The 576,716-nt window shown below is 40.7% G+C and overlaps 3 protein-coding genes and 1 long non-coding RNA gene across 24 annotated transcripts; 1 reads left to right on the forward strand and 3 right to left on the reverse strand.

Moving 5' to 3' along the window:
• Positions 1 to 8,414: 8,414 nt before the first annotated feature.
• On the reverse strand, positions 8,415 to 121,457 carry C17H4orf45 (chromosome 17 C4orf45 homolog). The gene is made up of 5 exons (XM_044930382.2): positions 121,098 to 121,457; positions 69,325 to 69,557; positions 52,331 to 52,389; positions 8,538 to 8,794; positions 8,415 to 8,443 (listed from the first exon to the last, which is right to left on the reverse strand). The coding sequence occupies exons 1-5, from the start codon at positions 121,159 to 121,161 to the stop codon at positions 8,415 to 8,417; spliced, it is 642 nt and encodes a 213-aa protein (XP_044786317.2). The 5' UTR covers positions 121,162 to 121,457.
• Positions 121,458 to 153,203: 31,746 nt separating this feature from the next.
• Positions 153,204 to 158,016, reverse strand: LOC123330060. The gene is made up of 2 exons (XR_006545767.2): positions 157,838 to 158,016; positions 153,204 to 153,393 (listed from the first exon to the last, which is right to left on the reverse strand). It is a non-coding gene; the product is annotated as an uncharacterized LOC123330060 (long non-coding RNA).
• Positions 158,017 to 163,914: 5,898 nt separating this feature from the next.
• On the reverse strand, positions 163,915 to 164,236 carry LOC112579853 (40S ribosomal protein S27-like). The gene has a single exon (XM_045163179.1). The coding sequence runs from the start codon at positions 164,221 to 164,223 to the stop codon at positions 163,969 to 163,971; it is 255 nt and encodes an 84-aa protein (XP_045019114.1). The 5' UTR covers positions 164,224 to 164,236; the 3' UTR covers positions 163,915 to 163,968.
• Positions 164,237 to 201,669: 37,433 nt separating this feature from the next.
• On the forward strand, positions 201,670 to 474,749 carry RAPGEF2 (Rap guanine nucleotide exchange factor 2). Of its 21 annotated transcripts, none has more exons than XM_045163133.1 (31): positions 201,670 to 201,885; positions 285,617 to 285,687; positions 292,988 to 293,044; positions 311,520 to 311,603; positions 348,141 to 348,216; positions 350,057 to 350,224; positions 352,586 to 352,603; positions 418,197 to 418,328; positions 427,917 to 428,094; positions 434,068 to 434,204; positions 434,821 to 434,979; positions 442,438 to 442,590; positions 442,857 to 443,021; positions 445,157 to 445,264; positions 445,354 to 445,557; positions 445,658 to 445,766; positions 446,249 to 446,495; positions 452,049 to 452,206; positions 452,826 to 453,066; positions 454,994 to 455,377; positions 457,308 to 457,519; positions 457,612 to 457,735; positions 458,350 to 458,373; positions 459,463 to 459,686; positions 461,293 to 461,493; positions 465,308 to 465,460; positions 466,358 to 466,480; positions 467,635 to 467,860; positions 468,387 to 468,946; positions 471,124 to 471,402; positions 472,715 to 474,749. In XM_045163133.1, exons 1-31 carry the CDS (start codon positions 201,817 to 201,819, stop codon positions 472,741 to 472,743), a joined length of 5,073 nt encoding a protein of 1,690 aa, XP_045019068.1. In that variant the 5' UTR covers positions 201,670 to 201,816; the 3' UTR covers positions 472,744 to 474,749. The 21 variants fall into 21 exon arrangements, with proteins under 21 accessions (XP_045019068.1, XP_045019069.1, XP_045019070.1 ...); XM_045163134.1 differs by having other exon boundaries at positions 472,718 to 474,749; XM_045163135.1 differs by having other exon boundaries at positions 471,127 to 471,402.
• The last annotated feature ends 101,967 nt before the right edge of the window (positions 474,750 to 576,716 follow it).

Here is a 576,716-nt window from a genome sequence, read left to right on the forward strand (position 1 = left end):
GTATTGGAGCTTCAGCTTCAGCATCAGTCTTTCCAGTGAATATTCAGGACTGATTTCCTTTAGGATTAACTGGTTTGATCTTGCAGTCCAAGGGACTCTCAAGAGTCTTCTCCAACACCATAGTTCAAAAGCATCAATTCTTTGGTGCTCAGCTTTTAATATCATGGCTGCAGTCACCATCTGCAGTGATTTTGGAGCCCAAAAACAATAAGTCTGTCACAGTTTCCATTGCTTCCCTATCTATTTGCCATGAAGTGATGGGACCAGATGTCACAATCTTATTTTTTTGAATGTTGAGTTTTAATCCAACTTTTTTAAGACTACAGAAAGGAGGTAATGTTCGGTACTGCTAACTCCTTTTTGGATTAAATGAAAATGTTAAGTGTTTTTCTTGTTGCCTTTAAAATCATGCCATTGATGAAGCACTTACACACACATACACAACACACTGCTTCTTGGTTCTATTGGATACGTGATATATATCACCTCGTTGAATCCTCACACCTGGATGAGGTGGGTACTGTGATTGTTAATCTTGTATGTCTCCTTGATTAGGTCACAGTACCCACATATCTGAGTTTTGCATGCGTTATGTCATCAATCTGGAAGGCCCAGGAGTGGCCACTGAAAAAGGTCAGTCCTCATCCCAATTCCCAAGAAGGGTAGTACTAAAGAATGTCCTCACCATCAGACAATTGCACTCATCTGCCGTGCTACTAAGGTCATGCTTAAAATCTTGCCTACTAGGCTTATCAGTTAAGTCACTCAGTCATGTCCAACTCTGTGACCCCATGGACTGCAGCACACCAGGCTTCCCTGTCCATGACCAACTCCTGGAGCCTACTCAAACTCATGTCCATCGCATTGGTGATGCCATCCAACCATCTCACCCTCTGTTGTCCCCTTCTCCTCCCACTTTCAATCTTTCCCAGCATCAGGGTTTTTTCAAATGAGTCAGTTCTTTGCATCAGGTGGCCAAAGGATTGGAGTTTCAGCTTCAGCATCAGTCCTTCCAATGAATATTCAAGGACTGATCTCATTTAGGATGGACTGGTTGGATCTCCTTGCAGTCCAAGGGTCTCTCAAGAGTCTTCTCCAACACCACAGTTTAAAAGCATTGATTCTTTGGTGCTCAGCTTTCCCTTTAGTCCAACTCTCACATCCATACATAACTACTGGAAAAACCATAGCTTGACTAGATGGACCTTTGTTGGCCAAGTAATGTCTCTGCTTTTTAATATGCTGTCTAGGTTGGTCATAACTTTTCTTCCAAGGAGCAAGCGTCTTTTAATTTCATGGCTGCAGTCACCATCTGCAGTGATTTTGAAACCCCCCAAAATAAAGTCTCTCTGTTTCTATTGTTTCCCCATCTATTTGCCATGAAGTGATGGGACTGGAATGCCATGATCTTCATTTTCTGAATGTTGAGTTTTAAGCTTCAGCTTTATGCAAACCGAAAATTTCCAGATGCACAAGCTGGGTTTAGAAAAGGGGAAGGAACTAGAGATCAAATTGCCAACATTCACTGGATTATAGAGAAAGCAAGGGAATTTCAGAAAAAGCATCTGTTTCATCGACTAAAGCCTTTGACTGTATGGATCATGACAAACTGCAAAAAGCTCTTAGAGTGTTGGGAATTGCCAGACCATCTTACCTATCTCCTGAGAAACCTATATGCGGGTCAAGAAGCAACAGTTAAGAACCCTGTAGGGAACAAATGATTGGCTCAAGATCGAGAAAGGAGTATGACAGGGCTGTCTGCTATCACCCTGCTTGTTTAACCTGTATGCTGAGCACACCATGAGAAATGCCGGGCTCGGTGAGTTACAAGCCACAATCAAGATAGGCGGGAGAAACATCAACAACCTCAGATACACAGATGATACCACTTTAATGGCAGAAAGCGAAGAGGAACTAAAGAGCCTCTTGATGAAGGTGAAGGAGAGTGAAAGAGCCAGCTTAAGACTAAATATTAAAAAAGACGAAGATCATGGCATCTGGCTCCATTACTTCATGGCAAATAGAAGGGGAAAAGGTGGAAGTAGTGATAGATTTCTTTTGGGGGGCTCTAAAATCACTGTGGATGGTGACTGCAGCCATGAAATCAGAAAATGATTGCTTCTTGACAGGAAAGCGATGACAAATCTAGACAGTGTGTTGAAAAGCAGAGATATTAATCTGCCAACAAAGGTCCATATAGTCAGGGCTATGGTCTTCCCAGTGGTCATATAAGGTTGTGAGAGTTGGAACATAAAGAAGGCCGAGTGCCTAAGAACTGATGCCTTCGAAGTGTGGTGCTGGAGAAGACTCCTGAAAGTCCCTTGGACAACAAGGAGATCACACCAGTCAATCTTAAGGGAGATCAACCCTGAATATTCACTAAAAGGACTGATGCTGAAATTGAAGCTCCAGTATTTTGGTCATCTGATGTGAACAGACGACTCATTAGAAAAGTCCCTGATTCTGGGAAAAATTGAGGGCCAGAGGAGAGGAAGGCGTCAGAGGATGAAATGGCTGGACAGCATCACTGATCCAATGAACATGAACTTCGGTAAACTCTGGGAGACGCTGAGGGACAGGGAGGCCTGGTGTGCTGCAGTCCATGGGGTAGCAAAGAGTTGGACACGACTGGACAACTCAACAACAACAACCCAGATATCTGGTGTCACACCAGTGTGATGTTACTGTGAAGGCATTTCATGAGAGCAACACTGAGATGAATCGGCTTTGAGTAAAGCAGGTAATCCTCCATAACGTGAGGGGAGGCTCATCCGGTCAGTGGGAGGACTTGAGAGAAAACAGACCGAGATCCCCTGAGGAAGAGGGAATTCTGCCTTCCAGCAACCTTCACACAATCGCCTGGGTCTCCTGCCTCCTGGATTACATGTAGATGTGGGATTTGCCAACCTTCACAACCATGTGAGCCAATTCAAGAAAGCTATCTGTCTCTCTCTCTTTTTATCCATCCATCCATTTGTCCCTTTATCCATCCATCCTATTGGTTCTTTTTCTCTGGAGAACCCCTGAGTAATACAGCTACTTAAGATATTGGCCCAGTGACATACATGAGGACCCAAAAATGCAGCTGGGAGTCAGAATATCCTCACACCGGTTATAGGATGGATACTTTGAAGCAAAGATCTTTAACATAGTGAACAGTACAGACTTCACAGTTTCCCCTGGAGGGTTGAGAGGCAATTCACATAGACTCAATATGTGCTGCAAAGTGGGTGCTGGAGAACAGGCAGAGCCCAAGTTAGGACAGCCTCTGAGATGGCAGGGGAGGAGGTATCACCCCATTTGTGGTGTGAGAGTGGAGATTAATCCTCACACTGAGCCTTCCCCACTGTGTTCTTGCAACCTCTAGCCATCAGTCATCAGCCCAATCCTGACCCACAAGTTCTCAGTCTACTGAGCCTTCTCCTAGGCCCCCTGTCCCCCTTCTTCATCCTCAATTTATCCTTCCTTGACAACTGAGCATTTTCTAGAGAGGATTCCTTGGCATTCACGTCTCTGCTTCCTACTCTCTCCTTACTGCCCCCTGCCACCACCCTTCATCTCACAAGGTCTGGGTTCGGTTGGCCTCCACTGCCTTCTCCCATAGTCACTGAGATCTTTCCCCATGTCCAGTCGGTAACCAGAGCTGCTGAAGTTATTTTCTTTGGTTCCCAATGCATCGCCTTTTCTCCTTCCCCTTTGCCTTCTTTTAATCCCTCCTGATTTCTCAACTGGGTTACCAAAATGCCCTCCAAATGCACCTCCCTCTCAGCAGACCTCTTCCAGGCTGACATCTAAATAACCACCCCAAAATGAAAGCGTAACCCTGTCCCTTCTGTTTTTAGAGAAATGCAAATCAAAACTACAAGGAGGTGTCACCTCACACTGATCAGAATGACCATCATCAAAAAAATTCTACAAACAATAAATGCTGGAGGGCATGTGGAGAAAAGGGAACCCTCCTAAACTGTTGGTGGGAATTTAAATCAGTGCAACCACTATGGAGAATAGAATGGAGGCACCTTAAAATACAAAAAATAGAATTACTGTATGATCCAGCAATCCTGCTCCTGGGCATATATCCAGAAAAAAAACACAATTTAAAAAGGTACATGCACCCCAATGTTTATAGCAGCACTATTTACAATAGCCAGGGTATGAGAGCAACCTAAATGTCCCTCAATAGAGGAATGGATAAAGAAGACGTGGTACATATATAAAATGGAATTTTACTCAGCCATAAAAATGAATGAAACAGTGCCATTTGCAGAGATGTGGGTGGACCTAGAGATTGTCATACAAAGTAGATACTTCAGGAAGAGAAAAACAAATATCATGTAATATTGCTTATATGTGGAATCTAGGAAAATGGCACAGATGAACTTATTTGCAAAGCAGAAATAGAGACACAGACGTAGAGAACAAACTTACAGATACCCAGAGGGAAAGAGGGAGTAGAATAAATCAGGTGATTGGGATTGACTTATTGATACTATGTATAAAATAGATAACTAAAGAGAACCTACTGTATAGCTCAGGGAACTCTACTCAGTACTCTGTGGTGACCTAAATGGGAAGGAAATCCAAAAAAGAGGGGATATATGTATACCTATGACCGATTCACTTTGTTGTACAGCAGAAACTAACAACATTGTAAAGCAACTATACTCCAATAAAAATTAATTTAAAAAAGAAAGTTGGTCCAGGAAAATCCAAGCTCCTCAGCACCTGGTCCCCCTCCTCTGGCCTCACCACTGAGCACCGACTCCCACCCCCAACTTTGCAGGCAGCTGAATAAGCAGCTGCCTGCAAAGTTGGACTACATGCCCTTCCGAAAGGCACTAGCTAATCACTGCATGCACCCTGTTAATCCTTCATCCTGGTCTCCCACTTCCCTTTGCTCCACCAAGTCCCTCCTGTTGTGACTCAAAATGCACCTTGGGGTGGTGAATCCTCCAGGACCTCAGGGTCCCTGGATGTGAAGAATCTCAAGCCCCATCCCAGACAGACTGAATCAGAATCCACACCTTACTGTGACCTCCAGATGAGATCACACGCGTGTGTTTTTGTGCTTAGTCCTCAGTTGTGTCCAACTCTTTGCAACTCCATGGACTGTAGCCCTCCAGGCTCCTCTGTCCATGGGATTCTCCAGGCAAGAATACTGAAGTGGGTTGCCATGCCCTCCTCCAGGGGATCTTTCCAACCCAAGGGTCAAACCCAGATCTCCTGCATTGCAGGTGGATTCTTTACCATCTGAACCACCTGGGAAGACCCCAGATGATGCATATGCATATTAAAATTTGAAAAATCACTACTCCCACATCCAATGTGAGTGAGTGGCAAGGGAAAGAACATACCAATCCCTGAGATTATGTCCATGTTTTGGAGGGAAGGGGAGCAATGAAGATATTTGCAAAGAAATGACATAGAAATGGATGACAATGTTGAAAGTGTCTGTCATATACACAGAAGTTTCACAACACTTAAGTAGCTATTACTTATGTGAAGAAAATAATGTCAACCAAAAAGCAAAAAGGGAAAACAATGAATGTAATAGATGGTAAGACTTGAGAGATATTTTGTGATTTAAAAGAAGAAATTTGGGGAAGTGTAGGTGGTGTTAGTGGTAAAGAACCCACCTGCAAAGCAGGAGACATAAGAGAGGATAGTTTGATCCTTCAGTTGAGAAGATCCCCTGGAGAAGGAAATGGCAGCCCACTCCAGTATTCTTGCCTGGAGAATTCCATGGACAGAGGAGCCTGGCAGGCTACTGTCCATGGGTTGCAACTTGACTGAAGTTTCTCCAGTAACTGAAGCAACTTAGCACAGCATAGCATGGAAGAGATAGTTCAGAAATTTGTGGAACTGATTTCCAAAAATATTTGTACAAGCATTTTGGGTATTATATACAAGAATGGTACATACTGTTAAATATCATAAATTGCACTTTTAGAAACATTTAGAAATTAATCTCTGTACTTGCATTTATAGGTATAAATCCAAACTTTAGAACATGAATATAAAATGTCCCCATTTTCAGCTATCTATCTTGATAAGAAAGCATTGTGATATTGTGTATAGGTCTTTGTGTTTAAAATGTCCTCTGAGTCTCCCGGTACTATTGACAAAGTTTTGTTTTTCCAAGGCTGCTCCCAGTGCATAGTCCTGGTTCTCACAACATATGGAAGGCAAGTGGGCTGCATCTCAGGTGAGTATGGCAATAGGAGCCACGCACAGGTGGCTGGTGGGAGGCTTACTTTGGAAGCTTGAATTTATAATTTGCTCCAACTTATTTTCCCTGAAAAGAATTTATGTCAAGTGGGGAGAGGGCTTGAGTACTTACCGAAGTATCACCCTCAAGAACCCTGGGGGATCATCCAAAGAAAGGCCTTGGGGGAAAAGTTTCTAAGGTTATCTCTGGAATTTACAAAAAAGCATGGCTGATAAAAAAGATTATTTTGAATGACATAATATTTTGTTTATCTCTGGAAGGGAAGAGGTTTAACCGAGTGATCAGTTTCCATCACCAAGGATGAGTCAAGTACTCTGTGATGTGATACCCTGCAGATGACATGAACGCTCACCTCGGGATTCCTGCCTGAAACATATCACCCAAGAAAATACCAGGTATACCTGAATTAAGAGGAATTCCACAGAACTGGTCTGAATCCTTCAAGAACATCAATGTCATGAAAGATCAAGGCTGAGGAGCTGTGCCTAACTTAAGGAGACTATGAGGCTTGAGAACTGAACATAGAGCTAATCCTGAATCAAACATTGTGTCAGGGAACATGACAAAGAGCAGCGTTGGGTCAACTAATAAAATTTGCTTATGAACTGCAGATTAGGTCACACTGTATCAGTGCTAAATTTGCTATACCTTATCGTTGTACCATGGTTACGTGTGAGAACCCCCTCATTCTTAGGAAACGCACCCTGAAATCTTCAGAGGTAAAGCAAAACCATGTCTACAACTTACCTTCAAATGGTTCAGTGAAAACAAAAGTATGTGTGTGTAGAAAGAAAGCATTGGAACAAATAAAATTACCAACCAATGATTCTGGGCGAGGAGTGTATCAGTTCACTTTGTACTGTTCTTGCACCTCTTCTGTAAGTCTGAAATCATTCCAAAGTCAGTCTTTCAACAGATTTTTTTTTAATGCATAAAAGCATCTCAGTGGGATTTAGTAGGATGCATTTGGGATCATTCCATGATCACGCTAGTTCTACACAAAATTAATTCACTGGTAGAAAATAACGAATTAAAGCCTTCTTCACACACACTGCAATAAATCTCACTTGGACCCAGCTCAAAATTCAGACCACATAGGAATTCAGCAGCCAAATGCTCCCTTCTTCAACTCAGGGCATTCCTGGGTCAGGACCTACTGAGGACTTCCTCGGTTCCTCACAGAGCGTTTCAGATGGATATATAATTAATTGTCACACAGACAACTACTGATGAACTGATCTCTGGCGCCAGAGGGAAAGCAATATTCTAGGGCAGTGGCAAGGAGCCTCTCTCCTAGTAGAGAACAGGAGTCGCAGTGTATCTGAGCTAGTGTGGTCGTTTTATACCAGGGAAGCTTCTTGTCACACTCAATATTGAAATGCTGGAGGACTACAGAGAAGATTTGCTGTGGGATTATGCAGAAGGACCTCAGGAAACAGTTGTTCATTTGAATATATGCTTACACACTCTCCACTTGACTCTCATGGTAACTCTACAAAATATTCAGGACAGATAAAAACATCCCCATTTTAGGAATGAAAAAACCCGCTTTGGGAAATCATGCAACTTGTTCAACATTCAGACAGTAATGGGGAGAAAACCCTGAATTTGAACTGGGATATCCTTACTCTGTTGATCAGTCTGTGGGGTTTTAAGGATTGGTTATAGATTTACCCCATTTCACAAACTGAGAGCTTTCTCAGGTTTTGGAAACCAAGCATGTGGCTATGCTCTCTAGGTTAAACTATACAATATATAAATGGTTCTAAGGACTAAGTCACACACCTCCTGTGTAAAATTGGAATAATACTCACCTATATAGACATCACTGTGGAAATCCAATATGAATTACAAAACATTTTGATAGGTTGAAAAGAGTGATAAAATTGATTATCTGTAATATTACTATTAAATGAAAAATAAAAAAGAAAGTGAAAGTGTTAGTCACTCAGTCCTGTCTGACTCTTTGCAACCCCATGGACTGTAGCCAGCCAGGCTCCTCTGTCCATGGGATTCTCCAGGGAAGAATACTGGAGTGAGAGGCCATTCCCTTCTCCAGAGGATCTTCTCAAGCCAGAAATTGAACCCAGGTCTCCTGCACTGGCAGGCGGATTCTTTACCATTTGAACCACCAAGGAAGCCCATTACTATAAACAGCACTCTCTAAGTCATATGTTAAAACAGCTCAGGCTTTTCCAGGATGACTCAGAAAAGCTAATGATCCGTGAAAGTGAAAAGTGAAAGTTAGTCTCACAGTTGTGTCCAACTCTTTGCGATCCTGTGGACTACAGCCCACCAGGCTCCTCTATCCATGGAATTCTCCAGGCAAGAGTAGCGGAGTGGGTTGCCATTTCCCTCTCCATAATGATCCGTACCTCCTCCTTTTTCGGTAGTTTTGGCAGCTTCGGTGGTCTGGACCCTATCGGCAGGGCTGCCTTGCTCTGTTGGAGGAGGACGGCCGGTTTGGAGTTTCTTTGGCTGGTGTCTTCATAATCCCCCATGTGCCAGGCAATAAAACCACGACTGGAGCTTCCTTCCGCATCCATAATAGAAGGATTGGGTTGCCTGAAACAGGAACAGATTGGTTGGTCCTCACACTGGAAGGATGTTAGAAATAACGCTATCAGTTTTCAGATGCTTGAGACTCATCTGCTTCTGTTGTGATGGTGGTGATTTCTAGCCACAGAGCTTGAAAAGCTAAGGCCCCCAAACCCTGAGATGGCATCCTGAGAAGTTTCAAGACTCTGCCCCTCCACTCCCCCAGGGAACTACCTTCCCAGGTGGACACTTATCTAGGAAGGTTGTTGATCACTTTGCCTGGGTATCATGACTGCTCCTGGCATCCTCCCAAGCCGAACAGGCCAGATGCTGGGAAGCTGGGGGTGAGCCAAGCCTTGAGTTCTCCTGCTGGACATGCCAGCCGGGTCTGAGACCTTGGGAACTCAGGGAAATGCCAGCTTGGTGATGGCAGACTCTGGCTTTGGACAATGTGCCACAATAAAGATCCTGGCTTCATTCTCCTTTCCTGATCCAACGCCCCTAAACTAGAATATTATCTGAGGACTACTTTCCGGTAAAGGGTCAGGTCTAGGGGCAAAGACAAGAGGATCATAGGATAAGGACCCTATCATCAGGGCTGCCTTGCTCTGTCGGAGGAGGACAGCCCGTTTGCAGTTTCTTTGGCTGGTGTCTTCGTAATCCCCCATGTGCCAGGCAATAAAACCACGACTGGAGCTCAAATGGTAAAGGACCAGGCTGCCAATGCAGGAGACCTAGGTTCAATCCCTCATTGGGAAGATGCCCTGGAGAAGGAAATGGCAACCCACTCCAATGCTCTTGCCTGGAGAATTCCATGGATAGAGGACCCTGGAGGGCTAAAGTCTATGGGGTCGCAAAGAGCCCAACATGACTGAGCAACTAACACTCTCATTTGGAAGAAAGTTGGGACTTCTTACCCCCAAACCCCTCCCACCAGGCGCCCAAGGCCTCTTGGCCACTACAAATCTCCTTTCCTAGACCCTGAGTCTTCCAGCTTCCTCAGTTCCTTGGGTCAAGTGTCGGGGCAGATCAGTGCGACCCTTACTCCTTGCAAGTCCAACACTGGGGAAGTAACTTGAAGACAACTAAAGACATGTGGGTTCTAGAATTTGTGGGAGTTGGGGACAGGAGGAGAGGCAGCACTGAGCGGAGCTGAGTGAAGGGGGAGTGGGCAGTTCGGGCCCACCAGACCCCTCTTTCCTCTCCACAACCATAGAGACCCTGTCACCCTCTTGCAAGCCTGCCCCCAGACACCCCATTGCTAGTAGGACGGAGGTCCACTCTCTGAGTCCAGCACACAAAGGGAAGCGGTCAGGGTTTGTTTCTTCTTTTAATGCTCTGCCCTCGGGGCCCCCAGGCCCCTCCCATTGGCCGTTTTCTCCGCTCTGAGACCCGTGTGCTCCCAGCCGCCCCCACCTTCACCAGCCCAGGAGAGGACTCACCTCCAGACCTCTGGCCTTGTCCCCCACTTTTCCTTCTCCCTGTGACCACCCTCTCCTTCAGAGACAAATGGCAGCTACTCCTTGACAACACCTTTTCTCTGAAGACTTCCTTCACCCCTTGTTGTCGTTCAGTCACTAAGTTATGTTGGACAGTTTGTGACCCCATGGACTGTAGCATGCCAGGCCTCCCTGTCCATCACCAACTCCCAGAGCTTGTTCAAACTAAACTCATGTTCATTGAGTCAATGATGCCATTCAACCATCTCGTCCTCTGTCATCCCCTTCTCCTCACGCCTTCAATATTTCCCAGGATCAGGGTCTTTTCTAATGAGTCAGCTCCTTGCATCAGGTGGCCAAAGTGTTGGAGCTTCAGCTTCAACATCAGTCCTTCCAATAAATATTCAGGGTGAATTTCCTTTAGGATTGACTGGTTTGATCTTCTTGCTGACCAAGTGACTCTCAGGAGTCTTCTCCAGCACCACACTTCAAAAGCATCAGTTCTTTGGCCCTCAGCCTTCTTTATGGTCCAACTCTCACATCTATACATGACTGCTGGAAAAACTTTGACAGAACTTTGTTGGCAAAGTAATGTCTCTGATTTTTAATATGCTGTCTACGTTTGTCATAGCTTTTCTTTCAAGGAGCAAGTGTCTTTTAATTTTGCGGCTTCAGTCACCATCTGCAGTGATTTTGTAGCCCAAAAAAATAAAATCTGTCACTGTTTCCACTTTTGCCCCATCTATTTGCTGTGAAGCACTGGGACCGGATGCCATGATCTTAGTTTGTTTTTTTTTTTTAACTGTTTCCCTCCTTTGGTAGCACATTGTATTCGACTTATCTGATGGAAGCTGGTAGAATATACTTATTAATAAATTGCTAGGGCAGCAGGTTCTCCTCCTTCCATTTCGGGGCTCCTTAAAGAACCCAGAAGTGCCTCCTTCATCACTGCCTCCCAGGCCCATTACCCTCCTGAAGTATGGCTGGCTCAGGGGATGTGTGACGGATGAGCAGGGAGGGGATCAGAGCTGAGTTACTTTAAGGCCTGACCCTTCTGTAGCTGCTTCCCTCCCACCAGGGCAGGTGTGCAGGCATGGATCCTGCGCCCTCCTGTGTCTGAGTTTTCTTATTCACAACTACAAAGTAATTGCCAGGGACAATTTCAGGAAAGCGTAAAGGGAAAGAGAGCTGCTGGTTAGAATGTATGGAACAAGCTCTGTTTACTGTTTCCACTAGCTTGATTCATGATTCCTAGGAAAACCATTTCATGCAAATGTGCCACATTTCCCTAAAAATAATATGTTACAGAAGGAATGACACAGAAGAGCTTAGAAAAGAAAAATCCTTGCATATCCTTAGTCTTCATTCAAGTGCTAAAATATTTTATAATCTGTTTTAAATTCACACCGTCCTATGGCCCTGAATCTCACATTACCAGGAACAATAGAAAATTAAAAATTAATTGTAAGTCAAAGACTTTAGAGATCTTATACATACCATTGCCACATCAACTATGAAAATTTACACACACTATAATGGAACTTACAAATGAGCCACGAAAGTCAAGAGCTGAGAAAGAGCAGAAGTTTTGGCTCCAGAAAGGTTTGAAGTATGAATGTCAGGCCATCAGTAATGATTTGGTGTTAGTTACAAATGCACAATGGCAGCAAACACTCACACACACACACAGACACACACACAGACACACACATGCGCACACAACTATCCCCAAATAATACAAATATTCTTAGTGTAACATTCTATTAATTATGTTAAGTAGATCCCTAAGGCTCAGGTCTTTTTCTTTTTAAATAAATTCAAGCTTATAGAAGGATGGAGGCACACTATAAAGGCTTCCTTTCCTAAATAATTTGAAAGTACATTATTGACATAATACCCATTATTCCCAACTATTGGTTGGCCAAAAAGTTCCTTCAGTTTATGGTCATGAGATGTTATGAAAAATTGCGAAAAAGCTTTTTGGCCAACTCAATACTTACATGTGTAATTTCTGCAAACAAAGACATTCTATATAACTTCAATATAATCATTGAAATTAGAGGAAATTAGCATAAGCAACAAAATAAAAAATAAACAAGTAGGACTACATCAAATTAAGATCTTTTGTACTGCAAAAGAAACCATCAATGAAGTGAAAACACAACTTATGTAATGGGGAAAAATATTTGCAAACCAGATAGCTGATAAAGGGCTAATATCCAAAATACATAAAAAACTCAATAGCAAAATAAAAAAATACACCAATTTTTAAATGGGCGAAGGATCTGAATAGACATTTTCCCATTTTCTCCTTTAGAGATACCATGAGTGGTCAACACATACTTGAGAAGATGTTCAACATCACTAGTCATTAGGGAAATGCAAATTAAAGCTACAGTAAGATATCACCTCACACCTGTCAAAATGGTGATCATCAAAAAGACAAGAAATAATGAATGCTGGTGAGGATGCAGAGCAAAGGGAACTCTTGAACAGTGTTGGCAGGAAAGTGAATTGGTGTAGCCACTATGGAAACAAGTATAGAGGATCCTCAAAATAATTAAAAACAGAACTGCCATAAGCTCTGGCAACTCCACTGCTGGGAGTATATCTAAAGGGAACAAAAACACTAAATTGAAAAGATGCTTGCACCCCAGTGTTTACAGCAGCATTATTTATAATAGCCAAGGAAACAACCCAAGTGTCTGTCAACGGATAAATGGATAAAGACGTTGTTGTATACACATATATTATGCATATTCAGTTCAGTTCAGTCACTCAGTCGCGTACAACTCTTTGCAATCCCATGGACTGCAGCACACCAGGCCTCCCTGTCCATCACCAACTCCTGGAGACTACTCAAACTCATGTCCATTGAGTCGGTGATGCCATCCAACCATCTCATCCTCTGTCATCCCCTTCTCCTCACGCCTTCAGTCTTTCCCAGCATCAGGATCTTTTCCAACGAGTCAGTTCTTCACATCAGGTGGCCAAAGTATTGGAGTTTCAGCTTCAGCATCAGTCCTTCCAATGAATATTCATAATAATGCATATTACTCAGTCATTTAAAAGAAAAAAACAAGGAAATCCTACCACTTGTGACAAGATGGATGAAGCTTAAGGGCAGTATACTAAGTGATATAAGTCAGACAGAGACAAATACTGTATGATCTCACTTGTTTGTGGAATCTCAAAAAAGTAAAAAACAAAACTCACCAAATTCAAAGGTAAAAAGAGTTCGGATTTATGGTTACCAGATTCAGGGCACAGGGGAAAGAGAAACTGGATGAAGGCAGTCAAAATGTGTAAACTTCTAGTTGTAAGATAAGTGCATACTTCCAATATTAAAATAATAAATAAATGTCTGTTGCACCCCCCCAAAAAATAAAATAAAAGTAAATATAATTGAAAGAAAAATAAAAAATAAAATAACTGTAAAAAAAATTATTCCTAAGTATTTTATTATTTTGATGCTATTGTGAATGCAATTGTTCTTAATTTCATTTTAGATTATTCATTGCTAGTATATAAAAATACAATTGATTTTTGTATATTGACATTTTATCCTGTAATCTTACTGAACTCATTTTTTAGTTCTAACAGATTTTAGGGCTTCCCTGGAGGCTCAGACAGTAAATAATCTGCCTGCAATGCAGGAAACCTGGGTTTGATCCCTGTGACAGGAAGATCCCCTGGAGAAGGAAATGGCAACCCACTCCAGGATTCTTACCGGGGAAATTCCATGGACAGGGAACCTAGTGGGCTACAGTCCACGTGGTCACAAAAAGTTGGACACAACTGAATGACTAACACTGAATAGATTTTATGCAGATTCCTTAGAATTGTCCGTATATGATATTATGTAATCTACATAATCACTTCTAATCTAGATGTTTTTAATTCCTTTTCCTTACCTAAGTGCCCTGGCTAGAGTCTCTCCTATAATGTTGAATAGACACAATGTGAGCAGATATCTTAGTCTTCTTCCTCATCATAAAGAAAAAACATCTAGCCTTTCACTATTAAAAATGTTAGTGGTGGGGTTTTTGTAGATGACCTTTGTCAAATTAAGACTATTTACTTCTGTTCTTAATTTGTTGAGTGTTTTCATCATGAAATAGTGTTGGCTTTTTAGTCAAATGCCTTTCTGCTTCTATTGAGATGATCATATAGTTTTTACCCCTTGTTCTATAGATATAGTGTATTACACTGATTTTCATATGTTGAGCCAATCTTGCATTCCTGGGACAAATGCCAGTTAGTCATAATGTATAAACCTTTTTATATGTTGCTGGATATAATTTTTGTTTGCTGGTATTCTGTTAAGGATTTTTGCATCTATATTCATAACAGAGTCTGGTCTCTAGTTTGCCTCATTTACTGTCAGGGTAATGAATAAATAAGGAAACATTCCTCCTCTTCTATTTGGAAGAATTTTTGAAAGATTGATATTAATTCTTCTATAAATGTTTTCTAGAATTCACCAGTGTAGCTATGTAGACTAGTCTCTTTCTTGCAGAAAAGTTTTTTTATTATAATTCAATCTCTTTACTTGTTATATAATTATTCAGATTTTCTATTTGCTCTTCAGTTTTAGTAATTTGTGTGTTTCTAGGATTTGTCCATTTTATCTCACTTACCTAATTTGTTAGCTTACCATTATTTATAGTAATCCTTTTTATTTCTGTAAGATCAGCAGTAATGACTCTGATTTTGGCAATTTGAATCTTGTATTTCCTTTTTTAAAATTTAACTATGGTTGGTTTACAATATTGTGTTAGCTTTGGTTGTACAGATTCTTTCTCATTATAGTTATTACAAGATATTGGACACAGTGCCCTGTGCTACACAGTAAATCCTTGTTGCTTATCTATTTTATATGTGGTGATGTGTATCTGTTAATACATACTTCTAATTTACCCTTCCTCCTCCCCTTTCTCTTTTGGTATCCATAAGTTTACTTTCTATATCTGTGAGTCTGTTTCTATTCATATAGTACTTGTCCTTCTCTGTCTGATTTACTTCATTTGTAGTATGAATCTTGTATTTTTAGTCTCACTAAATATTTGCCAACTATGTTATATGTTCAGAGAACCAATTTTTGTTTTATTGATTTTTATCTATTATTTTTCTATTTTCAATTTCATTTATTTCTGCCCTGTATATTATTATTTTTTCCTTCTACTTGCTTTAAGTTTAGTTTACATTTCATTTTCTAGAGTTTTGAAATTAAAATTTTGATTCTTTAGATTTTTCTTCTTTAAATATGGTTATTTACAACTGTAAGTTTCCCCCTGAGCACTGCTCTATCTGTATCCCATAAGTTTTCAAATATTGTGCATTTGTTTTCATTCATCTCAAAGCATTTTCAAACTCCTTTGTGATTTTTTTCTGACTTGCAGGTTAAGTTGTGTTTAATGTCTACATACAACTGAATTTCTTAAATTTCCCTTGTTATTGATTTAAAATTTAGTTCCATTATTGTCAAAAGGCATATTTTGTATGATTTCACTCCTCTTGAATTACTGAGGCTCATTTTATGGTGCAGCATGTTATATCTTAGAGAAAATTTATGTGCTCTTGAAAACAATGTGTTTTCTGTTGTCATGAGATGGCGTATTCTATAGATTTCTGTTAAGTCTAGTGTTTTTCAAATCTTCTAATTCCTTGTTGATCTTTTGTCTAGTGTTCTATTCATTATAGATAATGATATACTGAATTCTCCAGCTATTATTGTTGAATTACCTACTTTTCCCTTTATTTCTGTCAATTTTTCCTCTTTTTGGCTCTCTTGTAGATGCATATTTGTTTATAGTTTTTATGTCATGGAAGACATTAAGACCCTTTCATCATTATAAAATGTCCTTCTTTGTCTCTTGTAACAATTTTTGTCTTAAAGTCTACTTTGTCTAATATTAGAATAGCAATTCCAACTCTCTTTGTTTACTATTTGCATAATGCACCTTTTTTCCATTTTTTTAACTTTTGATTTAGATGCATTTTTGCATCTAAAGTGCTTCTTTTTATACTTGGATATATAGTATATGTTTGGATCATTTGTTTGCCAATCTCTACCTTTTGACTGGAGTAGTTAGCCCATTTACACTCACTGTAATTACTGATAAAGTAGGATTTCTATGTTATTTTGTTATTTGTTTTCTATATGCCTAATGTTTTCATTTCTCTATTTCTCCATTACTGCCTTCTTTTGAGGTTTATGCGTATTTTCTAGAATGCTATTTTAATTCCCTTGTTATGCCTTTATTGTATGTTTCTGAGGTGTTATTTTTAGTGGTTGGCATGGGGATTTAATTAATATCTTAACTTAAAATAAGTTTCAATTAATTCCAACCTAATTTCAGTCATATACAAGAACTTTGTTTCAACATAGCTCCGTGCTCTTCCTCCTTGTTTGTACTATTATCATAAAATTTGCATCTTTCTAAATTATAAGCCCATCAACAAAATTGTATAATTATTGTTCTATGCAGTTGTCTTTGAAATCATATAGAAAAAAGTTAAAAGGCAAAATGCACTAATGCTGACTTTTAAACTTACCTATGTAGCTAATCTTTACCATTGCTTGTTAATTCTTTTATGGATTTCAGGTGCTGTTTATTGTCCTTTCATTTCAACCTGAAGGACTCTCTAGCATTTGGTGTAGGACAGATCTGTTAGTGACAAAAATCTCTCAGTTTTTGTTTGTCAGGAGTGCCTTAATTTCTCCATGTTTGAAGGATAGTTTTTCTGAGTATAGAATTTTTGGCAAAGTTTTTTTTTCCTTCAGCACATTGAATATGTTATCCCACTGCCTTCTGGCTCCATTATTTATGCTGAGAATTTAACTGTTAATCTCGAAGATCAGTGTATACAATGGCTCATTTTTCTCCTGCTACTTTCAGGATTCTCTCTTTGTCTTTGCCTGGTCTCTGTGTTTATATTACTTGAAGTTTGTTGAGCTTCTTAAATATGTTAATTATTGTTTTTTATCAAATCTGGGAAGCATCTGGCCATGAATTTCTTCAAATACTCTTTCTGCCCCTTCCTTTCTTTCTCCTATCCTTCTGGGATTCTCATTATGCTATGTTGATACAGTCTCAGAACTCTCTTCCTTGTTCATTTGTTTAAATTCTTTTTTTCTTTATTTCTCTCAGATCATAGAAACCCAGATGACCTATATTCAAGCTTATCAATTCTTTTCTGACAGCTCAGATCTGCTATTAAGCTCCCATAAGGAATTTTCAAATTTTAGTTATTGTACTTTTTCAATTCCAGAATTTCTATTTTTTTTTAATCTATTTTTTATGTGTACAGTTTCTATCTCTTTATTGATATTCTCTCATTGGCAAGACCTAGTTCTCATGATTTCCTTTACATTTTTGAACATGGTTTCTGTGAGGGTAGGGTCCAAGTTCAGTCCAACACTTCCTTTGCATTCCCAACAAATTCCTTGTGCTCAGTACAGAACATGCTGGCAAGCTCACAAGTCATACTGGATGCAAAGAGTTCAGAGCACAGTCAGTACTACCTGTTCCCTTAATCATGAGCATGTGAAACTTTCTCAGAACTGCTTGGCTATGCGTGTGTCAGGTATATCCCCAACTTTGTGTATTTCAAACTCTAGGGAGTAAGAGTTGGTGTCCTTCTTCTATAGCACAAAGTGAGGTAAATGCAGCACACTGGCCATGGCAGCTGCTGAGTGGACCCACTAGCTATAGAGGGCTGTTAGAATGCAAGGAGATGAATATTTGTGTACTGTCTCCTCTTGAGGTAAGCAAGGTACCATTTGAGCCTGGATGCTGTGGTCTGCTCTTGTGAGCTGTGCTAAGTCACTTCAGTCTTGTCTGACTCTTTGGGAAACTATGGACCATAGCCTGCCAGACTCCTCCGTCCGTGGGATTCTCTAGGCAAGAATACTAGAGTAGGTTGCCATTTCCTCCTCCAGGGGATCCTCCCAAATCTTCCCAACCCAGGAATCGAACCTGCATCTCTATGTCTCCTGCATTGACAAGCAAGTTCTTTACCACTAGCACCAGCTGGGAAGCCCTGTCTGTTCTTAGTAACCTGAGTCATGCACTGGTCTCTTCCCTGGTTAGCATTCACCTGCATGTTAACCTCAGTCACACTCACGTTCTATTCTATCCTCTGCCACACCTAACCCACCTACTGAAACACTTTCCCTGAGTATTTTGAACATATTTGTAATAGTTGACTTAATTACACTTATATCTGTGCTTCCTTGAACACAGTTTCTACTGACTGCTTCCCTCCCTGAGTTTTAGCCATAGTTTCCTGTTCCTTGTTTGTCTCATTATTTTCTGTTGAAATTTGTCGTTTGAAATAGTACAGTGTGCTAATTCTGGAGATGGGATTTCCTCCCTTTCTCCAGGGCTTGCTGTTGCTGCTGGGTTTTGGTTTGTTGTGTTTGTTTTTGGTGGTAGTGCTGGTGCCATTGCTGCTGTTTAGTGGCTTTCCTAGACTACTGTTTAGGGCTGTCATGTGCGCCTCCTGAATTTTCTGCTTGGTTAGCTTAGTGGTCAGCGAAAGATTAGAAAGAAATTTCCTTCAGTGCCTCAAATCAGTGTGTTTTCTGGCGTTTATATGTGTGTGGGCATATCTTCACTGCCCTAGTAGGCAGTTTACAACTCTGCCCTAGTCTTCATTTCCTGCCTCATGGAGCTCCAAAGTCAGCCAAAGGTGAGCGATTAGGACATACTGGTGTCTTTCCTGGGCGTGTGCATTGCCCTCTAGATTTCTAGGAATATGTCACAGATTTTTGAAATCCCCTAGCGACATCTCATTTCCCAGTTTTTCCCTTAAAGATTTTTGATCAGCTTCTTGTTTGCCCCAGTTGGTGTTGCCCTCCTCCCGCCTCAGGCAGCTGCGACATTAAATGATTATTGCCTTGGATGAGAGCCTGTGAGTGCCTGTGAGATAGAGCTGTTCACACAGAGTCAGGCCAAATAATGACAAGTCCTGAGAATGGAGTATTTCCAGGGAATTTCAAGACAGATCATAAAACAAAACAAAAAGACAATCTGCTGAATGGGAGAAAATATTTGCAAGTGATATGACCAATAAGAGATTAATAGCCAACATATATAAATAGCTCATAGAACTCAGCACTGTCAAAAAACCAAAGAACCAGATTTAAAAGTGGGCAGAAGACCTGAATAGGCATTTTTTTCTAAAGAAGAAATACTGGTGGCCAAAAGGCACATGAAAAGATGCTCAGTGGTGCTAATCCTCAGGAATATGCAAATCAAAACCACAATGAGATATCACCTCATATCTGTCAGAATGGCCATCATTAAAATGAACAGAAATAACAAATACTGGAGAGGACATGGAGAAAAGGGAAGCTGGTACACTGTTGGTAGGAATTTAAACTAGTGAAGCTACTGTGGAAAACAGTATGGCGATTTCTCAAAAAACTAAAAATAAAACTATCATATGACCCAGAAATTCCATTTCTGGGTATATATCTGAAAAAAAAAATACCAATTAAAAAACATACACACACCTCAATGATCATTGCAGTATTGTTTACAACTGCCAAGGTACAGAAGCAACCTAAGTGTCCACTGACAGATGATTGGATAAAGAAGTGGTGTATATGTATATATGTACATATATAAACAATGAAATATTACTCATCTATTAAAAAAGAACAAAGTTTTGCCATTTGCACCAACATGGATGGCCTTGGAGGGCCTTATATTAAATGAAATAAGTCAGACAGAAAGACAGATACTGTCTGATATCATGTATATGTGGAATCTAAAAAATATGACAAATGTGAGTATCACAGAAGAAGCAGATTTACAGATATGTAGAACAAATGAGTGGTTACCAGTGGTGGGGGGCAATATAGAGGCAAGGGAGTGGGATGTAAGATAGGCTCAAGGATACATTGTACAATATAAGGAATACAGCCAATATTTTGTAATAACTGTAAGTGGAAAGCAACCTTTAAAAATTGTATAAAAATTTAAAAATTAAAAAAATAAAGAGCTGGAGTTGGGATTTGAACCAGCCAGTTTCAAAAAAAAAAAAAAAAAGATTTTATATAACATTTCTCTGAGTAGGAAACTTTTCAAGGAGCTCCAAACTTTTGTTTCCCCTCCAATGACTGGTTGTCTGATAGTTTTCACAGGGTTGTGAGGCTACTGGTTTTTTCAAGGATACCTTGAAGCTGGAAAGAGAGAATGGTAATAGAGTAATCAATTAAAATTTAAAATGCCACAACAATCATGTTTCTTTCTAAGATTTAACCATTTTTCTTAAATATATGTTCCATGAGCTATTCCTTTATTCATTTCCAAAGTTTTTAAAAAGGCAATTTTGATGATTTTTTGCCACCACTTTTCTTTCATGGAGGAAATATATTTTTGGAGGTCCTTACTGCACCATTCCTGAAGTGCTTTCCAAACTGAATTATTTTAAAATGAAATGGAGGCTCACTATTTCAGGAGAAATTGTCTGTGCCTTCTGTTTCCACTTCTTCATTTGCCCCCGCTCCAAACACTGCAGTCTGTTTTGTGTTTCTGCTATTTCTTCATGATGGTTCTGACCCCAGTTGACAGCAGCCTCCTGTGTATCTGCTATCTTCCCAGAAGCATTTGTGACACTGTCCTCCTGACTTCCTACTGGGCTTTCAATGCTCTTCTCTTTATGCCTCTCCTCTTACTTCTCATATTACTTCATCTCCCTTTCTTCTGGAAAAATCTTTCATTCTTTTTGCTCCTTTATCACTGGTATTCACGAGGATTCCATTCTGGTTCTCATCTTCCCAGTACATGACCACCAAGCTCCAAACTAGGAAATAGCCTTTATATCGGATGAGCCAACCAACATCAGAGAAGGCAAAGGTACCCCACTCCAGTACTCTTGCCTGGAAAATCCCATGGATAGAGGAGCCTGGTAGGCTGCAGAGTCGGACACGACTGAGCGACTTCACTTTTCACTTTCACTTTCATGCATTGGAGAAGGAAATGGCAACCCACTCCAGTATTCTTGCCTGGAGAATCCCAGGGACAGAGGAGCCTGTTGGGCTGCCGTCTATGGGGTCGCACAGAGTCGGACACGACTGACGCGACTTAGCAGCAGCAGCAGCAGCAGCAGCAGCCAACCAACATCAATATACTGATGTGTACATTATTTACCTTCAGCTCTAAAAATCTAAGTACAAATTCCCAACTTCTCACTGAATATGGTACCAGGAATCTCATTATAAAAATGATAATTTATCCATGTATTGAGACATATGAGGTTCCAGGTACTTTGCTAGTTGTTTGATATGTATTACCTCTCTCTCATCTTTGTTATACTCCAGTGATAAATATCATTTCTTGCCTTTTACATCTGAGGTTAGACTAAGTATTTATTCAAGATCAAACAGTTAAAAAACAGTAGAGCTGGGATTTGAGCTCAGAGTTTTCTGATTCTAAACTTAGAGAATTACTTCATCTGTAAAATGGGTATAACATTATAATATCTACTCTTTACAAGGATGAAGTGAGTTAATACTTACAAAGAATCAATAGTAAATTCAATAAAATGTTGGCCTTTTATATTATTATTATAGGATGCTGCCTCTCATCTTCGCATCTTTCTGTTGTCTCTCTTCCCCCAAATACCCTCTCCTTCCTGCATTCCCTTTTTCAGTCAGTGACATAATCATACCCACAGCCACCCAAATAAGGTGCATCAGAATTGCCTAGGACTTTCACATCACCCCCATCCACCCACATTTACTTGGTTGCCAAGCCTCACAGAGTCTTTCTCTAAACTGTCTCACCATCCTCATATCTCACTCAGGCTCCCATCATTGTGATTATTCCAAGTTTACTTAACCTGTCTTCCTTCCTTTGGGCTCTCTCCTCTGCTCCACCCACTCAGCAAACAGTTTTCTACAGCTATTACATATTTGTATTCTTTCTAACACAGAGGCCTAATTATATCACTTCCTTACTTAAACATTTAAAACAACACATTGTCATCTACAGAATTAAGCACAAAATCTTTCATCTGGAATTCAAAATACTGCACCAATGGCCCCTGTACTGCAACCCCAGTCTCACCTCTCACCTCACCCCAAACCAAAGCCCCGTGCTCTAGCCACATGAGACAAGCTCTCATCCCTGGGCACACCAGGAAGATTCGCCCCTCCCAGCCTTTGTTTATGTAATTCCTTCTGGCTGGAATTCCTTCCCTGGCTCCACCTCCATGCTCTCCTGTTGATTACCCATGTGTGTATGCTAGGTCGTTTCAGTTATGTTCGACTCTTTGAGGCCCCGTGGACTGTAGCGCCAAACTTCTAAATCCATGGGCTTACCACAGCAAGATTCCATTCCCTCCTCCAGGGGATCGTCCAACCCAGGGACTGAATCTGCATCTCCTGGGACTCCTCCATTGCAATCAGATTCTTGATTGCTGAGTCATCAGGGAAGCCCGTTGATTCCCCACCCAGCCTTAAAAAAAATGCAGCTGTGCTACCTCTCCTATGGAGCATTCCTGATTGGCTATCTGACCTTCAACACTGTTCATGCCTATTTGACTTCCTGAAGGGAAGGAACCCTGTCCCACTTTTTGTGTCTTCAGCATCTAGCAAAGTTTCTGGTATAGAATACGTTTCCAGTCCAGTTTGCATGCTGCTATCAAGGTAAAAAGGCCAAATGGTTGTCTGAGGAGGCCTTCCAAATAGATGACAAAAGAAGAGAAGCGAAAGGCAAAGGAGAAAAGGAAAGATAGATCCATTGGAATTCAGAATTCCAAAGAATAGCAAGGAGAGATTAAAACAAACAAACAAACAAATCTTCTTAAGTGATCAGTGCAAAGAAATAGAGGAAAACAATAAAATGGGAAAGACTAGGGCTTTCCTGGTGTTTCAGAAGTTAAAGCATCTGCCTGCAATGCGGGAAACATGGGTTCGATCCCTGGGTTGGGGAGATCCTCTGGAGAAGGAAATGGCAATCCACCCCAGTACTCTGGCCTGAAGAATTCCATGGAGGGAGGAGCCTGGCAGGCTACAGTCCGTGGGGTCACAAAGAGTCAGACATGACTGAGCTACTTCACTTTCAGAGATCTCTTCAAGAAAATTAGAGACACCAAGGGAACATTTCATGCAAAGATGGGCACAATAAAGGACAGAAATGGTATGGATCTAACAGAAGCAGAAGATATTAAGAAGAGGTGGCAAGAATACACAGAAGAACTGTACAAAAAAGATCTTCATGACCCAGATAATCACGATGGTGTGATCACTCACCTAGAGCCAAACATCCTGGAATGTGAAGTCAAGTGGGCCTTAGGAAGTATCACTACGAACAAAGCTAATGGAGGTGATGGAATTCCAGTTGAACTATTTCAAATCCTAAAAGATGATGCTGTGAAAGTGCTGCACTCAATATGCCAGCAAATTTGGAAAACTCAGCAGTGGCCACAGGACTGGAAAAGGTCAGTTTTCATTCCAATCCCAAAGAAAGGCAATGCCAAAGAATGCTCAAACTACCGCACAATTGTACTCACCTCACACGCTAGTAAAATAATACTCAAAACTCTCCAAGTGAGGCTTCAATAGTACATGAGCTGTGAACTTCCAGATGTTCAAGGTGGATTTAAAAAAGGCAGAGGAACCAGAGATCAAATAGCAAACATCCATTGGATCATCGAAAAAGCAAGAGAGTTCCAGAAAAACATCTATTTCTGCTTTATTGACTATGCCAAAGCCTGTTTAACTGTGTGGATCACCACAAGCTGTGGAAAATTCTGAAAGAGATGGGAATACCAGACCACCTGACCTGCCTCTTGAGAAACCCTTATGCAGGTCAGGAAGCAACAGTTAGAACTGGACATGGAACAACAGACTGGTTCCAAATAGGAAAAGGAGAACGTCAAGGCTGTATACCGTCACCCTGCTTATTTAACTTCTATGCAGAGTACATCATGAGAAAAGCTGGGCTGGAAGAAGCACAAGCTGGAATCAAGATTGCTGGGAGAAATATCAATAACCTCAGATATGCAGATGACACCACCCTTATGGCAGAAAGTGAAGAAGACAGAAAGAGCCTCTTGGTAAAAGTGAAAGAGGAGAGTGAAAAAGTTGGCTTAAAGCTCAACATTCAGAAAACTAAGATGATGGCACCCAGTCCCATCACTTCATGGCAAATAGATGGGGAAACAGCGGAAACAGTGACAGACTATTTTGGGGGGCTCCAAAATCACTGCAGATGATGATTGCAGCCATGAAATTAAAAGACGCTTACTCCTTGGAAGGAAAGTTATGACCAACCTAGACAGCATATTAAAAAGCAGAGACATTACTTTGTCAACAAAAGTCCGTCTAGTCAAGGCTATGGTTTTTCCAGTAGTCATGTATGGATATGAGAGTTGGACTATAAAGAAAGCTGAGCAACGAAGAATTGATGCTTTTGAACTGTGGTGTTGGAGAAGACTCTTGAGAGTCCCTTGGACTGCAAGGAGATCCAACCAGCCCATTCTAAAGGAGATCAGTCCTGGGTGTTCATTGGAAGGACTGATGTTGAAGCTGAAACTCCAATACTTTGGGCACCTGATGCGAAGAGCTGACTCATTTGAAAAGACCTAGATGCTGGGAAATATTTGTATGAGGAGAAGGGGACGACAGAGGATGAGATGGTTGGATGGCATCACTGACTCGATGGACATGGGTTTGGGTGAACTCTGGGAGTTTGTGATGGACAAGGAGGCCTGGCGTGCTGCGATTCATGGGGTCACAAAGAGTCGAACATGATTGAGCAACTGAACTGAACTGAAAGCCTTTGAGTGTGTGTACCACCACAAACTGTGGAAAATTATCAAAGAGATGGAAATACCAGACCACCTGACCTGCCTCTTGAGAAATCTGTATGCAGGTCAAGAAGCAACAGTTAGAACCAGACATGGAACAACGGACTGGTTCCAAATTGGGAAAGGAGTTCGTCAAGGCTGTATACTGTCACCTTGCTTATTTAACTTCTATGCAGAGTACATAATGCAAAATTCTGGACTGGATGAAGCACAAGCTGGAATCCAGATTGCTGGGAGAAATATCAGTAACCTCAGATATGCAGATGACACCACTCTTAAGACAGAAAGTGAAGAAGACCTAAAGAGCCTCTTGATGAAAGTGTAAGAGGGGAGTGAAAAACCTGGCTTTAAACTCAACATTCAAAGTACGAAGATCATGGCCTCTGGTCCCATCACTTCATGACAGTTAGATGAGGAAACAATGGAATCTGTGGCAGACTTATTTTCTTGGGCTCCAAAATCGCTGTAGATGGTGACTGCAGCCATGAAATTAAAAGACAATTGCTCTTTGGAAGAAAAGCTATGACCCACCTAGACAGCATATTAAAAAGCAGACACATTACTTTGCCAACAAAGGTATTTCTAATCAAAGTTATGGTTTTTCCAGTAGTCATGTATGAATGTGAGAGTTGGACCATAAAGAAAGCTGAGCGTCGAAGAATTGATGCTTTTAAACTGTGGTGTTGGAGAAGACTCTTAAGAGTTCCTTGGACTGTGAGGAAATCCAACCAGTCCATCCTAAAGGAAATCAGTCCTGGGTTTTCATTGGAAGGACTGATGTTGAAGCTGAAGCTCCAATACTTTGGGCACCTGATGCGAAGAGCTGACTCATTTGAAAAGACCCTGATGATGGGAAAGATTGAGGGCAGGAGAGAAGGGGATGACAGAGGATGAGATGGTTGGATGGCATCACCGACTCAATGGACATAAGTTTGAGCAAGCTCTGGCAGTTGGTGAGGGGCAGGGAAGCCTGGCATGTTGCAGTCCATGGGGGTTGCAGAGAGTCAGACATGACTGAGCGACTGAACTGAACTGAGCTGATCAAGGTACCAAAAGATGTTCTATCACCACCTCCAGCCAGGAAGCCTGTGACTGCATGGGATGGAGGGTGGGATTCAAGTTCACACGCTCTTGTGTTATTATGACTTTTAAAAAACTGTGAGTATGTAAGTTTTTTAATAATAAAATATGTCTACATTCTCCTTAAAAACTGTTGGCTATATGAGGAATGATCAAAATTTTCCTAGTGGGCTGTAAAGCAGAGAAATGGGTCAAGAAGATAAAACAGATTCCAGCACTGGGTTAAAAAATGACTGCCTAGGACTTGCTTATATAACTGTCTAGAACCAATGGGACAAACTGAACTTTCATGTTGACACTTGTGCCAGAATAAACACTCTGGGTGGCTGAAGAGGGGCCCTGTGAGGGCGGTGCTCTGCTTAGGCTCCTGGGTTCCCGCCCTTTTGTCTGAGCTGAGCCCACAGGAGACTCCCAGGCAGTCACTTTGATTCATGATCCAACAATTCAATGAACTCTCAGTCTGTTCGCCAAATAACCGGCTTGAATTAATATGTTGACTTAAATTGATCAAAGCAGCTGGTTCTTCTGGAGACTGACCACTGGGCATCAGTCTTGTCCAGGAGCACAGCTTTTTCTACTGTTTGGACATCTTCTGTGTTCCCTCTGGTTGAATAAAAATAGTTCTAATAAGTGGTAAAATGATGGTCTTTTCCATTCCAAAGTTAAGGAAATAAATGGCTGTTTAAGTCCTGGTGAGTCAGTCTGGTTGCCTCATATATACCCGGGAGACAGTTATTCACTTGAATTTTAATAGAGAAAGATGTGGAAACTTCCCTGTTGGGCTTAGCATTTTCCTTGTAGCATCGTAAAGTGATGTAGCTCTGTGCATTTCTAGCCCATGTAGAGGCCTGGACTGTATATGTACAGTGGCTTAAAAGCATGGCTACCTGTTTTCCCAGCAAGCTAGTTTGCTTAATTGTGTGCTTTCTTGCAGGGTCATTGATTTCTGCACCTTTCCATTTCTGGAAGTACCCAAAAGCCATTGGTGGCACATGGAAATTTTTGAGAAACATTTTGAAAGCATTCAGCAGGATCTCTTCTTTCTTGGAGAACAGCCCTTCTATAGGACATTTGCAGGAAAACAAGACCCCAGTGTTTTAAAGATCTCAAATGGCCCTGGTGGCTCAGATGGTAAAGAATCTGCCTGCAATGTGGAAGATCCAGGTTTGGTCCCTGGGTGGGGAAGATCCCCTGGAGAAGCGAATGGCAACTCACTCCAGTATCCTTGCCTGGAGAATCCCATGGACAGAGGAGTCTGGTGGGCTACAGTCCATGGGGTCGCAATGAGTCAGACACGACTGAGCAACTAAGCATAGCACAGCACAAAGTCAGAATCTGCCAAGGAATTACAATTAAGGCTTTAAAGATGTTTAAAATTGTGATTTTCTCTTCTAAACTGGCCTTCTGCATTGATGGAGAGAGTGTTGCTCCCAACCAAGGGGGCCACATATATCGTATGACTTTGGAGACAGACAACAACGTCTTGCAGAGCCTACAGTTGGGAGAGGTCATATAGAGCAGAAATCCCCTGAATCTTGCCAAGAGAACTTATCTTGAAGGGGTGATACCATGGAGGCAGACCTTGGGAGATCGGGGGCTGCAGCTCAGTGTTAGCTGTGTTGTCAGTTAACTGTCAGAACTTATTTTTTACCCGCTGACCTTCCTTGTCTCTCTGCCCTATGGAATCATACATGAAGTCCAATAGGATCACACATGAAGTCCTAGAGAATCGTATGTGAGGCCCTAGAGAATCATACATGAAGATGCTGTGGCTTGCTTTCAGAAAAAGCTGTCTTAATCCTCTAGGGTAACACTTACTTGAACTGGATCAACAGCTGTCATGGAGATGATTTAAAAACATGAAATTATCTTGATGTTTCATATTTGGACAAACAAAGAGAGTGCATGCCTATACTTAGCAATTCTTAATAGAGAAAATTTTTAATGCAAATGGAATTTATCCTAGGTTGGTTGTTGCCCAGGAGATTCTTGTGGAGTGGAAAGAGAGACTTATTTAAAAAGCAAATTCTTAGTAATTCATACCCAGAGCTGTTTAAAAAGACTTGTCTAGAAGACATGTGCCAAGTTTACTCATTTAATGTTCTGCCTTCAAGATGCTGGGAAAATCAAGCTTCTACCGCTGAGTAGCAATTTAATCAGTTTACATTAAAGGTCCAAGGTTAAATGTAACTGAGTGATCAGGACGATGTGAGGGGACAGACAGCCTTCCAGATGCAAATGCCACCTGTACGATTGGTCCTGTCTTCAGACAAGAGTCTGAGCCCAAGCTTTTTGAACAGACACTAGTATATGTACAGCAATGTCCCACTCAGAGGCTAGCAGTCTATGCAAGGTGGATACCCATCACAGGGCCAAAACATCAGTGCAGGAATACACGGCTGCTTATTCACCACTGTACCTGTCAATGGCTACTAAGAGGTTATTTGATTACAATAAACTTCTAGTGTTAATATTCATGCATGATGAAATGCAGAAGACATATTTTTAGCCTGTTTGAATCTTTTATTCTTTTTTTGATTATTATGTTTTAATTGGAGGATAATTGCTTTACAGTATCATCTTGGCCTCTGCCATACATCAACATGAATAAGCCACAGGTATACACATGTCCCCTCCCTCCCAACCCCCCCTCTTCCCATCTCTCACCCCATCCCACCCCACCCCACCCCTTTAGGTTGTCACAGAGCACACAGGGTTGAGTGCCCTGTGTCACACAGAAGATTCCCACTTGCTACCTATTTTATATGTAGTAGTGTACATGTTTCCATGCTATTCTTTCAATTTGTCCCACCCTCTTCTTCCCCCACTGCCTCCACAAGTCTGTTCTCTTACATCTGGATCTCCATTGCTGCCCTGCAAATAGGTTCATCAGTACCATCTTTCCACATTCCATACACATGCATTAATATGCAATATTTGTCTTTCTCTTTCTGACTTAACTTGAGTTTGTGTAATAGGCTCTAGGTTCATCCACTTCATTAGAACTCACACGAATCAGTTTTTTTTTAATAGCTCAGTAATATTCCACTGTATATGTGTACCACAATTTCTGTATCCATCCATCTGTCGATGGACATCTAGGTTGCTTCCATGTACAAACTATTGTAAAAAGTGCTGAATAAAGCATTGGTTTTATTGTTTAGTAGTTCTCTCCTTAGCAAAATAGCAAAAATGACTACAATCAATTTTACATCATTAATAATCCACCTACTGTATAGCACAGGGAATGCTGTTTGATATTATGTAACAACCTAAATGGGAAAAGAATTTTAAAAAGAACAGATGTGTGTATATGCATAACTGAGGCCTTCCAAGGTGGTGTTGGTGGTAAAGAAACTGCTTGCCAATGCAGGAGACATAAGAAATGTGGGTTTGATCCCTGGGTTGAGAAGATCCCCTGGAGGAGGGCATGGCAACCTACTTCAGTATTCTTCCCTGGAGAATTTCATGCACAGAGGAGGGTTGAGGGGCTACAGTCCACAGGGTCTCCAAGAGTCCGACATGAGTGAAGTGACTCAGCGTGCATGCATTCATAACTGAATCACTTTGGCATACACCCGAAACTAGCACAACATCATTAATCAATTATATTCCAAAGTAAAAGAAAAAGGTAAAAAAGAAACAAGTCGAAACCAAATTTATTGAAAGGAGATCTGTATATCTACGGGCACAAATTATTTTGCAAAGTAGCTAGGATTACTTTGGAGAAGGAAATGGCAACCCACTCCAGTGTTCTTGCCTGGAGAATCCCAGGGACGGGGGAGCCAGGTGGGCTGCTGTCTATGGGGTCGCACAGAGTCGGACACGACTGAAGTGACTTAGCAGCAGCAGCAGATAGGATTACTTACATTTATAAACAAGACTGTGAGATTCACATTATCATGAAACATACTGTCTCAAGGATGAAAATGAAATTTCTTCCCAAAGAAATGTTGGGAAGAACACAAGAGGCGTGTCCCCAGATCGCCAGTGTAACCATTTCAGACATAGGAACAGTGCTTGAATGCTATTTTTAAAAGACAGAATGAGATAACTAAATATAATAATATTTGTTTTCTTTTAGGTAGGGAAAAAAAAAAATCCACTCTTTTGGGCCCTCTTCAGGAAACAAAGCATGTAAGGCTTATGCAGTTCTGTAAAATTATATACCACCATATGCTTCCAACCTCAAATTCTGGTTATTTTGGTTTGACTTACTGCTTTTATTCCATAGGAAACACAAGTACTTTACCCCAAAGGCTTATTAAATATTCTACCACTTGGCTGGAGTAAAGAACTAATTGGAACAAGAGAGGTCTCTCATGACCCTAAGTGGACCAACGCTTTTTCATTGTTTTGCCAGATTGTCTTCTCCAAGCTCCAGAATGTGAAAAATACTGTCTTTGCCACAGTGATGTCACCAGCACGTGGCTGGCTGCCCTTATGGGTGCCAGCTGGGTTTCCAGGAACACGGGCCACGCAATAAAAATCAAGCGTGTTGTCTTCCTGTGCCGAACAACACACTCCACGAGGCTCCTGTTGCCAAGAGTTTGTCCATGACAGGGACTACACAGAGGTGTTTATTCATTTTCGTTCAGTATTTTAAATAATTTATATAAAGTGACTATCACTCGTGCCCACAGCCTCAGAGGCAGCTGTCCAAAACCTTTCAGCAAAGCAGCGTATTAGACCGTTCTAGGGTCACCTGTGAGGAATGCTGGATGGAATCCCTGATGTTGCTGCAGGTATGGGCGATTTTCTGTAGGACACCCAGGAAGTCCTGCCTGTTTCAGCAGCGCAAGGCATCTCTCCAAGCTGGTACTTCCTGGGTGATGCTTGTTTGTGTCAGGATCAGAAAACCACAAGGGGAAGAAAAGGCAGCAACATGTACTTCGGCTGCTTGGCAGCCTTCCTGGGGAAGGCTGGTTGGGAGGCTATAACAGTATTGATTCAATTTAGTTTTGGACAAGTTTATACATCCAGATGGTGAAGCCTGACCTTCATTAACTAAGGATAAATTTGATACAATTTCACTTTAGTTACTTTGGAACTTAAGGATACACACAATTAGACAAAATAGTTCAAAGATTTCCAAGTACCCATCACCACCTTCAAACACTCATCAATTTATAGCTAATTTTATTAAACCTCAATTCTTCCTATTACTTCTTCACCCTGCCACCAAGACAGCAACTCTGAAAGATGTAAAAACTTTTTCTTAACATAATCACAATGCCATTATTTCTCCTAAGGTCTTAGTAATTTCACCAAATGTTCAGCACTGAAAATTCTGGTTGTCTCCTCAATGTTATAATTTTTTAACAGCCCGTTTGTTATAGAAACAGAATCCAAATAAGTTTCACACCTGCAGTTGCTGAAGTCCTGTATATTTTCTTTAATTCATAGGTTCTCTTTCATCTCTTTTCTCCTCCACCTCCTCCTCATTGTCCTTCTCCTCACTATTGGTTGAAGAAACACATTTTGTTTCTATAAAAATGTTTCCATTTGTCCTATGAAATTTCCTATACTTGACATCTTCATGTGGTCATTTAACATTTTCTGCTGTTATCTTATTTCCCATCCATTGTTGGTTGGATTTAGAGGCTCGATCTAAGGCTGGGTTTGGGGGCAAGACCAATGCATTGATTTGTTAGAGCAGCCATCACCCCATGCTGCAGATGGGTGGCTGAACAGCAGAAATATGCTGTTCACCATCGTAAGGCTGGATGTCCAAGATCTGGGGGTCAGCAGGGCTGGTTTCTCCCAAGATTGCCCTTCTTGGTATGTAGATGACCATCTTCTCCCTGTATCTTCCCATAATCTTTCCTCTGCGTGTGTCTGTGTTCAAATCTCCTTGTTATAGAGACACCAGTCAGACTGGATCAGGGGCTAACCTAATGACTTCATTTTAATTTAATTACCTCTTTGACATCTCTCTCTTCAAATACAGTCACATTCTGAGGTACTAGGGGTTAGGACTCCAACATGGGAATTTTAGGGGTGAGCAATTCAACCCATAACAACTTTCCATGTGATACCCTTCCTTCAAGAGGTACATAAAATCAGATCGTTTATCTTTTTGTGGCTTTGGCAGCCACTGATGATCAATGCCTAGATTCATTAATTTGAGTTTGCAAAGTGGTGATATATCCTAATTCTGGTGTTCCTTCTTTATGTATTCACTAGATTCCTTTGTGTTTTTTTAAAGTTGCTTCATCTTCTCTTTGGTTTGCAATTTTATTGTAAAGGCAGAATTAATATTTGATTCTTTCTATTTACTCATTTTCAAAATAATAGGTTGCTTCACTGAAATCCTCCAGTGTGATCAGTTTGTTGTGGTTTTCTCAGTGACACGCTGAACTCATGGATGTTCACATCTGTGTGTATGATAGTGTAATGGATAGTAATCCACTGTGGTTATTACCTTTCCCTCAAACTGTCGTATTTTCGGCCAAGGGAGGCTCTTCAAGCTAATACAGACCAGGGATCTTGGCCTTCCCCAATCAATAGAAATTGATTAGAGACCAGACAAGAAATTCAGGCAAGGCTTTATTGAGGCTTTTAGTGCAGCAGCAGGGAGCGAGAACAAGTAACAGGTTCCCTTGCTGGCTCACAGTGGGTGGGTGGGGGGTGGGGTATCAAGCTCTTTCCTTATGTGGCGTGAGAGTAGGGGTCTGTCCAGGGGATGAGGTGGAGGGGTGGCTTAGGTGGTTTACCCACCCCTTAAGTGGCATTATGTGCAAGGGGCATGCACAGTGCCCTGATTTTGCTCCCGAAACCCAGTTTTTGCTCCTGGCTCCTCAGAAATGGCAGTTGGGTCCCTTTGTCTTCGTATCTTTGGGTCCAGAATTTGCCACAAATGCACATGCACACTGTTATTTTAGTCCCATACAGTTCCTCTGTATATTGTACCTTGAGGAGAGGTGCGTCCAGGTGCCAGCCCTGCAGCACAGGGTCCCAGGTCCCAGCCTGGCTCAGCGCTTGGCCCTAAGTTCATAGACAGGACAGCACTTCCTTGTCTGGTGCAGCATGAGGTACCAGGCTCATGTTTTCCATTTCCTTCTCCAGATCCAAGAAGTTCCCGTTTCTTTTGGTGGTTTCCACCATTTAGGGTTTGAATAGTAGAAACTGAGCACCAGGGGAGCTCACTACTACCTGCTGGTTCCCACGTTCAGGCCTTCAGAGTGAGTGCAATTATGAAAATATACATGTGCAAACACACACAATCATACATACGTGTACAAATACACCTTCCAGTCAAATTCAGGGTTTGTTTTATCTTAATATCCGCATTTCCTTTTTCCCACTCCATGAATCCTGGTCTCAACCATACCAGGAACAACTGACTAAGAACCCCGCATTATTGCCCACTCACTTTTACCCACGACACATCTACAACAAAGTCAGGGTCACACAGCTAACACTCCTGCCAAGCTTTTTGTAGTTCATTTTGTTCTTAGATTTCTACTCAAATAACCATGTTTTAAAATCCCTGGGAAGGACTTCCTTGGTGGTCCAGTGATTAAGAATCTGCCTGCCAACGTGGACAGGGTTCAATCCCTGGTCTGGGAAGATTCCACATGCAGTGGAACAGCTAAGGCCATGCATCCCAGCTACTGAGCCCACGTGCTGCAACTGCTGAAGCCTGTGCACCTAGAGCCCTTGCTCTGAGACAGGAGAATTCACGTCAGTGAGAAGCCCTTGCACGGAAACTAGAGAGCAGCCCCTCCTTGCCACAACTAGAGAAAGCCCACGTGCAGTGAAAGATCCAGTACAGCCAAAAATAAATAAAGTAAAATTAAAAATTAAAATAAAAGAACCCCTGGGAGTATTTCTTCTTTATGGGTTAAACTATCAACTGGTTACATATTTCGGTTTTTTTTCCATTTTATATATATATTAATTGAGCATATTAAAAAACAGAGACATTACTTTGCCAACAAAGGTCCGTTTAGTCAAGGCTATGGTTTTTCCTGTGGTCATATATGGATGTGAGAGTTGGACTGTGAAGAAAGCTGAGAGCCCAAGAATTGATGCTTTTGAACTGTGGTGTTGGAGAAGACTCTTGAGAGTCTCTTGGACTGCACGGAGATCCAACCAGTCCATTCTGAAGGAGATCAGCCCTGGGATTTCTTTGGAGGGAATGATGCTAAAGCTGAAACTCCAGTACTTTGGCCACCTCATGAGAAGAGTGGACTCATTGGAAAAGACTCTGATGCTGGGAGGGATTGGGGGCAGGAGGAGAAGGGGACGACAGAGGATGAGATAGCTGGATGGCATAACTGACTCGATGGACGTGAGTCTGAGTGAACTCCGGGAGTTAGTGATGGACAGGGAGGCCTGGCGTGCTGCAACTCATGGGGTCGCAAAGAGTCGGACACGACTGAGCGACTGAACTGAACTGAAGATAATAAGGTATATACCTTGTAGACAGGGGATTTCCAGGTGGCGCCAGTGGTAAAGGACCCACCTGCCAATGCAAGAGAGCCAAGAGACGTGGGTTCGATCCCTGGGTCATGAAGTAGGAAATGGCAATCCACCCCAGTTCTCTTGCCTGGAGAATCCCATGGACAGAAGAGTCTGGCGGGCTACAGTCCATAGGGTCAGAAAGTGACACGACTAAAGTGACTGAAGTACTTAGCACGCATGCACGCACCTTGAAGGTAAGAGATGCGCGTGTTTTCAAAGTCAAGCCAAGTGTGACACCAGCACTGCTTTCCTGTTTTTCTTGTCACCATATGTGTCTAAGCCAGAGAAAGGGCTGGTTTATGTCGTGGCGGGTTTCGAGGAGGAGGTGACGCCTGAATCATGTCTTACCGAACAGCTGCAAAGAGCGACTTAGATTCTCAGAGAAACTGTCCCTTAGTTCTGCTCAGGGAAGAAAACATTTGTTCCGCCGCCCACCATGTAATTCTTCTTTGAATTTTAATGAGTTAGCCTTTAGGCTGCTAGACAGAAAACAACGGCTCTATTCTGTTTAAACTCTGCCATCTTTCTATTTTGCTGCAGAGGCTAGAAAAGAACGGGTGTTTGCCAAATGTGTGGTTGTATGCTCCAAGGTAGTTCATCTGGACGTGTGAAGTTCCATCTCATGATAGCATTTTGGAAGCTAAATATAGCAGTGGCCTCAGTAAGTCCACTATCCATCCAATTAGTCACACAAACGGGAAATTGAAAACTGCCACTGCTTCCATCATTATCTTCATCCCCCACATCCGATACCTAAGTCCTGCCAAATCTACACTCTGTGATAATCCTGGAACCTGTTTCCCTTGTCCGTCTTGCCCTCTTGTTCCCCTAGATCACCATCCTTCTCTCATAGATGCCTGGCTGTCCCCCTGTCTCCGCTGATTCCCCCTATGCCCACCCTCTACTCGAAACGTAAACCTTACTTAGTCACTCTGGGTATTGTGTAAAAGGATGGATGGGTAAAATGTAAATCCCTTTTTGGGGATGCTCTAAAGGTCAGATGCAAGAGTGAACTGGTCCTGGTCTGACTCCTAACTCCTCTGGTCTCACCTGTCCCTGGATGTTGAGATCTGGCAGCTCTGCAACACTCACTGCACCAGCTGAAGCCAGGCTTTCGTACTGATGCCTGCTCTTCTTGATGAAACACTGCTTCCTTGCATCCCTGCTCATCCTTTATTATCTAATCTCACCTTTTCAGACTCCTCTGCAGAACATTTCCCCCTGCCCCATCCACCTCGTCTCCTCACCCCTGTTAAATGCATAATACCCAGCGTGGCTGTATCATGTATCTGGCTGTGTGTTAAAATTAGTGATGTGTCTATTTTCCCCTCTACACTAGAAGCTGCTTGATATAAAGGACAGTGCTCCAAAATGATTTATTGATTTACTGATTCAGTAAACATGTAGTCCAATTAAAGGCTATCAACCAAAGTGGTCAGAAAATGGTATTTCTTCTTCTTCAAATATCAATGGGACCATTTAATTTGGGATAAAGTGAATTTCAAGAAAAATGCAAATAGAATGCTGAACGAAACCTTTCCTTCTGACTACTAACTTCAAAACATCCTAGCTACAGGGACCCTTGGATTTTTATTTCATAGCCTTCAAATATCCCATCTGAGCAGTACACCTTTCTGCCCTATCACTGAATGTTTGGGGAAACACTTCAATCATGGAACTTGATAACACTGATGAGAAATGATGCAGCAGATAATAAATTCAAAACCACCAAAAGCTGATGTTTTTCCAAACTCATATTGTTTAAAGTGGTTTGACTACTATCGGGAAGATAGAAGGCAAAAAAATGTTTTAAAGGAAAAACTTTTAGTAGGTTTGTGTTTTTTAAAGCAGAAAGCAAATAATGTATCACCAAAGAGTTCAGTGCCCTTAGACAAAATTTTATGGAAAAGAGTAACATTGTAACTAATCTATTTTGATGTGATAGTGGTAAAAATGAATAGAAATATTTAAGAAAGTGCCTCACCCTACGGTTATCTTGATACTTTCACAAAACGGGGAAGGAAGCCATTCTCCTGTGTATCAGATCCATGCTGGTTCCTTATACACTCACACACCATCCTCAAGACAACCCTATGAGTTCAGTTGTTACCATTTCCCCTTTTGCCCTTGAAACTGAGGTCTGAGAGCATCTATGTTCACAAGATGGAGGAATTTTGCCCAACTCTGTAAGCATCAGAAAACCTGAAAATTATGAGCAGGTTTCAAAGAACAAGTGAAAGATAGTGAAAAGCACAGAGGATGGTAAATGGTGCATGTAAAATGGACTGGGTGTTTATTCATCTGGTCATGTAGACAGAAATGATATTAATGACATGTTTTAAATTAACTTATTTATTTGGCTGCACTGGATCTTAGTTGAAACATGCAGGATCTTGCTGCATGATGGATTTTTAGTTGCAGCATGCAAACTCTTTAGTTGTGGCATGTGGAATCTAGATCCCTGACCAGGGATCGAACCTGGGGCCCTGCATTGGGAGCATGGAGTCTTAGCCACTGGACCACCAGGGAAGTCCCCTAAGTGATAGTACCGGTCTTTTGTAAATCACTTCTAGGGCTTCCCAAGTGGCACTAGTGGTAAAGAATCTGACTGTCAATGCAGGAGACAAAAGAGACTCGGGTTCCATCCGTGGGTCGGGAAGATCCCCTGAAGGAGGGCATGGCAACACAGTCCAGTATTCTCTTTTGGAGAATCCCATGGACAGAGAAGCCTGGTGGGTTACAGTCAATAGGGTCACAAAGAGTAGGACACGACTGAGATAACTCGGCAGTCACAAATCACTTCTACAGATACTGCTGATGAAGTAAGAGGTAGAGGGGCCTCCGGTTTACCCGCAGGTTTCATTCTGATTCTTTGAGATAAACTAACAATGGGAATGACACCTCCTGATTGGATGAAAGACAAAGCTGCCTACCACAGCCCCCTCATTTTTGGAATGAGGGGATGGAAAGGATTTCCCAGCCCAACGGAGGCCTCAAGTTGTCCTCTAGTAACCATATCATTAGCATTGTGAGTTTTTTTGGGAGTGGGGAATCAAACCATTTTATTGGGGGGCTTTGGGGGAAGGTGGAAAAGCTGGTAGAACAATGAGATCTGAAGTCTTTCTGTGAGCCATCTACCCAACTTCTCAGCTGCTAAACGAGCATTGTGGTTTTGACCCCTGTGGGTTTCACTTGGATACTGCAGGAAAAGATTCAAAATGGCGACTGGCAGAAGCCCAGATAAGGAATTACAGGCGACACGATTGTAGGGGAGGAAACCCCAGAAGACTAACCCCATAATTACACATTATTTACCTGAGATGTATCAATACATTTTTTAGATAGTGATACAGTTAACAGCACCATGTGAAATCATTAGGGTTTAAAACTGATCAAAGTTTCATTATACAACCTATATACATGTATATATGGTGTTTCATTATACAACCACCAGTTAAGAATTCATCTGCCAAAGCAGGAGACACAAGAGACATGGGTTCAATTCCTGGATCAGGAAGATTCCCTGGAGGAGGAAATGGCAACCCACTGCAGTATTCTTGCCTGAAAACTCCCATGGACAGAGGAGCCTGGCGGTCTACAGTCCATGGGGTCTCAAAGAGTTGGACATGACTGAACACACATGCATGCACGTGATTGTTGTTATCATCCACATTTTGCAGATAGGTTTTTGTTCCAGCTTTGTGTATATTATAAATGTCAAGTTTTTAAAAATAATGCATGGTGAAATTTTGAGTGAAGAATTTTTTCAGTGAATTTTATGCAGGTACTTTCTCTGATTGTCCGAGCAACACAATGTCTCAGAAGTGATAGTTCTTCAGAATATAGTTCTGATTCATACTATGTGAATATTAGGCAAACAAAAAGACAAAAGACTTTGGTGATTGATTCTGATACTGAAAGTGAACATTAAACACACGCTGCTAGAGGAGGCAGCTTTGCTTCTACACAGCGTGGGTTGAAGGCAACATTTCATGAAAGTTAGAAGACTTTAGAGGTGTGTCAGGTGTAACTATTGAATGTAGTAACCCATAAAGTGTTAGTGAAAAGGAAAAATCGCCAGCCACAGGCATTAGTTTCTGCAAAAACCCCCTGGTTGTTAACAATGAGTTAACAACTTAAGCTACCCCTATATGGTGCACCTCACTCTGAGAATTCACCCCTGTGCTCTCCCACACGTACTGTACTTCTAATAAATGCTGGACCTACTTTGCAGTGTTGGTCTCTTTGTCAAATTCTTTCTTCAAAGAGGACAAGGACTGAAGTTCCTTTCTCTCAATGAACACAGTAATAACAGAATGTTTGAAATGACCACAGTTGGGGCATATTTGCCAGGGGGAGGGATGAGGGAAGGGATAGTTAGGGAGTTCGAGATGGACATATACACTCTGCTATATTTTAAATGGATAACCAACAAGGACCTACTATATAGCATGTGGAACTCTGCTCAATGTTATGTGGCAGCCATGAAAGGAGAGGAATCGGGGGGGAGAATGGATACATGTATATGTATGACTGAGTGCCTTTGTTGTTCACCTAAAATGTCACAACACTGTTAATTGGCTATATCCCCATATAGAATAAAAAGTTAAAAAAATCTTGAATTGATCATAGAAAAATGAAACAATTAAAACACTAACACACCTTGCCCCTTTTTTTTCTGTATTCTTTTCAGCACATCAACTGTCTTTGTCTTTGCCTAACATCTGTATTGGATTGCAGGCCATGCTTGGATTTCAACACCATAAGCTATTGCTTTAGGATCAGCAGCTGCTCTTTCAGTGACACTGGTCTCCTGAAAAAAGCCCTAAGAGCCACTGTTCTGATGTATGGAATGCTCAGAAAGGGAAGAAAACAGGCCAGCAACTCAGAAGTGCCTCTTTTGCACACACTTTGGACTTCAGTGTCTTTCAGAAGTTCCACAGAGAGTAATTTGCAGTGAAGGGTCCTCTTCTGACACGAACTGAATTTTCTCCACCTGGACATAGTGATTGCCCAGTAAGTTTTCTTCTTAAGAATAACAGCACTGTCTCTTCTTCCAACACAGCTGTATCATATTCTTCTGCTCTAAGTGCTCCATCCTGGGATGAATAATAACCTCTCATCCAACAAGAAACATTTATATGCAGCCTGTTCTCCCTTACAGCAGGTCCTACAATGAAATGATTGGCCTTACATTAGGCTGTGTCTGTCCTGTCTTTGCTGATAGAATATAAGAAAGGCAGGAATGATGTCTATCTTGTTCACTCCTGAACCTCCAGTGCCTGGCATGAGGTCAGCAGCTGGATATTTACTGAATGAATAAATGGGCCTCAACTATCTGTGTGGCCCCACAATGGTGACCAGCATGGGAGCTCTGAGCTGTTTCTACTGCACTGGAGCTTCCTGAGAGGCCTCCCCCTGCACCAACCTGCTAGAGAGAAATCTCAGGGGAGGAGTCTGGAGGTGGGCGGGTCCAGAGGAAGAAGTACAGAGGCATTTTTTAGGTGACAAAAATAAGAATGAGTGCAGGTAATCTCAAAAGAATACAATGAAATATTACTTAGCTATTAAAAAGAATGAAATAATGCCACCTGCGGCAACATAGATAAACCTAGAGATGATCATACTAAGTGAAGTAAGCCAGATAGAGAATGACAAATACCATATGATATTATTTATATGTAGAATTGAATATATGATACAGATGAACGTACTTACAAAACAGAAACAGACTCACAGACATATAGAACAGACTTGTGGGAAAACGGGTGGGGAAGGGTTAGATTTGGATTAGCAGATACAAACTATTATATAAGGAATGGATAGGGGACTTCTCTGGTGGTCCAGGGGCTAAGACTCCAGCTTCCAGTGCAGAGGGCCTGGGTTTGACCCCTGGTCAGGGTACTAGGGGAGAAGGCAATGGCAACCCACTCCAGTACTCTTGCCTGGAAAATCCCATGGATGGAGGAGCTTGGTAGGCTGCAGTCCATGGGGTCGCTAAGAGTCAGACATGACTGAGCAACTTCACTTTCACTTTTCATTTTCATGCATTGGAGAAGGAAATGGCAACCCACTCTAGTATTCTTGCTTGGAGAATCCCAGAGACAGAGGAGCCTGGTGGGCTGCCCTCTATGGGGTCGCACAGAGTCGGACACAACTGAAGTGACTTAGCAGCAGCAGCAGCAGCAGCAAGGTACTAGGTCCCACAAGCCACAACTCAGAGTTTGCATGCTGCAACTGAATATCCCACATGCTGCAATCAAGATCAAGGATCCTGGGTGCTGGAACTAAGACCTGGCAGGGCCAAATAAATGTAATTTTTAAAAGGATAGATAAACAACAAGGCCTATTGTATAGCACAGGGAGCAATATTCAATATTTTGTGATAAACCAGAATGGAAAAGAATATATAAATATTATATATATTTGTATATAACTGAATCACTTTGCTGTACAGTAGAAATTAACACAACATTGTAAGTTAATTATACTTCAATAAAACAAAAAATTTTTAAATTACAGCACTTTGCTCCTTAATGCTCACAGGAATCCCTCCAAAGTGCCAGTCACCAACAGCCTTAAAAATGGAAAGTTGTCAAGATTTACGGATGTTTTGAGGAAAACAACTCCAAGAGAAAAGCAAGTATTTATGTACCAATATATTTTTAAATAGTGGCTGTCATTAAGTCTGTGCTAGTTTAACAAACTGGCTTTGGCAGTATTTCATTATGAAAGAAAACAGGCAATTTTCTACACACCCCTTAATTCATGCCAAATACAGGCACACCTTCTACCTTTCTGAATAAACAGAAAGCCCTGTTTATTCAGGTCAGTGCATATTTCTTTAGTACTGAAAGTCTTACTTTTAGAAATTTTTTCAACTTAGGAACCCTAGCTACTAAAACTCAACTGAGTTTCTATTTCTCTCACTTTATAATTCATTTTCATTTTTATCAAATAATATGCTTGTACATTGCACATAATGTGAACCTAATTTTTTTCCATTTGATCATTTAGGTACATATACATAATACAGATAAATTGTACTAAAGTGAATCACAATATTGTGGGACTTCCCTGGTTGTCCACTGGTTAAGAATCTACCTTTCAATTCAGCAGATGCAGGTTTGATCCCTGGTTGGGGAACTAAGATCCCACATGCTGCAGGGCAACTAAGACCCCCTGTCACAACTACTGAACCTGCATGCCCCAGAGCCTGCAAGTTACAATTAGAAAAGTCTCTGAGCTGCAATGAAAGATCCTGCATACTACAACTAAGAATGAACACAGCCTAATTAATTATTTTTAAAAATCACTACATTGTACACCTTCAACTTACATAATATTGTAAATCAGTTATTCAGTTCAGTTCAGTCACTCAGTCATGTCCGACTCTTTGCGACCCCATGAATCACAGCATGCCAGGCCTCCCTGTCCATCACCAACTCCTGGAGTTCACTCAGACTCACGTCCATCAAGTCAATGATGCCATCCAGCCATCTCATCCTCTGTCGTCCCCTTCTCCTCCTGCCCCCAATCCCTCCCAGCATCAGAGTCTTGTCCAATAAGTCAACTCTTCTCATGAGGTGGCCAAAGTACTGGAGTTTCAGCCTTAGCATCATTCCTTCCAAAGAAATCCCAGGGCTGATCTCCTTCAGAATGGACTGGTTGGATCTCCTTGCAGTCCAAGGGACTCTCAAGAGTCTTCTCCAACACCACAGTTCAAAAGCATGAATTCTTCGGTGCTCAGCCTTCTTCACAGTCCAACTCTTACATCCATACATGACCACAGGAAAAACCATTAATAAATAAGTAGTACTAAAATGTTTATAATTAACAATACTCCCATCTCTCTCTGCTCCCTGTCCCAGCATTGTCTTCTCCAAAATCACCCACTTTCAGCTCATTTGCTTCTTCAGGACTTCACTCAATATTTGTATCAAGTAAGTGCCCCCTGGGGGACCCCCACTTGCCCTGCTCCTCCTCTGGGCTCCTGCATGTCCACTTTCCTGGTCTTCTCTTTTACCATTTTGAGAATCCTCTTTGCCTGTCACCTTTGTTGGGTCTCTTGTTTCTTTGATCATATTCCTTACTTTTTCCTGGACTTTCCCTTATTATCTTGCTAAATGATATTCTCCAGTTGCTTCTTGGGAAACAATGCATTTGGGGAATACATACATGCATAAAAATGTCTCTTTTCTACCTCCCCACTTGATAGTCGAGCAGGGTATAGAATTCCAGGTTGACAGTCACTTTCTAGTAGACAAGCAGTCATTGACCAGTGTCTTCCAGAGCCTAGGATCCCTGGCAAGAAGTGTGATGCCTTATTGATTCTGGATCCTTTGTACATGTCCCAGTCTCCCCCTGGAAGGCTTGGCAATTGTCTTCATCCCAGAAGTGAAGTTTCACAGTGACATGTCTTAATATAGTTGTTGTCATTTTTCTTTGATAGAGCCTTTCAATCTGGAAATTCATGTTATTCCCTTCTGAGAAATTTTCTAACATTATTGATTTTCTTTCTTCTGTTATCTCTGATCCCTTCTGAGGTCTATTAAACACTAGACTAATTTATTTTTAATTTCTTTCTTTCTTTCTTATTTTTTCTTTTCTTCTTTTCTGTCTCTTTGAATTTCTGTTCCACTTTTGTAAGATTAACTCTACAGTGTGAAATTTATCTCCCATGCTGAATCTCTATACTGATTGTTTTTCCTAACAGGGTAATAAGAATTTTAACAGATTTATTTAAATTTATTTATTTCAATGCATTTCATTTAATTTATTTAACTAATTTGGGAATGTTTGTTAACAGAGTGGCCTGATTTGCTCAGGATACCTACAGGTTAGTCTGTTGTCCAGGTGACCTAATTCCATTAGCTTCCTGTTTTACTTTCCAAAGTGTCCTATTTTAGGTAATAAAACATATGGTCACACTGTTTACTGAGCATTTACTATATATACCAAGTGCTGTTCAAAGTGCTGTATGTGTAACAACACATCTGTATAAAATATCTACTCCAGAAGAGTAGACTCTGTTATAATCATTTTACAGATTGGAAATCTGAGGGATAAAGAGTTTAAATAACGTGTCACGGAGTCACAGCTTCCAGATGTTAAAATGGGGACTTGAATGTGGGAAGTGTCTTCAGAATCTCCCCTTTCCTCTCTATGAACAATATTTATTTGTTTTTAAAAATATTTTATTTATTTATTATTGAGGTGTAGTTGATTTACAGTATCATGTTAGTTTCAGCAGTACAGCACAGTTTTATATATATATATATATATATATATATATATACTGCTGCTACTGCTAAGTCGCTTCAGTCATGTCCGACTCTGTGCGACCCCAGAGATGGCAGCCTACCAGGCTTTTCTGTCCCTGGGATTCTCCAGGCAAGAACACTGGAGTGGGTTGCCATTTCCTTCTCTAAAGCATGAGAGTGAAAAGTGAAAGTGAAGTTGCTCAGTCGTGTCCAACTCTTAGCGACCGGATGGACTGCAGCCCACCAGGCTCCTCCGTCCATGGGATTTTCCAAGCAAGAGTACTGGAGTGGGGTGCCATTGCCTTCTCCAATATATATATATATATATAAAAACACATGTGTGTGTATATATATTCTTCTTATATTAATTTCCCTTATAAGTTGCTACAAAATGTTCAGTGAAATTCCCTATGCTATAGAGAAGGTTCTTGTTGTTTATCCATTTTATATATAGTAGCATGTGTGCATTAATCCCAAACTCCTAATTTATTCCCCTTACCCACTTTGGTAATCATAAGTTTATTTTCTATGTCTGTGAGTCTATTTCTGCCTTGTTTATGAGTTCATTTGTATCATTTTTCTATATTCCACATATAAGTGGTGTCATATGCTATTTGTCTTTCTATGGCTTATTTCACTCAGTATGACACTCTCTAGGTCCATCCATGTTGCTGCAAATGGGATTGTTTCATTTTTTTATGGCTGAGTAATATTCCATTGTATATATATACTACATCTCTTAATCACTATAGATTCCACTTCACAACTTCTCACAATCCCTTATTTGGGGAATATTAGGCTATTTCTCAGAGAAGGCAATGGCACCCCACTCCAGTACTCTTGCCTGGAAAATCCCATGGACGGAGGAGCCTGGTGCGCTGCAGTCCATGGGGTCACTAGGAGTCGGACACGACTGAGTGACTTCACTTTCACTTTTCACTTTCATGCATTGGAGAAGGAAATGGCAACCCACTCCAGTGTTCTTGCCTGGAGAACCCCAGGGACGGGGGAGCCTGGTGGGCTGCCGTCTAAGGGGTCGCACAGAGTCGGACACGACTGAAGGGACTTAGCAGGCTATTTCTGACTTTGCATCATTGCAAACACTTTTGTACTCCTTTATAGCTAAACCTCCTTCATTTTTTTCCTGGAGAAGGATAAATTCCTTCACCAGGAAAAAGCCTGGTAAAACCAGCCTTTCTTGATTTTCACTTCAGCACTCTTTCCACTTGCCATGCTGTGCACCTCCTGAGAATGGGAGCTGACAAACAAATCCTTTGATTATAGGAAGGAGACACAGGAGAGCCAACACACTGAAAAGAGCTGTGACCCTCAAATAAATGAAGTTAGGGGACATTGTAGTTAATTTTGACTTTTTAAAAGTCATGTTGCTCCTCTCTTCTTGACTGACAACTAGTCTGGTCACCCTCACTTTAGAATCTGCAGCATCCTTGACACCCACACCCGCAACCCCACCATCTACTGACAGTGGCTGTCCACAGGACTGTGAACCAGTCCTTAAGACATTAGTCCTAAGACAAATGATACATTGGCAAATAAGTGGCAAAGAGGCAACTTCATAGTGACATTAGGGCATAGTCATGTTGGCAGTGCCTTTCTGGAAGGAACTTCGCCTGTGAACGAGTCTGTTGATTTCATAATCTCAGCAAGCCTTTCATGTGCATGGATAACAAGTTTACCCAGGGAGGCAACCAGAGATTTTCCTAATGTTCTCCTTCTAAACCCAGCTTAAATTTCATCTCATTCAGGAAGTCCTCATGACCAAAGTCCTCCAGTTTCTCTGGCTTGAGCTGTACCAATCTGTGCCATTCTGAGTACACTAAGAACAGGGATTTTGTCTTTTATATCTGATTCACCAAGTATTGAGTACCCCTATATGTCAAACTCTTATATATGAAGACTCTTGAGAGTCCCTTGGACTGCAAGGAGATCCAACCAGTCCATTCTGAAGGAGATCAGCCCTGGGATTTCTTTGGAAGGAATGATGCTAAAGCTGAAACTCCAGTACTTTGGCCACCTTATGTGAAGAGTTGACTCATTGGAAAAGACTCTGATGCTGGGAGGGATTGGAGGCAGGAGGAGAAGGGGACGACAGAGGATGAGATGGCTGGATAGCATCACTGACTCGATGGATGTGAGTCTGAGTGAACTCCAGGAGTTGATGATGGACAGGGAGGCCTGGCGTGCTGCGATTCATGGGGTCGCAAAGAGTCAGACACGACTGAGCGACTGAAATGAACTGAACTGATATGTCAAACTCTATGTTAAAGGTAAGGGAAAGAAAGCGGGATGCTGCTATGCTCTACAATTTTCAGTAACGTGTAACTTTAACAGATTTCACTTCTCAAAACAAAAAGTCCCACTGATTCACTATTCGCAGTATATTCTCTTGTAAACTGACTCTTAATTTGACTGTAAACTGTTCTCCCACTTCCTATCTGTGCTTTTTATTCTTCTTATTGAAATTAGACATACTGTTTTTATATATTGGAAAACACCCAGCTGTGAGAAGAGACCACATAAAAATGAGTTAATCATCAGACCTCATGTCTAGAGAAACTTATGTATTTAAAACAAAAGAATGTTTCCTTTAATTCAGAAGGGAAAAGAATAAAGTCAACCCACACCCCGCTATTGTGGTCATTCTCCATCAGTGGATGTTGTATTGAAATCTTTTTACATCTATCTGTCCTGAAAGTCTGTGAGTGACTTGAGCACAAGGACCCTGCTTATTACTTTATAAATTTTGAGGACTTGTCACATAGCAGGCCTTCATCTCAAGTTTGCTGAAGTGTTTTTACCTGTCTTTAGTAGTAGTAGTGAAAGTCACTCAGTAGTGTCCAACTCTTTGCGACCCCATGGACTATACAGTCCTTGGACTTCTCCAGGTCAGAATACTGGAGTGGGTAGCTTTTCCCTTCTCCAGGGGATCTTCCCAACTAAGGGATCGAACCCAGGTCTCTCGTATTTACACTTGCAAATGAGGCTCAAAATCTTGGATCTCCCTCACCTACCCTCAAGGTCAGGACTACTAGGGGAGCTTTATTCAAATAACAAGGACAATTTTAGATGCAATAAATTGGATAGCACACCATTGATTCAATAACAGATTAACCTGGGGGCAGAGAGTCACTACATCTATAAACAACTACCATAAAACACATCCTGATTTCAAGGAGTTAAATTATCAAAGTATACCCCAGAATGGAGGAAATCCTGTCATTGTCCTTGACTGGACTTCTGGTCTGAAAATCAGAGCAGTCTCTTGGCTCTATTACATCAGCTGACAAAAATTCTTCAATGCTGCTTATATGCCCTCAACTCATTCTTCTCTTCCTCCAGTGTTTTTTCTGAGACCATTGATAACTTCCAAATATTTGTCTGTTATTGTTTTCTTGGATTTCCATTTCCTTGTATAAACCTTCCTCCTTGAGTTCTTCCCTGCCTTTTACAGCTTCCCATTGTCCTCAGGTCCCTGCCTCTGAGGCTCTTTCCTTCTTGCATGATGCTCACTCACCTTTTCCTAGGTGTGGGTGCCCCCAGGCTCATCCCTTTCTTCTTTCAGTCCTCACAAGTCATTCTCAGCCCTGAATGATCATTAGAATCACTTGAAGAGCCTTCTGAAAAGATTCAAACCCAGATCCCAACCCAGATCTGTGGAATCAGTCAACTTGGACCGAAATATTAGCTCTGTAACCCATGTTTGTGTACCTTACTTAGCATCTGAAGTTCAATTTCTTCTCCTGTAAAATTAAGATAATGCTAAAATCTCTTTCGTCCGATCTCTGAATACATTCTTACTCCCGGTTGTCACAACAAACATCATCTCTTCTTCTCCTCATTTATTTAAAGCCTGCGTTCCTTTGAAAGCTGAGCTCAAATCCTTTCCTACTCACAACTCTCATCATCACAACTGATTTTGGATTGTTTACAGAGCACACTGAAAACTCAAGAGCGACTTGTTGAAATGAAATTGTTTCCTGGCTGAGCTTCCTACAACTATCTTGTCACTTTTCAATTTTTTTCTCCACGCAGCACTTCAATATTCCAGGGTGATCTTTTTAAAAAAATTGGATCACATTGTTCCCTATTTTAAATCTTTCAATGAATTCTCTTTCTTAAAATGTATTTATTCATTTATTTTTATTTTTTTGGTTGAGCTAGGTCTATGTTGCTGCACACAGGCTTTCCCTAGTTGAGGTGAGCGGGGGCTACTCTCTAGTTGCCAATGCATGGGCTTCTCACTGTGGCGCCTTCGCTTATTCAGAGCATAGGCTCGAGGGACATGGGCTTCAGTAATTGCTGCACAAGGCCTCAGTAGGTTCATGTGCTTAGTTGCTCACAGCATGTGGAATCTTCCCAGACTGGGGATTGAACCTGTGTCCCCTGCATTGGCAGGTGGATTCCTATCCACTGTATCACCAGGGAAGTCCCCAGTGACTTCTCTTAGTTCTTAGGCTTGTTCAGCACCATGGCTGCAGAGTCTAGCAGTGCTTTGAATACAGGAGATGCTGGATTTATTGAGTGAATGCAGTTGACTGACGACAGAACATGCAAACAGCTGGGGAGGCTAAACACAAACCTTGCCCAGGAAGGAGATGGCTCTTGGCACAGCTGAGAGAATGCAATCAGGTGGGCACACCTGGACCTTGTAGAGTCATCCTCTTTCAGAGCCTCTGCCAAGCCTGAGAGTGAGGCCAGAAGGTTTTTAAGCAGAGGTTGTGCTTAGTGTCCCCAAAGTACAGAAACCCTGACCTCCAAAAATCTAAGGAAAACAAAGACATTATTGAATCTGTACTCCTGTAAGAGCAATGCTGATTGATCTCTTTTCCCTTAGAAATCTGAATTATATTTTCCAATAGATGACAAGCCTAGGTTTTGCTCTTTTCCTGTAACTGAACATACAGGTTTCATTTTGGTTACCAGCTGCCTTAAAGTGAAAGTGAAAGTGAAGTCACTCAAGAGTGTTAATTCAAGCCATTGTGTGATTTTAATAGGATTACATTGAGTAACTAACATGATGCATTATGATGGTTTCTAGGCCAACAGCATGAAATGAGGGGCTTTTAACCAAAAAAGTTATATTTTTGTTCTTTCATTGAAAACAACCATTTATATAGTTAAAGGCCCCACCCTCCAACATCCAGCTGCTGTTCTTAACAGGCTGGTTCCCTTTTCCTGCACTGTGCTCTCATCTCACTTGCCCTGCCCCATCCCTCCCCTTAATGAAATCCCTTACTATTAACAGTGGAAGTGAGAAATAGATTCAAGGGATTAGATCCGATAGACAGAGTGCCTGAAGAAGTATGGATGGAGGTTTGTGACTGTACAGGAGACAAGGATCATGATCATCCACAAGAAGAAGAAATGCAAAAAGGCAAAATGGTTGTCTGAGGAGGCCTTACAAATAGCTGTGAAAAGAAAGTGAAAGGAAAAGGAAAAAGGGAAAGATACACCCATTTGAATGCAGAGTTTCAAAGAATAGCAAGGAGAGATAAGAAAGCCTTCCTCAGTGATCAGAGCAAAGAAATAGAGGAAAACAAAAGAATGGAAAAGACTAGAGATGTCTTCAAGAAAATTGGAGCTACAAAGGGAAAATTGCATGCAAAGATGGGTTCAATAAAGGACAGAAATGGTACGGACCTAACAGAAGCAGAAAATTTTAAGAAGAGGTGGCAAGAATACACAGAAGAACTATACAAAAAAGATCTTCACAACCCAGATAATCACAATGGTGTGATCATTCACCTAGAGCCAGACATCCTGGAATGTGAAGTCAAGTGGGCTTAGGAAGCATCACTATGAACAAAGCTATTGGAGGTGATGGAATTCCAGTTGAGCTATTTCAAATCCTAAAAGATGATGCTGTGAAAGTGCTGCACTCAATATGCCAGCAAATTTGGAAAATTCAGCAGTGGCCACAGGACTAGAAAAAGTCAGTTTTCATTCCAATCCCAAAAAAAAGGCAATGCCAAAGAATGTTCAAACTACCGCACAATTGCACTCATCTAACATGCTAGCAAAGTAATGCTCAAAATTCTCTGAGTGAGGCTTCAACAGTACATGAACTGTGAACTTTCAGATGTTCAAGCTGGATTTAAAAAAGGCAGAGGAACCAGAGATCAAATTGCCAACACCCACTGGATCATCGAAAAAGCAAGAGAATTTCAGAAAAACATCTATTTCTGCTTTATTGACTACGCCAAAGCCTTTGACTGTGTGGATCACAACAAACTGGAAAATTCTTAAAGAGATGGGAGTACCAGACTACCTCACCTGCCTCTTGAGAAACCTATATGCAGGTCAGGAAGCAACAGAACTGGACATGGAACAACAAACTGGTTCCATATTGGGAAAGGAGTACGTTAAGGCTGTATATTGTCACCCTGCTTATTTAACTTATATGCAGAGTACATCATGTGAAAAGCTGGGCTGGGGGAAGCACAAGCTGGAATCAAGATTGCTGGGAGAAATATCAATAACCTCAGATATGCAGATGACAACACCATTATGGCAGAAAGCGAAGAGGAACTCAAAAGCCTCTTGATGAAAGTGAAAGAGGAGAGTGGAAAAGTTGGCTTAAAACTCAATATTCAGAAAGCTAAGATCATGGTAGCTGGCAAATAGATGGGGAAACAGTGGAAACAGTGTCAGACTATATTTTGGGGGGCTCCAAAATCACTGCAAATGGTGACTGCAGCCATGAAATTAAAAGACACTTGCTCCTTGGAAGAAAAGCTGTGACCAACCCAGAGAGCATATTAAAAAGCAGAGACATTACTTTGTCAACAAAAGTCCATCTAGTCAAAGCTATGTTTTTTCCAGTAGTCATGTGTGGATGTGAGAGTTGGACTATAAAGAAAGCTGAGCGCTGAAGAATTGATGTTTTTGAACTGTGGTGTTGGAGAAGACTCTTGAGAGTCCCTTGGACTGCAATGAGATCCAACCAATCAATCCTAAAGGAAATCAGTCCTGAATATCCATTGGAAGGACTGATCTTGAAGCTGAAGTTCCAAATACTTTGGCCACCTGATGCGAAGAGCTGACTCATTTGAAAAGACCCTGATGCTGGGAAAAAGTGAAGGCAGGAGGAGAAGGGGATGACAGAGGATGAGATGGTTGGATGGCATCACCAACTCAGTGGACATGAGTTTGAGTAATCTCCGGGAATTGGTGATGGACAGGGAGGCCTGGCATGCTGCAGTCCACGGGGTCACAAAGAGTCGAACACGACTAAGCAACTGAACTGACCGAGTAGATAGTGAAGATTTTCTGTGCTTATTAGAAGTAAAAATTCACAAATGTACAAATAAACCTATAGGATATAAAAAAATTAAGAAAAATTAACTGTTATTGAGTGAAGTAAGTCAGAAAGAGAAAAGCAAATATCATATATTAATGCATATATGTGGAATCTAGAAAAGGAGTATAGATTATCTTATTTGCAAAGCAGAAATAGAGGCACAGACTTAAAGATTAAACATATGAACATCAAAGGGGGAAGGGGTGAATGGAAAGAATTTGGAGATTGGAGCTGACATATATACACCACTGTGCTGAAGTGACTTAGCACACATACATGTAGGTACAAAGGAAATCAATCCTGAATATTCATTGGAAGGACAGATGCTGAAGCTCAAGCTTCAATACTTGGCCACCTGATGTGCAGAGTTGACTCATTAGAAAAGACCCTGATGCTGGGAAAGATTGAAGGCAGGAGAAGAAGGGGATGACAGAGGATGAGATGGTTGGATTGCATTACCGATTCAATGGACATTAGTTTGAGCAAGCTCCAGGAGATGGTGAAGGACAGGGAAGCCTGGTGTGCTGAAGTCCATGGGGTTGCAAAGAGTCGGACATGACTGAGTAATTGAAGAACAATGCAGGTATAAAATAAAAAATGAGATATAATAAGATAATGAGTCCCTATTACATTGCACAGAGACCTCTACTCAATTCTCTGTAGTGACCTAAATGGGAAGGAAATCCAAAAAAGAGGGGATATAGGTAAACATGTAGCTGAGTAATTGAAGAACAATGCAGGTATAAAATAGATAATGAGGTATATAATAAGATAATGGGTCCCTATTGTATTGCACAGGGACCTCTAACTCAATTCTCTGTAGTGACCTAAATGGGAAAGAGATCCAAAAAAGAGGGGATATAGGTAAACATGTAGCTGAGTAATTGAAGAACAATGCAGGTATAAAATAGATAATGAGGTATATAATAAGATAATGGGTCCCTATTGTATTGCACAGGGACCTCTAACTCAATTCTCTGTAGTGACCTAAATGGGAAAGAGATCCAAAAAAGAGGGGATATAGGTAAACATATAGCTGATTCACTTTGCTGTACAGCAGAAACTAACACAACATTGTAAAGCAAATTACTCCAATAAAAAGAAATTAACTCTGTTACTAATTTAGGAGGAAAGATTAATTAATTGATGTAAATATACTTACCATGGGCTCTGGTATCTGTGGCTTAGTTTGTCAATAGCCGCTTGACTGAACTCTTCATACTGTAAAAAAGAAGAAAATCAATGTCCCCTGATTCCAAGGTCACTCTGCATGAACATGTCTGAGAGTCTGGGTTCCTAGTCAAAGAGGAGGTCAGGTGGAGCAATTAAACAAGAAACGTTAAATTCAGTTGAGGAAACATGGTCTTTTGATTCTTGAACTGAGAAGAAAAGATACAAGAAGTAAAATAAATCTGACCCTCTGTGCTTTCCCTGCCCTCTCTATAAAAGGACAGGTGTTGGGTCTGCAGAAGAGTGTCATCTGCAATCTCTAAACATCTCATGATTCTATATCTACATGAGCAGGCACTCAAAACCAGGACTTACCATTTATTTTTTGTTTTTCATAGTGGGTCCTTGTTGGTTACCAGTCTTAAATATTGCACTGTGTACATAGCCATCCCAATTCCCTAACAATCCCTTCCCCCCAGCAACTATAACATGACATCATTTTGTCTCAGCTTAGCTTTTTTCACATCACCTTACCCTCATGTGAAAAGATGCTCAACAGCACTAATTATTAGAGAAATGCAAATCCAAACTACAATGAGGTATCACCTCACACTGGTCAGAATTGTCATCATCAAAAAGTCTACAAATAGTAAATGCTGGAGAAGTAGAAAAAAGGTATCTTCCTACACTGTTGTTTGGAATGTGAAGTGGTGCAGCTGCTATGGATAACAGTACGGAGGTTCCTTAAAAACCTAAAAATACAACTACCATATGATTCAGCAATCTGACTCCTGGGCAGATATCTGAAGAAAATTATAATTTGAAAAGATATGTGCACGCCGATGTTCATTACAGCATAATTTACAATAGACAAGTTATGGAGCATCTTAAAAGTTCATCAACAGATGAATGGTTAAAGATGTGGGACATATGTACAACGAGCTATTACTCAGCCATAAAAAGAATGAAATACTGCCATTTGTAGCAACATAAATGGACTTAGAGATTATCACATTGAGTGTAATAAATCAAAGACAAATATCATTTGATATCACATGTGCAATCCAAAAAAATTATACAAATGAACTTATTTACAAAACAGGAACAGACTCACAGACATAGAAAAAAACTCATGGTTACCAAAGGAAATGGAAGAGTGGAGGAAAAAATTAGGAGCTTGGGATTAACAGATATAAACTACTTTATATAAATAGATAACTGACAAGGACCTCCTGTATAGCACAGGGACCTATACTCAATACCTATAACCTATAATGGAAGATAATCTGAAAGAGAATCTATCATCTATCTATCTGTCTGTCTGAACCACTTTGCTGCACATCAGAAACTAACACAACACTGTAAATCAACCTCAAATACATCAATAAAAAAGAAAAAAGGGGAAAATGTAGCAAAATCATATCATAATGTTAACCTTAGATAAATCACCTGGTACCCTTTTCTATCTCCCCTGTTTTCTTCCCTTTTCCTCAAGCTTTGGTTTATAATGCCTTTCCTGAGCAAGGGTTGTGTTGGGAAAGCAGATCTATTTAAGTCATTTCTCAGTGATGAAGATCTGAAAACTTGATCGCTTCTAGATCTTTAATGTCCATGTGTAAAATATAAACAAAGGAAGGGATAAAATAAACAAGATTTAAATGAAAGGCTAAGCCACTATTCCAAAAGTTTGAAAAGTGATAATCTGTGTTTAGGACTTCGTTGGTGGCTCAGTGATAAAGAATCCTCTTGTCAATGCAGGGGACGTGGGTTTGATACCAGGTTGGAAAGATGCCCTGGAGAAGGAAATGGCAATCCACCCCAGTATTGTTGTCTGGAAAATCCCATGGACAGAGGGGCCTGGCAGGCTACCGTCCATGAGGTTACAGAGTCAGACATGACTACTTAGCGACTAAATAACAACAATCTGTCTGTAAGAGTAAAATCTTTTTCAACTGATTTTTTTAAACTTTTTATTTTATATTGAGGTACAGCCAATTAATAATGTTGTGATAGTTACAGGTGGATAGCAAAGGGACTCAGCCATAAATACACATGTATCCATTCTCCCCCAAACTTCTGAGTCTCAACTGATTCCTGACACCTATTCCCTGAATATCAATCTTATCAACTGACTTACAAATAATTTTATCATCAGTTTATGGGCAAATTTCCCAGGACTGGGATAATCTTTGATCTTTGTTCTCATTTTTAATAACCCAAAGTTTCACTGGTTTAATCTGGAAAGATTTTCCTTAGGAACACACAATGCATTCATTAGCCTCTAACCCTACCCCATTTCTCCTATAGTTATCAGCACATAATGTCATAGAAATTTACCTAAAATAAGCTGACCTTTTTCTGTCTTAATTAATGAGATTCATCATGATTTATTTGGACAGTTGTGCTCACTTTGTTATTAAATCTAATGAAATTCAGAATCAAAAAAAATTTTTTTTTACTGGTCAGTTATTCATAAAAGTGAAGCAAAGACTGATTCAAAAACAAATTCAGCACCTTCATAGAAACAGGTAACAACCGAGTAGTACATGTTCTACGCTAAGGAGATCAGTAAGAATCTTTGCAGTTATTTTGCATGCTTTCAACTAGCAAAAATAATTATAACTTGAAATTGGATATTCCCAATTAAGCAATCTTTAAATAAGTCTAGGTATTAAGGAAAAAGAAATATCTGCTAATTACATTTAGATACTGTGAATTAGGCACAATTTCTCAAATGAGCTATTAAATTTAAGTGAAATTAATTACAGACATTGGGGTCCATTCTAGTTAATAATGAAAATCATTGCTTAATATTTTTACTTTTAATCACAAACCACCTCTCCTCTAGAAGCGACATTACTGAGGAATCCTCTTACTTTCTTGCCAGGCTTAACTCAGGATGTTTTTCCTAATACAGCCAATGAGTACAATGGCTATGCATTTCAAGAACAGCATAAACATTAGGGTTTCTCTTGCCATCCTCCCCCTTGGTAACATGGAGCTCTTATACCAAACAGTCGAGTGGAAAATCCCCTAAGCCTACCTTTTCTTATGCTAATTTAATTTTTTCTTCACTTGCCTCCATTTGCAAAATATTACTGTTAACCCCTTAGCTGCTTTTCTTCCCACAGCCAGGGAGAAGCATTCTCATTGTTGGTGCCTGGTCACCAAATTGCATAATGCTGCCTATTCTCAACTGGAACTATTGAAGGGAGAAAGGGGGCATCAAGCCTTTGTGTGGATAGAGCATTTGAAGCATTCATTTTACATTCAGAGGAGGAGTAGAAACAAAACAGATCTCCCTGAAAAATGTCAGTGTTTAAGGCATGGATTCTGTGATGCATTTTTTTTTTTACTAAAAAGCAAGAAGTGAACAACAATGCAGACGCCCATACTTCATTTTATGCCAAAGGATATGGAGGCTTGAGCTGAGTACCAATATGAATTATATCCCTATCTCCCCTTTTTTTATTGCAGTTTTTAAATAATTTGAATTAGTTTATCAAATTTTAACAAACAGACTAAACATAAAGTTTCCTGTGTTCCTTGACTCTGACCATAGGACGTGTTTTCTGTAGAGTATCCAACTAATGAGAAACATATTCCATTACGTTTCTAAAGTGTTTATCATAATAGAATTTTAAAATTATTGTAGTTATAAAAACATAGTATAGTGAGGCATTAATAATACTAGATCCCACTTCTTTAGACTTATTGTACTAGATACTATGCTAAGTGCTTTACACATTTATCTCACTAATCCATTTGACAATATTCTAAGATTATAATAATATTATATAACATTATTTTCCCCGTAGAAGACAAAACTCTAAAGACCTCCAAGATGCTCATTCCCTTACATATACACCTTCTTCCAGATATTCAGCCAAATACTAACCTAGGTACTGCTGTGAAGGGATTTTTAAGGTGTAGTTAGGATTCCAAATCAACTGACTTTAAGAAAGGAAGTTTCTCCTCGGTGGCCCTAGCTTCATCACTCAAGCTCTTTAAAGGACCTGGGCTCCTCTGGGTAAAAGGGATTTGAAATGTGACATGAGGGAGGGTGTCTGTTGCTGGCTTTAAAGATAGAGGGGACCATCGACAAAGGGATGTGGGCAGCTTCTTGATGTTGAGACTGTTCCTGCCTGACAGCTGCAGAGAAATAGGACCTCAGTCCTATAGCCACAAGGAACTGAGATCTGCCACAAAGACATGCACTTGGAAGAGACCCCAGACCTCAGATGTGATCTTTGTCACAACTGATACTTTGAAATTCAGCCTAGTGAGTTCTGAGAAGAGAATCAAGCCTAGACTTCCCTGGACTTCTAATCTACTTCTAATCTATGATTTGCTTCTGTGAGCAAATAAATGGTGTTGCTTTAAGATGTTCTTGTTTACTGCAGCATGCCAGGCTTCCCTGTCCTTCATTATCTCCTGGATTTTGCTCAAATTCATGTCCACTGAGTCAGTGATGCCATCCAACCATATCATCCTCTACTATCCTCTTCTCCCAGTGCCCTCAGTCTTTCCCAGCATGAGTCAGCTCTTCACATCAGGTGGCCAAAGTACCAGAGCTTCAGTTTCTAATTTAGTGGCAATAGATTACGCTCAACAGAAAACTAATGTAATGCTCATTTTATCAATGGGAAAACTGAAACATTATAAAGAATAGAGGGCAGATTAGCATGTAAATAGGGGAAAAATAAAAAATTCTTCAACTAGCTCTTTTTCCATATTCAGTTTTTCATTAAGACCACACAGGTAGATTTGTCATGAAAAGCATTATAAATGCTGCCTTATTTATCCTTAGAGAGAAGGCACATTTCTATTGTTTTTTTCCTGTACTTCTCCAGGGAGATTAATGTTTTCCTTATCCAGGTGATAATTCAAGATACATGAGGACTTCTAGCAACACTAGAACTTATTCTGTTGGGAATAGTTAGGATTTGTGATGAGTAACCAATCATTCTGCAACCAGTCTTTTACCCATAGTTGGCAGATGGTCCCTATGAGGGTCTGAAATATGAGTGGACTCAAATATTCAAGCTACAGGAAAGCTACACAGGAGGTTCCCAAGTCTCACTTGTGCCCAGGCCACAGTTCCTGAAATATAATTAAGTGCCTGGTTGGCGACTGCTCTCACCCTCGGAGTTTTCTAATGTGTTGGCACTGTTGTTAATTCAAAGGTTAGGAAGTGTGTTCCTCCCAAGTTAATTGTCCAATTAGCTTTACAGTACAGAATTGCATGAGGGGTGGTAGCACAGGCATTGTGAACATAAGAGTATAACCAAGTTTCAGCAAAAGAAAAAAAAAAATAAAAGCTAAGTAGTCCTTGAATACTACTGAATAACCTAGGAGGAGTATAATTCTCAAGTTCACGCACACTTAAAAGCTCATTCCACAACCCCCGTCCCCCACCTCCTTCTGCAACTTGGTTTGTTATCAAAGACTCTGCATGAAAAAAGAACGAGATTTCAGTCTCCGTTTCCTATCATTTTTTCATGATCTTCTAGGCTGTGCTAAGTACTAGGAAGAAGGCTGTGGATGCTGTCAATAGAAAGTCAAGTAAGACAGATCTCACCCCTCAAGTGACTCACAGCCATTTGAGATGTGGCTGGCACCATGCAGACCAATAGTCACATTAAAAACTTCAACAATGATGACAACACAGAGAAATTCCTACAAATTCCTCCCCAACTGCAAGAGCCCATGTGGGCCCCAAGCGCTTATTTTCAGTGCCATTTTCTTTGGGTCCAGAGCAGTGGGACCACATACCAGGGGCCTCTCTATTGAATGCATTGTTTTCAATTTGCTCAATTAAGATTTCCTGAGTCCTGGGAAGAGAATAGCTAGATCCAGATTGCTATGCATTCTAGGCACTTTCGTCAACACAGCTGACATACTTCAGAAGTGTTATATATGAATAATAGGGAAAACTATAGTCCTAAATTTATAATGATATTAGAATTTCTTCCAAACATCTCAAAAAGCCAGGATAAATGCCAGATTCAGAAAACATATGTCCTGGTATTTTAGCCACCTGTGCCTGGGATATTAGATCAAGCCCAAGTTTCTGAATTCTTGACAGTATATTTAAAGAAGCCTGATTGTGGAGTTAAATGTCAAGTTTACTAGAACTCATTCTAATTTATACATTTTTCTTAGCTTCGTATCTTGTTAGCATCATCAAATAATATTTGTTGAAAACCTATGGAGGATGCTTAATACTAATTTTAAGAAGTGCAACATTTTTTTTAAAAAGGTTGTATTTTCATTGAAAAGCATTCTCAACGTGTATGTTAAGTCCTACAGAAGTTGGTAACCACCATGGCGCATTTTTAGTCTTCCTTAATTAGAAATAAAATCACTCACTAGGCTCTAAATTGCTTTGAGTTTATTTCCTTCCTTCCCCCCTCCTTCTCTTTCTTTCCATCCTTTCTTTTGTTTTCACATTTCCACATCCTAACAAAAGATGTGAGGATCAGGATGTCTGTTTTTTTCCAATTCACCAAAAATCATCCATAAAGTCACAGCCAGAAGGAGGAAGCCCACACTGACTGGGAAGCCAGTTACCTGGGGCTGGGGAGCCTGGTGACACGTGGAAAGGCAGTGCCCCAGGTACCAACCTCTTGTCCACAGAACCGCTTTGGACGCAGCACAGAGAGTGCACGTCAGTGATACCTATCTCGCTTTTTGTTTTCATGGTCTATTCCAGAAAGAAAGCACTGAACTTAAAATTTATTTTCTGGGAGTTCAGATATAAGTAATTCCTTCAATCTATTTGAGGAATAATATAGAAAGCCATGACTTCCCTGGTAGCTCAGTGGCAAAGAATCTGCCTGCAATGCAGGAGACACAGGTTCGATTCCTGGGTCAGGAGGATCCCCGGGAGGAGGACATGGCAACCCAATCCAGTATTCTTGCTGAGAAATCCCATGGACAGGGGAGCCTAGTGGGCTACAATCCATGGGGTTGCAAAGAGTCAGACACAACTTAGCGACTGAACAATAGCAACAATAGAAAGCCAAGTTTTATGAAATAGGGAAATATTAACACCTGTGTATTAGGAAGTTAATGTTAATATGGAGCTAACCAAAAAGTTAGTTTAGATTTTTCCATAATATCATGTGGAAAACCCAAGCGAACTTTCTGGCCAATCCAATATACTATTTCCCAAAAATGGAGGGCTATTTGGGCTTTGTAGCCAAGGTTTCTCCTTGCTCACAGATGGTCACTATGTGGCCTTCCCAAAGTAGCGGCTTCCTGTGGTATCAAGAAAGCCACTACTTTATACAGCACTTAAGGATGAAAGGTGCTAATGTAATTATTTTTATGTTAAACAACAAACTGTTAGGACTCAAATAACTCGTGAGAACTACACACACACACCCATCTGGGAAAGAAACAGCAGCCATTCCACCGCACACCTAATTTTAGAAAAGCTATTTTCTATTTAGCTTTTATAACTTGGTTGAAAAAGGAAGCTTTGTTATCTTTTAAAAGTCTTCTGTGTTGCTAACAACATGAGTGTGAGATCTTAGGAATTTGAATGAGACTGTGATTCACCTAAATGAACCCAAACATAAATGAGAAACTTGTGGTGAAAAACACCCTGGAATTCTGAAATGTGTGTGTCTGTGTGAGTCCACATACTGATCAACTCCATACCAACAATACTTCTCTATTTTTGGTTAATTTGAACAATTTCCAGGACACTGTTGTGTAGAGGTGGGATTTGGAAGAATGCACAGGGTGTGGCTGGAGGGAAGTTTGGGAGGAATCTCACTTTTATTTTTTTCCAAATTTCCAAAGATAATATTTAATGATATGTTTTGAAACACTGTAAAGAACTTATTACATAAAAACTTGAAGATAATAAAATTAAAAATAGAGTTACCATTTTATCCTGCAGTCCCACTTCTGGGCTTATAACTGGAGAGCACCACAATTTGAAAAGATGTAGGGACTCCAGTGTTCATTGCAGCACTATTTGCAATAGTCAAGACATGGAAGCAACCTAAACGTCCATCAACCGAGGAATGGATAAAGAAGTTGTGGTACATATATATGTGATGGAATGTTACTCATCCATTCAAAAGGATCAAATAATACCATTTACAGCAACATGGATGGACCTAGAGATTATCGTACTGAGTGAAGTCAGACATAGAAAGACAAATATCATTTTATATCAATTATACAACAAGGAATTACTGTACAGCACAGGGACCTATACTCAATATTTTGTATTAACATACAATGAAAAAGAATTTGGGAAAATAGATATATGTACATCTGTATGTATAACTGAATCACTGCTGTACACCTCAAACTAACACACTATTGTAAATCTACTATACTCCAATAAAAAGTTTTTCAAGATTTAATAAAGAACCAAACACTACAGAAAATAACTATTACTGAGCTCTTTCTTATTATATCAAATAGGTGGGTTATATCTACTACTGACGACTCATTTCGGTGTTATGAATGAAGCATCTTGTGTGCAAATGATGCAGAATGGGGTGCCAGTAGACACTTGAGGCCCTGGGAAGAAAGGGCAGGTGCTTATGAGACAAAACAGCTGGGACTGACCTGGCCAGACCCTGCCTCGTGGAAAAGTGCTCACCCAGCTAGGTGCCTCCCACTGCGGCTCCAGCCCTGCTCTGACTCCATCTCCCCTCTCACATGTTGGGCTCCCACTACGTCCCTGAACCCACAGCCTAGGCTGGGATGCTGGTTCCATCATTGACCCCCTGTGCAGCTTCAGCAAGGGGCCTCAGCTGCCAATACCTCCATTCCCTCCTCTGTAAGGGAAAAGAATCATAGTATCTTCCTCAAACAGTAAATAGTCAAGAGGAGTTTGTTTTTTTTTAATCTACTTTACTGGAGTACAGCTTATTTACAATGTTGTGTTAGTTTCTGCTACAAAGCAAAGTGATTCAATTATATATATGTTCATATTATTTTGGTTTTATTCTTATGGCTTATGATAGAATATTGAATATAGTTTCCTGTGCTATACAGTAAGTTGTTGTTGATCATCTATTTTATATGTAGTTCAGTTCAGTTCAGTTCAGTCACTCAGTCGTGTCTGACTCTTTGCGACCCCATGAATCGCAGCATGCCAGGCCTCCCTGTCCATCACCAACTCCCGGAGTTCACTCAAACTCATGTCCATCGAGTCAGTGATGCCATCCAGCCATCTCATCCTCTGTCGTCCCCTTCCCCTCCTGCCCCCAATCCTTCCCAGCATCAGAGTCGTTTCTAACGAGTCAACTCTTCATATCAGGTGGCCAAAGTATTGGAGTTTCAGCTTTAGCATCAGTCCTTCCAAAGAACACCCAGGACTGATCTCCTTTAGGATGGACTGGTTGGATCTCCTTGCAGTCCAAGGGACTCTCAAGAGTCTTCTCCAACACCACAGTTCAAAAGCATCAATTCTTCGGCGCTCAGCTTTCTTCACAGTCCAACTCTCACATCCATACATGACCACTGGAAAAACCATAGCCTTGACTAGACGGACCTTTGTTGGCAAAGTAATGTCTCTGCTTCTGAATATGCTATCTAGGTTGGTCATAACTTTCCTTCCAAGGAGTAAGCGTCTTTTAATTTCATGGCTGCAGTCACCATCTGCAGTGATTTTGGAGCCCCAAAAATAAAGTCTGACAGTTTCCACTGTTTCCCCATCTATTTCCCACGAAGTGATGGGACCAGATGCCATGATCTTAGTTTTCTGAATGTTGAGCTTTAAGCCAACTTTTTCACTCTCCACTTTCACTTTCATCAAGAGGCTTTTGAGTTCCTCTTCACTTTCTGCCATAAGGGTGATGTCATCTGCATATCTGAGGTTATTGATAGTTCTCCCGGCAATCTTGATTCCAGCTTGTGCTTCTTCCAGTCCAGGATTTCTCGTGATGTACTCTGCATAGAAGTTCAATAAGCAGGGTGACAATATACAGCTTTAACATACTCCTTTTTCTATTTGGAACAAGTCTGTTGTTCCATGTCCAGTTCTAACTGTTGCTTCCTGTCCTGCATATAGGTTTCTCAGAGGCAGGTCAGGTGGTCTGGTACTCCCATCTCTTTCAGAATTTTCCACAGTTTGTTGTGATCCACACAGTCAAAGGCTTTGGCATAGTCAATAAAGCAGAAATAGATGTTTTTCTGGAACTCTCTTGCTTTTTCCATGATCCAGCGGATGTTGGCAATTTGATCTCTGGTTCCTCTGCCTTTTCTAAAACCAGCTTGAACATCTGGACGTTCACGGTTCACATATTGCTGAAGCCTGGCTTGGAGAATTTTGAGGATTACTTTACTAGCGTTGTGAGATGAGTGCAATTGTGCAGTAGTTTGAACATTCTTGTGTCTCTATTAATCCCAAACTCCTAATTTATCCCTCCCTCCATCCCCTCTCCCTTTAGTGACCATAAATTTGCTTTCTATGTCTATGAGTCTGTTTCTGTTTCATAAATAAGTCAATTCCTGTCATACTTTAGATTCCACTGTTTGTTTTTTTTTTTTTTTAATGGATCTGGTCAGCCAAATTATATGTGCTTGTTTATACAAGAATATGGAGACCAGGACTTCTCTGGTAGTCCAGTGGTTAAGAATCCACCTTCCAATTGCAGGTTCAGTTCCTTGTTGGGGAACTAAGATCCCACATGCCTCAGTGCAACTAAACCCATGCAGTACAACTAGAGAATCAATATCATATGATAAGTTTCTTTCTCCATCTGACTTACTTCACTTAGTCTGACAATCTCTAGGTCCTTCCATGTTATTGTAAGTGGCACTACTTCGTTCCTTCTTATGGCTGAGTAATAATCTGTTGTATGTATGTACCACATCTTCTTTATCCATCCATCTGTTGAACATTTCCATTGTTTTCATATCTTGGCTATTGTAAGCAGTCCCACAATGAACACTGGGGTGCATGGATCTGTTTGAATTATGTTTTTGTCTGGATGTATGAACAGGAGTGGGATTGCTGAGTCTGTTTTCAGTTTTTTGAGGAAACTCCATACTGTTCTCCACAGTGGGTACAACAACTTCAGTTCAGTTCAGTTGATCAGTCGTGTCCGACTCTTTGCAACCCCATGAATTGCAGCACGCCAGGCCTTCCTGTCCATCACCAACTCCCGGAGTTCACTGAGACTCAAGTCCATCGAGTCAGTGATGCCATCCAGCCATCTCATCCTCTGTCGTCCCCTTCTCCTCCTGCCCCCAATCCCTCCCAGCATCAGAGTCTTTTCCAATGAGTCAACTCTTCACATGAGGTGGCCAAAGTACTGGAGTTTCTGCTTTAGCATCAATCCTTCCAAAGAACACCCAGGGCTGATCTCCTTTAGAATAGAATCTCTAAATAAATTCATGGTGAGAAAAATGTTTCATAAAGAAACCAACCTTGGATCAATTTATTGAACAGCTATCAAGAAGTCTGTTCCCATGTCCATCAAACTCAGAGAAGCCCTCTGAGTTCAATCAGGAACTTGGGTCAAACAGGAGGCAGAAGTTTCAAAGCCTCAAAAAAATTGTCTTTATTATATCACACTGTATCCCATATACATATATTACTGATGCATCCCCATGGTTCTGTTTATTACCTTCTACACATCATTCAAGGTGTGATACTGTATGATATATTGGCTGTAATACCTGTTATGACTAATTGATTTAGTATGGTCATTGGGATTATATCTAAGAAGAGTGAGTCCTCAAGTCCAGTATCACATTGTTTCTGTGGGAAAGCCAAGTGTCTTAAATTATCTAGCCATGAGGTCAGATGCAGGAGCAGAAAACGGACATGACAAGACCTGGATTAATGATGTGCCCACCTATGAACCACTTAGAGAAGCTCCTCAGTTTGAAACCAAAGATTTCCATAGTCTCCATATATTTTTTAAAATATTTATGTATGTACTTGTGTATTTATTTATTTTTGGCTGCTCTGGGTCTTTGTTGTGGTGCATAGGCTTCTCTCTAGTTGTGCTGCAAGTGTTCAGTTGCACCAAGGCAGGTGAAATCTTAGTTCCCCAACCAGGGATTGAACCTGCATCTCCTGGAATTGGAACGCAGATTCTTAACCACTGGACTACCAGGGAAGTCCTGGCCTCCATATATTGTTGTATAAACAACACATATAGTTTGGCAGAGACCAGATCCATTAAAAAAACAAAAATGTAGTGCTCTTAAATCTATGAAAATAACAAAAGCAGTGATCTTCACTGGTTTATTACACATGTATCATCATTGCATTTTGGCCCCCCACCAGAGTAGGAAATAGCTAAACACATGAAGACCCAGAAGAGAGACCTGATGTGATTTTTACTGACCTCTGAAAATGTGGGGAAATATTTCAGGTGTCACTCAACCTGGAAGTTATCTTTCTATCCAAATCCAGATGACCTACAACCCCTTTCCAGTGCCTCCAAAGAGGAAAGACCATGACCGGGCAGGAAGCAGCTGCCCCAGGCATGTCACCAAGTCTACTGCGGGTGCCCAAGCTTTCTTAGCAGCCGGTCTTACAGGAACCTGGAGCAGTGAATTAGGAAGAGCAGCTGTTCAGGCTATAAAAACCCACTAGATGAAAATTTGTGATTAAAATCCAGGTTCTGAGCTACTGCAGTGGGAGCCACTGAAGAGTCTCTGCAATCAGAAACAAAGTGCCACCTTAGTGGGACTCTTACAGATGCAGAGGGTGGGGGATGGGATCGAAGACCACCAAGGACAGGCAGCCAGAGAGGGAACAGGGCATGGATGGAGACGCTGCCCTGTGTTACATCGCGTGAAGGAATGGTCCAGCTCCTAGGCGAGGAGACTTGAATTCACGGCACAGGCACTCACATTTTACTTGTGATTAGGGACTCGTTTCTAGGTGTAGAGGATGAGTGTGTGTGTATCAGCTCAAATGTCACTTTCTTCTCATTGATTGGAAGAGGCTGCCTGGAGACTTACGAGGATAAGGAGTCCGAATCGGGGGCTGTCCTGATGTAGGGAAAGTGGGGAATGGAGCCAGGCCCTGGGTGTGGGGTTGGGCAGGGGGTTGAGGGGGAATGAACAAACTTGGTGACAAATCCTAGGCCTTAACTGGTAGGTAAATCATATGTGGTTCTTGACCTGTGCTGCTACTGCTGTGAAGTCACTTCAGTCGTGTCCAACTCTGTGACACCCCATAGACGGCAGCCCACCAGGCTCCCCCATCCCTAGGATTCTCCAGGCAAGAACACTGGAGTGGGTTGCCATTTCCTTCTCCAATGCATGAAAGTGAAGTCGCTCAGTCATGTCCGACTCTTCACGACCCCATGGACTGCAGCCTACCAGGCTCCTTCATCCATGGGATTCTCCAGGCAAGAGTACAGTATATACAGTCATTCTCAGTGCATCCTTTTGTTCTTATGATAAAGATTTAAGTCCAAGGACTCCTTTAACCCTGGTTGTCCAGTGGTTAAGACTCCATGCTTCCAATGCAGGGGTTATGGGTTCGATCCCTTATCAGGGAAATAGATCCCACATGTCACAGAGTACAGCCACCCCCCCCCCCCAAAATAAATCAAACTTAAGACAGATACATCTTTGAAAACATTTACTGTCAAATGCTGGGGCACAGGACAAGCCATCACAGCCTGTGCCAAACAAGGCCAGCTTTCACATGAGCCCTGGGTGGGGAGAGCTCTGTCTGGTTCACACACAGTCCCACCAGGTTATGAGAACCACACAACCATGCAGGGCTGAGAATTAGAACTGTCTGTGACAGTCCATCCAAAGAAACAGAATAAATCCCTCCCTGGAAGGCTAAGTCGAGCCTGATGTGGGTCTTGGATTCACAGCCCCACGCATTCAAGACAGAGACAACTCGAGGGCTGTGCACAAAAGCTGGGCATCACCTGAGAAAAGCCACAAGGCCACCCAAGTTCTGGACTCTTCAAATCAGCTGCCTTGCTCTTGGTGCATTCTCTTCTCACTCTTCTCACTTTAGATATTGAACCAAGCTTCTGATCTTCGTCTTCATTGCCTGAGTGGAACAGGGTGCAATTTAGGAACCTGAGCCCTCTTTCTGTGTCACTGGCACTGCTGCTGCTGCTGCTAAGTCGCTTCAGTCCTGTCCAACTCTGTGTGACCCCAGAGACGGCAACCCACAAAGCTCTTCTGTCCCTGGGGTTCTCCAGGCAAGAACACTGGAGTGGGTCGCCATTTCCTTCTCCAATGCATGAAAGTGAAAAGTGAAAGTGAAGTCACTCAGTCGTGCCCGACTCTTAGCGACCCCATGGACTGCAGCCCACCAGGCTCCTCTATCCATGGGATTTTCCAGGCAAGAGGACTGGCACTGGGTGACATTAAATACAAAACCACAGTCCTGACTACTGACATCGGGTGTTAGCCTCTTGCCGGGCACTGCGCTGAGTGTGGTCCTCGTGTCCTTTATAACTTACAACAGAACAAGAATGATACCTAGAGAGTCTTTTTTTTTTTTCCAGAAAAAAAGTTGAGATTTTTATTGTAATTACATGGAAATTATTTATCTGATAAATTTATGATATAGAATTTTTATGATTCAGTCCTTATGATATTGAATCTTTCAATTCACAAACACAATATATCTCTCCACTTATTTACATCTTGTTTCAATAGTTTTATCATTTTTCTCCATGTGTAGAACACCTTTCTTTTTATTGACATATAGTTGATTTACAAGGTTGTACCAGAACATCTTTTTTTAAGATCTATTCCTACATACTTTATATTTGCTGATGATATTGTAAGTAGTATCCTGTTTTGCTGCATTTTCTGTTTGTTTCTGGTATATAAAAATAAAATTGATTTTTACGCCTGGATTTTGTGTCCTGTTGACTACCAAATTCACTTATACTTTGAGGTATTCTAGGTAGACAAACATATTAGCAAATAATGATAGTTTTACTTCTTCTATTTCAATCTTTACACATTTTATACTTTTTTTTCCTTACTGCCATGGTTAAGACCTCCAGGACAAAGCTAAATGAAAAAAAAATCAGGATTTGGGTCATCCATGTCTTGTTCCTGGTCTTAAAGAGAAATGCTTTCACTGTTTTATCAAGTATCACTATTGTAATCACCTTTTTTGTAGATAATCTATATCAGATTAGGAAATTCCCTTTTATTCCTAACTTAAGCTAAAGTGTTTTCATTTTTGGGGTTTAGTATATAAGTAGGAAAACATTATGTTGGGAAGTTAAGAAGCATACCAGACCTAGAGCCTTGCTGTGTGGCAGACACTGTGCCCAGCAGTTGGCAGATATTTCTTCATGACAGCCCAGTAAGGCAAATGCTCAGGTTCATGATGAAGAGACACAGCGCTCTTGAGGAACTCGCCCAAGATCTCTCACAGCTAGGAGGTGGCAGGGTGGGGTAGGAATTCAAGTGGTCTCAGGAAGTGGACACCTAAACACCACCATGGAGCAGAGGAGGCTCGGAGACCCAGGGAGGTGAACTCAGAGCCCAGGATCACAGAGCTGAACCTGACCTCAGGCAGGAGTGGAACCCACGCTGTCTGATCCCAAAGCCTGAGCTCCCAGCTGCTCTCAGGTACTGAGGAAGGTTGGTCCAGAAAAAGGCTTTAACTTTGTTAACCATTCTGTATAACACTATGGGCTTCCCAGGTGGCTCAGTGGTGAAGAATCTGCCTGCTAAAGCAGGAGATGCAGGTTTGATCCCTGGGTTGGGAAGATGCCCTGGAAGAGGAAATGGCAACCCAATCCAGTATTCTTGCCTGGATAATTCTATGCACAGAGAAGCCTGGAGGGCCACAGTTCATGGGGTCGTAGGGTCAGCCACGACTGAGCACGCATGCACATAAGATTGTACTAACTGCCTCAGGAATTAAGGCAATTGAGACATATTCAATTTGTTGCTGCGTCATTGATACATATTCAATTTCCAGGCAAAGGCCTGCCTGGGAAAAAGTCTGAATCCTCAGATTTTGCTTCTAAAATAACCTGTGCTCTCTGTTTCAGAGGAGACTGGCTGTGCTCATGCCTGCATCCACATCACCGAAGGGAGGTAAGGCAGGCTTTTTCAGAGCCCTCCTGCTACCTGCCCTGGATGGCCTGACTTAGAGGCACGATCCGGGTTTTGAATCTCTGGGGCTGGTTTCTAGGTTTGTGGATGACGTCCAGCACAGACTGCTGCTTCACCACCACCCACTCACCGAGCCGCTCAAGAGCGGGGGAATGTGTGTGAATGTCACCGAATAGATGGGAATCTGGATGCATGCCAAAGCCAAGTGCAAATGCTTTTGGATTCCCTCCGGCTTCCTTCTCTTCACACCCCTCCTCTCATGTATTCAAGGGACTTAAAGAGGGTGATGGCAGCCAAGTACTTTTATCCACACAGTCATTTTTCTGCACAAACTCCCAATCCCATTGCTTCTCAAGGACAAGTCCAGGACACAAGGTTTCTTATGGAAGCAAACTCAGAAAGCATTTAAATCAGAAAACGGTAGGGAGGGCAAGTGAAGGCTGTTATCATTTACTGTACTGATGGTGAAACAGAAGCCCTACAAATATAATGATTTTTTTCCGATTCCTAGATCAATACATTTGATGTGAAAAAGTTTAATGTGAAGAAGTCTTGGAGACATATTTAATATTATGGATACCAAAGAGCTGTCACTTAGAGGTTTTTTTGCTCTTGTTTTTTGATGGTTCCTGGTGTTTATTTGAAAGCAAGTCTTTTTTTGAAAATCTGACATACAGATTTTTCAATACATGATGGAGCATTTTACTAGTAACAGTCCTTATGACATTATACCCAAGGCTAGAAATCACAGTGAGAGACTTAAAACTTTTTCGGCTTACTTGATTTTGACTGTATTGTTATCTGCTTCAATTAATTTTAATAATCAATTAGTTGTAAAATTAGTCTGGAAAAAATAAACTGACTATTCATTGGGAGAAAAAAAAAAAAGCAAACAATGTTTGAGGAGGAGCATAAATTTAAAAGCAATACCTTGATGTGAAAGCCAGTCTGAAGCCTTGTTTTGTTGATAAAATCATACTCTGGTATTCCCCAGCCAATTTCACCAACATACTCAGGTTTATATTTAGCTGGCAAGCTTCTGTTCGAGGCAGGCCTCCATAAATATCTGAGATCTCCAGTTTTCTCTAATGCAGGATGCTTTTCTCCTATGTAGGCAGTGTGCTGAGCAACTTGAGGGAGGTGATCCTTTACATAAGCTGGGCCTTAAAACAGAAAGAAAAAAAAAAAACCTAAAAACCTCTGCACTTTATTCTGAGATGCTTTGGTTATTCTAAAAGGTGGAGATAATTCTAGCTAATGATTTTGTGCATTCACGAATGATTGCCTGCACTCACTATGTTCTAGGTGCTGCCATAAGCGTTTTAGATATGTTAATTCAGTTGCTCCTTATAATAACCAAATGAAGTATGGGGTATTATTTTCCCCAGTTTATAATTGGAGAAAACGAGGCCCAGAAAGTTTAGTTACTTGTCCAGAGTCATAGCTAACAAGCCCTTCACTCCTTGACAGGCTGTCTCACAGACTGGGCTCTTAATCACCCCACTACACGGCTTTCTTTATAAACAATTTAATACAAACATGTTTTATTTTATTTTATTTTATTGAAATAGTTGATTCACAGTATTGTGTTATTTTTTTCTACACAGCATGACCTTGGTGTTTATCTATCCTCTACATAAAATAGTTTGTCTGCTAATCCCAAACCCCCAGTCCATCCTTCCCTGCTTTGCCAAGTCCAGCCTGGCAACAATAGATCTGTTCTCTAGTCTGTGAGTTTGTTTCTATCTCATAGATGATGTCATTTGTATCATTTTTTATTCCATATATAAGCCATTATATATAATATTTGTCATTCTCTGACTTACTTCACTTAGTATGATAATCTCTAGGTCCACCCATATTGCAAATGGAATAATTTCATTTTTTGTGGCTGAGTAATATTCCACTGTCTGTTTCCATGTCTTGGCTGTTGTGAATAGCTGACACATTCTATACACTAAAACTTCTCACTTATACCACATTTTAAGGATGTAGGTCTTTAGACATTAGAATGTTTTATCTAGAGAGATAAAATCCTGAAATGAAGATTAGAAAATTCCCCAAATGTATTAGAAGCCATGGGAAGATGGAGAAAATTGTCAGATTAAGAGGCCCAAAGGCAGGGGCATTAAATAAATATTGGTATTTTAAATGAAAGACAATGAACAAAAAGGAATCAATGAATTATGGAAGTGGGCAAAACAAACAAACATAAGAGGAGATCTGGAAAAAGATCACTTACATACAACTGGTGTTGAAAGTTGATGATATAAATGTGTAAAGTGAAGCCAGAAAGGGTCTGATTAGGACAGACAATGAACTGTGGCCCAGGAAGGATCTCAGAAGACCCAGAAGCAAAGTGGCTGAAGCACTGTCTGGGCAGATTGGAGACACAAAAAGGAGCATCACTCCTCTTACTCAAGGGAAGCCCAGACTTTGGAGACAGAGGTTTTGCTATGGTCATGGTGTCACTTGGTGCCTTCTGGCCCCAGGGCCCCTCTGGTTTTGTCTTAGGTCATTGAGCTGAGGTTTTCAGAGAGTACAAGTAGTCGGGAGTTTGACTAAGTGCTCTGATGGAGAGGTCAGTATGGTAACAAATCTGTGCCTAGAAAAATCCTCCAAGCTTTCCAAGGAAACTGAAAATGAGAGAAGTGGGACTTCCCTAGGGGCACATAAGAATCTGCCTGCCGTTGCAGGGGACATGGGTTTGATCCCTGGTCCAGGAAGATCACACATAACATTGAACAACTAAGCCAGTGCATCACAACAACTGAGCCCGTAAACCGCAGCAAGAGAAACCACTGCAATGAGCATCCCCACTCACCGCAACTAGAGAAAGCCCATGCTCAGCAATGAAGACCCAGTGCAGTCAAAAATAAATACATCAAAATAAATACCTGGATGCTGGGAAAGATTGAAGGTGGGAGGAGAAGGGGATGATAGAAGATGAGATGGGTGGATGGCATCACTGACTCAATGGACATGAGTTTGAGTAGGCTCTGGGAGTTGGTGATGGACAGGGAAGCCTGGCCTGCTGCAGTCCATGGGGTCGCAAAGAGTCGGACACGACTGAGCGACTGAACTGAACTGAACTGAATTAATTTAAAAAATTAAAAAAAAGAAAACATGAGAAATGGCTCTCCAGACACAAGACCCAGGCAGATGATTCCCCAGCTTCCTAATCACTGTGCCCCCTGGGATGCCTGCGTGTTGACTGGCTCGTTTCCTGTGATGAATCCATTATGACTGCAGGTTCTCACTCAGGCAAAAGGACTCTGTATAGGGTGACTGAGCATTAAAAACTGTTTTCTCTCCCAAGTTAACCAGTGCTGAGGGCTTGCTTACAAAGCTCCTGCCATAAACACAAATTTACAATCTCCTCCAAACAGGATGAAATTGTGACTGTTTTAGTCTTGCTGAAATTTCAGGGTATGCTTAGACTGGTGTTTTCCCAAGTGTGAAGGTGAAAGTGTTAGTTACTCAGTAGTTTTGAACTGTGGTGTTGGAGAAGACTCTTGAGAGTCCCTTGGACTGCAAGGAGATCCAGTCAATCCATTCTAAAGGAGATCAGTCCTGGGTGTTCTTTGGAAGGAATGATGCTAAAGCTGAAACTCCAGTATTTTGGCCACCTCATGCGAAGAGTTGACTCATTGGAAAAGACTCTGATGCTGGGAGGGATTGGGGGCAGGAGGAAAAGCGGACGACAGAGGATGAGATGGCTGGATGGCATCACTGACTCAATGGATGTGAGTTTGCGTGAACTTCGGGAGTTGGTGATGGACAGGGAGGCCTGGCGTGCTGCACTTCATGGGGTCTCAAAGAGTTGGACACGACTGAGCGACTGAACTATACTGAATTGAACTGAGTGTGTGACCACTTGCAAGCTCATGGACTGTAGCCTACCAGGCTCCTTTGCCCCTGGGATTTCCCGGGCAAGAACACTGGATTGGTTTGCATTTCCTTCTCCAGGGGATCTTCTGGACCCAGAGATCAAACCCGGGTCCCCTGCATTGTAGGCGGATTCTTTATCATGTGAGCCACTAGGGTAGACCGGTGTTTTCCCAAATGTTCCCCTAATGCTGCTCCCATGAGTGATATGACAATGCCTGGGTGGGGGCGGGGGTGCTCCACCATCAGGTACATTTGGGACAATGTCCATTTGCCTTTGAGAAATTCCCAGCCTCCAAAAAGCATTTTAAAAGTTCTGAGAAATCCTGCACTAAATGAACCTGTTTGCAATTACATAACCCAGCTTTTACCAAACCGATTTAAACGTGTATCTTATTTTCCACTGGGTCACCTGTACACGTCCTGCAGGTACCAGCAGTGTTGGGGAAATAATGATCCTCTTTGTAATGTTTCAGTTGCTGTTGAAATTTTGTCGTCCCCTCATGCCACTGCCAATGTGAGAGCAGATGTCTATCTGTAGTTACTCCTCCTCACTCAGTGGACCGCAATACATTTTTTAAAAGAACACTTTCTTGACAACTGAGTCTAAACACTTCATTTTAGACAGAATCGTGGAAAGTGCATGTGCTTTGCAAGTCAAGCGTGGGGAGAGGGGCTCCCCAGAGAATCAAGCTTCTCTTTGGCTTTTCAATCGAGCCATTGGACTTTCCTGACCCCCGCCCCCAACCCACCCCCACCCATCTCCTGTGTGCTTTGGAAATAGCGTGATACAGTGTGCGTGGTACAGGAACTTCTGGGACAATTCTCCCAGGCTGTGGAGCTGACACAGGCAGCCACCTTCACAGCAGAGCCAGCTGGTACCACCATCCTCCATGGGCCAGATTCACAGCCATCCCCTGGAGCCAGCCCAGTGCTCACATAATCAAAAGATCCACCGTCACTGCCCAGCCAGCAATGCAGACATGGGGTTACCCTGATGGGCAGCTCCATAGGTGTCTGGCTTTGTGTGACTCATTATTCTGACCCTCATCCTCCAGATCCAAGTCTCTCTGCTGGATCCAATTCCCTGCCTAAAAGCCAAACCCCCAATTCCTGTCCAATCCACAGTCTCTTTATTTTTCTTTTAACAACTAAGATGTCTGTTCTACCACTGTTGCTATACCCCTTAGGGAGTTCCTATTTGTTTATCATCCTATGGGAAGTTTTTTTGGATCGTTCATTCTCTCCCCAAAACTCCACCCCTCGTTTGCCAATCATGAAGTTGTCAGCTCCTGGGTTAATAAAATCGTCATGTGCCCATCTGTTTTGGAGGTCTCGTTCACACCTGAAGACCAGCTCCAGTGGATGACCTGCAGCTGTAATGTTTGAACAGAGCTGCCCAGCATTGATCCTCTGCCCAGAGGCTCACATCATGATGTGGGAAGGAGATGTACTTCCTTTCACACCTGGGCCAACTTCATGGGTTCTTATTTCTTCATCTTCCTGCCCTGGAGAAACTGATCTCAAGGGCAGAGGGTAGATCCTTTCTCCCCTGTACATGCCCAACATGACCTGCTCGTTAGTGTCTGAAATTCTAAAGTTACAGTTGAGGATGTAGTTTACAAGCTAAACTACTGTAGGGTCAAATCCTGACTTTGTCTTATGCTGGCTTTGTGACTCAGAGAATGTTATTCAGCCTCTGAATTTAGACTCATCTATAAAATGAGAAAAAATACACACACTCCAGTGTTTACAATAGCCAGGATAAGGAAAACTAGATGTCCATTGACAGATGAATGGAAAAAAAAGATGTGGTACAAATATACAATGGAATACTACTTAGCCATTAAACGGAATGAAACTGCCATTTGCAACAACGTGAATAAACCAAGAGATTATCATACTAACTGGAGAAAGTAGAAAAAGACAAATATCATATGATATTACTTATAGTTGTCATCCAATTTAAAAATGATACAAATGAATTTATTTACAAAACAGAAATAGACTCACAGACACAGAAGAAAAAAAAAAACATGGTTACCAAAGGAAAAAAGGGGGAGGAGGGATAAATTGAGTTTGGGATTGACATATACACACCACTATATATAAAATAGATAATCAATAGAGACCTAATGTATAGCACAGGGAACTATGTTCAATATCTTTCAATAACCTATAATGGAAAAGAACCTGAAAATAATATATATATATATATATATATATGAATCATTATCTTGTACACATGAAGTAACAGCATTAAAAATTAATTTTAATTTTTAAAAATGATTAAAAAAAAGAATAGTGATGCCTGTGTGATGGCCTTGTTGGAGGGAGAGGAGATAATTTTATTGAAAGAAGTGCTTATCTGATGATCTGACACATAATATACATCAACATGACTATTTATGTCTCTTCCTCTTTCTTGTTTGTTCGTTTCTCATTTTAATTTGATGCTTTGTCTTACCTGTTATATTTTTTAAAGTATATTTTAGGAACTTTCACTAATAATTTATTTCTTATTGTGAATAAACTTCAAAGCCTTTCCTGAGAGCTCTTCTAGTTCAGGGGTTGACAAACTTTTCCCACAAAGGGCCAGAGAGGAAATATTTTTCACTTTGTGTTTGGGGCATACAGCCTCTGTCTCAACTCCATGGACACCATATAAACAAACGGGCATGGCTGGGTTCCAATAAAATTTTATTTATAGACATTGCAATTTTAATTTCATGTAATTTTCACATCTTACAAGCTGTTATTCTTCTTTTGCTTCCCCACTGCCCACCCCCCCCCCCAACCATTTGAAAAAAATAAAGAACATTCTTTGCTCGCAGGTGGCAGGAAAAATTTGACCCAGACGCCATAGTCTATCAATCTCTGAAGATGAGGGACAGGAAGGAAGCAGATGCCATGGAGGATGGAAAGAGCCCAGATCAGAAAATCTGATGGCTTTCCACCAAGTGTCACCTGCTGCCAACCTGAAAAGGCCCTGGCTGTGGCATGTGTCAGCAGAGAAAGAAAGTTCCATCCTGAGGCAGGTGTTTCTTTCTGATTTCTCTCCTGCATTTGCAGTGTTTCCGTTAATTAATGAAGTAACTCCTTTATTCACTTGTTCTCTCAGTGACTTATACATTCATTCATTCAACAAGTAATTATTGAACTATATATACCAGGCACTGTTCCCAGTGTTATGCAAAGAGCAGCAAACAAAGCCAAGACCTGCCTTCAAGGAGCTTCTATTCTCACTGAGAGGCAGGAGATATTAACCATCCTTCAGCATCTCTCATCTGGCTTATATCCTTCTAACTAGTCTCAGCTCTCATGTCTCCTAACAAACATGAAATGGTTTTTCTCCGGGGCCTATATCTTTTTTCATCCAGATTTCTTAGGATGGCTGACTAGTGTCTTCGTAAACTGGAGTCTTACTGTCCTTCACCTATTCTCATGATCAGAACTCATCTTTTAAGGCTTACTGTGAGTGCTACCTTTTCTGGAAAACATCTCTAATCCTGCCAAGTCCAAATTAGACACTCAGCATGCTGCCTTCACAGTAGTTTCTTTTGATTTCATCTTTTAAAATACTGTATTAATTGGATGTGCTCTATTTGGAAGCTCCTAGAGGGTAAAGGTTTTTATTTATCTTTGTAAATACTTAAAAACTTTTTAATTGAAATAGATTTGACATAAATCCTGTATACATTTAAGGTGTACAACATGTTGAGTTGATACATTTATATATTCTAATATGATCACCACTGTAGTGATAATCAGCACATCTATCATTTCCTTTTAGTGGCTGGACTAAACTAATTAAAACTAGTCTGTTAGCAATTTTGATAATACCATATTGTTGTCCATATTCACTATGCTGTACATTAGATCTCTAGGGTTATTTGCTATTCTTTGAGTTTGTACCTCTTTTTTTAGAGTTTGTCTCTTTAAACAATATCTGTTTTATTGCACCAATTCCCAGCCCCTGGTAACCACAATTTTACTCTTCAAGTGTGTGACTTTTTTAGATTCTACATATTAGTGATATTATATAGCATTTTTCGTTCTCTACTTATTTCACTAAGTATAATACCCACCAGGTGGCAAATGGCAAATGTCCTCTTTCTCATGCATATAATATTTATTTATTATTTATTTTATTTTTATATGCATATATTTATTTATTTATTAAATGCATGTAATCTCTATAAAAGTCTTAATGACCAACACAGTTCTTGGAACATGTAGGTCTTCAAGAAACATGTGTTGGATGCTGAAGAGAATTGTTTATTGAATAAAGGAATTAAAGAATTCCATCAAAGGGCTTCCCTGGTGGCTCAATGGTAAAGAATCTGCCTGCCAATCCAAGAAACACAGGTTTGATCCCTGGTCCAGGAAGATCCCACATGCCGCAGAGAAACTAAGCCCAACTTCTGAGCCTGTGCCCTCAAGCCCGGGAACTGTAACTACTGAGCTCACCCAGCACAAGTACTGAAGCTCACACAACCCAGAGCTTGTGCTCCACAAGAGAAGCCAGCACAGTGAGAAACCCGTGCACTGCAACTAAAGAGTAGCCCCCACTCTCCGAAACAAGAGAAAGCCCACGCAAAGCAATGACGACCCAGAATCAAAAATAAATAAATTATATTAAAAAAAAAGAATTCCAGCATAAGATGGCCAGTATATAAAGTCATACTGAGGGAAAAGCAAGCGATTCTCTAATTTTCAGAACTCCCTTAGACCCTGGACTTCATGATACAACAGTTTAGGGTGAGGTCAGAGAAAGAATTGCTTTTCACAACACTTATTCTGAATAGCTGGAGGCATAGAGAAGGGTGGATGCTCACAGGAATATCACTTTATCCCATAATATGGCCTCAAGAGGCTAATTCTCCACCTCAGTGACCAAAACGAAACACACCAAGGAAATAAGTCAAAAGGTACTGAGTGGAACATGGAACTGTTTTAATACATGTATTTGAAAATATGTTGACAATATGGGCATAAACAGGCCATTGCAAATGCACCATGAAGAACAGCAGGACTTGGGGGAATCACACCAAGACAGAGGTCAGAGGGCAAGATGCGAAATACTAAACTCTAAGGGACACCTGTCACACACAGGCACATGGGGAAAGGAGAAGAGGCAATAATAGAGATTAATTGTTGTAACTGCTAACGTACACAGGATTCTCCATTTCCAACTATTAGCACAGGATGGACTCATGGACTAGAACATTTTAAAACCATATTTCAATCAAATTCATGCAATTATTCGATAGATCTAAACAGAGTGAACTGAAAGACTCAATTTGTCAATATATATTTGGAAGATGGGAGAAGGCAATGGCACCCCACTCCAGTACTCTTGCCTGGAAAATCCCATGGATGGAGGAGCCTGGTGGGCTGCAGTCCATGGGGTCGCTAAGAGTCGGACACGACTGAGCGACTTCACTTTTACTTTTCACTTTCATGCACTGGAGAAGGAAATGGCAACCCACTCCAGTGTCCTTGCCTGGAGAATCCCAGGGACGGGGGAGCCTAGTGGGGAAGACTCCGAGCTTACCTCCTTCCATGGGCACACCAAAATTACAACTATTTAAACACCAACTGTTGATGCAAAAATCCAGAAGACAAGCAGAAAAGATCATCTACAACTAGATATATAAAGAAGGAATCATAATCAGATGTACACAAGGGAAGGAGACCCAGTATCCCCAGGGGCGTGATCAATAGATAGGAGAATAGTGCTGAACGGACTGGGATAGCATACAGTCTAAAGAGACCACGTTCTCCTTCAGAAAGCATTGCCTGCTCTCAGGACAGATTTTATTATTCCCTGAAACTGTAAAGTACAGCTTGATCCATGTTTCATGTGTGAGCTCAGGCTTCTCAGCTGTTTTAGGAACTTCCTATCTCTCTGCTCATCAAGTGGCCCCAAGTTAGTTCCCTTAGAGACTCCATCTGTCTTCTATTTGCTTTGAAACTTCCACAGCATTCTAGGCAGTGCGGTGCACTAAGCGAAAGTTTGGTAATGTTTGTTAAAGAATAGCTACTTTATCATGAACTTGCTGATGTAATCTAAAAGTATATAATTCCGTGTTTTTCCCGGTGAGCACAGAAAGAAGGTAAGAGCAAAACTTCTGTAAACATCTCGGGGCTTTCACTTAGAAAATAAAACAGACACACTCATCTTGACAAAACTGCAACCAGATGATTCTCCACATTTATCTCGTGTGAAGAGAAAATCTAAGTAGACAATAAATAGGTTTTATTTTGTTTGGTTTTGACTTGGAATTTTCTCATATAAATGTGCACAAAATGGTCGATTTATGATAAGGAACTCTTTGCCATTCATGAAGACAACCTCAAGATGTTCCCATGAGAAAAGATATTAACAAGACATACGTATTTAGAACTAATTTTAAAGACCCACCGGAAAACTGCACTGCAAGTAATAGGAAATTCATTGCAAATGAATTAAACAATAAGGGAAATTATTGTGTCATATACTAAGATCTTCTGAGGTTTAAAGAATCCAGACTTGCTTAACGCTGTAGCCCAGGATTGTTTTCAGAAGAACAGGCTTTACCTAGATCTGTGCTCTGCAATCCCCAGGGGACCAGGCTGCCTTCGGGCAAGCTCCCCTTGAGGCTCCAGGGAAGCTGTCACCGCTGCAGGTATCACATGCAGGTAGCGTAATACCCAAGGCAGTGGAGAAGCCCTTCCTCGAAAACCCAGCTGAATTATTCTCTCATTTTATTGATGGGAATTGAGTCATTTATCTCTTCCTAAAACCAAGCCCTGGCAAGAGGACTGGATTTCAGTGACTGGCATGGATGAATCAGGGTTTTACTCCAAGTCATATGAGGCCAAAGTATGCGACTAAACAAAACGGCGGCTCCCTGGAAAGGAGGAGCGTGTGAGCCCTCTGACTTATCTGCTACGGAGCTTTGGGAAACTCGTCCCAGGAAAAAAAGGAAAACACACACCCAATGCAAATTTTTTTTTACTGCTTTGCAATCCACTTTTTACAATTTTATTTGCTGCAAGTGGGCTTTCTCTAGTTGCTGCAAGTAGGGGCTACTCTCCAGGTGCGGTGAGCAGGCTTCTCACTGTGGTGGCTTCTCCAGCTGTGGTTCTCAGACTCTACAGCACAGGTCCAGCAGTTCGGATGTATGAGCTTAGCTGCCCCTAGGCATGTGGCAACTTCCCAGGCCAGAGACAGAACCCGTGTCCCCTGCATTGGCAGGGGGACTCAACCACTGGACCATGAGGGAAGTCCTAAAATCTACTTTTATAACACATAGCATTATTTGAAGTGGCTACTTTACTGTCTGGTTCTTGATCACATGGAATATAATTCGTTTAGTGTTTATGCTCTCATGCTTGAAGAGATGACTTTACACTGAAACAGAAAAGTAGAGGCAAGCCAGGGGCCCCAGATGAACTCATCTTCACACAGTGCAAGGGAGAGAGGGCGGTGTTCCTCTCAGACCTTCCAGGCTAGAGCAGAGGTGGGCAAACTGTCCTAGGAGAGGCTGGAAAGGAAACGGTTCAGGCTCTGGGGCCTTGCCATGTCTGTCACAGCATCTCAGCCCTGACTTTCAGCACAAACCATAGACAGTATGTAGACGAAACTGTGTCTGTATTCCAATGAAACTTGACTTAGGAACACTAAAATTGGAATTTTACATAATTTCACATGTTACAAAGTATTCTGCTTTGAATTTTTTCAACCACTTAAGAAGTCAAACCATTTTCAACTGTAGTTAAACCAGGGGTTGAACCAGATTTGGTCCACAGGGCACAGTTGAAGACCCCTGATCTGGAGGGGTCTTTATGTGTCTTTTATCTGACACTTTTATCATATGTGTCTTTTATCTGACACTTTCTCCAGGCATGGTAAACCAGAAAGCTTCTCTATTTGCTAGAATCAAATAGTTGGTTACATTGCTGCAAAAATAAACATTTTATTGAAATGACTATTTTACATCAAAAAGGTTACTTTTCAAAAAAATAAAATGCTTATTTATTTGGCTGAGTTGGGTCTTAGTTGCAGCATGCGGGATCTTCAATCTTCCTTGCAGCATTCTGGATCTTTAATTGCAGCATGTAGGATCTAGTTCCCTGACCAGGGATTGAACCCGGGCTGCCCCCTTCATTGGGAGCTCAGAGTCTTAGCCACTGAATCACCAGGAAAGCCCAAAAGAGGTTACTTTTTATTTGTACAAAAGGTCCCAAAAGAGAGCATTGCTTTATTCTACTTTCCTGGTGTTAATTTGGTCCCATCTCATTTCTGACTCTGTGATTGTTGATATTATTAAGAATTGCATAAGTGACCAGACAGGAGATGTAAATATAGTTAACCTGCCAGTGCAGATAAAAACACAGAAAAGTAGGTGGGATGATAAATGATATATATAGACTGGAAATAATAACATGAGTAAGAATGGCACTGGTTTTACCCACCCCTGGATGAGCTGAGCAGATACACACTGCTCTCTGTTCATGCTCTGAGTAATGATGGTAATTACTGCCTAATCCAGAGAGAAGAGCTTAACTAACACAGGGCTGGGTAGAAACAGCTGCTATGGGTTGTAAAACATACCATTGACTTAATACCAGGTTTGCTTCCAAAAGAGAAAAGAAAAGAAACTTACCACTTTAAATGTAGACATTGATAGCAAAGTACTTCAAAATTACAGAGGAATTAGAATGCAATTTATGAAATTAACACTTTTTAGCCTCAATGAAATATGGCCATTCCTTCTCTATCCCCCAGATAAACAGGACACCAGGAAAGGGTTGTTTATTTCTAGATGGCCATAAGTGACTCCAGTTTAGACCAGGGCAATTTAGACTAGAAAGTGGTATTTCTCCACCTTGTGAATTATATAATAAATGCGTAAAGATAACTTTAAGGGGACTGGCCTGGCAATCCAGTGATTAAAACTCAGTACTTCCAATGCCTCCACTTCAGGGAGCATGGGTTCGATCCCTTGTTGGGAAACTAAGATCCCACATGGCACATATTGCATGGCCAAATAAATAAATAAGAATGGCTTTAAAATGACCAAAAATAGGTTGCAAGAAAAACTTGTGAGCCCCCTATTGGGATTATTGAGAAATGTTTGATTATAAAAAGCAGGTAAGCAGTAATCAACAGATTGGTACTCTCTACATTTTTGTATCTTTTTAAATTCATTTTTTATCAGAGTTGATTTACAATGTGTTGATTTCTGCTGTACAGCAGAGTGACTCATTTATATATATGTACATTCTTTTTCATATTCTTTTCCATTTTCTTTTATCCCAGGATATTGAATACAGTTCCCTGTGCTATATACAGCAGGAACTTGTTGTTTATCCATTTGATACGTTTTTTTAAAAATCTTTTTTTTGGCCCCGCCCAACCAGGGATCAAACCCATCCCCCCTGCAATGCTAGCATGGAGTCCTAACCACTGGACTATCAGGCTCCCTGTATCCTTTTATTACACCTTTACACTTCTCTCCTCAGCCAGCCAGGGGACTGCTTGTGTTCCCAGGTACTAGTCAAGGGGATTGAAATGAAACAAGTCCTTGTTTATTTCAAGAACAAATTCACAATACTGAGGCATTTTGCTTTTAAAATGAGTTTGTAGCATATGGCAAAAGTGACCCTGCTCTCATCTCTGGGTCCAGCCCTTAGAACTGGCATCTAGCACTTCTTGCCTCTTGAGACACTCACCTCTGGAGTCCTGGTCCCCATTTAAGAAGTTCAAGGCTGCCATGTTGAGATGAAGTCCAGGCCACACAGGGAGACCAGGGGCAGCCTCGGTCTGACGGCCCCAGAAGGGGTCTAAGTAGACAATGAACGTCAACCGTTGACGTTCAGTGAATGATGATGCCTCAAGATGATTCTTGCCCATAGACTGAATCCTCCTAGGTGAGACCCTAGATATCACGCAAACAGAGACCAGCCACCCTGCTGTGCCCTTTACCAATTTCTGACCCAAAGAAGCTGTAATCTGTGAACGTGATAAAACGATTGTTTTAAGTAAAAATAAATAAATGGGTTGGCGAACAGGTGAAATATTAGACTTCACACGTGAGAGCAGAGATTATACATTATAAACTAATTTAAAGTTTCTGGTCAGTCCATTTCTGAATGTCCATACTTTGGGGGTCTATTTTTCCCTCCTTATGAGCAAACATTTCTTCTTGAATCAGCTTCGAAGAGCAAGAGGAACCTTTGAACTAGGGAAAATGGCATTAGGACTTTGGTCCTCATGTGGCTGCCGATGCTGGGGGGACCTGGGAAAGTCATCACGTCCTCCTTGGTTAATCCGGTTTCTTGTTTTTAGCAACTTTATTGAAGTGTAAACTGACGTACAATAAACTGCATCCTAAGGTTTTTAAATTTATTTTTTAATTGGAGGATGATTGCTTTACGATGTTGTGTTAGCTTCTGCTGTACAACAAAGTGATTCAGCTATATGTATACATAGATCCCTTCCCTCCCTCCCTTCCCTCTCCTCCCTCCATTCCACCCCTCCACAAATGTGTACATACATGAACCGGGGGTCAGATAAATACAGAACATCCAGTTAAAGTTGAATTTCAGATAAACAATAAGCAATTTTTTGTACAACTATATTCCAAACATTGTATGGTACATAATTATACTAAAAAATAGTCTTTATCTGAAATTCAAATTTAGTTGGGTGCCTTGTATTTTCACTTGATAAATCTGGCAACCCTACCCATGAACCATCACCACGATAAAAATAAAAATTGTATCCCATCACCTCCAAATTTCCTCACGCCACTTTATAAATCCTCTCTTTTTCTCACTCCCTACCCTTTCCCATACCAAGGCAACCACATATCTGCATTCAGTTACTATAAATTAATTGCATTTTCTACAAGTTTACCTAAATGGCATCATATAGCGGCACTCTCTTTTGTCTGGCTACTGACACTAAGCATAATTATTTTGAGATCACTCATATACCAATAGGTTATCCCTTTTTATCAATAAATAGTATCTTGTATGAATATGCAACACTTAGTGTATTCATTTTCCTGGTGATGGACTGTGGGGTTGTTTTCGGTTTGCGGCTGTTATAAATAAAGCTGCTGTGAGCATCTGTGTACAGACCGTTGTGTGGACATAGGCTTTCATTTCTCTTCGGTAAAACCTGGGAGTGGAATGGTTGGGTCATATGGTAGGTGTATTAACCTAAAACACTGTTAAATTGATCCCCAAAGTGGTCATCTGTTTTATCGTCTCACCAGCAGTTTTCTACGGAACACTGCAGTGTTCTCGGCATCCACACCAAAACACAGTGGAGTCTGTCCTAATTTTTTGCCCTTGTAATAAGTGGGTGATGCTATCTCATTGCAATTTTGGTCTGGCTTCTGTAACAACTAATAATATTGAGCATTTTGTGCTGATTTGCCATCTGTATGTCTTCTCTGATAAAGGGTCCTAGCCTTTTGCCCTTGTGTGTGTGTGTGTGTGTGTTGTTTCCTTATGGAGAGTTTTGAGAGTTATTTCTGGATACAAGTCCTTTATTAATATGTATTTTGTAAATATTTTCTTCTAGTCTGTCATTCTATTTTTATCCTCCTAACAGTGTCTTATGGAAAATAGAAGTTATAACTTTGATAAAGACCAATTTATAAATTAACTCTTATGGATCATCTTTAAGATGTTGAGTCTAAAAAGTTATTTACCTAACCCAAGGTCACAAAGGTTTTCTTTTATGTTTTCTTTAGAGGTTTTATAGTTTGGGGCTTTTCATGTAGGTTTATGATCCATTTCAAGTCATTTTTTTTTATATGTCAGGAATTCTTTGTCAGTCCAGCAATTAGAACTCCGCACTTCCACTGAAGTGGGGCCCAGCTTTGATCCCTGGTCAGGCAACTAGGATCCCACAAGTTGCATGGTCAAAAAAAAAATGTATATGATGAGAAACATGCATTGAAGTTCAACTTTTGTGTGTGTGGCTATTCAATTGTTGTAGCAACACTTGTTTAAAAGATTGTCCCTTCTCAAGTCAGACAAAGACAAATATCATATGATATCACTTAGATGCAGAATCTAAAAAATGATATAAATGAAGTTATTTATAAAACAGAAATAGACTCCCAGACATAAAAAACAAATTCATGACTACCAAAGGGAAAAGAGAGGGGAGGGATAAATTGGGAGTTTGAGATTTACGTGCACATACTACTATATATAAAACACATAGCCAACAAGGACCTACTGTATAGCACAGGGAACTATACTCAATACTTTGTAATAACTTAAATGGGGAAAGAATTTGAAATAGGATAGATACATGTATATATGTATAACTGAATCACTTTGTTGTACACTTGAAGCTAACACATTGTAAATCAACTATTATTCAATATAAGATAAAAATTTTAAAAACATATTTGAAATAAAAAAAATAAAGAAGACTATCCTTTGTCCAGTGAACTCCCTTTGCACCTGTATACACACACACACACACACACACACACACAGCATTAGTTACTGGGTCCCTGTGTAAAATATATTTTTTACTCCGGGCTGTAGTCAGGAAAGTTTGAAAGCCACTGATATAATGGTCACCTGAATTACTTTTTTCCCTCTGCTTTGGTCTCTTAATCATACCTATCACCTACACATTCAGTCCTTCCTATTCTTCAGTTTTCCGTTTCTCTGGAATTTCATTTTCTGTGGAACGTATTTATGATTGTCTCGGGACACCATTGCTATCACTGCCCCTTCAACTGTTCCCTCTTCTTTAATGTACAGGGAAGTGATGAAATGCTTTATTTCTCCCCACCAAGTTTATATCATATAATTTACACTCTGTCCTTTCATTCAATATGTCTTGAGGCTTGCAATTGGTTTACAGCAAGCCATTTACTTTTTCATTTATTTTGTTTTATTGGGTGGTTTCTGGTGTGCAGCAGAGAAAACGGACCATACTTTATCTGAATTCTATTGCAGACTAAGTTTGTAACCTTCTCAAAGACTGCTTCTCAGGTTGTTTCTTATCTGAAAAATGAAACCACATCTGACAACCTCATGCAGCTGTAGTAAGAACTGGGAGCTATGGTGTGTGGGTAAGCTGTGTCTATACATGGACCTGGCACATAGCACATGCCTGGCGGCAGCTATTACCATATTATCTTCATTCTAACTATTTCTGCTATTTCCATCACGTTTTGCCATCCCTGTATCTTCTCTATCAATGCTAATAAACAAGATTAGGCCTGAGATAACTGAATGCAATGCCCTGAACTGTTATAGTGAGAAGTGTTTAATGATATTACACAGGAAGCATCATGGTGCCAAACAGATGAACATCAGATTTAACCTTGCTCTAAAAAGATATACTCTTCTTCCACAAAGAAGACCTTAAAATCTTCCTCCCACTGTCAAGGTGAACAGAAAAATATTCCTCTCTAAAGGGAAATGAGATTCAAATTGGACCCTGTTTAAAAGCTATCATCTTGCTCCAAAATCACTGCAGATGGTGACTGTAGCCATGAAATTAAAAGATGCTTACTCCTTGGAAAGAAAGTTATGACCAATCTAGACAGCATATTAAAAAGCAGAGACATTACTTTGTCAACAAAGGTCTGTCTAGTCAAAGCTATGGTTTTTCCAGTAATCATACATGGATGCAAGAGTTGGACTGTAAAGAAAGCTGAGCGCTGAAGAATTGATGCTTTTGAACTGTGGTGTTGGAGAAGACTCTTGAGAGTCCCTTGGACTGCAAGCACATCCAACCAGTCCATCCTAAAGGAGATCAGTCCTAGGTGTTCATTGGAAGGACTGATGTTGAAGCTGAAACTCTAATACTTTGGCCACCTCATGTGAAGACCTGACTTATTTGAAAAGACCCTGATGCTGGGGGGGATTGAGGGCAGGAGGAAAAGGGGACGACAGAGGATGAGATGGCTGGATGGCATCACCAACTCAATGGACATGAGTTTGAGTAAACTCCGGGAGTTGGTGATGGACAGGGAGGCCTGGTGTGCTGCCGTCCGTGGGGTTGCAAAGAGTCAGACACGACTGAGCGACTGAACTGAACTGAAGTGAATCTTTCAGTCCTTTGTGAAGAAGGACAGGGAACTATGAGCCTACTCTATATGTGTTATGTTTTCTTCACTAAACATTAAAAATAATATAGGAGCCACACTATGAATTCCTAGATTCCTAGTCTAGGTAGACCCTAGCTGATCATAGTTGAAATTCTGGTAGCCTGTACAGTTGTTCTTTTTTTGTAGTATATCACCACAGTAATAAGTTTAATCACTTTTATTTATACACAGCAAGTGTCTAGATGTTCTTCACCATAATTAATTATTTTTCATCCTAATTATAAAAGTTGACCTCACAGAGAAGTCACAGGCCAAAAGTGTTTTGATACTTTTTTGCAGAAACTTAGTTTAAAACACATCAACTGAATGCTTGTATCTTTGGATGTTCTAAGAAAATATTCATCTGAACTTTAACAAGTTTGACTCTGCACTTTCCAAAATGGTAACCACGCTTGTGGTTTTGGGAACTTGTTAAGGGTCCAGTCCAAACTGAGACATGCTGTGAGTTAAATTCGCATCCCAGATTTCAAAGACTTAGTACAAAAGAAAGAATGTAAAATTTTCTATTTGTAACTTTTGATACTGATTTCATATTAAAATGATAACCATATGGATATATTGGATTAATAAAATACATTATTAAAGTGATTTCACCTGAGTTAACTTTTAGAATGTGGCTTCGAGGGGAAACTATAAGTATCTTGTAATAACCTATAAGGGAAAAGAATCTGAGAAAGAATATATAACTGTGTGTGTATAACTGAGTCACTTTGCTGAACACCCGAAACTAGCATAACATCGTAAATCAATTACTACACTCCAGTAAAAAAAAAAAGCGTGGTTCCTAAGACATTTTGAATTATATATGTGGGCTGCATATGATTCCTATTGAACGGTGTTGGTGTGGAATTTGGAAACCTGTGAAATTCTATGGTACTTAAGCTGGTGGGTCATTATAAACGTGGCTCATGATGAGTGGGAAATTGTTGCAACTTTTGTTTATTAGAGAGGGCGAGGTCTTCAGGGCACATAACTGTCTGAAGAGTCAGACAGAAGTGGTCTGGAAGGGTCTATTCAGGTGACCAAAACGAAACTGCAGTGAGCAACCGTGTTTATGCAGGGGAAGAGCTGGTGGCTTGGCTATGTGACCACACCCTGTCCCTGCAAATACTGTGTGACTTGTTAGTCATCCCTGAAACCTGCGCCCCAGGTTTCTGTAGCTAATTGCTCACAGTCAGATCCCTTTTAAAATGAGATCACACTCCAGACAGGATGTGTTATACATGCTGACAGCTCGAGAGCATCTACGCTTTCACTCCACATAATACTCATGTTAGGTCACATGATGGCTTCAAATGAAGCAGCGAGCAGGACAGCCGATCTAGGTGGTGACAAGCAGAAATCCTCGGGATCTGTAGTCATTGGGATCACACAGACACAAAAGAACCTTAAAGACAGAAGGTTTTGAAGTTAGAGCCATTATGTGTGTATGCTGTCGCTTCAGTCGTGTCTGAGACCCTATGGACTGTAGCCAACAGGTCTGCCCTATCCATGGGATTTCCCAGGCAAGAATACTGGAATGGGTTGCCATGCCCTCCTCTAGGGGATCTTCCTGACCCAGGGATCAAACCCGTGTCTCTTATGTCTCTCTCTTGCATTGGCAGGGTCATGCTTTACCAGTATTGCCACCTGGGAAGACCTGGTTAAAGAATGCCTGAAATGCAGGAGACCTGGGTTCAATGCCTGGGTCGGGAAGATCCCCTGAAGAATGAAATAGCTACTCTGGTGGCTCAGACAGTAAAGAATCTGCCTGCAACGCAGGAGAATCCACATTTCAGCTGCTGTTCAGAGCCTCTGAGAACGGGTCATGAAGAGTTACCGGTTGTGGCTTCTGCTTCGGAGACCAGGGCAACATTCCCATGTAAAATAAACAGACGCCCTGCTGCATTAGTGATATATTAATCCACTTGGGTTGCCAGTAGGTTTTGGCCATCACATTAATACAGTCCCAAGGCCAGTTATTGCACCCACAGTACTGGCAGAGACATACACACTTCCAGTGTTTGGGGTCTGGGATTGGTCAGCAGGTTTAACCTCATACCCTTAGTCTAGTGCTCCCCCCAAGGCTGGTGTCCATCCAACTGCCAAAATATTCCCAGCACAGAAGCACATTCCATTTTTGGACAGGTCAAATTATTCTTTCTTACGTTGAACTGAAATATGCCTTCCTGTAACATGGTCTGAATTCTGAATCTTAGTTACTAATCCCTCTCTTGGGGAACCACCTGTCAGACAAGGAGAAAGGCTCAGACTAAGTTATTTTGCAAGTTGGGCTCCCCAGTTCCTTACAGTTTTCTTTGTGTGATGTGTCCTGGTGCCTCACCATCCTATCATCAACATCTGCCTTAAAACATGCTGCTCATAGGAACTTCCCTGTAGCTCATACAGTAAAGAATCTGTTTGCAATGTGGGAGACCTGGGTTTGATCCCTGGGTCAGAAAGATCCTCTGGAGAGGGAATGACAACCCACTCCAGTATTCTTGCCTGGAGAATCTCCATGGACAGAGGAGCCTGGCTACAGTCCATGGGGTCGCAAAGAGTCGGACATGACTGAGACACTAAGCAAAAACACACGACTTTGTTTACAATAGTCAAGACATGGAAGCAATCTAAATGTTCATCAACAGAGGAATGGATAAATAAGATGTGATTCATATACACAATGGGATATTACTCAGTAATAAAAAGAATGAAATAGTGCCATTTGCAGCAACATGTGTGGACCCAGAGATTGTCATACTGAGTCAAGTAAGTCAGACAGAGAAGGAGAAATATCATATGACATCCCTCATATGTGGAATCTAAAAAGAAATGATACAGATGAGCTTACAGAACAGAAACAGATTCACAGGCTTAGAGCAAACTTATGGTTGCTGGGGGGGATGGGGGAAGGCATAGAGAGTTTGGGATGGTCGTGTGCACAGAGCTATATTTAAATGGATAACCAACAAGGAGCTACTGTATAGCACATGGAACTCTGCTTGGTGTTATGTGGCAGCCTGGATGGGAGGGGAGAATGGATACATGGATGTGTACGGCTGAGTCCCTTTGCTGTCCACATGCAAGTATCACAGCATTGTTAATTGGGGATACCCAATATAAAATATTAGAGAAACATGGTGTTCCTCACAACTGCTGCTACCATGTGGCCCCCTTGACTGTTGAACAGAGACCCTGGATTAACCAGCTTTGTCAGCAAGGAGGCTCACCTCTGGGCTCAGCCTGAGTTGACAGCCAGCTACAAACTCTGCACCAGCCAACCACATCATGATATACCACACCACGATACATCTTTTCTTACGTTACTAAATTTTTAGCCATAAGTACAAGGTTCATATGTCTTTCTGTTAAATTATAATCTTGTTGGTTTCAGTTCTAATCTGAAAATATTATCATTTACAACCTAAATTATCATCTAATTTTCACTCTTTCTCCTAGGTTGATTGCTTCTGCAGACTAAACAGTGTGCTTTCCCTCTGTTCAAATCACTCAGAAAACCATTGAGTAGAACGAGCTAACCTCTGCCCCCTCCCTCAATCAATTATTAAACATCAAAGCTTGAAACTAGAATAAAATGTCCAAGTGAAGTGCCAGTTAAATATTGACGCTCACTCGCCATTTTTACTCCAGTGTGTTTCAGCTGAAGTAGCCTGAGAAACAAAAATGCTGCAGTCACAGTAAATAATTCCTAGGGAATATTTAGAATCTAGCAGAGCTATTTGAAATATATATCCCCATTCTTTGATATGTGCAGAAGGAGACAGTCTAGAAACAGTAGAGAAGAATTAAAAGCTTTAAACATGACCCCAGATTCATTGAGGTATTTAGTGAGTAATACTACACTGGGAAACCATGATAAAAAAATGTTGCTTTTTAGCAATTTTTTGAGGTAATTATTTTTATGTTTGTGAAAATTATTCCTCCAGTGGCTCCTTAAATCTATGAGAAGTGAAAATAATTATAAAGACAGATTTCATAAAGCAATACATGAATTTGGGGGGGAATAGTTCAGAGGATGATGACCCCACACAATAGATTATTATTCGGCCTTTCTAAAGGGGGGGAATTCTGAGAGAAGCTGCTGCGTGGATGAACCTTGAGGACAATATGCTTAATGGGATAAACCAGTTACAAAAAGACAGGTATGTTTCCACTTCTATGCAATAACTAAAGATAGAACTAAAGTTCTATCTCTTTCGGAGATAGAAAGCAGAGGGACTTCCATGGTGGTCCAGTGGTGAAGAATCTGCCTTCCGATGCAGGCGGTGTGAGTTCCATCAGGTCAGGGAACTAAAATACCCCATGCCTCGGAAAAACTAAGCCTGTGCTCCAAACCACTGAGCCTGCGAGCCTCAATTAGAGAAGCCCGCACGCTACAATTAAGATCTGTTCTAGACATATGAGTAAATAAATATTTTTTAAAAGCAGAATGGTGGTTCAGAGACTGAAGGAGGGGGAAATGGAGTGAGTGATTTGTGGGTACATTTTGCAAGATGAATATGTCCTGAAGATGGATGATGGTGATGATTGTTTAGTTCAGTCACTCCATCGTGTCCGACTCTTTGGGACCCCATGGACTGCAGCATGCCAGGCTTTCCTGTCCATCACCAACTCCCGAAGCTTACTCAAACTCATGTCTATTGAGTCAGTGATGCCATCCAACCATCTTGTCCTCTGTTGTCCCCTTCTCCTCCTGCCTTCTATCTTTCCCAGCATCAGGGTCTTTTCCAAGGAGTCAATTCTTCACATCAGGTGGCCAAAGTATTGGAGTTTCAGATTTAGCATCAGTACTTCCAATGAACTTTCAGGACTGATTCCTTTAGGATGGACTGGTTGGATCTCCTTGCAGTCCAAGGGACTCTCAAGAGTCTTCTCCAACACCACAGTTCAAAAGCATCAATTCTTCATTGCTCAGCTTTCTTTATAGTACAACTCTCACAACCATACATGACTACTGGAAAAACCATAACTTTGACTACCTGGACCTTTTTCAGCAAAGTTATGTCTCTGCTTTTCAATATGCTATCTAGATTTGTCATAGCTTTTCTTCCAAGGAGCAAGTGTCTTAATTTCATGGCTGCAGTCACCATCAGGAATGATTTTGGAGGCCAAGAAAATAAAGTCTGTCACAGTTTCCACTATTTCCCCTTCTATTTGCCATGAAGTGATGGGACCAGCTTCCATGATCTTCATTTTTTGAATGTTTAATTTTAAGCCAGCTTTTTCACTCTCTTCTTTCACTTTCATCAAAAGGCTCTTTATTTCCTCTTCGCTTCTACCATAAGGGTGGTGTCATCTGCGTTTCTGAGTTTATTGATATTGATATTTCTCCCAGCAATCTTGATTCCAAATTGTGCTTCATCCAGCCCAGCATTTTGCATGATGTACTCTGCATAGAAGTTAAGTAAGAAGGGTGATAATATATGATTTTTCCAGTAGTCATGTATGGTTGTGAGAGTTGTACTATAAAGAGAGCTGAGCACTGAAGAATTGATACTTTTGAACTGTGGTGTTGGAGAAGACTCTTGAGAGTCCTTTGGACCGCAAGGAGATCCAACCAGTCTATCCTAAAGGAGATGAGTCCTGGGTGTTCATCGGAGGGACTGATGTTGAAGCTGAAACTCCAATACTTTGGCCACCTGATGCAGAGAGCTGACACATTTGAAAAGACCCTGATGCTGGGAGGGATTGAGGGCAGGAGGAGAAGAGGATGACAGAGGATGAGATGGTTGGATGGCATCACCAACTCAATGGACATGAGTTTGAGTAAACTCTGGGAGTTGGTGATGGACAGGGAGGCCTGGCATGCTGCAGTTCATGGGGTCACAAAGAGTCGGACATGACTGAGCAACTGAACTGAACTGAATATACAGCTTTGATGTACTCTTTTCCCAATTTGGAACCAGTCCATCCTCCCATGTCCAGTTCTAACTGTTGCTTCTTGACCTGCATATAGATTTCTCAGGAGGCAGATAAGGTAGTCAGTATTCCCATCTCTTTAAGAATTCTCCACAGTTTCTTGTGATCTACACAGTCAAAGGCTTTGGCATAGTCAATAAAGCAGAAATAGATTTTTTTCTGGAACTCTCTTGCTTTTTTGATGATCCAAAGGATGTTGGCAATTTTATCTCTGGTTCCTGAGCCTTTTCTAAATCCAGCTTGAACATCTGGAAGTTCACGGTTCATGTACTGTTGAAACCTCGCTTGGAGAATTTTGAGCATTACTTTGCTAGCATGTGAGATGTGCAATTGTGTGGTAGTTCGAACTTTCTTTGGCATTGCCTTTCTTTGGGATTGGAATGAAAACTGACCTTTTCCAGTCCTGTGGCCACTGCTGAGTTTTCCAAATTTGCTGGCATATTGAGTGCAGCACTTTTACAGCATCATCTTTCAGGATTTGAAATAGCTCAACTGAAATCCATCACCTCCACTAGCTTTGTTCATGGTGATGCTTCCTAAGGCCCACTTGACTTCGAATTCCAGAATGTCTGGCTCTAGATGAGTGATTACACCATCATGGTTTTCTGGGTCATGAAGATCTTTTTTGTACAGTTTTTCTGTGTATTCTTGCCACCTCTTCTTAATATCTTCTACTTCTGTTAGGTCCATACCATTTCTGTCCTTTACTGTGCCCTTCTTTGCATGAAATGTTCCCTTGGTATTTCTAATTTTCTTGAAGAGATCTCTAGTCTTTCCCATTCTATTGTTTTCCTCTATTTCTTTGCAGTGATCACTGAGGAAGGCTTTCTTCTCTCTCCTTCCTATTTTTGGAACTCTGCATTCAGATGGGTATCTTTTCTTTTCTCCTATGCCTTTAGCTTCTCTTCTTTTCTCAGCTTTTTGTAAGGCTTCCTCAGACAACCATTTTGCTTTTTTGCATTTCTTTTTCTTGGGGATGGTCTTGATCCCTGCTCTCCTATACAATGTCACAAATCTCCATCCATAGTTCATCAGGCACTCTGTCTATCAGATCTAATCCCTTGATTCTGTTTCTCACTTCCACTGTATAATCGTAAGAGATTTGATTTAAGTCATACCTGAATGGTCTAGTGGTTTTCCCACTTTCTTCAATTTAAGTCTGAATTTGGCAATAAGGAGTTCATGATCAGAGCCACAGTCAGCTCCTGGTCTTGTTTTTGTTGACTGTATAGAGCTTCTCCATCTTTAGCTGCAAAGAATATAATCAGTCTGATTTTGATATCAACCATTTGGTGATGTCCATGTGTAGAGACTTCTCTTGTGTTGTTGGTGAAGAAGGTGTTACTATGACCAGTACATTCTCTTGGAAAAACTCTGTTAGCCTTTGCCCTACTTCATTTTGTACTGCAATGCCAAATTTGTGTGTTACGCCAGGTATCTCTTGACTTCCTACTTTTGCATTCCAGTCCCCTATGATGAAAAGGATATCTTTTTTGGGTGTTAGTTCTAGAAGGTTTTGTAGGTCTTTATAGAACCATTCAATTTCAGCTTCTTCAGCATTTACTGGTTGGGGCATAGACTTGGATTACTGTGATATTGAATGGTTTGCCTTGGAAACAAACAGAGATCATTCTGTCATTTTTGAGATTGCACCCAAGTACTGCATTTTGGACTCTTTTGTTGATTATAATGGCTACTCCATTTCTTCTAAGGGATTCTTGCCCACAGTAGTAGATATAATGGTCATCTGAGTTAAATTCGCCCATTTCAGTCCATTTTAGTTCGCTGATTCCTAAAATGTTGATGTTTGCTCTTGCCATCTCCTGTTTGACCACTTCTAATTTACCTTGATTCGTGGACCTAACATTCCAGGTTCCTATGCAATATTGCTCTTTACAGCATCAAACCTTGCTTCCATCACCAGTCACATCCACAACCGGGAATTGTTTTCCCTTTGGCTCCATCTCTTCATTCTTTCTGGAGTTATTTCTCCACTCTTCTCCAATAGCATATTGGGCACCTACTGACCTGGGGAGTTCATCTTTCAGTGTCCTATCTTATTGCCTTTTCATACTGTCCATGGGCTTCTCAAAGGCAAGAATACTGAAATGGTTTGCACTCCCTTCTCCAGTGGACCACATTTTGTCAGAATTCTCCATCATGACCCGGCTGTCTTGGGTGGCCCTATATGGCTCATAGTTTCTTCGAGTTAGACAAGGCTGTGATCCATGTGATTAGACTGGTTAGTTTTCTATGATTGTCATTTTCATTCTGTCTGCCCTTTGATGGATAAGGATAAGAGGCTTATGGAAGCTTCCTGATGAGAGAGACTGACTGTGGGGGAAACTGGGTGATGATTGTACAACCATGTAAATGTACTTAATGCTGCAGAACTGTACATTTTTAGGTATTTACCATTTCATGTTTTTAAATATTTTTAAGTGTACCATTTTACGTTTGTTCATTTTACCACCATTTTTTAAATAAAAAATGAGAAGAGTACTCTTAAACATTCATGCTTTAGTGTGTGACACTAAATGGCACTTACTCGTGGTGAGTCTTTGTCCTGAAACACACTGAAACAAGTACACTTCCTATGTTGCCATGATGCGCCTTCAGTCCAACAACCAATGATCTAATTATTTATTTACACTGGTTTCTACATTGTCCTTTCAAATGTAGAGGATGGCTATGTCAACCTCGCTGCAGAACCTCCTAAATTTTTAGTATGAATTGCGACTTAATTTTTCTTATGTGTCTGCATCACAGGGACAGTAATAAAATTATCTATTTACTGAATTATGGGAAAATCATTTTGGGGACTTCCAAAGCTCTACAAGAATGTAAATAATTTAGCAATATTTTTTTATGTGAGCTGACTCTAGCAAAATTGGAAAGTCCCAGCCTTGTTTTGCCCTTGGTCGCTTTCCCTTCCTCAACCAATATACAAATGCAGAGAATGTCTGTTTTCTGACATACAGTAGATATTTGTGAACAGAATGAATAAATGTGTGAAATGCAGGTTACAGGAAGAATTCCCTTACTGAAGGAAGGGAGAAATCCAATGTCTCATGCAAACCAGCTCAAGTATGGACTCCAGATCAGCACATCTTGAAATAGTATCATATTCTTATTGGAATAGTGCAGTTTTTAAAATACAGCTGAAAATTTTCCATTTAGAAAGAATCTTTCAAGCATAGCAAGGCATTTAGAAATGAGTTGATATATGGCAGAAACCAACAAATAATGTAAAGCAATTATCATCCAATTAAAAATAAATTAAAATAAAAAACAAACAACAACAACAAAGAAATGAGATTTCAGTACTACTTAGTCCCTTTAATAAAGTCAAAGCCAGGAATACTGGTATGGCTTCTGGGTATCTGTCTTAAAGTCTTTGCAGATACTGTAGTACAAAATTTCCAAGTTTTGCTAGATCGAGGGAAGAAAAATAATCTATTAGAAAGAAAAGAGTTGGAACAAAGAAATTCAGCTTTTTGTGATGTTTTGCATTGTAATTTATATATAAATGTGAATAATATATATTATGATGTTGACAAAAGATTAAAACCTAGCACTTTATGTGATTAGACTGATGAATGTTTAAAAATTATAGTGACTACTTACTACATGTGCAGTCCAATGTTGTCCAATGAGGCTAAGGAAAAGGTTAAGATTTGGTCTAGCCCTCAGAGAGCTGATAATCTAAGCAAGGAGTGGTAGCCACTGAAGAAAGCGTGAAGCTGGGTGACGCTGCCCTGCAGTGAGGGGAAAATTCAGAGGTGGGCAGGAGCAGTGAGAAGTAGTCAAGACAGGGAGAGAGCAGGATAATTAGTGTAGAAATTACACTAGGAGATTAAAGACAGAAAGGGAATTTTAAGGGAATTTAGGAGACTGTTAAGCTGATGACCACTCAAGGAAAGAACCCAGTAACCTAGCAACAATCTACTCTACCCTGAAGGAAGGTGCATCCAAGCACCAGGAACAATCAGGCCACAAAGCCTGATAGTTAAAACACAAGACAATAGATTCGGGTTCTGAATCTTGTTACATGAAGTCAGAGAGTTAATAGTCCTTGAAGAGTAGCATTTCTGCATATAGCCAAGATAGGAATACAGGTCAAAGGGGAAAGAAACTAAGTGAAAGGGGACATTATACTGAAACTTAAGATGAATTATCATATTTTATTATACAGTACCACTCTTTTGCTAATATATATATGATTTAAATAGTGCCATGAAGATCTGATAAAGGACAGAAATGGTATGGATTTAACAGAAACAGAAGATATTAAAAAGAGGTGGCAAGAATACACAGAAGAACTATACAAAAAAATCTTCACAACCAAGATAATCACGATGGTGTGATCACTCACCTAGTGCCAGACATCCTGGAATGTGAAGTCAAGTGGGCCTTAGAAAGCATCACTAGGAACAAAGCTAGCATAGGTGATGGAATTCCAGTTGAACTATTTCAAATCCTGAAAGATGATGCTATGAAAGTGCTGCACTCAATATGCCAGCAAATTTGGAAAACTCAGCAGTGGCCACAGGAATGGAAAAGGTCAGTTTTCATTCCAATCCCAAAGAAAGGCAATGCCAAAGAATGCTCAAACTACCACACAATTGCACTCATCTCACACGCTAGTAAAGTAATCCTCAAAATTCTCCAAGCCAGGCTTCAGCAATACTTGAACCGTGAACTGCCAGATGTTCAAGCTGGTTTTAGAAAAGGCAGAGGAACCAGAGATCAAATTGCCAACATCCGCTGGATCATGGAAAAAGCAAGAGAGTTCCAGAAAAACATCTATTTCTGCTATATTGACTATGCCAAAGCCTTTGTGTGGATCACAATAAACTGTGGAAAATTCTGAAAGAGATGGGAATACTATCTTGGTGGTCACCTGACCTGCCTCTTGAGAAACCTGTATGCAGGTCAGGAAGCAACAGTTAGAGCTGGACATGGAACAACAGACTGGTTCCAAATAGGAAAAGGAGTACGTCAAGGCTGTATATGGTCACCCTGCTTCTTTAACTTATATGTAGAGTACATCATGAGAAACACTGGGCTGGAAGAAACACAAGCTGGAATCAAGATTGCTGGGAGAAATATCAATAACCTCAGATATGCAATGACCCCATCCTTATGGCAGAAAATGAAGAACAACTAAAAAGCCTCTTGATGAAAGTGAAAGTGGAGAGTGAAAAAGTTGGCTTAAAGCTCAACATTCAGAAAACGAAGATCATGGCATCTGGTCCCATCACTTCATGGGAAATAGATGGGGAAACAGTGGAAACAGTGTCAGACTTTATTTGGGGGGGGCTCCAAAATCACTGCAGATGGTGATTGTAGCCATGAAATTAAAAGGCGCTTACTCCTTGGAAGGAAACTTATGATCAACCTGGATAGCATATTCAAAAGCAGAGACATTACTTTGCCAACAAAGGTCCATCTAGTCAAGGCTATGGTTTTTCCATTGGTCATGTATGGATGTGAGAGTTGGACTGTGAAGAAGGCTGAGCGCAGAAGAATTGATGCTTTTGAACTGTGGAGTTGGAGAAGACTCTTGAGAGTCCCTTGGACTGCAAGGAGATCCAACCAGTCCATTCTGAAGGAGATCAGCCCTGGGTGTTCTTTGGAAGGAATGAAGCTAAAGCTGAAACTCCAGTACTTTGGCCACCTGATGCGAAGAGTTGACTCATTGGAAAAGACTCTGATGCTGGGAGGGATTGTCGGCAGGAGAAGGGGACGACAGGATGGCATCACTGACTCGATGGACATGAGTCTGAGTGAACTCCGGGAGTTGGTAATGGACAGGGAGCCCTGTCGTGCTGCGACTCATGGGGTCGCAAAGAGTCGGACATGACTGAGTGACTGAACTGAACTGATGAAGATCCCCATTGGACAGTATAGGGTCAAAGGAGAAACTAATGATGTAAGCCTTGACATTTACCCAAAAATGAGGAAAGAAAGTGGTCCTCTCAACGTCCACTTTTTCCTTGATTATAAAAGTGTAGCCCTCTGTGTTCTCGAGGCTGCGCTCCTTTGCCTGCCTGCTTGAATCTCTCATAAGCATCCTGTACTAATAAACTCGCTCTTTGCCTATTGCTTTGCCTCAAGATGAATTATTTGTGCATCAAGGCCAAAGAAACTGAGCTTTCGTCAGGACAAAAGTCCTGACACTAGGCAAGTGGTTTCAATCAAAACAAAGTGGATTCAAATCCCCTCCTAAATCAGGGATTGTGGGTTTAAATCCCAATCTGAGATGCGGCTGCATTTGAGTCCCACCTGAAAAGGAATGCAGCTTCTGTCAGGGGAAATGTGGGTCTTGAGCAGAATTTGGACAGGTTGATGAAGTCAACACACAAGTCTGAAAAATTAGAATTTGTAACTTTAAAATATAAGTATGGGACTTCCTCAGTGGCCCAGTGATTAAGACTCCACGCTTACAATGCAGGGGGCACAGGATCAATCCGTGGTCGGGGAATTAAGATCCTACATGCTATGCTGCATAGCCAAAATATTAAAAAATTAATATACAATCAAATACATGATGAAATGTGGGGATGGGAATCCATTCAATGTTCCTGTGACCTGTGTAGGAGAAATGGAATGTAAAACAGATTCCCAGCATCACTGCCAACTATCTCCATTAACCAGACCACTACGACATGAATAGGTTCATAGAGAGCCACCTTGGAATTTTCCACCCTCTGCCAATGCTGGCTAGGCCTTACAGCAGATGAAGAAATCAAATCAATAACCAGGGACCAGTTCAGTTCAGTTCAGAGTAGTCGCTCAGTCATCTCCGACTCTTTGCAACCCCATGAATTGCAGCACGCCAGGCCTCCCTGTCCATCACCAACTCCCGGAGTTCACTCAAACTCACGTCCATTGAGTCAGTGATGCCATCCAGCCATCTCATCCTCTGTCGTCCCCTTCTCCTCCTGCCCCCAATCCCTCCCAGCCTCAGAGTCTTTTTCAATGAGTCAACTCTTTGCATGAGGTGGACCAGTTAGCTGCCCTTTATTTAAACCGCTTACTACTGCTATGGTTTTTCCTGTGGTCATGCATGGATGTGAGAGTTGGACTGTGAAGAAAGCTGAGCCCCAAAGAATTGATGCTTTTGAACTGTGGTGTTGGAGAAGACTCTTGAGAGTCCCTTGGACTGCACAGAGATCCAACCAGTCCATTCTGAAGGAGATCAGCCCTGGGATTTCTTTGGAAGGAATGATGCTAAAGCTGAAACTCCAGTACTTTGGCCACCTCATGAGAAGAGTTGACTCATTGGAAAAGACTCTGATGCTGGGAGGGATTGGGGGCAGGAGGAGAAGGGGACGACAGAGGATGAGATGGCTGGATGGCATCACCGACTTGATGGACGTGAGTTTGAGTGAACTCTGGGAGATGGTGATGGACAGGGAGGCCTGGCGTGCTGTGATTCTTGGGGTCGCAAAGAGTCGGACACGACTGATCGACTGAACTGAACTGAACTGAACTACTGCAGCATTGAAATTACAAAATAACAGTGCCTTTGCACCATAGGGTGTTACTTTTTCATATTAATTACTATTGGGGAAAATGCAATAATTTAAAAATGACAGGTCTTTTTCTAGTTTCCAATTTTCTAGTTAACAGGAGAAGGAAGAAGATTCATTCTGCTATTGCTTCTTTTTTCCTTTTCCTTTTTTGTTAGGGAGACTTTCTAGATTGTCATCTTTTCTGTCTCATTTTCCCACCATTTCTCTGGTAACCCCTTGTAATTGCAACCTAGTTACTTCATGCTTGCTTGTCAGTTAAAAATGCTAGAGTGGGGAATCCTGCTGGGGTCTCAATTTCTCATTTTTACAAGAGAAATTACCCCCCACCCCCACAAGGAGATGCTGGGTGAGCAGCAGCTGGGCGACTGGTAAAAAGAGAAGGACAAATGCATTGCCTTTGAACTTGTATGATTCCCTCCTGTGGCTGCCCGCAATGCATATGCAGTACCTTAATTTTCCATTTCCACTAAAAAGCAAATCTCTCCCCTCCAAAGGAGCATGAACAGACATAACCACCTCCCTGGAAAGGTTTGAGGTTCTGGGTGAGCAGAATGTAGACTGAAGGGAGCAGGTGGAAACTCTTTGTCTGAAATCTATTTCTGATGCTGGTCTCGGCAATGTTCAATTAGTGACCACAGAAACCATAGAGAAAGGAGAGGTAGAGAAATTTTGGATAAGAAAGACATAGGCGACACCTCAGAGGACTTCTATGCTTTCCACAAACATACATCTACTCCCGGCAAAGCAAGCACAGACAGGATTTCCCTGGTGGTCCAGTGGTTAAGAATCTGCCTTGTAATACAGGGGACATGGGTTCAACCCCTGGTCAGGAAACTCAGGTTCCATATGCTCTGGGGTCCCCACGCCACAGCTAGAGAGTCTGTGTGCCACAACGAAGATCCTGCATGCTGCAACTAAGACCAATGCAGTCAAATAAGTACTTTTTAAAAAAAATCGAGCACAAAGAAGTAACTGATGTGTTCCCTCTGCCTTGTCCTTTTATACTGAGATAATTATTGACCCCAGTTAGGGATTTCAAAGGCATGCAGAATGACTCTCTAGATAGTAGAACAATTGGTCCAACGTGTAAGTTAGTGTCAGAATAATGTAATAAAGGAAAATGCCAGACTGTATACTTCTCAAGGACTTGTCAGTTCATCAGTACCTTCTCGCCTTCCTTTCAGAAATGTTTTTGAAACCGTGCTCTACATTAGGCTGCCCTTGGTGCTAAGGCCATGTCCTGTCTCCTTATCCTCTGAAGCCGGAACCATAAAGAAGGTGAGTCCCAGGAGTCCTGGTCCCCCAGCTCCACAGGAAAGACTCTGCCTGTAATACAGACACCATGCATGGTCAGGAAAGTGACTCAGATGCTGGAAGACAAGCAGTAGATCAGAGGAAGTGGTCAAGTCAATGTGGGTTTGAAAATGGTGAACATAGAGTCTTGAGGCAGTAAGACACAGGGAGGCAAGATGGAACGAGCATGGGGTGAGCACAGGAGTTAGTTGTGAAAATCCAGGATGCTGGCTACTGCATCCAGGTGCACTTTAGGGATGCACCTCTCCACTTAAAGTGGGCTCTCATGTTGCAGGATAAACTGGAACCCACAAAGATCAGCTGAACCCCAGATTGGAGGCTAAACACCACCTGGCCCAGGAGTCAGTGAGAATGAAGGAGGCATGGAAGGTGAGCCAAGGTCAGTGGCCACAGCTGCACCTGGTGGCCCAGACATATTGTTGACGGCTTTTCTTCCAGCTTCTGATCTCACACTAAACAGCTTCCTGATTAAAACTGTGGAGAAGGAGGTTCTGGGAAATGTAGTTCCAGTTTCCCTAAATTACAAGGCACAAACCCAGATTGTTTAGGTTGTGGCAAGTTCAGAATAGCTAATGGATTATGCTGTCCTTGTTTGCACTTTACAACTTGAAAGTGTGAAAGTGTTAGCCCCTCAGTCGTGTGTGACTGTTTGTGACCCCGTGGACTGTAGGCCCCCAGGCTCCTCTGTCCATGGAATTCTCCAAGCCAGAATACTGGAGTGGGTTGTCATTTCCTTCTCCAGGGGATCTTCCCAACCCAGTGATTGAACCCAGGTCTCCTGTACTGCAGGCAGATTCTTTACCATCTGAGCCACTAAGGAAGACCTTACTTACCCAAACCTAATGTTAGGTAGGACATTCCTATTGCTGATAGAGACTGGTCAAATACATGGACAACTGATCACTGAGAGCAAGGGGAAAAAAAGATCTTATTATTACTTTTTGCCTCTAAGCAAGTGTCTCTGGTTCTTCTAGTAGATATGTATGGATGTGAGAGTTGGACCATAAGCTGAGCACCAAAGAATTGATGCTTTTGAACTGTAGTGCTGGGGAAGACTCTTGAGAGTCCCTTGGACAGCAAGGAGATCAAACCAGTCAATCCTAAAGGCAATCAATCTTGAATATTCATTGGAAGGACTGATGCTGAAGCTGAAGCTCCAATACTTTGGCCACCTGATGCAAAGAGCCAACTCATTGGAAAAGACTGATGCTGGGAAAGATTGAAGGCAGGAGGAGAAGGGGATGACAGAGGACGAGATGGTTGGATGGCATCACCAACTCAATGAGTTTGAGCATGCTCTGGGAGATGGTGAAGGACAGGGAAGCCTGGTGTGCTGCAGTCCATTGGGTTGCAAAGTGTTGGACACAAATGAGTGACTGAACAACTAGCAAGTGTGATAGCCCAGAATGTTCTTGCCCCTTTTGTAACATTTGAGGCCACCTTGGGTTACTGGAAACAATTTAGGATAGACTCAGGATCTTCTGCTTGTGTTTATGATGAACTAATTAGATGATCTGGTACAAGTGGTCTATTTTATTTTATGTTTTTCTCTCAACGGTATCTTTGCAGTGCAAAAGTTTTTAAATTTCCAAAGTCCAACACAGTAGTGTTTTCTCTCATGGGTTGTGCTTTTGGTGTCATGTCTAACAATCCTCTTTTCCTATATTTTCATAAATAACTTTAAAAAAAATTATTACCTTTTTATTGAAGTACAGTTGATTTACAGTATCATGTTAATTTCAATTGTACAACATAGTGATTCAGATACATACATACATTCTTTTACAGGTTATTTTCCCTAATAGATTATTATAAAATATTGAGTATAGGGCCCTGCGCTAAATAGTAGGTCCTTCTTGGTTATCCAGTTTATATATAGTCATGTGTACATGTTAATCCCAACCTCCTAATTTATCCCTCTCCCCATGTTCCCTATAAAGAAAATGTGGTATACATATATATGAAGTGAAATTTGCTCAGTCATGTCCCACTCTTTTTGACCCCATGGACTATATAGTCCATGAAATTTTCCAGACCAGAATACTGGAGTGGGTAGCCTTTCCCTTCTCCAGTGGATCTTCCTGACCCAGGAATCGAACCGAGGTCTCAGGCAGATTCTTTACCAATTGAGCTATCATGGAAGCCTATATGTACATATATATATAATGGAATATTAGTCATAAGGAATGAAATATCATTTGCATGGACCTGAGATTTTCATACTAAATGAAGTCAGACAGAGACAAATCTTATGATACCACTTATATGTGGGATCTGAAAAAAAAAGATTCAGCTGAACTTGTTAACAAAACAGAAATAGGACCACAGACATAGAAAACACGTGGTCTCTAGTTAAGAGAAACAGCAGCCCCAGATGAGACAGAGGCAGAGGCCGGTGAACACACACGTCTGGAACTGAGCGAGATGTCCTCAGAGCAGAGGTGTGCATCTACCCAGTGAACTCTGTGGCAGAGCCTGGTCCTGTTCATCTTCCTGAGTGCCAGGGAGGAAGGCAGTAATGGCCTACACAGGAAGGAACTCTTGCTTGGTGCCCTGACAGCACCAGCAATTCACCACCCTGCTTTGTGCAAAATTCGGATAATGAATTCTATCCACATCTACAAGTAAATGTGTTGGAGTTGAGGAGGCTGGCCAGGGTGCGGCAGCAGCTCAGGACCAGAGGTTTGTGATGATCTCTGTGCAGCTTTTGTTTTGTTCTTCATTCTTCCTCTATCTCTTCGTAACTACAGAAGAGAGGAAGATGAGGGAGATGGGGCGGGTACGATAGAGCAGTCATTGGATGAAGGTGGGAGTTGATAGAAGGCCCCACTGTTTGTGATGCCTTAGGATGAGCAGACAGCAAGAAGAACCATCATGGCAGAAGTTTGGAGCCGCCTTATATTCAAATCACTTTTATCTTCTCAATTGCCTCTGGTCAAGATGTGAGAAAATAGGTATTCTCTAGCTTAGACCCTCTGCCTTTGTGCCAGGTGGGGTGGGGGTCTTTTCCTTTCCATTTGTCTTTCACCTACTCTATCCCACTTTCTGCAAACTCTGAACTGTCTACTTAAACACATGGTCCTAATTTTTTGTACAATCTCAGCCTTTGGGCACAATCTCAGCCTCAAATGTCTGTTTCAATTCCCAAACATTTTAGCTAAGACACCCTGCTTTTTTTCTTTCTTTAGGTGATTCCCAGTGATGAAGTGAGTGTTTATAGCTATAGTTTTTGCCTGTTATATCATCAGACAAAAATGACTAGACAAATTCTCACCTAAATCTGGAGATCATGTTTGAGAGATAGTCCAGCTTAAAATCATGGCTAAATCTTCTAAAGCCATCCTCCAAGGCCGTGTGACTTAAGTTGAAGAAAGCCAAATAGAGGTGCTCAAACCCCAAATCACAGAGGCAGAGGATTTCAATCTCCTGCATTGATTGTGGACAAGCTGCTTCCTCCAAGCCCTCTAGTTGGGGAGCAGTGGGAACTGTTCATTTAACAATGATTGATGGGATTCTTGACCAATATATAGCATAGTGTAAATAACTTTCTATATTATAGTCCTCATGTCAGAAATCCATACCATCAGATGGTCTTTCCACAATACTTCCCCTATGACAGGGTTGGGGATTTACTGCAAGTTCTCATTCAGTCTTTTCTGAGTAAGTATATTCCAAGGTCAATGATAAGCTATAACTTGGGTGGGGGTAGGGGGGTCATTTCAAGGAAGTCTGTGCATGCGTGCTAAGTCACTTCAGTCACGTCCGACTCTGTGACTAAGGAGGTAGCCTACTAGGCTTCTCTGTCAATGGGATTCTACAGACAAGAATACTGGAATGGGTGGCCAGGTCCTCCTTCAGGGGATCTTCCAGACTCAGGGATCAAGCCTGCATCTCTTAGATCTCCTGCACTGGCATGATTCTTTACCATTGGCACCATCTGGGAAGCCCCTCAAGGAAGTCTAAGACATTGGAATTGGAGAAAAAAAAAATTCCTGTGACCTGGAACTGAAAACCTTATTTTTTGATCCCTGCAAACAAGAGGATCTGACAGTCCTCGGGTCATTTCCACTGTGAAAGCATGTGTGTGAGCCATGTGCATCCAGGCACCCACTCGCCCTCTAGGAGGTCCCCTGAGGGAGTGTGGTCCGGTGGTGCGACCCGTGTCCTAAGTGGCTGCACAATCCCAGGAAAGGAAATGAATGAGATCTACCCTGTCAGTTTAGAGGATTGTCAAATCAAAGGCGTGTGCTTTTTAAACATCTTTACTTAGCCCACATGACTAGCATGTCTACTTTGTTCTGCTTCCACATTGTGAAAAGAAGGTGGCTACTTAGCTTGTGAATTGAAGTTTGAGAGTCTGGAAATCTGTAAAAGAAAGAGATGTGGGTCGTATTGTTTCCTTGCTATAAACAAAGAATTTATCTGACCTGATTGCCATTAGCATTTATTCACTAATCTTAACATCAGATAGCTTTGTTTGCATGTTTTGACTACTTAGATTCCTAATTATCCTGTTATCATGGCCAGAATCCATTGGGCTGAAAGATATATTTCATTCTATATCATCATTTACAGAATGAAATAACACACACTAATTTGAACTATATAAATGTTCCCATCTTTAAAAAAAATTGAGCCTTTAAATTACACTTAGAAATCTTTACATTTAAAAAACATGCATGTGAGAATAAATACATAGATACATATAACTGGAGCTTCCCAAGAGACTTAGTGGTAAAGAATCCTCCTGCCAGTGCAAGAGACTCAGATTCGATCCTGGGATGGGAAGATCCTCTGGAGGAGGACATGACAATCCACTCTGGTATTCTTGCCTGGAGAATCTCATGGACAGAGGAGTCTGGTGGGCTACAGTCCATGCGGTCTCAAAGAGTTGGACAAAACTGAAGCAACTTAGCATGCATGCATATGTATAACTGATTCACTTTACCATACACCTGAAACTAACACAACATTGCAAATCAACTATAATTTTTTAAATTCACAATTAGAGGATAATTGTCTTACACTGTTCTGGTGATTTCTGCTGCACAGCAACATGAATCAGCTCTATGTATACATATATCCCCTCCCTCTTGACTATTGCTCCCACTCCCCTCAGTCCCACCCTTCTAGGTCATCACAGAGCACCGAACTGAGCTCGCTGTGCTATACAGTGGCTTCCCACTAGCTAGCTATTTTACACATGACAGCGTATATATGTCAATGCTACTGTCTCAATTCACCCCACCGTTTCTTTCCCCCTGTGTTCACATGTCTGCATCTTTATTCCTGCCCTACAAATAGGTTCATCAGTACTATTTTTCTAGATTCCATATATACGTGCGTTAATATACGATATTTGTTTTTCTCTTTCTGACCTATTTCACTCTGTATAACAGGTTTTAGTTTCATCTACCTCACTACCACTGACTCAAATTCATTCTTTTTTATGACTAATATTCCACTGTATATATGTACCACAACTTTTTTATTCATTCCTCTATTGATGGACACGGAACATCTAGGTTGCTTCCGTAGTGCTGCAGTGAACATTGCTGTTTTTAGTTGATAAGTCATGTCTGACTCTTTCATGACCTCATGGCCTGTAGCCCACCAGGCTCCCCTGTTTATGGCATTTCTTCAGGCAAGCATACTGGAGTGGGTTGCCTTATCCTTCTCCAAGGGATCTTCCCCACCCAGAGATGGAAACCATATCTCCTGCATTGCAGGCATTCTTTACCTTTGAGTCACTGCAACAAACATTGGGGTAAAACAAATTTTTTCATTTAAAAAAGTCAAAAACCAGTGGTTGTGAGCTGAGACTTCTGTTCTGACTAGAGGCCAGTTAGACCTCCAGCCTTGGAGGAACTGTGACCTTCCAGGGGCAGAGGAGCAGTAGTTCCTGCTGCCTGAGGGGCGATGTGTGTCCCACAGAGTGCCACGTGACCCCCTGTGTCACAGTCTCTCCATGTGCTTGTTTGAGTGCAGGTTCCAACCCCCAAAAAAACTAACCCGGAATTTGGGGCTTTCTACATTCGCAAATTCTTCTGCACATTACATTACAAGAATAAGTGCCCTAACTCTGGAACTGGTTAGTTTAGAGTCTCCTGAAGGGAGGTCTTAGTATTGCTCATGGAAAGTGGATGTGGCTCCCATTTCCAGGGTCACCAAGTCTCCCTGTTCCTCAGTGGCCCCCACCCTCCCCCAGTTGTGTGCCGGTGAGTGTTCATCGTTGTCTAGTAAACCTAGGAGGTGCTGCACTCATCTGACCCACTTGGGGTTCCTGGCTCTGCCTCTGGTCCCCCCACCTCCATTCCCAGGCAGGTCCCTTGAACAATAAGAATGAGGCTTGGAAATAAACCCGAGCTCGCCTTTCCTCCTCCAGAAGCTTTCCTCAGGCTCCTAAGTCCTCATCAGGGAAAGTCAGTCCTGCTCAGCCCCGGCTTGGAAATGGGGTGCTGGAGCTCCTTGCTAGCTCTGTGCAGTTCAACCCCGGATACAGAACTTCCTCCTCTCAAATGACTGCCTCGCCTGCAATTCTGTAGCTTCCAGAAATTATTTCCTTATTTTAGAAAGTGCTGCCTCAGAATAATGATTTGACCACTGTAAGTGTTTCGAGGTCACTTTCAGACCGCTGCTATTCTTAAAGTGAAAGTGAAGTCGCTCAGTCGTGTCCGACTCTTGGCCAGCCAGGTTCTGCTCTCTGTGGGGATTCTCCAGGCAAGAATACTGGAGTGGTTTGCCATTTCCTTCTCCAGAAGCACCATTATTCTTAAAGGAGTGGGTAATCTTCTACTTGTCTGAGACTCTTCCCTGGGGTGTAATTTTGTTAAAGTGACACCTGGGGCTGAGGCGTCTTATCCTGGAGGCACAGTGGATAAGAATCCGCCTGCCAATGGAAGGGATATGGGTTTGATCCCTGGTCCGGGAAGATTCCACATGCCCTGGAGCAACTAAGCCCGTGCACCTACAGCCTGTACTCCACAACAAGAGGGGCCACTGCAATGAGAAGCCCGAGCACCGCCAACAAGACTAGCCCTGGCTCGCCGCACATGGAGAAAGCCTGAGCAAATCAATGGAGACCCAGTGCAACCAAATATAAATAAGTTAGATAAATGAGTGACTAAAAAAACATGATGCCTGTAGTCAAAAGAGCCTTTTAGTAGGAGCTGTGAAAGGTTCCACCTTTTCTGAGATAACTGCTAGCAACTGGGGCTAGTGACGTAGCAGGCACTTCACCCCTTATCACCTGCTGAGAAGCACAATTCCCTAGCATCTGCCACAGCAGGCTTCCTCCTGCAGGAGAGGGGATAAAGAGGAGGGAAGCACGACTCAAGGGAGACAGACAAAGAGAAAGACTTTACACCCAGAGCCCCCAGGGCGACCTTTCCATCCTTCCTGACCACAAAATGACGGGTCGTTTTCCTAATCAAGATCACGGGAATTCATGCGGCTTAAGGAAGAATTCCAAAATCTGCTATTCTATATTATGCAACATTGTAAATCAATAATGCTTCAGTAAAATTAATTAACTAATTTTTTTAAAAACCTGCCATTGTCCCACAACATTGTTGTAATGCAACTTGCTTTCCTTGGTATTATTTAGATCAGGTTTATAGGAAGATACAAAAGGCCAATAGTTAGCAGCTTAAAAATGCATATGTGTGTGAGCTCTAAGTATTAGCATCACAAATAACTTCCTGTTTTGGGCCTTTAGCCAGCAGTTGACTAGTTTATCTCACTAGTAATCTGTGATAATAGATTATACGGACAATGGTCTAAGTACTCTGTGTGCATGGACTCCTGTGCATTGACTCCTGTGTGCATTAAAACTCCTAGCAGCCCTATGAAGTAGATACTAATATTGCTGTTTTACAGATGATATAAATGAGACACAGAGAGATAAATACCTAGTCCAAGGTCACAACAGTGACTAGAGGGGCCAGAAGAGTTCAGGTCCTTGCTGCTCAAGGTGTGGTCTCTTGACCAGCAGCTTGGGTGTCTCCTGAGAGCTTAGTAGAAATGCAGGCTCTCAAGCCTGGAATTGGAATCTGCATTTTAACAAGGCTTCCCAGGTGATTCACATGCACACTGAAATTTAAAAACCATGGGCTTAGATAGTCTTAGATTTTTTTCTCTCTGTGCTCATTAAAAATTCAATTATAGCTTAAGACTTCAGGAAATAATGTGTACTTGGCTGATTTAGTATAAAAAATAGGATTGTAAGATGATTTTTGAGTCCTCTCCAAGATCTTCTGAAGAAGATAAATAACATACAATATTTTTAAATCCAAAAAGTTATTGAATTCTTATTATATCAGGCATTCTCATTTCATTAAGTCATCATAGAATATGTCATGAAATAGATACTGTGCTGTGTTTAGTCGCTCAGTCATGTCGGACTCTGTGCGACCCCATGGACTGTAGCCCACCAGGCTCCTCTGTCCATGAGAATTCTCTAGGCAAGAACAGTGGAGTGGGTTGCCATGCCCTCCTCCAGGGGATCTTCCCAACCCAGGGATAGAACTCAGGTTTCCCGCATTGTGGGCAGATTCTTTACTGTATGAGCCACCAGAGAAGCCCAAGAAGACTGGAGTGGGTAGCCTATCCCTTCTCCAGGGGACTTCCTGACCTGAAATACTTACTACTAGCCTCAAATTACAGATGAGAAGACCGTGAGCAGAAGGGTTAAGAAGAAAAGACAATTAAGGATGGTGAGAGAGAATTTGCAAATGATACAACCAACAGTATACAAACTGTTCACACAGTTCCACATCAAAAAATAAAATAAGAACCCAATCAAAGGATGGACAGAAAACCTAAAAAGACATTTCTCTAAAGAAGATACACAGACGGCCAACAAGCATATGAATAGATGCTCAACATCACTAATTATTAGAGAAATACAAATCAAATCTAAGGCCATCAGCAAAATATCTACAAACAATAAAAGCTGACGAGCGTGTGGAGAGAAGGGCACCCTCCTATACTGTTGGAGGGAATGTAAATCGGTAAAGCCACTGTGGAGAACAGGGTGGAGTTTCCTTAAAAACCTAAAAATAGAGCTACCACATGATCCAGCAATACCACTCCTGGGAATATGTCTGGAAAAGATGGAACCTCTAATTCAAAAAGTACTTACACCCCAGTGCTCATTGCAGCACTATTGACAATAGCCAAGACACGGAAACATCCTAAATGTTCATCAATAGAGGAATAGACAAAGAAGACATGGTACATATTTACAATGAAATACTACTCTGCCACCGGAGAAGACAATGGCACCCCACTCCAGTACTCTTGCCTGGAAAATCCCATGGATGGAGGAGCCTGGTAGGCTGTAGTCCATGGGGTAGTGAAGAGTCGGACACGACTAAGCGACTTCACTTTCACTTTTTCACTTTCATGCATTGGAGAAGGAAATGGCAATCCACTCCAGTGTTCTTGCCTGGAGAATCCCAGGGGCAGGAGAGCCTGGTGGGCTGATGTCTATGGGATCATGCAGAGTTGGACACGACTGAAGCGACTTAGCAGCAGCAGCAACTACTCTGCCATAAGAAGAATGAAGTAATGCCATTTGCAGCAACATGGATGAATCTAGAGATTACTGTACTAAGTGAAGCAAGTCAAAGGCAAATTATATGATATCACTTATATGTGAAATCTAAAAATAATTATACAAATGACGTTATTTACAAAACAGACTCACTGATGTGGAAAGCAAACATGGTTACCAAAGGTGAGAGGAGCAGGGGAAGGGATAAATTAGGAGCTTAGGATTAACATATATACATGCCTATATACAAAATAGGCTTCCCTGGTGGCTCAGTGGTAAAGAATCCACCTGCCAATGCAGGAGACATGGGTTTGATCCCTGGGTTGAGAAGATACCCAGGAGAAGGAAATGGGAACCTATTCCAGTATTCTTTCCTGGGGAATCCCATGGACAGAGGAGCCTGGCAGGCTACAGTCCATGGGGCTGTAAAAGAGTCAGACACAGCTTAATGACTAAACAGCAACATATGTAAAATAGATAACCAATAATGACCTACTGTATGGCTCAGGGAACTATACTCAATTTTCTGTAATAACCTATATGAGAAAAGAATCTGAAAAGGAATGTATATGTATGAGTAACTCAATCACTTTGCTGTACAACTGAAACTAACACACCATTGTAAATCAATTGTACTCCAATAAAAAGAACGAAAGAAAAAAGATTAGAAGGAGCTAGGACATGGCAGCTCCATTGATAGCTCTGCTTCTTGAATCGAGCTCCTCACATTGATTTCCTAGCAGGTGGCACAGTGAACCATCCGCTAACCTTTGACAAAATGGTTACTTTTTTCAAACCCTGTCTCCAAAATACAAGACATTTTTTACTTAATCCTGAGCACATTTCTCCATCATTTAAGGTAGTGATATTAATGTAACCTAAGAGAGTATCGAAGAATTGATGCTTTTGAACTGTGGTGTTGGAGAAGACTCTTGAGAGTCCCTTGGACTGCAAGGAGATTCAACCAGTCCATTCTGAAGGAGATCAGCCCTGGGATTTCTTTGGAGGGAATGATGCTAAAGCTGAAACTCCAGTACTTTGGCCACCTCATGCAAAGAGTTGACTCATTGGAAAAGACTCTGATGCTGGGGGGGATTGGGGGCAGGAGGAAAAGGGGACGACAGAAGATGAGATGGCTGGATGGCATCACGGACTCGATGGACGTGGGTCTGAGTGAACTCCGGGAGTTAGTGATGGACAGGGAGGCCTGGCGTGCTGCGATTCATGGGGTTGCAAAGAGTCGGACACAACTGAGCAACTGAACTGACTGAAGAGAGTATCAACCTTGGAAAATTAAGTCAAAGCCCAGAAAAGCAAATCAGCTCTTCTCCTTTAGTTGATACCATAAAGTTGTATATTGTCTAAAAAACAAAACAGAAAACTAGAGTATGAGACAAAGTTTGTCCTTTGGAGTCTTCTTCTAAGGGCTTGGTTTAGATGCTTTTCAGAGTGATGCCAGCAACTGATTTTTTTTTCTGGAAGTCACATTGGTGATGATTCACCCGGCCAATTATTTAAGGTAGGATTTATTTGAAACTGCCGTCACTTGTAGATAAATTTTGATTCAGGCAAATCACATGCTACAATTACAGAATAAAATGCAGATTAGCCAACAAAATGTGTCAGGCCCATTAAAATGTGTAAGCTTTATCATGAATTAGTTTTTTACAAGGTGACATATTTGCTTCCTGAATTACAATGATGAGACTTCAGTTGAATTTCCAGGAGGACTGTTTGGTTCTTTCTTCTAATAGGAAACCACTGGCAGTTTTGTATGAAGTCATTTTCTATTTTTAAAACAACTGCATTTGAGACATAACTATGAGTGTGACAGTTTCACAGGGCAAAAAGCGAGATGAATAAATGGGTCTGAAACCCAGGCTAATGGAGCGAGCTTTTCAAAATCACATACACAGTTATGTACTTCTTTCACCACTTATAGCTTCATTCATCATAATGTTTTTTGGCCATTTCCTAGAGAGTATTTCCAATTCTAATATATTTCTAACAAAAGTCCCATGGTGGAATTCTGCAATATTCCTGGTTTACATGTACAGATTTTCTAGTAGATCTCTGATGGCTGAATAAATACATTAATATATTTACTTAGTAATCTGGATATAACTTGGGCTTACCGTGTGGCTCAGTGGTAAAGAATCCACCTGCCAGTATAGGAGATGCAAGAGACATGGGTTGGACCCCTGGGTCAGGAAAATCCCTTGGAGAAGGGAATGGCAACCCAAGCCAGTATTCTTGCCTGGGAAATTCCAGGAATGGAGGAGCCTGGTGGGCTACAGTCCATGGGATCACAAAGAATCAGACACAACTGAGAATGCACACACCTGCCTGGGTATAACGTACATCATTCATCATACAAACAAGAAGCAGGCCTAGGCTGTCATCCTTCTGATCCAGACTATGTGACCTTGAGCTGGTCACTCAGCTCTCTGAACCTCAGTGTTCTCATCTGAAAAATGATAGGTTAAATTAGATTCTCTTTTATCAGATCAGTTCAGTCGCTCAGTCGTGTCCGACTCTTTGGGACCCCATGAATCGCAGCACGCCAGGCCTCCCTGTCCATCACCAACTCCCAGAGTTCACTCAGACTCATGTCCATCGAGTCAGTGATGCCATCCAGCCATCTCATCCTCTGTCGTCCCCTTCTCCTCCTGCCCCCAATCCCTCCCAGCATTAGAGTCTTTTCCAATGAGTCAACTCTTTGCATGAGGTGGCCAAAGTACTGGAGTTTCAGCTTTAGCATCATTCCTTCCAAAGAAATCCCAGGGCTGATCTCCTTCAGAATGGACTGGCTGGATCTCCTTGCAGGGCCTTTTAAATTTAATATTCCATAGGAATTATACCATCAGTCTCTCAATTTGAACCAAATAGAAATTTATTGTAAAAATCTTATTTAAAAATGTACCTTTTAAAATGTAATTTTATAACTTCAAAGCAGCATGGGACCTAGAACTGAGTAAACAAATAGTATCATTTGCAAACAGATGTGAAAATACATAACCATGCTCTAAGATACTTTAAAATCACTTCAGAATTTTGTTTATGATATTAGTTTTCATAGTAAGGCCATTTTAATGCCAAAATAACACTATTTATAAAATCTCTTCACTGTGTAATAAAACTTAGCAAATTGATAATAAAACTTACATGAAAGAATAAGCCGGCAAATAAAATGTTTCAAATACACAGACAAGAAAAGTACCCCACATCAAATTAAACTCACATTTATCAAAAACATATGGATTCTAAACATAAAAACGATGTTGGACTTTGAGGGAATTGGTTGGGAAATGCTATAAAGGAACATTTTAGAATGGCAAAACTATTCATGTTTTTAATCTGAAAAGTAAGTGCATCGGTGTGTTCACTTTGTAAAATGTTATCTAGCTGAACACTAGGTGAATATATTTACTCAAGTATATGTTAATGGCAACCCACTCCAGTATTCTTGCCTGGAGAATCCCATGGAGGGAGGAGCCTGGTGCAGTCCATGGGGTCGCAAAGAGTCGGACATGACTGAGCGTCTTCACTTTCACTTTCACCTTTTTAAAAAAGTTTTAAAAGTTGGACCTACTGACACTTTTTTCCACAAGAATCTTTATCCCTTTATTAGTTGTGGAATAAATAAAATCTAAGATCCATCCATCATATAGGAGACAATTTATTCTCTAATATGCCAGTCAAAAGAAAGGAGTAGGAAACAAAACTTAAAAAAGCACAGGGAGTAGTTTGTGAAGCATCCCATGAGGTAATGGTCCTCCATCCCCACCTCTTCTACTTGATTCCTCAAGGCCTTTGGAATTGGGTTTCTGTCTCCTTTTTATGTCACACTACAATCCCAGGACATCTGTGGTGAATATTTATATTAAATAGGAGAATGGGACAACCCATGATGTTCTAACAAGAACAACAGATTATACGTATCTAGAAGACCAAAAAAATATCTTATTCATGTTCATTTTTGTATCCTCTGAAGCTCATGACCAACTTTTCAGTATTCAGTAAGGATTCAATTTCTATTTGTTACATTCAATTTCAAATATATATGATAAAAATTTAGAATCAAAAATATTTTTTAAAGGGAAAAACATTAAAATTGGGCAGAAAAATAAAATGTAATCAATCAGCAAATTAGTTCGTTAGTGGCAGTACACTAAGTAAATACACATGAATCATCTTGCAGAATAATGGAGTCTCACTAGAGATGAGATTGAAATTAAAACAATTATAGCTATTAATAAGTATGAAGAGTGTTATACTTACAGCAAAAAGGGAAAATTTGATTTTAAAATTAAATTGAAAGTGAAAGTGTTAGTCATGCAGTTGTGTCTGACTCTTTGCCACCCCCATGGACTGTAGCCCGCAGTGCTCCTCTGTTCAGGGAATTCACTCCCTTCTTCATGTGATCTTTGCGACCCAGGGATCAAACCTGGGTCACTTGCATTGCAGGCAGATTCTTTACCATCTGAGCCACTAGGGAAGCCCCAAAATTAAATTTTCATGTGGTCAGGTATGGATGTGGGAGTTGGACTGTGAAGAAGGCTGAGTGCCGAAGAATTGATGCTTTTGAACTGTGGTGTTGGAGAAGACTCTTGAGAGTCCCTTGGACTGCAAGGAGATCCAACCAGTCCATTCTGAAGGAGATCAGCCCTGGGATTTCTTTGGAAGGAATGATGCTAAAGCTGAAACTCCAGTCCTTTGGCCACCTCATGCGAAGAGTTGACTCATTGGAAAAGACTCTGATGCTTGGAGGGATTGGGGGCAGGAGGAGAAGGGGATGACAGAGGATGAGATGGTTGGATGGCATTACCGACTCAATGGACCTGAGTTTGAGCAAGCTCTGGGAGTTGGTGATGGACAGAGACGCCTGGCGTGCTGTGATTCATGGGGTCCCAAAGAGTCGGACACGACTGAGCAGCTGATCTGATCTGATCTTAGTAAAAACTCTATAAAACTCTTAAAAGTGCTCTGAAATCATCCTCAAAATTTCTGCAAAACTTCTCAGCTAGTTTCTCATCCTCTGATAATCCACTTAGTTTTTCCTCACATATTAGCATTCAGCATAAATTTTTTAATGATTTCTCATGATATTTGATTGCTTTTTCATTAATTATTAATAGTGACAAAATATTTTCCATGTTTTTATTGCAATTATACAATATTTGATGTAAAGTATGCAGCACATCAACTTTTTATTTGCCTAACCAGAGTTCATACCCACTTACACCAATATCTTTACAAGAACATGAGCTTCTCATTGAGATCAGTTCCAAATTCAGAAAGAAGAGAACTAAGTCCCAACAACTTAGGTCCTAAGTGATGGGTCTAGGAGAAATTGAAATTGTAACATCTGATCTGCATACGATATGTTGACCACAGCAGTATTCAAGCAACAATCTTGCCCAAAGGGTTGGACCTCAAGAGCCAGATTCCAATTTTGGAAAACACAAGAGGACAGAGGAACACATTAAATGACATGACACCAGGCAAATTCAGAATGTTGGGTATTTCTGCTGGATGACCAACCCAGTCTCTGCAACAAGAAAACAAAGAAGACTGTACCAGCTTATTGTCACTGTTGTTCAGTTGCCAAGTCGTGTCTGACTCTGTGACCCCATGAATTGCAGCACACCCAGGCCTCTCTGTCCTTCACCTTCTCCCAGAGTTCACCCAAGTTCATGACCATTGAATCGGTGATGCCATCAAACCATCTCATCCTTGGCTGCCCTCTCCTCCTTTTGCCTTCAATCTTTCCCAGCATCAGGGTCTTTTCCAATGAATGGGCTCTTCAAATTAGGTGGCCAAAGTACCGGAGCTTCAGCTTCAGCATCAGTCCTTCCAATGAGTGAGTATTCAGGGTTGATTTCCCTTAGGATTGACTGGTTTGATCTGCTTGCTATCCAAGGGACTCTCAAGACTCTTATCCAGCATCACAGTTTGAAAACATCAGTTCTTCAGCATTCAGCCTTCTTTATGGTCCAACTCTCACATCCATACAAGACTACTGGACCTGTCTTTGCTTTTCAATATGCTATCTAGGTTTGTCATAGCCTTTCTTCCAAAAAGCAACCATCTTCTAATTTCATGGCTGCAGTCACCATCCACAGTGATTTTGGAGCCCAAGAAGAGAAAGTCTGTCACTGCTTCCACCTGCACCAGCTTGCACTACTGCTACTGCTGCTAAGTTGCTTCAGTCGTGTCCAACTCTGTGCGACCCCAGAGATGGCAGCCCACCAGGCTCTCACGTCCCTGGGACTCTCCAGGCAAGAACACTGGAGTGGGTTGCCATTTCCTTCTCCAATGCATGAAAGTGAAAAGTGAAAGAGAAGTCGCTCAATCATGTCCAACTCTGAGTGACCCCATAGACCGCAGCCTACCAGGCTCCTCCATCCATGGGATTTTCCAGGCAAGAGTACTGGAGTGGGGTGCCATTGCCTTCTCCTGTACCAGCTTACAGGACATCAAAGGAGAGAACACAACCAAACACAATGTGTGGACCTAAATCGGATCCATATTTTTGCAATCAACTGTAAAAATGCACTTTAGAGGCAACGAGGGAAATATTACCATGGACTAGTTATTACCTTTTGTCAGAGGATAGTTTTATAGTTTGCTAGATGTGATAAAGATAATGTGGCTATGTAAGAATATGTTCATTTGGTGGGGGTGGAGGGAGGTGATGCACAGTGAAACACATGGGGCTTCCCACGTGGCTTAGTGGTAAAGAATCCCCCTGCCAATGCAGGAGAGATAGGAGACTCAGGTTCTATCCTTGGGTCTGGAAGATCCCCTGGAGAAGGAAATGGCCACTCACTCCAGTGTTCTTGCCTGGAAAATCCCATAGACAGAGAAGCCTGTCCATGGGGTCTCAAAGAATCAGACACGACTGAGCAACTTAGAATGCATGCTTGTGAAATATGTAGGATATAATAGAATATCTTAAATTCACTTTAACATATTTTAGCAAATGAAAAAGAAAAAAACTATGTGATCAAATGTGGAAAGTTTTTGATAAATTGTTGAATATGAGTGACAGGTAAGTGGGATATATTCTAAAATATTCATAACAAAAATTTTTTAATGTTATAGTCAAAAAGATTGATATATAACTCCCCATTATCAAAAATAAATAACAGTGATTTTTAAAACTATTTGCAGACTTTAAATACAAATATATTGTTCATAGTCTTTTAGACAATCCTCTTAAGTCTCTGGTCTCAATAAGTTTGTATCTTTTACCACCTAATTCCACTCCCTGTAAATATATCATGAGAATATGACAGAGAAGGAAAAACACCCAAAAGTATTCACACAGCTTTAACTGTAACAGAGGAAATTTGGAATTTAAATATAAAATATAGGAGAACATGAAGTGAATTACTATGCATCAACATAATGTAAAACCTGAAGCCTATCAAAAGTGATAAGAATTTGAGCTATGTAAACACACGAAACCAAGTAGACACTGACACAGATTATAAGAAATTTTAAGGATCATTAAAACTCTTTCATGGTTGCAAGTGACAGAAAAGCCAACCCAGGCTGGCTTAAGGAGAAAAGGAAATCAATTGGCTGATGGAAATGAAAAGTTTAAAAGACACGAAAATCACTGTGAAATGAATGATAGACAAATGAAAACACAAAATAGGAAAAAATTTTAGAAGAAAACAAGGGCAAAAATCTAGGAGACTCCAGATTTGGTGATGGATTTTTAGATACAATATCAAAAGCATAATGAAAGAAAAATTGATTATTAAAACTAAATTAATAAATGTTAAATATTAAAGTGGCTTATTAAACTAAATATTAAAGTTGTTTATTAAAACTAAAACTTGTGCTCTGCTCTATCAAAGACTATGTTAAGAAAATGAGGGGAACACATGTATACCTGTGGCAGATTCATTTTGATATTTGGCAAAACTAATACAATTATGTAAAATTTAAAAATAAAATAAAATTAAAAAAAAAAAGAAAATGAAAAGACAAGCCACAAACCAGGAGGAAATATTTGCAGAACATTTATCTGATAAAAGACTTGTCTCTAAAATACATGAGGAACTGTTAAAACTCAACAATAAGAAAATAAACAATTATTTTATAATAGGCAAACATTATGAACAGACATCACATCAAAGAAAATATTCAGATGGCAAATAAGTATATGATCATTGGCCATTACGGAATTATGAATTAAAACAGCAATGAGACATAACTACATCTGGTAATAATGGCTAAAGGTGAGAACAGAAAGACCATCAAATGCTGACATGGGTGCAAAGTAACAAGGACTCTCACTGAACTGCAAGCAAGATGGCAAAACGGTATAGCTTTGGCAGTTTCCTTTCTGATCTTTTGTTGTTGTTGTTGGAGTATAGTTGCTTTACGATGTTGTGTTGGTTTCTGCTGTACCACCAAGTGACTCAGCTATATGTATACATATATCCCCTCCCTCTTAACCCTCCCTCCCACTCACACCCACCCCACCCATCTAGGTCATCGCAGAGCACAGAGCTGAGCTCCCTGTGCTATACGGCAGCTTCCCACTAGTTATTTTCTTTACACATGGTAGTGTATATATGTCAACCCTTCTCTCCCAGTTTGTCTCACTCCCCACTTCCTGCCCTGTGTCTACACATCTGTCCTCTATGTGTGCATCTCTATTCCTTCCCTGCAAACAGCTCATCTGTACCATCTTTCTAGATTCCACTCATATGCATTAAGATACAATATTTGTTTTTCTCTTTCTGACTTATTTCAACTTGGCAGTTTCTTACAAAGCTAAACAGAGTCTTACCATATGATCCAGCAATCACATTGCTGAGTATGTACCAAATTGATCTGAAAACATATCCATGCAAAAGTCTCATAGAAGTTTTTTTTTTTTTTTCTCAGAATTGCCAAGATGATTAGGTAAACAAATTGTAATACAACCCTACAATGGAAGGCTATTCAGCGATAAAAATAAGTGAACATTCCAGCCATGAAAAGACATGGAGGAAATTTCAATGCACATTGACAAGTGAATGAAGCCAATCTGAAAAGGCTACCCACTGTATGATTCCAGCTCTATGATATCCAGGAAAAGGCAAAACTTTAGCGAGAGAAAAAGGATCAGTGGTTGCCAGGAACTCAGTGAGGGAAGAGGGGGGATGTGTAGGTGAAGCACAGGGACATTTAAAGGGTTGAAAAGTACTGTCACGGTGGGTATGTGACCTTATGAAGTGGTCAAAACCTGAAGACTTAGAGCACAGAGAGCAAACCTTGGTGTACACAAGTTTTAAAAATCACTTAAGAGTCTGGAGGATTTTAGAATAGAATTCAGACAGTGACAGGAGAATAACTGTGTTACAAATATATAAACCAGTCTCACTGGAGGCAGTGGGTGAAAGGAGCTGACTTTTGGTAACTTTGATCTTAAGCAACTTTGGAAATGAGCAGAGCCCTAAGCCCAAAGGCAAAAGGAAGGTAAGGAAGCATTGTGCTCTAGCTGACAAAGTTTCTTCTCCTGAAGTACTGGTTAGCTTTTCTGATACTTGTATACTCATATATAGGGCTTCCCTGGTGGCTTAGATGGTAAAGAATCTGCCTGCAATGCGGGAGACCTGGTGGGAATTAAACAGTTAAATAAATGGGTGGCAAAGAGTGGGAGCCAAGCTTCTCATGATTGCAGTGAGAATTTACAGATAAGCAAGGGATATGCTTAAAAATAGGCTTGTGATTTTAAAACATAAAGGAAATACGATAAAATGTGACATTTCTTGCAGAAATCACAATTAGTCATATTCTATTTAACTACCTTTAAAAACCTGAAGTATAGTTTATTTATAATGTTTCATTAGTTTGAGGTACACAGCAAAGTGATTCCATTATACATATACATAATTCCACACAGACATACCATCCAAATCATTTAAAGCAAGTTGAAGGAACAAAATGCCAGCCAACATTTTACTAAGCTTACATCTTGCTCAAATTTTTATCAATCAAATATGTCAAGTTTCTAAAAATACAAGAAACTTAAATCAGTAATAATGAAAATATGATCACTACTATAATTTGTATTAACATCAAAGCAGCCCCAGTTACACAAAACATTAACTGTATGATATGAAAAAATTCCTAAATTAGTGAGAACAGGACATCACAAATCTTCTCAAGGCAACTCAGCCTAGGCCAAGTGCATAATAAGAGCAGCAGAATCGTGTAGAATAAGTGTGCGTGGTTCTTTCATTCTCAAGTCCATTGTCATTTGAGTATCATATAGGTGAGCAATTAAGGAAGCTTCAGTCTCCTTGTGAAAGATACAGAAAAGCCCTTTACCTGTGAACACCATCCGCTTTCCCACTGTGGCTGATACTGGTTCTCGAAATGTTACACACGCCATGGCCAAGGTTGTAGCTGTGCTACTGAATTTCCTTTCCCAACTTCCTCAGACCAATGTATCTGTACCAGAAAGAGCCAAAGACTCTGCTGTCTCTGCTTTCCCTGTCTGTGACCTAAACTAGGTGGTTGCTAAGGACTCATTATGACAGGAAGGCAGAGTGTTCCTTCTAACACTGTTCAGTATTCCAGCCTCCAGGAACAGACAGACACAGCTGCAGCATCCCCAGGAATGGTGCCCAATCATCTCTTTCCCTTATTTGTCAACATCAAGTCAAGAACAGACCTGTTAGGGTACTAGAAATAGAGCAGCCTTACAGCACCCATGACCTGGCAGGCTCAGTCATCACCATCTTTCAACATAGCCCCAAAAAATGTTGTGCAGAAGGGTGTTATCTATCACAAAACCAAACAAAAGAATCACAAACTCGTGGTTAAAAGCTTTTGAGGAAACCTGGCTAGATAAAATACAAATAAAAATTGTATTAATAAATGAATAAGATAATTGTTTATGTATTTACCCCCCATTTCAGTACTTCCTTAAACATAATCTGAATGAATAAGATAATTGCTTATGTATTTCCCCCACATTTCAGTACTTCCTTAAACATAATCTGTGCCTCAGTCACATAGTCTATTTGTGGTTCCCATCATGTGAGATGCTCTTTTGTTCTTCTGAGCCTTTACCCATTCATTTGTATTTCCTGTAACATTCCTCTGGGAAATTTTTTGTCCTCTGAGAGGTGGAGCCCACGTCTCCTCTCCCAGGAGGAGGTCTGCAGACACAGCTGACCACTGGCTCTTTCATGCCCCTTTAACTTCTATGGCATCTTTTTTTATACCTTTCCTGTTAAATTCCTTCCACTTGGTTTCATTTGTCTATTTTCTCTGCTTCCTACTAGAATCCAACTCCCAGTTCAGGGGAAAAGTATCTTTATTCATATTTCAATTTTCAGAGACTACTATACAATAGATACTTAAGAAATGTTTGTGGGATGAATAAATCAACAGCTAATTCCAACCTTCCTGGAAATATAATATTGGCCATTTGATAATCCATGGAATATAAACTCTAATGGCAATTTTGAATTCAATCTTAAATATACAGCATGTATTCTTTACTGAAAATGTAATGCCTTTTGTTTGTTGAGAGAAATTACACTAAGAACACTCTATGTTAACTATAGAGGGTTGCTATCCGGCTAGCAAAGGGATGTGCCCCCAGGTCTCCCTTCAAGTGTATGCTTTAGGGCTTCCCTGGTGGCTCAGTGGTAAAGAATCTGCCTGCCAATGTAGGAGACACAGGTTCGATCCCTAATTGAGGAAGATCCCACATGCTGCACAGCGGTTAAGCTCATGTGCCACAACTGTTGAGCCAGTGGTCTATAGCCCAGGAGCTGCTGAAACTACTGAGCCCATGTGCTACAACTATTGAAGTCAGTGTAATGAGAAGCCCACACACCACAACTAGAGAAAAGCCTGCAGAGCAGTGAAGACCCAGCACAGCCGAAAACAAAAAATAAATAAATGTTTTAAAGGGGCTGCTCTAGTTGCGGGGAGCTGGTCTCTATCAGAGGTCAAGCCCTCCCTGGGCAGCATGGTCAGAAGACTCAGTGAGGTGAGGGGATAAAGTCATATGTTTCCACCTGTCATGGGACCATTTTTCACCTGGTGAGCCAAGGCTTTGTTGAGCCCTTACCACAGTTCAGCTTCTTCCTCTGCCCAATCCTGCTTCAGCTTCTTTCTGTCCACAGGTATAGATCTCAAATAACCATCTTGCCCACCACCAGCTTCCAAAGAGCATGACCAGAGCATGACCAGACCACACAGATGTGTAACAGAAAAGAACAGACCTGACTCCATATTGGATTTGTTCCTTTAGCTCTAACCCTTGTGCTCTGTTGCCTGTACTGTCTTGCTGGCTCTGACCTTTGTGAAAGAATGTTGCCTCTTGCCTAAAATATAGCCCATCCTCAAGGTTCTGATCTTTAAAGGTATAACATTCTTCCATTTATATAGATTAAAAGTTGCAGGACAGAGAATAACATTTGTCTTGTTGGAGGTTTATAGGAACACTGTGGCCTGACCTACCTGGACAATTGCAAGAACAGAGGATTCTAGCACCAACAAGTTTGCAACAACCAGTCACAACCTCTCTCCTTTAGTATAAAAGTAGCTGAATTCTAGCTCAGCTAAGATGGTTCTTTGGGACATGAGTCCACCATCTTCTCCATCTACTGGCTTCCTGAATAAAATCACTATTCCCTGCTCCAGCACCTTGACTCTAGATTCACTGGCCTATTGTGCAGTGGGCAGGAACATCTTGGTCTCAGTAGCAGATGCACATGCACAAGTGTGTTATACAGAGGGCTTCTCATTTTAACCACTCAACGCTTTAACCAGAAGCTATTCTTTTTCCCCAGCACAGGCAAGTCACGTCACTCTTTTTTGCTGCTAGTCTGATCTGTTCAGCATGGCACTCTTAATCGCTGCAGTCACAGAGGCTTTTCGACTCTTCTTGAGGTTAGCCAGTTCTTGTTACTATAATCGAGGGCTCTCTAACACCAGCTGAATGCTTTTCTCTGAAAATTCCCTATTTGTGTCCTTGGAACTACCACTTTCTGAGACAGTTAAGTTTGAAACCTCCTAGGAGAAGGTGATGGCACCCCACTCCAGTACTCTTGCCTGGAAAATCCCCTGGGCGGAGGAGCCTGGTAGGCTGCAGTCCATGGGGTCACAAAGAGTCAGACACGACTGAGCGACTTCACTTTCACTTTTCACTTCCATGCATTGGAGAAGGAAATGGCAACCCACTCCAGTGTTCTTGCCTGGAGAATCCTAGGGACGGGGGAGCCTGATGGGCTGCCGTCTATGGGGTCTCACAGAGTCGAACATGACTGAAGTGACTTAGCAGCAGCAGCAGGGGAAGACAGGAGCCCACCCATTAAGGTTTCTCACCATGGTTTTGGGTTTTTGTGATGGTGAGAGAGAAGGGAAGGAGGAACCTGAATGAGGAAAAGTAATTCTTTAGTAAAATACACTTTTGTCCAATGACCTCCAGTTAACCTACCCTGGAAATTCAGGCTTCCACTTTGCCTTAGAGACTGTTACAAACTTTACAGTCTGTTGTGGGCTTAAGGTCAGCAATGCTGATGGCAAAAAGCTGGAGGGAAAGAAAAATAGAGGAGAGAATTAGTTTTTCTCTGGGAGACTATTTCACCAACTCGATACTTATTTTGGTTCATTTGTTGTATTTTGTTAGTGACTGAGTCCCTTTGCTGTACATCAGAAACTAACACAATATTGTAAATCTGCTTTACTTCGGTTTAAAAACAAAGAAAACAATTAGTAAAAAATTTAATAATTAAATGAAATATTTACATGGTTCCAAGACAAAATACCTAAAATAAAGGATATTTAGAGAAGTAAAGCTAGAGAAGTCTAGCTTGCCATCTACATCTTGTTACCTTTTTTTCCTTAAAGGAAAACTTATAAAAACTAAAAGAAAAAACAGATTTATAACCATATCCTCCCTTTTCTTAGAAAAAGAGTAGCAAACCAAACGCATGTTTTTCCACCTTCCCTTTATTCAACTAGACCTCTATTAATGGTTATCTGGGGTGTTTCCAATCTCTTGCTCTTATAAAATGTGCTATAAAGTATGTGCTCAGTTGCTCAGTCGTGTCTGATTCTTTGCAACCCCATTAACCGTAGCCCACCAGGCTCCTCTGTCCATGGGATTTACCAGACAAGAATACTGGAGTGGGTTGCCATTTCCTTCTCCATCATAAAGTATGAGTTTGTGCAAACATTTTGTTACATATTTAGCAGTACACCTTTGGGGTAGATTCCTGGAAGTGTGACTCCCAGACCAGAGGGTAAAAGCATATATAAGTTAGCTTGGCATTGCAAAATTTCTCCCCACATAAGGGCTGAAACATTTTGTTTTCCAACCAGCAATGTTCAAGAATTCCTATTTCCACACACTACCCACAGGGTGTTTTATCAAACTTCTGGATTTATGACGGATAAAAAATGGTCACATAGTAATTGACATTCCTATTTTATCAGCAAGTCCAAACATCTTTTCCTATGTTTAGGAGCTATTTGCATGGTTTTCTAAAACCCTTCTGGTCATAGCTCTTGTGTAATTTTTACTATCAGGCATTGGGCTTTTTCTACTTGTATAAGAATGAGCTAACATTCCAAAGAAGGACAGTAGACATGCCGACAGATACTCACAGAATCACAGGGAGGAAGAACACTGGTCACAGGAATACACTGAATCCCTAGTTTGTTCCCAGAGACAGAGGGATAAAGGGGAGCGTCACCTGCCGTTCCTGGGGCAGAGGGTGAGGCTCACATCTGAACTATCTCAAACAAAGATGAGGATCCAAGCAAGGAAAGGAGGCTTGGGGATGGGGGTGGGCAGAGAGGGAGTTCTGGACAAATAAGACAGTTTGAGCAAATGGCCCAGAGAGGAGACACAGCCCACAGAACTGTGCAGGGCACAGAGGGTAACAGGTAAGGAGGCCGCAGGGGCTCTGGCAGGCCCGCCCAGAGGGGAGACTCGACTCTGTACGCAGCAGGGCTCCCCGAAGGTTCAAATGGACAGAGACTGCTCAGTCTTGGGTTTAAACAGAAGATGCTAGCCTGGGTGGAGACTGAGCTTTTGGGAGCAGGAGGCAGGGCTGGAAGTGGTCCAGGCAAGTGCAGGTGAGGCTTAGGCAGAAGTGATAGAGCGGGCAGAGAAGGGATGCATTCGAGAAATGTGCTGAGTCAAGGTTGTAAGGAGTCAGGAGGACTCGGGTTCTCCAGCCTCAGTGATGGTGAGTAGTAGGACCACAAAATAAAATAGAGAAAACAAGAGACAGAGAGAAAACCAAGGCCAATAAGTAGACCAATGGTGTTAACTCAGTGTGGACACGACAGGCTAACTGAGCAGCTAAAATGAAGCCCACATTGTCATCAAATGTTCTGACAGACTCTAAACTCATTACAGGGGATTAAAGACGGTTTCCCACAGCTACCAGATGCACTTCTATTAGAGAAAATCCCTATTGTTTATTAATCAGCAGCAGCCTCCCCTGATGACGCTCAGGGTTTACTGCTCGGCACAAATGAAATGTTGGCTATTGTCTTACTTTGCTAATATAACAGCTACTTGAGAGTTGAAAACTGTTTCATGGTACAGCTGTGAACGCCAGTGCTGAGCCCTGCAAAAACGCCTGGTCCAGCATTTGGAAAGGCATCAGGCTATACATTTAATGACAGAAAGTGACACAAACTAGAAATTCGCATAATACAGCAATGGAACTTCCCTCCAGGTGAATATAGGTCAGACCTTGCTAAAATTACATAGTAATGTCGAAATACCCTATTACTAAGTGCACTTTGCAAACTGGGGAGCTTTGCCACTCCTGCACCAGTGAATCTTTCTTTATACCATTAAGTGCCAAATATTTTAGGTCCTTTCCTTATATTCCCGTTTTTAGGCAACAATCTGGGAAACTCACACAAAGGAGTCACACACCTGGCCTCAAATGCCAGCAATCTTCCATGTGTCATTGGCAAGCTGATTTTCTGTAAAATGAGAATAATTGTGCCCGCTATAGGGCAAAGGGTGTAATGTACATAAAATGCTTGTTCTGGTACCGAACGCCTAGTATATGTGCAGTAAATATTCACTGCAATATTAGTCTCATCACCTCCCCCTTACATTGGCCTCTCCCCAGTCTTCCTTTAGAAATACACATGATGAGTATACATTTAAAGTGTGACCATCATGGACACTGAGATTATCAAAAGAGGTGAAATAAATCAGTCAGAAAAAGACAAATATTATATGATATCACTTATATGTGGAATCTTAAAACATGATACAAATGAACTTATTTACAAAGCAGAAACAGAATTATAGACAAAGAAAACAAACCAAAGGGGATAGCAAGGGTTGCAGGGGGAGATAAATGAGGAGTTTTGTTGTTGTTGTTCAGCCACTATGTTGTATCTGACTCTTTTGTGACCCCATGGACTGTAGCTCATCAGGCTCCTCTGTCCATGGGATTTCCCAGGCAGGAAATACTGGAGTGGGTCTATAGCCATACCACGCTGAACGCACCCAATCTCATTTGATCTTGAAAGCTAAGCAGGGTCGGGCCTGGTTAGTACTTAGAAGGGAGAAATACTGGGGTTGCCATTTCCTTCTCCAGGGGATCTTCCCAGTCCAGAGATCCAACCCGTGTCTCCTGTTTTAGCTGTCAGATTCTTTACCACTAAGCCACCAGGGAAGCCCAAAATTCAGAGTTTAGGATTAACATATACACAGTATTATATATAAAATAGGTAAGCAGAAAGGACCTACTATATAGCACAGGGAACTCTACTTAGTATCATGGAATAACCTATAATGGAAGAAATTCTGAAATATAATATATATATATGCATAACTGAATCACTTTGCTATTTACTTGAAACTAACACAACATTGTAAATTAACTATACTTCAATAAAATAAATAAATAAGGAAAATAAGTAAACAGAACAATAAAGTGTGACCACTATAACCTTTCTTTTGATATTTGGGTTTTCTAGGCCAGTTCATGAAAGGGTCTGTATTCTTCCTCCTTTTCTTGCAGTTAGAATTTGGGTAAGTTGGCACCTGCAATTCTATTTCCTGCCCCTCCAATCAACCCAACTTCCCATGGTTGTGGTTAATATAATTAGGGATTCTAGCACACATGTTTTTTCTATAAAAACATTGTTTAACAAAATTAAAACCACAAAACATTAGAATTGCTATCACCTAACTGTTATAGTCTACATTAAGAAACAATAAATAATTAAACCAGTGCTTTAGCAGCCATATGGTGATGTCTGACAAATGTGAGAATTGTTATTGTGAAACAGGGCCTTGGTTACTCCTGAGACAGAGCCCCTTGGCTTCCACTGGAGCGATCTGATCATGGGAGGGGTCAGCTGAGGCGCCAACCCAAGGCTCAGGGGAGCTGGAAGCAGAACTAGGACAAACTCACCCTCCTGGCCCCCCGTGCAGGGTTCCCTTCTCCCTGCTTGGTCTTGTACAAGAATCTGTCATCTCGTTTTCTCACGCGTGGTGCAGTGGACATCAAAAGCCCTTGGAGTTCTGCTCTAATGTTCATGTGGTCTTCCTTCTGCCACTAGTTGAATTTTCTGATGAAGGCTTTTTAGTGAGCAATAAACAAACATCACTAGACACTCCTAAATGTGCCAGATACTATTGGCTTCACAACAATTCTATGACACAAAATGTTTACCCCTGATTTATTAGTGAGGTTGGCGAATTCCAGAAAGTTTGCTATCAAAGTCTGGTCTCACTGTACCTAACAGAGAATGTGGAGTCCCAAACCTGGTTAATTACTTCTGAGTCAAATAAATGAAATCTAATTTTGATCTTCAATAAACATATTTGTCTCCTGTGATAGAAACCATACTGGAAAAGAATAAGGAAAAGAATGTATATATAGGTATCACTGAATCACTCTGCTGTACAGCAGAAATTAACATAGCATTGTAAATCAACTATACTTTAATAAAATAATTTTTAAAGAGCACAATATAAGAATTTCTAATAAAAAAACACAAACATTTCTCAAAACTATGAATATGGTAACTTTGAATACAAGTGAAAATCTCCCATAAGTAGACACAATTCTCTCTATGTGTAATTACAACTTCTCAACCTGTGAAGTAACATTCCATCCTAAATGATCCTGGCTAATACTCTTCCACTTTTGCCTTTAAAATAAGAAAGAAAGAAAAAAAAAAAAAAATATATATATATATATATATATTTGGCTGCATTGGGTCTTAGTTGCAGCATGTGAATTCTTTTAGTTGTAGCATATGGGATCTAGTTTCCCCATCAGGGATCAAACCCAGGCCCCATGCAATGGGAGCCTGAAGTCTTAGCCATTGGATCACCTGGGAACTCCCCCCACCTTTGTCTTTGAGAAAATCAATCCCCTTCCAAATGTCTCCTCTTCCCCTTCCACCAGCACAAATCTCCTGAGATCCTCAAATGCCCATACTTCCTCCTCTGTGTTCCTAGAGGCTTTAAGTTTTACTGTGGCTATTGCGCAGACTCATCTTTGTGTAGGTAAGTATGCCTCTCCACAATGGTCTCCCCCAAAGTGAAGTTCTGCTCATCTCTGCTCCCCAGCAACCTTAGCCTCCTGAGGCACTTGCTGTACCACCACTCAGACGCAGGTTCTGACGCAGCAGGAAGGAGAAAATTCCTTCCTCTACAAGATGCTCCCTTGGAAGGCTGCCAACAGACATTCTTGGACCCCAATCGGCAACACAATCTGGGATGAAAGCTCTTCTGATTTTTTTTGTCATGCTGGTAGAATCCTAGTCCCTTGACCAGGGATTGAACCCAGGCCCTCAGCAGTGAAAGCACTGAGTCCTAACCGCTGGACGGTCAGGGAATTCCTCTTCTGATTATTCAAAGAGCACACTACGGACTGGGTAGATCAGGGGAGGCACTGGTGATCTGGAAATACCCCGGGCTTTCATTGAATCCAGTGCATCGCACCACACTTCATCTCTGGTCTAGATGAAGTCTTCCTCCTGCCTGGATACATCTACCTGTGGGAAATTCTCCCATCAGCACTTCCCTCCACCCAGCAACTTTTTTCCTACCCCGCATCCAGTCAGTCAGACACACTTCAAGCTATTTTCCTGAGACTCTCCCAGCTTCCTTTGGAAACATTGAATAATGACAGAGGAATAGCAGAGAGTGAAGTTTTCCCCAGAGAACAGCCAGGAACCAACCCGTCTTACCTTTCTGAGCAAATGTATTTTCGCCATGGAGTATAAATATTTATAGTTAAGGGGGAGAAAAGCAATTAAATGTCATTTAGAATGATATGTGTGCCTTCTATGAGTTCTTCTTAAATTCCTCCTTAGGATAAATGTCTGAAGTGCAGGGTCTCATTTTCATCTAGTTTCCTGAGACTAAGCACTACAGCCCAGGATTGAGTTCAGTGTCTGACCTTTGATACTGGAAGAGAAGATGTAGCTCTTCGCCATTTGCCAGTCATTTGGCAAATCATGACATAGAGCCTTCAAATATATGGATCTGCAAAAAGGGTCTTATAATTACAAAAAAAATCTAAAAACAGCATATCACTCAGTCATTGAAAAGAATGAAATAATGCAGCAACACGGATCAACCTCGAGATTTTCACACTAAGTGAAGTAACTCAGGGAAAGACAAATATCATATGATATTACCTATATGTGGAATCTAAAAAATTGATAAAAGGGAACTTATTTACACAGCAAAAACAGACCCACAGACATAGAAAACAAACTTACATTTACCAAAGGGGAAAGCAGTGAGGAGGAATACTTTAGGAATTTGGGGTTAACAAATACACATGACTATATATAAAACAGATAAACAAAAAGGACCTACTGTATAGCACAGACAATGATATTTAATATCCTGTAATAATCCACAATGAAAAAGAATATTTATTATATATTTATAAATGAATTACTTTGCAATATTAAACTTGAAACACTGTATAAATCAACTACAGTTCAATAAAAGTTTTTTTAAATAATAAAATAGCTATTATCTTTCTTTTGAAATGGATTATACACTGGTTTATAGTAAAAATATTCAGTCTAGTCTTAAGAAAAAACTACACTGCTTTGAAAATTTTCATTTTTTTAGCAAACCCCATTTAGGTTTAAATGGGAAAATAACTTTTCTGCTTATATATTTTCTTAGAATCTTTCACTTAATCTTTTTATTAAACTGAAAGGAGTACACTGAGGCTGTATATTGTCACCCTGCTTATTTAACTTATATGCAGAGTACATCATGTGAAATGCCAGGCTGGATGAAGCACAAGCTGTAATCAAGATTGCCAGGAGAAATATCAATAATGTCAGATATTCAGATGACACCAGCCTAATAGCAGAAAGCAAAGAGGAACTAAAGAGCCTCTTGATGAAGAGGAAAGAAGAGAGTGAAAAACCTGGCTTAAAACTCAACATTCAAAAAACAAAGGTCATGACATCCAGTTCCATCGCTTCATGGCAAATAGATGGGGAAACAATGGAAACAGTAACAGGCTTTATTTTCTTGGGCTCCAAAATCACTGAGGGTGGGGACTGCAACCAAAAATTAAAAGATGCTTGCTCCTTGGAAGAAAAGCCATAACAAACCTAGACAGTGTATTAAAAAGCAGAGACATCACTTTGCCAACAAAAGTCCATATAGTCAAAGCTATGGTTTTTTCATAGCACATGGAGCTTCCCAGATGGCGCTACTGGTAAAGAACCTGCCTGCCAATGCAGAACTAAGAGTTGCCAGTTCAATCCCTGGGTTGGGAAGATCCCCTGGAGGAGGAAAAAGGTAACTCACTCCAGTATTCTTGCCTGGTAAATCCCAGGGACAGAGAAGCCTGGCGGACTAGAGTCCATGGGGTCGCAAAGAGTCTGTCACGACTAAAGTGACACACACACGATTCTTCCAGTAGTCATGTACAGATGTGAGAATTGGACTGTAAAGAAGGCTGAGGACTGAAGAACTGATATTTTTGAACTGTGATGCTGGAGAAGACTCTTGAAAGTCCCTTGGACTGCAAGGAGACGAAAGCAGTCAATCTAAAAGGAAATTAGCCCTGAATATTTATTGGAAGGACTGATGCTGAAGCTGAAACTCCAATACTTTGGCCACCTGATGCAAGAGCTGACTTGTTGGAAAAGATCCTGATGCTGGGAAAGACAGGGCAAGAGGAGAAGAGGGTGACCGAGGACAAGTCAGTTGAATGGCATCACTGACTCAGTAGACATGAGTTTAAGCAAACTCTGGGAGAGGTGAAGGACAAGGAAGCCTGCAGCCTGCTGCTAAGTCACTTTAGTCGTGTCCGACTCTGTGCGACCCCATAGACGGCAGCCCACCAGGCTGCCCCGTCCCTGGGATTCTCCAGGCAAGAACACTGGAGTGGGTTGCCATTTCCTTCTCCAATGAATGAAAGTGAAAAGTGAAAGTGAAGTCGCTCAGTCATGTCTGACTCTTAGCGACCCCATGGACTGCAGCCTACTAGGCTCCTCCATCCATGGGATTTTCCAGGCAAGAGTACTGGAGTGGGGTGCCATTGCCTTCTCCAAGCCTGCAGCCTATGGGGTGGCAAAGAGCCAGAGGGTAGCAACTCAGCCACTGAACAGCAATGTAACATTTTAAATCATTCTTTCAAACCTCTAGGGAAAATATGTCTAGGAATAGTTTGGGGGAGTGGGGTGGGATGATAACATCTAGGAAAGGACACATGAATGGGTCCTCCTTAATGAAGAAGTTGAATCCACCCCTACACCTATTCCCACACCATCTGTTAATAGATGGGAGAAGTTAATGCAAAACCAAGGTAAAATGTTTTGTACTGAGGAAAGTTAAAGGTGTGGTGGGGAATGCATCTGGGGCTCGTGGACTAAAATGAAGGGTTTGGTAGCCTGGGGATGGTTAGTTGAGGGCAAGGTGCACGGGGGCTGGGCTTGGTTATCCAAGAAACCAGCGAAGTCTAATTTCAGCAAGTGACCCCTTTTAATTTCAAGTTGTTTGTTATCTCGGACTTTGCTACATGTAATTCCATTTGGCAGCGTGTGTTGGTGGCCTTGTCGGGACGTTGAAGAATGCAGGACAGGGCCCTTTGTAGAGCAAAACTCAGCAGGAAATGTACCTCAGCCTGCAGGGGCCCAAGGATGGGGGAGAGGTAATTCCAGAGAGAGGAGACACATGGGAAAGCGAACCTTCAGGGTATCCTCTGAAATCTCAGAATAGAGAGACAGCAATTTCCACAACCTGCAGGAAAGGGGTTTTATTGGGGCATTTTATTTTATTTAAATAAATACATTTTATTTTATTTAAATGTTACTTATTTACTGTATTAATTTATAATTTAAAATTAATGTTATTTTAATACAAATTCATATTTATAATAAGTAGTTTAATTTAGTTTATTTAAAGGCTTATTTATTCATATTTTTACTTACTGTATTTTATAATTTTTTTGTATTTTATAATTTTAATAAATTAATTATAATACAAATTTATCATTTATAATAAATAAAATAACTAATTTAATTTGGCTAAATAAAAGCATTTACTTTATTTACTTAAAGGTATTTTATTGGGAGTTCTGAAGTAACTGCTGAGCCCAAATTCTGACAACCTAAGGATTTTGGGTGCAGACACCCCAAAGTAATGGGTAGCAATAATCCAAATCAAACAGCAAGCCAAAAATAACTAAAATATTTGAGAATAATTAGTTTTATTATTATAAACATTTTAAGTGATCAGGGAATTGATTATTTAATCATCAGGTGTTTTATTCTCAACTTTATAAAGTGTACCAAAGCAAGAGTATTTTTAAGTTAATGAAATCATATACACATTATTTAGTTTGCATGATTCCATTTCTTAATATAAGCTGAAATCAATTATACTTCAATAAAAAATTAATTTAATTTAAAAAATATATAAGCTGGGGACTTCCTTGGTGGTCCAGTGGTTAATTCTCTGAGCTTCCACTGAAGGGGACATGGGTTTGATCCCTGGTCAGGGAACTAAGATCCCACATGCCATGTATGGAGGTCAAAATAATAAATTAAATAAAAATTTAAAAGTTAAAAAATACATAAGCTGAAAACTATGCTTACAGCAGCCTGTACTAGAGTTTCTTATCCTTCATAATTTTGGGGTCATTTCAGGTGGGAAAGGGGAAACTCTGAGGGTGACGCCTGAAGGGGCCTGTGAAGCAGAAATGGTTTAAGACTGTCCGAAGAAAAAGGAAAGGAATGAGGTGGAGGATGGCCTTGAGAGGAACAGGGTAGAAGGTGGGGAGTGGCTAGAAGGGGACAAGCAGGCTATTAGCCCTGGTGCTGCATAGCAAATGACTCCAAAATATAACGGCTTAAAACAACTACCATTTATTATGTCCATGTTTCTGTGGTCAGGAACCAGGGAGCTGCCTGGCTGGGTGCCTCAGGCTTAAAGTCTCCTGGGAGGTCACCACCGAGCTGTTGCTGGGGCTGAGGTCTCAAGTGAAGATTTGGTGTTAAGAGCATGTTTCCAGGTAGAATTTGGCTCCTTGAGGGTTCCTGGGCTATGTTTGTGCCTCTCCATGTGGCAGTTAGAGCCAGACATCCTGGAGTGCAAAGTAAAATGGGCCTTAGGAAGCATCACTATGAACAAAGCTAGCGGAGGTGATGGAATTCCAGCTGAGCTATTTCAAATCCTGAAAGATGATGCTGTTAAAGTGCTGGACTCAATATGCCAGCAAATTTGGAAAATTCAACATTGACCACAGAACTGGAAAAGGTCAGTTTTCATTCCAATCCCAAAGAAGGGCAATGCCAAAGAATGTTCAAACACAAGCACAATTGCACTCATTTCACACAGCTAGTAAAGTATTGCTCCAAATTCTCCAAGCTAGGCTTCAACAGTACATGAATGGAGAACTTCCAGATGTTCAAGCTGGATTTAGAAAAGGCAGAGGAACCAGAGATCAAATTGCCAACATCTGTTGGATCATAGAAAAAGCAAGAGAATTCCAGAAACACATCTTCTGCTTCATTGATTACTCTAAAGCCTTTGACTTTCTGAGCGAAAGTTGCTCAGTCATGTTACATTTTTGCAATCCCATGGACCCGTGATCCCCTGCCAGGCTCCTCTGTCCATGGAATTCTCTAGGCAAGAGTACTGGAGTGGGTTTCCATTTCACAACAAACTGTGGAAAATTCTTAAAGAGATGGGAATACCAGACCACCTTACCTGCCTCCTGAGAAATCTGTATGCAGGTCAAGAAGCAGCAGTTAGAACTGGACATGGAACAACAGACTGGTTCAAAATTGGGAAAGGAGTGCATCAAGGCTGTATATGGTCACCTTGCTTATTTAACTTATATACAGAGTACATCACGTGAAATGCCAGGCTGTATGAAGCACAAGCTAGAATGAAGATTGCCAGGAGAAATATCATTAATCTCAGATATGCAGATGACACCACCTTTATGGCAGAGAGCAAAGAGGAACTAAAGAGCCTCTGGATGAAAGTGAAAGAAGAGAATGAAAAAGCTGGCTTAAAATACAAGATTCAAAAAACTAAGATCATGGCATCCGGTCCCATCACTTCATAGCAAATAGATGGGGAAACAATGGACAGTGACAGACTTTATTTTCTTGGTCTCCAAAATCACTGCAGATGGTGACTGCAGCCATAAAATTAAAAGATGTTTGATCCTTGGAAGAAAGACTGTGACTAACCTAGATAGCATATGAAAAAGCAGAGACATTACTTTGCCAACAAAGGTCCATATAGTCAAAACTATGGTTTTCCCAGTAGTCATATATGGATGTGAGAGTTGGAACATAAAGAAAGTTGAGTGCTGAAGGACTGGTGTTTTTTGAACTGTGATGTTGGAGAAGATTCTTGAGTCCCTTAGACTGCAAGGAGATCCAATCAGTCAGTCCTAAAGAAAAATCAGTCCTGAATATTCATTAGAAGGACTGATACTGAAGCTAAAGTTCCAATACTTTGGCCACCTGATGCAAAGAACTGATTCTTTGGAAAAGACCCTGATGCTGGGAAAGATCGAAGGCAGGAGGAGAAGGGGACGACAGAGGATGAGATGGTTGGATGGCATCACCAACTCAATGGACATGAGTTTGAGCAATCTCCGGGAGTTGGTGATGGACAAGGAAGCCTGGCATGCTGCAGTCCATGGGGTCGCAAAGAGTAGGACATGACTGAGCGACTGGACTGAACTGTACTGAACTGAACTGACATGGCGGCTGGCTCTCTTCAGATGGAGCAAGAGACAGGGAGCCACAGCCATTGTGCAATCTCCTCTTAGAGGTGACATCTCATCTCCTCTGCCACATTCTGTCTGCTAGATGCAAGTCAGTAACTTAGTCATGCTGAAGAGTAGGGCATTCTACAGCAGCACAAATACCAGGCAACGGGGATCACTGGAGCCCTGAGAAGCTGTCTGTGGACCTGTAGCCAGTGAGAACCCCACAGTGGTGGTGTGGCTTGGGGTATTTCAAGAGTAAAGGTGTTCACTACAAGCTTTCAGTTGCTTATAGAGCTGCTTCAGCCTCTTAAACATCAAAACCAGTTCCTGCACCATCCATCAAGGGCTGGGAGATCGACCCACCACTGAAGAGGTGGGGTCATTGGGTGGTGTGGGTGTGGAAGGAATGGCGCCGGTGGGTAGAGAGCTGGAAGTTACCCAGACTTGGATTTGCATGTCTCAGTCTTTCATTCTTGTGTTTTCTCAGGCCTTTTGGAGTATTCCACTTTTAGTGATCAGGATCTCATCAGCCCTGTTAGATCATTAGTATTCTGGAAACTTCCACTGAGAAAGGTTAAAAACATTCTTCATGTTTTTCTAAAGCAAGCATCAATTCTTGTACATTTGAAAGTAATTTTTAAGAGCTGTAAAAAGCAGGCTGTTATTGTTGACTAAATAATCAACTCCTAAATAACTCTAAATGTACTCTAAAAGTTAATTAATCCTAACAGGAAAGGAAAAAACTCCCAAATACATAGATACATATGTACCTTTATTTATGTTGACAACCATTTATTCATCTATTTAAACAGAACTTTTCTTCCTTATTTGTATATTTTAAAAATTCCTCCTGATTGTCTCTGATTTTGTTAAAAACAAAATTTACACTAGACTTTAAAATTGAAAAACATTCTTCTCATTCCTGCCTTGTTCCGTGACTTGATTGATTGCATTTTTATCTGCCAATGCTTATCATCCATTCCTAGAAAACGGCAGCCTCCGTCAACATCTATCTCGGTCTCTTTATCTGTCATGTCACAGAGTCACATTACAACAGACTCTTGGTAATCTGAAAAATACCAAGATGCTCCTAGATAACTAGAAATCCCACTGGGTAAAAGTCCCTGCACCCACCAGACAAGCCCTGCAGGAAAAAGCAGTCTGGAGCCCACAGGACAAGAAGGATGTTTAAAGCATAGGATGCCCACCCTGCTACGGGATGTTCCATGATTTTTGTCCTTTTTTGCGATTCTGTATGATGTGAAATAAGTTAAAACGTGCAAGAAGAGAGGGTTTCACACATGAGAACCATGATAAGACAGCATGTCATAGAGAACCGGACAAAGAGGAAAAGTATTTAAAAGGGCTCCAACTTCCAACACGTGGGAAAGATGCCGCTTACCTGGTGGGCGCTTACCTTCTCGCAGAGATGCTGGTTCTTCTCAATGTGATGTTTGTGGTCCAGAGCGTAATCTCTTTGGCTTCGCTATAACCCCCTGAAAAACTGGCTCAGGTAGCCCTCTGACATCCTCCTCCAACTTCCAGAGCGTGGTGCTGGAGGTCAGACCCGGCCTCGGTCTCAAAAAGGAGAAATGCTCATCTCGAATTAACTCCTAACTGGGAAGGGGCAGGAAGGAAGCTCCCCTTGAGCGCGGGGTCGGGGGCGCCGGCAGGTGCGCGCAAGCGCAAGGTCAGGTCTGTGCTTGGCCGTGGGGGTCCCCCCAACGCCGGCTTCCCTAGCAGGGCATCCAAAACCCCAGGTTTCCTGGAGATAGTCCTAAAGGAGTTCCATCCACAATGGTGACCTTTTGTCTTTTCGTCTTTGACCAATCTCAGAACTAGTTTTCTTTCCGCTGGCGTTTGTAAACGACGAGTACTAGGGAGGGGGTGCCCCCAGGCTCCCTGCACGGTCAACCTGCGGAAGGACCCTCCCTGAAAATGCCTACAGTTTACTTATGAGGATACCGTTAAAGAAGTTTGTTTACAATGATAACTAACAATTTTAAGAACCAAGATAATTTACCAGATGATGAAGAGTTCAAACATCAGAATATAAAAGGTAAGCTTTTAGGTTGAAATAGGAGATTCGAATTACTTGAAATATAGATGTCAACTGTTCACTGAATACACTGGTTATACTTATAAAAAATTACCCATCACTGATTTTCACAGAAAGAAAATATGAGTTCTCTACTGTAATTTTTTTCAAATGATAGAGATTTCTGAAAAATTACTGTCAAGAAAGATAAAGTAACATCAGTTTGTCACATTTCAATGGGGTCTACATCCAACACAGATTAGTTTTATTATTATTATTATTTAATAACAAGAAGGTGGAATTCCTTGGTTGCTCGGTGGTTAGCCCTCTGCGCTTCTGTTGCAGGGGGCACAGGTTTGATTATTGGTGCAGGGACTAAGATCTTGCAAGTCTGGCAGGGTGGACAAAAAAAAAATCAATTAAATTCAAAAACAAGCAAACAGAAACAAGAAAGCACAGCTGGACCTGTTAAGCTGTTTTTGTGTTTTCTTTCACTACACAGAAAAGTCTTGGACGGTTTTGATTTCCTGAAAGCATGACAATAAATAGCTTTAAAAGCTGTTGAGACAAAGTAAGAAAGGCGCTTGAAAATGTGTAAATAATATTGAGATTCGGAGAGACTGATTAAAGAATGGAATGCGGACCAAGTGATTTTAAACAGTCACCAAGTTTGATCCCAACTTAGGATTTTCAGTCAACGTTTCTTGAAGGTATTTATTCTTCAGAATGTTCTGAATTTTTATGATTCTTTGGGAATATTGGTCACCTGTTCTCAATTTTTTATATTAGGTCAGGATCTACTTAAAAATGAGTTAAAAGCCACATGAATTTTGTGTCTGTCTGGAAAATAGGGTTTGACTTCCCCAGATGCCTTGGAGATCCCAAATATATACCATGTTACAGCCCTGTTATTTTAGCTGTCACAGAAGAGACAAAAGTAAATTTAATATTGCAGAAAACTTGGTAGGGAGTGGGCACTGGAGTATGGGCTACTTCTGATTCCTAGAATTAAAGCTTCTAGGTGAAAAAAGATAGTATTTTGGTAACACATTAAGTAACATAGATACTATTTTTAAAACTGTGTCTTGCTGAAAGATACCCCTCCATGTTAGCGCATTCAATTTTTTTTTTTTTTTACCCAGCTGGGAAGGCAGTGAAAATAAAGTTAACAGTGGCATTAATCAAATCTTTCTTATTTTTTTTAAACCTCTCAATTTTGACAGCATCTGGATTTCATTCTTCTTGCTGGGTGGTGCTACCACCATTCTGCTCTAGTTTTCAACCATTTGTGCTTACTGATAAGCCCGCCAGGCTTGAGAAGTGGCAGACAGGTATGACTACCTAAGTTGGCATGCCAAGCCAGAGAGGGAAGTGATAGCATTTTTAATAGACAAAATATGTATGAAATTCATGATAGCCTGACTACAATAATCGGAACAAAGAAAGGTGATGAAAAAAGGTATATGGATTAGGAAAAAGGGTCACTGTGTATAATAGTTGAAACCTTCAGCCTAGACTCAGCCTTAAAATTAGATAAATATAAATCTGTGGCTTAAAATCTTTAAAAATAAATAAATAAATAAAATCTTAAAGATGCTTCTAAGAAAATGCTCTTCTTTGCATTTCTTGCAGAAACATAAAAACCAACTGGCTATATAACAGGGTAACAGAGTTTTAGTAAATGTGCTTTGAATTATGATCAGATGAATGAAGAGTGCTATGTTTTCTGGGAGAGATGTGTAGTACATAAATTTTTTTTATTGTGTGAAACTGTTTAAGGTTTGAGATGAGCTTGGGTGGGGAGCTTTGTCCTTCTTTAAAAACTAACACCACTCGACTATAAGCTGCTCAAAAGAAAAGATTACATCTACCAATTCCCTGTGTCCCACCACAGCATACACAATAGGAGCTAAGAAATACTGTTGCCCGAATTACTAAAGCATCACATTCAGAAGCACTTTCATTATCAAATGCAGAGCAGAAGCCATTTACACCATGGCTATTTCCAAAATCTCTCGCTGCTAATTAATGAAATCTTATCCGCCATGAAATGTAACATCTATTTAGAATGATGGAAAGAGAGTATCTTTGTTTTATTGTCATTTTTATTCCATTATTTATTTGTTTCCGTAATAGCAAGAACATTGGCCTTGAATTCATTGCTCAAGTTTCTCTCCCAGCCAAGTAAAACCGTCAGCAGTGCTGGAGGAGATGTGTTAAGCCCTGGTCCCCAGCTGTGTGCCAGAAGACAGCAAACCAGCACATGCTTATCGCCGCAGCTCTGTGGCCCATTTCTCTCTGTTTCATTGCTGTTTAATATTTACTGAGCGTGTCAGCTCCATCCTTTCATTTCCTGTCTCCAGAGCAGCGCCTTGCCTGGCGCTCCCTCACCCTTCCTGCTCTTTCTTCCCCACTCCCACCCTTTCAGCTACCTGCCCCCCAGCCCACTGCCTCCCCCCACTTAGGATGCTAGATCAAACAAAACAGTCCTCCCTGGCCACCACCTGATTTCCTAGGGTCCTCCTCAAAGACTCAGGTGGAGGGAAAGAGGTGAAAGAGAGGAGGAATTCTGGGCAGACAGTCAACCAGGTGAGCCCACTGGAGAGAAAGGTGAGGGGTGAGGGAGCAGACTCCAGACATCACCTTTACTCTGGCAGGGGTGGGGGGCGGGGCGTAACTCTGGGAGGGCCAGGGACACAGACTGAAGGCAGAAGCCTCCCAGTATTTACATCTCTTTTCCTTTTCAACGTGTGTATGTTAAAATAGCAGACTTTGTGGACAAATATAAATGTCCAGCTTCTCTTGAAAAATTGGAAGATCCAGGCCCACATTCCTGCAGGGTAATAGTCACCCGGTGCTAAGCAGAGCTTCCCACATCCCATGGCTTAGGAAGACCCTGGACACACAAGTGCATACACACACACAAATACATACCCACATACACAGACGTGTACACATGTACATACACACCATACACATATGCACACACATATTAAATATCCACATGCACACACACAAATACATACCCGCAAACACAGGCATACACACACGTACATATACACATACACACATGCACACACATAAAATACATACCCACATACACAGGAATACACATATACATATATACACACATATACATATGCACGTACACAGACACAGACATAAAAATCCACATGCACACACATAAATACATACCCACAAACAGATATACACACATGTACATATACACACACACAAATATATGCCCACAAACTCGTATGCACTCACATACATACACATATGCATGCATCCACACACAAATGCATATGTACATACATGCACACATGTCCACACACATGCACGCACATATACATATACACACATCTCTTGCACATAATAAAAGATTTATGTACCCAATGCCACAGACTGAAACTATCCAATTGTGTGGATAAAGCAGACTGAATGGTGAAAAGCCTGGGGCTTAGAACTGGGCTCCTCCACTTTCTAAACATGTAACCTGGTAGACTTTGCTTTCTGTAGGGGGCTGCCATCTGTGCTTGCATGAATCAGTCATTTGTTACTTAACGATTGGAGTGAATGTACTGAGTACACACTGAACTGTGAGGCTGCCTGTTTTTCTTGGTCATTCTTTTGGGTTGTTAGCTACTCTCTTAAGGTACAAACAGACACGAATGAGGAATATGTTGATTTGCAAGTTTGTAGTAACGCCTAGGAGAACACAAACTTGGCGGGGACCCAGTACTCAGCACCTCACGTCCTTGGGTTCCCTTGGCCCACACCCCCTCCTTCAGGTCCCCTCCAGGGATGTAGTAGCATGGGTCCCCCAAGCTCCAAGTGTGTTTTGTTTCCAAGTTCCTCTCCACCCCACATCACTCAGAGCCATTCCTGGGAGACGCGGACACGCTATTGCTGCCCGGGGCTCACTGTCCGCAGACAGAAGCCCTGCATGGCACAGGGACAGGCCGGCAGAGACGCTTCCTCCCATCCCTCTTTCTTTCCCTTTTTTTTTATTTTATGCAATTAGAAACAGATTAGTACTGTAGTCATTCTTATTCCAGTTTATCACCATGTCAGCTCAACTCTTCCTCTAAAATCCACATAGTAACAGTCGTCCTCTCATTCCCATGTCTCCCCCACTTTACATGGATGCGATCATGCTGCCCTAACACCGTCAGTTCCAAGAAGCCAGGGATCCTGTGTCCGTGCTCCACAAGCCCATCTGGCTGCCACTGTCCCCTCACCCCAAACCGCACCCTGCCTCTTCCTCTTCTGCCGAGACCCCTCCCTCTCCAATCCTCCAATCCCCACCCTTCCTCAGTGCACTGAGAACAGAAAGCAGCTCTGTTTGACATTCTCTACCGAAAGGTAGGCAGTTAGCAGAGGGACATCACACACATCATGGGAAACAACTCGAGACTTGGGTTTCAAAAACCTTGTCTGTGAAGCATAGTGGCCACCCTCTTCTCAGCGCCCCATCTGCCCACCCCTGTCCTTCCCCAGCTGAGCGGCTAAAACCCCGAGACCCTCCTGCCTCCTCCCCTTGTACCTGACATCTCTCAGAGTCTTGTTCCCTGGCCCCTCCCACCCTGCCCGCCTCACTCATCCAGAAAACACTTCAAACCATAATAATCTCTACAGCACGTGCTCCGTTCCTACTGGAGTCAGTGTTTTTAATCATTCAAGACAATATTGAACACCCCAGGCTGAGGCAGCTCAATTTAACCGATTCCCCCAACCCAACACTTCCACAAGAGAATCTGCACAACTGAAAAGGCTTATCAAAGCCTCCCCCATCTCATAAAGTCTGATTTTGCCTGAAGATCACATTTAAAGCCATCAGAAATGTGGAAGTCTGGGATCAAAGCATCTGAATGGTTTTCTATTTCAGGAGCAACCTTCCTTCAACCTCCTTAATGAAGGGCACATTAGCAGGAGCTCCATGAAGGATTTGCTTGGAAGAAAAGCATGTATTGAGCCCTGATGCACGCATATCTCTGGCATCACCTACGGAAGGACTGACAGGACATGGGGTGTTCCATGGTGCTTTGGTGGCACCACTCCACTCTTTCATTTTCTTCCTCTTTTGAGAACTTACAAATGTCACGGGAAACTGAACCATCTGAAGAAAACTCCGCAACCAGAAGGTTTAGCTCTCATAGTCTCTATTGCCACAAGGAGTAAGGAGGGAAAAAAAAATTCATGAAACATGAGGCTTATATGGTGAGCATCAGTGTCAATTACATTCTGATCAGATTCTGAATTTCAGGTGGATTCCAGGGAAGAGGTGTCCCTCCCAGTCCCGGGTACTGTGTGTTTTTCAAGCCAAGGATAAAGAAAGCTTTCTCTGCAGAGACTGGCATCCAGCTCCCAGTATAAATTTATGCCACTGACGGTGGTCAATATGCTGCTCACACCTGTGTCAGACAGGGAGGGGCTGTGTGTGTCAGCTTAGATGTCCCCAGCTCACAAGCATAACCCGTGCTCCAGCACACCCCTTCCCCCTTCCTCATTTCCTTTTCCTTCCAAGAGGTATGTTTTATTTCACTGTAAAATGCTTGGAGACTGTGCACCAAATAAATAATAAATGGAATGTGAGGATGGAACAGAGTTGGTCCTCCTGACTTTGGCTCCCATCCCAAAGCAGGCAGGTTTAGGCGTGCAAAAGCTGCTTCTTTGATAGGCTAGTCCACCCTCCTCTTTCTTAGAACCATCATTTCATTTGCTTATTGGGATTTTTGTGTGCCTATCTAGAGGTGAGGAGAAGTTCACAGCCTTCCATCTCTATGGTTCTTGGTGAACATGTTCAATGTAGAGGGTCCATGAGTGTGAAATATAAGGAATAAAGGCAGAGATGGGAGAACAGTAGAAAAAGGCATGGAGTATAATGGGATAGAATTAAATAAAGTCAACAGTAAGCAGGTACCTATTTTGTGCCAGGCATTGCACAAAGGGATATGGGAATGCATGAGTATTGAGGACTGAGACACCGGCTCCATTGCCAAGGGTGTGTGAAGCCTCGTACACCACCATCAACATAGCAAGTTGATAAATGCTGGGAGGGAGATGTTGGTACAGAGAGAAATCTTAAAAGGGATGAGTCTGAAAAGACTTCCTGGGACTTCCCTGGTGGTCCAGTGGTTAAGACTCTGCTTTCCAATGCAGAACTCATGGGTTCAATCCCTGGTGGGGGAACTAAGATCCCACGTGCCGCGGGACAATGAAGCCCGAGCACCACAGCTCGAGAGCCCGTGTGCTGCAACTGTTGAGTGCATACGAGTTCCAGAGCCCACAAACCACAACTAGAGAGAAACCCGCATGCTGCAGCAAAGACCCAGCACAGCCAAAAGAAAAAAAGAAAGAAGGGCTCCCTACCTGGGCCTTAAGAAGGATTGTAAAGATTCGAAGAACAAGCATTGGATTGAGAAAGTAGAAAAAGCAGAGGTATAGACACAGAGAAGCAACACGTGGACTTGGGGATCTGCGGTGGATGGAGCAAGGTTGAACCTAGATTGGAAAGGAAAGAAAACAAGGAATTCACACCCAGGAGGCCCTTCGTTCTGGGCCCTTTCAAATAAAGTCCCATCTAATCTTCTACAGAGACTTGTGAAATAAATATGATTGTTTTCACTGTTCGGATAAGGAAATTGTAAGCTTAAGTAAAAGCACAGGGATGGGGCTTGGATCCAGGTCCTCTGAGTCTGTGGCCAGAGCCAGGTCTCAGAATTTGAAATTTATCTGTGAAGATTTGGAGCCATTGAAAATTTTTCCAAAAAGGGAGAGATACAGTCAGATCAGAAAAGGGAGAATGATCCTTAGGATGTTCAATTCTTGCATTTATAAAAGAGCCACCGGGACTTCCTTGGTGGTGTGGTGGATAGGAGTCTGTCTGCCAGTGCTGGGGATAGGGGTTCGATCCCTAGTCCAGGGAGAAACCACATGCCACGGAGCAACTAAGCCCCTGCACCACAGCTATTGATCCTGTGCTCCAGGGCTTGTGAGCCGCAATAACTGAGCCCCGTGCTACAACTACTAAAACCCATGTGCCTAGAGCCAGTGTTCTGCATCAACTGAAGCCGCTGCAATGAGAAATCTGCTCACGGCAATGAAGAGTGGACCCTGCTCACAACAACTAGAGAAAGCCTGCCCAAAGCAATGAAGACCCAGCATAGCCAAAAAAAAAAAAAAGGGTCTCCAGAGCAAGGGGTCCAGGTGGGGCAGCTAGCATGAAAGGAACAGTGTTCTCACTTCCTACCTGCCCTTTGCTGTCATCTGAAGTTAATCTGAATTTTTAAAGAATCTGCTGTGTACAGCAGCTCCCTTTAATTCCCAAATGATTAATTCCATCAGAGACACTGAGTGCATCCATCCCACACTTAGTGCAAATAAAACCACTGAAACATTCAGTGTGGAGCCCCCATGCTTGGATGAGGGTTAGAGAAACCAGAAGAATCATTTAGAAAAGCAATTTGGAATTATAGTCCTAGCCTTAAAAGCATAAATTTTTGGAAATTTAGATTAAAATACTACTTCACTTGAAGCAAACTATGTAACCAAACAAATTTATTGTCTCATTAGGTAACCATAGAAAACAGTCATAGTACATTCAGTTAATGAGCCATAATGAAGCTATTAAAATGAAAGATACCAGGAGTTCCCTGGTGGTCCAGTGTTAGGACTTTGTTCTCTCACTGCTGAGGTCCAGGTTCCATCCCTGTTCAGGTGATTAAAATATCACAAGCCACATGGCATGGCAAAATAAAACCAAAATAAAATAAAATAAACCAGCACCATGTCAGAATACAGAAATAATAATATATATGATGTAATGTTACATAAAAGGCTGAATATATCATAATTTTTAAAATATCAGTTTATGAGTTAGTAACTACAGGAGAATAATATGGAAAGGGTCATTGTATTGATTTGCCCAAGTCAATACAAAGAATTTTCTTTATAATTCTTTTTTTATTAATTTATTTTAATTGGAGGCTAATTACTTTACAATATAGTAGTGGTTTTTGCTACACGTTCATATAAATCAGTCATGGGAGTACATGTGTCCCCCATCCTGAAACCCCCTCCCACCGCCCTCCCCATACCATCCCTCAGGGTCATCGCAGTGCACCAGCCCTGAACACCCTGTCTCAGGCATCTAACCTGGACTGGCGATTTATTTCACATATGGTATTATACATGTTTCAATGCTATTCTCTTAAATCATACCACCCTCACCCTCTCCCACAGAATCCAAAAGTCTGTTCTTTACATCTGTGTCTCTTTTGCTGTCTCGCATAGAGGGTCCTCGTTACCATCTTCCTAAATTCCATATATTTGCGTTATTATACTGTATTGGTGTTTTTCTTTCTGACTTACTTCACTATGTATAATAGGCTCCAATTTCATCCACCTCATTAGAACTGATTCAAATGTATTCTTTTGTATAGCTGAGTAATATTCCATTGTGTATATGCACCACAGCTTTCTTATCCATTCATCTGCCAATGGACATCTAGGTTGCTTCCATGTCCTGGCTATTATAAACAGTGCTGTGATGAATATTGGGGTACACATGTCTCTTTCAATTCTGGTTTCCTCAGTGTGTTTGCCCAGCAGTGGGACTGCTGGGTCGTATGGCAGTTCCAGTTCCAGTTTTTTAAGGAATCTCCACACTGTTCTCCATATTGGCTGTACTAGTTTGCATTCCCACCAACAGTGTAAGAAGGTTCCTTCTCCATATAATTCTTGTTTTGAACATCTTCTCATGGTATTATTTTCTAAATGTCATGGTTGACAGCAGAAGTAGCTAGGGTGAAAGGGGGCAGAAAACCAAACCTATCCTAAGAACAGTAATATCAGATCGTGATTAGTGCTTCTTATGCCAAGTACTAGCAAAAGAAATACAAATTTCAGTTTGTTATGCTTTGCATTTGATCATTATTTATATTGTTAAACCAGAATGAGGGCAAGAGGAGAGGCAGGCAACAGAGGGTGAGATGATTGGATGGCATCTTTGATTCAATGGGCATGAGTTTGAGCAACCTCTAAGAGATGGACAGGGAAGCCTGGCGTGCAGCAGTCCATGGGGTTGCAAAGAGACAGACAGGACTGAGTGACCAAACAACAACAATAACAACAGCAATAAAAGAAATATACTGAATGAAGGGAAGATTTAGAACTTCTTTTTAGAAATGTATACCTTGCATTTATAAGCAGAAAAACATTTACTTGATTTTTTTTCCAACTCTGTATGTCTTCATCTTCCTGAATGGATTTAAGGGCAGCTATGCCTAAAGCCAGGGAAATGAATAAGAGCTTTAGAGTCTCTTTAGGTGTGTGATTATATGACTTCATTCCAGAACCACAGCTATTATAGGATAAAGGAAACAAATAACTATAGAGAAAATAATGAAAACATGGCTAACAGTGGCTTCTTTCCAGTTAAAAACATGATTAGAATACAGAGGGCAATACACTTCTTCATTTTAACTGGCACATTTCTGAAAAATAATAATATAGGAACAACTGAAATAATAACTTGAACAGTATTTTGCAAAGCACGGTCCTACTCATTATGTTTAGTTTTACAGGAAGTAAAATACTGATCCACCTATAGCTAATCAGACCTTTAATTTGCCTTGACAATTTGATTTTAGGATAGTGATTGCAATGAAAATACAGTAGTGCAAATGTCCTTGTGATAGGTACTCTATAGCCTAATACATCTTTTTGAAAATTTTATTTTATTGAATTATAGTTGATTTACAATGTTATTCGAGTTTCTGCTGTATAGCAAAGTGAGTCGGCTATACGTATGTTGTTGTTGTTCAGTCAATAAGTCACGTCCAATTCTTTGTGACCCCATGGACTGCAGCACACCAGTCTTCCCTGTCCTTAACTATCTCCTGGAGGTTGCTCAAAGTCATGTCCATTGTGTCAGTGATGCCATCCAACAGTCTCATCTTCTGTCTCCTCCTCCTCCTCCGGCACTCAATCTTTCCCAGCATCAGGGTCTTTTCCAATGAGTCACTTCTTTACATCAGGTGGCCAAGGTATTAGAGCTTCAGCTTTAGCATCAGTCCTTCTAATGAATACTTAGAGTGGATTTCCTTTAGGATGGCCTGGTTTGATTTCTTTGCAGTCCAGGGGACTCTAAAAGAGTCTTCTCTAGCACCACAATTCGAAAGCATCAGTTTTTCCATCAGCCTTCTTCATGGTCCAGTTCTCACATCTGTACATGACTACTGGAAAAACCAGAGCTTTGGCTATATGGACTTTTGTTGGCAAAGTGATGTCTCTGCTTTTTAATATGCTATCTAGTTTTGTCATGGCTTTCCTTCCAAGGAGCAAGTGTCTTTTAATTTCATGGCTGCAATCATGGTCCATACTGATTTTGGAGCCCAAGAAAATAAACTCTGTCACTGTTTCTACTGTGTACATTCTTTCTCAGATTCTTTCCCATTATGGTTTATCACAAGATATTGAATAAAGCTCCCTGTGCTATACAGCAAGATCTTGTTTACCCATTCTATTAGTAAATTTAATAGTTTGATCTGCTAACCCCAAACTCCCAATCCATCCCCCTCTCACTTCCCCTCCCCCTTGGCAACCACAAATCTGTCTCTATGTCTATAAGTCTATTCCTGTTTCATAGATAAGCTCATTTGTGTCATAGTTTAGATTCCACATACAAGTGATGTCATGTGGTATTTGTCTTTCTCTGACTTACATTACTTACTTAGTATGATCATGTCTAGGTCCACCCATGTTGCTGCAAACATATAGCCTAGGGACTTCCCTGGTGATTCAGTGGTTAAGACTCTGCGCTTCCAATGCAGGGAGCCTGGGTTCAATCCTTGGTCAGGGAACTAGATCCCAAGTGCCGTAACTAAGTTCACATGCCACAACTAAGACCCAGCACAGCCAAATAAATATTCTTTAAAATGTATAGCCTAATACATCTTGAACATCAATGTAATCTGTGAGAGTTTATGTTCTAAAAGGAGTTCAGTTCAGATCAGTCGCTCAGTCGCGTCCGACTCTTTGCGACCCCATGAATCGCAGCATGCCAGTCCTCCCTGTCCATCCCAACTCCCAGAGTTCACTCAAACTCACGTCCATTAAGTCGGTGATGCCATCCAGCCATCTCATCCTCTGTCGTCCCCTTCTCCTTCTGCCCCCAATCCCTCCCAGCATCAGAGTCTTTTCCAGTGAGTCAACTCTTTGCATGAGGTGGCCAAAGTACTGGAGTAGGAGTAATGTGAATGTAAACATAGCCCCTGGGACAGCTCAGCAAGGAGAACAAAGGGGAAAAAACCAACAGCAGTGGTGAGAGAGCTGCCAGTAGACACACAGATGAGTCTATACAAAACACAATACATAAGACACTTCCCTGAGCCCGGGACTCCTGTAGGAGGCTGGGTGAGTGCTCAGTCGTGTCTGAGTCTCTGTGACCCCATGGACTGTAGCCCTCCAATGTTCATGGGATTTCCCAGGCAAGAATACTGGAGTGGATTGCCAGTTCTTCGGAGGCTGGGAGCCAGGTCTATTCTTTGCCACAGACGCCAGACAGCAAGCTTTCCTGAGACTTTATATCCTCAAGAATGACTGTGAATCTAGGCATGATAAAATATGGAGTCAAATATCTTTAACACACTGTGGCCCCTGGTTAAGAGTTGATTTTAAAACGCAGATGAGTTTTGTGAAAACCTCCATGGGACACTTTGGGGAGATAAAGCCAGTGCTGGGAGGGGCGGCCACGTCAGGTTTCATTGAGGAGATGTAGCTGATGGCCTCCCGAAGATGAGGCAGAGACTAGAGGGGCACCATCCCCCCACCACGAGGGGTGTACAGACACTTGGCTGCAGGGGCCAACCTCAGAGAGTCTTTGGGGTGAGAGAGAGGAGCCAAGCACGATTCTCCCCTTCAGTCATTTCCAGGCCCATGCAGGCCTAAGGTGGAGTGCAGGGCCCCCTAGGTGTGCAGAGCTTGGCACAGTGTATCCTGCCTGGCCCAACTGTTGCCAAGGGCATCAGGTACTAGGTGGACCATGTTAATTTCCAGAAGGAATTGAGTATGTTCTGAAGTTGCCATTAACAGTGATTACAACGGATTTCTGACTTTCCCAGCCAGGCCAGATAAGGAAACAGACTTGGGTTGGAGCTTTAGGGAGGAGTCCAGTGTCAGGGTCGGAGAAGGAAATGGCACCCCACTCTAGTACTCTTGCATGGAAAATCCCATGGACGGAGGAGCCTGGTAGGCTGCAGTCCATGGGGTCGCTAGGAGTCGGACACGACTGAGCGACTTCACTTCCACTTTTCACATTCATGCATTGGAGAAGGAAATGGCAACCCACTCCAGTGTTCTTGCCTGGAGAATCCCAGGGACAGGGGAGCCTGGTGGGCTGCTGTCGATGGGGTCGCACAGAGTCGGACACGACTGAAGTGACTTAGCAGCAGCAGCAGCCAGTGTCAGGGTGGGGCAAAGAGGGATGGAGCCACAACCAGAAGCCCAGTGTTTAGAGCCGGGAACCAAACAGGAAAGAGATTATCCTCCAGACATTGGAAGAGACTGAGTAACAAGGGCCGTGTAGACCCGGAAGATAAGCATCTTCTGAACAGTTGTTTGGATGGGGCTGTGAACAGTTACAAACCTGGGGGACTTAGGGGCATCCAGAGAGGTTCAGGTCATCCTGGGTTTAATTCCTTGCAAAGCAAACTAGCTAATATATGTTTTATCTGTGAAATGCCTTGGCAGGAAGCGGATGTAAATCCTAGCCCCAAATCGCCTCAGTGGAGTAGTATTTAGTACATGGATGTATCTGTGTATGCTGACTGCACAGGACAAGTTGGGAAAAGGCACACAGCCAGAAAGCCACAGCCTGAGGGCAGGCCTGGGAGTTTGGCCTCTGCTGGGAGGATCTGGCCACTGCACAAGGCCCCTCCTCTGTCCCCTCCGAACCCTCAGGCCTGCAGCCAGACATCTGAGCCCTCCCTCCCCAAACCAGACGCTTGCTCACCCTGACACCAGGACACAGCTAGCCCTTGGTTGGATCCTGAGACACTTGCTCATGGTGGGTGGGAGAGCTGTAGGTCCTCCATGAATCCTTTGAACCAAATGACAGGTTTGTAAAAGAGCTGAACCCTTAACACAGCAAAAACACCAGGAGAGCCATGGAAATGGAGGTCTTCCCTCCAAGAGATGGTGAAAACCTTATTACTGATGGGGGGATCGGGGGGCACAAGGTTAGCAGAAATGTGGTGTCCCAGAGGCTGACAGAAACCAGAGAGTGACAGTGGGCAAGCACAGCCCACATCTGCAGGGGCACCGGGATGGCACACACACAGGTGTATGTGCAGAGAGCCAGACCTCACCTGCCTCCTAAGGGTAGACCCGGCTACCCAGGGAACCTGTGAGCAGAGAAACAGTTGAGGTGATTCCGATGTGAGCAACTGCAAGCTAGTTTATTTCTCTTTGAGGTACTTTATCCCTCAATTGTTCCTGCCAGGCTGCTCTGGCCTAGGAAATACGGATTACATGGTTTTGAAACAAAGATAACTGGCTTTAGTTGCAAAAGTGAAAGTGGAAATTAAGTGGCTTAGTCATGTCCGACTCTTTGCAACCCCGTGGACTGTAGCCTACTAGGCTCTTCCGCCCATGGGATTCTAAAGGCAAGAATACTGGAGTGGGTTGCCATTTCCTTCTCCATTAGTTGCAAAAGCAGTTTAAATTATTATATTTTTCCTCATTAATATGTCACTGATTTTTTAAAAATTGAAGTATAATTGATTTATAATATTGTGCTAGTATTGAGTGTACAGCAAAATGATTCAGTTATACATATATTATATACATATATACACACATTTCTAATTCTTTTCCCTTATAGGTTATTACAAAGTACTGTGTATAGTTCCCTGTGCTATACAGTAGGTCCTTGTTGGTTATGTATGTTATATAGTTATATAGTGTGTATCTGTTAATCCCAAACTCCTAATTTATCCCTCTCCCCACCCTTTCCCCTTTGGTAACCATAACTTTGTTTTCTATGTCTGTGAGTCTGTTTCTGTTTTGCAAATAAGCTCATTTGTATACTTTTTTTAGATTCCACAAATCAGTAATATAATATGATAGTTGTCTTTCTCTGTCTGACTTATTTAGTATGATAATCTCTAGGTCCATCCATGTTGCTGCTAATGACATTATTTGATTCTTTTTTATGGTTGAGTAATAACTCCACTGCATATATGTACCACAGCTTCTTTATCCATTCATCTGTTGATGGGCATTTAGGTTGCTTCCATGTTTTGGCTGTTATAAATTGTGCTACAAAGAACATAGGGGTGCATGTATCTTTTTTAGAGTTTTTGTACTTTCTGCATATATGTCCAGGAGTGGGATTGCTGGATCACGTGGTAGCTCTACTTTAAGTTTTTAAAGGGAACACCATACTATTTTCCATAGTGCATCATGCACTATTTTAAAACACCTCTTCCGTGCTAGTTTTTATGATAGATAGTGTATTTATACACAAATAGTAGACTTAGCTATCCCCCCTTTTCAGGCAAGGAAATTGACACGCAGATGAACTGAGACTCAAACTCAGGTCTGCTGGTGCCTTGTTCCTGAACTTGCCTTCCCAGTGTTTCCCCACCCTCTCCTTAAACTTCTCCCAGGGAAACTCTGGTGCCTCATCTCACTGTCTTGACTAGTCTTGAAAACTGATTCACTGTCTATGATGTTGTTCCACTTATGTTCAGTTCATTCCTACTGATTGCATTTTACTTTATCTATACCCAATAAGTTGATAAAAATGCATGAAAGGATTACCATTTGGGCTAAGTTTATCTATTTATGACTCAATCCCACAAAGATAGTCACAGAATAAGATGTGAGAGTGGCTTTGCAAGCCAAGTTTCAATGCTTCTGTTTTAAAGATCAACAAAAGGGAAGGTACTGAGAAAAAATAAGAGGTTTACAGCCTGGAAGCTGGGCTGACTCAGTCGTTATTCAGTTTCATTGTACTCTAAAAATAAATTAACTTGTCTTTAGGAGCTTGGCATTTTCCTTGCCTTTTTTCACTGAAGCTTATTCCTTAAGCTTTAGCTTATGTGTTTATTTAGGTGGTTGCAGGGATAATGTCAAAAGACAGCCTTAAGAGTGTTAACCTGGATATTTGTCATTTATTACTATGTATTATTAACAGGAGTTGGTGAATAAATAATGCATAGCAAGATGAACAATGAATATATTCAAATCAACAAAACTGGTTTGAGAAATGGTTGGAAGAGAGTGACTGATGCTTCGGGTGTCAGCGGTTTGCATCCTTCAATTTTATCAAGGCAAAAAGATCCTGTGGAAACAGAAACATGTATTAGAACATCTTAAAACATTTCAAGTAAGTTGCCTCTAAAATCTTTCAAAACAGAAACTCACATGGAAACAAAAGTGATCTATAAGTTGCTTCGCTGCTATTCTGTCTCAATTGCTTATTTATTTATTCACTGCTTATCTAATTTAGTTTGAAAGAAATTCTTCCATCTTGTCTTCTATTTTAATTTGAAAGATGACAAGTCAAGTAAGCTAAAAAAATAATTATTGAGGAAAATTATATTTCTGGTGTCAGTGATCTTTTTGAAATTCTTCATTGTTTCTTGTTTGAAAGAAACACAAATGAATGGTTTCCCTCTATTTTACCCAAAAATGATTACTGTCAGGATTGTTCTAAACAGCATTTTTGGCTTTTTATATTAACTTTTCCTCTAACATTTATAATGTTTAGGGATGCTCCCCCAAAATTCTGTTATTTTAATCATATTGATAAAATTACATTACCCCCAAATTTATGAAAACTATGTTAAATATTAATAAAAAAAATGATCTCTGTTCATTTCCAAGGCAAACCATTCAATATCATTATGCCCCAACCAGTAACACTGAAGAAGCTGAAGTTGAACGGTTCTATGAAGACCTACAAGACCTTTTAGAACTAACACCCAAAAAAGATGTCCTTTTCATTATAGGGGACTGGAATGCAAAAGTAGGAAGTCAAGAAACACCTGGAGTAACAGGCAAATTTGGCCTTGGAATACAGAATGAAGCAGGGCAAAGACTAATAGAGTTTTGCCAAGAAAATGCACTGGTCATAACAAACACCCTCTTCCAACAACACAAGAGAAGACTCTATACATGGACATCACCAGATGGTCAACACCTAAATCAGATTGATCATATTCTTTGCAGCCAAAGATGGAGAAGCTCTATATAGTCAGCGAAAACAAGACCAGGAGCTGACTGTGGCTCAGACCATGAACTCCTTATTGCCAAATTCAGACTTAAATTGAAGAAAGTAGGGAAAACCACTAGACCATTCAGGTATGACCTAAATCAAACCCCTTATGATTATACAGTGGAAGTGAGAAATAGATTTAAGGGCCTAGATCTGATAGATAGAGTGCCTGATGAGCTATGGAATGAGGTTCACGACATTGTACAGGAGACAGGGATCAAGACCATCCCCATGGAAAAGAAATGCAAAACAGCAAAATGGCTGTCTGGGGAGGCCTTACAAATAGCTGTGAAAAGAAGAGAAGCGAAAAGCAAAGGAGAAAAGGAAAGATATAAACATCTGAATGCAGAGTTCCAAAGAATAGCAAGAAGAGATAAGAAAGCCTTCTTCAGCGATCAATGCAAAGAAATAGAGGAAAACAACAGAATGGGAAAGACTAGGGATCTCTTCAAGAAAATCAGAGATACCAAAGGAACATTTCATGCAAAAATGGGCTCAATAAAGGACAGAAATGGTATGGACCTAATAGAAGCAGAAGATATTAAGAAGAGATGGCAAGAATACACAGAAGAACTGTACAAAAAAGATCTTCATGACCCAGATAATCACGATGGTGTGATCACTCACCTAGAGCCAGCCATCCTGGAATGTGAAGTCAAGTGGGCCTTAGAAAGCATCACTACGAACAAAGCTAGTGGAGGTGATAGAATTCCAGTTGAGCTATTCCAAATCCTGAAAGATGATGCTGTGAAAGTGCTGCTCTCAATATGCCAGCAAATTTGGAAAACTCAGCAGTGGCCACAGGACTGGAAAAGGTCAGTTTTCATTCCAATCCCAAAGAAAGGCAATGCCAAAGAATGTTCAAACTACCACACAATTGCACTCATCTCACACGCTAGTAAAGTAATGCTCAAAATTCTCCAAGCCAGGCTTCAGCAATATGTGAACCGTGAACTTCCTGATGTTCAAGCTGGTTTTAGAAAAGGCAGAGGAACCAGAGATCAAATTGCCAACATTCTCTGGATCATAGAAAAAGCAAGAGAGTTCCAGAAAAACATCTATTTCTGCTTTATTGACTATGCCAAAGCCTTTGACTGTGTGGATCACAAGAAACTGTGGAAAATTCTGACAGAGATGGGAATACCAGACCACCTGATCTGCCTCTTGAGAAATTTGTATGCAGGTCAGGAAGCAACAGTTAGAACTGGACATGGAACAACAGACTGGTTCCAAATAGGAAAAGGAGTACGTCAAGGCTGTATATAGTCACCCTGTTTAATTAACTTATATGCAGAGTACATCATGAGAAATGCTGGGCTGGAAGAAACACAAGCTGGAATCAAGATTGCCGGGAGAAATATCAATAACCTCAGATATGCAGATGACACCACCCTTATGGAAGAAAGTGAAGAGGAACTCAAAAGCCTCTTGATGAAAGTGAAAGTGGAGAGTGAAAAAGTTGGCTTCAAGCTCAACATTCAGAAAACTAAGATCATGGCATCCGGTCCCATCACTTCATGGGAAATAGATGGGGAAACAGTGGAATCAGTGTCAGACTTTATTTTTCTGGGCTCCAAAATCACTGCAGATGGTGACTGCAGCCATGAAATTAAAAGACGCTTACTCCTTGGAAGGAAAGTTATGACCAACCTAGATAGCATATTCAGAAGCAGAGACATTACTTTGCCAACAAAGGTCCGTCTAGTCAAGGCTATGGTTTTTCCTGTGGTCATGTATGGATGTGAGAGTTGGACTGTGAAGAAGGCTGAGCGCCGAAGAATTGATGCTTTTGAACTGTGGTGTTGGAGAAGACTCTTGAGAGTCCCTTGGACAGCAAGGAGATTCAACCAGTCCATTCTGAAGGGGATCAGCCCTGGGATTTCTTTGGAAGGAATGATGCTAAAGCTGAAACTCCAGTACTTTGGCCACCTCATGAGAAGAGGTGACTCATTGGAAAAGACTCTGATGCTGGGAGGGATTGGGGGCAGTAGGAGAAGGGGACAACAGAGGATGAGATGGCTGGATGGCATCACTGACTCGATGACTTGATGGACATGAGTCTGAGTGAACTCTGGGAGTTGGTGATGGACAGGGAGGCCTGGCGTGCTGCGGTTCATGCGGTCGCAAAGAGTTGGACACGACTGAGCGACTGATCTGATCTGATGTATATATTCAGGACTTTTAGACATGTATATTGATTTTTAAAGCTTTTTTCATGAAAATGTCTTAGTTTAATTCCAATGAGATAACTCTCTTTTACCTGTGAAGTTGCATAGATTTTTCAAATCTAGTTCTAAACATGGAAAGGATATAGATCTGTACCAAAGGTATAAAAAGAAGCATTGCTTAGTTCTCAAGTTACATTAATGTAACACAACATTGTGTTTTCTGTTTGGTCCTATTGTATATATTGTATATATTTGCATTAATAATGCATGCAGTTATTTGCAAAAAGAATTTTATCTTCTTGGAAAGATATATTTGGTCAGGGACTTTTTTAGGGTGTTTCAGTTGGTACCTGCTCAGGTAAACCGAAGCCACCCCTGCACTTGCATTCTTGCCACTACAGAGTACTAAGCAACTTGACAAAAGTGTCTTGCTGGTTCCTCATAAGCAGATATACTTTTAGAACTCTATCTTAATCCTTTTGATTTTGAAGAGAGAGCAGTGAGTAGTCTTGAAGTTCATTGCCCAGGAATTAAACCTGAGTAACCTGCATGAAAACCAAGGGTCCTAGCCATCAAACCACCAGGAGCTAGAGGCTAGAAGCAAAGCGGCCCGGGCTCTTGCCCCTATTTGAGAACAAGAAAGTTTCAAGGAGGCAACAACAGTAAAAACAGGTACAAAGTTTATTATGAAGCATGATGCATGGGAGAGCACACAGGAAAACAGCTTATCCAACTCAGAAGCAAGGCAGAGATACAAACCCAGAGAGAAAAGGTATAGACACCTTCTCTAATGAGGAGGAGCACAGTAAGTCAGACACTGGCTGGGATACTCACTTGGAGAGGAGTGCAGGTGTCCTGAATGAGAAGAAGCACCATAAAGAGGTGACATAAATCCCTTATATAGGACAGTTATTCTGGGTCTTTGTTTACCTTTGGCCAATCTTGTTTCTTTCTTCGTATCTGACTAATCCATGGATCCTCCCCAAGATGCATGTACAACATTTTGCTAAGATGGATCCCCCTGCAGAGGCCTGTGGGTGCATGTCCACACTTTTTATGGGGTGAGGATCCCTCCCTTTTCAACACCCAAGAAGCTTTCCTGTGTAAGTATAGACAGGAAAGTCTTCCTTGACCTCAGAAGTGGGCAGCTTATCTTTTTTTTAGCAGAACTAAGCTTTTTACCACTAGCTTAGTCCTTGGAGAGTCTGGGTGAGAACAAAGCTTGAAAAATACCAGGTGTCCTGGCCCTGAAGCCCACTGTGTCCTATCTCAGTTTGAGTTCCTTATAACAAAACACCATAGACTGCATGGCTTATTAACAATAGACACGTATCACTCACAATTCTCGAGGCAGGGAAGTCCAAGATCAAGGCATCAGCAGAGTGGGTTTCTGAGGAAAGCCTGCTTCCTGTTTCATAGGTGGCTGTCTTCTCTTATAAGGGTGCTAATCCCATTCTTGAGGGCTCCACAGTCCAGATCTAATCACCTCCCCAAGGCACAACCTTCTAATACCCCCACATTGAAGATTGGATTTCAACATATGAATTGGGGTGGGGGATGCATAGACATTCAGTCTATAGCAAACTGAGGTGGTTTTGACTTTTTGACACACCTATTCTAAAGAGAGGGGTGGGGTGGATGGAATTTACTCTACCTTCTGAGTTGATGTCTTGGATATTTCTAGCTAAGTTCATCCTAACCTACATTTCCTACCAAAAGGAATAATATCTTTTCATAGTAAATAAAAATTGATTCTTAATGAATTTATTCATGCAGTCAATTTTTGAAAGGCATTTTTCTCTAGGGAACACACATTTTACAATGATTGAGGAGATTTGTATTTTAGAGACAGAGTATTCAAGCACTTTATTGCTTTCTTTTTTTTCTTCATGTGGTTGGAAATGAAATCACACCATGTTAATTATGTGTTTAGAAATCATTAAAAATATATAAGCCAAGGGAACTTGTATCCCTATATTCATTATGATCAAATATGTTATAGTTGAAAACAAGTCTAAGATTTAAAAAATAAAGCTACTGGTTAAATTACTGTAAGGTAGAGAAAACTCATTTGGGAAAATGATTTGTATTCTGTGAATTGTGTCAGACCATGAAAAATTCTACCAGAAAAGACGGCTTGAGAAATAGATGTAGATGTAGAGAACAAACATATGGACACCAAGGGGGAAAGGGAGACAGTGGGGTGAATTAGGAGACTGGAATTGACATATATCCACTATAGATATATGTATAAAATAGATAATTAATGAGAGTGTCCTGTATAGAACAGGGAACTCTACTCAGTGCTCTGTGCTCTTTCCTGAATGGGAAGGGAACAAACAAACAAAAAAGAAGGTATTTAGTTACATGCTTGGCTGCTTCACTTTGTGTACAGCAGAAACGGACACAACATGGTAAAGCAGCTGTGCTGCTGCTGCTGCTGCCGCTGCTAAGTCGCTTCAGTCGTGTCCAACTCTGTGCAACCCCATAGATGGCAGCCCACCAGGCTGCCCCGTCCCTGGGATTCTCCAGGCAAGAACACTGGAGTGGGTTGCCATTTCCTTCTCCAATGCAGGAAAGTGAAAAGTGAAAGCGAAGTCGCTCAGTCGTATCCGACTCCTAGCGACCCCATGGACTGCAGCCTACCAGGCTCCTCCGTCCACAGGATTTTCCAGGCAAAAGTATTGGAGTGGGGTGCCATTGCCTTCTCCAAAGCAGCTATACTCCAGTGAAAAAATTTTTTGAAAGAAAAGACTGCTTGAAAATATTGAATTTGAAAACAAAGCTGATCTAAAGAATTTATTGGAGAAATGAGCCATTGCTTTCTTTAGTGGAAAAAAAATGCTGTGTCTGAATAAATAAGATGCCAACAAAGCGTGCCTACTGGCTGTACACCCCTTGTATGATCAGCACAGTACTGAGCTGCTTTGTGCACAAATGGTCTCCTGCCACCCAGGGAGTTATGTTGCTCCTTCTAGGCTGGACCATACCTCCCAAACCCCACAACCTGAGCCAACACCCTGCCTTTCTTTCCCAAACCCAAACATCTCCTTTGCCCTCATCTAGTATTTTCTGGATAATTTTCCCTTCTCATCCTACCTAATGAGTAGACTCAGACAGATAACTTACATCAGTCTGAGACTCTCCTAAGATGGTTGTGTAGGCATGATTACAAATGAGGACAGATTGCTAAATGACTGGAAATCACCAAATAATTTTCCAAGGAAAAGAATTGACGAGTACTTCAAGTTTTTATTACCTCATCTTTGGGATAACTCCTTCCCTCATAGCCCTGAAAGAGTTATGAAGATCATCCTAAATAAGTGACTATAAATCTCTGATAGCATCTTTATGTGTTTTGCCCATCCTCTCAGAGTAAGGTAGTTGCCATGGAAATGATGACAATGGCTAAATTCAGCCAGAAATATTTGCTGTATTATGTGCCACATGGTTCTTTCCTTCCTTCAAAGCAGGAGAGGAGTATTCAGAAGAGTGAATAACATTCTCAAGATGTGTAATGCCCTCCAGTTAATTGCAAGGGTCATAGATTGAAATTTTTGCTGTATGTTAGACTGTGTTGTTGTTATTGTTTAGTAGTTAAGTCATGTCTGACTCTTTGGTGACCCACCAGGTTTCTCTGTCCATGGAATTTCCCAGGTAAGAATGCTGGAGTGGGTTGCCATTCCCTTCTCCAGGGCATCTCTCCAACCTAGGGATCAAATCCACACCTCCTGCATTTCAGGTGGATTCTTTACTGTCTGAGCCACCAGATGATCCTCTAGTAGCAGCATGTAGGCTTGGTTGCTCTGCAGCATTGGGATCATCCTGGACCAGGGATCAAATCCATGTCCCGGACACTGGCAGGCAGATTTTCAACTGCCAGGGAAGCCCCTATCCTGATATTACAGATAAAGAAAGTGAGGCTATGAGAAGTTAAATACCATTTCTAAGGGTTACTTAGATAGGAAATTCAAACAGAAACAAGTCCAAAATCAGGGTCCCATCTGCTACATAGCCTCCAGTCATCATGGTAAAATATATATCTTTACTTTCCTCATTGTTCACTTCTCTCTCAATTTTCCTAGATGGCTTTCACCATTATGGTTCCATATGAATACTCTTATCCAAAATCCTACATTTTTTAGTAAAGTTTAAAAGTTTTTAGTTCTCCAAGATTCCAGTTACATTTTACACAACTTTTATTTCCCAGAAATATGACCATTTAAGAGCTTCCCTGGTGGCTCAGTGGTAAAGAATCTGCCTGCCATGCAAGAGACCCAGGTTCAATCCCTGGGTCAGGAAGATCCCCTGGAGAAGGGAATGGCTACCCACTCCAGTATTTTTGCCTGGAGAATCCCACAGACAGAGGAGCCTGGGGTCGCAAAGAGTCAGACAAGACTGAGCTACGAACATTTTCACTTTTTCATGACCAGTTATGTAACTTGAGAAATATTTTTCTATAAAACACCTATAATTGGTGAAAAAATCTAATATAGGGACTTCCCTGATTGTCCAGCGATTAAGAATCCACCTTCCAGTGCAGGTGATACAGGTGTGATCCCCGGCTGGGGAACTAAAACCCTACATGCTACAGGCAACTAAGCCTGTGCGCCACGACTACTGAGCCCACGAGCTCTGGAGCCCATGTTCCACCACTAGAGAGAAGACTGCATGCTGCAGCGAAGGGCCTGCATGCCACAACTAAGATCTGATGCAGCTGAATAAAAAACAATGAATATTAAAAAAAAAAAAACACAAAAAAACCCTAGTACAGAGTTGATCTATAAATGATATCTGCAAGACTCAAAACTAAGCAGTTAGGATAGGAGTTGTGGGTGAAGCAGTGCTGTGGAGGGGGTGTTGGTATGGCAGAAAAATGTGCTTTCCTAGATTTTAGGAATGTGGATTTAAACGTCCGTAGGATATGAGGACTCTGGACTCACGCAAGAAAGAGTTCGAATCAATAAATCTGCATGAGTTCAGGACCATCAAAAAATTATCTTCTTAGTGAAAGTATGAAGTGTAAGAATAAAAGCAAAAATAAACTCCATCTAGCACATAGAGTTAGCAAAGAAACTCGTCAGCTTGGACTCTGAGCAGAGGAAACTAGTGTCTCCTGAGAGTCTGTAAGCTTCTACCAGCTCTGCTCTGGTTTAGGGTTTGAATTTATACCAGGGGTTCACAGACATTGTCTGTAAAGGCACACAAAGTGAATTAGCAGCTCTGTTGGCCATGTAGTCTTTGCTGCAGCTCTTCAACTCTGTCCTTGGAGATGGATAGTTGTTGTTGACAATATGTCAACAAATGGGTATGTATGTGTTTCAATAAAACTTTATTTACAAAAGCAGATTTTTGTTGAATGTTGATATACTATCTGCCTGGGCCAAGTATCTGTAAGTTGAAAAATTGATATAAATTTGGTCCTGTCTGATGATAGGCTCTACTGGATAGATACACCTAAGGCTCCTGGAAGAAGCAAACATAAAGCTGTCCTGAAGGGACAGCTTGTTTGCTCAGGCTGTGAGTGCTTCCCCTGAGGAAGGTGAACACAGATTCCTGAATACAATGCACACAAGGAAACAGCTCACCATGACTGAGAGTCAGCATGTGCAATGCCTACAAGGATTCAGTTTCCTAAGACCACAAGCTAACACAGAACTATGATTAAATAGAGACTATGTGACTCAGACAGTAAAGAATCGGCCTGCAATGCAGGAGACCCAGGTTCTATCCCTGGATGGGGAAGATACCCTAGAGAAGGGAATGGCAACCAACCCACTCCAGTATTCTTGCTTGGAGAATTCCAAGACAGAGGAGCCTGGCACCACATTCCATGGGGGGTGCAAAGAGTCGGACACAACAGAGCAACCAGCACTTGCACTTTTTCGTGCAATAGATACAATGTGATTAAGGGCATAAAAGAAAGACTCTAAAATATGAAAAAAATAGGGACTTTCCTGGAAGTCCAGTGCTTCCAGTGCAGGGGTTGTGGGTTCAATCTCTAGTCGGGGAATGAAGATCCTACATTTGTGGCCAAAATGAGTAAATAAATAAAATGAAATGTGAGAAAATATTGAGTCTATGAAAAAGAAACATATAGATTTGAAAGAAATAATCAAATAGAGCCTCTATAAACATAAAAAGCAGAAGTAATTAAATTGAAATACCAATAAAAAAGTTAAAGAGCAGAAGTAAAACTAGGTGAACTGTACATTACATTTAAAGAAATTATTTGCACTCCAATGTGGAGAGATGAAGAGACATAGATTGGAGTAGAGAGAAAAATAATAAGGCCTAACTCACTACCACCCTTATGAAATGTTCGTATCTCTTACAAGAGAGAATCAAGAGAATGGGATGCATGGAATATTTAAAGAGATAACATCTGAAAAACTTTTAGAATTGCTAAAGACATAATCCTCAGATTCATGATTCACAGTGAGTCCTAAGCACTATAAGTAAACATATATTTTAGTGAAGTTTCAGAATAAAAACAAAGAAAAGAGTTTAATTATTTTTATTGAAGTATAGTTGATTTGCAATGTTGTACCAGTCTCTGCCATACAGCAAAGTGATTCAATTAAACATGTATATAATTTCTTTAAAAAATTATTTTCCATTATGGTTTATCATAGGATATTGAATATAGTTCTCTGTGCTATACAGTAGGACCTTGTTTATTCATTCTAAATGTAACAGTTTGCATTTACCAAACTTAATCTCTCATTCCATCCGTCTCTCTCCCCACTGCCCCTTGGCAACCACATATCTGTTCTCTGTATCTGTGAGTCTGTTTCTGTTTCAGAGATAGGTTCATTTTTGCCATATTTTAGATTCCACACGTAAGTAATATCATATGATTTTGCCTTTCTCTGACTGACTTACTCACTTTGTATGATAATCTCTAGTTGTATCCTGACTTACTTCAGTTTGTATGATAATCTCTAGTTGTATCCATGCTGCTGCAAATGGCATTATTTCATTCTTTTTTATGGCTGAATAATATTCCATTGTATATATGCACCACATTTTCTTTAGCAACTCATCCAAGGGACTCTCAAGAGTCTTCTCCAACACCACACTTCAAAAGCATCAATTCTTTGGCACTCAGCTTTCTTTATAGTCCAACTCTCACATCCATACATGACTACTGGAAAAACCATAGATTTAACTGGATGGACCTTTGTCAGCAAAGTAATGTCTCTGCATTTTAATATGCTGTCTAGATTTGTCACAGCTTTTCTTCCAAGAAGCAACTGTCTTTTAATTTCATGACTGCAGTCACCATCTGCAGTGATTTTGGAGCCCCCCAAAATTAAGTCTGCCACTGTTTCCATTGTTTCTTCATCTATTTGCCATTAAGTGATGGGACTGGATGCCATGACCTTCATTTTTTGAATGTTGTATTTTTTTTTTAATCCAAAACATGTTTATTGGGATGGTTTCCCTTTCATCTTGATACAGGGTACTTTTAGTGCTGCTTCCGTCTGAACGAACATCCTTCTGTAAGCCTTGCTTTTCCTCCTGTAGGCTGGCAGAGGACAGTAGAGCAGCCAACACACAAAACTACTGTCTGTGCATGGCTAAAGACGGTGGTGATTTTAGAGCATCCTGGGCATTTTACATCCATGAAATAGGAATTGGGGCTCTGCACCACGTGCTTCTTCTTGTGTTTCCTCTTCTCCTCTTCTGGAGAGAGATGAAGAAGATCCTTTGCAAGAGGCATGTTCTTGTGAGGAGGTCGGCACTGCCGGAAAGGGGTGAATGTTGTGTTTTAAGCCAGCTTTTTCACTCTCCTCTTGCACTTTCATCAAGAGGCTCTTTAGTTCCTCTTTGCTTTCTGCCATAAGAGTGGTGTCATCTGCATATCTGAGGTTATTGATATTTCTCCCAGCAATCTTGATTCAAGCTTTTGCTTCATCCAGCCTAGGATTTTGCATGATGTATTCTGCATATAAATTAAATAAGCAGGGTGACAATATACAGCCTTGATGTACTCCTTTCCCAATTTGGAACCAGTCTGTTGTTCCATGTCTGGTTCTAACTGTTGCTTCTTGAACTGCATACAGATTTTTCAGAAGGCAGGTAAGAGAGTCTGGTATTCCCATCTCTTTAAGAATTTTCCACAGTTTGCTGTGACTAACACAGTCAAAGGTTTTAGCGTAGTCAATGAAATAGAAGTAGATATTTTTCTGAAACTCACTTGCTTTTTCTATGATCCAACAGATATTGGCAATTTGATCTCTGATTCCTCTGCCTTTTCTACATCCAGCTTGAACATCTGGAAGTTCTTGGTTCATGTACTATTAAAGCCTAGCTTGGAGGATTTGGAGCAATACTTTCTAGCATGCAAAATGAGTGCAATTGTGCAGTAGTTTGAACATTCTTTGGCATTGCCTTTCTTTGGGATTGTAATGAAAACTGTCCTGTGGCCACTGCTGAGTTTTCCAAATTTGCTGGCATATTGAGTGCAGCACTTTCACAGCATCGTCTTTTAGGATTTGAAATAGCTCAGCTGGAATTCCATTACTTCCACTATCTTTGTTCACAGTGATGCTTCCTAAGGCTCACTTGACTTCACACCTCAGGATGTCTGGCTCTGGGTGAGTGATCACACCATCATGGTTATCTGGTTCGTTAAGATCTTTTTTATATAGTTCTGTGTATTCTCACCACCTCTTCTTAGTATCGTCTGCTTCTGTTAGGTCCATACCATTTCTGTCCTTTATTGTGCCCATCTTTGCATAAAATGTTCCCTTGGTATCTCTAAATTTCTTGAAGAGATCTCTTGTCTTTCCTGTTCTATTGTTTTCTTCTATTTCTTTGCATTGATCACCTAGGAAGGCTTTCTTATCTCTCCTTACTATTTGGAACTCTGCATTCAGATAGATAGATTTTTCCTTTTCTCTTTTGCTTCTCAGTTATTTGTAGGCCTCCTTAGACAACCATGTTGCCTTTTTACATTTCTTCCTCTTGGGGATGGTTTTGATCACTGCCTCTTGTATAATGTTGCAAACCTCCATCCATAGTTCTTCAATAGCATCACTGGTTTACAGATACCTAAGATCATGGTCCCATTACTTTATGGGAAATAGATGGGGAAACAGTGGAAACAGTGTCAGACTTTATTTTTCTGGGCTCCAAAATCACTGCAGATGGTGATTGCAGCCATGAAATTAAAAGACGCTTACTCCTTGAAAGGAAAGTTATGACCAACTTAGATAGCATATTCAAAAGCAGAGACATTACTTTGCCAACAAAGGTCCATCTAGTCAAGGCTATGGTTTTTCCAGTGGTCATTTATGGATGTGAGAGATGGACTGTGAAGAAAGCTGAGTGCCGAAGAATTGATGCTTTTGAACTGTGGTGTTGGAGAAGACTCTTGAGAGTCCCTTGGACAGCACGGAGATCCACCCAGTCCATTCTAAAGGAGATCAGTCCTGGGTGTTCGTTGGAAGGACTGATGCTGAAGCTGAAACTCCAGTTCTTTGGCCACCTCATGCGAAGAGTTGACTCATTGGAAAAGACTCTGATGCTGGGAGGGATTGGGGGCAGGAGGGGAAGGGGATGACAGAGGATGAGATGGCTGGATGGCATCACCAACTCGATGGACATGAGTTTGGGTGAACTCTGGGAGTTGGTGATGGACAGGGAGGCCTGGCGTGCTGTGATTCATGGGGTCGCAAAGAGTCGGACATGACTGAGTGACTGAACTGAACTGAACATTAAAACTTGGAAGTCATTGCCCAAGGGAAACCTCAATTCTCATATTCAATCTGTCACTTCAGATTATTACATTTATTCAAAATATTAAATTATTCTTATGAGTTAACTTAATTCAGATATTCTTTCTCTCTGTTCCTGAAAAAGTCAACAGCCTCCTCATTGACCTCCCTGATCCCAGTCTCCATCTCTTCTGTTCCAGTCTGAAGACAATCGCCAGGTTATTAACACTTTCTTCTTGGTAGTCACCTTCCTTGCCTTTTCACTCTTCATAAGTAAAAGTCCAGCTTTATCACATTGGCACAGGAGGTCCCCATATACCAGACCTGTAGTTTGAACTCATTTTATCAATCTCATAACAACTGCACCTAGTTACTTCTCACATCTTATTCTAGGCCATTCTGGTTTGCCTTCCTTACCTATATTTTTGTTTCATGTCTTGTGTCTCATTTCCTGAGAACCTTGTTTGGTTCTTACCAAGACTAAGGTGTTGTTAACTGTATGAGCCCTTGTAAGTAACATATTTAATATTGTAAGAAGGGCTTTTAGGGATTCAGTGAGTGTGTGTGTGTTCTTCATATCTTTACCTAAATAGAAAGCCTGAACAGGAGGGATGGCTCTAACACAGAGGACTTCAGAAAAATGGTCAGACTCAAGGTGTCCTGGGAAAAAGGGAGACTTGTGGTCCCTCAGATTGCATCATTAGAGGCTGAGATGGTTGTCCTGGGTTTCATGTCTCAGTTTCCCAACTAGACTAAAGTTCCTTGATGATTAAACACAAAATCAATAACATCCTCCATCAGGTTTGCATCTTCTTTCCCTTTCTCTATATCCAGTCCTGGATTCATAGAAGGTGCTTAATAAATACTGGCTGGGTTAGGAAACAGGTAGCGTTTTTGAGTATTTGTTCCACAACTCAGTGACTCTTCCTCTTGAACTGTAGAGCATCCTTTGGGATCCACCTCTTCACAGGCAATGATGCAAGACCTCTGAGCAGACTTGCTCGTCCTTCATTCTCTCCCATGCTGGTCCTTCCTAGAACATACTACAAGCGCTCAGTTGTGTCTGACTGTTTGCAAGGCTGTAGATGGACTGTAGCCTGCCAGGCTCCTCTGTCCATGGGATTTTCCCAGCAAGAACCCTGGAGTGGGTTGCCATTTCCTCCTCCAGGGGATCTTCCCACTCAAAGGACCAAACCCGCATCTCCTACATTACAGAAGGATTCTTTAATGCTGAGTCACCTGGAAAGTCCCTCCTAGAACATGTTTCCTTCTAATTAAAATTAAATCCTAGCTCTGGCCCCTTCCTCTTTCCCTTGAGATGCTTTTGAAATTAAGCAATGGCAGAGGTCTTTAGGAAATGTGGATTTATGTTTTTAATTTAATTTCTGCCAAACCTGGATATACGGTTTTGCAATATCAACATTTTCTCACCCCCTGTAGGAGCTCATTTATTTCAATGTGTACATGATACGTATGCTAGTTTCTTCAGTTGTATTTACTCCCTACCAAGCGAACACCTGAAATGCTCAATACAAAGTAGAATATTCTTGACTAACATCTTCACTAACGATTTCAGTTTTGTCTCCATCTTGCTATTTTCTGACATTACCAAGGATAGTTTCCACCTGTCTCTCACAATCTACTGAAAGGCTTGGGAACCACGATAGCAGAAACTGTATGTTTAAGGCCACAGGTAATAAAGCATGTCATATTTTAAGCTCTAATACTCTAAAGGGAGGACATGGCTACTGCCTCTTGCAAAACTCCAGCAAAGAGGTGGTATTTTTTTTTTTTTTTGGTAACAGCAATAAATCATGACAGAAGGACTCAGATAGGGGGAGAGGGCAGATGGTTCTTGTTACAACCTGCCTCTAACCTGCATTACCATGCCGGCCATAAATAGAATGTTTGTACCAAAACCATGAGAGGAAAAGAATCATCAGAGATAAAAATCTCCAATATGTTGTGCTATCAAGTGATTTAAAGCCATGATATAATGATGAGTACATGTATAATACAGTGAATACAGCAGAGTCAGGAAAACTTTGGGCATAACAAACATCAATTTTCATCAAATATTTAATCGATTAAAAAGTAATATAGAGGACTTCCCTAGTGACTCAGTGGTTAAGAATCCACCTACCAAAGCAGGGGACTCAGGTTCGATCCTGGTTGGGGAAGATACCATATGCCACGGGGCAACTAAGCCTGTGTTTGGCAAATACTGAAGCTCGCCCACGCTAGAGCCCATGCTCCACCACAAGAGAAGACACTGCAATGAGAAGCACCGCACCACAGCTGGAGAGTAACCTCTGCTCATTTTCTTAACTAGAGAAAACCTGGGTGCAGCCACAAAGACCCAGCACAACCAAAAATAAATTCGTAATATAGACACTGACAAGTGATAAGATGTAAATATGTTTTAAGTTGTTTTTTAAGATTTACCTAATAGTCCTATCATATTGTCTGGAGAATCTTGACAATTCCACCCTAAACTTAAGTTTAAAAAAGTTTTAATAGTTCACTAAGCTTTGAGCTCCATGGAGTAAATTTTTCTGAATGGGGATTAAGTTTTAATGCCTTACTGTCGTTGGTTAGTCATTAAGTCCTGTCCGACCTTGGTGACCCCCTGGACTGTAGCCTGCAGGCTGCTCTGTCCATGGGATTTCACAGGCAAGAATACTGAAGTGGATTGCCATTTACTTCTCCAGGGGATCTTCCCTACTGGAATATGGAACCCATGTCACCTGCATTGGCAGGCAGATTCTTTACCACTGAGCCACCTGGGAAGTCCAAGTTTTAATGCCTGGATGCTTTCAAATGTAAAGTTACACATATACTTTGGAAGAACCATAAATTATTAATATCAACCACGTGATAGATGCGTGAACATTTTGCTGACTTTGTAAACATTTCTCAGCTTCTTCATATATAAATCAGGTGAAATTGTCCTCAGTATGGCTGTATGTAATGTAATACAGTGTATAGGGAAGGATGCTCTAAAATGGAGATGGGCTTTATATCATTTAAACATGTCCATCCCCATGTCATCAGGGTTTCCAGTGTCCTGAAAGATAGGAGTGATTGGTCTGTGTTAGAGCTCACGTGTATGTGGCAGTTACTCATCTCTATGAACGTTTCAGAGAAGAGAGGGCTGCCAATGGAAGATTCACTTCCTAAGAACTCTGGATGACAAGCTGGAACCACTCACTGAGGACCGAGGCCAGGCCTCCATGGTCAGCACTGATCCTGAGCACGGCTGGCAAGAAAGAACCACCAAAACAGACTTCATCTGTTGCCCTGTGGATCGGTTCCAAGGAACACTTTTGTCTCTGGATGATCCAAGCATGGCCTGATAGGCTGAGAATGCAATAATTGGTATAATTAGCCAATAATTTTGCAGGGAAAAAAGTTATTAGTGACTACTAGTTAACTACTTTGCATGCTAATGTTTTGAGGGAAAAAAAAAAGAAAATCTTTTGAGGTTTATTTTTTTTAATGTATGAGTTATTTCTGGCTTTGGTTGTTGCCAGAATACTGTAAAGGGGGTTGTGTTACGTTGTGTCAACAGGGAATCTCGTGAGGAGGCTGGTAGGACATTTCTACGGTTTCCGGCGCCTCAGTTCAGGTCGCCCAGGGTGGCCTTCCCCTTGAGGTTCCGTGGAGGACAAAGGACCAGGGGAGTAGAGTAGCCTGGGATGTCTAGATGCTATTTTGTGCCCACAATGAAGGAGATATCAAACACTTGCCACTTCCCATGATTGACAAGCAACACAGCTATTTCTGTAAACTCAACCAAACACAATGCATCAATGATACACTTATTGTGAATGAAATTGAAGGAAGGCCCTGGCGTCAGCCCTTCGCAGGCCCTGAAAACAAACCGTGAACATCCCCAAATGTCAGTCAGTGCCCTTCCTGTTAACACTGGCTACCTGAGATTGCTTTCTTCTTTTGTCATCACGAGGGAAAAAACTCACCTTCTCCTACTTCTTCTTAAATTTGGCCGCACCGAGAGGTATGCCGGACCTTAGTACCCTAACTCAGGATGGAACACATGCCCTTGCATTGAAGGTGCCATGTCCCAACCACCGGACCTCCAGGGAAGTCCCAGGAATTCTTCTTCTTTGGTGGCCCAGAAGGAGAAGAAACTGCTTGCCAAACTGTGAGATCGTGATGGAGGCAGTTTGGGAAATGGAGATATTCCAGCACCTGGTGGCTGGTTGGAATGTCTCTACTTAACCCCCAGGAACCAGTAGGGGAGTAGAGTTCTTTAGTGTAGCTCCATGGGGGCTAGCAGTTCTGCAAGGTCTGCTGGAGATCTAAACAGCATATTCAACATTAACATGTTCTTCTAAGCTCTAAGTGAATTCACAAATATCTCCCTCAAGAGTAAAACCAGCAGTTGGTGGATTGAGAACATCAGGATTTGGACGTTTCCCTAGCCCATCCTCTCCTTGGGGAATATTTTTCCAATGTTCCCCCACCCCTTCTTTGTAGTTATTTCTTCTTCTTTTTTTATTTTAATGTGGGCCATTTTTAAAGTCTTTATTGAATTTGTTACAATATTGCTGCTGCTTTATGTCTCAGATTGTTCGGCATGAGGCATGTGGGGTCATAGCTTCCCAACCCGGGATGGAACCCACATCCCCTGCCCTGGAAGGTGAAGTTGTAGCCACTGGACCACCCAGGGAAGTCCCTGTATTTATTTCTTGATCTTGTCTTTCCTGTTATGGTGTTTTAATGATGCTCATTATTAATATTATGAACTCAGAGTCCTAACTTCTCCAGAGAATAGCTTTATCAGTAATGGTCCAAAAGTACACTTAGAATTTTAGTGAAAAGATGTGCTTTGATAGTGACAACAACAAAAATAGCGAGTCGTGTTGGCTTACTACTTCTAAATGTAGGAAGATAAACTATTATTAATAGCTGCACACCATTTCCTATCTTTTCAAGGCCTTTGTCAGCCTCACAATGGTGCTGCCAGGGAAATACTATTAATACAGAGCAAAAGGAGAGAGGGTGGGGGACGCTTTTATAATGGAGCACACGCCCCATTTGCCTTCTGTGCTGCCTTTGTAGTTTTCCTGAAGCCATACAATGTAATACCTACAGAGGGAAGCAACTGTATTTAGGAAAAATAAATTTTCGTCTATTATTCAATTTAACAATCATTCAGGCTCTCTCAACCAAAAACCAAATAAGGAAAATTCCACAATGAGCATTAAAACCAAAACATCATTGTTAGTCATTGATACCCAACCAGACTTGCTAGTTTAAAAATGAGTGAAGAAAGGGGCTTTCCTTGTGGCTCAGTGGTAAAGAATCCACCTGCCAATGTAGGAGACATGGGTTCGATCCCTGATCCGGGAAGATCCCACATGCCTCGGAGCAACTAAGCTCATTCGCCACAGGTATTAAGCCTTTGCTCTAGAGCCCGGGAGCTGTAACTTCTGAGCCCACATGCCCTACAGCCAGTGCTCTGCAACAAGAGAAGCCACTGCGATGAGAAACCCACGCACCACAATGAGGAGTGGCCCCCTCTTGCCGCAACTAGAGAAAAGCCCGCACAGCAGCTAAGACCCAGCACAGCCAAAAACAAATAAATAAATAAAATTATTTTTTAAAAAATCTAGAAGAAAGAAAAGCTCTCCTCTCTTTGCACACCATATTGACATACCCTGCCTCCCAACCTAATCACTTTCCTCTCTGGGAAGCAATCTGGACTAGGAACCTGTCCAAAATATGCCCTAGAGTGTATTGAATTTCAGGAGAGGCTCTCTGAAGGCTCTCGGTAATAAAAAGTTCCACGGATTCTGACACATATATGGATGGATCAGAACTTTTCTAGTGCATTCCTTGCCAGCATCACTGAATTCTTCAAAACAACTGGATTCAAATATTAGAAACATATCGGGTCGCCAAGTTCTGCCATTGTTTTAATAAGTACCTTGATAAAAAATTGCATGTAACAGGAACTCCAACTAGTTCAAGCAAAATGAGAATACAATATGTTAGTTCACAGAAAAGGTGAAGGCAATTGTAAGAGAGGGTTGGAGGGACCAGGGGCTCAGGGTTTGGAACTGGACACACTGACCCCAGGAGCCATCTGTCTCATCCTGAGTTGTCTCTGCTGCACCCTGGTCTACATAGGCTCAACCTGAGATGAGGGAAGATGGTCAGAGAGCCCTGGGATTACAGTCATCAGTTCTGGGTCTGAGAAGAGGGAAACCTTGACCCCTAATGTGGGAAGATCTGGTTGAAGAATCCCTATGGTCTGGCTTAGGGGCAAGGTATTCATACAGCTGGCCCTTCATGGCCCTGGGGTGGTGGTTGCAGTATTTTAGGACGTCCACAGAAGAAGAAAACTAACCAGAAGAACGAGGATATTCAAGCTGGGAGGCAGGTGACAATATTACCTACACAGTCCATTCTATCATTTCTATCAAGGATTTATATCAATAAAGGATAAGCACAAGAAACAAGAAATGCTCTTGTTGGGTAATGTGAAGAGACCTTAATAAAGAGACTATTTACAAAAGTGTGGAGAGGATGCAGGAGGACATAGCAATGCACCTCCCTGGGATGGTAAGAGCAAAGGTCTTGCCAGTCTTCAGTCAGGACAAGGCATGTGGTCCAATGCTCCGTGCAGTGACCACATTGGGGTGTGTTCCCAGGAATAGATACTCCACACCCTTGCTTTCCCCTGCCTCCCATCTCCTGCCAATACACCCTACTGGCTGAACCTATCGAGAGGCCAATGACTAAGGGAGTCTGCAGATGTCATCCTGACAGGTCAGCCTGCCGCGCAGAGACCAGAGTCAAAAGGAGTGACGATATAGACCAACAGAACAGATGTTCAGCACAGCCTTACATATATACATAGACAGACAGGCACACATACACACACATTTAAATTTTTTAAATTTTATATTGGGGCTTCCCAGGTGGCACTAGTGGTAAAGAGATGCTGCTACTGCTAAGTCGCTTCAGTTGTGTCAGACTCTGTGCGACCCCATAAATGGCAGCCCACTGGGTTCCCCTGTCCCTGGGATTCTCCAGGCAAGAACACTGGAGTGGGTTGCCATTTCCTTCTCCAATGCATGAAAGTAAAAAGTGAGAGTGGAACTGTGGGTGAATAAAACAGACTTGGCTGTAAATAAATTTAAAAAAAAAGTGAGAGTGAAGTCGTTCAGCCGTGTCCGACCCTCAGTGACCCCATGGACTGCAGCCTTCCAGGCTCCTCTGTCCATGGGACTCTAGGCAAGAGTACTGGAGTGGGGTGCCATTGCCTTCTCCGAAAGAGATGCTAGTCTGCAGGAAATGTAAGAGGTTCTAGTTCAATCCCTGGGTCGGGAAGATCCTCTGGAAAAGAGAAAGGCAACTGACTCCAGTATTCTTGCCTGGAGAATTCCACGGACAGAGAAACCTGGTGGCCTACAGTTCATGGGGTCGCAAAGAGTCGGACACGACTAAGGGACTAACGCACACACACATTAGTTTCAGATGTACATCAGAGTGATTTACCTATATATTTACTGAATCATTTTCAGATTCTTTTTCCTTACAGGTCATTACAGAATATTGAGTAGAATTCTCTGTGCTCTACAGCAGGTCCTTGTTGATTACATATAAACACATTTAGTATAAAAGTAACAACAATGCAATTGAATATTCAATAAATATTATTCTACACTGTGTGTGTGCATAAATCGCTTCAGTCATGTCTGACTCTTTGATATCCCATGGACTGTAGCCCACCAGGCTTCTCTGTCCAAGGGATTCTCCAGGCAAGAATACTGGAGTGGGTTGCCATTGGCTCCTCCAGGGGATCTTCCCAACCCGGGGATCGAACCTGAGTCTCTTATGTCTCCTGCATTGGCAGGCAGGTTCTTTACCACTAGCACCACCTGGGAAGCCCTTATTCTACATCACATATTATGTATTGGGCTAGCCAGAAAGTTCATTCGGTTTCTTTCTGTAAGGTGGTTTGGGAAAACCTGAATGAATATAATTCCTAGAAGAAATTCAAAGGAATGGTGTGTCATAATGAAAGCTTTTGGAGGCAGCCTAACTCGGATTTGAATCCCATGCTCTAATCTCAGTCACCTCACCTTGGTACACACCTCCCATGAGTAGACCAAAGAACTTATATTTGCATAAGCGGGGAAAGGAGGGGTCAGATGAATTGGGAGATTGGAATTGACATATATACACTACTGATACTGTGTATAAAATAGACAACTAATGAGAATCTACTGTATTGCACAGAGAACTCTACTCAGTGCTCTGTGGTGACCTAAATGGTAAGGAAACCCAAAACAGAGGGAGTATATGTGTACATATAGCTGAATCACTGCTGCACAGCAGGAACTAACACAACACTGTAAAGCTACTATACTCCAATACAGTTTTTAAAAAGCAATTATATCTCCAGACAAGATGAATCACAGACCAGTGTTCTGTAACTTCTACTATATATAAAACACCAACATTTGAATGATTAGCTCCAATTAAAATAGTGATGCCATGACTATCAAGCAGAGTATAATTTGACTCATGTTTTTGAAAGTTCATTAGCATTTTGTAGTGAGTGTTTTGGGCTTTTGATTATGTTCATTAACAGACATTATAAAGCTAAAAATTTTGTTTAACTCTTGGTAGCAGGATAAAAGAACTCTGGTGAGTGGGATTAATTTTTTTTTTCTGTAGTCTACCAGTTTTTGTCACTAACTAGGCCTTTAGATGGGCTCAATAAAGGACAGAAATGGTATGGACCTAACAGAAGCCGAAGATATTAAGAAGAGGTGGCAAGAATACACAGAAGAACTATACAAAAAAAGAGCTTCACGACCAAGATAATCACGATGGTGTGATCACTCACCTAGAGCCAGCCATCCTGGAATGTGAAGTCAAGTGGGCCTTAGAAAGCATCACTACGAACAAAGCTAGTGGAGGTGATGGAATTCCCGTTGAGCTCTTTCAAATCCTGAAAGATGATGCTATGAAAGTGCTGCACTCAATATGCCAGCAAATTTGGAAAACTCAGCAGTGGCCACAGGACTGGAAAAGGTCAGTTTTCATTCCGATCCCAAAGAAAGGCAATGCCAAAGAATGCTTAAACTACTGCACAATTGCACTCATCTCACACGCTAGTAAAGTAATGCTCAAAATTCTCCAAGCCGGGCTTCAGCAACACGTGATCCGTGAAATTCCAGATGTTCAAGCCAGTTTTAGAAAAGTCAGAGGAACCAGAGATCAAATTGCCAACATCCGCTGGATCATGGAAAAAGCAAGAGAGTTCCAGAAAAACATCTATTTCTGCTTTATTGACTATGACAAAGCCTTTGACTGTGTGGATCACCACAAACTGTGGAAAATTCTGACAGAGATGGGAATACCAGACCACCTGACCTGCCTCTTGAGAAATTTGTATGCAGATCAGGAAGCAACAGTTAGAACTGGACATGGAACAACAGACTGGTTCCAAATAGGAAAAGGAGTACGTCAAGGCTGTATATTGTCACCCTGCTTATTGAACTTCTGTGCAGAGTACATCATGAGAAACGCTGGGCTGGAAGAAGCACAAGCTGGAATCAAGATTGCCAGGAGAAATATCAATAACTTCAGATATGCAGATGACACCATCCTTATGGCAGAAAGTGAAGAGGAACTAAAATGCCTCTTGATGAAAGTGAAAGAGGAGAGTGAAAAAGTTGGCTTAAAGCTCAACATTCAGAAAACTAAGATCATGGCATCTGGTCCCATCACTTCATGGGAAATAGATGGGGAAACAGTGTAAACAGTGTCAGACTTTATTTTGGGGGGCTCCAAAATCACTACAGATGGTGATTGCAGCCATGAAATTAAAAGATGCTTACTCCTTGGAAGGAAAGTTATGACCAACCTAGATAGCATATTCAGAAGCCGAGATATTACTTTGCCAACAAAGGTCCATCTAGTCAAGGCTTTGGTTTTTCCAGTGGTCATGTATGGATGTGAGAGTTGGACTGTGAAGAAAGCTGAGTGCTGAAGAATTGATGCTTTTGAACTGTGGTGTTGGAGAAGACTCTTGAGAGTCCCTTGGACTGCAAGGAGATCCAGCCAGTCCATCCTAAAGGAGATCAGTCCTGGGTGTTCATTGGAAGGACTGATGCTGAAGATGAAACTCCAGTACTTTGGCCACCTCATGCGAAGAGTTGACTCATTGGAAAAGACCCTGATGCTGGGAGAGATTGGGGGCAGGAGGAGAAGGGGACAACAGAGGATAAGATGGCTGGACAGCATCACCAACTCGATGGACATGAGTTTGGGTGAACTCTGGGAGTTGGTGATGGACAGGGAGGCCTGGCGTGCTGTGATTCATGGGGTCGCAAAGAGTTGGACAGGACTGAGCGATTGAACTGAACTGAACTGAGGCCTTAAAGCCAATAGTTGGCTTCTAGTTTCTTTGATGGTAACATAGGAAGATGATAGTGATGTTAACATCTGTGAGTACTATGTACTGTATGCTTCACACACGGTAATTAAGACTAAAACTATGACTTAGGTACTGTTATACCCATTTTACAGGTGAATAACCTGTAGCTCAGAGAGGGTGATTAAAACAAAGTCACATTTACAGCCACTATGGAGAACAGTATGGAGGTTCTTCAAAAAAACTAAAAATAGAGTTGTTGTATAATCATGCAATCCCATTCCTGGGAATATATCCAGAAAAAAACTCTAATTCCAAAAGATATATGCACATGTATGTATATATAAGAGAACACTACTCAACCATAATAAAAGAATGAAATAATGCCATTTGCCGCAACATGGATGTAACTAAAGATTATCATAATAAGTGAAGTAAGTCAGAAAGAGAAAGACAAATATCATATGATACCACTTATATGTGGAACCTAAAATATGAAAAAATGAATGTCTCTATGAAACAGAAACAGACTCACAGACATAGAGAACAAACTTGTAGCTGCCAAGGGGGAGGGGGTAAGGGAGGGATGGAGTGGCAGTTTGGGATTAGCAGATGCAAACTACTACATACAGGATGGATAAATGGCAAGGTCCTACTGTGTAGCACAGGGAATTATATTCTATGTCCTGTGATAAACCACAATGGAAAAACTATGAAAAAGAATATATATATCTAAGTGTGACTGAATCACTTTGCTGTACAGCAGAAATTAACAAAATATTGTAAATCAACTATATGTCAATTAAAAAAAAAAAGTAAAAACAAGATTCAGTTCAGTTCAGTTCAGTTGCTCAGTCGTGTCCGACTCTTTGCGACCCCATGAACCGCAGCACACCAGGCCTCCCTGTCCATTACCAACTCCTGGAGTTTACCCAAACTCATGTCCATTGAGTCGGTGATGCCATCCAGCCATCTCATCCTCTGTCATCCCCCTCTCCTCCCACCCTCAATTTTTCCCAGCATCAGGGTCTTTTCAGATAAATCAGCTTTTCGCATCAGGTGGCCAAAGTATTGGAGTTTCAGCCTCAGCATCAGTCCTTCCAATGAACACCCAGGGCTGATCTCATTTAGAATGGACTGGTCGGATCTCCTTGCAGTCCAAGGGACTCTCAAGAGTCTTCTCCAACACCACAGTTCAAAAGCATCAATTCTTCGGTGCTCAACTTTCTTCACAGTCCAACTCTCACGTCCATACATGACTACTGGAAAAACCATAGCCTTGACTAGACGAACCTTTGTTGGCAAAGTAATGTCTCTGCTTTTTAATATGCTGTCTAAGTTGGTTATAACTTTCCTCTCAAGGAGTAAGCGCCTTTTAATTTCATGGCTGCAATCATCATCTGCAGTGATTTTGGAGTCCCAAAATATTAAGTCTGACATCCACTGTTTCTCCATCTATTTGCCATGAAGTGATGGGACTGGATGCCATAATCTTAGTTTTCTGAATGTTGAAAACTTTTTTCACTCTCCTCTCTCACTTTCATCAAGAGGCTCTTTAGTTCCTTTTCACTTTCTGCCATAAGGATGGTGTCATCTGCATATCTGAAGTTATTGATATTTCTCCTGGCAATCTTGATTCCAGCTTGTGCTTCTTCCAGCCCAGCGTTTCTCATGATGTACTCTGCATAGAAGTTAAATAAGCAGGGTGACAATATACAGCTTTGACTTCTTTTCCTTTTTGGAACCAGTCTGTTTTTCCATGTCCACTTCTAACTGTTGCTTCCTGACCTGCATACAGGTTTCTCAAAATTATACTTCTAATAAGTGTAAAATCCACTTTCAGATTCTGGTTCCTATTCTTGCCCTGATGGCTGTAGAATACTGACTTCCAGTTGATTGTTCTTCTGACCTATTACTTTAATTCTGAGTGAATATGCTTGTGTTATTAGTATATAACATACAGCAACCTATAGTTGATTTCACAGTTATTTCAGATTATTTTTGTAATTGTTCTTATGTCTATTAGTTGACATACACATACAAAGCCAGTAGAATATTAACAGAATAATTATTATATTAAGAAAGAAAGTTCTGTATTAAAAAAACAATTTTTTTAATCCACAAATTGAATATACCTCATTATTTAAAACAAAAAAGTGGGGTTAAATCCAGATGTTCATTTTTTAAAAGATAACATATATATAAATGATAATAATAAACAGTTTTTCTTTTCATGAGTTTTTCTCTTAGGATCGAGTTTTGGTGGGGGAGGTTTCCTCTCTGTTTTTTAACCTGAGGTTTGAGGTTCATAATAGTTTTTATAAATTAGTCACATTATTTAATAAGCTTAAATGCTACTTTAACCCAGCTGTATTAGGAATGTATACACGAAGTTTTCTTTTACAGTTTTAAAATTTGTCAAAAAATAATTTCCTTTATTAAAACAGACTTCATCATGCTCAGAGGACCCAAGTTCTCTGCATGAGTCACTTAGACTTTATATTCAAGCAAGATGTGATGAGATCTTTAATTACCTAGACAAAGCCTCTTAAGTAACAGAACAGTGGTTATTAACATCTGGGAGAAAAAAATAAAAGCAGAAAAAAAAAACAAAACAAAAAACAAACCCCAGAGGCTCCAGTTTAATGGAACAGAGCATCATCCTCTCAAATGCACTCTTGAAACTGAGATGTGCAAACTTCTATGTGGTAGCAAGCAAGTGGTACTTTCATTTCTTGTTCATTTTGTCAGAGGGGATGTGATCAGGAATCTCAAGTCCATAGGTAAATGACAAAGCAAGAAATTCAAGGTATCTCAAAATATTTTCTTAAATATGAACTAAAGCAGAGACCTGGTGAGACAGATCTTTCCAAGTTAAATCTAACCTTTGATTTTAAATTTTGCTTCAAAAACTAAACAGAGAAAAAGAAGAAAAAAAAAAAAGAATGAAGAGCATATTAAACATTTCTGTGAAATGAAGTTTTCAATGTCTTATATGTTTTATTCCATGATTCCTGTGCAGGAATTGGGAGGACCAGAGGATGCTCTGAAATCCAAGAACAGTGTCTGCCCTGGAATGGATCCCCAGTACATATTCTTTAGACAAATGAAGTCCTTAGCAATCAGTAGTGTCCAGAATAGAACACAACGATCTTGGACCTACAAGAACTTTGTGATTTTCAGGGTGATGGGTGTGGGGAATTCTCCTGACCCTCAAATTGCCCTGCCCCAAATGCAAATAGTGTCCCAGAGGAGAAACTTGGGGGGTTCAGGGCTCTTTTCTTGCTAAATGCAAATACCTGAGGTCATGAGTCATGTTTAGTTGCTCAGTTGTGTCTGACTCTTTGCAACCCCATGGACTGTAGTCCACCAGGCTCCTTTGTCTGTGGAATTTTCCAGGCAAGAATACTGGAGTGGGTTGTCATTTCCTGCTCCAAGGGATCTTCTTGACCCAGGGATTGAACCCAGGTCTCCTACATCTCCTGCACTGGCAGGTGGATTCTTTACCACTGAGCCACCTTGGAAACCCATTGCTAAATGCAAATACCTGTAGTGAAGGTACTTATTTAAGCATTTCAGCGCTTCCCTGGTGGTCCAGTGGCTAAGACTCCATGTTCCCAGTGCAAGCGTTTCCGTCTCTCATCAGGGAACTAGTTGCCACATGCTGCAACTAAAGATGGAGTACCCTGAGTGCTGCAACTAAGAACCTACACAGCTAAATGAACAAATATGCTGATCATCACTTCATCTTAAGCTGAGTGAATTTTTGAGAACGCTTCCTAAGCCTGGCAATTTTTAGCTGAGAATGGATGGGAGCAAAGAGGTGAAGGAAGCTTGAGGAATGCATGGGTAGGACGGTAAAGAGACAAACTTCTCACTTCCCCAGCAGAGAGAGAGACAGTCATAACACAACTCAAACAAGACCTGGTCACTAGATCAATATCTCAAATTGATAAACCAATTTTTCATCTAAAAACCAACTGAATGCATTGAAACATGCTGATTTTTGTTGTTGCTGTTTGGTTGGTATACTGGTTGATTTTACCAGCAAGGGCTCTACCCTGCCTTTAAAGCACAATTTTTGGAATGCTAAATTTCATTTTCATCTTTGCTTTAAATTGATGTTCTGTATAAGTAAGCATGGGCTTCCCAGGTGGCACTAGTGGTAAAGACCCTGCCTGTCAATGCAGGAGACATAAGAGATGTGTGTTTGATTCCTGGGTTGGAAGGATCCCCTGGAAGAGGACGTGGCAACCCACTCCAGTATTCTTGCCTGGAGAATTCCATGGACAGAGGAGCCTGGCAGGCTACAGTCCATAGGGTGGCACAGATTTGGACACGACTGAAATGACTCAGCACACACGTATGCATAAGTAAGCACATGAAAATTGCCCCTACTTCTGTTTCTTTGTCTCTATTTATCCCTTTAAAATTTTTGCAGTTCATTGTAAATTTAGGTTTGGAGCCTACTTTTTGATTCTTACCAAATAAAATGTAAGCATATACTCATGTTAGGAAATAATATTGAAGACATGATTTTAATAGCTGCTTTTGTGTGCATTTGTCCAACTCAGTCCTGTCCAACTCTTTGCAGCCTCATGGACTGTAACCCGCCAGGCTCCTCTGTCCATGGGATTCTCCAGGCAAGAACACTGGAGTGGGTTGCCATGCCCTCCTCCAGGGGGCTCTTCCGGACCCAGAGATCAAACCTGTGTCTCTTATGTGTCCTACACTGGCAGGTGGGTTCTTTACCACTAGCGCTACCTCGGAAGTGCTAATAGTTACGTAGTATTCTATTACAGTGCTTTGGGATAATTTGTTTAATAAACCCTTTATTACTGAATACTTAGATTGCTATCACTTTTTTTTTTTCCCCCAACACTGTGCAGCTTGTGGAATCTTAGTTCCCAGATGAGGGATTGAACCTGGTCCCCTCCTCCTGCACCCCCACCCCACACCCCACACTGAGGGCCTGAGTCCTAACCACTGAACTGCCAGAGAATTCCTTGTTATCCCCTTTTTATTATTATTGTAAACAGCACGGCAAATAACTCGATTATTTTCTTGTAATCAATTTCTGGAAATGAAATGATGAGACAAGAGGAGCCTAGGATTCTAAATGTATAAAGTGTTATAATCTTGGGACTTCCCCGGTGGTCCACTGAGTAAGACTCCATGCTTCCAACTCAGGGGACCCAGGTTTGACCCTAGGTCGGGGAACTAGATCCTGATGCTACAACTAAGACCCTGTGTAGCCAAATAAATAAATGAATATTTTTAAAAAAATGTTAGAATCTTGCTTTTCCCATCTCCTCCCATTCCTCCTTGTTGAGACACAACACAGGCATGTCGTGCAGCTGGCTTACGTGAGCATGCTTTAAAAATCGTGCTTCTGCTCTGATCAAGGAGAAAATAATCCTAAAGGAAAAAAATCAAGGAGAATGTAAATCTCACCATTCACCTTTCCTCTGTGTGTGTGTTCTGCTTCGTTTTGTATTTGGACCTGACCGTGTGGGTGAGGGGCGGTGGACCAAAAATGAGCCTGGAAAATATAAAGGGTCTCAAGACTAGCAGTGAGAAGTTAAGAATGGTATTTGAAAAAAAAAAAAAATAGTGTCAGGGAGGATGTGGATCGGTTATATGAAAATATACCATTTTGCATGAGGAACTTGAGCATGCTCAGATTCTAGTATCTGCAGTGAGGCAGGGAAAATTTGAAGGGGCAAATTATATATGCTTTAGATGAAAAATTTTACAATTATTTTTAAACTGTATGTGTTTTCTACTCTTTGGATGATCTGTTCAATTACTTTTCAATTTATTTTATTTAATGATACATTAATATAATCAATGTATATTAATAAATAAAACAATTAACAGAATAGTATTTTGAAGTGCTGAAGTATTACCTTCAATTATGTCACATACAATTTAAGTAAAAAAAAATTATCAACTACATTTTCATAATGAAATGAATCTGTTCATAATCAGAAAACTAGGCTTCAGGACCCATTGTGGCTCTGAATTGGCAGGTAAATAGTTAATTCATCTTCATAGTTTAAGCACTTACTAGGTATGACGTGAAACTTTCAAATCTCCCTAACCCCATCCTCTTCTGTTTGTTTAGTACCTGACAGCAAAATCTGAGATGAAATTCTTGGTTCCTGGTACTTTAAGTTATATTCATATTTCTATTTCAATGTAGTTTTTGATGGCTTTTAATCATCTGGGAGATAGATTCGAAACAGTACAATTTTCTCCTTTAAATCGCGTGCTTAACTCTTGTCAATGTTAATACATATTATCTGTGCACATCAAAGTAAAGCTATGAATAGGGCATGCCTTGGGAGATAAAATGTTACAGATTTCACAGAGACTGTCAGAAACTGCTGTCTGTCTTTCATATTTCGTTAATTCAGCAGAGTTCTCATGTATCCTAAGCATAAATGATGGTGTAATTTTTTGAGGTAAAAATGCTGTTCTCCAAGAAATCATCTTTTTTCTGAAGATTCATTAGACTTTGTTTAAAACCATAGCTTTGAGGAGCAGTCATATTTTGAAAACATGTCAGTTTGCCATAGTTATCATCCTTTTCAATTCTGGAAAAATGATGAAAGCTAGGACAAGTTGACTTTAATTAACATTCTCATCAATCTCTCCAGAGTGCATTGTAATTTCCATTACTTTTAAAGTGCTTCTGGAACCACAGGGGATGACATTCCCTAGTCTAACTGCATAGTTACATACAAGTAAGTGCAGTAAATGTTATTATGGTATTTTGACTTAAAAATTTTTTTTTTTGGTCACACCACCCGACATGCAGGATCTTAGTTCCCTGACCAGGGATTGAACCCATGAGCCCTGCTCAAACTCTTAAGCACTAGATCACTAGGGAAGTCTGGTGTTTGGATTTAAGAAACTCATTGAAGCGACTCAAAGCTGCTTGGTCAGAAAACTAAGGATTAGGTCCTGTCTATATGTTATGTTTTATGAACAAGTTAGCTATCTACACATTTAAGAGTACAAATGAAGATAGATTATCTTTTGTGTGAAATAAAGAGGTATGCTTAAAGGAGAGGTTCAATTACAAAAGTTCATGCACTATTTCTATAGAGCATGGAGCGATCATATAGTTTGGATATGTGTGGGGCAAAGACATCAAATGGTTTTTGTGGTACAAAGCCTCCTCAAAGAAACCAGAACAATGCTTGACACCTGAGGGTAAACAGGGCTGAAATCTCTCTGTATCTACCTGGAAACAATCTACCACTCATCCTGTTATATAAGAAATTATTACTTTTTTAAAAAATATACATTTGAACTTGGACACTCTTTTGGCTGATATCACTCTCCCATTGTGGTCCTTGAAGAAGAAAAGCTAACTCACACCAGAGTATCACAGTTCCCAGTTAGGTCAGGTGCCCCCAGATCATGCTGGGCTGTCTTTTCACAGTCCCTTGTCACAGATCCTAAACACTAGGAATGGATAAAAGAGATGTGGTACATACACACAATGGAATACTATCCAGCCATGAAAAATGAACCAATGCCATTTGCAGCAATGTGGATGGAACTACAGATTATCATACTAAGTGAAGTAACACAGAAAAAGACAAATATCATGTGATATAATCTATATGTGGAATCTAAAAGGATAATGTCAATGAACTTATTTGCAAAACAGAAACAGACTCACAGCCTTCAAATACAGACTTTTGCTTACCAAAAATGAAAGGCAGAGAGAAGAGGGATAAATTAGGATTTGGGGATTAGCAGATATGCATTGCTGCTGCTAAGTTGCTTTAGTCGTGTCCAACTCTGCCCTGCTGTATACGAAATAAATAATCAACAGGGACCTACTGTAGAGCACAGGGAACTCCACTCAATATTCTGTAATAATTTATATGGGACATGAACCTGAAAAATAGATATATGTATAGTATATGCATATGTATACCTGAATTGGACTTCCCAGGTGATGATAGTGGTTAAGAACCTGCCTGCCAACGCAGGAGATATAAGAGACCCAGATACAATCCCTGGGTCGGGAAGATCCCCTGGAGGAGGGCATGGAAACCCACTAAAGTATTCTTGCCTGGAGAATCCCCATGAACAGAGGAGCCTGGCGGTCTGCAGTCCATGGGTTCACATAGAGTCAGATACAAGTGAAGCAGTTTAGCACACATACACATAACTGAATCACTTTGCCCTACACCTGAAACAACACAACACTGTAACTCAACAATACCCCAATATAAAATAAAAATTAAAAGAAAAAGAAATCCTAAACACCAAAAAAACCCACAATACCTCATCTCCACATGTGATTCTAAACAAAACAACACCCATTTATAAGATAGCATCTAAAAAGTTCTGCTTTTCCTTTTGACACTTTTTCTTTTTTCTTTCTTCTTTCTTCTCTCCTTTCTCTCTCCCTCCCTTTGGTTTATTTTTTCCTTTCTTTCTATTGAATTCTCTCAAAATATATTTTTAAAAATTCCCCTGCTATGCTAGTGCCCTAAATATGTACTTGTTTAGCCAGTCTCTTTGGTTATTCAACACTCCATACAAAGGAACACACCTCAAAATGTCCCTGCTGGAGCCCCTACAAGCCATCTCTAGTATAAATTTCAATACGTCTAAATGGCTCTGCTCACTCAGTTCATGAAATGAGTCCACTGATGCTCTTTTCTTCTTCCCTCAAAAGGGAAAAGAAACCAGACGAAATGCATAAACCTGGTGGGATCATTGGCAACAATAAAAAGGTATTTTAGGGGTAGCTGAGTGACTGATTATAGACCAAAAATTAGATATTATTGGATTAAATTTCTTAGAAATTATACTTGTATTGTGATCATATAGGAAGTGTTCTCATCAGTAGGAAGTGTATGCTGAGATATTTAGGGGTTTACTGTCACTGTCATGCTATTTGTAACTTGCAAGTTGTTCAGCAAAAAAAGAAAAAGTGTATGTTATATTTATATATATATATATATATATATATATATACACACATACAGAGAGAGAGAGAGAGAGGAAGGGAAAGACAAAGACAGAGATAGAGAATGCCAAAGTGTGACCAAAATGTGATAAAATATTTACTTTTATTTCAACTTTTCTATAAGGGAGAAACCACATAATCATTCAAAGTAGAATGCCAAGTATCAGAAAAGACACAGTTGGTATTATGTGGAGCTAATATTCTGGGGTTTTCCATAGTCTGTAAGAGAGCCCGAGGACTATAGTTTTGATTCATTAGATTCATCAAGAAATCTGAGACTTAAATATCATTTCAGTCATTCTAAGTCATTTAGATAAACGGATTTAAGCACATGTGTGTGTGCTCGGTTGTAACAGAGTGCAACCCCATGGACTGTAGCCCACCAGCCTCCTCTCTCCATGGGATTTCCCACGCAAGAATACTGGAGTGGAGTGCCATTTCCTACCCTAGGGGATGTTCCCGACCCAAGGATCCAACACATGTCTCCTGAATTGGCAGGCAGATTTTTTACCACTGCAACACCTGGAAAAACCGCTTAAGCACGCACATGAGCACACAAAGACTTGAGTTCAAAAGCCCTAAGTCACTGTCCAAATGCCCATTGCTTTCTGAGGCAGTCCAGCTCTTTAAAAGCTAGCTTTTTTTTTTTTTTTTTTTTTTTGATGAATCTCTTTTACAACATCAGCTTTCTAGGAGCTCAGAAACTGCTAGGAATCAATAAAGCAATATTTCTTTTACTCTCCCACTCAATAAAATATGTTGCTTCCTTTATTCATCCAATTATTAAAAATTTAGTGACTGCCTGCTCTGTGCCAGGGCCAACATTAGGCTCAGAACACAGAAAAAATTCATGAACTCTGCCCTCAAGGAGTTCAGGGTCACCTGGAGAGGCAGTCGTATGACACGTGATCAGAGACTACTGTAAAAAATACTGTAATTATGGTACATAATAAGCTGCTTTGGGACCACAGAGTAAGAAGCCATCTACTGCCTGGTGGATGGGTAATGGTAGTGAGGAATCAGAGGATAAACATTCAGTAATAAACAATAACCATAACAGCAACAATAATTGTGGTCCTAGACCAAGAAACTCTATAATAACTGTACTTAAGAAGAGGTAGAGGGGGCCTTCCTTGGTGGCTCAGTGGTAAAGAGCCTGCTTGCCGAAGCAGGAGACATGGGCTCTATCCCTGATCTGGGAAGACCCAACATGCCTTGGAGGAACTAAGCCCATCCGCCAGAGCTACTGAGCTACTCTCAAGCCTGTGAGCTGCAAATACGGAAGCCTGTGTGCCTAGAGCTTGTACTCTGCAACAAGAGAGGCCACTGCGATGAGAAGCCCGCACACCACAAGTAGAGAGTAGCCCCCATTCTCCCCCCAAAAACCTGTGCAGCAACATAAATCTATTATAGCCAAAAATAAATAAATAAAAATTTAAAAATAGGATTTACATTTATTTAGGAGAAAAAAAAAGAGAGAGAGAGAGAGGCTTCCCTTGTGGTCCAGTGGTTAAGAATCTGCCTGCTAAGGCAATGGACACAGGTTCAATCCCTGGTCCAGGAAGATTCAACATGCCTCAGGGAAACTAAGGCCTCAAGCTCTAGAGCCTGTGCTCCACAGCAAGAGAAGCCACTGCAATGAGAGGCTCTCGGACTGCAATGAAGAGTAGCCTCTGCTCACTGCAACTAGAGAAAGCTGATGCAACAAAGACCCAGTGCAGAAAAAAATAATAAATAAAGAAGGAGTAGAGAAGGGTGGCGTTGGCAGAAGGTAACTCAAATTACCAGTAGGGAAGGTGCCTGGACATATCAATACAAATCTCAGGAAAATGTTAATAGGTCTGCCAGGCTAAATTATTTTGCCGTGACCATAAACTCCTTTCCCAGGTGCTCCTCCAGTGTTATCTAGATGATACTGGGGTTTTTTTTTTTTTTTTTCCATTTAAACAGGCCCCGAGACTCATGAAAGGCATGTGAGTGGCCTCTGGACAAGCAGCTGGTATGTAGCAAGACAGAATCTAGGTTAGGACTTGTGTGTCCGTCTTGTTATGTAACAACACGTACTCACAGATTTTTGCTCAGGAAGATCTTAAAGGAGGAGTAGGAATTTCAGAGGCGAACCTTGTAGGGAAGGAGCTCTAGGCAAGAGGTGAACCCACAAGGCATTAAAGAATTAAGAGAGTTTGGCAAATCCTTGTAGACCTGGTTGTTAGGAACGATTGGAATAGATGCTATCCTGGTAGAGAGTTGGGAGAAGAGAAAACTTGACAGGGCTCTTGAGTAAGATACAAGGGACCTAGGACTTCCCTGGTGGTCTGGTGGTTAAGAATCCTGCCTTGCAATGCAGGGGACATGAGTTCTATCCTTGGTTGGAGAACTAAGAGTCCACCAGCTGCAGAGCAACTAAGCCCGAGTGCCGCAACTACTGAGACCACGTGCCATGACTAGAGAGTCCACATACTGCATTGAAAGACTCCCATGTGCCTCAACTTAGACCCAATGAAGCAAAAAAAAAAAAGATACAAGGGGTTTGTATCTCATGGAGGAAATGTTGAAAAGACGCTGGTGGGATTCAGCTTTCAACTTTGTGATTATATGATCAATTTGTCTTTTTCAAAGATCCTTCTGTGCAAAGGTCCAGGCAGTTTCTAAGAGGAGGGGAGCCCCCTGAGGGGCAGGAGCCAGGCACTGGCCGGGTACCCACTGGAAGGTGGAGCCTGCACTTTGACGGTAGACAGGTGCAGGATAAAGAGGTCTTATCCTTGCCTGCTGTTTTCTACCTGATCCTGCTTTCAACATGACTAAACACAGTATCTTTTCATCATAATCATAAAAAGCATCATGGAAACATTCTTTTAAAAATGATGACTAGGTATCACTTTTGCAAATGGTGTTTGGGAATCAATAGTTTCCTCTGCTACTTCCATGGGAATATTCTCAACTTCCCATGTTGCTCCTTTGGAGGGATTTTGTGTTGGGGGGGGTGGGGGTGTGTGGGAGAGGGAACTAGAGATTAAGAGATAAGGTTCAGGGGGAAGTAGAGGTGTAGGGAGGATTGGATTGCAATTCAACATAATTTAATAAATGATTCAGCATTTTTTTTTTTTTTTTTTGCCACACCATGCCTCTTGTGGGATCTTAGTCCCCTGACCAGAGATTGAACCCAAGCCCTCAGCAGTGAAAGCACAGTCCTAACCACTGGCTCACCAGGGAATTCTCTGATTCAACATACTTTTAAGGATAGAACTCGGGGGCTGAAAGTGAGTCAAAGATGGTTCTTGGTTTTGCCTGAGCAACTGGGTGGATGGTAATTGTCATTCTCCAAAATACAGGTGTATTTGGAGAGAGATTTTGAAATAAATATTTTGAGTTCAAATTTGAACGTGTTAATTTTGCCTAAATGGGGAAACATGAACATCTTAATATTGTCTTACAATTTATGAACATGATATTCTTCTCCATTTTCTTTCGATATTTTTTATTTTTTTTAATTTAATTTAATTTTTTTTTTAATTGAAGGATAATTGCTTTACAGAATTTTGTTGTTTTCATGATCAAGTTGGGTTTTGTATTCCAGGGGTACAAGGATTCTTCAGTATATAAAATTAACCAATGTGACACACCATCTTAACAAATTGAAAGATTAAAAACCATATGATAATCTCAATAGATGCAGATAAAGCCTTTGATCTCCTGTAGTAGAGCTCTTGTAGTTTTCTGCATATAGCTCTGCAAGTAATTCATCATTTCTCTTGGCTGTGTCTATTTTGAGGAGCTTGCATACTTCTCTGTGGAGAGGTCCTGTGGGCAGGCCTCGGGGTCTGGTGTACTGTCTGGGCTGGAATTTGGGTTTAATAGAATCACATTTGTTATGACTATGACTGTCATATTTCTCAGGGGCAGAAGAAAATAATATTGAGGATTAAAAGTCACCACGATCACTATCAAATGGTTAATTCTGGTGCTTATTTTAAGTTTAGGAAATAAGTCGAAGAAGACCTGAGAACACCACAGTGATGACTGAACACATGGGTTTTGGCACCAGAGAGCACATGTGTTTAGCTCCTGGCTCTGGGACTTTAAGCCCCAGGTCCTGCTAAGTGTAAAGTGTGTTTGGTAACAGTGCCCACCTCACAGGGTCATTGGAAGATTGATTAGGGCAGTGCACCTAAGGCCTGAGGACACAGAACAGTGGTTGTCACAGTGGATCCTCAATACCTATCAGTAACTGTTATTAGTTATATAACTGAATTGCCAGAACCCCATTTGGGGGATGCCTTGGAAAAACCTTAATGGTCTTTGAGAGTCCTGGCATTGCTAGGTAGTGACTATTGATCTTCACAAGAAAAGATGATATTCATTGTCTGTGATAATTTTTCTTGCATAATATATACCCAGGACTTGGACACCTCTTTCTGAAGATGAACTGCATGTAAGAAAGAATATATAACATCTGAAATTTCCTGCTGAAATCTCTTTGTTTAGAAACCATGCCTGCTTGTGATTTTTAACATGTGTTTACAACATTTCCCAAATGAAGTGTGAGGGTTGTGACTGGATAGCACCATGGACTCACAATTTCTTTCTGAAGGAAAACAAGGAAAGTGCTTGGAACTCATATCCTGATTTCTATGTCTCCTCATCACCAGTGGTTGCCTAGCCATGTTCACAGGGCTTACTTCCCTGGTTTAGCCTATTTCAAGCTTTGCATGAGTTGGCCCAAATTTGGACCCAGAGTTCTTCAAAAGAATCCCACTTCAGGGCAGGACAGAAATTGTGTAGTGACAACTGTGTGGTCTGGATGTTGCTTTGTGCTTTGTTTGATGTGGGATGGTGGCGGGGGTGCGGGAAAGATGATAGAATTTAAACTCTTTCAGAAAGTCTTTATTTTTTTCCAATTCCCATTTCATTGTGTTTAAAAGAAAGGTCAAAGGAATGTCTTAGCCAGGAAAAGGAGTATACACTAGTATTGACAGGCCCCAGGAAAGAGACCCACAGCTAACTTTGCAACTGACATAGTAGCATCGACTGCACCTGCTTTAATCACACAGAGGAGCTGAACAGGTGGCCCTCTGAAATCTCTTGTGGTCTTATTGTCAGGAGAAAGCCAATGGGTCTGGGACCCAGTGCCCGTGCTGCAGGTACTGTGCGTGTGTGCTCAGTAGCTCAGTTGTGTTCAACTCTGTGTGACCCAATGGACGGCAGCTCTTCAGGTTCCTCTGCCCATGGGATTTTACAATACTGGAGTGGATAGCCATTTCCTCCTCCAGGGATCTTCCTGACCCAGGGATTGAACCCGTGTCTCCTGCACTGAGATTCCAGGGAAGCCCCAAAGTCCATGGTGCTTTTGTGTTCACAGATTGCCATAGTTCTTGATGGAAGTTGTCTTAGGCTGCAGAAAACGTGTGTTGAAAGTGTTGTGGGTTTTTTTTTTTTTAATCACCATAAAGATAAATGGGGGGGGCATGCAGAAATGTTTCAAATTAGTTTGCACAGATTCTACTCAATTACACAGCTTGTAACCCTGCTATTAACCTTGGGCAGAGATTGTGGAGAGCTCCAGGGGTATTGTTCTTTGGCCAGTGATGGGCCAGGTAAGGCACAGATTGATTTGATTTGAAAATCTATTGAAAACATGGGAGTTGCAACTGTCACAAGCATATCACTGTGGGAATGTAAATTGGTGGAGCCACTATGGAAACAGTATGGAGATTCCTCAAAAAACTAAAAATATAACTACCATATGATCCTATAATCCCACTCCTGGGCATATATCCAGAGAAAACCATAGTTCAAAAAGTCACATGTATCCGTGTTCATTGCAGCACTAATTACAATAGCCAAGACATGGAAGCAACCAAATATCCATTGACAGATGAGTGGATGAAGATGTGTTACATTTATACAATGGAATACTACTCAGCCATAAAAAAGAATGAAATAATGCTATTGGCAGCAACATGATCACAACTAGAGATTAACATACTAAGTGAAGTAAGTCAGACAGAGAAAAACAAATATCATATAATATCACTTATACATGGAATCTAAAATATGACACAAATGAACTTACCTATGAAACAAATGGAGAAGGAAATGGCAGCCCACTCCAGTGTTCTTGCCTGGAGAATCCCAGGGACAGGGGAGTCTGGTGGGCTGCTGTCTATGGGGTCGCACAGAGTCGGACACAACTGAAGCGACTTAGCATAGCATAGCATATGAAACAAAAACAGACTCAGACATAGAGACCAGACTTGTGGCTGCCAAGGGGGAGTGGGAGGGTAGAAGTAGGAGTTTGTGATTAGCAGATGCAAGCTATCACATATAGAATAGATAAACAACAAGGTCCTACTGTAGGGCACAGGGAACTATATTCAATATCCTGTTATAAACCATAAAGGAAAAGAATCTGAAAAAGAATGTATATATGCATATAACTGAATCACTTTGCTATACAGCAGAAATTAACACAACACAGTACATCAACTGTACTTGAATAAAATAAATTAAAGAAAAAAGCCAAAAACATTTCTGTAAATATTATCTTGGTCTGTAATTAAATTGCATCTCTGGTTCACTTGATCTTACGATACATACTTTTTAGTCTTTTGAATGTGAGGTGCAGATTTATACATATTAATATTTGGAATCAGTAATTGTGACATTTAAAAATAGTATAATAAAAAAGGGATAATAACACGCAGACTGACTGTGAGTCAATCATATCCAACTCTGCAACTCTGGCGGGCTATGGACTATAGCTCGCCAAGCTCCTTTGTCCATGGGATTGCCCAGGCAAGAATACTGGAGTGAGCTACCATTTCCTCCTACAGGGGATCTTTGTGACCCAGGGATCGAACCCGTGTCTCCTGCTGCTTCTGCAATGGCAGGCAGATTCTTTACCACTGAGCCACCTGGGAAAACAGTATGCAGACTAATAGATGGTAACTATCCCTTGCTTTTTGAAATGGAGATAATCCTGGTAATGGATTCAATACTTTTAAGAGTCAATTGTGTTTTTTCATTTTCTCCCCTGTGGAGCGCAGGAGGCTTTCTTTCTAGAGATGGCATCCCTGCCTAGCTCTGCCAGCATTCTCAGCCTTATGAAGCTGCTGATCATCCCCAGTTGGAACCTCTGCCCCAGATAGAACATTATTTACATTTGAGGCTCTGGGCTCCTTGCAATAAGTGATTAAAGCTTATTTACTAAAATAGCCTAAATAAAAGAACTACATCTAAGTTCAAAATTCTGTAATATAAAGTCAACTAGGTCAATGTATTTTTAACCTAAAATCTTTCTTGTAATTTGAAGGGCCATATCACAATTCTTTGACTAAAGCTCTTTACTTTCAGGGGAAGGGAGAGATGAGACAGAGTGTTTACTTTTATAAATCCTGTTTTGAGTTATTGTCATAGTAATCTAGCAAGGAAGATATTTTTATACTATTTTATAAAGATAGAAACTAAGACTCAGAGAGGTTAAGCTCTTTCCTCAAGGTCATAGAGCTCCTATCAGAAAAGGTTTTCAAATTTGAGACTGTCTGACATTAGATTCTGTTTCCCTTGTAAAGCTGTATTTTATTGACTCCATTTGGGGGGGGGGGGGGGAATGACATTTTCTTCCTCTGCAGCGACTAAAGTTCTGCTAGTCCAATCACTTCTGTGTTATCTCCTGTGTCAACAATCCTGTCTCTGACGCACCCAGCCAGGTTGGGGTGGAGTGCTGAGGGTTTTCACCAGTCTTTAACCTGATTTAATCACCTTTGGATTCCTACAGACAGCTATGATGCCACAGGCTCATTCCTGGCAGGTGAGATAAGTGTGAGGCGAAACCAAACTCAGTTTTACATGTCTTACCAGCGCTTATCACTGGTCATACTTATGTGATAAGTACAGTGTTCATATAAGAACATGAAGGATGGCCGGGACCATCATGGTGTGCCCCTCAAGAGCTTGGAAGTTTCTCTTCTTAGCTGCTCTCTTCTACCATCTTGTCTGCTTCCTCTATCAGATACCAGCCAATGTTCAGAGGCTTTTTTCTTGTTTGTTTGTTTTTGCCATTTACTTGTGCATTCCTCTTTAAAATTTCTAACTTGATATGTCCTCATATTGAAGGTTTCTCCTAACCCCCTATAAAGGCAGTGTACCCCACCACCTTTAAATTTTTGTGTTGCAAAATAATGCACCCTTGACGTTAGGGGAAACACTAACTGGAACTGCCCAACCTAGCCAGGCACAACAGTAACCATTTGTGTGAGTTATTTTATGACAGGAGGTCTTGGTAAGGAACACAGAACTAACAAGCCATCACCAACAGGAAGAATTCAGGAAAGGTCAAAAGGAGACATCATGTGTCCTTCCACCTCCTAGAATCCTCCTTACTGGAACCCATCTTGTCTGAGCAGTGGATGGGCCACCAGGAAGCACACTGAGTCAGAATAATTGGTCAGAGACAACCAGGAAACTAATCCCATCACCATAAAACTCTAGACTGTGGACCACGTGGCAGAGCAGCCCTCCTGGGTTCCCTTACCCTCTGGTTCTCCACCCTTGCACCCCTTCCCAATAAAGTCTCTTGCTTTGTCAGCCAGTGTGTCGCGGCTCAGGTGGTAAAGGATCTGCCTGTAATGAGGGAGACCCAGGGTTCGATCCCTGGGTTGGGAAGATCCCCTGGAAAAAAAATGGCAACCCACTCCAGTATTCTTGCCTGGAGAATCCCATGGACCAAGGAGCCTGGTGGGGTACAGTCCATGGGGTTGCAAAGAGTCGGGCACAACTGAACGACTAACTCTAAGGTGTCTCCCTGGACAGTTTATTTCCAAGTGTTAGACCACAGCCCACTCTCAGGCCCTTGAAGGGGTCCCCCATCCTGCAACACTGATAGTTAAACTAAAATACAGTGCAATGAAATAGCCTCCTTTTCCAGACCAGCCCTAAGTGCGTGTTTCCCATGCCCTTGTTTGCCCTTCACTTCCTTTGCCTAATTTAGATGTGTAAGCTCAATGCACAGACTCTTTCCTTTGTTTATGTACATATGGTGCCTAGCGCTAGTCTTGGGTTTAACAAATACTAAATAATCATGACTTCAGAATGATTATTATTAGTATTGGCATTTAAAAAAAATCACAGCTGGTCAAGAATATTGAATTTCTTTTTCTTCACATGACCTTCACTGGTTTGGATGCTCCTAAAGCAGACAGCTGTATTATAACTCGCTTGCTTGCCCCCTTGCAAGCAAGGTCTCTACTACTTAGAGACCAGGGTTGGGGATAATTGTAGCTGCTTTTCTTTGTTGGAACACATTTACAAATCCTGCACTGCATACCAGTGTTCTGGTGGATGTAATTTTAGTGTATGTAACCACCTTAACATAACCAGAGAAACCCAGATTCAATAATATACAATGTTCCATTATGACAGAATTATCTTGTGGGATTCATTTTGCATGTTTGAAATGGAAGGGTTTTGTTTTTTTTCCTCTTTGCATTATTAATTTAAGCATTCATGATAACCAACATGGGCTTTTAAAATCTATGCATTAAACACTCATTGACTGTGTGATGGCATTTACATTGTTAGGTTTTAAAACGAAGTCCTTAAGTTTACCGATTTTCAGGCTTTAAAACAACTGTGAATCTGCATACTTGACCTAAATGCTTTTAGAGGTCTCCTTAAAATTGGCAGACTGATTTTCAGACTACAATTTCACAGGGCAATTCATAAAAATAAATGCCAAACCCTAGGCAACAATAGAAGGAATTGACAGTGGATCAGAAGTTTAACAACGCATTTCCTTTTAGAAATGTCAGCACCAGCTTTCTCATAATCAGGAAATACAGAAGTCTGTACTTTCCCACCAGCCCAATAGTTCAAATGCAAACACATCAGCGGAAGAAAGTGGTTTTTTCAGTGTGGGGGATGCAATCATGATAGAACAGTTTTATTTGTTAACCAGATTGTTCTCTGATTTATATTTTTATAAAAAAAAAATTTGTGGTCAAAGCAGAACCAAGGTCATTATAAATATATTTGGGAAAATGGTTTCTTTCTTTTAGAATCAGTTCTAAAATATCCACACATTAACATGACACTACATTAGCCTCTTTCTTAGTCATAAGACAGCATCCTTAACTCTGAATTTACTAGGATTCCTAAAAAATCAAACCTAAGAGTCTGAGTCTAATTGTGCTTTTGATACACTTCATCTGACTTGTTCCCTGAGCTCTCTGCTATGTACTCACTGTTTCTCCCTGGGCTTGTAATTGTATTCTCCACCTGGGACTCTCTGGAATGCTATTTGCAGGTAGACACAATATTACCTAGTGGAGTATGCTCATTGACAGCAATCCAGTGTCTAAACTACAGCCTTCTACTCTTCTGAGATTCAAGTAACTGCAAAACATTGTAAATAAAAATTGTTTAGGAGAACGGGGATGTATGTGAGGAAGCTCTTTAATAGAATTCAACCTCCTTCAGCTCTCAGCCTTGCTTCCAGAGGGTTGTAATCACTAGACACAATGGTAACCAGAGGGATATCTTGTCTTGGAACAGGGAAGCTTCCTGGATCCTAGCATCCTGGTCATTCTCCTAGGTAAGGGGAAGAAATTAGGCAGATGTCTAACGCATGGAGCCAGCCCCCAAAGGTCAGGGAACAGACCATGTTTGTCTTACTCACCACGAGGACTCTAAGCACAGACATCAGTGGGTCCTGGCACATCACACACAATGAATACTTATTGACTGATTGAATAGTAGACATTTAATGTGCTATTTTGGAACAAAATGACTTTCTATAGATAGACTGATAGAGATGTATCAATTCTATTCTTGTGTCATACCTGGACCAATATGAATTTTAGAAAGTTATTTTACTCATTTTAAACACCTAACTTACATAATGTATTTAGAGATGTATTAGAATTTACTGTTGTAATCACTGAGGCTTTTTGAAGGTATAGGTAGAATGGTATTAAGACCGGAACTTGAGATGTATTTCTAGAGTTAAAACTCAATGTTCTGTTTATCCCTTAATGACTTCCTAGATAATATGACAGAACATGCCTTAAACATGCCTTTAACATGCCTTTATGAGGCAGCCTAATAGATGGCTTACTTGGATTATGGTGACTGACAGTTTGGTTTAGACTAATTGGCAAACTGGCAAGTTTGTGTCTGATTTTGTCACTTATGGTATACACTGCATACTGTTGGAGCTCAAATGTTAATAAAAAAGCAGTTCATGCTAAGTATTAGGTGTCCTAGATGTTGAAGGGCGATAAGCATTATTGACATACTTAGATAAGTAGATTCTAAATAGTGGGGAATTAACTTTAATTGAAATTAAATGATAGCTTAGAGGTTGACAGTGAGTTAGTAATTTTGTTGGTGGATAAGAGACACTATTAAGCCTCACTTGAGGTCATCGGGGTGATTCTGTATTACAATAGAGCACTCAGAAAAAAAACAAAACAAAACTGGGTTTGCAACTGTAACTCACAACTTTCTGGGTGTGCAGTCTGGGTGAGTGGGTTCCTGCCCACTGCCTGGGTTTGCAACTGTAACTCACAACTTTCTGGGTGTGCAGTCTGGGTGAATGGGTTCCTGCCCACTGCCTGGGTTTGCAACTGTAACTCACAACTTTCTGGGTGTGCAGTCTGGGTGAGTGGGTTCCTGCCCACTGCCTGGGCTTTGGGGCTCTGCTCTAGATTTACCCTCCCCGTGGGACAAGGAATTCCATGCTCTTGGAACACCCTGGGCCCTGGAACTTACTGCTCTGCCACTTTCAGGCCTGATCATCCAACTCTGGGAGAAGGCAATGGCACCCCACTCCAGTACTCTTGCCTGGAAAAATCCCATGGATGGAGGAGCCTGGAAGGCTGCAGTCCATGGGGTTGCTAAGAGCTGGACATGGCTGCATAATTTCACTTTCATTTTCCGCTTTCATGCATTGGAGAAAGAAATGGCAACCCACTCCAGTGTTCTTGCCTGGAGAATCCCAAGGACAGAGGAGTCTGGTGGGCTGCCGTCTATGGGGTCGCACAGAGTCGGACATGACTGAAGCAACTTAGCAGCAGCAGCAGCAGCATCCAACTCTGGGCCACAGCTGGAGAAATCACCAACGGGAAGCTTTTGTGAGGGGTATGATGTTGTTTGGATGTACAGGCTGGGATGTTTTTGAGTGCATGAATCTTTGGGTAGAAGATAATGGAGCCGAGGTGGGAGGAAAATGAGGTGTGAGTATCAAGCCAGAAGTCCGTGACTTTGTGTTCCATTTAATTTTTAGCTTTAAGAATTTATGATGAGGTCTATATTAGCTTGCCCCTGACCCCTCCAAACTTCAAGGCAGGCCTAGAACTAGGGCAAGTCACTTAGCCTATTTTAGTCTTAAGTTTCCTCATCTGTAAACAGGATGGTAGTAACTGTTCCACTAACCTCAAAAGGTTGGGAGGATGAGAATGATCTTTAAAATATTATTAACTACTGTGCTGAGCACACAGCATGGTTCAAGCACTCTGCAAGGCACTTTGAATGGATTCTATTGGATCCTCGAAAATCTTCAGGGCATGCAATTTTTATCCCATTTTTAAAGAGCAGCAAACAGGTTCAGAGAGGTTGCTTCTCTCTTAGCCTCTCCTCCTCCATCAGGGGCACAAGTGAGATAATGTATGTAACAGTCTCTTACACATACAAGGTGATACTATAGTTATTCATTAATTTACCTCATGTTGGGTGAACAAAAGGAACAAATATCATTGATCTTCAGAAGCTCACATCATTATGGAGGGAAACAAACAAGAAATAAATCAAGTAATTAAAATATGTAGCATGTCAGACAGTGGTAAGGAAAGCAAGGGAGAGAAAGAGGGGCATGTGGAGATAGAGGGAAAGTCACATTCGAATAAATATACAAAGGAGGAGCGGAGGGAACATCATTCCAGGCTTTGTTTTTTTTTTTTTTTGGTGGCCTAGGGAAGCCGGTCACCAATGCAGGTGGGAGAGGAACTGCAAAGGGAGAGGCCATGAGACTACGAGTTATAGAAGTGGTATGGAGGCCAATGTAGCTGGAAAATGAGTAGGGGGTTGAGTTGTAGGGGATGAGTCAGAGAGACAAGTGGGGGAGGACCACTCTGTAGGTAATTTAGGCCATAATAAATAAGGACTTTGGCTTTTACAGTAAATGTGATGGATAACTAAGAACTTTTCTTTCTTTTCTAGCAGAAGAATGGGGCTTCCCTGGTGGGTCAGAACATAAGGAATGTGTCTGCAATGCAGGAGTTCTGGGTTCAATCCCTGGGTCGAGAAGATCCCCTGGAGAAGGGAATGGCTACCCACTCCAGTATTCCTGCCTGGAGAATTCCAGGGGCAGAGGAGCCTGGCAGAAGAGTAAGTTGAACTGGAATGAACAGATTCACTATACACGTTGGAGGCAAGGGGCAAAAAGAGGGAGGCCAAGTAGGTGGTTATTGCAAAGTGCAAAGTTTAGGCCAAAGATGATGCTGGCGTGAACCAAGGTCATGGCAGTCAAGACAGTGGGTAGAGGTTAGATTCCAGATACAGTACTCTGAAGGTTGACCTGACAGGTTTATTGAAATTTTTAGGGTGTAAGAGAAAGAGTCAAGAAAGATGCCAAGGTTTTTCACCTGGGCACTGGGTGACTGGTGTAGATGACTGTTGGCTGGAATGGGGAAGGCTGTGGGTGGGGCATGTTTGGGGCCAAAGATCTGGAGCCTGGTTTGCACATGTTAATTCTGAGACATCTACTGGGCACCAGATGGAGATGTCAGGTAAGTTTTCTCACTTCATTGGACTTGATTTTTATTCTTTTCTCTTTTCACAGAGTGGTAATGACACTTATTCAAGGTGGTGGTCTATGTCATAAAGAATCTGATGCTGGCCCTCAAGTGAGGAGTTTGAGAGAAATATGGGGAAGCAGTTGGGGCAAGGGTAATATCTAGAGATACAAAGGTCTAGAGACACAATTTGTAACTCAGATTCAGTTTCAGAAGGTTGGGCCAGGACGGTTTCTTCTCTTGGAAGCCGCACAATCTGTTTAATGCCACGCAGATGATTTCAGGAACCTAAAATGTTTGTTCATAACCTATTCCAACTGTTTAAAATAAACTAGATGTTGAAACAGTATGGTTGAAAATTGGAAGAAAGTCCAGCGTAGTAGGTCGTGCAAATAACAATCCTTCTCTGAATATGGCCTCCATACAGACAGCAAAACATGAACTTATTGAGGGTGAGCGAAAGGGAGGCAGGTAAAAATAAAGGACCAGAACTCCAGAGCTGTGGCCGCTGGTTGGCTGACCTTACACTTCTCGACCTGGCCCGGGGGTGGGGGCGGAACACAACAGGCACAGTGACATTTTAAAGGGCTCTGTCCTAGTGTTTCTGAACCAAGTAAGTCCGACTTGGGTCCGGGGTCTGGAGGTTTACTCTGCCTCTTGCCAAGCACACCTGCAAGGGTTTCTGCTTATGTCACAGGATTTGCTGTCTGAGTCTCGCGCAAAAGGCTGATCACCTTTAAATCTGGAGTGTTTGCCTGTCTAGAGACGGTGTTTAGTCCAGTATTGAACCTGCACGTTTCCACCTCCTTAGTTTCGCGGTCACTTAAGTGTCAGGCGCCTGCTGAACACTGAGGCAGGAGGGAACGCTTTCCGTGAAGCAAGTCACAAATACACCTAATAAACCCCTAGAGGACCGATTGCCTCTGCAGCGACTCGGAGCCCAACCCCTGGGTTCAAAACGACTGCCCAGGGCGGCCCAAGCTGTGGCCGGACTTCTGTTCCAGGTCAACTTTCAGCCCCGGCGGCCGAGACCTGGCGGCAGGGGGAGTATGGAGAGGCGAGGGGACGCTGCAGATCCCCCGGGATTCTGAGTGGGATGTGGGTAGGGGGCGCGGCGTAAGCCGGGGAAGGGTGGGGAGTGGGGAGAGGGGAGAGGGGAGTCTGCGCCTTCCGCCCTGCCGCTAAGACTCGTCGCCTCCCCGAGGCCAGGTGGATTGGGGACCCCGCCAGCCCCGCCAGGGCGCTGCCATCCTGGGCCGCCGGGCCGCCCGGCTCACCTGGGCCGCCGAAGGTGCCTCTCACCAGCGAGGGCGCGGCCGGCGGGCCTACCGGCTGGGGGCCCGGGGGCGGGCCCGGGCGCAGGACGCCCGGCCCCCGCCGACGCGGCGCGAGCCCACTGGCCGCAGACCCGTCACTCACTCTTCACCATGGTTGCAGCACAAAGCGACCGGCCCCGGAGGCCTCTTCCTCCCTAAGGAACGGCGGGGCGGCGCGGAGGCGCAGGAGGAGGAAGAGGCGGGGAAGAGGAGGGGAGTCGCCGCTTCCCAAACACTCTCCGGGGGGCTGTGTGCGACGCTCGCCGCCGGGAGTCCGGACCCGGCTGCCCACGGCCCCTTCCCTGCGCGCCCTCAGACCGGGAACAAAGTTGTCGAGAGTCAGGCGGCCGAGGGCGCAGCCGGGGGCGCTCTGGCCGCTCCGCGCGCGCTGATGGGGGGAGGCGGCGGCGGCGGAGCGCACGGCGGCTGCCGGGGCGGCGGCGGCGGCGGCGGGGCGGCCCGAGGGGATGCAGCAGCAGTCGGGGGGCTCGGCGGAGCTCAGTAGACAGAGCTCCGGCGCGGCGGAGACGGAGACCGAGGAGATTCAGCTCCGGAGCGCCCAGACTTGAGCCAGTCCTCAGACGGCGGCCGCGGTGCCGGAGTGCTTTCCGGAGACCCCCAGAGGAGGGGGCGGCCCTGCGCCCGGAGGAGCAGGAGGCCCGCGCGCCCCAGCCTCCCCCCTCACCGCGGCTCGAACTCCCTAAAAATAACTCAGGCCCAAGAGGGCCGGGAGGAGCCGCCGCCGTCCCCGAGAGGAGCCGGGGAGGCGTGTCGATCCAGGGCCCAGAGGGAGCCTTCCCGACCGCGCGGCGCAGAGGAAGCGGAGGAGGCGGAGGAAGCAGGAGCTCCCGGCTGCCGGGCGCCTAGGGGACCCTCGGGCCTCACGCCCCCCGCCCCGCCGCGCGCCCGGGCCCCGCCGCCCGGCCGCCGCCGCCGCGGTTTGGCTGGTTGGCCCGAGGCGGGCGGGCGGAGCGCGCAGGGCGGAGGCGGCGGCAGCGGCGGCGGCGCTGGGCCGGGAGGAGGCGGCCGAGGGCGCGGAGCGGCCCCGGCCCGGGCCGCGGGGGGAGATGGCGTCCTACGTGGATAACAGCTTCCGCCAGGCGGTGATGAAGAACCCGGCCGAAAGGACCCCCCAGGTGAGACCCGCGTGGGCTGCGCCCTCCCAGCCCCCACCCCTCCCGACGCCGTTTGCCCCGCGCACCCGCGCCTCCCATCAGGTCCCCAACTTCCAGTGGCTTCCCATCTCCAAGCCTTCACCGGGTCCTCCTGGCATTATTTTCCCCTCTCTTGGGTCTTCTTCTTTTCGCTGTCCTCTCGGTACTGTCCTGCCCCCGCGATTGTCCGGCGGGACATAGAGGTCTTTCCCGAGCGTCCCGGCTTCCCAGCCGCGCGCTGGGCCTGCGAGTCAGCGGGGTGACCTCCCCTCGGCCGTCCCTCTTGTCCCACCGGCCGCAGTGCTCCCTTCCTCCGCGAGCCTATGGCCCCTTCTGCCTTCCGAGTTCTTGGGTGTTTGCAGAGGTGTTGAGGAAACTTACAGGGCTCTGTGAAAGACAAATCCGCCGTGGCCTTCTAAAGTGAAACGTTTGAGATGTTTGTATATTTACTGTTTTGCTTTTTTGGGTGGGAAAAATGATGCCGCTTTCCAAGGAAGGGAGGAAGAAAGTTGGATAGCTAGGTTACTGCTTGTAGCTTCAATTGCAGACAGAACTGCAGATCAGGCATGTTCAAATACTAATCCCCCACCCCGCCGCCCCCGGGAAGGGCACCCTGCGGATTCTTCTGGTGTTGCACAACCTTGTCAAAATTAGGTAAGTTTGTTAACCTTTATACATTTCGTTTACCTTCAGGCTTATTTTTCTCTGGCTTTAAGTGGAGGAATTGGTGATGGTGTTGAATCTGGTCGTCTCTAGTTGGACTAGAAAGGGGGAAATTTATAAAAATGTGGTGGTTTGATTTTTTTTTTGCTTGTAGTTGCTGACTGGATAATGACGCATGCGTTGGGATGGTGACTCCAGGGGATCCTGCTGCCAACCTTCTTAAGACAAATAAGCCCTCCTGATCCTTGGGACCATCAGATATTTAGGATCTAGTGCTTGAAAGAGTGGCTTCGCTTGTTAGGTGTTGGATGCCATCTGTTCACATCCAAATGCTCTCCTCTGCCGTTGACGGTTGTTATTTAATGCGGGGAGAAGAGGATAAAATAGACTCTTCCACCGGCTGCCTTTGGGCAAGGCCCAGGAATGGCACCTGGTACCGTTTTTCATTTTTTTTCTGAGGCAGCCGTCACATCTGGGGAGTGTAGCTAGAGTACGCGTATTTACCAAACGTGGAAGATGGGTGGTAAATTTTACAAGGAAAATTCAGTTCACACTGTCACCGGAAAGTTCCCGTTCTGAAGGATTACTTTACCAAAAACAAGGACTGTGCTGCTCAGGTCCTGTCGCACTGCCTCTCCTGTGCCTTTTCCACCTACTGTTTGTTTTGTGGTTGGCAATCACTCAGTCTTCTGCATCTGAAACTGTAGGTTCTCAGCCACAGTATGATGGAAAAGCTAATTTCAGTGAAGTGTTTCAATGCCTTTCAGTGTTTGAGGTGCCAAGTGAAATCACACATGCTGAGAATATTAGAACTCAGTAAGGTGGTCAGAAAATGATGTCAGAGGCCTTGGGTGGAAATTAGAGAGAGGGAAGTGGTGTGTTTGGTTGGTTGATTAGAATAGCAATGACTCAATACCTACTATCAGGTGGGGGGGGTGGGGTGGGTAGTCGGTCACCAAACAAGGCTGAAAGAGGCAGAATGTCCACTGTGACAGTGCGTGGATTGTGCCAAAGAAATGAACTGTTAAACTTTCCTGTTTCCATGCCAGCTGTGGAGAACAGAGTGAACACCGACCAACATAGAACTTGGCCTGAGTCAGAAGTGGGCCAGTTGCTACTGACACCAACAATGTGCAAACTTCACTGACAGCCTGAAAGCAGCATATTTATCTCCCTCCCCCCCCGCCCCTCCACACACACCTTCACAGAACAAGTCACCCTAAAGAAACTTACCAAACATTTTGAACTTTCATGAGTGTCCACCCTATTCATTTTAATGCTCAATGCAAACCTCCATGTTTATCATTTTAAAGAGAGGGTAGTTGGTAAAGTGACTGCTTCCCATCTTTACCTGGCTCGTTAAAAAGAATTACTTTTCTTCTAAAAGTTTGAAATTTACTCAGAAGTAAAAAAAAAAAACCAAAAACCAACTTTGGTATCAGGTGCCTTTTCTGTTGAGTGCTTTGTGAATGCGAGGACTGGAAGTTTTCCTGCACTCTTTTCTCATGACTACTTGAGAGTTAGTATTTTGTAATATAAAAGCAAAGTTATTAAACCTATGAACAGACACACGTGAATCAGGAAAGTTTTGATGTTGTGCTTCCTTCTGTTTCTCAGGATAGATTTATGAGGAGTTTGTATTATTCTTACGACAAGCAAAAGAAAGGCGCTTTAAGAAAAAAGAGGAAAAAAACATATATATATATATATATGTTTTGTTACATTCATTTTTTTTTTTAATCCCGCCAACCCAGTCTCCTAAAACCCGAGAAGACATACTTTTGTACGTCTTCAGTTGCCTAGAAGTAATCATGCTGTCACTTGTATAACCTAAAAAGTTCGCTAAGAAGTTAAAGAGGTTTTGGGGGCAGGGAGAACCTCAATGCAGACACAGGGACTTTGAAAATTACTATGAAATTAGGAAGCTTTTCATAGCCACCTGGGAAATGGAATCCATTTTCCCCATTTATTTAGGCACTTCACTAGAGGGGGGATGGTAAGGAGAAGCAAGCAAAATTGTCACCTGAATTTTTAGCCAGATGTTGCACATTCAGATTTAAGGGGCTGTCACTATTTCTCCTGATATTCTGGGAGGAGGAAAAAAAAGCTATCTTTAATCCAGTATGTATCCAGTATTGTGTGTCTGGAAAATGGCTAAGTTGTAGTCAATGGGGCACTGTATTCTCACTAACAAACCTCCTTGAAAATAAGGAACACTGCACGTTCTATTGATATTTTTCAGTGCACCTCTTGTTGAAAAAAAGGACTCTTAAGTAATTGCTTTATTAAACTATTTGGGTTTATGTCTTTAATCACTTAAGTGGGAAGCTTGGTCACCTAAGCAATTTAGTGAAGTAAAAGATGTAAATAAATTACAAACAGCTACGCCCCCAAGGCTTTAAACAATAAAATGAGTTTTCCAAACCATTTTATTAACTTACTGAGTTCAGACCCTTTCAGATTGCTTAGGTAGGGTGTTTAAATGCCTGTTTTTAGTCTTTCAGGTGAAACATCTATTGCAGAGTTGTTTTTTCTGCTTTAAAGATTTAATATGTGTTTTTAGCTACTTGTAAAAGTTACTTTTTAAAATATTTGTGTTTTAAAATGGTTTGTATTTTGTATTTTAAAAAACAGCTCCTACCTCGCCTCTTCCTAGTTAATAATATTACTTTGTTCTTCACTGATTTTTGAGGGCGAGTGTGTGGCTATTACACCTTTTGATTTAGTTGCAAATTCATGAATTTGTCATCAGAGAGCTCATAACAGTGCAAGACTATTCTTTGCAAAAGTCGCTTGGTAGAATACCTCTTGAGTGTTAACGAGAGGGTTGAAAAAGTGGCTTTAGCACGGGGAACTTTAAACTGTGCGAATCTGCACAAAAAGAGTTTCTCTGGTGGATGTTTAACTTTCACATCTAGTGGAAGAATTGTCTATTGACACATAAAAATTTCCATTTCTTTTTATCATTGTTTATTAGCAGTCTTATATTTTCATCTGACAACTTATACTTTGATTATATTTTGGCTCGTTTTGGGGCTCTAGTAATAAATAATTTGTCTTAAGTAGTTTTTGTTCAAAAACACAACTAAATGATCTGGGTGCAATTTTGAAAAGCATGTCTCATAAAGTAATGCCTGTTTGGGTACAAGCATTTAGCTCTCATAGCAATGATATTTGAATTTGGAGGTTAAAAAAATGCACATTTATTACTGAAAAGCTGATTTCAGACTGTATTAGCATGTGGCTCTAAACAAGTGAAGACTTAAGTTTGTGGTAAAAATTATTAACATTCTTATGCATTATTGGTGGAAACTTAGTTGCCTTCAAATAACCTTTTAAACATTTAGTAATTAACAGTTCCATAATTAGCTTTGCATGGCTTGGCTGAGATTCAAAATGAATCTAACTGCAGTGCTGTGTGGAGGCTGGTTTAATATAGTCCTTCCCAGACCCTGGGATTTTCACAGACACTCAACCCCACCCCCCTCCACCCCAAATTAAAAAGAAAAAATGAAGAGGACTTCCTGGTTGCCAACTTGGTGCAGTTTTCTTCCTCTCAAGAAAGGATGTAAAATAAAAAAACAAACCCAGCTAAAACCTCTTAACACTATAATTTTACGTATGAAAACTCACCAAGGTTTTTTTTTTTTTAAATAATTGAAGAATAGTTGCCCTACAGTGGTCATTTCTGCTGTACAACAAAGTGATTCAGTTCAATATATATATAACTATATTTTTTGGCAGCACTGGGTCTTTGCTGCATAGGCTTTCTCTGGTTGCAGTGCTTGGGCTTCTCACTGTGGCGGCTGCTGCTTTTGTGGAGCACGCGCTGTATGGGTGCGTGTGCTTCAGTGGTTGCAGCACTCAGGTTTAGTAGTTGTGGTGCACAGGTTTAGTTGCTCCTTGGCATGTGGGATCTCCCTGGACCAGGGATGGAACCCATGTCCTTGGCAGGAGGATTCTTAACCACTGGGCCACCAGGGAAGTCCCTATAAGATCTTTAAAACATTCTTTTCCATTATGATTTATCACAGGATATTGAATATAGTTTTGTGCTTTGCAGGACCTTGTTTATCCATTCTATATATAATGGTTTGCATTTGCTAACCCCAAATGCCAAATCCATTCCCCCAGTTCCCTCCTGTTTGAAACCATAAGTCTGTTCTTTTTTTTTTTTTCCTCTTAATTTTCTGTTGGCCTGAGAAAACTTCATCCAGGTAGATTTGGGGGCGGGGGTGGGGGGGGAGTTAAATAAACACAGTAAGGTCTGCCTTTGATGTTTGAAATTTAAGTCATATAAAGTCGTATTACATAAAGTAATAGCAGCATTTGCTTCCGACGTAAATGAATTATTTGAAATAAAGATACAGTAACCTTTTCAAAAAACAGAAAGACTGCCTTCTTGACTCTTTTGAAAAAATTGGTTGTTTTTTTTAGCTTTGTTTTGTAAGCTTTATAGGTAATGAAAAGGAATTATAATTCCCTCAAAGAACTTTGGTCTAGACTTGTGTAACGAGATATGGAAGTGTGGATCCCCGTGATAGTTCCATGATATTGGTATTATATGAGCTGTTCCCTCTCCTGGTAACAGTTTTCTAGAGGTTTAGAATTTCTCAGATATTTAATAAGAGCTAGATAAACTGCAATCAGAACTCATTTTGATCCTGTAACTGCTGGAAGTTCAGTTGACCAACCAATACTTTCTGGCCCTTGGCAGCTTTCTGTTCTCTAGCTTGTGGTGTGTGTTCATGTAAAAGCTAATCAGAAGAGACCCTGAAGAAGAATTAACCGTTGGTGGTTTATTCTGGGGAGGGCTGATAGTAACTTTCTTAGAAGCCAGTTAGCAATCAGTGGAACTGAAGGGATGCACGATGGTGATTCTGATCTCTCCTGAGTATTCATGCTAGAGTTGAAACTCATTCTTTTTAAAAAATAATTTTTGTTTTTAGTTTGAGATAATTGTAGATTCACATGCAGTTATAAGAGATAATGCAGAGATCTTATTACAAAAACGTTTGTAATGTTTTCCCCATTACAAATATCTTACAAAACTATAGTGGAATATCACAACAAGGTTACTGACAATGATAAAGCCTAGGTGCAGAGGGATTCCATTACCACAAGAATTCCTCTCGTTGCCTTTTTATAGGCACGATCACGCCAGCACTACCTCTGGCAAGGACTAATCTCTTCTCCATTGCTATAATTTTGTCATTTCAAGACTGTCATGTAAATGGAATCATACACAGATTGACTTTTTGGATTGGCTATTTTTCAGTTAGCATAATTAAGACTTGTTACCTTTTGGCCAAAATGAGTTTAGTTACTATCATCTCTGAGTGGTTTGGGCTGTGTTCTTGAGATACCAAAAGTATTTGGGGATGGGGACAGCACAAGGTAAGGTGGATTTAAAACAGTAACAGTGAGAAATTGTTAATAAACATAGGTATAAAATAAAGACCGAAGATCATTAGATCTTGGATGAGCAAGAGTTGTGAGAGTACAACACATTTGGGATATTTCAATATATATAGTTTTTTTTTCCATAAAAACATTTTTTTCTGTGTATATAATGTAAGTGTAAAGGTAGTCTTACCATCTAGTATGTCATGAAAAGAAATTACCTGGTTTTCCTCAACCAAAGTGGTGTTTTACAATTCAGAAGGAAGTCTGATGGATGTATTTATACAAAGGAGTTCCAGGGGGACAATTTGAACAACCAAATATGGAATTATACCTCTAGGGGGAAAAATATCCATGAACTCATGCCAACATAAGTAAATATTAAATAAATAAATAGGGGAGAAGAGACAGCTCTTGTTACAGTAGGATTTCCCCCCCCTGCCCCCCCAAAAAGTAGAAGGTATGATAGAAGTGGAAAAGCACTGGTAGGCAAACCTTACAGTAATAATGGTTGCAAACAAGAATCAGATGCCAGAACTAGTGGGTGAGAGTATGATGACAAATATATATACATCGGATATCAGAATATTTGCTTAGTCTCAAAGTGTCTTCCCCACAAGATCAATTAATTGATTACAAAGGGGAAATCAGTACTTTTAAAGTGAAGAAAATTAGCAGATACCAAATTGACTAGGTGATCAAAGTTATATCACAAGATGTGTCGACATGATGCACCAAGAAGGGCACATCTGAAGTGGTGTTCTTACTAAAAAGCCCTTCAATTTGAGTGTCATAAAACACTAGGCAAATTCAAATTTTAGGATGTTCTACAAGACAACCTGGAGGAGGAAATGGCAACCCACTCTAGTATTCTTGCCTGGAGAATCCGATGGACAGGGAAGCCTGGCAGACTATACAGTCCCTGGGGTCACAAGAGTCGGACACGACTTAGCAACTACACACACGAGATGGCCAGTACCCAGAAGTGTGTTCAAGGATGAAGTGCTGAAGAAGAGCCACAGATTGAAGGAGACCAAGGAAGCATTATAACCAAATGAACTCTGGGATTCTGGGTGAGGTCTCGGACCAGAAAGTAAACACTGGGACAACCGGTGACATTTGAATCGATAGTTTTACTGTGGCAGGCTGGATGAAGAGTGTATAGGATCTCTGAACTACCTTTTATAAAAAAACAACTTCTTTTAGTGTAAAGCTGTGTCAAAATTAAAAGTGAAAGAAAACCAACAACCAGCTTTTGGGGTTGTTGTGACTCTGACAAGAGGCCACCAAATTAAGATATTTAAAAATAATAATCTTTTTTCCTGAGTTAATCTTAATGAAGAGCTCAGTACCTTTTAGCTAAATATTTTGCGTACATTAGGCCATTAGTGACATGGCTGAATCAATATATTAGAGGAAATTACACATACACACACATATCCAAGCTTGCAATAAATGGACAAGAAGAGCTAAAATTTATTCACCTTTTCCCCTAAATTTTGTAGATATTCCCATAAAAATGCAGTGTATTTTACCAGTTGTGAAGGTTTCAAAATCCCAAATGTAAGTGAATTAGAATATTTGGTATATGAAAAAAAATGCGCAGGAGATAAAATGTTCCTTGCGCATGAAGCAAGTAGAAAAGACGCTGTGGTAGTAGTTTAAGGAAGTCAGTTGAGGTGAAATCAAGTTTGTAGCATCCCCCTCTCTTTCTTCTCCTGTGAACTTAAAGTCTTTCAATTGTTACTTTTGGTAGGAGTGAGGAGGTGGAAGGGAGGGGAAGGGTGGCAGTGGGTGTTGAAGAGGCAGGTCAGAGGCCCTATTACAACTGGAGCTGATGAGACCTCTGAGCTGCATGTGCAGCGTTTCATTAAAATCAGTTCAAGACAGAAATACAAATCTTTTTTCCATATATATATATATTTTATGTATATATATAAATGGAAAATTGAAACACAAAGGCATTATAATATAATGCCTTTGTATTTGTGTTACAACCTCCCCTCCTCTGCCAGCCACCTACCTTTCTTTCTTGTGGTAAATATTGGAGAATACACGCTGTTTTTGTATACTATGTATTTTTTTCTGTAACTGAAACTAGTGCAGGAAGATTGGATTAAAAAATATAGGTGCTAACATTTGAGATAACTACAAATAAATTATCAGCTGGGAGATATTTACTATTTTCAATTACAAAGATAAAGCCATTTGTTTTCTATATTTCAATAGGATTTTTTTGTTTGATGTTTTCAGTAACTGCATTTGAGGGTACAACTGAAAAAAGAAGAGCTGGCCAGCCTGTGAAGTAACTAAAATCTTACATTAATAAAGTAAAAAATAGTGAAAATATATAGATGTTAACTAGCCCTATTTAACATTTGTCCAGTTGTTCTGTATGTAAGTTAAGTATTTGAAGTCTTCAAGGCAGTAAAGTTTCTGATTTCTTCTGTAAGTGACATTATGCAGTCTTGCAAGCTCCACACTCAAAATGAGAAAATTTTTGGTAAAATTGTTAGAAATGTCCAGCTAAGTTAAATTAGTTACTGTATTAAGAAAGTGCTTGATCAAATTTATACATTTCCAAACAACTAGAGCTGAGTTTTAAAAACTCACGAGTTAAAAAAAAGATTGAAATGCCAAGAATAGAGGTGAAGAAGACTTTGTTTGCATTTCAGTCTTCATTGGTGTCAGATTCCCTTACTTTTGTGGGACTGGAATAAACTGAGGGGCGAGCTTTAGGGGCTGGCATTATCAAGCACTGCCCTGCTCCTTCATTTGGGAAACCACAGACTTCTCTCAGAGGCAGACAGTGTATCCCAAGACCCACAAGTTCTTCAATCCCAGATGTGACTCTCCAAACCTAAAGTCATCTGAGATTTAAATTGGAATGGGTGAGAATTCCTATCTTGATTCCATTTTCTCTGGTATGGTTTAAATCTACATCAGTTAGAAGAAGCTCTGTGGGGGTCAGCATGGTAAAATCATTTCACTTTAAAAGTCCTTGTTCCGACTTGACATTTGGTGAGATGGCTGCTTTCCTGTGTAGTTGCACATTTGTATCTTGAAGTGCATTCACAGTATAGTTATTTTGAGTTTATTGAGTAAATTCCCTTCATCTAACCTGGTGGCTATGATCCTGAACTTTGATATCCAGACCACAGACAGCTTTGTGGTCCTGTGGAGGTAACTTAACTTCATGGGGTCTCAGGCTTTTGGATTTCAAGGACTTTTTAAAAATCATAAAACTCTGGGCTTCTGATATTGATTTGTCATCTATTTATTTTGAGAAATAAGCTTGTTAAAGTGAATTTAAACTCGCTCTCCACTATTCTCATTTCATAAAAGAAAGGACATTCTAATATCATAAAGACAGAAAGGTTATAATCTCAGAATAAATTGAGCTCTGTTTCACCATATTCTGTTTTTGTCAAGGATTGTTAAAATTTTGCCACCGGTGAGTATGGGGCTTCCCAGGTGGTGCTAGTGGTAAGTAGCCTGCCAAAGCAGGAGACACAAGAGATGTGGGTTTGATCCTTAGGTTGAGAAGATCCCCTAGATTAGAAAATGGTAACCCATTCCAGTATTCTTGCCTGGAAAATTCCATGGGCAGAGGAGCCTGCTGGTTCATAGTCCATGGGTTCACAAAGAGTCAGACCTGACTGAGCAACTCATATTACCAGCCTTGTATAATTGTATAGATTGTATAGATTAAGTATGTTCGTGTATTTTTAGTTTTTTTTTTAACAGTCTCTGACTTGAGTGCTTAACATTTGTTATATTTTAAAATGTTTTATTGCATATTGGAGTACAGCCTATTCACAATGTTGTGATACTTGCAGGTGGACAGCGAAGAGACTCAGTCATTCATACACATGTATCCATTCTCCCTCAAACTCCCCTCCCATATTATTATTTTTCAGTTGTTGGTGTTTATTTTTCCCTTAGATACTTTTTCATCATTCATGTATCTTACAGTTAACTCACTGAAGTGATCATAACATAAATCTAATTGATAGAATTGATTCATGGCTTAGATTGTGTTGGCATTGCATTAGTCTGCAGGTTATCAGAAACCACACACACGGAGGCCTGGTGATGGGCTTATCTTTCTCACAAAATAAGAAATCTCAAGTTAGGCAGTTCAGGCCTGATGGAGAAGCTCTAAGATTTCATCAAGGCAACTAGCTCATGCTACTTAGCAAGTGATTTTAGGTTTCAAAGTCCCAAGATGATGGCTGCATCCCAAGCAGGAGAGATGGGAGGAGGTTGAAACTCTTAGCTCTTTTGTTGATAAGAGTTTGTTCTTTTGAAGGGACGTCCTCTCCAGGTGTTTGTCATTGATCAGAGCTGGGTCACATGGCTACTCCTAGTTGCAAAGGAGGCTGAAAATATATTTTGCACTTAAGCCTGTATATTGCAGAAAGGCAGGAAAGAAGGAGGTTAAGATGAATGAGCGCTATGAGCTGATAGTATTTGTCCAACTTACTTTGTGTAGGAAATGGATGATTGTAAAAAGTTTACAGAGTGATTCTCAGGAGACCTCTTTGAAAGTCTTACTTCCAGAGGTCTTACAGTAACATATAGAGCTACATTACTGTAATTACGGTTTTGGAGTCACATAGATATATTTAACTTTTTAGTTTAGTTATTAGATGTATGACTATTAATTTTCTGAAGCACAGTCTCTTATTTGAAAATAGAGGTAAAAATACCAGTGTATGAACATTATATATAAATTTAACATTATAAATATAAATAAAATACTAAATGTGAATTTTAAGTATGTTTTTAAGTGGGAACTATTGATTTATGTAGTGATTTAAAATAAAACATAGGTTTATATTTTCTACATTCTTTTTGCATCAGTTGCACTCTTAAAATTTTATTTCATTCCTTGTGTGTTCAGTTTTGTGTTCTGATATTTTTGTGTATAGCAGTGCTTTGTTATTTTTCTGGGACTTTTAAGTTTTCAATTTGTCATTCCTCATACAAGCTGAATCATCATCATTTTATAAATATGCAATCATATATAAAATACTTGTAAAAGATAGCAGTTTAAATAGTTTTCTGTAACTTGTTGAATTCATACTTATAAACTTATGTTTTTGAGAAAAGTGACTTCATATTGAATGTTATATGAGACTAGTGAAAGCATGTGAAAATGTTAGTCGCTCACTTGTGTCTGACTCTTTGTGACCCCATGGACTGTAACAAGCAAGACTCCTCTGTCCATGGAATTCTCCAGGCCAGAATATTGGAGTGGGTTGCCATTCCCTTCTCCAGGGGATCCTGCTGACCCAGAGATTGAACCCGGGTCTCCTGTATTGCAGGCAGATTCTTTACTGTCTGAGAAGACAGACTTTGATATTAAAACTTTAAGTATGCAGTATGTCTTGCTTTAGAGTAGATGTGTTTAGTTATGGGCTTTTAATGATAGCATTCAAGATTTAGGTAGATAAACTGCTCTTATGTGTAGTGGGGTCAGTTAAACCATTTGCTATCAGAAGCTCACAGCTAGAAGTGTTACTTGAAAGAGTCTGGGGTATTTGTTATTTTAAAACAGTCTGTGTTTTTTTGTAAGTTATTTGTTTCTGGGAGGGGGGCTAAGGTCTAAAATATGCCTGAATCTGGAGTATAAGTTAAGACTTTGATTTCATTTAAAATGGATTAATGTGTAAGGTGTCTGTTGGCCTCACTGGAGAGATTGCTTGGCTGGAATTTGCTATGCGTCTTTAAAACTCAGGTCTTGGCACACCCCATAGCACAGAACTGGAGCTAATAAATGCTGTTTAATGACTTGATTTTTTTTTTCCCTGAGAATTTGAGATACAGCGGAAAATGTAATTATATACTTCTACATTAATAGTGAATTGGATAAAAGCTGAATAGGAGCAGTAGTTCAGTTTCTGTAACACAGAAGCCCTCCTTTATAGAAACATGTAACTTTGTGGAGCAAAGTTTTTTTCTTGAGTATCAGGCAGTTGCCTCCCCATAAGTTTAATCACTTTGGTGTTGATATACTGAACTCTCATTTACACTATATTTGATTGTTATTTAACAGAGTGTATAAATTTTTCCTCTGAGCTCTGGTGACATCTTTGTTCTACTTTGCAGTACCTTTTTTAAAAAATTACTTTGAGATTTTTGACTATGGTCAGGGACAGTAGTGTAATGACAGACTTAAATTAGTATTTAGAACCGATTTGCTGATAAAGTGTTACTAAGTAGAGATCTCAGCTTTGATCCATTTTATTAGATATGACTATTTGTATAGATTAACTCCTTGGGCTTCCCAGATGTTGCATTGGTAAAGAATCCACCTGCCAATGCAGGAGGTGCCGGTTCGATTCCTGGGTCTGAAAGATAGGGAGTAGAAGAAATAACAACCTACTCTAGTATTCTTGCCTGGAAAATCCCATGGCCAGAAGATCCTGGCATGCTACACTTGCATGAGGTTGCAAAGAGTGACTGAGCACACACACATTAACTTCTTAAGGGGCAGTTTCAGAAATAGATTAAATACCCTCTGCTTAGATCTTTACTTACTGATTATATATAAAATTGTAGAAAAAAGTAACCTGTACTAACACTTACTCTGGGTAAAATATTTACACATTTGTAGTAAAAGACATCTTAATTAAATACATGTATAGAGTAGAATTTAACTTAATTGATTTCTACTTTCTACCAGTACTTTGTAATTTTTAATTTGTCATGTAATGATCTTTATTTTTTGGTCACACTGCCTGACTGGTGGGATCTTAGTTCCCCAACTGGGGATTGGACCTGGGTCCTCAGCAGTGAAAGTACACAGCCCTAACCCCTCGACCGCCAGGGAATTCCCATAATGTTCTTCTTTATGGGGAGGGATAGTGTGATTCTGGAGCATGAGTAAGGCATGTAATCCATAGACTGCTTCCCTTACCTGATGATGCCTGAAGGGACCTTGAGGAAAACAGACTTGTCAATATTGGTTCTTGACGCTGAGTGGAACCTTAGAATCAACTATCATTGTACCACAGATGTGGAGGCTTCCAGGGGCCTATGGAGAGTCCTGGAAATCTGGCCTAGTCTCCACCTTTAACTTCTTTAGAAAAGGGAGACTTACCACTAAAAAAAATGCTGCAAATCTCTGATCTAGTTTGGGACTCCTGAGAAAATAAACACCAAGAGTAGCTGGTGAATTTCCCCATGCCACAGGGACAGGGCCAGCACACTGTTGAAAACTTAATCTCCTAGATCAGGACTGAGTAAACTTAGCCCTTGGGCCAAATTCAGCCCATAGCCTGGTTTTGTGTATAAAGTTTTATTGGGACCCAGCCAGGCTCATTCTTCCTGTTGTCTGTGGCTGCTTTCATGCTTCAGAGGCTGAGTATGGCCTGCAGAGGCTAAAATACTTACTGTCTGGCTCTACAGAAATTTGTCCTTTGCCTCACAGACTCCATTTCTGAGAACTTCCAACTGATTTCAGGGCTCAAGGATTTAATATGTCTTTTATAATTGCAGGTCTGTAATCAAAGAGGTATGTTTACACAAGGGGCTTTCCAAGTGGCTCAGTGGTACAGAATCCGCCTGCCAATGCAGGAGTCGTGGGTTTGATCCCTAAGTCGGGAAGATCCCCTGGAGGAGGGCATGGCAACCCACTCCAGTATTCTTACCTGGGAAATCCCATGGACAGAGGAGCCTGGCAGGCTGCAGTCCATGAGGTCACAAAGAGTCTGATGGTGATTGAGCATGCACACATCTTTATACCAAGGGGAGTGAAGTAGAGGCATCTCAACCCAGCCTGCTGCTGCTGCTGCTAAGTCGCTTCAGTCGTGTCCGACTCTGTGTGATCCCACAGACGGCAGCCCACCAGGCTCCCCCGTCCCTGGGATTCTCCAGGCAAGAACACTAGATGCACTGATATTTAAATGCAGCAAAAACAAAGCCATTTTGTCAATTTCAATTATTTTCTTCTTTTGAGATGTAGCCAAAAGAGTACTGGGACTTTAAGCCATTCTAATAAAGTGTCTCCTGGTGTTCTTTACAAATACAATCTGAAAGGAGAAAAGACATTTTATTATATAGTAACATTATTAACATAACAGTTCATAAAATGTCTTAAAGGCACTGGGTGTAATATGTGTTATTATTGTTCATCTGCTGATGTTTACCCAATATGTTTTTTTTTTTTTTTCTGAGTCATACAGTTTTGCTCCCAGGAAGGACATATTTTTATATAGGTTAATTCATCAGTTTTTCAGTCTGACTTTATTGAAACTGTGTTGTCTTTCTCTCGGTTTTCAAGGAATTTAGAGTTAGGTGAGAAGTTTTAAGAAAAATCCTCTTCCTGAATTAGGCTTTCATTAATGAAACAAAACTGAATTAAATAAGCCCATCAGATATACCAGCCCCTGTTGGCACCAGCTGGGTGCTCTGCTTAATAACTCTGTGTTGTACTCAAAGATGCTTTTATTTCCATTGTGTTTGCAATCAAGAATGATTGTACTACTACCTTTAGCTTTTGAAAAATGATTGTAGGCATACTATCTAAACCTTTAAATTGGATTCAGAGATAAAACTCTTTGCTTTTTATTATATTGTTTACCTTTCTCTGTCTTGCACCCAAACAGAAACTTGCTTGAGTTGATCTTTCCTTTTCACAGTGGCTGCAGAATTGTCCTCAGTAGCTGTTACTTCTTGGCAATCACAAAAATAACTTAATTAATTAACAGATGATAACTTGTACGGGTATGGTAATTAGTTATATTGATGTGAGTAAAGAAAAGAGGCTATTTCAATGAGGCTTCTGGGGTTAGAAATGAAATTACTTTCTTGAGAAGATGTGCTTTCATTATGGTTTAGGAGAGAGACACTAAGGTCTCTAAAATTGCAACAGTCTTTCCAGTGTTCAGTGAAACTTTGTAGAAAATGTTAATGGAAATCTTATTACAATGGATTCAGTTTCAGACCTCCTCTCTCCTAGTAGAAACATTCCTAGTATTTAAGCTGCTTCCTTACTTCATCCTTAGAGGATAATCAGTATTCATACTGTCAGTTGCCTCCTCAGTTGTCTAGGAAAAGTCTTCCAGAAGACTTCAATTACTGTAGTCTTTTGGAAAGGATTAAAAACTATTTAATTTAAAATTTCAGGGATATTGTATGGAATTTTGAACATTTATGCTTGTGATTTTTTTTTTTTTTTTTTTTAAGGAAGGGAGTAAATGTTACACATTTTGAGCCAATTTTTAGGAAGACAGTATTTACCTTCAAATTGGTTGGAGGAAAATACAGACTAGCACAGGGGAAAGAAGAAAGAAACTAGCATCTCCTGGAAATCTTTGAAAGTCTGGTGAAAAGAAAACCGTACTTCTCATCAAACTGGATGAGATTTTTTAGAATTAAGAAAGATCTCACCCATAACCTAAAGTCTAGCCTTTTGTATTTGTTGTTGTTCAGTCACTCAGTCGTGCCTGACTCTTTGCGACCCCATGTTGCAGAACACGCCAGGCTTCCCTGTCCTTCACTATCTCCTGCAGTTTGTGCAAACTCTTGTTCATTGAGTGGGTGATGCCATTCAACCATCTCATCCTCTGTCTTCCCCTTTTGTATATCTTACAGTTTTCTTTATATTTGAAATAGGTTGTGACTTTTTTTTTTTGGGTAAAATATCATTTACTTTCTCTTGTCCAAGGTTTAGACAAGAAAAAAAAAGTGGACAATCTCTATCATCTCTTTCAGAAGGTTATAAGGATTTCTCATAATTTTCTTAATTTATTAGGCAAATATTCCCCTTTACTAATTGGGAAAATGAGCAAGTTAAATATGTTTATGGGAACCCATGCTGGTCCTCCCCGCTCTGCTTTTAGGCTAGGTCGTAATTTACACTTTCTTTCATTTTTACTCTTCTCTGTTGATTGTAAGATCAATAGTACAAGAAAAGAAACACTGCTGTGGACCTGTTTATTTAGGGTGGTATTTTAGAGAGAAAACTCCAAAGGCCTCATTTCTTGACAAGTAGAAGCCATTCCTGTGGATGGTAATTTTCAAGAATGATACTTGTAACCACAAAGAACAATACTCTTGCATTATCTTCTGGGTAAACTGCTCCTATGTTCGAACTGATTTAGTAAAAAGCACACCATGGAGTTTGGGAAAGAAAACATCCATTTATTTTCCTTCCTGATTCTTCCTTTCATTCTCACTGCTGTCATCCTCAGGTCTTTGTCTGCGTGCCACAAGCAAAGGGACCCTTTTTACCCAGGGTCCCTTCATTCCTTGCTGTTCTTCCCTCAGACCTGTCCTGGGTATTTTAAAAGGACTAACTTAAATGTTTCCTCCTCTGTGAAGCTTTTTCTGGTCACTTGAGCTAGACGTTGAATTTTTCTTTGTGAAAATTTTTATTGTTTTAACTTGCACCTCTCAGTAAGGCATTTATCGTCTGGTAATATTCTGAGTAATATTCTATAGTGTATATAGTGTGCGCACACATACACACACACTTTATCTGTTCATCCCTTGGTAGACATTGAGGGTGTTTCCACATCTTGGCTATTGTATTGTAAATAATGCTAACTGAACATAGGGGTACATGTATCTATTCAAATTACTGTTTTCATATCCTCTGGATAAATACCCAGCAGTGGAATAGCTGTAACATATGCTAGTTCTGTTCTTAATTTTTCCATTAATCTCTGTATTGTTCTCCACAGTGGCTGCAGCAATCTACATTCCCATCAACGGTGCATAAGGGCTCCCTTTTCTCCACACATCTGGTATTAATAAGACCTGTTATTTGTTATCTTCTTGATAATAGCCGTTTTGACCCATGGGAGGTGATACCTCATCGTGGTATTGATTTACATTTCTCTAATAATTGGTCATGTTGAGCATCTTCTTATTTACCTGTTGGCCATCTCTTTGTCTTTTTTGGAAAAATGTCTGTTCAGTCCTTTGCTTATTTTTTAATTGGACCTTGTTTTTTGAAACGCTGAGTTGTATGAGTTCTTTGTATATTTTGAGTTGTATATTCTGGATTTTACCAAAATATTTGAATCTGACCTCTTGTCAGATTTATGATTTGTAAATACCTTTCCTCTTTCAGTAGGTTTCCTTTTCACTTTGTTGATGGTTTCCTTCATGGTAGAAGTTTTTAGTTTGATGTAGTCCCATTTTAATTTTCAAATTGTGTGGTATGTGGAACTTCCCTGAGCAGGGGGACAAGGGATCGAACCTGGACCCTCTGCAGTGGAAACATGGAGTCTTAAACACTGGATCACCAGGGAAATCTAAGTCTCATTTTTAATTTTTTGCTTTTGTTTCCCTTGCCTTAGGAGTCAAATCCAAAAACGTAGCTAAGACCAGTGTCAGGAAGGTTGTCGCCTATGTTTCCTTCTAAGAATTTATGCTTTTTAGGTCTTACATTCCAGCCTTTAATCTATTTTTAGTTAATTTTTGTGTGGTGACTTATAATTGGTCTCTTTTCATTCTTTTGCATGTAGTTGTCCAGCTTTCCCAACACCAGTTTTGAGGAGACTGTCTTTTCTTCGTTGTGTGTTCTTGGCTCCTTTGTTGTAAGTTAATTGTCCATGTATATATGCTTTTATTTTTGTGCTCTTATTCTGTTTCATTGATCTGTGTGTCTGTTTTTATACCAGGGCCATATTATTTTGATAATTGTAGCTTTGTAATATAGTTTGAAATCAGAAAATGTGATACCTCCACATTTGTATTGTTTGTGAATATAGCTTTGGCTAGTTGGGCTCTATTGTGGTTCCATATAAATATTTGTTCTAGTTCTATGAAAGATGTCATTGGAATTTTGATAGGGATTACATTGAGTTTGTGGATTGCTTTGGGTAATATGATCGTTTTAACAATATTAATTCTTTCAATCCATGAGTGTGGAATATGTTTTCTTTTTTTCTTTTTCTTTTTTTTTAATCCCCCCCTTTTTTAAATCCCCCCCTCTTTTTTAATCCCCCCCACCCCGGGAATATGTTTTCATTTTATTGGTGTGTTCAATTTCTTTCATCTTACAGTTTTTAGTGTACCTTATCTCTTATTTTAAACTGCAAAAAATTCCTTGAAAGTGAATCTATCTTATAGACATTTGTGTTTCCATGGTGTTTTATAATACCTGAGCGTTTCATAAATACTTAAATGTATGAAGTGTGCATCAGACATTTCCATGTAATTCAATAAGCAGTACTGACAGGGCACAACCCAATTTGGTATAATTTTAAAATTTAACTCCTGGGAGATTATTTTTTACTATTTGAGTATAACATAATTTAGGCTTGTTATTATTTTAAGACAGCCACAATTAACTCTTAGAATTGCTTGGATAGGTGATATGATTCAAATTTTACTTAGCCACCATGACTTTGGTCAGTCACATAAGTAAGTCAAAAATAGAAGCCTGAAACTCTAGGCATGATCTTATGAATTTCTAAGTCCTGGACTTAAGTTTTTTGCCTTGGATTTATTCGAGGGTTGTGTACATTTACTTTTACTGGATTCTGAACTTTTTGTTTTATACATCTACTTTGTAAGCCTTTGTAAATCAGATCGACAGTATTTTAAATTGTATAACTAATCTCTTGTAAGATCCAACAGAAAACAGGACTTGTAATGCCTTAGCTTCTTTTATATTGATGTTGCTTTAATGATGTCACTCATTTTGGGGTCTGTAATCTAATGAGGAAAAGTAGGTGAGAGAGAGGGGCTGGTATGGTACTCCCTATTCTCTGAGTGACTTTGGCAGCTTTCCTTGGACCTCAGCTTTCTGGTCTGTAAAACAGTACACTGTTTTCGAGGGTATCTGTTAAGGGTTAAATGAACATAACGTATGAGAAAGTACTTCTCAAAGGGAAAAGTCTACAGTAATGTAAGACATTACAATCACTGACACAATGAAAGTATTAGTGCCAGTAGATATTGTGAGTCATTTTAAAAGATAAGAGACTATTTGGCTATACAAATAATACTATTTGGCTAGTAGTATATATAGAAATATGCCTCTTTTCAGTGTGAGTAAGGCAGTAAGACCATGTTTTCAAATTATTTCTTTATTTGGTTGTCCAGATTAATACTTATCTGGATCATTTTAGAATTATAGGCTTCATGTTGAGCTTTCTAAAGAGCTTTCTTTGTTAAAGCACTTTCAGACTTCAAAGAACCATTGTGTAAGAACTCATCTACACCAATATATCTTGAGTAGTTTTGATTATTTTATGTTGAATAGAAAAGCTGAACCAAAAATTTTTTCACTTTCAAAAGTACTCAAGTGGCAAAGTCTTTCCATATGTGTAACATGTATATATATTCTCTTCTAAGAGTGTTTATTGGAATACATATTTTTGAAATAAAAGCTTTATATTTGTGTGCTGTGAATAGATATGATTTTCTGTTCTTTTCTGATTATTGAAATCTGTCATCATTCTGTACTTACATTTGAATGTTCTGTGAACTTAGAGATATAGCCAAAACTTGCAAAAGAGTGTTAATAAGTATAAGAATGTGGAATAGAAATTTCATGACTATTTTTGAAGAATTTGAAAAGGAATTGGAATTACTTTCATAATATAAACGTTCACTATTAAAAGGTACAACAGTAAATGAATCTTTATATTATGCTTCTAATTATCTTTTATTGAGTTACTTTTGTAGTGCTGCCCCTTTGAAAGTTCAAGTCTCCATTAGTATAATAATCCATAATACTTAGAGTTGTGTTGTTTGCTCTTCATTATACTTAGGGAAAACGCAACTTAGAAGAACTGAGGGACGATACGGAAAAGCAATAGACATTTATTAAGTCTTCATTATGTGTCAGAAAGTCATCTAGGTTTTTTCCCCCTCATTTTTTAGTTGTTCAGTTCAGTTCAGTCGCTCAGTCAGTGTCTGACTCTTTGTGACCCCATGAATCATAGCACACCAGGCCTCCCTGTCCATCACCAACTCCCGGAGTTCACTCAAACGCACGTCCATCGAGTCGGTGATGCCATCGAGCCATCTCATCCTCTGTCGTCCCCTTTTCCTCCTGCCCTCAATCCCTCCCAGCATCAGAGTCTTTTCCAATGAGTCAACTCTTCACATGAGGTGGCCAAAGTATTGGAGTTTCAGTTGTAGCATCATTCCTTCCAAAGAACACCCAGGACTGATGTCCTTTAGGATGGACTGGTTGGATCTCCTTGCAGTCCAAGGGACTCTCAGGAGTCTTCTCCAACACCACAGTTCAAAAGCATTTTTAGTTTTTGCTGCTGCTGCTAAGTCGCCTCAGTTGTGTCCGACTGTGTGACCCCATAGAGGGCAGCCCACTAGACTCCTCTGTCCCTGGGATTCTCCAGGCAAGAATGCTGGAGTGGGTTGCCATTTCCTTCTCCAGTGCATGAAAGTGAAAAGTGAAAGTGAAGTTGCTCAGGCATGCCCAGTTCTTAGCGACCCCATGGACTGGAGCCTACCAGGCTCCTCCATCCATGGGATTTTACATCAACCCAATTAAGCAGGAGATGCTGCTGTTAACTTACCAGTGAAGAAGCAACTGAGATAGAGAAGTTAACTCCTTTTCTTAAGGACACATAACTGTCTGATCTCAAAGTCCACACTTTTCCACTCTGCCAGACTCCTTCTGAAATAAAATTGAGTGTCAATATCTGGACTGTTGTAGTAAGGACTGTTACAAAGTGAAGTTCCAATTTGCTTAAGGTCTTTCTCTTTATTTGCCCATTTCTTTTTATATAAAATGTTTCACTAGGTTACTTGTACTTCAGGTTCACTAGGTTACTTGTACTTTTTTTTTTTATCACAAGTTGCCAACAGCACTTTATTTTTTCTTTTCAACATCCTGTTCTGCGGCTTCCTTGGCCCTTTTCGCCCGGATGCCAAAGAGCCGGGCATTGGCGCGGGCCATACGGAGACTGGCAAATGCCTTAAAGTTCTTCTCCTCCTCTGTGATGACTCTGGCTTTCTCCTTCTTATAGACGTTCCGTATGGGCATAACAGGTCCGGTCAGCTGAGTGGCCAGTTTGAGCTCTTCAGCAGAACTTCAGGGATGAGCTTCAGGTCTAAAATCTCATTGTATTGAAATTTTGGGACTTCCCTGGTGGTCCAGTGGTTAAGACTGTGTGCTTCCACTGCAGGAGGCCTGGGTTTGATCCATGGGTGGAAAACTAAGATTCTGCAAGCCACACAGTGTGGTCAAATAAATAATTTTATTAAAATTTTAATTTTTAAAATAATTGGAGTTAGTAGAGTAGGACTGGAAAGTTTATTTTTAACTTAGGTCTAGGTACTTAGCCAATAGATAAGTCTCAAAAAGTATTAGATATTGTTATATTAACTCTGCCTTTTAAGTAGCTTGTCTTAGTCATTAGGTTTATCTGAAAAAATACAGAGTTTTACATGATGGTTTTAGTAGCATCTAATATTTCTTGACAGTTTTGTCACTGGATACTGTTTTAAGGATGTAAAGTGTTAGCTGCTCAGTCACGTCTAACTCTTTGCGACACCATGGACTGTAACCCTCTCGGCTCCTCTGTCCATGGAATTCTCCAGGCAAGAATAGTGCCTGGAGAATACTGCCTTAGGGTTGTCATTTACTTCTCCAGGGGATCTTCCTCACCCAGGGATCAAACCCAGGTCTCCTGCATTGCAGGCGGATTCTTTACCATTTGATCCACCAGGGAAGCCCTAAGGATGTAAATGTATTATTCTTTTTCCTCCTTTTCAGTACTTTGTTTTATCCAGTGACATAGTAACATGATAAATATATTATCTTGGTATCATCTTCTGATTAGTTATTATTGGTTTTTGCTTCCTTTTTTATTTTTAATAATCAACTACATTATTAAGGATTTTTGTCATTGAAGAGAATGGAAGTGATGATTACAATTAGAATTATTTGATCTTTGGTTTGGGGTAGCTTGATGCCTTTCAAGTTGCTATGTACTGGGGTGGAGGTTCAGGGGAAACTAACCCGTTTTTCTCAGCAGTAGTATATCCAGGCATCTGCTCGTTTGTCAGAAAAACACAGACTTGACATGTCTCCTATTTCTGTTGCTTATGACATTTCCACATAGAATTATATTAATAATTCCTTTCTGTCTGGAAACATTGTTGGAAGCCTTGGTTTTCAGTGCTGACTGAAAAAGATGGGGGAAAGGCTCAGGGGCTTGCTCCCAGGGAGCAGATTTGAACGGATTGTAGTATTCGGAACTAGCAAGTTGGAGAGTAAAACATTCCTGGCACTTCTGCTTCTCTGACTATTGCCATGAAGATGTCTTAACTCATAAGTGAATTTTGTTGTCTGACTACATTATTTAGAAGGGGTTAATTGAACTGGAATTTGACCAGAATCGAGAAATGTTCAGAAATTATCCAGATATGCTAAGAATTAATTCATAAGCCTGTATCTTGCAGAGAGATACTGTTTATGTTATCTGACATTATCCGACACTATTTTATGATTGTACTTCTTGATCTCAACTGTATAATGAAAGACAGATGCTAGATTCTGGAATGTGAGATCTTAAGGCGTCTTCAGTGCTTCTGAAGTGCTGAAATCCAGATGTTTTGGTGGTTCTGAGGATGCATTTGTGTTTCAGTGATGTGCTCGAGTCATTTCAGTTGAGGAGACCTGTGTCACTATGTCTGTGGTAGCAAGTCCAGTTTGTTCCTGTTTGTCCTTTCAGGACATAGAAAATGCCCTTACTTTAGGGATGGAAGAACATAGTACTCTAGGGCAGAAAGGAAGTTTTTCAAAGGGCTAACAAGGTCTTTTTTCTTTTTTTTTTAATTCTGAATTTTCTCATTTATGGCCCCTTTAAAAAACAAAACCATATCATTTCCTTCCAGAACATTCTATGTTGACCATTCCACAGGCTCCTGTTTTTGAGGGGCATTGGGATCAGAAAGAAAGGTTAAGTGCAACCTCCTAGTGGTTTGCTCAAAATTCACCCTGCATTGTAAGTGTACATGATAATGTGTTGCTGTCTCTGGAATGTTTGCAATGTACCACAAATGTTCATTTGTACTTAGACTATATATTTAAAAACTAGTGTTTTAAATAATATTTACTTAGGTTTTGTGTGTGTGTGCGTGCATAGTTCACATATCAAACATTATAAAAAGGTATGCAAAGGAGAGCCTTCCTTCCTCTTCTGCTCCACATGTGCCTGGTCTCCAGCCCCAAAACAGAGTGAGTGGTCTTAGTTGCTTGTTTATTCTTCCAAAGATTTTTTTTGAAGATACGTGCATAGACCCATACAAAATGTTTTCCCCAACCCCCAGATTATATCTACTTATCTATCTGTCCCTTGCTTATTTACTTACTGTAAAATATAATTTGGGAATCTTTCTGGAACAGTGAACGAAGAGCTCGCTTGTGGGGCGTGCCTGTGAGTGTGTGTTTAGCCAGTACAGTGTATTCGCAGTGCCACAAGGACTATCCCTTACATATGTGATCTGCTAAATTTCTGTTGGGCCAAAGGATTCTTGCATTTCTAATTTAGATAATTATTGTAGTAGCATACTACTATCAACATTGTATTAGGAATTAAAAACACAAATTGTAATTAAGTTGGTTGCAACTTTTACAACAGTCAGATATAATTTTTAAAAAAATATTATTTATTGGCTGAGCTGGGTCTCAGTTGTGGCATGCGGTATCTCCAGTTGCAACATTCAGACTCTTAGTGGCAGCAAATGGGATCTTGTTCCCTGACCATAGAACCTGGGTCCCCTGATTGGGAACATGAAGTCTTAGCAGGAAGTCTGCACATGTAATTTATCTATAGTAAGATTTATCCTGTCCCAGTATAAAATTCTATGAGTTTTAACATGTGTACAGGCATACCACCACCAGTCACCACAGTCAGAGATATTTCCATCATCTGGAAAGCTCCCTGCCCCTGTCTGTAGTCAGTCTCCTCTGACTAGCCCTGACTGTGGCAGCCATTGGTCTGATGTCTCTTAGTACAGGTTTGCCTTTCCCAGATGGCACCCCACTCCAGTACTCTTGCCTGGAAAATCCCATGGACGGAGGAGCCTGGTGGGCTGCAGTCCATGGGGTCGCTGAGGGTTGGACACAACTGAGCGACTTCACTTTCACTTTTCACTTTGATGCATTGGAGAAGGAAATGGCAACCCACTCCAGTGTTCTTGCCTGGAGAATCCCAGGGACGGGGGAGCCTGGTGGACTTCTGTCTGTAGGGTTGCACAGAGTCGGACACAACTGAAGCGACTTAGCAGCAGCAGCAGCCTTTCCCAGAATGTCATATATTAATACATGTAATCATATAGTGGGCCATCTTCTGGCATCACTTCTTCATCAAGCATCAGGCTTTTGAGATTGAGTCATGCTGTGACATGTATCAGTAGTGGGTTTTTTTTTTGTTGTTTTTTTCCCTGTTCATTGCTGAGTAGTATTTCATCATATAGATGTACCAAAATTTGTTAATCCTCAATCCATATTTGAGTTGCTTCTAGTTTTTGGCAATTATGAATAAAACTGCTGTAAACCATACATGTAAGAATTTATGTGAACATGTATTTTTGTTTTTATTGGCAAATACCTAGGTGTGGGATTCCTGGGGCTACATGCTGTTTAACTTCATGAGAAACTGACAAATTCTTGTTTCCGAAGCAGCTGTGTCATACGGTATTTCCATCTGCAGTGCATGAAAATTCCAGTTGTCCTGCATCCTAATTAGCACTTGGATATGTCAGGTTATATTTTAAGGCATTTTATTAATAAGCTTATATTGATATCGTAGTGTTTTTTAACAAGCAGCTTTATTGAAGTATAATTTGTATACTGTATTATTCACTCATTTAAAGCATACGATCAGTGAATTTTAGTGTATTTACAGGAATGTGCAGCTACCATCACAGTCAATTTTAGAACATTGTTATCACCTCAGAAAGAAAATCCTTGTGCTCTTTAGCTATTACCCGCTCTGCACTACGCTTCCTGTCCTAACTGATCAGGAGTTTACTTTCTGTCGCTATAGAATTTCCTATTCTGGACATTTTGTATGAATGTAATATGCAGTTTTTGTGTGTGCCTGGCTTGTTTGATTTAGCATTATGTTTTCAAGGTTAATCCACGTTGTAGTATGTATAAAGCATTCCATTCCTTTTTGGGGCCAAATAATATTTCATCATGAAATATTATGAGTTACAAGCTGGAATCAAGATAGGTGGGAGAAACATCAACAACCTCAGATATGCGAATGTTACCACTCTAATGGCAGAAAGTGAAGAGGAAATAAAGATCTTCTTGGTGACAGTGAAGGAAGAGAGTGAAAGAGCCAGCTTAAAACTAAATATTAAAAAAGCTAAGATCATGGCATCATGCCCCATTACTTCATGGCATATAGAAGGGGAAAAGGTGGAACTAGTGAGATTTCCTCTTCTTAGGCTCTAAAATCACTGCAGATGGTGACTGCAGCCATGAAATCAGTAGATGATTGCTTCTTGGCAGGAAAGCTATGACAAACCAAGACTGTGTTGAAAAGCAGAGACGTTACTCTGCTGACAGTGATCCGTATAGTCAAGGCTATGGTCTTCCCAGTGGGCGTGTACAATTGTGAGAGCTGGACTGTAAAGAAGGCAGAGCGCCAAAGAACTGATGCCTTCAAACTGTGGTACTGGAGAAGATTCCTGAAAGTCCCTTGGAGCAAGGAGATCAAACCAGTCAGTCTTAAGGGAAATCAACCCTGAATACTCACTGGAGTATTCAGCTGAAGCTCCAGTATTTTGGTCACGTAATGTGAACAGCCGACTCATTGGAAAAGCCCCTGATCCGGAAAAGATTGAGGGCAGTAGAAGAGGGTGTCAGAGGATGAGATGGCTGGATGGCATCATAGACTCAATGGACATGAACTTGGGCAAACTTTGGGAGATAGTGAAGGACAGGGAGGCCTGGCATGTTTCAGTCCATGGGGTTGCAAAGATTCAGACACCCCAGGATGACTGAACAACAGCAACAGTATTTCATCATACCACATTTTGTTAATCTGTTCATAAGTTGTTGGACATTTGGGATGTTTCTGCCTTGAATATTGCTGCTATAAACGTTCATGTACAAGCAGTTCCTTAACAGTTAATGATGAGAATCTTTTCATTTACTTATTTGCTATCTATATCTCTTTGGTAAAAGTCTTTGCAAATATTTTGTCCACCTCCTTTTAACTTTTTGTTTTGAAATAATTTTAGATTTACATAAAAGGTGCCAAAATAGTGGAGAATTTCTGTATACCTGTCACTCATATTCTACTGTTTACACCTTTCAGAACCATGGTATATTTCACAAAACTAAGAAATCAACGTTGGAAAAACACTGGTCACTAAACTATGGACTTTATTTTGCATTTTACCAGTTTTTCCATTTATGTCTTTTTTCTGTTCCGGATCCAACCTAGATACCATGTTGCATTTATCATTTTGGAAAGTTATGTTTTTCCTGAAGTTGTGAGACTTCTATATTTTGGATACAATTCTTTATCAGGTTGAATGCCACTTTGTATCTTTGCAAATAGTTTTTATTTGTAGCGAAATCATTACTCATTGTTTTTGGCTAAGTGCAAATCTGTGTATTTTTAAATGCTGATTTAATTTATGTGATATTAGAAGTCTGTACTTTCCCCATTTGTATTACAAATGGATATGTTCTAGAAATTGTGAGAAAATAATATTTCCTCCAGATTCCACCATAGATAGTTCTGTAGATATGTTCTAGGGAGAATATTTTCATAGTGCTGAAATGCTCCCTGTGTGATGTGAATAACTTTTCTGACAAACATGGGGAAAGGCTCTTTGCAGCACCAGGATGTGGCAACACAGAAAGGTCAGGGGGTCTGGCCCAGGAACTTTGAACTTTGAAGCAGACTTTTTTTTTTTTTTTTAAGTTTAGTGTTTTCCTTTTATAGTGAACCTCACTGCAGAAATATTTTTAGGTTATTGGTAAAACAGATATTGGTAAACATTCACTAGTCCTATGAGTCCTTATAATATAAATAAATTAATTCAATATATGCTTATCAGAAGTCCGTTGTGTTACCACTCACTGTCAGGCTCTAAGGATGCAGCTGTGAACAGCTGAGCCCTGCCTGTTTGGTACACAGTGCTTGTGAAGGGAATCATGCAAACAGGCTATACAGTAAGTCAGGTGTTGACAAGTGTCACAGGAAAAGCTTAAGGTGATTAAGGCCACATTTGGAAGGCTTCACTGATAATGAAGTGGTATTTGAAGAGGGCTTGCCTTGTGGGGAAGGGAGGGGAAATGTCAGAGACTGCTTCACGTGAGGTGAAAGTTGCTGTCATGTCCAACTCTTTGGGCTTCCCTTTCATGGACTGTGGCCCACCAGGCTCCTCTGTCCATGGGATTCTCCAGGCAAGAATACTGGGGTGGGTTGCCGTGCCCTCCTCCAGGGGAGAGACTGCCTAGAGGGGGTCTTGGCTGGTGAGGGTGGAGGCTTCAGGGCAGGAGCCGTGAGGTAGTGACTTGTGGAAGGTGTTGACATCAGAGGTTGGTGGAGAGCCCTGATTGCATAGGGAGTGTGGATTCATTCTGGGTGTGTTGGGGGCTGTTCGAGGCTTTGGGTAGAGGTGTGGTGAGGTCACTGAATGCTGGGTGGAGGATGGTCAGTGGTGGGGAGAGCATGGAATTACGGAGGCCAGTCTGGGGCTCAGGCTGTCAGCTTGTGTGGAAGCAAGTGATGGAAGAGAGCAGTTATCTCATGTGTGTTGTGTACAATGAAAGAGAGCAGACGAGGTGTCCATTTGAGTGGAAAGAAAGGAGACTCATGCATGACTTCAGAGTTTATGGAAGGATGGAGTTAGTGAAGAAAAGGATTTTGGGAAGATCAAGTTTGATGAAAAAGATAGTGATCGGGAGCTCAGTTTTAGAATGAGGAGAGTTTGGAATGCCCTTATGTGATCCAAAGAATTGTTGTCATGTACACACTTGGCTGTGTATTTAAAATGGATATTTAAAATGGATTTAAAATGGATAACCAACAAGGGTCTATTTGTATAGCACATGGAACGCTGCTCAATGTTATGTAACAAACTACTTGGGAAATTTGAAAAAGAATAGATGTATGTATGTGTATAACTGAGTCACTCTGCAGTCCCCCCAAAACTAACACAAGATTGTTAATCTACTACATTCCAATATAAAGGAAAAAGTTGAAAAAAAAAAAGTAATTTATCATCATTAAGTAGTTTGGAGTTCACTGGGCTGTAGATTTGAAGCTCTGGTGCTCTTGAACTGACACCTGATATCTCTTTATCATCAGAAATTCAACTCTTAGTGACTGACATGAGTGCCCCCCCTCCCCCCATGCTGGGGGTAGGGTGGGGGTTGGGGGGAAGTGTGCTTAATAAAATATTTGTTGAACAGATTGGAAGTGCAAATTTCCATACTGCTTTCTCTCTAATGATATGTTTTTACTGTAATAACAGTTTCTGGGATTTGAAGTATGTATTATTTTCTTTCAAATGAGCTTGAGTATAATACAGTGTAATTCTGTCAAGTTGCGAGGAAGTTTGACAGCTTTTCCTACACAGTGATTTCTGGGACTGAGTAGCATTAGTTAGAAAGGAGAGCACGCAGCTGAGCTGAGGGTGTCCACGCTGCCCCTCACAACCTTGGTTCCTGACCAGCGTCCATGGTGCCATCCTCAGCTTCAGCTTCTGGTCCCTGACGGCCATTGGTTTCTAATCTCAGACTATGGAAGAAGCTAAATGTATATGCATCCTAGGTCATTCACAATTGGAAAAAGTGAAGGTTTTGGTAGTATCGGTGTTTTGGCTGTTCTTTTTATTTCATGTGCGTTTGAATCTTACTTTGGCTTAACTTTGCTGGATTTAAGAAACTTACTATATTAGTCAGCCCAGGCTGCCATACCAAGATAGCATAGACTGAGTGGCTTAGACAATGGCAATTCATTTTCTCATGGTTCTGGAGGCTAAAAGTTTAAGATCAAGGGTCTGGCTGACTCGCTTTCTGGTGAGGGCTGCCTTGTCCTCACATGGACTTTTCTGTGTGAATGTAGGGGTCGGGGGAAGAGGGAGAGAAAGAGAAAGCTGTGGTATGGCTCCCTCATTGATAAGGACACCTGTACCATTGGACCACGGTTCCACCCTCAAGACCTGATCTCAGTCTGATTACCTCCTGAAGACCCATCTCCAGATGCCATCACACCGGGGGTCAGGGTGTCATCCCATCAGTTCATAACACTCACCCTGGCTGCATCTCTCAATTCCGAAGTTAAGAGTTACTTTGCATTTCTTGTGTGTGTGTGTGTGTGTGTGGGGGGGGTGCGGCGGGGAACAAAACCTACACCCTTTAAAGGTATTTATACCTGAGGCATCATTCTGGGAAAGGAGAATGAATTTGTGAAAAGCAAATGCAAAAATAATTCAAAGATCTAAATTTACTGGGAAGGATATTTTAAATTTCTGAAATGCTCAGATCTTAGAGTATTTAAATACATGCAACTCATTATTATTTGTAAGCACAAAGAGCAACAATAATACTTTAAAAAATGTTTTCTATCCTTTTGGAATTGATTTAGTGAATTAAGAAATTGTTCATTTGTAACTTGTGTTCAACTAATGTACTGGGGCTCTTAAATTCTTAAGTAGGGTAAATGTGCCCGCACACGGATTTAATTGCATTATTAACTTGCTTAGCATTTTCATGGTATAATCGACTTTAGTCCAGACTGAATTACTAATGGAACCTGAGTGAATATGGTTTAATTTTACCATATAATGTGGCCCAATACATCAACCAAAAGCATCAACCACAAGCATCAACCACAAACTTCCCAAGGGAGGTGCTGGAATGGGAAATTTCTCCGTGGAAATTTTACCTGGGTACCTGTTTCATCCCAGCCTGGCACTGCTGAAAGAACCAGTGACCAGGGATGGATGGACATCTATACTCACATACATATATAAAATGGGTCTGTACCACAGAACACCTAAAAGCTAGAGAGTATTCCCTTCTTTTTGATACAAAATGGGAAGTGTTAAGTTTGTACTTTCATGACTCCATGTTATCTAGCGTAAGTTACAAACACAATGATACATGTAGTCGGGATACAGTTTTTACTGCTACACTGAATAAAGTTTTATCTCTTATCAGCTTTTGAAATATAGATACCTTAGGATGTGGCCAACCTTTGTTGTTAAAATTCCACTCTGTTCACATCTTGAGCTGGGCAAGGACTCTAGGATGCCAATGAGAGTAAAGTGACTCCTCACTCCCCTTGTGGTGGTTAGTTAATATGTGACAGATAGATGCATATGAAGGAATAGAATTTTTCTTTTGGGGAGAATTTTTCCTCCCAGCTTTGTTGTTGTTGGTTTAATGATGAAGATAAGGGAATTTAGGATTTATATTTTAAGTTTGGTTGATTAGAAGGGTTAGGGAAAAGCAGTGTAATAATCTTTCTTTTCTTAAAAAAATTATTTGGCTCTGTCAGATCTTAGTTGTGGAGTGTGGGGTCTTTGTCCTGTCATGCAGTATCTTTCACTGTGGTACATGGACTCTCTAGTTGTGGCGGATGGACTCTCGTTGCGGCGGCGCGCGGACTCCCTCGTTGCGGCGCGCGGACTCCCTCGTTGCGGCGCGCGGACTCCCTCGTTGCGGCGCGCGGACTCTCTAGTTGTGGCGGATGGACTCTAGTTGCTGCGCATGGATTCTCTAGTTGCGGCGCATGGACTCTGTAGTGGTGCGTAAACTTATGAGTTGCAGTGAGTGGGCTTAGTTGTTACGAGGCATGTGGGATCTTAGTTCTTGACCAGGGATCAAACCCATGTCCCATGCATTGCAAGGCAGATTCTTAACCGCTGAACCAACAAGGAAGTCCCCCAGTGTCATAATCATAAGCTGTATTTTCATCTCTTGGTTATTGTTCCCTGAGACCATCTGAATCAGAAATAACTGGACCAGGATACCAGTCACCTAATCCTAGATTAGAGTTAGTCCATATACGTTGAAAGGACACCATCTTTACTACTACCCGAAGGGGATTTCCAGACAGGCATGAACTGAAATAGGTGTGACAGTGAAACGCTCTCGGTTTCCAGGGAATAGAGTCTCACGTGGTTCTGGTGCATCTGGCTGGGCCACATTTTTGGTGAATGTATTATAAGTCATGACTGTAAAATTCTGGGAGGCACGCACTTGCGCATTTCAGGCACTCTGCACATGTGCGTAGAACACATCTGTGTGCATGGCACTGTTCTGCCAGGTGCGCCGGGAAACACAGATGAACAGGACGTGGAGCAGGAGCTCAGGGCCCAGGGAGGGCAGTGCCCACAGGGGAGAGTTTGTGTGACTGTATGGAGGTGCTGTGATGAGGGGGCCTGGGAAAAAAGAGAAGGAACTTTAATTAGTAGGTGTCCCATCACAGACTCAGGGGTGTTTCTATCGAAAGGATTGTATTGACGGTGTTCTCTTCTGCATTTACTTCAAGGTCATTTCAGAGGATAATTCGGTAGTACTTAGGGCTTTGAGAAGAGGATCTTGCCAAATGTAGGGCACACATTTAGGGCATAGAAACACAAAAGATTCTAAGGTGTTTTGAGCAGTGTTTCCTGTACTGTCATTCATACACACCCCAAATGATACAGAGCACTTGTCATTTTTTCCTGACAGGTTATTTAGGTAATTTAAAATCCAGAGTTATAATTATTGGAGGGATATTAAGCTCAAATGGGCTTCCCAGGTGGTGCAGCGGTAAAGAATCTGCCTGCTAATGCAGGGAAATGAGGGTTTGATCCCTGGATTGGGAAGATCTCCTGGAGGAGGCAAATGGCAACCCACTCCAGTATTCTTGTCTGGAGAATTCCATGGACAGAGGAGCCTGGCAGGCTGTGGTCCATGGATGGGGTCGCAAAGAATCAGACATGAGTAAGCATACACTCAACATTAAGCTCAAAATTATTTTCAAGTTATCTTTTGTTAATTGAGATTTGTTAAAAGATTTTCCTTTATTCAGTATTAGCAAGTGGACAGTGAACAAAGCAGGCAAATTTTGGTCAGGCATAAACAACTTTGTATCCTGTTGATTACATAGAAAATACCTAAGTGAATATTTGTGCTAAAAATAGATTCCTTCAGGTTTTTTATTTTGTCACACCAGGGGTGGAGGAGTCATTAAACAGGAAGAAAGAAATCCAGTAAACAGGAATTGCGTGCAGAGAGGCAAGTTTTTGAAAGGGAAATGGATACCCATGCTCTGAGAATTTCAATGGAATGTTTCACGATTATGAGGATATTTTTGAGAATGTTAGATTTGACAGTGTCTGGTGGGGCCTCCTCACAACTATGATGATAAATGATCTTTGCTAGGATTGCATGTTGCAGATTGGAAATTTGAAAGTTAATTCAGTTGGATTTTCGGGGATGAATCTGTGGTGGTGTTTAGCCTTGTTTTCAACACCTTATACTGCAAGGAGATATTTCTTCATTTTAGATGGAGGTAGTTTTGGTATCATTTAGAATGATTAATATACTTCCATAGAGTTAGGAATACTGTATGTTTTTACATATATATATGTCTTTATATATTGAAGAAAGTAGGGAAAATGCCAGCTAGTATTTAAGATGCACTCCCCTCCTCCTGGAAATCTCCGCAGGTAAATAGCACGCAAATCTGGGTTTACCTTTCGGTTTTAACACCCTTTGTTATTTGGAAGCTATATTTGACCTTCAGTGACACTACTAGTTCTCAGAATGCGTGGGGGGGCTTCTGTAATTGCACAGTGTTATGTCGCGTAGGCAGCAGCGTCGGCATTCAGGATTGCTGTGGGCTGGGTCAGAACTGGATGGCCCGGGGGTGTTGTGGGGTACGTTTCTCATTGCAGGGGCCGGGGGTGGTGATGTGAGGACCTTCTCTGTGCTGATTCTCTAGCAGATGAGGTGAAAATGAAATCAAGGCCAGCCTGGTACTTAGCAGATGGGGGCTGGGAAGAGAAAATATAACATGGATGATGCCAATATAACATCTAACGGGGACTTCCCAGGTGGTCCAATGGGTAAGACCCTGCGCTCACAATGCAGGGGGCCTGGGTTTGATCTCTGGTCTGGAAGCTAGATCCCACATGCTGTAACTAAGACTTAACACAGCCAAAATAAATAAATGAACAGTAAATAGAAAAAAGAAAGAAGATAATTCTTTTTTTTTTTTTTAAACTCTAATGGAAGATCTTATAAGCAGTATTATTGCTGGATCGGTTTTGTACCTCATTTTTTTTAAGTATTTTTTTTTAAACTAAGAAGATGCAAACATCTTGATCTAAAACAATGTAGGTAAAATTAAGTCTCCTTCCTAGGTATCACCATCCCAAAGTCTCTAATAATTTTTTATGTACTTAGAAAAAAGTTATATGATCTCACAGCACATTTTGATTAAAAAAATTAAGTGATTTCTGTGCATGACCCTGAGGCCAGCTTCATCCTGCTTAGGGGACATGCTGGTGTCCAGTGCATCCTCAATTATATCCGTAGTCCCACCAGGATGGACATTCATGGTGTTGCCAGCTCCCACATCCCCTTATAAATAAGGCTGTGGCGAGCATCACTATATCTGTGTGTGTATGTGTGTGTGGATGCTTTTTTGAGAAGATACATTAGATTGGAGTCCTGGTAGTGCTTTACTGAGTCCAAGTATATATTAGTTAACATTTTGATAGATACTGCCAAATGGCTCCTTGAAAAAGTTGCACCAATTTGTATTTCTACTACAGTGTATAAAAATCCATGCCAGCAAAGGATTTCCATTAAATGTTTCCAATTTTGTCGGTCTGAGAAGTGAAAAATTGTATTTCAGGGTTCAGATAACATTTCGTTAATTTTATGAAGTTGAACTTTCTTTCATAGGTTTACAGGCTAGTGCTGAAGGTAATTTTAACCAGTTTTACCCGTATGTCAATAATGCCTCCTTCTAAGTGAAGCAAGCTCAACAAACAGTGGGATTCTGAAAGCCCATAGCCACATAGGAGAAATGCTAACATAAAATAACAATGTAACATATTAATAACATAACAATATGACAGAAGTGCCTGTACCAGTGTTGTTTGGGGACATTATGGGCAGAATGGAAGACAGAAGGAATTTCCTATAAACTTTTGAATATGTGTAACCAAACATTTTTCTACATTGTATCTCCATCTAAGATTATAGGACTAGCAATTATATTCTTTATAGCAAAAAATGTTGTCTAGAACAATTGAAATATATGACTTAATTTGAATAATTTTCTTTTTGAAAGGCAAAAAGAGGTGGCCTTAATGCCCTTTAGGACATTGAAATTTAGGATAATATCTTTTGTTCTTTCCTTTTATTATAATCAGAAGTTAATGGATTTATAGCTTTTACAAAATGAGGGACATTTTTCTCATATGTAGTGAATGATTTCTAACAACACCCACCAGCAATTTATTTGCAATATTTGAAAATATATTGTAGCATGGAAAAATCCTGTTGGTGCATTGGCAAATGGATGGACCCAGATGATCAAATACTTCATTTCTCTGTCTACATTTCATGAGTCAGTTTCACACAGCAGCTGTTGTGGAGGACGGGTTGATTTACCAGAATACTTCATGGTGTATACAAAAAAAAAGAAAAGAGAAAAATAGCATGAAACTCATTTGGCAATAAAAGGGTAAACCAAGCGAGTTTGTTGCTTATGTTAATAAATAAAAAGATCACTTTGGAAAACATAAGAGTTCTTAAAAAGAGCCACCCTCCCTCCCTCTTTTTGGTTTTTAGTGTCTCAGCATTTTAAATTACAGAAAACAATGGTTAATTTCTTAAAAGTCTTCTAGCTAATGATAGCAAACATTTATTGAATTCTTCCCATGTAAAATGTGTCACCTACATTATATAAAGGACACTTTATGGGAAGAGGGTTTGGAAGAGCAGTGACATGTCAGGGCTGGTGTAGACCATAGGTGGCTGGGCTGGTGTTGGAATCCAGGGTCTCTTGTTATAGAACTTTCACTCTCAAGCACTGTGTTAAGCTGTATCCAAGTTAGTCATCATGGGGAGTATATGTAATTTGTGAAATTAGAATGAAAACCTATTTATTTTAAAACATTAAAAATTTTTCCTAGAGTGCTTTGAAGGGTTAAGAAGAAACTTGTTCTTTCTGCAATAAATACCCATTTCTTCTAATGTTGTTAGTCAAAAGTATTGGTGTTTGTGCTACTCTTGGTTCAGATCTTAATTTTCCCTTGTTTGGGCCCAAAGATTATGTGAAAAGTAAAAGTATTAGCTGTTCAGTTGTGTCTTACTCTTTGCGACTCCATGGACTTATCTTGCCAGACTCCTCTGTCCATAGAATTCTCCAGACAAGAATATTGGAGTGGGTAGCCATTTCCTTCTCCAGAGGATCTTCCCAACCCATGGATTGAACTGGGGTCTCCTACATACTCCCACATTAAATGAAAGCCCATAAAGCAACAGAGACATAAAAATATATGTTTTGGAATGTCTTGTTTTTCCATCTTGTATATTCATGCAGAATATACTTTCTGGCACAGAATATTCCATTGAGCCCATGACTAGTTGATTAATAAAAGAAGGATTTGCAAGAACCATATAATAATAATGGTTTATCTTAGGCACCCCACTCCAGTACTCTTGCCTGGAAAATCCCATGGATGGAGGAGCCTGGTGGGCTGCACTCCATGGGGTCGCTAGGAGTCGGACACGACTGAGCGACTTCACTTTCTCTTTTCACTTTCATGCATTGGAGAAGGAAATGGCAACCCACTCCAGTATTCTTGCCTGGAGAATCCCAGGGACGGGGGAGCCTGGTGGGCTGCCGTCTGTGGGGTCACACAGAGTCGGACACGACTGAAGTGACTTAGCATAGCATCTTGACTGAGGGCTTGGATCAAAGTTTATAAATTTTTTACAGTTGCAGGGATATAATGCATAAGAGCATCAAATTTTACATGATTATTTTAAAGTTGATATTTTATAGGGAGTGAGTTATATGGAGATGGCATTTCTGACTTTTTTGTGGGGATGGGTAGGGTGCTCTTGGGGAGAAGTATTTTCTCTGATTCTGAACAAACGCCTCTCTTTTTGACAGACCATGTTGTTGCCATGGAGAACTTTAGACACTGTAAACTCAGACTCCAGTTCTAGATGAGAATGTGCCCTTGGGTTGTGTGTGGGAGCTCTGAGAGCAGGTGCAGTCCTGATGTGTAGAATCTGTTGAACCAAGTTATTCTTCAGTAGCCAGAAGCCCGTGGGTCTCTTTTGCAGTCGCCTTTCCTTAGAATTCTTTTTTCCCTTTGCATACTGTGTGTGTGACATAGAAACCGGGGAAAAGCATAGGGGAAGACCTTTTCCTCTTCTTGCCTCGCCTTCCTTCCTCTCAGAAGAGGTCCAAACACTCTTGAGAACTTGGGACATGTCCTTGAGTTCATGTTTTTCTTCTTTTACCCCACTTGTATCTCCACAAGCCATAATTCCCCCTCCCCCCACATATCTTTCTGCAACTTGCCTTTTTCTCAGCCATGTTTTTTGTGGTCTCTTCATGTTGATGTGTATCTGGTTCTTCTATTTTAGTTGGTGTCTAGAATGTCATTGTAGCATAATTAAACCAGTTCCTTAGTGATGGGTGTTTAGTGTATTCTCCTGTTGTATTTCTCTGTAACTCTTCGCTTTCCATGCTGTTGAGTTGTTGGTCACTTTGCGACCTCATGGACTGCAGCATCCCAGGCTCCTGTGTCCTCCACTGTTTCTCAGAGTTTGCTCAAATTCATACTCAAAGTCACATGAATCAGTGATGCTATCTAACCATCTTATCCTCTGCTGCCCCCTTCTCCTTTTGCCTTCAGTCTTTGCCTGCATCAGGGCCTTTTCCAGTGAGTTGACTCTTCACATTAGGTGGCCAAAGTATTGGAACTTTAGCTTCAGCATCAGTCCTTCCAAATAATATTCAGGACTGATTTCCTTTAGGATTGATAGGTTTGATCTTCTTGCACTCCAAGGGACTCTCACAGTTCAAAAGCAGAGCTCAGCCTTCTTTATGATCCAACTCTCATATCCCTACATGACTATTGGAAAAACCAGAGCTTTGACTACACGGACCTTTGTCAGCAAAGTGATGTCTCTGCTTTTTAATATGCTGTCTAGGTTTGTCACGACTTTCCTTCCAAGGAGCAAATGACTTTAAATTTCATGGCTGCAGTCACTGTCTGCAGTGATGCTGGAGCCCAAGAAGATAAGAAAGTCCCACACTGCAGGCATTCTTGACTGCTGAGCCATCTGGGAAGCCCCCAGAAGAGGGTGTTGTGATCAAATTATTTTTTTTGGATTTGAATTAAACTTGGATTAAACAAGTGTATTCCTTGCAGCATTTTTGAAGCCCCTGGTTTTGAAGTCTGTATTTTGCCTCTCTACTGTGAGAGTGGGTGGATGGAGTGTGTGTTCCCTAAACTTCTGTGCCTAGCTGCCTCTTTGCGCAGCATCGTGGAACACACTCTGGGAAGCAGTGTTTTCAATACAAATATGGACAGCAGCAGAAGGGAAAAAGAGCTGGTCTACCTACCTATTGAGGAAGAAGCAAAGTTGGCTCTTAAAGCTATATTGTGGACATTTAAAAAAAATAGCAAATTTAGTTAAAATTTCAGCTGCAGTTTTTCTTCTTCCTTCTCCCTGCATCTATCCCTCCTTTTTAAAAAATGAGACTGTTTTATGTAAATGATGGAACATAACTAGAGAATTATGTTTTTCCCCTAAATAGGTCATTTCTACGTGTATTGATAATATGAGTGCTTAAAAATTGCTTTAAGTATTAAGTGTTAGACTGTCCAGTTTGTGAAAGCACTTGATAGAACAGAATTGTTTAGGGTTAGGTAGGTTTTCCACTTGTTTGTTTGAGAGCTAAAATAATCAGAAGTTCATAGGAGACTGTTATCACACAGAGATGTGCTTTAGAACACAATTTTAAAAGTCTGTAAAATGTGGCATTAATGTTATTCTGAAAGCAGTTGGGGCAGGTGTTACTGGGTCTAGAAAATTCCCTCTGTGATCCTGGTTCTTTTACTTAGAATATTTTATTTGTTTTTGCCCTGGATTTTGCACATCCTAGGAGCAGGTTCATCAAGTAGTACTAATTTTTTACTGTCATTTGTTGTCATTAGTTATATTGTTACTTTTAGTAGTAGTATTAATGTATCCTGTGTTCATGGGAGTTATACTCTGTATAGTTACAGAGAACACTGACTTAGCCAATACTAGACTATTGCTCCTGGCAAATACTCAGCTAGGTTTCTGCAAGCCTCTGGTCACATTTTCATCACCTGATCAGTGTATAATTTTGTTCTGTCTGTGTTTCTGTTTAAAGACATGTTACTCAGTATAAATTTGTGGCTTCACTGATGTTGAATCTTGGGGCAGCAGCACTGTATCCTATACCTGAGCAAAACTCACCTAACATGTATTTTCTCTCTGAGGCATGTGACATCTCTCTTGCACTTGGGATTACTAGATAGCACTTCAGCGTCGTGCGTGGGGGCCTGTAAGCCGTGAAATCACCAAAGGGAGGGGCACAAAATATATGCCGTCAAGGACCTTTGTGTACTGCGTGGGAGCTGCAGTAAGAAGGTGGGCGAGCACTGCCCCCTTCACACCCAGCTGGGACCCTGCACAGAGGGTGACTCGTCTTTACTGCTCTGCACACATCCCTGAATGACTGGGAATGGACCTTGAGTGTCCAATTTGGGGTTACATTTTAAGGTTTTTTTGGCCACACTGTGTGGCATCTGGGGTCTTAGATCCCTACCCAAGGAGGCTGCAGTGGAAGCATGGAGTCTTTTTTTTTTTTTTTTTTTCAATGAGGTCTTTTATTTCAGGCTTGCTTAAAAAAAAAGATTTGCTTATTTTTGGCAGCTCTGGCTCTTCCTTGCTTTGTGCAGGCTTTCTCTAGTTGCAGGAAGCTCGGGCTATTCTTTATTGCAGTGAGAGGGCTTCTTCTTATTGCTGTGGCTTCTCTTGTGGAGCACAGGCTCAGTAGTTGTGGTGCATGGGCTTAGTTGATCCGTGGCATGTGGGATCTTCCCAGACGATGGATCAAACTGGTGTGCTTTGCATTGGCAGGCAGAATTCTTAACCATTGTGCCATTAGGGAAATCTGAAAGTGTGGTGTCTTAACCACTGGACCACCAGGGATGTCCATAATTTGGGGTTACAGATAAAGTTAGTGAGTAGGCACCTTTACACATGTGGACTCCCCTGTAATGAGGGTCGTGTATGCATGGGTTGGTTTGGGATCCTTTGCTGACCTGGGAACTCAGGGTCAGGTTGGCCTGGCTGCTGTCCAGCTGGCTGCCCGTCCCTTGCTTCCCGCCTTTCAAGCTGTCGTCCCAGCCTCTGTGTGAGGTTTGTGTTGATCGCTGCCGCTCTGGTAAGCAAGAAAAACAGGGTGTGATGGAGCAAGGAAACCTGAGCAGCGCCTAGAGCTAGGGCTTTGCTCCTCATTTGGCCAACACTTGGAGGATAAATCAGAGGTCTATACTGTGCTTTCCTGTTCCCTTTACTTTGGGTGTGAGTGTACTTTATGAGGGAGTCGTAAATACTGCTTCCAAAGGTCGACCATACCATGGAAGCTTTAAAGCACTCTCAGTTCTATTGTGGCTGTTTGGCTGTGGCCCTAGGTTGTTTGGGCTTCCTTGGTGGCTCAGATAGTAAAGAATCTGCTGACAACGCAGGAGACCTGGGTTCAATCCCTGGGTCAGGAAGATCCTCTGGAGAAGGGAATGGCTCCCCCTCCAGTATTCTTGCCTGGAGAGTGTCAGGGAGATCCCCTGGAGAAAGGAATGGCTCCCTACTCCAGTATTCTTGCCTGGAGAATTCCATGGACAGAGGAGCCTGGCTGCAGTCCAAGGGGTTGCAAAGAGTCGGAAATGACTGAGTGACTAACTCTGCACTTGTTCACATGCGTGCCTGTGTGCTCAGTCACTTCAGTTGTGTCTGACTCCTTGTGACCCTGTGGACTATAGCCTGCCAGGCTCGTCTGTCCATGAGATTCTCTAGGCAAGAATACTAGAGTGGGTTGCCATGCACTCCTCCAGAGGATCTTTCCAACCCAGGTATCGAACCTGAGTCTCCTGCATTGCAAGCCGATTCTTACCCACTGAGCCATCTGGGTAGCCCCAGCAGTTGCTCACAGCTGCAGTCAAAGATACTGTCTTATCTACAGTAACTTGTTCAGTTCAGTGCTGGTCATTTGATTTGATGTGAAATGGAAAAGATGATTTGAAGGCAGTCAAATGATCATTTTGAACAGAGAAGATGTTAACTGATGATTGAAATTTTTTTTTTTTTCCTTTTTGGTTGAGATTTTCGTATTGATTTAATGTGGAAATATTTTCAAAAAAATTAAAGGACATTTTAGGTACCTGTTATGCATAAACTTTAGTACTAGATGGTGGAGGATGAATCTGAATAAATAAGAATGGCTATTTCCTGGTTTTTAGGGGTTCACAATCCAACACAGGATGAAAAGTATTGGGAAAACAAAAAAAAAACAAGCTCCAGGGACTTCCTTGTGGTTAAGAATCTGCCTGCTAATGAAGAGGACACGGTTTTGATCCTGTGCTCTGCAACAAGAGAAGCCACCTCAATAAGCGGGCTCACTGCAGCTGGAGAGTAGCCCCCACTTGCTGCAACTAGGGAAAGCTTGTGCACAGCAGCAAAGGCCTAGCGCAGCTGAAAATAAGTAGATAAATAACATTTTTTAAAAAGTTTAAAAAAGTGCAGGTTAAGAAGCTATTAAAAAATAAAAGAAAAGAGAATCACTGTGCAAATGAGTGGGATGCAGGTTAGATCCCTGGTTGCAGAACTAAGATCCCACTTGAGCAGCTAAGCCTGTGCGTCACGTCTACTAAGCCCATGTGCTCCGGAGCCTGAGTGCCACAACTAGAGAACCAGCATGCCACACCACTGAGTGTGTGCGCCACAACTAGAGAGTCTCTCTACTGCAACGAAAGATCCTGCATGACGAAATGAAGATCACTTGTGCTACAGCTAAGACCCAACACAGACAAATAAATAACGAAAACCAAAAATCCCCACAAAACCGCATAACAGGAGAAAAAAAAAAAAAGCCCCAAAGTGCTGTGGGCTTTGGGAAAGAAATTGTTTTGACTAGAGAGTGAGCTGCTTGGGGGAGGAGTAGTGAGAGGTAGGTGAAGATTAGTTATTATTCTGTACTATGACTTTTAGGAAGAGGGTCTGTGTGTGTGTATGTGTGTGTGTGGTGTCTGTGTTTAAGCTAGGGTGTCATCAAAGGTCTGCAGGTTTTGTGTTTCAGAGATTTAACAGTTGTGTGAAATTGACTAGGAGGAAAAGATTATCGTGGGAAACAAATTTCTAACCTCTCAGGGACGGAAGAGGTGGTGTTGAGGGTGAAGAATCACCAGGTCTTGATCCCTGGATGTGGTTAAGATGAAAGGAGAGAGTAAGTGATTTAAGCTCTTAGGTTTTTGAAATGATGAATGTTTCTACTCTGCAAATCATTCCCAAATTAGAATCCAAAAATCAAAGAATCAGATGTTGGGTGTCCACAGCCTGAACCTATGAAGTTTTTTCACATTGTTGTAGTTTTTTTAGCTGTGACGTGAAGTGATTTTTGGATAGATCTGTCCATATGAATATAGTTTTTTCAAAAGTAAACTTTCATCTTGGAATATTTTTAGTTTGTAGAAGAATTGCAAAGATACCATAGCAAGTCCTTGAGTGTGCCTCACTGGGTTTCTCCTGTTGCCATGTCTTTTATTACCGTGATCCATCCGTGAGAATTAAGGCACCAACTCTGGTGCGTCGCTGTTAACCCTCAGTTTCTCACAAACGCGCCTTCTATTCCAGGAGCAACCAGGACGTCAGACTGTGTGTTTCTCACTCTTTCCTTGCTCCCCCTGACTTTGATTGCTTCAGGCCTGATGGTCAATTGTTTTTATAGAATGTCTGTCAGTTGGGTTTGTCTGGTGTTTTTCTCGTGACTAGAGTGTGGATGTGAAGTTCTGGGAGGAAGACTGTGCTGTTTGATCATATGATATCGAGGATACATCCTGTCCATGTGACCTATCACAGTTGGTGCTGACTTGATTACCTGGCTGGGCTGGTGCCTCCCAGGTTTCTTTGCTGTTAACCGCCCCACCCCAATGGAGGAAACATCTTTGTAAATAATTTGAAATTCTTCTCTAACGAACATTACCTCTTTTCCCTCAATTATATTTCTTTTTCTTTTTTTTTTATGGGTTTCTATCTTGCCTTTGTTCACTTGACATTAGAATATGAATATTTTTTCACCTTTATGCATTTTATTTTTCTCATTTGTATTCAGTTGGTTATTTATGCCAGTATGGATTCAGGGATATTCATTTTATTCTTGGGTTATAATTTAATAGCACATTATTTTATTGCTCGACATTGCGGCGCTTGTGCTCATTTGCCATGTCCCTGCCTTTTTTTTCCTCTTGGGCACTTTCTTACATTCAGGTACTTCTGAATGCTCCGGGTTCATCTTGTGTTTCCCGACCTGTCTTAGAATCACCCGTTTCTTTGAGGATCCCTGGTTCCTTTTATTGGATTAACTAAGATCTGGGTGCTGGATTTGCTTCTTGCTACTGGGTTATTTCCTCTTCCGGGTTTCCTAGGTGGCTCAGTGGGTAAAGAATCCACCTGCAGTGAACAAGACACAGATGAGGGGGGTTCGATCCCTCAGTTGGGAAGATCCCTGGAGGAGGGCATGGCAGCCCACTCCAGTATTCTTGCCTTGAGAATCCCCATGGACAGAGGAGCCTGGTGGGCTGCCGTCCGTGGGATCACAAAGTGTTGGACACAACTGAGGCGACTGAGCACGTTTCCTGTTCCAGGACAGAGCTTAGGAAGTAAATACATATGTATGCATACTGATACACATAGGTATAGTTTTGTGTTGTATCAAGAGATTTTTGTTTATGAAGCTTAAAATTTTGAAATTAAAGTTATGTTTCTCAGGCAAAATGATGTCTCTCTGGGTGCAGTTTTGAGTGTCTATAAATTATGTAAGTAGGTTAGACAAGACTGTTAGTTGTCTCCCCCCAAATCTTCTCTTTCTTATAAACATATAAAGTTATTACATTTACTGCTGTAAACTCTTTTGGTATGAAAATTTGGGCTCACTTTTTTTTTTTTTTTTTGCTGCCTTAAAGAATAGTTATTTTTTCATAGATGAAGAGATGTTTGACTATCTGTCATTTTGGGGTTTAGTAAGTTACAAGCTGGGTTAATTGTTTTTTGCTCTAGTTTATTATGAAAAGGGAATTCACATGCATGGATTTCCACATTTGCCTTTGGACTCACAATAGTAACAGTTTTTCAGAAACTATATTTAAACTGAACAGTTAATCATCACTTCTGGACTGTGAGATACTCTGTTAATGTTTTTCTAAATAAAAATGGAGAAATTTTAAGGCAGTTTCCTAACAATGTAATGATATTTGATACAAACTTTGAGAAAAATAGTTTTGAAAGTTGTTTACTATATTGTTAGAATTGCTTTATCTTATTGTCATAAATGAGGAAAACCTCAAAGAAGCTCAGTATGAACCTGCTGTAAAGGACCTTGTAGGGTTTTTCCCCCCTTAAATAAATTACTGTTAGTATAAGTATCATTATTTATATGATGTTTTTATAATAAAAATAGGGAAATAATCCCAAGTTTATTGTAGTCTTTCTGTTTCTCATTTTAATTACCATTGGTCATAAACCCAAGCAGTAAGCAGTCTCTGGTACCTGTGGATTTAATAGAAATATTTTCAGCTTTGTGACAAGAAATAGTAAATATAGAATGCAGTGAAGTACAGCATTTCAGGTGCTGACTTATGTTGACCACTTTTAGCCTCTTTCTTATGGTAACCATTTAAATAAAATTGCTCAGACTTTCTAACAAACTTAAATTGCTTAAATTTTGTGTGTTAAAAAAGAAGCTAAGAAGTTGTATTATTCTATTTCATCGTTTAAGTGAGAAGAGTTAGCTCAATGAAAGTAAAGCGTCCCGTCCATATTCCGCAGAACACATAACAGCAGGTTCAGAACCACAAACCATCCAGATAATAGCCAGGCTTTTGTTTCAGTTTGTTCTCCTGATACTGTTATGGTACAGTCATCTAACTTATTGTAAATTTCATTGAACCTGATAACCCCCTTCTCATTTATTGTTGAATTAAAAGGTTGCCCTCTTTTGGAACAAATGCCAGGGACCATTTGATAAGAGTTGGGCACTGTGCTTTAAAATCTTATGTAGACTCTGTCCCCAAAGATTTATTAGAGTATCTTATACAGAGTCGGCACAACTGAATCGACTTAGCAGCAGCAGCATAGAGTCAGGTTAGGAAGCAGAGATTAACAGCATTTTATTATTGTTGGGGAATATTGAATCATATCAGACTATTAGGCTTTAATTATGGAATGGAATGGATTGATGGCTTGATCTCAAGGTGAATTTATCGTTTGTGTTTATTAAGTGATCTGAGGTTTACATAGTGCTGTGTTTGCTGTAACGAGCATAAACACTCTGTCCATATATATATATATATGTTTTTCAGTATGCTTATCTTACTGACTTTGTAAGAATTACTTGCAATATTAAAATATGTTTGTATTTTCTATGACCCACTACGTTGGGAAGAAATCGGCTTTTAGATTCCCAAGGATTGAAGGTTTGTGTGCATTGTCATTTTAAAATAATTCAGTGACTAAACATAATTGTCTCATTTTGCAAAGGCAGGGTATTAGAAAGCATGATGATAGAACATATTTTATATTTTTTCTGACCTAGTGCTCAAGAAAAGATCAGTCAGAATAAAACACAAACTATAGATCATTGTTTTAATTTTTTGTTGTTGTTGTTTTTATTCTTTCTTGGGGAGTGGATATGGTAGACAAATTACACTGTGAGGTGAATTAGCAATGAAAGCCCATAAAGAAGATGAGAAAAGTTAAGCCCAACACTAGGGCTTTTAATAAATTTTTACAAACAGGTACAGAATTTCATCTTAAAGACTTTTATTTTGAGCATCAACTATGGTAGGAGGTTATTGAGAGAAAGATTCTTTGGTATGTCGTTTTAAGGTCTTATGAGTATTTATTAGAGAAAGGGAAATTAGGAAATTACAATTGGATCTCATGTGTTATCTCAAATTTTTTAAGTGTTATGTATTTGAAATGTGTTCTTGGCTCAAATTGTCTTCTGTTTTCACTTTCTGATTTTAGATTTTTCTCGTTAGGTGGCCAGTGACTATTGGAATGCTTGTGATATGCCGTTCACTTTGATTGTTCACACTTTCATGTTGGTAAATTACTACAGCTTTTAGCAGAGATTTAGTTACAGCAGCCAGCCTTTATTAACATTAGAATTACCTGGTCCAGTGGACATGAGTTGATTTAGATGTAGAATTTTGGAATGAAATTGACCCTTGCTATCGTCAACGTTCATTTGACTGTGTGTTACAAACATCTGGGGAGATTTAAAAGCTACTCCTAGTCCCACCCTAGGGATTCTGATGTAATCGATTTGGAGTGTGGCCTTGGCACCTGGCTTTGAAAGTTTTCCCAGGTGATTCTAATGCTAGTCAAGTTTGAGAACCACTATTACAATTCTTCCTTCTGTGAACAAGGTGCAGTAAGACCCAGACTTACCAGGTCATTTCTACTTTGAGGATCCCAAACCATGAATGAAATTGGTGCATTTAAAGTGAAAGAAAGTGTAGTCGCTCAGTCGTGTCCAGCTTTTTTCGATCCCATGGATTATAGCCCGCCAGGCTTCTCTGTCCCTGGGATTCTCCAGGCAAGAATACTGGAGTGGATTGCCATTCCCTTCTTCAGGGGCTTTTCCCAACCCAGGGTTTGAACCTGAGCCTCCTGCATTGCAGGCAGATTCTTTACCATCTGAGCCACCAGGGATGCATTTAGCATCAGTCTTAAAGTAGATGTCCACAACAGTGGCTCTAATTATTTAGAAGCTAACTAAAGGTAGTAAGTCTCATTTCTTCTTTCAGCTGAACTTGCCATGGTTTTCTAAGGTGAGAACTTTGAATATGAGTGTGGGAGTGCCTAGGTTTTCTCTGGCACGTGTAGCATATCCTTCCCTGCCCTTGCATTTTTTAAAAAAAACTTATTGATGTTGGGTCTTTGCTTTTTTTTTTTTTGAAAAAATGTCCATTCTTTGAAAGTTATTTATGTAAGTCTTGTGAGCTGTTCAAGGAAGGGTACTGTGCAAATTTGTAGTGGATGTTTTAAATGAGACTTGAAATTCATCGGAAGGAAGCACACAGGTCTCAGTGGTTGGCATGGTGTATAGTAGATGCTCAGTATGTATGTGTTTGTTTTAATTTTTAAACATGTCTCTGCCTCTAAGTCCTTAATAATATAGCCAGTAAGGATATTTGTCTTGCTTGGCTGGCAAGGTAATGTTTCTATGTTCAGTAAGTTGATTAACTTCTTTGGGCTTTAGTTTCCTTATAATGTAAGGAGTTGGATAGGTTCTAGTATTTTATTTTTAATAAATTCTTTTGTTTTAAAAATATTATTATTATTTTGGTTGCACCAGGTCTTGGCTGCAGCACACAGGATCTTCAGTCTTCGTTGTAGCATTTCCATATCTTCAGTTGCATGTGGGATCCAGTTCTCTGACCGGATATCAAACTTGGGTCTGCTCCACTGGGAGCGCAGAGTCTTAGCCACTTGACCACCAGGAAAGTCCCAGATTCTAGTAATTTATGACTCTGTAGCCGTAAACGCATGATGGTATAACTGTAAGCAAATGATAGTTCATCCGGAGGCCCAGAGGAGAGTTTGTCCCCGAAGAGTTAGAATTCTGAGAGAAGCCAGTGGGATTAGTCCCCTGGTGCAAAGGCAACAGTGGGATTTGGAAAGCATAGCAGTAGAGGTCCCCTCTGCACCATTCTGAGTGCTCCTTACCGCTGAGTATTGCCTGACTGATACCCTCTTATCTGCACTCCCATCTTTTGAAATCCTTTCACTCACAGAGTTGTCTTTGTGCTTTGGTGAATGCACATGCCTAGTATCCTTGAACTCAGATTACAATCACGTTCTTATGTAATTGTTCATTCTACTTACATTACGTTTGTTTCTTTGTTTCTTTCTTTTTTTTCCTTTGTTTTTAACTCAAATTACCTCAGAAATTGGTGATAGCATGTGGCATTTAAGAAAGATCTAGTGATTGCTGTTTGGCCATGTTAATGTACTTGATGATTTGTACAGTAAACTTTCTGGAGATAGATAGGGGACTGATAATGACTGACTGAAGAGATTTTATAATTTAGAGACCCTGGTTTCACCATTTGAAAAAGAAATGCCTTTGGAATCAGAGACCCAGAGGGAATTGAAGACTTGCTCACGACCTCAGATTTGATTCTGGATCTCAGATTCCTTTCTGTGTCACCACACTGATTCATAAGAATCCTGTGTTAGACCGAGAGGGTGGAGATGGATGTTTTGTTTTGATAGTAGTATGTAACCCATGTGCCATAGTTACAATTCTCTTTGCCTAGGGAGCCAACCACTGTATAATCTATTATAAATATATGACTTTTCAGTAGCCTACATATTAATTTAAAGCAATAATTTTTAGGGATGAAACACTCAGCAGTACTAAAAGAATTGATATTTGGAATTCAGATGTCCTGTAATTTCCATAACACAACCACAGAAATTAACACTGGAAAACATTTAGCTGGTGTGGCTACAGTGATTTTTAATTTGGAAATAGAGGACAATCTTAAACTATAGTGGAGACTGTGAGATTTTTAAGTTTTCCAAAAGTGTAGATGAGTAGGAAAAAGTTGAGACACTTGGCAATTAAAGCCAATGTGGAATTCAAGCTGAGCAGTTTTAATTTTCCATTTTGATTGACAATCAGCCTCTTGCCCATTTTTTATTTCCTCTTCCTTGTTTTGACAAGATCTAAGAGGATTAGAAAATTAAATGTTGAGGTATTTTTTCTTCCCTTTGGCTTTGAACAAAGATAGGAGTATAATTCTATCTTGAGAAGAAAAATATTTAGTGGAAAAAAGATAGTGGACTTCTTTGTGAGATATTTCCAGGTAGCGGAGCACAGGTAATGTTATCTGTTTATCTAGTAGGGCTATAACTGGGCATTATTTTCTTGTTCAGCTAAGTTGACTCTCTCTTTAGAACAAGTGAAACTCCTGGAATTAGTTTGAGCAGTATTGCAGATGTTACAGTTCTCAAGTATGTCTTTTGATTCCTTCTCAAGGAATAAAAGCATATACTTCTGTGTCTTGGCACACCTGTGTCATTCAATTGGTAAATGCATCCTTAAACTTCAAGGTGGATTCATTTTTAAAAGTAAGAGCAAGATGAATAATTGATCTTGAAAAACAGTAGATATTTGTCATGTATCCTTTTGTAAAGTGTAGATGAGCTAAGTAGTTACTTTGAAAATGGTCACTTTCTAACTGCCTTGCTCTGAAATCTTTCTTGCTTTGAGAAAGATTGACTTAATTAAAATAGGCATCGCTATGGACGGAGGAGCCTGATAGGCTGCAGTCCATGGGGTCGCTAAGAGTCGGACAAGACTGAGCGACTTCACTTTCACTTTTCACTTTCATGCATTGGAGAAGGAAATGGCAACCCACTCCAGTGTTCTTGCCTGGAGAATCCTAGGGTCTGGGGAGCCTGGTGGGCTGCCGTCTATGGGGTTGCACAGAGTCGGACACGACTGAAGCGACTTAGCAGCAGCAGCAGCAGCACATTTTCCAGGCAATCAAAACTTTATATTGTGAAGTCGACTTCTTTTTTGTTTATAATTTCCCCTTTGCAGTTCTACTCAACTCTTCCTGAGATTCTAGCCTAAAGTGAAGTTAACACCCAAATTCAGTTACTGGATTCAGTGGTGTCACACTTAACCTGCTGAGAATTGCTGTCTTCTAAAGAATGTGCCTGCAGTGAGGGAGACCTGGGTTTGAAAGATCCCCTGGAGGAGGGAAAGGCTATCCACTCCAGTATTCTGGCCTGGAGAATTCCACGGACTGTATAGTCCATGGGGTCGCAAAGAGTTGGACACAACTGAGCGACTTTCACTCACTTCACAAAGCACTGTATAAATGCAAAAGTAGGCAGAGTAATTGTGCTTGCTTTTAGGTTATCACTGCTTTGTATGAAGTTAGTGGAGTGTGGTCCAGCTGAAATGTTGATTGTGTTAATTGTAAATACAAATTATAATTATTAATAATAAAGGGCAGGTAGACACAAGCAGGGCTTCCCTGGTTGCTCAGTGATAAAGAATCCACCTGTGGGTTTGATTCCTGGGTTGGGAAGATTGCCTGGAGGAAGGCATGGCAACCCACTCCAGTATTCTTGCCTGGAGAATTCCATAGACAGTGGAGCCTGGCGGGCTACAGTCCATGGAGCCTCAAAGAGTTGGACACGACTGAAACGACTGAGCATGCACGCACAACACAGGCAGAAGACATCCTCAGCTTGAAATTTAGGCTTATATAGACTTAAAAAGAGAGAAGGCAATGGCAGCCAACTCCAGTGCTCTTGCCTGGAAAATCCCATGGACGGAGGAGCCTGCTAGGCTGCAGTCCATGGGGTCGCTAAGAGTCGGACAAGACTGAGCGACTTCACTTTCACTTTTCACTTTCATGCATTGGAGAAGGAAATGGCAACCCACTCCAGTGTTCTTGCCTGGAGAATCCCAGGGATGGAGGAGCCTCATGGGCTGCCGTCTGTGGGGTCTCAGAGAGTCAGACACGACTGAAGCGACTTAGCAGCAGCAGCAGCAGCAGACTTAACAAGAGACAACAGGGAATCCTTGCTCGACCAGATGGGGTGGGTAGATGGCTTCAGGAGGCAATTCCATTTAATGTTCTGGGGAAGGAATATGTGTAAACCTAATTAGAAGCATGAGATCTGTCTTTACCACCCAAGATTCTGAATTAGTGGAGCTTGGGAGAAAGGACTAAAATCTATTCTGCATGTTTTGTGCTGGAGACATGTAGCACAGTGGTTAAGGATGCTAGATTGTCTCATTTACAAGCTGTATGGTCTTGAGCAAATTATCTAATCTGCCTGAACTTTCTTATTTATATAATAGGGGAGAATGAAGGAACCTGCCTCCTAACACTCCTTTGAAGATTGAAATGTTTCTTTTCAAACAGGTGGCTTTTGGTACTATTGAATGTAATAATTGAGTTTGTATGATTGTTATATTTTAGCTTGGGAGGAGTTGGGTAGAGTAGAGGCGAGATTATAAACAAATAATTAAAATTAATGGAATACATCTTTGATTGATTAAAAGAGCATAGTTAGAATAGCTTAGAATAGTGTCTAGTACAAAATAAGGCTTCCCAGGTGGTGCAGTGGTAAAGAATTTGCCTACCAGTGCAGGAGACTCAAGAAACACAGGGTTAGAAAGATCCCCTGGAGTAGCAAATGGCAACCTGCTCCAGTATTCTTGCCTGGAAAACTGCATGGACAGAGCAGCCTGGCGGGCTACAGTCCATGGGGGTTGCAAAGAGTCGGACATGACTGAGCACACACGCATGCACACACACACACACACACACACACACACACAGAGTGCTCAAATACGTTGTTTTAATTAGTGATACACCTATTTTTTTTTTAATATTTATTTGGCTGTATCAGGTATTAGTTGCCAAGTGGAATATTGTTGCTTCCTCTGGGAGCTTTCGTTAGGGTGCACAAACTCTCTAGTTGTGTCACACAGGCTCCAGAGAGCACGCACTTGAGTGGTTGTGGCACGTGGGTTTAGTTGCTCCAAGGCATGTGAGATCTTAGTTCCCTAACCAGGGATTGAACCCACATCCCCTGCATTGTAAGGTGGATTCTTAACCACTGGACCACCAGGCAAATCCTGGTATACCTATTTCTTACTTGATTATAATGGTAAAATCATTATTATCCCTTTTTATAAATGAGAAGTTCGGTAACTTGTTTCTTTATAGGAAAGCCAAGATTGAAATCCAGGCTTTCAAATTCCCAAGTCAGGCTAATGTTACCATGCTTTGCTATGCTGTGTATCTGTTTTCCTAAAGGACTAACAAATTCTTATATACATTTATTCCAAAAATTTAGTGGGAGCTCACTGTAACCATTAAGATAAGATGTCTTAGGCTAACTTTTTCTGTTTAACTTTTATGGCATCTTTGGTTATTTATGTTGCTATATTATAGCTATAAAACTGACTCACCATAAACAAAAACCATGGTTTTTATACCTTATCTGGAAAAAAATGAAAATTCTGGCCTCCATATGTGACCCAGCAGCATGAGATTCTTGAGGACAGCAGTGATTAGGTGCTTTTGACAAGGAAGAAGTCGCACATAAGAAGCCAGTGATCCTTCAAGTGTTTCCTCTTTTCTGTTTTTCTCAAACTCATCTGATTACCAGAATTCCCTGACTGGGGGAACAGATTCTGCTTGTAAAAAATATAGATTCCTAGGCTTCCATGGTCAGTGATTTAGAACAGCTGGAGAGGGGCTCGGGCATGTGTGTTATTTAAGAAGCTTTCCCACGTGGCACGGAGCTTGGTTCATTGGCTGTCCGCTGTGTCTCGCCCATCAGAATTCTTGTGCTTTCCATTCAAGGTGAGGGAAAGCCATCATCACAAGGGACTGGACGGTCTGTAAATGTCTCAAGCTCTGCAGACTCCACTGAGGTTAGGGCAGCAGCTCTGCCTTTGTTGTCAGGCCCCCCCCTCCCCCCCCTCGCCCTCCCCCTCCCCAACGACAGTTGTTGTTGAGCCTGAAGGAAGTCAGGATGTAATACCAATCGGAATGCTAGCCTGGAGGGTGTTGCAGTGCAGGGTGGTGACCAGCGCCTGGGAGAGAGAGGGCATTCATGTTTCCATCTGTGACTGCTGATACTCTATTGCTGAATTTTGTGTTCATTGTATTCTTCACTTTCCAGTTTGGGAATCATAAGCCCGTGACCCTTTAAAATGGTTTCTAGGGTTTCAGAGTCATGCCTGTGACTTGACTGTACCTGTTAGCCAAGATGAATGAATGGCTTTTTGGAAGAACAGGTTTTACAAGGCTACCAGTTTTGTTGCATTGGTATGTATAATCTACTTGTGAAAAGCAGTTCTTCACTAAGTCCATTTTTTAGGATGGAGGGGAAACTTAAGACACCACCTTAATTTCTGTATTGCGATGGCTTTCCCTGCCCGTTAAAATGTCGACTTTCTCATTTTGAATTTTTTAAAAAAACCTCATATATATCTACTTCTAGAGTTGCATTCTAAGAAGGGAATCCTTTTTCTTGTGAGAATCCCTTAAGTGATTGAAACCGTTCCACCCCGCTTTTCCTTTCTTCGTGTGTCAGTGGGAGTGGTGGGAAGGTGAGGCTTGGGGGCGTTGGGGTGTGGAACAAGGCAGGGGCAGTGACAGCAAGACATAATGAAGTCCTGTAGTAAAAGTAGCATATGGTCATTTCATGTAAAAAGTTGATTCGCCCCGGTAATTGTTCACCTGATTGGTTTACCCAGCATTTCAGAATTATACTGAAAGTGAATAATGTTTTCTTCTTAAAGAGATATGTGTCGACTAGAAAGTCTTCATGATTTTTAGTCTTAGGAGTGTCTGTGTTGCGTTTTTGCCAAAAGTGGGCAGAGGCAAAGTTCCTGTTTATTCCTGGCTCTCTTCACTCCCCACCCAACAATACTTTGTAGGAAATGCAATTCAGGGCTCTTTTCTCTCTCAGTGTCCTCTGGGAAAACATTGTTACTTAGATGTAAATATAGACACAGATACAGACACTATGTTTGGACAAAGAGCAAAAAAGACATAGAGCGTCCCTTAGCTCTCTTTCTTATGCTTTGAGTCTGGAAGGCTTTTAAGACCACAGCACGTCCCCTGCATAATGAATGAGCTCTGTTTGAATTTGTATGTCCACCAAAGTTAGCCTAGGTACCCAACTACCACAATCAGCTATATAGTACTGTACTGTAATAGGTTTATAATACTTTTCACACAAATAATGCACAAAAGACAAACACAAAATACAGAAAACATTTTTATAGTACAGTACCTTGATCAGTACAGTAGTACAATACAATATTGCTGGAATACAGGGGCTGGCATTGAGTGAACAGATAAGATGAGTTACTGACTGGAGGAGGGAGAGGAGGTGGGAGATGGTAGAGCTGAAGGGTCATCAGCAGCAGGAGATGGAGGGCAAGCTGCAGCGTCACTCATGCCTGACGTTGATGGCATAGGTTCTGGTTCCTTGCTGGATTCAGTTCTGTTTACCCTGTTGAACGAACGATCCAGTGATGTCTGGTAGTAATTCTTTTTTTTCTCGTCATAGATGATGCTGGTGCACTGGGTTGCATTCTGAACGGCTGCTGCAACCTTCATGCACCACTGTCCGTTCAGGTCCTGTGTCTCAAAGTCTCATAGTGCCCCCTCAAATAAAATCCCCTTGCCATTTCCTGCATCATGAATCCCTTCAGTTCTTCACTTTTTGCTTCTTCCTCTTGTCTCTCTTGGTCCTGTCTCTGGGCCTCCAATTCCATTAGGTCTTTAGTAGTGAGCTCCTCGTGTTGCACAGCAAGGAGTTCAGTGAAGTTGTCCTTGTGCACATCCAGCTTGAAATAAAGACACTGTGCTATTTACTTTCGGAGAAGGAAATGGCAACCCACTCCAGTACTCTTGCCTGGAGAATCCCATGGAGGGAGGAGCCTTTACAGTGGTGACCAGCACGGTACACAGAAGCACAGCCACTGGTAGAGGGTGCATGCACATGACAGTGTACACCAGACCTGGGAACTCACTTACGTGATTGGACGTGTGAACGCGTGTTCACCTCTTTGAAAGCTTGAAACTTGAAGGTTCCTGTGTAGGGACTTACTCGCATCTAGTGAATCTCCACTCTTCCATTGCCATCTAAACCATGTTTATGGAAAGCGCTTAAAAGGTTATCAGAGGTGTCCAACCATCTCCTACCTAAATACCTCTAGTTTTAAATACAGGACCCCTGTCATGTACAGAGTTCCAGATCGGACGTTTTGTGCAAATGTTCTCTTCTTTGTGGACAGGGAAATGTAAGTAAGTACCAATGAATGGCCCCCCTTGGTGTTTGCAAAAAAAAAAAAATCAGAGATTACTAGTCATTCAGATGAGCATCCAGACTGTCTTGAAAAGCACACAAAATTTAGTCTTCAGTTTGCTCATTTTGTATAATTTTAACTTCATTAAAATGGATGAAATCTTACTAGCAGTATTTGCTAAATTGGACCTGGAATCTTGAAGGAACCAGAGTTTGTCACTGGCTACTTTGCTGGAAGGGTTCAGTCTTGCTGGGGCATTGCAGAGGCTGGTTAATCCTTTTTTCCCTTTAATTTGACACAGTGGCAATAGCCATATGATAGACAACGTGGAAGTGCCTTCTGTAACTTATTTGATCTTCATGGCAACAGTGTATAGTAGGTATTTTCAATTCACATATGGTGAAGCTTCTGCTAAGAGTTGTTAAGGAAGTCTCCCAGCATCTCTCAGAAATAAATAGCAGAGTCAAGACGGAACCTGGGTTCTAATGCCAAGGTACTTCCTCTTAATTGTTACCCTCTGCCTCCCCTGGCATTTGCAGTGTCTCCCTCAGGCTTTTTCCTTATGGATCATGCAGCTGTTTACATTCCGTACCATCCTTCTTCCGTTTTACAAACAAGAATTCGTAAACTGAGATTCCAATATATGACGAAGTGGCAGGACATCCCCCATATTATTCTCTTGGGGAAAACGTGTTGCCTGAATCTGTGTGGAGAATATTCTTCTGATATTAGGACTTGTAGTGGAGTCAGCCTTACAGAAATTTCCAAGAAAAACACTCAGTGTTGTTCTTTTCTGAATTAATTAATTAATGGCTTTGCTGGGTCTTCATTGCTGTGTGGGGGCTACTCTTTGTTGCAGAGCGTGGGCTCTAGGAGCACAGGCTTAGTTGCTCCATGGCATGTGAGATCTTCCCAGACTAGGAATCGAACCCATGTCCCCTGCATTGGCGGGCTTCCCTGGTGGCTCAGCTGGTAAAGAATCTGCCTGCAATGCAGAAGACCCAGGTTCAGTCCCTGGGTTGACAAGATTGCCTGGAGAAGGGAATGGCTACCCACTCCAGTCTTCTTGCCTGGAGAATTCCATGGACAGAGGAGTGAAGTAGGCTATAGTGCAGGGGGTTGCTAAGAGTTGGACACGACTTAGTGACACCTCTGCGCTGGCAGGTGGGTTATTAACCACTGGACTACCAGGGAAGTCCACACAGTGTCCAAGCGTCTATTAAAAATGTTGTTTCAGAATCAGCTTTGACCACTGCAAGATTCTTCATGGATGTGTTTTCCCAAATTAGATTTTCCAGTCTTTGAATTTTTAATGATCTGCTATTTAAAAAGTATCTGTACGTTGGGTGGGCCAAGGTGGAAACACCCATGTGTTTATCAACCCATTCATTGCTTTCTGTGGTTTATTTTGCTCTTTTGTTAGGTACTTTCTCATAGTTCTAACAGTTTTGTTCCTTTTGAAAAAATTAACAGAAGATAACAATTCTACAACTGGAACTCTTCAATAGAAATGTGGGGGTAATTTTAGTTGATGGCACGAACAATGGTGGTCTGATTGTGTAGCAGCGTCCTAGCCCAGATGGAAGCAGCTGCATCCTTTTTCTTAATTTAGGAGGAATGAATCCCATTGTTCTCAGATCTCCAGGTGGACACTCGTGGGAAAATGTGAGACAAGGATAACACAGGTAGTATTGATCTCCCTCTAGTCCAGCTTATTATTGTAAATCTGCAAGGAAGGAGAATCCCTTTTAACTCTAAAACCTAAGTATGAAATGTGGCTTTGAACTCATAATTATACACTTACATTATTTTTAGTTTAACAAGATTTTTTCATGAAGAAACTGTCAACATTATGTTAATATTCTAGTTGGGCCGACTTTGAAGAGTCTTTTTGTGTATCAAGTAAACCGTATGTAAATGACATGTCTGTCTATCATTTTAAAATTTTATATATTTTATGACATGTACCTTTTACTGACTGATTCTTCCTTCTTATTCCCCATCAATTATTGATGGTCATGTATCTATATGAAATGTTCGCAGTGGCTAATATTTAGGCAGGTTTAATCCTGTTTCAAACTGAGTGAAGAACATACCTTTTATCCTTATTTTACAGATGAGGAAAGTTGAGGAATTTACCAAAGTCACATGGCTAGTAATGGTAGAACCAAGCCTCAAATTGATCTCTTCCTGATTTTTGAAAGCCCTGCTCAAAACAGAGGGAGATCCCTGTAGTGGGGATCTGGGGCTGTGGCTGAAAGGCATTGCCTTTATTCCAACAGCACACACATGAAGAAAGTCTGCTTTGGTTGACTGCAGTGCAGGCCATGGAGCTTAGACCAGAGTGAGTGAGTGAAGTGAATATCTCTTAGTCGTGTCCGACTCTTTGTGACCCCATGGACTGTATGGTCCATGGAATTCTCCAGGCCAGAATACTGGAGTGGGTAGCCTTTCCCTTCTCCAGGGGATCTTCCCAACCCAGGGATCGCAGAGGCAGGTGCATATTCTTAACATGTATGCAATTTACCTGTTTCTATATGTTAGAAATTGGAGAAGGAAATGGCAACCCACTCCAGCGTTCTTGCCTGGAGAATCCCAGGGACGGGGGCGCCTGGTGGGCTGCTGTCTCTGGGGTCGCACAGAGTCGGACACGACTGAAGCGTCTTAGCAGCAGCAGCAGCATATGTTAGAAGCTGTGTGGGTGAACATCTGCTATTTTGTGCTTTAAAGTAGTGCCTTCAGAAGGTAACCGACTTGGTTTAGTTGGAATGTAGGCTCTCTCTATATAATGCTGTAAATCGTCTTTTTCTCTTTCACAGTGAAACTTTTTGAGCAGAAGACAGGAATTCATATTCAAGTTGGTTTTACTTATCCATGTTGACCTTTAAAAGGTGAAAATACTTCAACAGTTTCTTTTATACTTTGTTCTATGTTATATTTTTGTTGTTATTTAGTCTCTGAGTCGTGTCTGACTCTTTTGCAACCACATGGTCTGTACCCCGCCAGCCTCCTCTCTCCATGGAATTTCCCAGGCAAGAATACTGGAGTGCGTTGCCGTTTCCTTCTCCAGAGGATCTTCTTAACCCAGGGATCGAACCCAGGTCTCCTGCATTGGCAGGCACATCTTTTACCACTGAGCCACAAGGAAGCCCATGCTGTGTTTTCAGTCTTCTGCTAATTCTTTGTGATCATATATTTAGGGCTAGTTGGAAAGTAAAGTTCTTTGGTTTTGAATACATAAATGCTTTTTTTTTTTTTAAAGATAATATGTAAATTATATGGGGTGGGGGAAGGAAAGAGAAAAAAAGGATAATTACTTGAGGACATTATTTAATGTATATGGTTTAAAAAATCTTGGGTGTAAACTTAAAAATGTTGTGTAGCACTTTAAACATTTTGAGATAGTTTTTTTTTTTTCCAGTTATTTTCAGGAGTTGACTACTTAACACAAAGATTCCATTAGTAAAACAGAATTTTGAAATGAATTTCTTCTGTGATTTTGGATTCAGAAAGCAAGTGGTTAGAAGAGATCTTCACTGTTTTTGAAGGTAGTTTTCTTTTAAAATTGTTAAATTGTGTTTTCAGAAGTTTGCATCAGACATAATTTGTAGTGTCCTGATCGTTTTTCTTTCTGTGAAAGTGTTCTTTGATTGAAAGAAAGAAATAGTTTAGGTTTTGATGGCAGTTGTGGTAGTTGGTAAATGATAGCCCTAGTTTGTTAATCATAGCCCTACAGAATAGCTTATCTCCCTACATATTAAATTTGATCCCTGGTGTGTGATAAGGTTTGATGAATGAATAAGGGAATGTGATCCATTTCAGGAATCTAGTGGTTGCTTAATGGAGGCAGTTAAGACTTGTTTTTTGAGAGCTTTTGTAGTTTAGATGACTTCTCAGATATGTTCTAACTGTTCATTATCTTTTAAAGCAAGTATTGTGAAATTCTGGAGAGGAATACCCTCAGAACAGAGCATGCCGGCATCTGTAAACCTTTCATTCTGCTCATTTTTTATGCAGTCTCAAGTGTTTATTAAAAAGCTGGTCGCTCTATGTTGGAAAAATTCCTTCATGATAACTATCATAATTACTATTAGAAAATAATTTTCAGCCTCCAGGGAAGCATACTCTTAAATCTTTACACTTAAAATTTGGGGTGTTTGTGTAATGAACTGGACCAAAGCCTGCATAAACCCTGCCCACATCTTCATCTTGGGCTCCCAAGCCATCAACTCAGTATCTTTGGGTTTTGCTGACATCATCTCATTTAATCCTCACAAAGACCCGTATGTTAATTTTAGCACCACTTTTTCAAATGGAACTGATTCTCTGGTTAAGTAACTTGTCCACAGTTTAAAAACACATGAGGGGAAAAGCCTTGAACACAGCCTGACACCAGGGCCGTCCCTCACTCGTGCCAGCCTGCAAGGACATGCTTCTGCAGATGCTTCTGTTGCTCCTTGTAATAGGCTTGTCTCATCGCGAGGCTCAGGGAGGGAGGGCCGGGGGGGAGGGCCGGGGGCAGCGTCAGTGTGCAGCCAGCCCTGGGCCCCTGGTCCCTTTGCTTCCTGCCATCTCGTACTCCCCAAGACCCCTCGAACTGGAAGCATTTCTGATGACTTGTGCACCACTTGCTGAGCCGTGTAATTTCTTTTTAATTTAAAAATTTTGTACCATATTATTCCAGAAAAAATGGTTAATTACTAGATATTTATGCCTATTAGAAGATGAGAGCCTGAAGTAAATGGCTGAGTAATTTTTTATTTATAGCAATACTGTTTCTTCTACCCAAAGAATTTTGTGAATTAAGCTATTATTGTACCTATTTTACAGACTTATAAAACTGTGGTAAAATCCACGCTGCTCCCCCCGACCCCCCACCCACCCCAACCCCGATAACATCCTGCTGGTCCTTCATATAATGAGAGGTAATCTTGGAAATGTTATCTTACTGTGAAATGTAAACAGTGAATGTTTAATAAGCACTTTATCTTGATGGTGGGTTCGTTGTACTTACTGATAGATGCTCTCTTTATTTTTTGAGGGTAAAATTGGTTGTTTATATTGATAGAATAATGCAAAAAAGAAAAATTGTAGAAGTTCAAGAAAAATGCAAAAGAGCATTCAAAATATGTCCTTATTTTTTCACAATTCATTTTTTATCTTTAAAATTTTTCAGCTTTATTAAGCTATAATTGACATATGAAATTGTAAGATATTTAGTGAACACTGTGGTGATTTAATATACATACACATTGTGAAAGGAGTCCCCCCATGAAATTAAGTGTCACATCTATCATCTAATGGATTTATTTTTTTTACTGGCTTTTAGAATATTTAAATTCTACTCTTAACGTTTCAATTATTCAGTACAACTGGCCCTCTATATCGGTGGGTTCCACGAATGAGGATAGAAAATATTCAGAAAAAAGATTGCAGAAAGTTCTAAAGAGCAAAACTTGAGTTTGCCTAGTAATAGTGACTATTTACATAGCATTTATCTTGTATAAGGTATTAAAATAATCTTGAGATGACTTAGTCTTAGATTATATGCAAATACAGTTGCCCCTTGAAAGTTGAGGAGTTTAGGGGGGCCTACCCTCTATGAGTTTAAAATCCGTGGTGACTTTACAGCTGGTGCTTCCTAGGTGGCGCTAGTGGTAAAGAACCCGCCTGCCAATGCAGGTTAGACATAAGAGACGCTGGTTTGATCCCTGGGTCGGGAAGATCCCTGGAGAAGGGAATGGCAGTCCACTCCAGTATTCTTGCCTGGAGAATCCCATGGACAGCAGAGCCTGGCGGGCTACAGTCCATGGGGTCACACAGATTTGGACATGACTGAAGCGACTTAACACACAGCACCTGTATCTGTGGCTCCCTTTCTTGGGTTTAACCAGCCTGTGGTCCTGCAGGAGGAGCTTGGTGAAAGCCGAGTATGAGTGAACCCGCACGGCTGAAACCCATGTTGTTAAGGGTCAGCTGTGCCTCCCCATTGCCTGTAAGGAAAGGACTTGAGTGTGTAGATTTGGTGCCTGGAGGGGTTCTGGACACCCTCTCACCCCGACAGAATACTGAGCACGACTGTGTTGTCAACCATAGCCACCACATTATATGTTGGATCTCAGACCTCATTTATCTTCTAACTGAAAGTTTGGGCCTTTGCCATCCTCTCCCTATTTCCCCCATCCACTTTTCTGTTTCTACATGTCAGTGATACTGTACCATGCAGTATTTATCTTTCTTGGTCTGCTTCATTTCACTTAGCATAATGCCCTCCAGGCTCATCCATCTTCTTGCAAATGAGAGGGTTTCCTTTTTTTTTTTTTAAAGGCTGAATAATATTCCATTATACATATACAAATAAAATACTTCACAATTATATATATGTGTGTGTATATATGCCTGCAGTGCAGGAGAGCTGGGTTCAACCCCTGGGTTGGGTAGATCCCCTGGAGAAGTAAATGGTAACCCACTCCAGTATTCTTGCCTGGAGAACTCCATGGAGAGAGGAGGCATGGTGGGCTACAGTCCGTGGGCTCACAAAGAGTTGGACATGACTGAGCGAGTAACACACTGTGTGTATATATATACACATAGGAGATACTGTATATGTGAGGTATATAATGTGACATATACATATCTATGTATATGTATATATATGTAGATATATATATCACATTTTCTTGATCTGTTCATTCAACCACAGACACTTAAATTGTTTCTTTGGCTACTGTGAATAATGCTTCATTGAGTCCATATTTTTTACACTCTGATCGTGGCCGACTCTTTGCGACTCCATGGACACAGTCTGTGGAATTCTCCAGGCCAGAATACTGGAGTGGGTGGCCTTTTCCCTTCTCTAAGGGATCTTCCCAACCCAGGGATTGAACCTATCCCACATTGCAGGTGGATTCTTTACCAGCTGAGCCAAAAGGGAAGCCCAAGAATACTGGATTGGGTAGCCTATTCCTTCTCCAGTGGATCTTCCCAACCCAGGAATCGAATCGGGTCTCCTGCATTGCAGGCAGATTCTTTACCAACTGAGCTATGAGGGAAGCCCTTTCACTTTGAAAAATGAAAGATCTGATTAAAAAATGGTGTTCGCCCTTCTTAGAGTCCATGAGTTAAATCAGTCCAGTGGGACTAAGGTAATCCAAGGAAATTTGTTGTTAAAATCAATTTATTTATCTATTTTTTAAAAAAAATTTTATTGATGTATTCATTTTTGGCTATGCTGGGTCTTTACTGCGTGGCATTTCTCTAGTGGGGTGCGTGGGGGCTACTTTCTAGTTGTGGTCTGCAGGTTCCTTGTTACGGTGACTTCACTTGTTATGGAGCAGCAGGCTCTAGAGCGTGGCCTTTCGTAGTTATGGTGCATTGGCTTAGTTACCCTGCAGCATGTGGGATCTTCCTGGACCAGAGATCAAACCCCTGTCCCCTGCATTGGCAGGTGGATTCTTTACTACTGGACCTCCAGGGAAGCCTGAAATCAATTTCTTTAAATACTGATTTGGTGGGCATGAAAATGAGAACTACCTTTTTCAGTGCCCTTGAAGAAACATTCTATTCATTGACAACACATTTTAATTGAGGGCTTATTATCGGGCTATGTGTGTTTTAGTCTGCTCAGTTATGCTGTCTTGTATAAAAAGATGTAGAGATAGATGTGCTGAACTAACAAAGAGGATCTAGATGGAGTGGACATGGAACCGTGGGAGCCATGGCGGGCATCCGGGGAGTGTGAGGCTGCAGTGGGACATATAAGATGACCAAAGCTTGAATCCCAGGCTCTGGAAGTGGCCACTTGCTTTGAGTATAATTAAAATTAGTTTGGTTTATGTCAAGATACATAGTAATTTTAAAATGACAAACTTTTTTTTTTTGAAGATATATATTATGATTGGACTCGTATTGCTAAATACAGAATGCTACAGGCATGCACTTAATCTTAGCTTTCTGGAGAGGTGATTGTCGGAAGGTTATATCATAGTTGAAACAACACCAGGACTAATTGTAAGGTTTGACAAAGTACATATTCCTTTAGTTTTGAGTTTGTTGGTTAGGTTACCATGCCATGTGTCACTGCTGGTAGTTTTCTTTCTGTTTTTTTCTTTCTTAAAGGGCAGAGAAAAGAAGAAGGAGTGGGGAGAGAGTGTGAATGAATCTGGGAGTATGATAATAAATTAGAATGAGAAGAGTGAATTTGAGGATATCTATTTGGGATTTGAAAACTGCTGTAGCAGATACATAGTAATCTCGTTTATTGTGGAGTCTGATGTTTGCCTGTGTATGTGTGGGGTGGGGTCAGCAGTTCACAAACTGTCTTTGATTTCTTTCCCTTTGTTAATTGTTAGATATAAAGTATCTGCATGAGGAATTGTTACAGAAATGACAGATAATAGATGTAGATCATCCAGTACAATGCCTCCATATAATAGGTAGTTGTTATTGTTTATAAATAAAACATTATCCTTCATATAACATGGGAGGTTACAGGAAAATGATCTGATGCCTTGAAACAATAGGTTTGAAACAATATTCTTCATAATTAGTATCACTAAGCTGTGGAGACATGGCATCACTACAAAAATAGTAAAGTGCAATATCAAAACAGTTAACTGGATGCCACATCATAAAAATACAAATGTCCATTGTGTTTTGTGACTTAGTCCGGTTTGCTATTTTTGTATTAGTCTTAAGGAAAACAAGGCTCCAAAGTTCTGAAATACTGCAAGCACACAGAATGTTAAAAAACAAAAAGAGTGTTCCCTGCTGAAAATCTTCAATTTATGTGCTTTTGCTGAAAATCTTTAATACTAGAATATATTCTGTAAACTTAAAAAAAAAAAAAATCTAACACAAAGAGCCTTCTATGTTTCTTGAAGGAATTTGTTTCCCATTGGGGTAAGGGATAAGGTCTGTGGGATAAGTTTATTTAATATGACATCAGTTGAATAAAGCCAGCTGTGAGTAATTATATCTGATATTTGATTTCCAGCTGTTTGTTGAACTATTATTGGCTCTCAAGGTATTTGGATATTGACTAAATGAATACTTACTGTAAAGGAGTGTTGTTTAAAGTAGTGTTGCCCCAAATAGAACATAGAAAATGAGCCACCTGCTACAAAGTTTAGTTTTAATTCTTTCTGGTGTAACTCTTACTCTAAAGTTAGTATATTTTTAACTTAGAGGAAAACATACAGCTCAGATACGTTTCAGCAGTAATTTTCTTATGTTATATATGTATTGTTGTGCAGTCGCTCAGTGATATCTGATTCTATGTAGCATACCAGGCTTCCCTGTCCTTCACTATATCCAGGAACTTGCTCAGAGTTGGTGATGCCATCCAACCCTCTTGTCCTCTGCCTTCCATCTTTCCCAGCATCAGGGGCTTTTCCAATGAGTTGGCTCTTCACATCAGTAGCCAGAGTACTGAAGCTTCAGCATCAGTCCTTCCAGTGAATATTCAGGGTTAATTTCATTTAGGTTTGACTGGTTTGATCTCCTTGCAGTTCAAGGGACTCTCAAGAGTCTTCTCCAGTACCACAGTTCGAAAACATCAGTTCTGTGGTGCTCAGCCTTCTTTATGGTCCAACTCTCACATCCATACATGACTGACTACTGGAAAAACCATAGCTTTGACTATAAGAACCTTTGTTGGCAAGGTGATATCTCTGCTTTTTAATATACTGTCTAGGTTGGTCATAGCATTCCTTCCAAAGAGCAAGCGTCTTTTAATTTCATGACTGCAGTAACCATCTGCAATGATTTGGGAGCCCAAGAAAATAAAATCTGTCACTGTTTCCATTGTTTCCCCATCTATTTGTTGTGAAGTGATGGGACTGGATGCCATGATCTTAGTTTTTTGAATGTTGAATTTTAAGCCAGCTTTTTCACTCTCCTTCACCTTTATCAAAAGGCTTTTTAATTCCTCTTCACTTTCTACCATAAGGGTGGTATTGTCTTCATGTCTGAGGTTATTGATATTTCTCCCAGCAATCTTGGTTCCACCTTGTGCTTCATCTAGCCCACTATTTCACATGATGTGCTCTGCTTAGAAGTTAAATAAGCAGGGTGACAATATACAGCCTTGTCGTATTCCTTTCCCGATTTGGAACCAGTCTGTTGTTCCATGTCCAGTTCTGTTGCTTCTTGACCTGCATGCAGGTTTCTCAGGAGGCAGATAAGGTGGTCTGGTATTCCCATCTATTTAATGATTTTCCAGTTTGTTGTGATCCACGCAGTCAAAGGCTTTAGTGTAGTCAATGAAGCAGAAGTAGTTGTTTTTCTGGAATTGTCTTGCTTTTTCTATGATCCAGCAAATGTTGGCAGTTTGATCTCTAGTTCCTCTGCCTTTTCTAAATCTAGCTTGTACATCTGGAAGTTCTCCGTTCATGTACTGCTGAAGCCTAGCTTGGAGGATTTGGAGCATTACCTTGCTAGCATGTGAAATGAGTGCAGTTGTGCAGTAGTTTCAACATTTCTTTGGCATTGCCTTTCTTTGGGATTGGAATGAAAACTGACCTTTTCCAGTCCTGTGACCGCTGCCGAGTTTTCCAAACTTGCTGGCATATTGAGCGCAGCACTTTAACAACATCATCATTTAGGATTTGAAATAGCTCAGCTGGAATGTATATGTGTAAACATGAATAGAATTAAACGTATCAACTCTTTGTCTAAAAATTTTCAGACTCAGATTATCATTAGTGAAGAATTCATGTCAGATTGAATATAGAAGAAGAAGCAGGTTTTTTTTTTTTAAGCATGTTGGACTTTGTACCATCAAACTCTAGGCAGTTGATATTGTGGAAGATTTAAAAGAAAAAAATCACAGAGATTACGAGAAATCAGTTAAAACCAAAATCATTGAAGGAAGATAAATAAGAAATTGGGCATCGGAACTGGCCAGTTATGAGTTAGTCCACCAGGGAGGTAAGGAAAGAGCAGAGGCTTAAACTGGAGCCCTTAGCAGCTCTGGTAGGAGACATGTGGGGAGTGTGGTGGGGCAGGGGGTGGCAGGTGAAGGGTGCACATCCTGGGAGGAAAGCTCCTCGTGTTCTGCATGTAATAGTGACCAGACTCGTGTGTGCATCTTTCTTCTGCATCAGGATCTCAGTGCATCACTTGGTGAAGTGATCCGAGCCTTAGGACCAGCCAGACTACAGAAGCTGGTGTGGCTGCCCGCCACAGAGCTTTCATCTGCTCAGGTTCTGGATTCCACCATTTCTAGACATTTCTGAGTGTTGATGGCAAGTAGAAAGAGGCACAAGATAGAGTTCCTCCTGGTAGCATATGGTCTTACCTAGTATTGCCCATATTGCCTTGTTCTCAGAGATATTTCATATGTATGTTGAAAAATGCCAGCGGTACAAACAAACATATAGTCAGTTGCTTATGACTGATGCTTAAAAGATGAAGAAGGTCAGGCCACAGTAGTGTGGTATGAGTGGGCATCTCGGAGGATATGTGTTGAGGTGCCCATCAGGTTGGGCTGGGTAGGAGGCTGGGAGGCAGAAGAGCCTCCAGTGGAGGCTGGGGCACAGGAAGTGGGAGGAGGCTGAGGTGGGGCCTCAGGTGCACCAACCGCTTGTGTGATGAGATGGAGATCAGTGATGGACCAAAGTGTTCCCCTAATGGAAGTGACAACAGCCTGTAAAGCTGTACAGGCCCCTTATTTTGTTTGTGTGATGCATAATAGGGGAGAGAGCCTGGAAACTGCCCATGTCACTGGAAATAGAATGGAAAAAGAATGATGGGAAGCTTAACAGGATTGCAAAAACTAAATGTGTGAAAAAAGAGAAGCGCTGCTTCAAGTAGTGACTACATTTGAAAGATAACTTACCGGGTTTTTGTTGGAAGGGCTGGGCAGAACTTGAACTTTGGCAGAAGAGGAATCAGAAGACGTAGCTAGTCCTGGTGATGGGGGAGGATTTAGTGTGCATTTCAGCTGCCATTTGAAGTGACGCTCCAGTAACTGATCGGGGGTGACTGGTCCTTTATAAGGACACTCAGGGTTGAGGAGTTACTTGTAAAGATAGGCTGAGAGTGGGCACCGTTTCTAAGTGAAAGGAGCCTTATAAAGAGGAGCCCAGCCCAGTACTGACCTTAGGGAGACTTGTGCAGCCTTCACGCCCCCTTGAGGGGCTTGGAGACCCGGGGGAAGGGTGGGCAGTGCCGCCCCTTCCCTGCCGTTCTGTACTCTCCTCCCTTTGCTGTCTTGCCTTCTTACTGCTTAGTCAGTCTCCTCCCTCCCACTGGACCTGCCTATCAACAGGTCAGGAGTTTTGTGTGGTTTGTACGTGAGTGTACCCCTAGCATCTAGAACAGTGCTTGGCACGGGGGAACAGGCAATGCTACTTTTTTGAAAAGTGATCCTTGGTGATCTCAGAGAAGGGAATTTCTGCAAACTTAAGGGCAAAGATCAGATTCCAAAAGGTTGTTTAATAAACAGATAGTAGAGAAAAGGGATATACCTGTCACTCCAGAACCCTGGCAGAGAGACAGAGCTTTGCTGTGAGGACTTTGAAGGTCAAGTGAAGGATGGTCGGCCAGAAGCTCCTGTATTTCTAAGAAGAGAATTGGAAGTGATGGGGAGAGTGCGGTGTTGAGAGTTGAAAAACCTGGGGGTGTGGTTGTTGTGTGTGTGATTCTGTGTGTGTGCTTGGATGGCTTACTCTTTTCAGAAAAGACTAACAAAAGGTGGTACAGAAGAAATAGTACTCATCCCCCCCCTTTTTTTTTCCCCTGGTCTTTTAAAATTTGTAAACATTTAATTTTCACTCAGGTCACTCATACTGGAGGTAGGATCAACATGAATGTTTGGGGGTGTGAGCAGGACTTTACTGCTATACCAGACTGTTTTCTGTGTTTCAGATTTTTGCACTGAATATTCTACTCAGAAGGTAATTGCCCCTCTTGGGTGAGGCCTATGTATGTAACTGGTAGAATCTCACCTGCGTGATGAAGCAAGGGATTTCAAAGGTTACACTTGGGCCACTTCAATAACCTCTAATAATTACCTTCAGGAATAAAACTGTGCTTTGGGTCCAGAAGAATAAGAAATGTAACAGATAGTCTTTATCCATCATATATTTTAGAGTTCAGGAGGCTTAAATGACACATTGGACAAGTAGTCTAATGTAGTAGATTGAATTCCATAATATCTCATGTTTGATTTTGATTTATTAACTTTTTCTACTAAAAATGAGGCTTCACTATCATGAAGTGAAATTTAAAGTAAGGCAGGGATTAATGCACTTAAATGTCATCCCTAGCGTTTGTCATATTTCCAAGTGATACAGTTTGTATGAAAACCCGGTGCTATTGGTCAGAATATTTTTAGACCGTTTCTTGTGAACATCTTAGGTTATCTCTTTACTTCATATCATTGTATTTTATTTTTGTCCCTGCTGGAACAAAGAACCAACTTGTTCACTAGGCTTAGTTCTGGGTGTTGGGTATTCAGAAAAACTGCTAGTGATAATATGCAAAAAGAATGTGTTTTTAGATAGTCTTAAAAAAAATTATTGATGTGTGGTTGATTTACAATGCTGAGTTAATTTCTACTGTATAGCAAAATGATTCAGTTACACACATGTGTACATTCTTTGTCATATTCTTTTCCTTTATGGTTTATTAAAAGATATTGAACATAGTTCCCTGTGCGTTCATTAGGACCTTGTTGTTTATCCATTCTATTTATAATAGTTTGCATCTGCTAATCCTAAACTTCCGCTCCACTCCACCCCCAAACCCCCTCCCCCTGGCACACAGGTCTGTTCTGTGTCTGAGTCTGTTTCTGTTTTGTTGATAAGTTCATTTGTGTTGTGTTTTAGATTCCACATGTAAGTGATATCATATGGTATCTGTTTGTGTCTGTCTGACTTCACTGTGTGACAGTCTCCAGGTATATCCGTGTTGCTGCAAATAGCATTATTTCATTCTTTTATATGTCTGAGTAATATTCCATTGCATGGATGTGCCACATCTTGATCCATTCCTCTGTGGATGGATGGGTTACCCAGTTGGCCCTAGTGGTAAAGAACCTGCCTGCCAGTGTAGGAAACATAAGAGACGTGGGTTTGATCCCTGAGTCAGGAAGATCCTCTGGGGAGGACGGGATGGCAACTCATTCCAGTATTCTTGCCTGGAGAATCGCTGTGGACAGAGGAGCCTGGTGGGCTACAGTCCATAGAGTCACATAGAGTCAGACATGACTGAAGCGATTTAGCACGCGTGTGGATGGACATTTAGGTTTCTTCTGTGTCCTATTGTAAATAGTGAAGCAATGAACATTGTTGTACATGTGTCTTTTCCAGTGATGGTTTTTTCTGGATATCTGCCCAGGAATGGGATTGCTGGATCATATGGTAGCTCTGTTTTTAGTTTTTAAAGAAACCTCCATACCGTTTTCCACAGGAGCATCACCAATTTACGTTCCCACCGACAGTGTAGGCAGGTTCCCTTTTTTCCACACCCTCTCCAGCATTTGTTATTTGTAGACTTTTTAGTGGCAGCCATTCTGGCTGATGTGAGGTGGTACCTCATTGTAGTTTTTGAATTGCATCTCCAAAGTAAATAGTTTAAAAGAAATCAGTGAAAAAGACAAATTAGCCACAAAGAAATGATGGTTAGAATGACACAAGACTACTTAACTCTAATAATGGAAGTCAAAGACAGGAATAATTTCAAAGTATTAAGAGACCATCTGTCAGAATTCTGTATCTTGGAGACAAGCATCTTAGGCTGAGAAAAAAATTTACTGTTATTTAAACACTTTTTGATGATGGCTCTTCTACTGGTGTGAAGCGATACTTTATTGTGGTTTTGACTTGCATTTCTCTAATAATTAGCAACGTTGGGAATCTTTTCATGTGCCTGTTGGCCGTACAGATACTCTTCAAGCACTTGCAGCTTCTGTGGATGGTCAGCTGCTGGAAGTGACCGTGGATGGTGGTGTGAGGCCCGTGCCCAGAGAGGGAGCTTATGCCCCTACCTGCCCATCTCCTCTGTCTGACTCTGACCCTAATTCATTGTATCGCTGGCGCTCAGCTCTGACAGCAGGTTGGATGCAGGGCAGTGAGATGCCAGGCCCCAGAGTTCAGCATGGCCAGTGGTTCTGCTCTGTTGGGGTTCATCCCCAGAGGCATGCGAATTTATTTGACTTTTTGTCACAGGGCATTGCTGTATATTTTACTTATTGAAGTGTAATAAATTTAAATAACTCAATAAAAATGTGCTTTGGGAATGAACTGCTTTTTTTAGTAATAAAAGGACTTGAAGCTAAATATAGAGTCTAATCACATTTCCTGTGCGTGGTGGGTACCTGATGGCAAGTTGTAAAGAGTGAGGTTACAGATACTTAGGATTTCTGGTGTCCTTAGCTCACATCGTACATGTGTGAGGGTTCCGGGCCCCCAGGCGCATGTGTGTGATGTGATTCAGATAAACTTTATTATTACCATTTTTTTAAGTTATTTATTTTTTGCTGAGCTGGGCTTTCTCTAATTGGAGAGAGTGGGGACTACTCTAGTTACATGTGGGATCTTCCTGGACCAGGGATAGAACCCCAACCACTGAACCATCAGGGAAGTCCTCAGATAAACCTTCTGATGAACAGCTGGCAGTGATGGTGGGTTGGCAGAGAGCATTTGTTGAAGTTGGGAGTTAGAAAGTTCGTTTTCTGATGCTCATGACTTTTAAGTGAATTTCTGTCTCACATTGTAGTTGTCTGTGAGGGAGTTTTATCTGCTTTTATAGACGGAGTGACTTTTTTTTTTCTTATTTCTAATTGTTTGTTGGAGAAGGAGAAGAGAGTGGCAAAGGATGAGATGGTTGGATGGCATTACCAACTCAATGGATATAAATTTGAGCAAACTCTGGGAGGTAGTGCAGGACAGAGGAGCCTGGCGTGCTATAGTCTGTGGAGTCGTAAGGAGTCTGACACAACTTAGCGACTTAACAATTCTTTGTTGATTATCCTGGTTTTTTTTTCTCCTTAAGTTTTTATTGGAGTATAGTTGATTTACAGTGTTGTGTGAGTTTCAGGCACAGTGATTCGTTTATACATATACATGTATCCATTCTTTTTCCTGTTCTTTTCTGTGATGATTTATCACAGGATGTGGAGTAGAGTTCCCTGTGCTGTGCACTAGGTCCTCAGCAGTCATCTGTTCTGTATGGATGAGTGTGTCTTTGAGGACCAGGGTTGTATGGTACCATCTTCGCATCTCCAGGTCCGCACCCAGGCGGGGCTGTGCAGAGCGGATCTTCCATGCCTTGGCTTGTCTGTGAGCCGGGGAGGGGTGACATCTAAACAAACCAGATTTTAGGATCATCTCTCCCCCTAGTCTCTGTTGAAACCTGGAACTAAATAGAAGTCATCATTGGTGTTAGGAAAAATACAACTTTGTTTAGGATTCTTTATTTTCAAGTCCATTCATTTGCTGCTTCTTAAGCTCTGTATCATTGAACTTGCAGCATTGTGTTTTACTCTGAAACGAGAAATTCCCAGAGAAAACAAAAAGGAAAAACTCCAGTGCTGTTCCAAGCACATCCCTCAGAGGTCTCTGCAGCTTGCGTCCTCCACCCTGTGGCACCTGACTGTCTTAAGATTTCCATCATTGCCCTTCAAAATGGAGTAATAAAAATAGTAGCCGGTGCTCAGAAAGGTGCCTGTTCTATGCAGGGTGCTGCCCTCAGCGCCTTGCGAAAATCTTCATTCAGATACTGTCACTATGTCCACCTTGCAGGTGAGCAAACAGCCAGAGAGGCTGAGTGGCTGCTGAGGGTGCAGAGCCAGGCTGGGGCTGGCTCTGACCAGTCACTCAGCCAAGCCAGGGGAGAGGTGCCTGCAGGCTCACCACAGCCCCCTGCCCTGCCCAGAGCATCTTGCCATGTTTTCTGCAAATTTTCCATTCTGCTTGAAGGCCCAGTATTCCACCAGAAGATTATAATGTTAGAGGTTTCTTTAATAAAAATGTATTGGAGGCAGGGTCTCTTTGGGGGAGGGTCAAAATGCCTAGAGTGCTTTTTCTCCGGAAAGTTTTGAGAATGAGAGCTGGAAAAAGTGAATAATTCGGGGACTTTGCAGTCACTTCTCATCCCCACATTTAGCAAGCTCTTAGGTGGGTGCCCCAGGTTCTTGGATTTCATGAATCAGACCCTTGATCTTCCTGACCACCACTCAGAAATTGAGGTGCCAACATAATGTGGGCAATTATAGAAAATTTCTTGTACTAGTGATACTAGACAAAGCAATGAGTTGTATCATCTCGTATCAATATGATTTCAAAGGATGACATTATAAAAGCAAAAAAATGGTATGATCTTCCCCAAAAGTCAAGCTCTTTATTTTTTAAAAATTAAAAATTATATTTATTTATTTGGCCGTGTTGGTCGGGCCTTAGTTGGGGCACACAGGATCCTCGTGGTGTCATGCAGGCTCTTTTCCTTGTGACGCACGGACTCTGGTTGTGGCATGTGGGCTTAGTTGCTCCATGGCATGTGGAATCTTAGTTCCCTGGCCAGGGATCACATCTGCATCCCCTGCATTGCAGGGTGAGTTTTTAACCACTGGACCACTGAGCTCTGTAAGTTAGGTACCTTCAGCTCATCAAGAATCTCATGCAGCGTCTTTGTTCTTTCACTTTGCCAAATGCTGGTGAAAACTTTGCTATGGACCTATGTTTGGAACCCCTTCACTGGGCCTCTTTGAAATTTGTCCTTTATCTGGAAAAGGAAATTTCACAGCCTCCATTTCCTTCTTTCTACGGGGATGTTCTAGTTCTGGGATGAAGTAGCTGGTCAGCAAACCCATCTGCCCTTTGTTGCTTTGATCTCAGTGCCAGCCATTCTGGGTTATGAATGTAGTTTAGGAAATGTGGGGGTGAGGGCCCCTTTTGCCTTCCTTCTCATTCCCCTTCTGGCTGTAATGGCTCCTCTGTGGTAACTGAATTCACCAAGGGCTCTTTTCCTCCTTCTGGTTTCTGGAGCATCTTGGTAATGATGGCCAAAGGGCTCTGTGTGTGTGTGTGTTTAAGAGCGAGCGAGCGAGCGCGCATTGCTGTTGTGACGGCCAAAGGTCTCTTGATTTATGCTGCTTAATTATGAACGTGATGGAGTCCATCATATAGATTTAAGTGGACACATCTGCAGATTTAAGCTGTCAGGTGTGGGTGGTACCCCCTGTACAGTTGTGGGAGGTAGGACAGATGTAAGATAAAGATATTAGACGTTAGTGTCCAAGGAAAGTTTGAAACATCATTGAGAGGCAGGATGCTTCAGAAATTACGGCTGTGGTTCTTTCTAAAGGAGCACTCCATTAGCGGTGTTTTATATATATGTTTACTAGTCCTTATGTCTTCTCTGCAGTCTAGTAATGCACTTCCTTTTTTGTAACTGTGCCCCCACCCCGCCCCCCGCCCCTAGTGTTTATCTGATGGGATGGTTAAACTTCCCCTCACCCAGCCACTTCATCTCATATGGACAGATCTGAAAGAGATCAGTTTTGAGCGGTACCTAAAATGTCTTTAGCATTTAGTTCGTTTCTGATGAACAGAGTTGGGAAGCTTTAACCGTGTCCGCAGAATATTTCTGTGTGCTTCTCCTGTCCTCCTGAGAAACAGAGAAGTTTGAGAATAAGTAACACTCGTGGTGGTTGACTCCTTGGTAAAACATTCAAGATGGGAAAAACAGATGTCCAATTATTTTTGTCTTTTGTCCTAGAAAAATGGCAGCAATGAGGTTTTCTATATTTAAAACCTGCTTTCATTCGGAAGCGCTTCCTTTCTGCGGAGAGCCTGTGTGTCCTCGGTGACCTGTTCCGCTTGGCTTTTGTTTTCCCAGGACTGTGTGAACCCACCGCTGTGGGGATGCTGACATTGGCCCGGTCGTCTGCAGTTAGGTTGTCTTTGGACCTGGAGGCGTCCTGAGGGTGGTTCTGCAGCTCTGGGCCCCTGTTGCCAGGTTTTCAGTGGGCCGTGGCCCCCCTCCCACCCCACACCAGCTCGTTTTCTGCAGGGCTTAATCGGAGCCAGACCATCCCTGGGAAAGAGTGCCACCCCGGGCCCAAGGTTTTAACTGTGTCCTTAGAGGAGGACTGGGCACAGGGGGCATGTATAGCTCCTTTAAAAAAAAAAGAGAAATGGAAGATGGTCCAGGAATCATTTTGTATGAATTGGGGGCATTGTGTGCATGTGTGTGTACAGCTGATTTACCTTTTCAGTTGTACTTAATCAACATTTTAAATGTTAACTTAAAATGTGCTCATTCACTACCTGCTCACTTATTCACAGAGAACAAAAGCCAGGCTGGCATTCGGTTCATGGCAAATCATTTTCTAGAGTGTTAATCTATATACATGGGCAGTTAACATTTGACTACATATTTTGCAGTCTGAGAGATTAAAATAAGAGTTACTTCAAAAGATCTGTTTTGATGTTTGTTCTCGCTGCCTGAGAGATGTGAATTCCAGGGAGCTGTCGGCTTGGTCATGGGCATTGTTCTGAAGGGGAAAGATCAGCTCTGAAGCTCATACTGACTCTGTGATTTAGCCACTTGATATTTTTCTTATCTGTCCCCAGGATGAGTTTTTAGTTACCATTATTGATTTTTCTAATGAGGAATTTTGGGCTTTCCTGGTGGCTCAGATGGTAAAGAATCCACCTGCAATTCAGGAGACCTGGGTTTGATCCCTGGGTTTGGAAGATTCCCTGGAGAAGGGAATGGCAACCCACTCTGGTATTCTTGCCTGGAGAATCCCATGGCCAGAGGAGCCTGGTGAGCTACAATCTCTGTTATCACAAAGAATTGGACACGACTGAGTGACACACACACACACAGTGAGAAATTTTAATCCTCAAAAACAATACTTACTTCCATGGCTGTTTTCCCCTGGGACAGGGCAATGGACGCAGTGTGTGATGGGTGTCTAAGTTGCTTAACATAACTCTGCTCATTTAGGAGCATAAAGACTACCGCGGGTTGGCGGTTGTTGCTGAATCATTTAACTCTTAGGTTTTCTTCAATAAGAGATAAACTTTGAGGATGATGTGGTACTTCCACTGCTTCTTAGAATTTAGGAAGTACTTTTCTGCCTTCTTCAGCTCACCTCCCCTGAAATGTGACACTTTGGGCTCCCTGCCACCTGGAAGCAGAGGAAGCATGGGGCAAGGGTGTGCTCGGCCTAACTCTGAGGTCTCTTTTGTAATTTTCATGGTTAATTCAAAAGGTAATTACCTTAGAATTACTTCTGTGTGAAGTTTAGGAACTATTCAAAAACTCTTATTTTTTTAAAAGCTCTAAAGAACCCTTGAGGTAGTTTTGGACAAACGCAATAACTTAAATCAGTATCTTTTACTTCTAGAATTCCTTATCTGCCTGTCTTAAACAGATGCAGTTGCTCAAGAGTCCAGGGCTGAAGAAATGCCTCCAAACCGAGTTGTAGATGACTGGAATATAACCACAGATTTTCCTGCGTTTTGACTTGTGAATTTGAATGAAATCGCAGCTCTGGGGCATGGTCTTCCTTTTGGGTGTAAGTTATAGTAAACTCAGAAACAGCCTTCATAAGATTTAGGTTGAAATTGCTATTTAAGAACAAAGTTTACTGAATCACTTTGCCGTATAGCAGAAACTAACACAAACTTATAAATCAACTATACTCCAATAAAAATTAATTAAAAGTACTTTATTTTTAGAACAGTTTTAGGTTTACAGAAAAGTTGAGAGGCTGGTACAAAGAGTTCTCATATATCCCCTCACAGTTTCTCCTATTGATATTTTACAAGTATTTTACAACACTGTAATAAACTGATTAAGTGAAAGTGAAGTCACTCAGTCGTGTCCAACTCTTTGTGACCCCATGAACTGTAGCCTACCAGGATCTTCCGTCCATGGGATTTTCCAGGCAAGAGTACTGGAGTGGGGTGCCATTTCCTTCTCCAGGGGATCTTCCTGACCCAGGGATCGAACCCGGTCTCCCGCATTGTAGGCAGATGCTTTACCGTCTGAGCCACCAGGGAAGTCCACAAAACTTATTATAACACAGTCAAAAAAAAAAAGTTTTACTCAAAATCATAACAGTCCACCATGGATTTTTCCGGAACATTTCCCTGAAGTATGTGATGACAGGCAGTTATCACAGTTGGAATATTTTTGTTTTAAAGGCTCTGGTGCTTTACCAAGTTGTGAGGGGTTGGGGTCGAGGACAGGTTTAAAATATGACTTTTTCCTCCTGGGGATGATAGAAATGAAATGATTTTATCAAGAGTGCTGGTGGGCCTGTCTCCCATCCCCCATGCCCTTTCTTTAGGGACAGAGGAGAAAGGATGGTCGTGGTCTCTGCACAACCCTAAGGGATGATGTAAAGATCCATCTCCTACTTAGGTGTGTAAGGCCGTGAAGACCTGCTAGTCCTCTCTGCCCTCTGGTGGCCACATGCAGAATTGCCTCAGCCTGTCTGGGTACAGGGGCTGAGAACAGCTTTTCCCCTGCCCTTTGTCCCAGTTACTCCCCGGGGTTGAGCTCACCATGTGTGCAGGTCATGGATACCATCGGCTCTGCAGGAGTGTGGCCCTGTTCCTTCTTTGCGGCACAGCATGTTGCTAGACGCAGAGATTAGAACAACATGTGAAACAGTGACTTTGAGGTGTTTCTTCTCTGACGGAGATGAAATATAAAGTGGCTGCACAGATCTCACGTGGGGGCCCATGTGGGTGGCTCATGAAGCAGTCCCTGCTGCCGGTGGGTAGAGTTGTAGGACACTTTCCCAGGGGTGAGGGAGGGCCAGTGTGTTCGAGGGACTCTGTGTTAGGCTGGGCCCCACCCTGCCAGCTATCTGTATGGGAGGGGTGCAAAGACTGTTGGTGGGGACTTTATTGGGAAGCCAGCCTGGGGGGCTTTGGGAGCAGGTGGTGACAGGCTCGAAAAGCGCAGGCAGGTCTGTGCTCTGAGGCTGGTCGGCTCCCTTTATACTATCCATTGTATAAAAGCTGGATTAATACATCTGGTCATCCAGGGGCCCTTTGCATGTTTTATAAATAATTAATTTGACTTATTTTTTGGCCAGATAAACATATGAAAAGGATGCATTGATATATACAAATTCTAAAGTATATAAGTTTTGGTAGTATTTAAAAGTTTGTAATTCTTGATGTTACTGTGTGCCTGCCTTTCTGCAAATCTCACAGGTCATGGAATCAGCTGCCCTGCTTCCCAAGGGTCTGTATGTGCCATGTGTCATTATGAAGCTATATGTCTTTTCGTCATATGACCCAGTCAAGAAGAGTCATGCATGCACGTGTGCCCAGTCACTTCAGTCCTGTCTGACTCTTTGTGACCCCATGGACTGTAGCCCGCTAGGCTCCTCTGTCCATGGGATTCTCTAGGCAAGGATACTGGAGTGGATTGTCATACCTTCCTCCAGATGACCTTTATGCTGGTATGCAAATAGTGTCTCAGTAACACATCCAGGGTTGCAGGCCTTCGCAGCAATGGGGAGGAGGACACCAGAGCACATGTTCTTTTCATTACCTTCCAAGGGTGGTTTTTAAATGTTTTAGTTAGAGAACCATGGCTTCTGCTAGGTAAAACTTTTAAGCTTACCCTGGTGTGGGTAGACACAGCAAAGCCAGCAGATGTCCCCCCAACTTCGGTCCTCCACCTCCTGGCTGTGGCCGGGAGCTTGAGCCTTGCATAGTTTGGCTTTTAACCTCTTTGTCATTATTGTGCAGGACAGAACTGTAATTCCTTGCTGGTGGTCTAAGGCTGGAAAGATGCAGTACCTCGTTGTCTTGGCAACAGAGAGCGGTGGGTCAGCACTGCAGTCTCTGGTCCTGAGAGGCTGGCAGGCGGTTCACCGTGTGGGCCTTGAGCTCGAGCGTGGTCTTGGCCTTCTCAGCACTGCAGTCTCTGGTCCTGAGAGGCTGGCAGGCGGTTCACCGTGTGGGCCTTGAGCTCGAGCGTGGTCTTGGCCTTCTCAGCACTGCAGTCTCTGGTCCTGAGAGGCTGGCAGGCGGTTCACCGTGTGGGCCTTGAGCTCGAGCGTGGTCTTGGCCTTCTCAGCACTGCAGTCTCTGGTCCTGAGAGGCTGGCAGGCGGTTCACCGTGTGGGCCTTGAGCTCGAGCGTGGTCTTGGCCTTATCAGCACTGCAGTCTCTGGTCCTGAGAGGCTGGCAGGCGGTTCACCGTGTGGGCCTTGAGCTCGAGCGTGGTCTTGGCCTTAGTTCCTGTGATGATTGAGATGCAGTATTTTTAAAGGAATCAACCTTACCTCGTAAATTGATCTTATAACTAACTGGAAGGTTGTACCTTACTTGTGATTCTGGTTCAAATATGTAGCTTCATATATGAAATAAGAACTCACTTTAAAGGAGAAGGATATATTGTTTCTCATAGTAGAGTGTAGCAAACCTCCTCCCCCTCCCGCCCACTCCATTTGCAGAGCATCTGTGGAGGAGGCTTCCATTTGCAGAGCATCTGTGGAGGAGGAGGACAGGAAAGGTGAGGGATGGTCTCCTCTCTCAGCTCTTCAAAGGTCATGTTAAAATACACTCTTAGTGCTTACCCAGTCCTCATGCTGGTAAACAAGGGGAGTTAAAACCTAGTTCTGGTGAATCTTAAGTTTGCTCTGAGGCTGATTCCCTCCTGAGCGAGTCTCTTAGGAGGTACCAGAGAAGGTGTCCACGACGTGGAAAGCTTTCCTGACTTCTTCACGTTGGCCCTGGGTTGTGTTTACAGACTCTGAGCAAGAGGATTCCTTAGGTTGTGAGCAGTCATTCTCCTCAGTGACCTACAGCAGGGATCCCCAACCCCGAGGTCAGATTTTAAGAACAGGCTGCACAGCAGGAGGTGAGCTGTGGGCAAGGTGAGTGGGGCTTCATCTGCAGCTCCCCATCACTCTCATTACTGTCTGAACCATACCCCCCGAACCATTCCCCCTGCCCCAGTCTGTGGAAAAATTGTCTTCCACGAAACTCGACCCTACTGACCAGAAGGTTGAGTACCTCTGACTTAGAGAATACTTCTGGGTTTGATACATGGTTTATGTTTGGGGCCAAAAAAAGTCTTTTTCATGGAATACTGCATTCCTGTCCGTCCATCAGTGTTCTTGTCTACAGGGCTATAGCAGTTTTATGACTTTTCGTTGCTTTCAAATAACATCTATTTTTGAAAAAAAGGATGTCCTTCCTTGAAAAGATCTATTGTTGGAAAAATGCTGCTTCCTGGTTTAAGCAACATGTTCCTGTTTGTGTCTAAGACTAGAGAATTTTGTGGGGGGAGGATCACTTATATTTTTGAGGGCCTTTTAAAATAGCAGTGGTTATGTGGATTTTGTCATGGGAAGTGTAATGGGAGGTTAGAAGGTTGTTTGCAAATCATGGTTTATTGACAAATGACAGTTGGAGTATTTCAGGTGATGTAAGGCTCCAGAATTTTTTCTCTATAGTCAAGGTTGTTGAAACTTCACTCTGAATGTTTCTTTGTGTAGAAACGGGAAAAAAAAGCATCCACGAATGTAAGTCCTGGAAGGGCATGTGTTTCCTTGTTCCTCTTACGAGGGAGTTTGCTCTGAGATGCCATCCATGTGGCAGGTCTGTGATTGGTTTGAGCAGTAAGTCTCTTCAGCACCTGCCCATATGCCTGTTTGTTTCCTTGCTGGGTGAAGGCAGTTCCGTGTACCAGCTCATAGGTTATTTTGGCAAAGGCCAACCCTGAAGGAGTGATGAGGGTTGAAACCTCTGCGTGAAAAGTGGGGGAAGTGTGAGGGGCAGGTGCTGAGGGGTGAGGGGGCTCCCGGCAGAGCCTGGATCCCTGGGTCTTGTCCCTCACGCCCCAGTGTATTTCATTTCTGAAACTTCCGACCACCTGCAGATTTATCTGGACTGTGGAAATGTAGACGTCGACCAATAGTTCCCCTGGGAAGATACAAGACCCCTCTGATCACTCACATGTGCTTCAGGTCTTCTCTTGATAGCTTGTAGACTAGCGTGGGGGACCTAGACTGAGGGTGGGGGTGATTCAGGTCACTGGACATCTGGGGAAAGGGTAGAAGAAATTGATAAGAAAGAAAAGACCACATTGCCTATTTCAAAATACCACCCAGCCCACCTTGCTCCTAGGAGAGGAGAAGAAAACCTGTCTTCCTTTTTGCCTGATTTCAGTGTCTTTAAGTCCCCTGCAATCCCTCATCTCTAGTAAACCTAGTCTTTGGCTCTTGGGCTCTGTGTTGATGGAAGCCTGGCTACCAGCAGCTTTCCCCTTTCTTAGTCTGAATCCCTGTGGCTCCTCTCTGCTCATTGTCTTTCATCCCTGGGAGTCTGAGACCAGAGATTTCCTGATGCCTTTTCCTAAACTTTCCGACTCACCCAAACCTGTGCTGGTCACAAGCGAAACATTACATCAACTTACTCGTTGCCTGCAGACGTCAGTGTTACACTGACTGTTAGTTACAGAGAAGAGATCTCAGGTTGAGGTGGACTCTCGGTCAAATCATCTAATTCCAGCTAGATGAAACGGCCTTCCCTGTGACAGCTTCGTGTGGAAACATGGTGTCTGTCCTGGAGTTTCCAAGCTTTTGAGGCACAGACCATGTGACACAAGTTTCTTTTCTTAGACTCACTCTTAGAGTAATAGAGGAAACCCTGGACGTCATCTGACCCTTTGCGACTCCATGATCTGTAGCCCACCAGACTCCTCCGTCCATGGAATTCTTCAGGCAAGAATACTGGAGTGGGTAGCCTGTTCCTTTCTCCAGGGGATCTTCCTGACCCAGAGATCTGCACTTTTGAAAAATCCTATTTCTTTCTACTCCTTTGCTAAATAGACTTTTTCAGTGTAAATGTATGTGCCTGATTAGGGTTAATGAATGTAAATAGTCTTGCCTGTTAGAAGTACTATGGGCCTTGGGCAGCTTATAACAGGCTGATCAATATTTCAGTGAAAAAAATGTCAGACATTCGTGTTAGACTCAGATTATAAACTCTTCAGAAATGGGAGGGTAGTTTCTCTGTTACTATTTAAGGACTGCAGAAGCACACACATTTATAATACATAAAATAGAATGTGAACCTTAGCATTATTCAGAAGGCCTTTCCATTATGAGGATTAAAGAAAACTCATTATTTGAGACATTTGTATTGGCTTTTCCTACCGGCACAAAATTGGCATGATTGGGGTAGGAAGGGGTTTAGGACTGGATAGTGGGGATGGTTTTGTTTTAGCTTTCTTATTTGTATTGAATTTTTAGGTCTACATGTAGATTTCAGTCTATAAATAGCTTTCATAAGATTTGTGGTAAATAAAGCTACAGATGAATAAAATAAAAGTCCATCACTTTATCTGAAAGTTTACCATCAGAAGGTGCTACTTTAAATTTTCTGTATTGAAAAGTTTTAAATTGGGGCAATTGAGAATCATAAATGAGGTCTTCCCTCCACCCCCACCCCCAGCACATCATAATATTGTTCTAAAATCTTCTTGGAATCCTCTTAGAAAGGTTTTAATTTCCTTGCCTAGTTTATTCTGTCAATCATTATCCGTTATCTGGGCCCTTAATGTATGAAATCTAATTGCACGCATAGTTTGAATTGTTCTCAAAGGTACCCTTAAGGTTACAAAAATTTTTTCTTACCCGAGACAGAGGATTAAATTTAACCGATGTAGTACAAGATTTGTGCAATGAAAAGTACAGAACATTGTTGAAAGAAATTAAGGAAGACCTAAGTAAAGGGAAAAACATCCCATGTCATGGATTAGGAGACTTAATATTGTTACAGGAGCAACATTACCTGAATTGATCTTTAGTTTCATTGCAATCCTTTTTAAAGCTGGCTTTTCTGCAGAGATTTACAAGCTGATTCTAAAATTCACATGTACCCAAGAAACTAGAATAAGGTTGAAACATTGACAATTTCTGATTTCACACTTGCTCCAAAGCTGCATAAATGAGATCTTATGTGGTTCTGGCATGAGGACGGACTTGTAGACCAATGGAATAGATCTCAGAGTACAGACATGCTGCTGCTGCTAAGTCACTTCAGTCGTGTCTGACTCCGTTCGACCCCAGAGACGGCAGCCCACCAGGCTCTGCCGCCCCTGGGATTCTCCAGGCAAGGACTCTGGAGTGGGTTGCCATTTCCTTCTCCAATGCATGAAAGTAAAGAGTGAAAGTGAAGTCGCTCAGTCATGTCCGACTCTTCGCGACCCCATGAACTGCAGCCTACCAGGCTCCTCTGTCCATGGGATTTTCCAGGCAAGAGTGCTGGAGTGGGTTGCCATGAGTACAGACATAAATACTGACATTTGTGATCCTTTGATCTTCAGCAAGGGTAGCGATACAGTTCACTGGGGGAACAATAGTGTGTTTCAACAGAGGATGATAGGATAACTGGATATCTACGTGTAAAAGAATGAAGTTGAATGCTTACCTTACTTATATGTAAAATAACTAAAATAATTAAAATAATTAAAAATGGAGTATAGACTTAAACATAAGAGCTATGACTGTAGAAGAAGAAACTCTATGTAGAAGCAAATATCTTAAATCTTTGTGACCTTGGATCAGATGTTTCTTAAATCTGACTATAAAAACATACACAACAAAAGAGTAGGTAAGTTGAACTTCATCAGAATTAAAAACCCTGTGCTTCAAAGGTCACTAGTGATCCAAGAAAGTGAAATGCCAGCCCACTGAAAGGGAGAGAATGTTACCCAATAATGTATCTGGAAAGGGCCTCTATCCAGGATGCACAAAGAATCCTTAACATGCAGTGATGAAGACAAATAGCCCAATTAAAAAGTGAACAAAGAATTGAGTAGATATTTACCCAAAAACGTATAAATGGCCAGTAAGCACATGGAAAATTGTCATTAGGGAAATACGAATCAGCACCTTCAAACGCGCCTTGGAAGGCTAAAACAGAAAAGACAGACATTAGTGTTGGCAAGGATGTATGTGGAGAAATCAGAGTCCTCAGACCCTGCTGATAGGATTATAAGTGACGTAGCCACTTAGGTAAACAAGCTAAAGACAAGCGTTATCTTATGAATGAGCAGTTCTGCTCCAGGTATATACATTCCCATGAGAACTAAAGACAGGTGTGCAAGCAGAAATGTATGCATGAGAGTTGATAACAGCATTATTCATGCCAGTCATAAAGCAGGGAAAGCCCAAATGTCCATCAGCTGATGAATGGATAAACAAAATGTGGCATCTGTCTACCGTGGAATATTATTTTGCAATACAAAGGAAAGTATCATTACCTGCTGCAGCGTAGATGAACCCTGAAGGTATTAGGCCAAGAGAAAGAAGCCAGTCACAAAAGAGCATGTATTCCATTGTGAGATTCCATTTACACGAAATGTCCAGAATAGGCAATTCCGTAGGCACAAAACAGATTAATGCTTGCCAGGACCTAGGGAAAGGGAGGATGGGGAGAGAGTACTAATGGTTATCGGGTGGTTTTTTGGGTGGTAAAATGCCAGGAATTATGGTGGTGTTTGACAAAAACAAACCATGGAATTATTCACAAGCGATAAATCTTGAGTTCTAACATGTCTGAGAACCTCTGGGCCTGCTTACAGCGACTCTTTAGAAGGAGGTGTAGCCTCAGTGTGGGGTGGGGGTAGAGGTTTTTGCACCCCCTACCTTCCTGTGGTCTCCCACCAGAAAAAAAGTGTGAATATCTCAATAGGGCTTTTGTTTTAAAAAGGAAGAGGATAATTTTACAGATATTTAAAAATATGTTTGTTTTAGATTTTGGCCAAGATTTGGAGGAGGAGTAAATATCTATTCATATTCTTGAGATCAGAAGCTGCTATTCATTGGAGTCTTAAAATACTAACTCATGTACATCTAAGACTTACATAATATTTTACATCAACTGTACCACAATTTAAAAAAAAATGCTGGTTCCTTGCTGGCTAGTCATGTAAATCAATATAAACAGGATTATTTACCTGTTTTAAACTTTCATGAATTACTAGGACTCTTTTCTATGTATTGTAACATGATCTGGAAAAACAAGGCATGTGTCTCTTTTTTAAGAAGAATATTTAAATTTAAATATTTCTGTATGTAAGAAACGTCACTTGGTAAGAATTGGAAAGAAAAATTGGATTCATGCTCATCTTTAAATGTAGGCATGAAGTAACATGCATTAATTAAGAAAATAATGACTGAATTGGCAAATACTTATACTTTACAATTAAAACCTTACCTTTGATATTTTACTGTTAAAGCCAGAAAATAATTGGTAACAATTTATGAGGAATTTATTTTCATAACTTTGAGCCAGTGTCATTTATATTTTTATGGCCTTTGTACGTTTCCCAAAGGCAGCTGTGATGGATGACATTGTGTAGGCCCAGGATTTCTCTTAATATAAATGTGATTTTTGATGTCTAAAAAACTTGTATTTGAAAAAAGCTATCTTTAATTTGGTCTGTAAATATAATGACTTATTTTAGAAGCCTCTTTTCCTGACAAGTCTAATAATTCCTGTCTTTTTTTCAAACAGGATCTGGAAATAGTGTATTCCTATTTACACGGGATGGAAGCCTTGTCCAACCTGAGAGAGCATCAGCTTAGGTAAGTCAATCTAAGATGAATAACAGTGGGACGCTAGAATTTGATATGATCATTTATTATCCTGTAGAAGTGGGATTAAAGGTAACTTACTTCTGAACACTCTGCCTCATCTGGCCTCTGTACTTGGCCTTGTAAGTTTTACATCCATGTGGTAATTTTTGACATTTCTGCCAGAGTGATCACCTCTCTCCTTCCTGTCCATCTCCTCACCTAAAGTAATAAACACCAGTTGGCGAATACACTGAAGGAGCATTGTTTGCCACCCTGGTAAATAAAAATCAATTTCTTAGCACTCAGATACATATGAAAGCAGAATGTTTTTAAGTGTTCAGAGAATGACTCAGTTCGCTGTTTTAGGTCTTTGTATGGAATATATTTATTGCATTAAGTTGTCTGCCCGTTTCTGGGAAACTCACTTTATACCATAGTTGGTTTTATGCGTGTCCACTCGTAAAAATCTCATCACATCTCTTGTACAGCAACACATCAGCCTTATTTATGGTTATCTGGGCTTATACTAAAAGATCAAAACATCTTGTATAATCTAGTGATTAACTGGAACAGAAAAGAAAGGATCTTGGGAAGATGGATTGCACGTAAACACCAACTAGGAAGTTATGGGAAAATTCTGTTTCCTCCATCTCCAGATACTTTTGATACCAGCAGTTTTTAATTATGAAAGGAATACTTTTTCTATGTATTTCCCTTTTACTCTTTAAACACTAATTAATTTTTGAGCATGTCAATTTCATATTTAGTTGTTAATTGAAAAACATATCAAGAGGATTGAATACTTCTAAAATTAAATTTTTAATGAAAATCATTTAAAATAGATTGTAGGTTAAGTGTTTAAAAATTCAGTCAAGTTTTATTAGAAAGGGCCAAACCATTGGGAATTTAGAAGATGGCTCAAATTAAAGCGAGGATAATTTCTAAAGTGTGAAATTTTCATTTTATGAATTTTGATGGCAGCTATCCTAGGAAAGGAGAAGGCAGTGGCAACCCACTCCAGTGCTCTTGCCTGGAAAATTCATGGATGGAGAAGCCTGGTAGGCTGCAGTCCATGGGGTCGCTGAGAGTCGGACACGACTGAGCGACTTCACTTTCATATATCATTTTCATGCATTGGAGAAGGAAATAGCAACCCACTTCAGTGTTCTTGCCTGGAGAATCCCAGGGATGGAGAAGCCTGAGGGGCTGCCCTCTAGGGGGTCGCACAGAGTCGGACACGACTGAAGCGGCTTAGCAGCAGCAGCAGCATCCTAGGAAAAGCCTATAGTGCCAATTATCTGTTTTACTGAGTGCAGTTAACCTGCAAATGCAAATTGATTAATATACAAATGCAAATGTCACTTTGCCATATGCATATAAAACTGCACATGGGTAATATTTTGATAATTAGATTATATTGATTATATAATGTGTGTTTGTAGTATATGTGGTCATAAAATTATTTAAGGTAATAGTAATTCTATGCAATAAAAAAAGGAAAATTTTAATACATCTTATGAAGATTTTCAAGATTAAAAAAGGAGAGGTAATATAATAAAGCCCCATACACCCCTTAACCTGCTTCAGAACCATGAATTTCCTGCTGTTTCAAAAGTAAATTTTGGCTGGAAATAACTGATTACTTCAACAGTATAGTTTAGTGTATTTGCACCTTAAAAAGTCCATTTTGGAGATCATTCAACTTTGTTGGCATGAACTTACAAGGAGACACCTTTAGGATGTTTATCTTGTTCTGCTTATGTTGAAAAGTAGTTTGTTTCTCATATTTATGAAAAACATCAGCTGAAACTAAGTCCTTTTTAAGAACAAGATTGGAATACCAAAATGAATAATAGCAAGAAAAGAGGTACAGATAAACTCAATGACTTGGATAAACTGCTTTATAGTAACCACTATTTCTGGGAAAAATACATCTTATTTAGATGTTACTTCCTTTGAATTTTATAAATAAAGTTTTCCCTGTGGGATTAACAGAGAGCAGTTAAGACTTCCATGTAATGTAGTTTTCCAAATTTAGGAAAACAACAAAAAAGAGCAGCTCGTAAGATTTTCCAAGTCTGTTTCCTCAGTACTGGGCGGCAGGACCCTGGTATTTGGGGGCAGGTGGGGAGGCTTTCCTCTTTGGGAGCCCCGCTTGGTGCGCTGTGGGCCATCCAGTGCGTGGATCCTGAGCACTCTGTCACGTGCGGTCAGTTGGCTGTGTCGCTGTGAGGTCGCACACAATCTGCACACAATCTGCACACAATCTGAAGGTTTCAGAGCTTCACTCAAAACCTGGATGTCTTTCCACACAGTGTCATTTTTCTAATGTTCACTCCCTTAATCCATATGGATTAGAAGCAGCATATTTGCAAAGGGGAGGAGGAAGCTCCAGTTGGGAGTTGAGGCCAAAATATCTTTAAAAAGCAGAGTAACTGCGGTCATTCAGTGTTGGAAACAAGAGATTGCTGGGGAGGGGAAATATGTGTGTGTGTGTGTGTATATCTATATCTATATCTATATCTATATCTATATCTATATCTAAAATAAAACTGTATATATATAGTTGTATATAGTATATGTGTGTGTGTCCATGTATACATTCTTCAGCATTATGGATGAGCATAATTATTATTACACAGGCAATCTTAGACATTAAGGGACAATTAAAATGTGGCTAGTATATTCTTTAGGAATTTGGGGAAGATCAAACATTCTGTTAACAGCATTTAAGAAAAAAAATATTTGGTACTTTTCCCATGTATTTACAGCATTGTCTAGAGATGATTTTGCCCTGATCTTCTCTTGGTGCTGGTTAGGCTGATTTGTGCAGTCAGCGGTTGTCACCTGCATGCCTGCTATGTGCTGGAAATCAGGTTGGCCGTGGAGATGCCACAGTAAAGTTGACCAGACCCCTGCTGCCATGGAGCTTATGTTCCTAGTGGGGCAGACAGGATTTAGGGGTGTAGACCATTGTTGTTTCATTCAGATGTTAGCATGTTGGGCTGCTCTTACTTTGTGGTAGAAAAGAGGGAACATTTGTGTCAGCTCAGCTGCTCAGAGATCCCCACGGTGCTGATGGGTCCTGATGCTCTGGGTGGGAGCAGGCAGGAGCCGTGGGAAGGTAAATGTAGGTTGGGATGCTCAGTGCAGTCAACAGTGCAGGGCTGTGTATTCAAGGACAGGGGCTTGGATTTTCTCCTGAAGGCAGAGGAGATGAAGAGCAGGTGTGAGGTGCTGTGACTGCATGTCAGGAGAACAGGCAGCAGGTGTGCAGAATAGAAGCAGACGCTGCCTCTGTAGTCCTGTAGGAGATAATGGTGGGATGATGGCTTAGACGGGTTTCCCAGGTGGGTCAGCAGTAAAGAATCCACCTGCCAGTGCTGGACCTGCAGGAAACTTGAGTCCTATTCCTGGGTTGGGAAGATCCATTGGAGGAGTAAACGGCAACCCACTCCAGTGTTCTTGCCTTGATAATTCCATAGACATAGGAGCCTGGCAGGCTATAGTCCATGGGGCCACAGAGTCAGACGAGACTGAGCGACTGAGCATGTGAACACGATGACTGATACCAGGTTTTCACAGGTGGGTGGTGAACGTGGTCAGCCTGGGAGGATGTCTTTTTGAAACAGGAACTGGTGGAAAGACGGGCTGTGAACAAAAGAGAGGAGTCAAGGATGATGATGCCAAAATTTTTGGCCTAAACAGTTGGGTTCTGACTGGGGAAAAGCAGATTTGTGGGGTAGAAATTTAAGATCTTTTCGGATGTTTTGAAGATGAAATGGCTATTACACCAAGTAGGCATTTAGAAGAGTGGGTATCACAGTGAGGGCTTAGGTGTGGGGTGTGGCTTTGGAAGCCATCAGGTTATGGATGACGTTAAAAATCACAGACTGGATGAGGTTACATGGTGCAGAGGAGAAGAGGACTGACAGCCCCTGGAGGTGGGCCATTTAGAAGTCAAGTAGGGACTTCCCTGGTGGTCAAGTGGTTAGGACTCTGCACTGTTACTGCAGAGGGTCTGGGTTCAGTCCCTGGTCAGGAAACTAAGATCCCACAAACCCCATGATGTGGCCAAAAAAAATAAGTCAGGTAGAGGAATGGGCAGGGGCAGGGAGTCCAAAGGAGTCAGAAAAAATGGTTAGTAAGAAATAGAGGAAAACAATAGAATGGGAAAGACTAGAGATCTCTTCAAGAAAATTAGAGATACCAGGGGAGCATTTCAGGCAAAGATGGGCTCAATAAAGGACAGAAATGGTATGGGCCTAACAGAAGCAGAAGACATTAAGAAGTAGTGACAAGAATACACAGAAGAACTGTACAAAAAATCTTCATGACCTAGATTAATCACAATGTGTGATCACTCACCTAGAGCCAGACATCCTGGAATGCAAAGTCAAGCGGGCCTTAGGAAGCATCACTACAGACAAAGCTAGTGGAGGCAAAACCAATACAAAAATTGTAAAGTAATTAGCCTCGAATTAAAATAAACAAATATATACTAAAAAAAAAAAAAAAAGCTAGTGGAGGTGATGGAATTCCAGTTGAGCTGTTTCAAATCCTGAAAGATGATGCTATGAAAGTGCTGCACTCAATATGCCAGCAAATTTGGAAAACTCAGCAGGGGCCACAGGACTGGAAAAGGTCAGTTTTCATTCCAGTCCCAAAGAAAGGCAATGCCAAAGAATGTTCAAACTACCACACAGTTGCACTCATCTCACATGCTAGTAATGGTCAAAATTCTCCAAGCAAGGCTTCAACAGTATGTGAACTGTGAACTTTCAGATATTCAAGCTGGATTTAGGAAAGGCAGAGGAACCAGAGATCAAATTGCCAACATCCATCAGGTCATCTAAAAAGCAAGAGAGTTTCAGAAAAACATCTGCTTTATTGACTATGCCAAAGCCTTTAACTCTGTGGATCACAACAAACTGTGGAAAATTCTTAAAGGCAGAAATACCAGACCACCTGACCTGCCTCTTGAGAAATCTGTATGCAGGTCAGGAGGTAACAGTTGGAACTGGACATGGAACAACGTACTGGTCCCAAATTGGGAAAGGAGTATGTCAAGGCTGTATAGTGTCACCCTGCGTATTGAACTTCTATGCAGAGTACATCATGAGAAACACTGGGCTGGATGAAGCACAAGCTGGAATCAAGATTGCTGCGGAAATATCAATAACCTCAGATATGCAGATGACACCACCCTTATGACAGAAAGCAAAGAAGAACTAAAGAACCTCTTGATGAAAGTGAAAGAGGAGAGTGAAAAAGTTGACTTAAAAAGCAGAGACATTACTTTGCCAACAAAGGTCCATCAAGTTTCAAAGCAATGGTTTTTCCAGTAGTCATGTATGGCTGTGAGAGTTGGACTATAAAGAAAGCTGAGCACCGAAGAATTGATGCTTTTGAACTGTGGTGTTGGAGAAGACTCTTGAGAGTTCCTTGGACTGCAAGGAGATCCAACCAGCGCATCCTAAAGGAAATCAGTCCTGAATATTCATTGGAAGGACTGATGCTGAAGCTGAAACTCCAATACTTGGACTACCTGATGCGAAGAACTGACTCATTTGAAAAGACCTTGATGCTGGGAAGGATTGAGGGCGGGAGGAGAAGGGGATGACGGAGGATGAGATGGCTGGATGGCATCACCGACTCAATGGACATGAATTTGAGTAAACTCTGGGAGTTGGTGATGGGCAGGGAGGCCTGGCATGGTGCAGTCCATGGGGTCGCAAAGAGTCCGACACAACTGAGCGACTGAACTGAATTGAATAAGAGGAAAACCAGGAGACTTAGAGAAGATAATGCTGTAAAGAAAAGAGAGTCATCACATGCTACTGAGAAGTGGAATTGATACAAGGTCAGAAAAGACTGAGATACCAGAGAGGATGCTGGTAGTTCTTAGAGGTTTTTTTTTTTTTTGGGTTTCTAGGACCTAGTGATTGGGGAGTGGGAGAGGAGGATGAGAGAATGGAGACAGTTTATTTATGTAGACAACTCTAAAAAGAGAATTTCCATCATGGGAAAAGCAGAGCGTGGATAGTAGCTGCAGGGGCTGTGGGTTCAAGAGTGTCCCCTCCCTCTGTATGGGCGATGGACGTAAGGTGTATTTATATATCAAAGGAAGCCATTCAGGAAAGAGGGAGAAACGGCTGATGGGGAGAGAGGAGATGAGCGTGCAGGAGCACAGGAGGCACTGTAGCAGGACTGAGATCTCGGAGAGGATGCGACAGGAAACAGGGCAGAGCCTGTTATATAATTTAAGACCTGGTATTTTTAGACCCATGACTTAAGTCTCATTCTTCCTGGGAAGAATTCGTGTGATTCAGTCCCTTAAAACTCTGTGTTTAATGTGTGTTCAAGGACCCATGTTGCCTCCCGGATTTCAGTGAATGTTTCGGGTGGTCGCAGGAAGAGCAAGGCAAAAGAGAAGTCAGGTGAGGTGTTTTCAAGTGAAAAAAAAAAAATCAAGAGTGAGTGGCATGGTTTGGAGTTTGCAGACAGGGAACACATCTGTGTGTGTTGATCCCGGTGTTTCGTTGGTAGCCCCAGTGAGCAAAGTGCAGATGCTCTTGAAGTAATCACTTCTATAGCCAGTCCTTATTATTCCTTCTTAGTTTCTCCTTAAGAAGGAATAGTCATTTTCTCTTTTGCATTTCTGTACTTTTGGGACATTTTACTCAGGCTTAATATAATAAGATGTTTTTTGAAGATGCTGTTCTTGAGGTAATTTTGAATATTTAAACATTCATGTTTTCCATAATTTTCATAATTTTTTCTTCAGAGATGAATCAGCTGAAATAACAAATCTTTAAGTTATAAAGCATGTGCTTAGTCATTTTAGTCATAAAAATAATGACTTTAATGAAAGCCTACTTTTGTCTGAAATTCCATACTGTTAAGTAACATCAGTGTTAAAGTGTGGATGACGTTATCACTTTATAAATTAATAGGTTTCCTTTCTGGTTTTCAGCTTCCTTTTCATTTTCTATTTACCTTGGAGAACATTAATTTGTCCACATGTCCTTTGCAAAGTATAAAACACATACAATTTTGTTCTCTATGAAATGAACCTGGTGAAGCTGACATCTAACAAAATGTTTTTTTTCAAGCGTTTCTTTACCAGATTTCATTTTATTTTGTTAACCTAGGTACCATAAATACTTACATTGAGGCCAATACATGGTTGTGACAATCATAGAAATAATCTTAATTTTCTACATAATGTCTCATTTATAATTTAAAACTATTAGTGTGTGTTTTAATGACAAATGGTGAACTCATGTCTTTATTTTTTGTTTTACAGGTTGATGTGTGAAACTGTGAGATACGAAAGACATGAAGCCAATGAGGTTTTGTACTAGTAGGTGTCTCCTTTTTCTTTGCACCGTGCGTGATATGGCAGCTAAATGATGCACTTAGAGTATCAGAGAATTACTAGGGACACCTTGTCAAGTCAGCGTTACTTAATTTTGCATTAACTTTTATTGCATATTGTAGCAATGGGAAGCATTTCAGCTGTTTCCGGTCATAAAGTAGAAGTTTGCAGCCTTTTGCTGATAAGTCTGCATATGCATTTATGTGTCTCTCATGTAGTTCAGAGATGGTATTTGACATTATGGAGTATTTTGACTTTTATCGCTATGAAATGAGAAATAGTCTGGACTGGAGTCTTTCCAAAAGAACAAAATGCATATATTCCCACCATCACAGCAGATGAGAGGTAATGATAGCATAAATGCCATATTTTGGCTTGTTTTTTTTTTTTTTGACTGCACTCTGTGGCATTTGGGATCTTAGTTCCCCAACCAGCTATTGAACCTGGGCCCTCGTGGTGAAACCATAGAGTCCTAACCATTGGACCACCAGTACGAAAATGAACTGCCCGTGTCTCTCTGGGCTTAGTTTCTTCCTTAAATCATATTGATATTCTTTTTAAGGCGTGTGACACACTCCTTGAAACAATGGCAACTAGTTTCTTAAAGAATGTGATAAGTACTCAGTAGATAATTATTAGTGTATTAAGGATGTGTAAGTTCTGATCTGCTAAGTCACTTCAATCGTGTCCGACTCTGTGCAACCCCATAGACGGCAGCCCACCAGGCTTCCCCGTCCCTGAGATTCTCCAGGCAAGAACACTGGAGTGGGTTGCCAAAGTTCTGATCTACTAGACATATAATTCTGCTGATAATGTTTGCCATGAGTGATGGTTGTTTTGTTGACTTTTCTTCCTGTTTTTCAAGTCACTTACTAAATAATTACTACTTTTCATGCATATTATAAGGAATCTTTATTGAAATAAATAAGATACAGCATCTGCGCTTAAGGAGACATGAATCTTTTGGTAGAAGTACAAACAGAAAAAAATGGAAAACAGCAACAACAAAAACTAACCAACCAGAATGCCTATAGGTTTGCACAGAAGGGGTGCAGGGGAGGGTCTGGGAGAAGTGGCCCTTTGTACTCTGTCTCCTAGTGTGTCTGGCGTCTCGAGAGACTTTCTCGGCAGGAGACACCATGTATACAGGGGCACAGAGAGGGGAAGGGCCTGGCCTCACATTTTGAACAGTGTGGCAAGTATAGTGCGAGTGGCCTGGGGTGTTGTGGGGTCAAGAGAAGAGGTAGGTCACAGTCACATTTGCTTGTGAACATATTGTTAGAAAAGTCATCCTTGCTTCTTTAGGCAACTGGAAATGAGTGCTCTTCCTTCTCAATTACATTTTATTATGGAAAATCACAGATGGTCACAGTATTAGTGACATGGTAATAAAACAGACCCCCATGGATTCATCATGCCACACTGTCCACTGATCACCAACAGTGCTTTATCTCTTACTCCACCTCCAGCAGATTATTTTGAAGGAAATCCAGACATATCAATTCACCCAAAGTTGTTTTGATATGTGTTTTTATCTTTAAAAGATAGACTCAAGAAAAAAAAAAAAAGCTTAGCCACAGTATTATCATCAAACCTCAAAACATTCTTTCATATCATGAAAATTAAATTTTTTGGGTACAGTTTGTTTATTGGTTGGTATCTTTCTTAAGTGTCTTTTAATCTGCAGGTAAGTGGCTGATTTTCAAGCAGCAAAATGATGTGACCAGAGGCCTTCCAGCCCCACTCATTCCCCCAAAAATAGGCTCTGTGTCTGCCTGAAAGCCCAGGGGGAGCGTTGGATTGAGTGGACTGGCAGGGAGATCTGTCAGGCGGCCACTGCCAGAATCTGAGATGATGATGCTTGATCTGGGGCAAAGACAGCAGACACGGGACAGTCAGGGGTGGATTTTTTCTTCTTAATTTTGGCTGCACTGGGTCTCCATTGTGGTGCTCAGGCTCAGAGGTTGAGATGCACAGGCTTAGTTGCCTGAGGCATGTGGAATCTTAGCTCGAACCCGAGTCCCCTGCATTGGAAGGCAGATTCTTAACCACTGGACCCCACCAAGGAAATCCCACGGATGGATTTTAGAAGAAGACACGGGTGGATCTGATGCAGGATGGTTCTTGGCTGTCTACATCCATCTTTAGGCTTCAAAGGCCGTACATACATCCAATAAAGTAGAGTAAAAAATAACCAGATGTAATTGGTAATGAGAAAACTCACACTGGGGGTAAATGCCCTTAATAAATTTATCCTTGAAGGAATCAAGATGTAAATAATTTAGACTATTAGTTCTCTTTTAGGAGCAATTAAAAGCTACCTGTGGAATGGGTGTACGTATGTTAGGGTTGATGATCTCTGATGAGTATTATTAATTTGTTTCAACAGTCCAGTGGCAGTCAGTGTCAGCTTTCTATTGGTTTGTCCTTTCCCCCTGAAACATGATCTGGGCCGTGTTGATGATGAGATAACAGCAAATGTGTAACAAGCCCTCTGTCCATCCCACATACGTGAATCCAAGCCTTGTGTGTATTAGTTTACTTCCTCCTTGCAGCCGCCCTGGTGGATCTTTTCATCACCGCTGTTATACATGGGAAGGCCCTGAGGCTTGGAGAGAACAGAAAGCTGCCCCGAGAGCACAGCTCAACCTGGGGTCTGGACTCAGCCCCCCCAGACCTAGTGACTCTGCAGCCTCAGCTGTCCCCCTACGCAGCAGCATCCCCACCCCCTTCATGCCTCCATAGAAGATGGTGTCCTGTGAATGTGGGTGAGGAATGCATCTCTCCAAGGGGTGGAGGGCGCCTTGCCAAGGGGCAAGGGCGGCCCCTGCAACTCACCAGCCCTTCTGCCCGCATTGGCCTGGCTTCCTAACAGTTATTATTTATTATCCATTTAAATGGAAGGTAGATTACAGTGTTTTAAATATACTTTTTTTTTTTTTTTTAATAGAGTCAGTTTAGGCCGTGAGCTCTGCTGATCACACACAGCCATGACTTGGAACATCCTACATTGACTGCATTTGGGCTGGAGTTTGCAGCCTGAGCTGATTATGTTAATTGTTCCTTTCGATGAATTAGTATCAGGTGGCAATGTAAGCAGTGAAGAGTCTGTGGGTCATGATTTCATAAGACCAAAAGTTCAGAGACTGAGTGTAGATTCACCCGGTCACACTCCCAGGCTTTGGCCTACCTCGCGTGAAGGATGATGATCCGTGAACAGGCTTGTCTGCTCTGAGCATTTGGTGTAGGCGCAGGTTTAAAAATGAAAGAACATCTGTATTTGGGGTGTGTAAAACTCCTGTGATGATTTAATAATACCACCACTTTTCTAGGGACCTCTTGTTTTTACCTCATGGGGGGACTGACTTGTCTGCTTGAGCTTGGAGAATGCAGTGTAGTCGAAATACCAGAGACTTTCAGAATTTGGTTTTATAACCAAGAGATGAGTATTTGTTTTCCTTATTATGTTTGTGTGCTGGTGACTTCGAAGACTATAATTATCATACTTTCACCAGGTAAATCTAGTACTCTTTTAATCCACCTCTGTGCCTCGCTGTTCTCATCTGTCAAATGGGAACAGTGATCACAGGGTCCCCGCTTTGGTGCCAGTGTGAGGCTGATATGCAGGGCCCTGTGTGGAGAACACAGAGCAGGCACGCGCAGTCAGAAATGCCAGCGGTGGGCAGCGTCCTCACTCCATCCACTGTTCTCATTGTTTAGATTTTGTTCCCCATTGTTTTAGCTGCTTGAAGCTTTGTTTAGGAAGGAATTACGACAACAGTGTTCTATCAGTAATTCCCCTGGTGTTATTTTAACATAAGCAGTGTGGCAGAATGCCATTTTAAGTTGTACTGCGATTCAGGGGAGAGTTGCAATTCTGATGAAATGGAATTTTTAAAGTGTAGACTTGCCCATTTAGGGTCTAATGTTTGTTATCCTAGAAAGTTAGGTATCGTTAGTTGAGCTTTACACAGTGGACAGAAACATCAGGTAAATTCTCCCTTCCTTTCATTTGTGATTGAGTATATGGTTGTTTTGCTGGCTTGGAAGTGCTGAGTGGAACAGTATACATTTCGTACCTGAGGGACTTCAGAGAATTTAAGAAAGGAGCTAAATACATGTGTCCATTCTCTTTTTCTTTAATGGCCAGCCATCCTCACCATTTTGGTTTAGTATCTAGTGAAGTGCTAAAAAAAAACCTTTGGATAAGAAATTGAACCATCAAAATGTGTTTTGTTTTCTTAAATTTAAAGCACACACAGACACTCTATAAACTTGGGTAACTGTATTGCATGCCCACGATCCACACGTGTTGGAATGGGTGCTTTGCTTTCCAAAAGTTTTCATAGCACTTAGATATGGGATTATCTCCCTTTATTGCAGAAGAGGAAATGGTTCCTTTATTAGAAAAAGCTAGATTAAGATCAATGGCATCTTCTAAGGTAATTTCATCTAAATCTACATCTTGCAGAACTTTGGCCCAGCTGCCCCTCTCCCAGGACCTAGCAGTCTTTACAGTCTGTGATGCGGTTTCTGGTTTCCACAGTAGCCTGAGTCCAGATGTCACATTTCCCTGTCCCCTCTACATTCCCTTCCTATTCCAGTGGCCATTTTATGCTCATATCTGCCTGAACCTCTGTCCCCTCCTCCCTCTGGAGGAGGAGCTGCCCTTCCCCATGGTGTTGGTCACCCTTTCCCCTGGTTCCTCCCCCTGGAAGAAGTGGTGTTGGCCCTCTTCCCCCGGAAGGAGGAGCTGCCCCTTCCCTGTGGTGTTGCTCCTCCCCCCAGAGATCCTCTTTTCCCTTGAGGAGCTGCCCCTTCCCTGTGGTGTTGCTCCTCTCCCCCAGATCTCCCTCCCCTGGAGGAGGAGCTGCTCCTTCCCTGTGGTGTTGTTCCTCTCCCCCAGATCTCCCTCCCCTGGAGGAGGAGCTGCCCCTTCCCTATGGTGTTGCTCCTCTCCCCCAGATCTCCCTCCCCTGGAGGAGGAGCTGCCCCTTCCCTGTGGTGTTGCTCCTCTCCCCCAGATCTCCCTCTCCTGGAGGAGGAGCTACCCCTTCTCTGTAGTGTTGGTCCTCTCCCCCCAGATCCCCTTTTCCCTGGAGGAGGAGCTGCCCCTTCCCTGTGGTGTTGCTCCTCTCCCCCCATATCTCCCTCCCATGGAGGAGGAGCTGCCCCTTCCCTGTGGTGTTGGTCCTCCTCTCCCCTGGTCCCTCCTCCCCCTGGAGGAGGAGCTATGGCTTTGCGCTGTTGCTTCCCCCACCACCCCCACCTCTGGTTCCTTGCCCAGACTCATAGGATAAAGATGCTCAACTGTGAGCTTGGTATGTTGTGATGTACACATGTGCTGTGTGTAAGTATGAAAATTCAAATACTCATGGATACATGCCTACCCACAAATAGATTTACTTAAGATTGTTTCATGTACATATGGTGATAGTTTAAGGTTTCTCAGCAGTACTTTTCGGAGAAGGCGATGGCAGCCTACTCCAGTACTCTTGCCTGGAAAATCCCATGGATGAAGGAGCCTCGTAGTCTGCAGTCCATGGGGTTGCGGAGAGTCTGACTGAAGCGACTTAGCAGCAGCAACAATACTTTAAAAAATAGAATATTTTATATTTACTTTTAATCTTTGAAAATGTTTTATTTTTGTGATGAATCAAAGAGCAGTAAAATAAATCATTTAAAAATGTATTTAGTTGGTGAACTCCATCAGAGCAGAAACTACATTGGGTTAGATTTACACTTGTGTTGCCCAGCACAGACATTTGCATCTTGTCTGTTCTCGTTGTTATTTTTTTGCATTTACTTGAAAGGAGTTATTCCTTTGCTAGATCAGCTGAGAAAGACCTTCTTTATGGTCTTTCAGGTAAAACAGCATGCATGTTTAGGGTTAGGGTTAAGTGTTAAGTCCTTTGTATTGATTTTCTATGAAACTACTTAGTGAGTAAAAACCTGAACTCTTCTTAAATTCAGCTGTTTAAAGTTGCATGTAGTCAGCAAACGAGGTTCCCTTCCTGTGCTTTCTGATCAGTGCGGCCACAGTGCTGTGAGCTGGCAGTACGTGTCAACCCTGACCTTGGCAGTGGGGTGGGCAGGTTCGGTGTGGGTTTGTTTCTGGACAGCTGCAAGTTAGAATTTCTGGTGCCACTTTTCTGTAGGTGAGGAGCAGGTTTACCCTGAAAATGAAACTGTAGTGTGTAACTGAAAGACGCAGATGTGTGAATTTCATGACCCACTGGTGTTTTTCAGAAGAATTTTTGGCTGCTCTGTTAAATTTGAGAAATTGTCCCCGAAGTCCTTGGGTTTAGCCATCTGCCCTCAATATAGCTGAATCACTGATGAATGGATGGTCATAAATTGTAATCTGCATCGATGTTTTTTATTTAATTCAGAAAAAGTTCATTGAGTAACTTCATGACACTTAAGACCTCACGCCTTCATTTTGTTTTTAAAATGAATTTTATAAAGTTAAGAATGACTATATGTTGAGTCTATAGAATCTTTGGCTTTACTAGTTCTTTAGTTGTTTATATCATTCCCTTTGCTGGTTTAGTGAATTACCCTGGTTAAAAAAAATTATGTCCACGTATTCCCCCCCATTTTCAAAATACTGATTTTTAAAAAATAAAAATATTTTCAAAATACTTTAATATATTCAAAATAAAATATTTTCAAAGTATTTAGCTGAAATAGCCTCAATATTTCCATCAGTTATCAGAGTTCTTACTGATTTTACTGATTTATCCTATTTGTTGGATTTAAGCCACAATAGTTTGTTGAGAGGAAATTAAGGATTTTCTGAAAAACTTAATGTTATAATGATGCTGTTTTTCCTTCAGAGTTTTTAGTGATAAAAGTGAAGTAGCTTCTTATGATTTGGAACTTTTAGGAAATGGAACAAAAAACCTCTGCTTGTAATATGTGTTTTCATAAGTGTGGAAATTTGTGGTTATGTGCTTGTATATAATTAAATATTATGAAGTATATAATTTTATAGAACAGTATTGCTGTTCTTTACGTCAGGAATGTGTGTGTTAACCCTTGGTAGAGGACTCTTTCTGTCACGTGTCCTACACTTGATGCCTGAGTATGGCTGATGTGTGTGCTTTGGCTTTCTTTGGATGGTGATCTGGTGTTGTCAGGGTCGCACACTGCCCAGCTCCTTTAACTTTTCTAGTGAGCTTACTCTCTGCCATTGGCTGCACAAAAATGTATCATATATATTTTGTCTTGGAGCATAAAGCTTCGAGTCCCATCAGGGAGCAACAAAAAATTTTATTAAACTTTTTGGTAAATCCAGTAGCAGAAGTGACAGTAATACATTTGTGAAAAAGAGCACAGTTCTTACGAATCTGCATGTTGGAAGGTGGCGATTGTCAGGGCTACAATTTTAAGCCCTGGAACACTTCGTTCATGAGAAATCCTCCTCGATTCTATCGTGGTGGCTGTTAGTGGTGGAAGAGCTGGATGAGGTTCTGTCCCCTGGGTCTGGTCATGTCCCTACTGAGAACCTCTGGTCTGAACTCGCTGCTGGGCTCCCGTGAGAAGGTACAGGGTCATCTGGTGTCAGAAGGCAGAGTTAGTCCTGCTCTGTTTTTTGGTATAATTGTATACATGAGAGTACACGTCTGCACCGGTCAGAAGAGACTAGTGACCGTGTGTGTGTGTCGGAGGGGAAAGGGGGTTAGAATAAGATGTCAGACTTCAGCAGGGGCTTTGGAGAGGACCCCACAGGATGTGGTGGTGGGTTGTGCAGAGGAAGAAATTCAGGAAGACTTTCTGTTTTCTGTTTTATCCTTCGACTGGATGATGTTACCAGGACAGCAGCTGTAGGAAAAGAAACAAGTATTTTCCTAGTCGTGGTCTCTGGTGGCCGGCCCTCTGAGTTCCTTGCTTGTGGGCTCCACTTACTTGGTGGAATTTGGATGGTCTTCATTTTAGTTCCCACTGAATGAAGCCAGTAGGCCTGGGAGGTAACACTGCTCCCAGATGCCGGGGGCTGCTGTGTGCAGCTGGGGCTGCGTCCGGGTGGTGTGCATAATTCAGTGCAGCCTCCTTTCTAAACCCAAACCTGATCTTGTGGGTCCACGTGGCTGCGTGTCCCTGCCCCTTCCTGAGTGGGCGCCCTCTCCACCGGCCCTGGAGGTTTCTGGCCGTATCACCCACCGTGCTCCTGTGTGGTGGCCGCCTCTGTGCATCTGTGTGTCCTGATGCTCAGTGGCTGTCGTCCCATACAGCCCCATAGGGCATCCTCCACTCCGGTCCCTCCTGCCTGTGCTGCGCTGCCCTTGACCTGCTCCCGAGGGACACCCTTCCTGTAGACCCGATGCACTCCTTGGGCACTAAATTCTCATCCCGATGGTGTTTTTTGCATGGGGACCATTCCTCTAGTTTCTGTTGGTTGACATCCCCTCTCTCCAAATACACACACACACAGACCAGATGTCAGTTTGTGGCTGGCAGGGGTGGGTGTGAAGCTCTGTGTCCACAAGGACAGGAGTGCCCTTGCCTGAAGCCCCTTCCTCACCCCATCCCTCCTACCCTTTTTGAAGTCTTTTGGCCACTTGGGCTTCACTTAAATTTTCGTATTGTATTAGCAACTGAATTAAGTGGCTTCTCTCCAATTACTTTTTTGCCCTTTGATAATTCTGTTTCTGACTTATTCTCTTTTCTTTTGAGTTATTAGCTTATTATCCTTACCCCTCCTCACCCCACTCCCCCGCCTCCATCAACTTGTGCTAGGTCCCTGTATTCAGCTTCCTAAAGGGGAACCTGGGACAACACAGCTGCTCACAAAGCCCTTTCATGGGGAGACACTGCCACCCTGTGGACATCTAGGTTATTGTCAAGGACGTTTTTTAACCCTCACTTCATTTTTCTAATTCCTGGTAAATTGAAACGCATGGCTTTGACTTTCAGACACTTTAACACCTCACCTGAGTTAGTGTCTGCTGCTGCTATGTCACTTCAGTCGTGCCTGACTCTGTGTGACCCCATAGACGGCAGCCTACCAGGCTCCCCCGTCCCTGGGATTCTCCAGGCAAGAACACTGGAGTGGGTTGCCATTTCCTTCTCCAGAGTTAGTGTCTATTCAACTATTAATTAACTTATTAATAAAATATCTGAGTGCAAGTTGAGCATCATCTAATGTGTCCGTGGAGTTACTGAAGAGTAGAGGAAAGACTTCTGAGATGATGATACTCTGCTTCTTGTGGACAAGTCCAAAGTGGCTGGGAACCCAGCAGAGTGACTCACTTTATTTGGAAGGTACTAAAATGTTTCTCAGAGGAAGTGGTCGTTAACTTGGAATTCAAAGGATGAGTAAGGAGTTTACTAGGCTAAAGATACCCTTTAGGAGCTGGAAGAGCAGGTTTGTTCGAAGGCCCTGAGGCATAGGGGAAGGAAATGGTGTAGGTTGGTGAGTGGCATGCAGTCTGAAGCCCAGGACTTGTTGGGGTTGAGAGCAGAGAGGAAAGGTGTAGGTGACCCTTTCAGAGGTGGTTGTGAGAGAGAGGAAGAGACCAGTGTTCTGTGTCCCTGCTATGCAGGGTGCTTGGTATGTATTGTGTCATTAAATCAGAGTGACGTTGTGAAGGACTAATATCCCCATTTCACAGTTGAGGAATCAGAGCCTCAGGAGCTGACGTCACCAGGATCACATGGCTGGTGTGACAGAATGTGTGTTCCAAACCTTTGCTCTTTGCAGGGCATCAGACTGCTGCTTTTAGGTGCTGGTTGTTGGGGCTTGATCTCGGTTCCCTGAGCAGATGCTGCCAAGATCCTGACCTGTTCCCACAAGCTGCATCTCCTGGCCCTGCCTGCAGGGGGCTTCCATGCAGGTGAAGGGAGCCACCTAGGTTGCTCAGGGATGAGAAGTGGATCGAGAAAAGCATGAAACAGAATGAATTAGATGGGATAAGTATTTTGGAGTGTGGGAATCAGTGAGAAGACCTTATTGAAGAAGTGGTGTTAGAGCCATTCCTTTGGGGCGCAGGGTGACTTAGAAGGTAGGGAGATACCATCTAGGAAGGGGGTTTGTGCTGAGGAGCAGAGGGAAGTGAGGTGGGAAGAGTGGGACCAGGTTACACATTCCAAGGCTGCACCTGCCCTTCTGGTTTAGCCCAGGAGGTGTGGGCACCTAGACTGGTCAGTCGTGATGGCTTTTTAGGGTGTTTCTGTCTGATCACACGGCATGGCGGATCGGTCGTTTTATGATGTCCTGTTTATATTTTGCTTGCTTGTTTTGTTTGGCTTGATTCATTTTCTCTCTGTTGACAGAATCAAAACAGAAGCTCTGCTGAGGGCCTTATCATACCCTGGGCTTTGTGGCTTTCATCTTGTTGGGTGTAGGATGGGAGGTGTTGGAATCAAATCTTTGTCTGCTGGAGTTCTTAGCTCTGTCTAAAACTTTTAGGTCTTCTCTGAGTGTCCATTTTGGTGATCAGAGGGGCCTCTGTAATCTCTAGGTGTCTCTTTTCTACCTGTTACTGGTGATGTAACACTAAAGTTATTTGTAAATGGTCAGTTACTCCGAGATTCAGCTTTTACCATTTCAGTAATCCTTGATGGGACTCCTGAGCTCATAATTTTAAAACATTAAACAACTGGGAAAAATATAAGTGACATTGGTGAGTAAAATTAGTTGTATCCACAGTGACTGACGTGTAGTATTTTTTACTCCTGGCCATTTGTTCCTGTTAGGCTTGTAATTATTATTCTACAAGTCAGTCTTCTGTTAGCCAGCTGCGTTGCCACATATGTCTGCAAGGGAGATCTCAGATTCATTTTGCTTCCCCTCTAAGTGTAGACAAGTTGGATGCTGTTACTGCTAAGTAATTTCTTTCTCTTCATTTCTTTTTAAAAAGTAGTCATTACTTGGCAATATAGAATTCGTGGTGACAGGTGCCCTGTGGGAAGGGGCGTGGTTGCAGATGTTGAAGAAAAATGGGTTATGTCTACACTGAAACACTGCCTGCCTGATACATAATTATTATAAATGCAGGAGAGGGCAGGGTAGCACAGTGGTTTCTAACGAACTCAGGAGACTTTTCTGGCCAGTTGAGTAAAACAGATTTTATTGGTGGCATCTCAGTATGAGAAACTTAAGCGACTCATTGTTTTTGTATTCTTCGTTCTATTCTCTTTTTGTAAGAAAGCCTTCCTCAGTGATCGGTGCAGATAAATAGAAGAAAACAATAGAATGGGAAAGACTAGAGAATATCAAGGGAACATTTCATGCAAAAATGGGCTCAATAAAAGACAGAAATGGTATGGACCTAACAGAAGCAGAAGATATTAAAAAGAGGTGGCAAGAATACACAGAAGAACTATACAAAAAAGATCTTCACGACCCAGATAATCACGATGGTGTGATCACTCACCTAGAGCCGGACATCGTGGAATGCGAAGTTAAGTGGGCCTTAGAAAGCATCACTACGAACAAAGCTAGTGGAGGTGATGGAATTCCAGTTGAGCTGTTTCAGATCCTAAAAGATGATGCTGTGAAATGCTGCACTCAATATGCCATCAAATTTGGAAGACTCAGCAGTGGTCACAGGACTGGAAAAGGTCAGTTTTCATTCCAATCCTAAAGAAAGGCAATGCCAAAGAATGCTCAAACTACCGCACAATTGCACTCATCTCACATGCTAGTAAAGTAATGCTCAAAATTCTACAAACCAGTCTTCAAGAATACCTGAACTGTGAGCTTCCAGATGTTCAAGTTGGTTTTAGAAAAGGCAGAGGAACCAGAGGTCAAATTGCCAACATCCGTTGGATCATCAAAGAAGCAAGAGAGTTCCAGAAAAACATCTTCTACTGCTTTATTGACTATGCCAAAGCCTTTGACTGTGTGGATCACCACAAATTGTGGAAAATTCTGAAAGAGATGGGAATACCAGACCTCTTGACCTGCCTCCTGAAAAATCTGTATGCAAGTCAGGAAGCAACAGTTAGAACTGGACATGGAACAACAGACTGGTTCCAAATCGGGAAAGGAGTATGTCAAGGCTGTAAATTGTCACCCTGCTTTTTTTAACTTCTATGCGGAGTACGTCATGAGAAATGCTGTCATGAGAAAAGCACAAGCTGGAATCAAGATTGCTGGGAGAAATATCAATAACCTCAGATACGCAACTGAGTGCCGAAGAATTGATGCTTTTGAACTGTGGTGTTGGAGAAGACTCTTGAGAGTCCCTTGGACTGCAAGGAGATCCAACCAGTCCATCCTAAAGGAGATCAGTCTTGGGTGTTCATTGGAAGGACTGACGTTGAAGCTGAAACTCCAGTACTTTGGCCAGCGGATGCAAAGAGCTGACTCATTTGAAAAGACCCTGATGCTGGGAAAGATTGAGGGCAGGAGGAGAAGGGGACGACAGAGGATGAGATGGTTGGATGGCATCATCAACTCAATGGACATACTTTTGGGTGAACTCCGGGAGTTGGTGATGGACAGGGAGGCCTAGCGTGCTGCAATTCATGGGGTTACAAAGAGTCAGACACAACTGAGCGACTGAACTGATGCAGATGACGCCACCCTTATGGCAGAAAGCGAAGAAGAACTAAAGAGCCTCTTGTTGAAAGTGAAAGAAGAGAGTGGAAAAGTTGGCTTAAAGCTCAACGTTCAGAAAACTAAGGTCATGGCATCTGGTCCCATCACTTCATGGGAATTAGATGGGGAAACAGTGGAAACAGTGTCAGACTTTATTTTTCTGGGCTCCAAAATCACTGCAGATGGTGACTGCAGCTATTAAATTAAAAGACACTTACTCCTTGGAAGGAATGTTATGAGCAACCCAGACAGCATATTCAAAAGCAGAGACATTACTTTGCCAACAAAGGTCTGTCTAGTCAAGGGTATGATTTTTCTAGTAGTCATGTATGGATGTGAGAGTTGGACTATAAAGAAAGCTGAGCGCCAAAGAATTGATGCTTTTAAACTGTGGTGTTGGAGAAGACTTTTGACAGTCCCTTGGACTTCGAGGAGATCCAACCAGTCCATCCTAAAATTAATCAGTCCTGAATATTCATTGGAAGGAGTGATGCTGAAGCTGAAATTCTGATACTTTGGCCACCTGATGTGAAGAACTGACTCATTTGAAAAGAGCCTGACACTGGGAAGGATTGAGGCCGGGGAGAGAAGGGGACAACAGAGGATGAGATGGTTGGATGGCATCACCGACTCAATGGACATGAGTTTGAGTAAACTTTGGGAATTGGTGATGGACAGGGAGGCCTGGCGTGCTGCAGTCCATGGGGTCGCAAAGAGTCGGACAGGACTGAGCGTCTGAACTGACTGATAAGATACGAATCTTTAAAAAAGACAACTCAATAATAAAGACATTATCAGCAACATGAATGAGCCTAGAGATCGTCATATTGCGTGAACTAAGAGAATGAGAAATATATGATATCACTTAAATGTAGAATCTAAAAAAGGATACAACACTGCTGTATTTAAAATGGATAACCAACAAGGACCTACTGTATAGCACACGGAACTCTGCTCACTGTCATGTGGCAGCCTGGATGGGAGGAGAGTTTGGGGGAGGATGGTTATACGTGTGTGTGTGTGTGTGTGTGTGTGTGTGTGTGTGTGTGTGTGTGTGGCTGAGTCTCTTTGGTGTCCACTTAAAGCTATCACAACACTGTTAATAGGCTATTTGTGTGCTCAGTACTTAGTCATGTCCGACTCTTTACAATCCCATGGACTGTAGCCCGCCAGGTTCCTCTGTCCATGGGATTTTGCAGGCAAGAATACTAGAGTGGGTTGCCATTTCCTTCTCCGGGTGATCACCCTGACCCAGGGATCTAACCTGTGTCTCCTACATTGGCAGGCAGATTCTTTACCAGTGAGCCAAGCTAATGCCATCAGCCATACTCCAATATAAAACAAGTTTTTTTTTTTTTTTTTTTTTTTAAAAAGAGTAAGGACTTCAAAATAAAAGTTTTTGCCACTGGTACCCACAAATGTTACAAAAAATGGTACAAATGAATTTATCTTCAAAACAGAAATAGAGTTACAGATGTAGAAAAATAAGCTATGGTTACCAGAGAGTAATGGAGGGGAGGGATATATTGGGAGATTGGTATTGAGATATACATACTACTGTGTATAAAACAGATAACTTTATGTTTTAAACACACACACACGTCGCTTAGTTGGTAAAGAATCTGCCTGCAATGAAGGAGATCCTGGTTTGATTCCTGGGTTGGGAAGATCCTCTGGAGAAGGGGAAGGCTACCCACTTCAGTATTCTGGCCTGGAGAATTCCATGGACTGTGTAGCCCATGGGGTCGCAAAGAGTCGGACACGACCGAGCAACTTTCACTTTCACAAATGTAGATATTAAAACAGATACACTTTGTTTTACACCTGAAACCAACAAGCTATTGTAAATCAATATACTCTGATTGATATACTTTAAAAAATTTTTTAAAAACCAAGGCATTTTGACTGTCATATTTGGCGTGGCAAGTAGTACGTGCCCACCAAATCCAGTCAAGTGTTGGCAATGGTCATTCTCTGCAAATACCTCCTGCAACAAACACAGCTCTTGTGAGTTAAGATTTGAATTTTTTGGAAAAGGGAGAGAAGCAGCTCATCCATCAGGCAAATGACATTACAGTAAGTGGGAGAGGTCTGGAGGACCGGTTTCTTATCTTCACGTTTTAAATCTCTGCGCGGCTTTCCTGGTATGAAGCATCAGCCCTATTCGTAGGATAATCGGTGGGTGTTCAGGGGACCAGAGTGTTTACTGTCACAGTGTTTTGTCCATTTTGGACGTGGGTTGCTTCTTCATGTGTGTTTTCTGATCAGCACCAGGAAAGCTGAGTTTACAAACCTTGTGTTCGTTTTGTCCAGAGTAATTTTACCTTCTAAATGGACCTATATGGAATAACTAAAAAGCTAGGGAATGTTTGTTATATTGTCTGTGTCATGGTTCATCTGGACCATGGTGACATTTATCGTGCTTCTTCCCTTGATAATAGTTCATTATTTGTGTTTACTGCGTCACGTGCCTAGTTAGTCAGTGGTGATCAGCCTCAGTTTCCTACTTTTCTAGATCTCATTTCTGTCGACCAGTCTTTTGGTGGGGGAGCTTGTAAGTGCAAGAGCAGAAAAGTTTACAAGATAATTCTTTTTCTTCTTTTTGTTTCAGTGATTTATTACTTGTTAAAAAATTTAAACCATTCTTGCATTTGGCAGAACAGAGTTTTACTTGACAGAAATCATAAATTAATAATATATATTGTCACCATGTAGGAAGAGAAGTACATTTGCCCTGCCATCCCCCCAAATTAGGTGAGTCGGTGTTAATTGCAAAAGCTCATGACTAAAGACTGGAGAGAAAAAGGTATAAATTATTTTTTGAAGTACTTTACATTTTCATTTGTGAAATCATTTTACTTTGATTGTTTCTTTGTAACTAAACTTGATAGTAATTTTCCTTCATGTTTTCTTGAGGCTTTGGTATTGAGGACTGAGCAGTTGTAAAACAGAGTATGGACTTAGGGGGAAACAGTGAATTGTTGATTTGAGTTAGAAGCAGATCGCAATGAAAACGATTAGGTGATGTTAATTAGTGTTTTAAATAGCTTATTCAGAGTTGTAAATAACACTTGTGTGCCTGCCTGTATGCTAAGTTGCTTCATTCACGTCTGACTCTTTTGCAACCCCATGGACTGTAGCCATTTAGGCTCCTTTGTCCTTGGGAGTCCCCAAGCAAGAATACTGGAGTGGGTTGCCATTCCCTTCTCCAGGGGATCTTCCTGACCCAGGGATCGAACTGGCAGTCTTATGTCTCCTGCATTGGCAGGCAGGTTCTTTACCAGTAGAGCCACCTGGGAGGTCTTGGTATCCTTTAAAAACTTTCGGAATCTGTTTGCCAAAATAGAAAAAGATTTGGCAGAGGTTGCTGCAGACTGTCTCAAGTGTAGTTTGCCAGGATGCAGGTTCCATGCCGTCCTCCCAGGAAAGATGGGTGGGTGCGTACCTCCTTCCAGTGGTTAGAATGTGCACATGGTGCAGAGCTTTGGAGCGGCCCCTTAGAGTCTGAGATGGGGGGCCACGGGCTGGGGTGACCGAGCCACACAGCAGGAAGAGCCTGGTTCCAACACCGCTTGTTACTGTACATGTGAAAGAAATGAACTTTCTCTGCGCTTCAGCCACTGCTGTGTTTGGCTTTCTGTTTTCATAGTAAGCTGAGCTCTATCCTGACAAATAAATTTGATAAACTTGGCTCTTTAAAATACAAAGAACTCAGCACATGGTAAAAAGCACACTAAACCAAGTCAAAGCTGAAGCAGCAACCTGGGGAGAAGGTTGTCACAGCTCATGTCTTCAAACTGATAGCTTTAATAAAGTGCTTCCAGATAAGAAAAAGTCCCACGGCTTGTAGAGCAATGGCTAAAAGTTATGATTTCACAGAAGGAATGCGTAGGGCTCGTGAACATAAGAAGAAAGGTGCTTTTACAATAATGAGAGGAAAAGTAAAAGTGAACTGAGATACAGTTTTTGTTGAGCAGATTGGCAAAACCCCCAAAGTGTGATAAACAACCAGGTTCAGGGATGGAATGCCCTCACCCCTCGCCTCTCTGCACCCCCTCCGCCCTGCCAGGCTGCCCGGCGCGAGGCCTCTACACAACCTCCATGCCCTTGGCTGACAAGCCTCACCATCTGGGAGCTACTGGCCCCTCATCCCCTTTGCTCAGATGTGCTCTTTTCAATGAGACCATTGTGCTCTGCTCCTTGAGCATTTAAAATTATCACAACCCACTCCTATTTTCCTTGCCCTACACTAACTTATTCCCCAGAGCATGGATTTATAATTTACTAATTTATTATATTTATTGTTTATTTCTTCTTTTATTTATTTTTTAGCTTTTTGGCCATGCCACGTGGTATGTGGGTTCTTATTAATAGTTCCCTGACCAGGGATCAAACCCGCACCCCCTGCCTTGGAAGCACGGACTCTTAAGCACTGAATAGCCAGAGAAGTTAAGTGTATTTATTTTTGTGTGTATTGTCCAACCAGAATATAAGCCCCAGGAGGACAGGGATCTTTGTTGCTGTTGTTTCCTGAAGTCCCCTAGGCACCTAGAACAGCCCTCATTGAAAATTTGTTAAATATTTATTACATAAATAGACGCGACTAGCATGGCCTTAGGGAGGCGGTGGGCTCCTGAGTTACTCAGTGCTGCTGCTGCTGTCACTTCAGTCGCGTCCGACTCTGTGCGACCCCATAGATGGCTGCCCACCACGCTCCCCTGTCCCTGGGATTCTCCAGGCAAGAACACTGGAGTGGGTTGCCATTTCCTTCTCCAATGCATGAGAGTGAAAAGTGAAAGTGAAGTCGCTCAGTCGTGTCCTGCTCTTCACGACCCTATGGACTGCAGCCTACCAGGCTTCTCCGCCCATGGGATTTTCCAGGCAAGAGCACTGGAATGGGTTGCCACTGCCTTCTCCGGAGTTACTCAATAACCACCCTATATTTATCAGAGTTATACTGTCTGTGCCCTTTGACTCAGCAGCTGCACATCTAGTTACTAATCACATTTACTCCTGTAGGTACAAGATCATTCATTACAGTTTTCATTTTATTTTTCAATGATTGCCTACATTAGAAACCACTGAAATGATGGCCAGTAGGGGCTTGCATGGCTCCCTGGTGGCTCATAAATAAGGAATCCCCCTGCAGTGCAGGAGATACAGGAGACTTGGGTTTGATCCCTGGGTCAGGAAGATGCCCTGGAGGAGGGTATGGGCAACCCACTCCAGTATTCTTGCCTGGAGAATCCCAGGGACAGAGGAGCCTGGTGGACTACAGTCCATGAGATCACAGAGTGAGACGAGAATGAAGCAACTTAGCACACACGTAGGGACTTGCTTAAGTCAGATAAGCCACGTCTAATAAGAGAGCTGTCTTCTGATGAAAAGACTCGGCGTCAGCACATAGGAAGGAACACCATAGCATATGCCCTTTTTTCTGTATAAAGAAAAGAGGGTGGAGGGAATGAGTGTTTGTCCATCCTTGTGTGCATAAGGAAGTTCTAAATGATACCCACAACTGTGGTAGAGAAATGTGGGGGCTTGGTAGACGGGGGAGATGGCTGGGAAAACTCAGTTCTACTCTTTACTTCTGTATTTTTCTTTTTATGAAACAAAATAAAATATTTTCAGCTCAAAAAATTACACTAAAAAATAAAACTTGGAATGAAAATGGCACATGCTGTAGGTTTAAATATACTGGTAGATATCTTTAGGTTATTTGGCTGTGAAAAATCATTTTAAAAAATTATTCCAGTGGTTGAAGACTGGTATTTTCAGTACATGTTTTATGATATTTCATTGTTCTTTAGGATTCTGAGATTAACATGGGTGCAGTGTGCTTTGTGTGTTTTTATTTTTATTTCTATTTGTTGGAGATAGTCATCTGATGCTATTGTCTTCTCTTTTCAGTCCTGATGATATTGGGACCTGCTGGTACATCCTTCTCTCCGGTTCCGTGTTCATCAAGGAATCCATGTTTCTTCCACGAAGCAGGTATTATATAGACGTTCTGGAGTAGATGATCCATAGAGCTTGAAATCCTTTTGCAGAATGAGTGTTTTTGCAGAATTCCTCTCTGCTTTAATGTCCTATCCTACTGACACAAAGTAGGGCAGTACCTTGGGGTGCTGGTATGTAAATCTTAAGAAAGGACTCTCCTGTGTTGTACACACTGTTCCAACCTCTGTAACGAAGGGCAAGGGTGAAGAACACATCTGTGATATGCTCCGTGAACCTGGCAGGCTAGTTGAGGTCATGTTTGTTCAGAGGGACTGAAGACTGCCTCTGTAACAGGGAATCTCCTGCACATCTAACGAGAGGCCGAGGGGGTTCCATGGGCCCACGCAGGACAAGAAACCCAGCTGGCTGGGGCTGCCCCCAGGCCCCTGTGGTCTCATCTCTGGGACCCTTCCCCTCTCCCAGGCTCTCGCTGTGACTTTGGCTCCCAGGTGCTGACTGTTGATTTGTGACCTGTGTCACTGACATCCGTACCATTTGATGTATCATTTGATTTGTGTCTTTTCTTCATATCTTCGGGCCACAATCTCGGGGGTGGGCTGGGGACAGCTGTTACCTGGTTCCAATCAGCTGTAGCCAGAGAGGGTCAGGACTCCCCAGCCACAAATGCAATTGCCTGTGGGTGGGTTCCTGAGGCCTCCTGGGACCACTGAGTTTCAGGCGTTGTTTTTTTCCGCTCGATTGTATATTTTTTACAATTAAATATTTTAATTTTGTCTAAAGATTTTAAAATCTTAACTATCTTTATTTAAAATGACTGAACACATACTTTATTTAAATTTATTAAAGGGTAGCAATCGGTGCCCCTCCAAGCTCCACCTTCTATAACCTAACTCTCTTATAAACATACTATGATATGTTCTTGATAAATCATTCTGAATGGATGAGGGGCATGTGAAGAAGGTATTTTACACATTTTTCTAAGAAAGAGTGTGCAGGATAGGGAGAGGAAGTTTTTATTGGCTGGGGGAGGTACAGAGGTGTGGGGATGTGTCGGGGTGGCAGAAAGGAGGGCCAGAGGCACCGCCTCCAAAGGGAGCATCCCCCAGCCTCCAGCCTCCCCGCCCTCTTGGTGGCCAGCGTTACTCTCCTGGGAGAATGGCCCATGAGGGAAGGAAGCACTGTTGCCTGTGTTCTCACAGTATAACCGATCCCAGTTGTGGGACGTTGAGGGTGCTGATGGGGCCTTGACCGTAACAGAAGACATAGTTCTAGTGGTACTGCAGAGATGCGAGAACCAGGCTTTGTCAGTACTGCTTTCTTTGCCAGGCGTCATTTGGAAAGCTTTATATATAAATCATTTAACTTCATAACTGTCCCTTGAGGTAGGTGTGGTTGTTACCTGCATTTCATAACTGATTTAAATGGCAGTGTAGGCTGGTGGGTGGTCGTCCATCCTGGAATTCTGCCCGGGAGGCCTGGTGTGACCCTGTGAGAGAGCCCTGTCATCCCTGGGATTCTGTTTCCCAAAGAGATAGAGAATTGACTAGAACACTCTTCTCTTTGCTTCAAACATATGACCTACTATCTGCTCCCTTTCTGGGGGCTCTGACTCTATATCTGAACTTGGAAGTGAGTAGAGGCAAAAAATATTTAAGCATTGTTATATGTTAAAAATTAAATGTAATTTTAATGTAAAAAAAAATGGTAATTACCATATAAATGATCAAAGAGAAGGAAAATATTACCTGAAGTCTCATCCAAGATAGTGATCCTTTAATATTCTAGTCTTTTCCCACTTAGCCTTACATGTGTGTGTTCTACATACTTAAGAACATACTTAATAAACAATTTAATGTCTTGCTAATTTCAGTTAAAGAATATGTATGTGCTTGGCTCATGTCGTCAGAAACTCCTTATAAAGGCTTACTCATTACGCATTTTGATGTCTGTTTAATGTTCAGTTATTTGAACTTTCCACAATTTGGTTAATAATTGTAAAGGGTAAGTTTTTGATACCTTTTATTATAAATAATGCTATAATGAATGTGCTTTGAAGTTTATGCATCTTAGAGAGAACCGAGGTTAGCAACTTCATCATTGTGATACCAGGTCTGTTTTATGATTGAAATCTATAGACTGAGTTCTCAGCATGGCAGAGGAACCCCATGGCTGTCTTTCTTGATTGCCAGCCATCGTCAGCTTCAAGTGACAGCTTGTTGTAACTTGTGGAAAGGGAACCGAATGTTCTGAAAACTGCTGTTCTACAAGAAAGAGGACTTGCAGTTCAGACCTATTCCATGAACACATTGGCTCCCATTTCTAATTATTTTCAAAGATGACACAAGTTACTCTTTGGCTGTCAGATGCTGGCGAGTCAGGGCTGTAATGGGATGAGGAGGGACGGTGTTTCCAACTGAGTGACAAGCCAGAGCTATTTATAGGTTATTTCTTCATGTTGCACCTGGTGACCTTTGCTGCGTCCAACTTGTTTGTTTCCTCTGGGGATGTTGCCTTAGGAACAGTCCTGAAGGGCCCTCCGCTGGTCCTGCCTTAAAGGTTGACAGTGAGTCATAGGCGTGTCCCTGTCCAGCAAACACTGAGGTTTGGCCAGAGCATCCTATGGACTAGGTGTTAGGAGCAGTCTGGTTTTATAAAACGTCTCTCTGTTTACCATGTTTTTCTCACATTAGCCTGGAAATTGGTTATCAGTAACCTGACCATTCTCTTGAAAGTTTCAACTCATTTTTTTTTTTTTTTTCAACTCATTTTGAAAGTGATTCACCTTAAACAGCTAGTTCTGTATCAAAACACTTTGAACAACATTGTCTTATTTTTAACTAATTCTCCTGAAATTGCGTTGATACTGCCCAGTGGGTAGGGTGGTGTCCATGAAGAAAATCTGCCGTTTGGCTTCCAGATTTCATGAGCTTTATTGGATTCCTCAGTTGACATTTAGGCCAGCATTTTATGTGTTTATTTTTTATTTTTGTTTTCTTTTTAGACAGATGAGGATTGTTCTTTATTTTGGTTGTTCAAGCATGAGTATTGTTCCTTGAGATGTTTAACATTTGTGGAGCTCATGAATTCCTTTGTGGCTGTCAGTGACAACATGCCCACTCTGCCGCACTGTAAGCCATGTCAGTAATGAGATGTTGTTTTTTGAGTTTCGTTGTAAACCTATTAGATATTTACCAAGTTTTGAAACATGGATATTTGCACAGTGGCTGTCATGTCACTTAGTAATGTTACATATAAAGCTAAACTCTTATTTGGAGTACAATTTGGGTTCTCGAAGCAATGTACAACATATCGTTGTTTTTCTTTTATTTAAAATAAATTTAGTGTCTTTGTATGATCAGAAGGAGGGTGAGCAAAGTAAGGCAGGAGTACAGCAGGGATTGTTCTCACTCTCATTTAGGAAAAGGCCAGAGTGGACACTTGCCATAGATGAACATGGAAATGGTATAGACTGTGTGTATTTTTCCAAGCCAAAAGCAGAGCAGCTGTGGTCACTAAGTGGTCCAGGCTTTGCCCTGCTGTTTACATCTGCCATCGTTGTAGCTGGATTGGTATATTTAGACAGTGACAGGCAAAGGGTAGTGAGGTGTCTTGAGGAAGGCGTTTTTCCCCCTAAGGTTTTCAGAGGCATCATTTGTAGCTACAGTGGGGCTGGTAAGCAGTGAATGAAAGTTACCTCAGCTGAAGGTGCAGTTGTAAAAATAGTTTTTAAAGGAACATTTGGTTTTTTGTACATAATGGGCAGGACAATATTAATAATGTTTATTGCCCTAATGTGCTCCAAATCCATGTATTTAAGGAACTGTAATAGGACTTGCTATATTCTTAAATTTTCTTACTTCTAAAACTGCCCCACTTTGCAAATACCAAAGCCTATTTATAGTAAAGTCATAGAAAAGTAACTTGGGTTAATATTATTTTTCAGTTGCTAACTTCTTTGAAAGACTGATAATTTTTGGTATTAAAGACAGGCCCAGACTGTTTCTAAACTTTCAACGTGATTTGGATTGTTTCTAGAGAAGGACATAGTTTACCTAGGTTTTTGTTGGTTTGACCACACTACACAGCTTGTGGGATCTTAGGATCTTAGCTCCCTGACCAGGAGTTGAATGCTGGCACTTGGCGTTGAGAGCTTGAAGTCCCAACTGTTGAACCACCAGGGAATTCCCTTACCTAGGTTTTGTGTTAACTCATAGGATTGGACTCTTTTTCTACTAATATAAAAATCATTTTTACACCTATTTGTAAAAAAAAAAAGTAAAAAACAAAAGAAAACAGTACACTAGATGTTACAGACATGAAGCTTTCCTGTTATACAGATTCTTCTTGAATTTATGTCAGTCATAATCTTGGGGCAAAAAGAAAATAAAAAACACTCCTACTAAAATATTGAATCTAGGGACTTCTCTGGTGGTACTGTGGTTAAGACTGCATGCTCCCAAGGCAGGGGGCCTGGGTTCAATCCCTGGTCAGGGAACTAGATCCCACATGCTGCAGCTAAAACCTCATGCAGCCAGATTAAACACTGGATCTGATTTTTTGAGTAAATTTAATCATAAAGGCCTCCAAGGAAGGGCCTTTCCATAGAAATGATCCTACATACCATATTTAATCGTAAACAAATAATATTTTTATTGCTCTGACAGTTAAAAACTGTCTCTATTTTTAATATTTAGAGCAGTCAGTCAGCAGTCTCTCCCCTTCTGTATCAACCAAGAACCAGATGTCAGGCTGAAGGAAAAGATAAGCCCAGACTAGCTGTGAGCCTTGGAACTTGAGTGATGACAAGGGAAAGTTCATAATGAAAGCTGGGCGCCAAAAAGGTTGGGGACAGAGGCTACACAGAAGGGCGAAGGCTTCTCACGCATGGGTCTTAGGGTCTGGGGACCAGATTTTGGTTGGCGGCAGATGTGGTAGGTGAAGCAGCCTGCGCTCTGCACGTGGCATAAGAAGTCAGATCAGTAACTGGAAAGCACTGTTGGTGGGAATGGCTAAACATTGAAATGCCATCAAAATTTGGGATTGGTTTACTGACGCTTTTCATATTTGTGGGTTTTTCTCTCTTATTCTGAAGTGGGTTTGGTAGAGTTCCAATTTTGAGGCCTATTTCTGTGTTATTTCCAATGTTAGTGAAACTTGCCTTAAGCCCTACCATTTGGTCTCTGCGTTCTGGCATCTACACGGAAGCACGGTGGTCTCCACCCTGCGGGCAGGCAGTTGAATACCTGCCTGGGGAGATGAGGCAGTCCTATGTGCATTGTGAAAGAACTGCATTAAATGGTATAGGATCATTAAATGGTATAGTGTGAATCAGTTTAGCGAAGGCCACACCAAAGGCAAAATCCTCTCATAGACAGGAGTATTTTAATGTATGTAGATGGTAGTTAAGTGTGGCTCTTGAGGAAGTGAATTTTATCTTAAAAAAAAAAAAAAAAGTTATTTATTTGGTTGTGCCCTAGTCTTAATTCCAGCATGTGGGATCTAGTTCCCCAACCAGGGATGGACCCTGGGCCCTCTGCATTGGGGGCTAGGCCTCTTAGCCACTAGACCACTAGGGAAGCCCTAAGGGAGGGGATTTGGAATTGGGTTAATGGTTTAGACTGTTGGGCAGTGGTTGGAGAGGAGATCTGGATGCAGAAAAGAGCATGAGTGACAGCTCAGGAATACGAGTGAAGGAGGAGAGTCCAAGCCTGGGCAGTAGGTCCAACGGGGCCGTGAGAACAGGATCCTTTTTCTGGAATAGAAGTGCACCTCCAGGCATGGAGCAGTGAGTTGCCAGGCATTGGTGACAGTGGCGGTGATGGGAGCCCGGTTTACAAGCCGCATCCCTTGGCTGGCAGCCCAGGGCCGCTGGTTGGTTAGGTCTCAGGTGACATTGGCAGGGGCTGAAGGAGGAAGTACAGCGTTGGTTTGCACCTTGGTGGCCGTGTCCACATACCGTTAACACTTCCCTTCCATTGATACCAGATACACCCACAATGTAAAAATTAAAATTATGCTAGGGTGCTTTCAATAATCACATTTTAAATTAGATCTGGCAGCTCTAATGAGGATAAGTGGGGAAACAAGACATTTAACTAATCAGTTCTGAGAGGCTGAAATAACTATGCTCGTTTTGATTCCAATGACAAACAATGACTTCTGGAGATTAAAAATTGCGGGCCTCCCTTCTGCTTGCCAGTGTATGTGATAAGTTAATTGATCGCTTTGAGAACTCGCTGGTTGTTTTCAGTAGTGAAAGGGGGTGAAACAATGGAAGAATGATTCTGTGTCTGTGCAGTAGGGACTTAAGGTACAGTTAAATATTCCTTATTCCACGTAAAGGGCTGCATAGGATTAGAACGTCATATTCCAGAAAGGGCACAGATTAGTTTTGTCATGTGTTGCCATATTGGAGATGGAGGCTGGCATTTTAAAAATAAGTGCCTGGTGAATTATGTCATGGAAGGGCACCTTTACTGGGCATGAACTGTATCCGAAAGGTGTGAAGGGCAGTGAGAGGCAGAGTGCTGGAAATTGTTCATCACAGATGAGGTTTACCCCTAGCATTCGCAACATCCCAACAGTGGCAGCACAGATGAAGCCCAGAAGGTTATGAAAGGAGGGATGGGAAAATAGCAAGACAAAAGAAAACCATGAATCATCTTAAACTGCCACATTGAGTTTTAAAAATAATGTACTGATCTTACATACCTTCTCACGTGTGGAGATACCAGTAACGTATAACAGAATTAAATGAGGTGATACATAAGCTTCTCAAAAGTTTTCTTTATAGCCAGTACTATTAGAAGTTTCTTGTTTTTCTTTAAAAGAAAACATCATCCCTTCCTTCTTTCTCCCTTTTTTGCTCCCTTCCAAGAGAAACCATAAGACTTTGATATTTGAGGTGACCTAAAGTGAGTAGGTAACAACAGAGTTAGAAGGGCTAATAAGTTATGTTGTTGCTGTTGTGTATTCTATTCTAACTAACACTCCACTATCTCCCAGTGGTTGCTCAAACTCATGTCCACTGAGTCAGTGATACCATTTCACCATCTCATCCTCTGCTGCCCACTTCTTCTTTTGCCAGCATCAGGGTCTTTTCCATTTGAGCTGACTCTTCACATCGGGTGGCCAAAGTATTGGCACTTCAACTTCAGCATCAGTCCTTCCAATGAATATTCAGGACTGATTTCCTTTAGGATTGACTGATTTGATCTCCTTGCTGTCCAAGGAACTCTCAAGAGTCTTCTGCAGTACCACAATTCGAAAGCCTGAATTCTTTGGCACTCAGCTTTCTTTTATGGTCCAACTCTCACATCTGTACATGACTAGTGGAAAAACCATAGTTTTGACTGTCCGGACCTTTGTTGGCAAAGTGATGTCTCTGCTTTTTAATATGCTGTCTAGGTTTGTCATAGCTTTCCTTCCAAGGAGCAAGCGTCTTTTAATTAAGTTATGAGAACTGCTTATTTCAAGCATTGTTTGTGTACTCAATTATCATGCTCTTTTATCACCTTCAGGAGAAGGTGATTGGGACCTGTATTTGGCCAGTTAATGAAATAGTTGGTTAGGCAGGGAGTCATAGAAATGTACTTCTGTTTGCTTTAATGTGATCTGTACATATAAACATATGTATAACTGGATATAATTGGATTAAAATACACACCTATAGGCATAAAGGTGTGTGTGTGTGTGTGTGTACACATGAGTGTACGTGTGTGTGTGTGTGTGTGTGTGTGTATGAGTGTCAGCCGGTCCTCTGGGACTTGACTGTTTTCCCTCCATCTTCTACAAACATTTTCCCCACATCCAGCCCAGCAGCAGTGAAAAAATTGACATACCTGTTGACCATCAGTTCAGTTCAGTCGCTCAGTCATGTCCGACTCTTTGTGACCCCATGAATTGCAGCACGCCAGGCCTCCATGTCCATCACCAACTCCCAGAGTTCACTCACACTCACGTCCATCGAGTCAGTGATGCCATCCAGCCATCTCATCCTCTGTCGTCCCCTTCTCCTCCTGCCCCCAATCCCTCCCAGCATCAGAGTCTTTTCCAATGAATCAACCCTTCGCATGAGGTGGCCAAGGTACTGGAGTTTCAGCTTTAGCATCATTCCTTCCAAAGAACACCCAGGACCGATCTCCTTTAGAATGGACTGATTGGATCTCCTTGCAGTCCAAGGGACTCTCAAGAGTCTTCTCCAACACCACAGTTCAAAAGCATCAATTCTTTGGGGCTCAGCTTTCTTCACAGTCCAACTCTCACATCCATGCATGACTACTGGAAAAACCATAGTTGACTAGATGGACCTTTGTTGGCGAAGTCATATCTCTGCTTTTGAATATGCCATCTAGGTTGGTCATAACTTTCCTTCCAAGGAGTAAGCATCTTTTAATTTCATGGCTGCAGTCACCATCTGCAGTGATTTTGGAGCCAAAAAAGATAAAGTCTGACACTGTTTCCACTGTTTCCCCATCTATTTCCCATGAACTGATGGGACCAGATGCCATGATCCTTCGTTTTCTGAATGTTGAGCTTTAAGCCAACTTTTTCACTCTCCACTTTCACTTTCATTAAGAGGCTTTTTAGTTCCTCTTCACTTTCTGCCCTAAGGGCGGTGTCATCTGCATATCTGAGGTTATTGATATTTCTCCTGGAAATCTTGATTCCAGCTTGTGCTTCTTCCAGCCCAGCATTTCTCATGATGTACTCTGCATAGAAGTTCAATAAGCAGGGTGACAATATACAGCCTTGAGGTACTCCTTTTCCTATTTGGAACCAGTCTGTTGCTCCATGTCCTGTTCTAACTGTTGCTTCCTGACCTGCATATAGGTTTCTCAAGAGGCAGGTCAGGTGGTCTGGTATTCCCATCTCTTTCAGAATTTTCCACAGTTGATTTTGATCTACACAGTCAAAGGCTTTGGCATAGTCAATAAAGCAGAAATAGATGTTTTTCTGGAACTCTCTTGCTTTTTCTATGATCCAGTGGATGTTGGCAATTAAGAAGAGGTGTCAAGAATACACAAAAGAACTGTACAAAAAAGGTCTTCACAACCCAGATAATCATGATGGTGTGATCACCGACCTAGAGCCAGACATCTTGGAATGTGAAGTCAAGTGGGCCTTAGAAAGCATCACTACAAACAAAGCTAGTGGAGGTGATGGAATTCCAATTGAGCTATTTCAAATCCTGAAAGATGATGCTGTGAAAGTGCTGCACTCAATATGCCAGCAAATTTGGAAAACTCAGCAGTGGCCACAGGACTGGAAAAGGTCAGTTTTCATTCCAATCCCAAAGAAAGGCAATGCCAAAGAATGCTCAAACTACCACACAGTTGCACTCATCTCACACGCTAGTAAAGTAATGCTCAAAATTCTCCAAGCCAGGCTTCAGCAATACATGAACCTGTTGACCATAATGGTGCTCAAATGTGATGAGCATAGTGCCTGGAGCTAACTTCCAGAATCAACCATCACCCTACGCTGCTAGTTATGTCTCTCTGAGATGCTTAATTAGTATGGATGGACCGTTCTATGCTGACCTCTGTCCTGAGTGGCTCCTCTGCAGTTGTTCATATGCATCTTCTGTCTTAGCCACCCTACAAATGTAACTCAGCCTCCGAGTGCCTGCCTGGACCATGGAGCTGACACATGGAGATCTTGCTGTGTGTCACCAAGGCCAAGGGATAACGGCATTTTGAGAAGCGGGGTGGTCTGTTAGTCTGCTTTTTCATGGAGCATCACTAGGGTGAGACTGGACAATGACCTTGGATTTAACAACATGAAGGTCACAGGTGACCTGGGTCACTGAGTAAGCACATCTCAGTGAAGCGGTGGGGCTACTTGTGGAGATAAGCACTGGTGAAAGAGAAATTTTATCATTTCCAGAAATTCCACTGTGGGGAGGAGGAAGTGGTGTTTTGGCTGGAGTTGAGGGGTCGCGGGGGATGTATCTCTTTAGCAGATGCCAGAGTCTGTCTGTGTGTCGTGAGTAACCCAGCGAAGAGGGCTTATATAGGAGGGTGGGGGGTTGTGGCAGAAGTGGGTGAAGCCCACGAAGGGGCAAGTGTTGACTTTGGAAAGAGTGAAAGCGCTTTACCCTTTTATAGGCCCATGATCAGAGTCAAGGTCCAGGTGTGGTTGTGAAGCGCAGTGGGTGCTGAGGAGTTTGGGCAAGAGAGAAGTTGTGAAAGAAAAGGAGTGTTGAGTGCCCACTTGATATCAGTGGTCACTGACATGTGATCATTTATGTCCCTCCCCAGCCCAGCAAGTGTTTGGGGGCAGGCTTGGGGCAGGTGGGTGTAGGGGCTACTGGCCGTTGTTACTCTTGCACACGGCAGGGGGGCGAGGGGAGCAGGGTGTCCAGGCCCTGGGATTGGAGATACCATATCTGGAATGCTGCTTCTGTCATTAATGGCTTTATAAACAGCTTGTCACCTACTCAAGCAATTTCTTTGAGTCTCAGCTCTGACCTTTCTTTTCTCCTCTGACAGTTTTTTGGTTTTTTTCTTTTCCTTTTAGCTAATAACACCTTAGACTTAGCAGTGACCACATTTGCCAGGTCCCCTGCCTTCATCCCCACCAGCAATGCCTTTATTGTCACCTGCTCTGTGCGGCTCCCTACTTGCTCTCAAGACTCTTCCATAGCGAAACCATATCATCATTTAAAAGCCCAGACTCTTCTTGTTGATCCCTTGCATAATGAGCTTAAATAATACTCATCTGCCAAATAGGTAACACCCAGCCTCCTTAGTGAGATGGTCTTGGGTTGCTGCTCCCTGCTGGGATGGTCACCTCACTGTTGCCGCCTCCCCTCCAGCCCCTCATGCCTCCTCACCCACTGTGAAAACCACATGCTTTCTCAATTGTGAAAGTCTTTAAAGGCCTCTGCTATGTATATTCATCTTTACTGCTGCAGGGCCTAGCCCAGAGCATGCATTTAATAAATATTCATTGAATCGTATTGGTTCAGGATTCTATTTTTATTGTGCCCTTTTGAAAATCACTTAAAAAAAAGAGCTTAACAATACTATAAGAACATAATCCCTGAGAAATCACTTGTAACAAGCTATACTTTATTGAAAGTCAGGTTAGTGTAGAAAAGTCAGGAGGGAATGGGGCTGCAGCGTGTTGGAAGAAGGCATCTGGGGAGCCTGGGCTGAGGGCAGCACACGATCCATTTGGGATGTGAAAGAGGGGAAAGGGCAGGTGGCATCTTACTGTATATTGTTTGCTCTCTGTATTAATTACAGTGAAGTTATTAATTTAGATTGCATAAAGCAATCACATAAATGCAGTAGGAGTTACTTTTTTCTCTCCTGTGAGAGAACCCTGAAGATCACCAGCCAGAATGGCCCCAGGTCCCATCTTTCTTCTTGGCTCATAGCTTTCTTGTACTCAGCATCCATTCAGGGCACAGACTGGCTGCTGAGCTCCAGCCATTACATCTGCAGTGGGAGCCAGAAGCAGGGGAAAAGTAGATGAGCAAAAAGTTAACTTCTGTCCTTGAAACAAAGTTTCCTTTCACATCACATTGTCCAGGTGGAGTCATATGGCCGCTTCTAGTCACCCAGGAACCTAAGATCTGTCTTATTCTGAGATGCTTTGTGTCCCTGAAAATAATAATATACAAATATCCTTCTAAGAGACTTCCCTGGTGGCTCAGAGGGTAAAGAATCTGTCTGCAGTGGGGATACCCACGTTTGATCCCTGGGTTGGGAAGATCCCATGGAGAAAGGAATGGCAACCCACTCCAGTATTCTTGCCTAGAGAATCCCATGGACAGAGAAGTCCATGGGGTCACAAAGAGTCAGACACAACTGAGTGACTTTCACTTTCACTTTTCATCCTTCTACGGAGAAAGATTAGAGCGGAAAGCCAGCAGCCCCTGTTAGTTTCCCTCACTCTCTCCCTGTTAGCTTTCTCTATCAGATCCTCTGTTCCTCAGCCCTGTGCCTCCCTTCTCAGCCCTTACGTCATCTGTAACTCCTGCCTGTGCTACTTGAGGGTGACTCAGGTTCAAGTATTCCCAGGACACACACAGAAGGTAAACATATATGTTAAAGATTTTTAAGGAAGCTGGGAAAGAATTCCAAATAAAGCAAATACATCTTGAAACAAATGTGAACTTGGTTAGACTAGAGTTAATGTCATTGAAGGCAGAGTTTAGTTGTGCTTGATGTAAATATATCCTGTGTTAAATTTGAAATAAGGTAGATGTCTAAAGGTAGAGTGAAATACGTTAAAAACTACAATGGGATATACTAAAACATCCCCCTTTGGGTGTTGGCTGTACTCTCTGCTGTAGGACACAGCATCTTCATCCTGGAAAGCTAGCATTGATTTAGCATTGTTTTGACCCTGTTCCAGTGTGATACCCGATGCACAGAGCAGTATGGTTCTCTGGAGAGGGAGCTCGTGGCTGGGTCAAGTTGGGAATTCGGTTGCTATAACTACAGCTGCACAGGTGAGGTGTGCATAAAAGTCAGGCTTCTGTGGTCCTTGGAATACCAGCGTTGGTGGTGTCCTAACAGAGTAAGTAGTCTTCAAGGGAAGCGTTCTGAAGTATATGTATGTAGAGTTGATGTTCTAGCGCCTCTGATGCTTAAAGTCTTCAGTCAGGGGGCCTGTCATCTAGGACCTTTGCATAAATAAGCCTGTGATTTCACCCTGGAAGTCCGTGTTGCCAGTGATGTTTGGTTCTCTTGCAAAAGTAGATATTATACTTCATAAAGGTTTCAAAGTTTGATATGTGTCAGTGAAATACAACAATGAAATACAACATTGTTTTTCTCCGTAAAATGTCGGAATTGTTTACTGCTTAAGGGCAAAGGAGCTCGCACCCCTTGTATGTGCACAGTTGTTCTGGGGAAGGGTTGATTCGGAGGGGTGTGTGAATTACTGCTCCACCTGTATGAATTCATGGTGTCTTAAAATACAGAGCAACTCAATTTGGTTTTGTGTAAAGAAATACCCTGTCAGTGTTGGGAACAGTGAGCGAAAATGGTAAGAGTAAGGCTATCGCTAAAAGAGAAATTGATAGATGAAGCAAATTATACTTTGTAAAATAGGAATGTCGTTATTAAATTTCAATTTCTAATTAATCACAGTCCCGGGACCCTCTCTTTTATTTTATTATGACTATAAAATTACAATGACTGTAAACTTGTGTGTATGAAATATAGGTATCTATTATATACATATAATAGACAGCAAAGCTGTATATTTCAGTGTTAAGGAAAATGACTTTATGCTATACTATGTACCACATTTTGTTTTTCAGATATGCTAAAAATTGTTTAAAAGTACTTCAAGAATTAAGAAATAGTTAAAATAAATTTAAATATAGCTTAGACATGTATATCACTGCCTTTTTATGTTAAAATTTAATTAAGTATAATGTGGCTTTAAAAACTATATGCTTAATATTTATTACTGATTAGAATATTGAAATGTAAGTTTAAAATAAAAAAGATTTCTTAGATATTTCTTTCGTCACACATATATGGCTTAATAGGTGTTGGATATTTTTGCAATTAAATGTATAATTTCTGGTATTGAATGTTGATGTGTTACAGGTCTACACAAACATTTAATAACTGGATGTTCTTAGTTTAGCCTTCATCTAAAATTTTTTGAGTGAGTCTGATATTTAAGGATAATTTTTACTTTATGATGACTTATTTTACATTTTATAGCTATAAGCTGCTTAATGTGTCAGTTTCATTAAGATAAGTTTGCTATTTCTTGGGCATTTTCAGGTCGTTTTAAAAACTCAGGCATTGCCCAAAATCTGTCCAACATTTTCCTATATTTTATTATTATATTTTTAGTTCTAAAAATATAGAACTAAAATGCACACCTAAAAGGGTACATTTAGAAAACCACCATTAAGTATTCATACTTAATTCAGTTTTACAAGTAGGAAAACTATTAGTATTTTATTTCACTATTAATAAAACTATTAATATTTTATTCAGTCTAAATCATATACAGGATATGTGTGTGCATATGTGTGTTTATGTGTGTATGTGTATATATATCAGAAGTTTTTTACTGCCGTGGTTCTTTATATAGTCTAAAATAATAATTATTATTCAGAATCTTGAGACCACTTAGTTTACCACTTAGTCATCTGATCTTGGATTTTAACTTATTATATAATTTTGGAAGCACAGAATGAAGAGTTATCTGTGATTAGGGTCTTCTGGGTTTTTAAATCATTATCCTATTTCAGTGAACTTTAAAAAAAAATTGAGGTAATATCAATACACATTAAGTAAAATTTTATATGTTAATTTTATATATAGTTAATGTGTGTCTATATCAATATATATAGCGGAGAAGGCAATGGCACCCCACTCCAGTACTCTTGCCTGGAAAATCCCATGGACGGAGGAGCCCGCTAGGCTGCAGTCCATGGGGTCGCACAGAGTCGGACACGACTGAAGCGACTTAGCAGCATATCAATATATAGGCATATATAGTTAATGTTGTGTATGGAAGCATCGTTGTGGCTAAAGCAGTGGTTTTATTATCTATGTCAGAGTATAGAGTAGTTACAGGAGACCTGGGTTTGATGGGTCAGGAAGATCCCCTGGAGAGGGAAATGGCAACCCATTCCAGTATTCTTAGCTAAAAAATCCCATGGACGAGGAGTCTGGTGGGCCACACCCCATGGGGTCGCAAAGAGTTGGACACGACTGAGCGACTGACGCTCATAGTCCTTCAGATATATGGAGAAGAGCTACCTGATAATGATCCAAGCCTAAGCAATATGTTTTAACTTTTCTTAAAAAGTGCTTGTGAGACAAAAAGTAGAAAAGATCCTGCATTAGAGTCCTTGTATTTGGCAATAAGGGGCTTCCCAGGTGGCTCGGTGGTAAAGAATCTGCTTGCCAATGCAGGAGATGTGGGTTTGATCCCTGGTTTAGGAAGATCCCCTGGAGGAGGAAATGGCAACCCACTCCAGTATTCTTCCCTGGGAAATACCATGGACAGAGGAGCCTGGTGGACTTCAGTCCATGGGGCCACAAAGGGTCAGACACGACTGAGTATGCATTTGGCAATAAAGATGGTTAGGAGGTAATATGAACAATAACTGACCAAGCTGGGCCACTTATTAGATTCACTTGGCTTAGGATGGGTACTACCCTGAGGCCATGACCCTGGAGACTTTCAGTCACCATAATCTGGGCTGGACCTTACCCTCTCTTTTCAAAGCTCACAAGCAGGTGGTCAGTCAGATCTTAACTGAGCAATTGGGCTGATGACTGTGGAACCAGTAAATGCTGCAGTTTTTATGATGAGTGAACGAAGAGATCCTGGAAGATGCTGTATAGCTGGGACCGGAGACAGGAACCCTATCTCTGTGGACCTGACTAGTGTTTTCATAGAAATAGAATTTGATAGGAGGTGCATATGAGAGTAGTTTAGGAAGACTAATGGTGGAATTTAGTGACTTGAATTACAGAGAAGGGAGAGGATGGAATAAAAGATGCTTTGAACTTGCATGTCAGGCAGTGTGATGCCTTTGATAGCTACAACATAATTTAGAGGGGTTGAGGTGGGTGGTTTAGTTTCAGAAAACTAAGATAATGGCATCTGGTCCCATTACTTCATGGGAAATAGATGGGGAAACAACGGAAACAGTGACAGACTTTATTTTTGGGGGCTCCAAAATCACTGCAGATGGCGACTGCAGCCATGAAATTAAAAGACGCTTACTCCTTGGAAGAAGAGTTATGACCAACCTAGACAGCATATTAAAAAGCAGAGACATTACTTTGCCCACAGAGGTCCGTCTAGTCAAAGCTATGCTTTTTCCAGTAGTCATGAATGGATGTGAGAGTTGGACTATAAAGAAAGCTGAGCGCCAAAGAATTGATGCTTTTGAACTGTGGTGTTGGAGAAGACTCTTCAGAGTCCCTTGGACAGCAAGGAGATCCAACCAGTCCATCCTAAAGGAAATCAGCCCTGAGTATTCATTGGAAGGAGTGATGCTGGAGCTGAAACTCCAATACTTTGGCCACCTGATGTGAAGAACTGACTTATTGGAAAAATCCCTGATGCTGGGAAAGATTTGAAGGCAGGATGAGAAGGAGACGACAGAGGATGAGATGGTTGGATGGCATCACTGACTCAATGGACATGAGTTTGAATAAACTTTGGGAATTGGTGATGGACAGGGAGGCCTGGCGTGCTGCAGTCCATGGGGTCGCAAAGAGTCGGACACAACTGAATGACTGAACTGAATTGAACTGAATCAAGCCAGGCTTCAGCAATATGTGAACTGTGAACTTCCAGATGTTCAAGCTGGTTTTAGAAAAGGCAGGGGAACCAGAGATCAAATTGCCAACATCCGCTGGATCATGGAAAAAGCAAGAGAGTTCCAGAAAAACATATATTTCTGCTTTATTGACTATGCCAAAGCCTTTGACTGTGTGGATCACAATCAGCTGTGGAAAATTCTGAAAGAGATGGGAATACCAGACCACTTGACCTGCCTCTTGAGAAACTTATATGCAGGTCAGGAAGCAACAGTTAGAACTGGACATGGAACAACAGACTGGTTCCAAATAGGAAAAGGAGTACGTCAAGGCTGTATATTGTCACCCTGCTTATTTAACTTATATGCAGAGTACATCATGAGAAACGCTGGACTGGAAGAAGCACAAGCTAGAATCAAGATTGCCAGGAGAAATATCAATAACCTCAGATATGCAGATGACACCGCCCTTATGGCAGAAAGTGAAGAGGAACTAAAAAGCCTCTTGATGAAAGTGAAAGTGGAGAGTGAAAAAGTTGGCTTAAAGCTCAACATTCAGAAAGCAGAAGATCATGGCATCTGGTCCCATCAGTTCATGGGAAATAGATGGGGAAACAGTGGAAACAGTGTCAGACTTTATTTTTCTGAGCTCCAAAATAACTGCAGATGGTGACTGCAGCCATGAAATTAAAAGATGCTTACTCCTTGGAAGGAAAGTTATGACCAACCTAGATGGCATATTGAAAAGCAGAGACATCAGTTTGCCAACAAAGATCCGTCTAGTCAAGGCTATGGTTTTTCCAGTAGTCATGTATGGATGTGAGAGTTGGACTGTGAAGAAAGCTGAGTGCCGAAGAATTGATGCTTTTGAACTGTGGTGTTGGAGAAGACTCTTGAGAGTCCCTTGGACTGCAGGGAGATCCAACCAGTCCATTCTAAAGAAGATCAGTCCTGGGTGTTCTTTGGAAGGAATGATGCTGATGCTGAAACTCCAGCACTTTGGCCACCTCATGTGAAGAGTTGACTCACTGGAAAAGACTGATGCTGGGAGGGATTGGGGGCAGGAGGAGAAGGGGACGACAGAGGATGAGATGGCTGTATGGCATCATCGACTCAATGGATGTGCGTTTGAGTGAACTCTGGGAGTTGGTGATGGACAGGGTGGCCTGGCGTGCTGCAGTTCATGGGGTTGCAAAGAGTCAGACATGACTGAGCAACTGAACTGAATTGAGGTAGGTGGATATCAGAGGTGAAATGAATATGGTGGAGGGGCAGGTAAATAGAATACAGAGGCTAAAAAAGAGAAGGTCTTCTGACCTGTCCCTACAGGTCAGAAGGCTGTAGGGACAGGCTTTGACAACTAAACTTTGCCTTACTGTTCATTCCAATGTAAAATTATCTCATGTACTATTGTAAGCAAGTCATGCAGCATATTGCCAATTCTTATATAAAAGGGATGCTAGATTTCATAAATCCTATTGAATTTTATAAGCAAGATAGGAAATGGCAACCCATTCCAGTGTTCTTGCCTGGAGAATCCCAGGGACGGGGGAGCCTGGTGGGCTGCCGTCTATGGGGTCGCACAGAGTTGCACACGACTGAAGTGACTTAGCAGCAGCAGCAGCAGTATTCATACTATTCATTTACAAACCACCGTTTGAAAATGATGGTTTGGGTTGCTTCCACTTTTTGCTTCTGTCAGTATTCATGGACATCTGTTTGTGTGGACATGTTTTCATGACTTCTTGAATAAATACCTGAGAGTGGGATGTCATAAAGGTTTTCTCATGTTTTTCTTGTAGAAATTTAAAAGTTTCAGCTGTTCCATTTAGGCCTGAGATCCATTTTGATTTAATTTTTATGTATGATGTAAGATAAGGGTTGAGGTTTTGTTTATGTTTTTTGATACTGATATTTGCCTGTTCTAGAACCATTTATTGAAAAGAATATTTTTTATCCATTAAGTTACCTTAGCATATTTATTAAAAATTCAGTAGACTATATTTGGGCTTCCCTCATAGCTCAGTTGATAAAGAATCTGCCTGCAATCCAGGAGACCCCGGTTTGATACCTGGGTCAGGAAGATCCACTGGAGAAGAGATAGGCTACCCACTCCAGTATTTTTGGGCTTCGCCTGTGGCTCAGCTGGTAAAGAATCCACATGTAATGCCAGGGACCTGGGTTTGATCCCTGGATTGGGAAGATTCCCTGGAGAAGGGAGAGGCTACCTACTCTAGTATTCTGGCCTGGAGTATTCCACAGACTCTATAGTCCATGGAGTCTCAAAGAGTCGGACACAACTGAGGGAGTCTTCACACTTTACTTAGACTATATTTGTTTCAGGTCTATTTCTGAACTCTCTTTTGTTCTGTTGATCTACATGTCAGTTCTTATACCAATACCCTGTGGTTTTATAGTAAAAACCATGTAGTGTAAATCCCTCACCTTTTTCTGTATTAAAATTATTTAACTCTTCTATGTCTTTTCTTTTCCATATAAATTCTAAAATCAGCTTGTCAGTGTTAGGGTTTGATTAGAATTGTGTTGGGTCTGTGGATCAGTTTGGGAGGGTTTGCTATCTTAATATTGAGCCTTCCAAACCATGAACATGGTATAGCTCAGAATTGATTTAGGTCTTTTACTATTTTTCTTTGTAGGGTTAAGTATCCTTTTGTGTTTTCAGTGTACAGGTCATGCATAGCCTTCATTAAATATATTCCTAAGTATTTTATTCTTTGATGATACGTGATAATTTTTTAACTACTTGATTCTATAAAAGCAGATTTGAAATAAGTTAAACAGTATTGCCAGGGTTACTTTTGGTAGAATTAGAAGGAACAATTATTTATAAAACATGGAAAAACAGGTTAAGTATGGTTTGTGAGAAATGTTCACATTTCATTCATATGAATTCAAAAAATTGACATTTTGTAACTTGATATCTTTGTGAGAAACTACTCATGTGTCAATATATGCTTTTCCTTTCTTGGAAAAGTGTTCTTTTAACTTCCAAGAGTTTCATGAATGCAGTACTATTCAAGTGACCCAAATTCTTGTTGAGGTCCTATCTTACAAAGACGTGTGCTATTTCAGCATATTTTATGATACGTGCCAGATTTGGGGGAGGCTGGGGTTGGGTTTTGGTGCCATTTATATGAGTCTTAAAAGAATATCAGATGTTTTGTTGCAGTTACTTGAGATGTTTGATTCTTGAGATCAATTCAGGTTCTTACTGGTTAGGATCAATCTGAACCATTCATTTGAATTCATCTACCATTTTTCTCATTGGGAAGTTACATAGGTCTGTTAAGCTATTTCTTTTTAAAAATTTAAAAAAAAATTATATAATAGGCCACGCACTGTGGCATGTGGGGTTCTAGTTCCTGACTATGGATTTAACCTGTGCCTCCTGCAGTGAAAGAACAGAGTTTTAACCCTTGAACTGCCAATGAAGTCCTCAGTTTCTTCTTAACTTAATTATTTATTTTACTTGTAATGAATTTTATAAAAGTCAAGTCGTTGTAAAATAAGTCTTCAGAGCTAAGAGCTTCCTTGCCTCTTCAACTTCTCCACGGCGAGCTTTGCACAATGAAACAGGGAGCACCCTGTAACAAAGGCATTTTGGATAAGGCGTGCATCCAGAAGCTGAAGGGAGAGCTGTATGGACCATAACTTTTATACAAACTGATCAGCTGCCATCTGTGTGCAAAGCCCTGTGATCAGCAGAGACCCGTTCGTGCCACTGATGGCATTGAGTAGGCTGATAGCAGCGGATCAGTTTAGCTGAGCTGTCCTCCAGCAGCTGGTCACGAGGACACAGACCCCACCAAAGTGTAGTCATCGTCAGTGTTCAGTCCTTTGCTGGGTAGATTGTGGCAGGAGACAAAAGCTGCTTGCTCTCTTCACCCCCATACAGCGAGGTAAGAGCCACCTTTTTTCTCTAGAAGGGAAAAATAAGGGCAAAAGCAGCCTCTTTCAACTTTTCCCATGTTGTTTGGATGTATATGTATGCTCATCTTTTCCAGGATAATTGTTCCAGCCAGGTGTGCAGTTCAGCATCCCTTTGGTGGTTGAGAGTAGTGTGTGTAGTACAGGTTGGGTAAATGTCAGTAACAAAACCGCCCTGCTCGGCACATCTAAGCATTTGACCTTGAAGGCTCAGAGGAGAACACACACTGCAGATTTCCCTACTTGCCCTTGACTTACAAGAGTGGATAATGAATTAATAGAAATTGATAAGGAGTGACTGTCAGGCAGCTGCTGTGGTCATGAGGCTGGTATGCGGAAACAGTGCCCGCTTGCACAGCATGCGTAACTCTGAACCGCAGCCAGGAGGGGTGGGTGGGTCACTGAAGCAGGAAATTGGCCGCCGAGAGGAATGCCGGCTCCCCACACAGGCTGCAGCCCGGTGCACCCAGGGAGAGAAAACACAGGGACGATGGGGCGAGCTGGTGGCTGCAGAGACCCGGCTCCTCTAGCAGGAGGCAGCGCTCATGCTTCAGAGGTACTGAAGACAGTGCAGGTTAGATTTTATTTTAAGGGATCAAAATGTTCATAGCGTAAGTAGCAGATGTCTAGTTCTTCTATAGTTAAATAGGCCACGGGCTACAGAGTGGGGAAAACATAAAACCTAGCTCTGAGGCCTTCCCCTAACAGTTTTTTTTCTTTTTTTTTTATTGCGCTCTTATTTTTATAAGCAAAGGTTAAATGTGGAGATTCGCTCTGCAGAGGAGCAAACCTCTGTTCATCGGTGCAGGGTGATGATTATTAGAATACTTCTAAATGAGCCTCCAAAAAGCTGCCTGTTTCATTTTCCCAGTTACTTCTGAAATAGCCTGTTCCAGGCCACACTTTAAGAACTGTTTGTAATTTAGACACACACAACTTTAGTGTGTACTTGGTGTGTGTATGTTTTTAGTATAAATAGCTGTTACTTGTTTTTTTTTTTTTTTTGGCTTGTTTGTTAGACTAATGAGTGAGGACTAAATATTTTTTAAAAGATTAAGTGATGCCTTTCAAACCATTTTGCTCTTCTGTTAAAATGTATTCCTGTAGAGTCTACTGATTTTTGAGAATGGAATTGATTGCATCAGCAGTTACTTGTTAGATTTTTCTTTTTCTTAACTGTTTATGCTGTTCTGGTATCTAAAGACAGTTTTTCATGTAAGTATTTTTGGTAAGTCCTACATAGATATTATTGGTTTTGTTTTAGGAGCATCGGGCCAGTCATTTACTTGAAATCTAAGTACATTTTAGCAACTGTCTTCATTTTTTAGAAATGAAGATATGAAGAATTGGTATCGGAGAATCACATATTTAAACATTCTGTAAATTAGGACTGCCCACCAGTGTAGGCGCAGTCCGATGGCTGTGTGGATGTAGCCTGACATGAAAAAGTTTACATTCCAGTACTGAGGAGTTGCATTCCACTGGGCAGTTCTGACGCACAGCAGGAATGCGGGGGCCCTTGTATACAAAGGGCAAGTTTAGGGACACTGACAGAAGAGGCTTCTGTGCTCAGCCACTCACTGCCTTTTGTAGACACACACACAGTGGTAGAAGCGCTCAGGACTCAACTTGGATGGGAAAATGTGGTCACAGAAGTGCAGGGCAAGGTGGCCTGACCTCAGAAAGAGCCTGCGGAACCCTGCACGGTGAATCACGGCTTGTGGGTATCTATGACAACTAGGTAAGATTTGATACCTACGGACAACTGGTGTTTCTTGTTGTGAACCTTGGACTTGAAAGTTTATCAGACTATTAACATTTTTTTTTCTATTTTACATTATATAGGAGACTACATTTAGTAAATTTTTTGTCTGCGTATATTTTAATTTTTAGTTTGTTCTGTAAGGGGAAAAAAGCTTAATGGGAATGAAAATCTGGATTGTTAAACTGTTTTTGGAACAACCATTCTTCAATTCGTTTTACTGAGTACTGTGAACATTTAGGTATCTTGTATTTGTTATGCTGCAGGTAGTCTTTTCATTAATCATTTTCTGTGAGTTTAACTTTAAAAAAAAAAAATACAACAGAGAACCAATAGTTGACCTAAAGTGAGTCTGCATCACTTCTGGTTGTCATCTTTGGTGGTTTAGTCTAAGAGTATCAGGACGCTCTGAAATTACATTGAGATTAATAGTTGAAAGCCAGGCTATATGCTGCCCTTTGACAGAACAATTTAGAAGGATTTAGAGACTATAGTAATTAAATATTCACACTGTGTAGAATCAGAAGCCTAATGGTGTTCTTACAGCACAAATGCCCTACTTCTCTGTTTCTCCTTATCTCTTTCTAACTTTGTGGACTTTTGTGAAAGGCTGGCATCAAGTGTAGAAAGAACTAACAGGTTTTTTAACTATTCAGACCAAGTCTTATTGATAACTGTTACCTACATCTTTTTTTGAAAGACAGTTAAATAAATATTTGTGTCTCATACACAAATGCATGTGTACGTAGAAAGGCTGAAGTTGCCAGAAGACAATTTTTTAAAGAATTTAAATTCAGAGTTTAAAAAAAGCTGTGTCACTTTAAAAATTAAGGAGCTTAAATTTTAAAAATATCTCTGTTTATCTTGGAACGCTGTATTATGAGTGCCATTTCAAAGAAGCAGATGTGCTAGTAGTTGAGTTTCTGGCAGCAGCTGCCTGAGGAGGCTTGGTTTTTATAGATTTGACTTTCAAACCTTTGACTGTCCCAGGGTAACCCTCAAACACTTGATGGTCATTTGTAATTTTGCTGAATTCGAATTGCTTTCTGAATCGCAAAAGCTGATTTGTCTTTTTCACTCAACTAGCCAGTGAGTGAGCCAACCCCTGAGAATCCACCTTTCCACAGAGCTCTGTTCCCCACTTATTGCTGCATTATGCTTTACAGGTAAATGTGATGCCCTGTAGCAGTATTCCTGAGGATATCTGGGAATTATTACTCATACATGTCAAGCTTACAAGGACCAGAGTTTTTATATTATTGAGTGTGGAAAAGGGCTGTTGAAGAAAGTGAGAGGCTGAGGTCAGTGTAGATCACAGAACCATGCCATGAAGCCTGATGGTGATTTGGGGCATCTCTTTTAACCTATTTTGAGGTAGCTTGGCTTTGTTTTCCCGCTTATGGAATGAAAATTGAACATTTCTCATGAGCAGAGTAGGATGGTGGGTCATACATATTAAAACTCCTTGGGGGCCTTTTTCTAAATCAAAATGTTTGAGGGCCTTTGATGTAGCACTTTGGATTCTGGCATAGCTTCATGTGTGAAGCTGAAGGGGAAAAAAAGGCCAGGAGACCCTGTACTATATGATTTTCTAAGCTTTTTTTCCTCAACTCTGACATTAAGAAATTCATTTTGTTTTTGAGATGCATTATAGTCAGGAAATATGACATTCTTTTTATAAAACTCATAGTTCGCTGTTCTGCCTGTTATCACCAACCTCTTGTGTACTCATCTTCCATAGAATATAAACTAAGAATAGGGGTGACATTTAGTGAGTTTCTTGTAACCTCTGTGTTGATTGCATAGTTAATGAGTTTGAGCAAACTCTGGGAGATAGTGAAAGACAGGGAAGCCTGGGGTGCTGCAGTCTATGGGACTTCAAAGAGTCGAACATGACTTAGCAAGTGAACAATATTGATTATGTAGTTTGTGTCCAGTAAGCTTTGGAAGACAAATAGGAAGCAGAATTGTACATGAGTGAGCATCTTTCTCTTTCTCCCACTTTCTCCATATATATATGAAGACTGGGCTGGCACAATGGGGAAACCCTCTAATTTATGACCAGGAATAAAACAAAAGTGGAATAATGCTGGGTGAAAGAAAATGTCGGTATAATTGACTCTTCAGAACTGACTTCAGGCTACTAGGGATGAAGGATGGAAGATAAATTGGGAATTTGGGGGTAGATATATATACATGCTATTACATGTAAAATTGGACTTCCCAGGTGGTGCTGGTGATAAAGAATCTGCCTGCAATGCAGGAGACACAGAGACAAGAGTTTGATCCCTGAGCTGGAAAGATCCCCTGGAGTAGGAAGTGGCAATCATTCCAGTATTCTTGCCTGGAAAATTCCATGGACAGAGGAGCCTGGCGAGCTACAGTCCACGGGGTCACAAAGAGTCAGACATGATTGAGTGACTGAGCACATATATTAAATGGATAAACAAGACTAACCTACTATATAGCACAGGGAACTCTGCTCAGTATTTTGTAATAACCTAAATGAGAAAAGAATCTGAAAAAGAGTAGGTAAATGTGTAAGTATAACTGAAATGTTTGGCTGCACACCTGAAACTAACACAATATTGTTAATCAGGTGCACTCCAATATAAAATAAAAACTATAAGCAAGGAAACTAAAAGCAAGGTGAAAAGACAGCCTTCAGAATGGGAGAAAATAATGGCAAATGAAGTGACTGACAAAAGATTAATTTCAAAAATATACAAGCAACTCCTGCAGCTCAATTCCAGAAAAATAAACAACACAATCAAAAAATGGGCCAAAGAACTAAACAGGCATTTCTCCAAAGAAGACATACAGATGGCTAACAAACACATGAAAAGATGCTCAACGTCACTCATTATCAGAGAAATGCTAATCAAAACCACAATGAGGTACCATTTCACGCCAGTCAGAATGGCTGCTATCAAAAACTCTACAAACAATAAATGCTGGAGAGGGTGTGGAGGAAAGGGAACCCTCTTACACTGTTGGTGGGAATGCAAACTTGTACAGCCACTATGGAGAACAGTGTGGAGATTCCTTAAAAAACTGGAAATAGAACTGCATTATGACCCAGCAGTCCCACTGCTGGGCATACACACCGAGGAAACCAGAATTGAGAGAGACATGTGTACCTCAATGTTCATTGCAGCACTGTTTATAATAGCCAGGACGTGGAAGCAACCTAGATGTCCATCAGCAGATGAATGTATAAGAAAGCTGTGGTACATATATACAATGGAGTATTACTCAGCCATTAAAAAGAATACATTTGAATCAGTTCTAATGAGGTGGATGAAACTGGAGCCTATTATACAGAGCGAAGTAAGCCAGAAAGAAAAACACCAATACAGTATACTAATGCATATATATGGAATTTAGAAAGATGGTAACGATAACCCTGTATGCGAGACAGCAAAAGGGACACAGATGTATAGAACAGTCTTTTGGACTCTGTGGGAGAGGGAGAGGGTGGGATGATTTGGGAGAAGGGCGTTGAAACATGTATATTATCATATATGAAATGGATTGCCAGTCCAGGTTCTATCACTTCATTGCGGACTTAGTATCGAAAAGAGATTGATTCCAAGTTAATCAGTGGTATAGTTCAGTCATCAAACTTAACTTCCTTTGCCCCTAACATGTGTTCTTTTTTGGGCAAAGTGGAATTACTACTTTTTAAAATTGAAGTCCTGAATTTTGCCAAAAACCTCAATACCCCTAAAACAAACAAAAGTCTTGATAAGTTTCTCTGATAATACATTTTTAAAGCAATTGTGGATATGCTCATGTGTAGCACATAAAATATGTCATTTTAATCATTTAAATAGTGTTACTTACAATCACACTATTGTGCAATTAATTACCACTGCTGCTGCTGCTGCTGCTAAGTTGCTTCAGTCGTGTCCGGCTCTGTGCGACCCCATAGACGGCAGCCTACCAGGCTCCTCTGTCCCTGGGATTCTCCAGCAAGAACACTGTAGTGGGTTGCCATTTCCTTCTCCAATGCATAAAAGTAAAAAGTGGAAGTGAAGTCGCTCAGTCTGTCCGACTCTTCGCAACCCCATAGACTGCAGCCTACCAGGCTCCTCCGTCCCTGGGATTCTCCAGGCAAGAGTACTGGAGTGGGGTGCCATTGCCTTCTCCTGCTGCTGCTGCTGAGTCGCTTCAGTTGTGTCCGACTCTGTGCGACCCCATAGATGGCAGCCCACCAGGCTCTGCCATCCCTGGGATTCTCCAGGCAAGAACACTGGAGTGGGTTGCCATTTCCTTCTCCAATATATGAAAGTGAAAAGTGAAAGTGAAGTCTCTCAGTCGTGTCTGACTCTAGCGACCCTATGGACTGCAGCCTACCAGGCTCCTCCATCCATGGGATTTTCTAGGCAAGAGTACTGGAGTGGGGTGCCATTGCCTTCTCCGTTGCCTTCTCCTACTTGTCTCCAAAACTTATGTTCCATAGCTCCAAACAGAAACTTTGTAACTGTTAGGCATTCCCCTAAGGCCTGGAAACCTCAAGTTTACTTTCTGTCTTTATGAATTTGCCTATTCTAGATATCTCATGTAGGTGGAATCTTATACCATATTTGTCATTTTGTGACTGGCTGTGGCACTTAGCATAATGCTTTCAAGGCTTATCCATGTTGTAACACGTATGAGCTCTTTAGTCCTTTTTATAGCTGAATAATATTCCATTGTCTGTATACATCACATTTTGTTTATCACTCATCTGTTGATGGACACTTGTGGCGTTTTTCACCTTTTGTTATTGTGGAGAGTGCCACGGTGAAAACTGGTGTACAAATGTTTGGGTCTGTATTTTTAATATTTTTTGGATGTTTATCCAGGAGTGGAATTGCTGGGTCTTCTGTTAATTCTATGTGTAACTTTTAGAGGAACTACCAAACTCTTTTTCACAGTTATGGCACCGTTTTACATTTCCACAAAGGTTCCAGTTTCTCTTCAACACTTGCTATTTTTTTTTTTTTTTGTTATTATTATTATAGCCATTCTAGTATCTCATTCACATGCAGTATCAGATGTGAAATGTATCTCATTGTGAGTTTTTGTTTTGTGTGTGGTGTGTTTGTGTGTGTTTAAGATTTGTTTATTTTTGGCTGTCTGGGTCTTTGTTGCTGTGCTCAGTCTTTGTCTAGTTGCTGCAGTGGGAGCTACTCTTTGGGTGTTCCGGCTTCTCATTGCAGTGATTTCTCTTGTTGCTGATCATGGGCTCTAGGCACATGGGCTTCGGTAGCTTTGTTGCTCGAGGCATGTTGAATCTTCCCAGATCAGGGATTGAACCTGTGTCTCCTGCATTGGCAGGTATATTCTTTACTGCTAGACCACCAGGGAAGCCTGTTTTGTGTTTTTATTTATTTATTTTTCTGTAGAAAGCATAGCCAAGATTTATTAAGCTGTAGTACACTACAGGGAAGAAGGCAATGGCACCCCACTCCATTACTCTTGCCTGGAAAATCCCATGGACGGAGGAGCCTGGTAGGCTGCAGTCCATGGGGTCACTAGGAGTCGGACATGACTGAGCAACTTCACTTTCACATTTCACTTCCATGCATTGGAGGAGGAAATGGCAACCCACTCCAGTGTTCTTGCCTGGGGAATCCCAGGGACGGGGGAGCCTGGTGGGCTGCCGTCTATGGGGTCGCACAGAGTCGGACACGACTGACGTGACTTAGCAGCAGCAGCAGCAGCAGTACACGACAGTCTGGGGGAGAGTGGGCAACTTGGTGAGTAGCTCCTTGTGTTTTTGATTTACTTTTTTCTAATAACTAAGGATGTTGAGCAACTTTCCATGTGCTTGTCAGCCATTTGGAGAAAAGTCTATTCAAGTCCTTTGCCTATTTTTTAATTGGGTTGTCTTTTTGTTATTGAGTTGTAGGAATTATGTACTCTGGATCTTAAACCCTTCTCAGATATGTGCTTTACAAATATTTTCTCCTATTTTGTAGATTGTGTTATTCATTTTTTGATAATGTCCTTTGCACCAAAGTTTTTAATCTTGATGAAGTTGATTTAATTTTCCTTTTGCTGCTGATGCTTTTGATGTCATATCTGAGTCCATTGTCAAATCCAAGGTAATGAAGACTCATCCTTGTATGTTTTTTTTTCCCTTAGAGTTTTATCATTTTTGGCCTTCTTACTTAGTCAGTGCTCCATTTTCAGTTTAATTTTGTATGTCACGAGATGTAGGGATCCAGCTTCATTATTTTGGTGTACTACTTAACCCAGTAGTTTGATTGGAGCTTTGTAGTAAGTTTTGAAATCAAAAGCATACTTTCTCTGACTTTGTTGCTTTTCAAGATTGTTTTGGCTAATTAGGGCCTCTTGCATTTTTGTATGAATGTAAAGATTGCTTTTTCCATTTCTGCAAAAACATATTTTGGGGAGGATTTTGATGGAGATTCCACTGAATTTGTAGGCCACTTTGTGTAGTCTCTTTGTTGTTCAGTTCCTAAGTCATGTCCAACTCTTTGCAACCCCATAGACTGCAGCATGCCAAGGCTCCTCTGTCCTCCACTATCTCCCAGAGTTTTCTCAGTCATGTCCATTAAATTGGTGAAGCTATCTAACCATCTCATCCTCTGTTGCCTCCTTCTTTTGCCTTCCATCTTTCCCAGCATCAGGGTCTTTTCTAATGAGTCAGCTCTTTGCATCAGGTGGCCAAAGTATTGGAGCTTCAGCATCAATCCTTCCAATGAATATTCAGGGTTGATTTCCTTTAGGATTGACTGGTTTGATCTCTTTGCAGTCCTGGGGACTCTCAAGAGTCTTCTCCAGCACCACATTTTGAAAGCATCAATTCTTCCGTGTTCAGCCTTCTTTATGGTCCAACTCTCACACCTGTACATGACTACTGGAAAATCCATAGCTTTAACTATACAGACTTTTGTCAGCAAAGTGATGTCTCTGCTTTTTAATGTGCTGTCTAGACTTGTCATAACTTTCCTTCCAAGGAGCAAGTGTCTTTTAATTTCATGTCTGCAGTCACTGTCTGTAGTGGTTTTGAAGCCCAAGAAAATAAAATCTGTCTCTGTTTCCACTTTTTCCCCTTCTGTTTGCCATGAAGGGATGGTACCAGATGCCATGATCTTAGTGTTTTGAATGTTGAGTTTCAAGGCAGCTTTTTCATTCTTCATTATTATTTAATATACTTATCCAAGGCCCAGAGAGAAGAAGTGACTTGCCCAAGATCACACAGCTAACTGGTAGTAGAGTGTATTGAGAAACAATATTCTCAACTACAATAGCGGCTGTCTTTCCATTATATCATCCCCTGGACTCTAAATCCCAAGTCAGTAAGGGCTTACTATGTCTTAGTTCCTTTTCACTTTCTGTCATTAGGGTGGTGTCATCTGCATTTCTGAGGTAGTTGATATTTCCCCTGGCAATCTTGATTCTAGCTTGTGAGTCATCTAGCCTGACATTACACACGATGGACTCGCCATGTAAATTAAATAAGCTGGGTGACATTATACAGCCTTGTTGTATTCCTTTCCCAATTTTGAATCAGTCCACTGTTCCATGTTTGGTTTTAGCTGTTGCTTCTTGATCTGCATACAGGTTTCTCAGGAGACAGGTAAGGTGGTCAGGTACTCCTGTCTCTAAGAATTTTCCACACCATCAAAGGCTTTAGTGTAGTCAGTGAAGCAGATATACATGTTTTTTTTCTGGAATTCCCTTGCTTTCTCCATTATCCAATGAATGTTGGCAATTTGATCTCTGGTTCCTCTGCCTTTTCTAAACCCAGTTTGTACATCTGGAAGTTGTTGGTTCACATACTATTGAAGTATAACTTGAAGGATTTTGAGCCTAACCATGCTAACATGAAATGAGCTCAACTGTATGGTAGTTTGAACATTCTTTGGCATTGCCCTTCTTTGGAATTGGAATGAAAACTGACCTTTTTCAGGCCTGTGGCCACTGCTGTTTTCCAAATTTGCTGGCATATTGAGTGCAGCACTATAACAGCACCATCTTTTAGGATTTGAAATAGCTCAGTTGGAAGTTCATCACCTCCACTAGCTGTGTTCATAGTAATGCTTCCTAAGGCCCACTTGACTTCACATTCCAGGATGTCCAACTCTGGTTGACTAACCACATTATTGTGGTTATCTGGCTCATTTAGACCTTTTTAGTATAGCTCTTTTGTGTATTCGTGCCACCTCTTTTTAATCTCTTCTTCTTCTGTTAGGTCCTTACCATTTTTGCCCTTTATGGAGCCCATCCTTGCATGAAATGTTATGTTGGTATCTCCAGTTTTTTTGAAGCTATTGCTAGTCTTTCTCATTCTCTTGTTTTCCTCTGTTTCTTTGCATTGTTCATTTAAAAAGAAAGCCTTAATTATAAGACTTAAAAACAAAAAAGATTGCGTTTGATAGGAGTAACTTCATTTCTGACAGTCGCACCAAGGAACATTTGGAGGAGAATTTAGCCAAATGACTTTGGAACAGTCTTTCTATTTCTGACTTTTCTTAAAGCCCTCAGGTATTGTGAAGTGAAGTGAAGTACAGGTCACTCAGTTGTGTCCGACTCTTTGTGACAGCCCTGGACTGTAGCCCACCAGGCTCCTCTATCCATGGAATTCTGCAGGCAAGAATACTGGAGTTGGTAGCCGTTCCGTTCTCCAGGGGATCTTCCCAACCCAGGGATTGAACCCAGGTCTCCCGCGTTGCAGGAAGATTCTTTGCCATTTGAGCCAACAGGAAAGCCAGGGATTGTAGCTGTACTTTTAAAATTAACCAAGTTCTTATTTAATCTGTATCATTTCTAAATTTCCTTAAGTCATGATTTTAGCAATCTAAATAATACCAACTTTCAGCTGCTGTTAATAAGACTGTGTGAAATATTCTTTTAATTTATGCCTCTGGTTTTACAGGAATCCCTTTGGTTGTCCTTAAATTTTTCGTTGGAAACTTTTCAGCTCTGTGGTTTTCCCCTTAGAAACTTTTCTAGCCTAGTGCTCTATTTTAGATTTATGTGGTTTTCTATGATGGTATGTATGATAATTTTCAGGTTTTATTTTTCCTATTGTGTCTTTCCTTTTGAGGTGTGTCTTTGTTTATTATTTGTTATTTATTATGTATGCAGTTTGCTGTGCTAATGACTTGAAAGACTTCTAGTTTTCATTTGACTTCTAACTGAAACCCGAGAACCCTTTGTCGTTTGGTTTTATACTGTGTATATTTGATCACTTTTCACATAGAGTATTTCCTTGTGCATATTGGGTCCTTACTGCTGTTTTACATGCACATAAAACTTTATAAAAATGTCTTGTACTTTATTCTTACTAGCTTTGTTCTGTGCTTTACTATCTAAATGTCTGTGTCATTTGCAAACCTGAAGATTTCTGTCCAATTCTTTCTACTAAATCATCTAAATATTTAAACGAATTGATCTTCGTATTATCTGTGGGTGTTTTTGTCTCCTATATGTCTCTATCTGGTTTTCTTTTTTTTTTTTTGGCTGTGCCATGCAGCTTGCAGGATCTTAGTTCCTTGACAGGGATCATACCAGGGCCTGGAAAACACAAGAGTCCCAACCACTGGACCACCAGGGAATTCCCCTTGTGTTTTTTTTTTTTTGTCTCTATACTTAAGTTTTCCAGTATCATATTTTTAAAAGTTTATTTATATACAACTTGATCAAAACTTAGTAGATAATGGTGTTTACTTCCTTTTGTTCATATATTTTTTGAGTCAAAGAATCAGATAGTAGAAGCAGAAGTATTTTGTGGCTTAATGGATTTGTAGCTGACATATTTCATTCCTACCTTATAGCTTCTGGATTGTAAGCTAAGAGTAACTCCTCTTTGCAGTGGAGCCAAAAGGCCTTGCATTAGCCCAACGAATGCATTCGTGAACTATACCTGTCTCTCTCTCTCTTTTTTTTTTTTTTTTGCTACATTACTCAGCTTGTGGGATCGTAGCTCTCCAACCAGGGACCTAACCTGCACCCTCAGTAATGAAAGCCCAGAGTCTTAACCACTGGACAACCAGGGAATTCCCTATGCTTTGTCTTTTTTGAGGCCACTCTTTCCTTTTAGGTTCTTAACTGTGTTTGAAACAATAAACTATTGGATAAGTGATGTAATTTATTCTCCCTTGGTAGAGTGTGTTCTCTGTGCATTTGCCTTTTCCCCCTCAATGTAGTCAAAGAATTAATCTGACGGGAGTCTATTATTTCTCCTGTGGTTTACATCTTTGTGACAGTCAGTAGAACTTGAGTCTTTTGTGGCTCCAAAAGAGTTTCGTTAGATTTTAGCACAGCTCACTCTGTAAAAGGTGTAGAAATGTGTGGTTTTTTTTTTTTTTTTTTTTTTTTTTGGTAGCACATTTTAGGGGATGCACATGTTTCATCCCTAAAGTAATAGTGTTGCTGCTGCTGCTAAGTCACTTCAGTCATGACCGACTCAGTGCGACCCCATAGACAGCAGCCCACCAGGCTCCCCCATCCCTGGGATTCTCCAGGCAAGAACACTGGAGTGGGTTGCCATTTCCTTCTGCAAAGCATGGAAGTGAAAAGTGAAAGTGAAGTCGCTCAGTCGTGTCTGACTCTTAGTGACCCCATGGACTGCAGCTCACCAGGCTCTTCCGTCCATGGGATTTTCCAGGCAAGAGTACTGGAGTGGGGTCCATTGCCTTCTCTGAAGTAATAGTGTTAGTGCAACTAAATATGTGAATATCACCTCAGCCATAAAGTTCTGTTGAACTAGTAGCTAATTGGTAAGAGGATTAACAGCCTTAATTCTGATGTAGGGAGTTGGTGGTGTAAGAATTAGGCATAAAATAAATACTATGTAGTTTATTAATATGGATGTTACTACCTTTGTTGCTAAAATTTATAAGCAACTCAGTTCTAGCAGCTTAAAAAAATAATTTATATTTTTGGCTGCACTGGGTCTTTGCTGCTGCATAGACTTTCTCTAATTGCAGAGAGTGGGGGCACTCTGTATGTGCGTGTGCGGGCTTCTCATTGCGGTGGCTTCTCTTGTTGCAGAACGTGGGCTCTAGGGCATGCAGGCTTCAGTAGCTGCAGCACATGGGCTCAGCAGTTGTGGCTCCCAAGCTCTAGAGCACAGGCTCCATAGGGATGGTGCATGGGCGTATTGAGATACTCCACGGCACGTGGGATCTTCCCTGATCAGGGATCCTGGTTTGGCAGGCAGATTCTCTACCACTAAGCCTCCAGGGAAGCCCAGTTCTAACAGTTTTTATTTTTTATTTAGTCATATGAACGTTGTATGCATTACATACATTTGGGTTTTTTTTTTTTTTTTTTACTACATGAAATTTTTAAAAAAGAAAACCACTCTATCATTACTTCTGTGACGCTTGTCTGGTTCTATAATTTAATAAAATAGGAAAAAAGCTTAGAGTCATGATTTTCTTTGGATTTTAATGTTGTTTTATTTAGTAATAAACTTTAAGCATGCAACATATGTTTTTACCCAGTCCTGTAACAGGATTAAATGGGCAATGATGGCTTGAAACCTACTACATATTTTGCTAACACATTGAGATTATTTCTTAATTTGTAGTGTATCATTAAATTATAAGCATCATTGTAAAAAAATTAAATTGCAAGTAAGTAGTTTCAAAAGCTAGAAGCAAATTTTTGTGTGTGTTGAGGATTTTCTGTAATTTTAGTGGTATTTAATTGTTAAACTAAGAGAAGAATATTTACAATTTTAGGTCATTTTAATTACATGTGAAATAACATGACAAACAGGATAAGATAGTTATAGTTTTCCTATTTTTTTCAGCTTAAAAAAAGCACTTTAATATTTGTATGCTTATGAGAATGTGTATGTGTGAATATTTTAAAAGGATTTTTCAGATATGCTAAGTATGACTCTTTGATTTCCATAGAAACAGAATTTTGGAGCAGGAAATGACTTAAGTGATGGCCTATCCTCATTGATAACCTTAGAAATGAGTGTAGTTTAGACTGTGAGGATAGTCAAGCTGTTTTGCTGGAGGTCACAAGCTGATAGAGTGAGAATGTTCTTACCTGTTTTCTTCCTTGAGCGAGCAAGCAAGCTTAGTCAGTTTAGTTGTCTCTGACTCTGTGCAACCGTGTGGACTCTAGCCTGCCAGGTTCTTCTGTCCATGGGATTTTCCAGGCAGGAATACTGGAGTGGGTAGCCATGCCCTCCTCTAGGGGGTCTTCCCTATACTGGGAAGAGAACCCTTGTCTCTTAAGTCTCCTGCATTGGCAGGCTGGTTTTTTACCACTAGCGCCACCTGGAAAGCCCAAACTTTTTTCCCTAACCCAAGTTGTGTTCTAATATGTGAAACATTCTGTACTACCATGACACCAAGAACGTTATGAATTTCCTATGGAAATTTTCATAGGAGCCACTCAAATATCTAATTTACTTGGGGGGAAAATGCTCGATAAAATAGTTTTTTGGTAGAGTTATTTTCTCATATTTTTCTCAAAGGTAGATTATTAAACATGATTGCTGTGACTTCCCTGGCAGTCCAGTGGTTAAAATTCTGTGCTTCCACTGCAGGGGACACAGGTTTGATCCCTCATCATTGGGCGCTAAGATCCCACATGCCTCACTGTACATTCTCCCCCTGCTGCTGCTGCTAAGTCGCATCAGTCGTGTCCGACTCTGTGTGACCCCATAGACGGCGGCCCACCAGGCTCCCCCGTCCCTGGGATTCTCCAGGCAAGAACACTGCAGTGGGTTGCCATTTCCTTCTCCAATGCATGAAAGTGAAAAGTGAAAGTGAAGTCACTCAGTTGTGCCCCATGGGGACTCTTAGCGACCCCGTGGACTGGAGCCTACCAGGCTCCTCCGTCCATGGGATTTTCCAGGCAAGAGTACTGGAGTGGGGTGCCATATTCTCCCACTACGCCCCCCCGCAAAATTAAAGTTACTAAAATGTTGACTAGAAGGAAGAGAGAATTTTTGGAGTAGTGAATGGGCAGGGGCAGGTGGTATGTTAGAACAAGTCATGACTACTTAGAACTCCTCGTGGCTCTAGTTGGCATATATCTATGTCAGAGAGAGTGACTCTGCTCTAGTGTTAGGTGGATATTTCCATAGATAAGGCAAGGTACCCTGTCTGAGGTCACCAGTACAGTTTTCAGGAGAAAAAGGGCTTTTAAGAGTGCATGTCCACTCAAGTCACTTTGTAATTGAAACTCCTGGGTTGAATACCTGTTCCTTAAGCTGATTTAGAATAAGTAGATATGAAAATTTAGAAAAATACATTTTTTAAGTGAAAGAAATGTTTAACCTAAGCAAGTTAAGTTATAGAAGAGAATTATATGCATTTTATACTTTGTATGTTGTTATGGTTTGCCATTGATCCAGTTCCCACGCCTGTTATTGTTTAGTTGCTGAGTTGTGTCCAACTCTTTCATGACTCCATGGACTGTAGCCCACTAGACTCCTAGTGGAGTACGTGAGATTTTCCAAGCTAGAATACTTGGAAAATACTTGGGTTGCCAATTCCTTCTCTATTTAATTGTGTTACTACTACTTGTTTCATAGACTGTGTAAATATATACATACTTGTAGTTTTCCTTAGGATCCCATATTTGGAATTAAATCAGGTTTGTTCCCCCACGCCCCTTTTGCTTCTTTGCGTATGTCAGCTTTTTATTTGAGATTCACTTTGTAAGATTCTTTTTATAAGTTCTTAGTAACTCTAGTATATAAAATTGAAATGTGTTCTAACTACTTTTGATAAAAATCATATGGCACCCCACTCGAGTACTCTTGCCTGGAAAATCCCATGGATGGAGGAGCCTGGTGGGCTGCCGTCCATGGGGTCACTAGGAGTCGGACACGACTGAGCGACTTCACTTTCACTTTTCACTTTCATGCATTGGAGAAGGAAATGGCAACCCACTCCAGTGTTCTTGCCTGGAGAATCCCAGGGACGGGGGAGCCTGGTGGGCTGCCGTCTATGGGGTCGCACAGAGTCAGACACGACTGAAGTGACTTCGCAGCAGCAGTGTAGGCTGCAATGACTTATGTCTCCTATTTGTCTGTATTTGCTATTGTTATACTTTTTATTTGGAAAGCTTACTTTTATAGAGCTGATAAGTGGTCTCAACTCCAATTATTTAGGAACTCTTGCCTTCCTACGTTGCTTCATCTGTGAAATGATAAACAGCTAGAAACTGTGTATAAGGAAATAGAGGCCACAGTCCTTAAATTTGTAAAATTCCCTTGGCGTCCAGCCTTTTCCCTTGGTTATTACATGGCTAGATAGTTAACAACTCCTCAGTGGTCCCACCCCTGTTAGGATATTCTAAATCTTCACTTAACTGGGAGTGAACTAAAACAACTAACACAAAACATATTCGCAGCGATTCTTCAGTACTTACATTGTGAATTCAAAAAGATTACTTTGGAATTTTCCAGAAAAATATGTCTGAGATTTAAAAATTTGAATGGTTCCTTGTCATTGTGTGTAAATAATGGTTTGAGATAGTTTCTCTTTCTTCAACGTGCATTTTTTTGTAGTTGTTTTGTTTCTTATTTTTATTCATCTGAAGGGTTAGCCTAAATTCACAATTTGTATTTCTTAAATCTTTTTTTTCTTTCTAGTTTTGGCAAGCGTTCTGCAGGAAGCTTTAGGCGTGGCTGTGAATGCATTGTGTTAGAGCCTTCTGAAATGATTGTGGTAAGAAAACTTCTGTGAAGACTTTTTCCCCCTGAAAAAAGTTATGAAATAAAAGCATTTTCACAAACTGCATATATTATATATTTTATAACTTTAGATATATTTATTTCATAACTTTTGAGTTTGAGTTCATAATCATTATAATTATTTATGGGATTCAGTTAAGTGAAAAAGAAAATTTAAAGGAGGGCAAGCACATAAGTATTTGGTGCTTGAACTTTATAAATCTATGAAAATGCCATTTAATTGAAACTTGGGGAGAAAGTGTAGGGTTTTAGATCTCCAAATATTGACTGGAATGAGATACTTTAAATGAGTCACAGTGATATGTATTCAGGCAACAGTTAATATAAGGAAATCCCTTCATTTCCTTTAACTAATTGAAAGACATTTGGGGGAATTTTATGCTGGTTAAACATTCTGTTGAGATTTTTAATCTCTCTTTTTAACTCTATGATTTTGAAAAAATATGCTGAGATAAGATACATGCAAAAAAGAGAATGTTAAAAGATATTAGCAACATAATTATTTTTATTGATGCTTTTTAAAAAAAAAAAGCTTGTCACATTCTTAATATATAAACATGATTTAAAGATAGGATAATATGTACCCCGTTAAAAAATCAGCCACAAAAATAAAGTTGGAGAGAGCGCTCACTAGAGACTTCAGTTGATTTGAAGTACATTTTGTTTCCCATCCAGCACCTATCTGGGAGGGTAAACTTTGTCAATAAATGATGTCCTAAAATAAATGATGATGGGAGTTTTTCATTCACATTTAATAAACTATTTGGTAAATACATCTGTTTTCATATGAGAGGTAGGTTTTTTCCCCCATGCTGGAGGAGAGGAATTCCTCAGAGCTGGGAACTTCCTCACAAAGCCAGTGGAAACTTTGGGTGAAGTTTCACAAAATTTACTGTTAAGTAAAAATGTGGCATGGTGGTGAGAAAAGATTTAGGATTGGAAGAGTGTAGGCAGATATGTTAGACTCTCCAGCCATGGGTCTTAAAAAGTGTTTTAGATAATTTCCTCAAGAATCTGGTCTCTGTTAATGCTATTTTGTGTTTATCTGAAGGATTTTTGATCTGTAGAATTCCTTGAGGATTGTGTACTTGTCCATATACCAGGTACTACATTTGCCAGTGTGAGAACCATATGAGAATCTAAATATACTTCTTTCTGTGAGCAATCCCATTTTCCTTACGTAAGCATGATGAGGATTAGCCATATGTAACTTTTCTTCTCTGTTAGTCCATTCATCACTTTCTAAATGTTTAAAATGAGGAAATTGTTTTTTGAAAATAATGCTATTTATAAAAAGAAGAAACTGAATCCATAGAACGAAAGTAGGAAGAAAAACCCTTAAGTAATCTACCAAAGTCATTCTGCTAGTAGTCGTGTCTGAGTCATTAGGGATTTGTTTTTTTTTTTTTTAAAGGCAAAAACCAGATTTATTCCATTAGAGTTTTTGTGCTTTAGTTAAGACAATGGAGCTGTTGCTTTCATAATACATGGTGATGAATCCTGTGAGATCTTTCACTAATAAATCAGGTCAAAGACTACTGAAAATATCCTACCCTTTGAAACTACAGGAAATTCAGGAGTTAACCATATTGTCCTAAGTGGAACTGAAAATGCCTCTCTTATAAAGAAAAGTTACTCAAAAGCAATTAGTTCCAGAGAAGCTCAAAAGCAGTTGAAGTCTGTCGAGATAGTTTGTCTACAAATGTCTTTGCACAATGAATGAATGTGGACTATCCGTAAGTTTTATTCTGCGTCTAATCTTAATATGGAACGTGGTGTTTGAGGAAATGAAATTTTGGGGGATTTTATTTCAGGTAGACTATATGGATGAAAATGAAGAATATTTTCAGCGTCAAGCTTCTCATCGACAGTCTCGAAGGAGATTTAGAAAAATCAACCAGAAAGGGGAAAGACAAACTATTATTGACACTGTGGATCCTTATCCTGTGGGCAAACCACCTTTGCCTAGAGGCTATCATACGGTAAGTTATATAAGTATAATAATTGTATTTATCTTTATAATTTTTTGCTGGGAGTTTTGTGAAAAGATGTGAATTTTCTATTTTTGACCAGTAATTTCTTTTTGTGGTATTACTTGTCCAAAGTGCAGATTTTTCTGGAAACACACATAATATGACTAGTTAAAGGAACCTTGAAATAAATTGTCAAAAGATGTTGTTTAGCCTTTTAATTTCTTAAAATGCTCTCAGGATCAGTTTTGTGATCAGCATGTACAATTGTAACTGGGATACTTTTTCTTACCTTAATGTAAAATTTTGTCATCTCCCTCCCCATTCCCAATGACTGGTATCATACCTATTTTTTTATTCAAAAGTTAGCTAGCTAAAATTTGCTTATTCTCGTAGCTTTTCATACCATTGTGTGAATATTATCTGAGAATTTTTTTGTTTGTTTAAATTGTTTAATTTGTTTAATATGATGACATGAGAGCCTAATTTGAAAGGTTGTTTCTTTATATTCCAGTGTAAAGATAATCTGAAGCATTTCTAATAGGTTCAGAGGTTCTCTTCAATGGTTTCACCCACTTAGTTGTCATTTATTTTATACACATTAGGTTAATAAGCTACTTTTTATGTTTGAGGAAACCGAGGCAAAGATAATGAGCGATTTATACAAGACCCCAGCGTAGTCAGCGTGGGAGACTGTTTCTGACTTCTCTCTCTTTGCTTGGGTGCACTCCGTCCATGTCCTCTGGGGGCCCACACAACATTGTGGCAAATATATTTAAGGATTTCTGTTTTCAAGGAAAAAAGTGACTTGAATTCTTACACATCATAATTAGGTCAAAGATGGCTTATCTATACTTACAATACCATTAAACAAGTACTCATTTTTTGAAATTAATTTTAAAATGGAAATGTGAAAAAATAAAAGTAGGTAATTCACAGCTATTTTATAATTTCTCATTTGTTTTTTTCACCTAGCCTCTTTCTTTTGCAAATAAGTATAAATGTAAAACACATGGGAAAATGTATATAGATGTAAAATTATGAACTTAATTTTCTGGTAACTTGAAGTGATGTATTTTATCCCCACACTTCATGTGTTCTATTTCTGAGAGCTCTTTGTATTTGAATATTTAAGCAGTTTTGACCACCAGCTATCTGCCTACTCCTCTTGCTGCCCATGCACAATTTTAATTTAACATGAATTTCATAGTTGAATCATTTCATTGAGCTCCTTTGGAAAGGGTTGCTTTTGCTCATCATAAAGCCAGCTTTGTTTGCCTTTTGGAGAGACTTAGTATTTTCTTTTTTTTTTAAACCTATGAAAGGTTTTTTGTTACTATTGTCTATAAAAGAAGGTAGTATTTTTAGTGTTGATGTAGTATCATGGAATAAGGAAATATGGATTAAAAATAGTTATACACATTAATAGTACAGACTACTCATACTGTTAACACTCTTTCTGCTTTGGAATTATTTTTCCAAATCATATTCCATGCTAAGATATTTAGCGGCAATGTGAGTTACTAAAAATTTCATATTAAGGCTGATTGGTACGATTTTATAGTTATATATTCCTCTCACTTAACTTGGGAGGGTCACTTTATAGTTATTTCTCCTATCCCTGCGTTTTCCCCCTTTATGGAATTCTTTACTCACCTCCCATACATGACTTCTCTTTTTTTAATCTGAGTTTTTAAAAAAATGTGTACTTTTTAACAAGATTACTTTTTTTTTTTTTTAGTGGTTTAAAAAAGTGTTTTATCTGGTCAACAGGCCAGAAAATTTAGTACTATGGTGAAAATTTTAACTTGCTTAATGATGGATCAGGCACCAGTTTACTAATATATGTGACATGTGTTAATTTTCCTAAATGAGTTCAGATGGGCAACAACAGAGTCATAATTGAAAATACTGAATCCCATCTTTTCATGCAAATTGTGTTTTATTCATATATTATTATTGTATCTAAGTACAAGATTTTAACATACGAACAACAACATTTTGTTTTGAATTTTTGGTACCTCAGGGTATAAAGAATTAAGTGAAGAAGATCATTATTCTTCATTAGCCCTAAGTCACCTTTACTTATTCTGAGCAGAAGTACTCCTCTTGAAAGAACTAGGGTAGGAACCAGGGTGAAAATTTTTTTGAAAAGGTGCATGGTCCTATATCACCGATGATCTCAGTGGTGGCAGGTGCATTTCAGGTGCATGGCTAAGGAACATAAGGACATCATATGTGTAGTCAATGCTGTATGGTCATTCTTAACCTGATTTAACATGATCTTCATTTTGGCAGATGTACTGTAGCATGTCTGATAATGTCATCTTTTCCTTTCCTCCTCTATGGCACTCATTTCATTTTGGCTCAAAGGAATGCACTAAATCTCAGGTATTGTAATTTGTGTGGTCTCCTAATACTAACCTCAGTTCATTTGTGAGTTTGCATTGTAACTAACAAGTTTATAATATTGACGTGTTTTGCTTGGTCTTGTTCTTTTGTATTTTGCCCTGATTTAGTAAAATCTCTTACAACTTTGAAACTATCAGTGGTTTAAGTGATGTCACAGGCTGCTTTATTTGTGCAGACATAGGGATAAATTGCCCACTTTGTTTGAAGAAAGAATAAAACTGCAGCCTACATAGTTTTAAGAATGAGTGGAGCATTATTCTTAACTAACCTGCTTTGTGCTTAAAGAAATGAAGAAAGACCGGCTGATAGACATCATGATGTTTCATTGCTTTTTGTGTGAAAGTTTTATGGCAAATCCATTAGACATTTACATATTAAAGGCTATAGGTGAAAGCTTCAAATTTCAGGAATCCCAATGTAAGAGCATTTTGGGAGACCACTGGTAAAATTTTAGTCAGAATAAAGGCTTAGTCAAAAAGGAAATAAGAATTTAAAATCCACTTGTATTTTCTTATTTGTGCTTGATTTTTAACCAGATTTCATGCTTTTATTTCATTCTCTGTTTTAATTGAGTCCTGTAGTAATTTGTTTGCTCATTTCTTTCATGCCAGTACATAACTAATGTACATTTTCAGTATTACTCATTTGAAATTTTCAGTCAAATTTGGGGTTATCGGGGAATTTGGAGTCAGGGAAGAAAAACTGATTTCTAAAAACTTTTTATGGTTGTGTTTTCTTATTGCCCAGGAAAAAGATCATGGATAATTTAATTCACATTAGAGGAGGGCTACTGTCAGAATAATGTCTTTGGCTACTATAGTAACGTCACCTAAAAGCATAAAATATTTGTATAACTTTTCAAATTAAAATGAGGCTGTTACTTTACATCCTGTGTAAGAAGATGCATATTAAAATGGCACAGGTGACATGATTGCTCTATTGTGTTTTAGAAGCACTGCTAATTTTTCAGTGATGTGGTAAATCTTAAAAAATGATAGTTTTTAAATTTGATAAAATTTTGATAAAATTATATACTTTTTTTTTTTCATTGTGCCTGTGTTTTGAGCTTTTATCTGGTATATACTTAAAAGTATGTAACTTTACTATTTTAAAAGGTACTATTTTAAAATGTAATTAATCCTCTTCTTTTTCATTGATAATATGAGAAATTACCAGTTAGTCTAATTCCCATTTAGAATTAGGAATTTAATTGAAAATATGCACTAAATTACAATGTATACCTTGTGTAAACTTTTTAAACTTAGGTGTGTCACAACAGTTTGACAGATTATAATAATTTTCTTCAGTAACACGAATACTTATATAGTCCATGTAGAGTGTTTTCAGGTCACTTTTTCAAGGCAAGTGTACGAGATTTACAGAGAATAAGCATTTTAAAATGCAGTGAGAAGGCAAGATTGGAGATGGCTTTCATTAGCATTTTCTTACATTTTGATGAGTTGAGTTGAAGCTGTATTTAAGAATGCCAGAAAATAGGATGTGACATGAATTTTCCATCTTTTAGTGGGTAAAGGCGGTAGAGGGGCAGGTCATGGATAAAATTCTTGGCAGAGGCTGGAAAATTGGGGTCATTCCTAGACGGATTTGGAACTTTGGGCAAGTTTATCTTGTCAACAGGTTCAGAATAGGATGGGGAAACCTGTTTATTTTACCCCTAATTACAGACTCTTTCTGCAGTCATGGGTAATTTATTTTAGAAGTTGAGTGGGTAAGAAAATCTGAGTTCCATAATAAAAATGGAGAGGAGAAGTGGAAAGAAGGACTTAAAAGGCAGATATGAGTGCATGCTCAGCCGTTTCCTACTCTTTGCAATCCTATGGACTGTAGCCCACCAGACTCCTCTGTCCATGAAATTCTCGAGGCAAGAATACTGGAGCAGGTTGCCATTTCCTGGGAAGCCCCTAAAATGTGGAAGGACCCTCTTACTTTTACCTGACTGCAAGGATTGGGAAGCTGGCACATGCCTGTTTTATCATCTTTTTTCCTCTTATTTTTTTAAAGCAGAAAAAAGGAAAAAGAACAGTTCTGTCCTCTTTCTAGTTTGGAAAGAGCAGAACTTATACGGAGATATTATACTGCTGATGGGGACTGTTGATCTGTCTGTTTGATCATGGGGTTCAGGGTTCTTCTCATATGTGTGTTCTTACACTTAGTATAGGCTGTCTCTCTGAATGCAGTGTATATTTTTGACAATGGATGCACCCACATTGACATCTCATTGTCACACAAGTCAATAATTTTTATTACTGGTATATGAAAATATTGGTGTATGAAAATAAGAGATGGCAGGAATACACAGAAGAACTGTACAAAAAAGATCTTCCCAACCCAGATAATCACAATGGTGTGATCACTGACCTAGAGCCAGACATCCTGGAATGTGAAGTCAAGTGGGCCTTAGAAAGCATCACTACGAACAAAGCTAGTGGAGGTGATAGAATTCCAGCTGAGCTATTCCAAATCCTGAAAGATGATGCTGTGAAAGTGCTGCACTCAATATGCCAGCAAATTTGGAAAACTCAGCAGTGGCCACAGGACTGGAAAAGGTCAGTTTTCATTCCAATCCCAAAGAAAGGCAATTCCAAAGAATGCTCAAACTACCGCACAATTGCACTCATCTCACATGCTAGTAAAGTAATGCTCAAAATTCTCCAAGCCAGACTTCAGCAATATGTGAACCATGAACTTCCTGATGTTCAAGCTGGTTTTAGAAAAGGCAGAGGAACCAGAGATCAAATTGCCAACATCCTCTGGATCATGGAAAAAGCAAGAGAGTTCCAGAAAAACATCTATTTCTGCTTTATTGACTATGCCAAAGCCTTTGACTATGTGTATCACAATCAACTGTGGAAAATTCTGAAAGAGATGGGAATACCAGACCACCTCATCTGCCTCTTGAGAAATTTGTATGCAGGTCAGGAAGCAACAGTTAGAACTAGACATGGAACAACAGACTGGTTCCAAATAGGAAAAGGAGTTCGTCAAGGCTGTATATTGTCACCTTGTTTATTTAACTTATATGCAGAGTACATCATGAGAAACGCTGGACTGGAAGAAACACAAGCTGGAATCAAGATTGCTGGGAGAAATATCAATAACCTCAGATATGCAGATGACACCACCCTTATGGCAGAAAGTGAAGAGGAACTCAAAAGCCTCTTGATGAAAGTGAAAGTGGAGAGTGAAAAAGTTGGCTTAAAGCTCAACATTCAGAAAATGAAGATCATGGCATCCTGTCCTACCACTTCATGGGAAATAGATGGGGAAACAGTGGAAACAGTGTCAGACTTTATTTTTCTGGGCTCCACAATCACTACAGATGGTGACTGCAGCCATGAAATTAAAAGATGCTTACTCCTTGGAAGGAAAGTTATGACCAACCTAGATAGCATATTCAAAAGCAGAGACATTACTTTGCCAACAAAGATTCGTCTAGTCAAGGCTGTGGTTTTTCTTGTGGTCATGTATGGATGTGAGAGTTGGACTGTGAAGAAGGCTGAGCACCCAAGAATTGATGCTTTTGAACTGTGGTGTTGGAGAAGACTCTTGAGAGTCCTTGGACTGCAAGGAGATCCAACCAGTCCATTCTGAAGGAGATCAGCCCTGGGATTTCTTTGGAAGGAATGATGCTAAAGCTGAAACTCCAGTACTTTGGCCACCTCATGCGAAGAGTTGACTCATTGGAAAAGACTCTGATGCTGGGAGGGATTGGGGGCAGGAGGAGAAGGGGGTGACAGAGGATGAGATGGCTGGATGGCATCACTGACTCGATGGACGTCTCAGTGAACACCGGGAGTTGGTGATGGACAGGGAGGCCTGGCATGCTGCGATTCATGGGGTTGCAAAGAGTCGGACATGACTGAGCGACTGATCTGATCTGATGAAAATATTAAGATAATGATCTTTGAATTAGATAGATGGATAGATAGATATTACAGATTCTTTTATTTTTTAAGATTTATTTATTTATGGTTGCGCTAGGTCTTTGTTGCTGCATGGGCTTTCTCTAGGTGCAGGGAGCAGGGGCTACTCTTTGTTGTGGTGCTTGGACTCTTTTGTGGCTCATGGGCTTAGTTGCCCCACGGCATGAAGGGTCTTTCTGGACCAGGGATCGAACCCATGTCCCCTACATTGACAGGCAGATTCTTAACCACTGGACCACCAGGGAAAGCCCACAGGTTCTTAAATGCATTCTTATGTTTTATTTTATTAAAACAAATATATATTATACAGAGATATTAGACTGAAGACTAAAGAAAGCTTGTCCTGTCTACAGTGTGGAGTTTATATGTACCAACTGATGGTTCCTACCTTTGCAGCCTTCCTGGGCTGGTTGCATAATTAGATGCTCTCCATACTTTGAGGTTCTTATTGACTTCCCACCCCTACTCCTGGTTAACTCCCAAAATGTGGCTTTACTTCATACTAATTTGAATTAGGATTCAAACACAATATAACATGAAACTTACAAAGTCTTGATCAATGACAAATTTTTGAAATAACTAGAACCCATTGGTCATAGCTTCCAGGCTTCCCTGGTACCTCAGCTGATAATGAATCCTCCTGCAATGCAGGAGACCCCGGTTCGATTCCAGGGTCAGGAAGATCCGCTGGAAAAGGGATAGGCAACACACTCCAGTATTCTTGGGCTTCCCCAATGGCTCAGCTGGCTAAAGAATCTGCCTGCAATGCAGGAGACCTGGGTTCTATCCCTGGGTTGGGAAGATTCTCTGGAGATGGGAGCAGCTACCCACTCCAGTATTCTGTCCTGGAGAGTTCCAGAGGCTATACAGAGTCTCAAAGAGTCAGACATGACTGAGTGACTTGCACTCATCAGTTATAGAAAGAAGTATCTCCCATAAATTCTGTTAGTAATCCTTTTCTACAGTGGGAATATATTCTTCAAGGCACTGTTTAATAATTATATATTGAATTTTTCAGTGGATTAGGCTTATTTTAAAGTTCTTAGTGCAAGTATACAAAAGTAATAACAATACTTCATAAAATTAATAAAATCTAAGTTGAATACAGTGTATATTATAAAACATAATGGGATTAATTTTTTATTATAGTCAGTGATAAGACAGTATCTTTAACATGTAGCACCAATGTAATAAGCCCTATAAAAATGAGTCCTATTTTTAATAAGATTATTCTTCATAATAATGTAAGACAAGTCCTATTTCTTTTAATGGTTATAGAATCATTCCTAGGTTATATTTATCTTATATATCTCTGAAGTAGATTTTTTTTTAAGTGGTAAGATTTAAGTTGGTTTCATCTTCAGTTAAGGACTTCTTGGTAGATTAATTATAAAAAAGCAGATATTGAAACATGAAAAAATTACAGTGTTTGTGTGATTGTGCACGTTTATTTGACTTTAGACTTTGACTGGAGCTGTTGTTCTTGTGTTAGAAATAGACAATATTTTCCCTCATGTCATGGCTTTGCTTTGTCACTTATTCTTTAATTTCTTACTGAGGTCTTCCTACTTTAAGCCAATATATGCTACTTATCAGTAAGAACATGTGTTGTGTACCAGTGACTTGTGTTTCTACTAAATTTCCTGGAATATCTAGGTCTTAGGATTTTAACTTCTAACAATCAGTTCATATCTCACTTGACAAATTTGTTCATGTGATGATATACACCATTTGTTTATATCCATATAAAGAAATTATTCAAGTATAGGAAAACTTCTTAATTATTTGAGTAGTTTTATTCTGCATCTTTCATCAAGTGTTTGTTTGCTTAATTGAATCTAAAGACTTTGCTTTCAATTTAGTCATCAGTACCTCTCTGAATTACAGTAGGATGGAGTTTCAGAAAATTTGTGTGTTGTATTTCTTGTATCATACAGAGGAAAGCTCAGTTAGTATTTCCATTTATATATTTTTATTCATTTAATGAATATTTAATGACTATTCACCTTACTTCAAGGTTGTGCCAGACTCCATGGCCATAAAGGTATACAGGACAGACAGAGTCTGCCCTCATTGACTTTACAGTCTCACACAGAATACAGATAAATCAATGGGCAGCTGAAATTGAAGGGAATTCAGATACTGTGCATGCTCACAAACCAGGCTTCTTGAGGAATCAGATATGGCTTCTTGAATGGCCTTACTATCTTGGCTCAAAGGAAACTCTTCTTTCATCCCCAAAAGCCCAATAAAAGTAAATGTGAAAACAGAATTGGGGAGTGAAGAGTGAAAAGAGGGGATGTGCATAGACTGTTAGAGAGGAGTGATAGATACACGCCCACACACACACACAAAAAAACCCCATACATTCTGGTAGATACTATTTGCTGTGTGCATGCCTTATATTTTACATTAACTTCAAAGACTTGTTTAAAGAGAAGTGTCCAGAGTACCCTTTGTTTTTCATGCTTATTTTCAGCCGGTTTACTCACCCCTCCTCACCTGGATCATGTTGCATTTTAAAACCCTGCAGAAAGCTCCCTGTGGAAAGGTCTCTGAACAATAGTGGACATAACAGCACTGTGCCGTATGCACTGCATTCCTGGCAAAATGCAGCCTCTGAAAGCTGCTGCGGTGGTCTCAGTCTCCTTGCTTTGGGGGGACCGTTTCTCTTTCTTGCAGTTATAATCAGGTATTTATGTTGATTTAATTTATACAGATTGAGAAATTACCCTATCAAGTCTGTTTAGAAGTCGAAATGTAAATCAGGAAATGGTGTAAAACATGAAATGATTTATCTCGCGCTATTAACAGCAGGCATTGCAAATTCATGCAAGGTGGTTGAGAATAGTGTGCAGTGTGCTGTTTACACAAGTTTCAGCTTCTGTTAGAGGATGTCTATTTTTATATATGACATCATCACTGCTGCAGAACTCCCGTGGCCACTGGGATTTACTGTTCTTTCATTCCATTCTGAAAGAAAGCTTGTATTGATGTCATAATTGGATCCATCTTTTGGTTGCACTTGGAAATTGAAAGTAATAAGGGTGTTGTGTGGCAAGTCATGCAATATTTCAAGCAATTTATTTGTCAGAAAGATCACTGCCACTTTGTCCTGCCTCAAATTGTGAACACTGGTGGCTCTCTGTGCTTGTTCATGTTGTAAATATACTTGGCTAAAATTTAACTTTTAGTTTCAACAGCAAAGGTCCTTTCATCTTCAGCCATTTCATCTCTTATGTGATATTTTCTTTTCCTTCCTTTTTTTTATTTATTTTTTTGTCATGAGATTTTGCAGCGTTACATGCTGATTTGAAAAATGTCTTTTTTCTTTGGAAAAATCAACTATGATATTCAGACCTATTTCCTACCAGTGCTGAATTAACCTTTCCTACCAGTACTGAATGGATTAAGTTATCCATTCTAAGTTGTCTGTTTTCACTATTTGCAATATTGGGGTACTAGAAATGTTCTCTTTTGATTTTGAATCCTATGTTAAAACATCATTGACTTGAAATACCTTTGTGTTAGTTAGAAGGTATTGTTGACTGACCTCTGGGAGAAACTCTAGCATGTGATTCAATGTATGGGTGTTAGGTTGACATTACTTGTGAAATGAAAATATTAATGATTCATATTAAAATAGTTTTTAAACACCTACTAGATTCTGTACATTTTTATGTATATAAATTTTCCTCCATATCCTCTCAAAAAATTTGTCATTATTTATATCTCAGTAGGAAACTTTTTTCCCTTTCTTTTACAAAAACTAGGAACAAACTTACTGATTAAAAAAAAATTACAGCTTTATTGAGTTAGAATTCATATGCCACACAGTTCACCTATTTAGCTTTTTTTTCTTGTTTTATAAAAAAATATGTAACACTAAATGTACCATCTTAACCATTTTTAAGTGTACAATTCAGTGGTGTTAAGAGTATCAGTAGTAACGACTGACTTGAGCATACCCAGTTAACAGATGTACCTTTCAGCCTTGGTGATTGTTTACATGTAGGCTGAAAAACAACTTTAAGATATTTTGGAAAAAAATTATTATAGAAGAACAATTGTTTGTATTAGAACAGTTTCTTATGGACTTAGTATGCAGTCAGTAGCCTTTATTTTTCCTATGTCTTTCTCTCTCTCTCAAGTGTAATATTGGTTGTGGTTGGATGTGAGATGGGGTTTAGAACTGCTAGCCTAGAGGAGAAATGACGTGACCTCAGAGTGGGCTGGATCTGAAAAATGAATGCTAATTGCAGTAAACGGTGGGGTAATTCCAAAGGGAAAAATTTGAAGATGAGAAAGAAAGTATTTGGGCTGTCTTCACTCTTACTCAGATATCTGTGAAGATAGTGTTAATTGGTCACCTATGGTTTTGGTACAGTCCAGAAGGCATTTAGGAGTGTCAGAAGATAGGTTAAAATCTTAAAATAAGTTGATTTGTGTACTTCTACTTTTTATCCATTTCTCTATACAGAATTTTAAACTGAATCTTCAAAAACCTGTTTGAATTATCAGGAATTTCAGAATACTCAGAAATGTTATTAGGAAAAAGACCATGTTGCCATTTGTTAATTCTGAAATAAGCACATCCCAATTCTCTAATGCAGAGAATGCTTGGGCCTCAGTGATATTCTTGGTGATATTGATGCCCTTGACAATAATGGGCATTCTTTTTTTTTTTTTTCCCAAGGATGAATTTTTACTTTATTGATGTATAGTTCATGTACAGTATTACATATTACAAGTATACAGTGTAGTGATTCACAGGTTTTAAAGGTTATACTCCATTTATACTTACTACAAAATATTGTTTTTCAAATGTTAACCCATCCCTGAGTTCCTAGGGTAAAAGCCATTTGATCATGACACATTATCCTTTCAGCATGAGTTTAACTTTCTCAAATTTTGTTTAAATTTTTTGCATCTACATTCACAGTTTTTTTTTTTTAATTAAACATTTTGTGTTGGAGTATAGCTAATTAGCATTGTTGTGATAGATTCAGGTGAACAACTCAGCCAAAAATATACGTGTCTCTATTCTTCCCCAATCTCCCCTCCTATCCAGGTTGAATAATGGAGATTCTTAACAAGTACTTCAGTCTTTATATTGCTCCTTGGTGCAAAAGTTTGCCTAACTTTTGGGACTAACTTCAGTTCCATGGGGAGAGTATGGGCAGCTAGTGTTCCTGCAAGTGGGTTAAGTGTTTAGAAGTTCAGCTGAGGTAGAAGCTTACTGGGTTTTGTCTTCAAGGAATGTAAGGACAGCTGACAACTGGATTAAAAAAAAAAAAAAGAACCAAGAGGCTGATTATTTTCTGGTTCATCTCTCAGAGCAGCAGTTGTCAAACTTCTCCATCTGAAGACTCTCTTCTTTATACTCTTAAAACTTTCTGAGGGCTCCATCAGCTTTTGTTTATATGAGTTATCTATATCATTTCTTGGCATGTTAGAAATTGAAACTGAAAAACTTAAAAATATGTATTTGTTGGCTAATGAAACATAATAAACCCATTTTAAGGTTTTTTTTTTTTAAGTGAAAGATGACTATATTTTACAAAACAGAAAAAAACATAAGAAGAATGGTGGTGTTTTATAGTTTTATGAATCTGTTTAATATCTGGCCTAATGGAACACATCTGGATTCTCATATCTGCTTCTGTTTTCAGTCTGTTGTGATGTGTTCTTTGGGTTAAAGTGTATAAAGTATGGAAAGGGAGGAACGTTTTAACAGCTACTTCAAATAATTTTACTGTTACACTCCGTCAAAATTTGACAAGTGGTAGTTCCTCAAAGGTTCCATTGCCATGAGGAATATAACACCCTGTCAATAAACTTTTAAAACTTGTTGTCCTTACTGACACATGGAATAGGTCTTTCTACTTATGTGTGATTTTATAATATCATGCATTGGTTGTTAAATTTAGGTCTTCTGAATTTTGGCATGTTATACAATATTTTAAAAAATATCATGTTTATTAATAACATTACCAGTCTCATTTTAAAAGGCTTTAATTATTGGGAAGCTGTAAAGCTTATGGTATTGGATATGTTTTCCCAACATCTAATTTTTACTTGAAAGCTAAAATTTTATCCTTGGCTAAGTTCTATAAGCCATTTTCCTCAAGGTGACAAGCTCAGTTTGTTCACTTATAAGAAAATATGGGCCAAGTACCCAGTTTTGAGTAATCCCAGCTTGTCCATTTTGTCTTCTTTCACATAAAATTAGTTTTCATGGAAAACCAAGTGCAGGGCCCTTCTGAGAGCAGTGCCCTTAGACTGTACACCTGTCAGGCTGCCTGTCCTCATTTCCTGTGAAATTCTTCCCCTTACCTCTTTTTCCTTCTTCCTTAATCCCCTTATAGATTCTAGGAGAAAATGGAAAGGTCCCAAGCTAACTTGGAATCAGAGGAATTTAAAAATTTTCACATTAAATAATTGTTTTAAATATATTAATTGTAGTGGATGGTTGCCAACAATACATTTTGTAGTTACTGTGTAAAAGTGAAAGTGTTAATCACTCAATCGCGTCCGACTCTTGCTATCCTATGGACTGTAGCCCGCCAGGCTCCTCTGTCTTGCCTGGATTTTCCAGGCAAGAATATTGGAGTGGGTTGCCATGCCCTCCTCCAGGGGATGTTCCCGGCCCAGGAATCGAACCTGGGTCTCCTGATTGCAGGCAGATTCTTTACCAACTGAGCCACCAGGGGAAACCCAAAAGTAATCTTTAAAAGTAGATGTTTTTTACTTTATTTATTTAGCATTTCTCATTTACAGAATTTTTCTCCTTAGGAATTTTATTTTGGGGTCTCCCCAGAAAGTTCTCTGACTCCTCTTCCCTATTAAGATAACTATGAGCCATTATGTTGAAATTATTGGAGAATGCAATGGCACCCCACTCCAGTACTCTTGCTTGGAAAATCCCATGGATGGAGGAGCCTGGTAGGCTGCAGTCCATGGGGTCGCTACTAGTTGGACATGACTGAGCGACTTCACTTTCAGTTTTCGCTTTCACGCATTGGAGAAGGAAATGGCAACCCATTCCAGTGTTCTTGCCTGGAGAATCCCAGGGACGGGGGAGCCTGGTGGGCGGCCGTCTCTGGGGTCGCACAGAGTCGGACACAATTGAAGCGACTTAGCAGCAGCAGCAGTATATTTAAAACTTCTCAAAATTTCTGAACTAGCTTTCTAGAACTCTGTGTTTATCCTCTAGTTTGAGTATTTCTTCTTTTTTTTCTTTTCTTACTGGCTTCCTTTTTCTTTTTTGGTCTAAATCAGCATGCCATCTTCACTCTTTTCTGCTTGTCCTGCTTATGTTAAGACACCTGCAGCTAGTTTCCTTTGTCTTCACAATGTGTGGTTTTCGTCTCATGGTTGTGCTCTAATTCAGTGCAATTCAGCAATCATCTGCTCGGGCAAGGTGTCTAGAAGGGTAGCACTGTTTTTGGGAAGGGGCTGGAAGTTTTCCCTGGTCCTGACTTTGAAATGGTGGGTTTGCCCTTGTAAGAGCTGGAATGTCTGTCTACATGTGCATTCCCTATAGGGTTATTGATCACTGTAGATTACTGCATCGCTTCTCGCTTAGAGAAATTTCCCCTTTAGCTGACTGTCTCACTTTCTTCCTTATTGCATTTTTTCCTTTATTGTAAATACCATGCTTTCTAGTAGTTTATATAATATTTTTTAAGTTTATTTTTTATTTGAGTATAGTTGAATTTACAATGTTGTGTTAATTTCTGTTGTACAGCAAAGTGACTCAGTTATACATATATATATATGTGTACACACGTTATACATACATATATATATATATGTATACACACACATTCTTTTTCATATTCTTTTCCATTATGGTTTATCACAGGATATTGAATATTGTTCCCTGTGTTATACAGTAAGACCTTTTTGTTTATCCATCCTGTGTATAAGGGGTCCCCAACCCCCCAGGCCATAGATCGCTACTGGTGGCCCATTAGGAACCCAGCTGCACAGCAGGAGGTGAGCAGCAGTTGAGCCAGTGCCACTTCACCTGTGTTTACAGCTGCTCCCCGTTGCTCACATTACCACCTGAGCTCCGCCTTCTGTCAGATCAGCGGCAACATTAGATTCTCATAGGATTACGAACCCTAACGTGAACTGTGCATGCGAGGGATCTAGGTTGTGTGCTCCTTATGAAAATCTAATGTCTGAGGACCTGAGGTGGAGCTGAGGTGGTGATGCTAGCGCTGGGGAGTGGCTGCAAATACAGACGATCATTAGCAGAGAGATTTGACCTCACAGAGACAGTTATAAATCAGTTGCTTGCAGACTCACATCAAAACCCTATCAGTGAGTGGCAAGTGACAACTGTATAATTATTTCATTATATATTACAGTCTAATAATAGTAGAAATAAAGTGCATAAGAAATGCAATGCGCTTGAATCATTCTAAAACCGCCCCACTCACCACCCCCTGAAACCATCACCCCCCGACCCCACTCCATCCCTGTCAGTCCATGGAAAAATTGTCTTCCATAAAACCACTCTCTGGTGCCAAGAAGATTGAGGACTGCCACTGTATATACTAGTTTGCAGCTGCTAGTCTCAAACTCCCAGTCCTTCCCTCCTCCCCCTTGGCAACCACAAGTCTGTTCTCTACGTTTTGATTCTGTTTCTGTTTCATAGATAGATTCGTTGTGTCGTATTTTAGACTCCACATAAAAGTGATACCATATGGTAATTGTCTTTCTCTGTTTGACTCACTTCACTTAGTATGATAATCTCTAGTTGCATCCATGCTGCTGCAGATGGCATTATTTCATTCTTTTTTTTTTTTAGCTGAATGTATAATATTAATATTTTATTAGTTTTGGGTTTTATCTTTAAAAAGTCCACTGGATTGAATTGTGTGTCTTAAAATTTTGGCCCAACAGATTTTTTGTTTTTTGCTTCACCTCCTTGAAAAATATTGCCTGTAAAACAACACGCCATCAAGAAAAATAGGTTTTCTTATACATTTGCTCCAGGGCAGTCTTTTAGTAAGCATTCCATATGACACACTGTACATTTTGCTTATGTCCACCACACTGTTTACTAATCAGGATGACTTCTGAGGGTCATTTCTTCTTTCTGATTTCTTTTTTCCTGTCCTATCCCAGTTTGTCTTGGAGGTCAAGTATGGAATGAATGAGTGAATGCTACTTATTCTGTTTAGTGTTTCATGATAAGATTTATGTTTATGTGTTAATACCATGAACTGCTACTGTATAGTATGATCAAGAGATATAATTGTCCATAAATGTGATTCATCTGGCCAGTTGTGAGTAGTTCTAACAATTGTAGTTATCTGGTATTGATATGTACAATTAAATATTATTATTATATTTTTCTTTAAAAATATCTGCATGATAGTAATTGAAAATTTCAAAGCACAACTAAAATATGAATAGGTAAAGTACTCTGTGTTTTTAGTTTTTAAGGAAAGGAAGAAAGTACATGTGTGGTTTGGGCTTCGTTTGTTTATTCATCTATTTATGGAAAGGAAAATTGAATATTGTCATCTTAAGCTCCCCTGGTCATATTGGGAGGCTGACTTCTTTTTCAAGGGGACATTTAAAGAATTTCTGTGGCACCTAAAGTATCGTCTATATTGAGACCATCTCTTCTATATTTAATTATTTTCCAGGCAAATTAACTTGGAAGCATTTCCTGTCTGGAATATATTTAATTACATCAGACAGGCAGTCACAGTTCTATTCCTGGTCATGAAGTCCATTGATGAATTCTGCCTTCTAGAAATACTGTTATTTTCTTGTAGAGTGAAGATTATTGAACCATTATGAAAACTTATACATATTGATATTTATTTGAAAACAGATTAAAAAAATGAAACTATGTTTGTTAAAAATTAAATTTCCTGAAGAGTCAGCAGAGGCTTCAGAAGCAGATAGTATCTCGTATGCTACTGTATACCTTTTGCACCACATATATGCTGTTTAGTAGGTCCTCAGCAGTCTTGTGGTTCTGTACTGAGGTCTTTGGGTCAAATTCCCAGAATTAGCGTGAGTTAACATCACTAGGAGAGACATCATAGGTCCACCTGCATTGACAGTTCTACATAAGCATATATGCCATTTGTATAACATTAATTAATGGGTTGCCCAAACCTTGAGTGCCAATGAATTTTTCGATTTTCTTGGAAGGAATAAAGTTAACCCTTATTGAATACTTATGACATACACCAGTCAGCTGGGTGTTTTTCTCCTGATTACTTAATAATTTTTGGTTGCACTGGGTCTTCGTTGCTATGTGCAGGCTTTCTCTAGTTGTGTAGAGTGGAACTGCTTTCTAGTTGCAGTGAGCGAGCTTCTCTCTGTAGCGGCTTCTCCTGTTGTGCAGCACAGGCTCCAGGTACACGGGCTTTCTTAGTTGCAGCACGAAAGCTCAGTTGTTGTGGTGTGCAGCTCTGGGGCATGAGGGCTTCAGTAGTTGTGACTTGAATGCTCAACACAGGCTCAGCAGTCATGGTGCACAGGCTTAGTTGCTCCAAGGCATGTGGGATCTTCCTGGACCAGGAATTGAACCCATGCCCCCTGCACTGCCCACCAATGATAGGAGTCTATCATCTCTACCACCAGGACAGTCCATCGACTGGGTGTTTTTTCACATATTTTCTCAGTCTTTCTGCAGTTTTGAAAGCTTGGTGATGGTGTCTCCACTGTTAGGAGATAACCATCCTAAGGCCAGAGGTGTCGGGTAATGTGTTCAGGGTTCATGGTCACACAGGTAAGAGTCGAACAAAGACATAGGTCTTTTCTGTCCCTGGTACATGAAATTCCTTATTTTTTAAAATGAATTTAACATATATTGCTTTTATGTTACTTAAATTTTAAATTTGATCTAAAAGATATATCTCAAATACTTCAACTACCTTAGATGCCTACAGTTTAAGTACCTTTAAAAGAAATAGACTGGAGCATAGAACGTCCACTGTAGCTGAGGCTGAAGCTCCAATACTTTGGCTACCTGATGCGAAGAGCCGACTCATTGGAAAAGACCTTGATGCTGGGAAAGATGGAAGGCAAAAGGAGAAGGGGGCAGCGGAGGATGAGATAGTTAGATAGTGTCAGCGACTCAATGGTCATGACTTTGAGCAAACTCAGGGAGATAGTGAAGGACAGAGGACCTTGGCATGCTACAGTCCATGGGGTCACAAAGAGTTCAGACATGACTGAACAGCAGCAACAAGAATATCCATTGTTATAGGTGCTGGCTGATTCATCAGTTTTTTGTTGCTGTTGTTGCAATTAGATGTTTTCCCTTTTTGAACCATGCATCTCTCATTAGGAAAGCAAACCATCCCTGGCCTGCCCCCACCCCCACCCTGCCCACCCCCCAACCCCGACCCCTGCTATTTAGCCGGAGAAGGCAGTGGCACCCCTCTCCAGTACTCTTGCCTGGAAAATCCCATGGACGGAGGAGCCTGGTGGGCTGCAGTCCATGGGGTCTCTAAGAGTTGGACACGACTGAGCGACTTCACTTTCACTTTTCACTTTCATGCATTGGAGAAGGAAATGGCAACCCATTCCAGTGTTCTTGCCTGGAGAATTCCAGGAATGGGGAGCCTGGTGGGCTGCCGTCTATGGGGTTGCACAGAGTTGTACACCACTGAAGTGACTTAGCAGCAGCACTAGCAGCTTCATTCTAATACAGAAATGGGTTTTCACAGGCAACTAGTACCATTTCATAACAAAGGATGACTGTGTGATTAATTAGTGTATTTTAAAAGTTAGATCCACTTAAGCCAAATCTTTCTAAAGATCTTTTGTAAAAAGTATGACTTTCTAATGAACCAAAACAGTTCACAACTGGCTAAAAATAATGATTCTTTTAGAGATAAAAACACTGCCACAAAATTACTTGTGTATGAAAAAATATTGGTAGTGTTTTGGTAGTATTTAAGAATATTGTGCCTTCTATAAAACTGATTGTCTAGTTATATACAGCTTTTAATAATTCAAATTATTGCTACCATTAAGAGAAACACCTTTTACTTACGTTTTTCTAGGTTTGACAGCATTTAATTTGCAAATTAAAGGATGTTAACAAGAAAACCTTTAAACTATTGTCCAATTATCACTATAATTTTTTTTTTAAAGTAAGGACATTTTAATATTTCCTTCACAGCTGCCAAAGTAGGAGGACAGAGATCTCAGAATAAAGGAAAGTTGCCACCAGGAAATCTTATCCCATGATAGATTCATTTTCATTCAGATGGTCTTCTCTATCTTATTACCTGTCTCTTCTTATCACCCCGTCTTGCTACTAGCTAATGTTTGGGAACAGCCATGTTAGGTAAGATAACTTTAAGAACCTGAAAGGATTTTAGGAATTTGCCAGCAAACCACTTAATACAATTTATTTTTTCCCTATGTAATCACTGACATTCATCCTTTGCTTTTATTATATTTTTATTAATAATTGCACTTAGCACTGATATTTGTGAGATTCCATACATAACATGTGTCAAAATTGCACACTACTGCTTGGTACAAAGAAAGAGTTTTCTAAATCATAGCAGTTATTGTTTATTGTAGGAAAAGCCTTATTATTCAGAAATTTTCTTCACACTTAGCTGAAATCTGCCTCTCTACAATCTTAGTTTAGGCTTCTTGAAGGTTCTAGATATCTCTTAAAGCAGCACAAATAAATATTCATATTCCATTTTCCCATAACTGTGCTTCAGGACACCCTGCTTTGTTCAGCCTCTCATCTAGGTTAAACATTCCTAACTTCTTGTAACTTCTCTGACACCTTAGCATCTGGATTTTCTGCTGTTCGAATGTGATAACAAGTTACTCATTATCTCTTCTAATGTCTAGAATGGGTTGCTGTCAGTTACATGAAGTTGTGCAACTTCATCTTCTCCTGTCCTAGCTACAGCAGACCTTACTGTGTCCCCACCATGTGCCTTAAATGTCTGATAATGTAACTTGAGATTATATTAGGGTTTCCAGACATTGTGGAGCTCACTTTGCAGATAACCTTTGCCACCTCCTACCCCACCATGAATTGTTCTTCTAGCCTGATCTTCTCTATTTTATGTTAATACTTGTATGAATGACATTTGGATGGTATACATTTTAAGCTGTTGAATTTAGACTCGCTGGTTTTCATCTACTCTTTTCACCTGTCAAGTTAATTAAAACACCAAATTTTGTCATTTAGCAAGTTGGACATATTTTTTGGTTGCACAACAATCCTGTGTCTATTTCCTCATTTTACAGCTGGTATAATACTGGGTTGCCCCTAAAGTTCATTCGTTCGAGGAATACATTGTTCAATACAGTTCTTGGTGAAAATGGAAAATATGTCTTTTATTTTTTACTTAAAACTGAACATACTTTTTGTTGTTTCAGTCACTAAGTTGTATCCAACTCTTTGCGACCCCATGAACAGCATGAATGAACTTCTTGGTCAATCCAATAACATTTCACAGGTTACTTTTGAAAAAGTTTAAGTGGAATCATGCATTCATTCTTCATTTAAACAATTACTATGTGTTAAGTAGTAGAGATAAAACATAATTTATCATTAACATATCAGACAAATAAAATGCTGTATGGTCCCTGGCTTCAACTAATTTACATTCCAGTTTGTGGTCAATATTTCTCTTTTTGTTGAATAGAAATAGATAATTAGCAATGTATTGTGCTCATGCAAACATACTAATCATAATGGAATAGGTTACATGCCAAATTACTAATAAAGATAACAATTGCCATTTATGTTTGGAGTAGTGTTGCTCTATGAAATACTGCAATCAGGAGCCCACTTTGAGGCCTTGTCCTTAGAAAAAGCAGTGAAATGATTACAGTTACAAGGGTTCTGCCTTTGAACTTGAGCAATTTGAGATGAAGTTTGGTCTTTTCTTAAAACAGGTTCTGGAGAATGAGGTAAGCTTTATGAAATCAGCTGTTGAAGTCTGTTCGTTTTTCAAATAAGTGCATTTTGAAAAGCTCCATTCTGTGTGTTGGAATTTCTTACTTGCTTACAGACTCCTTTATTTTTTTCGTTTGTCTGCATGTCTCCATTTCATGCCATTTTTTTTTTAGGCCGTGCTGTGCAGCTTGCAGCATCTTGGTTCCCTGACCAGGGATTGAACCCCTGCCGTGGCAGTGAAAGTGCTGAGTCCTAAACATTTGACTTCCAGGGAACTCTCCATTTCATGCCATCTTTTAATCTTTCTCTTCTATCATGATCCATGTAAATAGTATATTTATTACAGATTGGTTAATTAGTTTTTCAATTATGAGTCAGATTCAGCATATGTAGTTTGTTATCAGATACCTTTTTGTGAAAGAAAGACATTGTCTGAAGATTTCTTTGAATATATCTTGAAAGTATATCTGGCTTGAGCATATATCTTTTTTGAACTCATAATTAGACTCTTTCTGATAATAAGTGCTAAGTCAAGTAATGGTTCCAAGTATTTTCTAAAGCCTGCATTAAACTAAACTCAGATATTTATTCAGCAGTTATTACGTCAGGCATAGTGTCGATATCTCTCATTTTATTTCATAAATTATTTTAAACAAAGAACCTAAAGTTACTTTTTATTGGTCAAAGTAGAAGAAATAAAAAATTGTAGCCCAAATTTCCTTTGTCAGGAGGATGTATGTGTGGGACCTGTCTGAAGTTTACCCAAAGGTGGACTAGATTATGTGAAATCAACATTTCTTTCTTTTTTTTTCAAGAAAGAAATCATAATACTAATGGGATATATTAGGTTTAGGAAAAGAGAAGTGAAACTTTGACCATACCTAACACAGTTTTGCATTGGCTTGGTGCTTATGGATTTGGTGTGGTCATATAGAAAATGGCATTTTAAAATGTCATTTCTTTGATGAACAATAAAACATTAGGATTTATGTTTATAACATTTTATGTTTCCAATATTGAAGAATTAATTCTTCCTTCCTTTCCAACAGATCTTCTCCAACCTCTGTAGTTTTTCCTCTGAGGAAGGGAGAAGAGAGAAAAAAATGACCATAGGATAGTGGATAAGTAAAATAAATGATATTAGAAACGTAGTTTCTATTTTATCTTCTTCCAAACTACTAACTGTGTAATCTTATACACTTTATTTTTCTGTGAAAGATGAATACATTATTTTATTGTTTCCCTTGGGTTTTGACCAAGCTTAATTAAATGTTTGTAAAGCACTTGGAGATCTATGGATAAGCACTGTAGATATTATAAATAAATAAATGCGTATTAATCCTAAATGTGGTTAATAATTACTGAGAAGAGCAGACCATTTTTCTCAACTTCATAGTAGTTAAAAGGGAAAACTGTAGGTAGAAAAAAGTATACGTGAATATGATGGGTTTAAATTTAGCATGGAGATTTACATTAAGTGATTTCTTGATGTGTATGTAATCTCTGTCTTTCGGGTCATTGTTACTGATGTGGCTCAGTGGTAAAGAACCTGCCTGCCAGTACAGGAGACACAGGAGACATGGGTTCGTGGGTTCAATCCTGGGTCAGGAAGAGCCCTTGGAGAAGGAAATGGCAACCCACTCCAGTATTCTTGCCTGGAAAATTCTTATGGACAGAGGAGCTTGGCAGGCTACAGTTCATGGAGTCATAGAGAGTCGAACGTGACTAAGCATGCACGCACACAGACGTTCTCAACACAGGCAGAAAGTTGTTACGTGGTCCTTTTTCAGTAGCTGAATCTATTGAGTGCTATTTGCTAAACCTTGATGGTTAAGAAATAGGGTAAGTATAAGTAAATTCAGCCTAAGTGTGATTTTTTTCTTATTTGTGTAAAATCTGTAATACTGGGTTCTCTTAAATCTTCATATATTCTGTTTGGCATATCATAACCTGGTTAATTAAATTTCTGTGTACAAGGTAGTATGGATAGTAGAATTTCAGCTGCCATCGTGTGTTTTTTAAAATGCGGAGGTTGTAGGCGTGGAGCCAGCTTGGGAGAGAAATCACAGCAGTCTTAGCACAAAAAAGCATCCAGTGCCTGAGGACATGTGATTCTGACTTCATCTACCAGGGTCCCCGATGAGCTTAGTTTCCTCTTTCAGAGAAGTGACAGGTTTTTCCGCCAAGACGAGCAATGTGAAACTTTCTTCCTAAGGTCGGCGGCCACCAGCATGGCCGTCATTTGACTTAATCTTGGAGAGGGGCTTCTGCCCTCTGAACCTGTGGGACATGGGCTAGATGGTGAGCGTCGTGTGACTTGATCATTTAGTTCTTGAGTTGCCATTGACTTTCTGTGTGTGTGTATGTGTGTGTGTGTCTGTGTGTGTGTGTGTGTGTGTGTGTGTGTAGTAGTGGTGGTGGTAGTAGTAAAATACACATAATGTTTAAATTGATCATTTTAACCATTTTAAGTGTACAGTTCAGTTGCGTTAAGTACATTCACCTTGTTATGCAACCATAATCATCCATTTCTAGAATGTTTTCCTCTTACCAAACTGAAACTCTGTACCCATTGAACATAACTCCTCATTTCTCCCTTCTCCCAGCCCCTCCCAACAACCATTCTCCTTTCTGTCTATGAAGTTGATTATTCTGGGTGCTTCATATAAGTGGAATCATACAGTGTTTGTCTTTATGTGACTAAATTATTTGCTTAGCGTAGTATCTTCAAGGTTTATCCTTGCTGTAGCTTGTGAAGAATCTTGGTCTTTTTAAGACTGAATATCCCATCATATGTATAAATTATGTCATGCTTTATATATACATTCATCCATAGGTGGACACTTGGTTTGCTACTAGCTTTTACTTTTTTTCTTTCAAGGTTTTATTTTCTTAGAGCAGTTTTAGGTTTACAGAAAAATTGAGAAAAAGGTACAGAGATTTCACAGATATCTCTTCCTCCATGGATCATAGTCTTACTCACCAAAATGGTACATCCTTTTTTAAAACCAAGGATGAGCCTACCATATTCATGCAAAGTCCTTAGCTTACCTTAGGGTTCAATCCTGATGTTGTGCAGATGGGTTAGGACAAATGTATAGTGAGACATGTGTCCATCATTTTAATATCATACAGAGTATTTTCTCTGTCCTAAAAGTCTTCTGTGCACCACCTCTTCATTCTAGCTGCATCCCGTCACTCCCACCTGCAACCCCTGATCTTTACTGTCTCTGTAGTTTTGCCTTTTCCAGAATGTCATATAGTTGGAATCATACAGTACGTACCCTCTTGAGATTGGCTACTTTCACTTGGTAATACACACTTAATGTTTCTCTTTGTCATTTCATGGCTTCGTAGCTGGTTGCTTTTTCATGTTGAATAATATTTCACTACCTTGACATACTACAGTCTATTTATACATTTATCTACTAAAGGACAACTTGGTATGGCTTCCAAGTTTTGGCACTTATGAATAAAATAGCTTAAATATCTGTGTGCAGGTTTCCATGTGGACGAATGTCTTCCACTGCTTTGGTGCACATCAAGGAGTGGGTTGCTGGATCGTCAGATAGAAGCACGTATAGTTTTGTTAGAAACCGCACTGCCTTCCAAAGCGGCCGTACCATCTTGCCTTCCTATCGACAGTGATTCAGAGTTGCTGCTGCTCGTCTCCTCACCAGCGGAGGCGCTGTTATCAGTGCTCTGGATTTTGCCCATCCTAATAGGTGTGTAGCAGTATCTCATGGTTGTTTTGATTTGCATTTCCCTGATGATATGAGATGTGGATCATCTTTTCATGTCCTTATTGCCATGTGCACATCTTCTTGATGAGGTTTCTATTAAGGTCTTTGGCCCATTTTTAAATCAAATTTTATGTTATTGTTGAGTTTTAAGAGTCCTTTGCACATTTTGGACAAGTCCTTTATCAGATGTCTTTTGCAAATATTTTTTCCCAGTCTGCGGCTTGTCTTCTAGTTCTCTTAATATTGTCTTTTAAAGAGCCAAAGTTTTTAATTTTAGGGAAGTCCAGCTTATCTATTATTTCTTTCATGGATCGTGTCTTTGGTGTTGTGGCTAAAAAGGCAGTAGTGTACTCAGGGTCATTTCTTCCTGTCTTGTAGGCGTTTTATAGTTTTGCATTTTGCATTTAGGTCTGTGTTCCATTTTGAGTTAATTTTTGTAGATAGTGTAAGGCCTGTTTCTAGATTATTATTATTATTTTGCGTGTGGATGTCTATTTGTTCCAGCACCATTTGTTGAAGAGACTATGTTTGGTCTATTGCATTGCCTTTTCTCCTTTGTCAAATATCAGCACTGATTACTTTTAAGTAGTTTATTTGTCTGTTATAGAAAGATATTTGGTATTTTGATAGAGACTCGTTTACAGGATCAAATATGATCTTGTCAGTGTCCATTCTTAGTCACTGAGGATTTCATTCATTCAAAAACCATGTAGCATGCTGTATACTGCAATACCAGGGGCACAGAGGCAAGCATGATGCCAGTCCTCATAGACAAGGGCGTGTAGCAGGGTAAGCACATACTAACTGCTCAAATAATTAAGTGTAAGGTCACAGCATGGCAGAGAAGGGATCCACAATATGGTGGTAAACTTGAGGACGTTTCACCAGGGTGTTGTGAGGGGTGGAGTAGGAGTCAGTCTGGATAGGGAGGTCAAGGCAGAGGAAATAGGGTGCAAAAAGGTCCTCTTCCTCTTCAAGGAAGCAGTGGGAAGCCATGGGTTTTCTTGATGTGGAAAAGGGGGCTCAGTGGATTCAGGTGAAATGACCAGCTTTTAGTCTTTAAAATATCTCAGATGTCATTTGTTAAACTGGTTGAGTGGATGAAGTTAGAAGTGAACCCAGAGAGTTTCCTAAGGAGACTTCTGTGGTTTTCCAGGCAAAAAAATCATGACTGTAGTGTGATGATAGTGACGGAGAGGAAGAGAAATCTGAGTTTTAGAGAGAACATCATTACTGGGATATCGTGGTGGATTGGATGTGGAGAGGGTGTTAAGGGTGACTTGCCAATGTCTCAGTCGTGTCTCAGGACCGTGGTGGTCCTCTGTTGAGAGGGCAGTGGGATGAGGGATGATGGAATCAAAGCAGGTGATTCCTCAAGAGGTCAGGTTGTGAAGTGGGGAAGCCATCAGACAGTAGTAGCCTGGTAACCTCAGGAGAATGCAGGATCTCGGCAGGATTTCTAGGTTTGGTTTTGCTTTTGAGATGGGAAAGACCTGACTGGTTCAAAAGTCAGTGTGGGGAACCTCTAGTGGTGAGAGAGAGGTTGAGTATATGTGGGAGAGAAGGGGTAATGGATAATATAAGAAGTCTGTGAACGGGGCATGTCTGGGAGAGGGGGATCCAAAATAGAGATGTGGGGGGCCTGGCTGCCTTCACGTGTGAGGGGAGGAAAGAAGATAAGCGCTGTGGGTGTGGCTTAGGTAGGGAGAGAGGGAAACGGGAGTCAGCAGGCGCCAGCAGCTCCAAAGTCGAGATGTTCCGTATTTATTTTCTGTTATGTACTCCATTTATGGGTAGAGATGACTGTGAGAAATGGAGCAGGGCTTCCAGATTAAGATGTCCACTATAATGCTCTCTTTTCACATAACCTACTTACCTGGGTGGAGTTCAGAGTCTGTGGCAGAATAATACAACCTTATTAAATTTCAACCTTCTGCTTCTAAGTTTTTTTTTTTTTTTTAATCCTGAGCAGGTTTATTTTGATATTATTTGCAAGGTGCTATATGTGTGTGTGTGCGCGCGTGCGTATGTATGGGTGTTTGTGAAAAATCACATCTTCTAAATTTATACAGAGCTTGCATTTTGTGAATTTTCGGTGGTTTCCTATAGCACAGTGATATTTGAGGGTGGGGAAAGTGGTCACATCCATTCTTGTTTCTTCACCTTGGTGAAAAAAATCATATTTTAGTTCAAAGCTGTTCAAGTAAGTCCTTGCTCTGCCTTCCCACCCTGTCTTCAGTGATATTATTTGGAGTCAGCAATCAATGGATTCCACCCCTCTGAGACTTGCTTAACCTACAGCTGCTGATACAACACAGGCAAGAGCACGTTACTTTATCTGAATTGTCCATCGCTACCTTAATGAGTGAAATGGTTAAGGAGAGGAGGGGGCGAGCCTTAAGGAACGTGTGTACCGTTTGAGCTGAATATTTCAGTGTATATAGGGGAGGGAGGGCGAGAGAGAAATCCACTTACATCACTAGAACTGCATTGACTGTGAGCCTTGCAGGTTAAGAGACAGACTCCAGTGTCTTGCTTTCTGCAGGAAGCAGCAATGCCGCCTGTTTCCTAAGAGGAATTTTTTATTTAGAAAAGGAAGCTTTCTCTCTACCCAGGAAATGGCTTTCCTTGTGCGTTGCTATGCCAACTGCCTGCAGCCATGGTCCTCCAAAGTAAGCACAATAATGTAATTATATTGGTGTATTGCATTCAGACTCCTGCTTCTCGAGACTGTGTGTGTGTGTGTGCATGTGCCGTGTTTCTGTTAGTGACTCTCTTGCTGGCAGTCCTGGTTGTGTTGAGTGTGAGGGACAGACATCATTAGATCAAATGTCCATCAGTGTCATGCCGCTCAGATTAATTGTGCAAACTTGGTTAGTGGAGTGGGACAGAGATCACTGGTCACTGCTCCGTCAGCATCACTGGCAGCCAGGGAGGAGGTCCCGATTCACACGCTCTGCCCTGGTTCTTTCTTTCTTCCTCTTTCTTCTTTTTTCCATGGTCGGAGGGGTCCGTACGTGTGATTGCAAATGAGACAAGAGTATTAACAATGCTTGGCTGAATGCTGGAGACTGGTTCCTCCACCACCCTAATATCATTCTGTAGGAAGCTTTTTGGAGGAGAGTCTGTGTGCAGTCAGCCATTTTAGCTTTTTTTTTTTTTTTTTTTTTCCTCCTTTTCTTTTGCCTCTTGTTCTTCAGTCTCAGAAATGATCTTGCTCTCGGGGAAGACTGAAAGCTGGATAAGGTTTCCTGGGTCTCGCCATAGCTTGAGATGGTTAGAGTTTCTGTGTTATAAAAATGGAGACCAGCAGGGTCGGGCAGATCCCTTTTCTGGTCCGCAAGTGTGAGGGTTTTCAGCTCACCGGTAGTGAGACTTGAGGCTGCAGCTGACTCTCCTCCTCCTCCTTCTTTTTTTTCTTCTTGCTTTCTGTTTTTTCTTTTAATTCATTGCTGTCAAGGGTGACTTGCCGTCCATGAGAGACTGTTACATGATGTGTAAATTCAGCCCAGCATATGTTTCTTCATTATGAAACCACTAGCAATCCCAGCTAACCATGGAGTTATGGGCCAGCAGGAGAAACATTCAGTAAGTACCTCAAATGCTGCTTGTGCTTCCATCGCACGTCATAGAGAACGGCTTTAAAATGGGGATGATCACTGCTTCTCTTTGAGGGGGGGCAGGGTTTTTAGAGGGTATGACATTCTGCTTGGAGGAGGGAGGGTAAGTTACAGCTGGTTTGTTCTTCCAATTTTATTGTGATTAAAAAAATTTTTTTTAAAGCCAAGACCAGTAGTCCACTTAAAGCAAGATCACGAACATTGGTAGATATTGGACGGCTGCTTTTTATAATCAGAAATTAAAGCTTGATAATTCAGCCTTAACTTAATACTTGAATAGTTTCTTAAAAATATTTGCATAGTTGAATTTCATGAGAGATCACTAAAAGGTTATTGGGAACAGGCGTCTGTAGTACGGAATTCACATGTAGGCTTGGGGGAGGGAGGAGAGCTTTGGCTATTGATTTGGTAATAAAACGATCAGTGAGACTCATCTGACTTCTTAATGTGTATTAACAGGTGATGAGAACACAGGGTTCTTTTTAATGCCATGAGTGTTGCTTCTTTATAATTGATCCCATGAGTCAGCCGTGCATTTGTCATGCTGAAATCCCACAGGCAGCTACTGCTGTTTGCGAGAAACACTTTTCTCTGGTTAATCCCAAGTCCCAGCCTCCTGCTCCAGGAATGCAAGTTCTCACTTTGCTGCCTTCGTATCACCATGTTGGAAGTTTGCTGCCATCACAGTGATTCATATGTGTGTAAATATGTATATTTAACTGTCCCGAATGAAAATGCATATATTTAGGCAGCTTATATAGTCATTAGTCTAAATATTTTTAAAACATCTATTCTTATATCCTGGCATTTGGTGAGTATTCTACTAGGGTATAGGAATTATCTTTTATGTATACTAAAATGGTTGAGATGTTAAACTTCAAAAATGGAGATAAATCACTGAGGCTTTGAAAATGTATAGACAGAAGGCTACGAATTAGAATATTTAGATGCCTGGATTTGTTTGTCTAATTTGGTTTTGTTCACCATCATGAACAACATTATTAACTAAATCTGAGAGGCTTTCTGGGATCCTGCGAGTGCAGTCCCAGGGTGGGAGCCACGGATGTTCCTGGGCTGTGGCCGTGTTGGAGGCGTGTTTTGATGCAGGGCTCGGAGCCCAGCCCCGTCATAATGAGATCCTTGTGGTACCTCGTTAATTAAATCTCTTCGGATCAGATCCAAAAAAAGACCAGCCTTATACTTAATTTCACTAATAAGAAATGTTGTTATAGAGAAGTTCCACTCTGGTTAGATTTTATTAACAGGGCCTCTGACGTGAAGCTGCTTTGCACTCGGGAGTTTTCCAGGGACCAGTAAGCACATTCCTTAAACAGCACTTGAGGAACCTTAGAAGCAAAGTTCAAATCACCGGCTCCTTGTTTACCTTTTTCATGGGTTCTTTCTCAGAATGGAGAGACGGGGTTACTGAAACTAATAATAATATAATACTTTTTTATTTTATTTTATTTTGTCTGTGCTGGGTCTTCACTGAGGTGTGTGGTCTTCTGTAGCAGAGGCGCTCGGGCTCTCTATTTGGCATGTGGGCTTAGTTGCTGCACAGCATATGGCATCTTAGTTCCCTGACCAGGGATTGAACCCACCTTCCCTGCAATGGAAGGCAGATTCTTTACCACTGAACCATCAGGGAAGTCCCAATAATAATATGATTTTAATTAGCAGAGAAAATTGTTAAACTATTTACTGGTGGGAAAGGAAAAAGTTATGACTACATTTGTGAACATGGTATTACCTGTTCAACCACTCAAACAGTGCATAGAGGCCTGTTCCCAAAAGCATATTTATTTCCTAACAAGTGCTTTATGTTTTACTAAATTCCAGGGTAATGCTTTGATAAAAGTAGCCCTAGCCATAAGATTTCTGTGAGTCAAGTGCTGTCTAGAAAACATGTCAGGGGTGTCTCCCATGACACTTCTGTGACAGATTGAAGTCTTGGAGTTCTTTGTCCAGAGCAGCCTCTGGGGCGTGGTTGTCAGGGTCTTGCTACCTGGTCCTCGTTGATGAGGCCTTTGGTTATCTAGGCTCTGCTGGTTAATGAGCAGACTTTTAAGATTTGAATGTTTGCAGAAGTTGAAACAGGAGAATCTTTTAAGATTTTAATTTTGTGCAGGAGTTGAACAGGGGAATAACTTTCCGGCTCTCACATAGTAGGTGACTCAGTAAATAGCGGTTGAGCAAACGTGAGTGGGACGCCCCTCTTTGCCCTGTGAGGTTTTATGAGGTTTCACGAGGATAATGTCAGAGCTAATTTTAAGTGAGTAAAACTTAGTAATGTCAAAAGTAACTTCCATTTTTTGCCTCTTCAAAAAGTTTGTGGCTGTTAAGTGGCTTTGTTTCTTTGACTTAGATGGGAGTGAGATGCTGAAAGGCAACACCATTACACTGGGGGCTTTTTTGCTGCAGCTGTGGCTGAGCCCAAGGAGTAAACTCAGTTTCTGTACCTTGTAAGAATCTTTAGGATCTTAGGGGCTTTTTATTCTTGCCCCGTCACACTCTGTGTGTCATCTCAGCTGCTGGCACTTAACAGGCGCACATTAAACATTGTCGAATTTCTCACGTGCATGAGTTTGGAACTAAACCCTTTACACTAGTGTATTCATATATGTTGTCACCTCTCCTCACTGGTCCTCTCCACCTGGCCAGGCGTGAATACTGAGGTGAACACCTGGGCGTCACCAAGACCTCGCCTACATCTGGGTTCTCTTCTCACCACCTCATGTTCACTCTCCAGGGGAGCCTTGTGATCTGAGGAATTTTGACAATAAGAGATTATTAACATTTTAAAATGTGTGATAAAACTGCATTTCCAATAGACTACTATGGGACACTAGGGGTACAGACTGTTAATAGATGTTATCTGAGAAAAGCTTCACAGGCTTAGTAAGTTGGGGGAGACCTAGGGGTGACATGTGAGGGGTTGTTACTATGTTTATGAGCTGTTCTGCCTTCCACCCTCCTTTTCACCCACTTTGGATGAACTAGCGGGAAGAGGGTTCCTTAAGTGTGCTTTTGAAAGTTGTGCCCTATAGAGTGACTTAGAAACTTTGTACATTTTTTTAAATGAGTCAGTTAAAATAAGTCAACTTGATACTACTGAACTGATCATCTGTTTTCCAGTTGCACTTCTTGGTAGAATTATTGATATGTGTAGTGCTCTGTTGGAGAAGGTGATGGCACCCCACTCCAGTACTCTTGCCTGGAAAATCCCATGGATGGAGGAGCCTGGTGGGCTGCAGTCCATAGGGTCGCAAAGAGTCGGACATGACTTCACTTTCACTTTTCACTTTCATGCGTTGGAGAAGGAAATGGCAACCCATTCCAGTGTTCTTGCCTGGAGAATCCCAGGGACGGGGGAGCCTGGTGGGCTGCCGTCTCTGGGGTCGCACAGAGTCGGACACTGACTGAAGCGACTTAGCAGCAGCAGCAGTGCTCTGTACTTACAATAAGTGAGACTTCAGTTGTGATTAAATGATACTTTTAAAAAAGTGGCTGATATAAGAAAATGCCTACTTAAATGCAGGGAATAAACAGTGATAGCTATCATTTGTTGAGCACTTGTATGACAGGCGCAGTACCACATGCCCTGACTTTATTTTTATAACAACCCTCTAAAGAAAGATTTATTATCATCCTTTTAGATATGCTGAAAATGAGCATTAGAAAGATTAAAAAAATACTTTTCCTCAGGACTAGTAAATGGTGGAGCATCACTGGAGCCCTGGTGTGTCTGATTTCATAGCCCTGCTTTACCCACCACTCTGCCTTGCTTCTCTTTCTATGGCCAAGTTTAATCTAAATCAGTTGTGTGGACTGTGTAGTTATCAGAGCTGAGGTGAACTATTGGAATACACAACTTTAAAAAAAGGCTTGCTTTACTCCTGCTACTCTTGTTTCTCCTGGTATGTGTGATCAGGAAAAGTTCATATATTATGATCAAAATTATCTTACAAACTTTTAAAAACATAGTTTTGTAAAACTATTTGATAGATAATAATACTTCTGTCAACCTGTCACAGAAGGACAAACACTCTATGATTCCACTTATAGGAGGAGGTCTCTAGACCAGTCAGATTCATAGAGACAAGAAGTAGAATGGTGATGTTACAGGTTGGAGGAGGGGGAAGTGGAGACTGTCTTGTGGGTATGGAATTTCACTTTGGGAAAATGAGAGAGTTCTAGAGGTGGATGGTGGTGACAGTTGCCCAGCATTGTGAGTGTGCTTAGTGCCTCAGAACTGTACACTTACAGGTGGTTAAAATGGCTAATTTTATGCTTTCTATATTTCACCATAATAAAAGAAAATTAAAATGTTAAAAAAAAAATAGTGCCTTGGTGTCTTTTGATGTTGTCTTGAGGCTGGAGTTGGGATGATCAGGAACAGTTATCATTTGGCCCGATTCCTTTTCCTCCTGCTCTTCTGTGTTTGGTCCTGTTACAGTTTTAATTGCTGTTTAACTCTTTCAGCATAAACTTGATGCCTCAACTTCTGCTTCCTTTGTAACTTCTGACGGCCTGCCCCTGGCTACCTGTGCTCCACGGGCAGCTCTGACCAGGCTGTTCCACAGTCCCATTTCTGCTCACGACCATCTCTCTGAAGTCCACACTGGCCATGACTCATCTGTAGCCACAAGTCATCATTTTATGAGCCTAAGTTCCCACTGGTCACCAAGGCCCTCTGTAATCTACCTTCTAACTAAGGAGCACATTTTTTCCCCCACCTGTGCTTTTTTCATTTAGGACAAGATGCTCTGATTACAGACACTAAGGGCTCATTTTCTTTTCTTGCTTCTCAGCCTGCAGTGCTGTGTGCTTGACTTTCATTTGCTCCTTGCTTCTATTCATCTCTGCTTCCTCTGAATGATTTAGTGGCACTTAATATGTAATTCTTAATTTTATTAATTTTTGTAATTGGTTTGGTCTTTACAGTTAGATGAGACATTGTATCTCGGAGTGAATTATCCACCTTCCTGGTACCAGGTGTGAAGGATACAGTTGGAATGAAAAACAGTTTATCAGCTGTTGAGAGTACAGAATAGAGAGGCTTTTCTAGGATGGAAGAGTCACAAGTGAGGCTTCCAAGGATATGAGGAATTAGAAGGTTATGAGAAAAACAATGAGATCATCACTGTTGGAATGGATTATGTCAGGGAGAATAGGGCAATACAGGTGGCAGAGGAAGGTGTTAACCTGACAAATTAATGGCCATAATATGAAGGTCCAGCAAAGGAGTTAACCAACCACCTCTTTTCCGACTCCCAACTGTCTAACTAGAAAGAGCTAAGAAAACTTAATTTTTAAAAAATTGCTTTTATCCTACCATGACAGTCTGACCTTGTCTATAAACACTGGGTAGAGTGTCTTTTTAATAATTTTACTAATACATTTTCCTTAGCAGTGTGGAAGATAGTGCTGAGATTAATCATAGCTGTTAGACTGTGCCTCTTTTGGGTTAAGATTCCCCCTCTTCTTTATCTGATCTTCATTTTGTCTATTATGACAGATGTATTTCCTGAGAAAATAAACTTATCTCTTGGGGGAGGTTTTCCGCTGTGCTAGCTCACAGAGGCCTGAGAGGAAGCATATACTCTTGTTTTATTCAAGGACAGGTCATCTTGTCTTGGATTTGGGCCAAGAAAGCCTGGCAACAAATAATAGATTTTTTACCCTGTTAGAAGTAAAGAAATATATTGTAGGGACTTGCCAGTGCATTGTATACACTGCTTACGTGCGTAAGATTGAAGAAAGCTCTGTCCCATTGTAGGACGTATTAAAGAAAAATCCTTACTTTTGGTCAAAAGAAGAAGCATACTTTCCACCTTTGCTTTTAAATATTGTTTAGTAATGACCCATGTAAATACAGACTACATAAAAGTAAAACCAATTAAGATTAGTAGGAAAGAGAATTCTCAAAATGCATATTTTTAGAATATCAATTACTTCTTTAATCATGGTAAAATAAAAACTATAGTTTTAATTTCTCATTTAAAATATCATATTTTATATGTTTGAAATGTTGATATTTAAGCCAAAGTAAATACTCTGTAAATTTGGTCATATAGATATAATTGGAGAAGGAAATGGCAACCCACTCCAGTATTCTTGGCTACAGAATCCTGTGGACAGAGGAGCCTGGTGGGCTGCTGTCTGTGAGGTCGCACAGAGTCGGGCACGACTGAAGCAACTTAGCATGCATTGGAGAAGGAAATGGCAACCCACTCCAGTGTTCTTGCCTGGAGAATCCCAGGGACAGAGGAGCCTGGTGGGCTGCTGTCTGTGGGGTCGCACAGAGTCGGATACGACTGAAGCGACTTGGCAGCAGCAGCAGCAGATATAATTATCCCTGAACTATGACCTGAAATTTCTTCAGTCCTTGATTTTAGGCCTGATCATACTCTTAAATATTTTATTCAGGTAATCTGTTTAAGAATCCTTCTAAGAGTGATGACTCAAGTTTTCTTTTTCCTGTGCTTAATAGTCATTTAAAAATTATTTTTATTTAATTTAAATCCTTGATGAAGTACATTTTAGTGCTTACTTTATGTTGTTGTTTAGTCACTAAGTCGTTTCCGACTCTTGTGACCTCACACACTGTAGCCCACCAGGCTTCTCTGTCCATGGAATTTTCCCTGGCAAGAATGCTGGAGTGGGTTATCATTTCCTTCTCCAGGGGATCTTCCCAACTCAAGGATTGAACCCATGTCCCCTGCAGGTGGGTTCTTTACCTCTGAGCCACCAGGGAAGCCCTTACTTTATGTACCTAGTGAAAAAAGTAACTTGTGTATGTAGCAGTCTTTTCAAAACTTTTCCTACTAAAAGCAAATGACCACTTTATCATTATCTATGTATTTTATTTGTATTATGATTTAGTTATGAACTTAAAAAAATAAGATTTTAAAAACAAAGGAGAATGAGTGTCTGGATGAGAGAAATACCTATGAGAGAAAGTAGGGTGCAAGCGTGTATGTGTGTGTGTGATTTAAATGAAAGTTAGTCAGTGTCCTCCAGGTCTCTGTTAATTTCTCTGTTCTGAGATCTTTACTTTCTATGACCTCCTTATTTTTCTTCACCATTAAGAAATGGTCTTTATTTTTGGAGACCTGACACATGCTTATGATTGTTTCCATGTACAGTATTAAAATGCCAGGACTATTAGTACTACCTTAGGTGTTACACAGAACAAGTTAAATAAAAGTGTCTATTTTGGGGAACATAGATAGGAAGCTTGTTCAGAAACACACAAGACCATAAACGCACATTTACACACTAAAGCACGTAGAGAAATGATGTAAGAGAGCTCCCCTCATAAAGTATCCTGTCCTTCTGCAGACCGTGGCACACACTGGCCTCTCAGACCCGTGGTCCCTGGCCCTCCCTTTCCTGCTGATCTGGAAACACCCTGGCCACAGAGGACTGGCCAGTTGTCAGCCTCTGCCATTTCTGCTTGTTGACCAAACCTCTGGAATGGGTCTTTTAAAAAAATTCTTTATTTACTTTTGGCTGTATCGAGTTTTCGTTGCTGCGCACAATCCTCTTTCTAGTTGTGGCATGTGGGGGTCTTAGTTCCCTGACCGGGGATCAAACCCGTGTCCCCTGCATTGGAAGGTGGACTCTTTTTTTTAAATTTTTTATTTTGTATTGGGTTATAACTGATTAACCATGTTGTAGCAATTTGAGGTAAACATTGAAGGGACTCAGCCATATGTATACATGTGTCTGTTCTCTCCCACACTCCCCTCCCATCCAGGCTGCCACATAACATTAAGCAGAGTTCTCTGTGCTCTACAGTAGATCCTTGCTGGTTATCCATTTTAAATATAGCAATGTGTACATGTCCATCCCAAACTCCCTAACTATCCCTTCTCCTTATCCTGGAAGGCAGGTTCTTAACCACTGGACCACCAGGAAAGTCCCTAGCGTGGATCTTTTATGTTAATTATTCTGTGTTCTCTCTCTCTCATCTCTGTATCTATCTATCTATACTGTATAGAGAGTGTACATGAAATATAAGGACGTGCGTTTGTATATGCTCAGTTACGCAGTTGTGTCTGACTCTGTGTGACCTCATATACGATAGCCCACCAGCCTCCTCTGTCCATGGGATTTTTCAGGCAAGAATTCTGGAGTGAGTTACCATTTCCTCCTCTAAGGCATCTTCCCGATCTAGGGATCGAACTAGTGTTTCCTGTGTCTCCTATATTTCAGGCAGATCCTTAACCACTGAGCCATTGGGAAGCCATATATAACAATGGATTTTATTTATTTGTACAGTTTGTGATATGTCATATTTGCACAGTTTATCCGCCTACCTCCAGTGTTTCTTCTATACTTTAAGTCATTGTGCAAATATCCCCACATGCTACACATCTCACTTTGTATCAATATACCATACCCTCTTCATCACCTATACTACATATTCATTATAAAGGCTGTTCTCAGAGCCATTGTGGGCGTGGACTCACTTTACAATATTTGATCAATAAAGTGCCAATCTGAAAAACACTTTTGAACTACTGAGGTACATATTCTTAGTGAACTATGGAGAAGTACATTATTGGTTTATAATATTGACTTGGTTTGATTGTAAAATAAAGCATACCCCCATATGTTATTTCATGCATGTGTGTGTTTGTGTAAATATGATTTATCAAAAATTTATTTCTAATTTACATATATAGAAAAAGCTTAGAATTCTGTAAGTTTATTGGCAGAGGCTAATTTTCAGGGGATGGCAGAGGATGAGATGGTTAGATAGCATCACTGACTTAATGACATGAATTTGAGCAAATTCTAGTAGATAGAAGAGGACAGGGAAGCCTGGCATGCTGCAGTCCATGGGGTCTAAAGAGTTGGGCATGACTTAGCAACTGTAACAATAACAGTTTTCAGGGATATCTGAAAATGTGTGTGATCTTCTGTGATAATCATTTTATTTTCTTTTAGCTCTATTTTGAAGTGAAGTTTGCTCAGTCATGTCTGACTCTTCGCGATCCCGTGGACTTTACAGTCCATGGAATTCTCCAGGCCAGAATACTAGAGTGGGTAGCCTTTCCCTTCTCCAGGGGATCCTCCCAACCCAGGGATTCAACCCAGGGATCGAACCCAGGTCTCCCACATTGCAGGGGTTTTCCTCATAGCTCAGTTGGTAAAGAATCGGCCTGCAATGCTGGAGACCCTGGTTCAATTCTTGGGTCGGGAGAAAGGATAGGCTACCCATTCCAGTATTCTTGGGCTTCGCTTGAGGCTCAGCTGGGAAAGCTCTATTTTAGAGATCTGAAAAAATAGAGATTAAGATGGGAGCCCCTTATTATGGGTTATCTCCAATAGGTCAACATTTCACTAATTTTAAGTTCCAGTGTACACCATCATGCCTTTGATAATAAGAGACAGTGAAATATGGCTATAGAAAAGGTATATAATTATAATCTTTTGATTGTCTCTCTTCTCTAAGAAACAAAAAGAATGGGTTCAACCTAACAATTTTACTCTTTTAAGTATTTTTAATAAGTGAAGTCACTCTTTTTTCATTTTTCTCAGTAATTAAGAAAACTTTGGAGTTAAGTGGGAGTGTTATGCCATGTAGTATTTCTGAGTTTTCTGGAACTGAGACGTTCACAGTACCTTTAATAGTGAAAAAGATTGCCTAGGGATGTCAGTAAGAATTCAGAAGGATTCTACAGTTACTGGGCTACAGTGGCTGGGTTAGTAGGTCAGGGTGAAAGGTTTGTAGAAATTGAGGGATGGGTACACTTTACATGTCAGGTTTCCAGTAATTGAGAATGTCAGGGATTAAATTAATTTTTTCTTTATGGCTAATTAGACTTAATTGTTTTCTTTATTTTCTTCATTTTTAAATGGCAATTTAAAAATATGAATTTTTTATAATACCTTTATACTAACATATAAGGCCTCCTATCTCTTATTGAGCACTTCCCTGGTGGCTCAGACAGTAAAGAAGCTGCCTGCTCTGTGGAAAACCTGGGTTCGATCTCTGGGTGGGGAAGATCCTTTGGAAAAGTGGGTGGCAGTATTCTTTCCTGAAGAATTCCATGGACAGAGGAGCCTGGCAAGCTACCGTCCGTGGGGTTGCAAAGAGTCAGACACGACTGAGCAACTAACACACACACATACACGTTTCTTATCGAAAACTTCCATTTGTGGAAATAATCAAATATCAAAATCATACTACTTTATTTATTTATTTTGATCATGCCATGCAGCATAAGGAATCTTAGTTACCCAATCAGGGATCAAACCCACACTTCCTGCCATTGAAGTGCAGGATTGTAATCACTGGATTGCCAGGGAAGTCCCCAGATCATATCCCAGATTAGCTTTAGGGATAACATTTACCCAAAAGTGAAAATGAAAGTCTCTCAGTTGTGTCTGACTCTTTGCAACCCCATGGACTCTAGCATGCCAGGTTCCTCTGTCCATGGGGATTCTCTAGGTAAGAGTACTGAAGTGGGTTGCCATTCCCTTCTCCAGTGGATCTTCCCAACCCAAGGATTGAACCCAGGTCTCCCACATTGCAGAGGGATTCTTTACCAGCTGAGCCAACAGGGAAGCAACATTTACCCAAATATAGAGATAATTTTAAACCATTTTATTTACAAGAGGTACCCTTCGAATAGGTACAGTAAATTTTACTGCTTGTTTTGTCTTGTGTTATGGCTGTTTAGATGGTAGTTTGGTCTATGGTTTGTCTGGTATTTGTTTTGTTCATAATTTATAATTAAAAAATACATAGCTATACATATGCTTATTAAAGAGAAATAGAAAACAGACAAAGACAGGAAAGGATCACCATTTTACTACCCAGATAAAATCATTGGTAACATTTTGATACATATCTTAGTATTGTAGAATTATACCATAGCATAAAATCTGGCAATAATATTTGTTCTATATTTCCCCCATATATATATATGTAGAAGATATATATATACACACACACACACACATATCAGATCAGACCAGTCGCTCAGTCGTGTCCAACTCTTTGTGACCCCATGAATTGCAGCACGCCAGGCCTCCCTGTCCATCACCAACTCCCAGAGTTCACTGAGACTCATGTCCATCGAGTCAGTGATGCCATCCAGCCATCTCATCCTCAGTCGTCCCCTTCTCCTCCTGCCCCCAATCCCTCCCAGCATCAGGGTCTTTTTCCATTGAATCAACTCTTTGCATGAGGTGGCCAAAGTACTGGAGTTTCAGCTTTAGCATCATTCCTTCCAAAGAAATCCCAGGGCTGATCTCCTTCAGAATGGACTGGTTGGATCTCCTTGCAGTCCAAGGGACTCTCAAGAGTCTTCTCCAACACCACAGTTCAAAAGCATCAATTCTTCGGTGCTCAGCCTTCTTCACAGTCCAACTCTCACATCCATACATGACCACAGGGAAAACCATAGCCTTTACTAGACGAACTTTTGTTGGCAAAGTAATGTCTCTGCTTTTGAATATGCTATCTAGGTTGGTCATAACTTTCCTTCTAAGGAGGAAGCGTCTTTTAATTTCATGGCTGCAGCCACCATCTGTAGTGATTTTGGAGCCCAGAAAAATAAAGTCTGACACTGTTTCCACTGTTTCCCCATCTATTTCCCATTTGAGACACATTTTAACTATTATGAAACTTCTGTCATAATCTGCCTTGTCTGTTTTATAATTTTAAAGTTTGCCATATAATATATATTAATATGTAACATGGCATGTGTGTTGTAGATAATGTAGCATATGAAATATATAGAAATTAAACATTGAGGGAAACGTTATTTGCTTAAGAACTTCTTTAATTAGTGTTAGAATTCCATTCCAGTATGGGAAAAAAAGAATCCAGCGTGATCTTTTAGTAAAGTTTGCTGTAGTCATACTGTTGTGCTTTTCTTGAAGCTTGTGCAAAATTTTAAGATACAAAAGTGTCAAAAGAAAAAGTGAACTTTTAAATAGCTAAAGAAAATATAAACATCTGTGACAATGCTTCTTTCCTCTTCCCATTCCACCATAGAGTGTGTCTTTTATCACTGAAATTCTGTGTTCCTTTGAGTTGGGCATGTTTCTAGACTTCCTCTCCTGTTTTATTTTGCCTCTCTCCTTCCCCCAAAATTAACACCCTGATTTATAACTAAGATTTAAAGAATGTCTTTGGTGAACAAACATCACAAAAGTTGATAGTAGTGCTATAATGAAAAGGTTATTCTGCTTTAGAAAAAGAGCTGTAGATAAACTATGCTGCTGCTAAGTCACTTAAGTCGTGTCCGACTCTATGCGACCCCATAGATGACAGCCCACCAGGCTCTGCCGTCCCTGGGATTCTCCAGGCAAGAACACTGGAGTGGGTTGCCATTTCCTTCTCCAATGAATGAAAGTGGAAAGTGAAAGTGAAGTCACTCAGTCGTGTCTGACTCTTAGCCATGCCATGGACAGCAGCCTTCCAGGCTCCTCCGTCCATGGGATTTTCCAGGCAAGAGGTACTGGAGTGGGTTGCCATTGCCTTCTCCATAGATAAACTATATGCCTCCAAATTTTTTCTCAAAACAAGAGAACAGAAGAGGAGAATATAGATTGTAGTTCTCATTATAATAAAAGCGTCTTCAGTATTAGTGGAATAAAATGTCAAAATAAATTGAGCACTCATTAAATTAGTAGCTGGTAAGAAGTCTGTGTTGATACGAAAGTATGTGGATTAAAAGAAATGCATCCTTATGTAAGAACACCCTTGACTAGTGCAGCAGCATTCTCAAATCATTGTGAAACATGAACTGTAATGGGAATAAAAATCAAAAGTTACTCACATTATTCTTGTGCTTTGTTTATCTAAGTTTAATTGTGTTTGGTTTGAAATTATATGTTCTACTTAACTGTCTTTTGAAAAGAGAAGATTAATAATGAAGCAATGTATTTTGAATGTTTTCTTGTGGTTTTATCTGGGTTTCTATAAAAATAATTTTAAAATATGGTTTGGAAATCATGCATCTGGTTGGAGTAGCATATATTTAAATGCTGGGTGGGTGAGCAGTTGGGACAGAAAATACATAGGAGAGCCCTGGCAGGACTGTCACATGTGATTCAACTAGACAAAGAAGGAAATAAGACTTTAACTGTGCCACAAACAGGGGTAGGAAACAAGATAAAAGGAAACCGGTGGTGGAAGGGGAAGCTTTTTGCAAGACAAACAGAGTAGCTCAAGCATTGAAGTTTAAGTGTTCATATTCGAGCAAGGAAGAGTGAGTGGACTGGCGTGACTGGTGTGGAGGGGTACCTGGGGGACGTGGGTGGATGCGGGAGGCCTCTGAATGTCAGGTCAGAGAGCTTTGGCCTGATGCTGTCAGCTTACGTGATAATTAAAAAGCCGTTCACTGTAGAATCTAAGGAAATAGAAGTGTGATGCGGGATTCCAGTGTCCGTGATTTTGGTTTCTGAAGTCCGGGCTTTGTGTTTAGGTCTTCCTTCAGGGTAGCTGGTAGGCACACTGTCTCTGTGGATCTGCACCTAGCTGACCAATCTTAAGACATTGTGGCTTGGTTCACCTGATGGTCAGTGACCCAGTATTTTCTTCTCAGACTTTTCTGATGTGAGGTGGATCCCGGTTTCAAAGATGTTAAAATAAGAAAGAAGCTGTGCATCTTATTTATTGATTTATTTATTTTTGGTGTATAGAAACTAATTTTATTTTTTGAAAAAATTTTATTGGATGTTAGTTTCTACCATGGGCTTCCCAGGTGGCGCTAGTGGTAAAAAACCCACCTGCCAATGCAGGAGACATAAGAGATACGGGTTTGATCCCTGGGTTGGGAAGATCCCCTGGAGGAGGGTATGGTGACCCAGTCCGGTATTCTTGTCTGGAGAATCCCATGGACAGAGGAGCCTGGCGGGCTATAGTCCCTGAGGTCACAAAGAGTTGGACATGACTGAAGCTCTTAGAAGCAGGAGCAGTTTCTGCCAAACAGCAAAGTGAGCCAGCTCTGTGTAGTGTGTATATGTGTGTGTGTATATATATATAGAGAGAGAGGAGATTTTATACATATAATCTCTATTTTTTGGATTTCCTCCCCATTCAAGTCACCACAGAGCACTGAGTAGAGTTTCCTGTGCTATACAGTAGGTTGTCACTAGTTGTCTATTTTATACATAGTATCAGTGGTGTATATATGATTGGGATTGACATAAAAGCTATGCATCTTAGAATCTGTGAAATGTACTCTTAGCCCCATTAGTATAACGATGTGCTTAATGTAGCGGTATTTGTGTATTACAATAATAGTAGTGAGCAGTAAGTTGTGGAGCTAAATGTACAACACTTGTTTTAGGGAAATGTGTCCTGTGTTTGATCCTGGATATTTGTGAGCAGTTCTTAGCCCCTGTCTTAGGCTTACTCGTAGACGAGTAGCAGGAAAGAGACCTGCTGACACTTCCTCTAAGTCTCATGGATGGGAGGCAGGGAATGTGCCAGGCAGCTGGAGCCTGCCAGGTGGGTGAGGGTGGATGTGGGAATTAAGGGTGTTTCAGGCAGACAGATTTTGGAGATTTCAAGTAGTGCATCAGGGTTGTCCTGATAGGAGAGTGAGAAGCCCAAGGTGAAACATGGTTGGAGATGCCTGCTCCCACATTGGTTTCAATACCATACTCTCATCATTTGTAAGATGCTGTTATTCCTACCTTGGAGGAACTTGAATCCTGAAATACATTGAAATAACTATCCAGGGATCCACTGGAGCTTCCAGAACTTAGCAGGGGATGGGGGAGGGAAATCTCCCAGAGAACGTGATGGTATTCCTTGTAACCACTTATAACCGATGTAGAAGATGAAAACTGTAGTCTGACCAGTTGTAAACTTTGCAAAGAAAGTTATGTGAAGAGAAAGGTTAGTAAAAACTGTAGCCTTGTGCTCAGAGCAAGGCTCCAGAGGCCAGGAACCTGGATCTATTGAGATGGCCAAAAAGTTCGTTCAGTTAGGGAATCCATTCAATAAAGTTCTTGGTGAAAAATGTGTGTGTGTGTTTTTTTTTTTTTTTTTTTTTTAATGTTTTACTTAAAACAATGAAATTTTGGCCAACCCAGTATATTCTGGCTTCACTACAAGTTGTATGAACCTGGCTAAGTTCTTCAGCTTTTCTACTACATGAAATCTTCATTTGTAAACTGGAGATAAAGGGTGATGTGAAGATTAGAGGTAAACTCTATAAAATGTTTAGAGGAAAGCATGGCCCATAAGCACAATTCTTACGTTTTTTTAAAGGTACTGTTTATCCAGGAAGTGGGCTTCCTTGGTGGCTCAGATGGTCAAGAATCCGCCTGCATTGCAGGAGACCTGAGTTCTATCCCTGGATTGGGAGGATCCTCTGGGAAAAAAAAATGGCAACCCACTCCAGTATTCTTCCCTGGAGAATCCCCATGGACAGAGGAGCCTGGCGGGCTACAGTCCATGGGGGTCACAGAGAGTCAGACACGACTGAGCAACTAAGCATAGTACAGCATCCAGGAAGTAAGGAGAATTGAGTCTGTTGTGCAGGTGAATCAGAGACTGTGTTAGTTTTTCCGTTTGCTTAGATGACCTGTCCGTAAGATGGTTTGCTTTATTTTCGCTACAGTTCCATACTCAGAAAGCTACCTTCTGTTTATCAATTCAATATTAGAGTTTAAAAAAAAAAAAAAGCAATAATGTCAGTAGCTAAAGTTGAAGGCTTCCTATGTTCTTAGGCAGTGTTCTAAATACTTTTCATATATTATCATTTAATCCTCACAACAATGTAATCCTCTTTGTATATGTAAAGAAATGAAGGCATAGAGAGCTAAAGTGACTTTCCCAAAGTTGCGCAGCTGATGCATGGTGGAGCCAGTGGCAGTCTTTTCTTGTATGTGCAGACGCACGCGCTCACACATGTGCGCACATGCAGATCTAGTTTTGGAAATTCCGTGAAATACCTAAATTTGCTCCTGTTATGTTATTGCAAGGTTGGACCAGTGCTTTGTTTTCTCTGTGCCCTGCAGATTATAGTCCTCATCAGAAAGTTTGAGATTAGGTTATTCCTTCCCCTACATTGAGTCGATTTCCTTTAGTGTAAATTTCAAAAGGATTGCATATGCGTGATGTAGTAAGTACCATTCTTACCATAAAATCTAGAGTACTTTGATCTTGAAGGAAAGGAATGTATTTTATCCTCCTTCAAGGTTGACTAGAATCACAAGGATACAATTTTGTATTGAAGAAATACTCTAATTCTTTACATGGAAGTTTTCTTAATGCAGCTTTTTACAGGAAGGTTACCATGCTTATCTGAGATTTCCCATCTGTATGGTTCTCCAGAGGTCTCTTAAATTACTCTGTTTTTAAAGTTGAAAATAGAAAAGAATCTGTTTTTTGACTTACTGTTTGGATGATATGATTGCTGTCTTGTTTCCAGTTAGGTAAGTAATTTATAAGGAGCTCATTTTAGCATATGGCCAGATGAAAGAGTTTTCTTATCCAGACGATTTAGCAGCATTGTCTTAGCCATCTTAAAATACAGATAAGTGAATAATAATTAGGTCCATCTTTATTACAATTTTGACATTTTCTTTAGGCTCCATCACTGTTAACACATACTCTTGGGATTGTGGAATATAATTATAACTTGTAGAAAGCTGTACTTTCAACTGAACATCACAAAATGATCTAAAATCCAATGATAGTCTTGTGTTAAGAACAGTCTTGTGTGTGTGTATATATATATATTTATATTATATATATAATATATATATTTAATTTTACTTATAAGTGGTATCGTATGATATTTATCTTTGATTTACTTGTTTGGGACTGACATGTATACAATGTCTTAAAACGGACGACCAACAAGGACCTACTGTATGGCACAGGGAACAGTGCTCAATATTCTATAATAACCTAAATGGGAAAACAGTCTGAAAAAGAATGCATATATGTGCATGTGTAACTGAGTCACTTTGCTGTACACCTGAGACTAACACAATGTTGTACATCAACCATACTCCAATATAAAATAAAAATTAAAGAATTCTTGTCTTAGCTATGCTCCTGGGCCTGGGTTCAGTGTAATCCTCAGTAAAGAGGAGGGTGTGTGTGGCCTCGTCCTTGGCCAGACTACAGAACATCCTTCAAGGCATAGGTATGAAGTACTGGTGCAGTTAGCCGTGGGTGTATTCATTACTATATATTATTTCTTCTCTCTCCTTTCTTTGCTCCTTCAAGTATTATCCAAAGATGTTGTGGGAAAAAAGATACTGCCTTTAATTGCTTTATAATAAAATTAATGAGAGGCTTTGCAGCATTAGCCCGAGTCACAGCAAAAGGCATGCACAGTGAAGTGCCATGCGCTTCAAAACTCACTTATAACCACTGCCCCAGTGCCTGGCATTGTCAAGCGTGCTGATAAGGGCATTTAGAGCAAAATCGGCTTCGTTTCAGCTGTGAGCCTTTCTCCATAGTGATAGAAAGGAAGGAACTATTCCGGCGAGGGTTTTTGTTTAGTAGAACAATAACATACATACCGAGAACTTGCTTTGAGCCCTTATTTCTGAGGTTGGCTAGCTGTGCAACTATTAGGCAAGTCATGAAATTTCTGTTTTCTCAATTCACAACAGAGATCATGCTTACAATACCTGGTTTTCCCCCACAACATTATTTGAAGATTATGGATGATTATGGTAATACGTTATTTTACTTAGTGCTTTACATAATAGTATTTTCTTCAGTCATCAAAGTGAGATTAGGGGTGAAGTGAGATTCTCTGAGTCTTACAGGTGATAAACTTGAGGTTTAAATAAGAACAATATAAAAAGAGTTAATTCTTTCAGAATCTTTTTGCAAACTGTAAAGCCTATGTGAGTGTCAGTTATCAATGTTAGATGATAGCAGTCCAGGGTCATTCCTGTGTGGGTTGGAGTCCTGCCTTTTCTTTGTGGCTGTGAGGCATTAAGCAGGTGAATTAAGTGTTCGGAACCATTTTTCCTAGTCTGTAAAGCTCTCTTCGTGGTGCTCACTTCGTAGACTGCTTGGGAGGGTTCCATGTCTGGCACAGGGTCTGGCTCATGGTGGCATCCATGAACTGGACTCTCCCTTTTACAGCCAGAAAATTTCCCTTCTTTCGTTTTTAAACAGAATGTTGACAGCGATTCAGATATGTATTTTCCCTTATCTAATTTTAAGTTCATGGAATATGATTCTCTCTGTTGGACATCACAGAGCTGTGATGATTTGCTTTCAGGTTCATCATTAACTACTTTTTGCAGATTGGTACTGGTTTTCAAAATAGCTCATAATAGATTTTAGTTGCTAAGAAAAATTCCTATTTCATTTTTCACAAGTACTTTAAAAAATTTCCCCACTTATTAAGTGATTTTGTGCAAGCAGAGCTGCTTAGTAAGACCTGTCTTTGTAGTCATTTCGTGTGTGTGTGTGTGTTTGCAAGGAGGTATTTTTAGATAGTTTAGCTGAACAGCAATCTGACGTCTTTAGAGGAGACATCAGTTCATTATGTGGATACAAATTCTATGCTTTCAGCTTTTATACACCAAGTCTTAATTTAAATCTGTTCTTCTTGCCGTTTCTAACGAAAGAGACTCTATCATGGTATGTATTCTGTTTCTTCCTAAGGCTGGCCTTTCTAGTTAACCTTTGCTTAGAGAAATGATCAAGGTAGAAATGGCTTTATTTGCTCACAACTTAATATAGATTATGGGAGCAGGGGATTTTGGGTCATATTTAAATATGCCGTTATATATTATGCTACACAGTATTTCTCTATTGCATTGTGGTTCAGGGGATTTAAAATAGTCATTATGGACTCATAAATGCTGCTTTCTTAGAAGAAGAACATTTTAAAGGCCAGGATGTGGGAGTTCTATACCTTTTAACTGTACATATTGCTTTATCTGTTCAAAAAAATGCCTTTTGCTTGGTGAAAGATAATTTCATGCTGAGCATGTAAGAGAACGTGGTTATTTGCTTTCGTGTTGCTCTAAACACAGTGTTATATATTAAGTTGTGATGATATGTTTTCTCTCTTTTTTTTTCCTTTTTCATACCTTTTAAAATTCTGGGAAAAGAAGCTCTTGCAGCTTAAGCAAATTATGTTAGTTGTTTGTGGCGCTTGTTCTCACAAAAAGATGCCTTTGGTTAATGACAAGCATAGAACTTATGTATTTGTTTTTCTGATTTTACTATTGTTAATTTGGGAAAGCTATTCATAAGTTCAAAAGGTTTTTAAAATTAATGTTCAGAAATATTCTTTATTCATTCTCCAAAATTTAAAATTTATATCTAATTCATGCTAAAATATCAAAGTTTGAGTGAAAACTTTTGTTATTCATTCAAATGTGTTATCTGTGTGGGGTAAAGCTTCCAGAATTTGAGGCACTGATTTATCATTTTTAACTCAGTTATTTGATAATGTATGAGCCAACTGGGATTTTAGTGATATTTTAGTTTTTGCAATGGGGTTCTTTATATTTTGCCTGACTTTATAGACATAAAGTATTACCATAGAGAGATGAGTTACTTAACCTAAAGAAAGACATGATCTTGGAGAGTCAGGAAATAATGGACATAGATCTTAAGATGCAGAGCTTTCATTCTTAGGAAAAAGCAGTAAGCAATATCCACATATCTGGAGGGGTCAGACAGGACATTTTTATAATATGAAAAACAGGAAATCCTAAAGCTTTGACATTTTTAAAAAATGCATTCTTGTTCTTAAAAATTAGTGGCGTTATGTAACCATTTAAGAATTTAGCTGAAGCCTGATATTAAGTGACTCAGATTCCTAGCTTCTTAATGATGCTTCTTTACAGTGAAATTCAAGCAGTTACCAGATTCTTGAGCCATGAGTTCATTCTCCCTCCCCCCAAAATTTGCATGCCATCAAAAACAGACTGCTGCCAGAAGAGGTGTGAGTGCTGAAATTCTTATATGCTAAGTGTAACATACTCCATATCAGGCTGTTTCTCAGTAAAATCATTGATATTTTCTTTTAAGAGAAGTGACCATCTTCAGGCTAAAGTTTCTTTACTGGAAAGTGGCATAAAAGCTCCTGACTCTGGCTCTATTGGTCTCTCTTCTTACTTCCTGTAGCACCTCCAGGAGACTAACCGTTGCTCTTTCAGGACTGTTTCCCCCAAATCAACCAAGAAAAGCCCCTGCCTTCTTCTGACATAGGCAAAATAAGATGTTGAAGTTAACTTTACATTAAAATAATTGAATTCCCATGTTACTTCCGCTTTTTGCTAGTATGTATCTAACATGTTTGAGGCTTCCCTGATGGCTCAGTGGTAAAGAATCTGCCTGCTAATGCAGGAGACACTGGTTTGATCCCTGGGTCAGGAAGAGCCCCTGGAGGAGGAAATGGCAATACACTCCAGTATTCTTACCTGGGAAATCCCATGGACAGGGGAGCCTGGCAGGCTACAGTCCATGGTTGCAAAGAGTCAGACACAACTGAGTGACTGAACAACAACAACATCTAACGTTTACATTAATGACTTAGCTCAAAAGGGACAGAAAATTTGAGACCTTCTGCCTCTTATTCCTCCATCTGTTTGTTGACTTCCAGAATCATTACCTCATCACAGTAGAACAGTGTATCCTCTTCCTCATTGTCATAATCGTCTGGATCATCATTTATTATTATTATTTGTGTGTATATTAACCTGGAAACACTTAACGAGCAGGTGAAAACTTTTGCACAGATCCCCCCTGATACACACATACAACCAGACATCCACTGGTTGATTATAATAAAATTCAAGACCATATATTTCATTGCCCAAGAGATGTGATGTGGATGGTGTCACCTTGAATTTGATACAACCAAAATAAAACTTCTGAGTGTTTTCTCAGTCACCAACCCAAGAAACAAACCCAGCTAACCAAGCAGGCTGCAAAGGCTTACAGTTGTACAGTTTTCCTCCCCTCCCATTATTGACATTACCATTTACTGAGAGATTAAAGTCCCAAACCCATGAGTTACCTTTGGTCTTTTGGGTTACTCCAGACTCCATGCTCTTCTGCAAGTCTTGTTTTATCCACCCTCCTGGCCTTGGTTCCTTCTCCAGTGTCATCACCCTGGTCCAGGCCACCAGCATCTTTTTCCTTGGACGGTTCCCACTGACTCCTGCATTTCCCTGATTTCTGTGCTCGCCCTGTTCCATGCCATTCTTCACAGAGCAACCACCTTATCTTAAAAAAGATGAATCAGACCATGTCCTTTCTTTTAAAACTCTCTAGTAGTTGGAATGAAATCTGTACTCCCTGCAGAGCTGGGGCACGAACTGGTCTCATCTTAGTTTCCTCTCTTATCTACTCCCCCAGCTCCTTGACCTTCCTTTTGTTCATTGAACAGACCAAACCATGGAGTCTTTCCACTAGTTATTCTTTTTTGCCCAAGTTCAGTCTCTTGGGACCTTCTGGTTCCTAGACTCTATGATCCCAGGTGCAGGAGGGTCTCCTGCCAGGCGAGTCTGGGATAGCCATGCAGACATTTCACACAGGGTGAACATGATCTGTCAGGCATGTTCACCCTGTGTGAACATGTTCAGGCATGTTCATATGATTGTGTTGTTCTTGCTGTTATGGTTTGACTGCTCATTTATTATGTGCCTGTTGAAATGTAAAGCTTCACAAGAGTAGGGACTTCAACTGTGAGATACAGCACTTTATCTAGAGTGTCCAAGATATGTTTACCATGAAAAAGCCCTTTAATAAGTATTTATTGTATATAACCAATGAAGTAATAAAAAGTACAACAATGCAGATATAGGCAGACATCATTGTTTCACCTTTAGAAGATTCTTTCCCCCTTGGTTAGATGAACTTAAGTGAAACGAAATAAGCTCTAAAGGCTGAAGGCAGTAAGGACCCAGCAGACATCAACCCTTGAATGTTTTCTAATGCATTAGCAATCCTTATAATCAATTAGGACTAACACTGTTACCTATAAGAATTTTTTTATAATAAGTCATGCAATTCTTTAATATTATATAAAATGTGGAAATTTTATAATTAATTAAAATTAATAAAATATGGAAATAAATAGTCAGCAGCAAAAATTTTCTGGTATAAGCTGTTTAGGAATTTTGGACAACATGAAGCTGTAGAGCTCCAGTCTATTTGGAAAGAATATTAATGTGGTTCATATGAAGATCAATCTCCGAAGGTCTTAATTCAGTGCCAGAAACAGGTTAACATACTTGCTTGTGTTTTTATGTGGTGGGAACGCGACTATCTAAAATGATGAAAGTTACCTGCATTTCTAAGAGTATTTGTCTTCATATACATAAATCATGAAATTGAGGTTAAAACTAATTCTACCTTAATTTTGGTCTATACAACATAATAGCTCATAATGGGAGCTTTATATCGCCCTGTCCTGATGCAACTTCTATGGGCCATATCAGCAGTGCCCATTGTTTTATAATCCCTAATAATCTTCATTCTGAATCTAAGGGGAAGAGTCTTTTAGCTTAAGCATCCCCAAGAGGGCTTTCTTGTGCCTCAGAATTTGAAAGCACCCTGAAATTTGTTCTTTTTAAAATTCTCTGTACTTTGTTATGTGTGCATGCTATAACATTCTTAGATGTATTTATTCTGTGATTAAATCTTCAGATTACTATAAATGATACCTAAACTCTAAAGAGTCAAGTCTAATTATCTTAATATGACCTTAAGAAAAGTAAGGGAAAATAAAAAGTAAACTTTTATTTGTCTGCAATTTTGTTGGACTGAAGTATTTAAAAGAGTACGGTAGAAAAAGACAAAATCCTAAACCTTTCAAAATGGAAAATTAATTTTAAACTTAAAAGTGTGTTCCTTCCTATGTTGATATTGTCTTTGCATAAATGAATAAATAGAAATAAACTTTTTTCAAAGAAAAGTTTCTTTTCCCTTTTACTATTTTTTTTCAGAATACTTGTTTAAAAACATTAATGCTACAATTTACATTGTAGAAAAATTGGAAAATATTCAAATTAATTTTATTATATGAAAGTAAGATCTGGATTCTAGTATCAAGCGTGCCACGGCTAGTTCCTTTTCTTGACATCAGTTCCCACAACTTGAAATGAGAAGATTATGCTAAATAAATCCCTAAAAACCCTTCCAGGTCTGTAATGGTTCTTTTATACAAAAAGTTGCATTTGCATAATGCTTTATATTACTAGAGTTCATTCACATTGGTCCTACATTCTCAGAACTGCTTTGTGGGGTGGGCAGGACAAACCTTGTTATATCTCCTCCACATGGGTGAGGAAGTTGAGCTGTAAGGAATTAAAATGATTTCTTGAGTCACATAAACCACTTGGAAGCAGCCATGTCCTGTTTCTACAATTTCATGTTATAATTTATGACCTCCTAATGCTAATTGCTGGTTAGGAGCTTGGTCAAAATAATTACTCATTTTGTGAGGATATTTAATAAATTACCACTCTGTAGTTAGGAACTTGAGTATTTTTATAATCTGACCCCTTGTTCCTGGAAAACTTGGCCAGGCACCCGCATCTCTTACAGGAGGCTACAACTAATTACAAAAGCGGTGTAGCCATCAGTGACACATAGGTGATCACCTCGATAGCAGTTTACGTAATTGGAATTTTATCTTTTGTGAAAGTCAGCCAATTGGTTCCAGAAGCACCTGTAAGCATTAGGTTAGGTTTTGAAAGTCCGTCGTTAAGTTTGTTTGCTGTGGTCCTAAAGGCAGACCCCACTCCATCCTGACAGTCCTCCCATTCTCCCTCTCTACCACCCCAACAGAATGGTTTATCTTTTTAAAAAATTTGTTTTATTGAAGTATAGTTGATTTACACCCTTGGGTTCATTTCTGCTTTACGGCAAAGTGAGTTATTCATATACATCTTCTTTTCCACTGTGGTTTGTCACAGGATATTGAATGTAGTTCTGCATCCCATACAGTAGGGCCTTGGTTATCCGTTCTGCATCTAACAGTTTGCATCTGCTAATCCCAAACTCCCAATCCATCTCTCTCCCAACTCCCTCCCAGTTGGCAGTCACAGGTCTCTTCTCTCTGTCTGTGAGTCTGTTTCATATATAAATTCATTTGTGTCATATTTTAGATTCTACATATAAGTGATATCATATGGTATTGTCTTTCTTTGTCTGAGTTATTTCACTTAGTATGATCATCTCTAGGTCCATCTATGTTGCTTTAAATGGCATTATTGCATTCTTTTTATGGCTGAGTAGTCCATTGGTATTCCATTGTATATGTGTACACATGTTCTTTATGCATTCACCGAGACACAATGATGTAGAAAACCTTACTGGATCCTGTTTGTTGCCTGTTTAAAACCCCAGTGACTTCCCATTGCCCTTACAATAAGCCTCCTGTGTAGTAGGACTGATTCCTACTACTCCGAACCTCTTTACACCTCTCTGCCCTTCACCTTCTCATGCCCTTGAACATGGTTGTTTCTTGAGCATCCCCAAGTTCTTCCTACCTCGGGGCCTCTGCCCTCCGTGTTCCTTCCATCTGTCAAGCTCACCCCTGGTTTCCTGTCTGGCTGGATCCTTTGTGTGTATTCACCTCTTGTCTCAAATGTCACTTTCTCAGAGCAGCCTCCCCAGGTGCCCCATCTAGAATAGTCTCCCCAGTCCTAGGTATCACGGTCCATCGCATCACCTGCCCTTTAGTGTTCTCTTTATAGAACCGATGATATCTATAATTCTTTTATTTGTTTATTATACTTAACCCTTCTTCACCTTCCACCCCAAAACCCTCCCACCTCCAGAAGTGTCAATTCCAGGGACCAGGGCCAGTCATTGCCAAATGACAAGCTCCTAAAACCATGCCTGGCTCATTGCAGTCAGTCAGTGAATCCTTGTTAAATAATTAAGTAGATGGATGAATCTTAACAGTTCTGAGTTCAAACACTCTTCATCTGCCAGGTTCCTCTGTTGGAATCTGTATAGACAGGAACTCAAAAAGTTTTGAGTCCACAAGTTTTGTCCTGACTTGCAGGAAATCCAAACTAAATACATTGCTTTACTATGCTTACTGTTAGCCTGGGTTTAGTATAATCTCGTCAGTCTCCTTCTATTCCTTGTCTTCTCACCTTTTGCTGGCAGTCTTATCTGTAATTGCTGAAACACAGGAATGATTGTTGAACTGGGTGGGGAGAGGCATCCTGATTCATTTTGTCTTGGTCTTCAGAGTCTTCAGCTCTAGACTAGGGTTAATAGTTCAGTGATTTGTGTGTTTATTCAGCAGTGACTGCATTTCAGGCTCTTTGAGGCACAGGAAAGAATGATGGAAAGGCACGCATGAGCCCTTTTGGACTCACCCAGGGAAGGCTGGGGCGGGTGGAGTAGTGGCTTCTGTGAAGGGTGTTGAGCTCTGGGCAACACGGGAGTGTCTGACAAGAACCTGCCCTCAGGAGAAGGCTTCAGGCATTATGCTGCCCTGGCTGAGGGTATTCTGCTAGGAGAAAGGAACAACAGAGGCTGAGGAGAGAGAAACTCGGCATGGTATTTATTACTAAATAACCATAAAGAGCTTCCACACCTAGGGCAGAGAATGAGGGGCTGAGAGGAGTGTGCAAAGATCACCAGGAGAAGAGGTGGGTGTGGAGGTCAGAGGTGTGACCCTCTCCCTGTGGTAAAGAGGGTCCCTCACTGGCTACCAGCCGGGGATTGGCATGATCAGGTGCATATTTTTCTGTCCTTTTTTGGACGTTTACTTGGTTGCAATTTGGAGAGGAGATAAAAGGGACATAAGAGATTGATGCAGGAGGTGGTGCCCCAGTGGTGTTAGATGAAGTGGGAGAAGCTCTGCAAATCCCCATCAGAGGCTCAGGTGCACAGTGGGTGCTTGGCCAGTTGTCTAAGGTCTTGGCTCTGCTGAGGGTGAATTGAGGCTTTGTCACTTCTAGGCTGTGGAAGGTCAGCTGTGTGTATCTGAGGACGTTTCCAGGTTGTTTACGCTGTGTGTGCGTGTGTGTGCATGCACATGCAAGCACTAGTGACACCACAGATGATATGAAACTCGTAATAAGATTCCCTAAGTGTATCTTCTTGATTAATACGATTCTGTTTCCCCAATTTAAACTTGGAATTAATAAATGAATATGCATACATATACAGACTTAGAAGTTCAGAGAAAGTAGTTGAAGTTTAAGGCAAGTAAAAGCTTTGTAGAGTACTAGATGTTGGTGTTTGTTCAGGAAGAGTGTGTTTTCTAAGACAGTTGCTCAGTTGATGTTGTAAATAGACCCTTGGCTCAGATGGTCAAGAATCCGCGGGCAAGGCGGGAGACCTGGGTTCGATCCGTGGGTTGGGAATATCCCCTGGAGGAGGGCATGGCAACCCACTCGAGTATTCTTCTCTGGAGGATCTCCATGGACAGAGGAGCCTGGCGGGCTACATCCCATGTGGTTGCAAAGAGTCGGACATGACTGAACGACTAAGTATAGTACAGTAACTGAGAAATGCTGGAGCCTTGACGGAAGTGAGGGTGTTAGGAAGGAGTCTTCTTGTGAGGTCATATGTGCTTCACTGTTTCCTGGTCACTCATGCTATTTGCCCGGTGATACGCTGTCTGAGGTTCACCAGTCTAAGCAAACAAACAAATGAAAAAGGAAGACTGGAGGAAAAGAAAAATCTGTTAGCCTTTGTGCAATTTTGGCAGCGTGTGTCTTTGCTGGCCCCAGGCAATGAGGAATGCACTGCAAATGTTCAGTTAATTCTCCCCCAGTGCCCTCCAGGCAGAGCTAAAGCAATGACATTATCTGGTGTGCCAGGGTTGACACACAAAGCCCTTGAAAATAGATGTTAAATTCAATGTCTTATCTCTGAAGTCCTTGGAAATAAATGCTAAAATGAGTATCTTTATTGTTGAAGGAAAGGGAAAAACTGATAATACTAGACACATACCTACTATTTTTTGTGAGTAACTTAAGAGGGATAACGTTTAATTATTTTTTGGTTTAAAGATTATTGTCTGGCTAGGTTGTAATACTCACTGGAAAAGCAGCAGTTGTGGTTGTGTTTGAGTGAAATCTAGAAGCACGAGCAGTAGAATCTGAGATATCATTTGAAATCTAGGTGGTTTCCTCTCGTGCGTGTGTGTGTGTGTGTGTGACATAGATATAAGAGGAACGGGGTGGGATTTTTCAGTAAATAGAGGTATATAGCCAATGTACCCAGAAAACGTGACTTAGACTAGATACAGCTTCACAGCTGAGTCGTTGCCATGGGACATCCTCTAAGATGAGCTGTGAGTTCCTTGTTTGTTGATGGTCTCTTGGTACAAGTTATAATAAACATCTTCTTTGTATTTAAGTTATGTGGAATTACTGTTGAATATTTCTCCAAATGGCAATAATACATGTCTACGTTAACCATTTAAGGAAAATGTTTAAATTCGTAATGCTGCGTGGTTGAGTGCTCAGAACCTTCCGATCTTTCCATTTTACTCAGGAGGAAAGTCAACGTCATTCCTGCAGCTTCCCCACATGATTTCCCATGGAATCTCTCTGTGCCCTAATTTTCTCTGGTCGTCTTGGGGCTGGTGCTGACTTCCTAGCTGTTCCTAAACATACCAAGGCTGCCATGCCCGTGGCTTGTGCCCTTGATGAAACACCTGTTTTCACATGTGTGTCTGTAGGGTGCAGGCATTTGCTCCACTGTGGTCTTTACTCAAATGACATCTTAGGAGTAAGGCCTCTCACCCTCTACATCCCATATCCTACTTAATTTTCACTTTCAATTTACTTACCTCTGTGTGATGTATTCTTACCTGTTCGATGGTCTTCCCTCCCCACTCCCACCATCCTACAGCCTGCACACAAATGCTAGGAAATGAAGGATTCTATGGAATCAAGGGTTTTGAATACATTCAAGTTTCTTCCTAGGGAAATTAAGTTTCATAAATTCCTATTTTTCCAAAGAATATAGTTTATATTTCAATAAAAGTATTTTTTCCCCCAAGCAATCAGTCTGTTCAATGAATTTTTGAGTACTTAAAATCAGTTGACTAAGTAGGTGGCTTCTAGACTTAATTTTCCATTAAAGCTGTTAAGTGGTACTTTTGGAGGACAGATAATTATTTTGGAAGCCTTACATTCCCATCATGTAATATTTGCATATTGAAATTTGGCCAGGTGCCCTCTGAGCCCTAGGGTGCTGAACAAACCTGAATCTATTTTATACTGTTTTGGGGTCATAAGGTACCATCATAAGTTGATTTTGTTTTGCAGTTGCACAGAGAGCCCAATACTTTTTCATAAGATATTTAGTAATTGTATTCCTTTGGCTTAGGGATATACTAGATTTCTTTCTTTTTCAGTTCAGTCGCTCAGTCGTGTCCGACTCTTTGCGACCCCATGAATTGCAGCATGCCAAGGCCTCCCTGTCCATCACCAACTCCCGGAGTTCACCCAGACTCTTGTCTATCGAGTCAGTGATGCCATCCAGCCATCTCATCCTCTGTTGTCCCCTTCTCCTCCTGCCCCCAGTCCCTCCCAGCATCAGAGTCTTTTCCAGTGAGTCAACTCTTCACATGAGGTGGCCAAAGTATTGGAGTTTCAGCTTTAGCATCAATCCTTCCAGAGAACACCCAGGACTGATCTTCTTTAGATTGGACTGGTTGGATCTCCTTAAAGTCCAAGGGACTCTAAAGAGTCTTCTTCAACATCACAGTTCAAAAGCATCAATTCTTCGGCGCTCAGCCTTCTTCACAGTCCAACTCTCACATCCATACATGACTGGAATGTATGTATGGTATTTCCACTGGAAAAACCATAGCCTTGACTAGAGGGACCTTTGTTGGCAAAGTAATGTCTCTGCTTTTTAATATGCTGTCTAGGTTGGTCATAACTTTCCTTCCAAGGAGTAAGCATCTTTTAATTTTGTGGCTGCAATCACCATCTGCATTGATTTTGGAGCCCAAAAAAATAAAGTCTAACACTGCTTCCACTGTTTCCCCATCTATTTCCCATGAAGTCATGGAACCAGATGCCATGATCTTCGTTTTCTGAATGTTGAGCTTTAAGCCAACTTTTTCACTCTCCTCTTTCACTTTCATCAAGAGGCTTTTTAGTTCCGCTTCACTTTCTGCCATAAAGGTGGTGTCATCTGCATATCTGAGGTTATTGATATTTCTCCCAGCAATCTTGATTCCAGCTTGTGCTTCTTCCAGCCCAGTGTTTCTCATGATGTACTCTGCATATAAGTTAAATAAGCAGGGTGACAATCTACAGCCTTGACATACTCCTTTTCCTTTTTGGAACCAGTCTCTTGTTCCATGTTCTAACTGTCTAGTTCTAACTGTTGCTTCCTGACCTGCATATAGTTTTCTCAAGAGGCAGGTCAGGTGGTCTCTCTTAATCTTTGCTGAATGCAGTACCTAGCACTATTTGACAGTTTTATTCATTAACCTTTTATTATTTGTCTTCGGACACTATTTGTAAGATCCATGAGAGCAGGGAGTTTATCTCACTCGCTGCTGTTAGAAAGCCAGGAACAGTGCCTAGCATAAAGTAGGTTTTCAGTAAGTGTGTTTGACTGAGTAAGTAAAGGAACTCCAATGTAGATTTTATCCAAATGATACATGAGACTATGAGGTCAGGGTGTTATTAGAACCCTACCTACTTCTCCTTAGAGTTTGGAATTTCACCATGGAAGACTTTTCATAAATAAATCACAAAAAAGTATCATCATATTTGTATTTGTATGAGTTCAGATAATGTGAGCCATTGTACCAAACCAAACAAAACACAAGGGTTCAAGCCCATTGAAAGTTTATTATCTGTTGCATAGAGTCTGAAGCAAGAACTCTGGATCACTTAGTGGGCAGTTACCCTCTAAGCAGGGTTCCAGGGTCTGGGCCCCTCCACATGATGTCTCAGTACTCCCACCTTCCCGCAAAGCTCCGGTGTCTTCTACCAGAGCCTCTCATGATGTGAGGAGAAGATCATGGCAGATCTGTAGGAACCATAAATAAGTAGGGTGTGGACACAGTGTCCATTGCTTCTGTATAGTCATCCTCCAGAGGCATGAACTCAGTTATGAGCTGAAGAATACTTGTGGGGTAACATCTTTAATTTTGAGCGAGGCTTTCTTGCCACTCCAATTATTAAAATTTATTTTTGTTTGAAAAGAGGGCAGCTTAAGACATCTGGGGATCCCGTAGGAATCTTTTTTTTTTCCTTGACTTTAAACGCTCATTTCCCTAATTCCACATTCCCATGAGCATTTTCACAGCTGGGTTACCTGCCCACACTCCCTTGGGAGCTCATCAGGGTTGTTTTCTAATTGGTCCTAGAACCTGTCTTCTGGTATCACCAGTGGCTTCACTTCATCTCTGGGGATCACTCCTTACAGAGCATTGATCCCACTTGGTCCTGGAAAATATGAGAACTCAAGTTTTAGTAACTGTTGATGAGTATTATCATATGGATAATCACAAATTTTGCTAAAAAATACTCCTATTAGATTGGTTCTTGTAATAGAAAATGAAGCTATGGTTATATTAGTGTAATGTTTTTCTGGATGTTTTCTGTTTAAATAAGGGAGAAAGAAGATGGATATCAAGATTGAATTAGAATTTGGCCCCAAATGACAAATTTCTAGAGTCAAGATAGAAAGTGAAAAGTGTGTAGTTTTTGGAGCCTTGTACTTGGAAGCTTTGGACATGCCCCTTGAGCTATTTGTTGGCACTGGTTCTTCCAACAATTAAGTGTAGTATCTGGACTTTTTAATATATATTAGAACAAGCGTCTTCAGATATTCACCACATTGATCGCCATGTAATACATGAACCCCAAATAATAGTGGTGATTATTCCTCACATGAGGAGAATATGCACAAAGGAGTTGGGTTTCTGTAGGTGAAATGCTGCCCAGAAAGTCTTTCTCAGTCCCCTGACTCAGTGCTGACTGTTGCTCTGTATTTTGTTGAAAGTGTCTTAGACTAAATGATCTAGAATTTTTTTTTTTAATCTCTCAGAGAAAGGTGTGTTTTCAGAAAAGGGATTATCTGCTCTGTGTGTGTGTGTGTGTGTGTGTGTGTGTCAAGTGAGAATGGAGTGGCTGTCACTTGAAAACCATTCTGAAGCTGTGTTTCTTCACAGACAACAGGATATACAGATTAGTTAATCAACTACTTCAGTATTTCTGTGAAAGGTTATATAGTTTATTTTAGATCCCACATAAACCTTCTCATTTTGAAAAAAAAAAAAATGCAACTGTCTTTCAGATGACAAACTTTCAGTGATTCTGATTTACTATAGAAGTGTTCTCACTCTGCCAGGTGTCTTTCTTGAAGGTGATGAAATTAGTTGACTAGCTTATAAGTGACTCTGCCTGTGAGTGTGTGTATGCAGGCACACACTTCTCTGATTGTCAGATGTTAGGGTTATTGTATATTAGGCAAGCTTTTGTTCTGCCAGAGTTAACTACCAAAGAAGAAGTTGCTTTTGTCTCTTAAAAGCAACCTCCGGGCTGTGGACCAGTACTTCCTGTCAGATCAGCAGTGGCATTAGATTAGAAATAAAGTGCACGATAAATGTTGCGTGCTTGAATCATCCCAAAACTGTACCCTGCTCCCCCATCTGTGAAACCGGTCCCTAGTGCCAAAAAAGTTGGGGACTGCTATCTTACATTATGAGGTTCTCTCTCAATTCAGTTTATTTGTATTTTTAAACAATGAAGTACTCTTCAATAAGGAGCATAAGCAGTAATGACCTCAAACAGTGCCAGCTAGGAGTGATGTCAGGGTCTGCAGTGGAGCTGGAACAGAGGAGTTACAGGATTTTCCTGTTTCATACAGATTTAATACTGATTCTTGGATATGTGATCTCAAAATTGCAAATACTGGCTATTACCATAACGTTTTAAAGATTAGCTTATAAATAGTAAATGATATTGTAAAGAACCTGCAGGACAAATGAAAAACCAACCTCACTTATGTTTTAAGGTATATCACATACCTATTCAAAAAAATGGTGGATCTCAAACAATTTAGAAGGAATGAAAAAACTACTGGATGGCTCAGAAAGTGGCGTTGTGATGTTGTTGGTATTGGAGATAAAGATGTAAAGTTTTAATTTGTTTCATGAAAGTAAGAGTGAGCAATTGTTTCAGATTATTGTTTTTCTATTTGATTTTGAAATTTGCATAAGAAATGGCATTCATAAATTGTTATAAGCAGCCATTTGAGCATTTCATCAATATCCATGAGAGTTTTCAAGTCAACCAATAAATTAATAAATACAGTAAAGTTTAATGCTTAAGTGTATTCATTGCAGGGCCAGGCATCCAGAAATCTGTCTCTGCCATCTTTTCACTTTACAGTCTTGATGGAAATGACTTAACTTATCTGTATCTTATTGTACTTCTATCGAAAATAGTCATAATAATGCCCAGTTCATGAGATTCTTGTAAGAACAGGGCCTGGCACACAGAAACTGGTGTATAGGTGATCTTACTGTTGGCTACTCCTGGAGAAAATGGGCCACAGCCTTACATTTTGGAATATATGGTACTTAGATCATACACTTTCTCCTCCTAATAAAGAGTCCACTTTTCTGTTTTGAAGTGAAGTTCACACAGGTTTCTGTTCAGTGCTTTATCAACATCCAATAGAAAAGGCTTCTTAAAGGTATTTGCTGGAAAATACCAGTTATATGACTAACAACCTTTCAATCAGTTTACTAGTTTTAATTTTTTATTTTCCTCAACAGGGATCCTAGTTGTTCTATTTGTGTTCAGATTGTGCTTATTTCATGAATGTAGGAATTAAGTTTTAGATTGTTAATACATACCACTTTAGCCACTGAAGTTTATGATACATGTGTTGCTGCTGCTGCTGCTGCTGCTAAGTTGCTTTAGTCGTGTCCGACTCTGTGCGACCCCATAGACGGCAGCCCACCAGACTCCTCCGTCCCTGGGATTCTCCAGGCAAGAACACTGGAGTGGGTTGCCATTTCCTTCTCTAACGCATGAAAGTGAAAAGTGAAAGTGAAGTCGCTCAGTTGTGTCCGACTCTTAGCGACCCCATAGACTGTAGCCTACCAGGCTCCTCCGTCCATGGGATTTTCCAGGCAAGAGTACTACCAATCCTTAAAAACATGAGGGCGGTGTTTCTGCCCTGGAGAGAGGGCTGGGTGACCACTGCAATTCAGGAGCTAATTCTCACATATAGAAGTATATGTTTGGACAGAAAAGTGAAATTTTAATGTATATAAACTTTAATTATTAAGTCCTATCTGTGGTACCTCGCTCCAAAACATTGTTTTAATGTAGGGAGATTGCAAGAACTTTTGGAAAAAGGCATGACCACACTTGCACCACTCCCTCCCCTCCCTCCAAGAGACGTTTGTTCAAAGTGTCCTCAAGTAGTGGTGTGCTAGGATGGCAAGAACCACGCACCTTGTGTCCTGGCCAAACACACAACTGATGTGGAGGCTTTTACAGTCAAGTGTAATGGGCTTATTCACACAAAAGCACAAACTCTCCAAGGTGTTATCACTTTGAGAGAATTCTCAGCTATGAACTTTTATACAAAAGAGTAATTGGACTGTAAGCATTATCATGACAACGAGGTTATTTACTTTGCAAAATGTAGTATGGTAGTCTAACAGTGAGCTCTTCCATATAGATATGTGATTTGTTTTAAATGTGGCATGTAAACTTTGGGGGGATATAATAAGTAAATTACTGTAAAGGTGATGATAGGTAGGACAGTGTCAAAAATAATTTTTCCCCCCATTGAATTTGAAAACTATCTGATTTAAGCTGGTGGAAAAATGGCAGAGGGAATAGAAAGGGAGAGGGGCAGCTGCAGGTGGAATCTGCTGCTGCTATTTAGTCACTCGGCCATGTCTGACTCTTTGCAGCCCTATGGACTGTAGCCCACTAGGCTCCTCTCTCTGGAATTCTCCAGGCAAGAATACTGGAGTGGGTAGCCATTTCCTTCTCCAGGGAATCTTCCTGACCAAGGGATTGAACCCACGTCTCTTCTGTCTCCTGCATTGGCAGGTGGATTCTTTACCACTCTTGCCACCTGGGAATGCACTAGGTGTGGTCTACAGGTTATTTTATTTAGCCACTGGACTACGTTATTGAATATATTCATTTTATAGAAGAAAGTAAGGTGCACATGGGTTTGTTAACTTGCTCATGGTTGCTTGACTTAGGAGGAAGTTGGACAGAAGATAACTCATTATATAAAATGAGGCTTATGCCTTCTGAGCCTGACAGGAAGCTGGGAGAATATTAAGTTCTTACAAATTGCTAATCTTTTGGCAGGTTTCTCCACTAGATAAAAGCAGATTTTTGTAGAACTGTTCCTATAAAGCATAGTCATACCAATGTTTTAAAATGCTTACCTATATTTTAATGAGAAATATTATTAGATTTATTGCATTATTATCTCATGACCCTTTGGGGAAAGCTGTTTCTTGCCTTAATTTTATGAACAAAAGAAATTGTGTACTGTTCAGGAATACTGGTGATGGATGATGTATTATTCAAGGATGGGTCCTGGGTCTAGAGCATTTCTTAATGGGATATGAGAAGTAAAAGTGATTTCTGATGAATAATATTCAGCATCCAAATGCTCAGTTTTTCTGGTGTTCTTAAGTACTATGAATTATAGAAATAAAAGTTGACCATAGTATAAAGTGGTCTTAAAACTGAGCTACCAAATATTATTCCTGCCTATTCAAGCTGTATGTAGAAACAGATCAGAGTGTGTCAGAACTCAGTGTTAGATGAGTTTTGGTAAAAGAAAAACTGTATGTGAGTGTATATATATACACACACACACACACACACACAAAATATAACTTGCTTTTTAAATTTTATTATTATTATCATTATTATTTTTGGCTGCACCGTGCAATACTGTATCTCGTTCCCCAACCAGGGATCGAACCCATGCTCCCTGCTGTGGAAGCGTGGAGTCTTAACCACTAAATTGCCAGGGAAGTCCCAATATGACTTGATTTGAAAGCACAACTTCAGTCCTACTGTGGGTGAGGTACAGTGTCTGGAGCTGGGTGATGACTGACTGTTGCGGCCCTTTCTAGGAGCTGCTCAGTACCTGCTGGCATCTGGACTGGATTCCAGCCACAGGAATCCAGAACTGGGGGGATCCTGTGTCTCCCCGAGTCTGCATGGGGTAGTTTATGGCCGACTTACCACTCTGCTAGTTTCTGAGTGCCAGGCCCTCCTCTGTCTGCTTTATACCCAGTCATTCACTTAATCCTCACAACACAGGTTTTTCATAAATGAATGAATGAATGGAAAATATAGGAGACTGTATTGTCACTAACACTTCAGGAAAAAAATGGGAAATGTGTTCAGGGATATACCAGCTCCTCCCCACCCAGCTTGGAAACATGAGCATGAACAGCGCTCACAGGACTCTAGTGATGATCTGGGGAGATCACTCATTTGGGTAAATTCTTAAGGATACAGCTTACATGAAGCTCCCCTGTAGCTCAGCAGTAAAGAATCCACCTACAATGCAGGGGATGTGGCAGGAGCCGTGAGTTTGATGCTGGGTGGGGAAGGTCTTCTGGAGAAGGAAATGGTAACGCACTCCAGTATTCTTGCCTGAATAATCCCATGAATAGAGGAGCCTGGCAGGCTACAGTCCATGGGGTTGAAAAAGAGTTGGATACAACTGAGCGACTAAACAACAACAACAAGTTTGTAGTCACTGAGGATAACACTTACCTTAGGTGGTGTCCTTACTCAAGATGAACTGCCATGGAGGATTGGATAGGTTCTGACAGTCACTCCAAACCTTGTGTGTTGTGTTGTAACTACTTTTTGAACTAAAGTGATTCTGGGATTAGTTGGGAACATTTTTAGTTAGGTGAGTTTCAACTGATGGTGACAGTGTATTTTTTGTTTTATTTTGAACTATTGGATTTCTCAGCAGCCCGTAAAACTCTATTATGTTTCTGTTACATATCCAGGGATACACTGGCCCTTTCTTGCAGAGCTGGAAAACATGAATATAATTTTTTTCTGGGAAGGAAGGAGGGGGAAGAGGGGTAAAACCCTAGTCTCTACTATGTTAGCACAACTTCGGGTAGTTTTACCAATTCAGCAAAGTATTTATCCAGAGATGTCAGAGATTTCAGTTCTTGCTCACTCATTTCATTTATGTTCAAAACAGAGTTCATTCAGTAGCTTGTGATTTTATAAATGCCAATCATTACATTAATAAATAAATCAAAGACTATCAAATGCCTGTTCATATATGAGCCTGAAGTCTTCTGTAACACTTCTTCCTTAAAGCTAATTGTTAGAGCCTCCTTGTTTCTCCAGAAAAAAGGAAACAAACAAGTTATTAAATAATTGATACCTGGATTTTGAAAAACTGTAATTCATATTAAGTTTATACTTACTTTATGCATTTAAATACATTTACCATTCCTATTTCTTATGTAATTAATAGTGTTTATGGTTAAACTATGATTCAGTCATTTGCCTGACAATACAATTGTGATTCACAAGTACCATTTTTTAGGAATATAGATTACTTGATCCAGAAAAAATTTGAGTGGTAATGTATTCATATAATCAAATATTTTAAAAATATATAAATAGATTCCTTTGAACTGTGCTCTTAATGAATTGCTATTAAATGTATTGGTATTAAGATCAAAACATGTAAAATGTATTAATTTCCCATTTACTTATTATTTAATTTTATTCAGGTAACTACTGTGTGTAGTCCCGGCTTCAAAAACTTTTATTTTTTGAACAGAATTTCTGTGATAAGTGGTGACTAGAGTCATAAGATAATTCACAACCTCACTTTAATCTGAAATTTGACTGAATAGTAGTAATTTAAGTAGGCCGTTGATCAAGCCTAGAAAAGCTAGGAATAAGTGCATTTTTTATTTTTAGCATGTTATCCTTTTTTTTTTGGATATGATTTACTCAAACAGGGAGTTCCTGTCTCCCAAGGTTCAGGTGTCACTCTTGCCTGAGGCTGAAACGTGGGTGTCTGTACCCATGTTTGCCCCCTGCCTCCCAGTTCCATCTGGTTTGTTTCCCTCTGAAAGACCCATTTTCCCTAGGCCTGGACTCGGGCATCTAGTCTGTTGGTTGTGTGGCTGGGCCCCGTCTGAGCATTTCAGACTCTTCCCTTATGGGAACAGCCTCCACACTCCTCCCATTCCATAACCTTGACTGATGTGTCCTGTGAGTAACATTTAATCGTGAGACTGTTATCCCTGTCTATGGGAAAACATTTAAAGCTTTCTCAAACATGACTTCTCTGGTAGCTTAGCTGGTAAAGAATCTACCTGCAATGTGGGAGACCCCAGTTTGATTCCTGGGTTGGAAAGATCTACTGGATAAGGGATAGGCTACCCACTCCAGTATTCTTGGCCTTCCCTGGTGGGTCAGCAGGTAAAGATCCACCTGCAATGCGGGAGACCTGGGTTGGGAAGATCCCCTGGAGAAGGGAACGGCTATCCACTCCAGTATTCTGGCCTGGAGAATTCCATGGACTGTTCCATGGGGTCACAAAGAGTCGGACACAACTGAGCAACTTTCACTTTTTCAAACATGACATCTATTCTAATATAAAGAAAGAGTTAATGCTGAAGTTTATATTCATTTATATTCATTAATGAGTTTAACATCGTTTCATTGTCTGCAAAGAACAAAAGTAGTGGTGGGGAGAGAAAAAGCCATGTTTAAAAAACTATGTTTGATTTCTTTTTATGTGGTGCAATGACTTTTGGGATAGCAGAAGTTACCTTTGGAATTGGGGGTGTCGTATTTACCTTGGTATTTCCTGTCCCCAACAGAGTGTCTGACGTAGCAGGTACTCAATAAGTCTTTACAAAATAGAATCGAGTTAAGCATGGAAGTATTTCTTCTTTCCTCTTTACGTGGTCTTTTTGGTTCTTAGCCTGACAAAGCCACGTAATTCTGCTCCTTGTGGCTGTAAGTGAGCATAGATGAATAGATTGTGGAGTGTCTCTACTGTTAGCTTCAGAGCTCAAGCCTCCTGGTGCTCTCCTCATGGTGCTTTTAGTCAGGAGAGATGACCAGCTGGTGGACGCTGAAAAGAAGCGTGTCCTTTGAGACTTGAATAAATAACTGTCTAATGAGTAAAAGTTCATTAGATAGATACATCTTTATTTGACATATTCAAGTTAATTTTTAAAAAGTCACACTGCGTGGCACATGTCAACCTGAGTTATCTCTGTAAAAGACAATCAATAGAAATCAATTTATTGTTCTGTAATTGCATGTATTGAGTAATGCTTTTTAAAGTCACTAAGCCACTTAGTCACGTTTCTTCAGGTGCGTTTTGTGGCAAATGACTGCATTAAACGAAGTGTAGCCAGGGTGATGAAAGGGATTTATCCTGCAGATATCCTGCATTGTGGATAAAATATATAAATTCTCAATTTAGGAATTTTTGCATATCTATTCTTTGCGGGCAAACTGTTATTTTCCCAATTTTATCTATTTCACATTTTCAATTATCGGGTAAAAAAGCATTCATAGTGAAACATACATCATTTTTGCAACGATTTCACACATTTGTATAAATATCTCACTTCTCTGAGCTTCTACAGCATATGTCTTTTTATCTGTTTATTTGGCATCTGTTTATATGCCCCTTAATAAATTTATGTTTAAATTTCTTTGTATATTTTGTCTCCCATGATGTTAAAAAATACAATTTCTATGCAGACTATTAAATGTTTTTTTTTTTTTAATGAAGAGAGTCTTTTTTTTAATTTTTAAACTTTTTATACGATTTAAAGGTTACTTTCCACTTACAGTTATTACAAAATATAGACTATATTCCCCATGTTGTACAATACACCCTTGAGCCTGTCTTATACGCAGTAGTTTGTGCCTCCCTCTCTTCCACGCCTCTGGTTCCCTGCCCCGCCACCCCACCACTGGTAACTACTGGTTTCTTCTCTATATCTGTGAGTCTGCTTCTTTTTTTGTTATATTCACTAGTTAGTTGCACTTTTTAGATTCCATGTGTAGGTGATACTATACCACTTTTGTCCTCTGTCTGACTCATTTCACTTAGCATAACGCCATCCAAGTCTATCCATGTATTATGTACTATTAAATATCATGATGTGCTTATTAAGTCAGGCGTGAATGGTGGTGGGCATAGATACACTGTACCTCTTTGTTTGGAACCCCAGGTACGAACCTCGTTGATCCTTGCCATGAACCTGCATCACCTCCCCTGTGAAGAAATAGCCTCTTGATTTTGGAAGGAGAGAAGGACAGAGGGTCCTAAAAGAGAAGGGAGTGTTGCCAAGGCAAACTCTTACTTGAGTTTTATTTTGGAAGTTAGTCTTTATTATTCAGTAGCCAAATAGGATCAGTATGCCAGCAGAAAAGACAGGTGTTTATCAGTGTGCATGGTGTCAGTTAACATATGTTTTGAAATATCAGGTTTTTTATTGGTCAGTAGTTTGTGTGATATTATAGATAAACAGCACCCTTTTTGAATTCAAAGGAATTAATAATAACTTACAGGAGTCTAAGATCTTACAGGGAGCATTTTCTTAGCATCTCATTCACTGACTAGCACATAGTAAGAGGAAAGGGGCTCAGTAAATACTTGTTGAATGGGTAAATGTGTGAATGTTTCCTTTTTCAGTGCATTTTCTCTGCTATATGGGGAGTGATAGAAACGTTTGAGGAATGCTTAGAAAATCTGTTCAATAGAGGCAGTTTGTATGTGAAGTTTAATCATGAACAAGTAGAATCTTGATTTTTATGTGTTTGTGTATAGATAGATAAATGTTGTCCATAACCTTCTCGATTCTGCATTCTCTGAGAACATTCTTTTCTGTTTTCTCCATAGTGCCTGCATAGTAACTTGTGTAACCATACACTTCCTCAGTTCTAAGATCCTCATCTTTTTAACCGTTAAATGTCATTGGGGCATACATGAACCTCAAATCTGTTTTCTTATTTAGGCTGTCTCTTGCCACAAAGTTGCATTTGTGCTGGCTGACAAATAGTAGTAGACTAATTTGCTCATTGATGTATAATTTGAAAATTGTAGCCCATTGGATTCAGTACTTACCAAGTTAATCTTAAGCACTAAACCCACCTATTTAAGCATTGAATTGAATATGATTTAAGGCTCATTGAATGCCCTTAAACTTGATTTTGTGATTTTTGGTAAATAGGACAGTGTTTAGTAATTGTGAACTTAAAAAAGGAAGGAATTCATAGTACTTTTGGCTAAATGGTGTGAAATAGAGTATAATACGATTTTTAAATGTCTTCTTCGAGTTCTGGATTCCAGTTGTAACTTGGTGTCTCCTGCTCCTTCCCCAGCTTCCTGCAGATTTCACAAAGCTACACCTCACTGACAGTCTCCACCCACAGGTGACCCACGTCTCCTCCAGCCACTCAGGATGTAGCATCACTAGTGATTCTGGAAGCAGCAGTCTTTCTGATATCTACCAGGTAGGAAGGTATTTCCTTATCATTTGCTTCATTTTCATGTGTTCTGAGGAGTTCTATGATTCTTCATTGATAGAATCTGTAAGGTAAATATATGTGTTTATATTATATGTGCAAAAGTGGACATAAATGTTAATGTTTATGCTTCACACAGACATACAGTATGTTGCACGTTTGTTTTAGGAAGTCAGATTACAGTCTGATTGTATTTGCCTCTGCTAGGCCTGTTACCAGAATTTTAAATAGAGTGGTCGCAATGGAAATGTTTCCCTTGACCGAAATATTAGTAAATATTTTAATAATTTGACTATAGATGTACTAGGTTTATGCCTCTTTCTTGACTAAAATTGTAGGGGGAAACATCATTATTATGCTTCCATGCTAAGTTTTTCTTTCTTTTTTTTTTTTTTTTAAATGTCCACTTATTATTAATTCTTCATATGCATGCTCTCTAATTAGACTTTTTTTTTTAAACTTTACATAATTGTATTAGTTTTGCCAAATATCAAAATGAATCCGCCACAGGTATACATGTATTCCCCATCCTGAACCCTCCTCCCTCCTCCCTCCCCATACCATCCCTCTGGGTTGTCCCAATGCACCAGCCCCAAGCATCCAGCATCGTGCATCGAACCTGAATAAAGCCTTGGGTATGACAAAAGGAAGAGATTATTAAGATTGGATCACTGAATTATTTTTCTTGTGTTATTTTTACTAACTGTAGACTTGGTTATTTGTTTAAAATGAATTCTTATGATACTGATGGATAGACAAGAAACTAGAACTATGGAATTTCAAAAACATTTTCAAAGCAAAACAATTTTAATTTCAAGGAAGAGTTCATTTGATTAGAAAATGCAAATTTAGGAAAAGTGACTAAAATAGGCAAAAAAAAGGTCCTGTTTTTGGAAGTCTCTCAGTACACACAGCTAATATGAAATTTTGGATGGTTTCAGACAAAAGAACATAATACGTACTTACCTTATAAAGTATAATTTTTGTCTCCTTAGGAATTGTGATATGAGATGTCCATAAAGGAATCTTTCTTGGAAATGTTATAGTCGATGTATTCAAATGATGCTCAGTTTCTATTTAAAAACAAAACAACAACAACAAAAAACTTAACTAAAAGTAACTAAACAGAATACTGTCCAGGCAAAACATTTCTTTCTAAGTCTTAAATTTAGTAGCTCTTAGAAAATTAATTTTCTTTTCAGGACACACTAGGTACCCACTTTTCTGTAATTCATAAGTGTTGTGGAGAGCTCACGGACTAATAAGTGAAAGCCACAAATGCAGTTATTTGCAGATTCTTGGCTGATTATGAACTTTATAAAAAAATCTTGCAATATGAAATGTAATTATCTGACTCTTTAAAGTAACTTTTCAAACTTCTACTTTGATGCATTATATGTTAACTTGTAATTAAATCTTTCAGAAGTAATCTCATTTTCATTCCCCACTCCCCCCCATAATACCTATTTTTAGAAGTTGATTTTTTTTTTAAAATGTTTATTCAAGAGTATTCCTTACAATAGAACAATGAACAGTGTAAGTAAAAGTCTTGCTTTGGCTTGTGTTAATTAAAACATCATGATAGAGCCTTTGCCTTCTACACTTTGAGATGATCGTACACTTTGAAGATCTTTAGTAAGAACACAGATTGAGATCATAGAAGTTGCTCCTGTTTTCTTCAGGTATAGTATCAGCCTGAACAGAGTGCCTAGAAGGTCAATTTATAGTAAGAATGAAGTGAGTTGTCTATATCCTTTATGGAGGCATGTTCTGAGGGGAACTTCAGCTTATGTGTTATTACCTTGGGTAGGTTGGGAAAAGGTGTGCAGAGATACCTGATGGTAGTTCTGCTGCCTCCTTCATCCCCCCACCCCCCAATCAGGATGTCTGAAGATCCAGACCACGGTGAGAACTCCACCTTGCTCTGAGGGGGTTGGTGTTTACAGCTTGCAGTTTGACTTTATTTTGGGATGTAGTTGGAAAAGAAGACTCCTGTGTATTTTGATTTATTTTTGTTGCATTTCAAGGCCATTCATTTCAAACTTGATGACAGGCATGTATCCTGTTAAGTTTATATCCTACATAAGAAAAAATCCATGGTTATATCCAAGGATTTGGCTACTGATTATATAAGACTAAGGTTAACTAAAGATCCCTAGGAGACCATTTCTGTTGTCTTTAAATCAGAAATTCTTAAGGTGAGAAGAAACCTGGCAGAGGCACCTGGTTCAGTGACCAGTCTTGTGTTTGAATCCCCTACTCCCTTCCTGTCAATCAAGCATCCAGTTGATTCTTGAACAGTTCCAGTGATGGACAACCAGCTCCCATCGCAACCCCTTCCACCTTTGTACAGTTCTGACTTGGGAGAAAGCTGTCATGGTGGAGTGGTCTAAATGCCCATGAGGTGGATACAAAGAGGTTGGAATGAAATGCTGTGTGCAGGAGAGAAAAGGGTAGAATAATTTTTCCGAGAGGATTGGAGGGGAGGAATTCAAGAGCAAGGTGGAGTCACTAGCTTTAAGAAAAGAAGTGTCCTCTGTTTAAATAGGGGCTTATGAAGGTAGATTTGGAGTGGGGAGTTTGTGTCTGCTGTACCTGAATTCCCTTGTTCAGAGTGAGAGGGTTGGCAGATAGATTCACGGAAAGACACATTTTGAAGTAATAGTTTCAGAGAGCAGGGGAGCAAATTGACCAGAGCATTGGAAGCTCAATTGAGTTGGTAAACTCAAATACAGAGTGATTTCCCTCTGCCCTGATAATAATTTTCTTCACAGCAAGCACAAAGAAAGCAAAGATTTGGCTTCCCCTGGGATTGACACCTTATTAAATAAGTGTAGCAGAAAGACGGATGGAGCTGCATGTCCAGCTCTTTCTAATGCAGGGCTTTGTTTTTGCAGTCCTTCTGTCCAGGATGTTTTCTCCTAGCTTGATGGCCTTTTCAGCCTTCATTTTTAAGGACCATCTTCTTAGAGAATTCTTTCCTTATTACCCTCTGAAAAGTAGATCCTACATTTTGATTCCTTTCCTGGCTGGTCTTTTTTTTTAAGCTTTAATGGAAACAGTTATTACTTTCTAATTTGTTATGTCTGTCCCCCCAGAAGAAGCAGGAACATCTCTATCTTGTCTCCACCTTCTCTCTAGAGCCTGGAATAGCACCAGGAAACCATAGGCATTCAGGAAAGATGTGTTGGATGAATGGGATTGTAGTATTAGACTAGGGAATTGAAGGTGGAGTATGAGAGCATGAAGGAGGTAGAGTCTGGAAGACTGAGGATCATACATGTTTGGACAGATAGCTGCCTTGGAAGGGAATGGAAGCAAGTGGAAGAGTAGGAGGTTATGGGTGATAGAAAGCAGAATGCCAAAGTTGGTAACATGAGACAGGACAGTTTCCAGCCATGATAAGGTCCTGGTTAAATGGTGTGATTATCAGAACAATGACTTAAGTGGGTTGGAAATAAGTGTATGAAAATAGATCAATGGAACAGAGACTTTAAGCAAAATGAGATTAATGAGTAAGGATGTGATATGTAATGGAGGAAACCTCACAAATAATGAAGTGAGGGGTTATTCAAAAATGGTCTTGGGGGGCCCACATTATAACCTTACTTTATATCACAATTAAGATTAAATTCCAGATAAACTAAAAATTTAGCAAACTCTTAATGGTATAGTGAATGATCAAAAATTTTAATAATTAAAAGGTCAATTGGGACAAAGATATAAAATCAGGCTATTAACTCACTTATGCAAATTAATAAGAAAAATACTTTATAACAGTATTCAAAGGCAGGAGTAGTAATTTGCAAAAGAACATGCAAATGTCCATACCTTAAATAAATACTTAAGACATAAGTAATTGAGTATATAAAGATTTAAACATGAAACTATTTATCCTGTCAAATTAGCACAGACTTTCTTACTTATAATAAATATTTATAGGCATTTTTACACTTGTTAGGATTGTAGGTCTTGAAAAGAAACCTAACAATTTCCATTAAGAGATTTAAAGAATTGGTCTTTTAAGTATGTCCTATAGAAAAGCATTCCTAGTATAAAATTAGAAACAGCATAAATTATGAACAAACTGGACTTAATGCAAATATTATACTTATTTCCAAGTACATGTTCATATTTTCTGCACATATATGGTTTTGTCTGCAGTGCCTACTTACTTTGTTATCTCAGTTAAATTTAGCATCAATATAACTTTCTAACCTAACTTTATATCAGAATCTGACTTTGGGTTAAATATGTATGTTTGAAATTCTCACAAAATTTATTTCCATCAAAATTACTTATTAAGCAGCCCTCATAAACATAAGGATATGTGTGAATGATGGATATTTAATAAGCAAAAACTTTTTTTGTAAATGATTTTTAAGTATTTAATGATAACAATGTAGTAGTTATATTGTTTTGGTTTTAAATTAATTCTTCACTAGATCTTTATGATGTTTAATATTTCATCAGTTTTTTCATTTACTTGATATCCTTAAAAATGCAAAATAAACTAGTTTTAAGAACTGTATTCATAATAACAAGTATATGTTTGATTTAATAAATCAGAGTTTTCAATATTGATCTGAGAATATTACTGTTTTTTGAGACTGTTACTATTTAACTGTAATGAAAGTCGCTCAGTTGTGTCCAACTCTTTGCGACCCCATGGACTATACAGTCCGTGGAATTCTCAAGGCCAGATTACTGGAGTAGGTAGCCTTTCCCTTCTCCAGGGGATCTTCCCAACCCAGGGATTGAACCCAGGTCTGCTGCATTGCAGGTGGATTCTTTACCAGCTGAGCCACAAGGGAAGCCCCTGTAATATGCACCTAAATCTGTGTTTTACTTATGGAAGATAAATTAATTTAGGACAGGAGTTATTTGACTAAGTGACTTTATTCTTGCTCCTGAGACCAATATAATCAGATACCTTTTATTTCTTTTTTATTGAAGTACGCATGTGTGCTAATCACTTCAGTCATGTCCAACTTTGCAACCCATGAACTGTAGCTTCCAGACTCCTCTGTCCGTGGGGTTCTCCAGGCAAGAATACTGGAGTGTGTTGCCATGCGCTCCTCCAGGGAATCTTCCTGACTCAGGGATTGATCCCACATCTCTTATGTATCCTGCATTGGCAGAAAGGTTCTTTATCACTAGTGCCACCTGGGAAATCTGTTACAAGTGTATAGCAAAGCAGTTCACTCACTGAATATAGTTCTCTGTGCTATACAGTAGGTCTTTGCTGTTTATCTGCCTTATATATAGTAGTGTGTATATGTTAATCCCAAATTACTCAGATATCTTTTAAATATAAAGTGTATGCATATCTTTATTTAGAATGAAAGGGTTTAAAGACTAGCATAAATCTCAGTAGATTGTAGTTTGGAGGAAGATAGAAAATAGCAGGTGTTTTGTTTATGTTTACATACAAATAAATATTTGTATGTAAAATTTTTTTAAACATTTTGTTTTATGACCAAGCAAAGTAGAACACATTTTATTGCTTTATTATATTTTAACTGTTTTCTTTATGAATACAGTCTATTTAGAAAACTTGGCAAAGTATTAAAGTACAAAGTGTTTAGTAGTTTGTGTTAGTTGAACCTGATTTTGATTACTTGCACAATTACTAGGTTTTGTTTTGAACAGTTTATTTAGTTTCCCTTCATGTTTTCTCATCTGAAAAATAGTGGTAATAATCCTGATTTGCTGAATTGTTATGAGGATTAATTATTATGTACTAAAAGCATCAGGTGTAGTGCTGCATACATGGTAGTCATTCACTATAGGATCACTGGTTTTATAATTACTGTGTGAGTCATTTAGCCAGAACTTAAGGGGTGCCATTAGCCTGAGAGAGATTTTTACAATATGTAAGGGTCTGGAATATTTAACAAAGTTTTTTTCTTTTTTAGGACAAATTCTGCCAGTGTAAATTTTATTCAAGGCTCATTGCTAGGGTGGGGCCAGGTAAAGGGATGCAGGCACAGAGGTGGAAACTTGTCCCCTTGAGGTAGAGCCTTTTGATGTGGCCTGTAACTGGCTCCCTTTCCTGTTGTTTGATCCAAGAACAGTCCTATGAATGACGAGATACAACTCCAGCTTACTGATGACAAAACTGTGTCTGTAGAGGTTCAGGGACTGTGTTACCGTCACGCGATGAATGCTGGGGCCGAGATTTGAACTAATGACCCCTGGTTTGTCTGCTCATTCAGCTGAAATAAATCCAGTGACCCCTCAGTTCTGGACCCTCAAGTTTAGCCCTCTCATCCTGTTGGCCAGTCAGCATTCACTAAACGTATAACTCAGCTCAGTCTCCAAGTGACTCATTGTTCGTGAAGTTAATAGATTCCTAAAAATCTGTTCAAGTTCTATTTAAGATGTATCCCTAAAAGGAGTTTTGTAGTATTTTAATATAAGAGGGATATATATTTTAGTTTGAAAGGAATATTTATTTCAAATAAAAATAATCTTCTAAGTTACTGGTTTCATGAATGTTATTTTATGAATAGTTTCTTAAAGAATGGAATACCCGTAGCAGGACTAGAAAACAACTAATAATGATTGTTTACACAGGTGGGGTGGGGGTTCAGTTTTGCAGAGATTAATCCAACTCACACTGGAAAATCTGTTCTATTTAAGACTTAAATAGAATTCATTTAAATGATAGTAATGACTTCTTTGGGATGGTATAAAATATACCTCTCATCCCCTACCATATGTTAAATGTTCAAAAATTTGAAAAAGCCTCCAGTTGTATATTACTTTAAAATGTTTTGTTCTTATTTCCATCTTCAGTACTACCTCTTCACTCCAGGCTGATATTAAAGAATGTGGGTATAGAGGACTGTATATTTGAAAATATGAGGTGATGACTAATAATCACCAATGTTAAGATGAAGCTGGGATGAAATGTGATCATAGCAAGCATTAACAACTTGTCACATTTCTAGGCTTTAGGAATAAGGTGATGATAACAACAATATTGGCCTAGTTTCTCTGCTCACAGCCTTGGCATGCCGTATCACACTCGGTTCTGCTTCAGTTTCATTCTAAAATCTAGAGACAATTTAAGTCAGAAATATGAGCAGATACAAATTACTATACATAAAATAGATAAACAAGGTCCTATTCTGCAGCACTAGGAACTGTATTTCAATATCCTGTAATAAACCATCACTGGAAAGAATATGAGAAAGAATATGTATATGTGTATGTATGTATGTGTGTGTGTGTATATATATATGAATAAATTACATATGACATATATATAAATGATTTATATATGTTATATGTATTATACATTGTTAAATATGTAACATACATATAATTGAATCCCTTTGCTGTACACCTGAAACTAACTCAACATTGTAAGTCAACTAGAATTCCATTTTTTAAAAAAATCATAAGTTAGAGATGTACTGCTGAGCACTCCACAATTAATTCTGTAGCCTTGGTGGCAAGGCCTTCTCGCTCTTCGACCTGGAGGAGCATCTCTGCTCACGTGCTCTAAAACGAGCAGCAGTATTCACTGCTCTTTCAGAGGCCACTGCTGAAAGAGCTTTTGTAGGGGTTGGGTTTTCCATTTTCATTTATTCTGTCTTCAATTATTTTCCCCTTATGTTTTTCTTATAATGTATATATTTTAGTTCAGGAGATTGTACCTAAAGATTGAAATTCTTTTTGTTAAAGTTTAGAAAATATTAACACATGCTTGTGTTGCTTCAAAATATAGAATTAAATAGTATGTTCTATAATATAAACTAAGACTTTAGAAAGGGGAAACTTTGTTGATAAGAAAATAATACAATTTATTCGTTAAATGTTGACTTAAGCTAAATGATAGAAAAATATATATATAAATCCTTCTATAAGGTGCATTCATGTATTAAGTATCTCTTATACAGAAACAGATTAGGTTGTAGTTCTGACTTGGGAGCCAGAGTTCTTGGTTCTGTTCTTGATTCCACAGTTACCAGCAACACAGTCTTGGAAAAATAATTTCTCTTTACCTGAATGTTTGGAGAATAATAAATGTGGATGAGGGCACTTACTTCATAGGATTTTTTTGAAGAATTAAATGAGTTAATACATGTGAAGCACATGGAACAGTTCCTGGCATATTGTCAGTATTTGGTGTTGGCTTTTTATTTATTGGGTTCAACATTTTATATTTTCTTCTTTTGTTTATATATTTTAATCTGTATTTGCTTATTCTTAAAAATAAGATGTCTTATTGTCTTTGAAAGTCATATGGGCTATGAGTTATCTGAAGCTGGTAGGTTTTATGTTTTCTACAAAATTAATAGTTTTATAATAAAGTGTTTCTAAGAGTTCCTTATTTTTTCTGGAAAGCCATGTTTATGATGCTCGAGATTGATACAGTTAATATTTAATTGTACTCATTCTTACTATTCTTAAGCAATTAGTGAAATCTGGGTACATAATGTCAAATAAGGCCAGGATGACATATATATAGTACATTATAAGTACATATGACACATATGTACTATTGTTGAGATGAGCATCACAAAAACGTATAGAACAACCTTCAAGGATGATGGTTGTAGGCTTGAGAGAGCCAACAGAAGAGACTGTTTTGAAACCTGTGAGTCTTGATTCAGGCTAAATATTTGTTTTTAATCACAGAACCATGTTAGACCTGATAGGAGTCTCTCTCTAGAATTAAAAAAGATAGTTCTAAAAAATTTAAGAGATTGGATCATTGCATTTTTTTTTAACAACACTTTTTTCAGCCACAGAGGGTAGCTACTAATTTGCAGATACGACTAAAGATATCAGTATACTTAGATGTTCTTCCTTCTTATCATTCCTGTTGTACCTGGCTCCTTAAGACATTCCTGAGCAAATAATTTTACTTTTGCTTCATTCTTTCTTGATCTTGACTACTTGAAATTTGGTTGGTGCTGCCGTCAGCAGTGTTGAGGAATGGGAAGAAAGACTGTCACCTATAGACATGTAGGGTCTTTCACACCTTTGGTGTTTTATAGTTAGAAAGCGGACACTGGAGTAATCAGCTAATTATTAATGTTTTATTTGCATATTTATCAAATTACCTTTGACTTGGGATTCACTTTTTCATAAAGACTCTTAGTAAGAGAGAAGTGGTTCAGTCTTCTTGGCATTAATAAACCTACACCTTTTCTTTGGGGGAAGGAATTGTTCAGAATTGTCACCCTCACACCCTTAGTTTAAGCCATCCTCTTTGAAAAATAGAGTGAAAACTGGTACTGTCTTCTTCTTATTCTACTGTGTTTCAAATGCCAGGTGACAACTCAGGTAAGAAATCAAAATGATTGTGATAAAACCATTAATTCTAACTAAAAATTCCATGAGATAAAAATCACTCATATTTTGTTGATGTCATGATTTTACATAGTGCCCAGTGCATGAATATTTGTTAATGTTGAATACATGTAGCTTAATTATGGAAAGATTCATATCATAAATTTAATGTTTCAAACAAGCTTATTTCTTTTGGATACAAAAGATTTACTTAAAAACAGCTTGTCTGTCCATCCGTCCATCTATTTATTTTTGGTGTGTTTTAAGGCCACAGAGAGTGAGGCTGGTGATATGGACCTTAGTGGGTTGCCAGAAACAGCAGTGGACTCTGAGGACGATGACGATGAAGAGGACATCGAGAGGGCCTCAGACCCTCTAATGAGCAGAGACATCGTGAGAGACTGCCTGGAGAAGGACCCCATTGACAGGACGGACGATGACATTGGTGAGTCTGGGTGAGAAAACAAATCTCAGAGCAATTTAAAGAGTTTAGAAGTAAGACTATCTGGTACAACAGAGCCCAAGGATATTAGGCTTTAAAAGGTCATTTCTCTTAACATTGTTGAAAACATCTTTGAAAAAATTAATTTTACTCAGTCCATAGCTTCAAGAGGCCACAACTGATAAAACTTCCAAATGAAAACCTTCCAACATGAGCTGTTTCTTAGCCTACTCTAGGGCAAAAAAAAATAAAATAAAAAAGTCAAAGTCATCTTCCAAACATTATCACATTTGTTAATCTTCTTGTGAGCACTGTTCCTAGTAAGCTTGAGCTTCTCTCTGTGTGAATATCAGTCGGGTGGCAGTTGGTAGAGCTGTTGTATAAGTGACTGTGCTCCCTCTGTGGTTCCATAGAGAGGAGAGGCTAGAGGAAGAAGTGAGCAGAATGTCAAGTGAGCCCCACATGAGCCTAGGGGTTGGGGCTTTAAGTGCGCCTTAAGATTATGGGTCTAAGTGGGTTTGCGTTGCTTTCCCCTTCCTCAAGGTTCCCTTGACCCAGCTTGGCCATCAGAATAAGAGTTGATTGTGTGATGATTGTTTAGTGTTTGACTCTGCCTTCCAGACCCTTCTTCTTCCTTAGATGCTGGGAGTGAGACCAGCTTCCTCTGAGAGCATCTCTGCCCTGCAGGTCTGGAGTCTATAACACCCTTGCCTGAGCCCCAGTTATCTGCTCTTCCACGCTCCCAGCTCTTTGAGGGCCAATATGTATTTGAAAGAAATTCAAGGAACTGAGTCTAGTAGGATTAGATATAGGACAGTACGGCCATTGTTGTATGTGAGTGGCTTGTTTCTTGTGTTTTGAAGGGAGCCAAACATTATGTATGAGGAGAACCTTGTACCATTGAAGATCTGTACATATGCTAGGGAATTGAAGTTGGAAAGCCAGGTATTCTAAAATACCACTGAAAGCACTGATAGAAATTGCCAGCTGTTTAGAGATGACCGTTATGTGGGGTGAGCACTCAGTCACTGGCTAATGTAGCTGCACCTTGTATGGACTGAGAGTTTCCTAGGTCCTGGCAGCCCAGTGGAAATGAAGCATGGAGGCACTGATCCTGCTGGTTCTGAGGAATAGAGTCAGGGTTGGGGTCATAATCTCAGGGTGCACACCGAACAGGAGGCTGTGGCAGGAATGAAGGGCTGTCAGTGCCCTTTTGGAAGCTCAGACCTGGAAGAGAGGAAGGAGGAGCTAGCTGTGCCTGTACCTCCAGCGCGGAAGTGCCTCTGCAGTAACCCTTTCTGGGTTCCTGGGTTTCTGTTGGAGGATGTAGCTGCTTCTCACATACCTATCCCTGTTCCTCCATACTTTATCCCACTTCCTCCTCCGCCTGCTCCACTCTCTGGTCTAAAGGCTCTCATAGTCACAAGTCTTCTGAGGCTTCTGCAGCATGAAGTCAAGTGGTCCTGTGTCATCCTTGAAGACTTAGGGTTTAGCTTCCTTGCATCTGATAACTCACATTCACCTGATTTCCACTGTCCAAAATGTGTTTCACTTTCCTGTTCTCTTTGTCTTTGTGATTTCTCTCTCTCTCTTTTTTTTTAATTTTATTAGCGTGTGGTCAACTTACAGTGTTGTGTTACTTTCAGGTGTATGGCAAAGTGAACCACTTATGCATACATCAGTAATGTGTATATATCAGTCCCAAACTCTTAATTTATCACTTCCTCCCACATTTCCCCTTTGGTAACCATAAGTTTGAGTTTGAGATCTGGCTTCATTTTCATTGTCTCTTTTTTGTAGCTTTAAAGAGAGAATGAAGATGGAAGTAGTGTGTTTGGTTTGCCATCTTAAAAATTCTTGCTCATAGAGTTTATAAAAAATAGATTAAACATTGCTTATGAACAGATTCACGTGAAGGTTATCCTTGTTTGAATATGCTCATTTTAGTATAGTTACGGAAGAAAGTTATGATTAGTAAAATATATGAAGCATGTCATTCCTGGAAATTTAAGGTGATCACTTCATATCTGAGAAGTTTTCTCTTCTAGAATTTCTAGAAAGCAAGACCTATGCTGATCCTACAAATGAATACCAGGCTAATTATTTTAAGGTGCTTGTTGATATAATCCCTGGATGAATTACTCGTAGTTGAATACCAATACACTTGTAAGCAGTGATGACTCAGACGCTTACTCCTATCAAATATATTTTTATTTAAAGTAGTAAATCTTGGTCATTAACGATAAGGCATAATGGCATTGTTTGATCTACACAAGGGCTTGGAGGATCTTATATTCCACCTCCTCCAAATATCGCCACATGTGAGAACACTTTGGCTTGTTTGCCGTTACTCCTGGTAAATCTAACTCATTCTCCAGTGTTTAGTTAAAGCAGACACCTTTCTTATGAACTGCAGACATCTGTGTAACTGATGTTTTGTCTAAACGCCTCTCTGCCTAACCACGTTCCTCGACTCAAGGGATGGGGTGTGTTTGTGTTTTAAGTTTAGTCAAATCAAGCTGCTTATATTTAAATATGTTTTTAAAATTTCAGGAATTAAAAAATTTCCCCTTGGGGTTCCATAGATTCTTGGGTGTGCCTTTGTTTCAGTACTTTGAAGAAAGACACATTATTCGTGTTTGCTCTCCAGCTTGTAACTCTATAAGTACTCAATTATTGAATACTTCTTCTTTTTTTTTTTTTTTTTTAAGATTTTGAGGACTTGACATATAAAGGTAGAAAACTACTTTGATCCCTTTCAAGGAACTCTTTTTTTTTTTTTCCTCCTCACTTGGTACCCCACACACAAATCCACAAGTTTTACCTTAATTATTTCTTATGTAAAATTAAACCAAAGCAATAAGATAAGGATTTTTCTGAATTGGCTAAAGCTTCTGATGTCTATAAGTTGATTTTTGGCTTTTCTTTGTGTTACATTGAGTAGAAAAAAAGTGTTATTGAGTGTCTAATATTTTTTACAAACAGGATTCTTTCTTTCCTGATGAAGTCACACTAATGTATTATTCAGACAGAGTCTTGCAAGCCATTTAGAATAAAGTGATTCTGTTTCTCCATCCACAAAACTTCTCCCCATACCCTAGGAGCTGTCTCCTTACCTGTGTCATGCTCTCAATCCTCAGCTGCCATAACCCCTGTAACTCTGTATGTTTCCTGTGCCATCAGGGTTTATGTTGAGCTCCTGAATCAAATGCTTCTATTTTACATTATTATGTTTTTTTAAAGATTGGTGATATAAAATTCTTTATCTTTTAAATTCTTATAATCCTCTGGTGTAATAAGTAAGTTATCACACAACTGATGATATCATTATTGAATCCTTGAGAGTTTTAAAAGCCCTTGCATGTTGTTTGGTTAAGTGTTTAATTTTTCAATTGAACTTGGAGAAAAATGTGTATTTACTATTATTATGTCTTATTTGTCTTCTTTGTTATTTATCCTTATTATATGTGATACACAGATATTTTCTATCCCATTGTATTTTATTAATGTTAGTCATTTACTCATATATCACGGACTGATTTCATGACCCATTAATGGAGTAGGACACTGCTGAAAAATAAGACACATGTCTTTGCAAGCACTTCAAATCATTATTGAAACTATTAGTGAGTATGCTTTATACATTCATATGCTTCATATTCACCCACCATATGTGGTGGTACTTTAACTTTTATTTTTGTCTAAACATGTTAAATTTAAAATATTTCTGACAATTAATTTCTAGTCTCATATTTTTCTTAACATCATACGTCTTTGTCCAAGGAAGTTTAGCTCCTACCAGGAGAGGGAAGAAAATAAAATGTATGTTATAGCTAGTATTTTAATACCTGTATTTTAGCTGTGATTTTAATGGCTAGTATTAGCTGCTGCTAAGTCACTTCAGTTGTGTCCAACTCTGTGCGACCCCATAGACGGCAGCCCACCAGGCTGCACTGTCTCTGGGATTCTCTAGGCAAGAACACTGGAGTGGGTTGCCATTTCCTTCTCCAATGCATGAAAGTGAAAAGTGAAAGGGAAGTCGCTCAGTCATATCCGACTCTTAGTGACCCCAAGGACTGCAGCCTACCAGGCTCCTCCATCCATGGGATTTTCCAGGCAAGAGCTAGTATTGAATACCTTATGGTGAGGAGTGGGGGATGGTATCTAAAGAAAACAGAGAGTGGTAACAGCAGTGTTAACTGTGATGTGTCAGCCAGAGGACCACGATTGCTTCATCTGCCTTTATGTTGCATATCAAAACATGCATTTGTAAAGCAAGGAGTCCTGCCTCCTGTAGTAGATATGTAGTAGATGTGGGTTATCTCTTGCAGTGATATTCAAAATTGCCTCACAACTGCCCTCAGGTATATTTTATGACACAACACAAACACATCTACTCATTCCAGGAATAAAAGTTTCACTGAATAAAACTTAACTCTTTCTGTAATTGATGCACTTTGATACTCTTGTTCCTTCTTTTTAAAAAATGCTGGTTGCAACAGTCAGTTGATGTCCTGATACATCAGTCTGGGTCAGGTTGAAGAGCACTGTCTTGTTGGACAGAGTCCCTGGGTACCACTTACCACTGTTATTCTTCTGATTACCAAAGCCACCCCCATAATGAAAAGCCTTACACAGCAGGGATGACATAGGGTCTCCACAGAACAGACATTACCAAGCTAGACCAGAAAACACCGCCTCGTCTGACCTTGTAGGAATGTAACGTTTTCATAAAATATATATTTGTATTATTATACATTGCTTTTGCAATTAGCAAACTATATCCAACAACATAAAACTTGTCATTAAATCCTAACAGAAGGAATGTGCATAGAGACAGTGTCAGTATGTGAGGACAAGGAAAATGGAGTGAAATTTTCATTTAGCCAAAAGTTTGAACAATGCCATGAATATAATATTGAATATATAATCATATAATATATATAATAATGACAATAATAGTGGTTCTCATTTGTTGAGTATTTACTCTTTGCTGAGGACTTTATCATCTGAATTGCATTTGATCCTCAGAACTGTCCAGTGAAGGTAGGTATTATATTACTCTTTTTCAAGTGAGAGAAACATGTCTAAAGGGAACGAATTGACTTCCCCAAAGTAATTCAGCCAGTAAGTGTCCACACTCTATCTAACACATGCCCTGTGCTCTTCATCATTACCTGTGAGGTCCAGCCTGAGCATGGAGGTAGACAGTCCTGAATCATCTCACTGCCACCTCCTCCTTATGTGCCTTTGAGCCTCGATTTCCTCCTTGTGAAATGAAAAAGAAACCATGCATTTCATAGAGCCATGGTGAGGAGGAAGGAACTTAGGAAGGAGCTCTTATTGAAAAAAATCTGCTTGTCCATAGCATTGCCACTGGGAAGAATGAGCAGACTTTGTCAGTCTATGAGATCCGAATTAGCACATGCATTTCATTTGCATTCATCACATAATGTTGTGAGCATGTTAATTGATTCTGGGTTTGTCTGATCCACAGAAAATATTCCCTGCTTTCTAAATCCTGGAGTATCTTCAGAGTGAGGGTGGTTGTTTTTGCCATCTGTTTTGGGCACCGAGTTGCCCAGAGGCACCAGAGTGGACCTACTGACTTTCTGGAGAATTCCCAGTGCTCTGTTTCATTTCAGCTTATCATTTCATCCTGTAATAAACCTTAACAAGATCACAGCTCATTTTCAGTAGCAATCCCCCATTGAAGTTTATTGCTCTTCATTGGAATTTGAATCGCACCGAGTCCTGTTGCTCCTGAATCAACAAGAAAATGTTACCTTTTCCACAGTGACAGAATTCTTTGTATACCTGAAAGAAATTCAGTGTGCTAAAGATATTTAAAGTCGTTGTGTTGTTCAACAGGCAGAATTGTAGAGCATTTAAAAAGAAAGGACCCCAGAGCCTTCTTTCTGAACGCTTGTTTTTGAAATTAGTTGTCATTTTCTTTGCACACCTTCTGCTTTTCAGAACAACTTCTGGAATTCATGCACCAGTTGCCTGCTTTTGCCAACATGACGATGTCAGTGAGGCGGGAGCTGTGTGCTGTGATGGTGTTCGCTGTGGTGGAAAGAGCTGGGACCATTGTGTTAAACGACGGTGAAGAGGTTAGGAAATATTTATACCGCTTAACAATGTCTCTGTGTGAGGCTCGCTCAATGCAGCAATGAACAAAAACTCTTTCTTCTTTAAAAACAGTGGGCAACAATAAGTTTGCATCACTTGGAATTATGATACACTCATTGTTGTGTCAGTCTTTGCCAAACCCACTATTTTATTTTCTGTTATTTGCAATATTTAGATGATATTGATAGAAACATTTTGAGGTTTTAGCTTTTCAGATTTTGCAGCTTAAATGTTTATAATATAATGCCTCTTGTCAGAACAAAATGATGTTCTTATCAAGGCAATAGTGGTCATTTTATCTTGTTTACATGTGTTTTGGGGAACAGAAGAAGTGTTTTTCCCTTGTGGCATTTTAGAGAGAATACCCAGTCATTAGGAAAGTGGAATGCCGTGGACCCCGTGCAGGCATCTGGAAACCCGTGGGTCGATGGCTGAGCTTTAGTTCTTGTTCTGTGAACTTGGCGAATGGTCATCTGTACTTGGGGTATTTTTCCCTCTTTAAAATAAAAGATCTAAATCATTTGTAGGGACCATTCCAGCATTTACAGCTTCATGATCATGATTATTTTCTGCTTTGTCTTTGTTTTTTGGAACTAGCTGGACTCATGGTCAGTGATCCTGAATGGTTCTGTGGAAGTGACTTATCCAGATGGAAAAGCAGAAATACTCTGTATGGGAAATAGTTTCGGTGTCTCCCCCACCATGGACAAGGAGTACATGAAAGGCGTGATGAGGACAAAGGTGGATGACTGCCAGGTATAGATTGTCATTAAAAATGTATGTCTTACGCTTAACAGAGAACACTTACATATGCAGCTGTGGTAAGGTTTTTCAACCTGTATAAATAGGTCATCTTTTAGAATTATAAAGAAGATTTTAAAGTACAACTATGACTTTTAGTGTTATCATACTCCAGGAAATTAAAAATAAATCTCCCGTAAAGTTATTTGAACTCCACAAAACTAAGCATTCCATAAATGTGTTCTATTAAAAAACAGGTGTTCTATAAATATGATATCTTAAAATTGCCATCAATAATAGATAATCTAGTCAACAGAAAGTATTGAAGTGAAATGCCCATCATGAACAGAAATTATATAGAGATTATAGTAAAGTTGCTGTGATACAGTTACACGGTGTTTTTATTTAAATACATGCAAGATAAGGAATTGATTTTAGAAGTCATGAAAATTAATCATAGTTGAATCAGTAAAAATATTTGCTAGTTAAGAAATGACTGCCAATGAAAAATACAATGTCAGTATTGATATTATGTTAATATTCATTATTTAAAAGCATTTAATAAAAGACTAGAGAGTATATTGAGACCAAATGTGAAATATAATTTGATCAATTTAACAGGTAACCTCTATATTAGTGCAAAACAAATTTAAGATGTTTTATTATTATTGCATATTTATAATTCCATGTCTTAAAAACTGACCTTGAAAGATAAAATATTTAATATAGTAAACCAAAAAAGTTGACTTAATTAATGTTATATGCTCACTGTATTTATTAGTCTACAGTCTGAAATACATCTGAAAATGTTTATACTAAAAGAACATCATTGAATTTTTATAGTGTCTGATAAATGTAAAGTAGTGTTCATTTAAATTTTCAATTTTAAGTGGTTTACTTACTAAAAAGAAAAATGACCATGGCTATAAATAAAATTGTCTTACCTGGAGAATAATTTTGCTAAATAATTCCTCCAGTGAGCACTATAGAGAACAAAAAAATGGCTATGAATTCAGTGTGTTGAATATGTAATGCCAGAGGAGCATTCTAAATATAGCCGGCTCTCAATTATTTGGCATACTAGAGGCAAACAAAATGCTAAATAAATTTCAAAGTATTTGGCCTCAAAATCTCAAATTATTTCTTTTAAGAGCATCATATATGACATTTCAGCTTTAGAATTATATTCCCCCCACCAAAAAAACAAAGCCAAACTGTGAGTCAAAATAAACAGAAAAATTGTTAAGGATTTCTCTATCCTTCTCAGTCTTGCCCCCGACACCCAACCCGAGCCCTTCTACAAGTCACTACAGCACCTGAGTCTGTCTCTGTCCTTAAAGTGCGAGTGAAAGTTATTTCTGAGAATTCAGCTACTATGCTATCACCTTGTAATTGGCCAACCCCTTTTATTAGAAATTTTGTAATCATGGAACTGAAATGATACAGGAGGCCTAGAAATGTTTCAGAGTAATTGATAAAAATATTATATGAGTTAATATTACAGAGTATTTAACTAATGTCAGATGTACTAGGTAACATTGAATATTTATCTGGGAGTGTGTGGAAAAGAAAAGAGGAGGTGGATATTAGGAGGAGAGTTCATCTATTTGCTGGATAAGGAATCAGCAGGAAACCCAGAGTGATGGTCCATAAAGTAGATGCCAGGAGAAAACTCTGAATGAGAACGAAAACTCTGATTAAGGTAATATTAGGCTCCTGTAGCTCCTGATATGAGACTCCGGATGTACAGAGAGGGTCATGGGTGCAGTGTCTGCTAGAGAAAGTCTTTTCTTACTCTGCAGGCCACTCTGCATGCTGTAAAAGGAACATGAAATAAATCAGATTCAAGAGTCATGATGTGCTTCCACTCATCCCTCTCAGACCCTAAGTTCCCTCCTTCCTTATTAGAATAGGCTTGGAGAAAAAAATTAGATATTTTAATGCTTATTTGGGATAGCATTTTTACTGTATTTCTGTTAAAATGTCATGTTATTTGTCAGAAAGTGCACATATCTCATCCTCCTCTTGTTGGGGAAAGTCAACAGTGAGAATCACCTTTTTTATCCATAAAATGACCTCCACAAGAGTGTCATTCCACTGAGCACACTGTAGATAATCAGTATTGATTGAATGAAATGAACAAAGGTGGTGTCCATTCCGAGAAGAAGCAACCTTAGCAGGTTGACCCTCATTTGCTGGGCTCTCAGTGGGTTCCAAAAATACATCTTGGGTAGTGTGGTTAAAGTGGAGCCCATGATCAGTCTGAAGACACAGTGTGAGTGGATTCAACTGGACATTTCTTTCTATTATTATTATTGGACAGTAATTGCTTTACAGGGTTGTTTCTGCTGTTCAACAGCATGAATCAGCTACAACACATACATCCCCTCTCTCTTGAGGCTCCCTGCACCCCAGTCCAACCCCTAGGTCATCATAGAGCACTAAAACCATACTTCAAATGATGTTTATCTCTGCCTGTTTAGGTCCCGTGATGTCCCCAACACCATGCTCTATCCTGCTCCATTCTGTGTGCTTCTTTTCCCAGTCTTGTCACCTGTTGGATTTGTAGGACAAAGGCAGAACCAGGCAGACGTCTTTTGGTACCGGATGATGGCTCCGGTTTTCTGTTCCCCATCCATGTCTTTGTTTTTTTCACCCTCTGCCTGTCTCTCTTTTCCTTTCCTGCTCTTCCACTTTCTGTCTCCTCGTCCCCTCTCCCCCACCTAAGTCTTGGGCCTGCCAGAAATACCCAGGCATGGCTTAACACTGCACTGTACCCTTCAGCAGATAGGGAACACTTGAATGCCTATGTGAACAGTTAGGTATAGCTCCCTTGCAAGCACAGAGTACCAATTTAAATAGAGCTCACCTCTTAAGGTAAATCTGTGAGACTCAGCTTTTCCTAAGACTGAGAGCTGTTAACTTTACTTCATTTTGTCATTTTCAATATGTTTACTAAATAAAAGCTGTGAGGTCATGTGCCCAAAAGAAACTTATCCTGTGACATAAATTGTTTTTGCCCTTTTATAAGAGAAAGCTTAGTTGAGTTTTTATTTCATATCAGAGTGGCAAGATCATACAGGGTAAATAGCCGTCTTAAAGTATAAAACCTCTCTAAAACAATTGTGTTCAGTTCAGTTCAGTCACTGAGTCGTGTCTGACTCTTTGCAACCCCATGGACTGCAGCACGCCAGGCCTCCCTGTCCATCACCAACTACCAGAGTTTATTCAAACTCATGACCATTGAGTTGGTGATACCATCCAACCATCTCATCCTCTGTTGTCCCCTTCTCCTCTTGCCTTCAGTCTTTCCCAGCATCAGGGTCTTTTCCAATGAGTCAGTTCTTCGCATCAGGTGGCCAAAATACTGGAGTTTCAGCTTCAGCATCAGTCCTTCCAATGAATATTCAGGACTGATTTACTTTAGGATGGACTGGTTGGATCTCCTTGCAGTCCAAGGGACTCTCAAGAGTCTTCTCCAACACCACAGTTCAAAAGCATCAATATTTTGGCGTTCAGCTTTATAGTCCAACTCTCACATCCATTCATGACCACTGGGAAAACCATAGCTTTGACTAGACACACCTTGGTTCAGTTCAGTCACTCAGTCTCGTCCAGCTCTCTGTAACCCCATGGACTACAGTGCTGTAGGCCTCCCTGTCCATCACCAACTCCTGGAGTTTACTCAAACTCACGTCCGTTGAGTCGGTGATCTTTGTTGGCAACTCACAAATTTTCAACTGGCTTTATCATACCTATTTTTTCTTTGAATTTAATGTTATATCTAAAAATTTCTTAAAGCAAAAATAAATTTGCTAATTAAATAATTAATATTTTCATCTAAAGTGTATTTCTTTTGCGATGTCAGTGCTGCATGGCCATATTGGAAATTCAATTTGGGATTCCTTTTTTTTTTTTTCATTTTTGGATGGTATTTCAGTTTGCTGCAGAAGAAATGCCAAAAATGTCTGTCTAGACACTAAGAATTTCAAATCAAATTTATTCTAATTTCTTTAAGTCCTTAGTCAAGAGGATTAATTATAGTACATTGCAAAATGCATTTTCTTTTTATCTTTCTACTTGTTTTAACTCAAGGATATATTCCTTTTTTAGGAGATAAACAATATAATTATGTTCTCTAAAAATGAGGATAAGAAAGAACACCTAAAATTATTTGGAGACTGAGAACAACTTGCTGTCCTGTAAAAAGAAAAAAAATTAAAAATATTTTTCAGGCAAGAACCACATATTTCAAACATACGCAAACCTGTGGTCAGTGTTAAAGATATGAGTTTGGAGGTAGTTTTTGGCATTAAAAAAATTTTACTTAGCTATCCATAATTGCTTACAACAAAAGCCTGTGCTTTTTGAATTTTAACTTTTTGATTCTAAACGAATAAAAAAATTAGTTTTTTATATTAACCAACTCAGTGGAAGAAGCAATGTTGTAGTATGCTATTTCTTCCATGTGAACTGCTGCTGCTACTTCTGAAAAAAGCTTTGTTGATTATGCATAAAGTATGCAAAATATAGAAAAGTATATTAAACAATGAAAATTGCTTGTTATTTGCATTGCTCAGAAATAATAATCATTCTCCTTTGTGATTGGTACCCTTTATCATTAAAAATGTTCATCTTTTTTTCATTTAAAAATAATTCTTAAAAAGTAATAATTGATTTTGTTATATTCCACAATTTTTATATCCATGTATATAATTTTAAATTAGCAAGCACATACTTATGAGACATTGGGAGACTAGCATGACGTTGGTATGGCTGTCTCTTCATCTGTGCAGTGGGGATAATGGCACCTTCATGGCATCCCATGAATGCCATGGGAGGTTGGGAGGATAAAGTGAGAAAGTTCCTGTCAGGCAGCCACAATGTAATAATAATGATGTCATCATCACTATTAAAATCATTGTTACAATATTTGGTTTAAAATTTTTTAAAAAACGATGTAACATCAAGAATATGGAGTCGGACACGACTGAGCGACTTCACTTTCACTTTTCACTTTGATGCATTGGAGAAGGAAATGGCAACCCACTCCAGTGTTCTTGCCTGGAGAATCCCAGGGATGGGGGAGCCTGGTGGGCTGCCATCTGTGGGGTCGCAAAGAGTCGGACACAACTGAAGTGACTTAGCAGCAGCAGCATCTTTTATCTGCCATATGCTATAATTTAGCCATTCCCTCTCTTTTAACCTTTCACATTAAAGGAGAAAAGAAATGTTCATTCTTCCTTCATTCCTAAATGATTTTTTTGCAATTTTAAATATATATATTTTATTGAAGTATATTTGACCTACCCTAAAAATGATTTCTAAAATAAGAATAAATTATTCAAAATTCAGAGAAGACAAAAATTTTAAGTTAAAAATCTATTCTTACCTCCTCACTGGCTTCTGGTTACTTTGTGTAATAAGCGATTTCTGGAATTCATTCTTCACTTTCTTTAAAACTACTAAGAAATATAATTAAATGGATTGCTCTGAGTCCTGAATTCTTTTATCTTTGAGGTCATGGAGGAGTAATTGCTTGATGTGCACATTTTTGTTAACTTCTTTAAGAGCAAGGATTAACCTTAATATCAGTTATGAGGAATAATGATTTGAGCTTAAAAAATATGTGGCTTCCTTTGTGGATCTTTTTGAACAGCCTTTCTAAGCTGATTTCTTTTATAATATAATCACACATTTGTAATATCTACTGCATGGATATCTTTGAATTTCGATATCATTTATTAAAATTATCTTTTAAAAAATTGTTGCTCTCAAAATCTTTTCAAATTTTTAAAACCCACTAAGTGATAATTATGTTTTTACATCATTTTTAAATAATAAAATTTATCAAGCACATATTATGTATCTAGCACAGTGGAGGAGCTTTACCTGGATTATTTCATTAAACCTCCACAACAACCCTTTGAGGCTGGTGCTATTAGGATTATTTCCCCTTTTCAGATGCAAAATAAGACCCACAGGTTCTTTTCTCAGGATTCCACAATGAGAGGTAGTAAAGCTCATGTCTGAATCAGTTAACCTGGCCCTAGAAGCCACAGTGAGGAAGGATGGGGGCAGTTAAGAGAATTTCTTCTTAAAAACAATTCTGTGATGATTTGATTAGCAGGGTAGGATTTCTTAAGCACCAGAGAGTCCCAGTTTTTTACCTGCCCACTGATAGTAAAACAAAAAGTCACAGCCTAAAAAAAGTGGTGGCTCCTTAGCTTAGTCCCCTGGATTCAGGTGGCACATTACAATTCTTAAACCAGAAATGGCACCCAGCAGCTGTCCTGATGGACTGGATTAAAATCAATCATTGCATCCTTCTATTCTGAATTCTTTCCATATTCTTCTGTTCTGTTAGGACCATGAGCCTAACAGATAATTAAACAACCACCTATAGACGCTCTCCAAAGATTTTTTGCTGCTCTGCCCACCAACCTAGATAGCATATTAAAAAGCAGAGACATTACTTTGCCAACAAAGGTCCATCTAGTTAAGGCTATGGGTTTTCCGGTAGTCATGTATGGGTGTGAGAGTTGAATTATAAAGAAAGCTGAGTGCTGAAGAATTGATGCTTTTGAACTGTGGTGTTGGAGAAGATTCTTGCGAGTCCCTTGGACAGCAAGGAGATCCAACCATTCCATCCTAAAGGAAATCAATCTTGAATATTCATTGGAAGGACTGATGCTGAAGCTGAAACTCCAATACTTTGGCCACCTGATGCGAAGAGCTGACTCATTTGAAAAGACCCTGATGCTGGGAAAGATTGAGGGCAGAAGGAGAAGGGGATAACAGAGGATGAGATGATTGGATGGCATCACCGACTCAACGGACATGAGTTTGAGTAAACTCCAGGAGTTGTTGATGGACAGGGAGGCCAGGCATGCTGTAGTCCATGGGGTTGCAAAGAGTCGGACACAACTGAGTGACTGAGCTGACTGACTGACCACAGTTGTAAGGATATGCACTTTTTTTTTCTAATTTTTATTGGTGTATAGTTAATTTACAATGCTGTGTTAGTTTCAGGTGCACAGCAAAGTAAATCATATATCTAGATATATATATGTATATATACACACACACACATATATCCTATCTTTTTTTTTTTTTTTTTTAATTAGGTATCTATCCTAAGAGTCCACTCTCCTTCCCCAGTGTTTTCTAATCATCATAAAAGAGACATGAGAAAGGAATATTCTAATTTTACCTTCTGATTATTTTTAATTGTTAGGATTTTTAATATAAATTACATATAATTATTCTAAAAATGAAACTTTTCTTGACCAAGGAAGAAATACATTAAAAAGCAGAGAAGTCTGATGAAGGTTCATTACCAAGCTCATTTAGAAAGTATGGGAAAGACATGGAAAAATGTCAGTCTTAAATATTTAAAACACTGAATCATTAGCACAGCTAGGTCTCTTGCAAGCACTTTATCATTAACATGTGACTTATATTTTATTCTAGTTTGTCTGCATAGCCCAGCAAGATTACTGCCGTATCCTCAACCAAGTAGAAAAGAACATGCAAAAAGTTGAAGAGGAAGGAGAGATCGTCATGGTGAAGGAACACCGAGAGCTTGATCGGACTGGAACAAGAAAGGGGCACATTGTCATCAAGGTGAGACAAACACGCCACATCCCGAGGGAGGAGGGTTTTGGTAGTATCGCTTGTGATGATTTAGGGATGCCCCCTCCTCATTTTTCAGTGTAACTTCTCTTAAATCTATCAGTTGCAAAGAATCTTTGAATTTCTGTGATGAATAGGAGTCTTATTCATTATTGTGTATCTTCCTACCCAGTTGATCTTACGTTGAAGGTTTGAAATCAAGGTACATGTAGATGCCACGCATGCAGGATGCTTATGACACGTTTGATTTGTTACAGGGCACCTCAGAAAGGTTAACGATGCATTTGGTGGAAGAACATTCAGTGGTGGATCCAACGTTCATAGAAGACTTCCTGTTGACCTATAGGACTTTTCTCTGTAGCCCGATGGAAGTGGGCAAAAAGTTGTTGGAGTGGTTTAATGACCCGAGCCTCAGGGATAAGGTTGGAAGATACGTTCTAGTTTCCTTTCAAATGTGAAACATTCAGATATAAAGTTAAAGAACTTTAATATATACAATTATTACACCAGTTATGTTCAAATTATGTTGGTGGGTTAAGAGAATGTACTTTTTAAGCAAAAGAAAAGGGATGTTACAAATACTAATTCTTGTTATAGATTCTAAGTTCAGCCCTAGAATTTTCTTTTTTAACACAAAAGCTAATACATTGGACAACAAATGTTTCAGTAGATTTTCCGTGAGAATCATTCCATATGTTGATGTATTTTTGATGTATTTTTGGGAGGAAGTGAGCTTCATATCCTCCTCCTCTGCTATCTCAATTCCTTTCCCCTCAACAAATGTTTAGACTCTAGTTCTGTTGAAAATTCTATTAAAACACAACCCCCAAACACCTGGGTTCCTTGGGAATGTGCATCCTCTGGTTCAGTAGCTGGCCAGTGTACACCACATAGAAGTTATTGGTTTTCAGTTGCCCCAAAACAGCATCTCCTCTCAACCACTGTGGGTGGGTAGGGCCCTGTCTTATAATTCTGAGCTGATCCTCTTCACCAGCTCTTGAGTCAGGCTCTTTTTCAAGGCCAGAGAGGGTGATGAAGTTCCTAGTCTTGTGAGGTTTGAGAATGAACTAGCCTGTACTCCTTTCTCCTTCCATATGATGGCCTTGTTTCTGTGAGGCCCAACATGGGAGAGGCAGGGTGGGAAACCCAGAACTGGGGACAAACAGCAAAAGGCTTCCAGCTCCAAAGCTGGCCCTGCTGCTGACTACTCCTTGGCCTGAGAGCAGTCATGGGACAGTGATGCTCTTCCTATCATCATCTGAGAGTCACAGGCGTAGACGACCTCAGCTAAGGTCCTCTGCTGTAAAACTTGCTTTGAGTATTACCTCTGCCATTTTTCTCCTGTCACTCATCTCTTTATTTGTAAAATAGTAATCTGTGTCATTTTGGGGTTGTTGTGAAGACGAATAACTTGGTACTGTCTGGCTCACAGCAATCTCTTACTGCATCTTAAAGGTATTGGTGGCGGTAGTTGGAGTATTCAATTCATGATTTACAAATCTCGTTTTTCTAACCTGGAATACGGCTAGTAGACGTTTAAGGTGGCTTCTCAGCTACAAAATTTTAATTTTATGAAAAGGTCAGGTATTAAGGATATAGGTTCAGGAGAGACAATAATCTTGGTTTCTTCAACTTGAAAAATGGTCAATAGTGATAATAAATGACAAAAAATTAATATAAATATCAACTTGACTCCTGAGTGTTTTCTCAGATTATATACTATAAATTGCCCCACTGTATTTAACTGTAAACAGTATTTTAACTGTAGTTTAAAGATTAAATGCATACTGTCACATCTGTTTCTTTCCTGCTAGAATAGCATATTTCATTTTCCTGCTTTAAGAGGTTAGTTAATGCTTGAAAACAATGCTATGGAAAATTTCTTTGATCTTATTATTCAAGATTGAGAAAGTTAAACTCACATAAAGTAAAACAAGTGCTTTTTAATTTAAAGTTGCAGTTATACTCCTTTCATTTGGTAAAATTTTATTGAGAGTTTACTCTGAGCCAGGTGTTGTTATAAATGTTAAGGATGTCCTTAGAACATAACAGATAAGGTTGTCTTCATGGAACTTATAGTCTAATGAAGGTTGCATAGTTCCTGCTGGTATAAAGCAAATATTCCATAGCTGAGTGTGTGTATTGTGATGTATAAAGGTGTAGGGCTCAGTGAAAACATGTGAGCAGAGTAAGGAAAGGCAACTCATTTTTCGTGCAGAATTGTAGATGTTAAAGTTTCTATCTTCTTGTGTATTAATTTATTTTGATTCTTTTTTTCCCTTCAGTTTTTGTTGTGACCTGTTTCAAATATATTTTGAGAGCAAGCCAGATATATATTAATTACCATCCTTCAATATAAAGTCCAAATTTAAAGTATTAATATATATTTTCAGAAAGGTATCCTCATCAATAAAATCTAAAGGTTTTGTTATTGTTTTTTGTGTTCATTGTTGTTACGTAAATTGTTTGTTGGATATCTTTTTTTTGCAATGACCTTAACCACAAATCTTTAGCACTAGAAAGAAGAAAACCTATTAAAAATTAATTGATTTTTCAGGTTACGCGGGTAGTATTATTGTGGGTGAATAATCACTTCAATGACTTTGAAGGAGATCCTGCAATGACTCGATTTCTAGAAGAATTTGAAAATAATCTGGAAAGAGAGGTAATATTTGTGATTTTTTTTTTTAATCACAGCTTTCAGTTCATTTTATTCAGCCCATCCTTGAAACCACTCTTTTTGAACTCTTGTAGAAAATGGGTGGACATCTAAGGCTGTTAAATATTGCATGTGCAGCTAAAGCAAAAAGAAGACTGATGACGCTAACGAAACCAGCCCGAGAAGCTCCTTTGCCTTTTATCTTACTTGGAGGCTCAGAGAAAGGATTTGGAATCTTTGTTGACAGTGTAGATTCAGCTAGCAAAGCAACAGAAGCGGGCTTGAAACGAGGGGATCAGGTATGGCATTTCTAGTTGCAAACGTAATGGTGAACACTGGTGTCTTCTTTTCCTTCAGTCAATTGGGAAACTGAAATTAATTTTATAACTTCATTTTTAGATACTAGAAGTAAATGGTCAAAACTTTGAAAATATTCAGCTATCAAAAGCCATGGAAATTCTTAGAAATAACACACATTTATCTATCACTGTGAAAACCAATTTATTTGGTAAGTATTTTGCATTTTTTGCATAGTCTCATTTTTCTCCTTTTGGTCTTTTATTTAAACATTTATGTCTTAATCATGAAAAGTCATTGCTTATAATTCAAGCATCATAAGAATTGAAAATTTATAGTAAAATGCATAGATACAGAATTAATTATATAAGCATATAATTAGATTTAAATAAAAGCCTACTTACTTGAGGACCATAACATTTAATTTTATTGATATTTTTATTGATAAATATTTTATTGTAAAGAATAAAAATCTGTCAATAAATACCTGTAACTTATTCTGAGTAGACGTGGCAGAAAACATACAAAACAGATTCTTGGTGTCATTCATTCCTTGTAGGAGTGTTTTTCTACAGGATTACAGTTTTGATCATGGCAGTCTATACTTAGTATCTGTTTCCAAGTTCTACAGTTGTCTTTGAATTATTCAGATTTCCAGTAATGGATGTTTTTTGGTGTTTGTTTCCTCTTTAGTATTTAAAGAACTTCTAACAAGATTATCAGAAGAGAAGAGAAATGGTGCCCCTCACCTCCCTAAAATTGGAGACATCAAAAAGGCCAGTCGCTACTCCATTCCAGATCTCGCAGTAGATGTAGAGCAAGTGATAGGACTTGAAAAAGTAAATAAGAAAAGCAAAGCCAACACTGTTGGGGGAAGGAACAAGCTCAAAAAGATACTCGACAAGACTCGGATCAGTATCTTGCCACAGAAACCATATAAGTGAGTGTCTGTATAAATTTTCTCTGCATTCTATTATTGTATTAAAATAATAAGCGAAGGTAATGATGTAATGTTTACTCAGGAGTGTAAAAATTGTTTTAGCTTTCATGGCAGAGCTATCTTAGAGGTAACTGGACAATTGTTTTTACCCCATTTTTGCCACTTGCTTGCCTACTCCAATCTTCTTAGAGATAGTTAGCATTTCTTTGTTTGAATTATTTTATTCCTCATTTGGACTTTTAAAAAGCAAGAATGTGACTTTACTCCTGTCTCCCCCATGGCATGATGGGGTTGTTTCTGCTCTTATATCTTTGTTTCTAGGTGTGTTTTCCACCATCAGCATCTGCTTTTGCCAGCTGAGTTTTTGCGGCTCCCAGCTGCTACTATCTACCCTTGCCTTTGTCTTTTTGCTTCTGTCTCCTGTTTTCAGTTACTTAACTGTTGACAAGACATCACCAACCAAGCACAGAACTCCTTTTTTCCTCCTGCTGTGCTCTGCAGTCAGCATGTCAGGTGTATTCTTGAATCTTTTCTTGGCTGTTCGTTTATGCCAACAGCTCATACCAGACAGAGTTGCAAGCGTCACGCTTTTAAAACTTTGCTTGTTTGCTCACTTTTTTTTTCACTTTAGCTTCTTCTAGGTCTGTGGATGTTTTATAAACTTCAGTTTGTGGTGGTGGTTTAATTACTAAGTTGTGTCCAGTTCTCTGAGCCCACCAGGCTCCTCTGTCCATAAGATTTCCCAGGCAAGAAGACTGGAATGGGCTTGCCATTTCCTTTGGGGCAATCTTCCCAACCCAAGCATCCAACCCACATCTCCTGCTTGGCAGGTGGATTCTTTACCACTGAACCACCTGGGAAGCCCCATAAATCCCAATTGCCATCAGTCAAAATTTTTTAAAATATTAAATTACATGGGTGCCCAAAATTTATTTATTATATATTCCTCTAACTACAGTAATATGAGATAAGTTGAAAACATAAGGGTTATTGTTTTTCTTTCTTTCATGATCTAATAGGTCTTACAAAGGAGCAATACATATAACCATTCAGACTTTATCGAGTCTTTTCTAATTCCACTTCTGATAAAAATTTCATACAAAGATTTTAGTATATGTGCTGCGGAAGCGAGCGCTCATACAAAGATTTTAGAGCTATGTTCTAGAATATGCTGTTAGTGTATTGAATATCAAACTTGTGTCCCTATTAAACTATAATGATTGATTCTTTCATATTAGCTAGAAAAGACTGCTACAGCAGAGTCCTAAGGATCAGCAGTGTGTACAATGGCAGTATTTATAGACTTGAGAGTGTGTTTGTACCAAGTAAGTTTCTAAGAGACAGTGGATTAGGCCTGCTGGCATTACAGAAAATAGGAATTGATTTTTTAAGTCACCCTTCATAATGAAAAACACATTTTTAAGTGGATAAGAAAATTACTTAAATGTAGAATTATTAGCAGCACAATAACTAAAAACAGAGTTATATCTGACCATGAGTTAAATATGAACCTTTAAAACAATCTAACACAAGTCAGCATGACCCTGGTGAGTATTAATAGAAATGTGACATGTAAGAGCTGAGATGAAATCCATCCCTAGTACAGGGTGTTGGCAAAGGACACAGGATAAGAATACTGTGCATAACATTACTGTGTGTATTTGGATGTATAACATTATTATGTGTATTTGGAAAGATACTCAAAATCTAGAAAAGGGAAAAGAAAAAAGGATGATAAATAGATCGTTGATTTGGAAGCACCGAGGAGACATCTTAAATAATTTACATTGAAGAGCATATATGACTCATTTAAACATTTCATTATGGACCACATCTTTATCCATTCATCTGTCAGTGGACATGTCCTGGCTATTGTAAATACTGCTATAGTGAACATTGAGGCTGCACATGTGTCTTTTTGAATCATGGTTTTCTCAGGGTATATGCTCAGTAGTGGGATTGCTGGGTCATATGGTAGCTCCGTTTTTAGTTTTATAAGGAACCTCCTTAGTGGCTTTATCAGTTAACATTCCTACCAATAGTGCAAGAGGATCCCTTATCTCCACATCTTCCCCAACATTTATAGTTTGAGGTTTTTTGATAATGGCCATTCTGACTGGTGTGAGTTTACAATACCTCATTGTAGTTTAAATTTGGATCTCTCTGCTCTTTGATGAACTAGATAGGTGGGATGGGGGAGGGCGGGGTGACGGGTGGTGAGAGGGAAGTCCTAGAGGGAGGGGATATATGTATACATATGGCTGAATCACTTTGTTGTACAACAGAAACTAGCACAACATTGTAAAGCAGTTGTAACTCAAAAAAAAAAAATAAACATTTTATATGAAAAATATTTGAAATCATCTATATATGTAATATAATTGAGAAGAATAATTATATTTAAAAGAAGGCTCAGTAGACTGTAGGATCTTTTATGTTGATATATAGACTTGATTTGGAGAAGGCAATGACACCCCACTCCAGTACTCTTGCCTGGAAAATCCCATGGATGGAGGAGCCTGGTAGGCTGCAGTGCATGGGGTCACTAAGAGTCAGACACGACTAAGCGACTTCACTTTCACTTTTCACTTTCATGCATTGGGGAAGGAAATGGCAACCCACTCCAGTATTCTTGCCTGGAGAATCCCAGGGATGGGGGAGCCTGGTGTGCCGCTGTCTATGGGGTTGCACAGAGTTGGACACGACTGAAGTGACTTAGCAGCAGCAGCAGCATAGACTTGATTTAATAGTAGTCATTACTTGGGGCTTCCCAGGTGCTAGTTGTAAAGATTCTGACTGCCAGTGCTGGAGATGCAAGATATGCAGGTTCCATCCCTGGGTCGGGAAGATCCCCTGGAGTAGAAAATGGCACCCCACTCCAGTATTCTTGCCTGAAAATTGCAAATCTTTCCTAATAATCAGCATATGTTTACAAAGATTTTTTTTTTTTTCTAACAAAGCTTATCAAAGTAGTCAAGTAGATAAATATTCTAGATATATTGTTTGTTTGTTTGTTTTTCTCTCTCTTTCAAACATTATCAGTATCACAGAAGCTAAGGTGCCAGACGGTGGCCACCTGGCAAGGACAGCCCTAGTAGAGGGATGTGAGTAGAGAGGGTAGGACAGTAGAGGACAGTAGAGCTCAGGTCCAGTTGTTGAGTAAGTGGAGAAAGACTGCTAAACCCAAAAGAAAGAGAGAATAGCCAACAGACTACATACAAAGTTAACCAAGGTCAAAAAAATCTCAGTAACAATGACAGAGTTCGAGAGGTCCAGCAGGAAGAGGCTGCGCTCAGAGGTGGACCTTTCTGAGCTTGATCTGTACTTTAACACAGTTTCAATCCAGGAGTACTCTTGTGTCTGTGGATGGCAGAGACACGCGTGAGAGTAGAGTGTTAGATCACCATGTTGGGTGTGACATGTTGCTGGGAAACGGGTCTGAAGAAGGCCACCTTTTGGGGATGCCCAGAGTGTCTGACCAGTACTGATAGCATCTGCGCCAGCAGGAGCCCAGTTGACTCTGTCTTTGGCCTGAGTCCACAGCAGTTGTCTCGAGTCCTGTATGACATTTCATATTTTGGGCAGTAAAGGCTGCTTTATAAGGTTGAAAGATAAAATTCCACTAATAATGTGAATGTTTTAATGGACATTAATCCTTTTTGTCTATATATACATGCCTCTATGCACTTAAATAGAAATATAGTTTTGTTATGAATATAGCTAAGAATTTTTTAAATTTTTATTGAAATCTAGTTGATTTATAATATTTCTTAGTTTCAGGTGTACTGCAAAGTGATTCACTTTTATAAGTATATATGTTTGTGTATTCATTCTTTTTTAGATTCTTTTCCATTATTATTATAAGAGATTGAGTGTAGTTTCTTGTGCTATATACAGAGGGTCCTTGTTATCTGTTTTTTACATAGTAGTGTGCATATGTTAATTCCAAACTCCTAATTTATTCCTCTGCCTCCCCTTTCTCCTTTGGTAACCATATGTTTTCTATATCTATGAGTCTATTTCTGATTTGTAAATAAGTTCATTTGTATAATTTTTTTTTAAATATTCCACACATAAGCAATATAATAGATTTGTCATTCTCTGTCAGACTTCCTTCCCTTAGTATGCTCATCTCTGGGTCCACCTATATTGCTACAAATGGCATTATTTCTTCCTTTTTTATAGCTAAGAAATATGCCATTGTGTGTGTATACCGTATCTTCTTTATCCGTTCTTCCATTCATGGGCACTTAGGTTGTTACCATGTCCTGGCCATTGTAAATAGTGCTGCAGTGTAACTGTAAATGGAGTGCATATGTCTTTTCAGATTGGTGTTTTCTCCAGATATATGCCCAGGAGTGGGATCTCTGGACCATGTTCACATATGAGTTTTGAAGGATTTATACTAACATCATCCCAAGTCTTGTCCTTACTTATTTGCCTTTGTAATTTCCATTTCTCTCCCAAATAAAAAGGAAGAATGCTGCTAGGTTTTTTTTTTGTTGTTTTTGTTTTTTTTTTTTTTGCACAGCCATTAAAAATGGCAGATAGTAAGTATTATGATCAAGCTGTCATGTCTAAAAACTTAATGATGCTGCATCTTAATTTTATGACACCTTGATTTATGTCTCAACCTTAGTATAATCTTCTTTCTCTTCATTTCAAGGTACTTATAGAAATTGGTCAGAACTATAACCATTTGCTTGTGTTCTATTAATTTTGTGTTTGTGCTTACTGCTTTATTCTGATGTTTTGTTTTGGAAATAGTTGGCCCTTCAAATCTAGAAATAGTTTTTATGTATTATTAAATCATGTTTCAAGAGTTATGCCCAGGCTTTTATAAATGGAAGTGAATTTGTAGCCATCAATAGTAAGCAGTACTCTTGGAGCTTAAATCTAGAACTAGAAATTTTAAGTAGAGAGTTAAAAGTAAAAGTGAGTCATTGGATTTCCACTGCCTCTTCTCTGGTGCCAAGAAATGTCACCATGCACCACTACTTTTTTATGCTCCATATAATTAAGAAATAATGTCTGTGTCAGGCTTTCTTTACATTTGACTCTATTGTGATCTCATTTATCTCTCTCAAACACTGGAGGATGAAATTGGGACAGTTTGGACTTTTTTTCCTCCATTCATTTTACTCAATTTCTTCAGTTCTTAAAGATAAGATTATAAAACAACTTATCATTCTGAGGCAGAAGTCATCATTTGAGTGACTAAATGCCTCTCTTAAAATGTGCTTTTTCTTAACTCTATTTCCATGACTAACTCGGACTTATCTTTTCTTAAATATATGTCTGTAACTCAGAAACTACTAATACTCGTTATGATTCATCTAGTTAAAAAGACAGGTTTTAGAGAAACATGCACTTGAGTTGGATACACAAGCAGTAGCAGCTTTTGTAATTTACAATCAAATTTATTAATATTTGTACATTAACTGGTAGTATTCTGAAATACGGTTTATTTCTTATCTGTGTGCACTATCTATTGGTGAGTTATAACTTTTTAACTTGCTGATCGTTTATTTTGTACCTTTTTTCCTGGTTCAGTGATATCGGGATTGGTCAGTCTCAAGATGACAGCATAGTAGGATTAAGGCAGACTAAGCACATCCCAACTGCACTGCCTGTCAGCGGAACCTTATCGTCCAGTAATCCTGATTTACTGCAGTCACACCATCGAATTTTAGACTTCAGTGCTACTCCTGGTGAGCACCACTCATATAGTTTTGTTTTTTTCTCTTTTTTCCCCCCTAATCTAATGGTAATGCTATATGTATCTCTCTTGCTTTGGCATGGACTCTGTCAGATGCTAACAGTCATGATAAATTTAAATTTCAAACAGTTGGAACTGTTTTTTTTTTATTATTACTCAGACTAATTTAGTATGCCCACAAGCAAATGGATCTCTCAGATGTTCCCTTTCATAAAATGAAGTTAATATGGTACCATGCAGATATTATCAGGTCATATTAAATAAAAAGTAAGAGGCATATTTTAGATCAGCTTCCTGGATTTTTCAATATAATAAAGATGAACTTTAGATTTAAATTTTTTCCTTTCTGCTGCCAACCTGACAACTTTAACTGCTGCTATTGTGATCTGATCTGTTTGTCTGTGGATCATTTGGTTATCCTAGGGCAAATGTGTTCATTCAGTGTGCCTGTATGTTGACTGAATCAATCTTTGAAGAAGAATTGCTGATGTAAGGGAGAGATGGAAGTTTAGCATTGTCTTTTCTGAGAATTTTTTTCACATTGCTTTGTTTAATTTTATTACCATGTACTGAAATCCTTTCTACTGACATATGACTCTTCTTTCCACCAGATTTGCCAGATCAAGTGCTAAGGGTTTTCAAGGCTGACCAGCAAAGCCGATACATCATGATCAGTAAGGACACTACGGCGAAGGAAGTGGTTGTTCAGGCCATCCGGGAGTTTGCCGTGACCGCCACCCCAGATCAGTACTCGCTCTGTGAAGTCTCTGTCACACCAGAGGGAGTGATCAAGCAAAGAAGGCTTCCAGATCAGCTTTCCAAACTTGCTGACAGAATACAGTTGAGCGGAAGGTAGACGTTATTCATCCTGTTGGATTTCTCTACCCCCACCTCCCCAAACCCCACACCAACGGCCGGTGAACACTTTCGAAGGGTTTTTAAAATAAGTATCCCTGAAGATTAAAAAGATTTCCCTCATTCACTGAGCATTGCCATATCAAAGGGAATGCACACAGTAGATGGTTGACCCTCACAAGGATCTCTTAGGAACTTGTGCAAAACAAGGGTGCTGTGACCTGACCGTTCCTTGCTGCTCACCAGTGCTCGTGCTCCCATCAGGACACGGGGCTGGCAGAAAGGCACAGCCGTCTCCTGGGAGATGTACATTCACAACACACCTTCCACCTTCTTCTGCCATTTGCTTCTGCCTACCTGACTTTTCTAGGAGCTTCATTTGTTTAGGTGGAGATATCTATGACAGTGTGGTTGGCTAAAGCTGCCTATTATTGTTCATGACACTAATGAAATATCCTTAACACTGGAACCAAAGCTTAGTTGCTTCAGGGCTTGGTCTTCTGCTGCCTTGTATTTGCAGGAAAACATTGTATGGGATTTTGTCAGCCTCTCAGATGGTTTTGTCAGTCTCTTAAATGGTGTTTCCATTGATATTCTCAAATCACAAATTAGGGAAAGTTGGAAAAGTAGTTATGTCTTGGCTTTCATATAATGACTAGATTTTGCACTTTCTGAAAAATGAGTGTTTTCATAAATCACATTTTTTTCTTTTTTTCTCATCATATGGAGTGTTTCATTGTATCTTGCCTTTTGTGTTAAACATCTAAACCTGATTTAATTCATTCCGAACTTCTGTTTTTTTTCTGTCAGCTATAACTTTCTTGCTCTTCTTCACTTTCACTTTATTGCCAGCCCCAACTCTGGTAGGTAGTGTCCGTTTTTCTTGTTATCATTTAAATATCATTGATCTGTCTGTGATCATGATGGGGTTCTCCACATCTCCACTGAGGTGCAGAGTCCTGATTCACAGTCATTGCTCAGCAAAATTATAAATGGATTCACATCACGGGCTTCGTGAGTAATCAAAGCTGAGACCATCTATGACTGTCAAGCCCCGAGGTCTGTGTCTTCTGTCACATCAGCTTTGGCGAAATATGCAGAAGGCCAGTTTGACAGGACCACAATTCTCATTCTGTTTCTTCCTTTATGGAGTCTGGCTTAAGAAAGCATCTTTCTATAAAATCAGTTAAAAAAAAAAAAAGCATCTTTCTATAAAATCAGTTAAAAAAAAAAAAATGAACAGAGTAAACATTTGCATTCTCTTTGGACAAGTTGCTGACAAAGAGAAAGGCGCACTGACCCTGAGTTCTCTCTCTACAGCTGGTGTTCATCTTTCTGAGCCTCTGTTTCTTCATCTGACAAGCAGGAAAAACACACACCCCACATATGTGTAGGGTTTTTGTGAAAATCAGATATTCGAAAGTCAAAGTCCATCTTAGGATCGTTCTCCTCATAGCATCAAATAGAGGCAAATGGCTTACAGGTTTCTTTGGTATTTGAATAAGTAGGTGAACCAGTAGTCACAAAGAATCTCCAGGGAACAGAGTGGTCACGCTGTGTTGGATTCTCGCTTCCTTCCTTGGATCCCATTTCCTTATTTAAACCGATTATCTAAGTTCAGCTATTTTCTGTCCTTATTAGCAAAAAAATAATAATAATAATCATCTAGAACGAAGGAAGAGTAGTAGAAAATGGATTGCAGGTGATACAAATGCAGTTCCATGTGATGTGTTTGCTTCTATCAGTGGCTTCTGGATGGGGTTCTGTGGTCTGGCGTCTAAGGAGCCACTGCCTCCTCCATCTGCCAAGCAGAGTCCCTGCATCATTCAGCAGCACGTTCTCATTGCTGTTCTGTAGACAGCAGCATTCTTCCAGGAATGTTTTGAGATTGCTGCTCAGGCTTTGGATTCTGTGTCTCTCACAGGTATTACTTGAAAAACAACATGGAGACGGAAACCCTTTGCTCGGATGAGGATGCACAGGAGCTGCTGCGAGAGAGCCAGATCTCACTGCTGCAGCTCAGCACCGTGGAGGTGGCCACACAGCTCTCCATGCGCAACTTCGAGCTTTTCCGCAACATCGAGCCCACTGAGTACATCGATGACTTATTCAAGCTCAAATCAAAAACCAGCTGTGCCAACCTGAAGACGTTCGAGGAAGTCATTAACCAGGAGACGTTTTGGGTAGCATCCGAGATTCTGCGGGAGACAAACCAGCTGAAGAGGATGAAGATCATTAAGCATTTCATCAAGATAGCTCTGCACTGTAGGGAGTGCAAGAATTTTAACTCCATGTTTGCGATCATCAGGTGAGAGAGCATGTTCATCGTAAGAGTTGATTCACTTTACAGGTTAAAAAATATTATATCAATCCAGGAAAGCCATACAATTTGTAGGAGTGTAGTAGTTTTTGAATTGTGTCATATGGAATAATTCTTTTTCTCTGAATCCTAATTGTAACCCTTTATTTAAAGTCTTATAATGGATGGTCCTAGAGATTATTATACTAAGTAAAGTCAGACAGAGTAAGACAAATATCATATGGTATCATTTATATGTGGAACCTAAATATATATATCTATGTGTAAATGAACTTATTTACAAAACAAGTAGACCCATAGACATACGAAATAAACTTATGGTTAGCAAATGGGAGAGAGAGAGAGAAGGATGATTTAGGAGTTTGGTTTAAAATATATACACTATTATATGTAAAATGGGCTTCCCTGATGGCTCAAATGGTAAAGAATCTGCCTGCAATGCAGGAGACCTGGGTTTGATCCCTAGGTCAGGAAGATCCTCTGGAGTAAGAAATGGCAAGCCATTCCACTATTCTTGACTGGAGAATTCTATGGACAGAGGAGCCTGGCAGGGTACAGTCCAGGTCACGAAGAGTTGGACTCGACTGAGCAACTAACATATTTAAAGTAGATAAACATCAAGGCCCTACTGTATAGCATAGAGAACTATACTCAGTATTTTGTAATAGCCTGTAACAGAAAAGAATCTGAAGAAGAACAGATATGTATGTTTGTGTGTGTGAGTGTATTGAAAAATGACAAATTACTGTGCTGTACACCTAAAACTAACACATCATTGTAAATCAGCTGTACTTCAGTTTAAAAAAAAACACCTTGTATGCTGATTTAAAGCCCAGAAAATCTGTATTTGCCATTTTTTTTTTAGCTCTGTGACTTGGGGCAAATTATTTGAATTTCTCTGAATGTCAATTTATTTCTGTATAAAATAACAATGACCCAAAGAGTTATCAAGTAACCTAAATAGTATAATGTGTATAGAGTTCCATCACTTGCACAGGGCATATGGATGCCTACTAAATGTTAATTTTCTTCTCCTCTAAGTGCTTAGAGGCTGGAAGAAAATACAGATTGAAACAATGAACAAAATTGATGCTGATGATTAAATTAGTCATTTTTTCTGTCTAAGAATTTGATCATACTATTATTCTTATAGCTTTAAAATTATTATCATAGGATATATATACACATATTTTTATTGGGGTACAATTGCTTTGCAACATTGTGTTAGTTACTTTTGTACATCAAAGTGAGTCAGCCATAAGGATACATATATCCTCTCCCTCCTGGACCTCCCTCCCCTCCTTCCCCATCCCACCCCTTTAGATCATCACAGAGCAGAGGTGAGCTTCCTGTGTTATACAGCAGCTTCCCACTAGCTCTCTATTTCACACATGGTAGTGTTTATTAATATATGTCAGCCTTAATCTCCCAATTCATCCCCTCCTTCTCATATCCATACATTCATTCTCTACATCTGCATCTCTATTCCTGCCCTAGAACTAGGTTCACCTGTACCATTTTTCTAGAGTCCACATATAAGCAGTATTATATGATATTTGTTTTTCTCTTTCTGACTTACTTCACTCTGTACGACAGACTCTAGGTCCATCCGCGTCTCTACAGATGACCCAGTGTCACAGGATATTTGTTAATCTGCTTTATCAAATGCCTGCTTGGTGCCAAGTACTTAGGCCTGTTTGGGGTTTGGGTTAAACCAAACCCCAAGGCCCTGTCCCTGCTTCCATCTTCAGTTCTCATTACCCAGAATTATTAATAGTCCTTCAAATCCTGTACATTCCTGTGTATACACAGCATGCACGCAGAAGTGTTCTATGTTAATAAATAAGCAATACATTCCTACCGTCCTTCAACAGGACGAGTCATTTAATTTTATACCACTTTTCTTTTTCCCTCTCAGTGGCCTAAACCTGGCACCAGTGGCAAGACTGCGAACTACCTGGGAGAAACTTCCCAATAAATACGAAAAGCTGTTTCAAGATCTCCAAGACCTGTTTGATCCTTCCAGAAACATGGCGAAATACCGCAATGTCCTCAACAGTCAGAACCTGCAGCCTCCTATCATCCCCCTGTTCCCAGTGATCAAGAAGGATCTTACGTTCCTTCACGAAGGTAAATACATAAGTTGGAAGATTTCTGTCTCCACCGGTGGAGGTATAGGATGAATGCCATGTGATTCCCTTTTCCTTCTTTACCAATTACAGGGAATGACTCCAAGGTTGACGGGCTGGTCAATTTTGAGAAGCTAAGAATGATTGCAAAGGAAATACGTCACGTTGGCCGAATGGCCTCTGTGAACATGGACCCTGCCCTCATGTTCAGGACTCGGTGAGTGTCTCCCTCAGCAGTGTTCCTGGGGTTAGAGAAGGTTGAGCTTAGAGCTTCCTAATCAGTGAGAGAAGGTTGTGAATACATCCATCTGTGGTGAGATTTATCAGGGTGTGAACAGAATCTCCATTGAGCTGTAATTCAGAATGACTGTCTGATTCCACATCCGGTGCACTTTGGGCTGTCAGTGAAAAGTTTGTCCCTCAGACACTTTTCATTGACCGTGAGACACAACTATTCTTATTTTTCAGAATGCTGATTTACAGAGCTAAAAGGCATAATTGATAGTATGAACTAAAATATGTAAATGATCCAAGTGGTATTGTCTCACTGTCCACACAATGGATTGAGCTTTCAGTTAGTGTAGCCAAAAATGATGAATCCAGTGAAAGAGAGAACAAAGTCTTTACAACAGAATATTTACTTTCATTTGTCTTTTGAGCCAGAAAGCTATTGCTGGTCCAGTTGTGTGTGTGCGTGAGGCGATTATGCAGTTTATGGTTTGTGGGCTTCTAGTACTGCTTATCCAGAAGTCTGGTCCTTTCTTTCTGAGCTTGTGATCTCTCTGTCTCTCTCTACACCCATGCTTCAACCTCCACGGCTCTCACTTACAGGAAGAAGAAGTGGAGGAGTCTGGGGTAAGTGGTGGGGGCACTGCACACCCACACAGTTCTCATCCTGCTCATGGCATTGTGTTTTTCTTACCCGCTGTGTTTCCTGACGCTTTGCATTTTTGCATTTTTTTTTTTCTTAACCCTCTTGCTTTAGCAGAATTTCAGTTGGCAAACTGACTTCAAGTTTAATCTACTGGGGCTTTTGCTTTTGAGGTCATGACCCATGAGAGCTGTGAAATGACTGATGACTGTTCTGGGGAACCACAGGCCAAGCCTTACTCCTGAGCTTTCAAAAAGATTTAATTTTAATACAATTTGTGTGTTTTGAAATGAGAAAAGTCTAACCTGGGGTGAGGGGAGAAAGGATCTTAGAAGGGAAAATTGTGCAATTTAAATACTGTTGCACAGATTTTTGTGAAGTGAATCTATGTAATACAGAAGGTGCCCCTACATGTTAAAACTAAATTTTTTTACAGCTCAACTAACTACTGTTTTCATTCTATAAACCAGTCCTTTTCAAAAATAATTCTTAACAACTCATATGCTAGTTCCTGTACATGTGTTTTTACATTTGCATGACCATTTTATTAACAAATTGACCATATTACTCGAAAAACTCACTACACTTAACCCAAGCAACAAGAAAACAGTTGTGAACATTGTGGGTAAATTTCTTTAAATCTATGTAAGACATCCCTTTTAGGAGAAATAAATTTAATGTCACTCTTAATTATTGTAACTGCGTATTCTTGCATGAGCTTTTATATACAGTAATTATTAGTTGCTGGCTTCTACAAGAGAACTGCCTTGGATGCTTTCTAGAGGCAAAAAAGTAGAATTTTTAGTTCAAACAGAACACGTACCAAACGTATATGTATACATATAGTGTATGTAGAATTATTTTTAATTTGAAAAAAAATCATTTAAATCTATATATTATATTTTAATCTATATAAATATGATATGATTCTATATTCCTTTGTGACAGTTTACTTACCAGAATGAGGCATGTGGCCTCTTGAACTAGACTGTTAGAGAAGCCTTGGCACGTTTCCTGTGGGTATGGTGACCCTGTGCTGGAGCGAGCTGCATCTCTGCCTTTTCATCTTCCAGGTCGCTCAGCCAGGGTAGTACAAACGCAACCGTGCTAGATGTTGCTCAGACAGGTGGGCATAAAAAGCGGGTGCGTCGTAGCTCCTTTCTCAATGCCAAAAAGCTATATGAAGATGCCCAGATGGCTCGCAAAGTGAAGCAGTACCTGTCCAATCTGGAGCTCGAGATGGATGAGGAGAGTCTTCAGACGCTATCCCTGCAGTGTGAGCCGGCCACCAACACACGTGAGTTTCTCCTTAAAGTGGCTGCAGGTCCAGTTGGAATGCAGATAGGCTTCCTGTGCCAGCACAGCAGGGCAGGGTGCAGGGGCACATAGCATCCTGAGACACGCTAGCCTTTCCTGTAATTACAGCACACAGCGCAGTCCTGGGTTTGGGCTCGTGTCCAGTGGGGTTTAGCGTGGAGACAATGACACCATAGACTACTTCAGGGTGACTGGCTTATTTGGTTTCATCCCAGTGCTACCAGGGTGCAGGCAAGGGACACATGGGTAGATGCAGCGCCTATTCCCATCCCTTGTTTTCTCACAAAGATACCTGCAAAGTGATGGGCAGTCTGGGAGGGGCACAGACCGAGGTGTACTAGCTGCCCCTTACCCCTTTGCCCAGAAGGCACCCAGTAGTCAATTCAGCTGCCACGTACGGGGGCAATTCTGCTCCACAGGGAACCTCAGCTCAGCCTAATGCATAGATCTGGCCTGGTGAGAAATGGGGGCTGCTTTCTTTCTCTTGGCATTCGAATTTGTAAGACAGAGGCATTTTCCATTTAGGACACTTCGGGATCTTTTAGGGCTGCCCTGGTAGCTCAGTGATAAAGAATACACCTGTCAATGCAGGAGACACAGGTTCGATCCCTAGGTTGGGAAGATCCCCTGGTGGAGGAAATGTTTACCCACTCCAGTAATCTTGCCTGGAGAATCCCATGGACAGAGGATGCTGGTGGACTACGGTCCATGAGGTCACAAAGAGTCAGACACAACTTAGCAACGAATTAACAACAATGGGCAAGTTTGAAGATACCTTCTACAGAGTTTAAATGCTGGATGATCGAGAAGATTCAGGTTATTATATTAGATTTACCCAAGTACTAGAAAAGCACCAGGTATCATGGAGAAGAGCTTGTCCTCAGCAGTCAGATTGGTCTGAATTAAAATCGTGTTTGTTCCTTGTCCTAACAATGCCACCTTAGGCAGGTTATTTAAGCTCCTTTAATGTGTAAAACGGAGGAAGTCAAATATGTCATTGAGTTGTCTTGAATATTAATACACTTTAAATACAGCATTTGATTGCCCTGTTAAATTGGCTTGCCTTCTATCTGCCATGGAATTATACACTCAGTATAATACTCAAGCAGTACTGAGTGCTGTTAGCAACATAGATAATTCTAACCCATAGGAGAGAGAATTTGGTAGTAAAAAGATTGTAGCTAATATTATCCATTAACTTAAAACATATCATGGGATTTGGGGTACCATTTTAGGAAAATAATTTCTAACAATTTTCCTCTTACAATTTTATAATATATTTGGGTTTTTTTATAGACATACTTATAACATATTAAACTATCCACAGTTTTTTTTTTAATGTGGTACTTAATAGTATAATCATCCTTTGAGATGGCTAGCTTCATAAAGTAAATCTTGTCCTGCTGTGCCTTTTTTCTGTAACAAAAGTTCTCCCCCTGTCCTTGTTTCTATCCTTTTTATGAGGAACAGGAAAAAAAATACACATTTCTGTATTCTAACTGCAGAAAACGCTCATGCAATTATCTTATATGTGGCCACTAACCTCTTCAACTTCTTGTTCTATTTTCAAACCAAACAATTACCAGTGCCTAAGAATCCCACTGACAAAAAGCCTGTCAAATCGGAGACCTCCCCAGTGGCCCCGAGAGCGGGGTTGCAGCCGAAAGCACAGCCGCAGCCCCAGCCGCCGCAGCCGCCGCACAAACTCAACCAGGGACTGCAGGTTCCCGCCGTGTCCCTTTACCCTTCACGGAAGAAAGTTCCCGTAAAGGACCTCCCACCTTTCGGTAGGTAACTCCATTCACACCCTCTTTTTTTTTCCCCCATTTATTTTTTTATCGAAGTATAGTTGAATTACAAAGTTGGGTTAATTCGGTCAGTTAATCTTCAACAGAGTCAAGAATATGCATTAAGAAAAAGACAGTCTCTTCAAGTGGTGCTAGGAAAGCTGGACAGCCCCATGTAAATCAGTCAGGTTAGAACGTGCCCTCTCACCATACAAATAAAAAACTCAAAATGGCTTGAAAACTTTAACATAAGACCTATCATCGTAAAACTCCTAGAAGAGAACATAAGCAAAAACATTCTCTGATGTAGATCATAGCAACATTTTCTTAGGTCAGTGTCCCAAGGCAATAGAAACAAAACCAAAAATGAACAAATTGGACCTAATCAAACTCACAAGCTTTCACATGGCAAAGGAAACCATAAACAAAATGAAAAGACCACTGACAGAATGGGAGAAAATATTTACAAACCATGTGACCGACAAGGGCTTAGTTTCCAAACTATCCGAACAACTCATACAACTCGACAAAAATGCAAACAACCCACACGCCCTTTTGGCACTGTTCATTCACCACCTGCTTCTCAGATTAGGGAACAGTGCTTATTTTGGATAACTTCATCTGATATACCTGAGTTTTCCCTGATTGTCCCTTCTGAATAAGACATTAATGTTCATGAAGTTAAACTTTACTTTTGCTAGTGGGAAGAACTGTTTTTATAGAGCATCTCATTCAGTCATGTTCCTTTGTCATAGCGATGGGGGCAGAGGCAGGCCATGGGGCTTTTACTCATTTAACTTTTAGCAAGTACAGAAGCTGCTTTGCCCATATACCTTATTTAAACTAGTTTAACCTTTTGATCAATGAGTTGCTGGAATTTAGGCAGAATATTTCTAAGTGAAATGATTTGTCTGGAGGCATAACTTTCATTTGTTGAATCATCAGTTCTGTAACTTGGGAGGAAAATAGTCAGCTCCAGTTAAAGGAGCTTCATCTTTCCTATTAAAAGTAAAGTATGGACTAGTTTAGTTCTTTTATGTAAATGGAGCAAAATTATTTTTCATAAAATGTTCTAGTTCTTTTTTCTGTCTGTATATATGTGTGTGTGTGTCTGTGTGACAGGAAACAATATTAATAAAAGGAAAGAAATTTAAAAAAACAACTGGCAGCAGAGCTGACTCTTGATAGAATAGGGTACTGGTAGCTGGGACAGTTCCCGGCCGGCTGCAGGCTGTCCATGCATCAGGCAGGAGTCCTAGATGCTCTCTGTGCCCTGTCACGAGTGCTCTGTGACGTGTACTCTGTCACTGGCTCCTTCCTCCTGATCAGCAGGTGTCCCATTTGTTGAATTGGGGAAAAGTGAAATATCTCCCCTTTATGGGACATTTTCCTCTTTGAAATATTTGTTTTGCTGCCTCTATCACAAACAAACTGAATTAATATTCCTTTGTCCACTGTGTTATTTTTTAAATATAATTTTATTTATTTTTTGGCTGTACCATGTGGCATATGGGATCTAGTTCCCCCACCAGGGATGGAACCCAAGCCCCCTGCAGTGGAAGTACAGCATCTTAACCACTGGACCTCCAGGGAAGTCCCTCCACTTCCCTGTTATGAATATCCCTGTACTCCTGCAAGTCAACCTCTATTGCCTCTTTTCTGCTTCTTTTATGGACACAGCCTGTTACTCCACATGGAGGCACACCTAATAGAGAGTCATCCCCCCCTTTCCCAAGGAGACTCTCTCTAATATTTTTAGGCCTATTTGAATTTATGAGCTTCAGGAGTATGGATGAAATAGTCATGTGTCTTCTTAAGAGAGTTTAATAAACATTTAAAGTCACATACTATAAAATATTAACTTAGAGTTGCTGAGTTCACCCACCACCCCCATTCATGAACCAAGTTTTATTCTCAATACTTCATACAATTAAAAAAAATTTTTTTTTATGTGGACCATTTTTTAAAGTCTTTAGTAAATTTGTTGCAATATTGCTTCTGTTTTATATTTTGGTGTTTTGGCCATGAGGCAGGTAGGATCTTAGCTCCATGATCAGAGACCAAACTTGCAAGCCCTGCATTGGAAGGCTATGTCTTAACCACTGGACTGCCAGGGAAGTCTCCCTTCATGCATTTTTTATTTTAATGTCTTTGTCATCAAAGTACTTTCAAAGTGGAACAGAGTTTTCTAAGGCATAGCATCTTCACATCCATCTACATTGTTCAAAGGCAGCACTTTTTCATTCTGTGTGTGATGCTGTCTTTGGAAAAATTTTTTTTCCAAATTAAAGCTATTCATTCATGTAGCTTTAGTGTAACTAGTGTTTTCATGTATCCTGTGTATATTATTATTTGCATAATTAAAAGATTGCTTGAAAAATGATTTTTAAAAGATTGTATTAAAAAGTAGTATCAGACACTTACATGAGGTGAAATGAAGGATTAAATCTTCGTTAAATTTCATTCCTCCTTTTTTAATGGATTCTGTTAAGTCTGAGAACATCAAAACTAACATAAGGACTTCCTTGGTGGTTCAGTGGTAAAGAATCTGCCTTCCAATGCAGGGGCTGAGGATTTGATTCCTGGTCAAGGAACTAAGATCCCATATACTGCAGGGCAACTAAGCCTGCATGTTACAACTGAGACCCAAGCTGACAAAAATAAATATTTAAGGATGTCCCTGGTGGTCCAGTGGTTAAGAATCCTCCTGCCAATGCAGGGGACACAGGTTTGATCCCTTACCTGGGAAGATTCCATATGCCTTGGAGCAGTTAAGCCTGGATGCCACAACTGTTGAGCCTGTGCTCTAGGACCTGGGAGCTGCAACCACTGAGCCCACAAGTCCTAGACTCCTGCTCTACAATAAGAGAAGCTACCACAATGAGAAGCCACCACACCGCAACTAGAGAGTACTCCCTACTCGCCTCAACTCGAGAAAGCCCACGCACAGCAATGAAGACCCAGCACAGCCAAAAAAACCCCACAAAACTAATATTAATTGAGGTAGTTTCAGCCTCTAATGCCTCCCCTTAGGTCTCTTTGTTGTTCAAAATATGGTAATTGAGAGTGCCTCATAATAATGCTACAGACTTAGTAAGAATCTCTTCATGTGACTTCCTCACATCTAAAGTAGTTTTTAGGGGGAAAACCACCTGAGAGTAGCACATGGAATCCTTTTTCTTCTGCCTTACATCCTCCTGCTTGATCCTGCACTTGGTGCTCGAGGGCTCCCCCAAGACACCTTCTCCCTCAACCTCTGGTTCCGGGCACTTTCAAGGTCCCCTCCTGCTGCTGCTCCTTCATCTGCTTATTGACCAGATATTAGTGTGGAATTCCTTAATGCTCCTTCAGTCTCTTTCCTGCTACTTCCTTTTGCCTCTTGACTCAATCCTTTCCTGCCATCACTCCCACTTCCCACACGCTAGCTTTTCCAACACCAAAATACCTCTTTCCAACCCAAACTTGAGTTCTGATAAATATTCTGAGCTGCACTGCTTTCATCCTAACTTAAAGTATTTCCAGATTGTCTCTTTTTTGTCTTCATTGCTGCCCAACATATTGTTGAATAATATGGTGGCCAAGATTCAGAACCTAGCATGGAATACCGGAAGCAGCCTCTCTCATCCCCGAGGGCGTCAGAAGCTGTGCTGCGGTCCCTGGTGCCTCCTGTGAGGTACCTCAGTTCACCTGGGGAGCGCACACAGACCTCTGAGACTGCAGACAGCCTGCAACAGAATAGAATATGAAGTCTTGGCACAGAAAGGTGTTTGGGTTCTTCCGGTTATTCTGCACATTGAAGTTCTTTCTCTTCCAGGCATCAACTCTCCACAAGCTTTAAAGAAAATTCTTTCTTTGTCTGAAGAAGGAAGTCTGGAGCGCCATAGGAGGCCAGCAGAAGACACGATATCCAACACGTCTTCCCAGCTCTCCTCTCCGCCCACCTCCCCACAGAGCTCCCCACGGAAAGGTGACTTGCGTTCTCCTTCCTGGTGACCTGTTCTTTCAGCCATGATAAATTCAGTTAGAGATTCCATCATTTCTGACAATATAGTCACTTAAAATGACCTTGGGAATTCTCTGACCGTCCAGTGGTCAGGACGCCGAACTTTTGCTGCTGAGGCGAGGTTCCATCCCTGTTTAGGGAACTAAGGTTCCTCAAGCCCACAAGGTGCAGCCAGAAAAACAAAAGCGACCTGATGTATAACATCCGATGGATTTTTTTCTCCTCGGTTTATAAATCTTGAAGAATTTTGGTATTCTTTAATATTATAACTATAAATAGTGTTAAGCTTATATAACTATATAAAATTCATTTTTAGTAATGTTATTATAATTTTTATAATTCATTTTTTACTGATTATAAGTGTGGGAATAATTCTTTTTATACTAACAGTTCTAACTAAATACGATTATATAGCATTAATTATGGAGTAAAGGGCTATATAAACATAAGAAAAACTAATATTTTCCTGATTTATTTTTTCATTGTATTAACACAGGTCTTGATTATCTTTTTTGTTACTATCTTATTTTTAAAGAGATTACATCTTAGGCACTCAGGCTCACCTTCCAATATTAATGCTTTCTTATCTTAAAATACGAGGTAATTCTCTGCTGCCTAACCTCAGAATTATTTCCACCCCCTACCCTTTCAGTGAATGGGCATAAGTCCATAATAAACGGCCAGACCATTCTCACTAGACAAGGCCAAAGAGATTAATCCATTGTGAGAGTTCACTGGTACAACAAATACTGTTCCTGCTTGACTTTCTAGCTCTTTTGGACACCTGTGCATTTTATGTAGTATCAGTCTGTAGTCCGTGTTCGGTGGGTGTGTCTGAACTCTTCTCTCATCCCTTGGTAGGTGGCAGTGGCAGTCAGCTGAGATCTTTTGGCTCCGGGCAGTTGGATTTAACCAGCTCCTCCTCTTCTCTTGGAAGTGAGAACAGGAACAAGAATAACAATGCACCACGGACCTATGGGATAGGTGGGGTTTACAGAGCCCAGAGCCAGCGGGAAGGACAGGAGTTGGCTCATTAGCTGAGGAAAATAGTCCCTCCCTCCACGTGTCCAGGGCACCACCTGAGTGATGGTTTTCTTGGGTTTTTTTTGGACAGACTGTTCAGGAAATCTTATCTGTCAGAGCTTATAGTGTGGTTTATAAAAGACATTTCATAGATGGACACATTAAATCATATCAAGACCTGTGTAACCTTTAAAAAAATAAATCAGGAATTCATAATTTACTGAAAGGATGAGAAAATACTCTTTAGAGAGTAATGAGCAACATTTAGGTGTTCTAGATTTTTTTTTTTTTTAATTAGGTAGGTGGCATTGAAAATTTTGCATTGTACACGTATAATCATATAAAATCAGTATTTTAAGTAGCATTAGATTCTTAGTAATGCTAAAAAATAAACGAGTACTGAGAAGGAAGATTTGGATTTTTTGTTGTTGTTAAAAATGTCAGGACAAGCCTTTCTTCCTTTGTGACTTTCAGAATTGTTTTTACCAACAAAGGAGAGTTAAGTGTCCTTCATAGCAGAAAATGGACATTTGTTTAGACATAGTGATGGTCCAGGGAGAAAGTGGAGATTTTGTACATTGAATCCTTCAAAACAATTGGCTTTTATGTGATTTATCCAATATATTATTAATGTTGAAAAATCAAATGGAAAAAACCCAAAGATACCTTCTTCAGGTCTTATTTATTATTCCTATATGTCCACTTATAATGTGGATCTTCCCAATGGAGTTATTCTCTGCCATAAAATTCTAAAAAATAATAATGCCATTGAAGGCAAAATTGCTCACTTTTCAGGTTGAGGAAAAAAACATACTTTTAAATATGATCCTAGTCATTCTTCATAGTTTCATTTGTATAGACAGGTGTAGTATAATTTATATTTAAGAGCGCTAAGATGAGTCAGGTCATGCCATAATCTCGGCATTAGTTCCTGGCTCATATAATGGCGTTTTCTTTCGTCCTCTCCAAACGTTCATTAAACACGCTAAAATTCATTTGAGTAAAAATTTGCGATATCTCAGTCCACAAGTAGAGTGTTTAGTCCCCACTTCTGTGGCCTGCATTGTGGACGCTATGAACCTGCAGTGTCTAAGGACTGGTGTGTCCCTACGCAGGCTACACTTTGGCTCCGAGTGGCACCGTGGATAACTTCTCAGATTCCGGCCACAGTGAAATCTCCTCGCGATCCAGTATCGTCAGCAACTCCTCCTTCGATTCATTGCCCGTCTCGCTGCCTGATGAGCGGCGCCAGAGGCCGTCGGTCAGCATCGTGGAGACCAGCCTGGCCTCTGGCCGGCTGGAGAGGCGGCCGGCGGTGGAGCCTGACCAGTACAGCCTGGGGTAGGGGCTCCTCTCCTCCACGTGTACACTGCTGTTTACTGTGTGTGATGCCCAGGTGGTGGGTACTCTCCCATCCCAGTTCTGATGCTCAGCATTTCCTGAAAGCACTGTGTTGTCTCTGCCAGGCAGAATGCTTTCGAGTTAGGGCTGGTCTTCACTGGGATCTGTTTCTCTGTGCTGAGGGCAGGGGGCAACTCTGGGATGTGTCTCAGTCCTTTTGTATGAGCTGCCCTCCCAAAATAATCAGACTGTGGTGAGCCCTGTAAAGGGAAGCTTCCTTTATTATAAGAACTGGTTGCTCTTTTCCCCACTGTGTCGATGTTGTACTGATATTGCAAGGGCCAGGGGGCGGAGACTGAACAGGGCAGAGCGGCTGCTGTTGTTGGAGCCTTCATCCTTTTCCTGGGAGGAAAGGAAGCCACCTTTTGAGGGAAAAGGGGGTTTCATTGTAGATTGATTAGTTAATCTTGCTCTTTTCTTCCCCTCCCCTTCTCACCTTTTTTTTTCTTTCCCGTTGGCCGCCTAGGTCCTGTGCGCCACTGTCTGAGAGCAGGGGCCTGTATGCTGCAGCCACCGTGATCTCTTCCCCCAGCACGGAGGAGCTTTCCCAGGACCAGGGGGACCGAGCCTCCCTGGACGCTGCTGACAGTGGCCGAGGGAGCTGGACGTCATGCTCGAGCGGCTCCCATGATAACATCCAGACCATCCAGCACCAGAGGAGCTGGGAGACGCTCCCCTTTGGGCACACTCACTTTGATTACCCAGGGGATGCTGCAGGGCTGTGGGCCTCGAGCAGCCATATGGACCAAATCATGTTTCCCGACCACAGTGCAAAGTACAGCAGGCAGAGTCAGAGCCGAGAGAGTCTCGATCAGGCCCAGTCCCGGGCCAGCTGGGCCTCGTCCACGGGGTACTGGGGAGAGGACTCGGAAGGGGACACGGGCACCATCAAGAGAAGGGGGGGTAAGGATGTTTCCCTTGACGCTGACAGCAGCAGCATGACGGCCGTGACCGCAGAGGAAGCCAAACCTGCCGCCATGGCTGCCCACATAGCCGTGACACCCAGTGCCGCCAAGGGGCTCATCGGTAAGCTGACCGCCGGGCTCTGTCGTGTGTGGGTCATGGCTGCACCCTGACTTATTTCAAAAGTAAAAGTACGTGTTTGTGGGTCTTCTCCTCGTTCTGTCCCACCCATTGCCCCTTAGGGCTTTCAAGTTAGCAGTGCACTCAGCATTTTGAAGTGAATGATGCTTACAAGAGCCCAGGAGGTTCTGTGCGCTAGTGCTTATAAATACTCTGCAGCACAGGAAACCTTCCATGTGTTGTAGCTGTCAGGATCAGTAGGTTGTCCTTATGGGTATTCTCTGCTCTCGTATTGATCTAGGCTGAAAGTTACCAGAAAGGGTGGCCATTGTCTCTAGAGGAGGAAGTTTTTCTGTTTAATTGGAACCGGTTTTAAATGTTTTATTATTCTATTTTGTTCCCTTGAATTGTATTTAGAACTTTACACATTGCATATTTAAAAATCTGCTACTGATGTTTTTTATGTAGGTAAGCTGTTTCCTCTGCTACACAAATTCCCTCTGCACAGGATAGAACATGGTGGGGAGGGTGCTAAGAGGTAATGTCATCAGTAAGAGCCTGGGAGTCAGGCTGCCTGGGGTCGTGCTGAATCGGTGCTTTGCCACTGTCCTAGTTTTGTGACACTGGGTGAGTCACTAAATGGTGTCTGTTGCCTCATCTGTAAAATTAGTTTAATAATTTCTATCTGTGCAGTTGGTGTGAGTTTTAAAGGAAATATCTGCAAAACACTTTGAACACTAGTGCCTAGATAATAATTCCTAAGTACATGAAAGTCACTATCAGTTTGCTGCTGCTGTTTTTGTTGTAAGGTCTCTTATTTTCCCTTAACCCTATCAGAATATATTCTTTATGGCATGCTCAACATCTGCATGATTAAAGTGTAGGGATGCATTATAGGATACAGAGTGAGAAATCTGGTATATAATTTGTCTTTTCAAGGTGAATAAGGAAAAAACAATACCTATTCTTAGGTTGCAATTTTTAAAAAGCTGAAGTATAGTTGATTTATAATATGGTGTTAGTTTCAAGTGTACAGCAAAGTGATTCATATATATATATATATTCATATTATTTTCCATTATAGGCTATTATAAGACATTGAATATAGTTCCCTGTGCTATACACATGTATATGTTAATCCCAAACTCCTAATTTATCCCTCCTCTCCATTTTCCCCTTTGGTAACCATGAATTTGTTTTCTATGTCTGTGAGTCTATTTCTATTTTGTATATAGATTCACTTGTATTATTTTTTAGATTCCACATATAAATGATATCATATTTGTCTTTATCTGGCTTACTTCACTTAGTATGATAACCTCTGAGTCTATCCATGTAGCTGCAAATGGCATTATTTCATTCTTTTTATTGACTAGTATCCCAGTGTGTGTGTATATGTGTGTGTATAACATCTTCTTTATCCATTCATCTGTTGATGGACACTTGGAATGCTTCCATATCATGACAATTACAAGTAAAAAAGCACTTTAACAAACTAATACACAAAATTTTTACTGCAAAAGAAAGAATGATCTAAGGTCCTAACAGTTGAGTCTAGAAAGTTAAATACAAGAAAACTTGGCCTTCAGCTGCCTTTATGTCATGAAGTTACTATAAAAGGATTTTAAGAAAAAATACATACCTTATATACATACAATCTTAAGTTTTGAAATTTGCATCACTTTTGGTATACTTTTCCAACTTTATTTTGACTCCCTGTTTTCCGAAGTGAGACCCCAGGCTTGAAAGTAACATGGAATTGATCCTCTGCCTGGTGAGGGTGGGTGCCCAGCACAGGGTGACAGCCTGCCTGGCCAGGCCCCTCTCCAGGGTTGCTGGCCTGGGCTTGGGTGCCTTGCTGTTTCCTTTGCCTGGTATTTCCAGTAAACCCCAGGGTTGGGCGTTGGTTACTTTGTGACCAGCGAGACGCTCTGCAGTCACCCGGTTAGAGTTACAGATACTTAGATTGCTTAGTCACTTGTGCCACCAGAGATGACCGGTGAATAGCCAGCTTGGTAGACGTCCTGCCTCCCACTGCACCACCCCCGCATCCCGCTCCACAGGCCTATGTGCAGCTACACATGCGCACTATTGATCGTGGTCCTCCTCCTTTTGGATGAATGCGCGTGGCCCAGGATGCGCTTCCCTAGATGCTGACTGCAGCGCCTTTTCTCTCCCAGCAGCCAGGAAGGAGGGCCGCTACCGGGAGCCGCCGCCCACTCCACCAGGCTACGTGGGCATCCCCATCACCGACTTCCCCGAGGCCCACCCGCACCCGGCCCGGAAACCGCCGGACTACACTGTGGCGCTGCAGCGGTCCAGGATGCTGGCCCGGCCGGCCGAACCCCCCACCCCAGGCAGCGCCAGGCCTGCCCCCAGGCCGCAGTGGCACCGGCCTGGTGATGGTGACCCACGTGCCGGCCCTTGTGCACCCCCGGGCCTCACCGCCGAGGAGGACGGTACATGCGCCCCCCATCCCCACCCCGCACCCGCCCCTGCGCCCCACCTCTAGCATCCCCGATCCTGGCTGGTCTGCTCTCCCTCCGGATGCTGCCCACGCAGGGCTCCACACCCCACACCCCTAACCTACTGTGCGCAGTTGGGCTGCGTTTTGCTTCTTCCTAAGCGACTTGAGGAATAACTAAAGATTGCAGCGGGGTCCCCTGTAATAACATGTGTGCATGGCTCCTTTTCCTTCCCTAATCCTCAGTTTTCTGGGAAAATGTTTGGACTTGTAACAAGTTCCAAATGAAAGTCTAGTGAAGAAAAACCCACTTCTCTAGAGCTTTTTTTGCCTTCTTTGTATGAACCCAGCTGGCCGTTTTGGGGTGGGAATGCAGAGGGGCAGACTGTGCCACCCCTTCCCCCTTCTGCTTTTACGTTATTCTGCAAAAAATTGTTATAGAAGAAAGCAAAACAATTAATGAAAATTACTTATAATCCTGTCATTTACAGACAACCACCATTAGCATTTTGTTATACATCCTTCTAGACTTTATGTGTGAGTGTATACTATAAACGGAGAAGGCAATGGCAAGCCACTCCAGTACTCTTGCCTGGAAAATCCCATGGATGGAGGAGCCTGGTAGGCTGCAGTCCATGCGGTCGCTAAGAGTCGGACAGGACTGAGCGACTTCACTTTCACTTTTCACTTCCATGCATTGGAGGAGGAAATGGCAACCCACTCCAGTGTTCTTGCCTGGAGAATCCCAGGGACGGCGGGGCCTGGTGGGCTGCCGTCTATAGGGTCGCACAGAGTCGGACACGACTGAAGCGACTTAGCAGTTTACTATAAAAGGTCATGTGCTGCTTTATAGAGTCTGCATGCAGTGCGGGAGACCTGTGTTCGATCCCTGGGTCGGGAAGATCCCCTGGAGAAGGAAATGGCAACCCACTCCAGTACTCCTGCCTGGAGAATCCCATGGACGGAGGAGCCCTGGTGGGCTACAGTCCACGGGGTCACAAAGAGTCAGACACGACTGAGCTACTTCACTTCAGTGAATTTACCGTCAGTGAATTTCCAATCAGTAAATATACAATATACTTTAAACTTTTCATTGTGAATCATTAGGGAGAAAAAAAGATGAGTATTGTAAGTGACTGGTGCTGCAAAGTCACTTCAGTCGTGTCCGACTAGCTGCAGTATAGTGACCTAGACTTAGAAAATAGCTGTGGTTTTTATTTAGCATATCAGTGAATGTATTCTCTCTAAGCACAAGAAAATGACTTGCTTACTCATTGATTTCTTTCTTTCTTTCACGGTTGTTTTAGCAGAAGATGAACAAGTGTCTGCTGTTTGAGGTGCGGGCTTCTCTGGACCCGAGTCAACCGCCCAAAGGAGAGCACAAGAAGACGCCCCCTAGCGTCGGAGCCTTGGAACTCACACTCTGAGGATGGTGGACCAGTTTGCCTCCTTTCCTGCCTTAAAAGCAGCATGGGGCTCCTGACCCCTCTTCCTGTCCCCTTTGCATGTGAAATACTGTGAAGAAACCGCCCTGGCACTTTTCCGACTTCGTTGCTTGAATGCACAGCGCAGCCGTCTCCGAGCTCCCCGTCGCTGCCTGCCACGTAACACAGCATCATTCCAGATTCCAAGGTCATCGCCACCGATGATTCACCCTGGCTGCACTTATCCACGCCGGGAAGGATTTTTAAAAAATCTCCCTTTTAGATTTCAATCCAGTCCTAGCACTTGGTTTCATTGGAATTGTGAGAAAAGTCAGCCACGGAACTACTTGGGGCCTTTAACCCACCAAGGAAAACAAAAACGAAATCCTTTGAGTACAGTGCTCGTCCGCTTGTTTACAATGTCCTCTTTTTTTTTTTTTTTTTTCCTTTTTAATGAGTTTAAAGATTGTGTTCAGAGAGTAAATGTTATATCCATTTAATGATTACAGTATTATTTTGAACCTTTAAGTAGGGTTGCCAGCCTGGGTTTCTCAAAAACCAAATATGCCGGACAGGGTGTGGCCACACTAGGAAGAGAGGAGGCGGGGCACAGCCCCTCTTCCTGCGTCCTGGCCGCCCCCAGAAGTGCCCTATCCTGGAAGCATGAGATGTTAGCCAATTACCTAGATCCCAGGGCTCCCACCCCTCCTTCCCCAGGGGCTGGAGCTCTACTTACAAACTGTTTGCACATGGCCGGGGAGGGCCTGGGACTCCAGCGTCCTGTGTCTGAGCCTTATGGAGCACAGGGCAGCGTCACCCTTGGGCGTGCCCTGCTCCATCGAGACGGACGGCAGACCCCCTGTTTTTTAAATTATGTTTCTTTGATTTCTGTTCATTTAGCTTTAGGGCTTCTCTTGTTTGTTTTTAAAGAGAAACGTTTATAACTGGATAGCATTGCAGTGAAAGCAGCTTGGGGTGTTGGCACTAACGCCAGCCGTTCATACTGCTCTTTCAAGACAGCCTCCCTGTATCGATCGATCGGCACGAGGGAACACACGAGCCTTTAACATGAAAAAGATCAAAAAGGTCCAAAACCCAGTGCGATCCGCCAGCCTTTGCAAGGCAGGTTGGTGGCCAAAGACTGACCCGTAAGTGGCTTTACGGACGCTGAGATGGAGAAGGCCTGAGTGTAGCAACCACCTGCTCACAGCTGCTATTAACCCCAGAAGGACTGAACCCTCCACTCTATTTTTGTGTTGTTTTTGCACAGACTCCGGAAAAGTGAAGGCTGCCAATCCGAGTAGTACTCAGATGTGAGGAACTGCTGGTCTTGGATTTTTTTTCCATTAAATTCAGCTGATCATATTGATCAGTAGATAAACGTAAATAGCTTCCAATTTTAAAAGTCGAATTGCAGTGTTTTTTCACTGTATCAAAGCAATGTCAGTGCTTTATTTAATGATTCTCTCCTGTATCATGGCATTTGTCTACTTGCTTATATATTACATTGTCAATGATGCATTTGTAATTTTACATGTAAGATGCATTATTTGCCAGTTTTCTTCTCTAGGCTATGGACCTCATGTGCATATAGAAAGACAGAACTCTTGCTCTACACAAGTTGCACAAATGTTATCTAAGCATTAAGTCACCGTAGAACATAGGACTGTAACCTCAGTTCGCTCTGTGATGTCAAGTGCAGAATGTACAATTAACTGGTGATTTCCTCATACTTTTGATACTACTTGTACCTGTATGTCTTTTAGAAAGACATTGGTGGAGTCTGTATCCCTTTTGTATTTTTAATACAATAATTGTACATATTGGTTATATTTTTGTTGAAAATGGTAGAAATGTACTATGTTTATGCTTCTACATCCAGTTTGTACAAGCTGGAAAATAAATAAATATAACATACCGCCTTGTCTATATTCTTAATGACTTGTGCATGCTTTTTCTAACTGAAGCGTGAGAAAGCCTTTGGGTCTCTGCAGGAGCAAGTCCTCAGGGCACTGAGGAGGTACAGATGACATTGCCTAAGAGAGAAGAAATTAATATCATTCATGTTAGTAGAAAGTAAGATCATTCATGTGTCCAGAATTCATAGTGTTTAATGAAATTCAGTGAAAAATGGTATCATTGTATATCTACATAGCATTTATCTCTTCCCAGTTCTTTTCCAGTAAAAATCTTTGCAGGACGTAATATTTTGATTCCCAATATATATACTAAGAAATAGGACCTCAGAGAATTTAAACTGGCATTCAAGATTATGACCACTAAGTTAGTACAACCTAGCAAGTAATTTGGAAGTTCTAACGAGTACATCAGGGCTTCCTTGGTGGCTCAGTGGTAATCTGCCTGCCAATGCAGGAGACATGCTTTGATCCCTGGGTCGGGGAGATCCCCTGGAGAAGGAAATGGCAACCCACTCTAGTATTCTTGCTTGGAAAATCCCATGGGCAGAGGAGCCTGGAGAGCTACCGTCAGTGGGATCACAAGAGAGTTGGACACAACTTGGAAACTAAACAACAATAGCAACAAAGAGTGTATCAAATATCTTTGTTCTGTCTGTGAGTCCTAATGTAACATAGGTCTGAGTAATACTTAAGTCTATGAGAAGGGCACTTATATTTAAAAAGGTGAGAGTCAGTTAAGCAAAACGTGAGGAAATGTGAGGGCATCTAGAAAGATGACAGACTTCAGTCCTGATGCTAAAGGGAAGATGGCCAAAACTTAAAAGTCTGACTGAGGCATTTGTGCAGTCTTGTGAAAATCTGGCCACCACAACAATTTGGAGAATTAAGACCATTTCTGTAGCTTCAGCTGTACCTGTTCAGAACGCAGGTGCCCTGTGTGGACACCTGTGTTCTCGTGTGCTCGCCACCATCAGCTGTTCACTGTAAAAACCCTTGCTCAGGGATACCCTATCACAACAGCAACCCATGCTGTCAATTTCTGTCATTCTAAAAGCTTACTTTTCTCTAATGTGTTCAGAAAAATATTAAGGAACTGGTGTTTTGAAGAATAACCTCTTAATCACTTTTTGTATTCTGCTGAAAATAAAGGAAAATGACAGTCAGCCATGATGCCTGTTCTTACGTGTTTATGTTTTCAGTTCAGTTCAGTCTCTCAGTCGTGTCCGACTCTTTGCGACCCCATGAATCGCAGCATGCCAGGCCTCCCTGTCCATCACCAACTCCCGGAGTTCACCCAGACTCACGTCCATTGAGTCAATGATGCCATCCAGCCATCTCATCCTCTGTCGTCGCCTTCTTCTCCTGCCCCCAAGCCCTCCCAGCATCAGTCTTTTCCAATGAGTCAACTCTTCGCATGAGGTGGCCAAAGTACTGAAGTTTCAGCTTTAGCGTCATTCCTTCCAAAGACCCCCCAGGACCGATCTCCTTCAGAATGGACTGGTTGGATCTCCTTGCAGTCCAAGGGACTCTCAAGAGTCTTCTCCAACACCACAGTTCAAAAGCATCAATTCTTCAGCGTTCAGCTTTCTTCACAGTCCAACTCTCACATCCATACACGATCACTGGAAAAATCATAGCCTTGACTAAACGGACTTCTGTTGGCAAAGTAATGTCTCTGCTTTTCAATATGCTATCTAGGTTAGTCATAACTTTTCTTCCAAGGAGTAAGCGTCTTTTAATTGCATGGCTGCAGTCACCATCTGTAGTGATTTGGAGCCCAGAAAAATAAAGTCTGACACTGTTAGTGTCATATTAATAACAGAACTTTGCCATGTTTTAGGAATATTGCAGAAAGCTCTCCTCCCTAATCAAAAAGAATAAACATACCTGTTCTGTTTTCACACCTGCTGGTCAAAGCCCTCCAAATAGTTCCCTCAGCTTTAACCCTTTCCTCCTCCTGGGGGGTGTAGAGTTTATGCTCATCGTTGCACAGAGTTGGACATGACTGAAGCGACTTAGCAGCAGCAGCAGCATACTTTAATATATTTGATCTCCAAGTCACTGATAATCTCTCAAACTGGTCTTGAAAGATGCAAGCTGCTAAACAAGCATGTATCAGCACATCTGGTAGGCCTGTGTGCTTATGGATTTTCAAGGAATTACCACACTTCCATTCTTGCCAAAGAAAAAGAGGAGCTCTGTCCTTGATTCCCTGATGCTGTTCTCCTTGAAAAATAGCTTACTCAGAGAATAAAGCAAGTGCACTTGGAAGGGTCAAGTTGTTGATTGGAGAGGCGAATGATCTTGCAAATATTCACAAAGAATGTCAGGCAGCGGAGGTTGAAGTGGGCAGTAATGGAATGGAAATGAGTAGGGCATACTGCAGCCAAGGGGGCAGGGCCCTTCAGAAAGATCTGACAGTGAATAAGGGTTTGCCCAGCTGACAGAGAAAAAACACTGATTGGAACAAAATAATAATTTGTGAATTGCACTTTTTTCAACATTCACATTTTAGCCAAGGACAAAGCAAGCACAGTAAAATTCCTGCCTGTTTTTGAAATGATGTTTTCTGCCCATAGATTTTACAATGCCATGGCTACATAACAGGAACGTTTATAGAAGCTATCAAAACATTGCATGAAAGGCTAAAAAATCTTAGAAAAGGCTTTGTTTTATGGACACTCAATAAGATCATAATAATTTTCATTATGGGAAAAAGTAAGCATAGACTATAATTTCTGAAGTAAATTTTTTAAAAATCTGAAGTAAATTTAGAATCAAATGACCAATTTTTACAGAAGAGAGAAACCAATGAAGTAATTTCCATGTGGGGTATTCAACACTGTAAAAGTCAAAGCTAGTTTCATTTTCTTTTTCTGTAGCTAGTTTAATACAATTTAGGAACTTTTAGTATTAACTCTGACCATAGTTGACATGTGGTGTGGTCTGATGGGAACCAATGCAGTAAATGCATATCCCAGTATTTGACGTTTTCCTTAATTTATATAGATTGGAAACCTTTTTTCAAGTAAAATTATAAAATTGGTGGTCCAGTGGATAAGACTCCTCGCTCCCAATGTAGGGGGCCCCAGTTCGATCCCTGGTTGGGGAACTAAGATTCTCCTACTGCAACTAAGCCCGCGAACTCTATAGTTGACACTTGCCACTAGAGAAGCCCTCGAGCTGCAACAAAGACCAATCACAGCCAAAATGAATAATAAAAAAATAATAAATATTTAAAAATTGATCAAGTCAGTGTCACATGTAACATGAAGGTGAAATATGTACAAACCTATTAGATGTAGTTTAATGAGCTAATTTTACTTGTGTGCATTTCCTATGGTGCAGGCACTTTTCTCGATGCCAGATATTTACAAATATCACCGAAGTGAACCAAAGTGCCCTGCAGTTATAGTCTTCTTTTAGCTGAATGTTTCCCATTTCTCAGACCTGAGAGGGGAAATGTCATGACCTCAGGATCATAAGTGAGTATCTTATCAATCAGCCTTGATCACATCTGGATCGAAGATGTGAGATGCCTGACCCCAAAACTGCCTGGCTTGCCAACCATCTAGAAGAAGTTCCTAGAAGGACTGTGACTGGTAAGAAAAGTAAACTGACTTGAACTCATCACTTTCTCTTTGGAGAATTTCTATGTGAAGGCAAAAAAGAGCAAATGCTGTATCTAGTCAAGATGCAGAAGCTGTGAGACGAGAGAAGTGATAAGAGTGCAAAAACTGAGTAAGAAGAGGGTTACAAGGTCAGGAAAGTGATGCACTGATGGCAGGGGTGTTCAAAGCCAAGTACAGCAGACACTTGTCTCTTGGGGAGCAACCAAATGCCAGGGTGTCATTGCCTTTGGTTGGTGAGTGTCCGGCCCCAGAACCACTCCCTGCAGCTGGGCTCTGTGAGCTGTTCTTCCTGAGACACAGATGGAGAGTCATTCCTGCTCTCTCTGCATCCTCTCTTGGTTACCACTCTCTTCAGCACCTAGAACAGTGCCTGGGATAGTGTAGCTGCTAAGTCATTTCAGTCGTGTCCGACTCTGTGCGACCCCATAGACGGCAGCCCACCAGGCTCCCCCGTCCCTGGGATTCTCCAGGCAAGAACACTGGAGTGGGTTGCCATTTCCTTCTCCAATGCATGAAAGGGAAAAGTGAAAGTGAAGTCGCTCAGTCGTGTCTGACTCTTAGCGACCCCATGGACTGCAGCCTACTAGGCTCCTCCATCCATGGGATTTTCCAGGCAAGAGTACTGGAGTGGGGTGCCATTGCCTTCTCCAATTATTTGCCTTAATGATGGTCAAATTGTCTCATCTTCAGCCAGTTGACTCTCAAATCTTTCTGACAGGAGTTTAGCAGTCTTTGTGGGCTTCCTTGTTATCTGTGAGACAAGATGTCCCTAGTTCTTCTGGTACATTTCTGCCTGTAGCCTGTCGTCTTATCTCCAATGAAGCCTGGTTTTTTAGGGGTGTGTGTGTGTGTGTGTGTGTGTGCACTTAAGTCGCTCAGTCATGTCTGGCTCTTTGTGACCTCATGGACTGTAGCCTGCCAGGCTTCTTTGTCCATGGGTCTTCTCCAGTTAAGAATACTGGAGTGGGTTGCCATGCCCTCCTCCATGGGATCTTCCCAACCCAGGGATTGAACCCAGGTCTCCCGCATTCCAGGCAGATTCTTTACTGTCTGAGCCACCAGGGAAGCCCAAGAATACTGCAATGGGTAAGCCTAACCCTCCACAGGGGAACTTCCCAAGCCAGGAATCAAACCAGGGTCTCCTGCATTGCAGGTGGATTTTTTACCAGCTGAGCTATCCAGGAAGCCTTCTTTTAGGTGGAAATGGTTATTTCAAGACCACAATTTAGGCACTAAAAAGCTTACTGCAACTGGACTGATTGATATTTTGAGGTCTTTTTAGTGGACAAATGAACATCTTCAGTTCAGTTCAGTTCAGTTCAGTCACTCAGTCATGTCTGACTCTTTGCGACCCCATGAATTGCAGCATGCCAGGCCTCCCTGTCCATCACCAAATCCCGGAGTTCACTCAGACTCATGTCCATTGAGTCGGTGATGCCATCCAGCCATCTCATCCTCTGTTGTCCCCTTCTCCTCCTGCCCTCAATCCCTCCCAGGATCAGTCTTTTCCAATGAGTCAACTCTGCTCATGAGGTGGCCAAAGTACTGGAGTTTCAGCTTCAGCATCAGTCCTTCCAATGAACACCCAGGACTGATCTCCTTCAGAATGGACTGGTTGGATCTCCTTGCAGTCCAAGGGACTCTCAAGAGTCTTCTGCAACACCACAGTTCAAAAGCATCAATTCTTCAGTGCTCAGCTTTCTTCACAGTCCAACACTCACATCCATACATGACCACTGAAAAAACCATAGCCTTGACTAGATGAACCTTTGTTGGCAAAGTAATGTCTCTGTTTTTGAATATGCTATCTAGGTTGGTCATAACTTTCCTTCCAAGGAGTAAGCGTCTTTTAATTTCATGGCTGCAGTCACCATCTGCAGTGATTTTGGAGCCCCCAAAAATAAAGTCTGACACTGTTTCCACTGTTTCCCCATCTATTTCCCACGAAGTGATGGGACCAGATGCCCAAATTATAGATAAACTGGGCCATCAAAATCAGCCAACGTGCATTTGTGTATTTGTTACTTTAAAAATTTATATTTTATAAGACACTTAGGTTGACAGCAAACTCGAGTGGCAGGTACAGAGGTCACACACAGCCCTCATCGCCCACACGCATAGCCTGCCCTGCTCTGGACATCCTGCACCAGTGGATAGCCCAGCCCTGACAGGGCACCATCACCCCAAGTCCACAGTTTACATTAGGTTCACTCTTGGTGCTGTGCATTCCACAACATGCATTTATTGAAGGGTGTCTAGAACTGTGCCAGTACTGGTGAATATTTAGAGTAAAATAAATAGCAGAAATTTCTTTATGGAAATTTGGCAAATAAGTGACTCCTGACAAGGTTAGCAAGGATTTAAGATTAACAAGGGGAGCAAAGACTAAGAGGCTGTTTAGGAGCTAAGTTCTGTGTGGCTACAGATGTTCAGATGAATGAAAAATGGACAGAGGCTGAGGCATCCAGAGAACAGCCTTCGGCTCCTCCTGAGCATCCGGGAGGACGGGATGGACTGGGGCGATGCCTGGACATCAAGGAAACACCCTAACTAGCTGAGGCTTCAGGACTAGGAGACCCTGAGAAATCATTTGGAATGAGCAAGGGAGGGTGCGATTATGTGGGACAAAAATGTTTTAGATACTGTATTTGTTATTTGAGGGGCTCAGTCAATGCTCATAAAAAGAAAAAAGGAAGGAAGGAAATGAGCGAAAGAAAGGATCTATGATGAGACAACCATCTGGAAAGAAGATCTGTTTTGGGAGGAGAACAGGATTCAAGGGTGAGAGAGGAGAAGTGTGGGTCACACAGGCTGGGAGGCTTGGGGCCAAGACAGGAGGAAAGAACAAAAACAATTCAAGGGAAAAAAAAATCAGTAGTACTTGATGTCCAACAGGATATGAGGAATGAAAGAAAAAAAAATCAAGCCACGTCTCCCACTGCCACACACAGGAAAAAGCTTTTAAGAAACTTAAAATTCCTGGCTTGAGTGCTTAAGATGAAAGAAGCAACACTGACAAAGGCGGAGACGTTGCTGAAAATGATACTGCTTTTTATCTATTCATCTGTCAGTGGACATTTAGGTTGCTTCTGTGTGTTAGCTATTGTAGACAGCGGTGCAGTGAATTTTGGGGTGCGTGTAGCCTTTTGGACCATGGCTTATTATTCAGCCAAAAAGAATGAAATAATGCCATTTGCAGGAACATGAATAGACTGCCATACTAAGTGAAGTAAGTCAGAGAGAGACAAATATCATATGATATCACTTACATGTGCAATCTAAAAAAAAAAAAGATACAAATGAACTTATTTACAAAACAGACGTAGAAAATAAACTTATAGTTCCCAAAGGGGGAAGGGGGAGGGGAAAATTAGGAGTTTGTGATTAACATATGCACACTACTATGTATAAAGTGGGCTTCCCTGATGACTCAGACGGTAAAGAATCCACTTGCAATGTAGAACACCTGGGTTCGATCCCTGGGTTGGGAAGATCCCCTAGAAAAGGAAATGGCAACCCACTCCAGTATTCTTGCCTGGAGAATCCCATGGACAGAGTGAGCCTGGCGGGTACAGTCCATGGGGTCACAAAGAGTCGTACATGACTGAGCAACTAACACACATGTATAAAATAGATATAACCAAAAAAACCCACTGTATAGCACAGGAAAAATTAAATACTCTGGAATAACCTAAATGGGAAAAGAATTTGAAAAAGAATAGATACACTTATATATAAAACTGAATCACTTTGCTGTCCCAGGTGACTCAGTGATAAAAGAATCTGCCTAATAATGCAGGAGATGGAAGAGGAAGATCTCCTGGGGGACGGTGGCAACCCACTCCAGTGTTCTTGCCTGGGAAATCTCATGGACAGAGGAGCCTAGTGGGCTAAAGTTCAGGGGGTCACAAAAGAGTCAGACACCACAGAGGACAAGCACATGCATACCCGAAACAACATTGTAAAACAACTCTACTCTGATAAAAAAAAATTCAAAGAGAAAGTGATACTAATTTTCAAAACAAGGTCAAGAAGTTTTCTTGTCCAGGGGTTCAAAGCCCCACACAGTCTCCATTTTACTTCCTGCATCCTTGGGTAAGGGATGTGTGTGCTGAAGACGAAGCTTCACACCCCCATCCCCCTCCAGAGGTACAGACCCTAGTGAGGTTACATGGCTTATTCACTGCATTTGCCAACACATGTTCAATTCATCCTTTTATGTCACTGTCTACGTTTCAAATCTCTACATCCAACCAAGCTATTTCCAGCCCTGCGGACCCCAGGGTTACTCTTCAATGATAGAATTGGTGTGATCTTGGATGAGCTGGGAGGCTTTTTTATAGCACTTTAAAAGACCAAACAAAATAGCCAAATAGAATGTGAATACATAGAATAGAAAGAGTCAGACAGGGAAGGTGAGCAGGGTGGTTTAGGCCACAGACCCACACAATTAAAATAAATTTTTTTTTTAAGTGTAACTCTTTCCTGGCATGCAAAATGAGGCCCAGAAAGGAACATTTACCATGTGGAATTTCTAAGATTCACCTCAAAAGGGCATACCCAGAGGGCCAGGAGGATGAAGGCCTGCTAGTGGAGAGTCTGGAATCTCTGAGGGGTCCTTCAGCCTTGAACTCTCCTACGAGGAGGCAGCAGGGGGTGGGATATAGGGCAGGGAGGAGAGACTGGTGATCTGGCCTTTCATGTGCCACTGTCATGCCCTCTACCACCCAGGAAACAGGGCAGGTGTCCTTTGCTAAAATCCTTACCTCCCACCCAAGAGTTCTGGGATCTGACCAAGTCTGCAGGATGCAGGTTGCTGAAAACAAACCAAAAAAAAATTTTCCCCCCAAAACTTAGCTTTGCAATGAATAGATGCTAAGGTTTCTCTCACAATCCTGTTACCTTTCTTTTTAGGCTCCAGCATTTGAATCCTGAAGTTGAACTGCTTGGTTTTGATTTTTTAGCCCATGAAATCCTGGAAAAGAACCTGAATTTCTACACCTCAGTTTCCTCATGTGTAAAATGAATGAAATGATAGAATCTATCTCCATGGTAAAGCGAACAGAAATAGCATGTGGCACAGGTCATCGAAAAATGTTAGCTGCTGTTAGGTTTTATATAATATCAAAGTATTCTCCTAAATAGTATGTGCACATTCATAACCTAGATATTGATTTGTAATTAAAGCATGTTGTTAAGCATAAAATTCTATGCAATTCAGCAAGATGTCTGCCATTTTAGGAATGCAAATTAAAACCACAATGAGATATCACCTCATACCCATTAGGATGGCTACTGTCATGATACCACTTCTATGTGGAATCTAAAATATGATACAAGTCAGCATATTTACAAAACAAAAACAGACTCACAGATATAGAGAGTAGACTGTGGTTGCCAAGGGGAAAGATTGGAAGAGGGAAGGATTGGGAGTTTGGGATTAGCAGACACAAACTATTATATATAGAATGGATAAACAGCGGAGTGCTACTGTATAGCACAGGGAACTATATTCAGTATCCTATAATAAACCGTAATGGAAAAGAATATGAAAAAGAATACATATATATGTATATATGTGATGTAACTGAGTCACTTTACTGTACAGGAGAAATTACAACATTGTAAATAAACTACACTTCAATAAAATTTAAGAAAAAAAAGGATGGTTATTGTAAGTAGCAGTAGGACAGGAAGTAACTTGTGTTTTGTGATAAGATGTGGAGAAATTGTAATCCTTGTGCACTGTTGGTGGGAATATGAAATGGTACAGACACTATGTAAAACAGCAATATAGTTCCTCAAAAATCTAAAAATTGAATTACCACGGTAGCCATTTCGAGCTAACCCTTCTCAGGGCTTTTCAAAAAGGGCTGGGAAGTCCAGGTCTCACTACCCGCTCCCGACGGCCCAGGGTGCAGGGACACCGAGCTGTCCACGGGCACCCCGAGAGCAAAGCTAACTTCACACCCCACGACACACCGCGGCCAAGACACGTGCCCCGCGGCCCCAACTTCGGGGCTCTCCGATTTCTATTAAAAAAAAAAAAGAATTACCACATGATTGAGCAATTTCATGTTTGGATTTACGCCCTAAAGACCTAAAAACAGGAACCCAAAGGGATATTTGTACACACATGTTCACAGCACCATTGTTCATATTAACCAAAAGGTGGAAGCAAACAGTGTCTATTGACAGATGAGTGGATGAACAAAATGTGTATCTATGCAATGGAATATTACTTTAAAAAGGAAGAAAGTTCTGATACACACTACAAAATGGCATGGCGGACATTGTGCTAAGTGAAATAAGGCATCACAAAGCACATACTATACTATACAATTCCATTCATGTGAGGTGCATGGAATCATGACCTCATAGACAGAAAGTAGAATGGCAATTGCCAGGGGCTGGGGAGCGGGAGTGATGGTAAAATAAGTATGGAATTTCAGTTGTGCAAGGTGAGAACATGTCTGTGGATGGTGGGGATGCTGGCAACACAAGTGAATGTACTCACAACCACTGAACAGCACTTAAAAGTGGTCCAATTTGATGACAAATTTTATGCTATGTGTATGTTACAACCATAATTTTTTTTTTTAGTTTATCATTAGTTTTCAGTAACATGACATCTATTAATATATATATAATTCTAACCATCCTGTCCCTCATACCCATCTTTCAGATGTAGAAACAAAATTGTTCAAACCCCTTCTCAGAGTGAAAATATGAAACCAGGAATGTTTCCCTCTAAGAAAGCAAATCAGGGGAGTTTCCTGGTGTCCAGTGGTTGAGATGCTGCACTTCCACAGCAGGGGCATGAGCTCCATCCCTAGTCGGGGGAACTAAGATCCCACATGCTGTACAGTGCAGCCAAAAAATTAAATAAAAAGGGAATCTTTTTTTTTTTTTTTTGGTTTGCATTTGCACCCATTTTAATGAAAAAGACACTGTGAATCAGAACATTTGAATCTAAAAAAATAACAAAAACGCTTTGCTTATTTACATCCTGTGTCCAATACATTGTACTGATGCTTTAAGAAAGCAGAAAGATACTACATATGTGTGATGCAAGGAAATAAACAGAAAATCTACTAGCTAACCAATCAAGCTGGGGGTATAGCATCAATTAGGATTGAATTAAAATTCTGTTCTTTAATATTAGAAGTAGGAGTTCCAATTCTGGTAGTGGAACAATAGCTTGTATTGGATTATCTGTCTTGCTGGTAACAATTATAAATGCTGGACAAAATATAAAAACAACAACAACAACAAAAACCAGTTTGAATACACTGGAGAGCAACCCAAAGCAGGATTGATCAGGCAACAATCTTTGAAGGAAGGGAAGCAAATGAGGTCACCTCTACATTGAACTGGCATTTCCCTTGTGGGCCCCTCCCAGTCATTGTGGCCCACTTGGGACACAGTTCAAGCTCAGGGTCAGTCCCACTGTGCTCAAGAAGGTCAGACTTCCATCTCCAGAAGATGAGAGGAGAGACTCACAGAGGAGAGAGTGCCGAGTTTGCATAACAATGCCCTTCCAGTCACTGGCAGACTCTAGAACCATGCACATCCAAAGTGAGGCCCTAAGAAATCTAGCAGAAAGCAGCTGCCGGGAGGCTGAGGAGTTGAGCAGACACTCCAGCTGCTGACTGGGCCTAGGAAGATGGAGACTGGGGATAGGATTTCATCAAGTTAGAGGGACTTCATGAGCACCCGGGGCTTCCAGTGAAAACTGCAAAGGTCCATTAGCAGGAGTGAAAACCATGTCCCCAAACTGAGGGCTATGTCCTCTGACCAACAAAGCCCATAACTCAGCATCTGTTTGTAATCTGTTTGAAGAAAAAAATCTAGTGCTATTCAGAGGCAAATAACATAATCCAGACTCTCTACAATGTTATCATTGATTACATGATGTCAAGAATATAACCAAATATTATAAGACATGGACAAAAACAGGAAAAAATAATAAATAATGGTGAAAGCAGGTGTGAGGAGCAGGGAAAGAAGGAGGTAAGGGGAGAGTGGGAAGAAAAAGCAACCATATGAAAGAACCATATGGTGGAAATACATTAATAACATCTTCAAAACAGAAGAAAACATCACAAGGGTTCATATTCATCCAATTAATTCAATATCATGTATTAATACATGAAAATCTTACCACTTGATTGATAATATGATTATCACCACAATAAAGAGAAAAAAATTAATAAAAGAAACAGACTTTTCTTTTGGTTGTATTTTGTGGCATTTAATAGAAAAAATGTAAGGAACTCTGTTACACTCACTTTCTTCACTGAAAGAATAACCATGGCGATTCAGATGTGGGTTTATGGCAAACCTTCTTTTCAAAATTAAAATGCTGACATACACAGTATAGAGCAGGGCACCCTCCTCATTTGAAGTTGTAGTAAAAATGACACTGAGATTTACCCTTTAATAATAGTTAGTGTGGCCCACCTATTGGATACATCTGATAATACCAAAAAACGGTGTCTTTCAGTTCTCAGTGTATTGAATTAGTTGAGGGTTGAAGTACATAATTTTTCACATGGCAGCAGAATCCAGAGTTTGCACTGAGAGTGGCTTCCTCTTTGATTTCAAGTACCTTTGAAGGTCAGTCAAGTATGATTGAACCTAAGAGATTTGAATAACTACATTTCCTTTTACTCCCAGGGAGCTCAAGATCCTCAGTTTCCCCAAATGATGGGGTCTTTACAGGGAAGGTGCAATAGGCTACACAGGCCCACTTCACTTGACATTTCACTTGACCTGGTCAGCTCAGGCAGAAGCATGAGCTTTATCTATGGCTTTAAGAGACAAAATATTTATAAATGTTTTCAATTGTTTTCTCTAGACCTGTTAAGAAACCCAGCCTTGATCAGCTTCACACACCAAAAGCCTTCAACTTGTGAGTTAATCTCTGACCAATGACTCTAACTAAGGGAGCTTTTCCATCCTGGCTCAGCTCTCCTGGAAGCTGCCCCTTTACCCTCTTCATATTGATCAAGAACTTCCCACTGGAGATCACATTATGGTAGCAGATTCTTGGAGGAATTATTCTCATGACAGTGATGCGGAATGCCACCATTTCCTGCTTTTAATGCCATGGAGGCATTGCTGTGCCCCTAAATCATGCTTTATCCAACCAGACAGGAGGGCTCAGCCCATGGTGACAGAGCATTGAAGGATTTGGTGAGCTCTGAGTGCCTGATGAACTATGGAATGAGGTTCGTGACATTGTACAGGAGACAGGGATCAAGACCATCCCCATGGAAAAGAAATGCAAAAAAGCAAAATGGCTGTCTGGGGAGGCCTTAAAAATAGCTGTGAAAAGAAGAGAAGCAAATAGCAAAGGAGAAAATGAAAGATATAAGTATCTGAATGCAGAGTTCCAAAGAATAGCAAGAAGAGATAATAAAGCCTTCTTCAGTGATCAGTGCAAAGAAATAGAGGAAAACAACAGAATGGGAAAGACTAGAGATCTCTTCAAGGAAATTAGAGATACCAAGGGAACATTTCATGCAAAGATGGGCTCAATAAAGGATAGAAATGGTATGGACCTAACAGAAGCAGAAGATATGAAGAAGAGATGGCAAGAATACACAGAAGAACTGTACAAAAAAGATCTTCATGACCCAGATAATCATGATGGTGTGATCACTGACCTAGAGCCAGACATCCTGGAACGTGAAGTCAAGTAGGCCTTAGAAAGCATCACTACGAACAAAGCTAGTGGAGGTGATAGAATTCCAGTTGAGCTATTTCAAATCCTGAAAGATGATGCTATGAAAATGCTGCACTCAATATGCCAGCAAATTTGGAAAACTCAGTAGTGGCCACAGGACTGGAAAAGGTCAGTTTTCATTCCAATCCCAAAGAAGGGCAATGCCAAAGAATGCTCAAACTACCGCACAATTGCACTCATCTCGCACGCTAGTAAAGTAATGCTCAAAATTCTCCAAGCCAGGCTTCAGCAATATGTGAATCATGAACTTCCTGATGTTCAAGCTGGTTTTAGAAAAGGCAGAGGAACCAGAGATCAAATTGCCAAAATCCGCTGGATCATCAAAAAAGCAAGAGTTCCAGAAAAACATCTATTTCTGCTTTATTGACTATGCCAAAGCCTTTGACTGTGTGGATCACAATCAACTGTGGAAAATTCTGAAAGAGATGGGAATACCAGACCACCTGATCTGCCTCTTGAGAAATCTGTATGCAGATCAGGAAGCAACAGTTAGAACTGGACATGGAACAACAGACTGGTTCCAAATAGGAAAAGGAGTACGTCAAGGCTGTGTATTGTCACCCTGCTTATTTAACTTATATGCAGAGTACATCATGAGAAATGCTGGACTGGAAGAAGCACAAGCTGGAATCAAGATTGCCGGGAGAAATATCAATAACCTCAGATATGCAGATGATACCACCCTTATGGCAGAAAGTGAAGAGGAACTCAAAAGCCTCGTGATGAAAGTGAAAGTGGAGAGTGAAAAAGTTGGCTTAAAGTTCAACATTCAGAAAACGAAGATCATGGCATCCGGTCCCATCACTTCATGGGACATAGATGGGGAAACAGTGGAAACAGTGGCTGACTTTATTTTTCTGGGCTCCAAAATCACTGCAGATGGTGACTGCAGCCATGAAATTAAAAGACACTTACTCCTTGGAAGGAAAGTTATGACCAACCTAGATAGTATATTCAAAAACAGAGACATTACTTTGCCAACAAAGGTTCGTCTAGTCAAGGCTATGGTTTTTCCTATGGTCACGTATGGATGTGAGAGTTGGACTGTGAAGACAGCTGAGCGCCGAAGAACTGATGCTTTTGAACTGTGGTGTTGGAGAATAGTCTTGGGAGTCCCTTGGACTGCAAGGAGATCCAACCAGTCCATTCAAAAGGAGATCAGCCCTGGGATTTCTTGGGAAGGAATGATGCTAAAGCTGAAACTCCAGTACTTTGGCCACCTCATGAGAAGAGTTGACTCATTGGAAAAGACTCTGATGCTGGGAGGGATTGGGGGCAAGAGGAGAAGGGGACGACAGAGGATGAGATGGCTGGATGGCATCACTGACTCAATGGACATGAGTCTGAGTGAACTCCAGGAGTTGGTGATGGACAGGGAGGCCTGGCGTGCTTCGATTCATGGGGTTGCAAAGAGCCAGACATGACTGAGCGACTGAACTGATCTGAACTGAAGTGACTTTCAAGCCAGCATTTTAAATGTGTTTTTGGAATCAAGTGAGATAGAAGTGTATAATACTTATTAACCATTATGGTACTTCTTTCTCTTTTGAATAGTCTATTAATGTATTTCTACCATAAAACAGTTCTTTCTCCCTTCTCTACACTCCACCCTTCTCTCTGTGTTCTCCACCTCCTTCACCACCTCCCATTCTGCCCCACATCTTTTCAAGAATTCTTCTGCTCTGATCCATACCTCACTGAAGGTGGTTCTCATTGCAGAAGTCTGTAAACACATGAATTCCTCAGGTTCAGTGTGAATCCTCTATTGACAAATCAAAAGGATCTTTGAAACCAGTGTTTCCAACCCAGGTGAAACTCTTGGCAGCCCATTCTTGCTCAAGACCTCCTCTCATCACCCCACACAGAATCCTGGAGAAAGTTCTTTCCATCCCAACAGCAAAATAAGCATTTGTCCTTCCCCCTTTTAAGCTATTACTCACAGGAAATGAGCATCAGCATTTCGCTAAATTAATTTATCACTTTGTTAAATCAGGCTGGTATTTGTCTTATGAGAAGCTCCTGGCAGTGTGGAAGAGCTGGGAGTGTGTTCGATGCAATGTAAGTGTGAGAGAGAAGATGAGGTGTGTTTCTATGTGTGAGTGCAGGCGAGGAAGGACAGGAGTAAATATAGTGGCTGCTAACTCACTTCAGTTGTGTCCGACTCTGTGCAACCCCATAAATGGCAGCCCACCAGGCTCCCCCTTTCCTAGGATTCTCCAGGCAAGAACACTGGAGTGGATTGCCATTTCCTTCTCCAATGCATGAAAGTGAAAAGTGAAAGTGACGTTGCTCAGTCGCGACCCCATGGACTGCCGCCCACCAGGCTCCTCCATCCACAGGATTTTCCAGGCAAGAGTACTGGAGTGGGGTGCCATTGCGGGGAGGGGTGTAAAAAGATAGGTTAAGAGGGGGAAAAAAAGGAAACAATATACACTTACATGTTTTATAGCTTCAAAAAATGTTTTTTTGTCAAGGTACCACAATGCATTTGGAAAACATTCTAAAGCCCTTAAGACTATTTTTTTTTCCTGGCTTCTTTCTAAATGATGATAAACTTTTATCTTGGAAAATTAAGTGCATTTTTTGTGGGCATTCTGCAAAGGGACTATTTCTCTGTTAAGGACTCTTTCAGATACAAGATGGTGAGTGACTCAAATTTTTCAGTTGTATCTACTCTTCCTGAAGTGTGTGTGTACATAAAATTGTGTATCGATGTTATCAACCAGGCTTCTTAGCCTACTTAATCAATAGAATTATTGATTGTTGCTCAGATAACAGATAAGAAATTTAGGTAAGGCTTTATTGGGGCCTGGCTGCAGCAGGAGGAAGCCAAACCAAATAACAAGTTTCCTTGCTTATTATCTGAGGTGGAGGCAGGTTCCTTAAATGGGATGAGGGTAGAGGTGTGTCCATGGGTCAGGCCAGAGGCATGACTTAGGTGGTCTGCCCATGTATTTGGTGGTATTGTGTGCAGATGGTTAGATAGCATCACCAATTCAATGGGCATGAATTTGAGCAAACTCCAAGAGACAGCGGAGGACAGAGAAGCTTGGCATGCTACAGTCCATGGGGTCGCAAAGAGTCAGACACAGCTTAGTGAGTGAACAACCAGAAATCCATAATTTGCCCCAACTGCTCATGCAGGCAGTTATTTTTAGTCCTAAAGAGTTTCTTTGTATTTTGTTGCTGGAGGAGACATTTGTCCAGGTGCAACCATTACAGCAAAGGGTCCCAGGTCCCAGGTCTCAGCCTGTCTCATAAATGAGCTTCCAGACAGAATCTCTCCTCCAAGAGAGTGGACTGATTTTATGCTTGCTCTCTATCTATATATTACTATGCATTAATATGTATATTATTAATATACGTTAATATGTATATATAATATACATTAATATTAACATAATACATATTTATATATATTAGAGAGAGAGAAAAAGGAAGAGAAGATACACAGAGCACCCAACTGATAGCTGAGAACAAGCTTTGTCTTCACCAGGGGACTTCTTTTCACATTAATATATATATAATATATTATAATATTGTATTAATGTATCTTATGTTATATATAATGTTATATCTTATGTTATGTCTAATGTTATATATAACATACATTATAACTATGTGTATATTTATATTTATATAATGGCTTGGGGGCTGGCAGAGGGAGAGGGCTGGGGTTAGAAAACAAAGGCCCCTGGGTTTATCCTGGATTGCTCTCTTTCCTTTATGCTCCCTGAATTAGTGTACTAGGGCTGCCATAACAAAATACCGCAGGAAAGTATATTCTTATAGTTCTGGAGGTTAGAAGTCCAAGGTCAAGGTGCTGGCAAGTGTGGTTCTCTGAGGCCTCCTCCCGAGCTGCAGATGGCTGCCTTCTCACTGTGAGTGCATCCCTGGTGTCTCTTCTCTTCTCCTTTTAAAGACCTCAAGTTCTATTGTTTGGGGCTCTACTGTTATGCTTCATTGTAACCACAACAACCCCTCTAAAGGCCCTATCTCCAAATATAGTCACACTGGGGATTGGGGCTTCAACGTATGCATTTAAGGGGGTACCATTCAATCCATAGCAGAAGCCACTGAACCACCGGGTGGTAAAGAGGGAGCTCTAAGGTTCGTGATGGCAGGAGCCCCTATGTGGCTCAAAGGAACATTCATGAAACATTCTTCATCAGTGATGATGCTCCAGGCACACTTTCCCTCTGCTTATGATGGGTGAGATCCTTAAAAACTGACCTGTGGTCCTTTGGGTCCCTCATAACGGCCCCCAGTACTTGTGTCTTTCTAGGAAATAAATGCTCTGCTGAGGTCGGGGTCTCAGCTTTGTAGTTGGTTTTTAGTATCACACAGCCCTTCCTAAAAAACAAATTTTAGCATACTTTTTGAGTCATTTTTAAAAGATTGAAGTAGAAGCAGAAGAGATGAAGAAGAGATAGCAAGAATACACAGAGGTACAAAAAAGATCTTAATGACCCAGATAACCACGATGGAGTGGTCACTCACCCAGAGCCAGGCATTCTGGAGTGTGAAGTGGGCTTTAGGAAGCACTCTATCAATAAAGCTAGTGGAAAGGATTTAATTCCAGCTGAGCTATTTAAAATCCTAAAAGATGGTGGCATTAAAGTGTTGTGCTCAATATGTCAGCAAATTTGGAAAACCCAGCAGTAGCCACAGGACTGGAAAAAGTCAGCCTTCATCCCAGTTCCCAGGAAAGGCAGTACCAAAGAATGTTCAAACAATTGGACAATCACACTCATCTCCCATGCTACTAAGGTTATGCTCAAAATCCTTCAAGTAAGGCTTCAGCAGTTTGTGAACTGAGAACTTCCAGATGTACAAGTTGGGTTTAGAAAAGGCAGAGAGACCAGAGATCAAATCATTAGCATTCGCTGGATCATAGAGAAAGCAAGAGAATTCCAGAAAAGTATCTACCTCCGTTTCATTGACTGTCTAAAAATTTTCACCATGTGGATCATAACAAACTGTGGAAACTCTTAAAGAGGTGGGAATGCCAGATCCTCTTGTCTGTCTCCTGAGAAACCTCCATGTGGGTCAAGAAGGAACAGTTAGAACCTTATATGGAACAACCGACTGGTTCAAAATTGAGAGAGGAGTAAGGCTGTTTATTGTCATGTGAAATGCCAGGCTGGATGAGTCACAAGCTGGAATAAAGATTGCTGAGAGAAATATCAGCAACCTCAGATATGCAGGTACCACTTTAATGGCAGAAAGTGAAGAGAAACTAAAGAGCCCCTTGATATGATGAAGAGCAGAGTGAAAAAGCTGGCTTAAAACTGAGTATTAAAAAACTAAGATCAAGGCATCTGGTCCCATCACTTCATGGCAAATAGGGGAAAGGGTGAAAGCAATGACAGATTTCCTCTTTTTGGGCTCTAAAATCACTGTGGATGGTGATTGCAGTCATGAAGTCAGAAGCTGATTGCTTCTTGGCAGGAAAGTTATAACAAAGACAGTGTATTAAAAAGCAAAGACATCACTTTGCTGACAAAAGTCCATGTAGTCAAGGCTATGGTCTTTCCAGTAGTCATGTACAGATGTGAGAGTTAGACCATAAAGAAGGCAGAGAGCCAAAGGATGGATGCTTTTGAATTGTGGTGAGGGAGAAGACTCTTGAGAGTCACTTAGACAGCAAGGAGATCAAGCCAGTCAATCCTAAAGGAAATCAATCCTGAATATTCATTAGAAAGACTGATGCTGAAGCTCCATTACTTTGGATACTTGATGTGAAGAACCAACTCATTGGAAAAGACCCTGATGCTGGGAAAGAGTGAAGGCAGAAGGAGAAGAGGGTAACAAAGCATGAGACAGTTGGATGGGATCACCAATTAAATGGACATGAACTTGAGCAAACTCCAGGAGATGGACAGGGAGGCCTGGCATGCTGCAGTCCATGGGGTTGCAAAGTATTGGACATGACTTGATGATTGAACAACAACAACACTGTTGATTTACAATATTGTGTTAGTTTCAAGTGTATAGCATAGTCATTCAGTTATTTTATATATATATATATATATATATTCTTTTTCAGATTCTTTTCCATTATAGAATATTACAAGATATTGAATATAGTTCTTTGTGCTATACACTAGGTCCTTATTATTGTACTTTTTGTATATATAATTCTTTTAAAATATATGCATGTATCTATTCTTTTCAAATTCTTTTCCCATATTGGTTGTTACAGAATATTGAGCAGAGTTTCCTGTGCTATACAGTTGGTCCTTATTGGTTATCCATTAAAAATATGGTAGTATGTACATGTCAATCCCAAACTCCCTAACTATCCTTGCCTCCCACCCTTTCGCCTATGTAATTATAGGTTTGTTTTCTATGTCTGTGAGTTTTGTTTCTGTTTTGTAAATAAGTTCATTTGTATCATATTTTAGATTCCACAGACAAGTGATGTCATATGATATCTATATTTCTCTTTCTGACTTAATTCACTTAGTATGATCATCTCTAGGTCCATCCATGTTGCTGCAAGTGGCATTATTTCATTATTTCATTCATTATTTCATTCATCATTCATTCTTAGCTGCTGCTAAGTTGCTTCAGTCGTGTCCAACTCTGTGCGACCCCATAGACGGCAGCCCACCAGGCTACCCCATCCCTGGGATTCTCCAGGCAAGAACACTGGAGTGGGTTGTCATTTCCTTCTCCAATGCATGAAAGTGAAAAGTGAAAGTGAAGTCGCTCAGTCGTGTCTGACTCTTCGCGAGGTGCCATTGCCTTCTCCATTTTATGGCTGAGTAATAGTCTATTGTATGTATGTACCACATCTTCTTTATCTGTTCCTCTGTTGATGGACATTTGATTGCTTCCACATCTTGGCCATTGTGAGTAGTGCTTCAATGAACATTGGGGTTCATGTATTTTTTCAAATTAGAGTTTTCACTGAATGTATGCCTAGGCGTGGGGTTGCTAGATCATATGGCCACTCTATTTTTGTTTTATAAGGAGCCTCCATACTCTTCTCCATAGTGGCTGATAGAGTAGGAGGGTTCCCTTTACTTAATGCCCTCTCCAACCCACTCCAGTACTCTTGCCTGGAAAATCCCATGGATGGAGAAGCCTGGTAGGCTGCAGTCCATGGGGTCCCTAGCAGTCGGACATGACTGAGCGACTTCACTTTCACTTTACACTTTCATGCATTGGAGAAGGAAATGGCAACCCACTCCATTATTCTTGCCTGGAGAATCCCAGGGACGGAGGAGCCTGGTGGGCTGCCGTCTATGGGGTCTCAGAGAGTCGGACACGACTGAAGTGACTTAGCAGCAGCAGCAGCAGCCAGCATTTATTATTTGCAGACTTTTTTCTTGAAATGTGGAGGGAGGTTTACAAGTGCACAAATGCACGCAATAGTGTGAATGAACAAGTGATGCCTAAGGACAATGGATTTTCATTATCTGGCAATAGATCACCTCATGGCCTGAAGCCAGATGCGCAACTGGAATCCACAGCTTCTGCTATAGGACCTGAGGCCAATACAGAGCAGACCTCTTGTGAAGGTCCAGGGTGGACAAGAATAGTAGCTGCTTCTGCCAGTTCCCTAATGCTTGGACTGAGCATGGGGCCAGCTGGCATGGTTTGCCTGGCATGGGATGTGGTTCGGCTACCATCATGGCAGGTGTGGGAGTGTGAGCCCAGAGCAAAAGCTCAGACAGCAGGATTAGGAAAATGTCTCAGGAGCCCTCACAAAGTCAAGCAGAAGTTTTAAATGATCAGAGTCTAACAGTTGTCCCAATTTGAAAGCAGTTATTCTCAAGACATTCAAATTCTGCATGGTCAAAAAATTCACAAGTTTTATTATTATGGAAATAACACTAATACATCTTTTGCTCTTTTCTCTTTGTTGACATTTGCACTGATGTTACTTACATTCAAAAGCAAAGGTGGTACCTTAACAAGAATGAAACCAGCAACACCAAACTGAATTGTTTTTCACAATCATGTATTTTCAGTAAAACAAACAAGCCAACAAATAAAAACACATCAATGTTTGATGAGGCAGTAAAATGTTTAAATTTTCATGAAATTCTGTCTCTTGAGTACTTGTCTTTTTAACATTCTGGATGAAGAGATGGAAATATAAGCCAAGCACTTCTGCTACATACCAAATTTCAATGATGGAGAAAGCACTTTTTTGTTTATGTGTCAATCATATTTCAATAAAGTGGGGCTTTCTTTTAAAAAATCAAGTGCAACTTTTTGATTTACCATAAGCTTAACTGGCTGCTTCTTTTCATGGAACTTCAGGAATAAAGTTGTTTTATTTTTCCCCCAAGAGAATGATGGTTATTATTCAGACTTGGATATTTGATATTATGGACTGAATATTGTGTCACCAAAAATGCATATGATGAAACCCTATTCCACCATATGATGTTATTAAGAGGAGGACCCTATGAGAGGTAATTGGGGTTAAGTGAGGTCATGAGGGTGGAGCCCTCCTGAAAGGGGTTAGTGCCCTTCTAAGAACCAAAAGGGAGCTTGCTGCCTCTTTCTGCCTTCCACCTACCAGTACATTAAAACTCATCAGTCTGCATCCAGGTAGAGAGCTCTCTCCAGAATTCATCCATGCTGTCAACCTGGTCTCAGACTTCCAGCCTCCAGCACTCTGAAGAATAACTTTCTGTTGTTTATGAGCACTCAGTCTATGGTAATTCATTACAGAAGCCCAAACTAAGCCATAATGAAATGTGTCAACATAAAAAGATTGAAAACTACTTCCATAAATTAGGTTGGGATCCTATTATCCAGAGCATTTTTATTCTTCCTGACTAAAACCAACTAGGCATAAGTTACACACATGAAAATTATGAGTTTTTACTTGAGAGCAATGAGCAGCTGAGCTGTGAGGGTGAAATTTGAAGGAGTGTAGATATCTAGGGTTACATGAGAACAAGAAAAAACCTGTTTTTGTGTAGAAAATGTAGATATGGGACTCTTATAAAAGTTAGTCCATTTTTCTTGTCATTTCATTGTAAGAGAAAGGCCTATAACCTTAACAATCCACACTTTATCTTCATTTGATTATACTGGAATAATTTCTGGAGTCACATAGATCTTGGCTTAAAACCCGAATCTCCGTGCTTCTAATTGTGTGAAATTTATATCTCTGAGCCTCCAAAATAGCCCTCCATAATCTGTTTCCTGGTTTCTATACTCTTGTGTCCCTTTCATAATGGATGTTGGTTCATCTGACTGACAGAGTATGGCAGAAGTGAAGTTATGCACAGTAAGTCCCCTACATACAAACCTTCATGTTGTGAATTTTCAAAGATATGAACGTATGTTCACACGTCCAATCAAGTAAGTTAGTTCACTTGTCTGGTGTACATTGTCTCCTGTGTGCATACTCTACAAGTGGTGGTGCTTTTGCACACTTTATTGTATAGTACTGTATACAGTATATAGAGTACAATAGTACAGTGTCTTTATTCCAAGCCCACCCAGCATGTCCAGTAAAAGCAGTGGTGCTGTAGCTGGTGTGTGCTGTGCTGAGTTGCTTCAGTTGTGCCCAACTCTGTGACCCTATGAACTGTAGCCCACCAGGCTCCTCTTGCCATGAAATTTTCCAGGCAAGAATACTGGAGTGCATTACCATGTCTTCCTCCAGGGGATCTTCCTGACCCAGGGATCCAAACTGAGTATCTTATGCCTCCTTCATTTGCAGGTGGGTTCTTTATCACTGGGGCTTCCTTGATGGCTCAGTGGGTAAAGGATCTGCCAGCAATGCAGGAGACATAGGAGACAGGGGTTCGATCCCTAGGCTGGGAAGATCCCCTGGAGAAGGAAGGTCATAAAGGACTTAGTGATAGGGATAATATATCACCAGTGCCACCTGGAAGCCCCACTGTAGCTGGTACTAGTGAACTTTTCAAGGTACAGTACTGGAAGGTTAAAAATATTTTCTTTATTTTCTGTGTTTGTTTTTTATGTATTATTTGTTTGAAAAGTATAACCTCCTACAATATGGTACTGTATAGATGATTGTGTTAGCTGGGTACCAGACTAAATTTGTTGTACTTACAAATAAATTGGACTTAGAATGTACTTTCAGAACAGAACATTTGTATGTTGGGAACTTACTATAACTTCCAAGATTAGGTTATAAAAGATGATGTTTGTCTTGAGTTCTTGCTTTTCTTTTGGAGCACAGCTCTTGGGGAGAGCAGGTGCCATGTCCTGATGCCACTTAGGCAGCCCAGGCAGAGGGCCATGTGGTGAAAAACAGCCAACAACCAGGCGAGTGAGCTTGGAAGAATGTTTCAGCTCCACTGAAGTCTTGAGGCACTTGGTGCCCTGGTGGGCAACTTGCCTGCAACATCGTGAAAACCTGAGAAGCAACAAAACAGCTAAGCGGCTCCCAGTTTCTTAACCACAGAAGTTATTTGTTGTTTTAAGTTACTATGTTTTAGGAGTAATTTATTGGGCAGCAATAGGTATTAATTATCTACAGTTTGCTAACAAGTTACTTCCATTATTTGAAACATACCCTGAATTTCCCAGAAATGTTTTTCCCTAGAAAGCTGGTAAAAGTTGACCTAGTTGTTTGAATCTAAACTAATAATGTCAAATCCACTAAAGCAAAAAATTCTTTGCTTGAAACCAGAAGTTTGTGGTCTGGTGCAAAATTATAGATGTTTTCCTGAAAGATATGGGCCAGGCTCACAATCTTAGGTATATTTCACAATCCTTAAGATACTATTTCTCTGGTCATTTTGGTTACCTGAAGTTAGCTGTTTAGAAGTTTTGTTAGGAAAGATTCATAGAGAAAGACCTGGCATGTGAAATTCAGTTTGGCTGAATCTAAAATCCGTAGCTCACATTTTTTTCTTGTCTTTAGCATCTTAAAAAGAGTATGCCATTGTTTTCTTGCATAATGTAGTGCTAACTCCAAATCTGGTGACAAATTGCATTTCTTTTCCTTTTAAGTACAGTTATCCCTTGGTGGGCTTCCCAGGTGGTGCTAGTGGTAAAGAACCCGCCTGCCAATGCAGTGCATAAGAGACTCGGGTTTGATCCCTGTGTTGGGAAGATCCCTTGGAGGAGGGCACAGCAACCTACTCCAGTATTTTTGCCTGAAGAATCCCATGGACAGAGGAGCCTGGCAGACTACAGTCCATAGGGTCACAAAGAGTCGGAAATGGCCTAAGCAACTGAGTGCAAATGCACTCATGCACGTCCCTCGGTGTCAATGGGGAACAGGACCCCACCTTGGATACCAAAATCCACAGATGTTCAATTTCCTAATATTAAATGGTGTAGTATTTGCTTATAACATAAAGACATCTTCCTTATACTTTAAAATCATCTCTAGATTACTTTTTTAATATAAATTTATTTATTTTAATTGGAGGCTAATTACTTTGCAATACAATGTAAGTGATTTGTAAATAGTTTTACATACAATATAAATACTATATAAATACTTGCCAGTTTATGGCAAATTAAAGTTTTGCTTTTTGGAACTTGAATTTTTTCAAATATCTTTGAACCAAAGTTGGTTAAATCTGCAAATATGAAACACTTCGATATGGAGGGCTGACTACACAGTGGTCTTTTCGCATTGATGCCTGAAGGACATTTTCCCCCTGAAAATTTATCAGATCAGATCAGTTGCTCAGTTGTGTCCGACTCTTTGCGACCCCATGAATCGCAGCACGCCAGGCCTCCCTGTCCATCACCAACTCCAGGAGTTCACTCAAACTCACGTCCATCGAGTCAGTGATGCCATCCAGCCATCTCATCTTCTGTCATCCCCTTCTCCTCCTGCCCCCAAGCCCTCCCAGCATCAGAGTCTTTTCCAATGAGTCAACTCTTTGCATGAGGTGGCCAAAGTACTGGAGTTTCAGCTTTAGTATCATTCCTTCCAAAGAAATCCCAGGGCTGATCTCCTTCAGAATGGACTGGTTGGATCTCCTTGCAGTCCAAGGCACTCTCAAGAGTCTTCTCCAACACCACAGTTCAAAAGCATCAATTCTTCGGTGCTCAGCCTTCTTCACAGTCTAACTCTCACATCCATACATGACCACAGGAAAAACCACAGCCTTGACTAGACGGACCTTTGTTGGCAAAGTAATGTCTCTGCTTTTGAATATGCTATCTAGGTTGGTCATAACTTTCCTTCTAAGGAGTAAGCATCTTTTAATTTCATGGCTGCAGTCACCATCTGCAGTGAGTTTGGAGCCCCCCAAAATAAAGTCTGACACTGTTTCCACTGTTTCCCCATCTATGTCCCATGAAGTGGTGGGACTGGATGCCATGATCTTCGTTTTCTGAATGTTGAGCTTTAAGCCAACTTTTTCACTCTCCACTTTCACTTTCATCAAAAGGCTTTTGAGTTCCTCTTCACTTTCTGCCATAAGGGTGGTGTCATCTGCATATCTGAGGTTATTGATATTTCTCCCGGCAATCTTGACTCCAGCTTGTGTTTCTTCCTGTCCAGCATTTCTCATGATGTACTCTGCATATAAGTTAAATAAACAGGATGACAATATACAGCCTTGACATACTCCTTTTCCTATTTGGAACCAGTCTGTTGTTCCATGTCCAGTTCTAACTGTTGCTTCCTGACCTGCATACAAATTTCTCAAGAGGCAGATCAGGTGGTCTGGTATTCCCATCTCTTTCAGAATTGTCCACAGTTGATCGTGATCCACACAGTCAAAGGCTTTGGCATAGTCAATAAAGCAGAAATAGATGTTTTTCTGGAACTCTCTTGCTTTTTCTATGATCCAGCGGATGTTGGCAATTTGATCTCTGGTTCCTCTGCCTTTTCTAAAACCAGCTTGAACATCAAGAAGTTCACGGTTCACATATTGCTAAAGCCTGGCTTGGAGAATTTTGAGCAGTACTTTACTAGCATGTGAGATGAGTGCAATTGTGCGGTAGTTTGAGCATTCTTTGGCATTGCCTTTCTTTGGGATTGGAATGAAAATTGACCTTTTCCAGTCTTGTGGCCACTGCTGAGTTTTCCAAATTTGCTGGCATATTGAGTGCAGCACTTTCATAGCATCATCTTTCAGGATTTGGAATAGCTCAACTGGAATTCTATCACCTCCACTAGCTTTGTTTGTAGTGATGCTTTCTAAGGCCCACTTGACTTCACATTCCAGGATGTCTGGCTCTAGGTCAGTGATCACACCATCGTGATTATATGGGTCATGAAGATCTTTTTTGTACAGTTCTTCTGTGTATTCTTGCCATCTCTTCTTAATATCTTTTGCTTCTGTTAGGTCCATACCATTTCTGTCCTTTATCGAGCTCATCTTTGCATGAAGTGATCCTTTGGTATCTCTGATTTTCTTGAAGAGATCCCTAGTCTTTCCCATTCTGTTGTTTTCCTCTATTTCTTTGCATTGATCGCTGAAGAAGGCTTTCTTATCTCTTCTTGCTATTCTTTGGAACTCTGCATTCAGATGTTTGTATCTTTCCTTTTCTCCTTTGCTTTTTGCTTCTCTTCTTTTCACAGCTATTTGTAAGGCCTCCCCGGACAGCCATTTTGCCTTTTTGCATATGAAAATTTATAGTTTTGTTCAAATAAATCTTGCACTGTGATTGGTTGGCTACTATTTCATACAGGCAGGGGGCACATTCATTAAATAGTGTCATATCCTTCCTAAAGAAAATTCTATTGAATTTTAGATTTCAGCATTTGTTTATTCAAGTTATTTGGTTTTCCTCTACAGTGAAGAGTGAAAGTGTTAGTCGCTCAGCCATGTCCAACTCTTTGCACCTCGTGGAATGTAGCCTGCCAGGCTCCTCTGTCCATGGTGATTCTCCAGGCAAGAATACTAGAGTGGGTAGCCATGTCTTTCTCCAGGGGATCTTCCTGGTCCAGGGATTGTACACAGGTCTCCTGCATTGCAGGCAGATTCTTTACCAGCTGAGCTACCAGTGGAGCCCAGAGTCCCCTATAATACAGGTTAGATCTTATTTTGCTATTATATATATATATATACATAGCGCTACCACTTTCGACCCATCTTTTTATCTCTTCATTTTCTTTTGATATTTAAAAATTTCCTTCTTTGCTGTGTTCTATGTACCTTAAAGCATTTTGTGTTATGTTTCTTACTGTGTTTCATTTGGTTTATCTTTGTTTCTCAAATGATTTGTTTTCTAAGTAATTTCTGAGTTCTTTCACTTTTTGTTTGGCATTTTCTTTTTTTCTACTCTTATTTATTCAATTTTTAAAATTCTGATTTCTTATGTTTTATCCAAGTTTATATTAGTTTGAATATGCACCAGCTTTCCTTATATTATTTAATATATTTTGAAATATTAAGTTTACAGTTCTCATTTACTCTGTGAGCTTGGCATTATTTCATAGCATGTAATGGTTTAGTAAACTCTTAGTTCTCTTTTTTCTAATAATAGCATCTTGGTTTGAGTTTTTAAAATTTTATTTATTTATTTTTATAGTTTTCTCATTTCTGGTTGTGCTGGATCTTTGGAGCTGTGCTCCAGCTTCCTTCTAGTTGCTCCAGATGGGGCCTCTCTTCGTTGCTGTGTGTGAGCTCATTCTTGTGGCTTCTCTTGCTGTTGACCATGGGCTCCAGGTACATGGGCTTCAGTCTCAGGCTCAGTGGTCCTGGTGCATGGGCTTTAGTTGCTCCTTGGCATGTGGAATCTTCTCAGACCAGGGATCATATCCATGACCCCTGCATTGGCAGGCAGACTCCTATCTGCTGTACCATCAGAGAATTTGGGTTTGAGATTTAGCAAGTCCTTTTCTGCAGCTCATTTTTAAGTGAGATGAGTATTTTTGTCTTTTTAAGAGGGATGGATGAGGCAGGACAGCGTTTCTAACTTCGACTCTAGGATTTTCTGTTTGGTTGTTTTCAGAAAGTGAACTTCCTGGGATTTTTTTTTTTTTTTTTTTTTCTCTTCTGCTCTTCTCCCTGGATCATATCTGGACCTTCCCTTGCTTCACCACTACTGTTCCTGTCCTACTTATTGAGGACTCTGCTCTCAGCAACTCCTCCTCAGCACCGGGCTTTGCCAGGGACAGTGTGTCTGGTGTGTTACCATCAGCAATTCACAGGCACCAGCCTCTGGATGGATCCAGCATCCGCAAAATTCCTGCAGCCCTGCTGGAACCTTCCCCACCTTGAGGCCTGCAAAGCGCCCTCCCATTTCTGTCGCGGTTCTCGGAATAGTCTACCATGCTTTTCAGGGAGTCAGTGATAGTAATTTAGTAGGTCTGTCATTGTTTTTGCTTTCTTGGTTGCTCTGTTATAAAATTCAGAGAGGGAAATTCAGAGAGATTAAAAAGCTGAACTGCCATTACTACCTAATTCTCAGAATGGCATTTTCTTTGTCAACTACAAATTGGCACTTGCCATCTACCTCCACAAGGATTAAATCATGTGCTGCTGCAGCTACTGACCTTCAATACCCCTGAAAGGAAGTCAGGGTGGAGAGCAGAAATGAGGCACTCTGTGCTTGGGAGAAAATTGGTAGGACAGGTCTTCAGATACATATTTTCAGGAGGAGCTGATTTTGAGTCCAATTTTTGTATTTCCTCATATCTAGAAAAGCACTAAAATTATTCATGGTGATGACTGTTTTTCAGGACTAGCAGAAAGCTTCATGAGACTAGCAGAAATCTGGAAAAATATGTGCTTGATTGCATGTATTCTCCCTTCACCAAAATCACATCTATATTAACCTTTCTCCTCCCCCGCCTCTTTGGAGCACTTTCCCGAGCTATCTGAGATGCTGTCTCCCAGGCTGCAGTCATCATTTTCCCCCAAATGACACTTCACTCACAACTCTCAAGTCGTGCATTTGTTTATAGTTGACATCTTGCTTTTTTTTTTTTGCAACAAAATTTCCTTAGAAAATTTTAAGAAATTTGTGCAACTATCTAATTTGTTTTTAATTAGTTTAAAAATAAGTATTTTTTTATTTTGGGAAGATCCCCTGAAGGAGGGCATGGCAACCCACTCCAGTATTCTTGCCTGGAGAACCCCATGGACAGAGGAGCCTGGCGGGCTAGGACTCACAGGGCCGCAAAGAGTCGGACATGACTGAGCGATGCACCACACAATTCATTATGTAAATTTTAAAACATACACAGAAGTAGAGAGGATAGTATACTGCTGCTCCTCCATGCGCTCATTTTCATCAATTATTCACAGATGGCCAACGTTATTTCATATGTAGGCCTGTTATACTCCCGCTCTCTCGACAAAATATTTTGAAAAAAAGTTAAGACATCATGTCATTTCAACATAAAATGCTCTCATTTTTCAATTATTTTTGAATGCTGTTTTATTTATCTTATAGATAACATCGGAGAAGGCAATGGCACCCCACTCCAGTACTCTTGCTTGGAAAATCCCATGGACGGAGGAGCCTGTTAGGCTGCAATCCATGGGGTCGCTAAGAGTCGGACATGACTGAGCGACTTCACTTTCACTTTTCCCTTTCATGCATTGGAGAAGGAAATGGCAACCCACTCCAGTGTTCTTGCCTGGAGAATCCCAGGGACGGGGGAGCCTGGTGGGCTGCCGTCTATGGGGTCGCACAGAGTCGGACACGACTGAAGTGACTTAGCATAGATAACATCAGGGTGAGATGATTCACAACTTTACACAAGTACAAGTGCATAGCAGAGACTTAGTTTTATATGTTGTAGGAAAATTGTGAGATCAAAATTAGGGAGAAATCTCTTCATAGAGATTTATGAGAGGACAAAACTAAACAACAACATTTAAAACCATCCATCCAGTTTCTAAGTCAGAAAATCTGGGAGGCATTCTCATTTCCCTCTTTTCTTCCCCAACAGAAGCAGCATCTGAAGTTCTCTTTACTCAACATCTGAATCCAGTTTCTCTGTTCCCATCTTCACTGCCTTAGCTCAGGACTCCACCATTTCCTTCCTGGACCCTGGCAACAGGCCTCCAACGCATCTTGGGACCTCCAGTCTGACCCATCAGCTGCTCCTCCACGAACATCAAAATCTTCCTTAAATGTAAATCAATTCATTTGCCTGTTCTGCTTAGAAGCACTTCGTGGCTTCTTGTCACTGAGGCATAAGGAAAACACTCCTTTCGAAATAAACTAGGCTTCTTGAGAATTGGATTTTGTTTCTTTCTTCAATCTCCCTTCTTCCTCTGTCTGTACAAACACCACCTGTGTTTCCTTCAGTGTTTTAAGTAAGAAGACTGTGCTCTCTTATATGTTGTTCTATTTTTACCAGATTCCTTCCCCTACACTGCTAGCCAATTGTAAGTTTCAGCGATGGCTCTTGCAGCTTTGGAAAAAAGTTATCTTATAGGGTAAAATGACTAAAGTTTGTTCACAGAAAAAAACGTAAACATTATTTTGGACTTTTCGACATCCTACTTGCATTCCTTACCTCATTTGTTCCTCCACACCCTCCATGAAGCAGGTAAGGCAGGCATTGGTTTCGGTCGGTGAGTAAGAAGCAGCAGTAAGCAGGTGGCTGTAGAAGAAGGTACTGGAAAACCCCAGCAGGTACGCTCTAGTGCATCCTGAATACCAAGCAAATCTGCCTTTGTTTCATGGATTACTTTCAACTCACTGCAGGGATGTCTTTCAATATGCAGACTTTTTTTTCCCCCCTAAGCTGTCAAGACCGACCACTAATTCTGAGTAACAGGCAATTGAAAAGTTTTCTATTGGAAGAAAGTCAGTTTTTCCCTCACTGTCTTCACTCACAAAAGCACACAGGTCAAAAGTTTAGGGAAGCTTTGTTTAAAATGGCATCCTGGTTTTGTTATGGTAATTGTTGATTTCTAAATACAGAAGAGATTTAATAGTAAAATCTTGCTGGTCCAGTTAGAGGTCATGGGAATGCCTCTGTTTGAAGGGAAAGAATTGGTTTAAAATTTTGGGATGGCCGAAGGCTGATAGAGAGCAGGGTTAGAGAAGTTTATGACCTTTACCTACACTTGAACTCAAATGATAATCTATGTTTCCAAAGGCACTAAGAGTTCCCATTGGAATTTCTGTGGTGACACTTGAAAAGATTGATCACTCTATTCTGAAAGGAAATGAAAGAATGGGGATGAGAGGTTATAACAGCAACACTGCCAGTGGGAGCTGACAATCAATTGGAATAGCCCCAAGAATTCTCAGGTTTTCTAGATGCAATATTTAGCTCATGTTCTGGTCTGCATTTGGTAAACAAAAATTTAGAAATTCAAGTATTGTGACATCTTTTGCCTCATTCCAGCTGGCAAGATTTGCTAAAATGGAAAAGGTTTGTGTGTGTGTGTGTGTGTGTGAATTGCCTTTCTTCAGGTTGTGGGAATAATTTAGGTTTTTAATGAATTTTTAAATTAAAGATACATAAAATAATAAAGTCAATTTCAAAATCCTGAAGCATTATTTTAAGTTTTACTTTGTAGTTTTGTTGCAGGAAGGGGGACCCCTTCCAGGGCCGGAAACTGGGCTCTTGTCTAACACTTGGAAATGAATTGTCTGAGGAGACACATGTGCTGACAAAACAAGAGATTTTATTGGGAAAGGGCACCCAGGTGGAGAGCAGTAGGGTAAGGGAACCCAGGAGCACTGCTCTGCTACGTGGCTTGCAGTCTCGAGTTTTATGGTGATGGGATTAGTTTCCCGGTGGTCTTTGGCCAATCATTCTAATTCAGAGTCTTTCCTGGTGGTGCACGCATCGCCCAGCCAAGATGGATGCTAGCGAGAGGGATTCTGGGAAGTGGACAGACACGCGGTGTTTCCTTTTGACCTTTCCCAAACTCTTCCGGTTGGTGGTGGCTTATTTGTTCCATATGCCTTATCAGGATCTCCTGTCATAAAACAACTCATGCGAATGGTTACTACGGTGCCTGGCCAGGGTGGGCGGTTTCAGTCAGTGTGCTTCCCCTAACGGTTTCAGATTGTAAGGTTTCTACAGGCAGTGATGTGTTTCCTTCAAAGACTTTGCATGCGTTTGTGTTAAGTTGCTTCAGTCATGTCCCATTCTTTGCAACCTTATGGACTGTATAAAAGCTGCCAGGCTCCTCTGTCCATGGGATTCTCCAGGCAAGAATACTGGAGTTGTTGCAGTTGCTGTTCAGTGGCTCAGTCATGTCTGACTCTTTGGGACCCCATGGACTGAAGCATGCCAGGTTTCCCTGTCCTTCCCATCTCCCACAGCTTATTCAAACTTATGTCTATTGAGTCGTTGATGCCATCCAACTTCTCATACTCTGTCAACCCTTTCTCCTCCTGCCATCACTCTTTCCCAGCATCAAGATCTTTTCCAATTAGTCCATCTTTACATCAGGTGGTAAAAGTATTGGAGCTTCAGCCTCAGCGTCAGTTCCCTCCAATGAATATTCAGGATTGATTTCCTTTAGGATTGACTAGTTGGATCTCCTTGCAATCCAAGGGACTCTCAAGAGTCTTCTCCAACACCACAGTTCAAAAGCATCGATTCTTCAGCACTCAGCTTTCTTTATGGCCTAACTCTCACATGCATACATGACTACTGTAAAAACCATAGCTTTGACTAGACAGACCTTTTTCAGCAAAGTAATGTCTCTGCATTTTAATATGCTGTTTAGGGTTGTCATAGCTTTTCTTCCAGGAGCAAGCGTCTTTTAATTTCATGGCTGAAGTCACCATCTGCAGTGATTTTTGTGTCCAAGAAATTAAAGTCTGTCACTATTTCCATTGTTTCACCATCTATTTGCCATGCAGTGATGCATGGAAAAAGCAAGAGAGTTCCAGAAAAACATCTATTTCTGCTTTATTGACTAGGCCAAAGCCTTTCACTGTGTGGATCACAATAAACTGTGGAAAATTCTTCAAGAGATGGGACTACCAGACCACCTGATCTGCCTCTTGAGAAATCTGTATGCAGGTCAGGAAGCAACAGTTAGAACTGGACATGGAACAACAGACTGGTTCCAAATAGGAAAAAGAGTACGTCAAGGCTGTGTATTGTCACCCTGCTTATTTAACTTATATGCAGAGTATATCATGAGAAACGCTGGACTGGAAGAGACACAAGCTGGAATCAAGATTGCCGGGAGAAATATCAATAACCTCAGATATGCAGATGATACCACCCTTATGGCAGAAAGTGAAGAGGAACTCAAAAGCCTTTTGATGAAAGTGAAAGTGGAGAGTGAAAAAGTTGGCTTAAAGCTCAACATTCAGAAAACGAAGATCATGGCTTCCTGTCCCATCACTTCATGGGAAATAGATGGGGAAACAGTGGAAACAGTGTCAGACTTTATTTTGGGGGGCTCCAAAATCACTGCAGATGGTGACTGCAGCCATGAAATTAAAAGACGCTTACTCCTTGGAAGGAAAGTTATGACCAACCTAGATAGCATATTCAAAAGCAGAGACATTACTTTGTCAACAAAGGTCCATCTAGTCAAGGCTATGGTTTTTCCTGTGGTCATGTATGGATGTGAGAGTTGGACTGTGAAGAAGGCTGAGCGCCAAAGAATTGATGCTTTTGAACTGTGGTGTTGGAGAAGACTCTTGAGAGTGCCTTGGACTGCAAGGAGATCCAACCAGTCCATTCTGAAGGAGATCAGCCCTGGGATTTCTTTGGAAGGAATGATGCTAAAGCTGAAACTCCAGTACTTAGGCCACCTCATGCGAAGAGTTGACTCATTGGAAAAGACTCTGATGCTGGGAGGGATTGGGGGCAGGAGGAGAAGGGGACGACAGAGGATGAGATGGCTGGATGGCATCAGTGACTCAATGGATGTGAGTCTGGGTGAACTCCAGGAGTTGGTGATGGACAGGGAGGCCTGGCGTGCAGCGATTCATGGGGTCACAGAGTCAGACACGACTGAGCGACTGATCTGATCTGATCTGATCTGATGGGACCAGATGCCATGATCTTAGTTTTTTGAATATTGACTTTTAAGCCAACTTTTTCACTCTCCTCTAATTTTCATTAAGGGACTCATTAGTTCCTCTTCGTTTTCTGCCATAAGGATGGTGTCAGCTGCCTATCTGAGGTTATTGATATTTCTCCCGTCAATCTTGATTCCAGTTTATGCTTCATCTGGCCCAGCATTTCACATGATTTACTCTGCACGTAAGTTAAAAAAGCATGGTGATAATATACAGCCTTGACATACTCCTTTCCCAATTTGGAACCAGTCCATTGTTCCATTTTCTGTTCTAACTGGTTCTTCTTGACCTGTATACAGGTTTCTCAAGAGGCAGGTAAAGTGGTCTGGTATTCCCATCTCTTTAAGAATTTTCCACAGTGTTGTGATCCACAAGTCAAAGGCTTTAGCATAGTCAATGAAGCAGATGTAGATGTTTTTCTGGAATTTCTTTGCTTTTTCTATGATCCAAATAATGTTGTCAATTTGATCTCTGGTTCCTCTGCCTTTTCTAAATCCAGTTTGAACATATGGAATTTTTCTCAGTTCATGTACTGCTGAAGCCTAACTTGGAGAATTTTGAGCATTACTTTGCTAGCATGTGAAGTGAGTGCAATTGTGTGGTAGTTTAAATGTTCTTTGGCATTGTGCTTATTTGGGATTGGAATGGAAACTGACCTTTTCCAGTTCTGTGGCCACTGCTGAGTTTTCCAAATTTGCTGGCATATTGAGTGCAGTACTTTCACAGCAACATCTTTTAGGATTTGAAATAGCTCAGCTAGAATTCTATCACCTCCACTAGCTTTGTTCATAGTGATGCTTCCTAAGGCCCACTTGACTTTGCATTCCGGGATGTCTGGCTCTAGGTGAGAGATTACACCATTGTGGTTATCTGGGTCGTGAAGATCTTTTTTGTATAGCTCTTCTGTGTATTTTTGCCACCTCTTCTTAATATCTTCTGCTTCTGTTAGGTCCATACTGTTTCTGTTCTTTATCGTGCCCATCTTTGCATGAAACATTTCCTTGGTATCTCTTAATTTTCTTGAAGAGATCTCTAGTCTTTCCCATTCTGTTGTTTTCCTCTATTTCTTTGCATTGTTCACTTAGGAGGCTTTCTTATCTCTTCTTTCTATTCTTTGGAACTGTGCACTCAAATGGGTATATCTTCCTTTTTCTCCTTTACCTTTCACTTCTCTTCTTTTCTCAGCTATTTGTAAGGCCTCCTCGGACAACCATTTTGCCTTTTTGCATTTCTTTTCCTTGGGGATGATCTTACTGCCTCCTATACAATGTCACGAACCTCCGTCCATAGTTCTTCAGGCACTGTCTATCAGATCTAATCCCTTGATTCTATTTTTCACTTCCACTGTATAATCACAAGGGATTTGATTTAGGTCATATCTAAACGTCCTATTGGTTTTGCCTACTTTTTTCAATTTAAATCTGAATTTGGCAATAAGGAGTTCATGATCTGAACTACAGTCAGCTGCTGGTCTTGTGTTTTGCTGACTGTATAGAGCTTCTCCATCTTTGACTACAAAGAGTATAATCAATCTAACTTTGTTATTGACCATCTGGTGATGTCCATGTGTAGACTCGTCTCTTGTGTTGTTGGAAGAGGGTGTTTGCTATGACCAGTGTGTTCTGTTGGCAAGACTCTGTTAGCCTTTGCCCTGCTCATTTTGTACTCCAAGGTGAAACTTGCCTGTTAATTCAGGTATCTCTTGACTACCTACTTTTGCATCCCAGTTCCCTATGATGAAAGGGACATCTTTGTTTGGTGTTAGTTCTTGAAGGTGTTGTAAGTCTTCCAAGAGACGTTCAAATTCAGCTTCTTTGGCATTAGTGGTTGGGGCATAGACTTGGATTACCATGATATTGAATGGTTTGCTTTGGAAGAGAACAAAGATTAATATGTCATTTTTGAGATTGCACCCAAGTACTACATTTCGGACTCTTTTGTTGACTATGAGGTTTATTCCCTTTCCTTCAGGGAGGAAGCCAATTCTGACTCCATGTTGTAAACTGTTTCTTTGATTTGCTTTTTGTTGCTTTTGTTATTATAATCATACTCAATGGCTTGCCTGGGGACTCTGCCCCTCTTCTTGACTGTAAACTAAAGTGCCTTTGTTCAGCTTATGGAGAGATAGTTTGTCCTTGGCCATCTGTGAATAGAAGAGATTAACACACCCCTTCCAAAGGCTGGCCATTTCCTTGGAGATGCTTTGCAAGACTGAAGACCCTTTCACTTTACTTCCCCACTTCCTCTCCCTCTCTATTCTGTGTTTTAACTTTAGTTTCTCATTGCTTCTCTCTCTGATCTATAAAAGAACCTGAAATCCAGACCCCAATAAGATGGTTAATTTGAGGCACTAGCTTGCCATCTTCTCGGTCTGCTGGCTCCCAGAGTAAAGTCTCTGCCCTGCCTCAATACCTTATCTCTCAGATTCATTGGCTTGTCATGTAGTGAGTAGAGTGAGCTTGGACTTGGTAACTGAGTATGTTGCCATGCCCTCCTCCAGAGGATCTTCCAGATCCAGGGATCAAACCCACATCTCCTGTGGCTCCTGCACTGCAGGTGGATATTTTACCACTGAGCCACGGGGGAAGCCCCTCAAAAACTTTAATCACTGTAACACTTCAAAAATAAACTGATTAATGTGGATGAATAATAATGCATGTGTGCTAAGTCACTTCAGTCATGTCTGACTCTTTGTGGCCCTATGGACTATAGCCTGTCAGGCTCCTCTGTCCATGGGATTCTCCAGGCAAGAATACTAGAGTGAGTCGCCATGCCTTCCTCTAGGGGATCTTCCTGATCCAAGAATTGAACCTGTGTTTCTCATGTGTCCCGCATTGGCAGGTGGGTTCTTTACCACTAGTGCCATCTGGGAATAAATATAATACCACAATTTACTTGGGCCTATAATCTTTCCCACTGGATAATGTTATCTTGAGAAAATAATTAGATAAACCTGTTTTTTTTTTTTAGATGAAATTTAAGAAAAGTTGGATATTTAAAAATTGAAAAATAATACACTGATTTAGTCCTTCAGGATTATGCCTGAAAATGCTGAAAATTCGTTTTTCTTCAATTAAAAAAATTTTTTTTAAAGTATGTTAGAAGAGACCTCTGGTGTTTATATTAACTTACTGCAGTTTCATTTTTAATAAAGTCTTCCTCTAGGAGGATGGAATAAATGTATTTTTCCTACTCTTCCCAGGCTTCCCTGGTAGCTCAGTGGTAAAGAATCTGCCTGCAATTCAGGAGCCTTGGAGACGTGGATTCAACCCCTGGGTGAGGAAGATCACTTGGAGAAGGGAATGGCAACCCATTCCAGTATTTTTGCCTGGGGAATCCGGTGGACAGAGGAGCCTGGCGGGCTACAGTCCATAGGGTACCAAAGAGTCGGACACAACTGAAATGATTTAGCATGGGTGCATACTTTTCCCGACTAAGTAGAACTAAAAACGCTCACATTATATATAAAGCCAACATAAGATGACTCTGGGAGGTGGAGAGAAGAAGACAAGCTGGCTTGAGATCTCAGGGTCAGAGGTAATGTGCTCTCTGTGTTTTCTTTTTGCTTCATATATCCCTGACTTGGAGCTAAAGGAGCCGGCAACCCAGAATTGCCGGTGAATTCAGACCAAACAAAACAAGCCTGCTCTGTAGCCAAAGAACCAAGGAATGGGCAGCTAGCAAGACAGAAAACTGTTAGGCAGTAATTGCATTGAAGGAGGAAACAGACAGAGCTGGACTCCATCTTAGGCCAGGCTGCGAACATTAAGCTATACGCATGGTCACCCTCCCAATGGACTTTGAACTTTGTGCCTGGTGTCTATAGAAGTGGCATACCAATGGGAAACCAGACTCCCTGGATAAAAGAGCCTCAGGACTTGGACTCTCCAATGCCTAAAAGAATATGCTAATTATCTCTGTAACAGAACAAAGTCATAAATTCCATTATGTTTATCGGGATATGACCACAGTCCTATTGATAAATGTCCACTGTTTATCTAGTCTTGTGACACATGAATCATGGGTTAATTTTGATCGTATCTCTCTTTTACCTTGTCCAGACTAGTTTCAAGGAATTTGGGGAGGTGGGTTTGAGCAAGTACACTTAGGGTATATAAGATTTTCACAAAAACTGGTCTGGGTCCTTGGCTAAGAGGAGACTCTGCTTTGGGCCCGTGGGTGTAATAAACTGCACTCCACTATCTGCATTGTCCTTCTGAGTGAGTTTGTTTCCCAGAACGCGTGGCTACAACAGCATTGCTCCAGTGAAACACTGCAGAAAAAACTGGAGCCCCACTTTACCCAATCCAGCAAAGGCAGAGTTGGGAGCCTAGCTTCCACTGTCCTCAGGCTGTAATGGCAGTGCCATCAACCTCCCTAAAACCCTTACTGGTCTAGTGTTAGAGAGAGCTGAGGAGGAGCTGGGGCTTTCCTCCCTCCCAGGAAGTGTCAGTGGGGACCACGTAGATTTCCACACCTGCCCAGCAGTATGAGCGGTAACGATATGCCCTGTCCCTCTTTGCTGGGGTGGTTTCAGAGGAGGCTGACTAGAGAGTTGGGACTTTTAGCTCCACTCGGTAGTAATGAGGCCAGTCCTCCCCTGTGATGCCAGTGAAGGCCACAGGGGAGCAGTAGCAAGGCCTTTTGACCTCACTCACAGGGAGGAAGCAATGGAGGCTGAGTGTGGGAAAGAGGCTCCAACAGTAATGAGCAGTCCTTCCCTTCAGGTGTCAGCGAAGGTCAAGTGGGAACCATGACCACCCCATCTGGAAGAATTCCACTCCACTTGGAAGAATGAGGCAGTGCACCCTTCACTTCAGTTTGCTTTTCTGGAAGAAATTACCTAAAATAGAAAATTTAAATAAAATCCAAAATCCCATTACTTAATGTCCAGATTTAAATTAAAAAAAATAACTTATACTACAAACCAGGAAGGTCTCAAACTGAATTAAATAAGGCAATGAATAGGTGCCAACATTAAAATGACAAAAATATTCAAACTATCCAATAAGTGTCTTAGAGAATTCATTATAAAAATACTTCAACAAGCATTGCAAATGTGATTGAACCAAAAAAATGTAGAAAATATCACCAAAGAAATAGAAGCTATAGAAAGAGAAATGGCACATTCAGAACTGAAAAATATAGTAACCAAAATTAAAAACTCAGTGAATGAGCTCAACAACAGAATAGAGGGCATAGAGGAAAGAATCAGTGAACTTAAAGACAGGGCAAGAGAAATTACCCAATTAAAACAACAGAGAAAAATAGATTTAAAAACGTAAACAAGCTTTCAGGAACCTGTGGGACTATAATGAAGCATTTAACATTTTTCTCATCAGAGTCCTTAGAAGAAGCAAAGAAAGAAGACAGAAGTGAAAAAGCACCTAAAAAATTAAGGTTGAAAAATAATGGCTGAAAAGTGAGAGAGAAAAGACATCCTAACTCTACAGGAAAAACAATTTGAATAACAGATTTATCATGAGAAACCATGGAAGCCGGAAGGAAGTGATGCAACATTTTTGAAGTGATAAAAGAAGAGAACTGCAAACACAATGCTATGCTCAGCTAGATATCCTTCAGGAAAGGAGATGAAATCAAGACATTCTCAGATGAAGAAAAAAGGATGATTTCTCACCAATAGACCAATTCTAAAGGAATGGCTAAAAGATGTTCTTAAAACAGAAAAGAAATGATGATAGAAGGGGATGTCTAACATTTGAATGGAAGAAAAAACATTGGAAAGTATAAATATGTCATTAATATAAAATATTTTTCCCTCCTTTTAGATTTCCTAAATTATGTTCGAGAATTGAAACAAAAGTCACAACACTGCTAGATATTGTCCTTAATGAGAGTAGAAAAAAAATTAAGCAAGTTATACTATTAACAAGGGAGAGTAAAATGACATAAAGATAACATTTCTATACTTTCCTTAAACTGGTAAAATAATGACACCAGGGGATGAAGCTATGAAAATATAATGTAACACCTAGCAATCACTAAAATACTACTCAGAAAGATGCATTAAAAAACACTAGATGGGGTCTTCCTTGGTGGTCCAGGGGTTGAGAATCTACTTTGCAATGCAGAGGACTTAGGTTCAATCCTGAGTTGGAGAACTAAGATCCCACAAGCCCTGAAGCAATTAAGTCCACGAGGAGTCCATGCACCACAAGAAAAGATCCCACATGGCACAAAGAAGATCCTCTGTGCTGCAACTAAAACCAGATGGAGCCAAATAAATCAGTATTTAAAACAAACAAACAAAAACACTAGATGAACCAAACTGGAATACTAAAATACATTCAAGTAACACACAAGCAGCCAGGGAAGAGAAAACCAAGAAATGAAAAACAGAACAAGCAGAAAACAAATGGCAAGGTCTAACACATCAATAATTACATTAAATGTAAATGGCCTAAATACATCAAATAAAAAATAGTTTGGCTGAGTGCATTAAAAAACCTGAACCACTTGTAAGCTGTCCACACAAAAAAAATGCATTTGAAACATAACAATATAGGCAGGTTTAAAGAAAAAGGATGGTAGGAGATATATTATGCAAATATTAATCAAAAGGAAGAAGGAATAGCTATATTAGTAATAGATAATCAGACTTCAGAACAAAGAAAATTGCCAGAGACAGGGAAGATATTATATAATGGTAAAGGAATCAATCTACCAAGAAGACGTAGCAGCCCTTAATGGGTATTTGCCAGGCAACAGACTTTCAAAATACATGAAGCAAAAACTGATAAAACTGAAAGGAAAAATAGATATATCTACAATTATAGTTGGAGACTTCAACACCCTTGTTTTTTATTTGTTTTGGCCACACTGAATGGCTCTGAGGGATCTTAGTACCCAACCAGTGATTGAAGCTGGGCCACAGCAATGAAAATCCAGAATCCTATCCACTAGGCCACTAGGGAACTACCAACATCCTTCTTTAAATAACTGATAGAACAAATAAGCTGAAATTTAGCAAAGATGTAAAAGAACACCCTCAACCAGCAGAATCTAATTGGCATTTATAGAGCAGTCCATTCAACAACAACGAATGCACATTAGCTTCAAGTATCCATGGAACATATACCAAAATGACCATATCTTTAGTTATAAAGCAAACTTTGCCATAATAACAGACAAAACCAAAAGTCACATGATGATATCAATTAATGCAGAAAAAGCTTGTGACAAAATTCAATACATTTTCATGATAAAAACTCTCAGAAAAACAGAAACCAACAGGCATAATCTCACCTTGCTAAAGGCATGTTTTTAGTTCTGGATAAAATCTTAGATAAAAACACTATGATTTCAAAATGTGGACTGACCTACCCATAATTGGTTATCGAGTGGAACTCATACAGAATTCTTACATTAACCATTTCTCATTGAAATTAAAAATACCAATGCATCATATTATCTGTTGCTTTCTACTGAAAAGAAGAGATAAATATAATCTGGGATAGTAATTTTGGAGTAAAGGATAAAATGTAAGTCCAAATTTGGAGCAGAAAACAAGAGAAGAAACTAAAGATACTTCCAAGAGCAATAAAAGCATTAAAGTCCAAAAACACAGCCACCTTCAGAATCAGCAAATTGGAGTTAACCAAATGAATCTGAGTCTGTGGCAACATTGAATGAGGCTCTATGCCAAATAATATCAAGTAGTCTAAAGAGGAAAACTGGGCCAACAGGACTATAACAAGGTGATCATGGAGCCTAATCTTGACCCCAAAGCAGCTCTGGGGGTCAAGACTGAAATTTCAGATTGGAATGTAAGCACTAAATCCATGTTCCCAGAACCTGGAATTGCAACAGCTTCAGATTTGGAAAGAGCATGACACCTGACAACTATATGTATGCCAAATGGTAAATTCAATCAAAGTTTCACTCTGATTTATTTATGGAAGCAACATCCATGTATATCAGCTTTTCTCTTGTTGTTGTTCAGTTGCTAAGTCATGTCCAACTCTTTGTGATCCCATGAACTATAGCATGGCAGGCTCCTCTGTCCTCCACTGTCTCCAAAAATTTGCTCAAATTCATGTTCATTGAGTTGGTGATGCTATCTAACCATCTTATCCTCTGCCATTCCCTTCTCCTTTTGCCTTCAGTCTTTCCCAGTACCAGGGTTTTTTCCCAATGAATTGGCTCTTCCCATCAGGTGGCCAAAGTATTGGAGTTTCAGATTCAGCATCTGTCTTTCTAATCAATATTCAGGGTTGATTTCCTTTAGGATTGACTGGTTTGATCTCCTTGCTGTCCAAGGGACTCTAAAGAGTCTTCTTCAACACCACAATTAGAAAACATCTTTGGTGCTCAGTCATCTTCATGGTCCAACTCTTATATTCATACATGACTACTGGAAAAACCATAGCTTTGACTATACAGACCTTTGTTGGCGAAGTGATGTCTCTACTTTTTAATATGCTGTCTTGGTTTGTCATAGCTTTCTTCCAAGGAGCAAGTGTCTTTTAATATCATGGCTGTAGTCACTGTTCACAATGATTTTGGAGCCCAGGAAAAGAAAATCTGTCACTGCTTCCATTTTTCCCCCTTCTATTTGCCAGGAAGTGATAGGAACTGATGCAATGGTCCTAGTTTTTTATTGTTGAATTTCAAGCCAGCTTTCTCACTCTTCTCTTTCACCCTCATCAAAAGGCTCTTTAGTTCCTCTTCACTTTCTGCCATTAGAGTAGTATCATCTGCATATCGAGGTGGTTGATATTTCTCCTGGAAATCTTGATTCAGGCTTGTGATTCACCAGCCCTATATTTCACATGATGTACTTTGCATATAGGTTAAATAAGCAGAGTGACAATATGCAGTTTGTCATATTCTTTTCCCAGTTTTGAACCAGTTAGTTATTCCATGTCCATTTCTAATTGTTGCTTCTTGACCCACATACAGGTCTCTCAGGAGAAAGGTAAGATGGTCTGATAGTTCCATCGCTTTAAGAATTTTCTAGTGTGTTTCGATCCACACCATCAAAGGTTTTAGTGTAGCCAATGAGGCATAAGATTTTCTGAAATTCCCTTACTTTCTTTATGATCCAATGAATGTTGAAAATTTGATCTCTGGTTCCTCTGCCTCTTCTAAACCCAGAATGTACATCTAGAAGTTCTTGATTCATGTACTGCTAAAGCCTGGTTGAAGGATTTTGAGTATAACCTTGTTAGCATGTGAAATGAGTGCAATTGTATAGTAGTTTGAATATTCTTGGCATTGCCCTTCTTTGGGATTGGAATGAAAACTGATCTCTTCCAGTACTGTGACCAGTGCTGAGTTTTCCAAATTTGCTGACATATTGAGTTCAGCACTTTAACAGTATCATCTTTTAGGATTTGAAATAGCTCAGCTGAAATTCCATCACCTAGCTTTGTTCCAAAAACTAGTTTTGTTCTTGGTAATGCTTCCTAAGGCCTATTTGACTTCACACACTAGGTTGTCTGGCTCTAGGTGAATGACCACATCATTGTGGTTATCTGGGTCATTAAGACTTTTTTTGTATAGTTCATTTGTGTTTTCTTACTACTTCTTAATCTCTTCTGCTTTTGTTAGGTTCTTACCATTTCTGTCCTTTAATGTATAATGGACATCTATCAGATCAGATCAGTCGCTCAGTCGTGTCCGACTCTTTGCAACCCGTGAATCGCAGCACGCCAGGCCTCCCTGTCCATCACCAACTCCCGGAGTTTACTGAGACTCACGTCCATCGAGTCAGTGATGCCATCCAGCCATCTCATCCTCTGTCGTCCCCTTCTCCTCCTTCCCCCAGTCCCTCCCAGCATCAGAGTCCTTTCCATTAGCTTTTCTCTTAGGAGAGGTAATCTTGCTTGCAGGAGACTCTGATTATTACTACGGTTTTCTAGTCTAGGTAAATACTTTATATGAACCCAGAAGTGCACAGCGTATGTATTTTAGAGCCTATAGAAATCTTCTTACACCATGAACAGTAGACAATATGCTAATGTCCTACAGCACTGTGTCTACATAGCCTCCATGAGAGTGGATGTGAATGGTAATACCCAAGGTTCACTGAGCCTTTCCTGTGTGCTTGGCACTGGCATAATCAGGTCACATTTAGGGACAGGTTGATCTGTCACAACCCTGAAAGACAGAAGGTCTTATTCTAACCACTTATCAGATGAAGAGGGTGAGGCACAGAAAGGTAAGCATCTTATTGAAGCTGCAGTTAGGATGCTTAGCTGCAGTTAGAATGTGAACACAGCCAGCTTAACTCCAGATTCTATGTTCTGAATCATTGCTCTGTGAATGGTTAGACAGTAGACATTTGAATTGCTACATCCAAAAATATTAAACAAATTGTTTTCCTTGAAATTTCCTTGGCACCCATGATTTCTGGGCAATAGGGAAGACTTTTCAGTTCAGATTCAGATTGGAGTTTTTCTTTACAAAAAGCAGATGGCTGTCGAATCCCTTCTAACCCTGTTCTTGGTTGATGTCTCACAGGCTTGAATAAGAAGCAGCGGTAGAAAATGCTGAAACATCAGTGTTGAAAGCTATGGAAACTTGATGGACAAGCCTCAGTGCTGTGTAATATTCCTTGTTCACATCTCCCATTTACCTCTCTCTGGCTTCAGGAAATTTTATTTTCTGTGTAAAGAATCTACTATTCCTTGCCTTTTGGAGATTATTTTAACTTAGCTTCTGGGTTTCCCAGTGTTAGTTTCTTTCAATATTATTCAATATGTGCAAGAAAATATTGGATTCCCTTTCAAAATATTTTTGCTTTCTGGTTGGGTGTTTATGAATGCAGCTGTGAGCAGAAACCTGCTGCAACAAGGAGCCCCTTGTTTTACTAGGGTTTCCCATAGTTTGATAGAGAAAGACAACTCCAGTGGCAGACAGGTTATTGCAGGGATTTTACAGAATGTTTTGAAGGGATAAAACTTAACATATATACATTATAATGTATAAAATAGAAAATCAACAATGACTTACTGTATAGCACAGGAACTCTACTCAGTATTCTATAGTAACTCATAAGGTAAAAGAACCTGAAAAAGAATATATATACATATATAAAAAATGTACATATATATATATGACTGAATCACTGTGCTATAATCTAAAACTAACACAACATTTTAAACCAACTATGTTGTTGTTGTTCAGTCACTAAGTAGTGTCTGACTCTTTTGCAATCCCACAGACTGTAGCCCACCAGGCTCCTCTGTCCATGGGATTTCCCAGGCAAGAATACTGGAGTAGGTTGCCATTTCCTTCTCGAGGGGATCTTCTTGACTCAAGGATCAAACCAGAGTCTCTTGAATTGGCAAGTAATTCTTTACCACTGAGCCACCAGATAGAGAATAGATACCCTGTATTTAAGATTGCAAGTTGATGCAACTGTAAGTTAAAATTTTGTAGACTTCACTTAAAATTAGAAACAGAAGAATCCCAAATCAAGAAAAAGATAGTTAATCAGAAAAGAGTAAAATATTTTTAACTGTGCATGGGTTGAAGTAGCTTCTGAGAAGAACTGGAATGTCAAAATCTCAAGATTTATTACTTATTGTGCATCCTTTGTGCACTAGTTAAATACAACATATATTTATGAGAATTTGTGATTCAGATTTACTTTTGTTAACTTTTCAGTTGTTTATATGACATCCTCATTACAACTCCCCCTTTGTTATTTTCATAGTTAATCCCACTGGGTAAAGTGTAGTAAAATTCTGTCACTCAAAATAGAAAAATCATGGAAGCAACTCCCCCTTCAGGCTGATTCCATAATTCAGCAGACATGTGTCTGATTATACTACATTGTAATCATTTAACAAAGGAATTGAGAAACCAAGGCTATAATGTCATAGTAGAAATAGCAAATTTATCAATATGAATAATGCTTTAACCGTGATCTTGCAGATTCCTTTATCCATATAATAATTTTTCCTATTTCTCTATGTCATCTCTTCCAAATAAAAGAAAATTTACATCAAACTACAAATATATACCTACACTTGGATAAAAAGAGAATACCCTATCTAGAAATAGATTTTTGACTTCAAGAATCTAAGGACTAGTTTATGAAAATCTAAAAGTCTATGAAGGCCATGACATGGAAAGCTTTATTGGTCTCTTTTTTCCTTCATTTAGTCAGGAGAGTTTTGAAAATCAAGAAACTTGATTCAATTATTCTTGGTTCAATTACTCTTACCATTCTCTGTCTTACTGAAGATGAGAGTATTGCGCTCTATACATAATGTTTTCATTGTTGTTAGTTAATCTGTTGGACAACTGAATTACTTATTTTTGCTTAAATTTCCCCAGGCTTTATAGATCTGACTATGGGCTCAGATTTTTATGATGTGGTTTTGCAATCCTAAAGTATTTGGTCATTTTAGTAAAAAAAAAATAGTCTTTTCATGATTCAGCCTGGGAAAAGACCATGTCTCCCCTGACTCCAGTGTTATCTGAGACTCCACAAACAACTGATTGGCACTGTAGCTCAAGGACGGAGGTAAGGGTCTGGATTTCAGAAACAACGGCTATTTTTGCCTTCAGAGACAGTCTAGATTTATCATTAGATGTTCTGCATAAAAGGTGCCATTTGAATATGACAGAGGTGTAGTGGACGTGTTCATTTTGTTTGGTCATTATCCATGAATCCTTCTTCTATTAACTGCACCTTTATATGGGTGAGTGAGCCCATTCCTCTCTATTACGTGGTCTGGACCACATATACGCTCAATCCAGGCTTCAAGGAGAGCACATGACTCAGCCTGGCCAATCAGAGTACCCTGTCCCATTAATGATGTGCTTCTGATCTCAGCTGAGTCTAGGAGAATTCTTACTGGAACTTTTAGGAATGAGGCAGTGTCTTCTTCTTCAGTTAGAGTGCCCAACCTAATACCTGGCATTTCTGATAGCCATTTTTTTTTTTTTTTTTTTTTTTGCAAATACTTGTAAGCATTAGCCTTTGCCAAGAAAAAACCAACCCAGAAGGATGCAAATCAAAAAGATCAGGCAAGTAAGAAATTCCTGAAAATGAAATTAAGTACTTGCTTCGCTCTGGGCCCAATTCCATCCATATCCCTGCACTGCTTTGTGAGCCAATACTTATTTTTATGTTTTTAATTTAAGCCAGTTTAAACTGAGTTACATTGGCCACCAAAAGAGTTTCGATTAACACAACTTCTTTTCTGTGAATTGGAATAATTGGTCATGGCGAGGAATGAATATTTTTATGAGGTTTTTACGGTCCTAGAGAAAAATAATGGAGGAAAATCAGAGTAAAGGACAGAATTTCAAATTAGCTATTATAATAGTGAGGCTGCCTGCCAGACAGCAAAAACTTGGTTTTATCAATTGATCCATATTGTAATGTGTGAAACAAGACATTGTTTAAAAAAATATTGCAGGCTGGTCCACATTGTTCAAAAAGAATAAAAGCCGTACGTGGAAGGCTGAATAATAGTCTCCCAATGATATCTGCTTCCGAATTCCCAGGACCTGAGAATGTTCCTTTACTTGGCAAAAGGGACTTTACAGAGTAAATAAGGTAAGGATCTGGAAGTGGGAAAATTATACTACATCACCTGGATGAGCCCTAAATGTAACCAGAAGGCACTGATCAGAGTGAAGACAAGAAGACAAGGGAGAACAAAGATGAAGAGAAGACAGATGCAGAGTTTGGAGTGATATGACTCTGAGCCAAAGGATTCCAGTGCAGCTTCTGGCAAAGGCAAGGAACAAATTCTGTCCTGGGCTCTCCAGAAGGAATAAGCTTTCCTTGTAAGATGAATTTCAGACTTCCGATCTCTAGAATCATAATAGAATAAACTCATGTTGTTCAAGCCACTGCATTTGTGGCAAATTGTTACAGCAGCGCTAGGAAACTAACACACACTAAGGTAAGCGGATCTTTTTGAAATGGGCCAAATATTTTGCCACTTGAACTACTAGCACCTATTAGCTGGAGAACAATCTCCAGATGTACCTGGGCCTTATTCTCTGAGCTAATTAAAACAATATTTCTAATTAGGGGGAAAGATGGGGATTTCCCAGAGGTTGGATGACTTAAAAGAATTATCGGGTTCAGATTATATCATGGTGTTAGTGATCTGAACACCCAATTATTGCCCAAGACAAACATGTTAGGAGGCCTTCCAAGGACACGGGGATGATTCTCCAGCTAACTTGAAACAGGGAGAGACAAGAAGTTTTAAACTTCCCCTCAGGAGACAGTGTCAGTCAGGAAACTATTTCCTGTCCGTTGACATATCTTTTTATAGCCGGGGAAAACTTGGGAAAATCTGCCTGTGAGCCATGGAGAAAGGTTTTTCTTGTTTATTGACTTTGGCTTTTGGAAATGTTCTTGGACGTGAGCAGACATTGGACTCTGGGGATGTCAGGCCTGAGGACAGTCACAGATGTGGCTCTGCGCGGGCTGGCGTTGCCCATCGCTGCCCGTGAGAGGAGAGAGCGGTGAGGGCCTCGGGTCTGTCCCCACAAATGCAGGCCGTATTCCTGCTGACCTTTGCACAGTAGGAGCAGCCTCAGCTGAAAACTTCCCCTTTTGCCTCAACTGTAACAGATGCCTTGTCCTAGCTTGGGGAAATGCCATTTTGCTTAAAAGAACCATCCTGAGCATAGACATCTGAGATCCAAAAGAAACCCACCCCAGAGCACAGAAGCCTGTCAGCCGCCTCTATGTCAGTTCCTCTCTGCTCTAAGTTCTTTTGGGAGACAAGGCTTGGCTAAGTTGATCCTTAGGTTGGCCTCAACACAGTAACTCTTGGGCAAATCTGGGGATAACAGTCTCTCGTAAACCCTCCTACACTGCTGATGGGAATGTAAATTGGTGTAACTCCTATGGAGAACAGTATGGAGGTTCCTCAAAAAACTAAAAACAGAGCTATCATATGATCCAGTAATTCCAGTCCTGGGATATATCAGGAGAAAACTCTAAATTAAAAAGATACATGCACCTCTAATGTTTATAGCAGCACTATTCACAACAGCTAAGACATGGAAGCAATCCAAGTGTCCATAGAGGAATGGATAAAGAAAAGGTGGTTCATATATGCAATGGAATATTACTCAGCAATAAGAAGAATGAAATAATGCCATTTGCAGCAACACAGATGGACCTGGAGATGATCATGCTAAGTGAACTAAGACAGAGAAAGATAAATGTCATATGATATCACTTATATGTGGAATCCAAGAAAAAAAAGGGTACAAATGAGGTTATTTGTAAAACAGAAACAGAGTCACATACAGCACAAACTTATGGTTACCAAAAGGGAGGGGGAGGAGAACGATTAACTAAACTTGTTGGTAAAATAGATTATCAACAAAGACCTACTGTACAGCACAGGGAACTCTACTCAATATTTCATAATAACCTATAATGGAAAAGAATGTGAAAAAGAATAAGTCATACGCATATGTATAACTGAATCACATTGCTGTACACCTGAAACTAACACAACACTGTCAATCAAATATGCTTCAATTGAAAAATAAGTCTCTCCTTAAACTCCCAGGCTGTGGACAAGCAGTGGCAGATATTGGGCTGGCCAAAATGTTCATTCTTTTTTTGAGTGAAATTTTTGGCCAAGCCATTTCTTACCCTGAGGTGGGGAGTCCAAGTAAACCAGCCTTGTCCATGGATTCAGTATCAGAGGGGATGGATAATGGTTTCAGATATTTAACTTTCTGGTGCCACTGGAGGATTCCTTTTTTTTTTTTTCCTTCTCCTTTCTGACTTAGAGTCTTCAAGGGTTGGTGGTGGTGGTAGGTGTAGGCACGAGGAGTGTGTGTGTGAAGCAAAACTCTTGAAGTTCTATATACTCATTAAACTGAAAGATGAACTGAGATTCAAGGCAAGCAGCTGCAAAGAAGAGACCAGGAGTAGACAGAGGCTTCCAGTTGGTAAGTAAAGATTTCCCCATAAACACAGCTGATCTTTCCTGGGTGCTTGCTCTCAAAGGGAGGTGGTCTTTTACAAACTTTAACCCACCCGGCATCTCTGTGTTGAAAATCCTGTCATTTCCCTACTTAACAGATGGAATGCTGGAGGCACCCAGGCCAACTAGGTCTAGAGTCACAGGAGGAAAACCAAAGGGGGGTCACGGGGTCAATCAAGAATAGATCCTGAGGGAACTTCCCTGGTGGCCCAGTGGTTGAGACTCTGCCTTCCAATGCAGGGTGCAATCTCTGGTGGGTTAACTAAGGCCCCACATGTTAGTTGCCACTAAGCCCACAAACTACAACTAGAGCAGCCTGTGTGCCAGGAGGAAGAGCCCGAGTGCCACGATGGAGAGCCAGCACAGCCGAAAAAGAAAGAATAGATAATGATGCTTCCAAGCCAAAGGGAATCTGTGGCTGAGACCATTCACGTCCATGGGCATGTGCTCCCTTGACTGGAGAGTGGAGGCGCCGGGTGACTCAGCCCCCGCCCGATTGCTTGAGGAGGCCGTCCTGCTAGCTGGAGTGCTGGGATTGGAGTGCGGAGTGGACGTGGGACTGACCCTCAGAACAGACCCTAACAGCCCTCTCTGCCTGAGGTGGGCTCATCTGACTTCCCTGGAGAACGTGATTCTCTTTGCAATCAAACCAACTTGAATCAACTTAGCTAGTGTTAATTGTTTCCCTCTGAACTGTCAAATGCTCTTCTAAAATTAGACTAGCTGGTGAAACCCTTTCACAGGCTTTTTTTTTTTTCCTTTAACAAAATCTAGATCCAGCTTCAGGCAAAGATGCTGCTGGATGAGGTAGTCCTTTTTAATCACAGTGAAATATCCCCCGAGGATTTTGATGTCTCTCGCACTGTGTGGAGACTTGCTTGGGGGATGTGTGCCCTGGGTGAGGGGGTTTCCTGTGAGACCGGCCATCCCCCTGCTCACCCTCTCAGCCTCTCCCTTTCAGAAGGGGTGCTGGACCCTGGTTTCACCTTCCCTTTGAGAATAGCTCCTGGATACCTTCCCATGTCTAAATATTGAAAAATAGTTTGGAATGAAATGAGAACTTCGGAGATGTCATCGTGATTGTGTGGAGCCTTGGATGTGAATGGAGGAGGCAGGCGAGTCATCATGTAGACGGTGACTTAGAGGGAAAGGACTGAGAGGGCTGGGGAGCAGCCCCGCTCCTTTGAAAGAAAGGAGCTTATTTACAAAAAACCTTTCTTGACTTTACCGCATTGCCTTCTAATTGCTTCTTGAACTTTCTGTGCTGCTGAAAACCAATCTCCTGGGAAGAGGTGCCCACACTCGGCCTCTCCTCTGCTGCGTGGTCTCTCCTGAGCCACTGCCAGCAGCATCCAGGCACACGGGGCAGAGCTGGCATCGCCATCAGCAGCAATGTCACGTGGTGTCTTCTGTGTCTCTGGCATCCTGCCGGGACGTTGAGCACCTTTGATCTGGTGGCTCGTTCCCTCTGGGGCTGTGTTTCCTGCTTTTCTGTTTCCCTCCCTGTGTTCCTCTCAGCCTCCTTTACTGACCCCTGCTCCTTTTTCCTCTCCTCTGAATATTGGAGCATCCACAGGCTCCGTCCTTGGACCCTTCCTTCTTTCCCACACTTTTTTTCTCCAGGTCAACCGCATATAGTTCTGTGGTTTAAAAGACCTCTACATACGCTCCGAATATCCAAGGATAGCTTCCTAGCCTGAGAATCTTTCTGAATCTCTAAACTCCTAAATCAAACTGCCCATTCCTCATCTATACTTGATTTCTAGTGGGAATTTTGATTATTACATATCCAAATCCAAACTCTTTATTTTCCTTCCCAAATCTCCCCGCCCTCTCCCAGCAGTGGTACATACAGTAGTAAATGCATCTGCATTCACCAGTTAATTACACAATTCCCCAAACTTGGAATGGATTCCCTTCTTTTTCTCAGGACTCACATACACCCCATCATCACATCTGATGGACTCAAAATACATCCTCTCCGTCTCCCCACCACGATGTAGTCCAAACCCCAGTTCTTTCCTTCAATAACCTCCTTGGTCATATTCTTACTCCCCTACTAGTCTATTCTCTGCACAGCTGTCAGATGGATCCTTCTGAAATGTAACCAGATCGTGTAATGATCTTCTGACAACTCTGTGATCACCTAGCTTATGGTGTTGCTTAATTTTATCCTCTCATCAACTTGACTAGGCCACGAGATGCCCAGACATTTGGGCAAGCTGTGCTTCACAAAACATTGCTTCTGATCAAAGAACTTGCTATACAGCAAATGCAGCCCAGCACTGGCTCTGTGCTCATGCTTGCCATGCTCCCCGTGGTCTTGAAGCAGCTGGCTTGGTGTAATGGTGGAGTGGCCTTTTGAAGCCTCAGGGACAGTGCCAGATGGGCAGCAGCACCTGCATAGCTGGGGCAATGCTCTAAAATATGCTCTGAATCAGTGTCCATGATATGGTGGTGTTTCTCCCATGGGAAGGATTCATGGGTCTAGGGATCAAAGGGTGAAAAGGAGAGCAGCACAGCCCACTCTTTTTATCCCTGGTGACTCACTAGCGAATTTTTGCTTCTTGTTCCCATGACCTTATATTCTTCTGGCCTAGAGGTCTTAATTCCAAAGGGAAGAATGCTTCCACCAGGAGATTCAACAATGATTCCATTGAACTGGATGTTAGAACTACAGCCCAGCCAATTTGGGCTCCTCATGTCTCTGAATCAATGGGCAAAAGAGAGTTACTGTGCTAGCTGGGGTGATTAATCACCAGGGGGAAACTGGACAACTACCCCATGATAGAGTATGCAAGGCAGGCTATGTCGAATACAGGAGTTCCCTTAAGGCATCTCTTAGAGTTAATCACCATGTTCTGTGATTAAGGCCAGTGGAAAACTACAACTGTGCAATCCAGGTGGGACTATTAATTGCCCAAGACTCTCCAGGAATGAAGGTTCGGGTCACCTCCACCAGATGAGGAACCAGCTGATGTGTCTGCTGAACCAAAGGGGACACAGAATGGTTTGTGGAAGAAGGTAGTTATAAATACCAGCTACAGCCATGTGGCCAGTTACAAAAATGAGGACTGTAATCATCATGAGGATTTCCTTCTTATTTTATTATGAAGTAAGTGTGTGTGCATATAATCTCAAATATCTTTTTTTTCCTTCTGGCTCTCTTATTCTCTTATCATGTAACATAGGAAGTATTGACTTTACATCATGGTATTTAAGTTACAGGAGCTCAAGGAGAAGAGAAAACATCACCCAATGACTTTACCTCCTCTTCTGTATTTTTGTTTTTACACAGGACACTTTTATCATGTGGGGAAGAAACAAGGCCTTGTTAGTGCCTTTATTTTGAGATTAAGTATGGTTTAAGGAGATAAGTATGGGTGCCACATGACAAGGGTTGGACTTGTGAAAAGTTCATTTTATGGATTAACCATAAATTTGCCACAGGGTACCCAAACATCTAGTCAAGCATTCTGGGTGCACCTGTGAGGGTGTTTCTGCAGGAGATTAACATTTGAATCAGTAGACTGATCAAAGCAGATTGCTCTCCCTGATTTGGTGGGCCACATCTAATCAGATGAAGGTCTGAAGAGAACACAAAAGCTGAACTTCTTCCAAGTAGGAGGAAATTCCTCCTGCCTGACTGACTCCAAGCTAGGATGTGGGGTTTAAACTTTCCTTCGGACTGGATCTGAAACACTAGCTCTTCCTGGATCTCAAGTTTCAGGTCTTCAGACTGGAGCCATACCACCAGCTCTGTGGTCCTCAGATTTGTACGGACGCAGTAGCAGCAGCTCTCCTGGGGCTACAGCTCAACAACTGCAGATGTGGGGACTTGTTGGTCCCATAATCACACGAGCCTTTTCCTTATATTCTCTCTCTATGTATATGTAGATACATGAATTTGAGTATATAATCTCCTACTGCTTCTGTTTCTCTGGAGAACCATGACTAGAACACTTGTTGTTTAGTCACTAAGTCATGTCTGAGTCTCTCTGTGTTCCCAAGGACTGTAGTCTGCCAGTCCCCTCTGTCCATGGGATTTTCCAGGCAGGAATACTGGAGTGGCTTGCCATTTCCTTCTCCAAGTACACTTGGTATGAAATGAAACTCCACCCCGTGGGTTGTGTGGCTCTCATGACAGCATCTGCATATTTCCTCACTCTGCTACTACCACACTGGCCTTCTTATTTCTCTTCACTTCAGGGTCTCTGGACATGCTCGTCTCTGTGTTTTCTTTTCTTGTGGTATTTATTGAACAGCCCCTTCTGTAGAGGTAGCCCCTAACCACCCCATCCACAATAGGGCCCTGCATGATTCTGTCTCCTCCCGCTGTTTTTTTCTTCTTCTTAGCGCTTATCACTCCCTTACATGATATTTTTAAATAATATTTGCTTCTTTGTTTATTTCCTGTTAGCATATAATTCCCACCAAGGAAAAACTTAGCCTCTTTTCCTTGACCAGATCCCTTTCAGAGGAGCTCTGAGCTTTACCTCTACAACTTATTTCTTAGTAACAGATGCTGTCCATGAAAGTTTCAGAAGGAATTAATCACTTTTCCTTATTTCAAATAACTTTTACAGTAAAGCTAATGCAAGCATTTTAAAGACAACCCTTGCCTCCTAGCAACACATTTTTAAAAAGCTAATTAAACATTGTTAGATGTTTCGTAATTTCCTAGTTACCTAGTTTCATAATTGCCACCCCCACCCTATCTCCCTTTTAATTTACTAAACAGACTACAGTCAGTTTTGAACAACTTCTCTAATACGCAATTTAATTGACTCCCTGAAAGCAAATTCCTTATAATTACCAGGCCAACTGCCAAAGAAGTATGTAAGACAGGGTTGTGTGGCTGGAACATAACTGTGCTCAAAGAAGACTTCTTAGTGTTTTCCTTCGGAATATTTCTTCATTTATTTTCACTTTGAGCCTTGGATTATCCACTTTGTATCATGGAAAAGCCAGGGCTTGCTGTTAGTGTCTATGCCCTGTCTGCCCTTCAAATGCCATGTGACCTTGGGCAGGTACTAAACATCTCTGAGAGCCAATGTCCTCACCTCTAAAGACGAAACAGTGTCAATACTCCCTACCTCACAAGGATGTTAGGATGATTGCTTGACACCATGTGTAGGGCAGGTTGAGAGGAAAGTTTGTTGTTACTAATGTGCCTGGGACACAGCAGTGCTCAGGGTTTTTTCTGAATGATGAATGACTGGAGTTGTATTGGTTTTGTTCCCCTTGAAGACGTGGAGGTGATGGTTGTGCTGATTTAAGGCGGGATGAACCAGAGACAGATACTGTGATATTTTATTGAAGGGCTTTTATCCTGTCTGTCTTCCACTGCTGTGCAATCCTCTAGTGAGATTTTAAATTTCCCAGAGCTAAATCTGAGGTGAGGGAAAATACTGATTTTGCAGAAGACCTGTAAATTATCTAGGTAACAAAGAAAGAACAAAGTGAGATTTTGTATATATTATGTGTGCCATATTATATATGTGTATATAGTTACACACATATACACATACACTTGGTTGCATATTACTCAATTTTTATCTTTTTTCATTGATTTAAAACATAAATTCATTAAATCTATCTATCTATCATCACTTTAAGCTGCAGATAGTTTAATGGAGACAGTAATTGAAAAACAAAATAGAAAAAAGAACAAAAAGTTAAGTTGATCAGAAATGGACAGTTCCTAATGTTTTTGTACTGGAATTTCAATTTCACTTCAAGGGCTAAAGAAATGAACTTTATCATTGTGTTCAACTTGCTGTTTTGTTTGCTTTTTTCTTGGCCATGCTGCTGGCTTGTAGGATTTTAGTTCCCTGACCACAGATTGAAGCCGGGGCCCTGGCAGTACAGTGCTGAGTCCTAACCCTTGGACCACCAGGGAATTCCCTCAACTTGCTTCCACTGTCAGTAGAGATCCTGTACTCCCCCTGTTTCTCCTCCACCCTCATTGTTTTACAGCTTTCTCCTTTGACTTGTTGTTCTGTAAGCTTGCTGCATCTGTGACTGTGATAGAGAACCTTAGCCACCATTTCTTAAATATCCATTCAAGTTATTTTGACAAATGTCAGTTTCTTCCCCTTGAACATTCTTAAACACACACACACTTCCCCCAAACCACCTCAAATACCTATTTGGTTTAAAGCAGTTGGGACCCCAAATCACTAAGTCATCGTCCTTTGCGACTCACTCTGAAGCAGATGTAGAACTGCTTTTAAAGTTTACCTGTGAGACACAGCCCTCTCCAGCATCACTGAAAAGAAAACTAGGAGCTGAAGGTGGATGAGAGACACAAACCACCTGAAAACCTGGGGCGTCTACACAGCCTCGGCACCAACAACACCCAAAGGCCAGACAGGGCCCATGTGGGGGTGCAAACCAATGATCAGTTCATTGCAGTGCACAAACTTCTCAGTGTGGTGGCTTCTCTTGTGGCACTGACCTCTAGGGTGTGTGCAGGCTTCAGTAGTTGTGGCTTGTGGGCCCTAGAGCACAGATTCAGTAGTCGTGGCACACAGGCTTAGTTGCTCAGTGGCATGTGTGATCTTCCTGGATCAGGGATTGTACCTGTGTCTCCTGCATTGGCAGGTGGATTCTTTAGCATTGAGCCATGAGGCAAGCCCCTAGAGATGGATCTTTATGTATCAGCACTGAGGCTTTCTGGGAATATCCATTGGGAAGCTTGGAGGATTTTCTCTGCTTCAAAAGCCTTCAGATTATACAAATGTTCACCTTCTGAGTCATATTTAGAGTGCGCATGCTCTGAAAAATATCAACTGAATGGAAAACCTTCACTGCAGAATTATGAAGGACTCCTACCAAATGCTGCCAGGCCCACACTGTCCTGCTGTTCTCCTTGGGAGGCAAGTTTACAAACAAGGGAGTCATCTGGTCCCTATGATCATGACAGAGCTGAGTACTGAGCAAACAGAGAAGTTGTGTTGATAAACCACAAAGGAAAAGAACTTGGGTTTTCTGCTGCTTGATTAGAAAGATCTGGTCTTGCTTTGAAGTGATGGTAGAAGCTCTGAATATTCAAGAGCTGATGCCTTAAAGCAGATTTATTCATCAAATCCCAGAGAAGGCAATGGCATCCCACTCCAGTACTCTTGCCTGGAAAATTCCATGGATGCCTAGTAGGCTGCAGTCCATGGGGTCACTGAGGGTTGGACATGACTGAGCGACTTCATTTCACTTTTCACTTTCATGCATTGGAGAAGGACATGGCAACCCACTCCAGTGTTCTTGCCTGGAGAATCCCAGGGACGGGGGAGCCTGGTGGGCTGCCGTCTATGGGGTCTCACAGAGTCAGACACGACTGAAGTGACTTAGCAGCAGCAGCAGCATTCATCAAATCCACAGATACTCACTGGGTATCTGTCTAGTGCCAAGGTACTAGGCTCAGGGGACAAGCTAAGTTTCCTGCTCTCATACAGCTTACAGAATATATTACTTCAAACCAGAGATACCAAGGTGATAGATGTTCTTGTTTTCTTACTGTTACTACCCTTTCAAGCATAGTACACATTTAGAGATCATGACGATGGACTGTAGCTTAGTTATGTTTTTCAATCTTGACATCTAGTTTGTTATTTAACTTGGATTTAAAATGTTTATTTAGCAGCTGCTAACCACTTGAAATTTTTCATGGAATGGAAGTCTATGGTTGTTGATGATTTTTAAAAAGCATAACTTTAGTGGATCATTGTTTTAGGGAGTATAGCTATTAATATAATTTATAAAAAAGTGTAACTTTGTGGAACAAAGTTATTTTTCTTAAGTATCAGGCAGTTACCTCCCCATAAGTTAATCACCATGGTGCTGGTGTGTTGAACTGTCATTTACATGATATTTCACTATTATTTAACAGAGTATGCAAATTCTTCCTCTGAGCTCCTATGACACATTTTTTCTACTATGAAGTACCTATTTTTTTAAAATTACTTTGAGATTTTTGACTATGGTCAAAGACAGTAGTTTAATGACAGACCTAAATTATAAAATTCAATTCTAGTATTTAAAACTAATTTGCTGATTAGCTGTTACTAAGTAGAGATGTTAGCCTTGATCCATTTTAATAGATATGACTATTTGTATAGATTGCAGAATAATTTATGTACGAATAGATATGACAAATATTTTTTATTAATTGTAGAATGATTTACCTACAAAGATGTTGGAGTTTCCCAGGTGTCAGAGTGGTAAAAAATCTGCCTGCTAAGGGAGAAGACACAAGAACATGAGTTCCACCCCTGGGTCAAAAAGATCCCCTGGAGGAGAAAATGGCAACCCACTCCAGTAATCTTGCTTGTAAAATTCCATGGACAGAGGAGCCTGGTGGGCTACAATCCATGGAGTTGCAAAGAGTCAGACACGACTCGGCACACACATACATTAACTATCGTTAGGTAAACTGAAGCTTACAATGTTTAATATTGTTGCAGAAAATTCACCTAAGATTTAAAATCTTTAAAAAATTATGTAGGTGAGAAGGACCTATGGTATAGCACAGGAAACTATACTCAATATCTTATAATAATGTATAACAGAAAATAATCTGAAAAAAGAATATATATATAAATACATATATAAATATATAAAACTGAGTCACTTTGCTATACGCCCAAACCTAACACAACATAGTAAATCAAAGATACTTCAATGAAATTTTTTTAAAATAAAAAGTAAAATAACTTAAAATGACATAGGGTACAAATTAGTAACCAAAAATAGCATGAGTACATTTGCCCCATCTGTTCCATTTGCCCTACTTTCTAGTCTGCTGATTCTCTGGATTTCTAAGGTGATTTTTTTTCATTCATTCTTTACAACAAAATTTTGTAATTGCTGTACCAACTATATATTCATATCCCATCCTCTGAGCTACGTTAGTCTTCTTTCATTTACTCAATCTTCAGAGCTGGGTTTGTGCAGATGGTTGGGAGAAAGTAGTCCAGGTGGTTCACAGAATTTGATGCTAAGGAGATTGTGGGGTCTAATGTCTCCATGGCCAGAAAGACTTTCAAAGGGGTATAATCAGCAATCACTAGTTTAGCAGAAATGAACAACATGGATTCAGAATTTAAAATAGACTTTGTCATTTACTAAGCACTGCATTGCAGGGAAGAAAGAAAGAATGACTCAATAGTCAGTAACTGGGCAAATATCACATCCCAGTTACTTCACACATCAAAATGAGAGGCTTTCCTAGGGAGATAGAGCCAAAAAAAAAAAAAGTTTCCAAGGCCTATGTCACCAACAGAGAAAAAGAACTTATACAACTGACTATCAAAAACCCAAACAACCTGATTCACACATGGGCAGAGGACCAGAATAGGCATTTTCCCGAAGAAGACATACACGTGGCCAACAGGCAAGAAGATGTTCAACATTGCTCATCATCAGGGAAATGCAAGTCAAAACCACAATGAGACCTCACCTTACACCTGTCAGAGTGGCCACCGTCGAAAAGACAACAAATATAAATGCGATCTAGTATCACTCACATGTGGAATCTAAAAAATACAACAAACTGCGAATATAAGAAAAAACAGAGACTCACAGTTAAAGAGAACAAACTAGTGGTTACCAATGGGGAGAGGGAAGGAGGAACAATATAGGGGAAGGGGGTTAAGAAGTACAAACAACTAGGTATAAAATAAAAAGATACAAGGATATACTGTGCAGCACAGGGAATATAGCCGATATTTTATAACTTTATATGGAGTATAATCTATAAAAATATCAAATCACTATGCTCTACACCTGAAACTCTAGTATTTTGGTCATCTAATGTGAGCAGCTGGATCATTGGAAAAGTCCCTGATGCTGGAAAAGATTGAGGGCAGAAGGAGAACAGAGTGTCAGAGATTGAGATGGCTGGATGGCATCACTGATGCAATGGACATGAACTTGGGCAAACTTGAGGAGATGGTGAGGCCAGAGTGGCCTGGCTTGCTGCAGTCCATGGATCAGACACAACTGGGTGACTGAACAACCACAACAACAACACCTGAAACTAATATAGTATTATATAAAACAGCTATATGTCAGTTTAGGAATGAGAGACTTTCCTTTAGGTACAGATTCAGTCTAAGACCCATTCTAAGAATTGCCTTATCACCAACAGAAGGAAAAGGGCCTTGTCATGTCCAGGTAGACTAGAAAAGAAACTTGTGATACTCATACAGCAAGGGAAAGTGGACTATAAGCTTGTTAAGCAGATTTCAAAAAGCCTATTTCAGGAATTATCTGGCAGTCCAGTAGTTAGGACTACATGTTTCCAATGCTGGATTCAATCCCTGGTCAGGAAACTAAAATCCTGAAAGCTGTGGGGCTATATATATATATATTTTAAATAAAGCCTATTTGTGAAGAGTATTGATAATGCTTATTTGAAGGAGATTGCTGCTTTTAGTCTTTTAATAGTAAGACTGTAATGAAGTGACTTAGCAGCAGCAGCAGCAGTAATGATATATCACCTTGTTTAGATTTCAACTTTCTCTAACTGCTCCATGTAGTGTCTTGTTATGAAAGCCTTCCTTCCTTTATCGTAAGACTTTTGGGGGAAAAAAAATCATCCAATCGTGCTTGATATTTGTTAGAACCCTAATATCAGTTACCCATATGTTTCCCATCCTCCAAGCCTCTGTGAATGATCTTTTCCTGTAGTGCTTTAATAGAAAGATTTTGAGGTTTCCTTTAAAAACAAAGGCCACATTTGAGTTTGTTAGAGGACAAACAGCCAGGAAGTATGCCCACTTCAGCCAGCAGAGCAGCATGGCCAGACTTGGGGACTTGAGGCAGTAGTTGGAGTGCATTCCCATCATTGCCTGTTGTATACTAGCCCAGTGAAAAGAGTTCCAGCACCACAGGATGAGAGACAGACCTCAACATCTGGACTCAGTCTTGTTAAAATGCATGACCAGGGAAGTACCCATCTGTCCTTCATGTGACCAGGACACTGAGAATCCCAGGTCAGCCCTATCCTGAGAGCTCAGCATTTAGGACTGGGAAAATACTGGCCTTTGCCCTGGTATGGTCAGGTCTGGGTGTTCAGGACGTGTAATTACAGCAAAACATTGACATTTTACAAATCAGTGAACTAAAATGGACTGGAATGGGTGAATTTAATTCAGATGACCATTGTGTCTACTACTGTGGGCAAGAATCCCGTAGAAGAAATGGAGTAGCCCTCATAGTCAGCAAGAGTCCAAAATGCAGTACTTGGGTGCATTCTCAAAAAGGATGGAATGATCTCTGTTCATTTCCAAGGCAAACCATTCAATATCACAGTAATCCAAGTCTATGCCCCAACCTATAATGCTGAAGAAGCTGAAATTGAATGGTTCTATGAAGACCTATAAGACCTTTTAGAACTAACACCAAAAAAAAGATGTCCTTTTCATTATAGGGGACTGGAATGCAAAAGTAGGAAGTCAAGAGATACCTGGAGTAACAGGCAAATTTGGCCATCGAGTACAAATGAAGCAGGGCAAAGGCTAACAGAGTTAGTCTAAGAGAACACACTGGTCATACCAAACAACCTCTTCTAACAACACAAGAGAAGACTCTACATACGGACATCACCAAATGGTCAATACTGAAATCAGATTGATTATATTCTTTGCAGCCAAAGATGGAGAAGCTCTATACAGTCAGCAAAAACAAGACTGGGAATTGACTGCAGCTCAGATCATGAACTCCTTATTGGCAAATTCAGGCTTAAATTGAAGAAAGTAGGGAAAACCATTAGACCATTCAGGTATGACCTAAATCAAATCCCTGATGATTATACAGTGGAAGTGACAAATAGATTCAAGGGATTAGCTCTGATAGACAGAGTGCCTGAAGAACAATGGATGGAGGTTTGTGACATTGTACAGGAGGCAGGGATCAAGACCATCCCCAAGAAAAAAAAATGCGAAAAGGCAAAATGACTGTCTAAGGAGGTCTTACAAATAGCTGAGAAAAGAAGAGAAGTGAAAGGCAAAGAAGAAAAGGAAAGATATATTCATTCGAATTCAGAGTTCCAAAGAATAGCAAGGAGAGATAAGAAAGCCTTCCAAAGTGAACAATGCAAAAAAATAGAGGGGAAAAAAAAAATGGGAAAGACTAGAGATTTCTTTAAGAAAATTAGAGATACCAAGGGAATGTTTCATGAGAAGATGGGCACAATAAAGGACAGAAATGGTATGGACTTAACAGAAGCAGAAGATATTAAAAAGAGGTGGTGAGAATACACAGAAGAACTATACAAAAAAGATATTCATGACCCAGATAACCATGATTGTGTAATCACTCACCTAGAGCCAGATATCCTGGAATGTGAAGTCAAGCGGGCCTTAGGAAGCATCAGTACGAACAAAGCTAGTAGAGGTGATGGAATTCCAGTTGAGCTATTTCAAATCCTAAAAGATGATGCTGTTAAAGTGTTGCACTCAATATGCCAGCAAATTTAGAGAACTCAGCAATGGCCAAGAACTAGAAAAGGTCAGCTTTTTGTTACAATCCCAAAGAAGGGCAATGCCAAAGAATTTTCAAATTACCACACAATTGCACTCATCTCACATGCTAGCAAAGTAATGCTCAAAATTCTCAAGCCAGGCTTCAACAGTATGTGAACTGAGAACTTCCGGATGTTTAAGCTAGATTTAGAAAAGGCAGAGGAACCAGAGATCAAATTGCCAACATCCGTTGGATCACAGAAAAAGCAAGAGAGTTCCAAAAAAATATCTACTTCTACTTTGTTGACTATGCCAAAGCCTTTGACTGTGTGGATCACAACAAACTGTGGAAAATTCTTCAAGAGATGGGAATACCAGACTATCTGACCCGCCTCCTGAGAAATCTGTATGCAGGTCAAGAAGCACCAGTTAGAACGGGACACGATCAACAGACTGGTTCCAAATTGGGAAAGGAGTACGTCAAGGCTGTATCACTGTCACCCTGCTTGTTCAACTTCTATGCAGAGTACATCATGCAAAATGCCAGGCTGGATGAGCAAGCTGGAATCCAGATTGTTGGGAGAAATATCAATAACCTCAGATAAGCAGATGACACCATTATGGCAGAAAGTGAAGAGGAAATAAAGACCCTCTTAATGAAAGTGAAAGAGGAGAGTGAAAAGGCTGCCTTAACATTCAAAAAATGAAGATCATGGCATCTGGTCCCTTCGCTCCATGGCAAATAAGTGGAAAAACAATGGGAACAGTGACAGACTTTATTTTCTTGGGCTCCAAAATCACTGCAGATGGTGACTGCAGCCACGAAATTAAAAGATGCTTCCTTCTAGGAAGAAAAGCTATGACCAACCTAGATAGCATATTAAAAAGCAGAGACATTATTTTGCTGACAAAGGTCCATCTAGTCAAAGCTATGGTTTTTCCAGTAGTCATGTATGGATATAAGAGTTGGACTGTAAAGAAAGCTGAACACCAAATAATTGATGCTTTTGATCTTTGGTGTTGGAGAAGACACTTGAGAGTCCCTTGGACTGCAACGAGATCAAACCTAAAGGAAGTCAATCCTGAATATTCGTTGGCAGGACTGCTGCTGAAGCTGAATCTCCAATACTTTGGCCACCTGATGCGAAGAACTGACTCATTGGAAAAGACCCTGATGCTGAGAAAGATTGAAGGCAGGAGGAGAAGGGGACGACAGAGGAGATGAGATGGTTGGATGGCATCACCAATTTGATGGACATGAGTTTGAGTAAGCTCCGGGAGTTGGTGATGGACAGGGAAGACTGGGGGTGCTGCAGTCCATGGGTCACACAGATTCGGACCTGACTGAGTGACTGAACTGAACTGAAGTGAATTACAGCTGAATTGAACTTAACTGAACTAAATTACAGGAATCAGCAGTTTTGACATTCTGGCTTCTGCGGTTGGAAAGACCCCTGCTCTCTGCTCACATGGTTGAGCAGGAGGGGTCCCAGAGTGTCATTGATGAAAACTGTCTTCCACACAAGGCCATGGCTGGAGTCCATGGAATTTTGTATACAGCCAGCTTCCTCTCTGAGAAGTCAGCTGCAGAGGTCAGTTTGGAAAACCTTATGTAAGGAGGAGAAAAGTTTTGGTCTGTGACTTAGGGAAAAGCAATGTGCAATTTATGAGAATTTCCCATTTGTCCAATATCTCTTGTTCCATCCACATATGACAGAAAGTTCTTGGAATAAGACTAAGGGTTTGTCAATGGTTTACGAGGGGAAGTGGTATTTGACCCTTGCTAGGACAGGGCTTAGGCATTGGGTTGTTCTTTCCCATTCACATCAGGTTATGGAACCAGATTATGGCTATGACACAGCTTTGATCAAGCATGTGATGACAAAGTCCTGGCCCCATGAATAGCCCTTTAGAGAAGGGCCTCTGCTTAACTGGAGTTATTACCTGATAGGGAAATAAAATTCATCGTTTTTCAACCCACTGTAGTTTTGGGTCTCTGGCAGAGCAACTTAACCTTCATTAAGGCTAAGGCTAAGTTGAAGGCTAAGGCTATAATTAATTATAAAATGCTTGACAACCATGAGACACCACACAGGAGAAGGAAATGGCAACCCACTCCAGTACTCTTGCCTGGAGAATCCCATGGACAGAGGAGCCTGGTGGGCCACAGTCAGTGCGGTCGCAAAGAGTTGGACACGACTGAGCAACTAAACCACAGACACCACACAGTGCAGGCTGGAAAAGTATGCTTGTTTACATCATGGCAAAGTATTTGCTATAACTTTTACTTGAAAGCTCATTACCTTTTTCTAAGGGAAATGGTTGGAAAGAACAGAATATGAGCATGCTTTGGGTTCTCTTGGAAACTTTTAGCAAGAATTTCAGCAAAGAGCTAAGGCAAGAATTAGCCAGTTTGGGGAATTTCCCTGGTGATGCCAGTAGTTAAGAATCCACCTTCCAATGCAGGGGACACAGGGTTGATCCCTGATCAGGGAACTAAGATCCACATGCCACAGACAACTAAGTCTGAGTGCCACCGCTACTGAGCCCTCAGACCACAGTGAAAGATCCTGCATGCTGCAACTATCCTGCTCAAATAAATGCAGCCAAATAAATAAATATAATTTTTTTAAAAAAAGAATTGGCCAGTTTGAAATTATAGAGGTTAACGGAAATAGTCCTTATATTTGGAGCCTTATGAGGTTAGAAGGGTTACCTACAATTGAACTCCTCAAAGTTTTTCTCAAAGACCCACTCATATTTTTCTGCAAACAAAGGGAGACAGGCCTGTGGCAAAATTTGGTTGCGGTGTGGCTTTCCTACCCAGCCGATTATTTCACATGGCCTCCAGGTAACCTTCATTAAGACAAAGAAGAGAAGCCAAGATTGATCCCAGAGGATAAGACATAAAGCATTTTCTAGAAATACAGCTGGAAAGAAATGTTGGGTGTGGGCATGGCATATGGAAAAGTCTATAAAAAAAATATACCCAGAAGCCTATAAAGATTTTGAAGGAATAGGATTGTCAAAGAAATGACAAGCCTTGCTTGTGAAAGCTTGCTATCATTCAACTCTAAACCAGTTCTGACATAGGACATAAATTCCAACATTCACTTTAGATTTGGCTCTGGTGGTAAAGGACAGGAAAGAACCTCCTATGATGCAAAACCGGGTCCATGGAAGACATGAGAGTTATTTCCAGAGGGCAGGTTGGGCTGACGAGACAACTTCTTTCCCTGGATGGCAAAGTTCTATGATTTTGTGCTTGAGATTCTATCACTCCTATGCACTGTGACCTCTGTGTGTTTCCTATTCTTCCTTTTCTCATGTGGGAGTTTTACCATGGTTATCTTGTTTCTGCTCTATCTTTACATGTCGGGTTTGTGAATGAGTGGAGTAGGGAAATTGGGCAGGTGAACACAAAATCTTTTCTTTTATATGTCCGAGACCTTAGCACTCATATTCAGTGCTTCTTCTTAGTATCTGACTCTCCTAGGTACCCTTTACTTCCTGGAATTTTTCACTTCTGTTATGTGCTAGTGACAAAAAATACTTGGCAGTCTTCTTGCTGGCCTTTCTCCTCAACTCTTCAATGAAAATGTTTCTCAAGAGTGAGTTCTTGATTCTCTTTTCATTCCACACTGTCCCTGGGGAATCATGGTCATCTTCCCTTCCTCAGATCTCAGTTTCATGAGGATGATCCCCAGACCTACTTCTGATTTTTCTCTTGGGCCCCATCTTGCATTTTGGACTGTTCAGTATTATGGCATAAAGGTGTTTTTTTACCCAATCAAACACAAATATTTATAGATTTGACAGATAAACTTTAGGCATCTATTAAATACTGTGCTAGGCACTGGGAGTACAATGTCAAGTAAAATGGATAAGGTTATTGTCTATTGAAGCTTATATTCTATTGAGTAGGGATGAACTGAGTGGTCTGGATTTGGAGCACATTCTGGGAAGAAAGTAGAGATAAATCTGAATATAGGCTCTGTAGTAGAAGGGAAAGATCAAGGGTGGTTCTGGCAGAAAGGAGAGGGTAATTTAAGTTCCAGACACATAGGAAGGACCATACAGAACTTGCAAACCATGTCAGTTGCTTTTTATATTGAGACATATTAAAAGCTGTTTGAGATGTTTTATATAGACTTGATCATGTTTTCACTGAAAGGATTGTTCTGGCTCTGGGGAATGGATCAGGTATTTGAAGAGAAACAGTGGTAGATTAAAAAAATAAAGGCTACAAGGGATATTTAGTGGGTAAGATAGGTAGGTTTTGATAAGAAACTGAATATGTGGTACAGGGAGAAAAGGAGGTGTTATAGATAATTGCTAGGTTTCTGGACTTGGACAATTGAATGGATGGTGGTACACTCACATACATGTGAATGGAAGAGGACCAGGCTGAAGAGGGAAGATAGGTGCTAAATAGGCAGTTTGATACATGAGTTTATGCCTTACGGTAGAGATCTGGAATGGAGATGTGAATTTGTGATTTTATATGGTAATTAGATGGAAGATATGGATGAAATTTCTGAGGAAAAGAGTATATTTTAAGAAAGAGAGAGGACTTCAAAATTTAATGGCTTAGGGGAGGAGACTGAGCCAGAAATATGGCTGAGAAGGGGTGACCAGACCAGCAGGTGTGAAATCAGGAGTGGAAAACAATGCTTTAAGAAACAAGGTGTTGGGGGAGGAGCCAAGATGGCGGAGGAGTAGGACGGGGAGAACACTTTCTCCCCCACAAATTCATCAAAAGAGCATTTAAACGTCGAGTAAATTCCACAAAACAACTTCTAAATGCCGGCAGAGGACATCAGGCACCCAGAAAAGCAGCCCAACTCTTCAAAAGGAGCAAACTTCATATATATATTTTATAATTTTTTGACCGTGTTTTTTTTTTTTTCTTTTTCTTATTTTCTTTAACATTGTATTTTTGAAATTCCAAACTCTACTCTAGATTTTTAATTTTAGCCTTTTGATATATGTTATCAATTTTGTACCTATAGTTTTTTTCATTATTTCTGTGACTTTTTTTTCCCTCTGTTTCTTTCTCTTCTTCTTTTATATAACATCGTATATCTGCAATTCCAAACTCTACTCAAGATTTTTAATTTATGCTTTTTGGTATTTGATATCAATTTTGTACCTGTATTTTCTTTATAATTTTTGCGACATTGTTTTTGTTGGCTTGTTTGTTTTCTCTCTTTATTTTTCTTCTTCTTCTTTTTTTTTTTTTGTTTTTAACGTTGTATTTTTGAAACTCCAAACTCTACTCTAGATTTTTAATTTTTGCTTTTTGGTATTAGTTATCAATTTTGTACCTGTAGTTTCTTTATAATTTTCACGACCTTGTTTGTTTTTCTTTGTTCGTTTTTTTCTCTCTTTCTTTTCCTTCTTCTTTTCATTAACATCGCATTTTTGAAATTCCAAACTCTACTCTAGATTTCTAATTTTTGTTTTTATGTATTTGTTACCAATTTTGTACCTTTAAGAACCCAATCTTCAGGACCCATTTTTCACTAGTGTACGAGATTACTGGCTTGACTGCTCTCTCTCCCTTTGGACTCTCCATTTTCTACACCAGGTCACCTGTATCTCCTCCCTAACCCCTCTCTACTCTACCCAACTCTGTGAATTTCTGTGTGTTCCAGACGGTGGAGAACACTTAAGGAACTGATTACTGGCTGGATCTGTCTCCCTCCTTTTCATTTCCCCCTTTTATCCTTCTGGCCACCTCTGTCTCCTGCCTCCTTCTTCTCTTCCCTGTATAACTCCGTGAACATCTCTGAGCGGTCCAGTTGTGGAGTGCACATAAGGAAGTGACTACTGGCTAGCCCACTCTCTCCACTATTGATTCCACCTCATCTCATTTGGGTCACCTCTAACTCCCTCCCCCCTCTTCTCTTCTCCATGTAACGCTGTGAACCTCTCTGAGTGACCCTCACAGTAGAGAAACTTTTCATCTTTAACGTAGATGGCTTATCAGTGGTGCTGTATAGAAGGAGAAGTTTTGAAACTACTGTAAAATTAAGACCGATAACTGGAAGTAGGAGGCTTAAGCCCAAACCCTGACTCCAGGGAACTCCTGACTCCAAGGAACATTAATTGACAGGAGCTCATCAAACGCCTCCATACCGACACTGAAACCAAGCACCACACAAGGGCCAACAAGTTCCAGGGAAAGACATAACAAGCAAATTCTCCAGCAACAAAGGAACACAGCCCTGAGCTTCAAGATACAGGCTGCCCAAAGTCACCCCAAAACCATAGACATCTCATAACTCATTACTGGACATTTCATTACACTCCAGAGAGAAGAAATACAGCTCCATCCACCAGAACATCGACACAAGCTTCCCTAACCAGGAAACCTTGACAAGCCACCTGTACAAACCCACACACAGCGAGGAAACGCCACAATAAAGAGAACTCCACAAACTGCCAGAATACAGAAAGGACACCCCAAACTCAGCAATTTAAACAAGATGAAGAGACAGAGGAATAGCCAGCAGATAAAGGAACAGGATAAATGCCCACCAAACCAAACCAAAGAGGAAGAGATAGGGAATCTACCTGATAAAGAATTCCGAATAATGATAGTGAAATTGATCCAAAATCTTGAAATTAAAATGGAATCACAGATAAATAGCCTGGAGGCAAGGATTGAGAAGATGCAAGAAAGGTTTAACAAGGACTTAGAAGAAATAAAAAAGAGTCAATATATAATGAATAATGCAATAAGTGAAATTAAAAACACTCTGGAGGCAACAAATAGTAGAATAACAGAGGCAGAAGATAGGATTAGTGAATTAGAAGATAGAATGGTAGAAATAAATGAATCAGAGAGGATAAAAGAAAAACGAATTAAAAGAAATGAGGACAATCTCAGAGACCTCCAGGACAATATTAAACGCTACAACATTCGAATCATAGGGGTCCCAGAAGAAGAAGACAAAAAGAAAGACCATGAGAAAATACTTGAGGAGATAATAGTTGAAAACTTCCCTAAAATGGGGAAGGAAATAATCACCCAAGTCCAAGAAACCCAGAGAGTCCCAAACAGGATAAACCCAAGGCAAAACACCCCAAGACACATAGTAATCAAATTAACAAAGATCAAACACAAAGAACAAATATTAAAAGCAGCAAGGGAAAAACAACAAATAACACACAAGGGAATTCCCATAAGGATAACAGCTGATCTTTCAATAGAAACTCTTCAGGCCAGGAGGGAATGGCAAGACATACTTAAAATGATGAAAGAAAATAACCTACAGCCCAGATTATTGTACCCAGCAAGGATCTCATTCAAGTATGAAGGAGAAATCAAAAGCTTTTCAGACAAGCAAAAGCTGAGAGAATTCTGCACCACCAAACCAGCTCTCCAACAAATACTAAAGGATATTCTCTAGACAGGAAACACAAAAATGGTGTATAAATTCGAACCCAAAACAATAAAGTAAATGGCAACGGGGTCATACTTATCAGTAATTACCTTAAACGTAAATGGGTTGAATGCCCCAACCAAAAGACAAAGACTGGCTGAATGGATACAAAAACAAGACCCCTGCATATGTTGTCTACAAGAGACCCACCTCAAAACAGGGGACACATACAGACTGAAAGTGAAGGGCTGGAAAAAGATTTTCCATGCGAATAGGGACCAAAAGAAAGCAGGAGTAGCAATACTCATATCAGATAAAATAGACTTTAAAACAAAGACTGTGAAAAGAGACAAAGATGGTCACTACATAATGATCAAAGGATCAATCCAAGAAGAAGATATAACAATTATAAATATATATGCACCCAACACGGGAGCACCGCAGTATGTAAGACAAATGCTAACAAGTATGAAAGAAGAAATTAACAATAACACAATAATAGTGGGAGACTTTAATACCCCACTCACACCTATGGATAGATCAACTAAACAGAAAATTAACAAGGAAACACAAACTTTAAACGATACAATAGACCAGTTAGACCTAATTGATATCTATAGGACATTTCATCCCAAAACAATGAATTTCACCTTCTTCTCAAGCGCACATGGAACCTTCTCCAGGATAGATCACATCCTGGGCCATAAAGCTAGCCTTGGTAAATTCAAAAACATAGAAATCATTCCAAGCATCTTTTCTGACCACAATGCAGTAAGATTAGATCTCAATTACAGGAGAAAAACTATTAAAAAATCCAACATATGGAGGCTGAACAACACGCTGCTGAATAACCAACAAATCACAGAAGAAATCAAAAAAGAAATCAAAATTTGCATAGAAACGAATGAAAATGAAAACACAACAACCCAAAACCTGTGGGACACGGTAAAAGCAGTCCTAAGGGGAAAGTTCATAGCAATACAGGCACACCTCAAGAAACAAGAAAAAAGTCAAATAAATAACCTAACTCTACACCTAAAACAACTAGAAAAGGAAGAAATGAAGAACCCCAGGGTTAGTAGAAGGAAAGAAATCTTAAAAATTAGAGCAGAAATAAATGCAAAAGAAACAAAAGAGACCATAGCAAAAATCAACAAAACCAAAAGCTGGTTCTTTGAAAGGATAAATAAAATTGACAAACCATTAGCCAGACTCATCAAGAAACAAAGGGAGAAAAATCAAATCAATAAAATTAGAAATGAAAATGGAGAGATCACAACAGACAACACAGAAATACAAAGGATCATAAGAGACTACTATCAACAACTATATGCCAATAAAATGGACAACGAGGAAGAAATGGACAAATTCTTAGAAAAGTACAACTTTCCAAAACTCGATCAGGAAGAAATAGACAATCTTAACAGACCCATCACAAGCACGGAAATTGAAACTGTAATAAAAAATCTTCCAGCAAACAAAAGCCCAGGTCCAGACGGCTTCACAGCTGAATTCTACCAAAAATTTAGAGAAGAGCTAACACCTATCCTGCTCAAACTCTTCCAGAAAATTGCAGAGGATGGTAAACTTCCAAACTCATTCTATGAGGCCACCATCACCCTAATACCAAAACCTGACAAAGATCCCACAAAAAAAGAAAACTACAGGCCAATATCACTGATGAACATAGATGCAAAAATCCTTAACAAAATTCTAGCAATCAGAATCCAACAACACATTAAAAAGATCATACACCATGACCAAGTGGGCTTTATCCCAGGGATGCAAGGATTCTTCAATATCCGCAAATCAATCAATGTAATACACCACATTAACAAATTGAAAAATAAAAACCATATGATTATCTCAATAGATGCAGAGAAAGCCTTTGACAAAATTCAACATCCATTTATGATCAAAACTCTCCAGAAAGCAGGAATAGAAGGAACATACCTCAACATAATCAAAGCTATATATGACAAACCCACAGCAAACATTATCCTCAATGGTGAAAAATTGAAAGCATTTCCTCTAAAGTCAGGAACAAGACAAGGGTGCCCACTTTCACCATTACTATTCAACATAGTTTTGGAAGTTTTGGCCACAGCAATCAGAACAGAAAAAGAAATAAAAGGAATCCAAATTGGAAAAGAAGAAGTCAAGCTCTCACTGTTTGCAGATGACATGATCCTCTACATAGAAAACCCTAAAGACTCCAGCAGAAAATTACTAGAACTAATCAATGACTATAGTAAAGTTGCAGGATATAAAATCAACACACAGAAATCCCTTGCATTCCTATACACTAATAATGAGAAAACAGAAAGAGAAATTAAGGAAACAATTCCATTCACCATTGCAACAGAAAGAATAAAATACTTAGGAATATATCTACCTAAAGAATCTAAAGACCTATATATAGAAAACTATAAAACACTGGTGAAAGAAATCAAAGAGGACACTAACAGATGGAGAAATATACCATGTTCATGGATTGGAAGAATCAATATAGTGAAAATGAGTATACTACCCAAAGCAATCTATAGATTCAATGCAATCCCTATCAAGCTACCAACAGCATTCTTCACAGAGCTAGAACAAATAATTTCACAATTTGTATGGAAAAACAAAAAACCTCGAATAGCCAAAGCGATCTTGAGAAAGAAGAATGGAACTGGAGGAATCAACCTACCTGACTTCAGGCTCTACTACAAAGCCACAGTTATCAAGACAGTATGGTACTGGCACAAAGACAGAAATATAGATCAATGGAACAAAATAAAAAGCCCAGAGATAAATCCACGCACATATGGACACCTTATCTTTGACAAAGGAGGCAAGAATATACAATGGATTAAAGACAATCTCTTTAACAAGTGGTGCTGGGAACTCTGGTCAACCACTTGTAAAAGAATGAAACTAGAACACTTTCTAACACCATACACAAAAATAAACTCAAAATGGATTAAAGATCTCAACGTAAGACCAGAAACTATAAAACTCCTAGAGGAGAACATAGGCAAAACACTCTCTGACATACATCACAGCAGGATCCTCTATGACCCACCTCCCAGAATATTGGAAATAAAAGCAAAAATAAACAAATGGGACCTAATTAACCTTAAAAGCTTCTGCACATCAAAGGAAACTATTAGCAAGGTGAAAAGACAGCCTTCAGAATGGGAGAAGATAATCGCAAATGAAGCAACTGACAAACAACTAATCTCGAGAATATACAAGCAACTCCTACAGCTCAACTCCAGAAAAATAAATGACCCAATCAAAAAATGGGCCAAAGAACTAAATAGACATTTCTCCAAAGAAGACATACAGATGGCTAACAAACACATGAAAAGATGCTCAACATCACTCATTATCAGAGAAATGCAAATCAAAACCACTATGAGGTACCATTTCACACCAGTCAGAATGGCTGCGATCCAAAAGTCTACAAGTAATAAATGCTGGAGAGGGTGTGGAGAAAAGGGAACCCTCTTGCACTGTTGGTGGGAATGCAAACTTGTACAGCCACTATGGAGAACAGTGTGGAGATTCCTTAAAAAACTGGAAATAGACATGCCTTATGATCCAGCAATCCCACTACTGGGCATACACACTGAGAAAACCAGAAGGGAAAGAGACACGAGTACCCCAATGTTTATCGCAGCACTGTTTATAATAGCCAGGACATGGAAGCAACCTAGATGTCCATCAGCAGATGAATGGATAAGAAAGCTGTGGTACATATACACAATGGAGTATTACTCAGCCATTAAAAAGAATACATTTGAATCAGTTCTAATGAGGTGGATGAAACTGGAGCCTATTATACAGAGTGAAGTAAGCCAGAAAGAAAAACACCAATACAGTATACTAACGCATATATATGGAATTTAGAAAGATGGTAACAATAACCCTGTGTACAAGACAGCAAAAGAGACACTGATGTATAGAACAGTCTTATGGACTCTGTGGGAGAGGGAGAGGGTGGGAAGATTTGGGAGAATGGCATTGAAACATGTAAAATATCATGTATGTAATGAGTTGCCAGTCCAGGTTCGACGCACGATACTGGATGCTTGGGGCTGGTGCACTGGGACGACCCAGAGGGATGGAATGGGGAGGGAGGAGGGAGGAGGGTTCAGGATGGGGAACACATGTATACCTGTGGCGGATTCATTTTGATATTTGGCAAAACTAATACAGTTATGTAAAGTTTAAAAATAAAATAAAATTTAAAAAAAAAAAAAAAAAGATAGGAAGTTAAAAACAAAACAAAACAAAACAAAACAAAAACAAAAAAAAAAAAAAAAAAAAGAAACAAGGTGTTATGAGACTTCCCTGGTGTTCCAATGGTTGAGAGTCTGTCTGCTGGTGTGGGGGACACTGGTTCAATCCCTGGCCCGGGAAGATCCACATGCCAAGGGGCAACTAAGCCCGTGTGCCACAACTGCTGGGCCTGAGCTCTAGAGCTGGGGAGCTGCTACTACTGAAACCCACATGTCCTAGAACCCGTGCTTCACCAGAAGAGAAGCCACCGCAATGAGAAGCCTGTACACCCCAACTGGAGAGTAGCCCAAGTGCAGGAATGAAGACCCAGCACAGCCAAAAATAAATAAATAGAATAGAAAGAAACAGGATGTAAGGGCACTGGATGTTTTCCCCTCCCCCAATTCATATATTAAGACCATAACCCCCAACGTTCTAGGCCTAGGAGGTGGGGACTTTTAGAGGTGATGAAGTCATGAGGGTGGAACCCTTGTGAATAAGATTAGTGTCTTTATAAGAAATACTCCAGGGAACTCTCTTGGCCTTCAAACCAGGAAGCAGGCCGACACCAGTCAATGGCTCCGTAGGTGTCTTGACCTTGTACTTCCAGACCCCAGAACTGTGAGAAATAGATGTTTGTGCTTTAATCCACCCCTTCTACAGGACTTTGTTGTAGCAGCCTGAATGAACTAAGAGAGATTGGTCAACATTTTCACTTGCAGCTTAACATTGTACATGTAGGAGGTTCAGAATATCCACTGGATTTACTGGAGTGGAGGTCTCCTGTGACATTAATGAGAATCCTTCAAAAAGATTAATGGAGTGAAGTCAGATTAGAGATGCTTGGAAAGTGAGTGAGAGGATAAAAGGGAGATGGTTCATCTGTTTAGATTATTGAGGTCTAGGAAGAAGAGGCAGTGGAGAGGCTAGAAGAGAGATGTGGGGTCTGGGGAGGTCTGCTTATTAGTTTTAATGAGAACTAGCTGGACCTGATTAAATATGAATGGGAAGGATTCATATCTGAATCCAAGATAATTCAAGATTTCGTATCTGAATTCAAGATAAAGTAAGTTTGAATTCCCATCCTCCACTCTACACCCATTGGCAACTCAAATTACCTTAGAAGAGTGCTTTCCTGCTGTGATAGAAGGAGAACTACAGCTGTAGGTGATGTGGTATGTTTGGTGGAAGTAGACAGAGGGTTCTAATTTGATGCTGGTATTTTTATGGAAAGTAGGAAATAAGGCAATTTCCTGAGAGTGAGAAAAGCAGTTCTATGACTTTCTGTGTGTGAAGGGAGTGGGTGTCACTAGGTGGATTCAATGAACTCGAGAAATACAGAGTTTTCCAGTTTTCTACCACCTATAACAAAGCACCTCTCCATGCAGGGGTTTAATAATTTGTGTCCATGGACTCCATGACTCAGGAATCTGTATAGAGCACATAGGGATAGTCTGTCTCTACTCCCTGATGTCTGGGCTTCCATCAGAAAGATGTGAAAACTAAGGGTAACCTGACGGCTGGGGGATGTTATTATCTCGAAGATTCTTTCTTTGCACTTCTGGTAGTTGGTCCTGCCCCTTTGCTGAGATTGCAGCTGGCCTGCAAACTGGACACACATGTATGCCCGCTCCATGGGTTTGGCCTTCCTCACAGTATGGTGACTGGGTTCTAACAGTGAATGTCCCAAGAGATTGGGAGTGCAAGCTGCCAGTTTCTAAGGCTTGGCCCCAGAAACATCCCTCCTCCTGAAACCATGTATCTCTGACTGGGACTTGAACCCAAAGTTGAGGACTCAAACCCAGCCAAAACCCAGACTGGGGACCTGAACCCATGGTCTTTTAAGTGAGATCACGTCTGGTCTCAGGACTTGAACGAAGCTCAGGTTCTTCATGTCTCAATTCAGAAAAATTCAATGAGAGACAAAGTGGTAGGTAAAAGGTCGATTTATTTATAGAGAAACACTCCACAGAGTGTGGGCCATCTTAATAGATGAGAGTGGCACTAGGGTATGGGGTTGTCAGTTTTTATTGGGGTGGGTAATTTTGTTGCAAAATGGTGTCTTGTCTAACTCAGAAATGAATTGTCTGAGGAGACACATGTGCTGACAAAACAAGAGATTTTTATTGTGAAGGGGTGCCAGGGAAGAGAGCACTAGGGTAGGGGAACCCAGGAGAACTGCTTTGCCATGTGGCTCACAGTCTTGGGTTTTATGGTGATGGAATTAGCTTCCAGGATGTCTCTGACCAATCACTGTGACTCAGAGTCTTTGCTGGTGGTGCACGCATTGCTCAGCCAAGATGGATGCCAACGAGAAGGATTCTGGGAAGTGGTCGGACACATGGTGTCTCCTTTTGACCTTTCCTGAACTCTTCCAGTTGGTGGTGGCTTATTAGTTTCATGATCCTTACCAGGACCTCCTGTTGTAAAACAACTCATGCAAATGGTTGCTATGGTGTCTGGCCAGAGTGGGTGGTTTCAGTGTGTGTCCCCTAACAATTTCATAACCTAATGAGTGGAAAAAATATTCCAGTGATTTTGGGGTAGAGGTGAGGATTTCCAGAAATTGGGTAACTGACCACTTTTTTGAACTTTATGATCAGTCTTGTAACTGTCTGCCTCTGGGTGTGTCATTTAGCTTGCTGATGTGTGATAATGAGTATATACTGAGGCTCATGGTCTAATGCAAGTTGATTGTCTTCCATTTTGGACCTGTCTGGTTCTAGTCAGTTTATGCTGTGTCCTCATGGTATTAGTTTCCAGGTTGTCTCTGATCTGGTTTATGACAGTTTATGCTGCCATTCCTCCAAATGCTGTGTCTTTCCCCCTTCCATCCTGTTTCACTCATTTTCTATCAGTCAGTGAGTTCATATTCAGGAAGAGAAGCACAGATCTCATCTTTCCTTGGAAGAAGTATCAGAGAATTGGGGGTGGTGAGGGACTTAAAAATGCAAAAGGAAGGTTTGGAATAGGTATTTTTAGAAATTACAAGATTGTGTACAGTATACAAATGCAGACGGATTCTGAAGAACCTGATTCTTCATAGCTTTAATTTTTCCCAACATTCTGTTGAACTCCTTGGTGTTCCTTGAACTTATATGCCCTTCTAGGTGGCTGCTTTTGTGATATTGTTTATATGATGGCAAGTTGCATAAAGTCAGACTTACATGCTCATTCACAGAAATCATATTGAATACTTAGGCTGGCATACTTGCTCTTTTTCTTTTAACTCCATTCCTCTCTTTTTATTTTATCACATTTTAGTTTTTGTTGTATGGCATTGGCAATTGGTTGTAAGGGACAGAAGTACAAACAAATATAGAACATACAATTTCCTTTCATTCTAGAATTGCCTCTCCCCACATGTCTGTTACAAAGCTTTCAAATCTCAGTTCAAATGTCATCACTTCTGTGAAGTTTTAACTGATTTCATTCCTTGTTGGTGCTTGCCAAGCACTTGGTTTCTGTTTTTAAGTACCTGGCCAGTTGTCTCCAAGTTTGTTTGTACAGTATAATCTAACACAAATCATTTTTAAAATGCAGATTTCAGGGGGACACTCCCAAACCTACTGAATCGCATCTTCTGGACATGCAGTGACCAACAATTATTTAAGCATTAACTGATTTATTGGCACTTGTATCTATGTATTTAAACCCATTATACTCTTCAGCCCTTAAAGTCAGAGACTATTTTCTTTGATATCTTCTGTGGTGATGGGCATAGTGCTTGGCACATAGATGCTCTTTAGATGTTTTTGTAGTCTGTCTCTATTTTCTCTTAGAATTATTGTTATCTAGAGACTTCCTCTATACTATTCTTTTCCTCCTGGGTGTCCAGCAGGTGCCACCAAATGAGATATATATATATATATATGTATATATATATATATTTGTACCTAGCCATTTGGGGTATATATATATATATATATATTTGTACCTAGCCATCTGGGGCCTGATAATCACAAACAACAATAACAACAAATCACTGGGGTATGTAAAATTTGTAATTCAATTTAGTAAACCTATAATTTGGATTTTGCTTGCATTTAGGGGAACTCTTTTATATATGTCAAGAGTCAAAGAAGTTTCATATTTTGAAAATGTTAAAGGCAATACATTTGATGTCCTCAAGGTAAGATTGGTGTCTATCATGGAGATAAATAAATTTTCCAGTGACTGTGTTGATAGGTGTTGTTTTGTTTTCTCTTAGTTTTATGATAGGGTTGTACTATCTGGAAGACAGCCTGAACATCGCGTTCCCTGAGATCTGCTCACCCTGCTTGGCAGGGTAATTGGAAACTGGCTCTACCAGCAGTGTTACTGAACAAAAAGTCATGTGCCTGACACACAATGAGGCCAAACAAACCAAAACGCTAAATTTCAGAGAAAGCAGGGCCAAACAGGGAGAATGGGTGGCTCAAGCTCAAAAACCCTGATCTCCCCAACGGTCTGAGGGGAGAAGTTTTTATAGGCAAAATTTGAGGCGAAGGCTGCAAGGTGTGTGACTTTCTTCTGATTGGTGGGTGGTAAGGTAACAGGGTGGTGCTCCAGGAATCTGGTGCTCAGCCTGAATTTACATCCTCCACCTGGGTAGGGATCTTAGTCCCTGCAGAAGAACTCAAAGATATTGATATGTTTATTCCCCGAGGAGGAACCAGGAACCTGACCCAAGCCTACACTACTGTTTCATTTCCTGTCTGCTTCCTTGTTTCTTAGTTCAGTTCAGTTACTCAATCGTGTCTGACTCTTTGCGACCCCATGAAATGCAGCACCCCAGTCTTCCCTGTTCATCACCAACTCCCAGAACTTGCTCAAACTCATGCCCATCAAGTCAGTGATGCCATCCAACCATCTCATCCTCTATTGTCCCCTTCTCCTCCCGCCTTCAATCTTTCCCAGCATCAGGGTCTTTTCAAATGAGTCAGTTCTTCGCACAAGGTGGCCAAAGGATTGGAGTTTCAGCTTCAGGATCAATCCTTCCGGGAGAAGGAAATGGCAACCTATTCCAGTATTCTTGCCTAGAGAATCCCATGGACAGAGGAGCCTGGTGGGCTGCTGTCCATAGGGTTATACAGGGTGGGACACGACTGAAGCAACTTAGCAGTAGCAGCAGCTGCATCAGTCCTTCCAATGAATATACAGGACTGATTTCGTTGCAGGAAAGGGGACCTTTCCAGGGCCTGAAACTGGGCTCTTTGAGTAGAAAGGAATTGTCCGAGGAGACACATGTGCTGACAAAGCAAGAGATTTTATTGGGAAATGGCACCCAGGTGGAGAGCAGAAGGGTAAGGGAATCCAAGAGCACAGCTGTTACACGGCTTGCAGTCTCGGGTTTTATGGTGATGGGATTAGTCTCCGGGTTGTCTTTAGCCAATCATTTTGACTCAGAGTCCTTCCTGGTGGTGCATGCCTTGTTCAGCCAATACGGATGTCAGAGAGAAGGATTCTGGGAGGTGGTCAGACATGTGGTGTCTCCTTTTGACCTTTCCCAAGCTCTTCAAGTTGGTGGAGGCTTATTAGTTCCGTGTTCCTTACCAGGACCTCCTGTTGTAAAACAACTCATGCAAATGGTTATTATGGTGCCTGGCCAGCGTGGGCAGTTTCAATCCGTGTGCTCCCCCTAACAATTTCCTTTAGGATGGACTGGTTGGATCTCCTTCCTTGTTTCTACATTCCTTGATTAGCAACTGTTGAAACCTGCCCTTTGAAACCCAGAAAACATGGTGGCTCAGACAGGAAAGCATCTGCCTGCAATGCAGGAGACCTGGGTTTAATCCCTGGGTCGGGAAGATCCCCTGGAGAAGAGAATGACAACCCACTCTGGTTTGCCTGGAGAATTCCACTACAAGAAGCCTGGTGGGTTACAGTCCATGGGGCGGAAAAGAGACATGACTGGGTAACTAATACTTGCACTTCACTTTGGAACCCAGGGAAGGTCAAGAAGGCTGAACAGAGCCTATTTCCTACAAATAGAAACAGGGGACATGGAAAGGATTTGTACCTGCAGGGTCCTGCTCGATTTCACAAGGACTGCCAATTTTTTTTTTTTTTGTCAGTCTGACTGACAAATGGAATTGGACTTTTTTTTTTTCATTTGCAATCCTGGCTAATCACTAAACAGTTGGATAATGATCTCAATGCAGTGGTTAAAATTGTTGACTCACTAGAGCAATGGCTGACAATCCTGCTAAGTCTGTGTGACATATGTGGGAAGCAGTTACTTTCCCCTGTATCCCTGTGTTACGCACTGACAGTTGCAGCCACCATCCTTTCTTTTTTCCACCCTCAAGTCTTTGTTTGCGGCTCCTTTATAATGCCAGGCACTTGTGCTAAAAATAGCTGCTCCATTTTCTTGTGACTCCACCCAGGTTAGTCTGCCTGCTTCCCTTCCTCCCAGGAGGCCATATCCTCAGTAAGGATTTGTTAGCAAGCCTTTGTATTTCTTTTCCCCTCCAACTACAGACAGCCCACCCCGCCCTTCCTCCCTAAGGCTGCGGGCAGCTTTCCTAAATAGCGCCTTAGAGTGGATGTAGTGGCAGCAACGGCGCCATGCCAGGGACTCTCAGAGGGAGTGGGCACCAGAGGAAACATTCAAGTGGCAGAAGGTCCCTGCCAAGGGAAGCAGTCTCTTTTAATCTTTGTAAAATGTTGAGAGACCTTGTTAGAGAGAGCAGGGGCAACACCATGTGAAAGGAAACCCAAACAATGGGGCGGGGGCGGGGGTGTCGCCAGACAAAAAACAGGAAGGCACTTGTGAGGAATCCGTGGTCTTGATTCTCAGATGGACATTTTTTTTCATATTTCTGTGTTGCAGAAGTTGAAACATAGCTTTTACTTGCTGGGCAAGCTTCACATCATGGTAGTGCTCTTTTCTTCCCTGCTACCCTTCCAGCCTCACTACACTCCCAAAACAAAAGCATTATTAAAGAGAAGGCATGCCTCTTGCAATGTTTGGTGTCCAGCTTTGAAGAAACAATAACTTCACCAAGGTAAATTTAACACTGTCCGGGGTTTACCTCTAGCCTTGTGAACCAAGAATCTTAATTTGTAAGCACACAAAATGGCATTTTCTAAGGAAAAAAAATCTACTATTTCTTTGGTTTAGAAAGGCCAAAGTATAAATTTAGATTGTCCGTTGAACGAACATAATAGACACACTGGGAGGGGTGGAGGAGTGCTCATGTCAGACCAACCAGGTTTCCCTCCTACAGCTGGGAGCCAGACATCCTAGTGTGCAAAGTCAAGTGGGCCTTAGGAAACATCACTACAAACAAAGCAAGTGGAAGTGATGGAATTCCAGCTGAGCTAATTCAAATCCTAAAAGATGATGTCGTGAAAGTGCTGCATTCAACAAGCTAGCAAATTTGGAAAACTCAGCAGTGGTCACAGGACTGGAAAACGTCAGTTTTTATTCCAGTCCTAAAGAAGAATGTTCATACTACTGCACAATTGCGCTTATTTCACATGTTAGCAAAGTAATGCAGAGAAGGCAATGGCACCCCACTCCAGTACTCTTGCCTGGAAAATCCCATGGATGGAGGAGCCTGGTAGGCTGCAGTCCATGGGGTCGCTGAGGGTCGGACACGACTGAGCGACTTCACTTTCACTTTTCACTTTCATGCATCGGAGAAGGAAATGGCAACCCACTCCAGTATTCTTGCCTGGAGAATCCCAGGGACTGGGGAGCCTGGTGGGCTGCCGTCTATGGGGTCACACAGAGTCGGACACGACTGAAGTGACTTAGCAGCAGCAGCAGCAAAGTAATGCTCAAAATTCTCCAAGCCACGCTTCAGCAGTACGTGAACCGAGAACTTCCAGATGTTCCAACTGGATTTAGAAAAGGCAGAGGAACCAGAGATCAAATTGCTGACATCCGCTGGATCATAGAAAAAGCAAGACAATTTCAGAAAAACATCTATTTCTGCTTCACTATCTATGCTAAAGCCTTTGACTGTGTGGATCACAATAAACTGTGGAAAAATCTTAAGAGAGGGTAATACCAGACCACCTTGCCTGCTTCCTATGAAACCTGTATGCAGGTCAAGAAGCAACAGTTAGAACCGAACATAGAACAATGGACTGGTTCCAAATTGGGAAAGGAGTATGTCAAGGCTGTGTATTATCACCCTGCTTATTTAACTTATATGCCGAATACATCATGAGAAATGCCGGGCTGGATGAAGGACAAGCTGGAATCCAGAGTGCCAGGAGAAATATCAATAACCTCAGATATGCTGATGATATCACTCTTTTCGCAGAGAGTGAAGAGGAACTAGACAGCCTATTGATGACGGTGAAAGAGGAAAGGGAAAAAGCTGGCTTAATACTCAACCTTCAAAAAACTAAGATCATGGCATCTGGTCCCATCATTTCATGGCAAATAGATGGGGAAACAGTGGCAGAATTTATTTTTTGGGGCTCCAAAATCACTGTAGATGGTGACTGCAGACATGAAATTAAAAGACACTTTCTCCTTTGAAGAAAAGCTATGACAAAACTAGACAGTGTGTTAAAAAACAGAGACATTATTTTGCTGACAAAAGCCCATCTAATCAAAGCTATGGTTTTTCCAGTAGTAATGTGTAGATGTAAGAGTTGAACCATAAAGAAGATAGCATTGAAGAATTGATGCTTTTTGAACTGTGGTGTTGGAGAAGACTCTTGAGAGTGCATTGGACTGCAAGGAGATCAAACCAGTCAATCCTAGAGTAAATCAGCCCTGAATATTCATTGGAAGGACTGATGCTGAAGCTTAAATTCTTCGGTCACCTGATGTGAGGAGACAACTCATTAGAAAAGACCCTAATGCTAGGAAAGACTGAAGGCAGGAGGAGAAGAAAACGACAGGGGATGAGGTGGTTGGATGGCATCACCGACTCAATGGACATGAGTCTGAGCAAGCTCCAGGAGTTGGTGATGGACAGGAAAGCCTTGCTGCAGTGCATGGAGTTGCAAAGAGTCAGACATGACTGAGCAACTGAACAACAACAACAGCCGGGCTGGTACACAGATGCCTCCCTTTCATCAGAGGATGGCTGGTTTGGACTCTAGGTAGCCTGAAAAGTCTATCTCCACAGGACAGAGAGCCTTGCCAACAGGCCTGTAATACTCATTGGCCTCTAAACTTTTCCTCTCTAAATCCTGAGTTGCAGGCACCTCTGAAACAGGAGGCAAGAGGGCAGGGGACAGCATTTTAAGGAATGAGTAGACAGGATGGGGCTTCCCAGGTGGTGCTGGTGGTAAAGAACCCACCTCTCAATGGAAAAGATATAAGAGACATAGGTTCAATCCCTGGGTCAGGAAGATCCCCTGGAGAAGGAAATGGCTACCCATTCCAGTATTCTTGCCTGGAGAATCCCATGGACAGAGCAGACTTGCGGGCTACAGCTGGTAGGTTCACAAAGAGTCAGAATGACTGAAGCTACTTAACACACATGCACACACATGGCGATAGGACATGATGAAAACTGGTTAGAACCAACTAGGTCCATGATGGCAGAATATTCGGCTTCCAGGGGATCTTAAGCCTCATCATATGCTCACTGTAATGCCATAAACTAAGTGACACACCTACCAGCACCGTGATAGTTCCCAGATTGACCATCAAGACTGAGAATTAGGCAGTGGCCCAGTTTCTGAAAATCCCCACCCCTTCCCCCAAATAGTTGGAATAATCCTCCCACTTATTGGCCTATGAAATTATCCAGCCCATAAAAATGAAACATGCCGTGTTTTAAGGCCTTTCTCCTGAGGTGGTCCACACTGTCTGTGGTGTGTGTTTCTCTCTAAATAAATCCCCACTTCTTACCCATCACTTTGTCTCTCACTGAATTCTTTCTGAGATGAGACAACAACAACAAAAACAACAAACAAGAACAAAAGCTTTTTTAAAAAAGGAGTTTTAAAATCTCTGGGTAGAAATAGTCTACCTTAGATGTTAATCATTTGAAAGCACATGGTCTTTTTTTTTTTTTGAAATCACACTCTCTTAAAAAGCAATATAGGACTTATATTCACATATGATCTCCCCTTTCTATATATATCCATACATAAAAATATTTGCTTTAGCTATACTCAGTATTGGGGCTTCTCTGGTGGCTCAGATGGTAAAGAATCTGCCTGTAATGCAGGAGACCCAGGTTTGATCCCTGGGTTGGGAAGATCCCCCAAGGAGGGCATGACAACCTACTCCAGTATTCTTGCCTGGAGAATCCACAAACAGAGGAGTCTGGTGGGCTACAGTCCATGGGGTCACAAAGAGTCAGACACAACTGAGTGACTAACACACTTTGTACTCAAGTTTACAACCTTGAGAGATTCTCTGTTTCTTTATGGTTTTCATTATATTACACTGCTGATTTTCAACCTTGGCTTCAAATGATCTCTCCACCAAACCCCTCCAGTCCTTTTTTTCAGGTGAAGAGTTATTTTTGTACATTGTCATTTAGTTGCTCAGTTGTGTCCGACTCTTTGGTGACACTATGGACTGTAGCCACCAGGCTCTCTGTCTATGGGATTCCAGGCAAGGATATGGAAATGGGTTGCCATTTCCTCCTCCAATTTTTGTACATTATATGACACTATATGGTATTGCTCTTTCTTGCCTGGTTTCTTTCATGCAATGTAATATTTGTAAGAACATCAGTGTTGTTGCTTGTGATTGTAGGTTGTCAAATCTTGCAAGTGTAGGGGTTTCATTATATGAATACTCTATGTATCTGCTCTACTACTGGTGGACATTTGGGTAGTTTCCAGCTTTTGTCCATTTTGAATGCTATGGATGTTCTAGTCCATGCCTTTTGGAGATCATATGTACAGATTTCTTTTAGGTATATACCTAGGAGTGAAACAGATGGATTGTAAGATTTGCCTATATTCTGGCTAAGTATATATAGAATATATTTTTAAATTAACACCAGACCACGTAACTCACCTTTTGAAACCCTCACTGGCTTGCTTTTATAGTTTTTTTTTTTTAAGTGAAAACAAATATAATGCTTTTCCAAACCTAGCATTAAAATCAATACTTAATTTTTAACACAGTCTTCAATTCTAAATGCATACTTCTGAATATCTAAACTGTGTGTTAAGCAGATGAATACATTCTACTGACATTTCAGATCTTTAAAAACCAACAATCTATTAATACAGCCATTACTCCAGGACACATTTGGATAGAGTTCTTAGATCATTTTTAAGCTCACTTGAAGAACACCAATCATTAACAATCATTTTTGCATTTTATTCATAAATGTGGGTATAATTTATGATAAATATTTTCTTTAAAAATGAATGTGTATTAGTTTCATTGTTAGAGTAGGCTTTATTCCAATCTCTGTTTAAAAAGCACACTGTTTTCACAGTACTGAAATCTACTTTTAGGTCATCTTTACCATCATTGCTACAAGATATTTTTTTTGAATTATCAGAATTATTTTCTTCAAAGAGAAAAATGATCAAATTCAGCTCTGTACATCTTTTTTTAAAACATTAGTTAGTTAATTAATTTTTGACTGGGCTGGGTCTTCATTTCTGCCCATGGGTTTTCTCCAGCTGCAGTGAGCAGGGACTTCTCTTCCTTGCAGTGCTCCGGCTTCTTACTTTGGTGGCTTCTCTTGTTTCGGAGCGTAGGTTCCAGGTGCATGGGCTTCAGTAGTTGTAGCTCACAGGCTTAGCTGCCCCTTAGCAGGTGGAATCTTAGTTTCCCGATCGGGGATCAAACCCATGTCCCCTGCATTGGCAGGTGGATTCTTAACCACTGGACTGCCAGGAAAGTTCCCACTCCATACATCTTACACAGGTTTTACATCTAACACACTCATCTATGCAGTGCCTGACTATAGGACCCTGTGTCTAATTTGTTCTCTGCACTCAGTCTTTTTCTCCCATTTACATATTTGTCTGGATGCTTTCCCCTCTCTTTTCAATATTCTTTTTGTCCAGTCCCCTGCTTGGCATGCCCACAGCCCAGACAGCTCAGCTCCTACTTGGTAGCCCCTTCTCATTCTGCAAATGTCACTTTTTGGAGGAAGCTTCTTAAGATCATAATTACTTATGTTAAGTACTTCCATTTTATTTTTGCTTCTTCTACCAATTTTTTTCATAGCACTCATGACAAATTTGAAACTCTACACTTATTTTTCTTTTTTTCTCATCTGTGTCTTCTTCTAGCCTTGAGATACTTTAAAAAATATATGTGTGTGTACTCCACTCCCAGATATCATGGTATAATTGGTTTGGTGGGGAATCCTGGCCTTAAAAAAGAAAAAAACCTCCCAAGTTAATTAATGTGTCACATGCACAGCATTATAAATACTGGAGGTATGATATAAACAGTTTTTAGTGATTGATGTATGCAATTCATGGGGCTTCCCAGGTGGTGCAATGGTAAAGAATCTGCCTGCCAATTCAGGAGATGCAAGACTTGGGTTTGATCTCTGGGTTGGGACAATCCCCTGGAGTAGGAAATGGCAACCCACTCCAGTATTCTTGCTTGGAAAATTCCATGGACAAAGGACCCATGCATCCATGGGGTCTCAAAGAGTTGGACATGACTGAGCAAACAGCGTACATGCAATCCAAAATATTTGGAGCCCACTGGGATGGCCCACATAATACCTCATTTTATGTAGGTATTATAGGGAACAGTGTTACACAGAATTCTGTTACACAGAATCTCTGTATTAGGTTCACAGTTACACAACTGGTTACTGCTATAGTTAAGATGATTCCAATTTCCAATCTCATTGCTTTTTCACTGTGTTGCAAACTCTGGGTGTTTCATATTGTAGTTATCTGTGCATGTCTCCCTGAACGGTAAGAACTTGGGCTGTGTCTGCTTCATAATTTCACTCTTCTTAGAACCTGTTGCATATAACCCTCTGCCTAGCAGACTGTCAATAAATGTATTGAGAGCAAATAATATGACAACGTAAATCACTTACATGATACCTATATAATGTACTTCTCTGAGCTGGTTTTGACACTGTATGCCTTGGGCATTGATATTTCATTGTTTCAGAATCTTTTTCTTTGCACAATAAAGTGTTAAATTAGTTTTAAGAGTCTTGAAGTCAAAGAGGTTTGAGGATGTTTGAAAGTATAGTACCGTGTCTGGAGTATTAAGTGTCAGGAGCAAGAGGGATTATCTTGGTCCATGGTTAAACTATTTTTAGCTGCAATATTGGGCAGTGTCAGAGTATAAAGAATCTCCTTAATCAGACTTGTCATTTCAATAACTACACAGTACCATGAATTTAGGGGCATCATTTGACTCATTGTATAGTTAAGTAGTTTCTGATGATTTGTATTTTGTTAAAAAGGCAAAACAAAACAATAGTTAAACACTCAAGCTACTATCTTAAATTAATGAGGTAGTTCTGGCTTTAAGAATTTTTGGTCTGGGCTCTTTCCAAAGAGAATGAAAATATAATTGCCAATAAAATTCAAGGAATTTTGTGGTTGGAAATATATGGTAAACACCTTCTTTTAGCTGGTCTGGAGGTTAGGTTTCTAAGAAATAGAGTACTTGGTAATTTTTTCTTGGCAAGATTAAATTCCATTAGAAAACAAAAGGTTAGGGGAAAACATCTAAAATAGCACTATAAGTTTTCTTTAATGTCAATTACATCACAATAAAATTATTTTAAAGAAAAACACGATTAATAAAAAATACACAAGGAACCCATTTCATTGATATAATAGTCTGGTCCAGAATCATCCTCTTTAATTGATTAGGAAATATTGCTCTTGGCTGGATGATCTGCTGAAGCCATAGGTTTTGTTTCATATGAAATATGCTTCACTGAAAATTTTCCAAGCTTGTCTTTGCTGGCTTGAAAGGTAAGGTCTTATGCTCTTGCATTCTTGTTCTTGCAAGTCTTGGCAAAATGCTAAGCTCCTCACAAATTATTGTGGTACCCAAGGGCATGCTTTCCAGGCTTGATCTTCTGGCCATTTATCTGGAGAGTTAAGTAGAGACAAATCTTTCTGCACTTCTACTCAGCCTTGGCTTCTTGAGAAGCAAGGACTGGGGTCGGGGATAAGCATGTGCCAGGAGGAACTTCAAACCCGCAGAATAACAATGAAAACCTGACTGTCCCAAAACCACTGCTGCAAAGAGTTATAGGATCTTGACATGTCACCCTTTCCACTCTTAAGGCCCTTGAGAGCTATATTTTTTTCCTTTTTACACTCTTAGCTCTTGTTAGAATGTTAAGTGACTGTCAGTGCTTATTATGCAATTGTTAAATGAATTATGCATGTGACATCAGAAGAGTATTAAAAAGGAATAGCCCCGTGGGCTGCTGTCTATGGGGTCACACAGAATCGGACACAACTAAAGTGACTTAGCAGCAGCAGCAGCATCTTTTGTACCTTTGCAAATCACCTTTTCTCTGTAATTTTTGCAATCCCCCTCAAGAAGCGAATCAAGTCAGAAAGCAAATTAATTTTTGCTTCTCATTGTCAGTGAGAATTTACTCTGGAAGTAATTTATCCACTGAATGAAATTTAAGGCACATCCCTTAATGTCTCTCGTCACACTCAGGGAATAAAATTGGTCAGTAATTAAAATGTCCAGTTGCATTAATAGTTAAACCTTAATTCTAATTCCACTAGAAGGGAAGTGGCAGGAGACTGGGGAGAGAGGAAGGGTCTGGATTCTGATCCGGTGCTGGTTTTGGCCCGAGTTCAAAGCTTGTTCTTTTCCTCGTGTTCCTTCCTCAGCTCCATCTCTTAGGATTTCTCACCAGCAGCTCCCAAGGCTCCTGGCTAATGTCTCTTTGCTCCCACCAGGTGCTTCATGGTAAATAAATTCACGTTCTCTGCCCAAGTGTCTTTCTGATATTTTACATAAAGTTCACCAAGGATATGTAGCCCAGGTAAGTAGCTGCAAAGTCCATGACCCCTTACACAGCTGGGAAAGAAGGTTATTCTTTTAATAAGTTACATTGCTATCATCAAAGAAAGAGGAAAAATTATCTTTAAGATGGAGGAGGCACTCCCATCTTTGAGGAGCTCTGGGTAGTGTGCAATTCAGAGACATCCTACACATTAGGGAAAGAGGGAAGAAACCCAGACAAATCACAGAGAGAATTTTATGTTTAATTATTTTTTTTTCTGCCTTAAAATATACATTCTATTTCATCAAGCCACATATGGACCTCAATTCTCACAAGTCTGGGATACACTATGAACATACTTTGAAATCAATAACAAGTTTTATTGATTCCCCCAAAGGCACCAGTAACATAGTTGCCATTGAACTAACTTTGGCATTGTATAGGAATGAACAGTTACAGCAATCCTTGATTGTTCTATGAAACCTGGTGGAGCCACATTTCCGGAGTGGAGGTTGCAACCAAAATGTCCAACGGATGAACAAAAGGGAAATTTTGATCACAGATGTTTGGCCCCTCACAGTGTACACCTGATTCTGTCAGATTTCACTTTAGAAATCATGGTTTCTACAGTGTATCAAGTGATGTGTTGAATCAAGACAACAAACAATGTTCCTGCTAGCTCTTAGATACTTTGATTCAAGAAAAGTAGTTTCAAATCTTCTTAATCTCTTTTAAGATGCCAATGAAACCACAGAAAATATAGAATAAAAGAGGTACTTCCCTGGTGGTCCAGTGGTTAAGAATTTGCCTTGCAATGCAAGGGACTCAGGTTTGATCCCTGGTTGGTGAGCCAAGAGCCCAAGTGCCATGGAGCAACTAAGCCTGAATGCCACAAGTACTGAAGCCCCAGTGCTCTGGAGCCCACGTATCACAACTAGAGAGAGTTCATGGCTTCACTTAAAGACCCCGCATGACACAGCAAAGATCCTGCATGGCACAACAAGACCTGACACAGCCAGATAAATAAATATGTTAAAACATCTATAATACTGAATCCCCAAAATGACAGAATGATTTGGTTCATTTTCAAAGCAAACCATTCAACATCACAGTAATCCAAGTCTATACCCCAACTACTAACGCCGAAGAAGCTGAAGCTGAACAGTTCTATGAAGACCTACAAGGCCTTCTAGAACTAACACCCCAAAAAGATGTCCTTTTCATCATAGGGGACTGGAATGTAAAAATAGGAAGTCAAGAGATACTTGGAGTAACAGGCAAATTTGGCCTTAGAGTACAGAATGAAGCAGGGCAAAGGCTAACACAGTTTTGCCAAGAGAATGCATTTGTCATAGAAAACAGCTTCTTCCAACAACACAAGAGAGGACTCTACACATGAACATCACCAGATGGTCAATACCCAAATCAGACTGATTATATTCTTTGCAGTTGAAGGTGGAGAAGTTCTATACACTCAGCAAAACCAAGACCTGGAGCTGATTGTGGCTCAGATAATGAGCTTCTTATTGCAATATTCAGGCTTAAATTAAAGAAAGTAGGGGAAACCATTAGACCATTCAGGTCTGACATAAATCAAATCCTTTATTATACAGTGGAGGTGATGAGCAGACTTAAGGGATTAGATCTGGTAGACAGAGTGACTGAGGAACTATGGATGGAAGTTTCTAACCTTGTATAGGAGGTAGTGACCAAAGCCATCCCTAAGAAAAAGAAATGCAAGAAGACAAAGTGGTTGTCTGAGGAGGCCTTACACATAGCTGAGAGAAGAAGAGAAGTGAAAGCAAAGGAGAAAAGGACAGATATACTCAACCGAATGCAGAGTTCCAAAGAACAGCAAGGAGAAATAAGACAGCCTTAAGTGAGCAATAAAAAGAAATAGAGGAAAACAATAGAATGGGAAAGACTAGAGATCTCTTGAAGAGAATTGGAGATATCAAGGGAACATGTCGTGATAAGATAGGAACAATAAAGGACAGAAACGGCAAAGACCTAACAGAAGCAGAAGAGGTTAAGAAGAGGTGGCAAGGAATACAAAGAAGAACTATACAAAGAAGGTCTTAATGATGGAGATAACCAACAGAGTGTGGTCACTCACCTCGAGCCAGACATCCTGGAGTGTGAAGTCAAGTAAGACCTTCCGAAGCCTTACTACGAACAGAGCTAGTGGAGTGATGGAATCCAGCTGAGTTATTTAAAATGATAAAAGATGATGCTGTTAAAGTGCCGCACTCAATATGCCAGCAAATTTGGAAAACTCAGCTGTGACCATAGGACCGGAAAAAGTCAGTTTTCATTCCAATCCCTAAGAAAGGCAATGCCAAAGAATGTTCAAACCACCGTAAAATTTCCCCTATTTCACATGCTAGCAAGGCAATGCTCAAAATCCTTCAAGCTAGGCTTCAACAGTGCATGAACTGAGATCGTTCAGATGTACAAGTTGGATTTAGAAAAAGCAGAGGAACTAGAGATTAAATTGTCAACATCTGTTGGATCATAGAAAAATCAAGTGAATTCCAAAACACATCTACTTCTGCTTCATTGACTACTCTAAAGCCTTGGACTGTATGGATCACAACAAACTGTGGAAAATTCTTATAGAGATAGGAATCCCAGACCACCTCACCTGGCTCCTGAGGAACCTGTGTATTCAGGACAAGAAGCAACAGAAAGGGATACAGAACAATTAACTGGTTCAAAATTGGGAAAGCAGTACAACAAGGCTATATATTGTAACTCTGCTTATTTAACTTATATGCAGAGTATATCATGTGAAATGCTGGGCTGGATGAAGAACAAGCTGGAATCCAGATTGCCGGGAAAAATATCAATAACTTCAGATATGCAGACGATACCACTCTAATGGCAGAAAGTAAAGAGGAACTAAAGAGCCTCTTGATGACAGTGGAAGAGGAGAGTGAAAAAAACTGGTTTAAAATTCAACATTCAAAAAACTAAAATGATGGCATCAGTTCCCATCACTTCTTTGCAAATAGATGGGGAAAAAGTGGAAACAGTGAAAGCTTTTATTTTCTTGGGCTTCAAAATCACTGTGGATGGTGACTGCAGCCATGAAATTAAAAGATGCTTGCTCCTTGGAAGAAAAGCTATGATAAACCTAGACAGCATATTAAAAAGCATAGACATCAGCTTACTGACAAAAGTCCACATAGTGAAAGCTATGGTTTTTCCAGGAGTCATGTATGGATGTGAGACTTGGACCATAACGAAGGCAGACTGCTGAAGAATTGATGCTTTCAAATTGTAGGGCTGGAGAAGACTCTTGAGAGTTCCTTGGACAGCAAGGAGATCAAACCAGCCAATCCAACTCATTGGAAAAGACCCTGATGCTAAGAAAGATTGAGGGCAGGAGAAGAAGAGGCAACAGAGGATGAGACAGCTAGATGGCATCACCGACTCAATGGAGATAAGTTTGAGCAAACATCTGGGAGATGATGAAAGACAGGGAAGTCTGGTGTGCTGCAGTTCATGGAGTTGCAAAGAGTTGACACGACTTAGCCACTGAACAACAACAACACATAATATTGAGACAAACAAAATATTATTGATATTTTATTTATGTAAACTATTAATAGACTTTCCTCATTTATCTGCATATTCCACAGTGCAAATGTAAATGTTGGCAAATTCTGTTTTATCTATAAATTTCTTACAAAATAAAGTGAAAAAACCTCACCTGTTCAATGTCTAACATACCTTGTATATAGCACTGATAAGATGGGTGTGTTTTGTTTTCCTGTGACATTGAGGCTTTGTAATGACAGTTTTGGTCACTCTTCAGTTTCCCAAAATGCACAGAGACAATTCATGAGATTTTGGACTGTAAAAAAATGGAAAACTAGTCCCTTAGACATGCGCCCACAAGCAGGTGTCAGTGTTGTCAACCAAAGGAAAGATGTAAAAATATTGGTCTGCTGTCAAATCAGCAGATTTTCCACTTCACTTTTTAGAATATGGGTCAAAAGTATGTCTTCCTCTAATTTGGAAATACATTGAGGATAAAAACCAAAAAGGGTTACAAACCAAAATGTATTTGCTGTTTTCCTAAAACTCCTTGATGATCTTTGAAGGGACACAAGAGTCTTTAATAAACATGAGTTGATTGTACCCAGCTGTTCAATGCTGTGTGGGTTGCAACCAAAATTCATACAGGAAAAAAACTCAAAAAACTAAAAAAGGCTGATTTCTTTGGAAACAATATTGCTTCAAAAATCAAAGTGAAGTCACCAGGGGAAGACAATCAAGTTAAACAGGGATTTCTTGGGAGTTCCCCAGTGGTCCATTGGTAAAGACTCCACCTTCCAGTGCAGGGGATATGGGTTCAATCCTTGGTCAGGAACTAAGATCCCACACTGTCGTTGTTGTTTTTGTTCAACCACTAAGTCCTGTCTGACTCTTTGTGACCCCATGGACTGCAGCATGCCAGACTCCTCTGTCCTTCACTGTCTCCTGGAGTTTGCTCAAATTCATGTTCATTGAGTCTGTGATGCTATTTAATCATCTTATCCTCTGCCTCTGTCTTCTCCTCCTGCCTTCAACTTTTCCCAGCATCAGGGTCTTTTCCAATGAGTCAGCTTTTCACATCAGGTGGCAAGAGTATTGGAGCTTCAGCTTCAACATCAGTCCTTCCAATGAAATTTTAGCATTGATTTCCTTTAGGATTGACTGGTTTGATCTCCTTGTTGTCCAAGGGACTCTCAAGAGTCTTCTCCAACACCACAATTCAAAACCATCAATTTTTCAGTGCTCAGCCTTTTTTATGGTCCAACTCTCACATCTCTAACATGACTACTGGAAAAACCATAGGTTTGACTATATGTACCTTTGTCAGCAAAGTGATGTCTCTGATTTTTAATATACTGTGTAGGTTTGTCCTAGCTTTCTTTCCAAGGAATAAGTGTCCTTTAATTTCCTGGTGGTGCTCATTATCCACCGTGATTTTGTAGCCCAAGAAAGTAGAATCTATTACAGCTTTTTCCTTTCTATTTGCATTGAAATGATGGGACCCGATACCATGATGTTAGCTTTTTGAATGTTGAGTTTTAATCCCGCTTTTTCACTCTGCTCTTCCACCCTCATCAAGAGGTTCTTTAGTTCCTCCTCACTTTCTGCCATTAGAGGGGTATCATCTGTGTATCTGATGATATTTCCTATTGTTTTCTTTCAATGATTTATATCTGACATTTATGTAACAGCAAAGTAAATACTATGGAATCAAAAGTGTTTCAAAGACATCTGTTTTCATATTTTTTATGTTAAAGTAATAACTTTTGTATATGAATACTTATTAACTGCTATATTGTTATGTGGGATTTTGGGTCTTATATGGCTGTGTCATGATTCCGGTGTTAAAGAGTTGATCATCCTAACCCCTTTCTGTTGGTATAGAATTATAGTTTGCCAACATCTGTCTTTCTAAGAATATCTCTCTTACCACCATGCACACACACACACACACACACACACACAGAGCAAGCCCCCCAAGTCTGTCATATCATGCCCTTGATCTGGGTGGGTACCGCCACAGAAAATGCTGCTTTGAAATCTTGACCTACACCTTGGTGCCTCAGACGGTGTTTCTGAGAAGCATCTTTTGAGTTCTTTTCTAAATTTCTAATAGGTTTCTCTTACTCTTGGCTGCCCTGTGGATTGTCCTTTCCCTGAATACCAATTCAGTGAAGCTTTGTGAATTCCCTGGCTTTGTATGATTAGGAACAAGCTCTACCAGGACTGTGGTTCATGTGGTTCATCAGGGAAATGCTGGGGAGACTTGTGCCTCCCATGATGCACCAATCAGCCCTGGGATGAGCTCACCTGCTTTAACAGATCCAGGAAAACTTTATTTATTTATTTTTATCATATTTATTTATTTTTGGCTGTGCTGGGTCTTCATTGCTTCACCAGGGTGTTTCTTTAGGTGTGGCAAATGGGGACTGCTCTCAAGTTGCCGAGCTGGGGCTTCTCATCGCAGTGGCTTCTCTTGTTGCAGAGCATAGGTTCCAGGGCACATGGGCTTTGGTAGTTGCAACACGTGGGCTCAGTGGTTACAGCTCATGGGCTCTACAGGGCTGGCTCAATAGCTGTGGCACATGGGCTGAGTTGCTTCTCAGCATGTGGGATCTTCCTGGATCAGAGATGAACCCATGTCTTCTGTATTGGCAGGCAGCTTCTTTACTGCTGGGCCACCAGGGAAGCCCCATGGCTGTGTGCTAAGTCACTTCTGTTGTGTCCTACTCTTTGAGACCCTATGGACTGTGGCCCGTCAGGCTCCTCTGTCCATGGGATTCTCCAGGTGAGAATACTGGAGTGGGTTGCCACCCCCTCCTCCAGGGGATCTTCCCAATCCAGGGGTCAAATTCGCATCTCTTTTGTCTCCTGCACTGGCAGGTGGCTTCTTTACCACTAGCGCCACCTGGGAAGCCGAAAGAGGACTTGATTTACTGTGATGGATGTTTGAAAAGCTGCCCATGTCTTTGTCCATTTCAATGCATACTTTGCTTACAGTTTTTCAGTATTTAGTGTTTAGAAGAAAAGTGCATTGGATTCATTAACAGAGGCTTTGTATGGTTAACTTTTTTGTGGACTGTGTTCTCTTGAGTCTGGTCTCTCCGGGTGTGTGGTTTTTCTTCTTCGGGGGACCAGTCAACAAAAGCATATTGCTTTCCAAATTTGTGTATATTTTCATGGGTAATACATTCATACAGTTCAGAATCTAGGGTGTACAAAACAGTGTAGAATAAAAACTCCATTTCCTGTCCTGCCACCATGACATCCTTTCCCTGTCTGCTTCCTTGGAGACAAACAATGACAATCAGTTTCTTGCAAGCCTTCCAAACATATTTTATGTATATGCAAGCAAGTATATTCTCTCCTTTTTCTTCCCATGAAAAGGGTAGCTTATTATTATATACCCTGTACTAAACATGACTTTTTTTCTCTTTCAAAATACATCTTGAATATCTTCAAGAACCATGCTTAAATTTCTCATTCCTTCTAATGGTTTCAGAGTATCCATTTTATGGATGTATCCCAAATTACCTAACCAGGTGTTTGTTGAGGAATACACAGGTAATCTAATCTCTCATTGTTATAAGCAATGCTGCAGAAAAGAAGCTTGTGTCTCAAACTTTACCCAAATTTGTGGATATATTCTGTGATAAATTACAAACAGACTTGATGGATAAGAGGGATGTGTTTTTAAATCTTGCTAGATATTTTAAAATTACTGTCTGCAGAAATTATATTTACTAATTTAACTGCCTATAACAATTTATGGGAATACCTATTTCCTATCCTCTTGCTCACATAGCATATTTTAAATTTTTTCTCTTTGCCAAGCTGACAAGTGAATAGCTAACATCTTGATAGAGTTCTAATATACACTTCTTATGAGTGAGGCTGAACATTTATCAGGCTCCACTGCTGCTGTATAACAAATTACCATGGATTTAGTGGTTCTAACAACACAAAAATCTATGGTCTCAGTTTCCATGGATCAGAAGACTGGGCACAGGTTAGCTGGGTTCTCTGCTCAGGGTCTCACCAGGCTGAACTGAAGTGATTACTGTCTGTGTTCTCATCTGGAGTTTCAGCTGGGAAGGGCTGACCTCCTGGCTCTCATAGGTTGAAAATTCAGTTCCTTGCACTTGTAGGGCTGAGGTCACCATTCTCTTGTTGCCTTTCAGCAGGGAGATCCTCTCAGGCCTTAGAAACTGCCACCATTCAGTGCCACGTGTTCCAAAACACAGCAGCTCATGGACTCAAAGTTGGCAGGAGAAAGGCTCGGCTTGTCTGCTTGGATAGAGTCCTATAGGACATGTTGCCACCAAATGAACGACGGTCCACCATCTTTGCCTTGTAAAGTAACTTATGTAAGGGAGTGGCTGTCCCGTTAAATTCCCAGTTCCGTGCACACTCCGGGGGATGGGATTACTGAGGCGGTGCATACCACAGGGCAGGAGATCAGGGTCATTTTAGAATTCTGGCTACCACAAGAATTTTTGCTTAATTTTATTTTTATTAATAATAATTATTATTTTAGAATATTTATTTCTTTATTTTTATTGTTTATCTCTTGCATCATGTGGGATCTAGTTCCCTGACCAGGGATCAAACCCAAGCCCCCTGCATTGGGAGCTCTTAGCCACTGGACCACCAGGTAAGTCCTCCTTAAGTTTAAAGGCCATTTGTAGTTCCATTCTGTAAGCTTTCTTTTGCTATTCCTTGTCTGTTTTTTGCATATTCTGAAAATAGCAAGACTGCAGAAATGAGTACAGGACAAGTACAGGGGCGAATCCAAGCTTTGCTTGTCCTTCAGAGAAACGCAAGTGGGTGAAGAGACACCTTTCTCTGAGAATCCACTTTGGAGGACCAATGTTGTGTCAAATAGGCCAATCCTCAGTCTCTGAATCCCTCTTCTAACTGAGGATGCACTACTCCCCATCAATATCTTATTGGGGAGTGGGCTGTGAGAAGCAGATTCTATTCCAACACTAATTTAATATTAGAACTCTTCTATCAGTATATTTTATTGAAGAATAGTTGATTTATAATGTGCTAATTTGTTCTACACTGAAGATTGTCAAGAGACCAGCAGGTCTGCTTATCTCCTGGGAGATGCTGGCAGCAGCTGCCTCAGCCACCTGACTTAGCAATGCCAGGCTCACCCCTGGCCCAGGGACCTGTGCAGGTAAGACGGTGGGAGGGAAAGAAGAACCTCCAAACACAGAATCCCCAAGTCCCCAAGGGAGACCAAAATGTTATCTTCCTGTTTTTTTCTAGAAGCAATAGCCCACCCCTGCCTCCAATCCAGAGAAATGAGAGTGATCTCAATTTGAACAAAACCTTTTCCAGTCCAGTCTCATGCATCAGGCATGGTTAGCTTCCACACTGCAACCCCACTGTCTTCCATGGGTCCCTCTTGATGCTGCTTCTTCTGAAAATGGAAACGCCCATGTCTCACAGGCTCCAGAGGGGCGGATGAAGTCATGGATAGGAAAGCACAGTGCTCATGAGATGTGGGTCTGCACAGCTTCTACAGTCAAGGGCTGAGTTGGAAATTTCCACAGATATCTCGGTTCGGCAGATAATGAGATTTTATAAGGAAAGCATCCAACTAGGGATGGGCCCCCTCTGACTATGCCACTTTCCTTTTCAAAATATCCCTGGGGTTCTCCAGTGTTTACAGAGTCAAGCCCCAAATCCATGAGGCCGCTGAAACCAAACTCTAACCATGCTTGTCAGCCACTGGAGTCTCCTAGAGATGCTTGTGCAACTGGCAAGTGGAATTCACATGCTGGGGACGAACCTTTGATCAGAATCCCCTTTCCACTTTCACACGAGATAAGATTCCGACCTCAGATGCATTTTGTCCCTCCAGATGCAGCTGTGAGCTGCACTCAGCAGTGGTTAGCTTGGCCACATCCTCGTCCTGCCCCCTCCTGGCCTCACTTCTGCTCCCCAGTACAGCAGTAACAGTGCATGAGGGCTTTCCTGCCTCAGGCTCTGCTTTCTGGAGAAACCAACTAAGACATCCTTATTTCCACCCAACAAAACACTCACCACTAATTTAATCATCATATTTTGAGACCATTGTGTGTTTGAGGCCATAGAAGATTCTTTAGAAAGAAAAGGGCTCAGAATCCACAGTGGATTTGAATACTGATCCCATCCCTCACTGGCTGTGCAACCTTGAGCAAGTTGCTGTGGTAGATACTGTGGATCAGTTTGCCCAAACGTCATTCTACACTTCTTCTAGTGGAGCACTGAAATGTGCATCTTCTTTTTGTTGTTGTTTTTAAAAATTATTTTATTATACTTATTGTTACTTTACTTCTTAATACTTTTATGTGTGGTGTGCAGTTTCTTAGTTTCCCATCCAGGGATTGAATCTGAGCCCCCTGCATTGGAAGCATGGAGTCTCAATCACTGGATCTCCAGGGAAGTCCCTGAAATGTGTATTTTCTCCATAGCGATGCAGCCAGCATTCTGGATGTGAGTCAGATGTGTGAGACTTGAAAGGCAGAATTGAATTGGAGATTATTTTCCTCCTTCTTGGCTTCTCCTGGTGAGCAAGCCTGTGATGACTTTCCTGTGATGATGCTCCATTATCCTGGGTGTTGAGAGACAGCCACAGTGACAGGATGGTCTGCATGCTTGCTCTCCATGCCCCTGGTCAGAAGGAAATGAACAGGCTGCTATTTTCAGTTGGTAAAAGACTATCGGCTGAATAACCAGTGAATCTGAAGGTAGAACTTTCAAAACAACAGCTTTCAAGGAGCAACATCTGAACTGGCCCTAAGATTGGCGTAACTGCAAAAGTCAGCATGAGCAGAGATTCCTCTTTTGGAAATAATGCTTCTCCTTTCTAGAGGACTTCCTTAGAGCATACTCTCAACTCTACTGTCTGTCACAATGTGACTGGGGAAAGCACGTGGACACTCTCAACTGTTCCTGTCTATAGCATGTCAGTGATGATCCTGACCCCGGGTGAGGTTGTGGGTGCAGGAGTGTCTTTGGCAGACTGTCTGCCAAAAAGTCCTTGGCTGTAAGCGTGTCTGTCCAAACCTGCATCTGTGTGTAGATTGGTCCACGTGGGTCTCTATGTGTGTATCTGGATGAATCTTTCACGTTTGTAAATAGTTAGCTGGTGTATCTGTGTGAGTTTCTAGGAACACGTGACTATATTCATGACCAAATTTGTGTGCACATTGCTGGTGGGTATATCTATCTATGTTGTGGGTGTGTGTGTGTGTGTGTTGTGTATGTGATGGTGCATGTAGTGTTTGGCAATGATTGTGCATGGATATGTCTTTGCCTGCACATTCTCTACCTGAATGATTTCAGATGAATACACCTAACTTTGTCATCAGGTCGACCAGCTGTCCTTCTATACTTGTGTGTGTAGTGTGTGTATGTGTGTATACACAGTACACCCTCCTCCCCCCAACTCCGACCCAACACACACACTGCCCTCCAGTGCTCACCAGAAGAAAGCGCCTTGCCCACTACGTCACAGCAGGACTTGGACTGCCTACAATAAAGCTGGTTTGTGGCTTGCTCCTCACATCCAGATGACCAAGTTTCCATGACTGTCCTTGAGCGGCAGAGGAATATTGTGCCTTCTGGAGTTGGGAACCCAAGCGTGAGAGAGCATCGTGCAGGCTCCAACCCACAGGAAGTTCTGAATAGTGGGAGGTGAAATATACACCCCCTGGAGGTGGGAACAGGATCACCAGGGAGTGGGCGGGATGGTGAAGTGGAGGCTGTTACACCACATTTCTGTTTGATGAGTCAGTCGGCAGTTGATGGTGGTGGAAGGGACCTTCCTTCTGGCCTCTACATGTGAGGGTTTCTGCCTCTGAGAAGCTGACCCCAGAATACGCTATCTTCCCATGTGACTCTGTATAGGAAATGTTGGAGCTACCAGCAACCCTACAACCCAGGAGCTGTTTGTGGGAGGTGTACTCCGTGCCAGGCACTGAACTAAACCCTTTACACACTATCTCATTTGATTCTCCAAACAACTCTATGAGTGGATACTATTACTGGTTCCATTTTAAAAATGAGAAACTGAGGTCTGCTGCTGCTGCTGCTGCTGCTAAGTCGCTTCAGTTGTGTCCGACTCTGTGTGATCCCATAGACGGCAGCCCACCAGGCTCCCCCATCCCTGGGATTCTCCAGGCAAGAATACTGGAGTGGGTTGCCATTTTCTTCTCCAATGCACGAAAGTGAAAAGTGAAAGTGAAGTCGCTCAGTTGTGCCCGACTCTTAGCGACCCCATGGACTGCAGCCTACGTCCATGGGATTTTCCAGGCAAGAGTACTGGAGTGGGGTGCCATTGCCTTCTCTGAGGTCTAGTAAAGCTAAATAACCTGCCCAAGTTCACACAGTTGAGAGGTAGTAAAGTCAGCTTTTGAATTAATTCACGCAGTCTAAATTTGAAACACTATTCATAATAGTCATAGGGCATTTCATGGTCTCCTGCCTCCGTTTTGCAGAAGACATGAAAGTAGGTGGCAGGGTGCTTGCTAACAATTTGAAGTAAGATAAATATAAGGAAGATATTGGTGCCTTAAAACAATATCTTAAATTTTTGGCAAGGGTGCAAAGTCTATACAGTCTTGCCAACAAACGATGTTGGGACAATTGGAAAATGATTTTGGACCTAGGAGTCCTTGTGCTGGCAAACTATTCATTGAGTGTGAGGGTGGAGCACAGGCGTTTTCAGACATGCAAACATTTTACTTCCTGTATACGCTTTCTCGGGAAACCACTGGAGAAAGTGTTCCCATCAAAACTGTGGGAAAAAAATAAGAAAAAGGACCACACAACACCCAGGAAATGGGGTTTCGCTATAGGAGAGCAACAAATGAAAAATTGTGGCTGACAGCTGGACATGAGGTCTGGAAACACCAATCCATACAAAAATAAAAACACTGAAAACTTTAGGACGAGGTATTCAGGGCAAAAACACACACACAATACTTTGATGGTTTAGACCATGGAATAAATAGGTCCGAGAGAAAATATTTTTAGAAAATGAAGTAAATGAAAAAAAGTGAGAAAATAATTGACTCCAGAAAAAACAAATGTTGTACACAAAGTAAACACAACTGGAGTATACTACTTCATTCAAGAGTAAGTATTTAAAGTTACAGTAAGGTGGATAAACATTGATTCAATAAAAAATTATCAGAATAAAAGCCTTAGCTACTATTGTAAGCAGTCAATATG

The sequence above is a fragment of the Bubalus bubalis genome, chromosome 17 (assembly GCF_019923935.1).
Source record: "Bubalus bubalis isolate 160015118507 breed Murrah chromosome 17, NDDB_SH_1, whole genome shotgun sequence".
NCBI classification, from domain to species: domain Eukaryota; kingdom Metazoa; phylum Chordata; class Mammalia; order Artiodactyla; family Bovidae; genus Bubalus; species Bubalus bubalis.

Bases quoted from the DNA above. Each gene is read 5' to 3' on its own strand.
- C17H4orf45 (XM_044930382.2), bottom strand. From the start codon at position 121,161: ATGGCGTGTGTAACATTTCGAGAACCAGTATCAGCCACAGTGGGAAAG. The intron at 69,558-121,097 runs GTAAAGGGCTTT...TTCTGTTTTAAG, and splicing joins AAAGCGGATGGTGTTCACAG to GCCCAGCTTATGTAAAGGAT. The intron at 52,390-69,324 runs GTATTGCTTTTA...TCTTTTTTACAG, and splicing joins AGACTGGCTTTCACATCAAG to TATGAAGAGTTCAGTCAAGC.
- LOC112579853 (XM_045163179.1), bottom strand. From the start codon at position 164,223: ATGCCTCTTGCAAAGGATCTTCTTCATCTCTCTCCAGAAGAGGAGAAG.
- RAPGEF2 (XM_045163133.1), top strand. From the start codon at position 201,817: ATGGCGTCCTACGTGGATAACAGCTTCCGCCAGGCGGTGATGAAGAAC. The intron at 443,022-445,156 runs GTTGGAAGATAC...TTGATTTTTCAG, and splicing joins ACCCGAGCCTCAGGGATAAG to GTTACGCGGGTAGTATTATT. The intron at 461,494-465,307 runs GTAGGTAACTCC...TTTCTCTTCCAG, and splicing joins AAAGGACCTCCCACCTTTCG to GCATCAACTCTCCACAAGCT.